Here is a 570,592-nt window from a genome sequence, read left to right as displayed (position 1 = left end):
ATTCAGCCCCTCTGTTTCAGCCCCTCTGTTTCAGCCCCTCTGGTTCAGCCCCTCTGTTTCAGCCCCTCTGTTTCTCGCCCTCTGTTTCTCACCGTCTGTTTCTCGCCCTCTGTTTCAGCCCCTCTGTTTTTCGCCCTCTGTTTCAGCCCCTCTGTTTCTCGCCCTCTGTATCAGCCCCTCTGTTTCAGCCCTCTGTTTCAGCCCCTCTGTTTCAGCCCCACTGTTTCTCGCCCTCTGTTTCTCGCCCTCTGTTTCAGCCCCTCTGTTTCTCGCCCACTGTTTCAGCCCCTCTGTTTCGCGCTCTCTGATTCAGCCCCTCTGTTTCAGCCCCTCTGTTTCTCCCCCTCTGTTTCTGCCCCTCTGTTTCTCGCCCTCTGTTTCAGCCCCTCTGTTTCTCGCCCTCTGTTTCAGCCCTGCTGATTCAGACACTCTGTTTCAGCCCCTCTGAATCAGCCCCTCTGATTCAGCCCCTCTGTTTCAGCCCCTCTGTTTCAGCCGCTCCGTTTCTCGCCCTCTGTTTCAGCCCCTCTGTTTCTCGCCCTCTGTTTCAGCCCCTCTGTTTCTCGTCCTCTGTTTCAGCCCCTCTAATTCAGCCCCTCTGTTTCTCGCCCTCTGTTTCAGCCCCTCTGTTTCTCGCCCTCTGTTTCAGCCCCTCTGTTTCTCGCCTTCTGCTTCAGCCCCTCTGTTTCTCGCCCTCTGTTTCAGCCCCTCTGTTTTAGCCCCTCTGTTTCAGCCCCTCTGTTTCAGCCCCTCTGTTTCTCGCCCTCTGTTTCAGCCCCTCTGATTCCGCCCCTCTCTTTCTCGCCCCCTTTGTCAGCCCCTCAGTTTCAGCCCCTCTGTTTCAGCCCCTCTGTTTCTCGCCCTCTGTTTCAGCCCCTCTGATTCAGCCCCTCTGTTTCAGCCCCTCCGATTCAGCCCCTCTGTTTCAGCCCCTCTGTTTCAGCCCCTCTGGTTCAGCCCCTCTGTTTCAGCCCCTCTGTTTCTCGCCCTCTGTTTCTCACCGTCTGTTTCTCGCCCTCTGTTTCAGCCCCTCTGTTTTTCGCCCTCTGTTTCAGCCCCTCTGTTTCTCGCCCTCTGTATCAGCCCCTCTGTTTCAGCCCTCTGTTTCAGCCCCTCTGTTTCAGCCCTCTGTTTCAGCCCCTCTGTTTCAGCCCCACTGTTTCTCGCCCTCTGTTTCTCGCCCTCTGTTTCAGCCCCTCTGTTTCTCACTCACTGTTTCAGCCCCTCTGTTTCGCGCTCTCTGATTCAGCCCCTCTGTTTCAGCCCCTCTGTTTCTCCCCCTCTGTTTCAGCCCCTCTGTTTCTCGCCCTCTGTTTCAGCCCTGCTGATTCAGACACTCTGTTTCAGCCCCTCTGAATCAGCCCCTCTGATTCAGCACCTCTGTTTCAGCCCCTCTGTTTCAGCCGCTCCGTTTCTCGCCCTCTGTTTCAGCCCCTCTGTTTCTCGCCCTCTGTTTCAGCCCCTCTGTTTCTCGCCCTCTGTTTCAGCCCCTCTGATTCAGCCCCTCTGTTTCTCGCCCTCTGTTTCAGCCCCTCTGTTTCTCGCCCTCTGTTTCAGCCCCTCTGTTTCTCGCCTTCTGCTTCAGCCCCTCTGTTTCTCGCCCTCTGTTTCAGCCCCTCTGTTTTAGCCCCTCTGTTTCAGCCCCTCTGTTTCAGCCCCACTGTTTCAGCCCCTCTCTTTCTCGCCCCCTTTGACAGCCCCTCAGTTTCAGCCCCTCTGTTTCTCGCCCTCTGTTTCAGCCCCTCTGATTCAGCCCCTCTGTTTCAGCCCCTCTGATTCAGCCCCTCTGTTTCAGCCCCTCTGTTTCAGCCCCTCTGGTTCAGCCCCTCTGTTTCATCCCCTCTTTTTCTCCCCCTCTGTTTCTCACCGTCTGTTTCTCGCCCTCTGTTTCAGCCCCTCTGTTTTTCGCCCTCTGTTTCAGCCCCTCTGTTTCTCGCCCACTGTTTCTCACCCTCTTTTTCTCGGCCTCTTTTTCAGCCCCTCTGTTTATCGCCCTCTGTTTCAGCCCCTCTGTTTTAGCCCCTCTGTTTCAGCCCCTCTGTTTCAGCCCCACTGTTTCAGCCCCTCTCTTTCTCGCCCCCTTTGTCAGCCCCTCAGTTTCAGCCCCTCTGTTTCAGCCCCTCTGTTTCTAGCCCTCTGTTTCAGCCCCTCTGATTCAGCCCCTCTGTTTCAGCCCCTCTGATTCAGCCCCTCTGTTTCAGCCCCTCTGTTTCAGCCCCTCTGGTTCAGCCCCTCTGTTTCAGCCCCTCTGTTTCTCGCCCTCTGTTTCTCACCGTCTGTTTCTCGCCCTCTGTTTCAGCCCCTCTGTTTTTCGCCCTCTGTTTCAGCCCCTCTGTTTCTCGCCCTCTGTATCAGCCCCTCTGTTTCAGCCCTCTGTTTCAGCCCCTCTGTTTCAGCCCCTCTGTTTCTCGCCCTCTGTTTCTCGCCCTCTGTTTCAGCCCCTCTGTTTCTCACTCACTGTTTCAGCCCCTCTGTTTCGCGCTCTCTGTTTCAGCCCCTCTGTTTCAGCCCCTCTGTTTCTCCCCCTCTGTTTCTGCCCCTCTGTTTCTCGCCCTCTGTTTCAGCCCCTCTGTTTCTCGCCCTCTGTTTCAGCCCTGCTGATTCAGACACTCTGTTTCAGCCCCTCTGAATCAGCCCCTCTGATTCAGCCCCTCTGTTTCAGCCCCTCTGTTTCAGCCGCTCCGTTTCTCGCCCTCTGTTTCAGCCCCTCTGTTTCTCGCCCTCTGTTTCAGCCCCTCTGTTTCTCGCCCTCTGTTTCAGCCCCTCTGATTCAGCCCCTCTGTTTCTCGCCCTCTGTTTCAGCCCCTCTGTTTCTCGCCCTCTGTTTCAGCCCCTCTGTTTCTCGCCCTCTGCTTCAGCCCCTCTGTTTCTCGCCCTCTGTTTCAGCCCCTCTGTTTTAGCCCCTCTGTTTCAGCCCCTCTGTTTCAGCCGCACTGCTTCAGCCCCTCTCTTTCTCGCCCCCTTTGTCAGCCCCTCAGTTTCAGCCCCTCTGTTTCTCGCCCTCTGTTTCAGCCCCTCTGTTTCTCGCCCTCTGTTTCAGCCCCTCTGATTCAGCCCCTCTGTTTCAGCCCCTCTGTTTCAGCCCCTCTGGTTCAGCCCCTCTGTTTCATCCCCTCTGTTTCTCCCCCTCTGTTTCTCACCGTCTGTTTCTCGCCCTCTGTTTCAGCCCCTCTGTTTTTCGCCCTCTGTTTCAGCCCCTCTGTTTCTCGCCCTCTGTATCAGCCCCTCTGTTTCAGCCCTCTGTTTCAGCCCCTCTGTTTCAGCCCCTCTGTTTCTTGCCCTCTGTTTCTCGCCCTCTGTTTCAGCCCCTCTGTTTCTCGCTCACTGTTTCAGCCCCTCTGTTCCGCGCTCTCTGTTTCAGCCCCTCTGTTTCAGCCCCTCTGTTTCTCCCCCTCTGTTTCTGCCCCTCTGTTTCTCGCCCTCTGTTTCAGCCCCTCTGTTTCTCGCCCTCTGTTTCAGCCCCGCTGTTTCAGACACTCTGTTTCAGCCCCTCTGAATCAGACCCTCTGATTCAGCCCCTCTGTTTCAGCCCCTCTGTTTCAGCCGCTCCGTTTCTCGCCCTCTGTTTCAGCCCCTCTGTTTCTCGCCCTCTGTTTCAGCCCCTCTGTTTCTCGCCCTCTGTTTCAGCCCCTCTGATTCAGCCCCTCTGTTTCTCGCCCTCTGTTTCAGCCCCTCTGTTTCTCGCCCTCTGCTTCAGCCCCTCTGTTTCTCGCACTCTGTTTCAGCCCCTCTGTTTTAGCCACTCTGTTTCAGCCCCTCTGTTTCAGCCCCACTGTTTCAGCCCCTCTGTTTCTCGCCCTCTTTGTCAGCCAATCAGTTTCAGCCCCTCTGTTTCAGCCCCTCTGTTTCTCGCCCTCTGTTTCAGCACCTCTGTTTCTCGCCCTCTGTTTCAGCCCCTCTGTTTCACCCCCTCTGTTTCAGCCGCTCTGTTTCAGCCCCACTGTTTCTCGCCCTCTGTTTCAGCCCCACTGTTTCTCGCCCTCTGTTTCAGCCCCTCTGTTTCTCGCCCTCTGTTTCAGCCCCTCTGATTCAGCCCCTCTGTTTCAGCCCCTCTGATTCAGCCCCTCTGTTTCAGCTCCTCCGGTTCTACCCCTCTGTTTCTCACCCTCTGTTTCAGCCCCTCTGATTCAGCCCCTCTGTTTCAGCCCCTATGTTTCAGCCGCTCTGTTTCTCGCCCTCTGTTTCGGTCCCCCTGTTTCGCGCCCACTGTTTCAGACCCTCTGTTTCTCGCCCTCTGTTTCTCGCCCTCTGTTTCAGCCCCTCTGTTTCATACCCTCTGTTCCTCGCCCTCTGTTTCGCACCCTCTGTTTCTCACCCTCTGTTTCGGCCCCTCTGTTTCAGACCATCTGTTTCAGACCCTCTGTTTCAGCCCCTCTGTTTCAGACCCTCTGTTTCAGACTCTCTGTTTCTCGCCCTCTGTTTCGGCCCCTCTGTTTCTCGCCCTCTGTTTCGGCCCCTCCATTTCGCGCCCTCTGTATCAGACCCTCTGTTTCAGACCCTCTGTTTCTCGCCCTCTGTTTCGCGCCCTCTGTTTCGCGCCCTCTGTTTCAGACACTCTGGTTCAGCCCCTCTGTTTCCCGCCCTCTGTTTCGGCTCCTCTGTTTCGCGCCCGCTGTTTCGCGCCCTCTGTTTCAGCCCCTCTGTTTCTCGCCCTCTGTTTCAGCCCCTCTGATTCAGCCCCTCTGTTTCAGCCCCTCTGATTCAGCCCCAGTGTTTCAGCTCCTCCGGTTCTGCCCCTCTGTTTCTCGCCCTCTGTTTCTCACCCTCTGTTTCTCGCCCTCTGTTTCAGCCCCTCTGATTCAGCCCCTCTGTTTCAGCCCCTATGTTTCAGCCGCTCTGTTTCTCGCCCTCTGTTTCGGCCCCCCTGTTTCGCGCCCACTGTTTCAGACCCTCTGTTTCTCGCCCTCTGTTTCTCGCCCTCTGTTTCAGCCCCTCTGTTTCATACCCTCTGTTCCTCACCCTCTGTTTCGGTCCCTCTGTTTCAGACCCTCTGTTTCAGACCCTCTGTTTCAGCCCCTCTGTTTCAGACCCTCTGTTTCAGACTCTCTGTTTCTCGCCCTCTGTTTCGGCCCCTCTGTTTCTCGCCCTCTGTTTCGGCCCCTCCATTTCGCGCCCTCTGTATCAGACCCTCTGTTTCAGACCCTCTGTTTCTCGCCCTCTGTTTCGCGCCCTCTGTTTCGCGCCCTCTGTTTCAGACACTCTGGTTCGGCCCCTCTGTTTCCCGCCCTCTGTTTCGGCTCCTCTGTTTCGCGCCCTCTGTTTGGCGCCCTCTGTTTCAGACCCTCTGTTTCAGCCCCTCTGTTTCAGACCCTCTGTTTCAGACCCTCTGTTTCAGCCCCTATTTTTCAGCCGCTCTGTTTCTCGCCCTCTGTTTCGGCCACCCTGTTTCGCGCCCTCTGTTTCAGACCCTCTGTTTCTCGCCCTATGTTTATCGCCCTCTGTTTCAGCCCCTCTGTTTCATACCCTCTGTTCCTCGGCCTCTGTTTCGCACCCTCTGTTTCTCGCCCTCTGTTTCGGCCCCTCTGTTTCAGACCCTCTGTTTCAGACCCTCTGTTTCAGCCCCTCTGTTTCTCGCCCTCTGTTTCTCGCCCTCTGTTTCGGCCCCTATGTTTCTCGTTCTCTGTTTCGGCCCCTCTGTTTCAGACCCTCTGTTTCAGACGCTCTGTTTCTCGCCCTCTGTTTCGCGCCCTCTGTTTCGCGCCCTCTGTTTCAGACCCTCTGTTTCGGCCCGTCTGTTTCCCGCCCTCTGTTCCGGCCCCTCTGTCTCGCGTCCTCTGTTTCGCGCCCTCTGATTCAGGCCCTCTGTTTCAGGCCCTCTGATTCAGACCCTCTGTTTCAGACCCTCTGTTTCAGACCCACTGTTTCTCGCCCTCTGTTTCAGACCCACTGTTTCTCGCCCTCTGTTTCGCGCCCTCTGTTTCGTGCCCTCTGTTTCAGACCCTCTGTTTCAGACCCCCTGGTTCTCGCCCTCTGTTTCTCGCCCTCTGTTTCAGCCCCTCTGTTTCAGCCCCTCTGTTTCAGACCCTATGTTTCGCGCCCTCTGTTTCAGACCCTCTGTTTCAGACCCTCTGTTTCGGACCCTCTGTTTCCCGCCCTCTGTTTCGGCTCCTCTGTTTCGCGCCCTCTGTTTCAGCCCCTCTGTTTCAGCCCCACTGTTTCAGCTCCTCTGTTTCTCGCCCTCTGTTTCTCGCCCTCTGTTTCAGCCCCTCTGTTTCTCGCCCTTTGTTTCAGTCCCTCTGTTTCGCGCTCTCTGTTTCAGCCCCTCTGTTTCTCGCCCGCTGTTTCTACCCCTCTGTTTCTCGCCCTGTTTCAGCCCCTCTGTTTCTCGCCCTCTGTTTCAGCCCCGCTGAATCAGACCCTCTGTTTCTGCCCCTCTGAAACAGCACCTCTGTTTCAGCCCCTCTGTTTCTCACCCTCTGTTTCAGCCCCTCTGTTTCAGCCCCTATGTTTCTCGCCCTCTGTTTCAGCCCCTCTGTTTCTCGCCCTCTGTTTCAGCCCCTCTGATGCAGCCCATCTGTTTCTCGCCCTCTGTTTCTCGCCCTCTGTTTCTCGCCCTTTGTTTCAGCCCCTCTGTTTCGCGCTCTCTGTTTCAGCCCCTCTGTTTCTCGCCCTCTGTTTCAGCCCCTCTGTTTCTCGCCCTCTGTATCAGCCTCTCTGTTTCAGCCCCTCTGTTTCAGCCCCTCTGTTTCAGCTCCTCTGTTTCTCGCCCTCTGTTTCTCGCCCTCTGTTTCAGCCCCTCTGTTTCTCGCTCTTTGTTTCAGCCCCTCTGTTTCGCGCACTCTGTTTCAGCCCCTCTGTTTCTCGCCCTCTGTTTCTGCCCCTCTGTTTCTCGCCCTCTGTTTCAGCCCCTCTGTTTCTCGCCCTCTGTTTCAGCCCTGCTAAATCAGACCCTCTGTTTCTGCCACTCTGAATCAGCCCCTCTGTTTCAGCCCCTCTGTTTCTCACCCTCTGTTTCAGCCCCTCAGTTTCAGCCCCTCTGTTTCTCGCCCTCTGTTTCAGCCCCTCTGTTTCTCGCCCTCTGTTTCAGCCCCTCTGATGCAGCCCCTCTGTTTCTCGTCCTCTGTTTCAGCCCCTCTGTTTCTCGCCCTCTGTTTCAGCCCCTCTGTTTCAGCCCCTCTGTTTCAGCCCCTCTGTTTCAGCCCCTCTGTTTCTCACCCTCTGTTTCAGCCCCTCTGATTCAGCCCCGCTGATTCAGCCCCTCTGATTCGTGCCCCTCTGATTCAGCCCCTCTGATTCAACCCCTCTCTTTCCCGCCCCTCTGTTTCAGCCCCTCTGTTTCTCGCCCTCTGTTTCAGCCCCTCTGTTTCACCCCCTCTGTTTCAGCCCCTCTGTTTCAGCCCCACTGTTTCTCGCCCTCTGTTTCAGCCCCTCTTTATCTCGCCCTCTGTTTCAGCCCCTCTGTTTCTCGCCCTCTGTTTCAGCCCCTCTGTTTCTCGCCCTCTGTTTCAGCCCCTCTGATTCAGCCCCTCTGTTTCAGCCCCGCTGATTCAGACACTCTGTTTCAGCCACTCTGAATCAGCCCCTCTGATTCAGCCCCTCTGTTTCAGCCCCTATGTTTCAGCCGCTCTGTTTCTCGCCCTCTGTTTCAGCCCCTCTGTTTCAGCCCCTCAGTTTCTCGCCCTCTGTTTCAGCCCCTCTGATTCAGCCCCTCTTTTTCTCGCCCTCTGTTTCAGCCCCTCTGTTTCTCGCCCTCTGCTTCAGCCCCTCTGTTTCTCGCACTCTGTTTCAGCCCCTCTGTTTCTCGCCCTCTTTGTCAGCCAATCAGTTTCAGCCCCTCTGTTTCAGTCCCTCTGTTTCTTGCACTCTGTTTCAGCCCCTCTGAATCAGCTCCTCTGTTTCCGCACCTCTGTTTCAGCCCCTCTGTTTCAGCCCCTCTGTTTCTCGCCCTCCGTTGCTCACCCTCTGTTTCTCGCCCTCTGTTTCAGCCCCTCTGTTTTTCACACTCGGTTTCAGCCCCTCTGTTTCTCGCCCTCTGTATCAGCCCCTCTGTTTCTCGCCCTCTGTTTCTCGCCCTCTGTTTCAGCCCCTCTGTTTCTCGCCCTTTGTTTCAGCCCCTCTGTTTCTCGCCCTCTGTTTCAGCCCCTCTGTTTCTCGCCCTCTGTTTCAGCCCTGCTAAATCAGACCCTCTGTTTCTGCCACTCTGAATCAGCCCCTCTGTTTCAGCCCCTCTGTTTCTCGCCCTCTGTTTCAGCCCCTCTGTTTCAGCCCCTCTGTTTCAGTCTCTCTGTTTCTCGCCCTCAGTTTCTCGCCCTCTGTTTCAGACCCTCTGTTTCAGACCCTCTGTTTCAGCCCCTCTGTTTCTCGCCCTCTGTTTCGGCCCCTCTGTTTCTCGGCCTCGGTTTCGGCCCCTCTGTTTCTCGCCCTCTGTTTCGGACCCTCTGTTTCAGCCCCTCTGTTTCAGCCCCTCTGTTTCAGACACTCTTTTTCAGACCCTCTGTTTCTCGCCCTCTGTTTCGGCCCCTCTGTTTCGCGCCCTCTGTTTCAGACCATCTGTTTCAGGCCCTCTGTTTCAGACCCTTTGTTTCTCGCCCTCTGTTTCGCGCCCTCTGTTTCGCGCCCTCTGTTTCAGACCCTCTGTTTTGGGCCCTCTGTTTCCCGCCCTCTGTTTCGTGCCCTCTGTTTCACGCACTCTGTTTCAGACCCTCTGTTTCGGCCCCTCTGTTTGCCTCCGTCTGTTTCGGCCCCTCTGTTTCACGCCCTCTGTTTCGCGCCCTCTGTTTCAGACCCTCTGTTTCGGCCCCTCTGTTTCTCGCCCTCAGTTTCGGCCCCTCTGTATCGTGCCCTCTGTTTCAGACCCTCTGTTTCAGCCCAACTGTTTCAGCCCCTCTGTTTCTCACCCTCTTTGTCAGACCCTCAGTTTCAGCCCCTCTGTTTCAGCCCCTCTGTTTCTCGCCCTCTGTTTCAGCTCCACTGATTCAGCCCCTCTGTTTCAGCCCCTCTGATTCAGCCCCTCTGTTTCAGCCCCTCTGATTCAGCTCCTCTGTTTCAGCCCCACTGTTTCAGCCCCTCTGTTTCTCGCCCTCTTTGTCAGCCCCTCAGTTTCAGCCCCTCTGTTTCAGCCCCTCAGTTTCTCGCCCTCTGTTTCAGCCCCTGTGATTCAGCCCCTCTGTTTCAGCCCCTCTGATTCAGCCCCTCTGTTTCAGCCCCTCTGTTTCAGCCCCTCTGTTTCTCGCACTCTGTTTCTCACCCTCTGTTTCTCGCCGTCTGTTTCAGCCCCTCTGTTTTTCGCCATCTGTTTCAGCCCCTCTGTTTCTCGCCCTCTGTATCAGCCCCTCTGTTTCAGCCCCTCTGTTTCAGCCCCTCTGTTTCAGCTCCTCTGTTTCTCGCACACTGTTTCTCGCCCTCTGTTTCATCCCCTTTGTTTCTCGCCCTTTGTTTCAGACCCTCTGTTTCGCGCTCTCTGTTTCAGCCCCTCTGTTTCTCGCCCTCTGTTTCTGCCCCTCTGTTTCTCGCCCTCTGTTTCAGCCCCTCTGTTTCTCGCCCTCTGTTTCAGCCCCGCTGAATCAGACCCTCTGTCTCTGCCCCTCTGAATCAGCACCTCTGTTTCAGCCCCTCTGTTTCTCACCCTCGGTTTCAGCCCCTCTGTTTCTGCCCCTATGTTTCTCGCCCTCTGTATCAGCCCCTCTGTTTCTCGCCCTCTGTTTCAGCCCCTCTGATGCAGCCCATCTGTTTCTCGCCCTCTGTTTCTCGCCCTCTGTTTCTCGCCCTTTGTTTCAGCCCCTCTGTTTCGCGCTCTCTGTTTCAGCCCCTCTGTTTCTCGCCCTCAGTTTCTGCCCCTTTGTTTCTCGCCCTCTGTTTCAGCCCCTCCGTTTCTCGCCCTCTATTTCAGCCCCGCTGAATCAGACCCTCTGTTTCTGCCCCTCTGAATCAGCCCCTCTGTTTCAGCCCCTCTGTTTCTCACCCTCTGTTTCAGCTCCTCTGTTTCAGCCCCTATGTTTCTCGCCCTCTGTTTCATCCCCTCTGTTTCTCGCCCTCTGTTTCAGCCCCTCTGATGCAGCCCATCTGTTTCTCGCCCTCTGTTACAGACCCTCTGTTTCTCGCCCTCTGTTTCAGCCCCTCTGTTTCTCGCCCTCTGTTTCAGCCCCTCTGTTTCAGCCCCTCTGTTTCAGCCACTCTGTTTCTCACCCTCTGTTTCAGCCCCTCTGTTTCTCGCCCTCTTTGTCAGCCCCTCAGTTTCAGCCCCTCTGTTTCAGCCCCTCTGTTTCTCGCCCTCTGTTTCAGCCCCTCTGATTCAGCCCCTCTGTTTCAGCCCCTCTGATTCAGCCCCTCTGTTTCAGCTCCTCTGTTTCAGCCCCTCTGTTTTTCGCACTCTGTTTCAGCCCCTCTGTTTCTCGCCCTCTGTATCAGCCCCTCTGTTTCAGCCCCTCTGTTTCAGCCCCTCTGTTTCAGCTCCTCTGTTTCTCAGCCTCTGTTTCAGCCCCTCTGTTTCTCGCCCTTTGTTTCAGCCCCTCTGTTTCGCGCTCTCTGTTTCAGCCCCTCTGTTTCTCGCCCTCTGTTTCTGCCCCTCTGTTTCTCGCCCTCTGTTTCAGCCCCTCTGTTTCTCACCCTCTGTTTCAGCCCCGCTAAATCAGACCCTCTGTTTCTGCCCCTCTGAATCAGCCCCTCTGTTTCAGCCCCTCTGTTTCTCACCCTCTGTTTCAGCCCCTCAGTTTCAGACCCTCTGTTTCTCGCCCTCTGATTCAGCCCCTCTGTTTCTCGCCCTCTGTTTCTGCCCCTCTGTTTCTCGCCCTCTGTTTCAGCCCCTCTGTTTCTCACCCTCTGTTTCAGCCCCGCTAAATCAGACCCTCTGTTTCTGCCCCTCTGAATCAGCCCCTCTGTTTCAGCCCCTCTGTTTCTCACCCTCTGTTTCAGCCCCTCTGTTTCAGCTCCTCTGTTTCTCGCCCTCTGTTTCAGCCCCTCTGTTTCTCGCCCTTTGTTTCAGCCCCTCTGTTTCGCGCTCTCTGTTTCAGCCCCTCTGTTTCTCGCCCTCTGTTTCTGCCCCTCTGTTTCTCGCCCTCTGTTTCAGCCCCTCTGTTTCTCACCCTCTGTTTCAGCCCCGCTAAATCAGACCCTCTGTTTCTGCCCCTCTGAATCAGCCCCTCTGTTTCAGCCCCTCTGTTTCTCACCCTCTGTTTCAGCCCCTCAGTTTCAGACCCTCTGTTTCTCGCCCTCTGATTCAGCCCCTCTGTTTCTCTCCCTCTGTTTCAGCCCCTCTGATGCAGCCCCTCTGTTTCTCGCCCTCTGTTTCAGCCCCTTTGTTTCAGCCCCTCTGTTTCAGCCCCTCTGTTTCATCCACTCTGTTTCTCGCCCTCTGTTTCAGCCCCTCTGTTTCTCGCCCTCTGTTTCAGCCCCTCTGTTTCTCGCCTTCTGTTTCAGCCCCTCTGTTTCTCGCCCTCTGTTTCAGCCCCTGTGTTTTAGCCCCTGTGTTTTAGCCCCTCTGTTTCTCGCCCTCTGTTTCAGCCCCTCTGTTTCTCGCCCTCTGTTTCAGCCCCTCTGTTTCTCGCCCTCTGTTTCAGCCCCTCTGCTTCAGCCCCTCTGTTTCAGTCTCTCTGTTTCTCACCCTCTGTTTCTCACCCTCTGTTCTCGCCCTCTTTTTCAGCCCCTCTGTTTCTCGCCCTCTGTTTCAGCCCCTCTGTTTCTCGCCCTCTTTTTCAGCCCCTCTGTTTCTCGCCCTCTGTTTCAGCCCCTCTGTTTCTCGCCCTCTGTTTCAGCCCCTCTGTTTCTCGCCCTCTGTTTCAGCCCCTCTGTTTCTCACCCTCTGTTTCAGCCCCTCTGTTTCAGCCCCTCTGTTTCAGCCCCTCTGATTCAGCCCCTCTGATTCAGCCCCTCTGTTTCTCGCCCTCTGTTTCAGCCCCTCTGTTTCAGCCCCTCTGTTTCAGCCCCTCTGTTTCTCACCCTCTGTTTCAGCCCCTCTGATTCAGCCCCGCTGATTCAGCCCCTCTGATTCGTGCCCCTTTGATTCAGCCCCTCTGATTCATCCCCTCTGTTTCCCGCCCCTCTGTTTCAGCCCCTCTGTTTCTCGCCCTCTGTTTCAGCCCCTCTGTTTCACCCCCTCTGTTTCAGCCCCTCTGTTTCAGCCCCACTGTTTCTCGCCCTCTGTTTCAGCCCCTCTTTATCTCGCCCTCTGTTTCAGCCCCTCTGTTTCTCGCCCTCTGTTTCAGCCCCTCTGATTCAGCCCCTCTTTTTCTCGCCCTCTGTTTCAGCCCCTCTGTTTCTCGCCCTCTGCTTCAGCCCCTCTGTTTCTCGCACTCTGTTTCAGCCCCTCTGTTTTAGCCCTTCTGTTTCAGCCCCTCTGTTTCAGCCCCACTGTTTCAGCCCCTCTGTTTCTCGCCCTCTTTGTCAGCCAATCAGTTTCAGCCACTCTGTTTCAGCCCCTCTGTTTCTCGCCCTCTGTTTCAGCCCCCCTGATTCAGCCCCTCTGTTTCTTGCCCTCTGTTTCAGCCCCTCTGTTTCAGCCCCTCTCTTTCAGTCTCTCTGTTTCTCGCCCTCTGTTTCTCGCCCTCTGTTTCAGCCCCTCTGTTTCTCGCCCTCTGCTTCAGCCCCTCTGTTTCTCGCCCTCTGTTTCAGCCCCTCTGTTTCTCGCCCTCTGTTTCAGCCCCTCTGTTTCAGCCCCTCTGTTTCAGTCTCTCTGTTTCTCGCCCTCAGTTTCTCGCCCTCTGTTTCAGACCCTCTGTTTCTCGCACTCTGTTTCAGCCCCTCTGTTTCTCGCCCTCTGTTTCAGCCCCTCTGTTTCAGACCCTCTGTTTCAGCCCCTCTGTTTCTCGCCCTCTGTTTCAGCCTATCTGTTTCTCGCACTCTGTTTCAGCACCTCTGTTTCTCACCCTCTGTTTCAGCCCCCCTGTTTCTCGCCCTCTGTTTCAGCACCTCTGTTTCTCACCCTCTGTTTCAGCACCTCTGTTTCTCACCCTCTGTTTCAGCCCCCCTGTTTCTCGCCCTCTGTTTCAGCCCCTCTGAATCAGCCCCTCTGTTTCAGACCCTCTGATTCAGCCCCTCTGATTCAGCCCCTCTGATTCAGGCCCTCTGTTTCTCGCCCTCTGTTTCAGCCTCTCTGTTTCAGCCCATCTGTTTCAGCCCCTCTGTTTCTCACCCTCTGTTTCAGCCCCTCTGATTCAGCCCCGCTGATTCAGTCCCTCTGATTCGTGCCCCTCTGATTCTCGCCCTTTGTTTCAGCCCCTCTGTTTCATCCCCTCTGCTTCAGCCCCTCTTTTTCAGGTCCCTCTGTTTCAGCCCCTCTGTTTCAGCCCCTCTGTTTCAGCCCCTGTGTTTCAGCCCCTCTGTTTCAGCCCCTCTGTTTCTCGCCCTCTGTTTCAGCCCCTCTGTTTCTCGCCCTCTGTTTCAGCCCCTCTGTTTCAGCCCCTCTGTTTCAGTCTCTCTGTTTCTCGCCCTCAGTTTCTCGCCCTCTGTTTCAGACCCTCTGTTTCTCGCCCTCTGTTTCAGCCCCTCTGTTTCTCGCCCTCTGTTTCAGACCCTCTGTTTCAGACCCTCTGTTTCAGCCCCTCTGTTTCTCGCCCTCTGTTTCAGCCTATCTGTTTCTCGCCCTCTGTTTCAGCACCTCTGTTTCTCACCCTCTGTTTCAGCCCCCCTGTTTCTCGCCCTCTGTTTCAGCTCCTCTGAATCAGCCCCTCTGTTTCAGCCCCTCTTTTTCAGGCCCCTCTGTTTCAGCACCTCTGTTTCAGCCCCTGTGTTTCAGCCCCTCTGTTTCAGCGCCTCTGTTTCTCGCCCTCTGTTTCAGCACCTCTGAATCAGCCCCACTGTTTCAGACCCTCTGATTCAGCCCCTCTGATTCAGCCCCTCTGATTCAGGCCCTCTGTTTCTCGCCCTCTGTTTCAGCCTCTCTGTTTCAGCCCATCTGTTTCAGCCCCTCTGTTTCTCACCCTCTGTTTCAGCCCCTCTGATTCAGCCCCGCTGATTCAGCCCCTCTGATTCGTGCCCCTCTGATTCAGCCCCTCTGATTCAGCCCCTCTGTTTCCCGCCCCTCTGTTTCAGCCCCTCTGTTTCTCGCCCTTTGTTTCAGCCCCTCTGTTTCAGCCCCGCTGTTTCAGCCCCTCTGATTCAGCCCCTCTGTTTCAGCCCCTCTGATTCAGCCCATCTGTTTCAGCCCCTCTGTTTCAGCCCCTCTGTTTCTCGCCCTGTGTTTCTCACCCACTGTTTCTCGCCCTCTGCTTCAGCCCCTCTGTTTCTCGCCCTCTTTGTCAGCCCCATAGTTTCAGCCCCTCTGTTTTACCGCCTCTGTTTCTCGCCCTCTGTTTCAGCCCCGCTGATTCAGACACTCTGTTTCAGCCGCTCTGAATCAGCCCCTCTGATTCAGCCCCTCTGTTTCAGCCCCTCTGTTTCAGCCGCCCTGTTTCTCGCCCTCTGTTTCATCCCCTCTGTTTCTCACCCTCTGTTTCAGCCCCTCTGTTTCAGCCCCTCTGTTTCTCGCCCTCTGTTTCAGCCCCTCTGTTTCTCGCCCTCTGTTTCAGCCCCTCTGATTCAGCCCCTCTGTTTGTCGCCCTCTGTTTCAGCCCCTCTGTTTCTCGCCCTCTGCTTCAGCCCCTCTGTTTCTCGCACTCTGTTTCAGCCCCTCTGTTTTAGCCCCTCTGTTTCAGCCCCTCTGTTTCAGCCCCACTGTTTCAGCCCCTCTGTTTCTCGCCCTCTTTGTCAGCCAATCAGTTTCAGCCCCTCTGTTTCAGCCCCTCTGTTTCTCGCCCTCTGTTTCAGCCCCCCTGATTCAGCCCCTCTGTTTCTTGCCCTCTGTTTCAGCCCCTCTGAATCAGCTCCTCTGTTTCAGCCCCTCTGTTTCTCGCCCTCTGTTTCAGCCCCCCTGATTCAGCCCCTCTGTTTCAGCCCCTCTGTTTCTCGCCCTCTGTTTCTCACCCTCTGTTTCTCGCCCTCTGTTTCAGCCCCCCTGTTTTTCGCCCTCTGTTTCAGCCCCTCTGTTTCTCGCCCTCTGTATCAGCCCCTCTGTTTCGCGCCCTCTGTTTCTTGCCCTCTGTTTCTCGCCCTTTGTTTCAGCCACTCTGTTTCGCGCTCTCTGTTTCAGCCCCTCAGTTTCAGCCCCTCTGTTTCTCGCACTCTGTTTCTGCCCCTTTGTTTCTTGCCCTCTGTTTCAGCCCCTCTGTTTCTCGCCCTCAGCTTCAGCCCCGCTGAATCAGACCCTCTGTTTCAGCGCCTCTGAATCAGCCCCTCTGTTTCAGCCCCTCTGTTTCAGCCCCTCTCTTTCTCGCCCACTGTTTCAGCCCCTCTGTTTCTCACCCTCTGTTTCAGCCCCAATGTTTCTCGCCCACTGTTTCAGCCCCTCTGTTTCTCGCCCTCTGTTTCAGCCCCTCTGATGCAGCCCCTCTGTTTCTCGCCCTCTGTTTCAGCCCCTCTGTTTCTCGCCCTCTGTTTCAGCCCCTCTGAATCAGCCCCTCTGTTTCAGCCCCTCTGATTCAGCCCCTCTGATTCAGCCCCTCTGATTCAGCCCCTCTGTTTCTCGCCCTCTGTTTCAGCCTCTCTGTTTCACCCCATCTGTTTCAGCCCCTCTGTTTCTCACCCTCTGTTTCAGCCCCTCTGATTCAGCTCCGCTGTTTCAGCCACTCTGATTCGTGCCCCTCTGATTCAGCCCCTCTGATTCAGCCCCTCTGTTTCCCGCCCCTCTGTTTCAGCCCCTCTGTTTCTCGCCCGCTGTTTGAGCCCCTCTGTTTCTCGCCCTCTGTTTCAGCCCCTCTGTTTCAGCCCCTCTGATTCAGCCCCTCTGTTTCAGTTCCTCTGCTTCTCGCCCTCTGTTTCAGCCCCTCTGTTTCTCGCCCTCTGTTTCAGCCCCTCTGTTTCTTGCCCTCTGTTTCAGCCCCTCTGATTCAGCCCCTCTGTTTCAGCCCCTCTGATTCAGCCCCTCTGTTTCAGCCCCTCTGTTTCTCGCCCTCTGTTTCTCACCCTCTGCTTCTCGCCCTCTGTTTCAGCCCCTCTGTTTCTCGCCCTCTGCTTCAGCCCCTCTGTTTCAGCCCCTCTGTTTCTCGCCCTCTTTGTCAGCCCCTCAGTTTCAGCCCCTCTGTTTCACCGCCTCTGTTTCTCGCCCTCTGTTTCAGCCCCTCTGATTCAGCCACTCTGTTTCAGCCCCTCTGATTCAGCCCCTCTGTTTCAGCCCCTCTGTTTCAGTCTCTCTGTTTCTCGCCCTCAGTTTCTCGCCCTCTGTTTCAGAGCCTCTGTTTCTCGCCCTCTGTTTCAGCCCCTCTGTTTCTCGCCCTCTGTTTCAGCCCCACTGTTTCAGCCCCTCTGTTTCAGCCCCTCTGTTTCAGCCCCTCTGTTTCTCGCCCTCTGTTTCAGCCCCTCTGTTTCTCGCCCTCTGTTTCAGCACCTCTGTTTCAGCACCTCTGTTTCTCACCCTCTGTTTCAGCCCCCCTGTTTCTCGCCCTCTGTTTCAGCCCCTCTGAATCAGCCCCTCTGTTTCAGCCCCTCTGATTCAGCCCCTCTGATTCAGCCCCTCTGATTCAGCCCCTCTGTTTCTCGCCCTCTGTTTCAGCCTCTCTGTTTCACCCCATCTGTTTCAGCCCCTCTGTTTCTCACCCTCTGTTTCAGCCCCTCTGATTCAGCTCCGCTGTTTCAGCCCCTCTGATTCGTGCCCCTCTGATTCAGCCCCTCTGATGCAGCCCCTCTGTTTCCCGCCCCTCTGTTTCAGTCCCTCTGTTTCTCGCCCGCTGTTTGAGCCCCTCTGTTTCTCGCCCTCTGTTTCAGCCCCTCTGTTTCAGCCCCTCTGATTCAGCCCCTCTGTTTCAGTTCCTCTCCTTCTCACCCTCTGTTTCAGCCCCTCTGTTTCTCGCCCTCTGTTTCAGCCCCTCTGTTTCTTGCCCTCTGTTTCAGCCCCTCTGATTCAGCCCCTCTGTTTCAGCCCCTCTGATTCAGCCCCTCTGATTCAGCCCCTCTGTTTCTCGCCCTCTGTTTCTCACCCTCTGCTTCTCGCCCTCTGTTTCAGCCCCTCTGTTTCTCGCCCTCTGCTTCAGGCCCTCTGTTTCTCGCCCTCTTTGTCAGCCCCTCAGTTTCAGCCCCTCTGTTTCACCGCCTCTGTTTCTCGCCCTCTGTTTCAGCCCCTCTGATTCAGCCACTCTGTTTCAGCCGCTCTGATTCAGCCCCTCTGTTTCAGCCCCTCTGTGTCAGCCCCTCTGTTTCTCGCCCTCTGTTTCTCACCCTTTGTTTCTCGCCCTCTGTTTCAGCCCCTCTGTTTTTCGCACTCTGTTTCAGCCCCACTGTTTCTCGCCCTCTGTATCAGCCCCTCTGTTTCAGCCCCTCTGTTTCAGCCCCTCTGTTTCAGCTCCTCTGTTTCTCGCCCACTGTTTCTCGCCTTCTGTTTCTTCCCCTTTGTTTCTCGCCCTCTGTTTCAGCCCCTCTGTTTCTTGCCCTCTGTTTCAGCCCCTCTGTTTCTCGCCCTCTGTTTCAGCCCCGCTGTTTCAGCCCCTCTGTTTCAGCCCCTCTGTTTCAGCCACTCTGTTTCTCACCCTCTGTTTCTCGCCCTCTGTTTCAGCCCCTCTGTTTCTCGCCTTCTGTTTCAGCCCCTCTGTTTCTCGCCCTCTGTATCAGCCCCTCTTTTTCAGCCCCTCTGTTTCAGCCCCTCTGTTTCAGCCCCTGTGTTTCAGCCCCTCTGTGTCAGCCTCTCTGTTTCTCGCCCTCTGTTTCAGCCCCTCTGTTTCTCGCCCTCTGTTTCAGCCCCTCTGTTTCTCGCCCTCTGTTTCAGCCCCTCTGTTTCACCCCCTCTGTTTCAGCCCCTCTGTTTCAGCCCCTCTGTTTCTCGCCCTCTGTGTCAGCCTCTCTGTTTCTCGCCCTCTGTTTCAGCCCCTCTGTTTCTCGCCCTCTGTTTCTGCCCCTTTGTTTCTCGCCCTCTGTTTCAGCCCCTCTGTTTCACCCCCTCTGTTTCAGCCCCTCTGTTTCAGCCCCACTGTTTCTCGCCCTCTGTTTCAGCCCCACTGTTTCTCGCCCTCTGTTTCAGCCCCTCTGTTTCTCGCCCTCTGTTTCAGCCCCTCTGTTTCTCGCCCTCTGATTCAGCCCCTCTGATTCAGCCCCTCTGTTTCAGCCCCTCTGATTCAGCCCCTCTGTTTCAGCTCCTCCGGTTCTGCCCCTCTGTTTCTCGCCCTCTGTTTCTCACCCTCTGTTTGTCGGCCTCTGTTTCAGCCCCTCTGTTTCTCGCCCTCTGTTTCAGCCCCTCTGTTTTAGCCCCTCTGTTTCAGCCCCTCTGTTTCAGCCCCACTCTTTCAACCCCTCTCTTTCTCGCCCCCTTTGTCAGCCCCTCAGTTTCAGCCCCTCTGTTTCAGCCCCTCTGTTTCTCGCTCTCTGTTTCAGCCCCTCTGATTCAGCCCCTCTGTTTCAGCCCCTCTGATTCAGCCCCTCTGTTTCAGCCCCTCTGTTTCTCGCCCTCTGTTTCTCACCCTCTGCTTCTCGCCCTCTGTTTCAGCCCCTCTGTTTCTCGCCCTCTGCTTCAGCCCCTCTGTTTCTCGCCCTCTTTGTCAGCCCCTCAGTTTAAGCCCCTCTGTTTCACCGCCTCTGTTTCTCGCCCTCTGTTTCAGCCCCTCTGATTCAGCCACTCAGTTTCAGCCCCTCTGATTCAGCCCCTCTGTTTCAGCCCCTCTGTTTCAGCCCCTCTGTTTTTCGCACTCTGTTTCAGCCCCTCTGTTTCTCGCCCTCTGTATCAGCCCCTCTGTTTCAGCCCCTCTGTTTCAGCCCCTCTGTTTCAGCTCCTCTGTTTCTCGCCCACTGTTTCTCGCCCTCTGTTTCTTCCCCTTTGTTTCTCGCCCTTTGTTTCAGCCCCTCTGTTTCGCGCTCTCTGTTTCAGCCCCTCTGTATCTCGCCCTCTGTTTCTGCCCCTCTGTTTCTCACCCTCTGTTTCAGCCCCTCTGTTTCTCGCCCTCTGTTTCAGCCCCGCTGAATCAGACCCTCTGTTTCTGCCCCTCAGAATCAGCGCCTCTGTTTCAGCCCCTCTGTTTCTTGCCCTCTGTTTCAGCCCCTCTGTTTCAGCCCCTCTGTTTCTCACCCTCTGTTTCTTGCCCTCTGTTTCAGCCCCTATGTTTTTCGCCCTCTGTTTCTCACTTTATGTTTCAGCCCCTCTGATGCAGCCCCTCTGTTTCTCGCCCTCTGTTTCAGCCCCTCTGTTTCTTGCCCTCTGTTTCAGCCCCTCTGTTTCTCGCCCTCTGTTTCAGCCCCGCTGTTTCAGCCCCTCTGTTTCAGCCACTCTGTTTCAGCCACTCTGTTTCTCACCCTCTGTTTCAGCCCCTCTGTTTCTCGCCCTCTGTTTCAGCCCCTCTGTTTCTCGCCTTCTGTTTCAGCCCCTCTGTTTCTCGCCCTCTGTTTCAGCCCCTCTTTTTCAGCCCCTCTGTTTCAGCCCCTCTGTTTCAGCCCCTGTGTTTCAGCCCCTCTGTGTCAGCCTCTCTGTTTCTCGCCCTCTGTTTCAGCCCCTCTGTTTCTCGCCCTCTGTTTCAGCCCCTCTGTTTCTCGCCCTCTGTTTCAGCCCCTCTGTTTTACCCCCTCTGTTTCAGCCCCTCTGTTTCAGCCCCTGTGTTTCAGCCCCTCTGTGTCAGCCTCTCTGTTTCTCGCCCTCTGTTTCAGCCCCTCTGTTTCTCGCCCTCTGTTTCAGCCCCTCTGTTTCTCGCCCTCTGTTTCAGCCCCTCTGTTTTACCCCCTCTGTTTCAGCCCCTCTGTTTCAGCCCCACTGTTTCTCGCCCTCTGTTTCAGCCCCTCTGTTTCTCGCCCTCTGTTTCAGCCCCTCTGTTTCTCGCCCTCTGATTCAGCCCCTCTGATTCAGCCCCTCTGTTTCAGCCCCTCTGATTCAGCCCCTCTGTTTCAGCTCCTCCGGTTCTGCCCCTCTGTTTACTCGCCCTCTGTTTCTCACCCTCTGTTTGTCGGCCTCTGTTTCAGCCCCTCTGTTTCTCGCCCTCTGTTTCAGCCCCTCTGTTTTAGCCCCTCTGTTTCAGCCCCTCTGTTTCAGCCCCACTCTTTCAACCCCTCTCTTTCTCGCCCCCTTTGTCAGCCCCTCAGTTTCAGCCCCTCTGTTTCAGCCCCTCTGTTTCTCGCTCTCTGTTTCAGCCCCTCTGATTCAGCCCCTCTGTTTCAGCCCCTCTGATTCAGCCCCTCTGTTTCAGCCCCTCTGTTTCAGCCCCTCTGGTTCAGCCCCTCTGTTTCAGCCCCCCTGTTTCTCGCCCTCTGTTTCTCACCCTCTGTTTCTCGCCCTCTGTTTCAGCCCCTCTGTTTTTCGCCCTATGTTTCAGCCCCTCTGTTTCTCGCCCTCTGTATCAGCCCCTCTGTTTCTCGCCCTCTGTTTCTCGCCCTCTGTTTCAGCCCCTCTGTTTCTCGCCCTTTGTTTCAGCCCCTCTGTTTCGCGCTCTTTGTTTCAGCCCCTCTGTTTCAGCCCCTCTGTTTCTCGCCCTCTGATTCAGTCCCTCTGGTTCAGCCCCTCTGTTTCAGCCCCTCTGATTCAGTCCCTCTGTTTCAGCTCCTCCGGTTCTGCCCCTCTGTTTCTCGCCCACTGTTTCTCACCCTCTGTTTCTCGCCCTCTGTTTCAGCCCCTCTGTTTCTCGCCCTCTGTTTCAGCCCCTCTGTTTTAGCCCCTCTGTTTCAGCCCCTCTGTTTCAGCCCCACTCTTTCAACCCCTCTCTTTCTCGCCCCCTTTGTCAGCCCCTCAGTTTCAGCCCCTCTGTTTCAACCCCTCTGTTTCTCGCTCTCTGTTTCAGCCCCTCTGATTCAGCCCCTCTGTTTCAGCCCCTCTGATTCAGACCCTCTGTTTCAGCCCCTCTGTTTCAGCCCCTCTGGTTCAGCCCCTCTGTTTCAGCCCCTCTGTTTCTCGCCCTCTGTTTCTCACCCTCTGTTTCTCGCCCTCTGTTTCAGCCCCTCTGTTTCAGCCCCTCTGTTTCTCGCCCACTGTTTCAGCCCCTCTGTTTCGCGCTCTCTGTTTCAGCCCCTCTGTTTCAGCCCCTCTGTTTCTCCCCCTCTGTTTCTGCCCCTCTGTTTCTCGCCCTCTGTTTCAGCCCCTCTGTTTATCGCCCTCTGTTTCAGCCCCGCTGATTCAGACACTCTGTTTCAGCCCCTCTGAATCAGCCCCTCTGATTCAGCCCCTCTGTTTCAGCCCCTCTGTTTCAGCCGCTCTGTTTCTCGCCCTCTGTTTCAGCCCCTCTGTTTCTCACCCTCTGTTTCAGCCCCTCTGTTCCAGCCCCTCTGTTTCTCTCCCTCTGTTTCAGCCCCTCTGTTTCTCGCCCTCAGTTTCAGCCCCTCTGATTCAGCCCCTCTGTTTCTCGCCCTCTGTTTCTGCCCCTCTGTTTCAGCCCCTCTGTTTCAGCCCCTCTGTTTCTCGCCCTCTGTTTCAGCCCCCCCTGATTAAGCCCCTCTGTTTCTTGCCCTCTGTTTCAGCCCTTCTGAATCAGCTCCTCTGTTTCAGCACCTCTGTTTCAGCCCCTCTGTTTCAGCCCCTCTGTTTCTCGCCCTCTGTTTCTCACCCTCTGTTTCTCCCCCTCTGTTTCAGCCCCTCTGTTTTTCGCCCTCTGTTTCAGCCCCTCTGTTTCTCGCCCTCTGTATCAGCCCCTCTGTTTCTCGCCCTCTGTTTCTCGCCCTCTGTTTCAGCCCCTCTGTTTCTCGCCCTGTGTTTAAGCCCCTCTGGTTCGCGCTCTCTGTTTCAGCCCCTCTGTTGCAGCCCCTCTGTTTCTCGCCCTCTGTTTCTGCCCCTCTGTTTCGCGCCCTCTGTTTCAGACCCTCTGTTTCAGACCCTCTGTTTCAGACCCTCTGTTTCAGACTCTCTGTTTCTCGCCCTCTGTTTCAGCCCCTCTGTTTCAGACCCTCTGTTTCAGCCCCTCTGTTTCAGACCCTCTGTTTCGCGCCCTCTGTTTCGCGCCCTCTGTTTCTCGCCCTCTGTTTCAGCCCCTCTGTTTCAGACCCTCTGTTTCAGACCCTCTGTTTCAGACCCTCTGTTTCTCGCCCTCTGTTTCTCGCCCTCTGTTTCAGCCCCTCTGTTTCTCGCCCTCTGTTTCAGCCCCTCTGTTTCAGCCCCTCTGTTTCAGACCCTCTGTTTCTCGCCGTCTCTTTCGGCCCCTCTGTTTCTCGCCCTCTGTTTCGGCCCCTCTGTTTCGCGCCCTCTGTTTCAGAACCTCTGTTTCAGACCCTCTGTTTCTCGCCCTCTGTTTCAGCCCCTCTGTTTCAGACCCTCTGTTTCTCGCCCTCTTTTTCAGCCCCTCTGTTTCAGACCCTCACTTTCGCGCCCTCTGTTTCAGCCCCTCTGTTTCAGCCCCTCTGTTTCAGCCCCTCCGTTTCTCGCCCTCTGTTTCAACCCCTCTGTTTCAGACCCTCAGTTACAGCCCCTCTGTTTCAGCCCCTCTGTTTCAGACCCTCTGTTTCTCGCCCTCTGTTTCAGCCCCTCTGTTTCAGACCCTCTGTTTCAGCCCCTCTGTTTCAGACCCTCTGTTTCTCGCCCTCTGTTTCGCGCCCTCTGTTTCGCGCCCTCTGTTTCAGCCCCTCTGTTTCAGACCCTCTGTTTCAGACCCTCTGTTTCAGACCCTCTGTTTCTCGCCCTCTGTTTCTCGCCCTCTGTTTCAGACCCTCTGTTTCTCGCCCTCTGTTTCAGCCCCTCTGTTTCAGCCCCTCTGTTTCAGCCCCTCTGTTTCAGACCCTCTGTTTCTCGCCGTCTGTTTCGGCCCCTCTGTTTCTCGCCCTCTGTTTCGGCCCCTCTGTTTCGCGCCCTCTGTTTCAGAACCTCTGTTTCAGACCCTCTGTTTCTCGCCCTCTTTTTCAGCCCCTCTGTTTCAGACCCTCAGTTTCGCGCCCTCTGTTTCAGCCCCTCTGTTTCAGCCCCTCTGTTTCAGCCCCTCCGTTTCTCGCCCTCTGTTTCAACCCCTCTGTTTCAGACCCTCTGTTACAGCCCCTCTGTTTCAGCCCCTCTGTTTCAGACCCTCTGTTTCTCGCCCTCTGTTTCGCGCCCTCTGTTTCGCGCCCTCTGTTTCAGCCCCTCTTTTTCAGACCCTCTGTTTCAGACCCTCTGTTTCAGACCCTCTGTTTCTCGCCCTCTGTTTCGGCCCCTCTGTTTCAGAACCTCTGTTTCGCGCGCTCTGTTTCGCGCCCTCTGTTTCAGACCCTGTGTTTCAGACCCTCTGTTTCTCGCCCTCTGTTTCAGCCCCTCTGTTTCTCGCCCTCTGTTTCAGCCCCTCTGTTTCAGACCCTCTGTTTCAGCCCCTCTGTTTCAGCACCTCTGTTTCAGACCCTCTGTTTCAGACCCTCTGTTTCTCGCCGTCTGTTTCGGCCCCTCTGTTTCTCACCCTCTGTTTCGGCCCCTCTGTTTTGCGCCCTCTGTTTCAGACCCTCTGTTTCAGACCCTCTGTTTCAGACCCTCTGTTTCTCGCCCTCTGTTTCAGCCCCTCTGTTTCAGACCCTCTGTTTCTCGCCTTCTGTTTCAGCCCCTCTGTTTCAGACCATCTGTTTCGCGCCCTCTGTTTCGCGCCCTTTGTTTCAGACCATCTGTTTCAGACCCAGTGTTTCTCGCCCTCTGTTTCAGCCCCTCTGTTACTCGCCCTCTGTTTCAGCCCCTCTGTTTCAGACCCTCTGTTTCAGACCCTCTGTTTCTCGCCCTCTATTTCGCGCCCGCTGTTTCAGCCACATTGTTTCAGCCCCTCTGGTTCAGCCCCTCTGTTTCAGCCACTCTGTTTCAGCCCCTCTGTTTCTCGCCCTCTGTTTCTCGCCCTCTGTTTCACGCCCTCTGTTTCAGACCCTCTGTTTCAGACCCTCTGTTTCCCGCCCTCTGTTTCAGCCCCTCTGTTTCAGACTCTCTGTTTCAGACCCTCTGTTTCGCGCCCTCTGTATCAGACCTTCTGTTTCGCGCCCTCTGTTTCGGCCCCTCGGTTTCAGCCCCTCTGTTTCAGCCCCTCTGTTTCTCGCCCTCTGTTTCTCGATTTCTGTTTCGCGCCCTCTTTTTCAGACCCTCTGTTTCAGCCCTTCTGTTTCAGCCCCTCTGTTTCAGCCCCTCTGTTTCTTGCCCTCTGTTTCAGCCCCTCTGCTTCAGACCCTCTGTTTCAGCCCCCCTGTTTCAGCCCCTCTGTTTCAGACCCTCTGTTACTCGCCCACAGTTTCGCGCCCTCTGTTTCGCGCCCTCTGTTTCAGCCCCTCTGTTTCAGACCCTCTCTTTCAGACCCTCTGATTCTCGCCCTCTGTTTCGGCACCTCTGTTTCTCGCCATCTGTTTCGGCCCCTCTGTTTTTCGCCCTCTGTTTCCGACCCTCTGTTTCTCGCCCTCTGTTTCAGCCCCTCAGTTTCAGCCCCTCTGATTCAGCCCCTCTGTTTCAGCCCCTCTGTTTCAGCCCCTCTGGTTCAGCCCCTCTGTTTCTCGCCCTCTGTTTCTCGCACTCTGTTTCGCGCCCTCTGTTTCAGCCCCTCAGTTTCAGCCCCTCTGTTTCGCGCCCTCTGTTTCAGACCTTCTGTTTCGCGCCCTCTGTTTCGGCCCCTCGGTTTCAGCCCCTCTGTTTCAGCCCCTCTGTTTCTCGCCCTCTGTTTCTCGACCTCTGTTTCGCGCCCTCTGTTTCAGACCCTCTGTTTCAGCCCTTCTGTTTCAGCCCCTCTGTTTCTTGCCCTCTGTTTCAGCCCCTCTGCTTCAGACCCTCTGTTTCAGCCCCCCTGTTTCAGCCCCTCTGTTTCAGACCCTCTGTTACTCGCCCACTGTTTCGCGCCCTCTGTTTCGCGCCCTCTGTTTCAGCCCCTCTGTTTCAGACCCTCTCTTTCAGACCCTCTGATTCTCGCCCTCTGTTTCGGCACCTCTGTTTCTCGCCATCTGTTTCGGCCCCTCTGTTTTTCGCCCTCTGTTTCAGACCCTCTGTTTCTCGCCCTCTGTTTCATGCCCTCGGTTTCAGCCCCTCTGATTCAGCCCCTCTTATTCAGCCCCTCTGTTTCAGCCCCTCTGGTTCAGCCCCTCTGTTTCTCGCCCTCTGTTTCTCGCACTCTGTTTCGCGCCCTCTGTTTCAGCCCCTCTGTTTCAGCCCCTCTGTTTCTCGCCCTCTGTTTCAGCCCCTCTGATTCAGCCCCTCTGTTCAGCCCCTCTGATTCAGCCCCTCTGTTTCAGCCCCTCTGTTTCAGCCCCTCTGGTTCAGCCCCTCTGTTTCAGCCCCTCTGTTTCTCGCCCTCTGTTTCTCACCGTCTGTTTCTCGCCCTCTGTTTCAGCCCCTCTGCTTTTCGCCCTCTGTTTCAGCCCCTCTGTTTCTCGCCCTCTGTATCAGCCCCTCTGTTTCAGCCCTCTGTTTCAGCCCCTCTGTTTCAGCCCCTCTGTTTCTCGCCCTCTGTTTCTCGCCCTCTGTTTCAGCCCCTCTGTTTCTCGCCCACTGTTTCAGCCCCTCTGTTTCGCGCTCTCTGTTTCAGCCCCTCTGTTTCTCGCCCTCTGTTTCGGCCCCTCTGTTTCTCGCCCTCTATTTCAGCCCCGCTGATTCAGACACTCTGTTTCAGCCCCTCTGAATCAGCCCCTCTTAAGTACTTTGTTTCACAACAGCGATGAAATGACAGTCTCCATTCGGTTCCAGTAAAAACTCAACTCGCCTGGAACGTAAAGCAACAGTAGAGCTGCGGGAGGCGAACACGATCATGACAGCACAGACACTTCGCCAAATTCGGCACTTTCCCACAGCACAGTTAATTGCCCGGGAAGCAAACCCATTTCGCTTCTGTTTTAAACACAAACGCAGCAGGCGTCGAAACAGCATTTCAACCAGCTGCGCGGTTTGAGAAGGATCAGCAGAAACGACAGCGGTGGGATTAGAACCCACGCCTCTGTCATAGACTGGAGCTCTCTGTCGATTCCTCCGTCTCACTTCCAACGTGGCTTCGATCTCGGGGCGCACCTTAATACTAGCGACGCTGTGAAAGCATAGGTCCAGAGGTTCCTCTGAGAGTGTAATTTCTTTCATTGCTGTTGCTGATTGAATGAGCCACTTCCGTGCGAACTGCTCCAAAACATGATTCAGGGCCTCTGGTGCCAACTCTCGTACGTTGAATAACGACAGACAGCTTCCAAATGAGGTCTTTCAGAGACGACTTTGGGGGTACATTTGACAGACAGACTAGTTCAGGAATCCGTGGTGCGCTGTGATACCAGAGCATCAGCTTCTTCCCGGGCAAACCTGCGCAAGGAATGCAAATGCGGTGCTGCTTTTCATGGAAGGATCAGAAGGCGGGAACTACACTCTCAAACAGAATGGCATATGATCAGAACCAGGTTGGAGAAAAACTTGACAATGCTTTGCACAGTAATTAAATGGAGTTGCAATACATTTCACTACGAGAGCAGATTTGTTCAAGCACTGAAAGTTGAAGACATTCTACTTTTCACCTTTCTGTTTCCAATCGCTCGTTGTTTAATGGGACTTGTTTAATTTTGGCTTTGTGCTGAGCATGGACGAGATACACCGAAGTATCTGTTTCCACGCGGTGTGCCCTAATAACGTTGTGTTGCTTACACCGGCATTAAAGGATCACTTTTTAGCGGAGCTTGCCGTCGCAGTCTGCGGCACAATCATATAGCCTGTTCGACTGCTCACGGTAACGGTAGCATTGTGAATCGCTGCAGAAACGAACGACTTCCTTGCTTTTGCTCCGACTGACCATACTCTGGGAAATTTTCCCAGATTCTCAGTTGAGGATTTTTGCAGCTGGAAGTTACCTCAGAAACCCTGTTAACTCGTAATTTATTGAGAGAATCGCAAAACGGAAAGCATTTCACACGGAACACAAACAAAACTGGCAAACCAAATGTATTTCCAGACACAGCGAGCATGAATGCTAAATGTGAGACATGCCGGGGACATGAGCCATAAAGTAATCTCACAACTAACAACAGGGCAATTCCAAACTACTCTTTCAAACATACTGGAGCCTGAGTGCACCACCACTTCCCGGACAATGCTGAAAAGAGAGAAAGAAAGAACATAATAAGAATGGGCCATAAAAAGTGAATTTCACCAATCACAGTCTCGGCTTGATTACCTTTCCCTTCCGATGTCTCCAGGACGGAGATGAAGGAAATGGGAGAAATTCAATCGAAATTCATTGGAACGATTTTTTCATTGGCCAGAAAACCAAATAACGACGAGTCGAGTCACCGTAGTACTTTGTTTCACAACAGCGATGAAATAACAGTCTCCATTCGGTTCCAGTAAAAACTCAACTCGCCTGGAACGTAAAGCAACAGTAGAGCTGCGGGAGGCGAACACGATCATGACAGCACAGACACTTCGCCAAATTCGGCACTTTCCCGCACCACAGTTAATTGCCCGGGAAGCAAACCCATTTCGCTTCTGTTTTAAACAGAAACGCAGCAGGGGTCGAAACAGCATTTCAACCAGCTGCACGGTAGGAGAAGGATCAGCAGAAATGGCAGCGGTGGGATTCGAACCCACGCCTCTGTCAGAGACTGGAGCTTAAATCCAGCGCCTTAGACCGCTAGGCCACACTACCAGCCAGCCATTAGCGTGGCCCATTTTCTTGCACTTCCAATTGTGCTCCTGCAAAACAACAGATGCAAAGTCACGTTAAAAGGGTTCCATGATCCCTCTCCGACTCGCACAGCTGCTGGGATGTGCCCGGCTACAATGACAATTTCGCAGCAGATAATGATACCCATCAATCCAGACAAAAATCAATGGAAAGCTGAGTCGATCTTCTCAGACTCTTTTCAGCTCCAAATGCATCTGTGAGTGCGTGAGAACACACGATCGGTTATGATTTGGTCAAATTACCATGAGCTGCTTGACATGACTGCAATTTCGATTCTTGCATTGATAAATGATTTCACCCATTGCTCGAAACAGGACAACTTTCACGTTTACACGGAACATGAAACACACCGGACTACAGGGAAAATGCACAAAGCTGAGCAGCCCGTGTTCCAAATCATAACGTGCAGCATAGGTTCAGTCACTGTGTCTGTCTTGCAGAATAAGAGTCCCAAAGAATGTTCTCCACCCTAAAACCGGAGGTAGCATTACAATCCGAGAACGACAGATCACATTGCGAGGATGCTCTGACCTCGGAGCCAATTCGAGATGCCACATTCCTTGCCTTTTTGCCTGAACCGTGCAATTCGCTGCAGAGATGTTCACACCTGGATATGAGCCACATGGATACCAACTGAGTTGGAAACCTGTGTGGGAATCGAAAGGAAGCGACACAATAAAGTTTGCTAAATTCCATGGTGCTTTTAAGAAATGCAGTCTCTGTTCACCTCAATCTAAAAGGCAGTTTCTGAACATAGTCAGAGAAGTCAAAAGGGAATTACCTCACCCCACCCCACTCTCCGGAAGAGGTGCTACCTGCCCTTGAGTGCTTTTTGTTCTCGATGTGAAGAGCTCTCACGCCTGAGTCACCTTCACGTCTCTGGTTGCTGAGCCAATCACAAAGAAGGAATTTCACCAGAGCAGCTACTGCCTCACTTCCCCACTCGCCCTCCCCGTTTACATTTTCCTGCTCGTCAGTGATTTAAAGAAATCCAAATGGATGCGATGTCATTCTGTAGCCTCTCTGTCGATTCCTCCGTCTCACTTCCAACGTGGCTTCGATCTCGGGGCGCACCTTAATACTAGCGACGCTGTGAAAGCATAGGTCCAGAGGTTCCTCTGAGAGTGTAATTTCTTTCATTGCTGTTGCTGATTGAATGAGCCACTTTCGTGCGAACTGCTCCAAAACATGATTCAGGACCTCTGGTGCCAACTGTCGTACGTTGAATAACGAAAGACAGCTTCCAAATGAGGTCTTTCAGAGACGATTTTGGGGGTACATTTGACAGACAGACTAGTTCAGGAATCCGTGGTGCGCTGTGATACCAGAGCATCAGCTTCTTCCCTGTCTTTGAACCGGGCAAACCTGCGCAAGGAATGCAAATGCGGTGCTGCTTTTCATGGAAGGATCAGAAGGCGGGAACTACACTCTCAAACAGAATGGCATATGATCAGAACCAGGTTGGAGAAAAACTTGACAATGCTTTGCACAGTAATTAAATGGAGTTGCATTACATTTCACTACGAGAGCAGATTTGTTCAAGCACTGAAAGTTGAAGCCATTCTACTTTTCACCTTTCTGTTTCCAATCGCTCGTTGTTTAATGGGACTTGTTTAATTTTGGCTTTGTGCTGAGCATGGACGTGATACACCGAAGTATCTGTTTCAACGCGGTGTGCCCTAATAACGTTGTGTTGCTTACACCGGCATTAAAGGATCACTTTTTAGCGGAGCTTGCCGTCGCAGTCTGCGGCACAATCATATAGCCTGTTCGACTGCTCACGGGAACGGTAGCATTGTGAATCGCTGCAGAAACGAACGACTTCCTTGCTTTTGCTCCGACTGACCATACTCTGGGAAACTTTCCCAGATTCTCAGTTGAGGATTTTTGCAGCTGGAAGTTACCTCAGAAACCCTGTTAACTCGTAATTTATTGAGAGAATCGCAAAACGGAAAGCATTTCACACGGAACACAAACAAAACTGGCAAACCAAATGTATTTCCAGACACAGCGAGCATGAATGCTAAATGTGAGACATGCCGGGGACATGAGCCATAAAGTAATATCACAACTAACAACAGGGCAATTCCAAACTACTCTTTCAAACATACTGGAGCCTGAGTGCACCACCACTTCCCGGACAATGCTGAAAAGAGAGAAAGAAAGAACATAATAAGAATGGGCCATAAAAAGTGAATTTCACCAATCACAGTCTCGGCTTGATTACCTTTCCCTTCCGATGTCTCCAGGACGGAGATGAAGGAAATGGGAGAAATTCAATCGAAATTCATTGGAACGATTTTTTCATTGGCCAGAAAACCAAATAACGACGAGTCGAGTCACCGTAGTACTTTGTTTCACAACAGCGATGAAATAACAGTCTCCATTCGGTTCCAGTAAAAACTCAACTCGCCTGGAACGTAAAGCAACAGTAGAGCTGCGGGAGGTGAACACGATCATGACAGCACAGACACTTCACCAAATTCGGCACTTTCCCACACCACAGTTAATTGCCCGGGAAGCAAACCCATTTCGCTTCTGTTTTAAACAGAAACGCAGCAGGGGTCGAAACAGCATTTCAACCAGCTGCGCGGTGGGAGAAGGATAAGAAGAAATGGCAGCGGTGGGACTCGAACCCACGTCACTGTCAGAGACTGGAGCTTAAATCCAGCGCCTTTGACCGCTCGGCCACACTACCAGCCAGCCAATAGCATAGCGCTGCCCATTTTCTTGCACTTCCAATTGTGCTCCTGCATAACAACAGATGCAAAGTCACGTGAAAAGGGTTCCATGATCCCTCTCCGACTCGCACAGCTGCTGGTGTGTGCCCGGCTACAATGACAATTTCGCAGCAGATAATGATACCCCTTCAATCCAGACAAAAATCAATGGTAAGCTGAGTCGATCTTCTCAGACTCTTTTCAGCTACAAATGCATCTGTGAGTGCGTGAGAACACACGATCGGTTATGATTTGGTCAAATTACCATGAGCTGCTTGACATGACTGCAATTTCGATTCTTGCATTGATCAATGATTTCACCCATTGCTCGAAACAGGACAACTTTCACGTTTACACGGAACATGAAACACACCGGACTACAGGGAAAATGCACAAAGCTGAGCAGCCCGTGTTCCAAATCATAACGTGCAGCATAGGTTCAGTCACTGTGTCTGTCTTGCAGAATAAGAGTCCCAAAGAATGTTCTCCACCCTAAAACCGGAGGTAGCATTACAATCCGAGAACGACAGATCACATTGCGAGGATGCTCTGACCTCGGAGCCAATTCGAGATGCCACTTTCCTTGCCTTTTTGCCTTAACCGTGCATTTCGCTGCAGAGATGTTCACACCTGGATATGAGCCACATGGATACCAACTGAGTTGGAAACCTGTGTGGGAATCGAAAGGAAGCGACACAATAAAGTTTGCTAAATTCCATGGTGCTTTTAAGAAATGCAGTCTCTGTTCACCTCAATCTAAAAGGCAGTTTCTGAACATAGTCAGAGAAGTCAAAAGGGAATTACCTCACCCCACCCCACTCTCCGGAAGAGGTGCTAACTGCCCTTGAGTGCTTTTTGTTCTCGACGTGAAGAGCTCTCACGCCTGAGTCACCTTCACGTCTCTGGTTGCTGAGCGAATTACAAAGAAGGAATTTCACCAGAGCTGCTACTGCCTCACTTCCCCACTCGCCCTCCCCGTTTACATTTTCCTGCTCGTCAGTGATTTAAAGAAATCCAAATGGATGCGATGTCATTCTGTAGCCTCTCTGTCGATTCCTCCGTCTCACTTCCAACGTGGCTTCGATCTCGGGGCGCACCTTAATACTAGCGACGCTGTGAAAGCATAGGTCCAGAGGTTCCTCTGAGAGTGTAATTTCTTTCATTGCTGTTGCTGATTGAATGAGCCACTTCCGTGCGCACTGCTCCAAAACATGATTCAGGACCTCTGGTGCCAACTCTCGTACGTTGAATAACGACAGACAGCTTCCAAATGAGGTCTTTCAGAGACGACTTTGGGGTTACATTTGACAGACAGACTAGTTCAGGAATCCGTGGTGCGCTGTGATACCAGAGCATCAGCTTCTTCCCTGTCTTTGAACCGGGCAAACCTGCGCAAGGAATGCAAATGCGGTGCTGCTTTTCATGGAAGGATCAGAAGGCGGGAACTACACTCTCAAACAGAATGGCATATGATCAGAACCAGGTTGGAGAAAAACTTGACAATGCTTTGCACAGTAATTAAATGGAGTTGCATTACATTTCACTACGAGAGCAGATTTGTTCAAGCACTGAAAGTTGAAGCCATTCTACTTTTCACCTTTCTGTTTCCAATCGCTCGTTGTTTAATGGGACTTGTTTAATTTTGGCTTTGTGCTGAGCATGGACGAGATACACCGAAGTATCTGTTTCCACGCGGTGTGCCCTAATAACGTTGTGTTGCTTACACCGGCATTAAAGGATCACCTTTTAGCGGAGCTTGCCGTCGCAGTCTGCGGCACAATCATATAGCCTGTTCGACTGCTCACGGGAACGGTAGCATTGTGAATCGCTGCAGAAACGAACGACTTCCTTACTTTTGCTCCGACTGACCATACTCTGGGAAATTTTCCCAGATTCTCAGTTGAGGATTTTTGCAGCTGGAAGTTACCTCAGAAACCCTGTTAACTCGTAATTTATTGAGAGAATCGCAAAACGGAAAGCATTTCACACGGAACACAAACAAAACTGGCAAACCAAATGTATTTCCAGACACAGCGAGCATGAATGCTAAATGTGAGACATGCCGGGGACATGAGCCATAAAGTAATCTCACAACTAACAACAGGGCAATTCCAAACTACTCTTTCAAACATACAGGAGCCTGAGTGCACCTCCACTTCCCGGACAATGCTGAAAAGAGAGATAGAAAGAACATAATAAGAATGGGCCATAAAAAGTGAATTTCACCAATCACAGTCTCGGCTAGATTACCTTTCCCTTCCGATGTCTCCAGGATGGAGATGAAGGAAATGTGAGAAATTCAATCGAAATTCATTGGAACGATTTTTTCATTGGCCAGAAAACCAAATAACGACGAGTCGAGTCACCGTAGTACTTTGTTTCACAACAGCGATGAAATAACAGTCTCCATTCGGTTCCAGTAAAAACTCAACTCGCCTGGAACGTAAAGCAACAGTAGAGCTGCGGGAGGCGAACACGATCATGACAGCACAGACACTTCGCCAAATTCGGCACTTACCCACACCACAGTTAATTGCCCGGGAAGCAAACCCATTTCGCTTCTGTTATAAACAGAAACGCAGCAGGGGTCGAAACAGCATTTCAACCAGCTGCGCGGTGGGAGAAGGATCAGCAGAAATGGCAGCGGTGGGATTCGAACCCACGCCTCTGTCAGAGACTGGAGCTTAAATCCAGCGCCTTAGACCGCTCGGCCACACTACCAGCCAGCTGTCAGCGGTGCCCATTTTCTTGCACTTCCAATTGTGCTCCTGCATAACAACCGATGCAAAGTCACGTGAAAAGGGTTCCATGATCCCTCTCCGACTCGCACAGCTGCTGGGGTGTGCCCGGCTACAATGACAATTTCGCAGCAGATAATGATACCCCTTCAATCCAGACAAAAATCAATGGTAAGCTGAGTCGATCTTCTCAGACTCTTTTCAGCTACAAATGCATCTGTGAGTGCGTGAGAACACACGATCGGTTATGATTTGGTCAAATTACCATGAGCTGCTTGACATGACTGCAATTTCGATTCTTGCATTGATAAATGATTTCACCCATTGCTCGAAACAGGACAACTTTCACGTTTACACGGAACATGAAACACACCGGACTACAGGGAAAATGCACAAAGCTGAGCAGCCCGTGTTCCAAATCATAACGTGCAGCATAGGTTCAGTCACTGTGTCTGTCTTGCAGAATAAGAGTCCCAAAGAATGTTCTCCACCCTAAAACCGGAGGTAGCATTACAATCCGAGAACGACAGATCACATTGCGAGGATGCTCTGACCTCGGAGCCAATTCGAGATGCCACTTTCCTTGCCTTTTTGCCTTAACCGTGCAATTCGCTGCAGAGATGTTCACACCTGGATATGAGCCACATGGATACCAACTGAGTTGGAAACCTGTGTGGGAATCGAAAGGAAGCGACACAATAAAGTTTGCTAAATTCCATGGTGCTTTTAAGAAATGCAGTCTCTGTTCACCTCAATCTAAAAGGCAGTTTCTGAACATAGTCAGAGAAGTCAAAAGGGAATTACCTCACCCCACCCCACTCTCCGGAAGAGGTGCTAACTGCCCTTGAGTGCTTTTTGTTCTCGACGTGAAGAGCTCTCACGCCTGAGTCACCTTCACGTCTCTGGTTGCTGAGCCAATCACAAAGAAGGAATTTCACCAGAGCTGCTACTGCCTCACTTCCCCACTCGCCCTCCCCGTTTACATTTTCCTGCTCGTCAGTGATTTAAAGAAATCCAAATGGATGCGATGTCATTCTGTAGCCTCTCTGTCGATTCCTCCGTCTCACTTCCAACGTGGCTTCGATCTCGGGGCGCACCTTAATACTAGCGACGCTGTGAAAGCATAGGTCCAGAGGTTCCTCTGAGAGTGTAATTTCTTTCATTGCTGTTGCTGATTGAATGAGCCACTTCCGTGCGCACTGCTCCAAAACATGATTCAGGACCTCTGGTGCCAACTCTCGTACGTTGAATAACGACAGACAGCTTCCAAATGAGGTCTTTCAGAGACGACTTTGGGGTTACATTTGACAGACAGACTAGTTCAGGAATCCGTGGTGCGCTGTGATACCAGAGCATCAGCTTCTTCCCTGTCTTTGAACCGGGCAAACCTGCGCAAGGAATGCAAATGCGGTGCTGCTTTTCATGGAAGGATCAGAAGGCGGGAACTACACTCTCAAACAGAATGGCATATGATCAGAACCAGGTTGGAGAAAAACTTGACAATGCTTTGCACAGTAATTAAATGGAGTTGCATTACATTTCACTACGAGAGCAGATTTGTTCAAGCACTGAAAGTTGAAGCCATTCTACTTTTCACCTTTCTGTTTCCAATCGCTCGTTGTTTAATGGGACTTGTTTAATTTTGGCTTTGTGCTGAGCATGGACGAGATACACCGAAGTATCTGTTTCCACGCGGTGTGCCCTAATAACGTTGTGTTGCTTACACCGGCATTAAAGGATCACCTTTTAGCGGAGCTTGCCGTCGCAGTCTGCGGCACAATCATATAGCCTGTTCGACTGCTCACGGGAACGGTAGCATTGTGAATCGCTGCAGAAACGAACGACTTCCTTACTTTTGCTCCGACTGACCATACTCTGGGAAATTTTCCCAGATTCTCAGTTGAGGATTTTTGCAGCTGGAAGTTACCTCAGAAACCCTGTTAACTCGTAATTTATTGAGAGAATCGCAAAACGGAAAGCATTTCACACGGAACACAAACAAAACTGGCAAACCAAATGTATTTCCAGACACAGCGAGCATGAATACTAAATGTGAGACATGCCGGGGACATGAGCCATAAAGTAATCTCACAACTAACAACAGGGCAATTCCAAACTACTCTTTCAAACATACAGGAGCCTGAGTGCACCACCACTTCCCGGACAATGCTGAAAAGAGAGATAGAAAGAACATAATAAGAATGGGCCATAAAAAGTGAATTTCACCAATCACAGTCTCGGCTAGATTACCTTTCCCTTCCGATGTCTCCAGGACGGAGATGAAGGAAATGGGAGAAATTCAATCGAAATTCATTGGAACGATTTTTTCATTGGCCAGAAAACCAAATAACGACGAGTCGAGTCACCGTAGTACTTTGTTTCACAACAGCGATGAAATAACAGTCTCCATTCGGTTCCAGTAAAAACTCAACTCGCCTGGAACGTAAAGCAACAGTAGAGCTGCGGGAGGCGAACACGATCATGACAGCACAGACACTTCGCCAAATTCGGCACTTACCCACACCACAGTTAATTGCCCGGGAAGCAATCCCATTTCGCTTCTGTTTTAAACAGAAACGCAGCAGGGGTCGAAACAGCATTTCAACCAGCTGCGCGGTGGGAGAAGGATCAGCAGAAATGGCAGCGGTGGGATTCGAACCCACGCCTCTGTCAGAGACTGGAGCTTAAATCCAGCGCCTTAGACCGCTCGGCCACACTACCAGCCAGCCGTCAGCGGTGCCCATTTTCTTGCACTTCCAATTGTGCTCCTGCATAACAACCGATGCAAAGTCACGTGAAAAGGGTTCCATGATCCCTCTCCGACTCGCACAGCTGCTGGGGTGTGCCCGGCTACAATGACAATTTCGCAGCAGATAATGATACCCCTTCAATCCAGACAAAAATCAATGGTAAGCTGAGTCGATCTTCTCAGACTCTTTTCAGCTACAAATGCATCTGTGAGTGCGTGAGAACACACGATCGGTTATGATTTGGTCAAATTACCATGAGCTGCTTGACATGACTGCAATTTCGATTCTTGCATTGATAAATGATTTCACCCATTGCTCGAAACAGGACAACTTTCACGTTTACACGGAACATGAAACACACCGGACTACAGGGAAAATGCACAAAGCTGAGCAGCCCGTGTTCCAAATCATAACGTGCAGCATAGGTTCAGTCACTGTGTCTGTCTTGCAGAATAAGAGTCCCAAAGAATGTTCTCCACCCTAAAACCGGAGGTAGCATTACAATCCGAGAACGACAGATCACATTGCGAGGATGCTCTGACCTCGGAGCCAATTCGAGATGCCACTTTCCTTGCCTTTTTGCCTTAACCGTGCAATTCGCTGCAGAGATGTTCACACCTGGATATGAGCCACATGGATACCAACTGAGTTGGAAACCTGTGTGGGAATCGAAAGGAAGCGACACAATAAAGTTTGATAAATTCCATGGTGCTTTTAAGAAATGCAGTCTCTGTTCACCTCAATCTAAAAGGCAGTTTCTGAACATAGTCAGAGAAGTCAAAAGGGAATTACCTCACCCCACCCCACTCTCCGGAAGAGGTGCTAACTGCCCTTGAGTGCTTTTTGTTCTCGACGTGAAGAGCTCTCACGCCTGAGTCACCTTCACGTCTCTGGTTGCTGAGCCAATCACAAAGAAGGAATTTCACCAGAGCTGCTACTGCCTCACTTCCCCACTCGCCCTCCCCGTTTACATTTTCCTGCTCGTCAGTGATTTAAAGAAATCCAAATGGATGCGATGTCATTCTGTAGCCTCTCTGTCGATTCCTCCGTCTCACTTCCAACGTGGCTTCGATCTCGGGGCGCACCTTAATACTAGCGACGCTGTGAAAGCATAGGTCCAGAGGTTCCTCTGAGAGTGTAATTTCTTTCATTGCTGTTGCTGATTGAATGAGCCACTTCCGTGCGCACTGCTCCAAAACATGATTCAGGACCTCTGGTGCCAACTCTCGTACGTTGAATAACGACAGACAGCTTCCAAATGAGGTCTTTCAGAGACGACTTTGGGGTTACATTTGACAGACAGACTAGTTCAGGAATCCGTGGTGCGCTGTGATACCAGAGCATCAGCTTCTTCCCTGTCTTTGAACCGGGCAAACCTGCGCAAGGAATGCAAATGCGGTGCTGCTTTTCATGGAAGGATCAGAAGGCGGGAACTACACTCTCAAACAGAATGGCATATGATCAGAACCAGGTTGGAGAAAAACTTGACAATGCTTTGCACAGTAATTAAATGGAGTTGCATTACATTTCACTACGAGAGCAGATTTGTTCAAGCACTGAAAGTTGAAGCCATTCTACTTTTCACCTTTCTGTTTCCAATCGCTCGTTGTTTAATGGGACTTGTTTAATTTTGGCTTTGTGCTGAGCATGGACGAGATACACCGAAGTATCTGTTTCCACGCGGTGTGCCCTAATAACGTTGTGTTGCTTACACCGGCATTAAAGGATCACCTTTTAGCGGAGCTTGCCGTCGCAGTCTGCGGCACAATCATATAGCCTGTTCGACTGCTCACGGGAACGGTAGCATTGTGAATCGCTGCAGAAACGAACGACTTCCTTACTTTTGCTCCGACTGACCATACTCTGGGAAATTTTCCCAGATTCTCAGTTGAGGATTTTTGCAGCTGGAAGTTACCTCAGAAACCCTGTTAACTCGTAATTTATTGAGAGAATCGCAAAACGGAAAGCATTTCACACGGAACACAAACAAAACTGGCAAACCAAATGTATTTCCAGACACAGCGAGCATGAATACTAAATGTGAGACATGCCGGGGACATGAGCCATAAAGTAATCTCACAACTAACAACAGGGCAATTCCAAACTACTCTTTCAAACATACAGGAGCCTGAGTGCACCACCACTTCCCGGACAATGCTGAAAAGAGAGATAGAAAGAACATAATAAGAATGGGCCATAAAAAGTGAATTTCACCAATCACAGTCTCGGCTAGATTACCTTTCCCTTCCGATGTCTCCAGGACGGAGATGAAGGAAATGGGAGAAATTCAATCGAAATTCATTGGAACGATTTTTTCATTGGCCAGAAAACCAAATAACGACGAGTCGAGTCACCGTAGTACTTTGTTTCACAACAGCGATGAAATAACAGTCTCCATTCGGTTCCAGTAAAAACTCAACTCGCCTGGAACGTAAAGCAACAGTAGAGCTGCGGGAGGCGAACACGATCATGACAGCACAGACACTTCGCCAAATTCGGCACTTACCCACACCACAGTTAATTGCCCGGGAAGCAAACCCATTTCGCTTCTGTTTTAAACAGAAACGCAGCAGGGGTCGAAACAGCATTTCAACCAGCTGCGCGGTGGGAGAAGGATCAGCAGAAATGGCAGCGGTGGGATTCGAACCCACGCCTCGGTTAGAGACTGGAGCTTAAATCCAGCGCCTTAGACCGCTCGGCCACACTACCAGCCAGCCGTCAGCGGTGCCCATTTTCTTGCACTTCCAATTGTGCTCCTGCATAACAACCGATGCAAAGTCACGTGAAAAGGGTTCCATGATCCCTCTCCGACTCGCACAGCTGCTGGGGTGTGCCCGGCTACAATGACAATTTCGCAGCAGATAATGATACCCCTTCAATCCAGACAAAAATCAATGGTAAGCTGAGTCGATCTTCTCAGACTCTTTTCAGCTACAAATGCATCTGTGAGTGCGTGAGAACACACGATCGGTTATGATTTGGTCAAATTACCATGAGCTGCTTGACATGACTGCAATTTCGATTCTTGCATTGATAAATGATTTCACCCATTGCTCGAAACAGGACAACTTTCACGTTTACACGGAACATGAAACACACCGGACTACAGGGAAAATGCACAAAGCTGAGCAGCCCGTGTTCCAAATCATAACGTGCAGCATAGGTTCAGTCACTGTGTCTGTCTTGCAGAATAAGAGTCCCAAAGAATGTTCTCCACCCTAAAACCGGAGGTAGCATTACAATCCGAGAACGACAGATCACATTGCGAGGATGCTCTGACCTCGGAGCCAATTCGAGATGCCACTTTCCTTGCCTTTTTGCCTTAACCGTGCAATTCGCTGCAGAGATGTTCACACCTGGATATGAGCCACATGGATACCAACTGAGTTGGAAACCTGTGTGGGAATCGAAAGGAAGCGACACAATAAAGTTTGCTAAATTCCATGGTGCTTTTAAGAAATGCAGTCTCTGTTCACCTCAATCTAAAAGGCAGTTTCTGAACATAGTCAGAGAAGTCAAAAGGGAATTACCTCACCCCACCCCACTCTCCGGAAGAGGTGCTAACTGCCCTTGAGTGCTTTTTGTTCTCGACGTGAAGAGCTCTCACGCCTGAGTCACCTTCACGTCTCTGGTTGCTGAGCCAATCACAAAGAAGGAATTTCACCAGAGCTGCTACTGCCTCACTTCCCCACTCGCCCTCCCCGTTTACATTTTCCTGCTCGTCAGTGATTTAAAGAAATCCAAATGGATGCGATGTCATTCTGTAGCCTCTCTGTCGATTCCTCCGTCTCACTTCCAACGTGGCTTCGATCTCGGGGCGCACCTTAATACTAGCGACGCTGTGAAAGCATAGGTCCAGAGGTTCCTCTGAGAGTGTAATTTCTTTCATTGCTGTTGCTGATTGAATGAGCCACTTCCGTGCGCACTGCTCCAAAACATGATTCAGGACCTCTGGTGCCAACTCTCGTACGTTGAATAACGACAGACAGCTTCCAAATGAGGTCTTTCAGAGACGACTTTGGGGTTACATTTGACAGACAGACTAGTTCAGGAATCCGTGGTGCGCTGTGATACCAGAGCATCAGCTTCTTCCCTGTCTTTGAACCGGGCAAACCTGCGCAAGGAATGCAAATGCGGTGCTGCTTTTCTTGGAAGGATCAGAAGGCGGGAACTACACTCTCAAACAGAATGGCATATGATCAGAACCAGGTTGGAGAAAAACTTGACAATGCTTTGCACAGTAATTAAATGGAGTTGCATTACATTTCACTACGAGAGCAGATTTGTTCAAGCACTGAAAGTTGAAGCCATTCTACTTTTCACCTTTCTGTTTCCAATCGCTCGTTGTTTAATGGGACTTGTTTAATTTTGGCTTTGTGCTGAGCATGGACGAGATACACCGAAGTATCTGTTTCCACGCGGTGTGCCCTAATAACGTTGTGTTGCTTACACCGGCATTAAAGGATCACCTTTTAGCGGAGCTTGCCGTCGCAGTCTGCGGCACAATCATATAGCCTGTTCGACTGCTCACGGGAACGGTAGCATTGTGAATCGCTGCAGAAACGAACGACTTCCTTACTTTTGCTCCGACTGACCATACTCTGGGAAATTTTCCCAGATTCTCAGTTGAGGATTTTTGCAGCTGGAAGTTACCTCAGAAACCCTGTTAACTCGTAATTTATTGAGAGAATCGCAAAACGGAAAGCATTTCACACGGAACACAAACAAAACTGGCAAACCAAATGTATTTCCAGACACAGCGAGCATGAATACTAAATGTGAGACATGCCGGGGACATGAGCCATAAAGTAATCTCACAACTAACAACAGGGCAATTCCAAACTACTCTTTCAAACATACAGGAGCCTGAGTGCACCACCACTTCCCGGACAATGCTGAAAAGAGAGATAGAAAGAACATAATAAGAATGGGCCATAAAAAGTGAATTTCACCAATCACAGTCTCGGCTAGATTACCTTTCCCTTCCGATGTCTCCAGGACGGAGATGAAGGAAATGGGAGAAATTCAATCGAAATTCATTGGAACGATTTTTTCATTGGCCAGAAAACCAAATAACGACGAGTCGAGTCACCGTAGTACTTTGTTTCACAACAGCGATGAAATAACAGTCTCCATTCGGTTCCAGTAAAAACTCAACTCGCCTGGAACGTAAAGCAACAGTAGAGCTGCGGGAGGCGAACACGATCATGACAGCACAGACACTTCGCCAAATTCGGCACTTACCCACACCACAGTTAATTGCCCGGGAAGCAATCCCATTTCGCTTCTGTTTTAAACAGAAACGCAGCAGGGGTCGAAACAGCATTTCAACCAGCTGCGCGGTGGGAGAAGGATCAGCAGAAATGGCAGCGGTGGGATTCGAACCCACGCCTCTGTCAGAGACTGGAGCTTAAATCCAGCGCCTTAGACCGCTCGGCCACACTACCAGCCAGCCGTCAGCGGTGCCCATTTTCTTGCACTTCCAATTGTGCTCCTGCATAACAACCGATGCAAAGTCACGTGAAAAGGGTTCCATGATCCCTCTCCGACTCGCACAGCTGCTGGGGTGTGCCCGGCTACAATGACAATTTCGCAGCAGATAATGATACCCCTTCAATCCAGACAAAAATCAATGGTAAGCTGAGTCGATCTTCTCAGACTCTTTTCAGCTACAAATGCATCTGTGAGTGCGTGAGAACACACGATCGGTTATGATTTGGTCAAATTACCATGAGCTGCTTGACATGACTGCAATTTCGATTCTTGCATTGATAAATGATTTCACCCATTGCTCGAAACAGGACAACTTTCACGTTTACACGGAACATGAAACACACCGGACTACCGGGAAAATGCACAAAGCTGAGCAGCCCGTGTTCCAAATCATAACGTGCAGCATAGGTTCAGTCACTGTGTCTGTCTTGCAGAATAAGAGTCCCAAAGAATGTTCTCCACCCTAAAACCGGAGGTAGCATTACAATCCGAGAACGACAGATCACATTGCGAGGATGCTCTGACCTCGGAGCCAATTCGAGATGCCACTTTCCTTGCCTTTTTGCCTTAACCGTGCAATTCGCTGCAGAGATGTTCACACCTGGATATGAGCCACATGGATACCAACTGAGTTGGAAACCTGTGTGGGAATCGAAAGGAAGCGACACAATAAAGTTTGCTAAATTCCATGGTGCTTTTAAGAAATGCAGTCTCTGTTCACCTCAATCTAAAAGGCAGTTTCTGAACATAGTCAGAGAAGTCAAAAGGGAATTACCTCACCCCACCCCACTCTCCGGAAGAGGTGCTAACTGCCCTTGAGTGCTTTTTGTTCTCGACGTGAAGAGCTCTCACGCCTGAGTCACCTTCACGTCTCTGGTTGCTGAGCCAATCACAAAGAAGGAATTTCACCAGAGCTGCTACTGCCTCACTTCCCCACTCGCCCTCTCCGTTTACATTTTCCTGCTCGTCAGTGATTTAAAGAAATCCAAATGGATGCGATGTCATTCTGTAGCCTCTCTGTCGATTCCTCCGTCTCACTTCCAACGTGGCTTCGATCTCGGGGCGCACCTTAATACTAGCGACGCTGTGAAAGCATAGGTCCAGAGGTTCCTCTGAGAGTGTAATTTCTTTCATTGCTGTTGCTGATTGAATGAGCCACTTCCGTGCGCACTGCTCCAAAACATGATTCAGGACCTCTGGTGCCAACTCTCGTACGTTGAATAACGACAGACAGCTTCCAAATGAGGTCTTTCAGAGACGACTTTGGGGTTACATTTGACAGACAGACTAGTTCAGGAATCCGTGGTGCGCTGTGATACCAGAGCATCAGCTTCTTCCCTGTCTTTGAACCGGGCAAACCTGCGCAAGGAATGCAAATGCGGTGCTGCTTTTCATGGAAGGATCAGAAGGCGGGAACTACACTCTCAAACAGAATGGCATATGATCAGAACCAGGTTGGAGAAAAACTTGACAATGCTTTGCACAGTAATTAAATGGAGTTGCATTACATTTCACTACGAGAGCAGATTTGTTCAAGCACTGAAAGTTGAAGCCATTCTACTTTTCACCTTTCTGTTTCCAATCGCTCGTTGTTTAATGGGACTTGTTTAATTTTGGCTTTGTGCTGAGCATGGACGAGATACACCGAAGTATCTGTTTCCACGCGGTGTGCCCTAATAACGTTGTGTTGCTTACACCGGCATTAAAGGATCACCTTTTAGCGGAGCTTGCCGTCGCAGTCTGCGGCACAATCATATAGCCTGTTCGACTGCTCACGGGAACGGTAGCATTGTGAATCGCTGCAGAAACGAACGACTTCCTTACTTTTGCTCCGACTGACCATACTCTGGGAAATTTTCCCAGATTCTCAGTTGAGGATTTTTGCAGCTGGAAGTTACCTCAGAAACCCTGTTAACTCGTAATTTATTGAGAGAATCGCAAAACGGAAAGCATTTCACACGGAACACAAACAAAACTGGCAAACCAAATGTATTTCCAGACACAGCGAGCATGAATACTAAATGTGAGACATGCCGGGGACATGAGCCATAAAGTAATCTCACAACTAACAACAGGGCAATTCCAAACTACTCTTTCAAACATACAGGAGCCTGAGTGCACCACCACTTCCCGGACAATGCTGAAAAGAGAGATAGAAAGAACATAATAAGAATGGGCCATAAAAAGTGAATTTCACCAATCACAGTCTCGGCTAGATTACCTTTCCCTTCCGATGTCTCCAGGACGGAGATGAAGGAAATGGGAGAAATTCAATCGAAATTCATTGGAACGATTTTTTCATTGGCCAGAAAACCAAATAACGACGAGTCGAGTCACCATAGTACTTTGTTTCACAACAGCGATGAAATAACAGTCTCCATTCGGTTCCAGTAAAAACTCAACTCGCCTGGAACGTAAAGCAACAGTAGAGCTGCGGGAGGCGAACACGATCATGACAGCACAGACACTTCGCCAAATTCGGCACTTACCCACACCACAGTTAATTGCCCGGGAAGCAAACCCATTTCGCTTCTGTTTTAAACAGAAACGCAGCAGGGGTCGAAACAGCATTTCAACCAGCTGCGCGGTGGGAGAAGGATCAGCAGAAATGGCAGCGGTGGGATTCGAACCCACGCCTCTGTCAGAGACTGGAGCTTAAATCCAGCGCCTTAGACCGCTCGGCCACACTACCAGCCAGCCGTCAGCGGTGCCCATTTTCTTGCACTTCCAATTGTGCTCCTGCATAACAACCGATGCAAAGTCACGTGAAAAGGGTTCCATGATCCCTCTCCGACTCGCACAGCTGCTGGGGTGTGCCCGGCTACAATGACAATTTCGCAGCAGATAATGATACCCCTTCAATCCAGACAAAAATCAATGGTAAGCTGAGTCGATCTTCTCAGACTCTTTTCAGCTACAAATGCATCTGTGAGTGCGTGAGAACACACGATCGGTTATGATTTGGTCAAATTACCATGAGCTGCTTGACATGACTGCAATTTCGATTCTTGCATTGATAAATGATTTCACCCATTGCTCGAAACAGGACAACTTTCACGTTTACACGGAACATGAAACACACCGGACTACAGGGAAAATGCACAAAGCTGAGCAGCCCGTGTTCCAAATCATAACGTGCAGCATAGGTTCAGTCACTGTGTCTGTCTTGCAGAATAAGAGTCCCAAAGAATGTTCTCCACCCTAAAACCGGAGGTAGCATTACAATCCGAGAACGACAGATCACATTGCGAGGATGCTCTGACCTCGGAGCCAATTCGAGATGCCACTTTCCTTGCCTTTTTGCCTTAACCGTGCAATTCGCTGCAGAGATGTTCACACCTGGATATGAGCCACATGGATACCAACTGAGTTGGAAACCTGTGTGGGAATCGAAAGGAAGCGACACAATAAAGTTTGCTAAATTCCATGGTGCTTTTAAGAAATGCAGTCTCTGTTCACCTCAATCTAAAAGGCAGTTTCTGAACATAGTCAGAGAAGTCAAAAGGGAATTACCTCACCCCACCCCACTCTCCGGAAGAGGTGCTAACTGCCCTTGAGTGCTTTTTGTTCTCGACGTGAAGAGCTCTCACGCCTGAGTCACCTTCACGTCTCTGGTTGCTGAGCCAATCACAAAGAAGGAATTTCACCAGAGCTGCTACTGCCTCACTTCCCCACTCGCCCTCCCCGTTTACATTTTCCTGCTCGTCAGTGATTTAAAGAAATCCAAATGGATGCGATGTCATTCTGTAGCCTCTCTGTCGATTCCTCCGTCTCACTTCCAACGTGGCTTCGATCTCGGGGCGCACCTTAATACTAGCGACGCTGTGAAAGCATAGGTCCAGAGGTTCCTCTGAGAGTGTAATTTCTTTCATTGCTGTTGCTGATTGAATGAGCCACTTCCGTGCGCACTGCTCCAAAACATGATTCAGGACCTCTGGTGCCAACTCTCGTACGTTGAATAACGACAGACAGCTTCCAAATGAGGTCTTTCAGAGACGACTTTGGGGTTACATTTGACAGACAGACTAGTTCAGGAATCCGTGGTGCGCTGTGATACCAGAGCATCAGCTTCTTCCCTGTCTTTGAACCGGGCAAACCTGCGCAAGGAATGCAAATGCGGTGCTGCTTTTCTTGGAAGGATCAGAAGGCGGGAACTACACTCTCAAACAGAATGGCATATGATCAGAACCAGGTTGGAGAAAAACTTGACAATGCTTTGCACAGTAATTAAATGGAGTTGCATTACATTTCACTACGAGAGCAGATTTGTTCAAGCACTGAAAGTTGAAGCCATTCTACTTTTCACCTTTCTGTTTCCAATCGCTCGTTGTTTAATGGGACTTGTTTAATTTTGGCTTTGTGCTGAGCATGGACGAGATACACCGAAGTATCTGTTTCCACGCGGTGTGCCCTAATAACGTTGTGTTGCTTACACCGGCATTAAAGGATCACCTTTTAGCGGAGCTTGCCGTCGCAGTCTGCGGCACAATCATATAGCCTGTTCGACTGCTCACGGGAACGGTAGCATTGTGAATCGCTGCAGAAACGAACGACTTCCTTACTTTTGCTCCGACTGACCATACTCTGGGAAATTTTCCCAGATTCTCAGTTGAGGATTTTTGCAGCTGGAAGTTACCTCAGAAACCCTGTTAACTCGTAATTTATTGAGAGAATCGCAAAACGGAAAGCATTTCACACGGAACACAAACAAAACTGGCAAACCAAATGTATTTCCAGACACAGCGAGCATGAATACTAAATGTGAGACATGCCGGGGACATGAGCCATAAAGTAATCTCACAACTAACAACAGGGCAATTCCAAACTACTCTTTCAAACATACAGGAGCCTGAGTGCACCACCACTTCCCGGACAATGCTGAAAAGAGAGATAGAAAGAACATAATAAGAATGGGCCATAAAAAGTGAATTTCACCAATCACAGTCTCGGCTAGATTACCTTTCCCTTCCGATGTCTCCAGGACGGAGATGAAGGAAATGGGAGAAATTCAATCGAAATTCATTGGAACGATTTTTTCATTGGCCAGAAAACCAAATAACGACGAGTCGAGTCACCGTAGTACTTTGTTTCACAACAGCGATGAAATAACAGTCTCCATTCGGTTCCAGTAAAAACTCAACTCGCCTGGAACGTAAAGCAACAGGAGAGCTGCGGGAGGCGAACACGATCATGACAGCACAGACACTTCGCCAAATTCGGCACTTACCCACACCACAGTTAATTGCCCGGGAAGCAATCCCATTTCGCTTCTGTTTTAAACAGAAACGCAGCAGGGGTCGAAACAGCATTTCAACCAGCTGCGCGGTGGGAGAAGGATCAGCAGAAATGGCAGCGGTGGGATTCGAACCCACGCCTCTGTCAGAGACTGGAGATTAAATCCAGCGCCTTAGACCGCTCGGCCACACTACCAGCCAGCCGTCAGCGGTGCCCATTTTCTTGCACTTCCAATTGTGCTCCTGCATAACAACCGATGCAAAGTCACGTGAAAAGGGTTCCATGATCCCTCTCCGACTCGCACAGCTGCTGGGGTGTGCCCGGCTACAATGACAATTTCGCAGCAGATAATGATACCCCTTCAATCCAGACAAAAATCAATGGTAAGCTGAGTCGATCTTCTCAGACTCTTTTCAGCTACAAATGCATCTGTGAGTGCGTGAGAACACACGATCGGTTATGATTTGGTCAAATTACCATGAGCTGCTTGACATGACTGCAATTTCGATTCTTGCATTGATAAATGATTTCACCCATTGCTCGAAACAGGACAACTTTCACGTTTACACGGAACATGAAACACACCGGACTACAGGGAAAATGCACAAAGCTGAGCAGCCCGTGTTCCAAATCATAACGTGCAGCATAGGTTCAGTCACTGTGTCTGTCTTGCAGAATAAGAGTCCCAAAGAATGTTCTCCACCCTAAAACCGGAGGTAGCATTACAATCCGAGAACGACAGATCACATTGCGAGGATGCTCTGACCTCGGAGCCAATTCGAGATGCCACTTTCCTTGCCTTTTTGCCTTAACCGTGCAATTCGCTGCAGAGATGTTCACACCTGGATATGAGCCACATGGATACCAACTGAGTTGGAAACCTGTGTGGGAATCGAAAGGAAGCGACACAATAAAGTTTGCTAAATTCCATGGTGCTTTTAAGAAATGCAGTCTCTGTTCACCTCAATCTAAAAGGCAGTTTCTGAACATAGTCAGAGAAGTCAAAAGGGAATTACCTCACCCCACCCCACTCTCCGGAAGAGGTGCTAACTGCCCTTGAGTGCTTTTTGTTCTCGACGTGAAGAGCTCTCACGCCTGAGTCACCTTCACGTCTCTGGTTGCTGAGCCAATCACAAAGAAGGAATTTCACCAGAGCTGCTACTGCCTCACTTCCCCACTCGCCCTCCCCGTTTACATTTTCCTGCTCGTCAGTGATTTAAAGAAATCCAAATGGATGCGATGTCATTCTGTAGCCTCTCTGTCGATTCCTCCGTCTCACTTCCAACGTGGCTTCGATCTCGGGGCGCACCTTAATACTAGCGACGCTGTGAAAGCATAGGTCCAGAGGTTCCTCTGAGAGTGTAATTTCTTTCATTGCTGTTGCTGATTGAATGAGCCACTTCCGTGCGCACTGCTCCAAAACATGATTCAGGACCTCTGGTGCCAACTCTCGTACGTTGAATAACGACAGACAGCTTCCAAATGAGGTCTTTCAGAGACGACTTTGGGGTTACATTTGACAGACAGACTAGTTCAGGAATCCGTGGTGCGCTGTGATACCAGAGCATCAGCTTCTTCCCTGTCTTTGAACCGGGCAAACCTGCGCAAGGAATGCAAATGCGGTGCTGCTTTTCATGGAAGGATCAGAAGGCGGGAACTACACTCTCAAACAGAATGGCATATGATCAGAACCAGGTTGGAGAAAAACTTGACAATGCTTTGCACAGTAATTAAATGGAGTTGCATTACATTTCACTACGAGAGCAGATTTGTTCAAGCACTGAAAGTTGAAGCCATTCTACTTTTCACCTTTCTGTTTCCAATCGCTCGTTGTTTAATGGGACTTGTTTAATTTTGGCTTTGTGCTGAGCATGGACGAGATACACCGAAGTATCTGTTTCCACGCGGTGTGCCCTAATAACGTTGTGTTGCTTACACCGGCATTAAAGGATCACCTTTTAGCGGAGCTTGCCGTCGCAGTCTGCGGCACAATCATATAGCCTGTTCGACTGCTCACGGGAACGGTAGCATTGTGAATCGCTGCAGAAACGAACGACTTCCTTACATTTGCTCCGACTGACCATACTCTGGGAAATTTTCCCAGATTCTCAGTTGAGGATTTTTGCAGCTGGAAGTTACCTCAGAAACCCTGTTAACTCGTAATTTATTGAGAGAATCGCAAAACGGAAAGCATTTCACACGGAACACAAACAAAACTGGCAAACCAAATGTATTTCCAGACACAGCGAGCATGAATACTAAATGTGAGACATGCCGGGGACATGAGCCATAAAGTAATCTCACAACTAACAACAGGGCAATTCCAAACTACTCTTTCAAACGTACAGGAGCCTGAGTGCACCACCACTTCCCGGACAATGCTGAAAAGAGAGATAGAAAGAACATAATAAGAATGGGCCATAAAAAGTGAATTTCACCAATCACAGTCTCGGCTAGATTACCTTTCCCTTCCGATGTCTCCAGGACGGAGATGAAGGAAATGGGAGAAATTCAATCGAAATTCATTGGAACGATTTTTTCATTGGCCAGAAAACCAAATAACGACGAGTCGAGTCACCGTAGTACTTTGTTTCACAACAGCGATGAAATAACAGTCTCCATTCGGTTCCAGTAAAAACTCAACTCGCCTGGAACGTAAAGCAACAGTAGAGCTGCGGGAGGCGAACACGATCATGACAGCACAGACACTTCGCCAAATTCGGCACTTACCCACACCACAGTTAATTGCCCGGGAAGCAATCCCATTTCGCTTCTGTTTTAAACAGAAACGCAGCAGGGGTCGAAACAGCATTTCAACCAGCTGCGCGGTGGGAGAAGGATCAGCAGCAATGGCAGCGGTGGGATTCGAACCCACGCCTCTGTCAGAGACTGGAGCTTAAATCCCACGCCTTAGACCGCTCGGCCACACTACCAGCCAGCCGTCAGCGGTGCCCATTTTCTTGCACTTCCAATTGTGCTCCTGCATAACAACAGATGCAAAGTCACGTGAAAAGGGTTCCATGATCCCTCTCCGACTCGCACAGCTGCTGGGGTGTGCCCGGCTACAATGACAATTTCGCAGCAGATAATGATACCCCTTCAATCCAGACAAAAATCAATGGTAAGCTGAGTCGATCTTCTCAGACTCTTTTCAGCTACAAATGCATCTGTGAGTGCGTGAGAACACACGATCGGTTATGATTTGGTCAAATTACCATGAGCTGCTTGACATGACTGCAATTTCGATTCTTGCATTGATCAATGATTTCACCCATTGCTCGAAACAGGACAACTTTCACGTTTACACGGAACATGAAACACACCGGACTACCGGGAAAATGCACAAAGCTGAGCAGCCCGTGTTCCAAATCATAACGTGCAGCATAGGTTCAGTCACTGTGTCTGTCTTGCAGAATAAGAGTCCCAAAGAATGTTCTCCACCCTAAAACCGGAGGTAGCATTACAATCCGAGAACGACAGATCACATTGCGAGGATGCTCTGACCTCGGAGCCAATTCGAGATGCCACTTTCCTTGCCTTTTTGCCTTAACCGTGCAATTCGCTGCAGAGATGTTCACACCTGGATATGAGCCACATGGATACCAACTGAGTTGGAAACCTGTGTGGGAATCGAAAGGAAGCGACACAATAAAGTTTGCTAAATTCCATGGTGCTTTTAAGAAATGCAGTCTCTGTTCACCTCAATCTAAAAGGCAGTTTCTGAACATAGTCAGAGAAGTCAAAAGGGAATTACCTCACCCCACCCCACTCTCCGGAAGAGGTGCTAACTGCCCTTGAGTGCTTTTTGTTCTCGACGTGAAGAGCTCTCACGCCTGAGTCACCTTCACGTCTCTGGTTGCTGAGCCAATCACAAAGAAGGAATTTCACCAGAGCTGCTACTGCCTCACTTCCCCACTCGCCCTCCCCGTTTACATTTTCCTGCTCGTCAGTGATTTAAAGAAATCCAAATGGATGCGATGTCATTCTGTAGCCTCTCTGTCGATTCCTCCGTCTCACTTCCAACGTGGCTTCGATCTCGGGGCGCACCTTAATACTAGCGACGCTGTGAAAGCATAGGTCCAGAGGTTCCTCTGAGAGTGTAATTTCTTTCATTGCTGTTGCTGATTGAATGAGCCACTTCCGTGCGCACTGCTCCAAAACATGATTCAGGACCTCTGGTGCCAACTCTCGTACGTTGAATAACGACAGACAGCTTCCAAATGAGGTCTTTCAGAGACGACTTTGGGGTTACATTTGACAGACAGACTAGTTCAGGAATCCGTGGTGCGCTGTGATACCAGAGCATCAGCTTCTTCCCTGTCTTTGAACCGGGCAAACCTGCGCAAGGAATGCAAATGCGGTGCTGCTTTTCATGGAAGGATCAGAAGGCGGGAACTACACTCTCAAACAGAATGGCATATGATCAGAACCAGGTTGGAGAAAAACTTGACAATGCTTTGCACAGTAATTAAATGGAGTTGCATTACATTTCACTACGAGAGCAGATTTGTTCAAGCACTGAAAGTTGAAGCCATTCTACTTTTCACCTTTCTGTTTCCAATCGCTCGTTGTTTAATGGGACTTGTTTAATTTTGGCTTTGTGCTGAGCATGGACGAGATACACCGAAGTATCTGTTTCCACGCGGTGTGCCCTAATAACGTTGTGTTGCTTACACCGGCATTAAAGGATCACCTTTTAGCGGAGCTTGCCGTCGCAGTCTGCGGCACAATCATATAGCCTGTTCGACTGCTCACGGGAACGGTAGCATTGTGAATCGCTGCAGAAACGAACGACTTCCTTACTTTTGCTCCGACTGACCATACTCTGGGAAATTTTCCCAGATTCTCAGTTGAGGATTATTGCAGCTGGAAGTTACCTCAGAAACCCTGTTAACTCGTAATTTATTGAGAGAATCGCAAAACGGAAAGCATTTCACACGGAACACAAACAAAACTGGCAAACCAAATGTATTTCCAGACACAGCGAGCATGAATACTAAATGTGAGACATGCCGGGGACATGAGCCATAAAGTAATCTCACAACTAACAACAGGGCAATTCCAAACTACTCTTTCAAACATACAGGAGCCTGAGTGCACCACCACTTCCCGGACAATGCTGAAAAGAGAGATAGAAAGAACATAATAAGAATGGGCCATAAAAAGTGAATTTCACCAATCACAGTCTCGGCTAGATTACCTTTCCCTTCCGATGTCTCCAGGACGGAGATGAAGGAAATGGGAGAAATTCAATCGAAATTCATTGGAACGATTTTTTCATTGGCCAGAAAACCAAATAACGACGAGTCGAGTCACCGTAGTACTTTGTTTCACAACAGCGATGAAATAACAGTCTCCATTCGGTTCCAGTAAAAACTCAACTCGCCTGGAACGTAAAGCAACAGTAGAGCTGCGGGAGGCGAACACGATCATGACAGCACAGACACTTCGCCAAATTCGGCACTTACCCACACCACAGTTAATTGCCCGGGAAGCAAACCCATTTCGCTTCTGTTTTAAACAGAAACGCAACAGGGGTCGAAACAGCATTTCAACCAGCTGCGCGGTGGGAGAAGGATCAGCAGAAATGGCAGCGGTGGGATTCGAACCCACGCCTCTGTCAGGGACTGGAGCTTAAATCCAGCGCCTTAGACCGCTCGGCCACACTACCAGCCAGCCGTCAGCGGTGCCCATTTTCTTGCACTTCCAATTGTGCTCCTGCATAACAACCGATGCAAAGTCACGTGAAAAGGGTTCCATGATCCCTCTCCGACTCGCACAGCTGCTGGGGTGTGCCCGGCTACAATGACAATTTCGCAGCAGATAATGATACCCCTTCAATCCAGACAAAAATCAATGGTAAGCTGAGTCGATCTTCTCAGACTCTTTTCAGCTACAAATGCATCTGTGAGTGCGTGAGAACACACGATCGGTTATGATTTGGTCAAATTACCATGAGCTGCTTGACATGACTGCAATTTCGATTCTTGCATTGATAAATGATTTCACCCATTGCTCGAAACAGGACAACTTTCACGTTTACACGGAACATGAAACACACCGGACTACAGGGAAAATGCACAAAGCTGAGCAGCCCGTGTTCCAAATCATAACGTGCAGCATAGGTTCAGTCACTGTGTCTGTCTTGCAGAATAAGAGTCCCAAAGAATGTTCTCCACCCTAAAACCGGAGGTAGCATTACAATCCGAGAACGACAGATCACATTGCGAGGATGCTCTGACCTCGGAGCCAATTCGAGATGCCACTTTCCTTGCCTTTTTGCCTTAACCGTGCAATTCGCTGCAGAGATGTTCACACCTGGATATGAGCCACATGGATACCAACTGAGTTGGAAACCTGTGTGGGAATCGAAAGGAAGCGACACAATAAAGTTTGATAAATTCCATGGTGCTTTTAAGAAATGCAGTCTCTGTTCACCTCAATCTAAAAGGCAGTTTCTGAACATAGTCAGAGAAGTCAAAAGGGAATTACCTCACCCCACCCCACTCTCCGGAAGAGGTGCTAACTGCCCTTGAGTGCTTTTTGTTCTCGACGTGAAGAGCTCTCACGCCTGAGTCACCTTCACGTCTCTGGTTGCTGAGCGAATCACAAAGAAGGAATTTCAACAGAGCTGCTACTGCCTCACTTCCCCACTCGCCCTCCCCGTTTACATTTTCCTGCTCGTCAGTGATTTAAAGAAATCCAAATGGATGCGATGTCATTCTGTAGCCTCTCTGTCGATTCCTCCGTCTCACTTCCAACGTGGCTTCGATCTCGGGGCGCACCTTAATACTAGCGACGCTGTGAAAGCATAGGTCCAGAGGTTCCTCTGAGAGTGTAATTTCTTTCATTGCTGTTGCTGATTGAATGAGCCACTTCCGTGCGCACTGCTCCAAAACATGATTCAGGACCTCTGGTGCCAACTCTCGTACGTTGAATAACGACAGACAGCTTCCAAATGAGGTCTTTCAGAGACGACTTTGGGGTTACATTTGACAGACAGACTAGTTCAGGAATCCGTGGTGCGCTGTGATACCAGAGCATCAGCTTCTTCCCTGTCTTTGAACCGGGCAAACCTGCGCAAGGAATGCAAATGCGGTGCTGCTTTTCATGGAAGGATCAGAAGGCGGGAACTACACTCTCAAACAGAATGGCATATGATCAGAACCAGGTTGGAGAAAAACTTGACAATGCTTTGCACAGTAATTAAATGGAGTTGCATTACATTTCACTACGAGAGCAGATTTGTTCAAGCACTGAAAGTTGAAGCCATTCTACTTTTCACCTTTCTGTTTCCAATCGCTCGTTGTTTAATGGGACTTGTTTAATTTTGGCTTTGTGCTGAGCATGGACGAGATACACCGAAGTATCTGTTTCCACGCGGTGTGCCCTAATAACGTTGTGTTGCTTACACCGGCATTAAAGGATCACCTTTTAGCGGAGCTTGCCGTCGCAGTCTGCGGCACAATCATATAGCCTGTTCGACTGCTCACGGGAACGGTAGCATTGTGAATCGCTGCAGAAACGAACGACTTCCTTACTTTTGCTCCGACTGACCATACTCTGGGAAATTTTCCCAGATTTTCAGTTCAGGATTTTTGCAGCTGGAAGTTACCTCAGAAACCCTGTTAACTCGTAATTTATTGAGAGAATCGCAAAACGGAAAGCATTTAACACGGAACACAAACAAAACTGGCAAACCAAATGTATTTCCAGACACAGCGAGCATGAATACTAAATGTGAGACATGCCGGGGACATGAGCCATAAAGTAATCTCACAACTAACAACAGGGCAATTCCAAACTACTCTTTCAAACATACAGGAGCCTGAGTGCACCACCACTTCCCGGACAATGCTGAAAAGAGAGATAGAAAGAACATAATAAGAATGGGCCATAAAAAGTGAATTTCACCAATCACAGTCTCGGCTAGATTACCTTTCCCTTCCGATGTCTCCAGGACGGAGATGAAGGAAATGGGAGAAATTCAATCGAAATTCATTGGAACGATTTTTTCATTGGCCAGAAAACCAAATAACGACGAGTCGAGTCACCGTAGTACTTTGTTTCACAACAGCGATGAAATAACAGTCTCCATTCGGTTCCAGTAACAACTCAACTCGCCTGGAACGTAAAGCAACAGTAGAGCTGCGGGAGGCGAACACGATCATGACAGCACAGACACTTCGCCAAATTCGGCACTTACCCACACCACAGTTAATTGCCCGGGAAGCAAACCCATTTCGCTTCTGTTTTAAACAGAAACGCAGTAGGGGTCGAAACAGCATTTCAACCAGCTGCGCGGTGGGAGAAGGATCAGCAGAAATGGCAGCGGTGGGATTCGAACCCACGCCTCTGTCAGAGACTGGAGCTTAAATCCAGCGCCTTAGACCGCTCGGCCACACTACCAGCCAGCCGTCAGCGGCGCCCATTTTCTTGCACTTCCAATTGTGCTCCTGCATAACAACCGATGCAAAGTCACGTGAAAAGGGTTCCATGATCCCTCTCCGACTCGCACAGCTGCTGGGGTGTGCCCGGCTACAATGACAATTTCGCAGCAGATAATGATACCCCTTCAATCCAGACAAAAATCAATGGTAAGCTGAGTCGATCTTCTCAGACTCTTTTCAGCTACAAATGCATCTGTGAGTGCGTGAGAACACACGATCGGTTATGATTTGGTCAAATTACCATGAGCTGCTTGACATGACTGCAATTTCGATTCTTGCATTGATAAATGATTTCACCCATTGCTCGAAACAGGACAACTTTCACGTTTACACGGAACATGAAACACACCGGACTACAGGGAAAATGCACAAAGCTGAGCAGCCCGTGTTCCAAATCATAACGTGCAGCATAGGTTCAGTCACTGTGTCTGTCTTGCAGAATAAGAGTCCCAAAGAATGTTCTCCACCCTAAAACCGGAGGTAGCATTACAATCCGAGAACGACAGATCACATTGCGAGGATGCTCTGACCTCGGAGCCAATTCGAGATGCCACTTTCCTTGCCTTTTTGCCTTAACCGTGCAATTCGCTGCAGAGATGTTCACACCTGGATATGAGCCACATGGATACCAACTGAGTTGGAAACCTGTGTGGGAATCGAAAGGAAGCGACACAATAAAGTTTGATAAATTCCATGGTGCTTTTAAGAAATGCAGTCTCTGTTCACCTCAATCTAAAAGGCAGTTTCTGAACATAGTCAGAGAAGTCAAAAGGGAATTACCTCACCCCACCCCACTCTCCGGAAGAGGTGCTAACTGCCCTTGAGTGCTTTTTGTTCTCGACGTGAAGTGCTCTCACGCCTGAGTCACCTTCACGTCTCTGGTTGCTGAGCGAATCACAAAGAAGGAATTTCACCAGAGCTGCTACTGCCTCACTTCCCCACTCGCCCTCCCCGTTTACATTTTCCTGCTCGTCAGTGATTTAAAGAAATCCAAATGGATGCGATGTCATTCTGTAGCCTCTCTGTCGATTCCTCCGTCTCACTTCCAACGTGGCTTCGATCTCGGGGCGCACCTTAATACTAGCGACGCTGTGAAAGCATAGGTCCAGAGGTTCCTCTGAGAGTGTAATTTCTTTCATTGCTGTTGCTGATTGAATGAGCCACTTCCGTGCGCACTGCTCCAAAACATGATTCAGGACCTCTGGTGCCAACTCTCGTACGTTGAATAACGACAGACAGCTTCCAAATGAGGTCTTTCAGAGACGACTTTGGGGTTACATTTGACAGACAGACTAGTTCAGGAATCCATGGTGCGCTGTGATACCAGAGCATCAGCTTCTTCCCTGTCTTTGAACCGGGCAAACCTGCGCAAGGAATGCAAATGCGGTGTTGCTTTTCATGGAAGGATCAGAAGGCGGGAACTACACTCTCAAACAGAATGGCATATGATCAGAACCAGGTTGGAGAAAAACTTGACAATGCTTTGCACAGTAATTAAATGGAGTTGCATTACATTTCACTACGAGAGCAGATTTGTTCAAGCACTGAAAGTTGAAGCCATTCTACTTTTCACCTTTCTGTTTCCAATCGCTCGTTGTTTAATGGGACTTGTTTAATTTTGGCTTTGTGCTGAGCATGGACGAGATACACCGAAGTATCTGTTTCCACGCGGTGTGCCCTAATAACGTTGTGTTGCTTACACCGGCATTAAAGGATCACCTTTTAGCGGAGCTTGCCGTCGCAGTCTGCGGCACAATCATATAGCCTGTTCGACTGCTCACGGGAACGGTAGCATTGTGAATCGCTGCAGAAACGAACGACTTCCTTACTTTTGCTCCGACTGACCATACTCTGGGAAATTTTCCCAGATTCTCAGTTGAGGATTTTTGCAGCTGGAAGTTACCTCAGAAACCCTGTTAACTCGTAATTTATTGAGAGAATCGCAAAACGGAAAGCATTTCACACGGAACACAAACAAAACTGGCAAACCAAATGTATTTCCAGACACAGCGAGCATGAATGCTAAATGTGAGACATGCCGGGGACATGAGCCATAAAGTAATCTCACAACTAACAACAGGGCAATTCCAAACTACTCTTTCAAACATACAGGAGCCTGAGTGCACCACCACTTCCCGGACAATGCTGAAAAGAGAGATAGAAAGAACATAATAAGAATGGGCCATAAAAAGTGAATTTCACCAATCACAGTCTCGGCTAGATTACCTTTCCCTTCCGATGTCTCCAGGACGGAGATGAAGGAAATGGGAGAAATTCAATCGAAATTCATTGGAACGATTTTTTCATTGGCCAGAAAACCAAATAACGACGAGTCGAGTCACCGTAGTACTTTGTTTCACAACAGCGATGAAATAACAGTCTCCATTCGGTTCCAGTAAAAACTCAACTCGCCTGGAACGTAAAGCAACAGTAGAGCTGCGGGAGGCGAACACGATCATGACAGCACAGACACTTGGCCAAATTCAGCACTTTCCCACACCACAGTTAATTGCCCGCGAAGCAAACCCATTTCGCTTCTGTTTTAAACAGAAATGCAGCAGGGGTCGAAACAGCATTTCAACCAGCTGCGCGGTGGGAGAAGGATCAGCAGAAATGGCAGCGGTGGGATTCGAACCCACGCCTCTGTCAGAGACTGGAGCATAAATCCAGCGCCTTAGACTGCTCGGCCACACTACCAGCCGGCCGTTTGCGCTGCCCATTTTCTTGCAATTCCAATTGTGCTCCTGCATAACAACAGATGCAAAGTCACGTGAAAAGGGTTCCATGATCCCTCTCCGACTCGCACAGCTGCTGGGGTGTGCCCGGCTACAATGACAATTTCGCAGCAGATAATGATACCCCTTCAATCCAGACAAAAATCAATGGTAAGCTGAGTCGTTCTTCTCAGACTCTTTTCAGCTACAAATGCATCTGTGAGTGCGTGAGAACACACGATCGGTTATGATTTGGTCAAATTACCATGAGCTGCTTGACATGACTGCAATTTCGATTCTTGCATTGATAAATGATTTCACCCATTGCTCGAAACAGGACAACTTTCACGTTTACACGGAACATGAAACACACCGGACTACAGGGAAAATGCACAAAGCTGAGCAGCCCGTGTTCCAAATCATAACGTGCAGCATAGGTTCAGTCACTGTGTCTGTCTTGCAGAATAAGAGTCCCAAAGAATGTTCTCCACCCTAAAACCGGAGGTAGCATTACAATCCGAGAACGACAGATCACATTGCGAGGATGCTCTGACCTCGGAGCCAATTCGAGATGCCACTTTCCTTGCCTTTTTGCCTGAACCGTGCAATTCGCTGCAGAGATGTTCACACCTGGATATGAGCCACATGGATACCAACTGAGTTGGAAACCTGTGTGGGAATCGAAAGGAAGCGACACAATAAAGTTTGCTAAATTCCATGGTGCTTTTAAGAAATGCAGTCTCTGTTCACCTCAATCTAAAAGGCAGTTTCTGAACATAGTCAGAGAAGTCAAAAGGGAATTACCTCACCCCACCCCACTCTCCGGAAGAGGTGCTAACTGCCCTTGAGTGCTTTTTGTTCTCGATGTGAAGAGCTCTCACGCCTGAGTCACCTTCACGTCTCTGGTTGCTGAGCGAATCACAAAGAAGGAATTTCACCAGAGCTGCTACTGCCTCACTTCCCCACTCGCCCTCCCCGTTTACATTTTCCTGCTCGTCAGTGATTTAAAGAAATCCAAATGGATGCGATGTCATTCTGTAGCCTCTCTGTCGATTCCTCCGTCTCACTTCCAACGTGGCTTAGATCTCGGGGCGCACCTTAATACTAGCGACGCTGTGAATGCATATGTCCAGAGGTTCCTCTGAGAGTGTAATTTCTTTCATTGCTGTTGCTGATTGAATGAGCCACTTCCGTGCGAACTGCTCCAAAACATGATTCAGGACCTCTGGTGCCAACTCTCGTACGTTGAATAACGACAGACAGCTTCCAAATGAGGTCTTTCAGAGACGACTTTGGGGTTACATTTGACAGACAGACTAGTTCAGGAATCCGTGGTGCGCTGTGATACCAGAGCATCAGCTTTTTCCCTGTCTTTGAACCGGGCAAACCTGCGCAAGGAATGCAAATGCGGTGCTGCTTTTCATGGAAGGATCAGAAGGCGGGAACTACACTCTCAAACAGAATGGCATATGATCAGAACCAGGTTGGAGAAAAACTTGACAATGCTTTGCACAGTAATTAAATGGAGTTGCATTACATTTCACTACGAGAGCAGATTTGTTCAAGCACTGAAAGTTGAAGCCATTCTACTTTTCACCTTTCTGTTTCCAATCGCTCGTTGTTTACTGGGACTTGTTTAATTTTGGCTTTGTGCTGAGCATGGACGAGATACACCGAAGTATCTGTTTCCACGCGGTGTGCCCTAATAACGTTGTGTTGCTTACACCGGCATTAAAGGATCACCTTTTAGCGGAGCTTGCCGTCGCAGTCTGCGGCACAATCATATAGCCTGTTCGACTGCTCACGGGAACGGTAGCATTGTGAATCGCTGCAGAAACGAACGACTTCCTTACTTTTGCTCCGACTGACCATACTCTGGGAAATTTTCCCAGATTCTCAGTTGAGGATTTTTGCAGCTGGAAGTTACCTCAGAAACCCTGTTAACTCGTAATTTATTGAGAGAATCGCAAAACGGAAAGCATTTAACACGGAACACAAACAAAACTGGCAAACCAAATGTATTTCCAGACACAGCGAGCATGAATACTAAATGTGAGACATGCCGGGGACATGAGCCATAAAGTAATCTCACAACTAACAACAGGGCAATTCCAAACTACTCTTTCAAACATACAGGAGCCTGAGTGCACCACCACTTCCCGGACAATGCTGAAAAGAGAGATAGAAAGAACATAATAAGAATGGGCCATAAAAAGTGAATTTCACCAATCACAGTCTCGGCTAGATTACCTTTCCCTTCCGATGTCTCCAGGACGGAGATGAAGGAAATGGGAGAAATTCAATCGAAATTCATTGGAACGATTTTTTCATTGGCCAGAAAACCAAATAACGACGAGTCGAGTCACCGTAGTACTTTGTTTCACAACAGCGATGAAATAACAGTCTCCATTCGGTTCCAGTAACAACTCAACTCGCCTGGAACGTAAAGCAACAGTAGAGCTGCGGGAGGCGAACACGATCATGACAGCACAGACACTTCGCCAAATTCGGCACTTACCCACACCACAGTTAATTGCCCGGGAAGCAAACCCATTTCGCTTCTGTTTTAAACAGAAACGCAGTAGGGGTCGAAACAGCATTTCAACCAGCTGCGCGGTGGGAGAAGGATCAGCAGAAATGGCAGCGGTGGGATTCGAACCCACGCCTCTGTCAGAGACTGGAGCTTAAATCCAGCGCCTTAGACCGCTCGGCCACACTACCAGCCAGCCGTCAGCGGTGCCCATTTTCTTGCACTTCCAATTGTGCTCCTGCATAACAACCGATGCAAAGTCACGTGAAAAGGGTTCCATGATCCCTCTCCGACTCGCACAGCTGCTGGGGTGTGCCCGGCTACAATGACAATTTCGCAGCAGATAATGATACCCCTTCAATCCAGACAAAAATCAATGGTAAGCTGAGTCGATCTTCTCAGACTCTTTTCAGCTTCAAATGCATCTGTGAGTGCGTGAGAACACACGATCGGTTATGATTTGGTCAAATTACCATGAGCTGCTTGACATGACTGCAATTTCGATTCTTGCATTGATAAATGATTTCACCCATTGCTCGAAACAGGACAACTTTCACGTTTACACGGAACATGAAACACACCGGACTACAGGGAAAATGCACAAAGCTGAGCAGCCCGTGTTCCAAATCATAACGTGCAGCATAGGTTCAGTCACTGTGTCTGTCTTGCAGAATAAGAGTCCCAAAGAATGTTCTCCACCCTAAAACCGGAGGTAGCATTACAATCCGAGAACGACAGATCACATTGCGAGGATGCTCTGACCTCGGAGCCAATTCGAGATGCCACTTTCCTTGCCTTTTTGCCTTAACCGTGCAATTCGCTGCAGAGATGTTCACACCTGGATATGAGCCACATGGATACCAACTGAGTTGGAAACCTGTGTGGGAATCGAAAGGAAGCGACACAATAAAGTTTGATAAATTCCATGGTGCTTTTAAGAAATGCAGTCTCTGTTCACCTCAATCTAAAAGGCAGTTTCTGAACATAGTCAGAGAAGTCAAAAGGGAATTACCTCACCCCACCCCACTCTCCGGAAGAGGTGCTAACTGCCCTTGAGTGCTTTTTGTTCTCGACGTGAAGAGCTCTCACGCCTGAGTCACCTTCACGTCTCTGGTTGCTGAGCGAATCACAAAGAAGGAATTTCACCAGAGCTGCTACTGCCTCACTTCCCCACTCGCCCTCCCCGTTTACATTTTCCTGCTCGTCAGTGATTTAAAGAAATCCAAATGGATGCGATGTCATTCTGTAGCCTCTCTGTCGATTCCTCCGTCTCACTTCCAACGTGGCTTCGATCTCGGGGCGCACCTTAATACTAGCGACGCTGTGAAAGCATAGGTCCAGAGGCTCCTCTGAGAGTGTAATTTCTTTCATTGCTGTTGCTGATTGAATGAGCCACTTCCGTGCGCACTGCTCCAAAACATGATTCAGGACCTCTGGTGCCAACTCTCGTACGTTGAATAACGACAGACAGCTTCCAAATGAGGTCTTTCAGAGACGACTTTGGGGTTACATTTGACAGACAGACTAGTTCAGGAATCCGTGGTGCGCTGTGATACCAGAGCATCAGCTTCTTCCCTGTCTTTGAACCGGGCAAACCTGCGCAAGGAATGCAAATGCGGTGTTGCTTTTCATGGAAGGATCAGAAGGCGGGAACTACACTCTCAAACAGAATGGCATATGATCAGAACCAGGTTGGAGAAAAACTTGACAATGCTTTGCACAGTAATTAAATGGAGTTGCATTACATTTCACTACGAGAGCAGATTTGTTCAAGCACTGAAAGTTGAAGCCATTCTACTTTTCACCTTTCTGTTTCCAATCGCTCGTTGTTTAATGGGACTTGTTTAATTTTGGCTTTGTGCTGAGCATGGACGAGATACACCGAAGTATCTGTTTCCACGCGGTGTGCCCTAATAACGTTGTGTTGCTTACACCGGCATTAAAGGATCACCTTTTAGCGGAGCTTGCCGTCGCAGTCTGCGGCACAATCATATAGCCTGTTCGACTGCTCACGGGAACGGTAGCATTGTGAATCGCTGCAGAAACGAACGACTTCCTTACTTTTGCTCCGACTGACCATACTCTGGGAAATTTTCCCAGATTCTCAGTTGAGGATTTTTGCAGCTGGAAGTTACCTCAGAAACCCTGTTAACTCGTAATTTATTGAGAGAATCGCAAAACGGAAAGCATTTCACACGGAACACAAACAAAACTGGCAAACCAAATGTATTTCCAGACACAGCGAGCATGAATGCTAAATGTGAGACATGCCGGGGACATGAGCCATAAAGTAATCTCACAACTAACAACAGGGCAATTCCAAACTACTCTTTCAAACATACAGGAGCCTGAGTGCACCACCACTTCCCGGACAATGCTGAAAAGAGAGATAGAAAGAACATAATAAGAATGGGCCATAAAAAGTGAATTTCACCAATCACAGTCTCGGCTAGATTACCTTTCCCTTCCGATGTCTCCAGGACGGAGATGAAGGAAATGGGAGAAATTCAATCGAAATTCATTGGAACGATTTTTTCATTGGCCAGAAAACCAAATAACGACGAGTCGAGTCACCGTAGTACTTTGTTTCACAACAGCGATGAAATAACAGTCTCCATTCGGTTCCAGTAAAAACTCAACTCGCCTGGAACGTAAAGCAACAGTAGAGCTGCGGGAGGCGAACACGATCATGACAGCACAGACACTTGGCCAAATTCAGCACTTTCCCACACCACAGTTAATTGCCCGCGAAGCAAACCCATTTCGCTTCTGTTTTAAACAGAAATGCAGCAGGGGTCGAAACAGCATTTCAACCAGCTGCGCGGTGGGAGAAGGATCAGCAGAAATGGCAGCGGTGGGATTCGAACCCACGCCTCTGTCAGAGACTGGAGCATAAATCCAGCGCCTTAGACTGCTCGGCCACACTACCAGCCGGCCGTTTGCGCTGCCCATTTTCTTGCAATTCCAATTGTGCTCCTGCATAACAACAGATGCAAAGTCACGTGAAAAGGGTTCCATGATCCCTCTCCGACTCGCACAGCTGCTGGGGTGTGCCCGGCTACAATGACAATTTCGCAGCAGATAATGATACCCCTTCAATCCAGACAAAAATCAATGGTAAGCTGAGTCGTTCTTCTCAGACTCTTTTCAGCTACAAATGCATCTGTGAGTGCGTGAGAACACACGATCGGTTATGATTTGGTCAAATTACCATGAGCTGCTTGACATGACTGCAATTTCGATTCTTGCATTGATAAATGATTTCACCCATTGCTCGAAACAGGACAACTTTCACGTTTACACGGAACATGAAACACACCGGACTACAGGGAAAATGCACAAAGCTGAGCAGCCCGTGTTCCAAATCATAACGTGCAGCATAGGTTCAGTCACTGTGTCTGTCTTGCAGAATAAGAGTCCCAAAGAATGTTCTCCACCCTAAAACCGGAGGTAGCATTACAATCCGAGAACGACAGATCACATTGCGAGGATGCTCTGACCTCGGAGCCAATTCGAGATGCCACTTTCCTTGCCTTTTTGCCTGAACCGTGCAATTCGCTGCAGAGATGTTCACACCTGGATATGAGCCACATGGATACCAACTGAGTTGGAAACCTGTGTGGGAATCGAAAGGAAGCGACACAATAAAGTTTGCTAAATTCCATGGTGCTTTTAAGAAATGCAGTCTCTGTTCACCTCAATCTAAAAGGCAGTTTCTGAACATAGTCAGAGAAGTCAAAAGGGAATTACCTCACCCCACCCCACTCTCCGGAAGAGGTGCTAACTGCCCTTGAGTGCTTTTTGTTCTCGATGTGAAGAGCTCTCACGCCTGAGTCACCTTCACGTCTCTGGTTGCTGAGCGAATCACAAAGAAGGAATTTCACCAGAGCTGCTACTGCCTCACTTCCCCACTCGCCCTCCCCGTTTACATTTTCCTGCTCGTCAGTGATTTAAAGAAATCCAAATGGATGCGATGTCATTCTGTAGCCTCTCTGTCGATTCCTCCGTCTCACTTCCAACGTGGCTTAGATCTCGGGGCGCACCTTAATACTAGCGACGCTGTGAATGCATATGTCCAGAGGTTCCTCTGAGAGTGTAATTTCTTTCATTGCTGTTGCTGATTGAATGAGCCACTTCCGTGCGAACTGCTCCAAAACATGATTCAGGACCTCTGGTGCCAACTCTCGTACGTTGAATAACGACAGACAGCTTCCAAATGAGGTCTTTCAGAGACGACTTTGGGGTTACATTTGACAGACAGACTAGTTCAGGAATCCGTGGTGCGCTGTGATACCAGAGCATCAGCTTTTTCCCTGTCTTTGAACCGGGCAAACCTGCGCAAGGAATGCAAATGCGGTGCTGCTTTTCATGGAAGGATCAGAAGGCGGGAACTACACTCTCAAACAGAATGGCATATGATCAGAACCAGGTTGGAGAAAAACTTGACAATGCTTTGCACAGTAATTAAATGGAGTTGCATTACATTTCACTACGAGAGCAGATTTGTTCAAGCACTGAAAGTTGAAGCCATTCTACTTTTCACCTTTCTGTTTCCAATCGCTCGTTGTTTACTGGGACTTGTTTAATTTTGGCTTTGTGCTGAGCATGGACGAGATACACCGAAGTATCTGTTTCCACGCGGTGTGCCCTAATAACGTTGTGTTGCTTACACCGGCATTAAAGGATCACCTTTTAGCGGAGCTTGCCGTCGCAGTCTGCGGCACAATCATATAGCCTGTTCGACTGCTCACGGGAACGGTAGCATTGTGAATCGCTGCAGAAACGAACGACTTCCTTACTTTTGCTCCGACTGACCATACTCTGGGAAATTTTCCCAGATTCTCAGTTGAGGATTTTTGCAGCTGGAAGTTACCTCAGAAACCCTGTTAACTCGTAATTTATTGAGAGAATCGCAAAACGGAAAGCATTTAACACGGAACACAAACAAAACTGGCAAACCAAATGTATTTCCAGACACAGCGAGCATGAATGCTAAATGTGAGACATGCCGGGGACATGAGCCATAAAGTAATCTCACAACTAACAACAGGGCAATTCCAAACTACTCTTTCAAACATACAGGAGCCTGAGTGCACCACCACTTCCCGGACAATGCTGAAAAGAGAGATAGAAAGAACATAATAAGAATGGGCCATAAAAAGTGAATTTCACCAATCACAGTCTCGGCTAGATTACCTTTCCCTTCCGATGTCTCCAGGACGGAGATGAAGGAAATGGGAGAAATTCAATCGAAATTCATTGGAACGATTTTTTCATTGGCCAGAAAACCAAATAACGACGAGTCGAGTCACCGTAGTACTTTGTTTCACAACAGCGATGAAATAACAGTCTCCATTCGGTTCCAGTAAAAACTCAACTCGCCTGGAACGTAAAGCAACAGTAGAGCTGCGGGAGGCGAACACGATCATGACAGCACAGACACTTCGCCAAATTCGGCACTTTCCCACACCACAGTTAATTGCCCGGGAAGCAAACCCATTTCGCTTCTGTTTTCAACAGAAACGCAGCAGGGGTCGAAACAGCATTTCAACCAGCTGCGCGGTGGGAGAAGGATCAGCAGAAATGGCAGCGCTGGGATTCGAACCCACGCCTCTGTCAGAGACTGGAGCTTAAATCCAGCGGCTTCGACCGCTCGGCCACACTACCAGCCGGCCATTAGCGCTGCCCATTTTCTTGCACTTCCAATTGTGCTCCTGCATAACAACAGATGCAAAGTCACGTGAAAAGGGTTCCATGATCCCTCTCCGACTCGCACAGCTGCTGGGGTGTGCCCGGCTACAATGACAATTTCGCAGCAGATAATGATACCCCTTCAATCCAGACAAAAATCAATGGTAAGCTGAGTCGTTCTTCTCAGACTCTTTTCAGCTACAAATGCATCTGTGAGTGCGTGAGAACACACGATCGGTTTTGATTTGGTCAAATTACCATGAGCTGCTTGACATGACTGCAATTTCGATTCTTGCATTGATAAATGATTTCACCCATTGCTCGAAACAGGACAACTTTCACGTTTACACGGAACATGAAACACACCGGACTACAGGGAAAATGCACAAAGCTGAGCAGCCCGTGTTCCAAATCATATCGTGCAGCATAGGTTCAGTCACTGTGTCTGTCTTGCAGAATAAGAGTCCCAAAGAATGTTCTCCACCCTAAAACCGGAGGTAGCATTACAATCCGAGAACGACAGATCACATTGCGAGGATGCTCTGACCTCGGAGCCAATTCGAGATGCCACTTTCCTTGCCTTTTTGCCTGAACCGTGCAATTCGCTGCAGAGATGTTCACACCTGGATATGAGCCACATGGATACCAACTGAGTTGGAAACCTGTGTGGGAATCGAAAGGAAGCGACACAATAAAGTTTGCTAAATTCCATGGTGCTTTTAAGAAATGCAGTCTCTGTTCACCTCAATCTAAAAGGCAGTTTCTGAACATAGTCAGAGAAGTCAAAAGGGAATTACCTCACCCCACCCCACTCTCCGGAAGAGGTGCTAACTGCCCTTGAGTGCTTTTTGTTCTCGATGTGAAGAGCTCTCACGCCTGAGTCACCTTCACGTCTCTGGTTGCTGAGCGAATCACAAAGAAGGAATTTCACCAGAGCTGCTACTGCCTCACTTCCCCACTCGCCCTCCCCGTTTACATTTTCCTGCTCGTCAGTGATTTAAAGAAATCCAAATGGATGCGATGTCATTCTGTAGCCTCTCTGTCGATTCCTCCGTCTCACTTCCAACGTGGCTTCGATCTCGGGGCGCACCTTAATACTAGCGACGCTGTGAAAGCATAGGTCCAGAGGTTCCTCTGAGAGTGTAATTTCTTTCATTGCTGTTGCTGATTGAATGAGCCACTTCCGTGCGAACTGCTCCAAAACATGATTCAGGACCTGTGGTGCCAACTCTCGTACGTTGAATAACGACAGACAGCTTCCAAATGAGGTCTTTCAGAGACGACTTTGGGGGTACATTTGACAGACAGACTAGTTCAGGAATCCGTGGTGCGCTGTGATACCAGAGCATCAGCTTCTTCCCTGTCTTTGAACCGGGCAAACCTGCGCAAGGAATGCAAATGCGGTGCTGCTTTTCATGGAAGGATCAGAAGGCGGGAACTACACTCTCAAACAGAATGGCATATGATCAGAACCAGGTTGGAGAAAAACTTGACAATGCTTTGCACAGTAATTAAATGGAGTTGCATTACATTTCACTACGAGAGCAGATTTGTTCAAGCACTGAAAGTTGAAGCCATTCTACTTTTCACCTTTCTGTTTCCAATCGCTCGTTGTTTAATGGGACTTGTTTAATTTTGGCTATGTGCTGAGCATGGACGAGATACACCGAAGTATCTGTTTCCACGCGGTGTGCCCTAATAACGTTGTGTTGCTTACACCGGCATTAAAGGATCACTCTTTAGCGGAGCTTGCCGTCGCAGTCTGCGGCACAATCATATAGCCTGTTCGACTGCTCACGGGAACGGTAGCATTGTGAATCGCTGCAGAAACGAACGACTTCCTTACTTTTGCTCCGACTGACCATACTCTGGGAAATTTTCCCAGATTCTCAGTTCAGGATTTTTGCAGCTGGAAGTTACCTCAGAAACCCTGTTAACTCGTAATTTATTGAGAGAATCGCAAAACGGAAAGCATTTAACACGGAACACAAACAAAACTGGCAAACCAAATGTATTTCCAGACACAGCGAGCATGAATGCTAAATGTGAGACAGTCCGGGGCATGAGCCATAAAGTAATCTCACAACTAACAACAGGGCAATTCCAAACTACTCTTTCAAACATACAGGAGCCTGAGTGCACCACCACTTCCCGGACAATGCTGAAAAGAGAGAAAGAAAGAACATAATAAGAATGGGCCATAAAAAGTGAATTTCACCAATCACAGTCTCGGCTAGATTACCTTTCCCTTCCGATGTCTCCAGGACGGAGATGAAGGAAATGGGAGAAATTCAATAACATATGACATCGAAATTCATTGGAACGATTTTTTCATTGGCCAGAAAACCAAATAACGACGAGTCGAGTCACCGTAGTACTTTGTTTCACAACAGCGATGAAATAACAGTCTCCATTCGGTTCCATTAAAATTCAACTCGCCTGGAACGTAAAGCAACAGAAGAGCTGCGGAAGGCGAACACGATCATGACAGCACAGACGCTTCGCCAAATTCGGCACTTTCACACACCACAATTAATTGCCCGGGAAGCAAACCCATTTCGCTTCTGTTTTAAACAGAAACGCAGCAGGGGTCGAAACAGCATTTCAACCAGCTGCGCGGTTGGAGAAGGTCAGCAGAAATGGCAGCGGCGGGATTCGAACCCACGCCTCTGTCAGAGACTGCAGCTTAAATCCAGCGACTTAGACCGCTCGGCCACACTACCAGCCAGCCACTAGCGCTGCCCATTTTCTTGCACTTCCAATTGTGCTCCTGCAAAACAACAGATGCAAAGTCACGTTAAAAGGGTTCCATGATCCCTCTCCGACTCGCACAGCTGCTGGGATGTGCCCGGCTACAATGACAATTTCGCAGCAGATAATGATACCCATCAATCCAGACAAAAATCAATGGTAAGCTGAGTCGATCTTCTCAGACTCTTTTCAGCTCCAAATGCATCTGTGAGTGCGTGAGAACACACGATCGGTTATGATTTGGTCAAATTACCATGAGCTGCTTGACATGACTGCAATTTCGATTCTTGCATTGATAAATGATTTCACCCATTGCTCGAAACAGGACAACTTTCACGTTTACACGGAACATGAAACACACCGGACTACAGGGAAAATGCACAAAGCTGAGCAGCCCGTGTTCCAAATCATAACGTGCAGCATAGTTTCAGTCACTGTGTCTGTCTTGCAGAATAAGAGTCCCAAAGAATGTTCTCCACCCTAAAACCGGAGGTAGCATTACAATCCGAGAACGACAGATCACATTGCGAGGATGCTCTGACCTCGGAGCCAATTCGAGATGCCACTTTCCTTGCCTTTTTGCCTTAACCGTGCAATTCGCTGCAGAGATGTTCACACCTGGATATGAGCCACATGGATACCAACTGAGTTGGAAACCTGTGTGGGAATCGAAAGGAAGCGACACAATAAAGTTTGATAAATTCCATGGTGCTTTTAAGAAATGCAGTCTCTGTTCACCTCAATCTAAAAGGCAGTTTCTGAACATAGTCAGAGAAGTCAAAAGGGAATTACCTCACCCCACCCCACTCTCCGGAAGAGGTGCTAACTGCCCTTGAGTGCTTTTTGTTCTCGATGTGAAGAGCTCTCACGCCTGAGTCACCTTCACGTCTCTGGTTGCTGAGCGAATCACAAAGAAGGAATTTCACCAGAGCTGCTACTGCCTCACTTCCCCACTCGCCCTCCCCGTTTACATTTTCCTGCTCGTCAGTGATTTAAAGAAATCCAAATGGATGCGATGTCATTCTGTAGCCTCTCTGTCGATTCCTCCGTCTCACTTCCAACGTGGCTTAGATCTCGGGGCGCACCTTAATACTAGCGACGCTGTGAATGCATATGTCCAGAGGTTCCTCTGAGAGTGTAATTTCTTTCATTGCTGTTGCTGATTGAATGAGCCACTTCCGTGCGAACTGCTCCAAAACATGATTCAGGACCTCTGGTGCCAACTCTCGTACGTTGAATAACGACAGACAGCTTCCAAATGAGGTCTTTCAGAGACGACTTTGGGGTTACATTTGACAGACAGACTAGTTCAGGAATCCGTGGTGCGCTGTGATACCAGAGCATCAGCTTTTTCCCTGTCTTTGAACCGGGCAAACCTGCGCAAGGAATGCAAATGCGGTGCTGCTTTTCATGGAAGGATCAGAAGGCGGGAACTACACTCTCAAACAGAATGGCATATGATCAGAACCAGGTTGGAGAAAAACTTGACAATGCTTTGCACAGTAATTAAATGGAGTTGCATTACATTTCACTACGAGAGCAGATTTGTTCAAGCACTGAAAGTTGAAGCCATTCTACTTTTCACCTTTCTGTTTCCAATCGCTCGTTGTTTACTGGGACTTGTTTAATTTTGGCTTTGTGCTGAGCATGGACGAGATACACCGAAGTATCTGTTTCCACGCGGTGTGCCCTAATAACGTTGTGTTGCTTACACCGGCATTAAAGGATCACCTTTTAGCGGAGCTTGCCGTCGCAGTCTGCGGCACAATCATATAGCCTGTTCGACTGCTCACGGGAACGGTAGCATTGTGAATCGCTGCAGAAACGAACGACTTCCTTACTTTTGCTCCGACTGACCATACTCTGGGAAATTTTCCCAGATTCTCAGTTGAGGATTTTTGCAGCTGGAAGTTACCTCAGAAACCCTGTTAACTCGTAATTTATTGAGAGAATCGCAAAACGGAAAGCATTTAACACGGAACACAAACAAAACTGGCAAACCAAATGTATTTCCAGACACAGCGAGCATGAATGCTAAATGTGAGACATGCCGGGGACATGAGCCATAAAGTAATCTCACAACTAACAACAGGGCAATTCCAAACTACTCTTTCAAACATACAGGAGCCTGAGTGCACCACCACTTCCCGGACAATGCTGAAAAGAGAGAAAGAAAGAACATAATAAGAATGGGCCATAAAAAGTGAATTTCACCAATCACAGTCTCGGCTAGATTACCTTTCCCTTCCGATGTCTCCAGGACGGAGATGAAGGAAATGGGAGAAATTCAATAACATATGACATCGAAATTCATTGGAACGATTTTTTCATTGGCCAGAAAACCAAATAACGACGAGTCGAGTCACCGTAGTACTTTGTTTCACAACAGCGATGAAATAACAGTCTCCATTCGATTCCATTAAAATTCAACTCGCCTGGAACGTAAAGCAACAGAAGAGCTGCGGGAGGCGAACACGATCATGACAGCACAGACGCTTCGCTAAATTCGGCACTTTCACACACCACAATTAATTGCCCGGGAAGCAAACCCATTTCGCTTCTGTTTTAAACAGAAACGCAGCAGGGGTCGAAACAGCATTTCAACCAGCTGCGCGGTGGGAGAAGGTCAGCAGAAATGGCAGCGGTGGGATTCGAACCCACGCCTCTGTCAGAGACTGGAGCTTAAATCCCGCGCCTTAGACCGCTCGGCCACACTACCAGCCAGCCACTAGCGCTGCCCATTTTCTTGCACTTCCAATTGTGCTCCTGCAAAACAACAGATGCAAAGTCACGTTAAAAGGGTTCCATGATCCCTCTCCGACTCGCACAGCTGCTGGGATGTGCCCCGCTACAATGACAATTTCGCAGCAGATAATGATACCCATCAATCCAGACAAAAATCAATGGAAAGCTGAGTCGATCTTCTCAGACTCTTTTCAGCTCCAAATGCATCTGTGAGTGCGTGAGAACACACGATCGGTTATGATTTGGTGAAATTACCATGAGCTGCTTGACATGACTGCAATTTCGATTCTTGCATTGATAAATGATTTCACCCATTGCTCGAAACAGGACAACTTTCACGTTTACACGGAACATGAAACACACCGGACTACAGGGAAAATGAACAAAGCAGAGCAGCCCGTGTTCCAAATCATAACGTGCAGCATAGTTTCAGTCACTGTGTCTGTCTTGCAGAATAAGAGTCCCAAAGAATGTTCTCCACCCTAAAACCGGAGGTAGCATTACAATCCGAGAACGACAGATCACATTGCGAGGATGCTCTGACCTCGGAGCCAATTCGAGATGCCACTTTCCTTGCATTTTTGCCTTAACCGTGCAATTCGCTGCAGAGATGTTCACACCTGGATATGAGCCACATGGATACCAACTGAGTTGGAAACCTGTGTGGGAATCGAAAGGAAGCGACACAATAAAGTTTGATAAATTCCATGGTGCTTTTAAGAAATGCAGTCTCTGTTCACCTCAATCTAAAAGGCAGTTTCTGAACATAGTCAGAGAAGTCAAAAGGGAATTAGCTCACCCCACCCCACTCTCCGTAAGAGGTGCTAACTGCCCTTGAGTGCTTTTTGTTCTCGATGTGAAGAGCTCTCACGCCTGAGTCACCTTCACGTCTCTGGTTGCTGAGCGAATCACAAAGCAGGAATTTCACCAGAGCTGCTACTGCCTCACTTCCCCACTCGCCCTCCCCGTTTACATTTTCCTGCTCGTCAGTGATTTAAAGAAATCCAAATGGATGCGATGTCATTCTGTAGCCTCTCTGTCGATTCCTCCGTCTCACTTCCAACGTGGCTTAGATCTCGGGGCGCACCTTAATACTAGCGACGCTGTGAAAGCATAGGTCCAGAGGTTCCTCTGAGAGTGTAATTTCTTTCATTGCTGTTGCTGATTGAATGAGCCACTTCCGTGCGAACTGCTCCAAAACATGATTCAGGACCTCTGGTGCCAACTCTCGTACGTTGAATAACGACAGACAGCTTCCAAATGAGGTCTTTCAGAGACGACTTTGGGGGTACATTTGACAGACAGACTAGTTCAGGAATCCGTGGTGCGCTGTGATACCAGAGCATCAGCTTCTTCCCTGTCTTTGAACCGGGCAAACCTGCGCAAGGAATGCAAATGCGGTGCTGCTTTTCATGGAAGGATCAGAAGGCGGGAACTACACTCTCAAACAGAATGGCATATGATCAGAACCAGGTTGGAGAAAAACTTGACAATGCTTTGCACAGTAATTAAATGGAGTTGCATTACATTTCACTACGAGAGCAGATTTGTTCAAGCACTGAAAGTTGAAGCCATTCTGTTTCCAATCGCTCGTTGTTTAATGGGACTTGTTTAATTTTGGCTATGTGCTGAGCATGGACGAGATACACCGAAGTATCTGTTTCCACGCGGTGTGCCCTAATAACGTTGTGTTGCTTACACCGGCATTAAAGGATCACTCTTTAGCGGAGCTTGCCGTCGCAGTCTGCGGCACAATCATATAGCCTGTTCGACTGCTCACGGGAACGGTAGCATTGTGAATCGCTGCAGAAACGAACGACTTCCTTACTTTTGCTCCGACTGACCATACTCTGGGAAATTTTCCCAGATTCTCAGTTCAGGATTTTTGCAGCTGGAAGTTACCTCAGAAACCCTGTTAACTCGTAATTTATTGAGAGAATCGCAAAACGGAAAGCATTTAACACGGAACACAAACAAAACTGGCAAACCAAATGTATTTCCAGACACAGCGAGCATGAATGCTAAATGTGAGACAGTCCGGGGCATGAGCCATAAAGTAATCTCACAACTAACAACAGGGCAATTCCAAACTACTCTTTCAAACATACAGGAGCCTGAGTGCACCACCACTTCCCGGACAATGCTGAAAAGAGAGAAAGAAAGAACATAATAAGAATGGGCCATAAAAAGTGAATTTCACCAATCACAGTCTCGGCTAGATTACCTTTCCCTTCCGATGTCTCCAGGACGGAGATGAAGGAAATGGGAGAAATTCAATAACATATGACATCGAAATTCATTGGAACGATTTTTTCATTGGCCAGAAAACCAAATAACGACGAGTCGAGTCACCGTAGTACTTTGTTTCACAACAGCGATGAAATAACAGTCTCCATTCGATTCCATTAAAATTCAACTCGCCTGGAACGTAAAGCAACAGAAGAGCTGCGGGAGGCGAACACGATCATGACAGCACAGACGCTTCGCTAAATTCGGCACTTTCACACACCACAATTAATTGCCCGGGAAGCAAACCCATTTCGCTTCTGTTTTAAACAGAAACGCAGCAGGGGTCGAAACAGCATTTCAACCAGCTGCGCGATTGGAGAAGGTCAGCAGAAATGGCAGCGGTGGGATTCGAACCCACGCCTCTGTCAGAGACTGGAGCTTAAATCCCGTGCCTTAGACCGCTCGGCCACACTACCAGCCAGCCACTAGCGCTGCCCATTTTCTTGCACTTCCAATTGTGCTCCTGCAAAACAACAGATGCAAAGTCACGTTAAAAGGATTCCATGATCCCTCTCCGACTCGCACAGCTGCTGGGATGTGCCCGGCTACAATGACAATTTCGCAGCAGATAATGATACCCATCAATCCAGACAAAAATCAATGGAAAGCTGAGTCGATCTTCTCAGACTCTTTTCAGCTCCAAATGCATCTGTGAGTGCGTGAGAACACACGATCGGTTATGATTTGGTGAAATTACCATGAGCTGCTTGACATGACTGCAATTTCGATTCTTGCATTGATAAATGATTTCACCCATTGCTCGAAACAGGACAACTTTCACGTTTACACGGAACATGAAACACACCGGACTACAGGGAAAATGCACAAAGCAGAGCAGCCCGTGTTCCAAATCATAACGTGCAGCATAGTTTCAGTCACTGTGTCTGTCTTGCAGAATAAGAGTCCCAAAGAATGTTCTCCACCCTAAAACCGGAGGTAGCATTACAATCCGAGAACGACAGATCACATTGCGAGGATGCTCTGACCTCGGAGCCAATTCGAGATGCCACTTTCCTTGCATTTTTGCCTTAACCGTGCAATTCGCTGCAGAGATGTTCACACCTGGATATGAGCCACATGGATACCAACTGAGTTGGAAACCTGTGTGGGAATCGAAAGGAAGCGACACAATAAAGTTTGATAAATTCCATGGTGCTTTTAAGAAATGCAGTCTCTGTTCACCTCAATCTAAAAGGCAGTTTCTGAACATAGTCAGAGAAGTCAAAAGGGAATTAGCTCACCCCACCCCACTCTCCGGAAGAGGTGCTAACTGCCCTTGAGTGCTTTTTGTTCTCGATGTGAAGAGCTCTCACGCCTGAGTCACCTTCACGTCTCTGGTTGCTGAGCGAATCACAAAGCAGGAACTTCACCAGAGCTGCTACTGCCTCACTTCCCCACTCGCCCTCCCCGTTTACATTTTCCTGCTCGTCAGTGATTTAAAGAAATCCAAATGGATGCGATGTCATTCTGTAGCCTCTCTGTCGATTCCTCCGTCTCACTTCCAACGTGGCTTAGATCTCGGGGCGCACCTTAATACTAGCGACGCTGTGAAAGCATAGGTCCAGAGGTTCCTCTGAGAGTGTAATTTCTTTCATTGCTGTTGCTGATTGAATGAGCCACTTCCGTGCGAACTGCTCCAAAACATGATTCAGGACCTCTGGTGCCAACTCTCGTACGTTGAATAACGACAGACAGCTTCCAAATGAGGTCTTTCAGAGACGACTTTGGGGGTACATTTGACAGACAGACTAGTTCAGGAATCCGTGGTGCGCTGTGATACCAGAGCATCAGCTTCTTCCCTGTCTTTGAACCGGGCAAACCTGCGCAAGGAATGCAAATGCGGTGCTGCTTTTCATGGAAGGATCAGAAGGCGGGAACTACACTCTCAAACAGAATGGCATATGATCAGAACCAGGTTGGAGAAAAACTTGACAATGCTTTGCACAGTAATTAAATGGAGTTGCATTACATTTCACTACGAGAGCAGATTTGTTCAAGCACTGAAAGTTGAAGCCATTCTACTTTTCACCTTTCTGTTTCCAATCGCTCGTTGTTTAATGGGACTTGTTTAATTTTGGCTATGTGCTGAGCATGGACGAGATACACCGAAGTATCTGTTTCCACGCGGTGTGCCCTAATAACGTTGTGTTGCTTACACCGGCATTAAAGGATCACTCTTTAGCGGAGCTTGCCGTCGCAGTCTGCGGCACAATCATATAGCCTGTTCGACTGCTCACGGGAACGGTAGCATTGTGAATCGCTGCAGAAACGAACGACTTCCTTACTTTTGCTCCGACTGACCATACTCTGGGAAATTTTCCCAGATTCTCAGTTCAGGATTTTTGCAGCTGGAAGTTACCTCAGAAACCCTGTTAACTCGTAATTTATTGAGAGAATCGCAAAACGGAAAGCATTTAACACGGAACACAAACAAAACTGGCAAACCAAATGTATTTCCAGACACAGCGAGCATGAATGCTAAATGTGAGACAGTCCGGGGCATGAGCCATAAAGTAATCTCACAACTAACAACAGGGCAATTCCAAACTACTCTTTCAAACATACAGGAGCCTGAGTGCACCACCACTTCCCGGACAATGCTGAAAAGAGAGAAAGAAAGAACATAATAAGAATGGGCCATAAAAAGTGAATTTCACCAATCACAGTCTCGGCTAGATTACCTTTCCCTTCCGATGTCTCCAGGACGGAGATGAAGGAAATGGGAGAAATTCAATAACATATGACATCGAAATTCATTGGAACGATTTTTTCATTGGCCAGAAAACCAAATAACGACGAGTCGAGTCACCGTAGTACTTTGTTTCACAACAGCGATGAAATAACAGTCTCCATTCGATTCCATTAAAATTCAACTCGCCTGGAACGTAAAGCAACAGAAGAGCTGCGGGAGGCGAACACGATCATGACAGCACAGACGCTTCGCTAAATTCGGCACTTTCACACACCACAATTAATTGCCCGGGAAGCAAACCCATTTCGCTTCTGTTTTAAACAGAAACGCAGCAGGGGTCGAAACAGCATTTCAACCAGCTGCGCGATTGGAGAAGGTCAGCAGAAATGGCAGCGGTGGGATTCGAACCCACGCCTCTGTCAGAGACTGGAGCTTAAATCCCGCGCCTTAGACCGCTCGGCCACACTAGCAGCCGGCCACTAGCGCTGCCCATTTTCTTGCACTTCCAATTGTGCTCCTGCAAAACAACAGATGCAAAGTCACGTTAAAAGGGTTCCATGATCCCTCTCCGACTCGCACAGCTGCTGGGATGTGCCCGGCTACAATGACAATTTCGCAGCAGATAATGATACCCATCAATCCAGACAAAAATCAATGGAAAGCTGAGTCGATCTTCTCAGACTCTTTTCAGCTCCAAATGCATCTGTGAGTGCGTGAGAACACACGATCGGTTATGATTTGGTGAAATTACCATGAGCTGCTTGACATGACTGCAATTTCGATTCTTGCATTGATAAATGATTTCACCCATTGCTCGAAACAGGACAACTTTCACGTTTACACGGAACATGAAACACACCGGACTACAGGGAAAATGCACAAAGCAGAGCAGCCCGTGTTCCAAATCATAACGTGCAGCATAGTTTCAGTCACTGTGTCTGTCTTGCAGAATAAGAGTCCCAAAGAATGTTCTCCACCCTAAAACCGGAGGTAGCATTACAATCCGAGAACGACAGATCACATTGCGAGGATGCTCTGACCTCGGAGCCAATTCGAGATGCCACTTTCCTTGCCTTTTTGCCTTAACCGTGCAATTCGCTGCAGAGATGTTCACACCTGGATATGAGCCACATGGATACCAACTGAGTTGGAAACCTGTGTGGGAATCGAAAGGAAGCGACACAATAAAGTTTGATAAATTCCATGGTGCTTTTAAGAAATGCAGTCTCTGTTCACCTCAATCTAAAAGGCAGTTTCTGAACATAGTCAGAGAAGTCAAAAGGGAATTAGCTCACCCCACCCCACTCTCCGGAAGAGGTGCTAACTGCCCTTGAGTGCTTTTTGTTCTCGATGTGAAGAGCTCTCACGCCTGAGTCACCTTCACGTCTCTGGTTGCTGAGCGAATCACAAAGCAGGAATTTCACCAGAGCTGCTACTGCCTCACTTCCCCACTCGCCCTCCCCATTTACATTTTCCTGCTCGTCAGTGATTTAAAGAAATCCAAATGGATGCGATGTCATTCTGTAGCCTCTCTGTCGATTCCTCCGTCTCACTTCCAACGTGGCTTAGATCTCGGGGCGCACCTTAATACTAGCGACGCTGTGAAAGCATAGGTCCAGAGGTTCCTCTGAGAGTGTAATTTCTTTCATTGCTGTTGCTGATTGAATGAGCCACTTCCGTGCGAACTGCTCCAAAACATGATTCAGGACCTCTGGTGCCAACTCTCGTACGTTGAATAACGACAGACAGCTTCCAAATGAGGTCTTTCAGAGACGACTTTGGGGGTACATTTGACAGACAGACTAGTTCAGGTATCCGTGGTGCGCTGTGATACCAGAGCATCAGCTTCTTCCCTGTCTTTGAACCGGGCAAACCTGCGCAAGGAATGCAAATGCGGTGCTGCTTTTCATGGAAGGATCAGAAGGCGGGAACTACACTCTCAAACAGAATGGCATATGATCAGAACCAGGTTGGAGAAAAACTTGACAATGCTTTGCACAGTAATTAAATGGAGTTGCATTACATTTCACTACGAGAGCAGATTTGTTCAAGCACTGAAAGTTGAAGCCATTCTACTTTTCACCTTTCTGTTTCCAATCGCTCGTTGTTTAATGGGACTTGTTTAATTTTGGCTATGTGCTGAGCATGGACGAGATACACCGAAGTATCTGTTTCCACGCGGTGTGCCCTAATAACGTTGTGTTGCTTACACCGGCATTAAAGGATCACTCTTTAGCGGAGCTTGCCGTCGCAGTCTGCGGCACAATCATATAGCCTGTTCGACTGCTCACGGGAACGGTAGCATTGTGAATCGCTGCAGAAACGAACGACTTCCTTACTTTTGCTCCGACTGACCATACTCTGGGAAATTTTCCCAGATTCTCAGTTGAGGATTTTTGCAGCTGGAAGTTACCTCAGAAACCCTGTTCAGTCGTAATTTATTGAGAGAATCGCAAAACGGAAAGCATTTAACACGGAACACAAACAAAACTGGCAAACCAAATGTATTTCCAGACACAGCGAGCATGAATGCTAAATGTGAGACAGTCCGGGGCATGAGCCATAAAGTAATCTCACAACTAACAACAGGGCAATTCCAAACTACTCTTTCAAACATACAGGAGCCTGAGTGCACCACCACTTCCCGGACAATGCTGAAAAGAGAGAAAGAAAGAACATAATAAGAATGGGCCATAAAAAGTGAATTTCACCAATCACAGTCTCGGCTAGATTACCTTTCCCTTCCGATGTCTCCAGGACGGAGATGAAGGAAATGGGAGAAATTCAATAACATATGACATCGAAATTCATTGGAACGATTTTTTCATTGGCCAGAAAACCAAATAACGACGAGTCGAGTCACCGTAGTACTTTGTTTCACAACAGCGATGAAATAACAGTCTCCATTCGATTCCATTAAAATTCAACTCGCCTGGAACGTAAAGCAACAGAAGAGCTGCGGGAGGCGAACACGATCATGACAGCACAGACGCTTCGCTAAATTCGGCACTTTCACACACCACAATTAATTGCCCGGGAAGCAAACCCATTTCGCTTCTGTTTTAAACAGAATTTCGCAGCAGATAATGATACCCATCAATCCAGACAAAAATCAATGGAAAGCTGAGTCGATCTTCTCAGACTCTTTTCAGCTCCAAATGCATCTGTGAGTGCGTGAGAACACACGATCGGTTATGATTTGGTCAAATTACCATGAGCTACTTGACATGACTGCAATTTCGATTCTTGCATTGATAAATGATTTCACCCATTGCTCGAAACAGGACAACTTTCACGTTTACACGGAACATGAAACACACCGGACTACAGGGAAAATGCACAAAGCTGAGCAGCCCGTGTTCCAAATCATAACGTGCAGCATAGTTTCAGTCACTGTGTCTGTCTTGCAGAATAAGAGTCCCAAAGAATGTTCTCCACCCTAAAACCGTAGGTAGCATTACAAACCGAGAACGACAGATCACATTGCGAGGATGCTCTGACCTCGGAGCCAATTCGAGATGCCACTTTCCTTGCCTTTTTGCCTTAACCGTGCAATTCGCTGCAGAGATGTTCACACCTGGATATGAGCCACATGGATACCAACTGAGTTGGAAACCTGTGTGGGAATCGAAAGGAAGCGACACAATAAAGTTTGATAAATTCCATGGTGCTTTTAAGAAATGCAGTCTCTGTTCACCTCAATCTAAAAGGCAGTTTCTGAATATAGTCAGAGAAGTCAAAAGGGAATTACCTCACCCCACCCCACTCTCCGGAAGAGGTGCTAACTGCCCGTGAGTGCTTTTTGTTCTCGATGTGAAGAGCTCTCACGCCTGAGTCACCTTCACGTCTCTGGTTGCTGAGCGAATCACAAAGAAGGAATTTCACCAGAGCTGCTACTGCCTCACTTCCCCACTCGCCCTCCCCGTTTACATTTTCCTGCTCGTCAGTGATTTAAAGAAATCCAAATGGATGCGATGTCATTCTGTAGCCTCTCTGTCGATTCCTCCGTCTCACTTCCAACGTGGCTTAGATCTCGGGGCGCACCTTAATACTAGCGACGCTGTGAAAGCATAGGTCCAGAGGTTCCTCTGAGAGTGTAATTTCTTTCATTGCTGTTGCTGATTGAATGAGCCACTTCCGTGCGAACTGCTCCAAAACATGATTCAGGAGCTCTGGTGCCAACTCTCGTACGTTGAATAACGACAGACAGCTTCCAAATGAGGTCTTTCAGAGACGACTTTGGGGGTACATTTGACAGACAGACTAGTTCAGGAATCCGTGGTGCGCTGTGATACCAGAGCATCAGCTTCTTCCCTGTCTTTGAACCGGGCAAACCTGCGCAAGGAATGCAAATGCGGTGCTGCTTTTCATGGAAGGATCAGAAGGCGGGAACTACACTCTCAAACAGAATGGCATATGATCAGAACCAGGTTGGAGAAAAACTTGACAATGCTTTGCACAGTAATTAAATGGAGTTGCATTACATTTCACTACGAGAGCAGATTTGTTCAAGCACTGAAAGTTGAAGCCATTCTACTTTTCACCTTTCTGTTTCCAATCGCTCGTTGTTTAATGGGACTTGTTTAATTTTGGCTATGTGCTGAGCATGGACGAGATACACCGAAGTATCTGTTTCCACGCGGTGTGCCCTAATAACGTTGTGTTGCTTACACCGGCATTAAAGGATCACTCTTTAGCGGAGCTTGCCGTCGCAGTCTGCGGCACAATCATATAGCCTGTTCGACTGCTCACGGGAACGGTAGCATTGTGAATCGCTGCAGAAACGAACGACTTCCTTACTTTTGCTCCGACTGACCATACTCTGGGAAATTTTCCCAGATTCTCAGTTGAGGATTTTTGCAGCTGGAAGTTACCTCAGAAACCCTGTTCAGTCGTAATTTATTGAGAGAATCGCAAAACGGAAAGTATTTAACACGGAACACAAACAAAACTGGCAAACCAAATGTATTTCCAGACACAGCGAGCATGAATGCTAAATGTGAGACAGTCCGGGGCATGAGCCATAATGTAATCTCACAACTAACAACAGGGCAATTCCAAACTACTCTTTCAAACATACAGGAGCCTGAGTGCACCACCACTTCCCGGACAATGCTGAAAAGAGAGAAAGAAAGAACATAATAAGAATGGGCCATAAAAAGTGAATTTCACCAATCACAGTCTCGGCTAGATTACCTTTCCCTTCCGATGTCTCCAGGACGGAGATGAAGGAAATGGGAGAAATTCAATAACATATGACATCGAAATTCATTGGAACGATTTTTTCATTGGCCAGAAAACCAAATAACGACGAGTCGAGTCACCGTAGTACTTTGTTTCACAACAGCGATGAAATAACAGTCTCCATTCGGTTCCATTAAAATTCAACTCGCCTGGAACGTAAAGCAACAGAAGAGCTGCGGCAGGCGAACACGATCATGACAGCACAGACGCTTCGCTAAATTCGGCACTTTCACACACCACAATTAATTGCCCGGGAAGCAAACCCATTTCGCTTCTGTTTTAAACAGAAACGCAGCAGGGGTCGAAACAGCATTTCAACCAGCTGCGCGATTGGAGAAGGTCAGCAGAAATGGCAGCGGTGGGATTCGAACCCACGCCTCTGTCAGAGACTGGAGCTTAAATCCAGCGCCTTAGACCGCTCGGCCACACTACCAGCCAGCCACTAGCGCTGCCAATTTTCATGCACTTCCAATTGTGCTCCTGCAAAACAACAGATGCAAAGTCACGTTAAAAGGGTTCCATGATCCCTCTCCGACTCGCACAGCTGCTGGGATGTGCCCGGCTACAATGACAATTTCGCAGCAGATAATGATACCCATCAATCCAGACAAAAATCAATGGTAAGCTGAGTCGATCTTCTCAGACTCTTTTCAGCTCCAAATGCATCTGTGAGTGCGTGAGAACACACGATCGGTTATGATTTGGTCAAATTACCATGAGCTGCTTGACATGACTGCAATTTCGATTCTTGCATTGATAAATGATTTCACCCATTGCTCGAAACAGGACAACTTTCACGTTTACACGGAACATGAAACACACCGGACTACAGGGAAAATGCACAAAGCTGAGCAGCCCGTGTTCCAAATCATAACGTGCAGCATAGTTTCAGTCACTGTGTCTGTCTTGCAGAATAAGAGTCCCAAAGAATGTTCTCCACCCTAAAACCGGAGGTAGCATTACAATCCGAGAACGACAGATCACATTGCGAGGATGCTCTGACCTCGGAGCCAATTCGAGATGCCACTTTCCTTGCCTTTTTGCCTTAACCGTGCAATTCGCTGCAGAGATGTTCACACCTGGATATGAGCCACATGGATACCAACTGAGTTGGAAACCTGTGTGGGAATCGAAAGGAAGCGACACAATAAAGTTTGATAAATTCCATGGTGCTTTTAAGAAATGCAGTCTCTGTTCACCTCAATCTAAAAGGCAGTTTCTGAACATAGTCAGAGAAGACAAAAGGGAATTAGCTCACCCCACCCCACTCTCCGGAAGAGGTGCTAACTGCCCTTGAGTGCTTTTTGTTCTCGATGTGAAGAGCTCTCACGCCTGAGTCACCTTCACGTCTCTGGTTGCTGAGCGAATCACAAAGAAGGAATTTCACCAGAGCTGCTACTGCCTCACTTCCCCACTCGCCCTCCCCGTTTATATTTTCCTGCTCGTCAGTGATTTAAAGAAATCCAAATGGATGCGATGTCATTCTGTAGCCTCTCTGTCGATTCCTCCGTCTCACTTCCAACGTGGCTTAGATCTCGGGGCGCACCTTAATACTAGCGACGCTGTGAAAGCATAGGTCCAGAGGTTCCTCTGAGAGTGTAATTTCTTTCATTGCTGTTGCTGATTGAATGAGCCACTTCCGTGCGAACTGCTCCAAAACATGATTCAGGACCTCTGGTGCCAACTCTCGTACGTTGAATAACGACAGACAGCTTCCAAATGAGGTCTTTCAGAGACGACTTTGGGGGTACATTTGACAGACAGACTAGTTCAGGAATCCGTGGTGCGCTGTGATACCAGAGCATCAGCTTCTTCCCTGTCTTTGAACCGGGCAAACCTGCGCAAGGAATGCAAATGCGGTGCTGCTTTTCATGGAAGGATCAGAAGGCGGGAACTACACTCTCAAACAGAATGGCATATGATCAGAACCAGGTTGGAGAAAAACTTGACAATGCTTTGCACAGTAATTAAATGGAGTTGCATTACATTTCACTACGAGAGCAGATTTGTTCAAGCACTGAAAGTTGAAGCCATTCTACTTTTCACCTTTCTGTTTCCAATCGCTCGTTGTTTAATGGGACTTGTTTAATTTTGGCTATGTGCTGAGCATGGACGAGATACACCGAAGTATCTGTTTCCACGCGGTGTGCCCTAATAACGTTGTGTTGCTTACACCGGCATTAAAGGATCACTCTTTAGCGGAGCTTGCCGTCGCAGTCTGCGGCACAATCATATAGCCTGTTCGACTGCTCACGGGAACGGTAGCATTGTGAATCGCTGCAGAAACGAACGACTTCCTTACTTTTGCTCCGACTGACCATACTCTGGGAAATTTTCCCAGATTCTCAGTTGAGGATTTTTGCAGCTGGAAGTTACCTCAGAAACCCTGTTAACTCGTAATTTATTGAGAGAATCGCAAAACGGAAAGCATTTAACACGGAACACAAACAAAACTGGCAAACCAAATGTATTTCCAGACACAGCGAGCATGAATGCTAAATGTGAGACAGTCCGGGGCATGAGCCATAAAGTAATCTCACAACTAACAACAGGGCAATTCCAAACTACTCTTTCAAACATACAGGAGCCTGAGTGCACCACCACTTCCCGGACAATGCTGAAAAGAGAGAAAGAAAGAACATAATAAGAATGGGCCATAAAAAGTGAATTTCACCAATCACAGTCTCGGCTAGATTACCTTTCCCTTCCGATGTCTCCAGGACGGAGATGAAGGAAATGGGAGAAATTCAATAACATATGACATCGAAATTCATTGGAACGATTTTTTCATTGGCCAGAAAACCAAATAACGACGAGTCGAGTCACCGTAGTACTTTGTTTCACAACAGCGATGAAATAACAGTCTCCATTCGATTCCATTAAAATTCAACTCGCCTGGAACGTAAAGCAACAGAAGAGCTGCGGGAGGCGAACACGATCATGACAGCACAGACGCTTCGCTAAATTCGGCACTTTCACACACCACAATTAATTGCCCGGGAAGCAAACCCATTTCGCTTCTGTTTTAAACAGAAACGCAGCAGGGGTCGAAACAGCATTTCAACCAGCTGCGCGATTGGAGAAGGTCAGCAGAAATGGCAGCGGTGGGATTCGAACCCACGCCTCTGTCAGAGACTGGAGCTTAAATCCAGCGCCTTAGACCGCTCGGCCACACTACCAGCCAGCCACTAGCGCTGCCAATTTTCTTGCACTTCCAATTGTGCTCCTGCAAAACAACAGATGCAAAGTCACGTTAAAAGGGTTCCATGATCCCTCTCCGACTCGCACAGCTGCTGGGATGTGCCCGGCTACAATGACAATTTCGCAGCAGATAATGATACCCATCAATCCAGACAAAAATCAATGGAAAGCTGAGTCGATCTTCTCAGACTCTTTTCAGCTCCAAATGCATATGTGAGTGCGTGAGAACACACGATCGGTTATGATTTGGTCAAATTACCATGAGCTACTTGACATGACTGCAATTTCGATTCTTGCATTGATAAATGATTTCACCCATTGCTCGAAACAGGACAACTTTCACGTTTACACGGAACATGAAACACACCGGACTACAGGGAAAATGCACAAAGCTGAGCAGCCCGTGTTCCAAATCATAACGTGCAGCATAGTTTCAGTCACTGTGTCTGTCTTGCAGAATAAGAGTCCCAAAGAATGTTCTCCACCCTAAAACCGGAGGTAGCATTACAATCCGAGAACGACAGATCACATTGCGAGGATGCTCTGACCTCGGAGCCAATTCGAGATGCCACTTTCCTTGCCTTTTTGCCTTAACCGTGCAATTCGCTGCAGAGATGTTCACACCTGGATATGAGCCACATGGATACCAACTGAGTTGGAAACCTGTGTGGGAATCGAAAGGAAGCGACACAATAAAGTTTGATAAATTCCATGGTGCTTTTAAGAAATGCAGTCTCTGTTCACCTCAATCTAAAAGGCAGTTTCTGAATATAGTCAGAGAAGTCAAAAGGGAATTACCTCACCCCACCCCACTCTCCGGAAGAGGTGCTAACTGCCCGTGAGTGCTTTTTGTTCTCGATGTGAAGAGCTCTCACGCCTGAGTCACCTTCACGTCTCTGGTTGCTGAGCGAATCACAAAGAAGGAATTTCACCAGAGCTGCTACTGCCTCACTTCCCCACTCGCCCTCCCCGTTTACATTTTCCTGCTCGTCAGTGATTTAAAGAAATCCAAATGGATGCGATGTCATTCTGTAGCCTCTCTGTCGATTCCTCCGTCTCACTTCCAACGTGGCTTAGATCTCGGGGCGCACCTTAATACTAGCGACGCTGTGAAAGCATAGGTCCAGAGGTTCCTCTGAGAGTGTAATTTCTTTCATTGCTGTTGCTGATTGAATGAGCCACTTCCGTGCGAACTGCTCCAAAACATGATTCAGGACCTCTGGTGCCAACTCTCGTACGTTGAATAACGACAGACAGCTTCCAAATGAGGTCTTTCAGAGACGACTTTGGGGGTACATTTGACAGACAGACTAGTTCAGGAATCCGTGGTGCGCTGTGATACCAGAGCATCAGCTTCTTCCCTGTCTTTGAACCGGGCAAACCTGCGCAAGGAATGCAAATGCGGTGCTGCTTTTCATGGAAGGATCAGAAGGCGGGAACTACACTCTCAAACAGAATGGCATATGATCAGAACCAGGTTGGAGAAAAACTTGACAATGCTTTGCACAGTAATTAAATGGAGTTGCATTACATTTCACTACGAGAGCAGATTTGTTCAAGCACTGAAAGTTGAAGCCATTCTACTTTTCACCTTTCTGTTTCCAATCGCTCGTTGTTTAATGGGACTTGTTTAATTTTGGCTATGTGCTGAGCATGGACGAGATACACCGAAGTATCTGTTTCCACGCGGTGTGCCCTAATAACGTTGTGTTGCTTACACCGGCATTAAAGGATCACTCTTTAGCGGAGCTTGCCGTCGCAGTCTGCGGCACAATCATATAGCCTGTTCGACTGCTCACGGGAACGGTAGCATTGTGAATCGCTGCAGAAACGAACGACTTCCTTACTTTTGCTCCGACTGACCATACTCTGGGAAATTTTCCCAGATTCTCAGTTGAGGATTTTTGCAGCTGGAAGTTACCTCAGAAACCCTGTTAACTCGTAATTTATTGAGAGAATCGCAAAACGGAAAGCATTTAACACGGAACACAAACAAAACTGGCAAACCAAATGTATTTCCAGACACAGCGAGCATGAATGCTAAATGTGAGACAGTCCGGGGCATGAGCCATAAAGTAATCTCACAACTAACAACAGGGCAATTCCAAACTACTCTTTCAAACATACAGGAGCCTGAGTGCACCACCACTTCCCGGACAATGCTGAAAAGAGAGAAAGAAAGAACATAATAAGAATGGGCCATAAAAAGTGAATTTCACCAATCACAGTCTCGGCTAGATTACCTTTCCCTTCCGATGTCTCCAGGACGGAGATGAAGGAAATGGGAGAAATTCAATAACATATGACATCGAAATTCATTGGAACGATTTTTTCATTGGCCAGAAAACCAAATAACGACGAGTCGAGTCACCGTAGTACTTTGTTTCACAACAGCGATGAAATAACAGTCTCCATTCGATTCCATTAAAATTCAACTCGCCTGGAACGTAAAGCAACAGAAGAGCTGCGGGAGGCGAACACGATCATGACAGCACAGACGCTTCGCTAAATTCGGCACTTTCACACACCACAATTAATTGCCCGGGAAGCAAACCCATTTCGCTTCTGTTTTAAACAGAAACGCAGCAGGGGTCGAAACAGCATTTCAACCAGCTGCGCGATTGGAGAAAGTCAGCAGAAATGGCAGCGGTGGGATTCGAACCCACGCCTCTGTCAGAGACTGGAGCTTAAATCCAGCGCCTTAGACCGCTCGGCCACACTACCAGCCAGCCACTAGCGCTGCCAATTTTCTTGCACTTCCAATTGTGCTCCTGCAAAACAACAGATGCAAAGTCACGTTAAAAGGGTTCCATGATCCCTCTCCGACTCGCACAGCTGCTGGGATGTGCCCGGCTACAATGACAATTTCGCAGCAGATAATGATACCCATCAATCCAGACAAAAATCAATGGAAAGCTGAGTCGATCTTCTCAGACTCTTTTCAGCTCCAAATGCATATGTGAGTGCGTGAGAACACACGATCGGTTATGATTTGGTCAAATTACCATGAGCTACTTGACATGACTGCAATTTCGATTCTTGCATTGATAAATGATTTCACCCATTGCTCGAAACAGGACAACTTTCACGTTTACACGGAACATGAAACACACCGGACTACAGGGAAAATGCACAAAGCTGAGCAGCCCGTGTTCCAAATCATAACGTGCAGCATAGTTTCAGTCACTGTGTCTGTCTTGCAGAATAAGAGTCCCAAAGAATGTTCTCCACCCTAAAACCGGAGGTAGCATTACAATCCGAGAACGACAGATCACATTGCGAGGATGCTCTGACCTCGGAGCCAATTCGAGATGCCACTTTCCTTGCCTTTTTGCCTTAACCGTGCAATTCGCTGCAGAGATGTTCACACCTGGATATGAGCCACATGGATACCAACTGAGTTGGAAACCTGTGTGGGAATCGAAAGGAAGCGACACAATAAAGTTTGATAAATTCCATGGTGCTTTTAAGAAATGCAGTCTCTGTTCACCTCAATCTAAAAGGCAGTTTCTGAATATAGTCAGAGAAGTCAAAAGGGAATTACCTCACCCCACCCCACTCTCCGGAAGAGGTGCTAACTGCCCGTGAGTGCTTTTTGTTCTCGATGTGAAGAGCTCTCACGCCTGAGTCACCTTCACGTCTCTGGTTGCTGAGCGAATCACAAAGAAGGAATTTCACCAGAGCTGCTACTGCCTCACTTCCCCACTCGCCCTCCCCGTTTACATTTTCCTGCTCGTCAGTGATTTAAAGAAATCCAAATGGATGCGATGTCATTCTGTAGCCTCTCTGTCGATTCCTCCGTCTCACTTCCAACGTGGCTTAGATCTCGGGGCGCACCTTAATACTAGCGACGCTGTGAAAGCATAGGTCCAGAGGTTCCTCTGAGAGTGTAATTTCTTTCATTGCTGTTGCTGATTGAATGAGCCACTTCCGTGCGAACTGCTCCAAAACATGATTCAGGACCTCTGGTGCCAACTCTCGTACGTTGAATAACGACAGACAGCTTCCAAATGAGGTCTTTCAGAGACGACTTTGGGGGTACATTTGACAGACAGACTAGTTCAGGAATCCGTGGTGCGCTGTGATACCAGAGCATCAGCTTCTTCCCTGTCTTTGAACCGGGCAAACCTGCGCAAGGAATGCAAATGCGGTGCTGCTTTTCATGGAAGGATCAGAAGGCGGGAACTACACTCTCAAACAGAATGGCATATGATCAGAACCAGGTTGGAGAAAAACTTGACAATGCTTTGCACAGTAATTAAATGGAGTTGCATTACATTTCACTACGAGAGCAGATTTGTTCAAGCACTGAAAGTTGAAGCCATTCTACTTTTCACCTTTCTGTTTCCAATCGCTCGTTGTTTAATGGGACTTGTTTAATTTTGGCTATGTGCTGAGCATGGACGAGATACACCGAAGTATCTGTTTCCACGCGGTGTGCCCTAATAACGTTGTGTTGCTTACACCGGCATTAAAGGATCACTCTTTAGCGGAGCTTGCCGTCGCAGTCTGCGGCACAATCATATAGCCTGTTCGACTGCTCACGGGAACGGTAGCATTGTGAATCGCTGCAGAAACGAACGACTTCCTTACTTTTGCTCCGACTGACCATACTCTGGGAAATTTTCCCAGATTCTCAGTTGAGGATTTTTGCAGCTGGAAGTTACCTCAGAAACCCTGTTAACTCGTAATTTATTGAGAGAATCGCAAAACGGAAAGCATTTAACACGGAACACAAACAAAACTGGCAAACCAAATGTATTTCCAGACACAGCGAGCATGAATGCTAAATGTGAGACAGTCCGGGGCATGAGCCATAAAGTAATCTCACAACTAACAACAGGGCAATTCCAAACTACTCTTTCAAACATACAGGAGCCTGAGTGCACCACCACTTCCCGGACAATGCTGAAAAGAGAGAAAGAAAGAACATAATAAGAATGGGCCATAAAAAGTGAATTTCACCAATCACAGTCTCGGCTAGATTACCTTTCCCTTCCGATGTCTCCAGGACGGAGATGAAGGAAATGGGAGAAATTCAATAACATATGACATCGAAATTCATTGGAACGATATTTTCATTGGCCAGAAAACCAAATAACGACGAGTCGAGTCACCGTAGTACTTTGTTTCACAACAGCGATGAAATAACAGTCTCCATTCGATTCCATTAAAATTCAACTCGCCTGGAACGTAAAGCAACAGAAGAGCTGCGGGAGGCGAACACGATCATGACAGCACAGACGCTTCGCTAAATTCGGCACTTTCACACACCACAATTAATTGCCCGGGAAGCAAACCCATTTCGCTTCTGTTTTAAACAGAAACGCAGCAGGGGTCGAAACAGCATTTCAACCAGCTGCGCGATTGGAGAAGGTCAGCAGAAATGGCAGCGGTGGGATTCGAACCCACGCCTCTGTCAGAGACTGGAGCTTAAATCCAGCGCCTTAGACCGCTCGGCCACACTACCAGCCAGCCACTAGCGCTGCCAATTTTCTTGCACTTCCAATTGTGCTCCTGCAAAACAACAGATGCAAAGTCACGTTAAAAGGGTTCCATGATCCCTCTCCGACTCGCACAGCTGCTGGGATGTGCCCGGCTACAATGACAATTTCGCAGCAGATAATGATACCCATCAATCCAGACAAAAATCAATGGAAAGCTGAGTCGATCTTCTCAGACTCTTTTCAGCTCCAAATGCATATGTGAGTGCGTGAGAACACACGATCGGTTATGATTTGGTCAAATTACCATGAGCTACTTGACATGACTGCAATTTCGATTCTTGCATTGATAAATGATTTCACCCATTGCTCGAAACAGGACAACTTTCACATTTACACGGAACATGAAACACACCGGACTACAGGGAAAATGCACAAAGCTGAGCAGCCCGTGTTCCAAATCATAACGTGCAGCATAGTTTCAGTCACTGTGTCTGTCTTGCAGAATAAGAGTCCCAAAGAATGTTCTCCACCCTAAAACCGGAGGTAGCATTACAATCCGAGAACGACAGATCACATTGCGAGGATGCTCTGACCTCGGAGCCAATTCGAGATGCCACTTTCCTTGCCTTTTTGCCTTAACCGTGCAATTCGCTGCAGAGATGTTCACACCTGGATATGAGCCACATGGATACCAACTGAGTTGGAAACCTGTGTGGGAATCGAAAGGAAGCGACACAATAAAGTTTGATAAATTCCATGGTGCTTTTAAGAAATGCAGTCTCTGTTCACCTCAATCTAAAAGGCAGTTTCTGAATATAGTCAGAGAAGTCAAAAGGGAATTACCTCACCCCACCCCACTCTCCGGAAGAGGTGCTAACTGCCCGTGAGTGCTTTTTGTTCTCGATGTGAAGAGCTCTCACGCCTGAGTCACCTTCACGTCTCTGGTTGCTGAGCGAATCACAAAGAAGGAATTTCACCAGAGCTGCTACTGCCTCACTTCCCCACTCGCCCTCCCCGTTTACATTTTCCTGCTCGTCAGTGATTTAAAGAAATCCAAATGGATGCGATGTCATTCTGTAGCCTCTCTGTCGATTCCTCCGTCTCACTTCCAACGTGGCTTAGATCTCGGGGCGCACCTTAATACTAGCGACGCTGTGAAAGCATAGGTCCAGAGGTTCCTCTGAGAGTGTAATTTCTTTCATTGCTGTTGCTGATTGAATGAGCCACTTCCGTGCGAACTGCTCCAAAACATGATTCAGGACCTCTGGTGCCAACTCTCGTACGTTGAATAACGACAGACAGCTTCCAAATGAGGTCTTTCAGAGACGACTTTGGGGGTACATTTGACAGACAGACTAGTTCAGGAATCCGTGGTGCGCTGTGATACCAGAGCATCAGCTTCTTCCCTGTCTTTGAACCGGGCAAACCTGCGCAAGGAATGCAAATGCGGTGCTGCTTTTCATGGAAGGATCAGAAGGCGGGAACTACACTCTCAAACAGAATGGCATATGATCAGAACCAGGTTGGAGAAAAACTTGACAATGCTTTGCACAGTAATTAAATGGAGTTGCATTACATTTCACTACGAGAGCAGATTTGTTCAAGCACTGAAAGTTGAAGCCATTCTACTTTTCACCTTTCTGTTTCCAATCGCTCGTTGTTTAATGGGACTTGTTTAATTTTGGCTATGTGCTGAGCATGGACGAGATACACCGAAGTATCTGTTTCCACGCGGTGTGCCCTAATAACGTTGTGTTGCTTACACCGGCATTAAAGGATCACTCTTTAGCGGAGCTTGCCGTCGCAGTCTGCGGCACAATCATATAGCCTGTTCGACTGCTCACGGGAACGGTAGCATTGTGAATCGCTGCAGAAACGAACGACTTCCTTACTTTTGCTCCGACTGACCATACTCTGGGAAATTTTCCCAGATTCTCAGTTGAGGATTTTTGCAGCTGGAAGTTACCTCAGAAACCCTGTTAACTCGTAATTTATTGAGAGAATCGCAAAACGGAAAGCATTTAACACGGAACACAAACAAAACTGGCAAACCAAATGTATTTCCAGACACAGCGAGCATGAATGCTAAATGTGAGACAGTCCGGGGCATGAGCCATAAAGTAATCTCACAACTAACAACAGGGCAATTCCAAACTACTCTTTCAAACATACAGGAGCCTGAGTGCACCACCACTTCCCGGACAATGCTGAAAAGAGAGAAAGAAAGAACATAATAAGAATGGGCCATAAAAAGTGAATTTCACCAATCACAGTCTCGGCTAGATTACCTTTCCCTTCCGATGTCTCCAGGACGGAGATGAAGGAAATGGGAGAAATTCAATAACATATGACATCGAAATTCATTGGAACGATTTTTTCATTGGCCAGAAAACCAAATAACGACGAGTCGAGTCACCGTAGTACTTTGTTTCACAACAGCGATGAAATAACAGTCTCCATTCGATTCCATTAAAATTCAACTCGCCTGGAACGTAAAGCAACAGAAGAGCTGCGGGAGGCGAACACGATCATGACAGCACAGACGCTTCGCTAAATTCGGCACTTTCACACACCACAATTAATTGCCCGGGAAGCAAACCCATTTCGCTTCTGTTTTAAACAGAAACGCAGCAGGGGTCGAAACAGCATTTCAACCAGCTGCGCGATTGGAGAAGGTCAGCAGAAATGGCAGCGGTGGGATTCGAACCCACGCCTCTGTCAGAGACTGGAGCTTAAATCCAGCGCCTTAGACCGCTCGGCCACACTACCAGCCAGCCACTAGCGCTGCCAATTTTCTTGCACTTCCAATTGTGCTCCTGCAAAACAACAGATGCAAAGTCACGTTAAAAGGGTTCCATGATCCCTCTCCGACTCGCACAGCTGCTGGGATGTGCCCGGCTACAATGACAATTTCGCAGCAGATAATGATACCCATCAATCCAGACAAAAATCAATGGAAAGCTGAGTCGATCTTCTCAGACTCTTTTCAGCTCCAAATGCATATGTGAGTGCGTGAGAACACACGATCGGTTATGATTTGGTCAAATTACCATGAGCTACTTGACATGACTGCAATTTCGATTCTTGCATTGATAAATGATTTCACCCATTGCTCGAAACAGGACAACTTTCACATTTACACGGAACATGAAACACACCGGACTACAGGGAAAATGCACAAAGCTGAGCAGCCCGTGTTCCAAATCATAACGTGCAGCATAGTTTCAGTCACTGTGTCTGTCTTGCAGAATAAGAGTCCCAAAGAATGTTCTCCACCCTAAAACCGGAGGTAGCATTACAATCCGAGAACGACAGATCACATTGCGAGGATGCTCTGACCTCGGAGCCAATTCGAGATGCCACTTTCCTTGCCTTTTTGCCTTAACCGTGCAATTCGCTGCAGAGATGTTCACACCTGGATATGAGCCACATGGATACCAACTGAGTTGGAAACCTGTGTGGGAATCGAAAGGAAGCGACACAATAAAGTTTGATAAATTCCATGGTGCTTTTAAGAAATGCAGTCTCTGTTCACCTCAATCTAAAAGGCAGTTTCTGAATATAGTCAGAGAAGTCAAAAGGGAATTACCTCACCCCACCCCACTCTCCGGAAGAGGTGCTAACTGCCCGTGAGTGCTTTTTGTTCTCGATGTGAAGAGCTCTCACGCCTGAGTCACCTTCACGTCTCTGGTTGCTGAGCGAATCACAAAGAAGGAATTTCACCAGAGCTGCTACTGCCTCACTTCCCCACTCGCCCTCCCCGTTTACATTTTCCTGCTCGTCAGTGATTTAAAGAAATCCAAATGGATGCGATGTCATTCTGTAGCCTCTCTGTCGATTCCTCCGTCTCACTTCCAACGTGGCTTAGATCTCGGGGCGCACCTTAATACTAGCGACGCTGTGAAAGCATAGGTCCAGAGGTTCCTCTGAGAGTGTAATTTCTTTCATTGCTGTTGCTGATTGAATGAGCCACTTCCGTGCGAACTGCTCCAAAACATGATTCAGGACCTCTGGTGCCAACTCTCGTACGTTGAATAACGACAGACAGCTTCCAAATGAGGTCTTTCAGAGACGACTTTGGGGGTACATTTGACAGACAGACTAGTTCAGGAATCCGTGGTGCGCTGTGATACCAGAGCATCAGCTTCTTCCCTGTCTTTGAACCGGGCAAACCTGCGCAAGGAATGCAAATGCGGTGCTGCTTTTCATGGAAGGATCAGAAGGCGGGAACTACACTCTCAAACAGAATGGCATATGATCAGAACCAGGTTGGAGAAAAACTTGACAATGCTTTGCACAGTAATTAAATGGAGTTGCATTACATTTCACTACGAGAGCAGATTTGTTCAAGCACTGAAAGTTGAAGCCATTCTACTTTTCACCTTTCTGTTTCCAATCGCTCGTTGTTTAATGGGACTTGTTTAATTTTGGCTATGTGCTGAGCATGGACGAGATACACCGAAGTATCTGTTTCCACGCGGTGTGCCCTAATAACGTTGTGTTGCTTACACCGGCATTAAAGGATCACTCTTTAGCGGAGCTTGCCGTCGCAGTCTGCGGCACAATCATATAGCCTGTTCGACTGCTCACGGGAACGGTAGCATTGTGAATCGCTGCAGAAACGAACGACTTCCTTACTTTTGCTCCGACTGACCATACTCTGGGAAATTTTCCCAGATTCTCAGTTGAGGATTTTTGCAGCTGGAAGTTACCTCAGAAACCCTGTTAACTCGTAATTTATTGAGAGAATCGCAAAACGGAAAGCATTTAACACGGAACACAAACAAAACTGGCAAACCAAATGTATTTCCAGACACAGCGAGCATGAATGCTAAATGTGAGACAGTCCGGGGCATGAGCCATAAAGTAATCTCACAACTAACAACAGGGCAATTCCAAACTACTCTTTCAAACATACAGGAGCCTGAGTGCACCACCACTTCCCGGACAATGCTGAAAAGAGAGAAAGAAAGAACATAATAAGAATGGGCCATAAAAAGTGAATTTCACCAATCACAGTCTCGGCTAGATTACCTTTCCCTTCCGATGTCTCCAGGACGGAGATGAAGGAAATGGGAGAAATTCAATAACATATGACATCGAAATTCATTGGAACGATATTTTCATTGGCCAGAAAACCAAATAACGACGAGTCGAGTCACCGTAGTACTTTGTTTCACAACAGCGATGAAATAACAGTCTCCATTCGATTCCATTAAAATTCAACTCGCCTGGAACGTAAAGCAACAGAAGAGCTGCGGGAGGCGAACACGATCATGACAGCACAGACGCTTCGCTAAATTCGGCACTTTCACACACCACAATTAATTGCCCGGGAAGCAAACCCATTTCGCTTCTGTTTTAAACAGAAACGCAGCAGGGGTCGAAACAGCATTTCAACCAGCTGCGCGATTGGAGAAGGTCAGCAGAAATGGCAGCGGTGGGATTCGAACCCACGCCTCTGTCAGAGACTGGAGCTTAAATCCAGCGCCTTAGACCGCTCGGCCACACTACCAGCCAGCCACTAGCGCTGCCAATTTTCTTGCACTTCCAATTGTGCTCCTGCAAAACAACAGATGCAAAGTCACGTTAAAAGGGTTCCATGATCCCTCTCCGACTCGCACAGCTGCTGGGATGTGCCCGGCTACAATGACAATTTCGCAGCAGATAATGATACCCATCAATCCAGACAAAAATCAATGGAAAGCTGAGTCGATCTTCTCAGACTCTTTTCAGCTCCAAATGCATCTGTGAGTGCGTGAGAACACACGATCGGTTATGATTTGGTCAAATTACCATGAGCTACTTGACATGACTGCAATTTCGATTCTTGCATTGATAAATGATTTCACCCATTGCTCGAAACAGGACAACTTTCACGTTTACACGGAACATGAAACACACCGGACTACAGGGAAAATGCACAAAGCTGAGCAGCCCGTGTTCCAAATCATAACGTGCAGCATAGTTTCAGTCACTGTGTCTGTCTTGCAGAATAAGAGTCCCAAAGAATGTTCTCCACCCTAAAACCGGAGGTAGCATTACAATCCGAGAACGACAGATCACATTGCGAGGATGCTCTGACCTCGGAGCCAATTCGAGATGCCACTTTCCTTGCCTTTTTGCCTTAACCGTGCAATTCGCTGCAGAGATGTTCACACCTGGATATGAGCCACATGGATACCAACTGAGTTGGAAACCTGTGTGGGAATCGAAAGGAAGCGACACAATAAAGTTTGATAAATTCCATGGTGCTTTTAAGAAATGCAGTCTCTGTTCACCTCAATCTAAAAGGCAGTTTCTGAATATAGTCAGAGAAGTCAAAAGGGAATTACCTCACCCCACCCCACTCTCCGGAAGAGGTGCTAACTGCCCGTGAGTGCTTTTTGTTCTCGATGTGAAGAGCTCTCACGCCTGAGTCACCTTCACGTCTCTGGTTGCTGAGCGAATCACAAAGAAGGAATTTCACCAGAGCTGCTACTGCCTCACTTCCCCACTCGCCCTCCCCGTTTACATTTTCCTGCTCGTCAGTGATTTAAAGAAATCCAAATGGATGCGATGTCATTCTGTAGCCTCTCTGTCGATTCCTCCGTCTCACTTCCAACGTGGCTTAGATCTCGGGGCGCACCTTAATACTAGCGACGCTGTGAAAGCATAGGTCCAGAGGTTCCTCTGAGAGTGTAATTTCTTTCATTGCTGTTGCTGATTGAATGAGCCACTTCCGTGCGAACTGCTCCAAAACATGATTCAGGAGCTCTGGTGCCAACTCTCGTACGTTGAATAACGACAGACAGCTTCCAAATGAGGTCTTTCAGAGACGACTTTGGGGGTACATTTGACAGACAGACTAGTTCAGGAATCCGTGGTGCGCTGTGATACCAGAGCATCAGCTTCTTCCCTGTCTTTGAACCGGGCAAACCTGCGCAAGGAATGCAAATGCGGTGCTGCTTTTCATGGAAGGATCAGAAGGCGGGAACTACACTCTCAAACAGAATGGCATATGATCAGAACCAGGTTGGAGAAAAACTTGACAATGCTTTGCACAGTAATTAAATGGAGTTGCATTACATTTCACTACGAGAGCAGATTTGTTCAAGCACTGAAAGTTGAAGCCATTCTACTTTTCACCTTTCTGTTTCCAATCGCTCGTTTATTGGGACTTGTTTAATTTTGGCTATGTGCTGAGCATGGACGAGATACACCGAAGTATCTGTTTCCACGCGGTGTGCCCTAATAACGTTGTGTTGCTTAAACCGGCATTAAAGGATCACTCTTTAGCGGAGCTTGCCGTCGCAGTCTGCGGCACAATCATATAGCCTGTTCGACTGCTCACGGGAACGGTAGCATTGTGAATCGCTGCAGAAACGAACGACTTCCTTACTTTTGCTCCGACTGACCATACTCTGGGAAATTTTCCCAGATTCTCAGTTAAGGATTTTTGCAGCTGGAAGTTACCTCAGAAACCCTGTTAACTCGTAATTTATTGAGAGAATCGCAAAACGGAAAGCATTTAACACGGAACACAAACAAAACTGGCAAACCAAATGTATTTCCAGACACAGCGAGCATGAATGCTAAATGTGAGACAGTCCGGGGCATGAGCCATAATGTAATCTCACAACTAACAACAGGGCAATTCCAAACTACTCTTTCAAACATACAGGAGCCTGAGTGCACCACCACTTCCCGGACAATGCTGAAAAGAGAGAAAGAAAGAACATAATAAGAATGGGCCATAAAAAGTGAATTTCACCAATCACAGTCTCGGCTAGATTACCTTTCCCTTCCGATGTCTCCAGGACGGAGATGAAGGAAATGGGAGAAATTCAATAACATATGACATCGAAATTCATTGGAACGATTTTTTCATTGGCCAGAAAACCAAATAACGACGAGTCGAGTCACCGTAGTACTTTGTTTCACAACAGCGATGAAATAACAGTCTCCATTCGATTCCATTAAAATTCAACTCGCCTGGAACGTAAAGCAACAGAAGAGCTGCGGGAGGCGAACACGATCATGACAGCACAGACGCTTCGCCAAATTCGGCACTTTCACACACCACAATTAATTGCCCGGGAAGCAAACCCATTTCGCTTCTGTTTTAAACAGAAACGCAGCAGGGGTCGAAACAGCATTTCAACCAGCTGCGCGATTGGAGAAGGTCAGCAGAAATGGCAGCGGTGGGATTCGAACCCACGCCTCTGTCAGAGACTGGAGCTTAAATCCAGCGCCTTAGACCGCTCGGCCACACTACCAGCCAGCCGTCAGCGGTGCCCATTTTCTTGCACTTCCAATTGTGCTCCTGCAAAACAACAGATGCAAAGTCACGTTAAAAGGGTTCCATGATCCCTCTCCGACTCGCACAGCTGCTGGGATGTGCCCGGCTACAATGACAATTTCGCAGCAGATAATGATACCCATCAATCCAGACAAAAATCAATGGTAAGCTGAGTCGATCTTCTCAGACTCTTTTCAGCTCCAAATGCATCTGTGAGTGCGTGAGAACACACGATCGGTTATGATTTGGTCAAATTACCATGAGCTACTTGACATGACTGCAATTTCGATTCTTGCATTGATAAATGATTTCACCCATTGCTCGAAACAGGACAACTTTCACGTTTACACGGAACATGAAACACACCGGACTACAGGGAAAATGCACAAAGCTGAGCAGCCCGTGTTCCAAATCATAACGTGCAGCATAGTTTCAGTCACTGTGCCTGTCTTGCAGAATAAGAGTCCCAAAGAATGTTCTCCACCCTAAAACCGGAGGTAGCATTACAATCCGAGAACGACAGATCACATTGCGAGGATGCTCTGACCTCGGAGCCAATTCGAGATGCCACTTTCCTTGCCTTTTTGCCTTAACCGTGCAATTCGCTGCAGAGATGTTCACACCTGGATATGAGCCACATGGATACCAACTGAGTTGGAAACCTGTGTGGGAATCGAAAGGAAGCGACACAATAAAGTTTGATAAATTCCATGGTGCTTTTAAGAAATGCAGTCTCTGTTCACCTCAATCTAAAAGGCAGTTTCTGAATATAGTCAGAGAAGTCAAAAGGGAATTACCTCACCCCACCCCACTCTCCGGAAGAGGTGCTAACTGCCCGTGAGTGCTTTTTGTTCTCGATGTGAAGAGCTCTCACGCCTGAGTCACCTTCACGTCTCTGGTTGCTGAGCGAATCACAAAGAAGGAATTTCACCAGAGCTGCTACTGCCTCACTTCCCCACTCGCCCTCCCCGTTTACATTTTCCTGCTCGTCAGTGATTTAAAGAAATCCAAATGGATGCGATGTCATTCTGTAGCCTCTCTGTCGATTCCTCCGTCTCACTTCCAACGTGGCTTAGATCTCGGGGCGCACCTTAATACTAGCGACGCTGTGAAAGCATAGGTCCAGAGGTTCCTCTGAGAGTGTAATTTCTTTCATTGCTGTTGCTGATTGAATGAGCCACTTCCGTGCGAACTGCTCCAAAACATGATTCAGGACCTCTGGTGCCAACTCTCGTACGTTGAATAACGACAGACAGCTTCCAAATGAGGTCTTTCAGAGACGACTTTGGGGGTACATTTGACAGACAGACTAGTTCAGGAATCCGTGGTGCGCTGTGATACCAGAGCATCAGCTTCTTCCCTGTCTTTGAACCGGGCAAACCTGCGCAAGGAATGCAAATGCGGTGCTGCTTTTCATGGAAGGATCAGAAGGCGGGAACTACACTCTCAAACAGAATGGCATATGATCAGAACCAGGTTGGAGAAAAACTTGACAATGCTTTGCACAGTAATTAAATGGAGTTGCATTACATTTCACTACGAGAGCAGATTTGTTCAAGCACTGAAAGTTGAAGCCATTCTACTTTTCACCTTTCTGTTTCCAATCGCTCGTTGTTTAATGGGACTTGTTTAATTTTGGCTATGTGCTGAGCATGGACGAGATACACCGAAGTATCTGTTTCCACGCGGTGTGCCCTAATAACGTTGTGTTGCTTACACCGGCATTAAAGGATCACTCTTTAGCGGAGCTTGCCGTCGCAGTCTGCGGCACAATCATATAGCCTGTTCGACTGCTCACGGGAACGGTAGCATTGTGAATCGCTGCAGAAACGAACGACTTCCTTACTTTTGCTCCGACTGACCATACTCTGGGAAATTTTCCCAGATTCTCAGTTCAGGATTTTTGCAGCTGGAAGTTACCTCAGAAACCCTGTTCAGTCGTAATTTATTGAGAGAATCGCAAAACGGAAAGCATTTAACACGGAACACAAACAAAACTGGCAAACCAAATGTATTTCCAGACACAGCGAGCATGAATGCTAAATGTGAGACAGTCCGGGGCATGAGCCATAATGTAATCTCACAACTAACAACAGGGCAATTCCAAACTACTCTTTCAAACATACAGGAGCCTGAGTGCACCACCACTTCCCGGACAATGCTGAAAAGAGAGAAAGAAAGAACATAATAAGAATGGGCCATAAAAAGTGAATTTCACCAATCACAGTCTCGGCTAGATTACCTTTCCCTTCCGATGTCTCCAGGACGGAGATGAAGGAAATGGGAGAAATTCAATAACATATGACATCGAAATTCATTGGAACGATTTTTTCATTGGCCAGAAAACCAAATAACGACGAGTCGAGTCACCGTAGTACTTTGTTTCACAACAGCGATGAAATAACAGTCTCCATTCGATTCCATTAAAATTCAACTCGCCTGGAACGTAAAGCAACAGAAGAGCTGCGGGAGGCGAACACGATCATGACAGCACAGACGCTTCGCCAAATTCGGCACTTTCACACACCACAATTAATTGCCCGGGAAGCAAACCCATTTCGCTTCTGTTTTAAACAGAAACGCAGCAGGGGTCGAAACAGCATTTCAACCAGCTGCGCGATTGGAGAAGGTCAGCAGAAATGGCAGCGGTGGGATTCGAACCCACGCCTCTGTCAGAGACTGGAGCTTAAATCCAGCGCCTTAGACCGCTCGGCCACACTACCAGCCAGCCACTAGCGCTGCCAATTTTCTTGCACTTCCAATTGTGCTCCTGCAAAACAACAGATGCAAAGTCACGTTAAAAGGGTTCCATGATCCCTCTCCGACTCGCACAGCTGCTGGGATGTGCCCGGCTACAATGACAATTTCGCAGCAGATAATGATACCCATCAATCCAGACAAAAATCAATGGTAAGCTGAGTCGATCTTCTCAGACTCTTTTCAGCTCCAAATGCATCTGTGAGTGCGTGAGAACACACGATCGGTTATGATTTGGTCAAATTACCATGAGTTGCTTGACATGACTGCAATTTCGATTCTTGCATTGATAAATGATTTCACCCATTGCTCGAAACAGGACAACTTTCACGTTTACACGGAACATGAAACACACCGGACTACAGGGAAAATGCACAAAGCTGAGCAGCCCGTGTTCCAAATCATAACGTGCAGCATAGTTTCAGTCACTGTGTCTGTCTTGCAGAATAAGAGTCCCAAAGAATGTTCTCCACCCTAAAACCGGAGGTAGCATTACAATCCGAGAACGACAGATCACATTGCGAGGATGCTCTGACCTCGGAGCCAATTCGAGATGCCACTTTCCTTGCCTTTTTGCCTTAACCGTGCAATTCGCTGCAGAGATGTTAACACATGGATATGAGCCACATGGATACCAACTGAGTTGGAAACCTGTGTGGGAATCGAAAGGAAGCGACACAATAAAGTTTGATAAATTCCATGGTGCTTTTAAGAAATGCAGTCTCTGTTCACCTCAATCTAAAAGGCAGTTTCTGAACATAGTCAGAGAAGTCAAAAGGGAATTAGCTCACCCCACCCCACTCTCCGGAAGAGGTGCTAACTGCCCTTGAGTGCTTTTTGTTCTCGATGTGAAGAGCTCTCACGCCTGAGTCACCTTCACGTCTCTGGTTGCTGAGCCAATCACAAAGAAGGAATTTCACCAGAGCTGCTACTGCCTCACTTCCCCACTCGCCCTCCCCGTTTACATTTTCCTGCTCGTCAGTGATTTAAAGAAATCCAAATGGATGCGATGTCATTCTGTAGCCTCTCTGTCGATTCCTCCGTCTCACTTCCAACGTGGCTTAGATCTCGGGGCGCACCTTAATACTAGCGACGCTGTGAAAGCATAGGTCCAGAGGTTCCTCTGAGAGTGTAATTTCTTTCATTGCTGTTGCTGATTGAATGAGCCACTTCCGTGCGAACTGCTCCAAAACATGATTCAGGACCTCTGGTGCCAACTCTCGTACGTTGAATAACGACAGACAGCTTCCAAATGAGGTCTTTCAGAGACGACTTTGGGGGTACATTTGACAGACAGACTAGTTCAGGAATCCGTGGTGCGCTGTGATACCAGAGCATCAGCTTCTTCCCTGTCTTTGAACCGGGCAAACCTGCGCAAGGAATGCAAATGCGGTGCTGCTTTTCATGGAAGGATCAGAAGGCGGGAACTACACTCTCAAACAGAATGGCATATGATCAGAACCAGGTTGGAGAAAAACTTGACAATGCTTTGCACAGTAATTAAATGGAGTTGCATTACATTTCACTACGAGAGCAGATTTGTTCAAGCACTGAAAGTTGAAGCCATTCTACTTTTCACCTTTCTGTTTCCAATCGCTCGTTGTTTAATGGGACTTGTTTAATTTTGGCTATGTGCTGAGCATGGACGAGATACACCGAAGTATCTGTTTCCACGCGGTGCGCCCTAATAACGTTGTGTTGCTTACACCGGCATTAAAGGATCACTCTTTAGTGGAGCTTGCCGTCGCAGTCTGCGGCACAATCATATAGCCTGTTCGACTGCTCACGGGAACGGTAGCATTGTGAATCGCTGCAGAAACGAACGACTTCCTTACTTTTGCTCCGACTGACCATACTCTGGGAAATTTTCCCAGATTCTCAGTTCAGGATTTTTGCAGCTGGAAGTTACCTCAGAAACCCTGTTCAGTCGTAATTTATTGAGAGAATCGCAAAACGGAAAGCATTTAACACGGAACACAAACAAAACTGGCAAACCAAATGTATTTCCAGACACAGCGAGCATGAATGCTAAATGTGAGACAGTCCGGGGCATGAGCCATAATGTAATCTCACAACTAACAACAGGGCAATTCCAAACTACTCTTTCAAACATACAGGAGCCTGAGTGCACCACCACTTCCCGGACAATGCTGAAAAGAGAGAAAGAAAGAACATAATAAGAATGGGCCATAAAAAGTGAATTTCACCAATCACAGTCTCGGCTAGATTACCTTTCCCTTCCGATGTCTCCAGGACGGAGATGAAGGAAATGGGAGAAATTCAATAACATATGACATCGAAATTCATTGGAACGATTTTTTCATTGGCCAGAAAACCAAATAACGACGAGTCGAGTCACCGTAGTACTTTGTTTCACAACAGCGATGAAATAACAGTCTCCATTCGATTCCATTAAAATTCAACTCGCCTGGAACGTAAAGCAACAGAAGAGCTGCGGGAGGCGAACACGATCATGACAGCACAGACGCTTCGCCAAATTCGGCACTTTCACACACCACAATTAATTGCCTGGGAAGCAAACCCATTTCGCTTCTGTTTTAAACAGAAACGCAGCAGGGGTCGAAACAGCATTTCAACCGGCTGCGCGATTGGAGAAGGTCAGCGGAAATGGCAGCGGTGGGATTCGAACCCACGCCTCTGTCAGAGACTGTAGCTTAAATCCAGTGCCTTAGACCGCTCGGCCACACTACCAGCCAGCCACTAGCGCTGCCCATTTTCTTGCACTTCCAATTGTGCTCCTGCAAAACAACAGATGCAAAGTCACGTTAAAAGGGTTCCATGATCCCTCTCCGACTCGCACAGCTGCTGGGATGTGCCCGGCTACAATGACAATTTCGCAGCAGATAATGATACCCATCAATCCAGACAAAAATCAATGGAAAGCTGAGTCGATCTTCTCAGACTCTTTTCAGCTCCAAATGCATCTGTGAGTGCGTGAGAACACACGATCGGTTATGATTTGGTCAAATTACCATGAGTTGCTTGACATGACTGCAATTTCGATTCTTGCATTGATAAATGATTTCACCCATTGCTCGAAACAGGACAACTTTCACGTTTACACGGAACATGAAACACACCGGACTACAGGGAAAATGCACAAAGCTGAGCAGCCCGTGTTCCAAATCATAACGTGCAGCATAGTTTCAGTCACTGTGTCTGTCTTGCAGAATAAGAGTCCCAAAGAATGTTCTCCACCCTAAAACCGGAGGTAGCATTACAATCCGAGAACGACAGATCACATTGCGAGGATGCTCTGACCTCGGAGCCAATTCGAGATGCCACTTTCCTTGCCTTTTTGCCTTAACCGTGCAATTCGCTGCAGAGATGTTCACACCTGGATATGAGCCACATGGATACCAACTGAGTTGGAAACCTGTGTGGGAATCGAAAGGAAGCGACACAATAAAGTTTGATAAATTCCATGGTGCTTTTAAGAAATGCAGTCTCTGTTCACCTCAATCTAAAAGGCAGTTTCTGAACATAGTCAGAGAAGTCAAAAGGGAATTAGCTCACCCCACCCCACTCTCCGGAAGAGGTGCTAACTGCCCTTGAGTGCTTTTTGTTCTCGATGTGAAGAGCTCTCACGCCTGAGTCACCTTCACGTCTCTGGTTGCTGAGCCAATCACAAAGAAGGAATTTCACCAGAGCTGCTACTGCCTCACTTCCCCACTCGCCCTCCCCGTTTACATTTTCCTGCTCGTCAGTGATTTAAAGAAATCCAAATGGATGCGATGTCATTCTGTAGCCTCTCTGTCGATTCCTCCGTCTCACTTCCAACGTGGCTTAGATCTCGGGGCGCACCTTAATACTAGCGACGCTGTGAAAGCATAGGTCCAGAGGTTCCTCTGAGAGTGTAATTTCTTTCATTGCTGTTGCTGATTGAATGAGCCACTTCCGTGCGAACTGCTCCAAAACATGATTCAGGACCTCTGGTGCCAACTCTCGTACGTTGAATAACGACAGACAGCTTCCAAATGAGGTCTTTCAGAGACGACTTTGGGGGTACATTTGACAGACAGACTAGTTCAGGAATCCGTGGTGCGCTGTGATACCAGAGCATCAGCTTCTTCCCTGTCTTTGAACCGGGCAAACCTGCGCAAGGAATGCAAATGCGGTGCTGCTTTTCATGGAAGGATCAGAAGGCGGGAACTACACTCTCAAACAGAATGGCATATGATCAGAACCAGGTTGGAGAAAAACTTGACAATGCTTTGCACAGTAATTAAATGGAGTTGCATTACATTTCACTACGAGAGCAGATTTGTTCAAGCACTGAAAGTTGAAGCCATTCTACTTTTCACCTTTCTGTTTCCAATCGCTCGTTGTTTAATGGGACTTGTTTAATTTTGGCTATGTGCTGAGCATGGACGAGATACACCGAAGTATCTGTTTCCACGCGGTGTGCCCTAATAACGTTGTGTTGCTTAAACCGGCATTAAAGGATCACTCTTTAGCGGAGCTTGCCGTCGCAGTCTGCGGCACAATCATATAGCCTGTTCGACTGCTCACGGGAACGGTAGCATTGTGAATCGCTGCAGAAACGAACGACTTCCTTACTTTTGCTCCGACTGACCATACTCTGGGAAATTTTCCCAGATTCTCAGTTCAGGATTTTTGCAGCTGGAAGTTACCTCAGAAACCCTGTTAACTCGTAATTTATTGAGAGAATCGCAAAACGGAAAGCATTTAACACGGAACACAAACAAAACTGGCAAACCAAATGTATTTCCAGACACAGCGAGCATGAATGCTAAATGTGAGACAGTCCGGGGCATGAGCCATAATGTAATCTCACAACTAACAACAGGGCAATTCCAAACTACTCTTTCAAACATACAGGAGCCTGAGTGCACCACCACTTCCCGGACAATGCTGAAAAGAGAGAAAGAAAGAACATAATAAGAATGGGCCATAAAAAGTGAATTTCACCAATCACAGTCTCGGCTAGATTACCTTTCCCTTCCGATGTCTCCAGGACGGAGATGAAGGAAATGGGAGAAATTCAATAACATATGACATCGAAATTCATTGGAACGATTTTTTCATTGGCCAGAAAACCAAATAACGACGAGTCGAGTCACCGTAGTACTTTGTTTCACAACAGCGATGAAATAACAGTCTCCATTCGATTCCATTAAAATTCAACTCGCCTGGAACGTAAAGCAACAGAAGAGCTGCGGGAGGCGAACACGATCATGACAGCACAGACGCTTCGCTAAATTCGGCACTTTCACACACCACAATTAATTGCCCGGGAAGCAAACCCATTTCGCTTCTGTTTTAAACAGAAACGCAGCAGGGGTCGAAACAGCATTTCAACCAGCTGCGCGATTGGAGAAGGTCAGCAGAAATGGCAGCGGTGGGATTCGAACCCACACCTCTGTCAGAGACTGGAGCTAAAAACCAGCGCCTTAGACCGCTCGGCCACACTACCAGCCAGCCACTAGCGCTGCCAATTTTCTTGCACTTCCAATTGTGCTCCTGCAAAACAACAGATGCAAAGTCACGTTAAAAGGGTTCCATGATCCCTCTCCGACTCGCACAGCTGCTGGGATGTGCCCGGCTACAATGACAATTTCGCAGCAGATAATGATACCCATCAATCCAGACAAAAATCAATGGAAAGCTGAGTCGATCTTCTCAGACTCTTTTCAGCTCCAAATGCATCTGTGAGTGCGTGAAAACACACGATCGGTTATGATTTGGTCAAATTACCATGAGCTGCTTGACATGACTGCAATTTCGATTCTTGCATTGATAAATGATTTCACCCATTGCTCGAAACAGGACAACTTTCACGTTTACACGGAACATGAAACACACCGGACTACAGGGAAAATGCACAAAGCAGAGCAGCCCGTGTTCCAAATCATAACGTGCAGCATAGTTTCAGTCACTGTGTCTGTCTTGCAGAATAAGAGTCCCAAAGAATGTTCTCCACCCTAAAACCGGAGGTAGCATTACAATCCGAGAACGACAGATCACATTGCGAGGATGCTCTGACCTCGGAGCCAATTCGAGATGCCACTTTCCTTGCCTTTTTGCCTTAACCGTGCAATTCGCTGCAGAGATGTTCACACCTGGATATGAGCCACATGGATACCAACTGAGTTGGAAACCTGTGTGGGAATCGAAAGGAAGCGACACAATAAAGTTTGATAAATTCCATGGTGCTTTTAAGAAATGCAGTCTCTGTTCACCTCAATCTAAAAGGCAGTTTCTGAACATAGTCAGAGAAGTCAAAAGGGAATTAGCTCACCCCACCCCACTCTCCGGAAGAGGTGCTAACTGCCCTTGAGTGCTTTTTGTTCTCGATGTGAAGAGCTCTCACGCCTGAGTCACCTTCACGTCTCTGGTTGCTGAGCGAATCACAAAGAAGGAATTTCACCAGAGCTGCTACTGCCTCACTTCCCCACTCGCCCTCCCCGTTTACATTTTCCTGCTCGTCAGTGATTTAAAGAAATCCAAATGGATGCGATGTCATTCTGTAGCCTCTCTGTCGATTCCTCCGTCTCACTTCCAACGTGGCTTAGATCTCGGGGCGCACCTTAATACTAGCGACGCTGTGAAAGCATAGGTCCAGAGGTTCCTCTGAGAGTGTAATTTCTTTCATTGCTGTTGCTGATTGAATGAGCCACTTCCGTGCGAACTGCTCCAAAACATGATTCAGGACCTCTGGTGCCAACTCTCGTACGTTGAATAACGACAGACAGCTTCCAAATGAGGTCTTTCAGAGACGACTTTGGGGGTACATTTGACAGACAGACTAGTTCAGGAATCCGTGGTGCGCTGTGATACCAGAGCATCAGCTTCTTCCCTGTCTTTGAACCGGGCAAACCTGCGCAAGGAATGCAAATGCGGTGCTGCTTTTCATGGAAGGATCAGAAGGCGGGAACTACACTCTCAAACAGAATGGCATATGATCAGAACCAGGTTGGAGAAAAACTTGACAATGCTTTGCACAGTAATTAAATGGAGTTGCATTACATTTCACTACGAGAGCAGATTTGTTCAAGCACTGAAAGTTGAAGCCATTCTACTTTTCACCTTTCTGTTTCCAATCGCTCGTTGTTTAATGGGACTTGTTTAATTTTGGCTATGTGCTGAGCATGGACGAGATACACCGAAGTATCTGTTTCCACGCGGTGTGCCCTAATAACGTTGTGTTGCTTACACCGGCATTAAAGGATCACTCTTTAGCGGAGCGTGCCGTCGCAGTCTGCGGCACAATCATATAGCCTGTTCGACTGCTCACGGGAACGGTAGCATTGTGAATCGCTGCAGAAACGAACGACTTCCTTACTTTTGCTCCGACTGACCATACTCTGGGAAATTTTCCCAGATTCTCAGTTCAGGATTTTTGCAGCTGGAAGTTACCTCAGAAACCCTGTTAACTCGTAATTTGTTGAGAGAATCGCAAAACGGAAAGCATTTAACACGGAACACAAACAAAACTGGCAAACCAAATGTATTTCCAGACACAGCGAGCATGAATGCTAAATGTGAGACAGTCCGGGGCATGAGCCATAAAGTAATCTCACAACTAACAACAGGGCAATTCCAAACTACTCTTTCAAACATACAGGAGCCTGAGTGCACCACCACTTCCCGGACAATGCTGAAAAGAGAGAAAGAAAGAACATAATAAGAATGGGCCATAAAAAGTGAATTTCACCAATCACAGTCTCGGCTAGATTACCTTTCCCTTCCGATGTCTCCAGGACGGAGATGAAGGAAATGGGAGAAATTCAATAACATATGACATCGAAATTCATTGGAACGATTTTTTCATTGGCCAGAAAACCAAATAACGACGAGTCGAGTCACCGTAGTACTTTGTTTCACAACAGCGATGAAATAACAGTCTCCATTCGATTCCATTAAAATTCAACTCGCCTGGAACGTAAAGCAACAGAAGAGCTGCGGGAGGCGAACACGATCATGACAGCACAGACGCTTCGCCAAATTCGGCACTTTCACACACCACAATTAATTGCCTGGGAAGCAAACCCATTTCGCTTCTGTTTTAAACAGAAACGCAGCAGGGGTCGAAACAGCATTTCAACCGGCTGCGCGATTGGAGAAGGTCAGCGGAAATGGCAGCGGTGGGATTCGAACCCACGCCTCTGTCAGAGACTGTAGCTTAAATCCAGTGCCTTAGACCGCTCGGCCACACTACCAGCCAGCCACTAGCGCTGCCCATTTTCTTGCACTTCCAATTGTGCTCCTGCAAAACAACAGATGCAAAGTCACGTTAAAAGGGTTCCATGATCCCTCTCCGACTCGCACAGCTGCTGGGATGTGCCCGGCTACAATGACAATTTCGCAGCAGATAATGATACCCATCAATCCAGACAAAAATCAATGGAAAGCTGAGTCGATCTTCTCAGACTCTTTTCAGCTCCAAATGCATCTGTGAGTGCGTGAGAACACACGATCGGTTATGATTTGGTCAAATTACCATGAGTTGCTTGACATGACTGCAATTTCGATTCTTGCATTGATAAATGATTTCACCCATTGCTCGAAACAGGACAACTTTCACGTTTACACGGAACATGAAACACACCGGACTACAGGGAAAATGCACAAAGCTGAGCAGCCCGTGTTCCAAATCATAACGTGCAGCATAGTTTCAGTCACTGTGTCTGTCTTGCAGAATAAGAGTCCCAAAGAATGTTCTCCACCCTAAAACCGGAGGTAGCATTACAATCCGAGAACGACAGATCACATTGCGAGGATGCTCTGACCTCGGAGCCAATTCGAGATGCCACTTTCCTTGCCTTTTTGCCTTAACCGTGCAATTCGCTGCAGAGATGTTCACACCTGGATATGAGCCACATGGATACCAACTGAGTTGGAAACCTGTGTGGGAATCGAAAGGAAGCGACACAATAAAGTTTGATAAATTCCATGGTGCTTTTAAGAAATGCAGTCTCTGTTCACCTCAATCTAAAAGGCAGTTTCTGAACATAGTCAGAGAAGTCAAAAGGGAATTAGCTCACCCCACCCCACTCTCCGGAAGAGGTGCTAACTGCCCTTGAGTGCTTTTTGTTCTCGATGTGAAGAGCTCTCACGCCTGAGTCACCTTCACGTCTCTGGTTGCTGAGCCAATCACAAAGAAGGAATTTCACCAGAGCTGCTACTGCCTCACTTCCCCACTCGCCCTCCCCGTTTACATTTTCCTGCTCGTCAGTGATTTAAAGAAATCCAAATGGATGCGATGTCATTCTGTAGCCTCTCTGTCGATTCCTCCGTCTCACTTCCAACGTGGCTTAGATCTCGGGGCGCACCTTAATACTAGCGACGCTGTGAAAGCATAGGTCCAGAGGTTCCTCTGAGAGTGTAATTTCTTTCATTGCTGTTGCTGATTGAATGAGCCACTTCCGTGCGAACTGCTCCAAAACATGATTCAGGACCTCTGGTGCCAACTCTCGTACGTTGAATAACGACAGACAGCTTCCAAATGAGGTCTTTCAGAGACGACTTTGGGGGTACATTTGACAGACAGACTAGTTCAGGAATCCGTGGTGCGCTGTGATACCAGAGCATCAGCTTCTTCCCTGTCTTTGAACCGGGCAAACCTGCGCAAGGAATGCAAATGCGGTGCTGCTTTTCATGGAAGGATCAGAAGGCGGGAACTACACTCTCAAACAGAATGGCATATGATCAGAACCAGGTTGGAGAAAAACTTGACAATGCTTTGCACAGTAATTAAATGGAGTTGCATTACATTTCACTACGAGAGCAGATTTGTTCAAGCACTGAAAGTTGAAGCCATTCTACTTTTCACCTTTCTGTTTCCAATCGCTCGTTGTTTAATGGGACTTGTTTAATTTTGGCTATGTGCTGAGCATGGACGAGATACACCGAAGTATCTGTTTCCACGCGGTGTGCCCTAATAACGTTGTGTTGCTTAAACCGGCATTAAAGGATCACTCTTTAGCGGAGCTTGCCGTCGCAGTCTGCGGCACAATCATATAGCCTGTTCGACTGCTCACGGGAACGGTAGCATTGTGAATCGCTGCAGAAACGAACGACTTCCTTACTTTTGCTCCGACTGACCATACTCTGGGAAATTTTCCCAGATTCTCAGTTCAGGATTTTTGCAGCTGGAAGTTACCTCAGAAACCCTGTTAACTCGTAATTTATTGAGAGAATCGCAAAACGGAAAGCATTTAACACGGAACACAAACAAAACTGGCAAACCAAATGTATTTCCAGACACAGCGAGCATGAATGCTAAATGTGAGACAGTCCGGGGCATGAGCCATAATGTAATCTCACAACTAACAACAGGGCAATTCCAAACTACTCTTTCAAACATACAGGAGCCTGAGTGCACCACCACTTCCCGGACAATGCTGAAAAGAGAGAAAGAAAGAACATAATAAGAATGGGCCATAAAAAGTGAATTTCACCAATCACAGTCTCGGCTAGATTACCTTTCCCTTCCGATGTCTCCAGGACGGAGATGAAGGAAATGGGAGAAATTCAATAACATATGACATCGAAATTCATTGGAACGATTTTTTCATTGGCCAGAAAACCAAATAACGACGAGTCGAGTCACCGTAGTACTTTGTTTCACAACAGCGATGAAATAACAGTCTCCATTCGATTCCATTAAAATTCAACTCGCCTGGAACGTAAAGCAACAGAAGAGCTGCGGGAGGCGAACACGATCATGACAGCACAGACGCTTCGCTAAATTCGGCACTTTCACACACCACAATTAATTGCCCGGGAAGCAAACCCATTTCGCTTCTGTTTTAAACAGAAACGCAGCAGGGGTCGAAACAGCATTTCAACCAGCTGCGCGATTGGAGAAGGTCAGCAGAAATGGCAGCGGTGGGATTCGAACCCACACCTCTGTCAGAGACTGGAGGTAAAAACCAGCGCCTTAGACCGCTCGGCCACACTACCAGCCAGCCACTAGCGCTGCCAATTTTCTTGCACTTCCAATTGTGCTCCTGCAAAACAACAGATGCAAAGTCACGTTAAAAGGGTTCCATGATCCCTCTCCGACTCGCACAGCTGCTGGGATGTGCCCGGCTACAATGACAATTTCGCAGCAGATAATGATACCCATCAATCCAGACAAAAATCAATGGAAAGCTGAGTCGATCTTCTCAGACTCTTTTCAGCTCCAAATGCATCTGTGAGTGCGTGAAAACACACGATCGGTTATGATTTGGTCAAATTACCATGAGCTGCTTGACATGACTGCAATTTCGATTCTTGCATTGATAAATGATTTCACCCATTGCTCGAAACAGGACAACTTTCACGTTTACACGGAACATGAAACACACCGGACTACAGGGAAAATGCACAAAGCAGAGCAGCCCGTGTTCCAAATCATAACGTGCAGCATAGTTTCAGTCACTGTGTCTGTCTTGCAGAATAAGAGTCCCAAAGAATGTTCTCCACCCTAAAACCGGAGGTAGCATTACAATCCGAGAACGACAGATCACATTGCGAGGATGCTCTGACCTCGGAGCCAATTCGAGATGCCACTTTCCTTGCCTTTTTGCCTTAACCGTGCAATTCGCTGCAGAGATGTTCACACCTGGATATGAGCCACATGGATACCAACTGAGTTGGAAACCTGTGTGGGAATCGAAAGGAAGCGACACAATAAAGTTTGATAAATTCCATGGTGCTTTTAAGAAATGCAGTCTCTGTTCACCTCAATCTAAAAGGCAGTTTCTGAACATAGTCAGAGAAGTCAAAAGGGAATTAGCTCACCCCACCCCACTCTCCGGAAGAGGTGCTAACTGCCCTTGAGTGCTTTTTGTTCTCGATGTGAAGAGCTCTCACGCCTGAGTCACCTTCACGTCTCTGGTTGCTGAGCGAATCACAAAGAAGGAATTTCACCAGAGCTGCTACTGCCTCACTTCCCCACTCGCCCTCCCCGTTTACATTTTCCTGCTCGTCAGTGATTTAAAGAAATCCAAATGGATGCGATGTCATTCTGTAGCCTCTCTGTCGATTCCTCCGTCTCACTTCCAACGTGGCTTAGATCTCGGGGCGCACCTTAATACTAGCGACGCTGTGAAAGCATAGGTCCAGAGGTTCCTCTGAGAGTGTAATTTCTTTCATTGCTGTTGCTGATTGAATGAGCCACTTCCGTGCGAACTGCTCCAAAACATGATTCAGGACCTCTGGTGCCAACTCTCGTACGTTGAATAACGACAGACAGCTTCCAAATGAGGTCTTTCAGAGACGACTTTGGGGGTACATTTGACAGACAGACTAGTTCAGGAATCCGTGGTGCGCTGTGATACCAGAGCATCAGCTTCTTCCCTGTCTTTGAACCGGGCAAACCTGCGCAAGGAATGCAAATGCGGTGCTGCTTTTCATGGAAGGATCAGAAGGCGGGAACTACACTCTCAAACAGAATGGCATATGATCAGAACCAGGTTGGAGAAAAACTTGACAATGCTTTGCACAGTAATTAAATGGAGTTGCATTACATTTCACTACGAGAGCAGATTTGTTCAAGCACTGAAAGTTGAAGCCATTCTACTTTTCACCTTTCTGTTTCCAATCGCTCGTTGTTTAATGGGACTTGTTTAATTTTGGCTATGTGCTGAGCATGGACGAGATACACCGAAGTATCTGTTTCCACGCGGTGTGCCCTAATAACGTTGTGTTGCTTACACCGGCATTAAAGGATCACTCTTTAGCGGAGCGTGCCGTCGCAGTCTGCGGCACAATCATATAGCCTGTTCGACTGCTCACGGGAACGGTAGCATTGTGAATCGCTGCAGAAACGAACGACTTCCTTACTTTTGCTCCGACTGACCATACTCTGGGAAATTTTCCCAGATTCTCAGTTCAGGATTTTTGCAGCTGGAAGTTACCTCAGAAACCCTGTTAACTCGTAATTTGTTGAGAGAATCGCAAAACGGAAAGCATTTAACACGGAACACAAACAAAACTGGCAAACCAAATGTATTTCCAGACACAGCGAGCATGAATGCTAAATGTGAGACAGTCCGGGGCATGAGCCATAAAGTAATCTCACAACTAACAACAGGGCAATTCCAAACTACTCTTTCAAACATACAGGAGCCTGAGTGCACCACCACTTCCCGGACAATGCTGAAAAGAGAGAAAGAAAGAACATAATAAGAATGGGCCATAAAAAGTGAATTTCACCAATCACAGTCTCGGCTAGATTACCTTTCCCTTCCGATGTCTCCAGGACGGAGATGAAGGAAATGGGAGAAATTCAATAACATATGACATCGAAATTCATTGGAACGATTTTTTCATTGGCCAGAAAACCAAATAACGACGAGTCGAGTCACCGTAGTACTTTGTTTCACAACAGCGATGAAATAACAGTCTCCATTCGATTCCATTAAAATTCAACTCGCCTGGAACGTAAAGCAACAGAAGAGCTGCGGGAGGCGAACACGATCATGACAGCACAGACGCTTCGCTAAATTCGGCACTTTCACACACCACAATTAATTGCCCGGGAAGCAAACCCATTTCGCTTCTGTTTTAAACAGAAACGCAGCAGGGGTCGAAACAGCATTTCAACCAGCTGCGCGATTGGAGAAGGTCAGCAGAAATGGCAGCGGTGGGATTCGAACCCACGCCTCTGTCAGAGACTGGAGCTAAAATCCCGCGCCTTAGACCGCTCGGCCACACTACCAGCCAGCCACTAGCGCTGCCAATTTTCTTGCACTTCCAATTGTGCTCCTGCAAAACAACAGATGCAAAGTCACGTTAAAAGGGTTCCATGATCCCTCTCCGACTCGCACAGCTGCTGGGATGTGCCCGGCTACAATGACAATTTCGCAGCAGATAATGATACCCATCAATCCAGACAAAAATCAATGGAAAGCTGAGTCGATCTTCTCAGACTCTTTTCAGCTCCAAATGCATCTGTGAGTGCGTGAGAACACACGATCGGTTATGATTTGGTCAAATTACCATGAGCTGCTTGACATGACTGCAATTTCGATTCTTGCATTGATAAATGATTTCACCCATTGCTCGAAACAGGACAACTTTCACGTTTACACGGAACATGAAACACACCGGACTACAGGGAAAATGCACAAAGCAGAGCAGCCCGTGTTCCAAATCATAACGTGCAGCATAGTTTCAGTCACTGTGTCTGTCTTGCAGAATAAGAGTCCCAAAGAATGTTCTCCACCCTAAAACCGGAGGTAGCATTACAATCCGAGAACGACAGATCACATTGCGAGGATGCTCTGACCTCGGAGCCAATTCGAGATGCCACTTTCCTTGCCTTTTTGCCTTAACCGTGCAATTCGCTGCAGAGATGTTCACACCTGGATATGAGCCACATGGATACCAACTGAGTTGGAAACCTGTGTGGGAATCGAAAGGAAGCGACACAATAAAGTTTGATAAATTCCATGGTGCTTTTAAGAAATGCAGTCTCTGTTCACCTCAATCTAAAAGGCAGTTTCTGAACATAGTCAGAGAAGTCAAAAGGGAATTAGCTCACCCCACCCCACTCTCCGGAAGAGGTGCTAACTGCCCTTGAGTGCTTTTTGTTCTCGATGTGAAGAGCTCTCACGCCTGAGTCACCTTCACGTCTCTGGTTGCTGAGCGAATCACAAAGAAGGAATTTCACCAGAGCTGCTACTGCCTCACTTCCCCACTCGCCCTCCCCGTTTACATTTTCCTGCTCGTCAGTGATTTAAAGAAATCCAAATGGATGCGATGTCATTCTGTAGCCTCTCTGTCGATTCCTCCGTCTCACTTCCAACGTGGCTTAGATCTCGGGGCGCACCTTAATACTAGCGACGCTGTGAAAGCATAGGTCCAGAGGTTCCTCTGAGAGTGTAATTTCTTTCATTGCTGTTGCTGATTGAATGAGCCACTTCCGTGCGAACTGCTCCAAAACATGATTCAGGACCTCTGGTGCCAACTCTCGTACGTTGAATAACGACAGACAGCTTCCAAATGAGGTCTTTCAGAGACGACTTTGGGGGTACATTTGACAGACAGACTAGTTCAGGAATCCGTGGTGCGCTGTGATACCAGAGCATCAGCTTCTTCCCTGTCTTTGAACCGGGCAAACCTGCGCAAGGAATGCAAATGCGGTGCTGCTTTTCATGGAAGGATCAGAAGGCGGGAACTACACTCTCAAACAGAATGGCATATGATCAGAACCAGGTTGGAGAAAAACTTGACAATGCTTTGCACAGTAATTAAATGGAGTTGCATTACATTTCACTACGAGAGCAGATTTGTTCAAGCACTGAAAGTTGAAGCCATTCTACTTTTCACCTTTCTGTTTCCAATCGCTCGTTGTTTAATGGGACTTGTTTAATTTTGGCTATGTGCTGAGCATGGACGAGATACACCGAAGTATCTGTTTCCACGCGGTGTGCCCTAATAACGTTGTGTTGCTTACACCGGCATTAAAGGATCACTCTTTAGCGGAGCTTGCCGTCGCAGTCTGCGGCACAATCATATAGCCTGTTCGACTGCTCACGGGAACGGTAGCATTGTGAATCGCTGCAGAAACGAACGACTTCCTTACTTTTGCTCCGACTGACCATACTCTGGGAAATTTTCCCAGATTCTCAGTTGAGGATTTTTGCAGCTGGAAGTTACCTCAGAAACCCTGTTAACTCGTAATTTATTGAGAGAATCGCAAAACGGAAAGCATTTAACACGGAACACAAACAAAACTGGCAAACCAAATGTATTTCCAGACACAGCGAGCATGAATGCTAAATGTGAGACTGTCCGGGGCATGAGCCATAAAGTAATCTCACAACTAACAACAGGGCAATTCCAAACTACTCTTTCAAACATACAGGAGCCTGAGTGCACCACCACTTCCCGGACAATGCTGAAAAGAGAGAAAGAAAGAACATAATAAGAATGGGCCATAAAAAGTGAATTTCACCAATCACAGTCTCGGCTAGATTACCTTTCCCTTCCGATGTCTCCAGGACGGAGATGAAGGAAATGGGAGAAATTCAATAACATATGACATCGAAATTCATTGGAACGATTTTTTCATTGGCCAGAAAACCAAATAACGACGAGTCGAGTCACCGTAGTACTTTGTTTCACAACAGCGATGAAATAACAGTCTCCATTCGATTCCATTAAAATTCAACTCGCCTGGAACGTAAAGCAACAGAAGAGCTGCGGGAGGCGAACACGATCATGACAGCACAGACGCTTCGCTAAATTCGGCACTTTCACACACCACAATTAATTGCCCGGGAAGCAAACCCATTTCGCTTCTGTTTTAAACAGAAACGCAGCAGGGGTCGAAACAGCATTTCAACCAGCTGCGCGATTGGAGAAGGTCAGCAGAAATGGCAGCGGTGGGATTCGAACCCACGCCTCTGTCAGAGACTGGAGCTTAAATCCCGCGCCTTAGACCGCTCGGCCACACTACCAGCCAGCCACTAGCGCTGTCAATTTTCTTGCACTTCCAATTGTGCTCCTGCAAAACAACAGATGCAAAGTCACGTTAAAAGGGTTCCATGATCCCTCTCCGACTCGCACAGCTGCTGGGATGTGCCCGGCTACAATGACAATTTCGCAGCAGATAATGATACCCATCAATCCAGACAAAAATCAATGGAAAGCTGAGTCGATCTTCTCAGACTCTTTTCAGCTCCAAATGCATCTGTGAGTGCGTGAGAACACACGATCGGTTATGATTTGGTCAAATTACCATGAGCTGCTTGACATGACTGCAATTTCGATTCTTGCATTGATAAATGATTTCACCCATTGCTCGAAACAGGACAACTTTCACGTTTACACGGAACATGAAACACACCGGACTACAGGGAAAATGCACAAAGCAGAGCAGCCCGTGTTCCAAATCATAACGTGCAGCATAGTTTCAGTCACTGTGTCTGTCTTGCAGAATAAGAGTCCCAAAGAATGTTCTCCACCCTAAAACCGGAGGTAGCATTACAATCCGAGAACGACAGATCACATTGCGAGGATGCTCTGACCTCGGAGCCAATTCGAGATGCCACTTTCCTTGCCTTTTTGCCTTAACCGTGCAATTCGCTGCAGAGATGTTCACACCTGGATATGAGCCACATGGATACCAACTGAGTTGGAAACCTGTGTGGGAATCGAAAGGAAGCGACACAATAAAGTTTGATAAATTCCATGGTGCTTTTAAGAAATGCAGTCTCTGTTCACCTCAATCTAAAAGGCAGTTTCTGAACATAGTCAGAGAAGTCAAAAGGGAATTAGCTCACCCCACCCCACTCTCCGGAAGAGGTGCTAACTGCCCTTGAGTGCTTTTTGTTCTCGATGTGAAGAGCTCTCACGCCTGAGTCACCTTCACGTCTCTGGTTGCTGAGCGAATCACAAAGAAGGAATTTCACCAGAGCTGCTACTGCCTCACTTCCCCACTCGCCCTCCCCGTTTACATTTTCCTGCTCGTCAGTGATTTAAAGAAATCCAAATGGATGCGATGTCATTCTGTAGCCTCTCTGTCGATTCCTCCGTCTCACTTCCAACGTGGCTTAGATCTCGGGGCGCACCTTAATACTAGCGACGCTGTGAAAGCATAGGTCCAGAGGTTCCTCTGAGAGTGTAATTTCTTTCATTGCTGTTGCTGATTGAATGAGCCACTTCCGTGCGAACTGCTCCAAAACATGATTCAGGACCTCTGGTGCCAACTCTCGTACGTTGAATAACGACAGACAGCTTCCAAATGAGGTCTTTCAGAGACGACTTTGGGGGTACATTTGACAGACAGACTAGTTCAGGAATCCGTGGTGCGCTGTGATACCAGAGCATCAGCTTCTTCCCTGTCTTTGAACCGGGCAAACCTGCGCAAGGAATGCAAATGCGGTGCTGCTTTTCATGGAAGGATCAGAAGGCGGGAACTACACTCTCAAACAGAATGGCATATGATCAGAACCAGGTTGGAGAAAAACTTGACAATGCTTTGCACAGTAATTAAATGGAGTTGCATTACATTTCACTACGAGAGCAGATTTGTTCAAGCACTGAAAGTTGAAGCCATTCTACTTTTCACCTTTCTGTTTCCAATCGCTCGTTGTTTAATGGGACTTGTTTAATTTTGGCTATGTGCTGAGCATGGACGAGATACACCGAAGTATCTGTTTCCACGCGGTGTGCCCTAATAACGTTGTGTTGCTTACACCGGCATTAAAGGATCACTCTTTAGCGGAGCTTGCCGTCGCAGTCTGCGGCACAATCATATAGCCTGTTCGACTGCTCACGGGAACGGTAGCATTGTGAATCGCTGCAGAAACGAACGACTTCCTTACTTTTGCTCCGACTGACCATACTCTGGGAAATTTTCCCAGATTCTCAGTTGAGGATTTTTGCAGCTGGAAGTTACCTCAGAAACCCTGTTAACTCGTAATTTATTGAGAGAATCGCAAAACGGAAAGCATTTAACACGGAACACAAACAAAACTGGCAAACCAAATGTATTTCCAGACACAGCGAGCATGAATGCTAAATGTGAGACAGTCCGGGGCATGAGCCATAAAGTAATCTCACAACTAACAACAGGGCAATTCCAAACTACTCTTTCAAACATACAGGAGCCTGAGTGCACCACCACTTCCCGGACAATGCTGAAAAGAGAGAAAGAAAGAACATAATAAGAATGGGCCATAAAAAGTGAATTTCACCAATCACAGTCTCGGCTAGATTACCTTTCCCTTCCGATGTCTCCAGGACGGAGATGAAGGAAATGGGAGAAATTCAATAACATATGACATCGAAATTCATTGGAACGATTTTTTCATTGGCCAGAAAACCAAATAACGACGAGTCGAGTCACCGTAGTACTTTGTTTCACAACAGCGATGAAATAACAGTCTCCATTCGATTCCATTAAAATTCAACTCGCCTGGAACGTAAAGCAACAGAAGAGCTGCGGGAGGCGAACACGATCATGACAGCACAGACGCTTCGCTAAATTCGGCACTTTCACACACCACAATTAATTGCCCGGGAAGCAAACCCATTTCGCTTCTGTTTTAAACAGAAACGCAGCAGGGGTCGAAACAGCATTTCAACCAGCTGCGCGATTGGAGAAGGTCAGCAGAAATGGCAGCGGTGGGATTCGAACCCACGCCTCTGTCAGAGACTGGAGCTTAAATCCAGCGCCTTAGACCGCTCGGCCACACTACCAGCCAGCCACTAGCGCTGCCCATTTTCTTGCACTTCCAATTGTGCTCCTGCAAAACAACAGATGCAAAGTCACGTTAAAAGGGTTCCATGATCCCTCTCCGACTCGCACAGCTGCTGGGATGTGCCCGGCTACAATGACAATTTCGCAGCAGATAATGATACCCATCAATCCAGACAAAAATCAATGGAAAGCTGAGTCGATCTTCTCAGACTCTTTTCAGCTCCAAATGCATCTGTGAGTGCGTGAGAACACACGATCGGTTATGATTTGGTCAAATTACCATGAGCTGCTTGACATGACTGCAATTTCGATTCTTGCATTGATAAATGATTTCACCCATTGCTCGAAACAGGACAACTTTCACGTTTACACGGAACATGAAACACACCGGACTACAGGGAAAATGCACAAAGCAGAGCAGCCCGTGTTCCAAATCATAACGTGCAGCATAGTTTCAGTCACTGTGTCTGTCTTGCAGAATAAGAGTCCCAAAGAATGTTCTCCACCCTAAAACCGGAGGTAGCATTACAATCCGAGAACGACAGATCACATTGCGAGGATGCTCTGACCTCGGAGCCAATTCGAGATGCCACTTTCCTTGCCTTTTTGCCTTAACCGTGCAATTCGCTGCAGAGATGTTCACACCTGGATATGAGCCACATGGATACCAACTGAGTTGGAAACCTGTGTGGGAATCGAAAGGAAGCGACACAATAAAGTTTGATAAATTCCATGGTGCTTTTAAGAAATGCAGTCTCTGTTCACCTCAATCTAAAAGGCAGTTTCTGAACATAGTCAGAGAAGTCAAAAGGGAATTAGCTCACCCCACCCCACTCTCCGGAAGAGGTGCTAACTGCCCTTGAGTGCTTTTTGTTCTCGATGTGAAGAGCTCTCACGCCTGAGTCACCTTCACGTCTCTGGTTGCTGAGCGAATCACAAAGAAGGAATTTCACCAGAGCTGCTACTGCCTCACTTCCCCACTCGCCCTCCCCGTTTACATTTTCCTGCTCGTCAGTGATTTAAAGAAATCCAAATGGATGCGATGTCATTCTGTAGCCTCTCTGTCGATTCCTCCGTCTCACTTCCAACGTGGCTTAGATCTCGGGGCGCACCTTAATACTAGCGACGCTGTGAAAGCATAGGTCCAGAGGTTCCTCTGAGAGTGTAATTTCTTTCATTGCTGTTGCTGATTGAATGAGCCACTTCCGTGCGAACTGCTCCAAAACATGATTCAGGACCTCTGGTGCCAACTCTCGTACGTTGAATAACGACAGACAGCTTCCAAATGAGGTCTTTCAGAGACGACTTTGGGGGTACATTTGACAGACAGACTAGTTCAGGAATCCGTGGTGCGCTGTGATACCAGAGCATCAGCTTCTTCCCTGTCTTTGAACCGGGCAAACCTGCGCAAGGAATGCAAATGCGGTGCTGCTTTTCATGGAAGGATCAGAAGGCGGGAACTACACTCTCAAACAGAATGGCATATGATCAGAACCAGGTTGGAGAAAAACTTGACAATGCTTTGCACAGTAATTAAATGGAGTTGCATTACATTTCACTACGAGAGCAGATTTGTTCAAGCACTGAAAGTTGAAGCCATTCTACTTTTCACCTTTCTGTTTCCAATCGCTCGTTGTTTAATGGGACTTGTTTAATTTTGGCTATGTGCTGAGCATGGACGAGATACACCGAAGTATCTGTTTCCACGCGGTGTGCCCTAATAACGTTGTGTTGCTTACACCGGCATTAAAGGATCACTCTTTAGCGGAGCTTGCCGTCGCAGTCTGCGGCACAATCATATAGCCTGTTCGACTGCTCACGGGAACGGTAGCATTGTGAATCGCTGCAGAAACGAACGACTTCCTTACTTTTGCTCCGACTGACCATACTCTGGGAAATTTTCCCAGATTCTCAGTTCAGGATTTTTGCAGCTGGAAGTTACCTCAGAAACCCTGTTAACTCGTAATTTATTGAGAGAATCGCAAAATGGAAAGCATTTAACACGGAACACAAACAAAACTGGCAAACCAAATGTATTTCCAGACACAGCGAGCATGAATGCTAAATGTGAGACAGTCCGGGGCATGAGCCATAAAGTAATCTCACAACTAACAACAGGGCAATTCCAAACTACTCTTTCAAACATACAGGAGCCTGAGTGCACCACCACTTCCCGGACAATGCTGAAAAGAGAGAAAGAAAGAACATAATAAGAATGGGCCATAAAAAGTGAATTTCACCAATCACAGTCTCGGCTAGATTACCTTTCCCTTCCGATGTCTCCAGGACGGAGATGAAGGAAATGGGAGAAATTCAATAACATATGACATCGAAATTCATTGGAACGATTTTTTCATTGGCCAGAAAACCAAATAACGACGAGTCGAGTCACCGTAGTACTTTGTTTCACAACAGCGATGAAATAACAGTCTCCATTCGATTCCATTAAAATTCAACTCGCCTGGAACGTAAAGCAACAGAAGAGCTGCGGGAGGCGAACACGATCATGACAGCACAGACGCTTCGCTAAATTCGGCACTTTCACACACCACAATTAATTGCCCGGGAAGCAAACCCATTTCGCTTCTGTTTTAAACAGAAACGCAGCAGGGGTCGAAACAGCATTTCAACCAGCTGCGCGATTGGAGAAGGTCAGCAGAAATGGCAGCGGTGGGATTCGAACCCACGCCTCTGTCAGAGACTGGAGCTTAAATCCCGCGCCTTAGACCGCTCGGCCACACTACCAGCCAGCCACTAGCGCTGTCAATTTTCTTGCACTTCCAATTGTGCTCCTGCAAAACAACAGATGCAAAGTCACGTTAAAAGGGTTCCATGATCCCTCTCCGACTCGCACAGCTGCTGGGATGTGCCCGGCTACAATGACAATTTCGCAGCAGATAATGATACCCATCAATCCAGACAAAAATCAATGGAAAGCTGAGTCGATCTTCTCAGACTCTTTTCAGCTCCAAATGCATCTGTGAGTGCGTGAGAACACACGATCGGTTATGATTTGGTCAAATTACCATGAGCTGCTTGACATGACTGCAATTTCGATTCTTGCATTGATAAATGATTTCACCCATTGCTCGAAACAGGACAACTTTCACGTTTACACGGAACATGAAACACACCGGACTACAGGGAAAATGCACAAAGCAGAGCAGCCCGTGTTCCAAATCATAACGTGCAGCATAGTTTCAGTCACTGTGTCTGTCTTGCAGAATAAGAGTCCCAAAGAATGTTCTCCACCCTAAAACCGGAGGTAGCATTACAATCCGAGAACGACAGATCACATTGCGAGGATGCTCTGACCTCGGAGCCAATTCGAGATGCCACTTTCCTTGCCTTTTTGCCTTAACCGTGCAATTCGCTGCAGAGATGTTCACACCTGGATATGAGCCACATGGATACCAACTGAGTTGGAAACCTGTGTGGGAATCGAAAGGAAGCGACACAATAAAGTTTGATAAATTCCATGGTGCTTTTAAGAAATGCAGTCTCTGTTCACCTCAATCTAAAAGGCAGTTTCTGAACATAGTCAGAGAAGTCAAAAGGGAATTAGCTCACCCCACCCCACTCTCCGGAAGAGGTGCTAACTGCCCTTGAGTGCTTTTTGTTCTCGATGTGAAGAGCTCTCACGCCTGAGTCACCTTCACGTCTCTGGTTGCTGAGCGAATCACAAAGAAGGAATTTCACCAGAGCTGCTACTGCCTCACTTCCCCACTCGCCCTCCCCGTTTACATTTTCCTGCTCGTCAGTGATTTAAAGAAATCCAAATGGATGCGATGTCATTCTGTAGCCTCTCTGTCGATTCCTCCGTCTCACTTCCAACGTGGCTTAGATCTCGGGGCGCACCTTAATACTAGCGACGCTGTGAAAGCATAGGTCCAGAGGTTCCTCTGAGAGTGTAATTTCTTTCATTGCTGTTGCTGATTGAATGAGCCACTTCCGTGCGAACTGCTCCAAAACATGATTCAGGACCTCTGGTGCCAACTCTCGTACGTTGAATAACGACAGACAGCTTCCAAATGAGGTCTTTCAGAGACGACTTTGGGGGTACATTTGACAGACAGACTAGTTCAGGAATCCGTGGTGCGCTGTGATACCAGAGCATCAGCTTCTTCCCTGTCTTTGAACCGGGCAAACCTGCGCAAGGAATGCAAATGCGGTGCTGCTTTTCATGGAAGGATCAGAAGGCGGGAACTACACTCTCAAACAGAATGGCATATGATCAGAACCAGGTTGGAGAAAAACTTGACAATGCTTTGCACAGTAATTAAATGGAGTTGCATTACATTTCACTACGAGAGCAGATTTGTTCAAGCACTGAAAGTTGAAGCCATTCTACTTTTCACCTTTCTGTTTCCAATCGCTCGTTGTTTAATGGGACTTATTTAATTTTGGCTATGTGCTGAGCATGGACGAGATACACCGAAGTATCTGTTTCCACGCGGTGTGCCCTAATAACGTTGTGTTGCTTACACCGGCATTAAAGGATCACTCTTTAGCGGAGCTTGCCGTCGCAGTCTGCGGCACAATCATATAGCCTGTTCGACTGCTCACGGGAACGGTAGCATTGTGAATCGCTGCAGAAACGAACGACTTCCTTACTTTTGCTCCGACTGACCATACTCTGGGAAATTTTCCCAGATTCTCAGTTGAGGATTTTTGCAGCTGGAAGTTACCTCAGAAACCCTGTTAACTCGTAATTTATTGAGAGAATCGCAAAACGGAAAGCATTTAACACGGAACACAAACAAAACTGGCAAACCAAATGTATTTCCAGACACAGCGAGCATGAATGCTAAATGTGAGACAGTCCGGGGCATGAGCCATAAAGTAATCTCACAACTAACAACAGGGCAATTCCAAACTACTCTTTCAAACATACAGGAGCCTGAGTGCACCACCACTTCCCGGACAATGCTGAAAAGAGAGAAAGAAAGAACATAATAAGAATGGGCCATAAAAAGTGAATTTCACCAATCACAGTCTCGGCTAGATTACCTTTCCCTTCCGATGTCTCCAGGACGGAGATGAAGGAAATGGGAGAAATTCAATAACATATGACATCGAAATTCATTGGAACGATTTTTTCATTGGCCAGAAAACCAAATAACGACGAGTCGAGTCACCGTAGTACTTTGTTTCACAACAGCGATGAAATAACAGTCTCCATTCGATTCCATTAAAATTCAACTCGCCTGGAACGTAAAGCAACAGAAGAGCTGCGGGAGGCGAACACGATCATGACAGCACAGACGCTTCGCTAAATTCGGCACTTTCACACACCACAATTAATTGCCCGGGAAGCAAACCCATTTCGCTTCTGTTTTAAACAGAAACGCAGCAGGGGTCGAAACAGCATTTCAACCAGCTGCGCGATTGGAGAAGGTCAGCAGAAATGGCAGCGGTGGGATTCGAACCCACGCCTCTGTCAGAGACTGGAGCTTAAATCCAGCGCCTTAGACCGCTCGGCCACACTACCAGCCAGCCACTAGCGCTGCCCATTTTCTTGCACTTCCAATTGTGCTCCTGCAAAACAACAGATGCAAAGTCACGTTAAAAGGGTTCCATGATCCCTCTCCGACTCGCACAGCTGCTGGGATGTGCCCGGCTACAATGACAATTTCGCAGCAGATAATGATACCCATCAATCCAGACAAAAATCAATGGAAAGCTGAGTCGATCTTCTCAGACTCTTTTCAGCTCCAAATGCATCTGTGAGTGCGTGAGAACACACGATCGGTTATGATTTGGTCAAATTACCATGAGCTGCTTGACATGACTGCAATTTCGATTCTTGCATTGATAAATGATTTCACCCATTGCTCGAAACAGGACAACTTTCACGTTTACACGGAACATGAAACACACCGGACTACAGGGAAAATGCACAAAGCAGAGCAGCCCGTGTTCCAAATCATAACGTGCAGCATAGTTTCAGTCACTGTGTCTATCTTGCAGAATAAGAGTCCCAAAGAATGTTCTCCACCCTAAAACCGGAGGTAGCATTGCAATCCGAGAACGACAGATCACATTGCGAGGATGCTCTGACCTCGGAGCCAATTCGAGATGCCACTTTCCTTGCCTTTTTGCCTTAACCGTGCAATTCGCTGCAGAGATGTTCACACCTGGATATGAGCCACATGGATACCAACTGAGTTGGAAACCTGTGTGGGAATCGAAAGGAAGCGACACAATAAAGTTTGATAAATTCCATGGTGCTTTTAAGAAATGCAGTCTCTGTTCACCTCAATCTAAAAGGCAGTTTCTGAACATAGTCAGAGAAGTCAAAAGGGAATTACCTCACCCCACCCCACTCTCCGGAAGAGGTGCTAACTGCCCTTGAGTGCTTTTTGTTCTCGATGTGAAGAGCTCTCACGCCTGAGTCACCTTCACGTCTCTGGTTGCTGAGCCAATCACAAAGAAGGAATTTCACCAGAGCTGCTACTGCCTCACTTCCCCACTCGCCCTCCCCGTTTACATTTTCCTGCTCGTCAGTGATTTAAAGAAATCCAAATGGATGCGATGTCATTCTGTAGCCTCTCTGTCGATTCCTCCGTCTCACTTCCAACGTGGCTTAGATCTCGGGGCGCACCTTAATACTAGCGACGCTGTGAAAGCATAGGTCCAGAGGTTCCTCTGAGAGTGTAATTTCTTTCATTGCTGTTGCTGATTGAATGAGCCACTTCCGTGCGAACTGCTCCAAAACATGATTCAGGACCTCTGGTGCCAACTCTCGTACGTTGAATAACGACAGACAGCTTCCAAATGAGGTCTTTCAGAGACGACTTTGGGGGTACATTTGACAGACAGACTAGTTCAGGAATCCGTGGTGCGCTGTGATACCAGAGCATCAGCTTCTTCCCTGTCTTTGAACCGGGCAAACCTGCGCAAGGAATGCAAATGCGGTGCTGCTTTTCATGGAAGGATCAGAAGGCGGGAACTACACTCTCAAACAGAATGGCATATGATCAGAACCAGGTTGGAGAAAAACTTGACAATGCTTTGCACAGTAATTAAATGGAGTTGCATTACATTTCACTACGAGAGCAGATTTGTTCAAGCACTGAAAGTTGAAGCCATTCTACTTTTCACCTTTCTGTTTCCAATCGCTCGTTGTTTAATGGGACTTGTTTAATTTTGGCTATGTGCTGAGCATGGACGAGATACACCGAAGTATCTGTTTCCACGCGGTGTGCCCTAATAACGTTGTGTTGCTTACACCGGCATTAAAGGATCACTCTTTAGCGGAGCTTGCCGTCGCAGTCTGCGGCACAATCATATAGCCTGTTCGACTGCTCACGGGAACGGTAGCATTGTGAATCGCTGCAGAAACGAACGACTTCCTTACTTTTGCTCCGACTGACCATACTCTGGGAAATTTTCCCAGATTCTCAGTTGAGGATTTTTGCAGCTGGAAGTTACCTCAGAAACCCTGTTAACTCGTAATTTATTGAGAGAATCGCAAAACGGAAAGCATTTAACACGGAACACAAACAAAACTGGCAAACCAAATGTATTTCCAGACACAGCGAGCATGAATGCTAAATGTGAGACAGTCCGGGGCATGAGCCATAAAGTAATCTCACAACTAACAACAGGGCAATTCCAAACTACTCTTTCAAACATACAGGAGCCTGAGTGCACCACCACTTCCCGGACAATGCTGAAAAGAGAGAAAGAAAGAACATAATAAGAATGGGCCATAAAAAGTGAATTTCACCAATCACAGTCTCGGCTAGATTACCTTTCCCTTCCGATGTCTCCAGGACGGAGATGAAGGAAATGGGAGAAATTCAATAACATATGACATCGAAATTCATTGGAACGATTTTTTCATTGGCCAGAAAACCAAATAACGACGAGTCGAGTCACCGTAGTACTTTGTTTCACAACAGCGATGAAATAACAGTCTCCATTCGATTCCATTAAAATTCAACTCGCCTGGAACGTAAAGCAACAGAAGAGCTGCGGGAGGCGAACACGATCATGACAGCACAGACGCTTCGCTAAATTCGGCACTTTCACACACCACAATTAATTGCCCGGGAAGCAAACCCATTTCGCTTCTGTTTTAAACAGAAACGCAGCAGGGGTCGAAACAGCATTTCAACCAGCTGCGCGATTGGAGAAGGTCAGCAGAAATGGCAGCGGTGGGATTCGAACCCACGCCTCTGTCAGAGACTGGAGCTTAAATCCAGCGCCTTAGACCGCTCGGCCACACTACCAGCCAGCCACTAGCGCTGCCCATTTTCTTGCACTTCCAATTGTGCTCCTGCAAAACAACAGATGCAAAGTCACGTTAAAAGGGTTCCATGATCCCTCTCCGACTCGCACAGCTGCTGGGATGTGCCCGGCTACAATGACAATTTCGCAGCAGATAATGATACCCATCAATCCAGACAAAAATCAATGGAAAGCTGAGTCGATCTTCTCAGACTCTTTTCAGCTCCAAATGCATCTGTGAGTGCGTGAGAACACACGATCGGTTATGATTTGGTCAAATTACCATGAGCTGCTTGACATGACTGCAATTTCGATTCTTGCATTGATAAATGATTTCACCCATTGCTCGAAACAGGACAACTTTCACGTTTACACGGAACATGAAACACACCGGACTACAGGGAAAATGCACAAAGCAGAGCAGCCCGTGTTCCAAATCATAACGTGCAGCATAGTTTCAGTCACTGTGTCTATCTTGCAGAATAAGAGTCCCAAAGAATGTTCTCCACCCTAAAACCGGAGGTAGCATTGCAATCCGAGAACGACAGATCACATTGCGAGGATGCTCTGACCTCGGAGCCAATTCGAGATGCCACTTTCCTTGCCTTTTTGCCTTAACCGTGCAATTCGCTGCAGAGATGTTCACACCTGGATATGAGCCACATGGATACCAACTGAGTTGGAAACCTGTGTGGGAATCGAAAGGAAGCGACACAATAAAGTTTGATAAATTCCATGGTGCTTTTAAGAAATGCAGTCTCTGTTCACCTCAATCTAAAAGGCAGTTTCTGAACATAGTCAGAGAAGTCAAAAGGGAATTACCTCACCCCACCCCACTCTCCGGAAGAGGTGCTAACTGCCCTTGAGTGCTTTTTGTTCTCGATGTGAAGAGCTCTCACGCCTGAGTCACCTTCACGTCTCTGGTTGCTGAGCCAATCACAAAGAAGGAATTTCACCAGAGCTGCTACTGCCTCACTTCCCCACTCGCCCTCCCCGTTTACATTTTCCTGCTCGTCAGTGATTTAAAGAAATCCAAATGGATGCGATGTCATTCTGTAGCCTCTCTGTCGATTCCTCCGTCTCACTTCCAACGTGGCTTAGATCTCGGGGCGCACCTTAATACTAGCGACGCTGTGAAAGCATAGGTCCAGAGGTTCCTCTGAGAGTGTAATTTCTTTCATTGCTGTTGCTGATTGAATGAGCCACTTCCGTGCGAACTGCTCCAAAACATGATTCAGGACCTCTGGTGCCAACTCTCGTACGTTGAATAACGACAGACAGCTTCCAAATGAGGTCTTTCAGAGACGACTTTGGGGGTACATTTGACAGACAGACTAGTTCAGGAATCCGTGGTGCGCTGTGATACCAGAGCATCAGCTTCTTCCCTGTCTTTGAACCGGGCAAACCTGCGCAAGGAATGCAAATGCGGTGCTGCTTTTCATGGAAGGATCAGAAGGCGGGAACTACACTCTCAAACAGAATGGCATATGATCAGAACCAGGTTGGAGAAAAACTTGACAATGCTTTGCACAGTAATTAAATGGAGTTGCATTACATTTCACTACGAGAGCAGATTTGTTCAAGCACTGAAAGTTGAAGCCATTCTACTTTTCACCTTTCTGTTTCCAATCGCTCGTTGTTTAATGGGACTTGTTTAATTTTGGCTATGTGCTGAGCATGGACGAGATACACCGAAGTATCTGTTTCCACGCGGTGTGCCCTAATAACGTTGTATTGCTTACACCGGCATTAAAGGATCACTCTTTAGCGGAGCTTGCCGTCGCAGTCTGCGGCACAATCATATAGCCTGTTCGACTGCTCACGGGAACGGTAGCATTGTGAATCGCTGCAGAAACGAACGACTTCCTTACTTTTGCTCCGACTGACCATACTCTGGGAAATTTTCCCAGATTCTCAGTTCAGGATTTTTGCAGCTGGAAGTTACCTCAGAAACCCTGTTAACTCGTAATTTATTGAGAGAATCGCAAAACGGAAAGCATTTAACACGGAACACAAACAAAACTGGCAAACCAAATGTATTTCCAGACACAGCGAGCATGAATGCTAAATGTGAGACAGTCCGGGGCATGAGCCATAAAGTAATCTCACAACTAACAACAGGGCAATTCCAAACTACTCTTTCAAACATACAGGAGCCTGAGTGCACCACCACTTCCCGGACAATGCTGAAAAGAGAGAAAGAAAGAACATAATAAGAATGGGCCATAAAAAGTGAATTTCACCAATCACAGTCTCGGCTAGATTACCTTTCCCTTCCGATGTCTCCAGGACGGAGATGAAGGAAATGGGAGAAATTCAATAACATATGACATCGAAATTCATTGGAACGATTTTTTCATTGGCCAGAAAACCAAATAACGACGAGTCGAGTCACCGTAGTACTTTGTTTCACAACAGCGATGAAATAACAGTCTCCATTCGATTCCATTAAAATTCAACTCGCCTGGAACGTAAAGCAACAGAAGAGCTGCGGGAAGCGAACACGATCATGACAGCACAGACGCTTCGCCAAATTCGGCACTTTCACACACCACAATTAATTGCCCGGGAAGCAAACCCATTTCGCTTCTGTTTTAAACAGAAACGCAGCAGGGGTCGAAACAGCATTTCAACCAGCTGCGCGATTGGAGAAGGTCAGCAGAAATGGCAGCGGTGGGATTCGAACCCACGCCTCTGTCAGAGACGGGAGCTTAAATCCAGCGCCTTAGACCGCTCGGCCACACTACCAGCCAGCCACTAGCGCTGCCCATTTTCTTGCACTTCCAATTGTGCTCCTGCAAAACAACAGATGCAAAGTCACGTTAAAAGGGTTCCATGATCCCTCTCCGACTCGCACAGCTGCTGGGATGTGCCCGGCTACAATGACAATTTCGCAGCAGATAATGATACCCATCAATCCAGACAAAAATCAATGGTAAGCTGAGTCGATCTTCTCAGACTCTTTTCAGCTCCAAATGCATCTGTGAGTGCGTGAGAACACACGATCGGTTATGATTTGGTCAAATTACCATGAGCTACTTGACATGACTGCAATTTCGATTCTTGCATTGATAAATGATTTCACCCATTGCTCGAAACAGGACAACTTTCACGTTTACACGGAACATGAAACACACCGGACTACAGGGAAAATGCACAAAGCTGAGCAGCCCGTGTTCCAAATCATAACGTGCAGCATAGTTTCAGTCACTGTGTCTGTCTTGCAGAATAAGAGTCCCAAAGAATGTTCTCCACCCTAAAACCGGAGGTAGCATTACAATCCGAGAACGACAGATCACATTGCGAGGATGCTCTGACCTCGGAGCCAATTCGAGATGCCACTTTCCTTGCCTTTTTGCCTTAACCGTGCAATTCGCTGCAGAGATGTTCACACCTGGATATGAGCCACATGGATACCAACTGAGTTGGAAACCTGTGTGGGAATCGAAAGGAAGCGACACAATAAAGTTTGATAAATTCCATGGTGCTTTTAAGAAATGCAGTCTCTGTTCACCTCAATCTAAAAGGCAGTTTCTGAACATAGTCAGAGAAGTCAAAAGGGAATTACCTCACCCCACCCCACTCTCCGGAAGAGGTGCTAACTGCCCGTGAGTGCTTTTTGTTCTCGATGTGAAGAGCTCTCACGCCTGAGTCACCTTCACGTCTCTGGTTGCTGAGCGAATCACAAAGAAGGAATTTCACCAGAGCTGCTACTGCCTCACTTCCCCACTCGCCCTCCCCGTTTACATTTTCCTGCTCGTCAGTGATTTAAAGAAATCCAAATGGATGCGATGTCATTCTGTAGCCTCTCTGTCGATTCCTCCGTCTCACTTCCAACGTGGCTTAGATCTCGGGGCGCACCTTAATACTAGCGACGCTGTGAAAGCATAGGTCCAGAGGTTCCTCTGAGAGTGTAATTTCTTTCATTGCTGTTGCTGATTGAATGAGCCACTTCCGTGCGAACTGCTCCAAAACATGATTCAGGACCTCTGGTGCCAACTCTCGTACGTTGAATAACGACAGACAGCTTCCAAATGAGGTCTTTCAGAGACGACTTTGGGGGTACATTTGACAGACAGACTAGTTCAGGAATCCGTGGTGCGCTGTGATACCAGAGCATCAGCTTCTTCCCTGTCTTTGAACCGGGCAAACCTGCGCAAGGAATGCAAATGCGGTGCTGCTTTTCATGGAAGGATCAGAAGGCGGGAACTACACTCTCAAACAGAATGGCATATGATCAGAACCAGGTTGGAGAAAAACTTGACAATGCTTTGCACAGTAATTAAATGGAGTTGCATTACATTTCACTACGAGAGCAGATTTGTTCAAGCACTGAAAGTTGAAGCCATTCTACTTTTCACCTTTCTGTTTCCAATCGCTCGTTGTTTAATGGGACTTGTTTAATTTTGGCTATGTGCTGAGCATGGACGAGATACACCGAAGTATCTGTTTCCACGCGGTGTGCCCTAATAACGTTGTATTGCTTACACCGGCATTAAAGGATCACTCTTTAGCGGAGCTTGCCGTCGCAGTCTGCGGCACAATCATATAGCCTGTTCGACTGCTCACGGGAACGGTAGCATTGTGAATCGCTGCAGAAACGAACGACTTCCTTACTTTTGCTCCGACTGACCATACTCTGGGAAATTTTCCCAGATTCTCAGTTCAGGATTTTTGCAGCTGGAAGTTACCTCAGAAACCCTGTTAACTCGTAATTTATTGAGAGAATCGCAAAACGGAAAGCATTTAACACGGAACACAAACAAAACTGGCAAACCAAATGTATTTCCAGACACAGCGAGCATGAATGCTAAATGTGAGACAGTCCGGGGCATGAGCCATAAAGTAATCTCACAACTAACAACAGGGCAATTCCAAACTACTCTTTCAAACATACAGGAGCCTGAGTGCACCACCACTTCCCGGACAATGCTGAAAAGAGAGAAAGAAAGAACATAATAAGAATGGGCCATAAAAAGTGAATTTCACCAATCACAGTCTCGGCTAGATTACCTTTCCCTTCCGATGTCTCCAGGACGGAGATGAAGGAAATGGGAGAAATTCAATAACATATGACATCGAAATTCATTGGAACGATTTTTTCATTGGCCAGAAAACCAAATAACGACGAGTCGAGTCACCGTAGTACTTTGTTTCACAACAGCGATGAAATAACAGTCTCCATTCGATTCCATTAAAATTCAACTCGCCTGGAACGTAAAGCAACAGAAGAGCTGCGGGAAGCGAACACGATCATGACAGCACAGACGCTTCGCCAAATTCGGCACTTTCACACACCACAATTAATTGCCCGGGAAGCAAACCCATTTCGCTTCTGTTTTAAACAGAAACGCAGCAGGGGTCGAAACAGCATTTCAACCAGCTGCGCGATTGGAGAAGGTCAGCAGAAATGGCAGCGGTGGGATTCGAACCCACGCCTCTGTCAGAGACTGGAGCTTAAATCCCGCGCCTTAGACCGCTCGGCCACACTACCAGCCAGCCACTAGCGCTGCCAATTTTCTTGCACTTCCAATTGTGCTCCTGCAAAACAACAGATGCAAAGTCACGTTAAAAGGGTTCCATGATCCCTCTCCGACTCGCACAGCTGCTGGGATGTGCCCGGCTACAATGACAATTTCGCAGCAGATAATGATACCCATCAATCCAGACAAAAATCAATGGTAAGCTGAGTCGATCTTCTCAGACTCTTTTCAGCTCCAAATGCATCTGTGAGTGCGTGAGAACACACGATCGGTTATGATTTGGTCAAATTACCATGAGCTACTTGACATGACTGCAATTTCGATTCTTGCATTGATAAATGATTTCACCCATTGCTCGAAACAGGACAACTTTCACGTTTACACGGAACATGAAACACACCGGACTACAGGGAAAATGCACAAAGCTGAGCAGCCCGTGTTCCAAATCATAACGTGCAGCATAGTTTCAGTCACTGTGTCTGTCTTGCAGAATAAGAGTCCCAAAGAATGTTCTCCACCCTAAAACCGGAGGTAGCATTACAATCCGAGAACGACAGATCACATTGCGAGGATGCTCTGACCTCGGAGCCAATTCGAGATGCCACTTTCCTTGCCTTTTTGCCTTAACCGTGCAATTCGCTGCAGAGATGTTCACACCTGGATATGAGCCACATGGATACCAACTGAGTTGGAAACCTGTGTGGGAATCGAAAGGAAGCGACACAATAAAGTTTGATAAATTCCATGGTGCTTTTAAGAAATGCAGTCTCTGTTCACCTCAATCTAAAAGGCAGTTTCTGAACATAGTCAGAGAAGTCAAAAGGGAATTACCTCACCCCACCCCACTCTCCGGAAGAGGTGCTAACTGCCCGTGAGTGCTTTTTGTTCTCGATGTGAAGAGCTCTCACGCCTGAGTCACCTTCACGTCTCTGGTTGCTGAGCGAATCACAAAGAAGGAATTTCACCAGAGCTGCTACTGCCTCACTTCCCCACTCGCCCTCCCCGTTTACATTTTCCTGCTCGTCAGTGATTTAAAGAAATCCAAATGGATGCGATGTCATTCTGTAGCCTCTCTGTCGATTCCTCCGTCTCACTTCCAACGTGGCTTAGATCTCGGGGCGCACCTTAATACTAGCGACGCTGTGAAAGCATAGGTCCAGAGGTTCCTCTGAGAGTGTAATTTCTTTCATTGCTGTTGCTGATTGAATGAGCCACTTCCGTGCGAACTGCTCCAAAACATGATTCAGGACCTCTGGTGCCAACTCTCGTACGTTGAATAACGACAGACAGCTTCCAAATGAGGTCTTTCAGAGACGACTTTGGGGGTACATTTGACAGACAGACTAGTTCAGGAATCCGTGGTGCGCTGTGATACCAGAGCATCAGCTTCTTCCCTGTCTTTGAACCGGGCAAACCTGCGCAAGGAATGCAAATGCGGTGCTGCTTTTCATGGAAGGATCAGAAGGCGGGAACTACACTCTCAAACAGAATGGCATATGATCAGAACCAGGTTGGAGAAAAACTTGACAATGCTTTGCACAGTAATTAAATGGAGTTGCATTACATTTCACTACGAGAGCAGATTTGTTCAAGCACTGAAAGTTGAAGCCATTCTACTTTTCACCTTTCTGTTTCCAATCGCTCGTTGTTTAATGGGACTTGTTTAATTTTGGCTATGTGCTGAGCATGGACGAGATACACCGAAGTATCTGTTTCCACGCGGTGTGCCCTAATAACGTTGTGTTGCTTACACCGGCATTAAAGGATCACTCTTTAGCGGAGCTTGCCGTCGCAGTCTGCGGCACAATCATATAGCCTGTTCGACTGCTCACGGGAACGGTAGCATTGTGAATCGCTGCAGAAACGAACGACTTCCTTACTTTTGCTCCGACTGACCATACTCTGGGAAATTTTCCCAGATTCTCAGTTCAGGATTTTTGCAGCTGGAAGTTACCTCAGAAACCCTGTTAACTCGTAATTTATTGAGAGAATCGCAAAACGGAAAGCATTTAACACGGAACACAAACAAAACTGGCAAACCAAATGTATTTCCAGACACAGCGAGCATGAATGCTAAATGTGAGACAGTCCGGGGCATGAGCCATAAAGTAATCTCACAACTAACAACAGGGCAATTCCAAACTACTCTTTCAAACATACAGGAGCCTGAGTGCACCACCACTTCCCGGACAATGCTGAAAAGAGAGAAAGAAAGAACATAATAAGAATGGGCCATAAAAAGTGAATTTCACCAATCACAGTCTCGGCTAGATTACCTTTCCCTTCCGATGTCTCCAGGACGGAGATGAAGGAAATGGGAGAAATTCAATAACATATGACATCGAAATTCATTGGAACGATTTTTTCATTGGCCAGAAAACCAAATAACGACGAGTCGAGTCACCGTAGTACTTTGTTTCACAACAGCGATGAAATAACAGTCTCCATTCGATTCCATTAAAATTCAACTCGCCTGGAACGTAAAGCAACAGAAGAGCTGCGGGAGGCGAACACGATCATGACAGCACAGACGCTTCGCTAAATTCGGCACTTTCACACACCACAATTAATTGCCCGGGAAGCAAACCCATTTCGCTTCTGTTTTAAACAGAATTTCGCAGCAGATAATGATACCCATCAATCCAGACAAAAATCAATGGAAAGCTGAGTCGATCTTCTCAGACTCTTTTCAGCTCCAAATGCATCTGTGAGTGCGTGAGAACACACGATCGGTTATGATTTGGTCAAATTACCATGAGCTACTTGACATGACTGCAATTTCGATTCTTGCATTGATAAATGATTTCACCCATTGCTCGAAACAGGACAACTTTCACGTTTACACGGAACATGAAACACACCGGACTACAGGGAAAATGCACAAAGCTGAGCAGCCCGTGTTCCAAATCATAACGTGCAGCATAGTTTCAGTCACTGTGTCTGTCTTGCAGAATAAGAGTCCCAAAGAATGTTCTCCACCCTAAAACCGTAGGTAGCATTACAAACCGAGAACGACAGATCACATTGCGAGGATGCTCTGACCTCGGAGCCAATTCGAGATGCCACTTTCCTTGCCTTTTTGCCTTAACCGTGCAATTCGCTGCAGAGATGTTCACACCTGGATATGAGCCACATGGATACCAACTGAGTTGGAAACCTGTGTGGGAATCGAAAGGAAGCGACACAATAAAGTTTGATAAATTCCATGGTGCTTTTAAGAAATGCAGTCTCTGTTCACCTCAATCTAAAAGGCAGTTTCTGAATATAGTCAGAGAAGTCAAAAGGGAATTACCTCACCCCACCCCACTCTCCGGAAGAGGTGCTAACTGCCCGTGAGTGCTTTTTGTTCTCGATGTGAAGAGCTCTCACGCCTGAGTCACCTTCACGTCTCTGGTTGCTGAGCGAATCACAAAGAAGGAATTTCACCAGAGCTGCTACTGCCTCACTTCCCCACTCGCCCTCCCCGTTTACATTTTCCTGCTCGTCAGTGATTTAAAGAAATCCAAATGGATGCGATGTCATTCTGTAGCCTCTCTGTCGATTCCTCCGTCTCACTTCCAACGTGGCTTAGATCTCGGGGCGCACCTTAATACTAGCGACGCTGTGAAAGCATAGGTCCAGAGGTTCCTCTGAGAGTGTAATTTCTTTCATTGCTGTTGCTGATTGAATGAGCCACTTCCGTGCGAACTGCTCCAAAACATGATTCAGGAGCTCTGGTGCCAACTCTCGTACGTTGAATAACGACAGACAGCTTCCAAATGAGGTCTTTCAGAGACGACTTTGGGGGTACATTTGACAGACAGACTAGTTCAGGAATCCGTGGTGCGCTGTGATACCAGAGCATCAGCTTCTTCCCTGTCTTTGAACCGGGCAAACCTGCGCAAGGAATGCAAATGCGGTGCTGCTTTTCATGGAAGGATCAGAAGGCGGGAACTACACTCTCAAACAGAATGGCATATGATCAGAACCAGGTTGGAGAAAAACTTGACAATGCTTTGCACAGTAATTAAATGGAGTTGCATTACATTTCACTACGAGAGCAGATTTGTTCAAGCACTGAAAGTTGAAGCCATTCTACTTTTCACCTTTCTGTTTCCAATCGCTCGTTGTTTAATGGGACTTGTTTAATTTTGGCTATGTGCTGAGCATGGACGAGATACACCGAAGTATCTGTTTCCACGCGGTGTGCCCTAATAACGTTGTGTTGCTTACACCGGCATTAAAGGATCACTCTTTAGCGGAGCTTGCCGTCGCAGTCTGCGGCACAATCATATAGCCTGTTCGACTGCTCACGGGAACGGTAGCATTGTGAATCGCTGCAGAAACGAACGACTTCCTTACTTTTGCTCCGACTGACCATACTCTGGGAAATTTTCCCAGATTCTCAGTTGAGGATTTTTGCAGCTGGAAGTTACCTCAGAAACCCTGTTAACTCGTAATTTATTGAGAGAATCGCAAAACGGAAAGCATTTAACACGGAACACAAACAAAACTGGCAAACCAAATGTATTTCCAGACACAGCGAGCATGAATGCTAAATGTGAGACAGTCCGGGGCATGAGCCATAAAGTAATCTCACAACTAACAACAGGGCAATTCCAAACTACTCTTTCAAACATACAGGAGCCTGAGTGCACCACCACTTCCCGGACAATGCTGAAAAGAGAGAAAGAAAGAACATAATAAGAATGGGCCATAAAAAGTGAATTTCACCAATCACAGTCTCGGCTAGATTACCTTTCCCTTCCGATGTCTCCAGGACGGAGATGAAGGAAATGGGAGAAATTCAATAACATATGACATCGAAATTCATTGGAACGATTTTTTCATTGGCCAGAAAACCAAATAACGACGAGTCGAGTCACCGTAGTACTTTGTTTCACAACAGCGATGAAATAACAGTCTCCATTCGATTCCATTAAAATTCAACTCGCCTGGAACGTAAAGCAACAGAAGAGCTGCGGGAGGCGAACACGATCATGACAGCACAGACGCTTCGCTAAATTCGGCACTTTCACACACCACAATTAATTGCCCGGGAAGCAAACCCATTTCGCTTCTGTTTTAAACAGAAACGCAGCAGGGGTCGAAACAGCATTTCAACCAGCTGCGCGATTGGAGAAGGTCAGCAGAAATGGCAGCGGTGGGATTCGAACCCACGCCTCTGTCAGAGACTGGAGCTTAAATCCAGCGCCTTAGACCGCTCGGCCACACTACCAGCCAGCCACTAGCGCTGCCCATTTTCTTGCACTTCCAATTGTGCTCCTGCAAAACAACAGATGCAAAGTCACGTTAAAAGGGTTCCATGATCCCTCTCCGACTCGCACAGCTGCTGGGATGTGCCCGGCTACAATGACAATTTCGCAGCAGATAATGATACCCATCAATCCAGACAAAAATCAATGGAAAGCTGAGTCGATCTTCTCAGACTCTTTTCAGCTCCAAATGCATCTGTGAGTGCGTGAGAACACACGATCGGTTATGATTTGGTCAAATTACCATGAGCTGCTTGACATGACTGCAATTTCGATTCTTGCATTGATAAATGATTTCACCCATTGCTCGAAACAGGACAACTTTCACGTTTACACGGAACATGAAACACACCGGACTACAGGGAAAATGCACAAAGCAGAGCAGCCCGTGTTCCAAATCATAACGTGCAGCATAGTTTCAGTCACTGTGTCTATCTTGCAGAATAAGAGTCCCAAAGAATGTTCTCCACCCTAAAACCGGAGGTAGCATTGCAATCCGAGAACGACAGATCACATTGCGAGGATGCTCTGACCTCGGAGCCAATTCGAGATGCCACTTTCCTTGCCTTTTTGCCTTAACCGTGCAATTCGCTGCAGAGATGTTCACACCTGGATATGAGCCACATGGATACCAACTGAGTTGGAAACCTGTGTGGGAATCGAAAGGAAGCGACACAATAAAGTTTGATAAATTCCATGGTGCTTTTAAGAAATGCAGTCTCTGTTCACCTCAATCTAAAAGGCAGTTTCTGAACATAGTCAGAGAAGTCAAAAGGGAATTACCTCACCCCACCCCACTCTCCGGAAGAGGTGCTAACTGCCCTTGAGTGCTTTTTGTTCTCGATGTGAAGAGCTCTCACGCCTGAGTCACCTTCACGTCTCTGGTTGCTGAGCCAATCACAAAGAAGGAATTTCACCAGAGCTGCTACTGCCTCACTTCCCCACTCGCCCTCCCCGTTTACATTTTCCTGCTCGTCAGTGATTTAAAGAAATCCAAATGGATGCGATGTCATTCTGTAGCCTCTCTGTCGATTCCTCCGTCTCACTTCCAACGTGGCTTAGATCTCGGGGCGCACCTTAATACTAGCGACGCTGTGAAAGCATAGGTCCAGAGGTTCCTCTGAGAGTGTAATTTCTTTCATTGCTGTTGCTGATTGAATGAGCCACTTCCGTGCGAACTGCTCCAAAACATGATTCAGGACCTCTGGTGCCAACTCTCGTACGTTGAATAACGACAGACAGCTTCCAAATGAGGTCTTTCAGAGACGACTTTGGGGGTACATTTGACAGACAGACTAGTTCAGGAATCCGTGGTGCGCTGTGATACCAGAGCATCAGCTTCTTCCCTGTCTTTGAACCGGGCAAACCTGCGCAAGGAATGCAAATGCGGTGCTGCTTTTCATGGAAGGATCAGAAGGCGGGAACTACACTCTCAAACAGAATGGCATATGATCAGAACCAGGTTGGAGAAAAACTTGACAATGCTTTGCACAGTAATTAAATGGAGTTGCATTACATTTCACTACGAGAGCAGATTTGTTCAAGCACTGAAAGTTGAAGCCATTCTACTTTTCACCTTTCTGTTTCCAATCGCTCGTTGTTTAATGGGACTTGTTTAATTTTGGCTATGTGCTGAGCATGGACGAGATACACCGAAGTATCTGTTTCCACGCGGTGTGCCCTAATAACGTTGTGTTGCTTACACCGGCATTAAAGGATCACTCTTTAGCGGAGCTTGCCGTCGCAGTCTGCGGCACAATCATATAGCCTGTTCGACTGCTCACGGGAACGGTAGCATTGTGAATCGCTGCAGAAACGAACGACTTCCTTACTTTTGCTCCGACTGACCATACTCTGGGAAATTTTCCCAGATTCTCAGTTGAGGATTTTTGCAGCTGGAAGTTACCTCAGAAACCCTGTTAACTCGTAATTTATTGAGAGAATCGCAAAACGGAAAGCATTTAACACGGAACACAAACAAAACTGGCAAACCAAATGTATTTCCAGACACAGCGAGCATGAATGCTAAATGTGAGACAGTCCGGGGCATGAGCCATAAAGTAATCTCACAACTAACAACAGGGCAATTCCAAACTACTCTTTCAAACATACAGGAGCCTGAGTGCACCACCACTTCCCGGACAATGCTGAAAAGAGAGAAAGAAAGAACATAATAAGAATGGGCCATAAAAAGTGAATTTCACCAATCACAGTCTCGGCTAGATTACCTTTCCCTTCCGATGTCTCCAGGACGGAGATGAAGGAAATGGGAGAAATTCAATAACATATGACATCGAAATTCATTGGAACGATTTTTTCATTGGCCAGAAAACCAAATAACGACGAGTCGAGTCACCGTAGTACTTTGTTTCACAACAGCGATGAAATAACAGTCTCCATTCGATTCCATTAAAATTCAACTCGCCTGGAACGTAAAGCAACAGAAGAGCTGCGGGAGGCGAACACGATCATGACAGCACAGACGCTTCGCTAAATTCGGCACTTTCACACACCACAATTAATTGCCCGGGAAGCAAACCCATTTCGCTTCTGTTTTAAACAGAAACGCAGCAGGGGTCGAAACAGCATTTCAACCAGCTGCGCGATTGGAGAAGGTCAGCAGAAATGGCAGCGGTGGGATTCGAACCCACGCCTCTGTCAGAGACTGGAGCTTAAATCCAGCGCCTTAGACCGCTCGGCCACACTACCAGCCAGCCACTAGCGCTGCCCATTTTCTTGCACTTCCAATTGTGCTCCTGCAAAACAACAGATGCAAAGTCACGTTAAAAGGGTTCCATGATCCCTCTCCGACTCGCACAGCTGCTGGGATGTGCCCGGCTACAATGACAATTTCGCAGCAGATAATGATACCCATCAATCCAGACAAAAATCAATGGAAAGCTGAGTCGATCTTCTCAGACTCTTTTCAGCTCCAAATGCATCTGTGAGTGCGTGAGAACACACGATCGGTTATGATTTGGTCAAATTACCATGAGCTGCTTGACATGACTGCAATTTCGATTCTTGCATTGATAAATGATTTCACCCATTGCTCGAAACAGGACAACTTTCACGTTTACACGGAACATGAAACACACCGGACTACAGGGAAAATGCACAAAGCAGAGCAGCCCGTGTTCCAAATCATAACGTGCAGCATAGTTTCAGTCACTGTGTCTATCTTGCAGAATAAGAGTCCCAAAGAATGTTCTCCACCCTAAAACCGGAGGTAGCATTGCAATCCGAGAACGACAGATCACATTGCGAGGATGCTCTGACCTCGGAGCCAATTCGAGATGCCACTTTCCTTGCCTTTTTGCCTTAACCGTGCAATTCGCTGCAGAGATGTTCACACCTGGATATGAGCCACATGGATACCAACTGAGTTGGAAACCTGTGTGGGAATCGAAAGGAAGCGACACAATAAAGTTTGATAAATTCCATGGTGCTTTTAAGAAATGCAGTCTCTGTTCACCTCAATCTAAAAGGCAGTTTCTGAACATAGTCAGAGAAGTCAAAAGGGAATTACCTCACCCCACCCCACTCTCCGGAAGAGGTGCTAACTGCCCTTGAGTGCTTTTTGTTCTCGATGTGAAGAGCTCTCACGCCTGAGTCACCTTCACGTCTCTGGTTGCTGAGCCAATCACAAAGAAGGAATTTCACCAGAGCTGCTACTGCCTCACTTCCCCACTCGCCCTCCCCGTTTACATTTTCCTGCTCGTCAGTGATTTAAAGAAATCCAAATGGATGCGATGTCATTCTGTAGCCTCTCTGTCGATTCCTCCGTCTCACTTCCAACGTGGCTTAGATCTCGGGGCGCACCTTAATACTAGCGACGCTGTGAAAGCATAGGTCCAGAGGTTCCTCTGAGAGTGTAATTTCTTTCATTGCTGTTGCTGATTGAATGAGCCACTTCCGTGCGAACTGCTCCAAAACATGATTCAGGACCTCTGGTGCCAACTCTCGTACGTTGAATAACGACAGACAGCTTCCAAATGAGGTCTTTCAGAGACGACTTTGGGGGTACATTTGACAGACAGACTAGTTCAGGAATCCGTGGTGCGCTGTGATACCAGAGCATCAGCTTCTTCCCTGTCTTTGAACCGGGCAAACCTGCGCAAGGAATGCAAATGCGGTGCTGCTTTTCATGGAAGGATCAGAAGGCGGGAACTACACTCTCAAACAGAATGGCATATGATCAGAACCAGGTTGGAGAAAAACTTGACAATGCTTTGCACAGTAATTAAATGGAGTTGCATTACATTTCACTACGAGAGCAGATTTGTTCAAGCACTGAAAGTTGAAGCCATTCTACTTTTCACCTTTCTGTTTCCAATCGCTCGTTGTTTAATGGGACTTGTTTAATTTTGGCTATGTGCTGAGCATGGACGAGATACACCGAAGTATCTGTTTCCACGCGGTGTGCCCTAATAACGTTGTATTGCTTACACCGGCATTAAAGGATCACTCTTTAGCGGAGCTTGCCGTCGCAGTCTGCGGCACAATCATATAGCCTGTTCGACTGCTCACGGGAACGGTAGCATTGTGAATCGCTGCAGAAACGAACGACTTCCTTACTTTTGCTCCGACTGACCATACTCTGGGAAATTTTCCCAGATTCTCAGTTCAGGATTTTTGCAGCTGGAAGTTACCTCAGAAACCCTGTTAACTCGTAATTTATTGAGAGAATCGCAAAACGGAAAGCATTTAACACGGAACACAAACAAAACTGGCAAACCAAATGTATTTCCAGACACAGCGAGCATGAATGCTAAATGTGAGACAGTCCGGGGCATGAGCCATAAAGTAATCTCACAACTAACAACAGGGCAATTCCAAACTACTCTTTCAAACATACAGGAGCCTGAGTGCACCACCACTTCCCGGACAATGCTGAAAAGAGAGAAAGAAAGAACATAATAAGAATGGGCCATAAAAAGTGAATTTCACCAATCACAGTCTCGGCTAGATTACCTTTCCCTTCCGATGTCTCCAGGACGGAGATGAAGGAAATGGGAGAAATTCAATAACATATGACATCGAAATTCATTGGAACGATTTTTTCATTGGCCAGAAAACCAAATAACGACGAGTCGAGTCACCGTAGTACTTTGTTTCACAACAGCGATGAAATAACAGTCTCCATTCGATTCCATTAAAATTCAACTCGCCTGGAACGTAAAGCAACAGAAGAGCTGCGGGAAGCGAACACGATCATGACAGCACAGACGCTTCGCCAAATTCGGCACTTTCACACACCACAATTAATTGCCCGGGAAGCAAACCCATTTCGCTTCTGTTTTAAACAGAAACGCAGCAGGGGTCGAAACAGCATTTCAACCAGCTGCGCGATTGGAGAAGGTCAGCAGAAATGGCAGCGGTGGGATTCGAACCCACGCCTCTGTCAGAGACGGGAGCTTAAATCCAGCGCCTTAGACCGCTCGGCCACACTACCAGCCAGCCACTAGCGCTGCCCATTTTCTTGCACTTCCAATTGTGCTCCTGCAAAACAACAGATGCAAAGTCACGTTAAAAGGGTTCCATGATCCCTCTCCGACTCGCACAGCTGCTGGGATGTGCCCGGCTACAATGACAATTTCGCAGCAGATAATGATACCCATCAATCCAGACAAAAATCAATGGTAAGCTGAGTCGATCTTCTCAGACTCTTTTCAGCTCCAAATGCATCTGTGAGTGCGTGAGAACACACGATCGGTTATGATTTGGTCAAATTACCATGAGCTACTTGACATGACTGCAATTTCGATTCTTGCATTGATAAATGATTTCACCCATTGCTCGAAACAGGACAACTTTCACGTTTACACGGAACATGAAACACACCGGACTACAGGGAAAATGCACAAAGCTGAGCAGCCCGTGTTCCAAATCATAACGTGCAGCATAGTTTCAGTCACTGTGTCTGTCTTGCAGAATAAGAGTCCCAAAGAATGTTCTCCACCCTAAAACCGGAGGTAGCATTACAATCCGAGAACGACAGATCACATTGCGAGGATGCTCTGACCTCGGAGCCAATTCGAGATGCCACTTTCCTTGCCTTTTTGCCTTAACCGTGCAATTCGCTGCAGAGATGTTCACACCTGGATATGAGCCACATGGATACCAACTGAGTTGGAAACCTGTGTGGGAATCGAAAGGAAGCGACACAATAAAGTTTGATAAATTCCATGGTGCTTTTAAGAAATGCAGTCTCTGTTCACCTCAATCTAAAAGGCAGTTTCTGAACATAGTCAGAGAAGTCAAAAGGGAATTACCTCACCCCACCCCACTCTCCGGAAGAGGTGCTAACTGCCCGTGAGTGCTTTTTGTTCTCGATGTGAAGAGCTCTCACGCCTGAGTCACCTTCACGTCTCTGGTTGCTGAGCGAATCACAAAGAAGGAATTTCACCAGAGCTGCTACTGCCTCACTTCCCCACTCGCCCTCCCCGTTTACATTTTCCTGCTCGTCAGTGATTTAAAGAAATCCAAATGGATGCGATGTCATTCTGTAGCCTCTCTGTCGATTCCTCCGTCTCACTTCCAACGTGGCTTAGATCTCGGGGCGCACCTTAATACTAGCGACGCTGTGAAAGCATAGGTCCAGAGGTTCCTCTGAGAGTGTAATTTCTTTCATTGCTGTTGCTGATTGAATGAGCCACTTCCGTGCGAACTGCTCCAAAACATGATTCAGGACCTCTGGTGCCAACTCTCGTACGTTGAATAACGACAGACAGCTTCCAAATGAGGTCTTTCAGAGACGACTTTGGGGGTACATTTGACAGACAGACTAGTTCAGGAATCCGTGGTGCGCTGTGATACCAGAGCATCAGCTTCTTCCCTGTCTTTGAACCGGGCAAACCTGCGCAAGGAATGCAAATGCGGTGCTGCTTTTCATGGAAGGATCAGAAGGCGGGAACTACACTCTCAAACAGAATGGCATATGATCAGAACCAGGTTGGAGAAAAACTTGACAATGCTTTGCACAGTAATTAAATGGAGTTGCATTACATTTCACTACGAGAGCAGATTTGTTCAAGCACTGAAAGTTGAAGCCATTCTACTTTTCACCTTTCTGTTTCCAATCGCTCGTTGTTTAATGGGACTTGTTTAATTTTGGCTATGTGCTGAGCATGGACGAGATACACCGAAGTATCTGTTTCCACGCGGTGTGCCCTAATAACGTTGTATTGCTTACACCGGCATTAAAGGATCACTCTTTAGCGGAGCTTGCCGTCGCAGTCTGCGGCACAATCATATAGCCTGTTCGACTGCTCACGGGAACGGTAGCATTGTGAATCGCTGCAGAAACGAACGACTTCCTTACTTTTGCTCCGACTGACCATACTCTGGGAAATTTTCCCAGATTCTCAGTTCAGGATTTTTGCAGCTGGAAGTTACCTCAGAAACCCTGTTAACTCGTAATTTATTGAGAGAATCGCAAAACGGAAAGCATTTAACACGGAACACAAACAAAACTGGCAAACCAAATGTATTTCCAGACACAGCGAGCATGAATGCTAAATGTGAGACAGTCCGGGGCATGAGCCATAAAGTAATCTCACAACTAACAACAGGGCAATTCCAAACTACTCTTTCAAACATACAGGAGCCTGAGTGCACCACCACTTCCCGGACAATGCTGAAAAGAGAGAAAGAAAGAACATAATAAGAATGGGCCATAAAAAGTGAATTTCACCAATCACAGTCTCGGCTAGATTACCTTTCCCTTCCGATGTCTCCAGGACGGAGATGAAGGAAATGGGAGAAATTCAATAACATATGACATCGAAATTCATTGGAACGATTTTTTCATTGGCCAGAAAACCAAATAACGACGAGTCGAGTCACCGTAGTACTTTGTTTCACAACAGCGATGAAATAACAGTCTCCATTCGATTCCATTAAAATTCAACTCGCCTGGAACGTAAAGCAACAGAAGAGCTGCGGGAAGCGAACACGATCATGACAGCACAGACGCTTCGCCAAATTCGGCACTTTCACACACCACAATTAATTGCCCGGGAAGCAAACCCATTTCGCTTCTGTTTTAAACAGAAACGCAGCAGGGGTCGAAACAGCATTTCAACCAGCTGCGCGATTGGAGAAGGTCAGCAGAAATGGCAGCGGTGGGATTCGAACCCACGCCTCTGTCAGAGACTGGAGCTTAAATCCCGCGCCTTAGACCGCTCGGCCACACTACCAGCCAGCCACTAGCGCTGCCAATTTTCTTGCACTTCCAATTGTGCTCCTGCAAAACAACAGATGCAAAGTCACGTTAAAAGGGTTCCATGATCCCTCTCCGACTCGCACAGCTGCTGGGATGTGCCCGGCTACAATGACAATTTCGCAGCAGATAATGATACCCATCAATCCAGACAAAAATCAATGGTAAGCTGAGTCGATCTTCTCAGACTCTTTTCAGCTCCAAATGCATCTGTGAGTGCGTGAGAACACACGATCGGTTATGATTTGGTCAAATTACCATGAGCTACTTGACATGACTGCAATTTCGATTCTTGCATTGATAAATGATTTCACCCATTGCTCGAAACAGGACAACTTTCACGTTTACACGGAACATGAAACACACCGGACTACAGGGAAAATGCACAAAGCTGAGCAGCCCGTGTTCCAAATCATAACGTGCAGCATAGTTTCAGTCACTGTGTCTGTCTTGCAGAATAAGAGTCCCAAAGAATGTTCTCCACCCTAAAACCGGAGGTAGCATTACAATCCGAGAACGACAGATCACATTGCGAGGATGCTCTGACCTCGGAGCCAATTCGAGATGCCACTTTCCTTGCCTTTTTGCCTTAACCGTGCAATTCGCTGCAGAGATGTTCACACCTGGATATGAGCCACATGGATACCAACTGAGTTGGAAACCTGTGTGGGAATCGAAAGGAAGCGACACAATAAAGTTTGATAAATTCCATGGTGCTTTTAAGAAATGCAGTCTCTGTTCACCTCAATCTAAAAGGCAGTTTCTGAACATAGTCAGAGAAGTCAAAAGGGAATTACCTCACCCCACCCCACTCTCCGGAAGAGGTGCTAACTGCCCGTGAGTGCTTTTTGTTCTCGATGTGAAGAGCTCTCACGCCTGAGTCACCTTCACGTCTCTGGTTGCTGAGCGAATCACAAAGAAGGAATTTCACCAGAGCTGCTACTGCCTCACTTCCCCACTCGCCCTCCCCGTTTACATTTTCCTGCTCGTCAGTGATTTAAAGAAATCCAAATGGATGCGATGTCATTCTGTAGCCTCTCTGTCGATTCCTCCGTCTCACTTCCAACGTGGCTTAGATCTCGGGGCGCACCTTAATACTAGCGACGCTGTGAAAGCATAGGTCCAGAGGTTCCTCTGAGAGTGTAATTTCTTTCATTGCTGTTGCTGATTGAATGAGCCACTTCCGTGCGAACTGCTCCAAAACATGATTCAGGACCTCTGGTGCCAACTCTCGTACGTTGAATAACGACAGACAGCTTCCAAATGAGGTCTTTCAGAGACGACTTTGGGGGTACATTTGACAGACAGACTAGTTCAGGAATCCGTGGTGCGCTGTGATACCAGAGCATCAGCTTCTTCCCTGTCTTTGAACCGGGCAAACCTGCGCAAGGAATGCAAATGCGGTGCTGCTTTTCATGGAAGGATCAGAAGGCGGGAACTACACTCTCAAACAGAATGGCATATGATCAGAACCAGGTTGGAGAAAAACTTGACAATGCTTTGCACAGTAATTAAATGGAGTTGCATTACATTTCACTACGAGAGCAGATTTGTTCAAGCACTGAAAGTTGAAGCCATTCTACTTTTCACCTTTCTGTTTCCAATCGCTCGTTGTTTAATGGGACTTGTTTAATTTTGGCTATGTGCTGAGCATGGACGAGATACACCGAAGTATCTGTTTCCACGCGGTGTGCCCTAATAACGTTGTGTTGCTTACACCGGCATTAAAGGATCACTCTTTAGCGGAGCTTGCCGTCGCAGTCTGCGGCACAATCATATAGCCTGTTCGACTGCTCACGGGAACGGTAGCATTGTGAATCGCTGCAGAAACGAACGACTTCCTTACTTTTGCTCCGACTGACCATACTCTGGGAAATTTTCCCAGATTCTCAGTTCAGGATTTTTGCAGCTGGAAGTTACCTCAGAAACCCTGTTAACTCGTAATTTATTGAGAGAATCGCAAAACGGAAAGCATTTAACACGGAACACAAACAAAACTGGCAAACCAAATGTATTTCCAGACACAGCGAGCATGAATGCTAAATGTGAGACAGTCCGGGGCATGAGCCATAAAGTAATCTCACAACTAACAACAGGGCAATTCCAAACTACTCTTTCAAACATACAGGAGCCTGAGTGCACCACCACTTCCCGGACAATGCTGAAAAGAGAGAAAGAAAGAACATAATAAGAATGGGCCATAAAAAGTGAATTTCACCAATCACAGTCTCGGCTAGATTACCTTTCCCTTCCGATGTCTCCAGGACGGAGATGAAGGAAATGGGAGAAATTCAATAACATATGACATCGAAATTCATTGGAACGATTTTTTCATTGGCCAGAAAACCAAATAACGACGAGTCGAGTCACCGTAGTACTTTGTTTCACAACAGCGATGAAATAACAGTCTCCATTCGATTCCATTAAAATTCAACTCGCCTGGAACGTAAAGCAACAGAAGAGCTGCGGGAGGCGAACACGATCATGACAGCACAGACGCTTCGCTAAATTCGGCACTTTCACACACCACAATTAATTGCCCGGGAAGCAAACCCATTTCGCTTCTGTTTTAAACAGAAACGCAGCAGGGGTCGAAACAGCATTTCAACCAGCTGCGCGATTGGAGAAGGTCAGCAGAAATGGCAGCGGTGGGATTCGAACCCACGCCTCTGTCAGAGACTGGAGCTTAAATCCAGCGCCTTAGACCGCTCGGCCACACTACCAGCCAGCCACTAGCGCTGCCAATTTTCTTGCACTTCCAATTGTGCTCCTGCAAAACAACAGATGCAAAGTCACGTTAAAAGGGTTCCATGATCCCTCTCCGACTCGCACAGCTGCTGGGATGTGCCCGGCTACAATGACAATTTCGCAGCAGATAATGATACCCATCAATCCAGACAAAAATCAATGGAAAGCTGAGTCGATCTTCTCAGACTCTTTTCAGCTCCAAATGCATCTGTGAGTGCGTGAGAACACACGATCGGTTATGATTTGGTCAAATTACCATGAGCTGCTTGACATGACTGCAATTTCGATTCTTGCATTGATAAATGATTTCACCCATTGCTCGAAACAGGACAACTTTCACGTTTACACGGAACATGAAACACACCGGACTACAGGGAAAATGCACAAAGCAGAGCAGCCCGTGTTCCAAATCATAACGTGCAGCATAGTTTCAGTCACTGTGTCTATCTTGCAGAATAAGAGTCCCAAAGAATGTTCTCCACCCTAAAACCGGAGGTAGCATTGCAATCCGAGAACGACAGATCACATTGCGAGGATGCTCTGACCTCGGAGCCAATTCGAGATGCCACTTTCCTTGCCTTTTTGCCTTAACCGTGCAATTCGCTGCAGAGATGTTCACACCTGGATATGAGCCACATGGATACCAACTGAGTTGGAAACCTGTGTGGGAATCGAAAGGAAGCGACACAATAAAGTTTGATAAATTCCATGGTGCTTTTAAGAAATGCAGTCTCTGTTCACCTCAATCTAAAAGGCAGTTTCTGAACATAGTCAGAGAAGTCAAAAGGGAATTACCTCACCCCACCCCACTCTCCGGAAGAGGTGCTAACTGCCCTTGAGTGCTTTTTGTTCTCGATGTGAAGAGCTCTCACGCCTGAGTCACCTTCACGTCTCTGGTTGCTGAGCCAATCACAAAGAAGGAATTTCACCAGAGCTGCTACTGCCTCACTTCCCCACTCGCCCTCCCCGTTTACATTTTCCTGCTCGTCAGTGATTTAAAGAAATCCAAATGGATGCGATGTCATTCTGTAGCCTCTCTGTCGATTCCTCCGTCTCACTTCCAACGTGGCTTAGATCTCGGGGCGCACCTTAATACTAGCGACGCTGTGAAAGCATAGGTCCAGAGGTTCCTCTGAGAGTGTAATTTCTTTCATTGCTGTTGCTGATTGAATGAGCCACTTCCGTGCGAACTGCTCCAAAACATGATTCAGGACCTCTGGTGCCAACTCTCGTACGTTGAATAACGACAGACAGCTTCCAAATGAGGTCTTTCAGAGACGACTTTGGGGGTACATTTGACAGACAGACTAGTTCAGGAATCCGTGGTGCGCTGTGATACCAGAGCATCAGCTTCTTCCCTGTCTTTGAACCGGGCAAACCTGCGCAAGGAATGCAAATGCGGTGCTGCTTTTCATGGAAGGATCAGAAGGCGGGAACTACACTCTCAAACAGAATGGCATATGATCAGAACCAGGTTGGAGAAAAACTTGACAATGCTTTGCACAGTAATTAAATGGAGTTGCATTACATTTCACTACGAGAGCAGATTTGTTCAAGCACTGAAAGTTGAAGCCATTCTACTTTTCACCTTTCTGTTTCCAATCGCTCGTTGTTTAATGGGACTTGTTTAATTTTGGCTATGTGCTGAGCATGGACGAGATACACCGAAGTATCTGTTTCCACGCGGTGTGCCCTAATAACGTTGTGTTGCTTACACCGGCATTAAAGGATCACTCTTTAGCGGAGCTTGCCGTCGCAGTCTGCGGCACAATCATATAGCCTGTTCGACTGCTCACGGGAACGGTAGCATTGTGAATCGCTGCAGAAACGAACGACTTCCTTACTTTTGCTCCGACTGACCATACTCTGGGAAATTTTCCCAGATTCTCAGTTCAGGATTTTTGCAGCTGGAAGTTACCTCAGAAACCCTGTTAACTCGTAATTTATTGAGAGAATCGCAAAACGGAAAGCATTTAACACGGAACACAAACAAAACTGGCAAACCAAATGTATTTCCAGACACAGCGAGCATGAATGCTAAATGTGAGACAGTCCGGGGCATGAGCCATAAAGTAATCTCACAACTAACAACAGGGCAATTCCAAACTACTCTTTCAAACATACAGGAGCCTGAGTGCACCACCACTTCCCGGACAATGCTGAAAAGAGAGAAAGAAAGAACATAATAAGAATGGGCCATAAAAAGTGAATTTCACCAATCACAGTCTCGGCTAGATTACCTTTCCCTTCCGATGTCTCCAGGACGGAGATGAAGGAAATGGGAGAAATTCAATAACATATGACATCGAAATTCATTGGAACGATTTTTTCATTGGCCAGAAAACCAAATAACGACGAGTCGAGTCACCGTAGTACTTTGTTTCACAACAGCGATGAAATAACAGTCTCCATTCGATTCCATTAAAATTCAACTCGCCTGGAACGTAAAGCAACAGAAGAGCTGCGGGAGGCGAACACGATCATGACAGCACAGACGCTTCGCTAAATTCGGCACTTTCACACACCACAATTAATTGCCCGGGAAGCAAACCCATTTCGCTTCTGTTTTAAACAGAAACGCAGCAGGGGTCGAAACAGCATTTCAACCAGCTGCGCGATTGGAGAAGGTCAGCAGAAATGGCAGCGGTGGGATTCGAACCCACGCCTCTGTCAGAGACTGGAGCTTAAATCCAGCGCCTTAGACCGCTCGGCCACACTACCAGCCAGCCACTAGCGCTGCCCATTTCCTTGCACTTCCAATTGTGCTCCTGCAAAACAACAGATGCAAAGTCACGTTAAAAGGGTTCCATGATCCCTCTCCGACTCGCACAGCTGCTGGGATGTGCCCGGCTACAATGACAATTTCGCAGCAGATAATGATACCCATCAATCCAGACAAAAATCAATGGAAAGCTGAGTCGATCTTCTCAGACTCTTTTCAGCTCCAAATGCATCTGTGAGTGCGTGAGAACACACGATCGGTTATGATTTGGTCAAATTACCATGAGCTGCTTGACATGACTGCAATTTCGATTCTTGCATTGATAAATGATTTCACCCATTGCTCGAAACAGGACAACTTTCACGTTTACACGGAACATGAAACACACCGGACTACAGGGAAAATGCACAAAGCAGAGCAGCCCGTGTTCCAAATCATAACGTGCAGCATAGTTTCAGTCACTGTGTCTATCTTGCAGAATAAGAGTCCCAAAGAATGTTCTCCACCCTAAAACCGGAGGTAGCATTGCAATCCGAGAACGACAGATCACATTGCGAGGATGCTCTGACCTCGGAGCCAATTCGAGATGCCACTTTCCTTGCCTTTTTGCCTTAACCGTGCAATTCGCTGCAGAGATGTTCACACCTGGATATGAGCCACATGGATACCAACTGAGTTGGAAACCTGTGTGGGAATCGAAAGGAAGCGACACAATAAAGTTTGATAAATTCCATGGTGCTTTTAAGAAATGCAGTCTCTGTTCACCTCAATCTAAAAGGCAGTTTCTGAACATAGTCAGAGAAGTCAAAAGGGAATTACCTCACCCCACCCCACTCTCCGGAAGAGGTGCTAACTGCCCTTGAGTGCTTTTTGTTCTCGATGTGAAGAGCTCTCACGCCTGAGTCACCTTCACGTCTCTGGTTGCTGAGCCAATCACAAAGAAGGAATTTCACCAGAGCTGCTACTGCCTCACTTCCCCACTCGCCCTCCCCGTTTACATTTTCCTGCTCGTCAGTGATTTAAAGAAATCCAAATGGATGCGATGTCATTCTGTAGCCTCTCTGTCGATTCCTCCGTCTCACTTCCAACGTGGCTTAGATCTCGGGGCGCACCTTAATACTAGCGACGCTGTGAAAGCATAGGTCCAGAGGTTCCTCTGAGAGTGTAATTTCTTTCATTGCTGTTGCTGATTGAATGAGCCACTTCCGTGCGAACTGCTCCAAAACATGATTCAGGACCTCTGGTGCCAACTCTCGTACGTTGAATAACGACAGACAGCTTCCAAATGAGGTCTTTCAGAGACGACTTTGGGGGTACATTTGACAGACAGACTAGTTCAGGAATCCGTGGTGCGCTGTGATACCAGAGCATCAGCTTCTTCCCTGTCTTTGAACCGGGCAAACCTGCGCAAGGAATGCAAATGCGGTGCTGCTTTTCATGGAAGGATCAGAAGGCGGGAACTACACTCTCAAACAGAATGGCATATGATCAGAACCAGGTTGGAGAAAAACTTGACAATGCTTTGCACAGTAATTAAATGGAGTTGCATTACATTTCACTACGAGAGCAGATTTGTTCAAGCACTGAAAGTTGAAGCCATTCTACTTTTCACCTTTCTGTTTCCAATCGCTCGTTGTTTAATGGGACTTGTTTAATTTTGGCTATGTGCTGAGCATGGACGAGATACACCGAAGTATCTGTTTCCACGCGGTGTGCCCTAATAACGTTGTGTTGCTTACACCGGCATTAAAGGATCACTCTTTAGCGGAGCTTGCCGTCGCAGTCTGCGGCACAATCATATAGCCTGTTCGACTGCTCACGGGAACGGTAGCATTGTGAATCGCTGCAGAAACGAACGACTTCCTTACTTTTGCTCCGACTGACCATACTCTGGGAAATTTTCCCAGATTCTCAGTTCAGGATTTTTGCAGCTGGAAGTTACCTCAGAAACCCTGTTAACTCGTAATTTATTGAGAGAATCGCAAAACGGAAAGCATTTAACACGGAACACAAACAAAACTGGCAAACCAAATGTATTTCCAGACACAGCGAGCATGAATGCTAAATGTGAGACAGTCCGGGGCATGAGCCATAAAGTAATCTCACAACTAACAACAGGGCAATTCCAAACTACTCTTTCAAACATACAGGAGCCTGAGTGCACCACCACTTCCCGGACAATGCTGAAAAGAGAGAAAGAAAGAACATAATAAGAATGGGCCATAAAAAGTGAATTTCACCAATCACAGTCTCGGCTAGATTACCTTTCCCTTCCGATGTCTCCAGGACGGAGATGAAGGAAATGGGAGAAATTCAATAACATATGACATCGAAATTCATTGGAACGATTTTTTCATTGGCCAGAAAACCAAATAACGACGAGTCGAGTCACCGTAGTACTTTGTTTCACAACAGCGATGAAATAACAGTCTCCATTCGATTCCATTAAAATTCAACTCGCCTGGAACGTAAAGCAACAGAAGAGCTGCGGGAAGCGAACACGATCATGACAGCACAGACGCTTCGCCAAATTCGGCACTTTCACACACCACAATTAATTGCCCGGGAAGCAAACCCATTTCGCTTCTGTTTTAAACAGAAACGCAGCAGGGGTCGAAACAGCATTTCAACCAGCTGCGCGATTGGAGAAGGTCAGCAGAAATGGCAGCGGTGGGATTCGAACCCACGCCTCTGTCAGAGACTGGAGCTTAAATCCAGCGCCTTAGACCGCTCGGCCACACTACCAGCCAGCCACTAGCGCTGCCCATTTTCTTGCACTTCCAATTGTGCTCCTGCAAAACAACAGATGCAAAGTCACGTTAAAAGGGTTCCATGATCCCTCTCCGACTCGCACAGCTGCTGGGATGTGCCCGGCTACAATGACAATTTCGCAGCAGATAATGATACCCATCAATCCAGACAAAAATCAATGGTAAGCTGAGTCGATCTTCTCAGACTCTTTTCAGCTCCAAATGCATCTGTGAGTGCGTGAGAACACACGATCGGTTATGATTTGGTCAAATTACCATGAGCTGCTTGACATGACTGCAATTTCGATTCTTGCATTGATAAATGATTTCACCCATTGCTCGAAACAGGACAACTTTCACGTTTACACGGAACATGAAACACACCGGACTACAGGGAAAATGCACAAAGCTGAGCAGCCCGTGTTCCAAATCATAACGTGCAGCATAGTTTCAGTCACTGTGTCTGTCTTGCAGAATAAGAGTCCCAAAGAATGTTCTCCACCCTAAAACCGGAGGTAGCATTACAATCCGAGAACGACAGATCACATTGCGAGGATGCTCTGACCTCGGAGCCAATTCGAGATGCCACTTTCCTTGCCTTTTTGCCTTAACCGTGCAATTCGCTGCAGAGATGTTCACACCTGGATATGAGCCACATGGATACCAACTGAGTTGGAAACCTGTGTGGGAATCGAAAGGAAGCGACACAATAAAGTTTGATAAATTCCATGGTGCTTTTAAGAAATGCAGTCTCTGTTCACCTCAATCTAAAAGGCAGTTTCTGAACATAGTCAGAGAAGTCAAAAGGGAATTACCTCACCCCACCCCACTCTCCGGAAGAGGTGCTAACTGCCCGTGAGTGCTTTTTGTTCTCGATGTGAAGAGCTCTCACGCCTGAGTCACCTTCACGTCTCTGGTTGCTGAGCGAATCACAAAGAAGGAATTTCACCAGAGCTGCTACTGCCTCACTTCCCCACTCGCCCTCCCCGTTTACATTTTCCTGCTCGTCAGTGATTTAAAGAAATCCAAATGGATGCGATGTCATTCTGTAGCCTCTCTGTCGATTCCTCCGTCTCACTTCCAACGTGGCTTAGATCTCGGGGCGCACCTTAATACTAGCGACGCTGTGAAAGCATAGGTCCAGAGGTTCCTCTGAGAGTGTAATTTCTTTCATTGCTGTTGCTGATTGAATGAGCCACTTCCGTGCGAACTGCTCCAAAACATGATTCAGGACCTCTGGTGCCAACTCTCGTACGTTGAATAACGACAGACAGCTTCCAAATGAGGTCTTTCAGAGACGACTTTGGGGGTACATTTGACAGACAGACTAGTTCAGGAATCCGTGGTGCGCTGTGATACCAGAGCATCAGCTTCTTCCCTGTCTTTGAACCGGGCAAACCTGCGCAAGGAATGCAAATGCGGTGCTGCTTTTCATGGAAGGATCAGAAGGCGGGAACTACACTCTCAAACAGAATGGCATATGATCAGAACCAGGTTGGAGAAAAACTTGACAATGCTTTGCACAGTAATTAAATGGAGTTGCATTACATTTCACTACGAGAGCAGATTTGTTCAAGCACTGAAAGTTGAAGCCATTCTACTTTTCACCTTTCTGTTTCCAATCGCTCGTTGTTTAATGGGACTTGTTTAATTTTGGCTATGTGCTGAGCATGGACGAGATACACCGAAGTATCTGTTTCCACGCGGTGTGCCCTAATAACGTTGTATTGCTTACACCGGCATTAAAGGATCACTCTTTAGCGGAGCTTGCCGTCGCAGTCTGCGGCACAATCATATAGCCTGTTCGACTGCTCACGGGAACGGTAGCATTGTGAATCGCTGCAGAAACGAACGACTTCCTTACTTTTGCTCCGACTGACCATACTCTGGGAAATTTTCCCAGATTCTCAGTTCAGGATTTTTGCAGCTGGAAGTTACCTCAGAAACCCTGTTAACTCGTAATTTATTGAGAGAATCGCAAAACGGAAAGCATTTAACACGGAACACAAACAAAACTGGCAAACCAAATGTATTTCCAGACACAGCGAGCATGAATGCTAAATGTGAGACAGTCCGGGGCATGAGCCATAAAGTAATCTCACAACTAACAACAGGGCAATTCCAAACTACTCTTTCAAACATACAGGAGCCTGAGTGCACCACCACTTCCCGGACAATGCTGAAAAGAGAGAAAGAAAGAACATAATAAGAATGGGCCATAAAAAGTGAATTTCACCAATCACAGTCTCGGCTAGATTACCTTTCCCTTCCGATGTCTCCAGGACGGAGATGAAGGAAATGGGAGAAATTCAATAACATATGACATCGAAATTCATTGGAACGATTTTTTCATTGGCCAGAAAACCAAATAACGACGAGTCGAGTCACCGTAGTACTTTGTTTCACAACAGCGATGAAATAACAGTCTCCATTCGATTCCATTAAAATTCAACTCGCCTGGAACGTAAAGCAACAGAAGAGCTGCGGGAGGCGAACACGATCATGACAGCACAGACGCTTCGCTAAATTCGGCACTTTCACACACCACAATTAATTGCCCGGGAAGCAAACCCATTTCGCTTCTGTTTTAAACAGAAACGCAGCAGGGGTCGAAACAGCATTTCAACCAGCTGCGCGATTGGAGAAGGTCAGCAGAAATGGCAGCGGTGGGATTCGAACCCACGCCTCTGTCAGAGACTGGAGCTTAAATCCAGCGCCTTAGACCGCTCGGCCACACTACCAGCCAGCCACTAGCGCTGCCCATTTTCTTGCACTTCCAATTGTGCTCCTGCAAAACAACAGATGCAAAGTCACGTTAAAAGGGTTCCATGATCCCTCTCCGACTCGCACAGCTGCTGGGATGTGCCCGGCTACAATGACAATTTCGCAGCAGATAATGATACCCATCAATCCAGACAAAAATCAATGGAAAGCTGAGTCGATCTTCTCAGACTCTTTTCAGCTCCAAATGCATCTGTGAGTGCGTGAGAACACACGATCGGTTATGATTTGGTCAAATTACCATGAGCTGCTTGACATGACTGCAATTTCGATTCTTGCATTGATAAATGATTTCACCCATTGCTCGAAACAGGACAACTTTCACGTTTACACGGAACATGAAACACACCGGACTACAGGGAAAATGCACAAAGCAGAGCAGCCCGTGTTCCAAATCATAACGTGCAGCATAGTTTCAGTCACTGTGTCTATCTTGCAGAATAAGAGTCCCAAAGAATGTTCTCCACCCTAAAACCGGAGGTAGCATTGCAATCCGAGAACGACAGATCACATTGCGAGGATGCTCTGACCTCGGAGCCAATTCGAGATGCCACTTTCCTTGCCTTTTTGCCTTAACCGTGCAATTCGCTGCAGAGATGTTCACACCTGGATATGAGCCACATGGATACCAACTGAGTTGGAAACCTGTGTGGGAATCGAAAGGAAGCGACACAATAAAGTTTGATAAATTCCATGGTGCTTTTAAGAAATGCAGTCTCTGTTCACCTCAATCTAAAAGGCAGTTTCTGAACATAGTCAGAGAAGTCAAAAGGGAATTACCTCACCCCACCCCACTCTCCGGAAGAGGTGCTAACTGCCCTTGAGTGCTTTTTGTTCTCGATGTGAAGAGCTCTCACGCCTGAGTCACCTTCACGTCTCTGGTTGCTGAGCGAATCACAAAGAAGGAATTTCACCAGAGCTGCTACTGCCTCACTTCCCCACTCGCCCTCCCCGTTTACATTTTCCTGCTCGTCAGTGATTTAAAGAAATCCAAATGGATGCGATGTCATTCTGTAGCCTCTCTGTCGATTCCTCCGTCTCACTTCCAACGTGGCTTAGATCTCGGGGCGCACCTTAATACTAGCGACGCTGTGAAAGCATAGGTCCAGAGGTTCCTCTGAGAGTGTAATTTCTTTCATTGCTGTTGCTGATTGAATGAGCCACTTCCGTGCGAACTGCTCCAAAACATGATTCAGGACCTCTGGTGCCAACTCTCGTACGTTGAATAACGACAGACAGCTTCCAAATGAGGTCTTTCAGAGACGACTTTGGGGGTACATTTGACAGACAGACTAGTTCAGGAATCCGTGGTGCGCTGTGATACCAGAGCATCAGCTTCTTCCCTGTCTTTGAACCGGGCAAACCTGCGCAAGGAATGCAAATGCGGTGCTGCTTTTCATGGAAGGATCAGAAGGCGGGAACTACACTCTCAAACAGAATGGCATATGATCAGAACCAGGTTGGAGAAAAACTTGACAATGCTTTGCACAGTAATTAAATGGAGTTGCATTACATTTCACTACGAGAGCAGATTTGTTCAAGCACTGAAAGTTGAAGCCATTCTACTTTTCACCTTTCTGTTTCCAATCGCTCGTTGTTTAATGGGACTTGTTTAATTTTGGCTATGTGCTGAGCATGGACGAGATACACCGAAGTATCTGTTTCCACGCGGTGTGCCCTAATAACGTTGTATTGCTTACACCGGCATTAAAGGATCACTCTTTAGCGGAGCTTGCCGTCGCAGTCTGCGGCACAATCATATAGCCTGTTCGACTGCTCACGGGAACGGTAGCATTGTGAATCGCTGCAGAAACGAAAGACTTCCTTACTTTTGCTCCGACTGACCATACTCTGGGAAATTTTCCCAGATTCTCAGTTCAGGATTTTTGCAGCTGGAAGTTACCTCAGAAACCCTGTTAACTCGTAATTTATTGAGAGAATCGCAAAACGGAAAGCATTTAACATGGAACACAAACAAAACTGGCAAACCAAATGTATTTCCAGACACAGCGAGCATGAATGCTAAATGTGAGACAGTCCGGGGCATGAGCCATAAAGTAATCTCACAACTAACAACAGGGCAATTCCAAACTACTCTTTCAAACATACAGGAGCCTGAGTGCACCACCACTTCCCGGACAATGCTGAAAAGAGAGAAAGAAAGAACATAATAAGAATGGGCCATAAAAAGTGAATTTCACCAATCACAGTCTCGGCTAGATTACCTTTCCCTTCCGATGTCTCCAGGACGGAGATGAAGGAAATGGGAGAAATTCAATAACATATGACATCGAAATTCATTGGAACGATTTTTTCATTGGCCAGAAAACCAAATAACGACGAGTCGAGTCACCGTAGTACTTTGTTTCACAACAGCGATGAAATAACAGTCTCCATTCGATTCCATTAAAATTCAACTCGCCTGGAACGTAAAGCAACAGAAGAGCTGCGGGAAGCGAACACGATCATGACAGCACAGACGCTTCGCCAAATTCGGCACTTTCACACACCACAATTAATTGCCCGGGAAGCAAACCCATTTCGCTTCTGTTTTAAACAGAAACGCAGCAGGGGTCGAAACAGCATTTCAACCAGCTGCGCGATTGGAGAAGGTCAGCAGAAATGGCAGCGGTGGGATTCGAACCCACGCCTCTGTCAGAGACTGGAGCTTAAATCCAGCGCCTTAGACCGCTCGGCCACACTACCAGCCAGCCACTAGCGCTGCCCATTTTCTTGCACTTCCAATTGTGCTCCTGCAAAACAACAGATGCAAAGTCACGTTAAAAGGGTTCCATGATCCCTCTCCGACTCGCACAGCTGCTGGGATGTGCCCGGCTACAATGACAATTTCGCAGCAGATAATGATACCCATCAATCCAGACAAAAATCAATGGTAAGCTGAGTCGATCTTCTCAGACTCTTTTCAGCTCCAAATGCATCTGTGAGTGCGTGAGAACACACGATCGGTTATGATTTGGTCAAATTACCATGAGCTACTTGACATGACTGCAATTTCGATTCTTGCATTGATAAATGATTTCACCCATTGCTCGAAACAGGACAACTTTCACGTTTACACGGAACATGAAACACACCGGACTACAGGGAAAATGCACAAAGCTGAGCAGCCCGTGTTCCAAATCATAACGTGCAGCATAGTTTCAGTCACTGTGTCTGTCTTGCAGAATAAGAGTCCCAAAGAATGTTCTCCACCCTAAAACCGGAGGTAGCATTACAATCCGAGAACGACAGATCACATTGCGAGGATGCTCTGACCTCGGAGCCAATTCGAGATGCCACTTTCCTTGCCTTTTTGCCTTAACCGTGCAATTCGCTGCAGAGATGTTCACACCTGGATATGAGCCACATGGATACCAACTGAGTTGGAAACCTGTGTGGGAATCGAAAGGAAGCGACACAATAAAGTTTGATAAATTCCATGGTGCTTTTAAGAAATGCAGTCTCTGTTCACCTCAATCTAAAAGGCAGTTTCTGAACATAGTCAGAGAAGTCAAAAGGGAATTACCTCACCCCACCCCACTCTCCGGAAGAGGTGCTAACTGCCCGTGAGTGCTTTTTGTTCTCGATGTGAAGAGCTCTCACGCCTGAGTCACCTTCACGTCTCTGGTTGCTGAGCGAATCACAAAGAAGGAATTTCACCAGAGCTGCTACTGCCTCACTTCCCCACTCGCCCTCCCCGTTTACATTTTCCTGCTCGTCAGTGATTTAAAGAAATCCAAATGGATGCGATGTCATTCTGTAGCCTCTCTGTCGATTCCTCCGTCTCACTTCCAACGTGGCTTAGATCTCGGGGCGCACCTTAATACTAGCGACGCTGTGAAAGCATAGGTCCAGAGGTTCCTCTGAGAGTGTAATTTCTTTCATTGCTGTTGCTGATTGAATGAGCCACTTCCGTGCGAACTGCTCCAAAACATGATTCAGGACCTCTGGTGCCAACTCTCGTACGTTGAATAACGACAGACAGCTTCCAAATGAGGTCTTTCAGAGACGACTTTGGGGGTACATTTGACAGACAGACTAGTTCAGGAATCCGTGGTGCGCTGTGATACCAGAGCATCAGCTTCTTCCCTGTCTTTGAACCGGGCAAACCTGCGCAAGGAATGGAAATGCGGTGCTGCTTTTCATGGAAGGATCAGAAGGCGGGAACTACACTCTCAAACAGAATGGCATATGATCAGAACCAGGTTGGAGAAAAACTTGACAATGCTTTGCACAGTAATTAAATGGAGTTGCATTACATTTCACTACGAGAGCAGATTTGTTCAAGCACTGAAAGTTGAAGCCATTCTACTTTTCACCTTTCTGTTTCCAATCGCTCGTTGTTTAATGGGACTTGTTTAATTTTGGCTATGTGCTGAGCATGGACGAGATACACCGAAGTATCTGTTTCCACGCGGTGTGCCCTAATAACGTTGTGTTGCTTACACCGGCATTAAAGGATCACTCTTTAGCGGAGCTTGCCGTCGCAGTCTGCGGCACAATCATATAGCCTGTTCGACTGCTCACGGGAACGGTAGCATTGTGAATCGCTGCAGAAACGAACGACTTCCTTACTTTTGCTCCGACTGACCATACTCTGGGAAATTTTCCCAGATTCTCAGTTCAGGATTTTTGCAGCTGGAAGTTACCTCAGAAACCCTGTTAACTCGTAATTTATTGAGAGAATCGCAAAACGGAAAGCATTTAACACGGAACACAAACAAAACTGGCAAACCAAATGTATTTCCAGACACAGCGAGCATGAATGCTAAATGTGAGACAGTCCGGGGCATGAGCCATAAAGTAATCTCACAACTAACAACAGGGCAATTCCAAACTACTCTTTCAAACATACAGGAGCCTGAGTGCACCACCACTTCCCGGACAATGCTGAAAAGAGAGAAAGAAAGAACATAATAAGAATGGGCCATAAAAAGTGAATTTCACCAATCACAGTCTCGGCTAGATTACCTTTCCCTTCCGATGTCTCCAGGACGGAGATGAAGGAAATGGGAGAAATTCAATAACATATGACATCGAAATGCATTGGAACGATTTTTTCATTGGCCAGAAAACCAAATAACGACGAGTCGAGTCACCGTAGTACTTTGTTTCACAACAGCGATGAAATAACAGTCTCCATTCGATTCCATTAAAATTCAACTCGCCTGGAACGTAAAGCAACAGAAGAGCTGCGGGAGGCGAACACGATCATGACAGCACAGACGCTTCGCCAAATTCGGCACTTTCACACACCACAATTAATTGCCCGGGAAGCAAACCCATTTCGCTTCTGTTTTAAACAGAAACGCAGCAGGGGTCGAAACAGCATTTCAACCAGCTGCGCGATTGGAGAAGGTCAGCAGAAATGGCAGCGGTGGGATTCGAACCCACGCCTCTGTCAGAGACTGGAGCTTAAATCCAGCGCCTTAGACCGCACGGCCACACTACCAGCCAGCCACTAGCGCTGCCCATTTTCTTGCACTTCCAATTGTGCTCCTGCAAAACAACAGATGCAAAGTCACGTTAAAAGGGTTCCATGATCCCTCTCCGACTCGCACAGCTGCTGGGATGTGCCCGGCTACAATGACAATTTCGCAGCAGATAATGATACCCATCAATCCAGACAAAAATCAATGGAAAGCTGAGTCGATCTTCTCAGACTCTTTTCAGCTCCAAATGCATCTGTGAGTGCGTGAGAACACACGATCGGTTATGATTTGGTCAAATTACCATGAGCTGCTTGACATGACTGCAATTTCGATTCTTGCATTGATAAATGATTTCACCCATTGCTCGAAACAGGACAACTTTCACGTTTACACGGAACATGAAACACACCGGACTACAGGGAAAATGCACAAAGCAGAGCAGCCCGTGTTCCAAATCATAACGTGCAGCATAGTTTCAGTCACTGTGTCTATCTTGCAGAATAAGAGTCCCAAAGAATGTTCTCCACCCTAAAACCGGAGGTAGCATTGCAATCCGAGAACGACAGATCACATTGCGAGGATGCTCTGACCTCGGAGCCAATTCGAGATGCCACTTTCCTTGCCTTTTTGCCTTAACCGTGCAATTCGCTGCAGAGATGTTCACACCTGGATATGAGCCACATGGATACCAACTGAGTTGGAAACCTGTGTGGGAATCGAAAGGAAGCGACACAATAAAGTTTGATAAATTCCATGGTGCTTTTAAGAAATGCAGTCTCTGTTCACCTCAATCTAAAAGGCAGTTTCTGAACATAGTCAGAGAAGTCAAAAGGGAATTACCTCACCCCACCCCACTCTCCGGAAGAGGTGCTAACTGCCCTTGAGTGCTTTTTGTTCTCGATGTGAAGAGCTCTCACGCCTGAGTCACCTTCACGTCTCTGGTTGCTGAGCGAATCACAAAGAAGGAATTTCACCAGAGCTGCTACTGCCTCACTTCCCCACTCGCCCTCCCCGTTTACATTTTCCTGCTCGTCAGTGATTTAAAGAAATCCAAATGGATGCGATGTCATTCTGTAGCCTCTCTGTCGATTCCTCCGTCTCACTTCCAACGTGGCTTAGATCTCGGGGCGCACCTTAATACTAGCGACGCTGTGAAAGCATAGGTCCAGAGGTTCCTCTGAGAGTGTAATTTCTTTCATTGCTGTTGCTGATTGAATGAGCCACTTCCGTGCGAACTGCTCCAAAACATGATTCAGGAGCTCTGGTGCCAACTCTCGTACGTTGAATAACGACAGACAGCTTCCAAATGAGGTCTTTCAGAGACGACTTTGGGGGTACATTTGACAGACAGACTAGTTCAGGAATCCGTGGTGCGCTGTGATACCAGAGCATCAGCTTCTTCCCTGTCTTTGAACCGGGCAAACCTGCGCAAGGAATGCAAATGCGGTGCTGCTTTTCATGGAAGGATCAGAAGGCGGGAACTACACTCTCAAACAGAATGGCATATGATCAGAACCAGGTTGGAGAAAAACTTGACAATGCTTTGCACAGTAATTAAATGGAGTTGCATTACATTTCACTACGAGAGCAGATTTGTTCAAGCACTGAAAGTTGAAGCCATTCTACTTTTCACCTTTCTGTTTCCAATCGCTCGTTGTTTAATGGGACTTGTTTAATTTTGGCTATGTGCTGAGCATGGACGAGATACACCGAAGTATCTGTTTCCACGCGGTGTGCCCTAATAACGTTGTGTTGCTTACACCGGCATTAAAGGATCACTCTTTAGCGGAGCTTGCCGTCGCAGCCTGCGGCACAATCATATAGCCTGTTCGACTGCTCACGGGAACGGTAGCATTGTGAATCGCTGCAGAAACGAACGACTTCCTTACTTTTGCTCCGACTGACCATACTCTGGGAAATTTTCCCAGATTCTCAGTTGAGGATTTTTGCAGCTGGAAGTTACCTCAGAAACCCTGTTAACTCGTAATTTATTGAGAGAATCGCAAAACGGAAAGCATTTAACACGGAACACAAACAAAACTGGCAAACCAAATGTATTTCCAGACACAGCGAGCATGAATGCTAAATGTGAGACAGTCCGGGGCATGAGCCATAAAGTAATCTCACAACTAACAACAGGGCAATTCCAAACTACTCTTTCAAACATACAGGAGCCTGAGTGCACCACCACTTCCCGGACAATGCTGAAAAGAGAGAAAGAAAGAACATAATAAGAATGGGCCATAAAAAGTGAATTTCACCAATCACAGTCTCGGCTAGATTACCTTTCCCTTCCGATGTCTCCAGGACGGAGATGAAGGAAATGGGAGAAATTCAATAACATATGACATCGAAATGCATTGGAACGATTTTTTCATTGGCCAGAAAACCAAATAACGACGAGTCGAGTCACCGTAGTACTTTGTTTCACAACAGCGATGAAATAACAGTCTCCATTCGATTCCATTAAAATTCAACTCGCCTGGAACGTAAAGCAACAGAAGAGCTGCGGGAGGCGAACACGATCATGACAGCACAGACGCTTCGCCAAATTCGGCACTTTCACACACCACAATTAATTGCCCGGGAAGCAAACCCATTTCGCTTCTGTTTTAAACAGAAACGCAGCAGGGGTCGAAACAGCATTTCAACCAGCTGCGCGATTGGAGAAGGTCAGCAGAAATGGCAGCGGTGGGATTCGAACCCACGCCTCTGTCAGAGACTGGAGCTTAAATCCCGCGCCTTAGACCGCTCGGCCACACTACCAGCCAGCCACTAGCGCTGCCAATTTTCTTGCACTTCCAATTGTGCTCCTGCAAAACAACAGATGCAAAGTCACGTTAAAAGGGTTCCATGATCCCTCTCCGACTCGCACAGCTGCTGGGATGTGCCCGGCTACAATGACAATTTCGCAGCAGATAATGATACCCATCAATCCAGACAAAAATCAATGGAAAGCTGAGTCGATCTTCTCAGACTCTTTTCAGCTCCAAATGCATCTGTGAGTGCGTGAGAACACACGATCGGTTATGATTTGGTCAAATTACCATGAGCTGCTTGACATGACTGCAATTTCGATTCTTGCATTGATAAATGATTTCACCCATTGCTCGAAACAGGACAACTTTCACGTTTACACGGAACATGAAACACACCGGACTACAGGGAAAATGCACAAAGCAGAGCAGCCCGTGTTCCAAATCATAACGTGCAGCATAGTTTCAGTCACTGTGTCTATCTTGCAGAATAAGAGTCCCAAAGAATGTTCTCCACCCTAAAACCGGAGGTAGCATTGCAATCCGAGAACGACAGATCACATTGCGAGGATGCTCTGACCTCGGAGCCAATTCGAGATGCCACTTTCCTTGCCTTTTTGCCTTAACCGTGCAATTCGCTGCAGAGATGTTCACACCTGGATATGAGCCACATGGATACCAACTGAGTTGGAAACCTGTGTGGGAATCGAAAGGAAGCGACACAATAAAGTTTGATAAATTCCATGGTGCTTTTAAGAAATGCAGTCTCTGTTCACCTCAATCTAAAAGGCAGTTTCTGAACATAGTCAGAGAAGTCAAAAGGGAATTACCTCACCCCACCCCACTCTCCGGAAGAGGTGCTAACTGCCCTTGAGTGCTTTTTGTTCTCGATGTGAAGAGCTCTCACGCCTGAGTCACCTTCACGTCTCTGGTTGCTGAGCGAATCACAAAGAAGGAATTTCACCAGAGCTGCTACTGCCTCACTTCCCCACTCGCCCTCCCCGTTTACATTTTCCTGCTCGTCAGTGATTTAAAGAAATCCAAATGGATGCGATGTCATTCTGTAGCCTCTCTGTCGATTCCTCCGTCTCACTTCCAACGTGGCTTAGATCTCGGGGCGCACCTTAATACTAGCGACGCTGTGAAAGCATAGGTCCAGAGGTTCCTCTGAGAGTGTAATTTCTTTCATTGCTGTTGCTGATTGAATGAGCCACTTCCGTGCGAACTGCTCCAAAACATGATTCAGGAGCTCTGGTGCCAACTCTCGTACGTTGAATAACGACAGACAGCTTCCAAATGAGGTCTTTCAGAGACGACTTTGGGGGTACATTTGACAGACAGACTAGTTCAGGAATCCGTGGTGCGCTGTGATACCAGAGCATCAGCTTCTTCCCTGTCTTTGAACCGGGCAAACCTGCGCAAGGAATGCAAATGCGGTGCTGCTTTTCATGGAAGGATCAGAAGGCGGGAACTACACTCTCAAACAGAATGGCATATGATCAGAACCAGGTTGGAGAAAAACTTGACAATGCTTTGCACAGTAATTAAATGGAGTTGCATTACATTTCACTACGAGAGCAGATTTGTTCAAGCACTGAAAGTTGAAGCCATTCTACTTTTCACCTTTCTGTTTCCAATCGCTCGTTGTTTAATGGGACTTGTTTAATTTTGGCTATGTGCTGAGCATGGACGAGATACACCGAAGTATCTGTTTCCACGCGGTGTGCCCTAATAACGTTGTGTTGCTTACACCGGCATTAAAGGATCACTCTTTAGCGGAGCTTGCCGTCGCAGCCTGCGGCACAATCATATAGCCTGTTCGACTGCTCACGGGAACGGTAGCATTGTGAATCGCTGCAGAAACGAACGACTTCCTTACTTTTGCTCCGACTGACCATACTCTGGGAAATTTTCCCAGATTCTCAGTTGAGGATTTTTGCAGCTGGAAGTTACCTCAGAAACCCTGTTAACTCGTAATTTATTGAGAGAATCGCAAAACGGAAAGCATTTAACACGGAACACAAACAAAACTGGCAAACCAAATGTATTTCCAGACACAGCGAGCATGAATGCTAAATGTGAGACAGTCCGGGGCATGAGCCATAAAGTAATCTCACAACTAACAACAGGGCAATTCCAAACTACTCTTTCAAACATACAGGAGCCTGAGTGCACCACCACTTCCCGGACAATGCTGAAAAGAGAGAAAGAAAGAACATAATAAGAATGGGCCATAAAAAGTGAATTTCACCAATCACAGTCTCGGCTAGATTACCTTTCCCTTCCGATGTCTCCAGGACGGAGATGAAGGAAATGGGAGAAATTCAATAACATATGACATCGAAATGCATTGGAACGATTTTTTCATTGGCCAGAAAACCAAATAACGACGAGTCGAGTCACCGTAGTACTTTGTTTCACAACAGCGATGAAATAACAGTCTCCATTCGATTCCATTAAAATTCAACTCGCCTGGAACGTAAAGCAACAGAAGAGCTGCGGGAGGCGAACACGATCATGACAGCACAGACGCTTCGCCAAATTCGGCACTTTCACACACCACAATTAATTGCCCGGGAAGCAAACCCATTTCGCTTCTGTTTTAAACAGAAACGCAGCAGGGGTCGAAACAGCATTTCAACCAGCTGCGCGATTGGAGAAGGTCAGCAGAAATGGCAGCGGTGGGATTCGAACCCACGCCTCTGTCAGAGACTGGAGCTTAAATCCCGCGCCTTAGACCGCTCGGCCACACTACCAGCCAGCCACTAGCGCTGCCAATTTTCTTGCACTTCCAATTGTGCTCCTGCAAAACAACAGATGCAAAGTCACGTTAAAAGGGTTCCATGATCCCTCTCCGACTCGCACAGCTGCTGGGATGTGCCCGGCTACAATGACAATTTCGCAGCAGATAATGATACCCATCAATCCAGACAAAAATCAATGGAAAGCTGAGTCGATCTTCTCAGACTCTTTTCAGCTCCAAATGCATCTGTGAGTGCGTGAGAACACACGATCGGTTATGATTTGGTCAAATTACCATGAGCTGCTTGACATGACTGCAATTTCGATTCTTGCATTGATAAATGATTTCACCCATTGCTCGAAACAGGACAACTTTCACGTTTACACGGAACATGAAACACACCGGACTACAGGGAAAATGCACAAAGCAGAGCAGCCCGTGTTCCAAATCATAACGTGCAGCATAGTTTCAGTCACTGTGTCTGTCTTGCAGAATAAGAGTCCCAAAGAATGTTCTCCACCCTAAAACCGGAGGTAGCATTACAATCCGAGAACGACAGATCACATTGCGAGGATGCTCTGACCTCGGAGCCAATTCGAGATGCCACTTTCCTTGCCTTTTTGCCTTAACCGTGCAATTCGCTGCAGAGATGTTCACACCTGGATATGAGCCACATGGATACCAACTGAGTTGGAAACCTGTGTGGGAATCGAAAGGAAGCGACACAATAAAGTTTGATAAATTCCATGGTGCTTTTAAGAAATGCAGTCTCTGTTCACCTCAATCTAAAAGGCAGTTTCTGAACATAGTCAGAGAAGTCAAAAGGGAATTAGCTCACCCCACCCCACTCTCCGGAAGAGGTGCTAACTGCCCTTGAGTGCTTTTTGTTCTCAATGTGAAGAGCTCTCACGCCTGAGTCACCTTCACGTCTCTGGTTGCTGAGCGAATCACAAAGAAGGAATTTCACCAGAGCTGCTACTGCCTCACTTCCCCACTCGCCCTCCCCGTTTACATTTTCCTGCTCGTCAGTGATTTAAAGAAATCCAAATGGATGCGATGTCATTCTGTAGCCTCTCTGTCGATTCCTCCGTCTCACTTCCAACGTGGCTTAGATCTCGGGGCGCACCTTAATACTAGCGACGCTGTGAAAGCATAGGTCCAGAGGTTCCTCTGAGAGTGTAATTTCTTTCATTGCTGTTGCTGATTGAATGAGCCACTTCCGTGCGAACTGCTCCAAAACATGATTCAGGACCTCTGGTGCCAACTCTCGTACGTTGAATAACGACAGACAGCTTCCAAATGAGGTCTTTCAGAGACGACTTTGGGGGTACATTTGACAGACAGACTAGTTCAGGAATCCGTGGTGCGCTGTGATACCAGAGCATCAGCTTCTTCCCTGTCTTTGAACCGGGCAAACCTGCGCAAGGAATGCAAATGCGGTGCTGCTTTTCATGGAAGGATCAGAAGGCGGGAACTACACTCTCAAACAGAATGGCATATGATCAGAACCAGGTTGGAGAAAAACTTGACAATGCTTTGCACAGTAATTAAATGGAGTTGCATTACATTTCACTACGAGAGCAGATTTGTTCAAGCACTGAAAGTTGAAGCCATTCTACTTTTCACCTTTCTGTTTCCAATCGCTCGTTGTTTAATGGGACTTGTTTAATTTTGGCTATGTGCTGAGCATGGACGAGATACACCGAAGTATCTGTTTCCACGCGGTGTGCCCTAATAACGTTGTGTTGCTTACACCGGCATTAAAGGATCACTCTTTAGCGGAGCTTGCCGTCGCAGCCTGCGGCACAATCATATAGCCTGTTCGACTGCTCACGGGAACGGTAGCATTGTGAATCGCTGCAGAAACGAACGACTTCCTTACTTTTGCTCCGACTGACCATACTCTGGGAAATTTTCCCAGATTCTCAGTTGAGGATTTTTGCAGCTGGAAGTTACCTCAGAAACCCTGTTAACTCGTAATTTATTGAGAGAATCGCAAAACGGAAAGCATTTAACACGGAACACAAACAAAACTGGCAAACCAAATGTATTTCCAGACACAGCGAGCATGAATGCTAAATGTGAGACAGTCCGGGGCATGAGCCATAAAGTAATCTCACAACTAACAACAGGGCAATTCCAAACTACTCTTTCAAACATACAGGAGCCTGAGTGCACCACCACTTCCCGGACAATGCTGAAAAGAGAGAAAGAAAGAACATAATAAGAATGGGCCATAAAAAGTGAATTTCACCAATCACAGTCTCGGCTAGATTACCTTTCCCTTCCGATGTCTCCAGGACGGAGATGAAGGAAATGGGAGAAATTCAATAACATATGACATCGAAATGCATTGGAACGATTTTTTCATTGGCCAGAAAACCAAATAACGACGAGTCGAGTCACCGTAGTACTTTGTTTCACAACAGCGATGAAATAGCAGTCTCCATTCGATTCCATTAAAATTCAACTCGCCTGGAACGTAAAGCAACAGAAGAGCTGCGGGAGGCGAACACGATCATGACAGCACAGACGCTTCGCCAAATTCGGCACTTTCACACACCACAATTAATTGCCCGGGAAGCAAACCCATTTCGCTTCTGTTTTAAACAGAAACGCAGCAGGGGTCGAAACAGCATTTCAACCAGCTGCGCGATTGGAGAAGGTCAGCAGAAATGGCAGCGGTGGGATTCGAATCCACGCCTCTGTCAGAGACTGGAGCTTAAATCCCGCGCCTTAGACCGCTCGGCCACACTACCAGCCAGCCACTAGCGCTGCCAATTTTCTTGCACTTCCAATTGTGCTCCTGCAAAACAACAGATGCAAAGTCACGTTAAAAGGGTTCCATGATCCCTCTCCGACTCGCACAGCTGCTGGGATGTGCCCGGCTACAATGACAATTTCGCAGCAGATAATGATACCCATCAATCCAGACAAAAATCAATGGAAAGCTGAGTCGATCTTCTCAGACTCTTTTCAGCTCCAAATGCATCTGTGAGTGCGTGAGAACACACGATCGGTTATGATTTGGTCAAATTACCATGAGCTGCTTGACATGACTGCAATTTCGATTCTTGCATTGATAAATGATTTCACCCATTGCTCGAAACAGGACAACTTTCACGTTTACACGGAACATGAAACACACCGGACTACAGGGAAAATGCACAAAGCAGAGCAGCCCGTGTTCCAAATCATAACGTGCAGCATAGTTTCAGTCACTGTGTCTGTCTTGCAGAATAAGAGTCCCAAAGAATGTTCTCCACCCTAAAACCGGAGGTAGCATTACAATCCGAGAACGACAGATCACATTGCGAGGATGCTCTGACCTCGGAGCCAATTCGAGATGCCACTTTCCTTGCCTTTTTGCCTTAACCGTGCAATTCGCTGCAGAGATGTTCACACCTGGATATGAGCCACATGGATACCAACTGAGTTGGAAACCTGTGTGGGAATCGAAAGGAAGCGACACAATAAAGTTTGATAAATTCCATGGTGCTTTTAAGAAATGCAGTCTCTGTTCACCTCAATCTAAAAGGCAGTTTCTGAACATAGTCAGAGAAGTCAAAAGGGAATTAGCTCACCCCACCCCACTCTCCGGAAGAGGTGCTAACTGCCCTTGAGTGCTTTTTGTTCTCAATGTGAAGAGCTCTCACGCCTGAGTCACCTTCACGTCTCTGGTTGCTGAGCGAATCACAAAGAAGGAATTTCACCAGAGCTGCTACTGCCTCACTTCCCCACTCGCCCTCCCCGTTTACATTTTCCTGCTCGTCAGTGATTTAAAGAAATCCAAATGGATGCGATGTCATTCTGTAGCCTCTCTGTCGATTCCTCCGTCTCACTTCCAACGTGGCTTAGATCTCGGGGCGCACCTTAATACTAGCGACGCTGTGAAAGCATAGGTCCAGAGGTTCCTCTGAGAGTGTAATTTCTTTCATTGCTGTTGCTGATTGAATGAGCCACTTCCGTGCGAACTGCTCCAAAACATGATTCAGGACCTCTGGTGCCAACTCTCGTACGTTGAATAACGACAGACAGCTTCCAAATGAGGTCTTTCAGAGACGACTTTGGGGGTACATTTGACAGACAGACTAGTTCAGGAATCCGTGGTGCGCTGTGATACCAGAGCATCAGCTTCTTCCCTGTCTTTGAACCGGGCAAACCTGCGCAAGGAATGCAAATGCGGTGCTGCTTTTCATGGAAGGATCAGAAGGCGGGAACTACACTCTCAAACAGAATGGCATATGATCAGAACCAGGTTGGAGAAAAACTTGACAATGCTTTGCACAGTAATTAAATGGAGTTGCATTACATTTCACTACGAGAGCAGATTTGTTCAAGCACTGAAAGTTGAAGCCATTCTACTTTTCACCTTTCTGTTTCCAATCGCTCGTTGTTTAATGGGACTTGTTTAATTTTGGCTATGTGCTGAGCATGGACGAGATACACCGAAGTATCTGTTTCCACGCGGTGTGCCCTAATAACGTTGTGTTGCTTACACCGGCATTAAAGGATCACTCTTTAGCGGAGCTTGCCGTCGCAGTCTGCGGCACAATCATATAGCCTGTTCGACTGCTCACGGGAACGGTAGCATTGTGAATCGCTGCAGAAACGAACGACTTCCTTACTTTTGCTCCGACTGACCATACTCTGGGAAATTTTCCCAGATTCTCAGTTCAGGATTTTTGCAGCTGGAAGTTACCTCAGAAACCCTGTTAACTCGTAATTTATTGAGAGAATCGCAAAACGGAAAGCATTTAACACGGAACACAAACAAAACTGGCAAACCAAATGTATTTCCAGACACAGCGAGCATGAATGCTAAATGTGAGACAGTCCGGGGCATGAGCCATAAAGTAATCTCACAACTAACAACAGGGCAATTCCAAACTACTCTTTCAAACATACAGGAGCCTGAGTGCACCACCACTTCCCGGACAATGCTGAAAAGAGAGAAAGAAAGAACATAATAAGAATGGGCCATAAAAAGTGAATTTCACCAATCACAGTCTCGGCTAGATTACCTTTCCCTTCCGATGTCTCCAGGACGGAGATGAAGGAAATGGGAGAAATTCAATAACATATGACATCGAAATTCATTGGAACGATTTTTTCATTGGCCAGAAAACCAAATAACGACGAGTCGAGTCACCGTAGTACTTTGTTTCACAACAGCGATGAAATAACAGTCTCCATTCGATTCCATTAAAATTCAACTCGCCTGGAACGTAAAGCAACAGAAGAGCTGCGGGAGGCGAACACGATCATGACAGCACAGACGCTTCCCTAAATTCGGCACTTTCACACACCACAATTAATTGCCCGGGAAGCAAACCCATTTCGCTTCTGTTTTAAACAGAAACGCAGCAGGGGTCGAAACAGCATTTCAACCAGCTGCGCGATTGGAGAAGGTCAGCAGAAATGGCAGCGGTGGGATTCGAACCCACGCCTCTGTCAGAGACTGGAGCTTAAATCCAGCGCCTTAGACCGCTCGGCCACACTACCAGCCAGCCACTAGCGCTGCCCATTTTCTTGCACTTCCAATTGTGCTCCTGCAAAACAACAGATGCAAAGTCACGTTAAAAGGGTTCCATGATCCCTCTCCGACTCGCACAGCTGCTGGGATGTGCCCGGCTACAATGACAATTTCGCAGCAGATAATGATACCCATCAATCCAGACAAAAATCAATGGAAAGCTGAGTCGATCTTCTCAGACTCTTTTCAGCTCCAAATGCATCTGTGAGTGCGTGAGAACACACGATCGGTTATGATTTGGTCAAATTACCATGAGCTGCTTGACATGACTGCAATTTCGATTCTTGCATTGATAAATGATTTCACCCATTGCTCGAAACAGGACAACTTTCACGTTTACACGGAACATGAAACACACCGGACTACAGGGAAAATGCACAAAGCAGAGCAGCCCGTGTTCCAAATCATAACGTGCAGCATAGTTTCAGTCACTGTGTCTATCTTGCAGAATAAGAGTCCCAAAGAATGTTCTCCACCCTAAAACCGGAGGTAGCATTGCAATCCGAGAACGACAGATCACATTGCGAGGATGCTCTGACCTCGGAGCCAATTCGAGATGCCACTTTCCTTGCCTTTTTGCCTTAACCGTGCAATTCGCTGCAGAGATGTTCACACCTGGATATGAGCCACATGGATACCAACTGAGTTGGAAACCTGTGTGGGAATCGAAAGGAAGCGACACAATAAAGTTTGATAAATTCCATGGTGCTTTTAAGAAATGCAGTCTCTGTTCACCTCAATCTAAAAGGCAGTTTCTGAACATAGTCAGAGAAGTCAAAAGGGAATTACCTCACCCCACCCCACTCTCCGGAAGAGGTGCTAACTGCCCTTGAGTGCTTTTTGTTCTCGATGTGAAGAGCTCTCACGCCTGAGTCACCTTCACGTCTCTGGTTGCTGAGCCAATCACAAAGAAGGAATTTCACCAGAGCTGCTACTGCCTCACTTCCCCACTCGCCCTCCCCGTTTACATTTTCCTGCTCGTCAGTGATTTAAAGAAATCCAAATGGATGCGATGTCATTCTGTAGCCTCTCTGTCGATTCCTCCGTCTCACTTCCAACGTGGCTTAGATCTCGGGGCGCACCTTAATACTAGCGACGCTGTGAAAGCATAGGTCCAGAGGTTCCTCTGAGAGTGTAATTTCTTTCATTGCTGTTGCTGATTGAATGAGCCACTTCCGTGCGAACTGCTCCAAAACATGATTCAGGACCTCTGGTGCCAACTCTCGTACGTTGAATAACGACAGACAGCTTCCAAATGAGGTCTTTCAGAGACGACTTTGGGGGTACATTTGACAGACAGACTAGTTCAGGAATCCGTGGTGCGCTGTGATACCAGAGCATCAGCTTCTTCCCTGTCTTTGAACCGGGCAAACCTGCGCAAGGAATGCAAATGCGGTGCTGCTTTTCATGGAAGGATCAGAAGGCGGGAACTACACTCTCAAACAGAATGGCATATGATCAGAACCAGGTTGGAGAAAAACTTGACAATGCTTTGCACAGTAATTAAATGGAGTTGCATTACATTTCACTACGAGAGCAGATTTGTTCAAGCACTGAAAGTTGAAGCCATTCTACTTTTCACCTTTCTGTTTCCAATCGCTCGTTGTTTAATGGGACTTGTTTAATTTTGGCTATGTGCTGAGCATGGACGAGATACACCGAAGTATCTGTTTCCACGCGGTGTGCCCTAATAACGTTGTGTTGCTTACACCGGCATTAAAGGATCACTCTTTAGCGGAGCTTGCCGTCGCAGTCTGCGGCACAATCATATAGCCTGTTCGACTGCTCACGGGAACGGTAGCATTGTGAATCGCTGCAGAAACGAACGACTTCCTTACTTTTGCTCCGACTGACCATACTCTGGGAAATTTTCCCAGATTCTCAGTTCAGGATTTTTGCAGCTGGAAGTTACCTCAGAAACCCTGTTAACTCGTAATTTATTGAGAGAATCGCAAAACGGAAAGCATTTAACACGGAACACAAACAAAACTGGCAAACCAAATGTATTTCCAGACACAGCGAGCATGAATGCTAAATGTGAGACAGTCCGGGGCATGAGCCATAAAGTAATCTCACAACTAACAACAGGGCAATTCCAAACTACTCTTTCAAACATACAGGAGCCTGAGTGCACCACCACTTCCCGGACAATGCTGAAAAGAGAGAAAGAAAGAACATAATAAGAATGGGCCATAAAAAGTGAATTTCACCAATCACAGTCTCGGCTAGATTACCTTTCCCTTCCGATGTCTCCAGGACGGAGATGAAGGAAATGGGAGAAATTCAATAACATATGACATCGAAATTCATTGGAACGATTTTTTCATTGGCCAGAAAACCAAATAACGACGAGTCGAGTCACCGTAGTACTTTGTTTCACAACAGCGATGAAATAACAGTCTCCATTCGATTCCATTAAAATTCAACTCGCCTGGAACGTAAAGCAACAGAAGAGCTGCGGGAAGCGAACACGATCATGACAGCACAGACGCTTCGCCAAATTCGGCACTTTCACACACCACAATTAATTGCCCGGGAAGCAAACCCATTTCGCTTCTGTTTTAAACAGAAACGCAGCAGGGGTCGAAACAGCATTTCAACCAGCTGCGCGATTGGAGAAGGTCAGCAGAAATGGCAGCGGTGGGATTCGAACCCACGCCTCTGTCAGAGACTGGAGCTTAAATCCAGCGCCTTAGACCGCTCGGCCACACTACCAGCCAGCCACTAGCGCTGCCCATTTTCTTGCACTTCCAATTGTGCTCCTGCAAAACAACAGATGCAAAGTCACGTTAAAAGGGTTCCATGATCCCTCTCCGACTCGCACAGCTGCTGGGATGTGCCCGGCTACAATGACAATTTCGCAGCAGATAATGATACCCATCAATCCAGACAAAAATCAATGGTAAGCTGAGTCGATCTTCTCAGACTCTTTTCAGCTCCAAATGCATCTGTGAGTGCGTGAGAACACACGATCGGTTATGATTTGGTCAAATTACCATGAGCTACTTGACATGACTGCAATTTCGATTCTTGCATTGATAAATGATTTCACCCATTGCTCGAAACAGGACAACTTTCACGTTTCCACGGAACATGAAACACACCGGACTACAGGGAAAATGCACAAAGCTGAGCAGCCCGTGTTCCAAATCATAACGTGCAGCATAGTTTCAGTCACTGTGTCTGTCTTGCAGAATAAGAGTCCCAAAGAATGTTCTCCACCCTAAAACCGGAGGTAGCATTACAATCCGAGAACGACAGATCACATTGCGAGGATGCTCTGACCTCGGAGCCAATTCGAGATGCCACTTTCCTTGCCTTTTTGCCTTAACCGTGCAATTCGCTGCAGAGATGTTCACACCTGGATATGAGCCACATGGATACCAACTGAGTTGGAAACCTGTGTGGGAATCGAAAGGAAGCGACACAATAAAGTTTGATAAATTCCATGGTGCTTTTAAGAAATGCAGTCTCTGTTCACCTCAATCTAAAAGGCAGTTTCTGAACATAGTCAGAGAAGTCAAAAGGGAATTACCTCACCCCACCCCACTCTCCGGAAGAGGTGCTAACTGCCCGTGAGTGCTTTTTGTTCTCGATGTGAAGAGCTCTCACGCCTGAGTCACCTTCACGTCTCTGGTTGCTGAGCGAATCACAAAGAAGGAATTTCACCAGAGCTGCTACTGCCTCACTTCCCCACTCGCCCTCCCCGTTTACATTTTCCTGCTCGTCAGTGATTTAAAGAAATCCAAATGGATGCGATGTCATTCTGTAGCCTCTCTGTCGATTCCTCCGTCTCACTTCCAACGTGGCTTAGATCTCGGGGCGCACCTTAATACTAGTGACGCTGTGAAAGCATAGGTCCAGAGGTTCCTCTGAGAGTGTAATTTCTTTCATTGCTGTTGCTGATTGAATGAGCCACTTCCGTGCGAACTGCTCCAAAACATGATTCAGGACCTCTGGTGCCAACTCTCGTACGTTGAATAACGACAGACAGCTTCCAAATGAGGTCTTTCAGAGACGACTTTGGGGGTACATTTGACAGACAGACTAGTTCAGGAATCCGTGGTGCGCTGTGATACCAGAGCATCAGCTTCTTCCCTGTCTTTGAACCGGGCAAACCTGCGCAAGGAATGCAAATGCGGTGCTGCTTTTCATGGAAGGATCAGAAGGCGGGAACTACACTCTCAAACAGAATGGCATATGATCAGAACCAGGTTGGAGAAAAACTTGACAATGCTTTGCACAGTAATTAAATGGAGTTGCATTACATTTCACTACGAGAGCAGATTTGTTCAAGCACTGAAAGTTGAAGCCATTCTACTTTTCACCTTTCTGTTTCCAATCGCTCGTTGTTTAATGGGACTTGTTTAATTTTGGCTATGTGCTGAGCATGGACGAGATACACCGAAGTATCTGTTTCCACGCGGTGTGCCCTAATAACGTTGTGTTGCTTACACCGGCATTAAAGGATCACTCTTTAGCGGAGCTTGCCGTCGCAGTCTGCGGCACAATCATATAGCCTGTTCGACTGCTCACGGGAACGGTAGCATTGTGAATCGCTGCAGAAACGAACGACTTCCTTACTTTTGCTCCGACTGACCATACTCTGGGAAATTTTCCCAGATTCTCAGTTCAGGATTTTTGCAGCTGGAAGTTACCTCAGAAACCCTGTTAACTCGTAATTTATTGAGAGAATCGCAAAACGGAAAGCATTTAACACGGAACACAAACAAAACTGGCAAACCAAATGTATTTCCAGACACAGCGAGCATGAATGCTAAATGTGAGACAGTCCGGGGCATGAGCCATAAAGTAATCTCACAACTAACAACAGGGCAATTCCAAACTACTCTTTCAAACATACAGGAGCCTGAGTGCACCACCACTTCCCGGACAATGCTGAAAAGAGAGAAAGAAAGAACATAATAAGAATGGGCCATAAAAAGTGAATTTCACCAATCACAGTCTCGGCTAGATTACCTTTCCCTTCCGATGTCTCCAGGACGGAGATGAAGGAAATGGGAGAAATTCAATAACATATGACATCGAAATTCATTGGAACGATTTTTTCATTGGCCAGAAAACCAAATAACGACGAGTCGAGTCACCGTAGTACTTTGTTTCACAACAGCGATGAAATAACAGTCTCCATTCGATTCCATTAAAATTCAACTCGCCTGGAACGTAAAGCAACAGAAGAGCTGCGGGAGGCGAACACGATCATGACAGCACAGACGCTTCGCCAAATTCGGCACTTTCACACACCACAATTAATTGCCCGGGAAGCAAACCCATTTCGCTTCTGTTTTAAACAGAAACGCAGCAGGGGTCGAAACAGCATTTCAACCAGCTGCGCGATTGGAGAAGGTCAGCAGAAATGGCAGCGGTGGGATTCGAACCCACGCCTCTGTCAGAGACTGGAGCTTAAATCCAGCGCCTTAGACCGCTCGGCCACACTACCAGCCAGCCACTAGCGCTGCCCATTTTCTTGCACTTCCAATTGTGCTCCTGCAAAACAACAGATGCAAAGTCACGTTAAAAGGGTTCCATGATCCCTCTCCGACTCGCACAGCTGCTGGGATGTGCCCGGCTACAATGACAATTTCGCAGCAGATAATGATACCCATCAATCCAGACAAAAATCAATGGTAAGCTGAGTCGATCTTCTCAGACTCTTTTCAGCTCCAAATGCATCTGTGAGTGCGTGAGAACACACGATCGGTTATGATTTGGTCAAATTACCATGAGCTACTTGACATGACTGCAATTTCGATTCTTGCATTGATAAATGATTTCACCCATTGCTCGAAACAGGACAACTTTCACGTTTACACGGAACATGAAACACACCGGACTACAGGGAAAATGCACAAAGCTGAGCAGCCCGTGTTCCAAATCATAACGTGCAGCATAGTTTCAGTCACTGTGTCTGTCTTGCAGAATAAGAGTCCCAAAGAATGTTCTCCACCCTAAAACCGGAGGTAGCATTACAATCCGAGAACGACAGATCACATTGCGAGGATGCTCTGACCTCGGAGCCAATTCGAGATGCCACTTTCCTTGCCTTTTTGCCTTAACCGTGCAATTCGCTGCAGAGATGTTCACACCTGGATATGAGCCACATGGATACCAACTGAGTTGGAAACCTGTGTGGGAATCGAAAGGAAGCGACACAATAAAGTTTGATAAATTCCATGGTGCTTTTAAGAAATGCAGTCTCTGTTCACCTCAATCTAAAAGGCAGTTTCTGAACATAGTCAGAGAAGTCAAAAGGGAATTACCTCACCCCACCCCACTCTCCGGAAGAGGTGCTAACTGCCCGTGAGTGCTTTTTGTTCTCGATGTGAAGAGCTCTCACGCCTGAGTCACCTTCACGTCTCTGGTTGCTGAGCGAATCACAAAGAAGGAATTTCACCAGAGCTGCTACTGCCTCACTTCCCCACTCGCCCTCCCCGTTTACATTTTCCTGCTCGTCAGTGATTTAAAGAAATCCAAATGGATGCGATGTCATTCTGTAGCCTCTCTGTCGATTCCTCCGTCTCACTTCCAACGTGGCTTAGATCTCGGGGCGCACCTTAATACTAGCGACGCTGTGAAAGCATAGGTCCAGAGGTTCCTCTGAGAGTGTAATTTCTTTCATTGCTGTTGCTGATTGAATGAGCCACTTCCGTGCGAACTGCTCCAAAACATGATTCAGGACCTCTGGTGCCAACTCTCGTACGTTGAATAACGACAGACAGCTTCCAAATGAGGTCTTTCAGAGACGACTTTGGGGGTACATTTGACAGACAGACTAGTTCAGGAATCCGTGGTGCGCTGTGATACCAGAGCATCAGCTTCTTCCCTGTCTTTGAACCGGGCAAACCTGCGCAAGGAATGCAAATGCGGTGCTGCTTTTCATGGAAGGATCAGAAGGCGGGAACTACACTCTCAAACAGAATGGCATATGATCAGAACCAGGTTGGAGAAAAACTTGACAATGCTTTGCACAGTAATTAAATGGAGTTGCATTACATTTCACTACGAGAGCAGATTTGTTCAAGCACTGAAAGTTGAAGCCATTCTACTTTTCACCTTTCTGTTTCCAATCGCTCGTTGTTTAATGGGACTTGTTTAATTTTGGCTATGTGCTGAGCATGGACGAGATACACCGAAGTATCTGTTTCCACGCGGTGTGCCCTAATAATGTTGTGTTGCTTACACCGGCATTAAAGGATCACTCTTTAGCGGAGCTTGCCGTCGCAGTCTGCGGCACAATCATATAGCCTGTTCGACTGCTCACGGGAACGGTAGCATTGTGAATCGCTGCAGAAACGAACGACTTCCTTACTTTTGCTCCGACTGACCATACTCTGGGAAATTTTCCCAGATTCTCAGTTGAGGATTTTTGCAGCTGGAAGTTACCTCAGAAACCCTGTTAACTCGTAATTTATTGAGAGAATCGCAAAACGGAAAGCATTTAACACGGAACACAAACAAAACTGGCAAACCAAATGTATTTCCAGACACAGCGAGCATGAATGCTAAATGTGAGACAGTCCGGGGCATGAGCCATAAAGTAATCTCACAACTAACAACAGGGCAATTCCAAACTACTCTTTCAAACATACAGGAGCCTGAGTGCATCACCACTTCCCGGACAATGCTGAAAAGAGAGAAAGAAAGAACTAAATAAGAATGGGCCATAAAAAGTGAATTTCACCAATCACAGTCTCGGCTAGATTACCTTTCCCTTCCGATGTCTCCAGGACGGAGATGAAGGAAATGGGAGAAATTCAATAACATATGACATCGAAATTCATTGGAACGATTTTTTCATTGGCCAGAAAACCAAATAACGACGAGTCGAGTCACCGTAGTACTTTGTTTCACAACAGCGATGAAATAACAGTCTCCATTCGATTCCATTAAAATTCAACTCGCCTGGAACGTAAAGCAATAGAAGAGCTGCGGGAGGCGAACACGATCATGACAGCACAGACGCTTCGCCAAATTCGGCACTTTCACACACCACAATTAATTGCCCGGGAAGCAAACCCATTTCGCTTCTGTTTTAAACAGAAACACAGCAGGGGTCGAAACAGCATTTCAACCAGCTGCGCGATTGGAGAAGGTCAGCAGAAATGGCAGCGGTGGGATTCGAACCCACGCCTCTGTCAGAGACTGGAGCTTAAATCCAGCGCCTTAGACCGCTCGGCCACACTACCAGCCAGCCACTAGCGCTGCCCATTTTCTTGCACTTCCAATTGTGCTCCTGCAAAACAACAGATGCAAAGTCACGTTAAAAGGGTTCCATGATCCCTCTCCGACTCGCACAGCTGCTGGGATGTGCCCGGCTACAATGACAATTTCGCAGCAGATAATGATACCCATCAATCCAGACAAAAATCAATGGTAAGCTGAGTCGATCTTCTCAGACTCTTTTCAGCTCCAAATGCATCTGTGAGTGCGTGAGAACACACGATCGGTTATGATTTGGTCAAATTACCATGAGCTACTTGACATGACTGCAATTTCGATTCTTGCATTGATAAATGATTTCACCCATTGCTCGAAACAGGACAACTTTCACGTTTACACGGAACATGAAACACACCGGACTACAGGGAAAATGCACAAAGCTGAGCAGCCCGTGTTCCAAATCATAACGTGCAGCATAGTTTCAGTCACTGTGTCTGTCTTGCAGAATAAGAGTCCCAAAGAATGTTCTCCACCCTAAAACCGGAGGTAGCATTACAATCCGAGAACGACAGATCACATTGCGAGGATGCTCTGACCTCGGAGCCAATTCGAGATGCCACTTTCCTTGCCTTTTTGCCTTAACCGTGCAATTCGCTGCAGAGATGTTCACACCTGGATATGAGCCACATGGATACCAACTGAGTTGGAAACCTGTGTGGGAATCGAAAGGAAGCGACACAATAAAGTTTGATAAATTCCATGGTGCTTTTAAGAAATGCAGTCTCTGTTCACCTCAATCTAAAAGGCAGTTTCTGAACATAGTCAGAGAAGTCAAAAGGGAATTACCTCACCCCACCCCACTCTCCGGAAGAGGTGCTAACTGCCCTTGAGTGCTTTTTGTTCTCGATGTGAAGAGCTCTCACGCCTGAGTCACCTTCACGTCTCTGGTTGCTGAGCGAATCACAAAGAAGGAATTTCACCAGAGCTGCTACTGCCTCACTTCCCCACTCGCCCTCCCCGTTTACATTTTCCTGCTCGTCAGTGATTTAAAGAAATCCAAATGGATGCGATGTCATTCTGTAGCCTCTCTGTCGATTCCTCCGTCTCACTTCCAACGTGGCTTAGATCTCGGGGCGCACCTTAATACTAGCGACGCTGTGAAAGCATAGGTCCAGAGGTTCCTCTGAGAGTGTAATTTCTTTCATTGCTGTTGCTGATTGAATGAGCCACTTCCGTGCGAACTGCTCCAAAACATGATTCAGGACCTCTGGTGCCAACTCTCGTACGTTGAATAACGACAGACAGCTTCCAAATGAGGTCTTTCAGAGACGACTTTGGGGGTACATTTGACAGACAGACTAGTTCAGGAATCCGTGGTGCGCTGTGATACCAGAGCATCAGCTTCTTCCCTGTCTTTGAACCGGGCAAACCTGCGCAAGGAATGCAAATGCGGTGCTGCTTTTCATGGAAGGATCAGAAGGCGGGAACTACACTCTCAAACAGAATGGCATATGATCAGAACCAGGTTGGAGAAAAACTTGACAATGCTTTGCACAGTAATTAAATGGAGTTGCATTACATTTCACTACGAGAGCAGATTTGTTCAAGCACTGAAAGTTGAAGCCATTCTACTTTTCACCTTTCTGTTTCCAATCGCTCGTTGTTTAATGGGACTTGTTTAATTTTGGCTATGTGCTGAGCATGGACGAGATACACCGAAGTATCTGTTTCCACGCGGTGTGCCCTAATAACGTTGTGTTGCTTACACCGGCATTAAAGGATCACTCTTTAGCGGAGCTTGCCGTCGCAGTCTGCGGCACAATCATATAGCCTGTTCGACTGCTCACGGGAACGGTAGCATTGTGAATCGCTGCAGAAACGAACGACTTCCTTACTTTTGCTCCGACTGACCATACTCTGGGAAATTTTCCCAGATTCTCAGTTCAGGATTTTTGCAGCTGGAAGTTACCTCAGAAACCCTGTTAACTCGTAATTTATTGAGAGAATCGCAAAACGGAAAGCATTTAACACGGAACACAAACAAAACTGGCAAACCAAATGTATTTCCAGACACAGCGAGCATGAATGCTAAATGTGAGACAGTCCGGGGCATGAGCCATAAAGTAATCTCACAACTAACAACAGGGCAATTCCAAACTACTCTTTCAAACATACAGGAGCCTGAGTGCACCACCACTTCCCGGACAATGCTGAAAAGAGAGAAAGAAAGAACATAATAAGAATGGGCCATAAAAAGTGAATTTCACCAATCACAGTCTCGGCTCGATTACCTTTCCCTTCCGATGTCTCCAGGACGGAGATGAAGGAAATGGGAGAAATTCAATAACATATGACATCGAAATGCATTGGAACGATTTTTTCATTGGCCAGAAAACCAAATAACGACGAGTCGAGTCACCGTAGTACTTTGTTTCACAACAGCGATGAAATAACAGTCTCCATTCGATTCCATTAAAATTCAACTCGCCTGGAACGTAAAGCAACAGAAGAGCTGCGGAAGGCGCACACGATCATGACAGCACAGACGCTTCGCTAAATTCGGCACTTTCACACACCACAATTAATTGCCCGGGAAGCAAACCCATTTCGCTTCTGTTTTAAACAGAAACGCAGCAGGGGTCGAAACAGCATTTCAACCAGCTGCGCGATTGGAGAAGGTCAGCAGAAATGGCAGCGGTGGGATTCGAACCCACGCCTCTGTCAGAGACTGGAGCTTAAATCCAGCGCCTCAGACCGCTCGGCCACACTACCAGCCAGCGGTCAGCGGTGCCCATTTTCTTGCACTTCCAATTGTGCTCCTGCAAAACAACAGATGCAAAGTCACGTTAAAAGGGTTCCATGATCCCTCTCCGACTCGCACAGCTGCTGGGATGTGCCCGGCTACAATGACAATTTCGCAGCAGATAATGATACCCATCAATCCAGACAAAAATCAATGGTAAGCTGAGTCGATCTTCTCAGACTCTTTTCAGCTCCAAATGCATCTGTGAGTGCGTGAGAACACACGATCGGTTATGATTTGGTCAAATTACCATGAGCTACTTGACATGACTGCAATTTCGATTCTTGCATTGATAAATGATTTCACCCATTGCTCGAAACAGGACAACTTTCACGTTTACACGGAACATGAAACACACCGGACTACAGGGAAAATGCACAAAGCTGAGCAGCCCGTGTTCCAAATCATAACGTGCAGCATAGTTTCAGTCACTGTGTCTGTCTTGCAGAATAAGAGTCCCAAAGAATGTTCTCCACCCTAAAACCGGAGGTAGCATTACAATCCGAGAACGACAGATCACATTGCGAGGATGCTCTGACCTCGGAGCCAATTCGAGATGCCACTTTCCTTGCCTTTTTGCCTTAACCGTGCAATTCGCTGCAGAGATGTTCACACCTGGATATGAGCCACATGGATACCAACTGAGTTGGAAACCTGTGTGGGAATCGAAAGGAAGCGACACAATAAAGTTTGATAAATTCCATGGTGCTTTTAAGAAATGCAGTCTCTGTTCACCTCAATCTAAAAGGCAGTTTCTGAACATAGTCAGAGAAGTCAAAAGGGAATTACCTCACCCCACCCCACTCTCCGGAAGAGGTGCTAACTGCCCTTGAGTGCTTTTTGTTCTCGATGTGAAGAGCTCTCACGCCTGAGTCACCTTCACGTCTCTGGTTGCTGAGCCAATCACAAAGAAGGAATTTCACCAGAGCTGCTACTGCCTCACTTCCCCACTCGCCCTCCCCGTTTACATTTTCCTGCTCGTCAGTGATTTAAAGAAATCCAAATGGATGCGATGTCATTCTGTAGCCTCTCTGTCGATTCCTCCGTCTCACTTCCAACGTGGCTTAGATCTCGGGGCGCACCTTAATACTAGCGACGCTGTGAAAGCATAGGTCCAGAGGTTCCTCTGAGAGTGTAATTTCTTTCATTGCTGTTGCTGATTGAATGAGCCACTTCCGTGCGAACTGCTCCAAAACATGATTCAGGACCTCTGGTGCCAACTCTCGTACGTTGAATAACGACAGACAGCTTCCAAATGAGGTCTTTCAGAGACGACTTTGGGGGTACATTTGACAGACAGACTAGTTCAGGAATCCGTGGTGCGCTGTGATACCAGAGCATCAGCTTCTTCCCTGTCTTTGAACCGGGCAAACCTGCGCAAGGAATGCAAATGCGGTGCTGCTTTTCATGGAAGGATCAGAAGGCGGGAACTACACTCTCAAACAGAATGGCATATGATCAGAACCAGGTTGGAGAAAAACTTGACAATGCTTTGCACAGTAATTAAATGGAGTTGCATTACATTTCACTACGAGAGCAGATTTGTTCAAGCACTGAAAGTTGAAGCCATTCTACTTTTCACCTTTCTGTTTCCAATCGCTCGTTGTTTAATGGGACTTGTTTAATTTTGGCTATGTGCTGAGCATGGACGAGATACACCGAAGTATCTGTTTCCACGCGGTGTGCCCTAATAACGTTGTGTTGCTTACACCGGCATTAAAGGATCACTCTTTAGCGGAGCTTGCCGTCGCAGTCTGCGGCACAATCATATAGCCTGTTCGACTGCTCACGGGAACGGTAGCATTGTGAATCGCTGCAGAAACGAACGACTTCCTTACTTTTGCTCCGACTGACCATACTCTGGGAAATTTTCCCAGATTCTCAGTTCAGGATTTTTGCAGCTGGAAGTTACCTCAGAAACCCTGTTAACTCGTAATTTATTGAGAGAATCGCAAAACGGAAAGCATTTAACACGGAACACAAACAAAACTGGCAAACCAAATGTATTTCCAGACACAGCGAGCATGAATGCTAAATGTGAGACAGTCCGGGGCATGAGCCATAAAGTAATCTCACAACTAACAACAGGGCAATTCCAAACTACTCTTTCAAACATACAGGAGCCTGAGTGCACCACCACTTCCCGGACAATGCTGAAAAGAGAGAAAGAAAGAACATAATAAGAATGGGCCATAAAAAGTGAATTTCACCAATCACAGTCTCGGCTAGATTACCTTTCCCTTCCGATGTCTCCAGGACGGAGATGAAGGAAATGGGAGAAATTCAATAACATATGACATCGAAATTCATTGGAACGATTTTTTCATTGGCCAGAAAACCAAATAACGACGAGTCGAGTCACCGTAGTACTTTGTTTCACAACAGCGATGAAATAACAGTCTCCATTCGATTCCATTAAAATTCAACTCGCCTGGAACGTAAAGCAACAGAAGAGCTGCGGGAGGCGAACACGATCATGACAGCACAGACGCTTCGCTAAATTCGGCACTTTCACACACCACAATTAATTGCCCGGGAAGCAAACCCATTTCGCTTCTGTTTTAAACAGAAACGCAGCAGGGGTCGAAACAGCATTTCAACCAGCTGCGCGATTGGAGAAGGTCAGCAGAAATGGCAGCGGTGGGATTCGAACCCACGCCTCTGTCAGAGACTGGAGCTTAAATCCAGCGCCTTAGACCGCTCGGCCACACTACCAGCCAGCCACTAGCGCTGCCCATTTTCTTGCACTTCCAATTGTGCTCCTGCAAAACAACAGATGCAAAGTCACGTTAAAAGGGTTCCATGATCCCTCTCCGACTCGCACAGCTGCTGGGATGTGCCCGGCTACAATGACAATTTCGCAGCAGATAATGATACCCATCAATCCAGACAAAAATCAATGGAAAGCTGAGTCGATCTTCTCAGACTCTTTTCAGCTCCAAATGCATCTGTGAGTGCGTGAGAACACACGATCGGTTATGATTTGGTCAAATTACCATGAGCTACTTGACATGACTGCAATTTCGATTCTTGCATTGATAAATGATTTCACCCATTGCTCGAAACAGGACAACTTTCACGTTTACACGGAACATGAAACACACCGGACTACAGGGAAAATGCACAAAGCTGAGCAGCCCGTGTTCCAAATCATAACGTGCAGCATAGTTTCAGTCACTGTGTCTGTCTTGCAGAATAAGAGTCCCAAAGAATGTTCTCCACCCTAAAACCGGAGGTAGCATTACAATCCGAGAACGACAGATCACATTGCGAGGATGCTCTGACCTCGGAGCCAATTCGAGATGCCACTTTCCTTGCCTTTTTGCCTTAACCGTGCAATTCGCTGCAGAGATGTTCACACCTGGATATGAGCCACATGGATACCAACTGAGTTGGAAACCTGTGTGGGAATCGAAAGGAAGCGACACAATAAAGTTTGATAAATTCCATGGTGCTTTTAAGAAATGCAGTCTCTGTTCACCTCAATCTAAAAGGCAGTTTCTGAATATAGTCAGAGAAGTCAAAAGGGAATTACCTCACCCCACCCCACTCTCCGGAAGAGGTGCTAACTGCCCGTGAGTGCTTTTTGTTCTCGATGTGAAGAGCTCTCACGCCTGAGTCACCTTCACGTCTCTGGTTGCTGAGCGAATCACAAAGAAGGAATTTCACCAGAGCTGCTACTGCCTCACTTCCCCACTCGCCCTCCCCGTTTACATTTTCCTGCTCGTCAGTGATTTAAAGAAATCCAAATGGATGCGATGTCATTCTGTAGCCTCTCTGTCGATTCCTCCGTCTCACTTCCAACGTGGCTTAGATCTCGGGGCGCACCTTAATACTAGCGACGCTGTGAAAGCATAGGTCCAGAGGTTCCTCTGAGAGTGTAATTTCTTTCATTGCTGTTGCTGATTGAATGAGCCACTTCCGTGCGAACTGCTCCAAAACATGATTCAGGACCTCTGGTGCCAACTCTCGTACGTTGAATAACGACAGACAGCTTCCAAATGAGGTCTTTCAGAGACGACTTTGGGGGTACATTTGACAGACAGACTAGTTCAGGAATCCGTGGTGCGCTGTGATACCAGAGCATCAGCTTCTTCCCTGTCTTTGAACCGGGCAAACCTGCGCAAGGAATGCAAATGCGGTGCTGCTTTTCATGGAAGGATCAGAAGGCGGGAACTACACTCTCAAACAGAATGGCATATGATCAGAACCAGGTTGGAGAAAAACTTGACAATGCTTTGCACAGTAATTAAATGGAGTTGCATTACATTTCACTACGAGAGCAGATTTGTTCAAGCACTGAAAGTTGAAGCCATTCTACTTTTCACCTTTCTGTTTCCAATCGCTCGTTGTTTAATGGGACTTGTTTAATTTTGGCTATGTGCTGAGCATGGACGAGATACACCGAAGTATCTGTTTCCACGCGGTGTGCCCTAATAACGTTGTGTTGCTTACACCGGCATTAAAGGATCACTCTTTAGCGGAGCTTGCCGTCGCAGTCTGCGGCACAATCATATAGCCTGTTCGACTGCTCACGGGAACGGTAGCATTGTGAATCGCTGCAGAAACGAACGACTTCCTTACTTTTGCTCCGACTGACCATACTCTGGGAAATTTTCCCAGATTCTCAGTTCAGGATTTTTGCAGCTGGAAGTTACCTCAGAAACCCTGTTAACTCGTAATTTATTGAGAGAATCGCAAAACGGAAAGCATTTAACACGGAACACAAACAAAACTGGCAAACCAAATGTATTTCCAGACACAGCGAGCATGAATGCTAAATGTGAGACAGTCCGGGGCATGAGCCATAAAGTAATCTCACAACTAACAACAGGGCAATTCCAAACTACTCTTTCAAACATACAGGAGCCTGAGTGCACCACCACTTCCCGGACAATGCTGAAAAGAGAGAAAGAAAGAACATAATAAGAATGGGCCATAAAAAGTGAATTTCACCAATCACAGTCTCGGCTAGATTACCTTTCCCTTCCGATGTCTCCAGGACGGAGATGAAGGAAATGGGAGAAATTCAATAACATATGACATCGAAATTCATTGGAACGATTTTTTCATTGGCCAGAAAACCAAATAACGACGAGTCGAGTCACCGTAGTACTTTGTTTCACAACAGCGATGAAATAACAGTCTCCATTCGATTCCATTAAAATTCAACTCGCCTGGAACGTAAAGCAACAGAAGAGCTGCGGGAGGCGAACACGATCATGACAGCACAGACGCTTCGCTAAATTCGGCACTTTCACACACCACAATTAATTGCCCGGGAAGCAAACCCATTTCGCTTCTGTTTTAAACAGAAACGCAGCAGGGGGCGAAACAGCATTTCAACCAGCTGCGCGATTGGAGAAGGTCAGCAGAAATGGCAGCGGTGGGATTCGAACCCACGCCTCTGTCAGAGACTGGAGCTTAAATCCCGCGCCTTAGACCGCTCGGCCACACTACCAGCCAGCCACTAGCGCTGCCAATTTTCTTGCACTTCCAATTGTGCTCCTGCAAAACAACAGATGCAAAGTCACGTTAAAAGGGTTCCATGATCCCTCTCCGACTCGCACAGCTGCTGGGATGTGCCCGGCTACAATGACAATTTCGCAGCAGATAATGATACCCATCAATCCAGACAAAAATCAATGGAAAGCTGAGTCGATCTTCTCAGACTCTTTTCAGCTCCAAATGCATCTGTGAGTGCGTGAGAACACACGATCGGTTATGATTTGGTCAAATTACCATGAGCTACTTGACATGACTGCAATTTCGATTCTTGCATTGATAAATGATTTCACCCATTGCTCGAAACAGGACAACTTTCACGTTTACACGGAACATGAAACACACCGGACTACAGGGAAAATGCACAAAGCTGAGCAGCCCGTGTTCCAAATCATAACGTGCAGCATAGTTTCAGTCACTGTGTCTGTCTTGCAGAATAAGAGTCCCAAAGAATGTTCTCCACCCTAAAACCGGAGGTAGCATTACAATCCGAGAACGACAGATCACATTGCGAGGATGCTCTGACCTCGGAGCCAATTCGAGATGCCACTTTCCTTGCCTTTTTGCCTTAACCGTGCAATTCGCTGCAGAGATGTTCACACCTGGATATGAGCCACATGGATACCAACTGAGTTGGAAACCTGTGTGGGAATCGAAAGGAAGCGACACAATAAAGTTTGATAAATTCCATGGTGCTTTTAAGAAATGCAGTCTCTGTTCACCTCAATCTAAAAGGCAGTTTCTGAACATAGTCAGAGAAGTCAAAAGGGAATTACCTCACCCCACCCCACTCTCCGGAAGAGGTGCTAACTGCCCGTGAGTGCTTTTTGTTCTCGATGTGAAGAGCTCTCACGCCTGAGTCACCTTCACGTCTCTGGTTGCTGAGCGAATCACAAAGAAGGAATTTCACCAGAGCTGCTACTGCCTCACTTCCCCACTCGCCCTCCCCGTTTACATTTTCCTGCTCGTCAGTGATTTAAAGAAATCCAAATGGATGCGATGTCATTCTGTAGCCTCTCTGTCGATTCCTCCGTCTCACTTCCAACGTGGCTTAGATCTCGGGGCGCACCTTAATACTAGCGACGCTGTGAAAGCATAGGTCCAGAGGTTCCTCTGAGAGTGTAATTTCTTTCATTGCTGTTGCTGATTGAATGAGCCACTTCCGTGCGAACTGCTCCAAAACATGATTCAGGAGCTCTGGTGCCAACTCTCGTACGTTGAATAACGACAGACAGCTTCCAAATGAGGTCTTTCAGAGACGACTTTGGGGGTACATTTGACAGACAGACTAGTTCAGGAATCCGTGGTGCGCTGTGATACCAGAGCATCAGCTTCTTCCCTGTCTTTGAACCGGGCAAACCTGCGCAAGGAATGCAAATGCGGTGCTGCTTTTCATGGAAGGATCAGAAGGCGGGAACTACACTCTCAAACAGAATGGCATATGATCAGAACCAGGTTGGAGAAAAACTTGACAATGCTTTGCACAGTAATTAAATGGAGTTGCATTACATTTCACTACGAGAGCAGATTTGTTCAAGCACTGAAAGTTGAAGCCATTCTACTTTTCACCTTTCTGTTTCCAATCGCTCGTTGTTTAATGGGACTTGTTTAATTTTGGCTATGTGCTGAGCATGGACGAGATACACCGAAGTATCTGTTTCCACGCGGTGTGCCCTAATAACGTTGTGTTGCTTACACCGGCATTAAAGGATCACTCTTTAGCGGAGCTTGCCGTCGCAGTCTGCGGCACAATCATATAGCCTGTTCGACTGCTCACGGGAACGGTAGCATTGTGAATCGCTGCAGAAACGAACGACTTCCTTACTTTTGCTCCGACTGACCATACTCTGGGAAATTTTCCCAGATTCTCAGTTGAGGATTTTTGCAGCTGGAAGTTACCTCAGAAACCCTGTTCAGTCGTAATTTATTGAGAGAATCGCAAAACGGAAAGCATTTAACACGGAACACAAACAAAACTGGCAAACCAAATGTATTTCCAGACACAGCGAGCATGAATGCAAAATGTGAGACAGTCCGGGGCATGAGCCATAAAGTAATCTCACAACTAACAACAGGGCAATTCCAAACTACTCTTTCAAACATACAGGAGCCTGAGTGCACCACCACTTCCCGGACAATGCTGAAAAGAGAGAAAGAAAGAACATAATAAGAATGGGCCATAAAAAGTGAATTTCACCAATCACAGTCTCGGCTAGATTACCTTTCCCTTCCGATGTCTCCAGGACGGAGATGAAGGAAATGGGAGAAATTCAATAACATATGACATCGAAATTCATTGGAACGATTTTTTCATTGGCCAGAAAACCAAATAACGACGAGTCGAGTCACCGTAGTACTTTGTTTCACAACAGCGATGAAATAACAGTCTCCATTCGATTCCATTAAAATTCAACTCGCCTGGAACGTAAAGCAACAGAAGAGCTGCGGGAGGCGAACACGATCATGACAGCACAGACGCTTCGCCAAATTCGGCACTTTCACACACCACAATTAATTGCCCGGGAAGCAAACCCATTTCGCTTCTGTTTTAAACAGAAACGCAGCAGGGGTCGAAACAGCATTTCAACCAGCTGCGCGATTGGAGAAGGACAGCAGAAATGGCAGCCGTGGGATTCGAATCCACGCCTCTGTCAGAGACTGGAGCTTAAATCCAGCGCCTTAGACCGCTCGGCCACACTACCAGCCAGCCACTAGCGCTGCCCATTTTCTTGCACTTCCAATTGTGCTCCTGCAAAACAACAGATGCAAAGTCACGTTAAAAGGGTTCCATGATCCCTCTCCGACTCGCACAGCTGCTGGGATGTGCCCGGCTACAATGACAATTTCGCAGCAGATAATGATACCCATCAATCCAGACAAAAATCAATGGTAAGCTGAGTCGATCTTCTCAGACTCTTTTCAGCTCCAAATGCATCTGTGAGTGCGTGAGAACACACGATCGGTTATGATTTGGTCAAATTACCATGAGCTACTTGACATGACTGCAATTTCGATTCTTGCATTGATAAATGATTTCACCCATTGCTCGAAACAGGACAACTTTCACGTTTACACGGAACATGAAACACACCGGACTACAGGGAAAATGCACAAAGCTGAGCAGCCCGTGTTCCAAATCATAACGTGCAGCATAGTTTCAGTCACTGTGTCTGTCTTGCAGAATAAGAGTCCCAAAGAATGTTCTCCACCCTAAAACCGGAGGTAGCATTACAATCCGAGAACGACAGATCACATTGCGAGGATGCTCTGACCTCGGAGCCAATTCGAGATGCCACTTTCCTTGCCTTTTTGCCTTAACCGTGCAATTCGCTGCAGAGATGTTCACACCTGGATATGAGCCACATGGATACCAACTGAGTTGGAAACCTGTGTGGGAATCGAAAGGAAGCGACACAATAAAGTTTGATAAATTCCATGGTGCTTTTAAGAAATGCAGTCTCTGTTCACCTCAATCTAAAAGGCAGTTTCTGAACATAGTCAGAGAAGTCAAAAGGGAATTACCTCACCCCACCCCACTCTCCGGAAGAGGTGCTAACTGCCCTTGAGTGCTTTTTGTTCTCGATGTGAAGAGCTCTCACGCCTGAGTCACCTTCACGTCTCTGGTTGCTGAGCGAATCACAAAGAAGGAATTTCACCAGAGCTGCTACTGCCTCACTTCCCCACTCGCCCTCCCCGTTTACATTTTCCTGCTCGTCAGTGATTTAAAGAAATCCAAATGGATGCGATGTCATTCTGTAGCCTCTCTGTCGATTCCTCCGTCTCACTTCCAACGTGGCTTAGATCTCGGGGCGCACCTTAATACTAGCGACGCTGTGAAAGCATAGGTCCAGAGGTTCCTCTGAGAGTGTAATTTCTTTCATTGCTGTTGCTGATTGAATGAGCCACTTCCGTGCGAACTGCTCCAAAACATGATTCAGGACCTCTGGTGCCAACTCTCGTACGTTGAATAACGACAGACAGCTTCCAAATGAGGTCTTTCAGAGACGACTTTGGGGGTACATTTGACAGACAGACTAGTTCAGGAATCCGTGGTGCGCTGTGATACCAGAGCATCAGCTTCTTCCCTGTCTTTGAACCGGGCAAACCTGCGCAAGGAATGCAAATGCGGTGCTGCTTTTCATGGAAGGATCAGAAGGCGGGAACTACACTCTCAAACAGAATGGCATATGATCAGAACCAGGTTGGAGAAAAACTTGACAATGCTTTGCACAGTAATTAAATGGAGTTGCATTACATTTCACTACGAGAGCAGATTTGTTCAAGCACTGAAAGTTGAAGCCATTCTACTTTTCACCTTTCTGTTTCCAATCGCTCGTTGTTTAATGAGACTTGTTTAATTTTGGCTATGTGCTGAGCATGGACGAGATACACCGAAGTATCTGTTTCCACGCGGTGTGCCCTAATAACGTTGTGTTGCTTACACCGGCATTAAAGGATCACTCTTTAGCGGAGCTTGCCGTCGCAGTCTGCGGCACAATCATATAGCCTGTTCGACTGCTCACGGGAACGGTAGCATTGTGAATCGCTGCAGAAACGAACGACTTCCTTACTTTTGCTCCGACTGACCATACTCTGGGAAATTTTCCCAGATTCTCAGTTCAGGATTTTTGCAGCTGGAAGTTACCTCAGAAACCCTGTTAACTCGTAATTTATTGAGAGAATCGCAAAACGGAAAGCATTTAACACGGAACACAAACAAAACTGGCAAACCAAATGTATTTCCAGACACAGCGAGCATGAATGCTAAATGTGAGACAGTCCGGGGCATGAGCCATAAAGTAATCTCACAACTAACAACAGGGCAATTCCAAACTACTCTTTCAAACATACAGGAGCCTGAGTGCACCACCACTTCCCGGACAATGCTGAAAAGAGAGAAAGAAAGAACATAATAAGAATGGGCCATAAAAAGTGAATTTCACCAATCACAGTCTCGGCTAGATTACCTTTCCCTTCCGATGTCTCCAGGACGGAGATGAAGGAAATGGGAGAAATTCAATAACATATGACATCGAAATTCATTGGAACGATTTTTTCATTGGCCAGAAAACCAAATAACGACGAGTCGAGTCACCGTAGTACTTTGTTTCACAACAGCGATGAAATAACAGTCTCCATTCGATTCCATTAAAATTCAACTCGCCTGGAACGTAAAGCAACAGAAGAGCTGCGGGAGGCGAACACGATCATGACAGCACAGACGCTTCGCCAAATTCGGCACTTTCACACACCACAATTAATTGCCCGGGAAGCAAACCCATTTCGCTTCTGTTTTAAACAGAAACGCAGCAGGGGGCGAAACAGCATTTCAACCAGCTGCGCGATTGGAGAAGGTCAGCAGAAATGGCAGCGGTGGGATTCGAACCCACGCCTCAGTCAGAGACTGGAGCTTAAATCCAGCGCCATAGACCGCTCGGCCACACTACCAGCCAGCCACTAGCGCTGCCCATTTTCTTGCACTTCCAATTGTGCTCCTGCAAAACAACAGATGCAAAGTCACGTTAAAAGGGTTCCATGATCCCTCTCCGACTCGCACAGCTGCTGGGATGTGCCCGGCTACAATGACAATTTCGCAGCAGATAATGATACCCATCAATCCAGACAAAAATCAATGGTAAGCTGAGTCGATCTTCTCAGACTCTTTTCAGCTCCAAATGCATCTGTGAGTGCGTGAGAACACACGATCGGTTATGATTTGGTCAAATTACCATGAGCTACTTGACATGACTGCAATTTCGATTCTTGCATTGATAAATGATTTCACCCATTGCTCGAAACAGGACAACTTTCACGTTTACACGGAACATGAAACACACCGGACTACAGGGAAAATGCACAAAGCTGAGCAGCCCGTGTTCCAAATCATAACGTGCAGCATAGTTTCAGTCACTGTGTCTGTCTTGCAGAATAAGAGTCCCAAAGAATGTTCTCCACCCTAAAACCGGAGGTAGCATTACAATCCGAGAACGACAGATCACATTGCGAGGATGCTCTGACCTCGGAGCCAATTCGAGATGCCACTTTCCTTGCCTTTTTGCCTTAACCGTGCAATTCGCTGCAGAGATGTTCACACCTGGATATGAGCCACATGGATACCAACTGAGTTGGAAACCTGTGTGGGAATCGAAAGGAAGCGACACAATAAAGTTTGATAAATTCCATGGTGCTTTTAATAAATGCAGTCTCTGTTCACCTCAATCTAAAAGGCAGTTTCTGAACATAGTCAGAGAAGTCAAAAGGGAATTACCTCACCCCACCCCACTCTCCGGAAGAGGTGCTAACTGCCCTTGAGTGCTTTTTGTTCTCGATGTGAAGAGCTCTCACGCCTGAGTCACCTTCACGTCTCTGGTTGCTGAGCCAATCACAAAGAAGGAATTTCACCAGAGCTGCTACTGCCTCACTTCCCCACTCGCCCTCCCCGTTTACATTTTCCTGCTCGTCAGTGATTTAAAGAAATCCAAATGGATGCGATGTCATTCTGTAGCCTCTCTGTCGATTCCTCCGTCTCACTTCCAACGTGGCTTAGATCTCGGGGCGCACCTTAATACTAGCGACGCTGTGAAAGCATAGGTCCAGAGGTTCCTCTGAGAGTGTAATTTCTTTCATTGCTGTTGCTGATTGAATGAGCCACTTCCGTGCGAACTGCTCCAAAACATGATTCAGGACCTCTGGTGCCAACTCTCGTACGTTGAATAACGACAGACAGCTTCCAAATGAGGTCTTTCAGAGACGACTTTGGGGGTACATTTGACAGACAGACTAGTTCAGGAATCCGTGGTGCGCTGTGATACCAGAGCATCAGCTTCTTCCCTGTCTTTGAACCGGGCAAACCTGCGCAAGGAATGCAAATGCGGTGCTGCTTTTCATGGAAGGATCAGAAGGCGGGAACTACACTCTCAAACAGAATGGCATATGATCAGAACCAGGTTGGAGAAAAACTTGACAATGCTTTGCACAGTAATTAAATGGAGTTGCATTACATTTCACTACGAGAGCAGATTTGTTCAAGCACTGAAAGTTGAAGCCATTCTACTTTTCACCTTTCTGTTTCCAATCGCTCGTTGTTTAATGGGACTTGTTTAATTTTGGCTATGTGCTGAGCATGGACGAGATACACCGAAGTATCTGTTTCCACGCGGTGTGCCCTAATAACGTTGTGTTGCTTACACCGGCATTAAAGGATCACTCTTTAGCGGAGCTTGCCGTCGCAGTCTGCGGCACAATCATATAGCCTGTTCGACTGCTCACGGGAACGGTAGCATTGTGAATCGCTGCAGAAACGAACGACTTCCTTACTTTTGCTCCGACTGACCATACTCTGGGAAATTTTCCCAGATTCTCAGTTCAGGATTTTTGCAGCTGGAAGTTACCTCAGAAACCCTGTTAACTCGTAATTTATTGAGAGAATCGCAAAACGGAAAGCATTTAACACGGAACACAAACAAAACTGGCAAACCAAATGTATTTCCAGACACAGCGAGCATGAATGCTAAATGTGAGACAGTCCGGGGCATGAGCCATAAAGTAATCTCACAACTAACAACAGGGCAATTCCAAACTACTCTTTCAAACATACAGGAGCCTGAGTGCACCACCACTTCCCGGACAATGCTGAAAAGAGAGAAAGAAAGAACATAATAAGAATGGGCCATAAAAAGTGAATTTCACCAATCACAGTCTCGGCTAGATTACCTTTCCCTTCCGATGTCTCCAGGACGGAGATGAAGGAAATGGGAGAAATTCAATAACATATGACATCGAAATTCATTGGAACGATTTTTTCATTGGCCAGAAAACCAAATAACGACGAGTCGAGTCACCGTAGTACTTTGTTTCACAACAGCGATGAAATAACAGTCTCCATTCGATTCCATTAAAATTCAACTCGCCTGGAACGTAAAGCAACAGAAGAGCTGCGGGAGGCGAACACGATCATGACAGCACAGACGCTTCGCCAAATTCGGCACTTTCACACACCACAATTAATTGCCCGGGAAGCAAACCCATTTCGCTTCTGTTTTAAACAGAAACGCAGCAGGGGTCGAAACAGCATTTCAACCAGCTGCGCGATTGGAGAAGGTCAGCAGAAATGGCAGCGGTGGGATTCGAACCCACGCCTCTGTCAGAGACTGGAGCTTAAATCCAGCGCCTTAGACCGCTCGGCCACACTACCAGCCAGCCACTAGCACTGCCCATTTTCTTGCACTTCCAATTGTGCTCCTGCAAAACAACAGATGCAAAGTCACGTTAAAAGGGTTCCATGATCCCTCTCCGACTCGCACAGCTGCTGGGATGTGCCCGGCTACAATGACAATTTCGCAGCAGATAATGATACCCATCAATCCAGACAAAAATCAATGGTAAGCTGAGTCGATCTTCTCAGACTCTTTTCAGCTCCAAATGCATCTGTGAGTGCGTGAGAACACACGATCGGTTATGATTTGGTCAAATTACCATGAGCTACTTGACATGACTGCAATTTCGATTCTTGCATTGATAAATGATTTCACCCATTGCTCGAAACAGGACAACTTTCACGTTTACACGGAACATGAAACACACCGGACTACAGGGAAAATGCACAAAGCTGAGCAGCCCGTGTTCCAAATCATAACGTGCAGCATAGTTTCAGTCACTGTGTCTGTCTTGCAGAATAAGAGTCCCAAAGAATGTTCTCCACCCTAAAACCGGAGGTAGCATTACAATCCGAGAACGACAGATCACATTGCGAGGATGCTCTGACCTCGGAGCCAATTCGAGATGCCACTTTCCTTGCCTTTTTGCCTTAACCGTGCAATTCGCTGCAGAGATGTTCACACCTGGATATGAGCCACATGGATACCAACTGAGTTGGAAACCTGTGTGGGAATCGAAAGGAAGCGACACAATAAAGTTTGATAAATTCCATGGTGCTTTTAAGAAATGCAGTCTCTGTTCACCTCAATCTAAAAGGCAGTTTCTGAACATAGTCAGAGAAGTCAAAAGGGAATTACCTCACCCCACCCCACTCTCCGGAAGAGGTGCTAACTGCCCGTGAGTGCTTTTTGTTCTCGATGTGAAGAGCTCTCACGCCTGAGTCACCTTCACGTCTCTGGTTGCTGAGCGAATCACAAAGAAGGAATTTCACCAGAGCTGCTACTGCCTCACTTCCCCACTCGCCCTCCCCGTTTACATTTTCCTGCTCGTCAGTGATTTAAAGAAATCCAAATGGATGCGATGTCATTCTGTAGCCTCTCTGTCGATTCCTCCGTCTCACTTCCAACGTGGCTTAGATCTCGGGGCGCACCTTAATACTAGCGACGCTGTGAAAGCATAGGTCCAGAGGTTCCTCTGAGAGTGTAATTTCTTTCATTGCTGTTGCTGATTGAATGAGCCACTTCCGTGCGAACTGCTCCAAAACATGATTCAGGACCTCTGGTGCCAACTCTCGTACGTTGAATAACGACAGACAGCTTCCAAATGAGGTCTTTCAGAGACGACTTTGGGGGTACATTTGACAGACAGACTAGTTCAGGAATCCGTGGTGCGCTGTGATACCAGAGCATCAGCTTCTTCCCTGTCTTTGAACCGGGCAAACCTGCGCAAGGAATGCAAATGCGGTGCTGCTTTTCATGGAAGGATCAGAAGGCGGGAACTACACTCTCAAACAGAATGGCATATGATCAGAACCAGGTTGGAGAAAAACTTGACAATGCTTTGCACAGTAATTAAATGGAGTTGCATTACATTTCACTACGAGAGCAGATTTGTTCAAGCACTGAAAGTTGAAGCCATTCTACTTTTCACCTTTCTGTTTCCAATCGCTCGTTGTTTAATGGGACTTGTTTAATTTTGGCTATGTGCTGAGCATGGACGAGATACACCGAAGTATCTGTTTCCACGCGGTGTGCCCTAATAACGTTGTGTTGCTTACACCGGCATTAAAGGATCACTCTTTAGCGGAGCTTGCCGTCGCAGTCTGCGGCACAATCATATAGCCTGTTCGACTGCTCACGGGAACGGTAGCATTGTGAATCGCTGCAGAAACGAACGACTTCCTTACTTTTGCTCCGACTGACCATACTCTGGGAAATTTTCCCAGATTCTCAGTTGAGGATTTTTGCAGCTGGAAGTTACCTCAGAAACCCTGTTCAGTCGTAATTTATTGAGAGAATCGCAAAACGGAAAGCATTTAACACGGAACACAAACAAAACTGGCAAACCAAATGTATTTCCAGACACAGCGAGCATGAATGCTAAATGTGAGACAGTCCGGGGCATGAGCCATAAAGTAATCTCACAACTAACAACAGGGCAATTCCAAACTACTCTTTCAAACATACAGGAGCCTGAGTGCACCACCACTTCCCGGACAATGCTGAAAAGAGAGAAAGAAAGAACATAATAAGAATGGGCCATAAAAAGTGAATTTCACCAATCACAGTCTCGGCTAGATTACCTTTCCCTTCCGATGTCTCCAGGACGGAGATGAAGGAAATGGGAGAAATTCAATAACATATGACATCGAAATTCATTGGAACGATTTTTTCATTGGCCAGAAAACCAAATAACGACGAGTCGAGTCACCGTAGTACTTTGTTTCACAACAGCGATGAAATAACAGTCTCCATTCGATTCCATTAAAATTCAACTCGCCTGGAACGTAAAGCAACAGAAGAGCTGCGGGAGGCGAACACGATCATGACAGCACAGACGCTTCGCCAAATTCGGCACTTTCACACACCACAATTAATTGCCCGGGAAGCAAACCCATTTCGCTTCTGTTTTAAACAGAAACGCAGCAGGGGTCGAAACAGCATTTCAACCAGCTGCGCGATTGGAGAAGGTCAGCAGAAATGGCAGCGGTGGGATTCGAACCCACGCCTCTGTCAGAGACTGGAGCTTAAATCCAGCGCCTTAGACCGCTCGGCCACACTACCAGCCAGCCACTAGCACTGCCCATTTTCTTGCACTTCCAATTGTGCTCCTGCAAAACAACAGATGCAAAGTCACGTTAAAAGGGTTCCATGATCCCTCTCCGACTCGCACAGCTGCTGGGATGTGCCCGGATACAATGACAATTTCGCAGCAGATAATGATACCCATCAATCCAGACAAAAATCAATGGTAAGCTGAGTCGATCTTCTCAGACTCTTTTCAGCTCCAAATGCATCTGTGAGTGCGTGAGAACACACGATCGGTTATGATTTGGTCAAATTACCATGAGCTGCTTGACATGACTGCAATTTCGATTCTTGCATTGATAAATGATTTCACCCATTGCTCGAAACAGGACAACTTTCACGTTTACACGGAACATGAAACACACCGGACTACAGGGAAAATGCACAAAGCAGAGCAGCCCGTGTTCCAAATCATAACGTGCAGCATAGGTTCAGTCACTGTGTCTGTCTTGCAGAATAAGAGTCCCAAAGAATGTTCTCCACCCTAAAACCGGAGGTAGCATTACAATCCGAGAACGACAGATCACATTGCGAGGATGCTCTGACCTCGGAGCCAATTCGAGATGCCACTTTCCTTGCCTTTTTGCCTTAACCGTGCAACTCGCTGCAGAGATGTTCACACCTGGATATGAGCCACATGGATACCAACTGAGTTGGAAACCTGTGTGGGAATCGAAAGGAAGCGACACAATAAAGTTTGATAAATTCCATGGTGCTTTTAAGAAATGCAGTCTCTGTTCACCTCAATCTAAAAGGCAGTTTCTGAACATAGTCAGAGAAGTCAAAAGGGAATTACCTCACCCCACCCCACTCTCCGGAAGAGGTGCTAACTGCCCTTGAGTGCTTTTTGTTCTCGATGTGAAGAGCTCTCACGCCTGAGTCACCTTCACGTCTCTGGTTGCTGAGCCAATCACAAAGAAGGAATTTCACCAGAGCTGCTACTGCCTCACTTCCCCACTCGCCCTCCCCGTTTACATTTTCCTGCTCGTCAGTGATTTAAAGAAATCCAAATGGATGCGATGTCATTCTGTAGCCTCTCTGTCGATTCCTCCGTCTCACTTCCAACGTGGCTTAGATCTCGGGGCGCACCTTAATACTAGCGACGCTGTGAAAGCATAGGTCCAGAGGTTCCTCTGAGAGTGTAATTTCTTTCATTGCTGTTGCTGATTGAATGAGCCACTTCCGTGCGAACTGCTCCAAAACATGATTCAGGACCTCTGGTGCCAACTCTCGTACGTTGAATAACGACAGACAGCTTCCAAATGAGGTCTTTCAGAGACGACTTTGGGGGTACATTTGACAGATAGACTAGTTCAGGAATCCGTGGTGCGCTGTGATACCAGAGCATCAGCTTCTTCCCTGTCTTTGAGCCGGGCAAACCTGCGCAAGGAATGCAAATGCGGTGCTGCTTTTCATGGAAGGATCAGAAGGCGGGAACTACACTCTCAAACAGAATGGCATATGATCAGAACCAGGTTGGAGAAAAACTTGACAATGCTTTGCACAGTAATTAAATGGAGTTGCATTACATTTCACTACGAGAGCAGATTTGTTCAAGCACTGAAAGTTGAAGCCATTCTACTTTTCACCTTTCTGTTTCCAATCGCTCGTTGTTTAATGGGACTTGTTTAATTTTGGCTATGTGCTGAGCATGGACGAGATACACCGAAGTATCTGTTTCCACGCGGTGTGCCCTAATAACGTTGTGTTGCTTACACCGGCATTAAAGGATCACTCTTTAGCGGAGCTTGCCGTCGCAGTCTGCGGCACAATCATATAGCCTGTTCGACTGCTCACGGGAACGGTAGCATTGTGAATCGCTGCAGAAACGAACGACTTCCTTACTTTTGCTCCGACTGACCATACTCTGGGAAATTTTCCCAGATTCTCAGTTGAGGATTTTTGCAGCTGGAAGTTACCTCAGAAACCCTGTTAACTCGTAATTTATTGAGAGAATCGCAAAACGGAAAGCATTTAACACGGAACACAAACAAAACTGGCAAACCAAATGTATTTCCAGACACAGCGAGCATGAATGCTAAATGTGAGACAGTCCGGGGCATGAGCCATAAAGTAATCTCACAACTAACAACAGGGCAATTCCAAACTACTCTTTCAAACATACAGGAGCCTGAGTGCACCACCACTTCCCGGACAATGCTGAAAAGAGAGAAAGAAAGAACATAATAAGAATGGGCCATAAAAAGTGAATTTCACCAATCACAGTCTCGGCTAGATTACCTTTCCCTTCCGATGTCTCCAGGATGGAGATGAAGGAAATGGGAGAAATTCAATAACATATGACATCGAAATGCATTGGAACGATTTTTTCATTGGCCAGAAAACCAAATAACGACGAGTCGAGTCACCGTAGTACTTTGTTTCACAACAGCGATGAAATAACAGTCTCCATTCGATTCCATTAAAATTCAACTCGCCTGGAACGTAAAGCAACAGAAGAGCTGCGGGAGGCGAACACGATCATGACAGCACAGACGCTTCGCCAAATTCGGCACTTTCACACACCACAATTAATTGCCCGGGAAGCAAACCCATTTCGCTTCTGTTTTAAACAGAAACGCAGCAGGGGTCGAAACAGCATTTCAACCAGCTGCGCGATTGGAGAAGGTCAGCAGAAATGGCAGCGGTGGGATTCGAACCCACGCCTCTGTCAGAGACTGGAGCTTAAATCCAGCGCCTTAGACCGCTCGGCCACACTACCAGCCAGCCACTAGCGCTGCCCATTTTCTTGCACTTCCAATTGTGCTCCTGCAAAACAACAGATGCAAAGTCACGTTAAAAGGGTTCCATGATCCCTCTCCGACTCGCACAGCTACTGGGATGTGCCCGGCTACAATGACAATTTCGCAGCAGATAATGATACCCATCAATCCAGACAAAAATCAATGGAAAGCTGAGTCGATCTTCTCAGACTCTTTTCAGCTCCAAATGCATCTGTGAGTGCGTGAGAACACACGATCGGTTATGATTTGGTCAAATTACCATGAGCTGCTTGACATGACTGCAATTTCGATTCTTGCATTGATAAATGATTTCACCCATTGCTCGAAACAGGACAACTTTCACGTTTACACGGAACATGAAACACACCGGACTACAGGGAAAATGCACAAAGCAGAGCAGCCCGTGTTCCAAATCATAACGTGCAGCATAGGTTCAGTCACTGTGTCTGTCTTGCAGAATAAGAGTCCCAAAGAATGTTCTCCACCCTAAAACCGGAGGTAGCATTACAATCCGAGAACGACAGATCACATTGCGAGGATGCTCTGACCTCGGAGCCAATTCGAGATGCCACTTTCCTTGCCTTTTTGCCTTAACCGTGCAACTCGCTGCAGAGATGTTCACACCTGGATATGAGCCACATGGATACCAACTGAGTTGGAAACCTGTGTGGGAATCGAAAGGAAGCGACACAATAAAGTTTGATAAATTCCATGGTGCTTTTAAGAAATGCAGTCTCTGTTCACCTCAATCTAAAAGGCAGTTTCTGAACATAGTCAGAGAAGTCAAAAGGGAATTACCTCACCCCACCCCACTCTCCGGAAGAGGTGCTAACTGCCCTTGAGTGCTTTTTGTTCTCGATGTGAAGAGCTCTCACGCCTGAGTCACCTTCACGTCTCTGGTTGCTGAGCCAATCACAAAGAAGGAATTTCACCAGAGCTGCTACTGCCTCACTTCCCCACTCGCCCTCCCCGTTTACATTTTCCTGCTCGTCAGTGATTTAAAGAAATCCAAATGGATGCGATGTCATTCTGTAGCCTCTCTGTCGATTCCTCCGTCTCACTTCCAACGTGGCTTAGATCTCGGGGCGCACCTTAATACTAGCGACGCTGTGAAAGCATAGGTCCAGAGGTTCCTCTGAGAGTGTAATTTCTTTCATTGCTGTTGCTGATTGAATGAGCCACTTCCGTGCGAACTGCTCCAAAACATGATTCAGGACCTCTGGTGCCAACTCTCGTACGTTGAATTACGACAGACAGCTTCCAAATGAGGTCTTTCAGAGACGACTTTGGGGGTACATTTGACAGACAGACTAGTTCAGGAATCCGTGGTGCGCTGTGATACCAGAGCATCAGCTTCTTCCCTGTCTTTGAACCGGGCAAACCTGCGCAAGGAATGCAAATGCGGTGCTGCTTTTCATGGAAGGATCAGAAGGCGGGAACTACACTCTCAAACAGAATGGCATATGATCAGAACCAGGTTGGAGAAAAACTTGACAATGCATTGCACAGTAATTAAATGGAGTTGCATTACATTTCACTACGAGAGCAGATTTGTTCAAGCACTGAAAGTTGAAGCCATTCTACTTTTCACCTTTCTGTTTCCAATCGCTCGTTGTTTAATGGGACTTGTTTAATTTTGGCTATGTGCTGAGCATGGACGAGATACACCGAAGTATCTGTTTCCACGCGGTGTGCCCTAATAACGTTGTGTTGCTTACACCGGCATTAAAGGATCACTCTTTAGCGGAGCTTGCCGTCGCAGTCTGCGGCACAATCATATAGCCTGTTCGACTGCTCACGGGAACGGTAGCATTGTGAATCGCTGCAGAAACGAACGACTTCCTTACTTTTGCTCCGACTGACCATACTCTGGGAAATTTTCCCAGATTCTCAGTTCAGGATTTTTGCAGCTGGAAGTTACCTCAGAAACCCTGTTAACTCGTAATTTATTGAGAGAATCGCAAAACGGAAAGCATTTAACACGGAACACAAACAAAACTGGCAAACCAAATGTATTTCCAGACACAGCGAGCATGAATGCTAAATGTGAGACAGTCCGGGGCATGAGCCATAAAGTAATCTCACAACTAACAACAGGGCAATTCCAAACTACTCTTTCAAACATACAGGAGCCTGAGTGCACCACCACTTCCCGGACAATGCTGAAAAGAGAGAAAGAAAGAACATAATAAGAATGGGCCATAAAAAGTGAATTTCACCAATCACAGTCTCGGCTAGATTACCTTTCCCTTCCGATGTCTCCAGGACGGAGATGAAGGAAATGGGAGAAATTCAATAACATATGACATCGAAATTCATTGGAACGATTTTTTCATTGGCCAGAAAACCAAATAACGACGAGTCGAGTCACCGTAGTACTTTGTTTCACAACAGCGATGAAATAACAGTCTCCATTCGATTCCATTAAAATTCAACTCGCCTGGAACGTAAAGCAACAGAAGAGCTGCGGGAGGCGAACACGATCATGACAGCACAGACGCTTCGCCAAATTCGGCACTTTCACACACCACAATTAATTGCCCGGGAAGCAAACCCATTTCGCTTCTGTTTTAAACAGAAACGCAGCAGGGGTCGAAACAGCATTTCAACCAGCTGCGCGATTGGAGAAGGTCAGCAGAAATGGCAGCGGTGGGATTCGAACCCACGCCTCTGTCAGAGACTGGAGCTTAAATCCAGCGCCTTAGACCGCTCGGCCACACTACCAGCCAGCCACTAGCGCTGCCCATTTTCTTGCACTTCCAATTGTGCTCCTGCAAAACAACAGATGCAAAGTCACGTTAAAAGGGTTCCATGATCCCTCTCCGACTCGCACAGCTGCTGGGATGTGCCCGGATACAATGACAATTTCGCAGCAGATAATGATACCCATCAATCCAGACAAAAATCAATGGTAAGCTGAGTCGATCTTCTCAGACTCTTTTCAGCTCCAAATGCATCTGTGAGTGCGTGAGAACACACGATCGGTTATGATTTGGTCAAATTACCATGAGCTGCTTGACATGACTGCAATTTCGATTCTTGCATTGATAAATGATTTCACCCATTGCTCGAAACAGGACAACTTTCACGTTTACACGGAACATGAAACACACCGGACTACAGGGAAAATGCACAAAGCTGAGCAGCCCGTGTTCCAAATCATAACGTGCAGCATAGTTTCAGTCACTGTGTCTGTCTTGCAGAATAAGAGTCCCAAAGAATGTTCTCCACCCTAAAACCGGAGGTAGCATTACAATCCGAGAACGACAGATCACATTGCGAGGATGCTCTGACCTCGGAGCCAATTCGAGATGCCACTTTCCTTGCCTTTTTGCCTTAACCGTGCAATTCGCTGCAGAGATGTTCACACCTGGATATGAGCCACATGGATACCAACTGAGTTGGAAACCTGTGTGGGAATCGAAAGGAAGCGACACAATAAAGTTTGATAAATTCCATGGTGCTTTTAAGAAATGCAGTCTCTGTTCACCTCAATCTAAAAGGCAGTTTCTGAACATAGTCAGAGAAGTCAAAAGGGAATTACCTCACCCCACCCCACTCTCCGGAAGAGGTGCTAACTGCCCTTGAGTGCTTTTTGTTCTCGATGTGAAGAGCTCTCACGCCTGAGTCACCTTCACGTCTCTGGTTGCTGAGCCAATCACAAAGAAGGAATTTCACCAGAGCTGCTACTGCCTCACTTCCCCACTCGCCCTCCCCGTTTACATTTTCCTGCTCGTCAGTGATTTAAAGAAATCCAAATGGATGCGATGTCATTCTGTAGCCTCTCTGTCGATTCCTCCGTCTCACTTCCAACGTGGCTTAGATCTCGGGGCGCACCTTAATACTAGCGACGCTGTGAAAGCATAGGTCCAGAGGTTCCTCTGAGAGTGTAATTTCTTTCATTGCTGTTGCTGATTGAATGAGCCACTTCCCGTGCGAACTGCTCCAAAACATGATTCAGGACCTCTGGTGCCAACTCTCGTACGTTGAATAACGACAGACAGCTTCCAAATGAGGTCTTTCAGAGACGACTTTGGGGGTACATTTGACAGACAGACTAGTTCAGGAATCCGTGGTGCGCTGTGATACCAGAGCATCAGCTTCTTCCCTGTCTTTGAACCGGGCAAACCTGCGCAAGGAATGCAAATGCGGTGCTGCTTTTCATGGAAGGATCAGAAGGCGGGAACTACACTCTCAAACAGAATGGCATATGATCAGAACCAGGTTGGAGAAAAACTTGACAATGCTTTGCACAGTAATTAAATGGAGTTGCATTACATTTCACTACGAGAGCAGATTTGTTCAAGCACTGAAAGTTGAAGCCATTCTACTTTTCACCTTTCTGTTTCCAATCGCTCGTTGTTTAATGGGACTTGTTTAATTTTGGCTATGTGCTGAGCATGGACGAGATACACCGAAGTATCTGTTTCCACGCGGTGTGCCCTAATAACGTTGTGTTGCTTACACCGGCATTAAAGGATCACTCTTTAGCGGAGCTTGCCGTCGCAGTCTGCGGCACAATCATATAGCCTGTTCGACTGCTCACGGGAACGGTAGCATTGTGAATCGCTGCAGAAACGAACGACTTCCTTACTTTTGCTCCGACTGACCATACTCTGGGAAATTTTCCCAGATTCTCAGTTGAGGATTTTTGCAGCTGGAAGTTACCTCAGAAACCCTGTTCAGTCGTAATTTATTGAGAGAATCGCAAAACGGAAAGCATTTAACACGGAACACAAACAAAACTGGCAAACCAAATGTATTTCCAGACACAGCGAGCATGAATGCTAAATGTGAGACAGTCCGGGGCATGAGCCATAAAGTAATCTCACAACTAACAACAGGGCAATTCCAAACTACTCTTTCAAACATACAGGAGCCTGAGTGCACCACCACTTCCCGGACAATGCTGAAAAGAGAGAAAGAAAGAACATAATAAGAATGGGCCATAAAAAGTGAATTTCACCAATCACAGTCTCGGCTAGATTACCTTTCCCTTCCGATGTCTCCAGGACGGAGATGAAGGAAATGGGAGAAATTCAATAACATATGACATCGAAATTCATTGGAATGATTTTTTCATTGGCCAGAAAACCAAATAACGACGAGTCGAGTCACCGTAGTACTTTGTTTCACAACAGCGATGAAATAACAGTCTCCATTCGATTCCATTAAAATTCAACTCGCCTGGAACGTAAAGCAACAGAAGAGCTGCGGGAGGCGAACACGATCATGACAGCACAGACGCTTCGCCAAATTCGGCACTTTCACACACCACAATTAATTGCCCGGGAAGCAAACCCATTTCGCTTCTGTTTTAAACAGAAACGCAGCAGGGGTCGAAACAGCATTTCAACCAGCTGCGCGATTGGAGAAGGTCAGCAGAAATGGCAGCGGTGGGATTCGAACCCACGCCTCTGTCAGAGACTGGAGCTTAAATCCAGCGCCTTAGACCGCTCGGCCACACTACCAGCCAGCCACTAGCGCTGCCCATTTTCTTGCACTTCCAATTGTGCTCCTGCAAAACAACAGATGCAAAGTCACGTTAAAAGGGTTCCATGATCCCTCTCCGACTCGCACAGCTGCTGGGATGTGCCCGGATACAATGACAATTTCGCAGCAGATAATGATACCCATCAATCCAGACAAAAATCAATGGTAAGCTGAGTCGATCTTCTCAGACTCTTTTCAGCTCCAAATGCATCTGTGAGTGCGTGAGAACACACGATCGGTTATGATTTGGTCAAATTACCATGAGCTGCTTGACATGACTGCAATTTCGATTCTTGCATTGATAAATGATTTCACCCATTGCTCGAAACAGGACAACTTTCACGTTTACACGGAACATGAAACACACCGGACTACAGGGAAAATGCACAAAGCTGAGCAGCCCGTGTTCCAAATCATAACGTGCAGCATAGTTTCAGTCACTGTGTCTGTCTTGCAGAATAAGAGTCCCAAAGAATGTTCTCCACCCTAAAACCGGAGGTAGCATTACAATCCGAGAACGACAGATCACATTGCGAGGATGCTCTGACCTCGGAGCCAATTCGAGATGCCACTTTCCTTGCCTTTTTGCCTTAACCGTGCAATTCGCTGCAGAGATGTTCACACCTGGATATGAGCCACATGGATACCAACTGAGTTGGAAACCTGTGTGGGAATCGAAAGGAAGCGACACAATAAAGTTTGATAAATTCCATGGTGCTTTTAAGAAATGCAGTCTCTGTTCACCTCAATCTAAAAGGCAGTTTCTGAACATAGTCAGAGAAGTCAAAAGGGAATTACCTCACCCCACCCCACTCTCCGGAAGAGGTGCTAACTGCCCTTGAGTGCTTTTTGTTCTCGATGTGAAGAGCTCTCACGCCTGAGTCACCTTCACGTCTCTGGTTGCTGAGCGAATCACAAAGAAGGAATTTCACCAGAGCTGCTACTGCCTCACTTCCCCACTCGCCCTCCCCGTTTACATTTTCCTGCTCGTCAGTGATTTAAAGAAATCCAAATGGATGCGATGTCATTCTGTAGCCTCTCTGTCGATTCCTCCGTCTCACTTCCAACGTGGCTTAGATCTCGGGGCGCACCTTAATACTAGCGACGCTGTGAAAGCATAGGTCCAGAGGTTCCTCTGAGAGTGTAATTTCTTTCATTGCTGTTGCTGATTGAATGAGCCACTTCCGTGCGAACTGCTCCAAAACATGATTCAGGACCTCTGGTGCCAACTCTCGTACGTTGAATAACGACAGACAGCTTCCAAATGAGGTCTTTCAGAGACGACTTTGGGGGTACATTTGACAGACAGACTAGTTCAGGAATCCGTGGTGCGCTGTGATACCAGAGCATCAGCTTCTTCCCTGTCTTTGAGCCGGGCAAACCTGCGCAAGGAATGCAAATGCGGTGCTGCTTTTCATGGAAGGATCAGAAGGCGGGAACTACACTCTCAAACAGAATGGCATATGATCAGAACCAGGTTGGAGAAAAACTTGACAATGCTTTGCACAGTAATTAAATGGAGTTGCATTACATTTCACTACGAGAGCAGATTTGTTCAAGCACTGAAAGTTGAAGCCATTCTACTTTTCACCTTTCTGTTTCCAATCGCTCGTTGTTTAATGGGACTTGTTTAATTTTGGCTATGTGCTGAGCATGGACGAGATACACCGAAGTATCTGTTTCCACGCGGTGTGCCCTAATAACGTTGTGTTGCTTACACCGGCATTAAAGGATCACTCTTTAGCGGAGCTTGCCGTCGCAGTCTGCGGCACAATCATATAGCCTGTTCGACTGCTCACGGGAACGGTAGCATTGTGAATCGCTGCAGAAACGAACGACTTCCTTACTTTTGCTCCGACTGACCATACTCTGGGAAATTTTCCCAGATTCTCAGTTCAGGATTTTTGCAGCTGGAAGTTACCTCAGAAACCCTGTTAACTCGTAATTTATTGAGAGAATCGCAAAACGGAAAGCATTTAACACGGAACACAAACAAAACTGGCAAACCAAATGTATTTCCAGACACAGCGAGCATGAATGCTAAATGTGAGACAGTCCGGGGCATGAGCCATAAAGTAATCTCACAACTAACAACAGGGCAATTCCAAACTACTCTTTCAAACATACAGGAGCCTGAGTGCACCACCACTTCCCGGACAATGCTGAAAAGAGAGAAAGAAAGAACATAATAAGAATGGGCCATAAAAAGTGAATTTCACCAATCACAGTCTTGGCTAGATTACCTTTCCCTTCCGATGTCTCCAGGACGGAGATGAAGGAAATGGGAGAAATTCAATAACATATGACATCGAAATGCATTGGAACGATTTTTTCATTGGCCAGAAAACCAAATAACGACGAGTCGAGTCACCGTAGTACTTTGTTTCACAACAGCGATGAAATAACAGTCTCCATTCGATTCCATTAAAATTCAACTCGCCTGGAACGTAAAGCAACAGAAGAGCTGCGGGAGGCGAACACGATCATGACAGCACAGACGCTTCGCCAAATTCGGCACTTTCACACACCACAATTAATTGCCCGGGAAGCAAACCCATTTCGCTTCTGTTTTAAACAGAAACGCAGCAGGGGTCGAAACAGCATTTCAACCAGCTGCGCGATTGGAGAAGGTCAGCAGAAATGGCAGCGGTGGGATTCGAACCCACGCCTCTGTCAGAGACTGGAGCTTAAATCCAGCGCCTTAGACCGCTCGGCCACACTACCAGCCAGCCACTAGCGCTGCCCATTTTCTTGCACTTCCAATTGTGCTCCTGCAAAACAACAGATGCAAAGTCACGTTAAAAGGGTTCCATGATCCCTCTCCGACTCGCACAGCTACTGGGATGTGCCCGGCTACAATGACAATTTCGCAGCAGATAATGATACCCATCAATCCAGACAAAAATCAATGGAAAGCTGAGTCGATCTTCTCAGACTCTTTTCAGCTCCAAATGCATCTGTGAGTGCGTGAGAACACACGATCGGTTATGATTTGGTCAAATTACCATGAGCTGCTTGACATGACTGCAATTTCGATTCTTGCATTGATAAATGATTTCACCCATTGCTCGAAACAGGACAACTTTCACGTTTACACGGAACATGAAACACACCGGACTACAGGGAAAATGCACAAAGCAGAGCAGCCCGTGTTCCAAATCATAACGTGCAGCATAGTTTCAGTCACTGTGTCTGTCTTGCAGAATAAGAGTCCCAAAGAATGTTCTCCACCCTAAAACCGGAGGTAGCATTACAATCCGAGAACGACAGATCACATTGCGAGGATGCTCTGACCTCGGAGCCAATTCGAGATGCCACTTTCCTTGCCTTTTTGCCTTAACCGTGCAATTCGCTGCAGAGATGTTCACACCTGGATATGAGCCACATGGATACCAACTGAGTTGGAAACCTGTGTGGGAATCGAAAGGAAGCGACACAATAAAGTTTGATAAATTCCATGGTGCTTTTAAGAAATGCAGTCTCTGTTCACCTCAATCTAAAAGGCAGTTTCTGAACATAGTCAGAGAAGTCAAAAGGGAATTACCTCACCCCACCCCACTCTCCGGAAGAGGTGCTAACTGCCCTTGAGTGCTTTTTGTTCTCGATGTGAAGAGCTCTCACGCCTGAGTCACCTTCACGTCTCTGGTTGCTGAGCCAATCACAAAGAAGGAATTTCACCAGAGCTGCTACTGCCTCACTTCCCCACTCGCCCTCCCCGTTTACATTTTCCTGCTCGTCAGTGATTTAAAGAAATCCAAATGGATGCGATGTCATTCTGTAGCCTCTCTGTCGATTCCTCCGTCTCACTTCCAACGTGGCTTAGATCTCGGGGCGCACCTTAATACTAGCGACGCTGTGAAAGCATAGGTCCAGAGGTTCCTCTGAGAGTGTAATTTCTTTCATTGCTGTTGCTGATTGAATGAGCCACTTCCGTGCGAACTGCTCCAAAACATGATTCAGGACCTCTGGTGCCAACTCTCGTACGTTGAATAACGACAGACAGCTTCCAAATGAGGTCTTTCAGAGACGACTTTGGGGGTACATTTGACAGACAGACTAGTTCAGGAATCCGTGGTGCGCTGTGATACCAGAGCATCAGCTTCTTCCCTGTCTTTGAACCGGGCAAACCTGCGCAAGGAATGCAAATGCGGTGCTGCTTTTCATGGAAGGATCAGAAGGCGGGAACTACACTCTCAAACAGAATGGCATATGATCAGAACCAGGTTGGAGAAAAACTTGACAATGCTTTGCACAGTAATTAAATGGAGTTGCATTACATTTCACTACGAGAGCAGATTTGTTCAAGCACTGAAAGTTGAAGCCATTCTACTTTTCACCTTTCTGTTTCCAATCGCTCGTTGTTTAATGGGACTTGTTTAATTTTGGCTATGTGCTGAGCATGGACGAGATACACCGAAGTATCTGTTTCCACGCGGTGTGCCCTAATAACGTTGTGTTGCTTACACCGGCATTAAAGGATCACTCTTTAGCGGAGCTTGCCGTCGCAGTCTGCGGCACAATCATATAGCCTGTTCGACTGCTCACGGGAACGGTAGCATTGTGAATCGCTGCAGAAACGAACGACTTCCTTACTTTTGCTCCGACTGACCATACTCTGGGAAATTTTCCCAGATTCTCAGTTGAGGATTTTTGCAGCTGGAAGTTACCTCAGAAACCCTGTTAACTCGTAATTTATTGAGAGAATCGCAAAACGGAAAGCATTTAACACGGAACACAAACAAAACTGGCAAACCAAATGTATTTCCAGACACAGCGAGCATGAATGCTAAATGTGAGACAGTCCGGGGCATGAGCCATAAAGTAATCTCACAACTAACAACAGGGCAATTCCAAACTACTCTTTCAAACATACAGGAGCCTGAGTGCACCACCACTTCCCGGACAATGCTGAAAAGAGAGAAAGAAAGAACATAATAAGAATGGGCCATAAAAAGTGAATTTCACCAATCACAGTCTCGGCTAGATTACCTTTCCCTTCCGATGTCTCCAGGACGGAGATGAAGGAAATGGGAGAAATTCAATAACATATGACATCGAAATTCATTGGAACGATTTTTTCATTGGCCAGAAAACCAAATAACGACGAGTCGAGTCACCGTAGTACTTTGTTTCACAACAGCGATGAAATAACAGTCTCCATTCGATTCCATTAAAATTCAACTCGCCTGGAACGTAAAGCAACAGAAGAGCTGCGGGAGGCGAACACGATCATGACAGCACAGACGCTTCGCCAAATTCGGCACTTTCACACACCACAATTAATTGCCCGGGAAGCAAACCCATTTCGCTTCTGTTTTAAACAGAAACGCAGCAGGGGTCGAAACAGCATTTCAACCAGCTGCGCGATTGGAGAAGGTCAGCAGAAATGGCAGCGGTGGGATTCGAACCCACGCCTCTGTCAGAGACTGGAGCTTAAATCCAGCGCCTTAGACCGCTCGGCCACACTACCAGCCAGCCACTAGCGCTGCCCATTTTCTTGCACTTCCAATTGTGCTCCTGCAAAACAACAGATGCAAAGTCACGTTAAAAGGGTTCCATGATCCCTCTCCGACTCGCACAGCTGCTGGGATGTGCCCGGCTACAATGACAATTTCGCAGCAGATAATGATACCCATCAATCCAGACAAAAATCAATGGTAAGCTGAGTCGATCTTCTCAGACTCTTTTCAGCTCCAAATGCATCTGTGAGTGCGTGAGAACACACGATCGGTTATGATTTGGTCAAATTACCATGAGCTACTTGACATGACTGCAATTTCGATTCTTGCATTGATAAATGATTTCACCCATTGCTCGAAACAGGACAACTTTCACGTTTACACGGAACATGAAACACACCGGACTACAGGGAAAATGCACAAAGCTGAGCAGCCCGTGTTCCAAATCATAACGTGCAGCATAGGTTCAGTCACTGTGTCTGTCTTGCAGAATAAGAGTCCCAAAGAATGTTCTCCACCCTAAAACCGGAGGTAGCATTACAATCCGAGAACGACAGATCACATTGCGAGGATGCTCTGACCTCGGAGCCAATTCGAGATGCCACTTTCCTTGCCTTTTTGCCTTAACCGTGCAACTCGCTGCAGAGATGTTCACACCTGGATATGAGCCACATGGATACCAACTGAGTTGGAAACCTGTGTGGGAATCGAAAGGAAGCGACACAATAAAGTTTGATAAATTCCATGGTGCTTTTAAGAAATGCAGTCTCTGTTCACCTCAATCTAAAAGGCAGTTTCTGAACATAGTCAGAGAAGTCAAAAGGGAATTACCTCACCCCACCCCACTCTCCGGAAGAGGTGCTAACTGCCCTTGAGTGCTTTTTGTTCTCGATGTGAAGAGCTCTCACGCCTGAGTCACCTTCACGTCTCTGGTTGCTGAGCCAATCACAAAGAAGGAATTTCACCAGAGCTGCTACTGCCTCACTTCCCCACTCGCCCTCCCCGTTTACATTTTCCTGCTCGTCAGTGATTTAAAGAAATCCAAATGGATGCGATGTCATTCTGTAGCCTCTCTGTCGATTCCTCCGTCTCACTTCCAACGTGGCTTAGATCTCGGGGCGCACCTTAATACTAGCGACGCTGTGAAAGCATAGGTCCAGAGGTTCCTCTGAGAGTGTAATTTCTTTCATTGCTGTTGCTGATTGAATGAGCCACTTCCCGTGCGAACTGATCCAAAACATGATTCAGGACCTCTGGTGCCAACTCTCGTACGTTGAATAACGACAGACAGCTTCCAAATGAGGTCTTTCAGAGACGACTTTGGGGGTACATTTGACAGACAGACTAGTTCAGGAATCCGTGGTGCGCTGTGATACCAGAGCATCAGCTTCTTCCCTGTCTTTGAACCGGGCAAACCTGCGCAAGGAATGCAAATGCGGTGCTGCTTTTCATGGAAGGATCAGAAGGCGGGAACTACACTCTCAAACAGAATGGCATATGATCAGAACCAGGTTGGAGAAAAACTTGACAATGCTTTGCACAGTAATTAAATGGAGTTGCATTACATTTCACTACGAGAGCAGATTTGTTCAAGCACTGAAAGTTGAAGCCATTCTACTTTTCACCTTTCTGTTTCCAATCGCTTGTTGTTTAATGGGACTTGTTTAATTTTGGCTATGTGCTGAGCATGGACGAGATACACCGAAGTATCTGTTTCCACGCGGTGTGCCCTAATAACGTTGTGTTGCTTACACCGGCATTAAAGGATCACTCTTTAGCGGAGCTTGCCGTCGCAGTCTGCGGCACAATCATATAGCCTGTTCGACTGCTCACGGGAACGGTAGCATTGTGAATCGCTGCAGAAACGAACGACTTCCTTACTTTTGCTCCGACTGACCATACTCTGGGAAATTTTCCCAGATTCTCAGTTGAGGATTTTTGCAGCTGGAAGTTACCTCAGAAACCCTGTTAACTCGTAATTTATTGAGAGAATCGCAAAACGGAAAGCATTTAACACGGAACACAAACAAAACTGGCAAACCAAATGTATTTCCAGACACAGCGAGCATGAATGCTAAATGTGAGACAGTCCGGGGCATGAGCCATAAAGTAATCTCACAACTAACAACAGGGCAATTCCAAACTACTCTTTCAAACATACAGGAGCCTGAGTGCACCACCACTTCCCGGACAATGCTGAAAAGAGAGAAAGAAAGAACATAATAAGAATGGGCCATAAAAAGTGAATTTCACCAATCACAGTCTCGGCTAGATTACCTTTCCCTTCCGATGTCTCCAGGACGGAGATGAAGGAAATGGGAGAAATTCAATAACATATGACATCGAAATTCATTGGAACGATTTTTTCATTGGCCAGAAAACCAAATAACGACGAGTCGAGTCACCGTAGTACTTTGTTTCACAACAGCGATGAAATAACAGTCTCCATTCGATTCCATTAAAATTCAACTCGCCTGGAACGTAAAGCAACAGAAGAGCTGCGGGAGGCGAACACGATCATGACAGCACAGACGCTTCGCCAAATTCGGCACTTTCACACACCACAATTAATTGCCCGGGAAGCAAACCCATTTCGCTTCTGTTTTAAACAGAAACGCAGCAGGGGTCGAAACAGCATTTCAACCAGCTGCGCGATTGGAGAAGGTCAGCAGAAATGGCAGCGGTGGGATTCGAACCCACGCCTCTGTCAGAGACTGGAGCTTAAATCCAGCGCCTTAGACCGCTCGGCCACACTACCAGCCAGCCACTAGCGCTGCCCATTTTCTTGCACTTCCAATTGTGCTCCTGCAAAACAACAGATGCAAAGTCACGTTAAAAGGGTTCCATGATCCCTCTCCGACTCGCACAGCTGCTGGGATGTGCCCGGCTACAATGACAATTTCGCAGCAGATAATGATACCCATCAATCCAGACAAAAATCAATGGTAAGCTGAGTCGATCTTCTCAGACTCTTTTCAGCTCCAAATGCATCTGTGAGTGCGTGAGAACACACGATCGGTTATGATTTGGTCAAATTACCATGAGCTACTTGACATGACTGCAATTTCGATTCTTGCATTGATAAATGATTTCACCCATTGCTCGAAACAGGACAACTTTCACGTTTACACGGAACATGAAACACACCGGACTACAGGGAAAATGCACAAAGCTGAGCAGCCCGTGTTCCAAATCATAACGTGCAGCATAGGTTCAGTCACTGTGTCTGTCTTGCAGAATAAGAGTCCCAAAGAATGTTCTCCACCCTAAAACCGGAGGTAGCATTACAATCCGAGAACGACAGATCACATTGCGAGGATGCTCTGACCTCGGAGCCAATTCGAGATGCCACTTTCCTTGCCTTTTTGCCTTAACCGTGCAACTCGCTGCAGAGATGTTCACACCTGGATATGAGCCACATGGATACCAACTGAGTTGGAAACCTGTGTGGGAATCGAAAGGAAGCGACACAATAAAGTTTGATAAATTCCATGGTGCTTTTAAGAAATGCAGTCTCTGTTCACCTCAATCTAAAAGGCAGTTTCTGAACATAGTCAGAGAAGTCAAAAGGGAATTACCTCACCCCACCCCACTCTCCGGAAGAGGTGCTAACTGCCCTTGAGTGCTTTTTGTTCTCGATGTGAAGAGCTCTCACGCCTGAGTCACCTTCACGTCTCTGGTTGCTGAGCGAATCACAAAGAAGGAATTTCACCAGAGCTGCTACTGCCTCACTTCCCCACTCGCCCTCCCCGTTTACATTTTCCTGCTCGTCAGTGATTTAAAGAAATCCAAATGGATGCGATGTCATTCTGTAGCCTCTCTGTCGATTCCTCCGTCTCACTTCCAACGTGGCTTAGATCTCGGGGCGCACCTTAATACTAGCGACGCTGTGAAAGCATAGGTCCAGAGGTTCCTCTGAGAGTGTAATTTCTTTCATTGCTGTTGCTGATTGAATGAGCCACTTCCCGTGCGAACTGATCCAAAACATGATTCAGGACCTCTGGTGCCAACTCTCGTACGTTGAATAACGACAGACAGCTTCCAAATGAGGTCTTTCAGAGACGACTTTGGGGGTACATTTGACAGACAGACTAGTTCAGGAATCCGTGGTGCGCTGTGATACCAGAGCATCAGCTTCTTCCCTGTCTTTGAACCGGGCAAACCTGCGCAAGGAATGCAAATGCGGTGCTGCTTTTCATGGAAGGATCAGAAGGCGGGAACTACACTCTCAAACAGAATGGCATATGATCAGAACCAGGTTGGAGAAAAACTTGACAATGCTTTGCACAGTAATTAAATGGAGTTGCATTACATTTCACTACGAGAGCAGATTTGTTCAAGCACTGAAAGTTGAAGCCATTCTACTTTTCACCTTTCTGTTTCCAATCGCTCGTTGTTTAATGGGACTTGTTTAATTTTGGCTATGTGCTGAGCATGGACGAGATACACCGAAGTATCTGTTTCCACGCGGTGTGCCCTAATAACGTTGTGTTGCTTACACCGGCATTAAAGGATCACTCTTTAGCGGAGCTTGCCGTCGCAGTCTGCGGCACAATCATATAGCCTGTTCGACTGCTCACGGGAACGGTAGCATTGTGAATCGCTGCAGAAACGAACGACTTCCTTACTTTTGCTCCGACTGACCATACTCTGGGAAATTTTCCCAGATTCTCAGTTGAGGATTTTTGCAGCTGGAAGTTACCTCAGAAACCCTGTTAACTCGTAATTTATTGAGAGAATCGCAAAACGGAAAGCATTTAACACGGAACACAAACAAAACTGGCAAACCAAATGTATTTCCAGACACAGCGAGCATGAATGCTAAATGTGAGACAGTCCGGGGCATGAGCCATAAAGTAATCTCACAACTAACAACAGGGCAATTCCAAACTACTCTTTCAAACATACAGGAGCCTGAGTGCACCACCACTTCCCGGACAATGCTGAAAAGAGAGAAAGAAAGAACATAATAAGAATGGGCCATAAAAAGTGAATTTCACCAATCACAGTCTCGGCTAGATTACCTTTCCCTTCCGATGTCTCCAGGACGGAGATGAAGGAAATGGGAGAAATTCAATAACATATGACATCGAAATTCATTGGAATGATTTTTTCATTGGCCAGAAAACCAAATAACGACGAGTCGAGTCACCGTAGTACTTTGTTTCACAACAGCGATGAAATAACAGTCTCCATTCGATTCCATTAAAATTCAACTCGCCTGGAACGTAAAGCAACAGAAGAGCTGTGGGAGGCGAACACGATCATGACAGCACAGACGCTTCGCCAAATTCGGCACTTTCACACACCACAATTAATTGCCCGGGAAGCAAACCCATTTCGCTTCTGTTTTAAACAGAAACGCAGCAGGGGTCGAAACAGCATTTCAACCAGCTGCGCGATTGGAGAAGGTCAGCAGAAATGGCAGCGGTGGGATTCGAACCCACGCCTCTGTCAGAGACTGGAGCTTAAATCCAGCGCCTTAGACCGCTCGGCCACACTACCAGCCAGCCACAAGCGCTGCCCATTTTCTTGCACTTCCAATTGTGCTCCTGCAAAACAACAGATGCAAAGTCACGTTAAAAGGGTTCCATGATCCCTCTCCGACTCGCACAGCTGCTGGGATGTGCCCGGCTACAATGACAATTTCGCAGCAGATAATGATACCCATCAATCCAGACAAAAATCAATGGTAAGCTGAGTCGATCTTCTCAGACTCTTTTCAGCTCCAAATGCATCTGTGAGTGCGTGAGAACACACGATCGGTTATGATTTGGTCAAATTACCATGAGCTGCTTGACATGACTGCAATTTCGATTCTTGCATTGATAAATGATTTCACCCATTGCTCGAAACAGGACAACTTTCACGTTTACACGGAACATGAAACACACCGGACTACAGGGAAAATGCACAAAGCAGAGCAGCCCGTGTTCCAAATCATAACGTGCAGCATAGTTTCAGTCACTGTGTCTGTCTTGCAGAATAAGAGTCCCAAAGAATGTTCTCCACCCTAAAACCGGAGGTAGCATTACAATCCGAGAACGACAGATCACATTGCGAGGATGCTCTGACCTCGGAGCCAATTCGAGATGCCACTTTCCTTGCCTTTTTGCCTTAACCGTGCAATTCGCTGCAGAGATGTTCACACCTGGATATGAGCCACATGGATACCAACTGAGTTGGAAACCTGTGTGGGAATCGAAAGGAAGCGACACAATAAAGTTTGATAAATTCCATGGTGCTTTTAAGAAATGCAGTCTCTGTTCACCTCAATCTAAAAGGCAGTTTCTGAACATAGTCAGAGAAGTCAAAAGGGAATTACCTCACCCCACCCCACTCTCCGGAAGAGGTGCTAACTGCCCTTGAGTGCTTTTTGTTCTCGATGTGAAGAGCTCTCACGCCTGAGTCACCTTCACGTCTCTGGTTGCTGAGCGAATCACAAAGAAGGAATTTCACCAGAGCTGCTACTGCCTCACTTCCCCACTCGCCCTCCCCGTTTACATTTTCCTGCTCGTCAGTGATTTAAAGAAATCCAAATGGATGCGATGTCATTCTGTAGCCTCTCTGTCGATTCCTCCGTCTCACTTCCAACGTGGCTTAGATCTCGGGGCGCACCTTAATACTAGCGACGCTGTGAAAGCATAGGTCCAGAGGTTCCTCTGAGAGTGTAATTTCTTTCATTGCTGTTGCTGATTGAATGAGCCACTTCCCGTGCGAACTGCTCCAAAACATGATTCAGGACCTCTGGTGCCAACTCTCGTACGTTGAATAACGACAGACAGCTTCCAAATGAGGTCTTTCAGAGACGGCTTTGGGGGTACATTTGACAGACAGACTAGTTCAGGAATCCGTGGTGCGCTGTGATACCAGAGCATCAGCTTCTTCCCTGTCTTTGAACCGGGCAAACCTGCGCAAGGAATGCAAATGCGGTGCTGCTTTTCATGGAAGGATCAGAAGGCGGGAACTACACTCTCAAACAGAATGGCATATGATCAGAACCAGGTTGGAGAAAAACTTGACAATGCTTTGCACAGTAATTAAATGGAGTTGCATTACATTTCACTACGAGAGCAGATTTGTTCAAGCACTGAAAGTTGAAGCCATTCTACTTTTCACCTTTCTGTTTCCAATCGCTCGTTGTTTAATGGGACTTGTTTAATTTTGGCTATGTGCTGAGCATGGACGAGATACACCGAAGTATCTGTTTCCACGCGGTGTGCCCTAATAACGTTGTGTTGCTTACACCGGCATTAAAGGATCACTCTTTAGCGGAGCTTGCCGTCGCAGTCTGCGGCACAATCATATAGCCTGTTCGACTGCTCACGGGAACGGTAGCATTGTGAATCGCTGCAGAAACGAACGACTTCCTTACTTTTGCTCCGACTGACCATACTCTGGGAAATTTTCCCAGATTCTCAGTTGAGGATTTTTGCAGCTGGAAGTTACCTCAGAAACCCTGTTAACTCGTAATTTATTGAGAGAATCGCAAAACGGAAAGCATTTAACACGGAACACAAACAAAACTGGCAAACCAAATGTATTTCCAGACACAGCGAGCATGAATGCTAAATGTGAGACAGTCCGGGGCATGAGCCATAAGGTAATCTCACAACTAACAACAGGGCAATTCCAAACTACTCTTTCAAACATACAGGAGCCTGAGTGCACCACCACTTCCCGGACAATGCTGAAAAGAGAGAAAGAAAGAACATAATAAGAATGGGCCATAAAAAGTGAATTTCACCAATCACAGTCTCGGCTAGATTACCTTTCCCTTCCGATGTCTCCAGGACGGAGATGAAGGAAATGGGAGAAATTCAATAACATATGACATCGAAATTCATTGGAACGATTTTTTCATTGGCCAGAAAACCAAATAACGACGAGTCGAGTCACCGTAGTACTTTGTTTCACAACAGCGATGAAATAACAGTCTCCATTCGATTCCATTAAAATTCAACTCGCCTGGAACGTAAAGCAACAGAAGAGCTGCGGGAGGCGAACACGATCATGACAGCACAGACGCTTCGCCAAATTCGGCACTTTCACACACCACAATTAATTGCCCGGGAAGCAAACCCATTTCGCTTCTGTTTTAAACAGAAATGCAGCAGGGGTCGAAACAGCATTTCAACCAGCTGCGCGATTGGAGAAGGTCAGCAGAAATGGCAGCGGTGGGATTCGAACCCACGCCTCTGTCGGAGACTGGGGCTTAAATCCAGCGCCTTAGACCGCTCGGCCACACTACCAGCCAGCCACAAGCGCTGCCCATTTTCTTGCACTTCCAATTGTGCTCCTGCAAAACAACAGATGCAAAGTCACGTTAAAAGGGTTCCATGATCCCTCTCCGACTCGCACAGCTGCTGGGATGTGCCCGGCTACAATGACAATTTCGCAGCAGATAATGATACCCATCAATCCAGACAAAAATCAATGGTAAGCTGAGTCGATCTTCTCAGACTCTTTTCAGCTCCAAATGCATCTGTGAGTGCGTGAGAACACACGATCGGTTATGATTTGGTCAAATTACCATGAGCTGCTTGACATGACTGCAATTTCGATTCTTGCATTGATAAATGATTTCACCCATTGCTCGAAACAGGACAACTTTCACGTTTACACGGAACATGAAACACACCGGACTACAGGGAAAATGCACAAAGCTGAGCAGCCCGTGTTCCAAATCATAACGTGCAGCATAGTTTCAGTCACTGTGTCTGTCTTGCAGAATAAGAGTCCCAAAGAATGTTCTCCACCCTAAAACCGGAGGTAGCATTACAATCCGAGAACGACAGATCACATTGCGAGGATGCTCTGACCTCGGAGCCAATTCGAGATGCCACTTTCCTTGCCTTTTTGCCTTAACCGTGCAATTCGCTGCAGAGATGTTCACACCTGGATATGAGCCACATGGATACCAACTGAGTTGGAAACCTGTGTGGGAATCGAAAGGAAGCGACACAATAAAGTTTGATAAATTCCATGGTGCTTTTAAGAAATGCAGTCTCTGTTCACCTCAATCTAAAAGGCAGTTTCTGAACATAGTCAGAGAAGTCAAAAGGGAATTACCTCACCCCACCCCACTCTCCGGAAGAGGTGCTAACTGCCCTTGAGTGCTTTTTGTTCTCGATGTGAAGAGCTCTCACGCCTGAGTCACCTTCACGTCTCTGGTTGCTGAGCGAATCACAAAGAAGGAATTTCACCAGAGCTGCTACTGCCTCACTTCCCCACTCGCCCTCCCCGTTTACATTTTCCTGCTCGTCAGTGATTTAAAGAAATCCAAATGGATGCGATGTCATTCTGTAGCCTCTCTGTCGATTCCTCCGTCTCACTTCCAACGTGGCTTAGATCTCGGGGCGCACCTTAATACTAGCGACGCTGTGAAAGCATAGGTCCAGAGGTTCCTCTGAGAGTGTAATTTCTTTCATTGCTGTTGCTGATTGAATGAGCCACTTCCGTGCGAACTGCTCCAAAACATGATTCAGGACCTGTGGTGCCAACTCTCGTACGTTGAATAACGACAGACAGCTTCCAAATGAGGTCTTTCAGAGACGACTTTGGGGGTACATTTGACAGACAGACTAGTTCAGGAATCCGTGGTGCGCTGTGATACCAGAGCATCAGCTTCTTCCCTGTCTTTGAACCGGGCAAACCTGCGCAAGGAATGCAAATGCGGTGCTGCTTTTCATGGAAGGATCAGAAGGCGGGAACTACACTCTCAAACAGAATGGCATATGATCAGAACCAGGTTGGAGAAAAACTTGACAATGCTTTGCACAGTAATTAAATGGAGTTGCATTACATTTCACTACGAGAGCAGATTTGTTCAAGCACTGAAAGTTGAAGCCATTCTACTTTTCACCTTTCTGTTTCCAATCGCTCGTTGTTTAATGGGACTTGTTTAATTTTGGCTATGTGCTGAGCATGGACGAGATACACCGAAGTATCTGTTTCCACGCGGTGTGCCCTAATAATGTTGTGTTGCTTACACCGGCATTAAAGGATCACTCTTTAGCGGAGCTTGCCGTCGCAGTCTGCGGCACAATCATATAGCCTGTTCGACTGCTCACGGGAACGGTAGCATTGTGAATCGCTGCAGAAACGAACGACTTCCTTACTTTTGCTCCGACTGACCATACTCTGGGAAATTTTCCCAGATTCTCAGTTCAGGATTTTTGCAGCTGGAAGTTACCTCAGAAACCCTGTTCAGTCGTAATTTATTGAGAGAATCGCAAAACGGAAAGCATTTAACACGGAACACAAACAAAACTGGCAAACCAAATGTATTTCCAGACACAGCGAGCATGAATGCTAAATGTGAGACAGTCCGGGGCATGAGCCATAAAGTAATCTCACAACTAACAACAGGGCAATTCCAAACTACTCTTTCAAACATACAGGAGCCTGAGTGCACCACCACTTCCCGGACAATGCTGAAAAGAGAGAAAGAAAGAACATAATAAGAATGGGCCATAAAAAGTGAATTTCACCAATCACAGTCTCGGCTAGATTACCTTTCCCTTCCGATGTCTCCAGGACGGAGATGAAGGAAATGGGAGAAATTCAATAACATATGACATCGAAATTCATTGGAACGATTTTTTCATTGGCCAGAAAACCAAATAACGACGAGTCGAGTCACCGTAGTACTTTGTTTCACAACAGCGATGAAATAACAGTCTCCATTCGATTCCATTAAAATTCAACTCGCCTGGAACGTAAAGCAACAGAAGAGCTGCGGGAGGCGAACACGATCATGACAGCACAGACGCTTCGCCAAATTCGGCACTTTCACACACCACAATTAATTGCCCGGGAAGCAAACCCATTTCGCTTCTGTTTTAAACAGAAACGCAGCAGGGGTCGAAACAGCATTTCAACCAGCTGCGCGATTGGAGAAGGTCAGCAGAAATGGCAGCGGTGGGATTCGAACCCACGCCTCTGTCAGAGACTGGAGCTTAAATCCAGCGCCTTAGACCGCTCGGCCACACTACCAGCCAGCCACAAGCACTGCCCATTTTCTTGCACTTCCAATTGTGCTCCTGCAAAACAACAGATGCAAAGTCACGTTAAAAGGGTTCCATGATCCCTCTCCGACTCGCACAGCTGCTGGGATGTGCCCGGCTACAATGACAATTTCGCAGCAGATAATGATACCCATCAATCCAGACAAAAATCAATGGTAAGCTGAGTCGATCTTCTCAGACTCTTTTCAGCTCCAAATGCATCTGTGAGTGCGTGAGAACACACGATCGGTTATGATTTGGTCAAATTACCATGAGCTGCTTGACATGACTGCAATTTCGATTCTTGCATTGATAAATGATTTCACCCATTGCTCGAAACAGGACAACTTTCACGTTTACACGGAACATGAAACACACCGGACTACAGGGAAAATGCACAAAGCTGAGCAGCCCGTGTTCCAAATCATAACGTGCAGCATAGTTTCAGTCACTGTGTCTGTCTTGCAGAATAAGAGTCCCAAAGAATGTTCTCCACCCTAAAACCGGAGGTAGCATTACAATCCGAGAACGACAGATCACATTGCGAGGATGCTCTGACCTCGGAGCCAATTCGAGATGCCACTTTCCTTGCCTTTTTGCCTTAACCGTGCAATTCGCTGCAGAGATGTTCACACCTGGATATGAGCCACATGGATACCAACTGAGTTGGAAACCTGTGTGGGAATCGAAAGGAAGCGACACAATAAAGTTTGATAAATTCCATGGTGCTTTTAAGAAATGCAGTCTCTGTTCACCTCAATCTAAAAGGCAGTTTCTGAACATAGTCAGAGAAGTCAAAAGGGAATTAGCTCACCCCACCCCACTCTCCGGAAGAGGTGCTAACTGCCCTTGAGTGCTTTTTGTTCTCGATGTGAAGAGCTCTCACGCCTGAGTCACCTTCACGTCTCTGGTTGCTGAGCCAATCACAAAGAAGGAATTTCACCAGAGCTGCTACTGCCTCACTTCCCCACTCGCCCTCCCCGTTTACATTTTCCTGCTCGTCAGTGATTTAAAGAAATCCAAATGGATGCGATGTCATTCTGTAGCCTCTCTGTCGATTCCTCCGTCTCACTTCCAACGTGGCTTAGATCTCGGGGCGCACCTTAATACTAGCGACGCTGTGAAAGCATAGGTCCAGAGGTTCCTCTGAGAGTGTAATTTCTTTCATTGCTGTTGCTGATTGAATGAGCCACTTCCGTGCGAACTGCTCCAAAACATGATTCAGGACCTCTGGTGCCAACTCTCGTACGTTGAATAACGACAGACAGCTTCCAAATGAGGTCTTTCAGAGACGACTTTGGGGGTACATTTGACAGACAGACTAGTTCAGGAATCCGTGGTGCGCTGTGATACCAGAGCATCAGCTTCTTCCCTGTCTTTGAACCGGGCAAACCTGCGCAAGGAATGCAAATGCGGTGCTGCTTTTCATGGAAGGATCAGAAGGCGGGAACTACACTCTCAAACAGAATGGCATATGATCAGAACCAGGTTGGAGAAAAACTTGACAATGCTTTGCACAGTAATTAAATGGAGTTGCATTACATTTCACTACGAGAGCAGATTTGTTCAAGCACTGAAAGTTGAAGCCATTCTACTTTTCACCTTTCTGTTTCCAATCGCTCGTTGTTTAATGGGACTTGTTTAATTTTGGCTATGTGCTGAGCATGGACGAGATACACCGAAGTATCTGTTTCCACGCGGTGTGCCCTAATAACGTTGTGTTGCTTACACCGGCATTAAAGGATCACTCTTTAGCGGAGCTTGCCGTCGCAGTCTGCGGCACAATCATATAGCCTGTTCGACTGCTCACGGGAACGGTAGCATTGTGAATCGCTGCAGAAACGAACGACTTCCTTACTTTTGCTCCGACTGACCATACTCTGGGAAATTTTCCCAGATTCTCAGTTCAGGATTTTTGCAGCTGGAAGTTACCTCAGAAACCCTGTTAACTCGTAATTTATTGAGAGAATCGCAAAACGGAAAGCATTTAACACGGAACACAAACAAAACTGGCAAACCAAATGTATTTCCAGACACAGCGAGCATGAATGCTAAATGTGAGACAGTCCGGGGCATGAGCCATAAAGTAATCTCACAACTAACAACAGGGCAATTCCAAACTACTCTTTCAAACATACAGGAGCCTGAGTGCACCACCACTTCCCGGACAATGCTGAAAAGAGAGAAAGAAAGAACATAAAAAGAATGGGCCATAAAAAGTGAATTTCACCAATCACAGTCTCGGCTAGATTACCTTTCCCTTCCGATGTCTCCAGGACGGAGATGAAGGAAATGGGAGAAATTCAATAACATATGACATCGAAATTCATTGGAACGATTTTTTCATTGGCCAGAAAACCAAATAACGACGAGTCGAGTCACCGTAGTACTTTGTTTCACAACAGCGATGAAATAACAGTCTCCATTCGATTCCATTAAAATTCAACTCGCCTGGAACGTAAAGCAACAGAAGAGCTGCGGGAGGCGAACACGATCATGACAGCACAGACGCTTCGCCAAATTCGGCACTTTCACACACCACAATTAATTGCCCGGGAAGCAAACCCATTTCGCTTCTGTTTTAAACAGAAACGCAGCAGGGGGTCGAAACAGCATTTCAACCAGCTGCGCGATTGGAGAAGGTCAGCAGAAATGGCAGCGGTGGGATTCGAACCCACGCCTCTGTCAGAGACTGGAGCTTAAATCCAGCGCCTTAGACCGCTCGGCCACACCACCAGCCAGCCACTAGCGCTGCCCATTTTCTTGCACTTCCAATTGTGCTCCTGCAAAACAACAGATGCAAAGTCACGTTAAAAGGGTTCCATGATCCCTCTCCGACTCGCACAGCTGCTGGGATGTGCCCGGCTACAATGACAATTTCGCAGCAGATAATGATACCCATCAATCCAGACAAAAATCAATGGTAAGCTGAGTCGATCTTCTCAGACTCTTTTCAGCTCCAAATGCATCTGTGAGTGCGTGAGAACACACGATCGGTTATGATTTGGTCAAATTACCATGAGCTACTTGACATGACTGCAATTTCGATTCTTGCATTGATAAATGATTTCACCCATTGCTCGAAACAGGACAACTTTCACGTTTACACGGAACATGAAACACACCGGACTACAGGGAAAATGCACAAAGCTGAGCAGCCCGTGTTCCAAATCATAACGTGCAGCATAGTTTCAGTCACTGTGTCTGTCTTGCAGAATAAGAGTCCCAAAGAATGTTCTCCACCCTAAAACCGGAGGTAGCATTACAATCCGAGAACGACAGATCACATTGCGAGGATGCTCTGACCTCGGAGCCAATTCGAGATGCCACTTTCCTTGCCTTTTTGCCTTAACCGTGCAACTCGCTGCAGAGATGTTCACACCTGGATATGAGCCACATGGATACCAACTGAGTTGGAAACCTGTGTGGGAATCGAAAGGAAGCGACACAATAAAGTTTGATAAATTCCATGGTGCTTTTAAGAAATGCAGTCTCTGTTCACCTCAATCTAAAAGGCAGTTTCTGAACATAGTCAGAGAAGTCAAAAGGGAATTACCTCACCCCACCCCACTCTCCGGAAGAGGTGCTAACTGCCCTTGAGTGCTTTTTGTTCTCGATGTGAAGAGCTCTCACGCCTGAGTCACCTTCACGTCTCTGGTTGCTGAGCCAATCACAAAGAAGGAATTTCACCAGAGCTGCTACTGCCTCACTTCCCCACTCGCCCTCCCCGTTTACATTTTCCTGCTCGTCAGTGATTTAAAGAAATCCAAATGGATGCGATGTCATTCTGTAGCCTCTCTGTCGATTCCTCCGTCTCACTTCCAACGTGGCTTAGATCTCGGGGCGCACCTTAATACTAGCGACGCTGTGAAAGCATAGGTCCAGAGGTTCCTCTGAGAGTGTAATTTCTTTCATTGCTGTTGCTGATTGAATGAGCCACTTCCCGTGCGAACTGCTCCAAAACATGATTCAGGACCTCTGGTGCCAACTCTCGTACGTTGAATAACGACAGACAGCTTCCAAATGAGGTCTTTCAGAGACGACTTTGGGGGTACATTTGACAAACAGACTAGTTCAGGAATCCGTGGTGCGCTGTGATACCAGAGCATCAGCTTCTTCCCTGTCTTTGAACCGGGCAAACCTGCGCAAGGAATGCAAATGCGGTGCTGCTTTTCATGGAAGGATCAGAAGGCGGGAACTACACTCTCAAACAGAATGGCATATGATCAGAACCAGGTTGGAGAAAAACTTGACAATGCTTTGCACAGTAATTAAATGGAGTTGCATTACATTTCACTACGAGAGCAGATTTGTTCAAGCACTGAAAGTTGAAGCCATTCTACTTTTCACCTTTCTGTTTCCAATCGCTCGTTGTTTAATGGGACTTGTTTAATTTTGGCTATGTGCTGAGCATGGACGAGATACACCGAAGTATCTATTTCCACGCGGTGTGCCCTAATAACGTTGTGTTGCTTACACCGGCATTAAAGGATCACTCTTTAGCGGAGCTTGCCGTCGCAGTCTGCGGCACAATCATATAGCCTGTTCGACTGCTCACGGGAACGGTAGCATTGTGAATCGCTGCAGAAACGAACGACTTCCTTACTTTTGCTCCGACTGACCATACTCTGGGAAATTTTCCCAGATTCTCAGTTGAGGATTTTTGCAGCTGGAAGTTACCTCAGAAACCCTGTTAACTCGTAATTTATTGAGAGAATCGCAAAACGGAAAGCATTTAACACGGAACACAAACAAAACTGGCAAACCAAATGTATTTCCAGACACAGCGAGCATGAATGCAAAATGTGAGACAGTCCGGGGCATGAGCCATAAAGTAATCTCACAACTAACAACAGGGCAATTCCAAACTACTCTTTCAAACATACAGGAGCCTGAGTGCACCACCACTTCCCGGACAATGCTGAAAAGAGAGAAAGAAAGAACATAATAAGAATGGGCCATAAAAAGTGAATTTCACCAATCACAGTCTCGGCTAGATTACCTTTCCCTTCCGATGTCTCCAGGACGGAGATGAAGGAAATGGGAGAAATTCAATAACATATGACATCGAAATTCATTGGAATGATTTTTTCATTGGCCAGAAAACCAAATAACGACGAGTCGAGTCACCGTAGTACTTTGTTTCACAACAGCGATGAAATAACAGTCTCCATTCGATTCCATTAAAATTCAACTCGCCTGGAACGTAAAGCAACAGAAGAGCTGCGGGAGGCGAACACGATCATGACAGCACAGACGCTTCGCCAAATTCGGCACTTTCACACACCACAATTAATTGCCCGGGAAGCAAACCCATTTCGCTTCTGTTTTAAACAGAAACGCAGCAGGGGTCGAAACAGCATTTCAACCAGCTGCGCGATTGGAGAAGGTCAGCAGAAATGGCAGCGGTGGGATTCGAACCCACGCCTCTGTCAGAGACTGGAGCTTAAATCCAGCGCCTTACACCGCTCGGCCACACTACCAGCCAGCCTCTAGCCCTGCCCATTTTCTTGCACTTCCAATTGTGCTCCTGCAAAACAACAGATGCAAAGTCACGTTAAAAGGGTTCCATGATCCCTCTCCGACTCGCACAGCTGCTGGGATGTGCCCGGCTACAATGACAATTTCGCAGCAGATAATGATACCCATCAATCCAGACAAAAATCAATGGTAAGCTGAGTCGATCTTCTCAGACTCTTTTCAGCTCCAAATGCATCTGTGAGTGCGTGAGAACACACGATCGGTTATGATTTGGTCAAATTACCATGAGCTGCTTGACATGACTGCAATTTCGATTCTTGCATTGATAAATGATTTCACCCATTGCTCGAAACAGGACAACTTTCACGTTTACACGGAACATGAAACACACCGGACTACAGGGAAAATGCACAAAGCTGAGCAGCCCGTGTTCCAAATCATAACGTGCAGCATAGTTTCAGTCACTGTGTCTGTCTTGCAGAATAAGAGTCCCAAAGAATGTTCTCCACCCTAAAACCGGAGGTAGCATTACAATCCGAGAACGACAGATCACATTGCGAGGATGCTCTGACCTCGGAGCCAATTCGAGATGCCACTTTCCTTGCCTTTTTGCCTTAACCGTGCAATTCGCTGCAGAGATGTTCACACCTGGATATGAGCCACATGGATACCAACTGAGTTGGAAACCTGTGTGGGAATCGAAAGGAAGCGACACAATAAAGTTTGATAAATTCCATGGTGCTTTTAAGAAATGCAGTCTCTGTTCACCTCAATCTAAAAGGCAGTTTCTGAACATAGTCAGAGAAGTCAAAAGGGAATTAGCTCACCCCACCCCACTCTCCGGAAGAGGTGCTAACTGCCCTTGAGTGCTTTTTGTTCTCGATGTGAAGAGCTCTCACGCCTGAGTCACCTTCACGTCTCTGGTTGCTGAGCCAATCACAAAGAAGGAATTTCACCAGAGCTGCTACTGCCTCACTTCCCCACTCGCCCTCCCCGTTTACATTTTCCTGCTCGTCAGTGATTTAAAGAAATCCAAATGGATGCGATGTCATTCTGTAGCCTCTCTGTCGATTCCTCCGTCTCACTTCCAACGTGGCTTAGATCTCGGGGCGCACCTTAATACTAGCGACGCTGTGAAAGCATAGGTCCAGAGGTTCCTCTGAGAGTGTAATTTCTTTCATTGCTGTTGCTGATTGAATGAGCCACTTCCGTGCGAACTGCTCCAAAACATGATTCAGGACCTCTGGTGCCAACTCTCGTACGTTGAATAACGACAGACAGCTTCCAAATGAGGTCTTTCAGAGACGACTTTGGGGGTACATTTGACAGACAGACTAGTTCAGGAATCCGTGGTGCGCTGTGATACCAGAGCATCAGCTTCTTCCCTGTCTTTGAACCGGGCAAACCTGCGCAAGGAATGCAAATGCGGTGCTGCTTTTCATGGAAGGATCAGAAGGCGGGAACTACACTCTCAAACAGAATGGCATATGATCAGAACCAGGTTGGAGAAAAACTTGACAATGCTTTGCACAGTAATTAAATGGAGTTGCATTACATTTCACTACGAGAGCAGATTTGTTCAAGCACTGAAAGTTGAAGCCATTCTACTTTTCACCTTTCTGTTTCCAATCGCTCGTTGTTTAATGGGACTTGTTTAATTTTGGCTATGTGCTGAGCATGGACGAGATACACCGAAGTATCTGTTTCCACGCGGTGTGCCCTAATAACGTTGTGTTGCTTACACCGGCATTAAAGGATCACTCTTTAGCGGAGCTTGCCGTCGCAGTCTGCGGCACAATCATATAGCCTGTTCGACTGCTCACGGGAACGGTAGCATTGTGAATCGCTGCAGAAACGAACGACTTCCTTACTTTTGCTCCGACTGACCATACTCTGGGAAATTTTCCCAGATTCTCAGTTGAGGATTTTTGCAGCTGGAAGTTACCTCAGAAACCCTGTTAACTCGTAATTTATTGAGAGAATCGCAAAACGGAAAGCATTTAACACGGAACACAAACAAAACTGGCAAACCAAATGTATTTCCAGACACAGCGAGCATGAATGCTAAATGTGAGACAGTCCGGGGCATGAGCCATAAAGTAATCTCACAACTAACAACAGGGCAATTCCAAACTACAATTTCAAACATACAGGAGCCTGAGTGCACTACCACTTCCCGGACAATGCTGAAAAGAGAGAAAGAAAGAACATAATAAGAATGGGCCATAAAAAGTGAATTTCACCAATCACAGTCTCGGCTAGATTACCTTTCCCTTCCGATGTCTCCAGGACGGAGATGAAGGAAATGGGAGAAATTCAATAACATATGACATCGAAATGCATTGGAACGATTTTTTCATTGGCCAGAAAACCAAATAACGACGAGTCGAGTCACCGTAGTACTTTGTTTCACAACAGCGATGAAATAACAGTCTCCATTCGATTCCATTAAAATTCAACTCGCCTGGAACGTAAAGCAACAGAAGAGCTGCGGGAGGCGAACACGATCATGACAGCACAGACGCTTCGCCAAATTCGGCACTTTCACACACCACAATTAATTGCCCGGGAAGCAAACCCATTTCGCTTCTGTTTTAAACAGAAGCGCAGCAGGGGTCGAAACAGCATTTCAACCAGCTGCGCGATTGGAGAAGGTCAGCAGAAATGGCAGCGGTGGGATTTGAACCCACGCCTCTGTCAGAGACTGGAGCTTAAATCCAGCGCCTTAGACCGCTCGGCCACACTACCAGCCAGCCACTAGCGCTGCCCATTTTCTTGCACTTCCAATTGTGCTCCTGCAAAACAACAGATGCAAAGTCACGTTAAAAGGGTTCCATGATCCCTCTCCGACTCGCACAGCTACTGGGATGTGCCCGGCTACAATGACAATTTCGCAGCAGATAATGATACCCATCAATCCAGACAAAAATCAATGGAAAGCTGAGTCGATCTTCTCAGACTCTTTTCAGCTCCAAATGCATCTGTGAGTGCGTGAGAACACACGATCGGTTATGATTTGGTCAAATTACCATGAGCTGCTTGACATGACTGCAATTTCGATTCTTGCATTGATAAATGATTTCACCCATTGCTCGAAACAGGACAACTTTCACGTTTACACGGAACATGAAACACACCGGACTACAGGGAAAATGCACAAAGCTGAGCAGCCCGTGTTCCAAATCATAACGTGCAGCATAGTTTCAGTCACTGTGTCTGTCTTGCAGAATAAGAGTCCCAAAGAATGTTCTCCACCCTAAAACCGGAGGTAGCATTACAATCCGAGAACGACAGATCACATTGCGAGGATGCTCTGACCTCGGAGCCAATTCGAGATGCCACTTTCCTTGCCTTTTTGCCTTAACCGTGCAATTCGCTGCAGAGATGTTCACACCTGGATATGAGCCACATGGATACCAACTGAGTTGGAAACCTGTGTGGGAATCGAAAGGAAGCGACACAATAAAGTTTGATAAATTCCATGGTGCTTTTAAGAAATGCAGTCTCTGTTCACCTCAATCTAAAAGGCAGTTTCTGAACATAGTCAGAGAAGTCAAAAGGGAATTACCTCACCCCACCCCACTCTCCGGAAGAGGTGCTAACTGCCCTTGAGTGCTTTTTGTTCTCGATGTGAAGAGCTCTCACGCCTGAGTCACCTTCACGTCTCTGGTTGCTGAGCGAATCACAAAGAAGGAATTTCACCAGAGCTGCTACTGCCTCACTTCCCCACTCGCCCTCCCCGTTTACATTTTCCTGCTCGTCAGTGATTTAAAGAAATCCAAATGGATGCGATGTCATTCTGTAGCCTCTCTGTCGATTCCTCCGTCTCACTTCCAACGTGGCTTAGATCTCGGGGCGCACCTTAATACTAGCGACGCTGTGAAAGCATAGGTCCAGAGGTTCCTCTGAGAGTGTAATTTCTTTCATTGCTGTTGCTGATTGAATGAGCCACTTCCGTGCGAACTGCTCCAAAACATGATTCAGGACCTGTGGTGCCAACTCTCGTACGTTGAATAACGACAGACAGCTTCCAAATGAGGTCTTTCAGAGACGACTTTGGGGGTACATTTGACAGACAGACTAGTTCAGGAATCCGTGGTGCGCTGTGATACCAGAGCATCAGCTTCTTCCCTGTCTTTGAACCGGGCAAACCTGCGCAAGGAATGCAAATGCGGTGCTGCTTTTCATGGAAGGATCAGAAGGCGGGAACTACACTCTCAAACAGAATGGCATATGATCAGAACCAGGTTGGAGAAAAACTTGACAATGCTTTGCACAGTAATTAAATGGAGTTGCATTACATTTCACTACGAGAGCAGATTTGTTCAAGCACTGAAAGTTGAAGCCATTCTACTTTTCACCTTTCTGTTTCCAATCGCTCGTTGTTTAATGGGACTTGTTTAATTTTGGCTATGTGCTGAGCATGGACGAGATACACCGAAGTATCTGTTTCCACGCGGTGTGCCCTAATAACGTTGTGTTGCTTACACCGGCATTAAAGGATCACTCTTTAGCGGAGCTTGCCGTCGCAGTCTGCGGCACAATCATATAGCCTGTTCGACTGCTCACGGGAACGGTAGCATTGTGAATCGCTGCAGAAACGAACGACTTCCTTACTTTTGCTCCGACTGACCATACTCTGGGAAATTTTCCCAGATTCTCAGTTCAGGATTTTTGCAGCTGGAAGTTACCTCAGAAACCCTGTTCAGTCGTAATTTATTGAGAGAATCGCAAAACGGAAAGCATTTAACACGGAACACAAACAAAACTGGCAAACCAAATGTATTTCCAGACACAGCGAGCATGAATGCTAAATGTGAGACAGTCCGGGGCATGAGCCATAAAGTAATCTCACAACTAACAACAGGGCAATTCCAAACTACTCTTTCAAACATACAGGAGCCTGAGTGCACCACCACTTCCCGGACAATGCTGAAAAGAGAGAAAGAAAGAACATAATAAGAATGGGCCATAAAAAGTGAATTTCACCAATCACAGTCTCGGCTAGATTACCTTTCCCTTCCGATGTCTCCAGGACGGAGATGAAGGAAATGGGAGAAATTCAATAACATATGACATCGAAATTCATTGGAACGATTTTTTCATTGGCCAGAAAACCAAATAACGACGAGTCGAGTCACCGTAGTACTTTGTTTCACAACAGCGATGAAATAACAGTCTCCATTCGATTCCATTAAAATTCAACTCGCCTGGAACGTAAAGCAACAGAAGAGCTGCGGGAGGCGAACACGATCATGACAGCACAGACGCTTCGCCAAATTCGGCACTTTCACACACCACAATTAATTGCCCGGGAAGCAAACCCATTTCGCTTCTGTTTTAAACAGAAACGCAGCAGGGGTCGAAACAGCATTTCAACCAGCTGCGCGATTGGAGAAGGTCAGCAGAAATGGCAGCGGTGGGATTCGAACCCACGCCTCTGTCAGAGACTGGAGCTTAAATCCAGCGCCTTAGACCGCTCGGCCACACTACCAGCCAGCCACAAGCGCTGCCCATTTTCTTGCACTTCCAATTGTGCTCCTGCAAAACAACAGATGCAAAGTCACGTTAAAAGGGTTCCATGATCCCTCTCCGACTCGCACAGCTGCTGGGATGTGCCCGGCTACAATGACAATTTCGCAGCAGATAATGATACCCATCAATCCAGACAAAAATCAATGGTAAGCTGAGTCGATCTTCTCAGACTCTTTTCAGCTCCAAATGCATCTGTGAGTGCGTGAGAACACACGATCGGTTATGATTTGGTCAAATTACCATGAGCTGCTTGACATGACTGCAATTTCGATTCTTGCATTGATAAATGATTTCACCCATTGCTCGAAACAGGACAACTTTCACGTTTACACGGAACATGAAACACACCGGACTACAGGGAAAATGCACAAAGCTGAGCAGCCCGTGTTCCAAATCATAACGTGCAGCATAGTTTCAGTCACTGTGTCTGTCTTGCAGAATAAGAGTCCCAAAGAATGTTCTCCACCCTAAAACCGGAGGTAGCATTACAATCCGAGAACGACAGATCACATTGCGAGGATGCTCTGACCTCGGAGCCAATTCGAGATGCCACTTTCCTTGCCTTTTTGCCTTAACCGTGCAATTCGCTGCAGAGATGTTCACACCTGGATATGAGCCACATGGATACCAACTGAGTTGGAAACCTGTGTGGGAATCGAAAGGAAGCGACACAATAAAGTTTGATAAATTCCATGGTGCTTTTAAGAAATGCAGTCTCTGTTCACCTCAATCTAAAAGGCAGTTTCTGAACATAGTCAGAGAAGTCAAAAGGGAATTAGCTCACCCCACCCCACTCTCCGGAAGAGGTGCTAACTGCCCTTGAGTGCTTTTTGTTCTCGATGTGAAGAGCTCTCACGCCTGAGTCACCTTCACGTCTCTGGTTGCTGAGCCAATCACAAAGAAGGAATTTCACCAGAGCTGCTACTGCCTCACTTCCCCACTCGCCCTCCCCGTTTACATTTTCCTGCTCGTCAGTGATTTAAAGAAATCCAAATGGATGCGATGTCATTCTGTAGCCTCTCTGTCGATTCCTCCGTCTCACTTCCAACGTGGCTTAGATCTCGGGGCGCACCTTAATACTAGCGACGCTGTGAAAGCATAGGTCCAGAGGTTCCTCTGAGAGTGTAATTTCTTTCATTGCTGTTGCTGATTGAATGAGCCACTTCCGTGCGAACTGCTCCAAAACATGATTCAGGACCTCTGGTGCCAACTCTCGTACGTTGAATAACGACAGACAGCTTCCAAATGAGGTCTTTCAGAGACGACTTTGGGGGTACATTTGACAGACAGACTAGTTCAGGAATCCGTGGTGCGCTGTGATACCAGAGCATCAGCTTCTTCCCTGTCTTTGAACCGGGCAAACCTGCGCAAGGAATGCAAATGCGGTGCTGCTTTTCATGGAAGGATCAGAAGGCGGGAACTACACTCTCAAACAGAATGGCATATGATCAGAACCAGGTTGGAGAAAAACTTGACAATGCTTTGCACAGTAATTAAATGGAGTTGCATTACATTTCACTACGAGAGCAGATTTGTTCAAGCACTGAAAGTTGAAGCCATTCTACTTTTCACCTTTCTGTTTCCAATCGCTCGTTGTTTAATGGGACTTGTTTAATTTTGGCTATGTGCTGAGCATGGACGAGATACACCGAAGTATCTGTTTCCACGCGGTGTGCCCTAATAACGTTGTGTTGCTTACACCGGCATTAAAGGATCACTCTTTAGCGGAGCTTGCCGTCGCAGTCTGCGGCACAATCATATAGCCTGTTCGACTGCTCACGGGAACGGTAGCATTGTGAATCGCTGCAGAAACGAACGACTTCCTTACTTTTGCTCCGACTGACCATACTCTGGGAAATTTTCCCAGATTCTCAGTTCAGGATTTTTGCAGCTGGAAGTTACCTCAGAAACCCTGTTAACTCGTAATTTATTGAGAGAATCGCAAAACGGAAAGCATTTAACACGGAACACAAACAAAACTGGCAAACCAAATGTATTTCCAGACACAGCGAGCATGAATGCTAAATGTGAGACAGTCCGGGGCATGAGCCATAAAGTAATCTCACAACTAACAACAGGGCAATTCCAAACTACTCTTTCAAACATACAGGAGCCTGAGTGCACCACCACTTCCCGGACAATGCTGAAAAGAGAGAAAGAAAGAACATAAAAAGAATGGGCCATAAAAAGTGAATTTCACCAATCACAGTCTCGGCTAGATTACCTTTCCCTTCCGATGTCTCCAGGACGGAGATGAAGGAAATGGGAGAAATTCAATAACATATGACATCGAAATTCATTGGAACGATTTTTTCATTGGCCAGAAAACCAAATAACGACGAGTCGAGTCACCGTAGTACTTTGTTTCACAACAGCGATGAAATAACAGTCTCCATTCGATTCCATTAAAATTCAACTCGCCTGGAACGTAAAGCAACAGAAGAGCTGCGGGAGGCGAACACGATCATGACAGCACAGACGCTTCGCCAAATTCGGCACTTTCACACACCACAATTAATTGCCCGGGAAGCAAACCCATTTCGCTTCTGTTTTAAACAGAAACGCAGCAGGGGGTCGAAACAGCATTTCAACCAGCTGCGCGATTGGAGAAGGTCAGCAGAAATGGCAGCGGTGGGATTCGAACCCACGCCTCTGTCAGAGACTGGAGCTTAAATCCAGCGCCTTAGACCGCTCGGCCACACTACCAGCCAGCCACTAGCGCTGCCCATTTTCTTGCACTTCCAATTGTGCTCCTGCAAAACAACAGATGCAAAGTCACGTTAAAAGGGTTCCATGATCCCTCTCCGACTCGCACAGCTGCTGGGATGTGCCCGGCTACAATGACAATTTCGCAGCAGATAATGATACCCATCAATCCAGACAAAAATCAATGGTAAGCTGAGTCGATCTTCTCAGACTCTTTTCAGCTCCAAATGCATCTGTGAGTGCGTGAGAACACACGATCGGTTATGATTTGGTCAAATTACCATGAGCTACTTGACATGACTGCAATTTCGATTCTTGCATTGATAAATGATTTCACCCATTGCTCGAAACAGGACAACTTTCACGTTTACACGGAACATGAAACACACCGGACTACAGGGAAAATGCACAAAGCTGAGCAGCCCGTGTTCCAAATCATAACGTGCAGCATAGTTTCAGTCACTGTGTCTGTCTTGCAGAATAAGAGTCCCAAAGAATGTTCTCCACCCTAAAACCGGAGGTAGCATTACAATCCGAGAACGACAGATCACATTGCGAGGATGCTCTGACCTCGGAGCCAATTCGAGATGCCACTTTCCTTGCCTTTTTGCCTTAACCGTGCAACTCGCTGCAGAGATGTTCACACCTGGATATGAGCCACATGGATACCAACTGAGTTGGAAACCTGTGTGGGAATCGAAAGGAAGCGACACAATAAAGTTTGATAAATTCCATGGTGCTTTTAAGAAATGCAGTCTCTGTTCACCTCAATCTAAAAGGCAGTTTCTGAACATAGTCAGAGAAGTCAAAAGGGAATTACCTCACCCCACCCCACTCTCCGGAAGAGGTGCTAACTGCCCTTGAGTGCTTTTTGTTCTCGATGTGAAGAGCTCTCACGCCTGAGTCACCTTCACGTCTCTGGTTGCTGAGCCAATCACAAAGAAGGAATTTCACCAGAGCTGCTACTGCCTCACTTCCCCACTCGCCCTCCCCGTTTACATTTTCCTGCTCGTCAGTGATTTAAAGAAATCCAAATGGATGCGATGTCATTCTGTAGCCTCTCTGTCGATTCCTCCGTCTCACTTCCAACGTGGCTTAGATCTCGGGGCGCACCTTAATACTAGCGACGCTGTGAAAGCATAGGTCCAGAGGTTCCTCTGAGAGTGTAATTTCTTTCATTGCTGTTGCTGATTGAATGAGCCACTTCCCGTGCGAACTGCTCCAAAACATGATTCAGGACCTCTGGTGCCAACTCTCGTACGTTGAATAACGACAGACAGCTTCCAAATGAGGTCTTTCAGAGACGACTTTGGGGGTACATTTGACAGACAGACTAGTTCAGGAATCCGTGGTGCGCTGTGATACCAGAGCATCAGCTTCTTCCCTGTCTTTGAACCGGGCAAACCTGCGCAAGGAATGCAAATGCGGTGCTGCTTTTCATGGAAGGATCAGAAGGCGGGAACTACACTCTCAAACAGAATGGCATATGATCAGAACCAGGTTGGAGAAAAACTTGACAATGCTTTGCACAGTAATTAAATGGAGTTGCATTACATTTCACTACGAGAGCAGATTTGTTCAAGCACTGAAAGTTGAAGCCATTCTACTTTTCACCTTTCTGTTTCCAATCGCTCGTTGTTTAATGGGACTTGTTTAATTTTGGCTATGTGCTGAGCATGGACGAGATACACCGAAGTATCTGTTTCCACGCGGTGTGCCCTAATAACGTTGTGTTGCTTACACCGGCATTAAAGGATCACTCTTTAGCGGAGCTTGCCGTCGCAGTCTGCGGCACAATCATATAGCCTGTTCGACTGCTCACGGGAACGGTAGCATTGTGAATCGCTGCAGAAACGAACGACTTCCTTACTTTTGCTCCGACTGACCATACTCTGGGAAATTTTCCCAGATTCTCAGTTGAGGATTTTTGCAGCTGGAAGTTACCTCAGAAACCCTGTTCAGTCGTAATTTATTGAGAGAATCGCAAAACGGAAAGCATTTAACACGGAACACAAACAAAACTGGCAAACCAAATGTATTTCCAGACACAGCGAGCATGAATGCAAAATGTGAGACAGTCCGGGGCATGAGCCATAAAGTAATCTCACAACTAACAACAGGGCAATTCCAAACTACTCTTTCAAACATACAGGAGCCTGAGTGCACCACCACTTCCCGGACAATGCTGAAAAGAGAGAAAGAAAGAACATAATAAGAATGGGCCATAAAAAGTGAATTTCACCAATCACAGTCTCGGCTAGATTACCTTTCCCTTCCGATGTCTCCAGGACGGAGATGAAGGAAATGGGAGAAATTCAATAACATATGACATCGAAATTCATTGGAATGATTTTTTCATTGGCCAGAAAACCAAATAACGACGAGTCGAGTCACCGTAGTACTTTGTTTCACAACAGCGATGAAATAACAGTCTCCATTCGATTCCATTAAAATTCAACTCGCCTGGAACGTAAAGCAACAGAAGAGCTGCGGGAGGCGAACACGATCATGACAGCACAGACGCTTCGCCAAATTCGGCACTTTCACACACCACAATTAATTGCCCGGGAAGCAAACCCATTTCGCTTCTGTTTTAAACAGAAACGCAGCAGGGGTCGAAACAGCATTTCAACCAGCTGCGCGATTGGAGAAGGTCAGCAGAAATGGCAGCGGTGGGATTCGAACCCACGCCTCTGTCAGAGACTGGAGCTTAAATCCAGCGCCTTACACCGCTCGGCCACACTACCAGCCAGCCTCTAGCCCTGCCCATTTTCTTGCACTTCCAATTGTGCTCCTGCAAAACAACAGATGCAAAGTCACGTTAAAAGGGTTCCATGATCCCTCTCCGACTCGCACAGCTGCTGGGATGTGCCCGGCTACAATGACAATTTCGCAGCAGATAATGATACCCATCAATCCAGACAAAAATCAATGGTAAGCTGAGTCGATCTTCTCAGACTCTTTTCAGCTCCAAATGCATCTGTGAGTGCGTGAGAACACACGATCGGTTATGATTTGGTCAAATTACCATGAGCTGCTTGACATGACTGCAATTTCGATTCTTGCATTGATAAATGATTTCACCCATTGCTCGAAACAGGACAACTTTCACGTTTACACGGAACATGAAACACACCGGACTACAGGGAAAATGCACAAAGCTGAGCAGCCCGTGTTCCAAATCATAACGTGCAGCATAGTTTCAGTCACTGTGTCTGTCTTGCAGAATAAGAGTCCCAAAGAATGTTCTCCACCCTAAAACCGGAGGTAGCATTACAATCCGAGAACGACAGATCACATTGCGAGGATGCTCTGACCTCGGAGCCAATTCGAGATGCCACTTTCCTTGCCTTTTTGCCTTAACCGTGCAATTCGCTGCAGAGATGTTCACACCTGGATATGAGCCACATGGATACCAACTGAGTTGGAAACCTGTGTGGGAATCGAAAGGAAGCGACACAATAAAGTTTGATAAATTCCATGGTGCTTTTAAGAAATGCAGTCTCTGTTCACCTCAATCTAAAAGGCAGTTTCTGAACATAGTCAGAGAAGTCAAAAGGGAATTACCTCACCCCACCCCACTCTCCGGAAGAGGTGCTAACTGCCCTTGAGTGCTTTTTGTTCTCGATGTGAAGAGCTCTCACGCCTGAGTCACCTTCACGTCTCTGGTTGCTGAGCCAATCACAAAGAAGGAATTTCACCAGAGCTGCTACTGCCTCACTTCCCCACTCGCCCTCCCCGTTTACATTTTCCTGCTCGTCAGTGATTTAAAGAAATCCAAATGGATGCGATGTCATTCTGTAGCCTCTCTGTCGATTCCTCCGTCTCACTTCCAACGTGGCTTAGATCTCGGGGCGCACCTTAATACTAGCGACGCTGTGAAAGCATAGGTCCAGAGGTTCCTCTGAGAGTGTAATTTCTTTCATTGCTGTTGCTGATTGAATGAGCCACTTCCGTGCGAACTGCTCCAAAACATGATTCAGGACCTCTGGTGCCAACTCTCGTACGTTGAATAACGACAGACAGCTTCCAAATGAGGTCTTTCAGAGACGACTTTGGGGGTACATTTGACAGACAGACTAGTTCAGGAATCCGTGGTGCGCTGTGATACCAGAGCATCAGCTTCTTCCCTGTCTTTGAACCGGGCAAACCTGCGCAAGGAATGCAAATGCGGTGCTGCTTTTCATGGAAGGATCAGAAGGCGGGAACTACACTCTCAAACAGAATGGCATATGATCAGAACCAGGTTGGAGAAAAACTTGACAATGCTTTGCACAGTAATTAAATGGAGTTGCATTACATTTCACTACGAGAGCAGATTTGTTCAAGCACTGAAAGTTGAAGCCATTCTACTTTTCACCTTTCTGTTTCCAATCGCTCGTTGTTTAATGGGACTTGTTTAATTTTGGCTATGTGCTGAGCATGGACAAGATACACCGAAGTATCTGTTTCCACGCGGTGTGCCCTAATAACGTTGTGTTGCTTACACCGGCATTAAAGGATCACTCTTTAGCGGAGCTTGCCGTCGCAGTCTGCGGCACAATCATATAGCCTGTTCGACTGCTCACGGGAACGGTAGCATTGTGAATCGCTGCAGAAACGAACGACTTCCTTACTTTTGCTCCGACTGACCATACTCTGGGAAATTTTCCCAGATTCTCAGTTGAGGATTTTTGCAGCTGGAAGTTACCTCAGAAACCCTGTTAACTCGTAATTTATTGAGAGAATCGCAAAACGGAAAGCATTTAACACGGAACACAAACAAAACTGGCAAACCAAATGTATTTCCAGACACAGCGAGCATGAATGCTAAATGTGAGACAGTCCGGGGCATGAGCCATAAAGTAATCTCACAACTAACAACAGGGCAATTCCAAACTACAATTTCAAACATACAGGAGCCTGAGTGCACTACCACTTCCCGGACAATGCTGAAAAGAGAGAAAGAAAGAACATAATAAGAATGGGCCATAAAAAGTGAATTTCACCAATCACAGTCTCGGCTAGATTACCTTTCCCTTCCGATGTCTCCAGGACGGAGATGAAGGAAATGGGAGAAATTCAATAACATATGACATCGAAATGCATTGGAACGATTTTTTCATTGGCCAGAAAACCAAATAACGACGAGTCGAGTCACCGTAGTACTTTGTTTCACAACAGCGATGAAATAACAGTCTCCATTCGATTCCATTAAAATTCAACTCGCCTGGAACGTAAAGCAACAGAAGAGCTGCGGGAGGCGAACACGATCATGACAGCACAGACGCTTCGCCAAATTCGGCACTTTCACACACCACAATTAATTGCCCGGGAAGCAAACCCATTTCGCTTCTGTTTTAAACAGAAGCGCAGCAGGGGTCGAAACAGCATTTCAACCAGCTGCGCGATTGGAGAAGGTCAGCAGAAATGGCAGCGGTGGGATTCGAACCCACGCCTCTGTCAGAGACTGGAGCTTAAATCCAGCGCCTTAGACCGCTCGGCCACACTACCAGCCAGCCACTAGCGCTGCCCATTTTCTTGCACTTCCAATTGTGCTCCTGCAAAACAACAGATGCAAAGTCACGTTAAAAGGGTTCCATGATCCCTCTCCGACTCGCACAGCTACTGGGATGTGCCCGGCTACAATGACAATTTCGCAGCAGATAATGATACCCATCAATCCAGACAAAAATCAATGGAAAGCTGAGTCGATCTTCTCAGACTCTTTTCAGCTCCAAATGCATCTGTGAGTGCGTGAGAACACACGATCGGTTATGATTTGGTCAAATTACCATGAGCTGCTTGACATGACTGCAATTTCGATTCTTGCATTGATAAATGATTTCACCCATTGCTCGAAACAGGACAACTTTCACGTTTACACGGAACATGAAACACACCGGACTACAGGGAAAATGCACAAAGCTGAGCAGCCCGTGTTCCAAATCATAACGTGCAGCATAGTTTCAGTCACTGTGTCTGTCTTGCAGAATAAGAGTCCCAAAGAATGTTCTCCACCCTAAAACCGGAGGTAGCATTACAATCCGAGAACGACAGATCACATTGCGAGGATGCTCTGACCTCGGAGCCAATTCGAGATGCCACTTTCCTTGCCTTTTTGCCTTAACCGTGCAATTCGCTGCAGAGATGTTCACACCTGGATATGAGCCACATGGATACCAACTGAGTTGGAAACCTGTGTGGGAATCGAAAGGAAGCGACACAATAAAGTTTGATAAATTCCATGGTGCTTTTAAGAAATGCAGTCTCTGTTCACCTCAATCTAAAAGGCAGTTTCTGAACATAGTCAGAGAAGTCAAAAGGGAATTACCTCACCCCACCCCACTCTCCGGAAGAGGTGCTAACTGCCCTTGAGTGCTTTTTGTTCTCGATGTGAAGAGCTCTCACGCCTGAGTCACCTTCACGTCTCTGGTTGCTGAGCGAATCACAAAGAAGGAATTTCACCAGAGCTGCTACTGCCTCACTTCCCCACTCGCCCTCCCCGTTTACATTTTCCTGCTCGTCAGTGATTTAAAGAAATCCAAATGGATGCGATGTCATTCTGTAGCCTCTCTGTCGATTCCTCCGTCTCACTTCCAACGTGGCTTAGATCTCGGGGCGCACCTTAATACTAGCGACGCTGTGAAAGCATAGGTCCAGAGGTTCCTCTGAGAGTGTAATTTCTTTCATTGCTGTTGCTGATTGAATGAGCCACTTCCGTGCGAACTGCTCCAAAACATGATTCAGGACCTCTGGTGCCAACTCTCGTACGTTGAATAACGACAGACAGCTTCCAAATGAGGTCTTTCAGAGACGACTTTGGGGGTACATTTGACAGACAGACTAGTTCAGGAATCCGTGGTGCGCTGTGATACCAGAGCATCAGCTTCTTCCCTGTCTTTGAACCGGGCAAACCTGCGCAAGGAATGCAAATGCGGTGCTGCTTTTCATGGAAGGATCAGAAGGCGGGAACTACACTCTCAAACAGAATGGCATATGATCAGAACCAGGTTGGAGAAAAACTTGACAATGCTTTGCACAGTAATTAAATGGAGTTGCATTACATTTCACTACGAGAGCAGATTTGTTCAAGCACTGAAAGTTGAAGCCATTCTACTTTTCACCTTTCTGTTTCCAATCGCTCGTTGTTTAATGGGACTTGTTTAATTTTGGCTATGTGCTGAGCATGGACGAGATACACCGAAGTATCTGTTTCCACGCGGTGTGCCCTAATAACGTTGTGTTGCTTACACCGGCATTAAAGGATCACTCTTTAGCGGAGCTTGCCGTCGCAGTCTGCGGCACAATCATATAGCCTGTTCGACTGCTCACGGGAACGGTAGCATTGTGAATCGCTGCAGAAACGAACGACTTCCTTACTTTTGCTCCGACTGACCATACTCTGGGAAATTTTCCCAGATTCTCAGTTGAGGATTTTTGCAGCTGGAAGTTACCTCAGAAACCCTGTTAACTCGTAATTTATTGAGAGAATCGCAAAACGGAAAGCATTTAACACGGAACACAAACAAAACTGGCAAACCAAATGTATTTCCAGACACAGCGAGCATGAATGCAAAATGTGAGACAGTCCGGGGCATGAGCCATAAAGTAATCTCACAACTAACAACAGGGCAATTCCAAACTACTCTTTCAAACATACAGGAGCCTGAGTGCACCACCACTTCCCGGACAATGCTGAAAAGAGAGAAAGAAAGAACATAATAAGAATGGGCCATAAAAAGTGAATTTCACCAATCACAGTCTCGGCTAGATTACCTTTCCCTTCCGATGTCTCCAGGACGGAGATGAAGGAAATGGGAGAAATTCAATAACATATGACATCGAAATGCATTGGAACGATTTTTTCATTGGCCAGAAAACCAAATAACGACGAGTCGAGTCACCGTAGTACTTTGTTTCACAACAGCGATGAAATAACAGTCTCCATTCGATTCCATTAAAATTCAACTCGCCTGGAACGTAAAGCAACAGAAGAGCTGCGGGAGGCGAACACGATCATGACAGCACAGACGCTTCGCCAAATTCGGCACTTTCACACACCACAATTAATTGCCCGGGAAGCAAACCCATTTCGCTTCTGTTTTAAACAGAAACGCAGCAGGGGTCGAAACAGCATTTCAACCAGCTGCGCGATTGGAGAAGGTCAGCAGAAATGGCAGCGGTGGGATTCGAACCCACGCCTCTGTCAGAGACTGGAGCTTAAATCCAGCGCCTTAGACCGCTCGGCCACACTACCAGCCAGCCACTAGTGCTGCCCATTTTCTTGCACTTCCAATTGTGCTCCTGCAAAACAACAGATGCAAAGTCACGTTAAAAGGGTTCCATGATCCCTCTCCGACTCGCACAGCTACTGGGATGTGCCCGGCTACAATGACAATTTCGCAGCAGATAATGATACCCATCAATCCAGACAAAAATCAATGGAAAGCTGAGTCGATCTTCTCAGACTCTTTTCAGCTCCAAATGCATCTGTGAGTGCGTGAGAACACACGATCGGTTATGATTTGGTCAAATTACCATGAGCTGCTTGACATGACTGCAATTTCGATTCTTGCATTGATAAATGATTTCACCCATTGCTCGAAACAGGACAACTTTCACGTTTACACGGAACATGAAACACACCGGACTACAGGGAAAATGCACAAAGCTGAGCAGCCCGTGTTCCAAATCATAACGTGCAGCATAGTTTCAGTCACTGTGTCTGTCTTGCAGAATAAGAGTCCCAAAGAATGTTCTCCACCCTAAAACCGGAGGTAGCATTACAATCCGAGAACGACAGATCACATTGCGAGGATGCTCTGACCTCGGAGCCAATTCGAGATGCCACTTTCCTTGCCTTTTTGCCTTAACCGTGCAATTCGCTGCAGAGATGTTCACACCTGGATATGAGCCACATGGATACCAACTGAGTTGGAAACCTGTGTGGGAATCGAAAGGAAGCGACACAATAAAGTTTGATAAATTCCATGGTGCTTTTAAGAAATGCAGTCTCTGTTCACCTCAATCTAAAAGGCAGTTTCTGAACATAGTCAGAGAAGTCAAAAGGGAATTACCTCACCCCACCCCACTCTCCGGAAGAGGTGCTAACTGCCCTTGAGTGCTTTTTGTTCTCGATGTGAAGAGCTCTCACGCCTGAGTCACCTTCACGTCTCTGGTTGCTGAGCGAATCACAAAGAAGGAATTTCACCAGAGCTGCTACTGCCTCACTTCCCCACTCGCCCTCCCCGTTTACATTTTCCTGCTCGTCAGTGATTTAAAGAAATCCAAATGGATGCGATGTCATTCTGTAGCCTCTCTGTCGATTCCTCCGTCTCACTTCCAACGTGGCTTAGATCTCGGGGCGCACCTTAATACTAGCGACGCTGTGAAAGCATAGGTCCAGAGGTTCCTCTGAGAGTGTAATTTCTTTCATTGCTGTTGCTGATTGAATGAGCCACTTCCGTGCGAACTGCTCCAAAACATGATTCAGGACCTCTGGTGCCAACTCTCGTACGTTGAATAACGACAGACAGCTTCCAAATGAGGTCTTTCAGAGACGACTTTGGGGGTACATTTGACAGACAGACTAGTTCAGGAATCCGTGGTGCGCTGTGATACCAGAGCATCAGCTTCTTCCCTGTCTTTGAACCGGGCAAACCTGCGCAAGGAATGCAAATGCGGTGCTGCTTTTCATGGAAGGATCAGAAGGCGGGAACTACACTCTCAAACAGAATGGCATATGATCAGAACCAGGTTGGAGAAAAACTTGACAATGCTTTGCACAGTAATTAAATGGAGTTGCATTACATTTCACTACGAGAGCAGATTTGTTCAAGCACTGAAAGTTGAAGCCATTCTACTTTTCACCTTTCTGTTTCCAATCGCTCGTTGTTTAATGGGACTTGTTTAATTTTGGCTATGTGCTGAGCATGGACGAGATACACCGAAGTATCTGTTTCCACGCGGTGTGCCCTAATAACGTTGTGTTGCTTACACCGGCATTAAAGGATCACTCTTTAGCGGAGCTTGCCGTCGCAGTCTGCGGCACAATCATATAGCCTGTTCGACTGCTCACGGGAACGGTAGCATTGTGAATCGCTGCAGAAACGAACGACTTCCTTACTTTTGCTCCGACTGACCATACTCTGGGAAATTTTCCCAGATTCTCAGTTGAGGATTTTTGCAGCTGGAAGTTACCTCAGAAACCCTGTTAACTCGTAATTTATTGAGAGAATCGCAAAACGGAAAGCATTTAACACGGAACACAAACAAAACTGGCAAACCAAATGTATTTCCAGACACAGCGAGCATGAATGCTAAATGTGAGACAGTCCGGGGCATGAGCCATAAAGTAATCTCACAACTAACAACAGGGCAATTCCAAACTACTCTTTCAAACATACAGGAGCCTGAGTGCACCACCACTTCCCGGACAATGCTGAAAAGAGAGAAAGAAAGAACATAATAAGAATGGGCCATAAAAAGTGAATTTCACCAATCACAGTCTCGGCTAGATTACCTTTCCCTTCCGATGTCTCCAGGACGGAGATGAAGGAAATGGGAGAAATTCAATAACATATGACATCGAAATTCATTGGAACGATTTTTTCATTGGCCAGAAAACCAAATAACGACGAGTCGAGTCACCGTAGTACTTTGTTTCACAACAGCGATGAAATAACAGTCTCCATTCGATTCCATTAAAATTCAACTCGCCTGGAACGTAAAGCAACAGAAGAGCTGCGGGAGGCGAACACGATCATGACAGCACAGACGCTTCGCCAAATTCGGCACTTTCACACACCACAATTAATTGCCCGGGAAGCAAACCCATTTCGCTTCTGTTTTAAACAGAAACGCAGCAGGGGTCGAAACAGCATTTCAACCAGCTGCGCGATTGGAGAAGGTCAGCAGAAATGGCAGCGGTGGGATTCGAACCCACGCCTCTGTCAGAGACTGGAGCTTAAATCCAGCGCCTTAGACCGCTCGGCCACACTACCAGCCAGCCACTAGCGCTGCCCATTTTCTTGCACTTCCAATTGTGCTCCTGCAAAACAACAGATGCAAAGTCACGTTAAAAGGGTTCCATGATCCCTCTCCGACTCGCACAGCTGCTGGGATGTGCCCGGCTACAATGACAATTTCGCAGCAGATAATGATACCCATCAATCCAGACAAAAATCAATGGTAAGCTGAGTCGATCTTCTCAGACTCTTTTCAGCTCCAAATGCATCTGTGAGTGCGTGAGAACACACGATCGGTTATGATTTGGTCAAATTACCATGAGCTGCTTGACATGACTGCAATTTCGATTCTTGCATTGATAAATGATTTCACCCATTGCTCGAAACAGGACAACTTTCAAGTTTACACGGAACATGAAACACACCGGACTACAGGGAAAATGCACAAAGCTGAGCAGCCCGTGTTCCAAATCATAACGTGCAGCATAGTTTCAGTCACTGTGTCTGTCTTGCAGAATAAGAGTCCCAAAGAATGTTCTCCACCCTAAAACCGGAGGTAGCATTACAATCCGAGAACGACAGATCACATTGCGAGGATGCTCTGACCTCGGAGCCAATTCGAGATGCCACTTTCCTTGCCTTTTTGCCTTAACCGTGCAATTCGCTGCAGAGATGTTCACACCTGGATATGAGCCACATGGATACCAACTGAGTTGGAAACCTGTGTGGGAATCGAAAGGAAGCGACACAATAAAGTTTGATAAATTCCATGGTGCTTTTAAGAAATGCAGTCTCTGTTCACCTCAATCTAAAAGGCAGTTTCTGAACATAGTCAGAGAAGTCAAAAGGGAATTACCTCACCCCACCCCACTCTCCGGAAGAGGTGCTAACTGCCCTTGAGTGCTTTTTGTTCTCGATGTGAAGAGCTCTCACGCCTGAGTCACCTTCACGTCTCTGGTTGCTGAGCGAATCACAAAGAAGGAATTTCACCAGAGCTGCTACTGCCTCACTTCCCCACTCGCCCTCCCCGTTTACATTTTCCTGCTCGTCAGTGATTTAAAGAAATCCAAATGGATGCGATGTCATTCTGTAGCCTCTCTGTCGATTCCTCCGTCTCACTTCCAACGTGGCTTAGATCTCGGGGCGCACCTTAATACTAGCGACGCTGTGAAAGCATAGGTCCAGAGGTTCCTCTGAGAGTGTAATTTCTTTCATTGCTGTTGCTGATTGAATGAGCCACTTCCGTGCGAACTGCTCCAAAACATGATTCAGGACCTCTGGTGCCAACTCTCGTACGTTGAATAACGACAGACAGCTTCCAAATGAGGTCTTTCAGAGACGACTTTGGGGGTACATTTGACAGACAGACTAGTTCAGGAATCCGTGGTGCGCTGTGATACCAGAGCATCAGCTTCTTCCCTGTCTTTGAACCGGGCAAACCTGCGCAAGGAATGCAAATGCGGTGCTGCTTTTCATGGAAGGATCAGAAGGCGGGAACTACACTCTCAAACAGAATGGCATATGATCAGAACCAGGTTGGAGAAAAACTTGACAATGCTTTGCACAGTAATTAAATGGAGTTGCATTACATTTCACTACGAGAGCAGATTTGTTCAAGCACTGAAAGTTGAAGCCATTCTACTTTTCACCTTTCTGTTTCCAATCGCTCGTTGTTTAATGGGACTTGTTTAATTTTGGCTATGTGCTGAGCATGGACGAGATACACCGAAGTATCTGTTTCCACGCGGTGTGCCCTAATAACGTTGTGTTGCTTACACCGGCATTAAAGGATCACTCTTTAGCGGAGCTTGCCGTCGCAGTCTGCGGCACAATCATATAGCCTGTTCGACTGCTCACGGGAACGGTAGCATTGTGAATCGCTGCAGAAACGAACGACTTCCTTACTTTTGCTCCGACTGACCATACTCTGGGAAATTTTCCCAGATTCTCAGTTGAGGATTTTTGCAGCTGGAAGTTACCTCAGAAACCCTGTTAACTCGTAATTTATTGAGAGAATCGCAAAACGGAAAGCATTTAACACGGAACACAAACAAAACTGGCAAACCAAATGTATTTCCAGACACAGCGAGCATGAATGCTAAATGTGAGACAGTCCGGGGCATGAGCCATAAAGTAATCTCACAACTAACAACAGGGCAATTCCAAACTACTCTTTCAAACATACAGGAGCCTGAGTGCACCACCACTTCCCGGACAATGCTGAAAAGAGAGAAAGAAAGAACATAATAAGAATGGGCCATAAAAAGTGAATTTCACCAATCACAGTCTCGGCTAGATTACCTTTCCCTTCCGATGTCTCCAGGACGGAGATGAAGGAAATGGGAGAAATTCAATAACATATGACATCGAAATTCATTGGAACGATTTTTTCATTGGCCAGAAAACCAAATAACGACGAGTCGAGTCACCGTAGTACTTTGTTTCACAACAGCGATGAAATAACAGTCTCCATTCGATTCCATTAAAATTCAACTCGCCTGGAACGTAAAGCAACAGAAGAGCTGCGGGAGGCGAACACGATCATGACAGCACAGACGCTTCGCCAAATTCGGCACTTTCACACACCACAATTAATTGCCCGGGAAGCAAACCCATTTCGCTTCTGTTTTAAACAGAAACGCAGCAGGGGTCGAAACAGCATTTCAACCAGCTGCGCGATTGGAGAAGGTCAGCAGAAATGGCAGCGGTGGGATTCGAACCCACGCCTCTGTCAGAGACTGGAGCTTAAATCTAGCGCCTTAGACCGCTCGGCCACACTACCAGCCAGCCACTAGCGCTGCCCATTTTCTTGCACTTCCAATTGTGCTCCTGCAAAACAACAGATGCAAAGTCACGTTAAAAGGGTTCCATGATCCCTCTCCGACTCGCACAGCTGCTGGGATGTGCCCGGCTACAATGACAATTTCGCAGCAGATAATGATACACATCAATCCAGACAAAAATCAATGGTAAGCTGAGTCGATCTTCTCAGACTCTTTTCAGCTCCAAATGCATCTGTGAGTGCGTGAGAACACACGATCGGTTATGATTTGGTCAAATTACCATGAGCTACTTGACATGACTGCAATTTCGATTCTTGCATTGATAAATGATTTCACCCATTGCTCGAAACAGGACAACTTTCACGTTTACACGGAACATGAAACACACCGGACTACAGGGAAAATGCACAAAGCTGAGCAGCCCGTGTTCCAAATCATAACGTGCAGCATAGTTTCAGTCACTGTGTCTGTCTTGCAGAATAAGAGTCCCAAAGAATGTTCTCCACCCTAAAACCGGAGGTAGCATTACAATCCGAGAACGACAGATCACATTGCGAGGATGCTCTGACCTCGGAGCCAATTCGAGATGCCACTTTCCTTGCCTTTTTGCCTTAACCGTGCAATTCGCTGCAGAGATGTTCACACCTGGATATGAGCCACATGGATACCAACTGAGTTGGAAACCTGTGTGGGAATCGAAAGGAAGCGACACAATAAAGTTTGATAAATTCCATGGTGCTTTTAAGAAATGCAGTCTCTGTTCACCTCAATCTAAAAGGCAGTTTCTGAACATAGTCAGAGAAGTCAAAAGGGAATTACCTCACCCCACCCCACTCTCCGGAAGAGGTGCTAACTGCCCTTGAGTGCTTTTTGTTCTCGATGTGAAGAGCTCTCACGCCTGAGTCACCTTCACGTCTCTGGTTGCTGAGCGAATCACAAAGAAGGAATTTCACCAGAGCTGCTACTGCCTCACTTCCCCACTCGCCCTCCCCGTTTACATTTTCCTGCTCGTCAGTGATTTAAAGAAATCCAAATGGATGCGATGTCATTCTGTAGCCTCTCTGTCGATTCCTCCGTCTCACTTCCAACGTGGCTTAGATCTCGGGGCGCACCTTAATACTAGCGACGCTGTGAAAGCATAGGTCCAGAGGTTCCTCTGAGAGTGTAATTTCTTTCATTGCTGTTGCTGATTGAATGAGCCACTTCCGTGCGAACTGCTCCAAAACATGATTCAGGACCTCTGGTGCCAACTCTCGTACGTTGAATAACGACAGACAGCTTCCAAATGAGGTCTTTCAGAGACGACTTTGGGGGTACATTTGACAGACAGACTAGTTCAGGAATCCGTGGTGCGCTGTGATACCAGAGCATCAGCTTCTTCCCTGTCTTTGAACCGGGCAAACCTGCGCAAGGAATGCAAATGCGGTGCTGCTTTTCATGGAAGGATCAGAAGGCGGGAACTACACTCTCAAACAGAATGGCATATGATCAGAACCAGGTTGGAGAAAAACTTGACAATGCTTTGCACAGTAATTAAATGGAGTTGCATTACATTTCACTACGAGAGCAGATTTGTTCAAGCACTGAAAGTTGAAGCCATTCTACTTTTCACCTTTCTGTTTCCAATCGCTCGTTGTTTAATGGGACTTGTTTAATTTTGGCTATGTGCTGAGCATGGACGAGATACACCGAAGTATCTGTTTCCACGCGGTGTGCCCTAATAACGTTGTGTTGCTTACACCGGCATTAAAGGATCACTCTTTAGCGGAGTTTGCCGTCGCAGTCTGCGGCACAATCATATAGCCTGTTCGACTGCTCACGGGAACGGTAGCATTGTGAATCGCTGCAGAAACGAACGACTTCCTTACTTTTGCTCCGACTGACCATACTCTGGGAAATTTTCCCAGATTCTCAGTTCAGGATTTTTGCAGCTGGAAGTTACCTCAGAAACCCTGTTAACTCGTAATTTATTGAGAGAATCGCAAAACGGAAAGCATTTAACACGGAACACAAACAAAACTGGCAAACCAAATGTATTTCCAGACACAGCGAGCATGAATGCTAAATGTGAGACAGTCCGGGGCATGAGCCATAAAGTAATCTCACAACTAACAACAGGGCAATTCCAAACTACTCTTTCAAACATACAGGAGCCTGAGTGCACCACCACTTCCCGGACAATGCTGAAAAGAGAGAAAGAAAGAACATAATAAGAATGGGCCATAAAAAGTGAATTTCACCAATCACAGTCTCGGCTAGATTACCTTTCCCTTCCGATGTCTCCAGGACGGAGATGAAGGAAATGGGAGAAATTCAATAACATATGACATCGAAATTCATTGGAACGATTTTTTCATTGGCCAGAAAACCAAATAACGACGAGTCGAGTCACCGTAGTACTTTGTTTCACAACAGCGATGAAATAACAGTCTCCATTCGATTCCATTAAAATTCAACTCGCCTGGAACGTAAAGCAACAGAAGAGCTGCGGGAGGCGAACACGATCATGACAGCACAGACGCTTCGCCAAATTCGGCACTTTCACACACCACAATTAATTGCCCGGGAAGCAAACCCATTTCGCTTCTGTTTTAAACAGAAACGCAGCAGGGGTCGAAACAGCATTTCAACCAGCTGCGCGATTGGAGAAGGTCAGCAGAAATGGCAGCGGTGGGATTCGAACCCACGCCTCTGTCAGAGACTGGAGCTTAAATCCAGCGCCTTAGACCGCTCGGCCACACTACCAGCCAGCCGCTAGCGCTGCCCATTTTCTTGCACTTCCAATTGTGCTCCTGCAAAACAACAGATGCAAAGTCACGTTAAAAGGGTTCCATGATCCCTCTCCGACTCGCACAGCTGCTGGGATGTGCCCGGCTACAATGACAATTTCGCAGCAGATAATGATACCCATCAATCCAGACAAAAATCAATGGTAAGCTGAGTCGATCTTCTCAGACTCTTTTCAGCTCCAAATGCATCTGTGAGTGCGTGAGAACACACGATCGGTTATGATTTGGTCAAATTACCATGAGCTGCTTGACATGACTGCAATTTCGATTCTTGCATTGATAAATGATTTCACCCATTGCTCGAAACAGGACAACTTTCACGTTTACACGGAACATGAAACACACCGGACTACAGGGAAAATGCACAAAGCTGAGCAGCCCGTGTTCCAAATCATAACGTGCAGCATAGTTTCAGTCACTGTGTCTGTCTTGCAGAATAAGAGTCCCAAAGAATGTTCTCCACCCTAAAACCGGAGGTAGCATTACAATCCGAGAACGACAGATCACATTGCGAGGATGCTCTGACCTCGGAGCCAATTCGAGATGCCACTTTCCTTGCCTTTTTGCCTTAACCGTGCAATTCGCTGCAGAGATGTTCACACCTGGATATGAGCCACATGGATACCAACTGAGTTGGAAACCTGTGTGGGAATCGAAAGGAAGCGACACAATAAAGTTTGATAAATTCCATGGTGCTTTTAAGAAATGCAGTCTCTGTTCACCTCAATCTAAAAGGCAGTTTCTGAACATAGTCAGAGAAGTCAAAAGGGAATTACCTCACCCCACCCCACTCTCCGGAAGAGGTGCTAACTGCCCTTGAGTGCTTTTTGTTCTCGATGTGAAGAGCTCTCACGCCTGAGTCACCTTCACGTCTCTGGTTGCTGAGCCAATCACAAAGAAGGAATTTCACCAGAGCTGCTACTGCCTCACTTCCCCACTCGCCCTCCCCGTTTACATTTTCCTGCTCGTCAGTGATTTAAAGAAATCCAAATGGATGCGATGTCATTCTGTAGCCTCTCTGTCGATTCCTCCGTCTCACTTCCAACGTGGCTTAGATCTCGGGGCGCACCTTAATACTAGCGACGCTGTGAAAGCATAGGTCCAGAGGTTCTTTTGAGATTGTAATTTCTTTCATTGCTGTTGCTGATTGAATGAGCCACTTCCGTGCGAACTGCTCCAAAACATGATTCAGGACCTCTGGTGCCAACTCTCGTACGTTGAATAACGACAGACAGCTTCCAAATGAGGTCTTTCAGAGACGACTTTGGGGGTACATTTGACAGACAGACTAGTTCAGGAATCCGTGGTGCGCTGTGATACCAGAGCATCAGCTTCTTCCCTGTCTTTGAACCGGGCAAACCTGCGCAAGGAATGCAAATGCGGTGCTGCTTTTCATGGAAGGATCAGAAGGCGGGAACTACACTCTCAAACAGAATGGCATATGATCAGAACCAGGTTGGAGAAAAACTTGACAATGCTTTGCACAGTAATTAAATGGAGTTGCATTACATTTCACTACGAGAGCAGATTTGTTCAAGCACTGAAAGTTGAAGCCATTCTACTTTTCACCTTTCTGTTTCCAATCGCTCGTTGTTTAATGGGACTTGTTTAATTTTGGCTATGTGCTGAGCATGGACGAGATACACCGAAGTATCTGTTTCCACGCGGTGTGCCCTAATAACGTTGTGTTGCTTACACCGGCATTAAAGGATCACTCTTTAGCGGAGTTTGCCGTCGCAGTCTGCGGCACAATCATATAGCCTGTTCGACTGCTCACGGGAACGGTAGCATTGTGAATCGCTGCAGAAACGAACGACTTCCTTACTTTTGCTCCGACTGACCATACTCTGGGAAATTTTCCCAGATTCTCAGTTCAGGATTTTTGCAGCTGGAAGTTACCTCAGAAACCCTGTTCAGTCGTAATTTATTGAGAGAATCGCAAAACGGAAAGCATTTAACACGGAACACAAACAAAACTGGCAAACCAAATGTATTTCCAGACACAGCGAGCATGAATGCTAAATGTGAGACAGTCCGGGGCATGAGCCATAAAGTAATCTCACAACTAACAACAGGGCAATTCCAAACTACTCTTTCAAACATACAGGAGCCTGAGTGCACCACCACTTCCCGGACAATGCTGAAAAGAGAGAAAGAAAGAACATAATAAGAATGGGCCATAAAAAGTGAATTTCACCAATCACAGTCTCGGCTAGATTACCTTTCCCTTCCGATGTCTCCAGGACGGAGATGAAGGAAATGGGAGAAATTCAATAACATATGACATCGAAATTCATTGGAACGATTTTTTCATTGGCCAGAAAACCAAATAACGACGAGTCGAGTCACCGTAGTACTTTGTTTCACAACAGCGATGAAATAACAGTCTCCATTCGATTCCATTAACTCGCCTGGAACGTAAAGCAACAGAAGAGCTGCGGGAGGCGAACACGATCATGACAGCACAGACGCTTCGCCAAATTCGGCACTTTCACACACCACAATTAATTGCCCGGGAAGCAAACCCATTTCGCTTCTGTTTTAAACAGAAACGCAGCAGGGGTCGAAACAGCATTTCAACCAGCTGCGCGATTGGAGAAGGTCAGCAGAAATGGCAGCGGTGGGATTCGAACCCACGCCTCTGTCAGAGACTGGAGCTTAAATCCAGCGCCTTAGACCGCTCGGCCACACTACCAGCCAACCACTAGCGCTGCTCATTTTCTGGCACTTCCAATTGTGCTCCTGCAAAACAACAGATGCAAAGTCACGTTAAAAGGGTTCCATGATCCCTCTCCGACTCGCACAGCTGCTGGGATGTGCCCGGCTACAATGACAATTTCGCAGCAGATAATGATACCCATCAATCCAGACAAAAATCAATGGTAAGCTGAGTCGATCTTCTCAGACTCTTTTCAGCTCCAAATGCATCTGTGAGTGCGTGAGAACACACGATCGGTTATGATTTGGTCAAATTACCATGAGCTGCTTGACATGACTGCAATTTCGATTCTTGCATTGATAAATGATTTCACCCATTGCTCGAAACAGGACAACTTTCACGTTTACACGGAACATGAAACACACCGGACTACAGGGAAAATGCACAAAGCAGAGCAGCCCGTGTTCCAAATCATAACGTGCAGCATAGTTTCAGTCACTGTGTCTGTCTTGCAGAATAAGAGTCCCAAAGAATGTTCTCCACCCTAAAACCGGAGGTAGCATTACAATCCGAGAACGACAGATCACATTGCGAGGATGCTCTGACCTCGGAGCCAATTCGAGATGCCACTTTCCTTGCCTTTTTGCCTTAACCGTGCAATTCGCTGCAGAGATGTTCACACCTGGATATGAGCCACATGGATACCAACTGAGTTGGAAACCTGTGTGGGAATCGAAAGGAAGCGACACAATAAAGTTTGATAAATTCCATGGTGCTTTTAAGAAATGCAGTCTCTGTTCACCTCAATCTAAAAGGCAGTTTCTGAACATAGTCAGAGAAGTCAAAAGGGAATTACCTCACCCCACCCCACTCTCCGGAAGAGGTGCTAACTGCCCTTGAGTGCTTTTTGTTCTCGATGTGAAGAGCTCTCACGCCTGAGTCACCTTCACGTCTCTGGTTGCTGAGCGAATCACAAAGAAGGAATTTCACCAGAGCTGCTACTGCCTCACTTCCCCACTCGCCCTCCCCGTTTACATTTTCCTGCTCGTCAGTGATTTAAAGAAATCCAAATGGATGCGATGTCATTCTGTAGCCTCTCTGTCGATTCCTCCGTCTCACTTCCAACGTGGCTTAGATCTCGGGGCGCACCTTAATACTAGCGACGCTGTGAAAGCATAGGTCCAGAGGTTCCTCTGAGAGTGTAATTTCTTTCATTGCTGTTGCTGATTGAATGAGCCACTTCCGTGCGAACTGCTCCAAAACATGATTCAGGACCTCTGGTGCCAACTCTCGTACGTTGAATAACGACAGACAGCTTCCAAATGAGGTCTTTCAGAGACGACTTTGGGGGTACATTTGACAGACAGACTAGTTCAGGAATCCGTGGTGCGCTGTGATACCAGAGCATCAGCTTCTTCCCTGTCTTTGAACCGGGCAAACCTGCGCAAGGAATGCAAATGCGGTGCTGCTTTTCATGGAAGGATCAGAAGGCGGGAACTACACTCTCAAACAGAATGGCATATGATCAGAACCAGGTTGGAGAAAAACTTGACAATGCTTTGCACAGTAATTAAATGGAGTTGCATTACATTTCACTACGAGAGCAGATTTGTTCAAGCACTGAAAGTTGAAGCCATTCTACTTTTCACCTTTCTGTTTCCAATCGCTCGTTGTTTAATGGGACTTGTTTAATTTTGGCTATGTGCTGAGCATGGACGAGATACACCGAAGTATCTGTTTCCACGCGGTGTGCCCTAATAACGTTGTGTTGCTTACACCGGCATTAAAGGATCACTCTTTAGCGGAGCTTGCCGTCGCAGTCTGCGGCACAATCATATAGCCTGTTCGACTGCTCACGGGAACGGTAGCATTGTGAATCGCTGCAGAAACGAACGACTTCCTTACTTTTGCTCCGACTGACCATACTCTGGGAAATTTTCCCAGATTCTCAGTTGAGGATTTTTGCAGCTGGAAGTTACCTCAGAAACCCTGTTCAGTCGTAATTTATTGAGAGAATCGCAAAACGGAAAGCATTTAACACGGAACACAAACAAAACTGGCAAACCAAATGTATTTCCAGACACAGCGAGCATGAATGCTAAATGTGAGACAGTCCGGGGCATGAGCCATAAAGTAATCTCACAACTAACAACAGGGCAATTCCAAACTACTCTTTCAAACATACAGGAGCCTGAGTGCACCACCACTTCCCGGACAATGCTGAAAAGAGAGAAAGAAAGAACATAATAAGAATGGGCCATAAAAAGTGAATTTCACCAATCACAGTCTCGGCTAGATTACCTTTCCCTTCCGATGTCTCCAGGACGGAGATGAAGGAAATGGGAGAAATTCAATAACATATGACATCGAAATTCATTGGAACGATTTTTTCATTGGCCAGAAAACCAAATAACGACGAGTCGAGTCACCGTAGTACTTTGTTTCACAACAGCGATGAAATAACAGTCTCCATTCGATTCCATTAAAATTCAACTCGCCTGGAACGTAAAGCAACAGAAGAGCTGCGGGAGGCGAACACGATCATGACAGCACAGACGCTTCGCCAAATTCGGCACTTTCACACACCACAATTAATTGCCCGGGAAGCAAACCCATTTCGCTTCTGTTTTAAACAGCATTTCAACCAGCTACGCGATTGGAGAAGGTCAGCAGAAATGGCAGCAGTGGGATTCGAACCCACGCCTCTGTCAGAGACTGGAGCTTAAATCCAGCGCCTTAGACCGCTCGGCCACACTACCAGCCAGCCACTAGCACTGCCCATTTTCTTGCACTTCCAATTGTGCTCCTGCAAAACAACAGATGCAAAGTCACGTTAAAAGGGTTCCATGATCCCTCTCCGACTCGCACAGCTGCTGGGATGTGCCCGGCTACAATGACAATTTCGCAGCAGATAATGATACCCATCAATCCAGACAAAAATCAATGGTAAGCTGAGTCGATCTTCTCAGACTCTTTTCAGCTCCAAATGCATCTGTGAGTGCGTGAGAACACACGATCGGTTATGATTTGGTCAAATTACCATGAGCTACTTGACATGACTGCAATTTCGATTCTTGCATTGATAAATGATTTCACCCATTGCTCGAAACAGGACAACTTTCACGTTTACACGGAACATGAAACACACCGGACTACAGGGAAAATGCACAAAGCTGAGCAGCCCGTGTTCCAAATCATAACGTGCAGCATAGTTTCAGTCACTGTGTCTGTCTTGCAGAATAAGAGTCCCAAAGAATGTTCTCCACCCTAAAACCGGAGGTAGCATTACAATCCGAGAACGACAGATCACATTGCGAGGATGCTCTGACCTCGGAGCCAATTCGAGATGCCACTTTCCTTGCCTTTTTGCCTTAACCGTGCAATTCGCTGCAGAGATGTTCACACCTGGATATGAGCCACATGGATACCAACTGAGTTGGAAACCTGTGTGGGAATCGAAAGGAAGCGACACAATAAAGTTTGATAAATTCCATGGTGCTTTTAAGAAATGCAGTCTCTGTTCACCTCAATCTAAAAGGCAGTTTCTGAACATAGTCAGAGAAGTCAAAAGGGAATTACCTCACCCCACCCCACTCTCCGGAAGAGGTGCTAACTGCCCTTGAGTGCTTTTTGTTCTCGATGTGAAGAGCTCTCACGCCTGAGTCACCTTCACGTCTCTGGTTGCTGAGCGAATCACAAAGAAGGAATTTCACCAGAGCTGCTACTGCCTCACTTCCCCACTCGCCCTCCCCGTTTACATTTTCCTGCTCGTCAGTGATTTAAAGAAATCCAAATGGATGCGATGTCATTCTGTAGCCTCTCTGTCGATTCCTCCGTCTCACTTCCAACGTGGCTTAGATCTCGGGGCGCACCTTAATACTAGCGACGCTGTGAAAGCATAGGTCCAGAGGTTCCTCTGAGAGTGTAATTTCTTTCATTGCTGTTGCTGATTGAATGAGCCACTTCCGTGCGAACTGCTCCAAAACATGATTCAGGACCTCTGGTGCCAACTCTCGTACGTTGAATAACGACAGACAGCTTCCAAATGAGGTCTTTCAGAGACGACTTTGGGGGTACATTTGACAGACAGACTAGTTCAGGAATCCGTGGTGCGCTGTGATACCAGAGCATCAGCTTCTTCCCTGTCTTTGAACCGGGCAAACCTGCGCAAGGAATGCAAATGCGGTGCTGCTTTTCATGGAAGGATCAGAAGGCGGGAACTACACTCTCAAACAGAATGGCATATGATCAGAACCAGGTTGGTGAAAAACTTGACAATGCTTTGCACAGTAATTAAATGGAGTTGCATTACATTTCACTACGAGAGCAGATTTGTTCAAGCACTGAAAGTTGAAGCCATTCTACTTTTCACCTTTCTGTTTCCAATCGCTCGTTGTTTAATGGGACTTGTTTAATTTTGGCTATGTGCTGAGCATGGACGAGATACACCGAAGTATCTGTTTCCACGCGGTGTGCCCTAATAACGTTGTGTTGCTTACACCGGCATTAAAGGATCACTCTTTAGCGGAGCTTGCCGTCGCAGTCTGCGGCACAATCATATAGCCTGTTCGACTGCTCACGGGAACGGTAGCATTGTGAATCGCTGCAGAAACGAACGACTTCCTTACTTTTGCTCCGACTGACCATACTCTGGGAAATTTTCCCAGATTCTCAGTTGAGGATTTTTGCAGCTGGAAGTTACCTCAGAAACCCTGTTAACTCGTAATTTATTGAGAGAATCGCAAAACGGAAAGCATTTAACACGGAACACAAACAAAACTGGCAAACCAAATGTATTTCCAGACACAGCGAGCATGAATGCTAAATGTGAGACAGTCCGGGGCATGAGCCATAAAGTAATCTCACAACTAACAACAGGGCAATTCCAAACTACTCTTTCAAACATACAGGAGCCTGAGTGCACCACCACTTCCCGGACAATGCTGAAAAGAGAGAAAGAAAGAACATAATAAGAATGGGCCATAAAAAGTGAATTTCACCAATCACAGTCTCGGCTAGATTACCTTTCCCTTCCGATGTCTCCAGGACGGAGATGAAGGAAATGGGAGAAATTCAATAACATATGACATCGAAATGCATTGGAACGATTTTTTCATTGGCCAGAAAACCAAATAACGACGAGTCGAGTCACCGTAGTACTTTGTTTCACAACAGCGATGAAATAACAGTCTCCATTCGATTCCATTAAAATTCAACTCGCCTGGAACGTAAAGCAACAGAAGAGCTGCGGGAGGCGAACACGATCATGACAGCACAGACGCTTCGCCAAATTCGGCACTTTCACACACCACAATTAATTGCCCGGGAAGCAAACCCATTTCGCTTCTGTTTTAAACAGAAACGCAGCAGGGGTCGAAACAGCATTTCAACCAGCTGCGCGATTGGAGAAGGTCAGCAGAAATGGCAGCGGTGGGATTCGAACCCACGCCTCTGTCAGAGACTGGAGCTTAAATCCAGCGCCTTAGACCGCTCGGCCACACTACCAGCCAGCCACTAGCGCTGCCCATTTTCTTGCACTTCCAATTGTGCTCCTGCAAAACAACAGATGCAAAGTCACGTTAAAAGGGTTCCATGATCCCTCTCCGACTCGCACAGCTACTGGGATGTGCCCGGCTACAATGACAATTTCGCAGCAGATAATGATACCCATCAATCCAGACAAAAATCAATGGAAAGCTGGGTCGATCTTCTCAGACTCTTTTCAGCTCCAAATGCATCTGTGAGTGCGTGAGAACACACGATCGGTTATGATTTGGTCAAATTACCATGAGCTGCTTGACATGACTGCAATTTCGATTCTTGCATTGATAAATGATTTCACCCATTGCTCGAAACAGGACAACTTTCACGTTTACACGGAACATGAAACACACCGGACTACAGGGAAAATGCACAAAGCTGAGCAGCCCGTGTTCCAAATCATAACGTGCAGCATAGTTTCAGTCACTGTGTCTGTCTTGCAGAATAAGAGTCCCAAAGAATGTTCTCCACCCTAAAACCGGAGGTAGCATTACAATCCGAGAACGACAGATCACATTGCGAGGATGCTCTGACCTCGGAGCCAATTCGAGATGCCACTTTCCTTGCCTTTTTGCCTTAACCGTGCAATTCGCTGCAGAGATGTTCACACCTGGATATGAGCCACATGGATACCAACTGAGTTGGAAACCTGTGTGGGAATCGAAAGGAAGCGACACAATAAAGTTTGATAAATTCCATGGTGCTTTTAAGAAATGCAGTCTCTGTTCACCTCAATCTAAAAGGCAGTTTCTGAACATAGTCAGAGAAGTCAAAAGGGAATTACCTCACCCCACCCCACTCTCCGGAAGAGGTGCTAACTGCCCTTGAGTGCTTTTTGTTCTCGATGTGAAGAGCTCTCACGCCTGAGTCACCTTCACGTCTCTGGTTGCTGAGCGAATCACAAAGAAGGAATTTCACCAGAGCTGCTACTGCCTCACTTCCCCACTCGCCCTCCCCGTTTACATTTTCCTGCTCGTCAGTGATTTAAAGAAATCCAAATGGATGCGATGTCATTCTGTAGCCTCTCTGTCGATTCCTCCGTCTCACTTCCAACGTGGCTTAGATCTCGGGGCGCACCTTAATACTAGCGACGCTGTGAAAGCATAGGTCCAGAGGTTCCTCTGAGAGTGTAATTTCTTTCATTGCTGTTGCTGATTGAATGAGCCACTTCCGTGCGAACTGCTCCAAAACATGATTCAGGACCTCTGGTGCCAACTCTCGTACGTTGAATAACGACAGACAGCTTCCAAATGAGGTCTTTCAGAGACGACTTTGGGGTACATTTGACAGACAGACTAGTTCAGGAATCCGTGGTGCGCTGTGATACCAGAGCATCAGCTTCTTCCCTGTCTTTGAACCGGGCAAACCTGCGCAAGGAATGCAAATGCGGTGCTGCTTTTCATGGAAGGATCAGAAGGCGGGAACTACACTCTCAAACAGAATGGCATATGATCAGAACCAGGTTGGTGAAAAACTTGACAATGCTTTGCACAGTAATTAAATGGAGTTGCATTACATTTCACTACGAGAGCAGATTTGTTCAAGCACTGAAAGTTGAAGCCATTCTACTTTTCACCTTTCTGTTTCCAATCGCTCGTTGTTTAATGGGACTTGTTTAATTTTGGCTATGTGCTGAGCATGGACGAGATACACCGAAGTATCTGTTTCCACGCGGTGTGCCCTAATAACGTTGTGTTGCTTACACCGGCATTAAAGGATCACTCTTTAGCGGAGCTTGCCGTCGCAGTCTGCGGCACAATCATATAGCCTGTTCGACTGCTCACGGGAACGGTAGCATTGTGAATCGCTGCAGAAACGAACGACTTCCTTACTTTTGCTCCGACTGACCATACTCTGGGAAATTTTCCCAGATTCTCAGTTCAGGATTTTTGCAGCTGGAAGTTACCTCAGAAACCCTGTTCAGTCGTAATTTATTGAGAGAATCGCAAAACGGAAAGCATTTAACACGGAACACAAACAAAACTGGCAAACCAAATGTATTTCCAGACACAGCGAGCATGAATGCTAAATGTGAGACAGTCCGGGGCATGAGCCATAAGGTAATCTCACAACTAACAACAGGGCAATTCCAAACTACTCTTTCAAACATACAGGAGCCTGAGTGCACCACCACTTCCCGGACAATGCTGAAAAGAGAGAAAGAAAGAACATAATAAGAATGGGCCATAAAAAGTGAATTTCACCAATCACAGTCTCGGCTAGATTACCTTTCCCTTCCGATGTCTCCAGGACGGAGATGAATGAAATGGGAGAAATTCAATAACATATGACATCGAAATTCATTGGAACGATTTTTTCATTGGCCAGAAAACCAAATAACGACGAGTCGAGTCACCGTAGTACTTTGTTTCACAACAGCGATGAAATAACAGTCTCCATTCGGTTCCATTAAAATTCAACTCGCCTGGAACGTAAAGCAACAGAAGAGCTGCGGGAGGCGAACACGATCATGACAGCACAGACGCTTCGCCAAATTCGGCACTTTCACACACCACAATTAATTGCCCGGGAAGCAAACCCATTTCGCTTCTGTTTTAAACAGAAACGCAGCAGGGGTCGAAACAGCATTTCAACCAGCTGCGCGATTGGAGAAGGTCAGCAGAAATGGCAGCGGTGGGATTCGAACCCACGCCTCTGTCAGAGACTGGAGCTTAAATCCAGCGCCTTAGACCGCTCGGCCACACTACCAGCCAGCCACTAGCGCTGCCCATTTTCTTGCACTTCCAATTGTGCTCCTGCAAAACAACAGATGCAAAGTCACGTTAAAAGGGTTCCATGATCCCTCTCCGACTCGCACAGCTGCTGGGATGTGCCCGGCTACAATGACAATTTCGCAGCAGATAATGATACCCATCAATCCAGACAAAAATCAATGGTAAGCTGAGTCGATCTTCTCAGACTCTTTTCAGCTCCAAATGCATCTGTGAGTGCGTGAGAACACACGATCGGTTATGATTTGGTCAAATTACCATGAGCTACTTGACATGACTGCAATTTCGATTCTTGCATTGATAAATGATTTCACCCATTGCTCGAAACAGGACAACTTTCACGTTTACACGGAACATGAAACACACCGGACTACAGGGAAAATGCACAAAGCTGAGCAGCCCGTGTTCCAAATCATAACGTGCAGCATAGTTTCAGTCACTGTGTCTGTCTTGCAGAATAAGAGTCCCAAAGAATGTTCTCCACCCTAAAACCGGAGGTAGCATTACAATCCGAGAACGACAGATCACATTGCGAGGATGCTCTGATCTCGGAGCCAATTCGAGATGCCACTTTCCTTGCCTTTTTGCCTTAACCGTGCAATTCGCTGCAGAGATGTTCACACCTGGATATGAGCCACATGGATACCAACTGAGTTGGAAACCTGTGTGGGAATCGAAAGGAAGCGACACAATAAAGTTTGATAAATTCCATGGTGCTTTTAAGAAATGCAGTCTCTGTTCACCTCAATCTAAAAGGCAGTTTCTGAACATAGTCAGAGAAGTCAAAAGGGAATTACCTCACCCCACCCCACTCTCCGGAAGAGGTGCTAACTGCCCTTGAGTGCTTTTTGTTCTCGATGTGAAGAGCTCTCACGCCTGAGTCACCTTCACGTCTCTGGTTGCTGAGCCAATCACAAAGAAGGAATTTCACCAGAGCTGCTACTGCCTCACTTCCCCACTCGCCCTCCCCGTTTACATTTTCCTGCTCGTCAGTGATTTAAAGAAATCCAAATGGATGCGATGTCATTCTGTAGCCTCTCTGTCGATTCCTCCGTCTCACTTCCAACGTGGCTTAGATCTCGGGGCGCACCTTAATACTAGCGACGCTGTGAAAGCATAGGTCCAGAGGTTCCTCTGAGAGTGTAATTTCTTTCATTGCTGTTGCTGATTGAATGAGCCACTTCCCGTGCGAACTGCTCCAAAACATGATTCAGGACCTCTGGTGCCAACTCTCGTACGTTGAATAACGACAGACAGCTTCCAAATGAGGTCTTTCAGAGACGACTTTGGGGGTACATTTGACAGACAGACTAGTTCAGGAATCCGTGGTGCGCTGTGATACCAGAGCATCAGCTTCTTCCCTGTCTTTGAACCGGGCAAACCTGCGCAAGGAATGCAAATGCGGTGCTGCTTTTCATGGAAGGATCAGAAGGCGGGAACTACACTCTCAAACAGAATGGCATATGATCAGAACCAGGTTGCAGAAAAACTTGACAATGCTTTGCACAGTAATTAAATGGAGTTGCATTACATTTCACTACGAGAGCAGATTTGTTCAAGCACTGAAAGTTGAAGCCATTCTACTTTTCACCTTTCTGTTTCCAATCGCTCGTTGTTTAATGGGACTTGTTTAATTTTGGCTATGTGCTGAGCATGGACGAGATACACCGAAGTATCTGTTTCCACGCGGTGTGCCCTAATAACGTTGTGTTGCTTACACCGGCATTAAAGGATCACTCTTTAGCGGAGCTTGCCGTCGCAGTCTGCGGCACAATCATATAGCCTGTTCGACTGCTCACGGGAACGGTAGCATTGTGAATCGCTGCAGAAACGAACGACTTCCTTACTTTTGCTCCGACTGACCATACTCTGGGAAATTTTCCCAGATTCTCAGTTCAGGATTTTTGCAGCTGGAAGTTACCTCAGAAACCCTGTTAACTCGTAATTTATTGAGAGAATCGCAAAACGGAAAGCATTTAACACGGAACACAAACAAAACTGGCAAACCAAATGTATTTCCAGACACAGCGAGCATGAATGCTAAATGTGAGACAGTCCGGGGCATGAGCCATAAGGTAATCTCACAACTAACAACAGGGCAATTCCAAACTACTCTTTCAAACATACAGGAGCCTGAGTGCACCACCACTTCCCGGACAATGCTGAAAAGAGAGAAAGAAAGAACATAATAAGAATGGGCCATAAAAAGTGAATTTCACCAATCACAGTCTCGGCTAGATTACCTTTCCCTTCCGATGTCTCCAGGACGGAGATGAATAAAATGGGAGAAATTCAATAACATATGACATCGAAATTCATTGGAACGATTTTTTCATTGGCCAGAAAACCAAATAACGACGAGTCGAGTCACCGTAGTACTTTGTTTCACAACAGCGATGAAATAACAGTCTCCATTCGGTTCCATTAAAATTCAACTCGCCTGGAACGTAAAGCAACAGAAGAGCTGCGGGAGGCGAACACGATCATGACAGCACAGACGCTTCGCCAAATTCGGCACTTTCACACACCACAATTAATTGCCCGGGAAGCAAACCCATTTCGCTTCTGTTTTAAACAGAAACGCAGCAGGGGTCGAAACAGCATTTCAACCAGCTGCGCGATTGGAGAAGGTCAGCAGAAATGGCAGCGGTGGGATTCGAACCCACGCCTCTGTCAGAGACTGGAGCTTAAATCCAGCGCCTTAGACCGCTCGGCCACACTACCAGCCAGCCACTAGCGCTGCCCATTTTCTTGCACTTCCAATTGTGCTCCTGCAAAACAACAGATGCAAAGTCACGTTAAAAGGGTTCCATGATCCCTCTCCGACTCGCACAGCTGCTGGGATGTGCCCGGCTACAATGACAATTTCGCAGCAGATAATGATACCCATCAATCCAGACAAAAATCAATGGTAAGCTGAGTCGATCTTCTCAGACTCTTTTCAGCTCCAAATGCATCTGTGAGTGCGTGAGAACACACGATCGGTTATGATTTGGTCAAATTACCATGAGCTGCTTGACATGACTGCAATTTCGATTCTTGCATTGATAAATGATTTCACCCATTGCTCGAAACAGGACAACTTTCACGTTTACACGGAACATGAAACACACCGGACTACAGGGAAAATGCACAAAGCTGAGCAGCCCGTGTTCCAAATCATAACGTGCAGCATAGTTTCAGTCACTGTGTCTGTCTTGCAGAATAAGAGTCCCAAAGAATGTTCTCCACCCTAAAACCGGAGGTAGCATTACAATCCGAGAACGACAGATCACATTGCGAGGATGCTCTGACCTCGGAGCCAATTCGAGATGCCACTTTCCTTGCCTTTTTGCCTTAACCGTGCAATTCGCTGCAGAGATGTGCACACCTGGATATGAGCCACATGGATACCAACTGAGTTGGAAACCTGTGTGGGAATCGAAAGGAAGCGACACAATAAAGTTTGATAAATTCCATGGTGCTTTTAAGAAATGCAGTCTCTGTTCACCTCAATCTAAAAGGCAGTTTCTGAACATAGTCAGAGAAGTCAAAAGGGAATTACCTCACCCCACCCCACTCTCCGGAAGAGGTGCTAACTGCCCTTGAGTGCTTTTTGTTCTCGATGTGAAGAGCTCTCACGCCTGAGTCACCTTCACGTCTCTGGTTGCTGAGCCAATCACAAAGAAGGAATTTCACCAGAGCTGCTACTGCCTCACTTCCCCACTCGCCCTCCCCGTTTACATTTTCCTGCTCGTCAGTGATTTAAAGAAATCCAAATGGATGCGATGTCATTCTGTAGCCTCTCTGTCGATTCCTCCGTCTCACTTCCAACGTGGCTTAGATCTCGGGGCGCACCTTAATACTAGCGACGCTGTGAAAGCATAGGTCCAGAGGTTCCTCTGAGAGTGTAATTTCTTTCATTGCTGTTGCTGATTGAATGAGCCACTTCCGTGCGAACTGCTCCAAAACATGATTCAGGACCTCTGGTGCCAACTCTCGTACGTTGAATAACGACAGACAGCTTCCAAATGAGGTCTTTCAGAGACGACTTTGGGGGTACATTTGACAGACAGACTAGTTCAGGAATCCGTGGTGCGCTGTGATACCAGAGCATCAGCTTCTTCCCTGTCTTTGAACCGGGCAAACCTGCGCAAGGAATGCAAATGCGGTGCTGCTTTTCATGGAAGGATCAGAAGGCGGGAACTACACTCTCAAACAGAATGGCATATGATCAGAACCAGGTTGGAGAAAAACTTGACAATGCTTTGCACAGTAATTAAATGGAGTTGCATTACATTTCACTACGAGAGCAGATTTGTTCAAGCACTGAAAGTTGAAGCCATTCTACTTTTCACCTTTCTGTTTCCAATCGCTCGTTGTTTAATGGGACTTGTTTAATTTTGGCTATGTGCTGAGCATGGACGAGATACACCGAAGTATCTGTTTCCACGCGGTGTGCCCTAATAACGTTGTGTTGCTTACACCGGCATTAAAGGATCACTCTTTAGCGGAGCTTGCCGTCGCAGTCTGCGGCACAATCATATAGCCTGTTCGACTGCTCACGGGAACGGTAGCATTGTGAATCGCTGCAGAAACGAACGACTTCCTTACTTTTGCTCCGACTGACCATACTCTGGGAAATTTTCCCAGATTCTCAGTTGAGGATTTTTGCAGCTGGAAGTTACCTCAGAAACCCTGTTCAGTCGTAATTTATTGAGAGAATCGCAAAACGGAAAGCATTTAACACGGAACACAAACAAAACTGGCAAACCAAATGTATTTCCAGACACAGCGAGCATGAATGCTAAATGTGAGACAGTCCGGGGCATGAGCCATAAAGTAATCTCACAACTAACAACAGGGCAATTCCAAACTACTCTTTCAAACATACAGGAGCCTGAGTGCCCAACCACTTCCCGGACAATGCTGAAAAGAGAGAAAGAAAGAACATAATAAGAATGGGCCATAAAAAGTGAATTTTACCAATCACAGTCTCGGCTAGATTACCTTTCCCTTCCGATGTCTCCAGGACGGAGATGAATGAAATGGGAGAAATTCAATAACATATGACATCGAAATTCATTGGAACGATTTTTTCATTGGCCAGAAAACCAAATAACGACGAGTCGAGTCACCGTAGTACTTTGTTTCACAACAGCGATGAAATAACAGTCTCCATTCGGTTCCATTAAAATTCAACTCGCCTGGAACGTAAAGCAACAGAAGAGCTGCGGGAGGCGAACACGATCATGACAGCACAGACGCTTCGCCAAATTCGGCACTTTCACACACCACAATTAATTGCCCGGGAAGCAAACCCATTTCGCTTCTGTTTTAAACAGAAACGCAGCAGGAGTCGAAACAGCATTTCAACCAGCTGCGCGATTGGAGAAGGTCAGCAGAAATGGCAGCGGTGGGATTCGAACCCACGCCTCTGTCAGAGACTGGAGCTTAAATCCAGCGCCTTAGACCGCTCGGCCACACTACCAGCCAGCCACTAGCGCTGCCCATTTTCTTGCACTTCCAATTGTGCTCCTGCAAAACAACAGATGCAAAGTCACGTTAAAAGGGTTCCATGATCCCTCTCCGACTCGCACAGCTGCTGGGATGTGCCCGGCTACAATGACAATTTCGCAGCAGATAATGATACCCATCAATCCAGACAAAAATCAATGGTAAGCTGAGTCGATCTTCTCAGACTCTTTTCAGCTCCAAATGCATCTGTGAGTGCGTGAGAACACACGATCGGTTATGATTTGGTCAAATTACCATGAGCTGCTTGACATGACTGCAATTTCGATTCTTGCATTGATAAATGATTTCACCCATTGCTCGAAACAGGACAACTTTCACGTTTACACGGAACATGAAACACACCGGACTACAGGGAAAATGCACAAAGCTGAGCAGCCCGTGTTCCAAATCATAACGTGCAGCATAGTTTCAGTCACTGTGTCTGTCTTGCAGAATAAGAGTCCCAAAGAATGTTCTCCACCCTAAAACCGGAGGTAGCATTACAATCCGAGAACGACAGATCACATTGCGAGGATGCTCTGACCTCGGAGCCAATTCGAGATGCCACTTTCCTTGCCTTTTTGCCTTAACCGTGCAATTCGCTGCAGAGATGTGCACACCTGGATATGAGCCACATGGATACCAACTGAGTTGGAAACCTGTGTGGGAATCGAAAGGAAGCGACACAATAAAGTTTGATAAATTCCATGGTGCTTTTAAGAAATGCAGTCTCTGTTCACCTCAATCTAAAAGGCAGTTTCTGAACATAGTCAGAGAAGTCAAAAGGGAATTACCTCACCCCACCCCACTCTCCGGAAGAGGTGCTAACTGCCCTTGAGTGCTTTTTGTTCTCGATGTGAAGAGCTCTCACGCCTGAGTCACCTTCACGTCTCTGGTTGCTGAGCCAATCACAAAGAAGGAATTTCACCAGAGCTGCTACTGCCTCACTTCCCCACTCGCCCTCCCCGTTTACATTTTCCTGCTCGTCAGTGATTTAAAGAAATCCAAATGGATGCGATGTCATTCTGTAGCCTCTCTGTCGATTCCTCCATCTCACTTCCAACGTGGCTTAGATGTCGGGGCGCACCTTAATACTAGCGACGCTGTGAAAGCATAGGTCCAGAGGTTCTTTTGAGAGTGTAATTTCTTTCATTGCTGTTGCTGATTGAATGAGCCACTTCCGTGCGAACTGCTCCAAAACATGATTCAGGACCTCTGGTGCCAACTCTCGTACGTTGAATAACGACAGACAGCTTCCAAATGAGGTCTTTCAGAGACGACTTTGGGGGTACATTTGACAGACAGACTAGTTCAGGAATCCGTGGTGCGCTGTGATACCAGAGCATCAGCTTCTTCCCTGTCTTTGAACCGGGCAAACCTGCACAAGGAATGCAAATGCGGTGCTGCTTTTCATGGAAGGATCAGAAGGCGGGAACTACACTCTCAAACAGAATGGCATATGATCAGAACCAGGTTGGAGAAAAACTTGACAATGCTTTGCACAGTAATTAAATGGAGTTGCATTACATTTCACTACGAGAGCAGATTTGTTCAAGCACTGAAAGTTGAAGCCATTCTACTTTTCACCTTTCTGTTTCCAATCGCTCGTTGTTTAATGGGACTTGTTTAATTTTGGCTATGTGCTGAGCATGGACGAGATACACCGAAGTATCTGTTTCCACGCGGTGTGCCCTAATAACGTTGTGTTGCTTACACCGGCATTAAAGGATCACTCTTTAGCGGAGCTTGCCGTCGCAGTCTGCGGCACAATCATATAGCCTGTTCGACTGCTCACGGGAACGGTAGCATTGTGAATCGCTGCAGAAACGAACGACTTCCTTACTTTTGCTCCGACTGACCATACTCTGGGAAATTTTCCCAGATTCTCAGTTCAGGATTTTTGCAGCTGGAAGTTACCTCAGAAACCCTGTTCAGTCGTAATTTATTGAGAGAATCGCAAAACGGAAAGCATTTAACACGGAACACAAACAAAACTGGCAAACCAAATGTATTTCCAGACACAGCGAGCATGAATGCTAAATGTGAGACAGTCCGGGGCATGAGCCATAAAGTAATCTCACAACTAACAACAGGGCAATTCCAAACTACTCTTTCAAACATACAGGAGCCTGAGTGCCCAACCACTTCCCGGACAATGCTGAAAAGAGAGAAAGAAAGAACATAATAAGAATGGGCCATAAAAAGTGAATTTCACCAATCACAGTCTCGGCTAGATTACCTTTCCCTTCCGATGTCTCCAGGACGGAGATGAAGGAAATGGGAGAAATTCAATAACATATGACATCGAAATTCATTGGAACGATTTTTTCATTGGCCAGAAAACCAAATAACGACGAGTCGAGTCACCGTAGTACTTTGTTTCACAACAGCGATGAAATAACAGTCTCCATTCGGTTCCATTAAAATTCAACTCGCCTGGAACGTAAAGCAACAGAAGAGCTGCGGGAGGCGAAAAGGATCATGACAGCACAGACGCTTCGCCAAATTCGGCACTTTCACACACCACAATTAATTGCCCGGGAAGCAAACCCATTTCGCTTCTGTTTTAAACAGAAACGCAGCAGGGGTCGAAACAGCATTTCAACCAGCTGCGCGATTGGAGAAGGTCAGCAGAAATGGCAGCGGTGGGATTCGAACCCACGCCTCTGTCAGAGACTGGAGCTTAAATCCAGCGCCTTAGACCGCTCGGCCACACTACCAGCCAGCCACTAGCGCTGCCCATTTTCTTGCACTTCCAATTGTGCTCCTGCAAAACAACAGATGCAAAGTCACGTTAAAAGGGTTCCATGATCCCTCTCCGACTCGCACAGCTGCTGGGATGTGCCCGGCTACAATGACAATTTCGCAGCAGATAATGATACCCATCAATCCAGACAAAAATCAATGGTAAGCTGAGTCGATCTTCTCAGACTCTTTTCAGCTCCAAATGCATCTGTGAGTGCGTGAGAACACACGATCGGTTATGATTTGGTCAAATTACCATGAGCTACTTGACATGACTGCAATTTCGATTCTTGCATTGATAAATGATTTCACCCATTGCTCGAAACAGGACAACTTTCACGTTTACACGGAACATGAAACACACCGGACTACAGGGAAAATGCACAAAGCTGAGCAGCCCGTGTTCCAAATCATAACGTGCAGCATAGTTTCAGTCACTGTGTCTGTCTTGCAGAATAAGAGTCCCAAAGAATGTTCTCCACCCTAAAACCGGAGGTAGCATTACAATCCGAGAACGACAGATCACATTGCGAGGATGCTCTGACCTCGGAGCCAATTCGAGATGCCACTTTCCTTGCCTTTTTGCCTTAACCGTGCAATTCGCTGCAGAGATGTTCACACCTGGATATGAGCCACATGGATACCAACTGAGTTGGAAACCTGTGTGGGAATCGAAAGGAAGCGACACAATAAAGTTTGATAAATTCCATGGTGCTTTTAAGAAATGCAGTCTCTGTTCACCTCAATCTAAAAGGCAGTTTCTGAACATAGTCAGAGAAGTCAAAAGGGAATTACCTCACCCCACCCCACTCTCCGGAAGAGGTGCTAACTGCCCTTGAGTGCTTTTTGTTCTCGATGTGAAGAGCTCTCACGCCTGAGTCACCTTCACGTCTCTGGTTGCTGAGCCAATCACAAAGAAGGAATTTCACCAGAGCTGCTACTGCCTCACTTCCCCACTCGCCCTCCCCGTTTACATTTTCCTGCTCGTCAGTGATTTAAAGAAATCCAAATGGATGCGATGTCATTCTGTAGCCTCTCTGTCGATTCCTCCGTCTCACTTCCAACGTGGCTTAGATCTCGGGGCGCACCTTAATACTAGCGACGCTGTGAAAGCATAGGTCCAGAGGTTCTTTTGAGAGTGTAATTTCTTTCATTGCTGTTGCTGATTGAATGAGCCACTTCCGTGCGAACTGCTCCAAAACATGATTCAGGACCTCTGGTGCCAACTCTCGTACGTTGAATAACGACAGACAGCTTCCAAATGAGGTCTTTCAGAGACGACTTTGGGGGTACATTTGACAGACAGACTAGTTCAGGAATCCGTGGTGCGCTGTGATACCAGAGCATCAGCTTCTTCCCTGTCTTTGAACCGGGCAAACCTGCGCAAGGAATGCAAATGCGGTGCTGCTTTTCATGGAAGGATCAGAAGGTGGGAACTACACTCTCAAACAGAATGGCATATGATCAGAACCAGGTTGGAGAAAAACTTGACAATGCTTTGCACAGTAATTAAATGGAGTTGCATTACATTTCACTACGAGAGCAGATTTGTTCAAGCACTGAAAGTTGAAGCCATTCTACTTTTCACCTTTCTGTTTCCAATCGCTCGTTGTTTAATGGGACTTGTTTAATTTTGGCTATGTGCTGAGCATGGACGAGATACACCGAAGTATCTGTTTGCACGCGGTGTGCCCTAATAACGTTGTGTTGCTTACACCGGCATTAAAGGATCACTCTTTAGCGGAGCTTGCCGTCGCAGTCTGCGGCACAATCATATAGCCTGTTCGACTGCTCACGGGAACGGTAGCATTGTGAATCGCTGCAGAAACGAACGACTTCCTTACTTTTGCTCCGACTGACCATACTCTGGGAAATTTTCCCAGATTCTCAGTTGAGGATTTTTGCAGCTGGAAGTTACCTCAGAAACCCTGTTCAGTCGTAATTTATTGAGAGAATCGCAAAACGGAAAGCATTTAACACGGAACACAAACAAAACTGGCAAACCAAATGTATTTCCAGACACAGCGAGCATGAATGCTAAATGTGAGACAGTCCGGGGCATGAGCCATAAAGTAATCTCACAACTAACAACAGGGCAATTCCAAACTACTCTTTCAAACATACAGGAGCCTGAGTGCACCACCACTTCCCGGACAATGCTGAAAAGAGAGAAAGAAAGAACATAATAAGAATGGGCCATAAAAAGTGAATTTCACCAATCACAGTCTCGGCTAGATTACCTTTCCCTTCCGATGTCTCCAGGACGGAGATGAAGGAAATGGGAGAAATTCAATAACATATGACATCGAAATTCATTGGAACGATTTTTTCATTGGCCAGAAAACCAAATAACGACGAGTCGAGTCACCGTAGTACTTTGTTTCACAACAGCGATGAAATAACAGTCTTCATTCGGTTCCATTAAAATTCAACTCGCCTGGAACGTAAAGCAACAGAAGAGCTGCGGGAGGCGAACACGATCATGACAGCACAGACGCTTCGCCAAATTCGGCACTTTCACACACCACAATTAATTGCCCGGGAAGCAAACCCATTTCGCTTCTGTTTTAAACAGAAACGCAGCAGGGGTCGAAACAGCATTTCAACCAGCTTCGCGATTGGAGAAGGTCAGCAGAAATGGCAGCGGTGGGATTCGAACCCACGCCTCTGTCAGAGACTGGAGCTTAAATCCAGCGCCTTAGACCGCTCGGCCACACTACCAGCCAGCCACTAGCGCTGCCCATTTTCTTGCACTTCCAATTGTGCTCCTGCAAAACAACAGATGCAAAGTCACGTTAAAAGGGTTCCATGATCCCTCTCCGACTCGCACAGCTGCTGGGATGTGCCCGGCTACAATGACAATTTCGCAGCAGATAATGATACCCATCAATCCAAACAAAAATCAATGGTAAGCTGAGTCGATCTTCTCAGACTCTTTTCAGCTCCAAATGCATCTGTGAGTGCGTGAGAACACACGATCGGTTATGATTTGGTCAAATTACCATGAGCTACTTGACATGACTGCAATTTCGATTCTTGCATTGATAAATGATTTCACCCATTGCTCGAAACAGGACAACTTTCACGTTTACACGGAACATGAAACACACCGGACTACAGGGAAAATGCACAAAGCTGAGCAGCCCGTGTTCCAAATCATAACGTGCAGCATAGTTTCAGTCACTGTGTCTGTCTTGCAGAATAAGAGTCCCAAAGAATGTTCTCCACCCTAAAACCGGAGGTAGCATTACAATCCGAGAACGACAGATCACATTGCGAGGATGCTCTGATCTCGGAGCCAATTCGAGATGCCACTTTCCTTGCCTTTTTGCCTTAACCGTGCAATTCGCTGCAGAGATGTTCACACCTGGATATGAGCCACATGGATACCAACTGAGTTGGAAACCTGTGTGGGAATCGAAAGGAAGCGACACAATAAAGTTTGATAAATTCCATGGTGCTTTTAAGAAATGCAGTCTCTGTTCACCTCAATCTAAAAGGCAGTTTCTGAACATAGTCAGAGAAGTCAAAAGGGAATTACCTCACCCCACCCCACTCTCCGGAAGAGGTGCTAACTGCCCTTGAGTGCTTTTTGTTCTCGATGTGAAGAGCTCTCACGCCTGAGTCACCTTCACGTCTCTGGTTGCTGAGCCAATCACAAAGAAGGAATTTCACCAGAGCTGCTACTGCCTCACTTCCCCACTCGCCCTCCCCGTTTACATTTTCCTGCTCGTCAGTGATTTAAAGAAATCCAAATGGATGCGATGTCATTCTGTAGCCTCTCTGTCGATTCCTCCGTCTCACTTCCAACGTGGCTTAGATCTCGGGGCGCACCTTAATACTAGCGACGCTGTGAAAGCATAGGTCCAGAGGTTCCTCTGAGAGTGTAATTTCTTTCATTGCTGTTGCTGATTGAATGAGCCACTTCCGTGCGAACTGCTCCAAAACATGATTCAGGACCTCTGGTGCCAACTCTCGTACGTTGAATAACGACAGACAGCTTCCAAATGAGGTCTTTCAGAGACGACTTTGGGGGTACATTTGACAGACAGACTAGTTCAGGAATCCGTGGTGCGCTGTGATACCAGAGCATCAGCTTCTTCCCTGTCTTTGAACCGGGCAAACCTGCGCAAGGAATGCAAATGCGGTGCTGCTTTTCATGGAAGGATCAGAAGGCGGGAACTACACTCTCAAACAGAATGGCATATGATCAGAACCAGGTTGGAGAAAAACTTGACAATGCTTTGCACAGTAATTAAATGGAGTTGCATTACATTTCACTACGAGAGCAGATTTGTTCAAGCACTGAAAGTTGAAGCCATTCTACTTTTCACCTTTCTGTTTCCAATCGCTCGTTGTTTAATGGGACTTGTTTAATTTTGGCTATGTGCTGAGCATGGACGAGATACACCGAAGTATCTGTTTCCACGCGGTGTGCCCTAATAACGTTGTGTTGCTTACACCGGCATTAAAGGATCACTCTTTAGCGGAGCTTGCCGTCGCAGTCTGCGGCACAATCATATAGCCTGTTCGACTGCTCACGGGAACGGTAGCATTGTGAATCGCTGCAGAAACGAACGACTTCCTTACTTTTGCTCCGACTGACCATACTCTGGGAAATTTTCCCAGATTCTCAGTTCAGGATTTTTGCAGCTGGAAGTTACCTCAGAAACCCTGTTAACTCGTAATTTATTGAGAGAATCGCAAAACGGAAAGCATTTAACACGGAACACAAACAAAACTGGCAAACCAAATGTATTTCCAGACACAGCGAGCATGAATGCTAAATGTGAGACAGTCCGGGGCATGAGCCATAAGGTAATCTCACAACTAACAACAGGGCAATTCCAAACTACTCTTTCAAACATACAGGAGCCTGAGTGCACCACCACTTCCCGGACAATGCTGAAAAGAGAGAAAGAAAGAACATAATAAGAATGGGCCATAAAAAGTGAATTTCACCAATCACAGTCTCGGCTAGATTACCTTTCCCTTCCGATGTCTCCAGGACGGAGATGAAGGAAATGGGAGAAATTCAATAACATATGACATCGAAATTCATTGGAACGATTTTTTCATTGGCCAGAAAACCAAATAACGACGAGTCGAGTCACCGTAGTACTTTGTTTCACAACAGCGATGAAATAACAGTCTCCATTCGATTCCATTAAAATTCAACTCGCCTGGAACGTAAAGCAACAGAAGAGCTGTGGGAAGCGAACACGATCATGACAGCACAGACGCTTCGCCAAATTCGGCACTTTCACACACCACAATTAATTGCCCGGGAAGCAAACCCATTTCGCTTCTGTTTTAAACAGAAACGCAGCAGGGGTCGAAACAGCATTTCAACCAGCTGCGCGATTGGAGAAGGTCAGCAGAAATGGCAGCGGTGGGATTCGAACCCACGCCTCTGTCAGAGACTGGAGCTTAAATCCAGTGCCTTAGACCGCTCGGCCACACTACCAGCCAGCCACTAGCGCTGCCCATTTTCTTGCACTTCCAATTGTGCTCCTGCAAAACAACAGATGCAAAGTCACGTTAAAAGGGTTCCATGATCCCTCTCCGACTCGCACAGCTGCTGGGATGTGCCCGGCTACAATGACAATTTCGCAGCAGATAATGATACCCATCAATCCAGACAAAAATCAATGGTAAGCTGAGTCGATCTTCTCAGACTCTTTTCAGCTCCAAATGCATCTGTGAGTGCGTGAGAACACACGATCGGTTATGATTTGGTCAAATTACCATGAGCTACTTGACATGACTGCAATTTCGATTCTTGCATTGATAAATGATTTCACCCATTGCTCGAAACAGGACAACTTTCACGTTTACACGGAACATGAAACACACCGGACTACAGGGAAAATGCACAAAGCTGAGCAGCCCGTGTTCCAAATCATAACGTGCAGCATAGTTTCAGTCACTGTGTCTGTCTTGCAGAATAAGAGTCCCAAAGAATGTTCTCCACCCTAAAACCGGAGGTAGCATTACAATCCGAGAACGACAGATCACATTGCGAGGATGCTCTGACCTCGGAGCCAATTCGAGATGCCACTTTCCTTGCCTTTTTGCCTTAACCGTGCAATTCGCTGCAGAGATGTTCACACCTGGATATGAGCCACATGGATACCAACTGAGTTGGAAACCTGTGTGGGAATCGAAAGGAAGCGACACAATAAAGTTTGATAAATTCCATGGTGCTTTTAAGAAATGCAGTCTCTGTTCACCTCAATCTAAAAGGCAGTTTCTGAACATAGTCAGAGAAGTCAAAAGGGAATTACCTCACCCCACCCCACTCTCCGGAAGAGGTGCTAACTGCCCTTGAGTGCTTTTTGTTCTCGATGTGAAGAGCTCTCACGCCTGAGTCACCTTCACGTCTCTGGTTGCTGAGCCAATCACAAAGAAGGAATTTCACCAGAGCTGCTACTGCCTCACTTCCCCACTCGCCCTCCCCGTTTACATTTTCCTGCTCGTCAGTGATTTAAAGAAATCCAAATGGATGCGATGTCATTCTGTAGCCTCTCTGTCGATTCCTCCGTCTCACTTCCAACGTGGCTTAGATCTCGGGGCGCACCTTAATACTAGCGACGCTGTGAAAGCATAGGTCCAGAGGTTCCTCTGAGAGTGTAATTTCTTTCATTGCTGTTGCTGATTGAATGAGCCACTTCCGTGCGAACTGCTCCAAAACATGATTCAGGACCTCTGGTGCCAACTCTCGTACGTTGAATAACGACAGACAGCTTCCAAATGAGGTCTTTCAGAGACGACTTTGGGGGTACATTTGACAGACAGACTAGTTCAGGAATCCGTGGTGCGCTGTGATACCAGAGCATCAGCTTCTTCCCTGTCTTTGAACCGGGCAAACCTGCGCAAGGAATGCAAATGCGGTGCTGCTTTTCATGGAAGGATCAGAAGGCGGGAACTACACTCTCAAACAGAATGGCATATGATCAGAACCAGGTTGGAGAAAAACTTGACAATGCTTTGCACAGTAATTAAATGGAGTTGCATTACATTTCACTACGAGAGCAGATTTGTTCAAGCACTGAAAGTTGAAGCCATTCTACTTTTCACCTTTCTGTTTCCAATCGCTCGTTGTTTAATGGGACTTGTTTAATTTTGGCTATGTGCTGAGCATGGACGAGATACACCGAAGTATCTGTTTCCACGCGGTGTGCCCTAATAACGTTGTGTTGCTTACACCGGCATTAAAGGATCACTCTTTAGCGGAGCTTGCCGTCGCAGTCTGCGGCACAATCATATAGCCTGTTCGACTGCTCACGGGAACGGTAGCATTGTGAATCGCTGCAGAAACGAACGACTTCCTTACTTTTGCTCCGACTGACCATACTCTGGGAAATTTTCCCAGATTCTCAGTTCAGGATTTTTGCAGCTGGAAGTTACCTCAGAAACCCTGTTCAGTCGTAATTTATTGAGAGAATCGCAAAACGGAAAGCATTTAACACGGAACACAAACAAAACTGGCAAACCAAATGTATTTCCATACACAGCGAGCATGAATGCTAAATGTGAGACAGTCCGGGGCATGAGCCATAAAGTAATCTCACAACTAACAACAGGGCAATTCCAAACTACTCTTTCAAACATACAGGAGCCTGAGTGCCCAACCACTTCCCGGACAATGCTGAAAAGAGAGAAAGAAAGAACATAATAAGAATGGGCCATAAAAAGTGAATTTCACCAATCACAGTCTCGGCTAGATTACCTTTCCCTTCCGATGTCTCCAGGACGGAGATGAAGGAAATGGGAGAAATTCAATAACATATGACATCGAAATTCATTGGAACGATTTTTTCATTGGCCAGAAAACCAAATAACGACGAGTCGAGTCACCGTAGTACTTTGTTTCACAACAGCGATGAAATAACAGTCTCCATTCGATTCCATTAAAATTCAACTCGCCTGGAACGTAAAGCAACAGAAGAGCTGCGGGAAGCGAACACGATCATGACAGCACAGACGCTTCGCCAAATTCGGCACTTTCACACACCACAATTAATTGCCCGGGAAGCAAACCCATTTCGCTTCTGTTTTAAACAGAAACGCAGCAGGGGTCGAAACAGCATTTCAACCAGCTGCGCGATTGGAGAAGGTCAGCAGAAATGGCAGCGGTGGGATTCGAACCCACGCCTCTGTCAGAGACTGGAGCTTAAATCCAGCGCCTTAGACCGCTCGGCCACACTACCAGCCAGCCACTAGCGCTGCCCATTTTCTTGCACTTCCAATTGTGCTCCTGCAAAACAACAGATGCAAAGTCACGTTAAAAGGGTTCCATGATCCCTCTCCGACTCGCACAGCTGCTGGGATGTGCCCGGCTACAATGACAATTTCGCAGCAGATAATGATACCCATCAATCCAGACAAAAATCAATGGTAAGCTGAGTCGATCTTCTCAGACTCTTTTCAGCTCCAAATGCATCTGTGAGTGCGTGAGAACACACGATCGGTTATGATTTGGTCAAATTACCATGAGCTGCTTGACATGACTGCAATTTCGATTCTTGCATTGATAAATGATTTCACCCATTGCTCGAAACAGGACAACTTTCACGTTTACACGGAACATGAAACACACCGGACTACAGGGAAAATGCACAAAGCTGAGCAGCCCGTGTTCCAAATCATAACGTGCAGCATAGTTTCAGTCACTGTGTCTGTCTTGCAGAATAAGAGTCCCAAAGAATGTTCTCCACCCTAAAACCGGAGGTAGCATTACAATCCGAGAACGACAGATCACATTGCGAGGATGCTCTGACCTCGGAGCCAATTCGAGATGCCACTTTCCTTGCCTTTTTGCCTTAACCGTGCAATTCGCTGCAGAGATGTTCACACCTGGATATGAGCCACATGGATACCAACTGAGTTGGAAACCTGTGTGGGAATCGAAAGGAAGCGACACAATAAAGTTTGATAAATTCCATGGTGCTTTTAAGAAATGCAGTCTCTGTTCACCTCAATCTAAAAGGCAGTTTCTGAACATAGTCAGAGAAGTCAAAAGGGAATTACCTCACCCCACCCCACTCTCCGGAAGAGGTGCTAACTGCCCTTGAGTGCTTTTTGTTCTCGATGTGAAGAGCTCTCACGCCTGAGTCACCTTCACGTCTCTGGTTGCTGAGCCAATCACAAAGAAGGAATTTCACCAGAGCTGCTACTGCCTCACTTCCCCACTCGCCCTCCCCGTTTACATTTTCCTGCTCGTCAGTGATTTAAAGAAATCCAAATGGATGCGATGTCATTCTGTAGCCTCTCTGTCGATTCCTCCGTCTCACTTCCAACGTGGCTTAGATCTCGGGGCGCACCTTAATACTAGCGACGCTGTGAAAGCATAGGTCCAGAGGTTCCTCTGAGAGTGTAATTTCTTTCATTGCTGTTGCTGATTGAATGAGCCACTTCCGTGCGAACTGCTCCAAAACATGATTCAGGACCTCTGGTGCCAACTCTCGTACGTTGAATAACGACAGACAGCTTCCAAATGAGGTCTTTCAGAGACGACTTTGGGGGTACATTTGACAGACAGACTAGTTCAGGAATCCGTGGTGCGCTGTGATACCAGAGCATCAGCTTCTTCCCTGTCTTTGAACCGGGCAAACCTGCGCAAGGAATGCAAATGCGGTGCTGCTTTTCATGGAAGGATCAGAAGGCGGGAACTACACTCTCAAACAGAATGGCATATGATCAGAACCAGGTTGGAGAAAAACTTGACAATGCTTTGCACAGTAATTAAATGGAGTTGCATTACATTTCACTACGAGAGCAGATTTGTTCAAGCACTGAAAGTTGAAGCCATTCTACTTTTCACCTTTCTGTTTCCAATCGCTCGTTGTTTAATGGGACTTGTTTAATTTTGGCTATGTGCTGAGCATGGACGAGATACACCGAAGTATCTGTTTCCACGCGGTGTGCCCTAATAACGTTGTGTTGCTTACACCGGCATTAAAGGATCACTCTTTAGCGGAGCTTGCCGTCGCAGTCTGCGGCACAATCATATAGCCTGTTCGACTGCTCACGGGAACGGTAGCATTGTGAATCGCTGCAGAAACGAACGACTTCCTTACTTTTGCTCCGACTGACCATACTCTGGGAAATTTTCCCAGATTCTCAGTTCAGGATTTTTGCAGCTGGAAGTTACCTCAGAAACCCTGTTCAGTCGTAATTTATTGAGAGAATCGCAAAACGGAAAGCATTTAACACGGAACACAAACAAAACTGGCAAACCAAATGTATTTCCATACACAGCGAGCATGAATGCTAAATGTGAGACAGTCCGGGGCATGAGCCATAAAGTAATCTCACAACTAACAACAGGGCAATTCCAAACTACTCTTTCAAACATACAGGAGCCTGAGTGCCCAACCACTTCCCGGACAATGCTGAAAAGAGAGAAAGAAAGAACATAATAAGAATGGGCCATAAAAAGTGAATTTCACCAATCACAGTCTCGGCTAGATTACCTTTCCCTTCCGATGTCTCCAGGACGGAGATGAAGGAAATGGGAGAAATTCAATAACATATGACATCGAAATTCATTGGAACGATTTTTTCATTGGCCAGAAAACCAAATAACGACGAGTCGAGTCACCGTAGTACTTTGTTTCACAACAGCGATGAAATAACAGTCTCCATTCGATTCCATTAAAATTCAACTCGCCTGGAACGTAAAGCAACAGAAGAGCTGCGGGAAGCGAACACGATCATGACAGCACAGACGCTTCGCCAAATTCGGCACTTTCACACACCACAATTAATTGCCCGGGAAGCAAACCCATTTCGCTTCTGTTTTAAACAGAAACGCAGCAGGGGTCGAAACAGCATTTCAACCAGCTGCGCGATTGGAGAAGGTCAGCAGAAATGGCAGCGGTGGGATTCGAACCCACGCCTCTGTCAGAGACTGGAGCTTAAATCCAGCGCCTTAGACCGCTCGGCCATACTACCAGCCAGCCACTAGCGCTGCCCATTTTCTTGCACTTCCAATTGTGCTCCTGCAAAACAACAGATGCAAAGTCACGTTAAAAGGGTTCCATGATCCCTCTCCGACTCGCACAGCTGCTGGGATGTGCCCGGCTACAATGACAATTTCGCAGCAGATAATGATACCCATCAATCCAGACAAAAATCAATGGTAAGCTGAGTCGATCTTCTCAGACTCTTTTCAGCTCCAAATGCATCTGTGAGTGCGTGAGAACACACGATCGGTTATGATTTGGTCAAATTACCATGAGCTGCTTGACATGACTGCAATTTCGATTCTTGCATTGATAAATGATTTCACCCATTGCTCGAAACAGGACAACTTTCACGTTTACACGGAACATGAAACACACCGGACTACAGGGAAAATGCACAAAGCTGAGCAGCCCGTGTTCCAAATCATAACGTGCAGCATAGTTTCAGTCACTGTGTCTGTCTTGCAGAATAAGAGTCCCAAAGAATGTTCTCCACCCTAAAACCGGAGGTAGCATTACAATCCGAGAACGACAGATCACATTGCGAGGATGCTCTGACCTCGGAGCCAATTCGAGATGCCACTTTCCTTGCCTTTTTGCCTTAACCGTGCAATTCGCTGCAGAGATGTGCACACCTGGATATGAGCCACATGGATACCAACTGAGTTGGAAACCTGTGTGGGAATCGAAAGGAAGCGACACAATAAAGTTTGATAAATTCCATGGTGCTTTTAAGAAATGCAGTCTCTGTTCACCTCAATCTAAAAGGCAGTTTCTGAACATAGTCAGAGAAGTCAAAAGGGAATTACCTCACCCCACCCCACTCTCCGGAAGAGGTGCTAACTGCCCTTGAGTGCTTTTTGTTCTCGATGTGAAGAGCTCTCACGCCTGAGTCACCTTCACGTCTCTGGTTGCTGAGCCAATCACAAAGAAGGAATTTCACCAGAGCTGCTACTGCCTCACTTCCCCACTCGCCCTCCCCGTTTACATTTTCCTGCTCGTCAGTGATTTAAAGAAATCCAAATGGATGCGATGTCATTCTGTAGCCTCTCTGTCGATTCCTCCGTCTCACTTCCAACGTGGCTTAGATCTCGGGGCGCACCTTAATACTAGCGACGCTGTGAAAGCATAGGTCCAGAGGTTCCTCTGAGAGTGTAATTTCTTTCATTGCTGTTGCTGATTGAATGAGCCACTTCCGTGCGAACTGCTCCAAAACATGATTCAGGACCTCTGGTGCCAACTCTCGTACGTTGAATAACGACAGACAGCTTCCAAATGAGGTCTTTCAGAGACGACTTTGGGGGTACATTTGACAGACAGACTAGTTCAGGAATCCGTGGTGCGCTGTGATACCAGAGCATCAGCTTCTTCCCTGTCTTTGAACCGGGCAAACCTGCGCAAGGAATGCAAATGCGGTGCTGCTTTTCATGGAAGGATCAGAAGGCGGGAACTACACTCTCAAACAGAATGGCATATGATCAGAACCAGGTTGGAGAAAAACTTGACAATGCTTTGCACAGTAATTAAATGGAGTTGCATTACATTTCACTACGAGAGCAGATTTGTTCAAGCACTGAAAGTTGAAGCCATTCTACTTTTCACCTTTCTGTTTCCAATCGCTCGTTGTTTAATGGGACTTGTTTAATTTTGGCTATGTGCTGAGCATGGACGAGATACACCGAAGTATCTGTTTCCACGCGGTGTGCCCTAATAACGTTGTGTTGCTTACACCGGCATTAAAGGATCACTCTTTAGCGGAGCTTGCCGTCGCAGTCTGCGGCACAATCATATAGCCTGTTCGACTGCTCACGGGAACGGTAGCATTGTGAATCGCTGCAGAAACGAACGACTTCCTTACTTTTGCTCCGACTGACCATACTCTGGGAAATTTTCCCAGATTCTCAGTTCAGGATTTTTGCAGCTGGAAGTTACCTCAGAAACCCTGTTCAGTCGTAATTTATTGAGAGAATCGCAAAACGGAAAGCATTTAACACGGAACACAAACAAAACTGGCAAACCAAATGTATTTCCAGACACAGCGAGCATGAATGCTAAATGTGAGACAGTCCGGGGCATGAGCCATAATGTAATCTCACAACTAACAACAGGGCAATTCCAAACTACTCTTTCAAACATACAGGAGCCTGAGTGCACCACCACTTCCCGGACAATGCTGAAAAGAGAGAAAGAAAGAACATAATAAGAATGGGCCATAAAAAGTGAATTTCACCAATCACAGTCTCGGCTAGATTACCTTTCCCTTCCGATGTCTCCAGGACGGAGATGAATAAAATGGGAGAAATTCAATAACATATGACATCGAAATTCATTGGAACGATTTTTTCATTGGCCAGAAAACCAAATAACGACGAGTCGAGTCACCGTAGTACTTTGTTTCACAACAGCGATGAAATAACAGTCTCCATTCGGTTCCATTAAAATTCAACTCGCCTGGAACGTAAAGCAACAGAAGAGCTGCGGGAGGCGAACACGATCATGACAGCACAGACGCTTCGCCAAATTCGGCACTTTCACACACCACAATTAATTGCCCGGGAAGCAAACCCATTTCGCTTCTGTTTTAAACAGAAACGCAGGAGGAGTCGAAACAGCATTTCAACCAGCTGCGCGATTGGAGAAGGTCAGCAGAAATGGCAGCGGTGGGATTCGAACCCACGCCTCTGTCAGAGACTGGAGCTTAAATCCAGCGCCTTAGACCGCTCGGCCATACTACCAGCCAGCCACTAGCGCTGCCCATTTTCTTGCACTTCCAATTGTGCTCCTGCAAAACAACAGATGCAAAGTCACGTTAAAAGGGTTCCATGATCCCTCTCCGACTCGCACAGCTGCTGGGATGTGCCCGGCTACAATGACAATTTCGCAGCAGATAATGATACCCATCAATCCAGACAAAAATCAATGGTAAGCTGAGTCGATCTTCTCAGACTCTTTTCAGCTCCAAATGCATCTGTGAGTGCGTGAGAACACACGATCGGTTATGATTTGGTCAAATTACCATGAGCTGCTTGACATGACTGCAATTTCGATTCTTGCATTGATAAATGATTTCACCCATTGCTCGAAACAGGACAACTTTCACGTTTACACGGAACATGAAACACACCGGACTACAGGGAAAATGCACAAAGCTGAGCAGCCCGTGTTCCAAATCATAACGTGCAGCATAGTTTCAGTCACTGTGTCTGTCTTGCAGAATAAGAGTCCCAAAGAATGTTCTCCACCCTAAAACCGGAGGTAGCATTACAATCCGAGAACGACAGATCACATTGCGAGGATGCTCTGACCTCGGAGCCAATTCGAGATGCCACTTTCCTTGCCTTTTTGCCTTAACCGTGCAATTCGCTGCAGAGATGTTCACACCTGGATATGAGCCACATGGATACCAACTGAGTTGGAAACCTGTGTGGGAATCGAAAGGAAGCGACACAATAAAGTTTGATAAATTCCATGGTGCTTTTAAGAAATGCAGTCTCTGTTCACCTCAATCTAAAAGGCAGTTTCTGAACATAGTCAGAGAAGTCAAAAGGGAATTACCTCACCCCACCCCACTCTCCGGAAGAGGTGCTAACTGCCCTTGAGTGCTTTTTGTTCTCGATGTGAAGAGCTCTCACGCCTGAGTCACCTTCACGTCTCTGGTTGCTGAGCCAATCACAAAGAAGGAATTTCACCAGAGCTGCTACTGCCTCACTTCCCCACTCGCCCTCCCCGTTTACATTTTCCTGCTCGTCAGTGATTTAAAGAAATCCAAATGGATGCGATGTCATTCTGTAGCCTCTCTGTCGATTCCTCCGTCTCACTTCCAACGTGGCTTAGATCTCGGGGCGCACCTTAATACTAGCGACGCTGTGAAAGCATAGGTCCAGAGGTTCCTCTGAGAGTGTAATTTCTTTCATTGCTGTTGCTGATTGAATGAGCCACTTCCGTGCGAACTGCTCCAAAACATGATTCAGGACCTCTGGTGCCAACTCTCGTACGTTGAATAACGACAGACAGCTTCCAAATGAGGTCTTTCAGAGACGACTTTGGGGGTACATTTGACAGACAGACTAGTTCAGGAATCCGTGGTGCGCTGTGATACCAGAGCATCAGCTTCTTCCCTGTCTTTGAACCGGGCAAACCTGCGCAAGGAATGCAAATGCGGTGCTGCTTTTCATGGAAGGATCAGAAGGCGGGAACTACACTCTCAAACAGAATGGCATATGATCAGAACCAGGTTGGAGAAAAACTTGACAATGCTTTGCACAGTAATTAAATGGAGTTGCATTACATTTCACTACGAGAGCAGATTTGTTCAAGCACTGAAAGTTGAAGCCATTCTACTTTTCACCTTTCTGTTTCCAATCGCTCGTTGTTTAATGGGACTTGTTTAATTTTGGCTATGTGCTGAGCATGGACGAGATACACCGAAGTATCTGTTTCCACGCGGTGTGCCCTAATAACGTTGTGTTGCTTACACCGGCATTAAAGGATCACTCTTTAGCGGAGCTTGCCGTCGCAGTCTGCGGCACAATCATATAGCCTGTTCGACTGCTCACGGGAACGGTAGCATTGTGAATCGCTGCAGAAACGAACGACTTCCTTACTTTTGCTCCGACTGACCATACTCTGGGAAATTTTCCCAGATTCTCAGTTCAGGATTTTTGCAGCTGGAAGTTACCTCAGAAACCCTGTTCAGTCGTAATTTATTGAGAGAATCGCAAAACGGAAAGCATTTAACACGGAACACAAACAAAACTGGCAAACCAAATGTATTTCCATACACAGCGAGCATGAATGCTAAATGTGAGACAGTCCGGGGCATGAGCCATAAAGTAATCTCACAACTAACAACAGGGCAATTCCAAACTACTCTTTCAAACATACAGGAGCCTGAGTGCCCAACCACTTCCCGGACAATGCTGAAAAGAGAGAAAGAAAGAACATAATAAGAATGGGCCATAAAAAGTGAATTTCACCAATCACAGTCTCGGCTAGATTACCTTTCCCTTCCGATGTCTCCAGGACGGAGATGAAGGAAATGGGAGAAATTCAATAACATATGACATCGAAATTCATTGGAACGATTTTTTCATTGGCCAGAAAACCAAATAACGACGAGTCGAGTCACCGTAGTACTTTGTTTCACAACAGCGATGAAATAACAGTCTCCATTCGATTCCATTAAAATTCAACTCGCCTGGAACGTAAAGCAACAGAAGAGCTGCGGGAAGCGAACACGATCATGACAGCACAGACGCTTCGCCAAATTCGGCACTTTCACACACCACAATTAATTGCCCGGGAAGCAAACCCATTTCGCTTCTGTTTTAAACAGAAACGCAGCAGGGGTCGAAACAGCATTTCAACCAGCTGCGCGATTGGAGAAGGTCAGCAGAAATGGCAGCGGTGGGATTCGAACCCACGCCTCTGTCAGAGACTGGAGCTTAAATCCAGCGCCTTAGACCGCTCGGCCACACTACCAGCCAGCCACTAGCGCTGCCCATTTTCTTGCACTTCCAATTGTGCTCCTGCAAAACAACAGATGCAAAGTCACGTTAAAAGGGTTCCATGATCCCTCTCCGACTCGCACAGCTGCTGGGATGTGCCCGGCTACAATGACAATTTCGCAGCAGATAATGATACCCATCAATCCAGACAAAAATCAATGGTAAGCTGAGTCGATCTTCTCAGACTCTTTTCAGCTCCAAATGCATCTGTGAGTGCGTGAGAACACACGATCGGTTATGATTTGGTCAAATTACCATGAGCTACTTGACATGACTGCAATTTCGATTCTTGCATTGATAAATGATTTCACCCATTGCTCGAAACAGGACAACTTTCACGTTTACACGGAACATGAAACACACCGGACTACAGGGAAAATGCACAAAGCTGAGCAGCCCGTGTTCCAAATCATAACGTGCAGCATAGTTTCAGTCACTGTGTCTGTCTTGCAGAATAAGAGTCCCAAAGAATGTTCTCCACCCTAAAACCGGAGGTAGCATTACAATCCGAGAACGACAGATCACATTGCGAGGATGCTCTGACCTCGGAGCCAATTCGAGATGCCACTTTCCTTGCCTTTTTGCCTTAACCGTGCAATTCGCTGCAGAGATGTTCACACCTGGATATGAGCCACATGGATACCAACTGAGTTGGAAACCTGTGTGGGAATCGAAAGGAAGCGACACAATAAAGTTTGATAAATTCCATGGTGCTTTTAAGAAATGCAGTCTCTGTTCACCTCAATCTAAAAGGCAGTTTCTGAACATAGTCAGAGAAGTCAAAAGGGAATTACCTCACCCCACCCCACTCTCCGGAAGAGGTGCTAACTGCCCTTGAGTGCTTTTTGTTCTCGATGTGAAGAGCTCTCACGCCTGAGTCACCTTCACGTCTCTGGTTGCTGAGCCAATCACAAAGAAGGAATTTCACCAGAGCTGCTACTGCCTCACTTCCCCACTCGCCCTCCCCGTTTACATTTTCCTGCTCGTCAGTGATTTAAAGAAATCCAAATGGATGCGATGTCATTCTGTAGCCTCTCTGTCGATTCCTCCGTCTCACTTCCAACGTGGCTTAGATCTCGGGGCGCACCTTAATACTAGCGACGCTGTGAAAGCATAGGTCCAGAGGTTCCTCTGAGAGTGTAATTTCTTTCATTGCTGTTGCTGATTGAATGAGCCACTTCCGTGCGAACTGCTCCAAAACATGATTCAGGACCTCTGGTGCCAACTCTCGTACGTTGAATAACGACAGACAGCTTCCAAATGAGGTCTTTCAGAGACGACTTTGGGGGTACATTTGACAGACAGACTAGTTCAGGAATCCGTGGTGCGCTGTGATACCAGAGCATCAGCTTCTTCCCTGTCTTTGAACCGGGCAAACCTGCGCAAGGAATGCAAATGCGGTGCTGCTTTTCATGGAAGGATCAGAAGGCGGGAACTACACTCTCAAACAGAATGGCATATGGTCAGAACCAGGTTGGAGAAAAACTTGACAATGCTTTGCACAGTAATTAAATGGAGTTGCATTACATTTCACTACGAGAGCAGATTTGTTCAAGCACTGAAAGTTGAAGCCATTCTACTTTTCACCTTTCTGTTTCCAATCGCTCGTTGTTTAATGGGACTTGTTTAATTTTGGCTATGTGCTGAGCATGGACGAGATACACCGAAGTATCTGTTTCCACGCGGTGTGCCCTAATAACGTTGTGTTGCTTACACCGGCATTAAAGGATCACTCTTTAGCGGAGCTTGCCGTCGCAGTCTGCGGCACAATCATATAGCCTGTTCGACTGCTCACGGGAACGGTAGCATTGTGAATCGCTGCAGAAACGAACGACTTCCTTACTTTTGCTCCGACTGACCATACTCTGGGAAATTTTCCCAGATTCTCAGTTCAGGATTTTTGCAGCTGGAAGTTACCTCAGAAACCCTGTTCAGTCGTAATTTATTGAGAGAATCGCAAAACGGAAAGCATTTAACACGGAACACAAACAAAACTGGCAAACCAAATGTATTTCCAGACACAGCGAGCATGAATGCTAAATGTGAGACAGTCCGGGGCATGAGCCATAAAGTAATCTCACAACTAACAACAGGGCAATTCCAAACTACTCTTTCAAACATACAGGAGCCTGAGTGCCCAACCACTTCCCGGACAATGCTGAAAAGAGAGAAAGAAAGAACATAATAAGAATGGGCCATAAAAAGTGAATTTCACCAATCACAGTCTCGGCTAGATTACCTTTCCCTTCCGATGTCTCCAGGACGGAGATGAAGGAAATGGGAGAAATTCAATAACATATGACATCGAAATTCATTGGAACGATTTTTTCATTGGCCAGAAAACCAAATAACGACGAGTCGAGTCACCGTAGTACTTTGTTTCACAACAGCGATGAAATAACAGTCTCCATTCGATTCCATTAAAATTCAACTCGCCTGGAACGTAAAGCAACAGAAGAGCTGCGGGAAGCGAACACGATCATGACAGCACAGACGCTTCGCCAAATTCGGCACTTTCACACACCACAATTAATTGCCCGGGAAGCAAACCCATTTCGCTTCTGTTTTAAACAGAAACGCAGCAGGGGTCGAAACAGCATTTCAACCAGCTGCGCGATTGGAGAAGGTCAGCAGAAATGGCAGCGGTGGGATTCGAACCCACGCCTCTGTCAGAGACTGGAGCTTAAATCCAGCGCCTTAGACCGCTCGGCCACACTACCAGCCAGCCACTAGCGCTGCCCATTTTCTTGCACTTCCAATTGTGCTCCTGCAAATCAACAGATGCAAAGTCACGTTAAAAGGGTTCCATGATCCCTCTCCGACTCGCACAGCTGCTGGGATGTGCCCGGCTACAATGACAATTTCGCAGCAGATAATGATACCCATCAATCCAGACAAAAATCAATGGTAAGCTGAGTCGATCTTCTCAGACTCTTTTCAGCTCCAAATGCATCTGTGAGTGCGTGAGAACACACGATCGGTTATGATTTGGTCAAATTACCATGAGCTACTTGACATGACTGCAATTTCGATTCATGCATTGATAAATGATTTCACCCATTGCTCGAAACAGGACAACTTTCACGTTTACACGGAACATGAAACACACCGGACTACAGGGAAAATGCACAAAGCTGAGCAGCCCGTGTTCCAAATCATAACGTGCAGCATAGTTTCAGTCACTGTGTCTGTCTTGCAGAATAAGAGTCCCAAAGAATGTTCTCCACCCTAAAACCGGAGGTAGCATTACAATCCGAGAACGACAGATCACATTGCGAGGATGCTCTGACCTCGGAGCCAATTCGAGATGCCACTTTCCTTGCCTTTTTGCCTTAACCGTGCAATTCGCTGCAGAGATGTTCACACCTGGATATGAGCCACATGGATACCAACTGAGTTGGAAACCTGTGTGGGAATCGAAAGGAAGCGACACAATAAAGTTTGATAAATTCCATGGTGCTTTTAAGAAATGCAGTCTCTGTTCACCTCAATCTAAAAGGCAGTTTCTGAACATAGTCAGAGAAGTCAAAAGGGAATTACCTCACCCCACCCCACTCTCCGGAAGAGGTGCTAACTGCCCTTGAGTGCTTTTTGTTCTCGATGTGAAGAGCTCTCACGCCTGAGTCACCTTCACGTCTCTGGTTGCTGAGCCAATCACAAAGAAGGAATTTCACCAGAGCTGCTACTGCCTCACTTCCCCACTCGCCCTCCCCGTTTACATTTTCCTGCTCGTCAGTGATTTAAAGAAATCCAAATGGATGCGATGTCATTCTGTAGCCTCTCTGTCGATTCCTCCGTCTCACTTCCAACGTGGCTTAGATCTCGGGGCGCACCTTAATACTAGCGACGCTGTGAAAGCATAGGTCCAGAGGTTCCTCTGAGAGTGTAATTTCTTTCATTGCTGTTGCTGATTGAATGAGCCACTTCCGTGCGAACTGCTCCAAAACATGATTCAGGACCTCTGGTGCCAACTCTCGTACGTTGAATAACGACAGACAGCTTCCAAATGAGGTCTTTCAGAGACGACTTTGGGGGTACATTTGACAGACAGACTAGTTCAGGAATCCGTGGTGCGCTGTGATACCAGAGCATCAGCTTCTTCCCTGTCTTTGAACCGGGCAAACCTGCGCAAGGAATGCAAATGCGGTGCTGCTTTTCATGGAAGGATCAGAAGGCGGGAACTACACTCTCAAACAGAATGGCATATGATCAGAACCAGGTTGGAGAAAAACTTGACAATGCTTTGCACAGTAATTAAATGGAGTTGCATTACATTTCACTACGAGAGCAGATTTGTTCAAGCACTGAAAGTTGAAGCCATTCTACTTTTCACCTTTCTGTTTCCAATCGCTCGTTGTTTAATGGGACTTGTTTAATTTTGGCTATGTGCTGAGCATGGACGAGATACACCGAAGTATCTGTTTCCACGCGGTGTGCCCTAATAACGTTGTGTTGCTTACACCGGCATTAAAGGATCACTCTTTAGCGGAGCTTGCCGTCGCAGTCTGCGGCACAATCATATAGCCTGTTCGACTGCTCACGGGAACGGTAGCATTGTGAATCGCTGCAGAAACGAACGACTTCCTTACTTTTGCTCCGACTGACCATACTCTGGGAAATTTTCCCAGATTCTCAGTTCAGGATTTTTGCAGCTGGAAGTTACCTCAGAAACCCTGTTCAGTCGTAATTTATTGAGAGAATCGCAAAACGGAAAGCATTTAACACGGAACACAAACAAAACTGGCAAACCAAATGTATTTCCAGACACAGCGAGCATGAATGCTAAATGTGAGACAGTCCGGGGCATGAGCCATAATGTAATCTCACAACTAACAACAGGGCAATTCCAAACTACTCTTTCAAACATACAGGAGCCTGAGTGCACCACCACTTCCCGGACAATGCTGAAAAGAGAGAAAGAAAGAACATAATAAGAATGGGCCATAAAAAGTGAATTTCACCAATCACAGTCTCGGCTAGATTACCTTTCCCTTCCGATGTCTCCAGGACGGAGATGAATAAAATGGGAGAAATTCAATAACATATGACATCGAAATTCATTGGAACGATTTTTTCATTGGCCAGAAAACCAAATAACGACGAGTCGAGTCACCGTAGTACTTTGTTTCACAACAGCGATGAAATAACAGTCTCCATTCGGTTCCATTAAAATTCAACTCGCCTGGAACGTAAAGCAACAGAAGAGCTGCGGGAGGCGAACACGATCATGACAGCACAGACGCTTCGCCAAATTCGGCACTTTCACACACCACAATTAATTGCCCGGGAAGCAAACCCATTTCGCTTCTGTTTTAAACAGAAACGCAGCAGGAGTCGAAACAGCATTTCAACCAGCTGCGCGATTGGAGAAGGTCAGCAGAAATGGCAGCGGTGGGATTCGAACCCACGCCTCTGTCAGAGACTGGAGCTTAAATCCAGCGCCTTAGACCGCTCGGCCATACTACCAGCCAGCCACTAGCGCTGCCCATTTTCTTGCACTTCCAATTGTGCTCCTGCAAAACAACAGATGCAAAGTCACGTTAAAAGGGTTCCATGATCCCTCTCCGACTCGCACAGCTGCTGGGATGTGCCCGGCTACAATGACAATTTCGCAGCAGATAATGATACCCATCAATCCAGACAAAAATCAATGGTAAGCTGAGTCGATCTTCTCAGACTCTTTTCAGCTCCAAATGCATCTGTGAGTGCGTGAGAACACACGATCGGTTATGATTTGGTCAAATTACCATGAGCTGCTTGACATGACTGCAATTTCGATTCTTGCATTGATAAATGATTTCACCCATTGCTCGAAACAGGACAACTTTCACGTTTACACGGAACATGAAACACACCGGACTACAGGGAAAATGCACAAAGCTGAGCAGCCCGTGTTCCAAATCATAACGTGCAGCATAGTTTCAGTCACTGTGTCTGTCTTGCAGAATAAGAGTCCCAAAGAATGTTCTCCACCCTAAAACCGGAGGTAGCATTACAATCCGAGAACGACAGATCACATTGCGAGGATGCTCTGACCTCGGAGCCAATTCGAGATGCCACTTTCCTTGCCTTTTTGCCTTAACCGTGCAATTCGCTGCAGAGATGTGCACACCTGGATATGAGCCACATGGATACCAACTGAGTTGGAAACCTGTGTGGGAATCGAAAGGAAGCGACACAATAAAGTTTGATAAATTCCATGGTGCTTTTAAGAAATGCAGTCTCTGTTCACCTCAATCTAAAAGGCAGTTTCTGAACATAGTCAGAGAAGTCAAAATGGAATTACTTCACCCCACCCCACTCTCCGGAAGAGGTGCTAACTGCCCTTGAGTGCTTTTTGTTCTCGATGTGAAGAGCTCTCACGCCTGAGTCACCTTCACGTCTCTGGTTGCTGAGCCAATCACAAAGAAGGAATTTCACCAGAGCTGCTACTGCCTCACTTCCCCACTCGCCCTCCCCGTTTACATTTTCCTGCTCGTCAGTGATTTAAAGAAATCCAAATGGATGCGATGTCATTCTGTAGCCTCTCTGTCGATTCCTCCGTCTCACTTCCAACGTGGCTTAGATCTCGGGGCGCACCTTAATACTAGCGACGCTGTGAAAGCATAGGTCCAGAGGTTCTTTTGAGAGTGTAATTTCTTTCATTGCTGTTGCTGATTGAATGAGCCACTTCCGTGCGAACTGCTCCAAAACATGATTCAGGACCTCTGGTGCCAACTCTCGTACGTTGAATAACGACAGACAGCTTCCAAATGAGGTCTTTCAGAGACGACTTTGGGGGTACATTTGACAGACAGACTAGTTCAGGAATCCGTGGTGCGCTGTGATACCAGAGCATCAGCTTCTTCCCTGTCTTTGAACCGGGCAAACCTGCGCAAGGAATGCAAATGCGGTGCTGCTTTTCATGGAAGGATCAGAAGGTGGGAACTACACTCTCAAACAGAATGGCATATGATCAGAACCAGGTTGGAGAAAAACTTGACAATGCTTTGCACAGTAATTAAATGGAGTTGCATTACATTTCACTACGAGAGCAGATTTGTTCAAGCACTGAAAGTTGAAGCCATTCTACTTTTCACCTTTCTGTTTCCAATCGCTCGTTGTTTAATGGGACTTGTTTAATTTTGGCTATGTGCTGAGCATGGACGAGATACACCGAAGTATCTGTTTCCACGCGGTGTGCCCTAATAACGTTGTGTTGCTTACACCGGCATTAAAGGATCACTCTTTAGCGGAGCTTGCCGTCGCAGTCTGCGGCACAATCATATAGCCTGTTCGACTGCTCACGGGAACGGTAGCATTGTGAATCGCTGCAGAAACGAACGACTTCCTTACTTTTGCTCCGACTGACCATACTCTGGGAAATTTTCCCAGATTCTCAGTTGAGGATTTTTGCAGCTGGAAGTTACCTCAGAAACCCTGTTCAGTCGTAATTTATTGAGAGAATCGCAAAACGGAAAGCATTTAACACGGAACACAAACAAAACTGGCAAACCAAATGTATTTCCAGACACAGCGAGCATGAATGCTAAATGTGAGACAGTCCGGGGCATGAGCCATAAAGTAATCTCACAACTAACAACAGGGCAATTCCAAACTACTCTTTCAAACATACAGGAGCCTGAGTGCACCACCACTTCCCGGACAATGCTGAAAAGAGAGAAAGAAAGAACATAATAAGAATGGGCCATAAAAAGTGAATTTCACCAATCACAGTCTCGGCTAGATTACCTTTCCCTTCCGATGTCTCCAGGACGGAGATGAAGGAAATGGGAGAAATTCAATAACATATGACATCGAAATTCATTGGAACGATTTTTTCATTGGCCAGAAAACCAAATAACGACGAGTCGAGTCACCGTAGTACTTTGTTTCACAACAGCGATGAAATAACAGTCTCCATTCGATTCCATTAAAATTCAACTCGCCTGGAACGTAAAGCAACAGAAGAGCTGCGGGAGGCGAACACGATCATGACAGCACAGACGCTTCGCCAAATTCGGCACTTTCACACACCACAATTAATTGCCCGGGAAGCAAACCCATTTCGCTTCTGTTTTAAACAGAAACGCAGCAGGGGTCGAAACAGCATTTCAACCAGCTGCGCGATTGGAGAAGGTCAGCAGAAATGGCAGCGGTGGGATTCGAACCCACGCCTCTGTCAGAGACTGGAGCTTAAATCCAGCGCCTTAGACCGCTCGGCCACACTACCAGCCAGCCACTAGCGCCGCCCATTTTCTTGCACTTCCAATTGTGCTCCTGCAAAACAACAGATGCAAAGTCACGTTAAAAGGGTTCCATGATCCCTCTCCGACTCGCACAGCTGCTGGGATGTGCCCGGCTACAATGACAATTTCGCAGCAGATAATGATACCCATCAATCCAGACAAAAATCAATGGTAAGCTGAGTCGATCTTCTCAGACTCTTTTCAGCTCCAAATGCATCTGTGAGTGCGTGAGAACACACGATCGGTTATGATTTGGTCAAATTACCATGAGCTACTTGACATGACTGCAATTTCGATTCTTGCATTGATAAATGATTTCACCCATTGCTCGAAACAGGACAACTTTCACGTTTACACGGAACATGAAACACACCGGACTACAGGGAAAATGCACAAAGCTGAGCAGCCCGTGTTCCAAATCATAACGTGCAGCATAGTTTCAGTCACTGTGTCTGTCTTGCAGAATAAGAGTCCCAAAGAATGTTCTCCACCCTAAAACCGGAGGTAGCATTACAATCCGAGAACGACAGATCAGATTGCGAGGATGCTCTGACCTCGGAGCCAATTCGAGATGCCACTTTCCTTGCCTTTTTGCCTTAACCGTGCAATTCGCTGCAGAGATGTTCACACCTGGATATGAGCCACATGGATACCAACTGAGTTGGAAACCTGTGTGGGAATCGAAAGGAAGCGACACAATAAAGTTTGATAAATTCCATGGTGCTTTTAAGAAATGCAGTCTCTGTTCACCTCAATCTAAAAGGCAGTTTCTGAACATAGTCAGAGAAGTCAAAAGGGAATTACCTCACCCCACCCCACTCTCCGGAAGAGGTGCTAACTGCCCTTGAGTGCTTTTTGTTCTCGATGTGAAGAGCTCTCACGCCTGAGTCACCTTCACGTCTCTGGTTGCTGAGCCAATCACAAAGAAGGAATTTCACCAGAGCTGCTACTGCCTCACTTCCCCACTCGCCCTCCCCGTTTACATTTTCCTGCTCGTCAGTGATTTAAAGAAATCCAAATGGATGCGATGTCATTCTGTAGCCTCTCTGTCGATTCCTCCGTCTCACTTCCAACGTGGCTTAGATCTCGGGGCGCACCTTAATACTAGCGACGCTGTGAAAGCATAGGTCCAGAGGTTCTTTTGAGAGTGTAATTTCTTTCATTGCTGTTGCTGATTGAATGAGCCACTTCCGTGCGAACTGCTCCAAAACATGATTCAGGACCTCTGGTGCCAACTCTCGTACGTTGAATAACGACAGACAGCTTCCAAATGAGGTCTTTCAGAGACGACTTTGGGGGTACATTTGACAGACAGACTAGTTCAGGAATCCGTGGTGCGCTGTGATACCAGAGCATCAGCTTCTTCCCTGTCTTTGAACCGGGCAAACCTGCGCAAGGAATGCAAATGCGGTGCTGCTTTTCATGGAAGGATCAGAAGGCGGGAACTACACTCTCAAACAGAATGGCATATGATCAGAACCAGGTTGGAGAAAAACTTGACAATGCTTTGCACAGCAATTAAATGGAGTTGCATTACATTTCACTACGAGAGCAGATTTGTTCAAGCACTGAAAGTTGAAGCCATTCTACTTTTCACCTTTCTGTTTCCAATCGCTCGTTGTTTAATGGGACTTGTTTAATTTTGGCTATGTGCTGAGCATGGACGAGATACACCGAAGTATCTGTTTCCACGCGGTGTGCCCTAATAACGTTGTGTTGCTTACACCGGCATTAAAGGATCACTCTTTAGCGGAGCTTGCCGTCGCAGTCTGCGGCACAATCATATAGCCTGTTCGACTGCTCACGGGAACGGTAGCATTGTGAATCGCTGCAGAAACGAACGACTTCCTTACTTTTGCTCCGACTGACCATACTCTGGGAAATTTTCCCAGATTCTCAGTTCAGGATTTTTGCAGCTGGAAGTTACCTCAGAAACCCTGTTCAGTCGTAATTTATTGAGAGAATCGCAAAACGGAAAGCATTTAACACGGAACACAAACAAAACTGGCAAACCAAATGTATTTCCAGACACAGCGAGCATGAATGCTAAATGTGAGACAGTCCGGGGCATGAGCCATAAAGTAATCTCACAACTAACAACAGGGCAATTCCAAACTACTCTTTCAAACATACAGGAGCCTGAGTGCACCACCACTTCCCGGACAATGCTGAAAAGAGAGAAAGAAAGAACATAATAAGAATGGGCCATAAAAAGTGAATTTCACCAATCACAGTCTCGGCTAGATTACCTTTCCCTTCCGATGTCTCCAGGACGGAGATGAAGGAAATGGGAGAAATTCAATAACATATGACATCGAAATTCATTGGAACGATTTTTTCATTGGCCAGAAAACCAAATAACGACGAGTCGAGTCACGGTAGTACTTTGTTTCACAACAGCGATGAAATAACAGTCTCCATTCGATTCCATTAAAATTCAACTCGCCTGGAACGTAAAGCAACAGAAGAGCTGCGGGAGGCGAACACGATCATGACAGCACAGACGCTTCGCCAAATTCGGCACTTTCACACACCACAATGAATTGCCCGGGAAGCAAACCCATTTCGCTTCTGTTTTAAACAGAAACGCAGCAGGGGTCGAAACAGCATTTCAACCAGCTGCGCGATTGGAGAAGGTCAGCAGAAATGGCAGCGGTGGGATTCGAACCCACGCCTCTGTCAGAGACTGGAGCTTAAATCCAGCGCCTTAGACCGCTCGGCCACACTACCAGCCAGCCACTAGCGCTGCCCATTTTCTTGCACTTCCAATTGTGCTCCTGCAAAACAACAGATGCAAAGTCACGTTAAAAGGGTTCCATGATCCCTCTCCGACTCGCACAGCTGCTGGGATGTGCCCGGCTACAATGACAATTTCGCAGCAGATAATGATACCCATCAATCCAGACAAAAATCAATGGTAAGCTGAGTCGATCTTCTCAGACTCTTTTCAGCTCCAAATGCATCTGTGAGTGCGTGAGAACACACGATCGGTTATGATTTGGTCAAATTACCATGAGCTACTTGACATGACTGCAATTTCGATTCTTGCATTGATAAATGATTTCACCCATTGCTCGAAACAGGACAACTTTCACGTTTACACGGAACATGAAACACACCGGACTACAGGGAAAATGCACAAAGCTGAGCAGCCCGTGTTCCAAATCATAACGTGCAGCATAGTTTCAGTCACTGTGTCTGTCTTGCAGAATAAGAGTCCCAAAGAATGTTCTCCACCCTAAAACCGGAGGTAGCATTACAATCCGAGAACGACAGATCAGATTGCGAGGATGCTCTGACCTCGGAGCCAATTCGAGATGCCACTTTCCTTGCCTTTTTGCCTTAACCGTGCAATTCGCTGCAGAGATGTTCACACCTGGATATGAGCCACATGGATACCAACTGAGTTGGAAACCTGTGTGGGAATCGAAAGGAAGCGACACAATAAAGTTTGATAAATTCCATGGTGCTTTTAAGAAATGCAGTCTCTGTTCACCTCAATCTAAAAGGCAGTTTCTGAACATAGTCAGAGAAGTCAAAAGGGAATTACCTCACCCCACCCCACTCTCCGGAAGAGGTGCTAACTGCCCTTGAGTGCTTTTTGTTCTCGATGTGAAGAGCTCTCACGCCTGAGTCACCTTCACGTCTCTGGTTGCTGAGCCAATCACAAAGAAGGAATTTCACCAGAGCTGCTACTGCCTCACTTCCCCACTCGCCCTCCCCGTTTACATTTTCCTGCTCGTCAGTGATTTAAAGAAATCCAAATGGATGCGATGTCATTCTGTAGCCTCTCTGTCGATTCCTCCGTCTCACTTCCAACGTGGCTTAGATCTCGGGGCGCACCTTAATACTAGCGACGCTGTGAAAGCATAGGTCCAGAGGTTCTTTTGAGAGTGTAATTTCTTTCATTGCTGTTGCTGATTGAATGAGCCACTTCCGTGCGAACTGCTCCAAAACATGATTCAGGACCTCTGGTGCCAACTCTCGTACGTTGAATAACGACAGACAGCTTCCAAATGAGGTCTTTCAGAGACGACTTTGGGGGTACATTTGACAGACAGACTAGTTCAGGAATCCGTGGTGCGCTGTGATACCAGAGCATCAGCTTCTTCCCTGTCTTTGAACCGGGCAAACCTGCGCAAGGAATGCAAATGCGGTGCTGCTTTTCATGGAAGGATCAGAAGGCGGGAACTACACTCTCAAACAGAATGGCATATGATCAGAACCAGGTTGGAGAAAAACTTGACAATGCTTTGCACAGCAATTAAATGGAGTTGCATTACATTTCACTACGAGAGCAGATTTGTTCAAGCACTGAAAGTTGAAGCCATTCTACTTTTCACCTTTCTGTTTCCAATCGCTCGTTGTTTAATGGGACTTGTTTAATTTTGGCTATGTGCTGAGCATGGACGAGATACACCGAAGTATCTGTTTCCACGCGGTGTGCCCTAATAACGTTGTGTTGCTTACACCGGCATTAAAGGATCACTCTTTAGCGGAGCTTGCCGTCGCAGTCTGCGGCACAATCATATAGCCTGTTCGACTGCTCACGGGAACGGTAGCATTGTGAATCGCTGCAGAAACGAACGACTTCCTTACTTTTGCTCCGACTGACCATACTCTGGGAAATTTTCCCAGATTCTCAGTTCAGGATTTTTGCAGCTGGAAGTTACCTCAGAAACCCTGTTCAGTCGTAATTTATTGAGAGAATCGCAAAACGGAAAGCATTTAACACGGAACACAAACAAAACTGGCAAACCAAATGTATTTCCAGACACAGCGAGCATGAATGCTAAATGTGAGACAGTCCGGGGCATGAGCCATAAAGTAATCTCACAACTAACAACAGGGCAATTCCAAACTACTCTTTCAAACATACAGGAGCCTGAGTGCACCACCACTTCCCGGACAATGCTGAAAAGAGAGAAAGAAAGAACATAATAAGAATGGGCCATAAAAAGTGAATTTCACCAATCACAGTCTCGGCTAGATTACCTTTCCCTTCCGATGTCTCCAGGACGGAGATGAAGGAAATGGGAGAAATTCAATAACATATGACATCGAAATTCATTGGAACGATTTTTTCATTGGCCAGAAAACCAAATAACGACGAGTCGAGTCACGGTAGTACTTTGTTTCACAACAGCGATGAAATAACAGTCTCCATTCGATTCCATTAAAATTCAACTCGCCTGGAACGTAAAGCAACAGAAGAGCTGCGGGAGGCGAACACGATCATGACAGCACAGACGCTTCGCCAAATTCGGCACTTTCACACACCACAATGAATTGCCCGGGAAGCAAACCCATTTCGCTTCTGTTTTAAACAGAAACGCAGCAGGGGTCGAAACAGCATTTCAACCAGCTGCGCGATTGGAGAAGGTCAGCAGAAATGGCAGCGGTGGGATTCGAACCCACGCCTCTGTCAGAGACTGGAGCTTAAATCCAGCGCCTTAGACCGCTCGGCCACACTACCAGCCAGCCACTAGCGCTGCCCATTTTCTTGCACTTCCAATTGTGCTCCTGCAAAACAACAGATGCAAAGTCACGTTAAAAGGGTTCCATGATCCCTCTCCGACTCGCACAGCTGCTGGGATGTGCCCGGCTACAATGACAATTTCGCAGCAGATAATGATACCCATCAATCCAGACAAAAATCAATGGTAAGCTGAGTCGATCTTCTCAGACTCTTTTCAGCTCCAAATGCATCTGTGAGTGCGTGAGAACACACGATCGGTTATGATTTGGTCAAATTACCATGAGCTACTTGACATGACTGCAATTTCGATTCTTGCATTGATAAATGATTTCACCCATTGCTCGAAACAGGACAACTTTCACGTTTACACGGAACATGAAACACACCGGACTACAGGGAAAATGCACAAAGCTGAGCAGCCCGTGTTCCAAATCATAACGTGCAGCATAGTTTCAGTCACTGTGTCTGTCTTGCAGAATAAGAGTCCCAAAGAATGTTCTCCACCCTAAAACCGGAGGTAGCATTACAATCCGAGAACGACAGATCACATTGCGAGGATGCTCTGACCTCGGAGCCAATTCGAGATGCCACTTTCCTTGCCTTTTTGCCTTAACCGTGCAATTCGCTGCAGAGATGTTCACACCTGGATATGAGCCACATGGATACCAACTGAGTTGGAAACCTGTGTGGGAATCGAAAGGAAGCGACACAATAAAGTTTGATAAATTCCATGGTGCTTTTAAGAAATGCAGTCTCTGTTCACCTCAATCTAAAAGGCAGTTTCTGAACATAGTCAGAGAAGTCAAAAGGGAATTACCTCACCCCACCCCACTCTCCGGAAGAGGTGCTAACTGCCCTTGAGTGCTTTTTGTTCTCGATGTGAAGAGCTCTCACGCCTGAGTCACCTTCACGTCTCTGGTTGCTGAGCCAATCACAAAGAAGGAATTTCACCAGAGCTGCTACTGCCTCACTTCCCCACTCGCCCTCCCCGTTTACATTTTCCTGCTCGTCAGTGATTTAAAGAAATCCAAATGGATGCGATGTCATTCTGTAGCCTCTCTGTCGATTCCTCCGTCTCACTTCCAACGTGGCTTAGATCTCGGGGCGCACCTTAATACTAGCGACGCTGTGAAAGCATAGGTCCAGAGGTTCTTTTGAGAGTGTAATTTCTTTCATTGCTGTTGCTGATTGAATGAGCCACTTCCGTGCGAACTGCTCCAAAACATGATTCAGGACCTCTGGTGCCAACTCTCGTACGTTGAATAACGACAGACAGCTTCCAAATGAGGTCTTTCAGAGACGACTTTGGGGGTACATTTGACAGACAGACTAGTTCAGGAATCCGTGGTGCGCTGTGATACCAGAGCATCAGCTTCTTCCCTGTCTTTGAACCGGGCAAACCTGCGCAAGGAATGCAAATGCGGTGCTGCTTTTCATGGAAGGATCAGAAGGCGGGAACTACACTCTCAAACAGAATGGCATATGATCAGAACCAGGTTGGAGAAAAACTTGACAATGCTTTGCACAGTAATTAAATGGAGTTGCATTACATTTCACTACGAGAGCAGATTTGTTCAAGCACTGAAAGTTGAAGCCATTCTACTTTTCACCTTTCTGTTTCCAATCGCTCGTTGTTTAATGGGACTTGTTTAATTTTGGCTATGTGCTGAGCATGGACGAGATACACCGAAGTATCTGTTTCCACGCGGTGTGCCCTAATAACGTTGTGTTGCTTACACCGGCATTAAAGGATCACTCTTTAGCGGAGCTTGCCGTCGCAGTCTGCGGCACAATCATATAGCCTGTTCGACTGCTCACGGGAACGGTAGCATTGTGAATCGCTGCAGAAACGAACGACTTCCTTACTTTTGCTCCGACTGACCATACTCTGGGAAATTTTCCCAGATTCTCAGTTGAGGATTTTTGCAGCTGGAAGTTACCTCAGAAACCCTGTTCAGTCGTAATTTATTGAGAGAATCGCAAAACGGAAAGCATTTAACACGGAACACAAACAAAACTGGCAAACCAAATGTATTTCCAGACACAGCGAGCATGAATGCTAAATGTGAGACAGTCCGGGGCATGAGCCATAAAGTAATCTCACAACTAACAACAGGGCAATTCCAAACTACTCTTTCAAACATACAGGAGCCTGAGTGCCCAACCACTTCCCGGACAATGCTGAAAAGAGAGAAAGAAAGAACATAATAAGAATGGGCCATAAAAAGTGAATTTCACCAATCACAGTCTCGGCTAGATTACCTTTCCCTTCCGATGTCTCCAGGACGGAGATGAAGGAAATGGGAGAAATTCAATAACATATGACATCGAAATTCATTGGAACGATTTTTTCATTGGCCAGAAAACCAAATAACGACGAGTCGAGTCACGGTAGTACTTTGTTTCACAACAGCGATGAAATAACAGTCTCCATTCGATTCCATTAAAATTCAACTCGCCTGGAACGTAAAGCAACAGAAGAGCTGCGGGAGGCGAACACGATCATGACAGCACAGACGCTTCGCCAAATTCGGCACTTTCACACACCACAATGAATTGCCCGGGAAGCAAACCCATTTCGCTTCTGTTTTAAACAGAAACGCAGCAGGGGTCGAAACAGCATTTCAACCAGCTGCGCGATTGGAGAAGGTCAGCAGAAATGGCAGCGGTGGGATTCGAACCCACGCCTCTGTCAGAGACTGGAGCTTAAATCCAGCGCCTTAGACCGCTCGGCCACACTACCAGCCAGCCACTAGCGCTGCCCATTTTCTTGCACTTCCAATTGTGCTCCTGCAAAACAACAGATGCAAAGTCACGTTAAAAGGGTTCCATGATCCCTCTCCGACTCGCACAGCTGCTGGGATGTGCCCGGCTACAATGACAATTTCGCAGCAGATAATGATACCCATCAATCCAGACAAAAATCAATGGTAAGCTGAGTCGATCTTCTCAGACTCTTTTCAGCTCCAAATGCATCTGTGAGTGCGTGAGAACACACGATCGGTTATGATTTGGTCAAATTACCATGAGCTACTTGACATGACTGCAATTTCGATTCTTGCATTGATAAATGATTTCACCCATTGCTCGAAACAGGACAACTTTCACGTTTACACGGAACATGAAACACACTACAGGGAAAATGCACAAAGCTGAGCAGCCCGTGTTCCAAATCATAACGTGCAGCATAGTTTCAGTCACTGTGTCTGTCTTGCAGAATAAGAGTCCCAAAGAATGTTCTCCACCCTAAAACCGGAGGTAGCATTACAATCCGAGAACGACAGATCACATTGCGAGGATGCTCTGACCTCGGAGCCAATTCGAGATGCCACTTTCCTTGCCTTTTTGCCTTAACCGTGCAATTCGCTGCAGAGATGTTCACACCTGGATATGAGCCACATGGATACCAACTGAGTTGGAAACCTGTGTGGGAATCGAAAGGAAGCGACACAATAAAGTTTGATAAATTCCATGGTGCTTTTAAGAAATGCAGTCTCTGTTCACCTCAATCTAAAAGGCAGTTTCTGAACATAGTCAGAGAAGTCAAAAGGGAATTACCTCACCCCACCCCACTCTCCGGAAGAGGTGCTAACTGCCCTTGAGTGCTTTTTGTTCTCGATGTGAAGAGCTCTCACGCCTGAGTCACCTTCACGTCTCTGGTTGCTGAGCCAATCACAAAGAAGGAATTTCACCAGAGCTGCTACTGCCTCACTTCCCCACTCGCCCTCCCCGTTTACATTTTCCTGCTCGTCAGTGATTTAAAGAAATCCAAATGGATGCGATGTCATTCTGTAGCCTCTCTGTCGATTCCTCCGTCTCACTTCCAACGTGGCTTAGATCTCGGGGCGCACCTTAATACTAGCGACGCTGTGAAAGCATAGGTCCAGAGGTTCTTTTGAGATTGTAATTTCTTTCATTGCTGTTGCTGATTGAATGAGCCACTTCCGTGCGAACTGCTCCAAAACATGATTCAGGACCTCTGGTGCCAACTCTCGTACGTTGAATAACGACAGACAGCTTCCAAATGAGGTCTTTCAGAGACGACTTTGGGGGTACATTTGACAGACAGACTAGTTCAGGAATCCGTGGTGCGCTGTGATACCAGAGCATCAGCTTCTTCCCTGTCTTTGAACCGGGCAAACCTGCGCAAGGAATGCAAATGCGGTGCTGCTTTTCATGGAAGGATCAGAAGGCGGGAACTACACTCTCAAACAGAATGGCATATGATCAGAACCAGGTTGGAGAAAAACTTGACAATGCTTTGCACAGTAATTAAATGGAGTTGCATTACATTTCACTACGAGAGCAGATTTGTTCAAGCACTGAAAGTTGAAGCCATTCTACTTTTCACCTTTCTGTTTCCAATCGCTCGTTGTTTAATGGGACTTGTTTAATTTTGGCTATGTGCTGAGCATGGACGAGATACACCGAAGTATCTGTTTCCACGCGGTGTGCCCTAATAACGTTGTGTTGCTTACACCGGCATTAAAGGATCACTCTTTAGCGGAGCTTGCCGTCGCAGTCTGCGGCACAATCATATAGCCTGTTCGACTGCTCACGGGAACGGTAGCATTGTGAATCGCTGCAGAAACGAACGACTTCCTTACTTTTGCTCCGACTGACCATACTCTGGGAAATTTTCCCAGATTCTCAGTTGAGGATTTTTGCAGCTGGAAGTTACCTCAGAAACCCTGTTCAGTCGTAATTTATTGAGAGAATCGCAAAACGGAAAGCATTTAACACGGAACACAAACAAAACTGGCAAACCAAATGTATTTCCAGACACAGCGAGCATGAATGCTAAATGTGAGACAGTCCGGGGCATGAGCCATAAAGTAATCTCACAACTAACAACAGGGCAATTCCAAACTACTCTTTCAAACATACAGGAGCCTGAGTGCCCAACCACTTCCCGGACAATGCTGAAAAGAGAGAAAGAAAGAACATAATAAGAATGGGCCATAAAAAGTGAATTTCACCAATCACAGTCTCGGCTAGATTACCTTTCCCTTCCGATGTCTCCAGGACGGAGATGAAGGAAATGGGAGAAATTCAATAACATATGACATCGAAATTCATTGGAACGATTTTTTCATTGGCCAGAAAACCAAATAACGACGAGTCGAGTCACCGTAGTACTTTGTTTCACAACAGCGATGAAATAACAGTCTCCATTCGATTCCATTAAAATTCAACTCGCCTGGAACGTAAAGCAACAGAAGAGCTGCGGGAAGCGAACACGATCATGACAGCACAGACGCTTCGCCAAATTCGGCACTTTCACACACCACAATTAATTGCCCGGGAAGCAAACCCATTTCGCTTCTGTTTTAAACAGAAACGCAGCAGGGGTCGAAACAGCATTTCAACCAGCTGCGCGATTGGAGAAGGTCAGCAGAAATGGCAGCGGTGGGATTCGAACCCACGCCTCTGTCAGAGACTGGAGCTTAAATCCAGCGCCTTAGACCGCTCGGCCACACTACCAGCCAGCCACTAGCGCTGCCCATTTTCTTGCACTTCCAATTGTGCTCCTGCAAAACAACAGATGCAAAGTCACGTTAAAAGGGTTCCATGATCCCTCTCCGACTCGCACAGCTGCTGGGATGTGCCCGGCTACAATGACAATTTCGCAGCAGATAATGATACCCATCAATCCAGACAAAAATCAATGGTAAGCTGAGTCGATCTTCTCAGACTCTTTTCAGCTCCAAATGCATCTGTGAGTGCGTGAGAACACACGATCGGTTATGATTTGGTCAAATTACCATGAGCTACTTGACATGACTGCAATTTCGATTCTTGCATTGATAAATGATTTCACCCATTGCTCGAAACAGGACAACTTTCACGTTTACACGGAACATGAAACACACCGGACTACAGGGAAAATGCACAAAGCTGAGCAGCCCGTGTTCCAAATCATAACGTGCAGCATAGTTTCAGTCACTGTGTCTGTCTTGCAGAATAAGAGTCCCAAAGAATGTTCTCCACCCTAAAACCGGAGGTAGCATTACAATCCGAGAACGACAGATCACATTGCGAGGATGCTCTGACCTCGGAGCCAATTCGAGATGCCACTTTCCTTGCCTTTTTGCCTTAACCGTGCAATTCGCTGCAGAGATGTTCACACCTGGATATGAGCCACATGGATACCAACTGAGTTGGAAACCTGTGTGGGAATCGAAAGGAAGCGACACAATAAAGTTTGATAAATTCCATGGTGCTTTTAAGAAATGCAGTCTCTGTTCACCTCAATCTAAAAGGCAGTTTCTGAACATAGTCAGAGAAGTCAAAAGCGAATTACCTCACCCCACCCCACTCTCCGGAAGAGGTGCTAACTGCCCTTGAGTGCTTTTTGTTCTCGATGTGAAGAGCTCTCACGCCTGAGTCACCTTCACGTCTCTGGTTGCTGAGCCAATCACAAAGAAGGAATTTCACCAGAGCTGCTACTGCCTCACTTCCCCACTCGCCCTCCCCGTTTACATTTTCCTGCTCGTCAGTGATTTAAAGAAATCCAAATGGATGCGATGTCATTCTGTAGCCTCTCTGTCGATTCCTCCGTCTCACTTCCAACGTGGCTTAGATCTCGGGGCGCACCTTAATACTAGCGACGCTGTGAAAGCATAGGTCCAGAGGTTCCTCTGAGAGTGTAATTTCTTTCATTGCTGTTGCTGATTGAATGAGCCACTTCCGTGCGAACTGCTCCAAAACATGATTCAGGACCTCTGGTGCCAACTCTCGTACGTTGAATAACGACAGACAGCTTCCAAATGAGGTCTTTCAGAGACGACTTTGGGGGTACATTTGACAGACAGACTAGTTCAGGAATCCGTGGTGCGCTGTGATACCAGAGCATCAGCTTCTTCCCTGTCTTTGAACCGGGCAAACCTGCGCAAGGAATGCAAATGCGGTGCTGCTTTTCATGGAAGGATCAGAAGGCGGGAACTACACTCTCAAACAGAATGGCATATGATCAGAACCAGGTTGGAGAAAAACTTGACAATGCTTTGCACAGTAATTAAATGGAGTTGCATTACATTTCACTACGAGAGCAGATTTGTTCAAGCACTGAAAGTTGAAGCCATTCTACTTTTCACCTTTCTGTTTCCAATCGCTCGTTGTTTAATGGGACTTGTTTAATTTTGGCTATGTGCTGAGCATGGACGAGATACACCGAAGTATCTGTTTCCACGCGGTGTGCCCTAATAACGTTGTGTTGCTTACACCGGCATTAAAGGATCACTCTTTAGCGGAGCTTGCCGTCGCAGTCTGCGGCACAATCATATAGCCTGTTCGACTGCTCACGGGAACGGTAGCATTGTGAATCGCTGCAGAAACGAACGACTTCCTTACTTTTGCTCCGACTGACCATACTCTGGGAAATTTTCCCAGATTCTCAGTTCAGGATTTTTGCAGCTGGAAGTTACCTCAGAAACCCTGTTCAGTCGTAATTTATTGAGAGAATCGCAAAACAGAAAGCATTTAACACGGAACACAAACAAAACTGGCAAACCAAATGTATTTCCAGACACAGCGAGCATGAATGCTAAATGTGAGACAGTCCGGGGCATGAGCCATAAAGTAATCTCACAACTAACAACAGGGCAATTCCAAACTACTCTTTCAAACATACAGGAGCCTGAGTGCACCACCACTTCCCGGACAATGCTGAAAAGAGAGAAAGAAAGAACATAATAAGAATGGGCCATAAAAAGTGAATTTCACCAATCACAGTCTCGGCTAGATTACCTTTCCCTTCCGATGTCTCCAGGACGGAGATGAAGGAAATGGGAGAAATTCAATAACATATGACATCGAAATTCATTGGAACGATTTTTTCATTGGCCAGAAAACCAAATAACGACGAGTCGAGTCACGGTAGTACTTTGTTTCACAACAGCGATGAAATAACAGTCTCCATTCGATTCCATTAAAATTCAACTCGCCTGGAACGTAAAGCAACAGAAGAGCTGCGGGAGGCGAACACGATCATGACAGCACAGACGCTTCGCCAAATTCGGCACTTTCACACACCACAATGAATTGCCCGGGAAGCAAACCCATTTCGCTTCTGTTTTAAACAGAAACGCAGCAGGGGTCGAAACAGCATTTCAACCAGCTGCGCGATTGGAGAAGGTCAGCAGAAATGGCAGCGGTGGGATTCGAACCCACGCCTCTGTCAGAGACTGGAGCTTAAATCCAGCGCCTTAGACCGCTCGGCCACACTACCAGCCAGCCACTAGCGCTGCCCATTTTCTTGCACTTCCAATTGTGCTCCTGCAAAACAACAGATGCAAAGTCACGTTAAAAGGGTTCCATGATCCCTCTCCGACTCGCACAGCTGCTGGGATGTGCCCGGCTACAATGACAATTTCGCAGCAGATAATGATACCCATCAATCCAGACAAAAATCAATGGTAAGCTGAGTCGATCTTCTCAGACTCTTTTCAGCTCCAAATGCATCTGTGAGTGCGTAAGAACACACGATCGGTTATGATTTGGTCAAATTACCATGAGCTACTTGACATGACTGCAATTTCGATTCTTGCATTGATAAATGATTTCACCCATTGCTCGAAACAGGACAACTTTCACGTTTACACGGAACATGAAACACACCGGACTACAGGGAAAATGCACAAAGCTGAGCAGCCCGTGTTCCAAATCATAACGTGCAGCATAGTTTCAGTCACTGTGTCTGTCTTGCAGAATAAGAGTCCCAAAGAATGTTCTCCACCCTAAAACCGGAGGTAGCATTACAATCCGAGAACGACAGATCACATTGCGAGGATGCTCTGACCTCGGAGCCAATTCGAGATGCCACTTTCCTTGCCTTTTTGCCTTAACCGTGCAATTCGCTGCAGAGATGTTCACACCTGGATATGAGCCACATGGATACCAACTGAGTTGGAAACCTGTGTGGGAATCGAAAGGAAGCGACACAATAAAGTTTGATAAATTCCATGGTGCTTTTAAGAAATGCAGTCTCTGTTCACCTCAATCTAAAAGGCAGTTTCTGAACATAGTCAGAGAAGTCAAAAGGGAATTACCTCACCCCACCCCACTCTCCGGAAGAGGTGCTAACTGCCCTTGAGTGCTTTTTGTTCTCGATGTGAAGAGCTCTCACGCCTGAGTCACCTTCACGTCTCTGGTTGCTGAGCCAATCACAAAGAAGGAATTTCACCAGAGCTGCTACTGCCTCACTTCCCCACTCGCCCTCCCCGTTTACATTTTCCTGCTCGTCAGTGATTTAAAGAAATCCAAATGGATGCGATGTCATTCTGTAGCCTCTCTGTCGATTCCTCCGTCTCACTTCCAACGTGGCTTAGATCTCGGGGCGCACCTTAATACTAGCGACGCTGTGAAAGCATAGGTCCAGAGGTTCTTTTGAGAGTGTAATTTCTTTCATTGCTGTTGCTGATTGAATGAGCCACTTCCGTGCGAACTGCTCCAAAACATGATTCAGGACCTCTGGTGCCAACTCTCGTACGTTGAATAACGACAGACAGCTTCCAAATGAGGTCTTTCAGAGACGACTTTGGGGGTACATTTGACAGACAGACTAGTTCAGGAATCCGTGGTGCGCTGTGATACCAGAGCATCAGCTTCTTCCCTGTCTTTGAACCGGGCAAACCTGCGCAAGGAATGCAAATGCGGTGCTGCTTTTCATGGAAGGATCAGAAGGCGGGAACTACACTCTCAAACAGAATGGCATATGATCAGAACCAGGTTGGAGAAAAACTTGACAATGCTTTGCACAGTAATTAAATGGAGTTGCATTACATTTCACTACGAGAGCAGATTTGTTCAAGCACTGAAAGTTGAAGCCATTCTACTTTTCACCTTTCTGTTTCCAATCGCTCGTTGTTTAATGGGACTTGTTTAATTTTGGCTATGTGCTGAGCATGGACGAGATACACCGAAGTATCTGTTTCCACGCGGTGTGCCCTAATAACGTTGTGTTGCTTACACCGGCATTAAAGGATCACTCTTTAGCGGAGCTTGCCGTCGCAGTCTGCGGCACAATCATATAGCCTGTTCGACTGCTCACGGGAACGGTAGCATTGTGAATCGCTGCAGAAACGAACGACTTCCTTACTTTTGCTCCGACTGACCATACTCTGGGAAATTTTCCCAGATTCTCAGTTGAGGATTTTTGCAGCTGGAAGTTACCTCAGAAACCCTGTTCAGTCGTAATTTATTGAGAGAATCGCAAAACGGAAAGCATTTAACACGGAACACAAACAAAACTGGCAAACCAAATGTATTTCCAGACACAGCGAGCATGAATGCTAAATGTGAGACAGTCCGGGGCATGAGCCATAAAGTAATCTCACAACTAACAACAGGGCAATTCCAAACTACTCTTTCAAACATACAGGAGCCTGAGTGCCCAACCACTTCCCGGACAATGCTGAAAAGAGAGAAAGAAAGAACATAATAAGAATGGGCCATAAAAAGTGAATTTCACCAATCACAGTCTCGGCTAGATTACCTTTCCCTTCCGATGTCTCCAGGACGGAGATGAAGGAAATGGGAGAAATTCAATAACATATGACATCGAAATTCATTGGAACGATTTTTTCATTGGCCAGAAAACCAAATAACGACGAGTCGAGTCACGGTAGTACTTTGTTTCACAACAGCGATGAAATAACAGTCTCCATTCGATTCCATTAAAATTCAACTCGCCTGGAACGTAAAGCAACAGAAGAGCTGCGGGAGGCGAACACGATCATGACAGCACAGACGCTTCGCCAAATTCGGCACTTTCACACACCACAATGAATTGCCCGGGAAGCAAACCCATTTCGCTTCTGTTTTAAACAGAAACGCAGCAGGGGTCGAAACAGCATTTCAACCAGCTGCGCGATTGGAGAAGGTCAGCAGAAATGGCAGCGGTGGGATTCGAACCCACGCCTCTGTCAGAGACTGGAGCTTAAATCCAGCGCCTTAGACCGCTCGGCCACACTACCAGCCAGCCACTAGCGCTGCCCATTTTCTTGCACTTCCAATTGTGCTCCTGCAAAACAACAGATGCAAAGTCACGTTAAAAGGGTTCCATGATCCCTCTCCGACTCGCACAGCTGCTGGGATGTGCCCGGCTACAATGACAATTTCGCAGCAGATAATGATACCCATCAATCCAGACAAAAATCAATGGTAAGCTGAGTCGATCTTCTCAGACTCTTTTCAGCTCCAAATGCATCTGTGAGTGCGTGAGAACACACGATCGGTTATGATTTGGTCAAATTACCATGAGCTACTTGACATGACTGCAATTTCGATTCTTGCATTGATAAATGATTTCACCCATTGCTCGAAACAGGACAACTTTCACGTTTACACGGAACATGAAACACACTACAGGGAAAATGCACAAAGCTGAGCAGCCCGTGTTCCAAATCATAACGTGCAGCATAGTTTCAGTCACTGTGTCTGTCTTGCAGAATAAGAGTCCCAAAGAATGTTCTCCACCCTAAAACCGGAGGTAGCATTACAATCCGAGAACGACAGATCACATTGCGAGGATGCTCTGACCTCGGAGCCAATTCGAGATGCCACTTTCCTTGCCTTTTTGCCTTAACCGTGCAATTCGCTGCAGAGATGTTCACACCTGGATATGAGCCACATGGATACCAACTGAGTTGGAAACCTGTGTGGGAATCGAAAGGAAGCGACACAATAAAGTTTGATAAATTCCATGGTGCTTTTAAGAAATGCAGTCTCTGTTCACCTCAATCTAAAAGGCAGTTTCTGAACATAGTCAGAGAAGTCAAAAGGGAATTACCTCACCCCACCCCACTCTCCGGAAGAGGTGCTAACTGCCCTTGAGTGCTTTTTGTTCTCGATGTGAAGAGCTCTCACGCCTGAGTCACCTTCACGTCTCTGGTTGCTGAGCCAATCACAAAGAAGGAATTTCACCAGAGCTGCTACTGCCTCACTTCCCCACTCGCCCTCCCCGTTTACATTTTCCTGCTCGTCAGTGATTTAAAGAAATCCAAATGGATGCGATGTCATTCTGTAGCCTCTCTGTCGATTCCTCCGTCTCACTTCCAACGTGGCTTAGATCTCGGGGCGCACCTTAATACTAGCGACGCTGTGAAAGCATAGGTCCAGAGGTTCTTTTGAGATTGTAATTTCTTTCATTGCTGTTGCTGATTGAATGAGCCACTTCCGTGCGAACTGCTCCAAAACATGATTCAGGACCTCTGGTGCCAACTCTCGTACGTTGAATAACGACAGACAGCTTCCAAATGAGGTCTTTCAGAGACGACTTTGGGGGTACATTTGACAGACAGACTAGTTCAGGAATCCGTGGTGCGCTGTGATACCAGAGCATCAGCTTCTTCCCTGTCTTTGAACCGGGCAAACCTGCGCAAGGAATGCAAATGCGGTGCTGCTTTTCATGGAAGGATCAGAAGGCGGGAACTACACTCTCAAACAGAATGGCATATGATCAGAACCAGGTTGGAGAAAAACTTGACAATGCTTTGCACAGTAATTAAATGGAGTTGCATTACATTTCACTACGAGAGCAGATTTGTTCAAGCACTGAAAGTTGAAGCCATTCTACTTTTCACCTTTCTGTTTCCAATCGCTCGTTGTTTAATGGGACTTGTTTAATTTTGGCTATGTGCTGAGCATGGACGAGATACACCGAAGTATCTGTTTCCACGCGGTGTGCCCTAATAACGTTGTGTTGCTTACACCGGCATTAAAGGATCACTCTTTAGCGGAGCTTGCCGTCGCAGTCTGCGGCACAATCATATAGCCTGTTCGACTGCTCACGGGAACGGTAGCATTGTGAATCGCTGCAGAAACGAACGACTTCCTTACTTTTGCTCCGACTGACCATACTCTGGGAAATTTTCCCAGATTCTCAGTTGAGGATTTTTGCAGCTGGAAGTTACCTCAGAAACCCTGTTCAGTCGTAATTTATTGAGAGAATCGCAAAACGGAAAGCATTTAACACGGAACACAAACAAAACTGGCAAACCAAATGTATTTCCAGACACAGCGAGCATGAATGCTAAATGTGAGACAGTCCGGGGCATGAGCCATAAAGTAATCTCACAACTAACAACAGGGCAATTCCAAACTACTCTTTCAAACATACAGGAGCCTGAGTGCCCAACCACTTCCCGGACAATGCTGAAAAGAGAGAAAGAAAGAACATAATAAGAATGGGCCATAAAAAGTGAATTTCACCAATCACAGTCTCGGCTAGATTACCTTTCCCTTCCGATGTCTCCAGGACGGAGATGAAGGAAATGGGAGAAATTCAATAACATATGACATCGAAATTCATTGGAACGATTTTTTCATTGGCCAGAAAACCAAATAACGACGAGTCGAGTCACCGTAGTACTTTGTTTCACAACAGCGATGAAATAACAGTCTCCATTCGATTCCATTAAAATTCAACTCGCCTGGAACGTAAAGCAACAGAAGAGCTGCGGGAAGCGAACACGATCATGACAGCACAGACGCTTCGCCAAATTCGGCACTTTCACACACCACAATTAATTGCCCGGGAAGCAAACCCATTTCGCTTCTGTTTTAAACAGAAACGCAGCAGGGGTCGAAACAGCATTTCAACCAGCTGCGCGATTGGAGAAGGTCAGCAGAAATGGCAGCGGTGGGATTCGAACCCACGCCTCTGTCAGAGACTGGAGCTTAAATCCAGCGCCTTAGACCGCTCGGCCATACTACCAGCCAGCCACTAGCGCTGCCCATTTTCTTGCACTTCCAATTGTGCTCCTGCAAAACAACAGATGCAAAGTCACGTTAAAAGGGTTCCATGATCCCTCTCCGACTCGCACAGCTGCTGGGATGTGCCCGGCTACAATGACAATTTCGCAGCAGATAATGATACCCATCAATCCAGACAAAAATCAATGGTAAGCTGAGTCGATCTTCTCAGACTCTTTTCAGCTCCAAATGCATCTGTGAGTGCGTGAGAACACACGATCGGTTATGATTTGGTCAAATTACCATGAGCTACTTGACATGACTGCAATTTCGATTCTTGCATTGATAAATGATTTCACCCATTGCTCGAAACAGGACAACTTTCACGTTTACACGGAACATGAAACACACCGGACTACAGGGAAAATGCACAAAGCTGAGCAGCCCGTGTTCCAAATCATAACGTGCAGCATAGTTTCAGTCACTGTGTCTGTCTTGCAGAATAAGAGTCCCAAAGAATGTTCTCCACCCTAAAACCGGAGGTAGCATTACAATCCGAGAACGACAGATCACATTGCGAGGATGCTCTGACCTCGGAGCCAATTCGAGATGCCACTTTCCTTGCCTTTTTGCCTTAACCGTGCAATTCGCTGCAGAGATGTTCACACCTGGATATGAGCCACATGGATACCAACTGAGTTGGAAACCTGTGTGGGAATCGAAAGGAAGCGACACAATAAAGTTTGATAAATTCCATGGTGCTTTTAAGAAATGCAGTCTCTGTTCACCTCAATCTAAAAGGCAGTTTCTGAACATAGTCAGAGAAGTCAAAAGCGAATTACCTCACCCCACCCCACTCTCCGGAAGAGGTGCTAACTGCCCTTGAGTGCTTTTTGTTCTCGATGTGAAGAGCTCTCACGCCTGAGTCACCTTCACGTCTCTGGTTGCTGAGCCAATCACAAAGAAGGAATTTCACCAGAGCTGCTACTGCCTCACTTCCCCACTCGCCCTCCCCGTTTACATTTTCCTGCTCGTCAGTGATTTAAAGAAATCCAAATGGATGCGATGTCATTCTGTAGCCTCTCTGTCGATTCCTCCGTCTCACTTCCAACGTGGCTTAGATCTCGGGGCGCACCTTAATACTAGCGACGCTGTGAAAGCATAGGTCCAGAGGTTCCTCTGAGAGTGTAATTTCTTTCATTGCTGTTGCTGATTGAATGAGCCACTTCCGTGCGAACTGCTCCAAAACATGATTCAGGACCTCTGGTGCCAACTCTCGTACGTTGAATAACGACAGACAGCTTCCAAATGAGGTCTTTCAGAGACGACTTTGGGGGTACATTTGACAGACAGACTAGTTCAGGAATCCGTGGTGCGCTGTGATACCAGAGCATCAGCTTCTTCCCTGTCTTTGAACCGGGCAAACCTGCGCAAGGAATGCAAATGCGGTGCTGCTTTTCATGGAAGGATCAGAAGGCGGGAACTACACTCTCAAACAGAATGGCATATGATCAGAACCAGGTTGGAGAAAAACTTGACAATGCTTTGCACAGTAATTAAATGGAGTTGCATTACATTTCACTACGAGAGCAGATTTGTTCAAGCACTGAAAGTTGAAGCCATTCTACTTTTCACCTTTCTGTTTCCAATCGCTCGTTGTTTAATGGGACTTGTTTAATTTTGGCTATGTGCTGAGCATGGACGAGATACACCGAAGTATCTGTTTCCACGCGGTGTGCCCTAATAACGTTGTGTTGCTTACACCGGCATTAAAGGATCACTCTTTAGCGGAGCTTGCCGTCGCAGTCTGCGGCACAATCATATAGCCTGTTCGACTGCTCACGGGAACGGTAGCATTGTGAATCGCTGCAGAAACGAACGACTTCCTTACTTTTGCTCCGACTGACCATACTCTGGGAAATTTTCCCAGATTCTCAGTTCAGGATTTTTGCAGCTGGAAGTTACCTCAGAAACCCTGTTCAGTCGTAATTTATTGAGAGAATCGCAAAACGGAAAGCATTTAACACGGAACACAAACAAAACTGGCAAACCAAATGTATTTCCAGACACAGCGAGCATGAATGCTAAATGTGAGACAGTCCGGGGCATGAGCCATAATGTAATCTCACAACTAACAACAGGGCAATTCCAAACTACTCTTTCAAACATACAGGAGCCTGAGTGCACCACCACTTCCCGGACAATGCTGAAAAGAGAGAAAGAAAGAACATAATAAGAATGGGCCATAAAAAGTGAATTTCACCAATCACAGTCTCGGCTAGATTACCTTTCCCTTCCGATGTCTCCAGGACGGAGATGAATGAAATGGGAGAAATTCAATAACATATGACATCGAAATTCATTGGAACGATTTTTTCATTGGCCAGAAAACCAAATAACGACGAGTCGAGTCACCGTAGTACTTTGTTTCACAACAGCGATGAAATAACAGTCTCCATTCGGTTCCATTAAAATTCAACTCGCCTGGAACGTAAAGCAACAGAAGAGCTGCGGGAGGCGAACACGATCATGACAGCACAGACGCTTCGCCAAATTCGGCACTTTCACACACCACAATTAATTGCCCGGGAAGCAAACCCATTTCGCTTCTGTTTTAAACAGAAACGCAGCAGGAGTCGAAACAGCATTTCAACCAGCTGCGCGATTGGAGAAGGTCAGCAGAAATGGCAGCGGTGGGATTCGAACCCACGCCTCTGTCAGAGACTGGAGCTTAAATCCAGCGCCTTAGACCGCTCGGCCATACTACCAGCCAGCCACTAGCGCTGCCCATTTTCTTGCACTTCCAATTGTGCTCCTGCAAAACAACAGATGCAAAGTCACGTTAAAAGGGTTCCATGATCCCTCTCCGACTCGCACAGCTGCTGGGATGTGCCCGGCTACAATGACAATTTCGCAGCAGATAATGATACCCATCAATCCAGACAAAAATCAATGGTAAGCTGAGTCGATCTTCTCAGACTCTTTTCAGCTCCAAATGCATCTGTGAGTGCGTGAGAACACACGATCGGTTATGATTTGGTCAAATTACCATGAGCTGCTTGACATGACTGCAATTTCGATTCTTGCATTGATAAATGATTTCACCCATTGCTCGAAACAGGACAACTTTCACGTTTACACGGAACATGAAACACACCGGACTACAGGGAAAATGCACAAAGCTGAGCAGCCCGTGTTCCAAATCATAACGTGCAGCATAGTTTCAGTCACTGTGTCTGTCTTGCAGAATAAGAGTCCCAAAGAATGTTCTCCACCCTAAAACCGGAGGTAGCATTACAATCCGAGAACGACAGATCACATTGCGAGGATGCTCTGACCTCGGAGCCAATTCGAGATGCCACTTTCCTTGCCTTTTTGCCTTAACCGTGCAATTCGCTGCAGAGATGTTCACACCTGGATATGAGCCACATGGATACCAACTGAGTTGGAAACCTGTGTGGGAATCGAAAGGAAGCGACACAATAAAGTTTGATAAATTCCATGGTGCTTTTAAGAAATGCAGTCTCTGTTCACCTCAATCTAAAAGGCAGTTTCTGAACATAGTCAGAGAAGTCAAAAGGGAATTACCTCACCCCACCCCACTCTCCGGAAGAGGTGCTAACTGCCCTTGAGTGCTTTTTGTTCTCGATGTGAAGAGCTCTCACGCCTGAGTCACCTTCACGTCTCTGGTTGCTGAGCCAATCACAAAGAAGGAATTTCACCAGAGCTGCTACTGCCTCACTTCCCCACTCGCCCTCCCCGTTTACATTTTCCTGCTCGTCAGTGATTTAAAGAAATCCAAATGGATGCGATGTCATTCTGTAGCCTCTCTGTCGATTCCTCCGTCTCACTTCCAACGTGGCTTAGATCTCGGGGCGCACCTTAATACTAGCGACGCTGTGAAAGCATAGGTCCAGAGGTTCCTCTGAGAGTGTAATTTCTTTCATTGCTGTTGCTGATTGAATGAGCCACTTCCGTGCGAACTGCTCCAAAACATGATTCAGGACCTCTGGTGCCAACTCTCGTACGTTGAATAACGACAGACAGCTTCCAAATGAGGTCTTTCAGAGACGACTTTGGGGGTACATTTGACAGACAGACTAGTTCAGGAATCCGTGGTGCGCTGTGATACCAGAGCATCAGCTTCTTCCCTGTCTTTGAACCGGGCAAACCTGCGCAAGGAATGCAAATGCGGTGCTGCTTTTCATGGAAGGATCAGAAGGCGGGAACTACACTCTCAAACAGAATGGCATATGATCAGAACCAGGTTGGAGAAAAACTTGACAATGCTTTGCACAGTAATTAAATGGAGTTGCATTACATTTCACTACGAGAGCAGATTTGTTCAAGCACTGAAAGTTGAAGCCATTCTACTTTTCACCTTTCTGTTTCCAATCGCTCGTTGTTTAATGGGACTTGTTTAATTTTGGCTCTGTGCTGAGCATGGACGAGATACACCGAAGTATCTGTTTCCACGCGGTGTGCCCTAATAACGTTGTGTTGCTTACACCGGCATTAAAGGATCACTCTTTAGCGGAGCTTGCCGTCGCAGTCTGCGGCACAATCATATAGCCTGTTCGACTGCTCACGGGAACGGTAGCATTGTGAATCGCTGCAGAAACGAACGACTTCCTTACTTTTGCTCCGACTGACCATACTCTGGGAAATTTTCCCAGATTCTCAGTTCAGGATTTTTGCAGCTGGAAGTTACCTCAGAAACCCTGTTAACTCGTAATTTATTGAGAGAATCGCAAAACGGAAAGCATTTAACACGGAACACAAACAAAACTGGCAAACCAAATGTATTTCCAGACACAGCGAGCATGAATGCTAAATGTGAGACAGTCCGGGGCATGAGCCATAAAGTAATCTCACAACTAACAACAGGGCAATTCCAAACTACTCTTTCAAACATACAGGAGCCTGAGTGCACCACCACTTCCCGGACAATGCTGAAAAGAGAGAAAGAAAGAACATAATAAGAATGGGCCATAAAAAGTGAATTTCACCAATCACAGTCTCGGCTAGATTACCTTTCCCTTCCGATGTCTCCAGGACGGAGATGAAGGAAATGGGAGAAATTCAATAACATATGACATCGAAATTCATTGGAACGATTTTTTCATTGGCCAGAAAACCAAATAACGACGAGTCGAGTCACCGTAGTACTTTGTTTCACAACAGCGATGAAATAACAGTCTCCATTCGATTCCATTAAAATTCAACTCGCCTGGAACGTAAAGCAACAGAAGAGCTGCGGGAGGCGAACACGATCATGACAGCACAGACGCTTCGCCAAATTCGGCACTTTCACACACCACAATTAATTGCCCGGGAAGCAAACCCATTTCGCTTCTGTTTTAAACAGAAACGCAGCAGGGGTCGAAACAGCATTTCAACCAGCTGCGCGATTGGAGAAGGTCAGCAGAAATGGCAGCGGTGGGATTCGAACCCACGCCTCTGTCAGAGACTGGAGCTTAAATCCAGCGCCTTAGACCGCTCGGCCACACTACCAGCCAGCCACGAGCGCTGCCCATTTTCTTGCACTTCCAATTGTGCTCCTGCAAAACAACAGATGCAAAGTCACGTTAAAAGGGTTCCATGATCCCTCTCCGACTCGCACAGCTGCTGGGATGTGCCCGGCTACAATGACAATTTCGCAGCAGATAATGATACCCATCAATCCAGACAAAAATCAATGGTAAGCTGAGTCGATCTTCTCAGACTCTTTTCAGCTCCAAATGCATCTGTGAGTGCGTGAGAACACACGATCGGTTATGATTTGGTCAAATTACCATGAGCTGCTTGACATGACTGCAATTTCGATTCTTGCATTGATAAATGATTTCACCCATTGCTCGAAACAGGACAACTTTCACGTTTACACGGAACATGAAACACACCGGACTACAGGGAAAATGCACAAAGCTGAGCAGCCCGTGTTCCAAATCATAACGTGCAGCATAGTTTCAGTCACTGTGTCTGTCTTGCAGAATAAGAGTCCCAAAGAATGTTCTCCACCCTAAAACCGGAGGTAGCATTACAATCCGAGAACGACAGATCACATTGCGAGGATGCTCTGACCTCGGAGCCAATTCGAGATACCACTTTCCTTGCCTTTTTGCCTTAACCGTGCAATTCGCTGCAGAGATATTCACACCTGGATATGAGCCACATGGATACCAACTGAGTTGGAAACCTGTGTGGGAATCGAAAGGAAGCGACACAATAAAGTTTGATAAATTCCATGGTGCTTTTAAGAAATGCAGTCTCTGTTCACCTCAATCTAAAAGGCAGTTTCTGAACATAGTCAGAGAAGTCAAAAGGGAATTAGCTCACCCCACCCCACTCTCCGGAAGAGGTGCTAACTGCCCTTGAGTGCTTTTTGTTCTCGATGTGAAGAGCTCTCACGCCTGAGTCACCTTCACGTCTCTGGTTGCTGAGCCAATCACAAAGAAGGAATTTCACCAGAGCTGCTACTGCCTCACTTCCCCACTCGCCCTCCCCGTTTACATTTTCCTGCTCGTCAGTGATTTAAAGAAATCCAAATGGATGCGATGTCATTCTGTAGCCTCTCTGTCGATTCCTCCGTCTCACTTCCAACGTGGCTTAGATCTCGGGGCGCACCTTAATACTAGCGACGCTGTGAAAGCATAGGTCCAGAGGTTCCTCTGAGAGTGTAATTTCTTTCATTGCTGTTGCTGATTGAATGAGCCACTTCCGTGCGAACTGCTCCAAAACATGATTCAGGACCTCTGGTGCCAACTCTCGTACGTTGAATAACGACAGACAGCTTCCAAATGAGGTCTTTCAGAGACGACTTTGGGGGTACATTTGACAGACAGACTAGTTCAGGAATCCGTGGTGCGCTGTGATACCAGAGCATCAGCTTCTTCCCTGTCTTTGAACCGGGCAAACCTGCGCAAGGAATGCAAATGCGGTGCTGCTTTTCATGGAAGGATCAGAAGGCGGGAACTACACTCTCAAACAGAATGGCATATGATCAGAACCAGGTTGGAGAAAAACTTGACAATGCTTTGCACAGTAATTAAATGGAGTTGCATTACATTTCACTACGAGAGCAGATTTGTTCAAGCTCTGAAAGTTGAAGCCATTCTACTTTTCACCTTTCTGTTTCCAATCGCTCGTTGTTTAATGGGACTTGTTTAATTTTGGCTATGTGCTGAGCATGGACGAGATACACCGAAGTATCTGTTTCCACGCGGTGTGCCCTAATAACGTTGTGTTGCTTACACCGGCATTAAAGGATCACTCTTTAGCGGAGCTTGCCGTCGCAGTCTGCGGCACAATCATATAGCCTGTTCGACTGCTCACGGGAACGGTAGCATTGTGAATCGCTGCAGAAACGAACGACTTCCTTACTTTTGCTCCGACTGACCATACTCTGGGAAATTTTCCCAGATTCTCAGTTCAGGATTTTTGCAGCTGGAAGTTACCTCAGAAACCCTGTTAACTCGTAATTTATTGAGAGAATCGCAAAACGGAAAGCATTTAACACGGAACACAAACAAAACTGGCAAACCAAATGTATTTCCAGACACAGCGAGCATGAATGCTAAATGTGAGACAGTCCGGGGCATGAGCCATAAAGTAATCTCACAACTAACAACAGGGCAATTCCAAACTACTCTTTCAAACATACAGGAGCCTGAGTGCACCACCACTTCCCGGACAATGCTGAAAAGAGAGAAAGAAAGAACATAATAAGAATGGGCCATAAAAAGTGAATTTCACCAATCACAGTCTCGGCTAGATTACCTTTCCCTTCCGATGTCTCCAGGACGGAGATGAAGGAAATGGGAGAAATTCAATAACATATGACATCGAAATTCATTGGAACGATTTTTTCATTGGCCAGAAAACCAAATAACGACGAGTCGAGTCACCGTAGTACTTTGTTTCACAACAGCGATGAAATAACAGTCTCCATTCGATTCCATTAAAATTCAACTCGCCTGGAACGTAAAGCAACAGAAGAGCTGCGGGAGGCGAACACGATCATGACAGCACAGACGCTTCGCCAAATTCGGCACTTTCACACACCACAATTAATTGCCCGGGAAGCAAACCCATTTCGCTTCTGTTTTAAACAGCATTTCAACCAGCTGCGCGATTGGAGAAGGTCAGCAGAAATGGCAGCGGTGGGATTCGAACCCACGCCTCTGTCAGAGACTGGAGCTTAAATCCAGCGCCTTAGACCGCTCGGCCACACTACCAGCCAGCCACGACTGCTGCCCATTTTCTTGCACTTCCAATTGTGCTCCTGCAAAACAACAGATGCAAAGTCACGTTAAAAGGGTTCCATGATCCCTCTCCGACTCGCACAGCTGCTGGGATGTGCCCGGCTACAATGACAATTTCGCAGCAGATAATGATACCCATCAATCCAGACAAAAATCAATGGAAAGCTGAGTCGATCTTCTCAGACTCTTTTCAGCTCCAAATGCATCTGTGAGTGCGTGAGAACACACGATCGGTTATGATTTGGTCAAATTACCATGAGCTGCTTGTCATGACTGCAATTTCGATTCTTGCATTGATAAATGATTTCACCCATTGCTCGAAACAGGACAACTTTCACGTTTACACGGAACATGAAACACACCGGACTACAGGGAAAATGCACAAAGCAGAGCAGCCCGTGTTCCAAATCATAACGTGCAGCATAGTTTCAGTCACTGTGTCTGTCTTGCAGAATAAGAGTCCCAAAGAATGTTCTCCACCCTAAAACCGGAGGTAGCATTACAATCCGAGAACGACAGATCACATTGCGAGGATGCTCTGACCTCGGAGCCAATTCGAGATGCCACTTTCCTTGCCTTTTTGCCTTAACCGTGCAATTCGCTGCAGAGATGTTCACACCTGGATATGAGCCACATGGATACCAACTGAGTTGGAAACCTGTGTGGGAATCGAAAGGAAGCGACACAATAAAGTTTGATAAATTCCATGGTGCTTTTAAGAAATGCAGTCTCTGTTCACCTCAATCTAAAAGGCAGTTTCTGAACATAGTCAGAGAAGTCAAAAGGGAATTACCTCACCCCACCCCACTCTCCGGAAGAGGTGCTAACTGCCCTTGAGTGCTTTTTGTTCTCGATGTGAAGAGCTCTCACGCCTGAGTCACCTTCACGTCTCTGGTTGCTGAGCCAATCACAAAGAAGGAATTTCACCAGAGCTGCTACTGCCTCACTTCCCCACTCGCCCTCCCCGTTTACATTTTCCTGCTCGTCAGTGATTTAAAGAAATCCAAATGGATGCGATGTCATTCTGTAGCCTCTCTGTCGATTCCTCCGTCTCACTTCCAACGTGGCTTAGATCTCGGGGCGCACCTTAATACTAGCGACGCTGTGAAAGCATAGGTCCAGAGGTTCCTCTGAGAGTGTAATTTCTTTCATTGCTGTTGCTGATTGAATGAGCCACTTCCGTGCGAACTGCTCCAAAACATGATTCAGGACCTCTGGTGCCAACTCTCGTACGTTGAATAACGACAGACAGCTTCCAAATGAGGTCTTTCAGAGACGACTTTGGGGGTACATTTGACAGACAGACTAGTTCAGGAATCCGTGGTGCGCTGTGATACCAGAGCATCAGCTTCTTCCCTGTCTTTGAACCGGGCAAACCTGCGCAAGGAATGCAAATGCGGTGCTGCTTTTCATGGAAGGATCAGAAGGCGGGAACTACACTCTCAAACAGAATGGCATATGATCAGAACCAGGTTGGAGAAAAACTTGACAATGCTTTGCACAGTAATTAAATGGAGTTGCATTACATTTCACTACGAGAGCAGATTTGTTCAAGCACTGAAAGTTGAAGCCATTCTACTTTTCACCTTTCTGTTTCCAATCGCTCGTTGTTTAATGGGACTTGTTTAATTTTGGCTATGTGCTGAGCATGGACGAGATACACCGAAGTATCTGTTTCCACGCGGTGTGCCCTAATAACGTTGTGTTGCTTACACCGGCATTAAAGGATCACTCTTTAGCGGAGCTTGCCGTCGCAGTCTGCGGCACAATCATATAGCCTGTTCGACTGCTCACGGGAACGGTAGCATTGTGAATCGCTGCAGAAACGAACGACTTCCTTACTTTTGCTCCGACTGACCATACTCTGGGAAATTTTCCCAGATTCTCAGTTCAGGATTTTTGCAGCTGGAAGTTACCTCAGAAACCCTGTTAACTCGTAATTTATTGAGAGAATCGCAAAACGGAAAGCATTTAACACGGAACACAAACAAAACTGGCAAACCAAATGTATTTCCAGACACAGCGAGCATGAATGCTAAATGTGAGACAGTCCGGGGCATGAGCCATAAAGTAATCTCACAACTAACAACAGGGCAATTCCAAACTACTCTTTCAAACATACAGGAGCCTGAGTGCACCACCACTTCCCGGACAATGCTGAAAAGAGAGAAAGAAAGAACATAATAAGAATGGGCCATAAAAAGTGAATTTCACCAATCACAGTCTCGGCTAGATTACCTTTCCCTTCCGATGTCTCCAGGACGGAGATGAAGGAAATGGGAGAAATTCAATAACATATGACATCGAAATTCATTGGAACGATTTTTTCATTGGCCAGAAAACCAAATAACGACGAGTCGAGTCACCGTAGTACTTTGTTTCACAACAGCGATGAAATAACAGTCTCCATTCGATTCCATTAAAATTCAACTCGCCTGGAACGTAAAGCAACAGAAGAGCTGCGGGAGGCGAACACGATCATGACAGCACAGACGCTTCGCCAAATTCGGCACTTTCACACACCACAATTAATTGCCCGGGAAGCAAACCCATTTCGCTTCTGTTTTAAACAGCATTTCAACCAGCTGCGCGATTGGAGAAGGTCAGCAGAAATGGCAGCGGTGGGATTCGAACCCACGCCTCTGTCAGAGACTGGAGCTTAAATCCAGCGCCTTAGACCGCTCGGCCACACTACCAGCCAGCCACTAGCGCTGCCCATTTTCTTGCACTTCCAATTGTGCTCCTGCAAAACAACAGATGCAAAGTCACGTTAAAAGGGTTCCATGATCCCTCTCCGACTCGCACAGCTGCTGGGATGTGCCCGGCTACAATGACAATTTCGCAGCAGATAATGATACCCATCAATCCAGACAAAAATCAATGGTAAGCTGAGTCGATCTTCTCAGACTCTTTTCAGCTCCAAATGCATCTGTGAGTGCGTGAGAACACACGATCGGTTATGATTTGGTCAAATTACCATGAGCTACTTGACATGACTGCAATTTCGATTCTTGCATTGATAAATGATTTCACCCATTGCTCGAAACAGGACAACTTTCACGTTTACACGGAACATGAAACACACCGGACTACAGGGAAAATGCACAAAGCTGAGCAGCCCGTGTTCCAAATCATAACGTGCAGCATAGTTTCAGTCACTGTGTCTGTCTTGCAGAATAAGAGTCCCAAAGAATGTTCTCCACCCTAAAACCGGAGGTAGCATTACAATCCGAGAACGACAGATCACATTGCGAGGATGCTCTGACCTCGGAGCCAATTCGAGATGCCACTTTCCTTGCCTTTTTGCCTTAACCGTGCAATTCGCTGCAGAGATGTTCACACCTGGATATGAGCCACATGGATACCAACTGAGTTGGAAACCTGTGTGGGAATCGAAAGGAAGCGACACAATAAAGTTTGATAAATTCCATGGTGCTTTTAAGAAATGCAGTCTCTGTTCACCTCAATCTAAAAGGCAGTTTCTGAACATAGTCAGAGAAGTCAAAAGGGAATTACCTCACCCCACCCCACTCTCCGGAAGAGGTGCTAACTGCCCTTGAGTGCTTTTTGTTCTCGATGTGAAGAGCTCTCACGCCTGAGTCACCTTCACGTCTCTGGTTGCTGAGCCAATCACAAAGAAGGAATTTCACCAGAGCTGCTACTGCCTCACTTCCCCACTCGCCCTCCCCGTTTACATTTTCCTGCTCGTCAGTGATTTAAAGAAATCCAAATGGATGCGATGTCATTCTGTAGCCTCTCTGTCGATTCCTCCGTCTCACTTCCAACGTGGCTTAGATCTCGGGGCGCACCTTAATACTAGCGACGCTGTGAAAGCATAGGTCCAGAGGTTCCTCTGAGAGTGTAATTTCTTTCATTGCTGTTGCTGATTGAATGAGCCACTTCCGTGCGAACTGCTCCAAAACATGATTCAGGACCTCTGGTGCCAACTCTCGTACGTTGAATAACGACAGACAGCTTCCAAATGAGGTCTTTCAGAGACGACTTTGGGGGTACATTTGACAGACAGACTAGTTCAGGAATCCGTGGTGCGCTGTGATACCAGAGCATCAGCTTCTTCCCTGTCTTTGAACCGGGCAAACCTGCGCAAGGAATGCAAATGCGGTGCTGCTTTTCATGGAAGGATCAGAAGGCGGGAACTACACTCTCAAACAGAATGGCATATGATCAGAACCAGGTTGGAGAAAAACTTGACAATGCTTTGCACAGTAATTAAATGGAGTTGCATTACATTTCACTACGAGAGCAGATTTGTTCAAGCACTGAAAGTTGAAGCCATTCTACTTTTCACCTTTCTGTTTCCAATCGCTCGTTGTTTAATGGGACTTGTTTAATTTTGGCTATGTGCTGAGCATGGACGAGATACACCGAAGTATCTGTTTCCACGCGGTGTGCCCTAATAACGTTGTGTTGCTTACACCGGCATTAAAGGATCACTCTTTAGCGGAGCTTGCCGTCGCAGTCTGCGGCACAATCATATAGCCTGTTCGACTGCTCACGGGAACGGTAGCATTGTGAATCGCTGCAGAAACGAACGACTTCCTTACTTTTGCTCCGACTGACCATACTCTGGGAAATTTTCCCAGATTCTCAGTTCAGGATTTTTGCAGCTGGAAGTTACCTCAGAAACCCTGTTAACTCGTAATTTATTGAGAGAATCGCAAAACGGAAAGCATTTAACACGGAACACAAACAAAACTGGCAAACCAAATGTATTTCCAGACACAGCGAGCATGAATGCTAAATGTGAGACAGTCCGGGGCATGAGCCATAAAGTAATCTCACAACTAACAACAGGGCAATTCCAAACTACTCTTTCAAACATACAGGAGCCTGAGTGCACCACCACTTCCCGGACAATGCTGAAAAGAGAGAAAGAAAGAACATAATAAGAATGGGCCATAAAAAGTGAATTTCACCAATCACAGTCTCGGCTAGATTACCTTTCCCTTCCGATGTCTCCAGGACGGAGATGAAGGAAATGGGAGAAATTCAATAACATATGACATCGAAATTCATTGGAACGATTTTTTCATTGGCCAGAAAACCAAATAACGACGAGTCGAGTCACGGTAGTACTTTGTTTCACAACAGCGATGAAATAACAGTCTCCATTCGATTCCATTAAAATTCAACTCGCCTGGAACGTAAAGCAACAGAAGACGAACACGATCATGACAGCACAGACGCTTCGCCAAATTCGGCACTTTCACACACCACAATTAATTGCCCGGGAAGCAAACCCATTTCGCTTCTGTTTTAAACAGCATTTCAACCAGCTGCGCGATTGGAGAAGGTCAGCAGAAATGGCAGCGGGGGGATTCGAACCCACGCCTCTGTCAGAGACTGGAGCTTAAATCCAGCGCCTTAGACCGCTCGGCCACACTACCAGCCAGCCACTAGCGCTGCCCATTTTCTTGCACTTCCAATTGTGCTCCTGCAAAACAACAGATGCAAAGTCACGTTAAAAGGGTTCCATGATCCCTCTCCGACTCGCACAGCTGCTGGGATGTGCCCGGCTACAATGACAATTTCGCAGCAGATAATGATACCCATCAATCCAGACAAAAATCAATGGTAAGCTGAGTCGATCTTCTCAGACTCTTTTCAGCTCCAAATGCATCTGTGAGTGCGTGAGAACACACGATCGGTTATGATTTGGTCAAATTACCATGAGCTACTTGACATGACTGCAATTTCGATTCTTGCATTGATAAATGATTTCACCCATTGCTCGAAACAGGACAACTTTCACGTTTACACGGAACATGAAACACACCGGACTACAGGGAAAATGCACAAAGCTGAGCAGCCCGTGTTCCAAATCATAACGTGCAGCATAGTTTCAGTCACTGTGTCTGTCTTGCAGAATAAGAGTCCCAAAGAATGTTCTCCACCCTAAAACCGGAGGTAGCATTACAATCCGAGAACGACAGATCACATTGCGAGGATGCTCTGACCTCGGAGCCAATTCGAGATGCCACTTTCCTTGCCTTTTTGCCTTAACCGTGCAATTCGCTGCAGAGATGTTCACACCTGGATATGAGCCACATGGATACCAACTGAGTTGGAAACCTGTGTGGGAATCGAAAGGAAGCGACACAATAAAGTTTGATAAATTCCATGGTGCTTTTAAGAAATGCAGTCTCTGTTCACCTCAATCTAAAAGGCAGTTTCTGAACATAGTCAGAGAAGTCAAAAGGGAATTACCTCACCCCACCCCACTCTCCGGAAGAGGTGCTAACTGCCCTTGAGTGCTTTTTGTTCTCGATGTGAAGAGCTCTCACGCCTGAGTCACCTTCACGTCTCTGGTTGCTGAGCGAATCACAAAGAAGGAATTTCACCAGAGCTGCTACTGCCTCACTTCCCCACTCGCCCTCCCCGTTTACATTTTCCTGCTCGTCAGTGATTTAAAGAAATCCAAATGGATGCGATGTCATTCTGTAGCCTCTCTGTCGATTCCTCCGTCTCACTTCCAACGTGGCTTAGATCTCGGGGCGCACCTTAATACTAGCGACGCTGTGAAAGCATAGGTCCAGAGGTTCCTCTGAGAGTGTAATTTCTTTCATTGCTGTTGCTGATTGAATGAGCCACTTCCGTGCGAACTGCTCCAAAACATGATTCAGGACCTCTGGTGCCAACTCTCGTACGTTGAATAACGACAGACAGCTTCCAAATGAGGTCTTTCAGAGACGACTTTGGGGGTACATTTGACAGACAGACTAGTTCAGGAATCCGTGGTGCGCTGTGATACCAGAGCATCAGCTTCTTCCCTGTCTTTGAACCGGGCAAACCTGCGCAAGGAATGCAAATGCGGTGCTGCTTTTCATGGAAGGATCAGAAGGCGGGAACTACACTCTCAAACAGAATGGCATATGATCAGAACCAGGTTGGAGAAAAACTTGACAATGCTTTGCACAGTAATTAAATGGAGTTGCATTACATTTCACTACGAGAGCAGATTTGTTCAAGCACTGAAAGTTGAAGCCATTCTACTTTTCACCTTTCTGTTTCCAATCGCTCGTTGTTTAATGGGACTTGTTTAATTTTGGCTATGTGCTGAGCATGGACGAGATACACCGAAGTATCTGTTTCCACGCGGTGTGCCCTAATAACGTTGTGTTGCTTACACCGGCATTAAAGGATCACTCTTTAGCGGAGCTTGCCGTGGCAGTCTGCGGCACAATCATATAGCCTGTTCGACTGCTCACGGGAACGGTAGCATTGTGAATCGCTGCAGAAACGAACGACTTCCTTACTTTTGCTCCGACTGACCATACTCTGGGAAATTTTCCCAGATTCTCAGTTGAGGATTTTTGCAGCTGGAAGTTACCTCAGAAACCCTGTTAACTCGTAATTTATTGAGAGAATCGCAAAACGGAAAGCATTTAACACGGAACACAAACAAAACTGGCAAACCAAATGTATTTCCAGACACAGCGAGCATGAATGCTAAATGTGAGACAGTCCGGGGCATGAGCCATAAAGTAATCTCACAACTAACAACAGGGCAATTCCAAACTACTCTTTCAAACATACAGGAGCCTGAGTGCACCACCACTTCCCGGACAATGCTGAAAAGAGAGAAAGAAAGAACATAATAAGAATGGGCCATAAAAAGTGAATTTCACCAATCACAGTCTCGGCTAGATTACCTTTCCCTTCCGATGTCTCCAGGACGGAGATGAAGGAAATGGGAGAAATTCAATAACATATGACATCGAAATTCATTGGAACGATTTTTTCATTGGCCAGAAAACCAAATAACGACGAGTCGAGTCACCGTAGTACTTTGTTTCACAACACCGATGAAATAACAGTCTCCATTCGATTCCATTAAAATTCAACTCGCCTGGAACGTAAAGCAACAGAAGAGCTGCGGGAGGCGAACACGATCATGACAGCACAGACGCTTCGCCAAATTCGGCACTTTCACACACCACAATTAATTGCCCGGGAAGCAAACCCATTTCGCTTCTGTTTTAAACAGCATTTCAACCAGCTGCGCGATTGGAGAAGGTCAGCAGAAATGGCAGCGGGGGGATTCGAACCCACGCCTCTGTCAGAGACTGGAGCTTAAATCCAGCGCCTTAGACCGCTCGGCCACACTACCAGCCAACCACTAGCGCTGCCCATTTTCTTGCACTTCCAATTGTGCTCCTGCAAAACAACAGATGCAAAGTCACGTTAAAAGGGTTCCATGATCCCTCTCCGACTCGCACAGCTGCTGGGATGTGCCCGGCTACAATGACAATTTCGCAGCAGATAATGATACCCATCAATCCAGACAAAAATCAATGGTAAGCTGAGTCGATCTTCTCAGACTCTTTTCAGCTCCAAATGCATCTGTGAGTGCGTGAGAACACACGATCGGTTATGATTTGGTCAAATTACCATGAGCTACTTGACATGACTGCAATTTCGATTCTTGCATTGATAAATGATTTCACCCATTGCTCGAAACAGGACAACTTTCACGTTTACACGGAACATGAAACACACCGGACTACAGGGAAAATGCACAAAGCTGAGCAGCCCGTGTTCCAAATCATAACGTGCAGCATAGTTTCAGTCACTGTGTCTGTCTTGCAGAATAAGAGTCCCAAAGAATGTTCTCCACCCTAAAACCGGAGGTAGCATTACAATCCGAGAACGACAGATCACATTGCGAGGATGCTCTGACCTCGGAGCCAATTCGAGATGCCACTTTCCTTGCCTTTTTGCCTTAACCGTGCAATTCGCTGCAGAGATATTCACACCTGGATATGAGCCACATGGATACCAACTGAGTTGGAAACCTGTGTGGGAATCGAAAGGAAGCGACACAATAAAGTTTGATAAATTCCATGGTGCTTTTAAGAAATGCAGTCTCTGTTCACCTCAATCTAAAAGGCAGTTTCTGAACATAGTCAGAGAAGTCAAAAGGGAATTACCTCACCCCACCCCACTCTCCGGAAGAGGTGCTAACTGCCCTTGAGTGCTTTTTGTTCTCGATGTGAAGAGCTCTCACGCCTGAGTCACCTTCACGTCTCTGGTTGCTGAGCGAATCACAAAGAAGGCATTTCACCAGAGCTGCTACTGCCTCACTTCCCCACTCGCCCTCCCCGTTTACATTTTCCTGCTCGTCAGTGATTTAAAGAAATCCAAATGGATGCGATGTCATTCTGTAGCCTCTCTGTCGATTCCTCCGTCTCACTTCCAACGTGGCTTAGATCTCGGGGCGCACCTTAATACTAGCGACGCTGTGAAAGCATAGGTCCAGAGGTTCCTCTGAGAGTGTAATTTCTTTCATTGCTGTTGCTGATTGAATGAGCCACTTCCGTGCGAACTGCTCCAAAACATGATTCAGGACCTCTGGTGCCAACTCTCGTACGTTGAATAACGACAGACAGCTTCCAAATGAGGTCTTTCAGAGACGACTTTGGGGGTACATTTGACAGACAGACTAGTTCAGGAATCCGTGGTGCGCTGTGATACCAGAGCATCAGCTTCTTCCCTGTCTTTGAACCGGGCAAACCTGCGCAAGGAATGCAAATGCGGTGCTGCTTTTCATGGAAGGATCAGAAGGCGGGAACTACACTCTCAAACAGAATGGCATATGATCAGAACCAGGTTGGAGAAAAACTTGACAATGCTTTGCACAGTAATTAAATGGAGTTGCATTACATTTCACTACGAGAGCAGATTTGTTCAAGCACTGAAAGTTGAAGCCATTCTACTTTTCACCTTTCTGTTTCCAATCGCTCGTTGTTTAATGGGACTTGTTTAATTTTGGCTATGTGCTGAGCATGGACGAGATACACCGAAGTATCTGTTTCCACGCGGTGTGCCCTAATAACGTTGTGTTGCTTACACCGGCATTAAAGGATCACTCTTTAGCGGAGCTTGCCGTCGCAGTCTGCGGCACAATCATATAGCCTGTTCGACTGCTCACGGGAACGGTAGCATTGTGAATCGCTGCAGAAACGAACGACTTCCTTACTTTTGCTCCGACTGACCATACTCTGGGAAATTTTCCCAGATTCTCAGTTCAGGATTTTTGCAGCTGGAAGTTACCTCAGAAACCCTGTTCAGTCGTAATTTATTGAGAGAATCGCAAAACGGAAAGCATTTAACACGGAACACAAACAAAACTGGCAAACCAAATGTATTTCCAGACACAGCGAGCATGAATGCTAAATGTGAGACAGTCCGGGGCATGAGCCATAAAGTAATCTCACAACTAACAACAGGGCAATTCCAAACTACTCTTTCAAACATACAGGAGCCTGAGTGCACCACCACTTCCCGGACAATGCTGAAAAGAGAGAAAGAAAGAACATAATAAGAATGGGCCATAAAAAGTGAATTTCACCAATCACAGTCTCGGCTCGATTACCTTTCCCTTCCGATGTCTCCAGGACGGAGATGAAGGAAATGGGAGAAATTCAATAACATATGACATCGAAATTCATTGGAACGATTTTTTCATTGGCCAGAAAACCAAATAACGACGAGTCGAGTCACGGTAGTACTTTGTTTCACAACAGCGATGAAATAACAGTCTCCATTCGGTTCCATTAAAATTCAACTCGCCTGGAACGTAAAGCAACAGAAGAGCTGCGGGAGGCGAACACGATCATGACAGCACAGACGCTTCGCCAAATTCGGCACTTTCACACACCACAATTAATTGCCCGGGAAGCAAACCCATTTCGCTTCTGTTTTAAACAGCATTTCAACCAGCTGCGCGATTGGAGAAGGTCAGCAGAAATGGCAGCGGGGGGATTCGAACCCACGCCTCTGTCAGAGACTGGAGCTTAAATCCAGCGCCTTAGACCGCTCGGCCACACTACCAGCCAACCACTAGCGCTGCCCATTTTCTTGCACTTCCAATTGTGCTCCTGCAAAACAACAGATGCAAAGTCACGTTAAAAGGGTTCCATGATCCCTCTCCGACTCGCACAGCTGCTGGGATGTGCCCGGCTACAATGACAATTTCGCAGCAGATAATGATACCCATCAATCCAGACAAAAATCAATGGTAAGCTGAGTCGATCTTCTCAGACTCTTTTCAGCTCCAAATGCATCTGTGAGTGCGTGAGAACACACGATCGGTTATGATTTGGTCAAATTACCATGAGCTACTTGACATGACTGCAATTTCGATTCTTGCATTGATAAATGATTTCACCCATTGCTCGAAACAGGACAACTTTCACGTTTACACGGAACATGAAACACACCGGACTACAGGGAAAATGCACAAAGCTGAGCAGCCCGTGTTCCAAATCATAACGTGCAGCATAGTTTCAGTCACTGTGTCTGTCTTGCAGAATAAGAGTCCCAAAGAATGTTCTCCACCCTAAAACCGGAGGTAGCATTACAATCCGAGAACGACAGATCACATTGCGAGGATGCTCTGACCTCGGAGCCAATTCGAGATGCCACTTTCCTTGCCTTTTTGCCTTAACCGTGCAATTCGCTGCAGAGATATTCACACCTGGATATGAGCCACATGGATACCAACTGAGTTGGAAACCTGTGTGGGAATCGAAAGGAAGCGACACAATAAAGTTTGATAAATTCCATGGTGCTTTTAAGAAATGCAGTCTCTGTTCACCTCAATCTAAAAGGCAGTTTCTGAACATAGTCAGAGAAGTCAAAAGGGAATTACCTCACCCCACCCCACTCTCCGGAAGAGGTGCTAACTGCCCTTGAGTGCTTTTTGTTCTCGATGTGAAGAGCTCTCACGCCTGAGTCACCTTCACGTCTCTGGTTGCTGAGCGAATCACAAAGAAGGCATTTCACCAGAGCTGCTACTGCCTCACTTCCCCACTCGCCCTCCCCGTTTACATTTTCCTGCTCGTCAGTGATTTAAAGAAATCCAAATGGATGCGATGTCATTCTGTAGCCTCTCTGTCGATTCCTCCGTCTCACTTCCAACGTGGCTTAGATCTCGGGGCGCACCTTAATACTAGCGACGCTGTGAAAGCATAGGTCCAGAGGTTCCTCTGAGAGTGTAATTTCTTTCATTGCTGTTGCTGATTGAATGAGCCACTTCCGTGCGAACTGCTCCAAAACATGATTCAGGACCTCTGGTGCCAACTCTCGTACGTTGAATAACGACAGACAGCTTCCAAATGAGGTCTTTCAGAGACGACTTTGGGGGTACATTTGACAGACAGACTAGTTCAGGAATCCGTGGTGCGCTGTGATACCAGAGCATCAGCTTCTTCCCTGTCTTTGAACCGGGCAAACCTGCGCAAGGAATGCAAATGCGGTGCTGCTTTTCATGGAAGGATCAGAAGGCGGGAACTACACTCTCAAACAGAATGGCATATGATCAGAACCAGGTTGGAGAAAAACTTGACAATGCTTTGCACAGTAATTAAATGGAGTTGCATTACATTTCACTACGAGAGCAGATTTGTTCAAGCACTGAAAGTTGAAGCCATTCTACTTTTCACCTTTCTGTTTCCAATCGCTCGTTGTTTAATGGGACTTGTTTAATTTTGGCTATGTGCTGAGCATGGACGAGATACACCGAAGTATCTGTTTCCACGCGGTGTGCCCTAATAACGTTGTGTTGCTTACACCGGCATTAAAGGATCACTCTTTAGCGGAGCTTGCCGTCGCAGTCTGCGGCACAATCATATAGCCTGTTCGACTGCTCACGGGAACGGTAGCATTGTGAATCGCTGCAGAAACGAACGACTTCCTTACTTTTGCTCCGACTGACCATACTCTGGGAAATTTTCCCAGATTCTCAGTTCAGGATTTTTGCAGCTGGAAGTTACCTCAGAAACCCTGTTCAGTCGTAATTTATTGAGAGAATCGCAAAACGGAAAGCATTTAACACGGAACACAAACAAAACTGGCAAACCAAATGTATTTCCAGACACAGCGAGCATGAATGCTAAATGTGAGACAGTCCGGGGCATGAGCCATAAAGTAATCTCACAACTAACAACAGGGCAATTCCAAACTACTCTTTCAAACATACAGGAGCCTGAGTGCACCACCACTTCCCGGACAATGCTGAAAAGAGAGAAAGAAAGAACATAATAAGAATGGGCCATAAAAAGTGAATTTCACCAATCACAGTCTCGGCTCGATTACCTTTCCCTTCCGATGTCTCCAGGACGGAGATGAAGGAAATGGGAGAAATTCAATAACATATGACATCGAAATGCATTGGAACGATTTTTTCATTGGCCAGAAAACCAAATAACGACGAGTCGAGTCACGGTAGTACTTTGTTTCACAACAGCGATGAAATAACAGTCTCCATTCGGTTCCATTAAAATTCAACTCGCCTGGAACGTAAAGCAACAGAAGAGCTGCGGGAGGCGAACACGATCATGACAGCACAGACGCTTCGCCAAATTCGGCACTTTCACACACCACAATTAATTGCCCGGGAAGCAAACCCATTTCGCTTCTGTTTTAAACAGAAACGCAGCAGGGGTCGAAACAGCATTTCAACCAGCTGCGCGATTGGAGAAGGTCAGCAGAAATGGCAGCGGTGGGGTTCGAACCCACGCCTCTGTCAGAGACTGGAGCTTAAATCCAGCGCCTTAGACCGCACGGCCACACTACCAGCCAGCCACGAGCGCTGCCCATTTTCTTGCACTTCCAATTGTGCTCCTGCAAAACAACAGATGCAAAGTCACGTTAAAAGGGTTCCATGATCCCTCTCCGACTCGCACAGCTGCTGGGATGTGCCCGGCTACAATGACAATTTCGCAGCAGATAATGATACCCATCAATCCAGACAAAAATCAATGGTAAGCTGAGTCGATCTTCTCAGACTCTTTTCAGCTCCAAATGCATCTGTGAGTGCGTGAGAACACACGATCGGTTATGATTTGGTCAAATTACCATGAGCTGCTTGACATGACTGCAATTTCGATTCTTGCATTGATAAATGATTTCACCCATTGCTCGAAACAGGACAACTTTCACGTTTACACGGAACATGAAACACACCGGACTACAGGGAAAATGCACAAAGCTGAGCAGCCCGTGTTCCAAATCATAACGTGCAGCATAGTTTCAGTCACTGTGTCTGTCTTGCAGAATAAGAGTCCCAAAGAATGTTCTCCACCCTAAAACCGGAGGTAGCATTACAATCCGAGAACGACAGATCACATTGCGAGGATGCTCTGACCTCGGAGCCAATTCGAGATGCCACTTTCCTTGCCTTTTTGCCTTAACCGTGCAATTCGCTGCAGAGATGTTCACACCTGGATATGAGCCACATGGATACCAACTGAGTTGGAAACCTGTGTGGGAATCGAAAGGAAGCGACACAATAAAGTTTGATAAATTCCATGGTGCTTTTAAGAAATGCAGTCTCTGTTCACCTCAATCTAAAAGGCAGTTTCTGAACATAGTCAGAGAAGTCAAAAGGGAATTACCTCACCCCACCCCACTCTCCGGAAGAGGTGCTAACTGCCCTTGAGTGCTTTTTGTTCTCGATGTGAAGAGCTCTCACGCCTGAGTCACCTTCACGTCTCTGGTTGCTGAGCGAATCACAAAGAAGGAATTTCACCAGAGCTGCTACTGCCTCACTTCCCCACTCGCCCTCCCCGTTTACATTTTCCTGCTCGTCAGTGATTTAAAGAAATCCAAATGGATGCGATGTCATTCTGTAGCCTCTCTGTCGATTCCTCCGTCTCACTTCCAACGTGGCTTAGATCTCGGGGCGCACCTTAATACTAGCGACGCTGTGAAAGCATAGGTCCAGAGGTTCCTCTGAGAGTGTAATTTCTTTCATTGCTGTTGCTGATTGAATGAGCCACTTCCGTGCGAACTGCTCCAAAACATGATTCAGGACCTCTGGTGCCAACTCTCGTACGTTGAATAACGACAGACAGCTTCCAAATGAGGTCTTTCAGAGACGACTTTGGGGGTACATTTGACAGACAGACTAGTTCAGGAATCCGTGGTGCGCTGTGATACCAGAGCATCAGCTTCTTCCCTGTCTTTGAACCGGGCAAACCTGCGCAAGGAATGCAAATGCGGTGCTGCTTTTCATGGAAGGATCAGAAGGCGGGAACTACACTCTCAAACAGAATGGCATATGATCAGAACCAGGTTGGAGAAAAACTTGACAATGCTTTGCACAGTAATTAAATGGAGTTGCATTACATTTCACTACGAGAGCAGATTTGTTCAAGCACTGAAAGTTGAAGCCATTCTACTTTTCACCTTTCTGTTTCCAATCGCTCGTTGTTTAATGGGACTTGTTTAATTTTGGCTATGTGCTGAGCATGGACGAGATACACCGAAGTATCTGTTTCCACGCGGTGTGCCCTAATAACGTTGTGTTGCTTACACCGGCATTAAAGGATCACTCTTTAGCGGAGCTTGCCGTCGCAGTCTGCGGCACAATCATATAGCCTGTTCGACTGCTCACGGGAACGGTAGCATTGTGAATCGCTGCAGAAACGAACGACTTCCTTACTTTTGCTCCGACTGACCATACTCTGGGAAATTTTCCCAGATTCTCAGTTGAGGATTTTTGCAGCTGGAAGTTACCTCAGAAACCCTGTTCAGTCGTAATTTATTGAGAGAATCGCAAAACGGAAAGCATTTAACACGGAACACAAACAAAACTGGCAAACCAAATGTATTTCCAGACACAGCGAGCATGAATGCTAAATGTGAGACAGTCCGGGGCATGAGCCATAAGGTAATCTCACAACTAACAACAGGGCAATTCCAAACTACTCTTTCAAACATACAGGAGCCTGAGTGCACCACCACTTCCCGGACAATGCTGAAAAGAGAGAAAGAAAGAACATAATAAGAATGGGCCATAAAAAGTGAATTTCACCAATCACAGTCTCGGCTAGATTACCTTTCCCTTCCGATGTCTCCAGGACGGAGATGAATGAAATGGGAGAAATTCAATAACATATGACATCGAAATTCATTGGAACGATTTTTTCATTGGCCAGAAAACCAAATAACGACGAGTCGAGTCACCGTAGTACTTTGTTTCACAACAGCGATGAAATAACAGTCTCCATTCGGTTCCATTAAAATTCAACTCGCCTGGAACGTAAAGCAACAGAAGAGCTGCGGGAGGCGAACACGATCATGACAGCACAGACGCTTCGCCAAATTCGGCACTTTCACACACCACAATTAATTGCCCGGGAAGCAAACCCATTTCGCTTCTGTTTTAAACAGAAACGCAGCAGGGGTCGAAACAGCATTTCAACCAGCTGCGCGATTGGAGAAGGTCAGCAGAAATGGCAGCGGGGGGATTCGAACCCACGCCTCTGTCAGAGACTGGAGCTTAAATCCAGCGCCTTAGACCGCTCGGCCACACTACCAGCCAGCCGCCAGCGCTGCCCATTTTCTTGCACTTCCAATTGTGCTCCTGCAAAACAACAGATGCAAAGTCACGTTAAAAGGGTTCCATGATCCCTCTCCGACTCGCACAGCTGCTGGGATGTGCCCGGCTACAATGACAATTTCGCAGCAGATAATGATACCCATCAATCCAGACAAAAATCAATGGTAAGCTGAGTCGATCTTCTCAGACTCTTTTCAGCTCCAAATGCATCTGTGAGTGCGTGAGAACACACGATCGGTTATGATTTGGTCAAATTACCATGAGCTACTTGACATGACTGCAATTTCGATTCTTGCATTGATAAATGATTTCACCCATTGCTCGAAACAGGACAACTTTCACGTTTACACGGAACATGAAACACACCGGACTACAGGGAAAATGCACAAAGCTGAGCAGCCCGTGTTCCAAATCATAACGTGCAGCATAGTTTCAGTCACTGTGTCTGTCTTGCAGAATAAGAGTCCCAAAGAATGTTCTCCACCCTAAAACCGGAGGTAGCATTACAATCCGAGAACGACAGATCACATTGCGAGGATGCTCTGACCTCGGAGCCAATTCGAGATGCCACTTTCCTTGCCTTTTTGCCTTAACCGTGCAATTCGCTGCAGAGATGTTCACACCTGGATATGAGCCACATGGATACCAACTGAGTTGGAAACCTGTGTGGGAATCGAAAGGAAGCGACACAATAAAGTTTGATAAATTCCATGGTGCTTTTAAGAAATGCAGTCTCTGTTCACCTCAATCTAAAAGGCAGTTTCTGAACATAGTCAGAGAAGTCAAAAGGGAATTACCTCACCCCACCCCACTCTCCGGAAGAGGTGCTAACTGCCCTTGAGTGCTTTTTGTTCTCGATGTGAAGAGCTCTCACGCCTGAGTCACCTTCACGTCTCTGGTTGCTGAGCGAATCACAAAGAAGGAATTTCACCAGAGCTGCTACTGCCTCACTTCCCCACTCGCCCTCCCCGTTTACATTTTCCTGCTCGTCAGTGATTTAAAGAAATCCAAATGGATGCGATGTCATTCTGTAGCCTCTCTGTCGATTCCTCCGTCTCACTTCCAACGTGGCTTAGATCTCGGGGCGCACCTTAATACTAGCGACGCTGTGAAAGCATAGGTCCAGAGGTTCCTCTGAGAGTGTAATTTCTTTCATTGCTGTTGCTGATTGAATGAGCCACTTCCGTGCGAACTGCTCCAAAACATGATTCAGGACCTGTGGTGCCAACTCTCGTACGTTGAATAACGACAGACAGCTTCCAAATGAGGTCTTTCAGAGACGACTTTGGGGGTACATTTGACAGACAGACTAGTTCAGGAATCCGTGGTGCGCTGTGATACCAGAGCATCAGCTTCTTCCCTGTCTTTGAACCGGGCAAACCTGCGCAAGGAATGCAAATGCGGTGCTGCTTTTCATGGAAGGATCAGAAGGCGGGAACTACACTCTCAAACAGAATGGCATATGATCAGAACCAGGTTGGAGAAAAACTTGACAATGCTTTGCACAGTAATTAAATGGAGTTGCATTACATTTCACTACGAGAGCAGATTTGTTCAAGCACTGAAAGTTGAAGCCATTCTACTTTTCACCTTTCTGTTTCCAATCGCTCGTTGTTTAATGGGACTTGTTTAATTTTGGCTATGTGCTGAGCATGGACGAGATACACCGAAGTATCTGTTTCCACGCGGTGTGCCCTAATAACGTTGTGTTGCTTACACCGGCATTAAAGGATCACTCTTTAGCGGAGCTTGCCGTCGCAGTCTGCGGCACAATCATATAGCCTGTTCGACTGCTCACGGGAACGGTAGCATTGTGAATCGCTGCAGAAACGAACGACTTCCTTACTTTTGCTCCGACTGACCATACTCTGGGAAATTTTCCCAGATTCTCAGTTCAGGATTTTTGCAGCTGGAAGTTACCTCAGAAACCCTGTTCAGTCGTAATTTATTGAGAGAATCGCAAAACGGAAAGCATTTAACACGGAACACAAACAAAACTGGCAAACCAAATGTATTTCCAGACACAGCGAGCATGAATGCTAAATGTGAGACAGTCCGGGGCATGAGCCATAAGGTAATCTCACAACTAACAACAGGGCAATTCCAAACTACTCTTTCAAACATACAGGAGCCTGAGTGCACCACCACTTCCCGGACAATGCTGAAAAGAGAGAAAGAAAGAACATAATAAGAATGGGCCATAAAAAGTGAATTTCACCAATCACAGTCTCGGCTAGATTACCTTTCCCTTCCGATGTCTCCAGGACGGAGATGAAGGAAATGGGAGAAATTCAATAACATATGACATCGAAATTCATTGGAACGATTTTTTCATTGGCCAGAAAACCAAATAACGACGAGTCGAGTCACCGTAGTACTTTGTTTCACAACAGCGATGAAATAACAGTCTCCATTCGGTTCCATTAAAATTCAACTCGCCTGGAACGTAAAGCAACAGAAGAGCTGCGGGAGGCGAACACGATCATGACAGCACAGACGCTTCGCCAAATTCGGCACTTTCACACACCACAATTAATTGCCCGGGAAGCAAACCCATTTCGCTTCTGTTTTAAACAGAAACGCAGCAGGGGTCGAAATAGCATTTCAACCAGCTGCGCGATTGGAGAAGGTCAGCAGAAATGGCAGCGGTGGGATTCGAACCCTCGTCTCTGTCAGAGACTGGAGCTTAAATCCAGCGCCTTAGACCGCTCGGCCACACTACTAGCCAGCCGCCAGCGCTGCCCATTTTCTTGCACTTCCAATTGTGCTCCTGCAAAACAACAGATGCAAAGTCACGTTAAAAGGGTTCCATGATCCCTCTCCGACTCGCACAGCTGCTGGGATGTGCCCGGCTACAATGACAATTTCGCAGCAGATAATGATACCCATCAATCCAGACAAAAATCAATGGTAAGCTGAGTCGATCTTCTCAGACTCTTTTCAGCTCCAAATGCATCTGTGAGTGCGTGAGAACACACGATCGGTTATGATTTGGTCAAATTACCATGAGCTACTTGACATGACTGCAATTTCGATTCTTGCATTGATAAATGATTTCACCCATTGCTCGAAACAGGACAACTTTCACGTTTACACGGAACATGAAACACACCGGACTACAGGGAAAATGCACAAAGCTGAGCAGCCCGTGTTCCAAATCATAACGTGCAGCATAGTTTCAGTCACTGTGTCTGTCTTGCAGAATAAGAGTCCCAAAGAATGTTCTCCACCCTAAAACCGGAGGTAGCATTACAATCCGAGAACGACAGATCACATTGCGAGGATGCTCTGACCTCGGAGCCAATTCGAGATGCCACTTTCCTTGCCTTTTTGCCTTAACCGTGCAATTCGCTGCAGAGATGTTCACACCTGGATATGAGCCACATGGATACCAACTGAGTTGGAAACCTGTGTGGGAATCGAAAGGAAGCGACACAATAAAGTTTGATAAATTCCATGGTGCTTTTAAGAAATGCAGTCTCTGTTCACCTCAATCTAAAAGGCAGTTTCTGAACATAGTCAGAGAAGTCAAAAGGGAATTACCTCACCCCACCCCACTCTCCGGAAGAGGTGCTAACTGCCCTTGAGTGCTTTTTGTTCTCGATGTGAAGAGCTCTCACGCCTGAGTCACCTTCACGTCTCTGGTTGCTGAGCGAATCACAAAGAAGGAATTTCACCAGAGCTGCTACTGCCTCACTTCCCCACTCGCCCTCCCCGTTTACATTTTCCTGCTCGTCAGTGATTTAAAGAAATCCAAATGGATGCGATGTCATTCTGTAGCCTCTCTGTCGATTCCTCCGTCTCACTTCCAACGTGGCTTAGATCTCGGGGCGCACCTTAATACTAGCGACGCTGTGAAAGCATAGGTCCAGAGGTTCCTCTGAGAGTGTAATTTCTTTCATTGCTGTTGCTGATTGAATGAGCCACTTCCGTGCGAACAGCTCCAAAACATGATTCAGGACCTGTGGTGCCAACTCTCGTACGTTGAATAACGACAGACAGCTTCCAAATGAGGTCTTTCAGAGACGACTTTGGGGGTACATTTGACAGACAGACTAGTTCAGGAATCCGTGGTGCGCTGTGATACCAGAGCATCAGCTTCTTCCCTGTCTTTGAACCGGGCAAACCTGCGCAAGGAATGCAAATGCGGTGCTGCTTTTCATGGAAGGATCAGAAGGCGGGAACTACACTCTCAAACAGAATGGCATATGATCAGAACCAGGTTGGAGAAAAACTTGACAATGCTTTGCACAGTAATTAAATGGAGTTGCATTACATTTCACTACGAGAGCAGATTTGTTCAAGCACTGAAAGTTGAAGCCATTCTACTTTTCACCTTTCTGTTTCCAATCGCTCGTTGTTTAATGGGACTTGTTTAATTTTGGCTATGTGCTGAGCATGGACGAGATACACCGAAGTATCTGTTTCCACGCGGTGTGCCCTAATAACGTTGTGTTGCTTACACCGGCATTAAAGGATCACTCTTTAGCGGAGCTTGCCGTCGCAGTCTGCGGCACAATCATATAGCCTGTTCGACTGCTCACGGGAACGGTAGCATTGTGAATCGCTGCAGAAACGAACGACTTCCTTACTTTTGCTCCGACTGACCATACTCTGGGAAATTTTCCCAGATTCTCAGTTGAGGATTTTTGCAGCTGGAAGTTACCTCAGAAACCCTGTTCAGTCGTAATTTATTGAGAGAATCGCAAAACGGAAAGCATTTAACACGGAACACAAACAAAACTGGCAAACCAAATGTATTTCCAGACACAGCGAGCATGAATGCAAAATGTGAGACAGTCCGGGGCATGAGCCATAAGGTAATCTCACAACTAACAACAGGGCAATTCCAAACTACTCTTTCAAACATACAGGAGCCTGAGTGCACCACCACTTCCCGGACAATGCTGAAAAGAGAGAAAGAAAGAACATAATAAGAATGGGCCATAAAAAGTGAATTTCACCAATCACAGTCTCGGCTAGATTACCTTTCCCTTCCGATGTCTCCAGGACGGAGATGAATGAAATGGGAGAAATTCAATAACATATGACATCGAAATTCATTGGAACGATTTTTTCATTGGCCAGAAAACCAAATAACGACGAGTCGAGTCACCGTAGTACTTTGTTTCACAACAGCGATGAAATAACAGTCTCCATTCGGTTCCATTAAAATTCAACTCGCCTGGAACGTAAAGCAACAGAAGAGCTGCGGGAGGCGAACACGATCATGACAGCACAGACGCTTCGCCAAATTCGGCACTTTCACACACCACAATTAATTGCCCGGGAAGCAAACCCATTTCGCTTCTGTTTTAAACAGAAACGCAGCAGGAGTCGAAACAGCATTTCAACCAGCTGCGCGATTGGAGAAGGTCAGCAGAAATGGCAGCGGTGGGATTCGAACCCACGCCTCTGTCAGAGACTGGAGCTTAAATCCAGCGCCTTAGACCGCTCGGCCACACTACCAGCCAGCCACTAGCGCTGCCCATTTTCTTGCACTTCCAATTGTGCTCCTGCAAAACAACAGATGCAAAGTCACGTTAAAAGGGTTCCATGATCCCTCTCCGACTCGCACAGCTGCTGGGATGTGCCCGGCTACAATGACAATTTCGCAGCAGATAATGATACCCATCAATCCAGACAAAAATCAATGGTAAGCTGAGTCGATCTTCTCAGACTCTTTTCAGCTCCAAATGCATCTGTGAGTGCGTGAGAACACACGATCGGTTATGATTTGGTCAAGTTACCATGAGCTGCTTGACATGACTGCAATTTCGATTCTTGCATTGATAAATGATTTCACCCATTGCTCGAAACAGGACAACTTTCACGTTTACACGGAACATGAAACACACCGGACTACAGGGAAAATGCACAAAGCTGAGCAGCCCGTGTTCCAAATCATAACGTGCAGCATAGTTTCAGTCACTGTGTCTGTCTTGCAGAATAAGAGTCCCAAAGAATGTTCTCCACCCTAAAACCGGAGGTAGCATTACAATCCGAGAACGACAGATCACATTGCGAGGATGCTCTGACCTCGGAGCCAATTCGAGATGCCACTTTCCTTGCCTTTTTGCCTTAACCGTGCAATTCGCTGCAGAGATGTTCACACCTGGATATGAGCCACATGGATACCAACTGAGTTGGAAACCTGTGTGGGAATCGAAAGGAAGCGACACAATAAAGTTTGATAAATTCCATGGTGCTTTTAAGAAATGCAGTCTCTGTTCACCTCAATCTAAAAGGCAGTTTCTGAACATAGTCAGAGAAGTCAAAAGGGAATTACCTCACCCCACCCCACTCTCCGGAAGAGGTGCTAACTGCCCTTGAGTGCTTTTTGTTCTCGATGTGAAGAGCTCTCACGCCTGAGTCACCTTCACGTCTCTGGTTGCTGAGCCAATCACAAAGAAGGAATTTCACCAGAGCTGCTACTGCCTCACTTCCCCACTCGCCCTCCCCGTTTACATTTTCCTGCTCGTCAGTGATTTAAAGAAATCCAAATGGATGCGATGTCATTCTGTAGCCTCTCTGTCGATTCCTCCGTCTCACTTCCAACGTGGCTTAGATCTCGGGGCGCACCTTAATACTAGCGACGCTGTGAAAGCATAGGTCCAGAGGTTCTTTTGAGAGTGTAATTTCTTTCATTGCTGTTGCTGATTGAATGAGCCACTTCCGTGCGAACTGCTCCAAAACATGATTCAGGACCTCTGGTGCCAACTCTCGTACGTTGAATAACGACAGACAGCTTCCAAATGAGGTCTTTCAGAGACGACTTTGGGGGTACATTTGACAGACAGACTAGTTCAGGAATCCGTGGTGCGCTGTGATACCAGAGCATCAGCTTCTTCCCTGTCTTTGAACCGGGCAAACCTGCGCAAGGAATGCAAATGCGGTGCTGCTTTTCATGGAAGGATCAGAAGGTGGGAACTACACTCTCAAACAGAATGGCATATGATCAGAACCAGGTTGGAGAAAAACTTGACAATGCTTTGCACAGTAATTAAATGGAGTTGCATTACATTTCACTACGAGAGCAGATTTGTTCAAGCACTGAAAGTTGAAGCCATTCGACTTTTCACCTTTCTGTTTCCAATCGCTCGTTGTTTAATGGGACTTGTTTAATTTTGGCTATGTGCTGAGCATGGACGAGATACACCGAAGTATCTGTTTCCACGCGGTGTGCCCTAATAACGTTGTGTTGCTTACACCGGCATTAAAGGATCACTCTTTAGCGGAGCTTGCCGTCGCAGTCTGCGGCACAATCATATAGCCTGTTCGACTGCTCACGGGAACGGTAGCATTGTGAATCGCTGCAGAAACGAACGACTTCCTTACTTTTGCTCCGACTGACCATACTCTGGGAAATTTTCCCAGATTCTCAGTTGAGGATTTTTGCAGCCGGAAGTTACCTCAGAAACCCTGTTCAGTCGTAATTTATTGAGAGAATCGCAAAACGGAAAGCATTTAACACGGAACACAAACAAAACTGGCAAACCAAATGTATTTCCAGACACAGCGAGCATGAATGCAAAATGTGAGACAGTCCGGGGCATGAGCCATAAAGTAATCTCACAACTAACAACAGGGCAATTCCAAACTACTCTTTCAAACATACAGGAGCCTGAGTGCACCACCACTTCCCGGACAATGCTGAAAAGAGAGAAAGAAAGAACATAATAAGAATGGGCCATAAAAAGTGAATTTCACCAATCACAGTCTCGGCTAGATTACCTTTCCCTTCCGATGTCTCCAGGACGGAGATGAAGGAAATGGGAGAAATTCAATAACATATGACATCGAAATTCATTGGAACGATTTTTTCATTGGCCAGAAAACCAAATAACGACGAGTCGAGTCACCGTAGTACTTTGTTTCACAACAGCGATGAAATAACAGTCTCCATTCGATTCCATTAAAATTCAACTCGCCTGGAACGTAAAGCAACAGAAGAGCTGCGGGAGGCGAACACGATCATGACAGCACAGACGCTTCGCCAAATTCGGCACTTTCACACACCACAATTAATTGCCCGGGAAGCAAACCCATTTCGCTTCTGTTTTAAACAGAAACGCAGCAGGGGTCGAAACAGCATTTCAACCAGCTGCGCGATTGGAGAAGGTCAGCAGAAATGGCAGCGGTGGGATTCGAACCCACGCCTCTGTCAGAGACTGGAGCTTAAATCCAGCGCCTTAGACCGCTCGGCCACACTACCAGCCAGCCTCTAGCGCTGCCCATTTTCTTGCACTTCCAATTGTGCTCCTGCAAAACAACAGATGCAAAGTCACGTTAAAAGGGTTCCATGATCCCTCTCCGACTCGCACAGCTGCTGGGATGTGCCCGGCTACAATGACAATTTCGCAGCAGATAATGATACCCATCAATCCAGACAAAAATCAATGGTAAGCTGAGTCGATCTTCTCAGACTCTTTTCAGCTCCAAATGCATCTGTGAGTGCGTGAGAACACACGATCGGTTATGATTTGGTCAAATTACCATGAGCTACTTGACATGACTGCAATTTCGATTCTTGCATTGATAAATGATTTCACCCATTGCTCGAAACAGGACAACTTTCACGTTTACACGGAACATGAAACACACCGGACTACAGGGAAAATGCACAAAGCTGAGCAGCCCGTGTTCCAAATCATAACGTGCAGCATAGTTTCAGTCACTGTGTCTGTCTTGCAGAATAAGAGTCCCAAAGAATGTCCTCCACCCTAAAACCGAAGGTAGCATTACAATCCGAGAACGACAGATCACATTGCGAGGATGCTCTGACCTCGGAGCCAATTCGAGATGCCACTTTCCTTGCCTTTTTGCCTTAACCGTGCAATTCGCTGCAGAGATGTTCACACCTGGATATGAGCCACATGGATACCAACTGAGTTGGAAACCTGTGTGGGAATCGAAAGGAAGCGACACAATAAAGTTTGATAAATTCCATGGTGCTTTTAAGAAATGCAGTCTCTGTTCACCTCAATCTAAAAGGCAGTTTCTGAACATAGTCAGAGAAGTCAAAAGGGAATTACCTCACCCCACCCCACTCTCCGGAAGAGGTGCTAACTGCCCTTGAGTGCTTTTTGTTCTCGATGTGAAGAGCTCTCACGCCTGAGTCACCTTCACGTCTCTGGTTGCTGAGCGAATCACAAAGAAGGAATTTCACCAGAGCTGCTACTGCCTCACTTCCCCACTCGCCCTCCCCGTTTACATTTTCCTGCTCGTCAGTGATTTAAAGAAATCCAAATGGATGCGATGTCATTCTGTAGCCTCTCTGTCGATTCCTCCGTCTCACTTCCAACGTGGCTTAGATCTCGGGGCGCACCTTAATACTAGCGACGCTGTGAAAGCATAGGTCCAGAGGTTCCTCTGAGAGTGTAATTTCTTTCATTGCTGTTGCTGATTGAATGAGCCACTTCCGTGCGAACTGCTCCAAAACATGATTCAGGACCTCTGGTGCCAACTCTCGTACGTTGAATAACGACAGACAGCTTCCAAATGAGGTCTTTCAGAGACGACTTTGGGGGTACATTTGACAGACAGACTAGTTCAGGAATCCGTGGTGCGCTGTGATACCAGAGCATCAGCTTCTTCCCTGTCTTTGAACCGGGCAAACCTGCGCAAGGAATGCAAATGCGGTGCTGCTTTTCATGGAAGGATCAGAAGGCGGGAACTACACTCTCAAACAGAATGGCATATGATCAGAACCAGGTTGGAGAAAAACTTGACAATGCTTTGCACAGTAATTAAATGGAGTTGCATTACATTTCACTACGAGAGCAGATTTGTTCAAGCACTGAAAGTTGAAGCCATTCTACTTTTCACCTTTCTGTTTCCAATCGCTCGTTGTTTAATGGGACTTGTTTAATTTTGGCGATGTGCTGAGCATGGACGAGATACACCGAAGTATCTGTTTCCACGCGGTGTGCCCTAATAACGTTGTGTTGCTTACACCGGCATTAAAGGATCACTCTTTAGCGGAGCTTGCCGTCGCAGTCTGCGGCACAATCATATAGCCTGTTCGACTGCTCACGGGAACGGTAGCATTGTGAATCGCTGCAGAAACGAACGACTTCCTTACTTTTGCTCCGACTGACCATACTCTGGGAAATTTTCCCAGATTCTCAGTTGAGGATTTTTGCAGCTGGAAGTTAGCTCAGAAACCCTGTTCAGTCGTAATATATTGAGAGAATCGCAAAACGGAAAGCATTTAACACGGAACACAAACAAAACTGGCAAACCAAATGTATTTCCAGACACAGCGAGCATGAATGCTAAATGTGAGACAGTCCGGGGCATGAGCCATAAGGTAATCTCACAACTAACAACAGGGCAATTCCAAACTACTCTTTCAAACATACAGGAGCCTGAGTGCACCACCACTTCCCGGACAATGCTGAAAAGAGAGAAAGAAAGAACATAATAAGAATGGGCCATAAAAAGTGAATTTCACCAATCACAGTCTCGGCTAGATTACCTTTCCCTTCCGATGTCTCCAGGACGGAGATGAATAAAATGGGAGAAATTCAATAACATATGACATCGAAATTCATTGGAACGATTTTTTCATTGGCCAGAAAACCAAATAACGACGAGTCGAGTCACCGTAGTACTTTGTTTCACAACAGCGATGAAATAACAGTCTCCATTCGATTCCATTAAAATTCAACTCGCCTGGAACGTAAAGCAACAGCAGAGCTGCGGGAGGCGAACACGATCATGACAGCACAGACGCTTCGCCAAATTCGGCACTTTCACACACCACAATTAATTGCCCGGGAAGCAAACCCATTTCGCTTCTGTTTTAAACAGAAACGCAGCAGGGGTCGAAACAGCATTTCAACCAGCTGCGCGATTGGAGAAGGTCAGCAGAAATGGCAGCGGTGGGATTCGAACCCACGCCTCTGTCAGAGACTGGAGCTTAAATCCAGCGTCTTAGACCGCTCGGCCACACTACCAGCAAGCCACTAGCGCTGCCCATTTTCTTGCACTTCCAATTGTGCTCCTGCAAAACAACAGATGCAAAGTCACGTTAAAAGGGTTCCATGATCCCTCTCCGACTCGCACAGCTGCTGGGATGTGCCCGGCTACAATGACAATTTCGCAGCAGATAATGATACCCATCAATCCAGACAAAAATCAATGGTAAGCTGAGTCGATCTTCTCAGACTCTTTTCAGCTCCAAATGCATCTGTGAGTGCGTGAGAACACACGATCGGTTATGATTTGGTCAAATTACCATGAGCTACTTGACATGACTGCAATTTCGATTCTTGCATTGATAAATGATTTCACCCATTGCTCGAAACAGGACAACTTTCACGTTTACACGGAACATGAAACACACCGGACTACAGGGAAAATGCACAAAGCTGAGCAGCCCGTGTTCCAAATCATAACGTGCAGCATAGTTTCAGTCACTGTGTCTGTCTTGCAGAATAAGAGTCCCAAAGAATGTTCTCCACCCTAAAACCGGAGGTAGCATTACAATCCGAGAACGACAGATCACATTGCGAGGATGCTCTGACCTCGGAGCCAATTCGAGATGCCACTTTCCTTGCCTTTTTGCCTTAACCGTGCAATTCGCTGCAGAGATGTTCACACCTGGATATGAGCCACATGGATACCAACTGAGTTGGAAACCTGTGTGGGAATCGAAAGGAAGCGACACAATAAAGTTTGATAAATTCCATGGTGCTTTTAAGAAATGCAGTCTCTGTTCACCTCAATCTAAAAGGCAGTTTCTGAACATAGTCAGAGAAGTCAAAAGGGAATTACCTCACCCCACCCCACTCTCCGGAAGAGGTGCTAACTGCCTTGAGTGCTTTTTGTTCTCGATGTGAAGAGCTCTCACGCCTGAGTCACCTTCACGTCTCTGGTTGCTGAGCGAATCACAAAGAAGGAATTTCACCAGAGCTGCTACTGCCTCACTTCCCCACTCGCCCTCCCCGTTTACATTTTCCTGCTCGTCAGTGATTTAAAGAAATCCAAATGGATGCGATGTCATTCTGTAGCCTCTCTGTCGATTCCTCCGTCTCACTTCCAACGTGGCTTAGATCTCGGGGCGCACCTTAATACTAGCGACGCTGTGAAAGCATAGGTCCAGAGGTTCCTCTGAGAGTGTAATTTCTTTCATTGCTGTTGCTGATTGAATGAGCCACTTCCGTGCGAACTGCTCCAAAACATGATTCAGGACCTCTGGTGCCAACTCTCGTACGTTGAATAACGACAGACAGCTTCCAAATGAGGTCTTTCAGAGACGACTTTGGGGGTACATTTGACAGACAGACTAGTTCAGGAATCCGTGGTGCGCTGTGATACCAGAGCATCAGCTTCTTCCCTGTCTTTGAACCGGGCAAACCTGCGCAAGGAATGCAAATGCGGTGCTGCTTTTCATGGAAGGATCAGAAGGCGGGAACTACACTCTCAAACAGAATGGCATATGATCAGAACCAGGTTGGAGAAAAACTTGACAATGCTTTGCACAGTAATTAAATGGAGTTGCATTACATTTCACTACGAGAGCAGATTTGTTCAAGCACTGAAAGTTGAAGCCATTCTACTTTTCACCTTTCTGTTTCCAATCGCTCGTTGTTTAATGGGACTTGTTTAATTTTGGCTATGTGCTGAGCATGGACGAGATACACCGAAGTATCTGTTTCCACGCGGTGTGCCCTAATAACGTTGTGTTGCTTACATCGGCATTAAAGCATCACTCTTTAGCGGAGCTTGCCGTCGCAGTCTGCGGCACAATCATATAGCCTGTTCGACTGCTCACGGGAACGGTAGCATTGTGAATCGCTGCAGAAACGAACGACTTCCTTACTTTTGCTCCGACTGACCATACTCTGGGAAATTTTCCCAGATTCTCAGTTGAGGATTTTTGCAGCTGGAAGTTACCTCAGAAACCCTGTTCAGTCGTAATTTATTGAGAGAATCGCAAAACGGAAAGCATTTACCACGGAACACAAACAAAACTGGCAAACCAAATGTATTTCCAGACACAGCGAGCATGAATGCAAAATGTGAGACAGTCCGGGGCATGAGCCATAAGGTAATCTCACAACTAACAACAGGGCAATTCCAAACTACTCTTTCAAACATACAGGAGCCTGAGTGCACCACCACTTCCCGGACAATGCTGAAAAGAGAGAAAGAAAGAACATAATAAGAATGGGCCATAAAAAGTGAATTTCACCAATCACAGTCTCGGCTAGATTACCTTTCCCTTCCGATGTCTCCAGGACGGAGATGAATGAAATGGGAGAAATTCAATAACATATGACATCGAAATTCATTGGAACGATTTTTTCATTGGCCAGAAAACCAAATAACGACGAGTCGAGTCACGGTAGTACTTTGTTTCACAACAGCGATGAAATAACAGTCTCCATTCGGTTCCATTAAAATTCAACTCGCCTGGAACGTAAAGCAACAGAAGAGCTGCGGGAGGCGAACACGATCATGACAGCACAGACGCTTCGCCAAATTCGGCACTTTCACACACCACAATTAATTGCCCGGGAAGCAAACCCATTTCGCTTCTGTTTTAAACAGAAACGCAGCAGGAGTCGAAACAGCATTTCAACCAGCTGCGCGATTGGAGAAGGTCAGCAGAAATGACAACCGTGGGATTCGAACCCACGCCTCTGTCAGAGACTGGAGCTTAAATCCAGCGCCGTAGACCGCTCGGCCACACTACCAGCCAGCCACTAGCGCTGCCCATTTTCTTGCACTTCCAATTGTGCTCCTGCAAAACAACAGATGCAAAGTCACGTTAAAAGGGTTCCATGATCCCTCTCCGACTCGCACAGCTGCTGGGATGTGCCCGGCTACAATGACAATTTCGCAGCAGATAATGATACCCATCAATCCAGACAAAAATCAATGGTAAGCTGAGTCGATCTTCTCAGACTCTTTTCAGCTCCAAATGCATCTGTGAGTGCGTGAGAACACACGATCGGTTATGATTTGGTCAAATTACCATGAGCTGCTTGACATGACTGCAATTTCGATTCTTGCATTGATAAATGATTTCACCCATTGCTCGAAACAGGACAACTTTCACGTTTACACGGAACATGAAACACACCGGACTACAGGGAAAATGCACAAAGCTGAGCAGCCCGTGTTCCAAATCATAACGTGCAGCATAGTTTCAGTCACTGTGTCTGTCTTGCAGAATAAGAGTCCCAAAGAATGTTCTCCACCCTAAAACCGGAGGTAGCATTACAATCCGAGAACGACAGATCACATTGCGAGGATGCTCTGACCTCGGAGCCAATTCGAGATGCCACTTTCCTTGCCTTTTTGCCTTAACCGTGCAATTCGCTGCAGAGATGTTCACACCTGGATATGAGCCACATGGATACCAACTGAGTTGGAAACCTGTGTGGGAATCGAAAGGAAGCGACACAATAAAGTTTGATAAATTCCATGGTGCTTTTAAGAAATGCAGTCTCTGTTCACCTCAATCTAAAAGGCAGTTTTTGAACATAGTCAGAGAAGTCAAAAGGGAATTACCTCACCCCACCCCACTCTCCGGAAGAGGTGCTAACTGCCCTTGAGTGCTTTTTGTTCTCGATGTGAAGAGCTCTCACGCCTGAGTCACCTTCACGTCTCTGGTTGCTGAGCGAATCACAAAGAAGGAATTTCACCAGAGCTGCTACTGCCTCACTTCCCCACTCGCCCTCCCCGTTTACATTTTCCTGCTCGTCAGTGATTTAAAGAAATCCAAATGGATGCGATGTCATTCTGTAGCCTCTCTGTCGATTCCTCCGTCTCACTTCCAACGTGGCTTAGATCTCGGGGCGCACCTTAATACTAGCGACGCTGTGAAAGCATAGGTCCAGAGGTTCCTCTGAGAGTGTAATTTCTTTCATTGCTGTTGCTGATTGAATGAGCCACTTCCGTGCGAACTGCTCCAAAACATGATTCAGGACCTCTGGTGCCAACTCTCGTACGTTGAATAACGACAGACAGCTTCCAAATGAGGTCTTTCAGAGACGACTTTGGGGGTACATTTGACAGACAGACTAGTTCAGGAATCCGTGGTGCGCTGTGATACCAGAGCATCAGCTTCTTCCCTGTCTTTGAACCGGGCAAACCTGCGCAAGGAATGCAAATGCGGTGCTGCTTTTCATGGAAGGATCAGAAGGCGGGAACTACACTCTCAAACAGAATGGCATATGATCAGAACCAGGTTGGAGAAAAACTTGACAATGCTTTGCACAGTAATTAAATGGAGTTGCATTACATTTCACTACGAGAGCAGATTTGTTCAAGCACTGAAAGTTGAAGCCATTCTACTTTTCACCTTTCTGTTTCCAATCGCTCGTTGTTTAATGGGACTTGTTTAATTTTGGCTATGTGCTGAGCATGGACGAGATACACCGAAGTATCTGTTTCCACGCGGTGTGCCCTAATAACGTTGTGTTGCTTACACCGGCATTAAAGGATCACTCTTTAGCGGAGCTTGCCGTCGCAGTCTGCGGCACAATCATATAGCCTGTTCGACTGCTCACGGGAACGGTAGCATTGTGAATCGCTGCAGAAACGAACGACTTCCTTACTTTTGCTCCGACTGACCATACTCTGGGAAATTTTCCCAGATTCTCAGTTGAGGATTTTTGCAGCTGGAAGTTACCTCAGAAACCCTGTTCAGTCGTAATTTATTGAGAGAATCGCAAAACGGAAAGCATTTAACACGGAACACAAACAAAACTGGCAAACCAAATGTATTTCCAGACACAGCGAGCATGAATGCTAAATGTGAGACAGTCCGGGGCATGAGCCATAAGGTAATCTCACAACTAACAACAGGGCAATTCCAAACTACTCTTTCAAACATACAGGAGCCTGAGTGCACCACCACTTCCCGGACAATGCTGAAAAGAGAGAAAGAAACAACATAATAAGAATGGGCCATAAAAAGTGAATTTCACCAATCACAGTCTCGGCTAGATTACCTTTCCCTTCCGATGTCTCCAGGACGGAGATGAATAAAATGGGAGAAATTCAATAACATATGACATCGAAATTCATTGGAACGATTTTTTCATTGGCCAGAAAACCAAATAACGACGAGTCGAGTCACCGTAGTACTTTGTTTCACAACAGCGATGAAATAACAGTCTCCATTCGGTTCCATTAAAATTCAACTCGCCTGGAACGTAAAGCAACAGAAGGGCTGCGGGAGGCGAACACGATCATGACAGCACAGACGCTTCGCCAAATTCGGCACTTTCACACACCACAATTAATTGCCCGGGAAGCAAACCCATTTCGCTTCTGTTTTAAACAGAAACGTAGCAGGAGTCGAAACAGCATTTCAACCAGCTGCGCGATTGGAGAAGGTCAGCAGAAATGGCAGCGGTGGGATTCGAACCCACGCCTCTGTCAGAGACTGGAGCTTAAATCCAGCGCCTTAGACCGCTCGGCCACACTACCAGCCAGCCACTAGCGCTGCCCATTTTCTTGCACTTCCAATTGTGCTCCTGCAAAACAACAGATGCAAAGTCACGTTAAAAGGGTTCCATGATCCCTCTCCGACTCGCACAGCTGCTGGGATGTGCCCGGCTACAATGACAATTTCGCAGCAGATAATGATACCCATCAATCCAGACAAAAATCAATGGTAAGCTGAGTCGATCTTCTCAGACTCTTTTCAGCTCCAAATGCATCTGTGAGTGCGTGAGAACACACGATCGGTTATGATTTGGTCAAATTACCATGAGCTGCTTGACATGACTGCAATTTCGATTCTTGCATTGATAAATGATTTCACCCATTGCTCGAAACAGGACAACTTTCACGTTTACACGGAACATGAAACACACCGGACTACAGGGAAAATGCACAAAGCTGAGCAGCCCGTGTTCCAAATCATAACGTGCAGCATAGTTTCAGTCACTGTGTCTGTCTTGCAGAATAAGAGTCCCAAAGAATGTTCTCCACCCTAAAACCGGAGGTAGCATTACAATCCGAGAACGACAGATCACATTGCGAGGATGCTCTGACCTCGGAGCCAATTCGAGATGCCACTTTCCTTGCCTTTTTGCCTTAACCGTGCAATTCGCTGCAGAGATGTGCACACCTGGATATGAGCCACATGGATACCAACTGAGTTGGAAACCTGTGTGGGAATCGAAAGGAAGCGACACAATAAAGTTTGATAAATTCCATGGTGCTTTTAAGAAATGCAGTCTCTGTTCACCTCAATCTAAAAGGCAGTTTCTGAACATAGTCAGAGAAGTCAAAAGGGAATTACCTCACCCCACCCCACTCTCCGGAAGAGGTGCTAACTGCCCTTGAGTGCTTTTTGTTCTCGATGTGAAGAGCTCTCACGCCTGAGTCACCTTCACGTCTCTGGTTGCTGAGCCAATCACAAAGAAGGAATTTCACCAGAGCTGCTACTGCCTCACTTCCCCACTCGCCCCCCCCGTTTACATTTTCCTGCTCGTCAGTGATTTAAAGAAATCCAAATGGATGCGATGTCATTCTGTAGCCTCTCTGTCGATTCCTCCGTCTCACTTCCAACGTGGCTTAGATCTCGGGGCGCACCTTAATACTAGCGACGCTGTGAAAGCATAGGTCCAGAGGTTCCTCTGAGAGTGTAATTCCTTTCATTGCTGTTGCTGATTGAATGAGCCACTTCCGTGCGAACTGCTCCAAAACATGATTCAGGACCTCTGGTGCCAACTCTCGTACGTTGAATAACGACAGACAGCTTCCAAATGAGGTCTTTCAGAGACGACTTTGGGGGTACATTTGACAGACAGACTAGTTCAGGAATCCGTGGTGCGCTGTGATACCAGAGCATCAGCTTCTTCCCTGTCTTTGAACCGGGCAAACCTGCGCAAGGAATGCAAATGCGGTGCTGCTTTTCATGGAAGGATCAGAAGGCGGGAACTACACTCTCAAACAGAATGGCATATGATCAGAACCAGGTTGGAGAAAAACTTGACAATGCTTTGCACAGTAATTAAATGGAGTTGCATTACATTTCACTACGAGAGCAGATTTGTTCAAGCACTGAAAGTTGAAGCCATTCTACTTTTCACCTTTCTGTTTCCAATCGCTCGTTGTTTAATGGGACTTGTTTAATTTTGGCTATGTGCTGAGCATGGACGAGATACACCGAAGTATCTGTTTCCACGCGGTGTGCCCTAATAACGTTGTGTTGCTTACATCGGCATTAAAGCATCACTCTTTAGCGGAGCTTGCCGTCGCAGTCTGCGGCACAATCATATAGCCTGTTCGACTGCTCACGGGAACGGTAGCATTGTGAATCGCTGCAGAAACGAACGACTTCCTTACTTTTGCTCCGACTGACCATACTCTGGGAAATTTTCCCAGATTCTCAGTTGAGGATTTTTGCAGCTGGAAGTTACCTCAGAAACCCTGTTCAGTCGTAATTTATTGAGAGAATCGCAAAACGGAAAGCATTTACCACGGAACACAAACAAAACTGGCAAACCAAATGTATTTCCAGACACAGCGAGCATGAATGCAAAATGTGAGACAGTCCGGGGCATGAGCCATAAGGTAATCTCACAACTAACAACAGGGCAATTCCAAACTACTCTTTCAAACATACAGGAGCCTGAGTGCACCACCACTTCCCGGACAATGCTGAAAAGAGAGAAAGAAAGAACATAATAAGAATGGGCCATAAAAAGTGAATTTCACCAATCACAGTCTCGGCTAGATTACCTTTCCCTTCCGATGTCTCCAGGACGGAGATGAATGAAATGGGAGAAATTCAATAACATATGACATCGAAATTCATTGGAACGATTTTTTCATTGGCCAGAAAACCAAATAACGACGAGTCGAGTCACGGTAGTACTTTGTTTCACAACAGCGATGAAATAACAGTCTCCATTCGGTTCCATTAAAATTCAACTCGCCTGGAACGTAAAGCAACAGAAGAGCTGCGGGAGGCGAACACGATCATGACAGCACAGACGCTTCGCCAAATTCGGCACTTTCACACACCACAATTAATTGCCCGGGAAGCAAACCCATTTCGCTTCTGTTTTAAACAGAAACGCAGCAGGAGTCGAAACAGCATTTCAACCAGCTGCGCGATTGGAGAAGGTCAGCAGAAATGACAACCGTGGGATTCGAACCCACGCCTCTGTCAGAGACTGGAGCTTAAATCCAGCGCCGTAGACCGCTCGGCCACACTACCAGCCAGCCACTAGCGCCGCCCATTTTCTTGCACTTCCAATTGTGCTCCTGCAAAACAACAGATGCAAAGTCACGTTAAAAGGGTTCCATGATCCCTCTCCGACTCGCACAGCTGCTGGGATGTGCCCGGCTACAATGACAATTTCGCAGCAGATAATGATACCCATCAATCCAGACAAAAATCAATGGTAAGCTGAGTCGATCTTCTCAGACTCTTTTCAGCTCCAAATGCATCTGTGAGTGCGTGAGAACACACGATCGGTTATGATTTGGTCAAATTACCATGAGCTGCTTGACATGACTGCAATTTCGATTCTTGCATTGATAAATGATTTCACCCATTGCTCGAAACAGGACAACTTTCACGTTTACACGGAACATGAAACACACCGGACTACAGGGAAAATGCACAAAGCTGAGCAGCCCGTGTTCCAAATCATAACGTGCAGCATAGTTTCAGTCACTGTGTCTGTCTTGCAGAATAAGAGTCCCAAAGAATGTTCTCCACCCTAAAACCGGAGGTAGCATTACAATCCGAGAACGACAGATCACATTGCGAGGATGCTCTGACCTCGGAGCCAATTCGAGATGCCACTTTCCTTGCCTTTTTGCCTTAACCGTGCAATTCGCTGCAGAGATGTTCACACCTGGATATGAGCCACATGGATACCAACTGAGTTGGAAACCTGTGTGGGAATCGAAAGGAAGCGACACAATAAAGTTTGATAAATTCCATGGTGCTTTTAAGAAATGCAGTCTCTGTTCACCTCAATCTAAAAGGCAGTTTTTGAACATAGTCAGAGAAGTCAAAAGGGAATTACCTCACCCCACCCCACTCTCCGGAAGAGGTGCTAACTGCCCTTGAGTGCTTTTTGTTCTCGATGTGAAGAGCTCTCACGCCTGAGTCACCTTCACGTCTCTGGTTGCTGAGCGAATCACAAAGAAGGAATTTCACCAGAGCTGCTACTGCCTCACTTCCCCACTCGCCCTCCCCGTTTACATTTTCCTGCTCGTCAGTGATTTAAAGAAATCCAAATGGATGCGATGTCATTCTGTAGCCTCTCTGTCGATTCCTCCGTCTCACTTCCAACGTGGCTTAGATCTCGGGGCGCACCTTAATACTAGCGACGCTGTGAAAGCATAGGTCCAGAGGTTCCTCTGAGAGTGTAATTTCTTTCATTGCTGTTGCTGATTGAATGAGCCACTTCCGTGCGAACTGCTCCAAAACATGATTCAGGACCTCTGGTGCCAACTCTCGTACGTTGAATAACGACAGACAGCTTCCAAATGAGGTCTTTCAGAGACGACTTTGGGGGTACATTTGACAGACAGACTAGTTCAGGAATCCGTGGTGCGCTGTGATACCAGAGCATCAGCTTCTTCCCTGTCTTTGAACCGGGCAAACCTGCGCAAGGAATGCAAATGCGGTGCTGCTTTTCATGGAAGGATCAGAAGGCGGGAACTACACTCTCAAACAGAATGGCATATGATCAGAACCAGGTTGGAGAAAAACTTGACAATGCTTTGCACAGTAATTAAATGGAGTTGCATTACATTTCACTACGAGAGCAGATTTGTTCAAGCACTGAAAGTTGAAGCCATTCTACTTTTCACCTTTCTGTTTCCAATCGCTCGTTGTTTAATGGGACTTGTTTAATTTTGGCTATGTGCTGAGCATGGACGAGATACACCGAAGTATCTGTTTCCACGCGGTGTGCCCTAATAACGTTGTGTTGCTTACACCGGCATTAAAGGATCACTCTTTAGCGGAGCTTGCCGTCGCAGTCTGCGGCACAATCATATAGCCTGTTCGACTGCTCACGGGAACGGTAGCATTGTGAATCGCTGCAGAAACGAACGACTTCCTTACTTTTGCTCCGACTGACCATACTCTGGGAAATTTTCCCAGATTCTCAGTTGAGGATTTTTGCAGCTGGAAGTTACCTCAGAAACCCTGTTCAGTCGTAATTTATTGAGAGAATCGCAAAACGGAAAGCATTTAACACGGAACACAAACAAAACTGGCAAACCAAATGTATTTCCAGACACAGCGAGCATGAATGCTAAATGTGAGACAGTCCGGGGCATGAGCCATAAGGTAATCTCACAACTAACAACAGGGCAATTCCAAACTACTCTTTCAAACATACAGGAGCCTGAGTGCACCACCACTTCCCGGACAATGCTGAAAAGAGAGAAAGAAACAACATAATAAGAATGGGCCATAAAAAGTGAATTTCACCAATCACAGTCTCGGCTAGATTACCTTTCCCTTCCGATGTCTCCAGGACGGAGATGAATAAAATGGGAGAAATTCAATAACATATGACATCGAAATTCATTGGAACGATTTTTTCATTGGCCAGAAAACCAAATAACGACGAGTCGAGTCACCGTAGTACTTTGTTTCACAACAGCGATGAAATAACAGTCTCCATTCGGTTCCATTAAAATTCAACTCGCCTGGAACGTAAAGCAACAGAAGGGCTGCGGGAGGCGAACACGATCATGACAGCACAGACGCTTCGCCAAATTCGGCACTTTCACACACCACAATTAATTGCCCGGGAAGCAAACCCATTTCGCTTCTGTTTTAAACAGAAATGTAGCAGGAGTCGAAACAGCATTTCAACCAGCTGCGCGATTGGAGAAGGTCAGCAGAAATGGCAGCGGTGGGATTCGAACCCACGCCTCTGTCAGAGACTGGAGCTTAAATCCAGCGCCTTAGACCGCTCGGCCACACTACCAGCCAGCCACTAGCGCTGCCCATTTTCTTGCACTTCCAATTGTGCTCCTGCAAAACAACAGATGCAAAGTCACGTTAAAAGGGTTCCATGATCCCTCTCCGACTCGCACAGCTGCTGGGATGTGCCCGGCTACAATGACAATTTCGCAGCAGATAATGATACCCATCAATCCAGACAAAAATCAATGGTAAGCTGAGTCGATCTTCTCAGACTCTTTTCAGCTCCAAATGCATCTGTGAGTGCGTGAGAACACACGATCGGTTATGATTTGGTCAAATTACCATGAGCTGCTTGACATGACTGCAATTTCGATTCTTGCATTGATAAATGATTTCACCCATTGCTCGAAACAGGACAACTTTCACGTTTACACGGAACATGAAACACACCGGACTACAGGGAAAATGCACAAAGCTGAGCAGCCCGTGTTCCAAATCATAACGTGCAGCATAGTTTCAGTCACTGTGTCTGTCTTGCAGAATAAGAGTCCCAAAGAATGTTCTCCACCCTAAAACCGGAGGTAGCATTACAATCCGAGAACGACAGATCACATTGCGAGGATGCTCTGACCTCGGAGCCAATTCGAGATGCCACTTTCCTTGCCTTTTTGCCTTAACCGTGCAATTCGCTGCAGAGATGTGCACACCTGGATATGAGCCACATGGATACCAACTGAGTTGGAAACCTGTGTGGGAATCGAAAGGAAGCGACACAATAAAGTTTGATAAATTCCATGGTGCTTTTAAGAAATGCAGTCTCTGTTCACCTCAATCTAAAAGGCAGTTTCTGAACATAGTCAGAGAAGTCAAAAGGGAATTACCTCACCCCACCCCACTCTCCGGAAGAGGTGCTAACTGCCCTTGAGTGCTTTTTGTTCTCGATGTGAAGAGCTCTCACGCCTGAGTCACCTTCACGTCTCTGGTTGCTGAGCCAATCACAAAGAAGGAATTTCACCAGAGCTGCTACTGCCTCACTTCCCCACTCGCCCCCCCCGTTTACATTTTCCTGCTCGTCAGTGATTTAAAGAAATCCAAATGGATGCGATGTCATTCTGTAGCCTCTCTGTCGATTCCTCCGTCTCACTTCCAACGTGGCTTAGATCTCGGGGCGCACCTTAATACTAGCGACGCTGTGAAAGCATAGGTCCAGAGGTTCCTCTGAGAGTGTAATTTCTTTCATTGCTGTTGCTGATTGAATGAGCCACTTCCGTGCGAACTGCTCCAAAACATGATTCAGGACCTCTGGTGCCAACTCTCGTACGTTGAATAACGACAGACAGCTTCCAAATGAGGTCTTTCAGAGACGACTTTGGGGGTACATTTGACAGACAGACTAGTTCAGGAATCCGTGGTGCGCTGTGATACCAGAGCATCAGCTTCTTCCCTGTCTTTGAACCGGGCAAACCTGCGCAAGGAATGCAAATGCGGTGCTGCTTTTCATGGAAGGATCAGAAGGCGGGAACTACACTCTCAAACAGAATGGCATATGATCAGAACCAGGTTGGAGAAAAACTTGACAATGCTTTGCACAGTAATTAAATGGAGTTGCATTACATTTCACTACGAGAGCAGATTTGTTCAAGCACTGAAAGTTGAAGCCATTCTACTTTTCACCTTTCTGTTTCCAATCGCTCGTTGTTTAATGGGACTTGTTTAATTTTGGCTATGTGCTGAGCATGGACGAGATACACCGAAGTATCTGTTTCCACGCGGTGTGCCCTAATAACGTTGTGTTGCTTACATCGGCATTAAAGCATCACTCTTTAGCGGAGCTTGCCGTCGCAGTCTGCGGCACAATCATATAGCCTGTTCGACTGCTCACGGGAACGGTAGCATTGTGAATCGCTGCAGAAACGAACGACTTCCTTACTTTTGCTCCGACTGACCATACTCTGGGAAATTTTCCCAGATTCTCAGTTGAGGATTTTTGCAGCTGGAAGTTACCTCAGAAACCCTGTTCAGTCGTAATTTATTGAGAGAATCGCAAAACGGAAAGCATTTACCACGGAACACAAACAAAACTGGCAAACCAAATGTATTTCCAGACACAGCGAGCATGAATGCAAAATGTGAGACAGTCCGGGGCATGAGCCATAAGGTAATCTCACAACTAACAACAGGGCAATTCCAAACTACTCTTTCAAACATACAGGAGCCTGAGTGCACCACCACTTCCCGGACAATGCTGAAAAGAGAGAAAGAAAGAACATAATAAGAATGGGCCATAAAAAGTGAATTTCACCAATCACAGTCTCGGCTAGATTACCTTTCCCTTCCGATGTCTCCAGGACGGAGATGAATGAAATGGGAGAAATTCAATAACATATGACATCGAAATTCATTGGAACGATTTTTTCATTGGCCAGAAAACCAAATAACGACGAGTCGAGTCACCGTAGTACTTTGTTTCACAACAGCGATGAAATAACAGTCTCCATTCGGTTCCATTAAAATTCAACTCGCCTGGAACGTAAAGCAACAGAAGAGCTGCGGGAGGCGAACACGATCATGACAGCACAGACGCTTCGCCAAATTCGGCACTTTCACACACCACAATTAATTGCCCGGGAAGCAAACCCATTTCGCTTCTGTTTTAAACAGAAACAGCATTTCAACCAGCTGCGCGATTGGAGAAGGTCAGCAGAAATGGCAGCGGTGGGATTCGAACCCACGCCTCTGTCAGAGACGGGAGCTTAAATCCAGCGCCGTAGACCGCTCGGCCACACTACCAGCCAGCCACTAGCGCTGCCCATTTTCTTGCACTTCCAATTGTGCTCCTGCAAAACAACAGATGCAAAGTCACGTTAAAAGGGTTCCATGATCCCTCTCCGACTCGCACAGCTGCTGGGATGTGCCCGGCTACAATGACAATTTCGCAGCAGATAATGATACCCATCAATCCAGACAAAAATCAATGGTAAGCTGAGTCGATCTTCTCAGACTCTTTTCAGCTCCAAATGCATCTGTGAGTGCGTGAGAACACACGATCGGTTATGATTTGGTCAAATTACCATGAGCTGCTTGACATGACTGCAATTTCGATTCTTGCATTGATAAATGATTTCACCCATTGCTCGAAACAGGACAACTTTCACGTTTACACGGAACATGAAACACACCGGACTACAGGGAAAATGCACAAAGCTGAGCAGCCCGTGTTCCAAATCATAACGTGCAGCATAGTTTCAGTCACTGTGTCTGTCTTGCAGAATAAGAGTCCCAAAGAATGTTCTCCACCCTAAAACCGGAGGTAGCATTACAATCCGAGAACGACAGATCACATTGCGAGGATGCTCTGACCTCGGAGCCAATTCGAGATGCCACTTTCCTTGCCTTTTTGCCTTAACCGTGCAATTCGCTGCAGAGATGTTCACACCTGGATATGAGCCACATGGATACCAACTGAGTTGGAAACCTGTGTGGGAATCGAAAGGAAGCGACACAATAAAGTTTGATAAATTCCATGGTGCTTTTAAGAAATGCAGTCTCTGTTCACCTCAATCTAAAAGGCAGTTTTTGAACATAGTCAGAGAAGTCAAAAGGGAATTACCTCACCCCACCCCACTCTCCGGAAGAGGTGCTAACTGCCCTTGAGTGCTTTTTGTTCTCGATGTGAAGAGCTCTCACGCCTGAGTCACCTTCACGTCTCTGGTTGCTGAGCGAATCACAAAGAAGGAATTTCACCAGAGCTGCTACTGCCTCACTTCCCCACTCGCCCTCCCCGTTTACATTTTCCTGCTCGTCAGTGATTTAAAGAAATCCAAATGGATGCGATGTCATTCTGTAGCCTCTCTGTCGATTCCTCCGTCTCACTTCCAACGTGGCTTAGATCTCGGGGCGCACCTTAATACTAGCGACGCTGTGAAAGCATAGGTCCAGAGGTTCCTCTGAGAGTGTAATTTCTTTCATTGCTGTTGCTGATTGAATGAGCCACTTCCGTGCGAACTGCTCCAAAACATGATTCAGGACCTCTGGTGCCAACTCTCGTACGTTGAATAACGACAGACAGCTTCCAAATGAGGTCTTTCAGAGACGACTTTGGGGGTACATTTGACAGACAGACTAGTTCAGGAATCCGTGGTGCGCTGTGATACCAGAGCATCAGCTTCTTCCCTGTCTTTGAACCGGGCAAACCTGCGCAAGGAATGCAAATGCGGTGCTGCTTTTCATGGAAGGATCAGAAGGCGGGAACTACACTCTCAAACAGAATGGCATATGATCAGAACCAGGTTGGAGAAAAACTTGACAATGCTTTGCACAGTAATTAAATGGAGTTGCATTACATTTCACTACGAGAGCAGATTTGTTCAAGCACTGAAAGTTGAAGCCATTCTACTTTTCACCTTTCTGTTTCCAATCGCTCGTTGTTTAATGGGACTTGTTTAATTTTGGCTATGTGCTGAGCATGGACGAGATACACCGAAGTATCTGTTTCCACGCGGTGTGCCCTAATAACGTTGTGTTGCTTACACCGGCATTAAAGGATCACTCTTTAGCGGAGCTTGCCGTCGCAGTCTGCGGCACAATCATATAGCCTGTTCGACTGCTCACGGGAACGGTAGCATTGTGAATCGCTGCAGAAACGAACGACTTCCTTACTTTTGCTCCGACTGACCATACTCTGGGAAATTTTCCCAGATTCTCAGTTGAGGATTTTTGCAGCTGGAAGTTACCTCAGAAACCCTGTTCAGTCGTAATTTATTGAGAGAATCGCAAAACGGAAAGCATTTAACACGGAACACAAACAAAACTGGCAAACCAAATGTATTTCCAGACACAGCGAGCATGAATGCTAAATGTGAGACAGTCCGGGGCATGAGCCATAAGGTAATCTCACAACTAACAACAGGGCAATTCCAAACTACTCTTTCAAACATACAGGAGCCTGAGTGCACCACCACTTCCCGGACAATGCTGAAAAGAGAGAAAGAAACAACATAATAAGAATGGGCCATAAAAAGTGAATTTCACCAATCACAGTCTCGGCTAGATTACCTTTCCCTTCCGATGTCTCCAGGACGGAGATGAATAAAATGGGAGAAATTCAATAACATATGACATCGAAATTCATTGGAACGATTTTTTCATTGGCCAGAAAACCAAATAACGACGAGTCGAGTCACCGTAGTACTTTGTTTCACAACAGCGATGAAATAACAGTCTCCATTCGGTTCCATTAAAATTCAACTCGCCTGGAACGTAAAGCAACAGAAGGGCTGCGGGAGGCGAACACGATCATGACAGCACAGACGCTTCGCCAAATTCGGCACTTTCACACACCACAATTAATTGCCCGGGAAGCAAACCCATTTCGCTTCTGTTTTAAACAGAAACGCAGCAGGAGTCGAAACAGCATTTCAACCAGCTGCGCGATTGGAGAAGGTCAGCAGAAATGGCAGCGGTGGGATTCGAACCCACGCCTCTGTCAGAGACTGGAGCTTAAATCCAGCGCCTTAGACCGCTCGGCCACACTACCAGCCAGCCACTAGCGCTGCCCATTTTCTTGCACTTCCAATTGTGCTCCTGCAAAACAACAGATGCAAAGTCACGTTAAAAGGGTTCCATGATCCCTCTCCGACTCGCACAGCTGCTGGGATGTGCCCGGCTACAATGACAATTTCGCAGCAGATAATGATACCCATCAATCCAGACAAAAATCAATGGTAAGCTGAGTCGATCTTCTCAGACTCTTTTCAGCTCCAAATGCATCTGTGAGTGCGTGAGAACACACGATCGGTTATGATTTGGTCAAATTACCATGAGCTGCTTGACATGACTGCAATTTCGATTCTTGCATTGATAAATGATTTCACCCATTGCTCGAAACAGGACAACTTTCACGTTTACACGGAACATGAAACACACCGGACTACAGGGAAAATGCACAAAGCTGAGCAGCCCGTGTTCCAAATCATAACGTGCAGCATAGTTTCAGTCACTGTGTCTGTCTTGCAGAATAAGAGTCCCAAAGAATGTTCTCCACCCTAAAACCGGAGGTAGCATTACAATCCGAGAACGACAGATCACATTGCGAGGATGCTCTGACCTCGGAGCCAATTCGAGATGCCACTTTCCTTGCCTTTTTGCCTTAACCGTGCAATTCGCTGCAGAGATGTGCACACCTGGATATGAGCCACATGGATACCAACTGAGTTGGAAACCTGTGTGGGAATCGAAAGGAAGCGACACAATAAAGTTTGATAAATTCCATGGTGCTTTTAAGAAATGCAGTCTCTGTTCACCTCAATCTAAAAGGCAGTTTCTGAACATAGTCAGAGAAGTCAAAAGGGAATTACCTCACCCCACCCCACTCTCCGGAAGAGGTGCTAACTGCCCTTGAGTGCTTTTTGTTCTCGATGTGAAGAGCTCTCACGCCTGAGTCACCTTCACGTCTCTGGTTGCTGAGCCAATCACAAAGAAGGAATTTCACCAGAGCTGCTACTGCCTCACTTCCCCACTCGCCCCCCCCGTTTACATTTTCCTGCTCGTCAGTGATTTAAAGAAATCCAAATGGATGCGATGTCATTCTGTAGCCTCTCTGTCGATTCCTCCGTCTCACTTCCAACGTGGCTTAGATCTCGGGGCGCACCTTAATACTAGCGACGCTGTGAAAGCATAGGTCCAGAGGTTCCTCTGAGAGTGTAATTCCTTTCATTGCTGTTGCTGATTGAATGAGCCACTTCCGTGCGAACTGCTCCAAAACATGATTCAGGACCTCTGGTGCCAACTCTCGTACGTTGAATAACGACAGACAGCTTCCAAATGAGGTCTTTCAGAGACGACTTTGGGGGTACATTTGACAGACAGACTAGTTCAGGAATCCGTGGTGCGCTGTGATACCAGAGCATCAGCTTCTTCCCTGTCTTTGAACCGGGCAAACCTGCGCAAGGAATGCAAATGCGGTGCTGCTTTTCATGGAAGGATCAGAAGGCGGGAACTACACTCTCAAACAGAATGGCATATGATCAGAACCAGGTTGGAGAAAAACTTGACAATGCTTTGCACAGTAATTAAATGGAGTTGCATTACATTTCACTACGAGAGCAGATTTGTTCAAGCACTGAAAGTTGAAGCCATTCTACTTTTCACCTTTCTGTTTCCAATCGCTCGTTGTTTAATGGGACTTGTTTAATTTTGGCTATGTGCTGAGCATGGACGAGATACACCGAAGTATCTGTTTCCACGCGGTGTGCCCTAATAACGTTGTGTTGCTTACATCGGCATTAAAGCATCACTCTTTAGCGGAGCTTGCCGTCGCAGTCTGCGGCACAATCATATAGCCTGTTCGACTGCTCACGGGAACGGTAGCATTGTGAATCGCTGCAGAAACGAACGACTTCCTTACTTTTGCTCCGACTGACCATACTCTGGGAAATTTTCCCAGATTCTCAGTTGAGGATTTTTGCAGCTGGAAGTTACCTCAGAAACCCTGTTCAGTCGTAATTTATTGAGAGAATCGCAAAACGGAAAGCATTTACCACGGAACACAAACAAAACTGGCAAACCAAATGTATTTCCAGACACAGCGAGCATGAATGCAAAATGTGAGACAGTCCGGGGCATGAGCCATAAGGTAATCTCACAACTAACAACAGGGCAATTCCAAACTACTCTTTCAAACATACAGGAGCCTGAGTGCACCACCACTTCCCGGACAATGCTGAAAAGAGAGAAAGAAAGAACATAATAAGAATGGGCCATAAAAAGTGAATTTCACCAATCACAGTCTCGGCTAGATTACCTTTCCCTTCCGATGTCTCCAGGACGGAGATGAATGAAATGGGAGAAATTCAATAACATATGACATCGAAATTCATTGGAACGATTTTTTCATTGGCCAGAAAACCAAATAACGACGAGTCGAGTCACCGTAGTACTTTGTTTCACAACAGCGATGAAATAACAGTCTCCATTCGGTTCCATTAAAATTCAACTCGCCTGGAACGTAAAGCAACAGAAGAGCTGCGGGAGGCGAACACGATCATGACAGCACAGACGCTTCGCCAAATTCGGCACTTTCACACACCACAATTAATTGCCCGGGAAGCAAACCCATTTCGCTTCTGTTTTAAACAGAAACGCAGCAGGAGTCGAAACAGCATTTCAACCAGCTGCGCGATTGGAGAAGGTCAGCAGAAATGACAACCGTGGGATTCGAACCCACGCGTCTCTCAGAGACTGGAGCTTAAATCCAGCGCCGTAGACCGCTCGGCCACACTACCAGCCAGCCACTAGCGCTGCCCATTTTCTTGCACTTCCAATTGTGCTCCTGCAAAACAACAGATGCAAAGTCACGTTAAAAGGGTTCCATGATCCCTCTCCGACTCGCACAGCTGCTGGGATGTGCCCGGCTACAATGACAATTTCGCAGCAGATAATGATACCCATCAATCCAGACAAAAATCAATGGTAAGCTGAGTCGATCTTCTCAGACTCTTTTCAGCTCCAAATGCATCTGTGAGTGCGTGAGAACACACGATCGGTTATGATTTGGTCAAATTACCATGAGCTGCTTGACATGACTGCAATTTCGATTCTTGCATTGATAAATGATTTCACCCATTGCTCGAAACAGGACAACTTTCACGTTTACACGGAACATGAAACACACCGGACTACAGGGAAAATGCACAAAGCTGAGCAGCCCGTGTTCCAAATCATAACGTGCAGCATAGTTTCAGTCACTGTGTCTGTCTTGCAGAATAAGAGTCCCAAAGAATGTTCTCCACCCTAAAACCGGAGGTAGCATTACAATCCGAGAACGACAGATCACATTGCGAGGATGCTCTGACCTCGGAGCCAATTCGAGATGCCACTTTCCTTGCCTTTTTGCCTTAACCGTGCAATTCGCTGCAGAGATGTTCACACCTGGATATGAGCCACATGGATACCAACTGAGTTGGAAACCTGTGTGGGAATCGAAAGGAAGCGACACAATAAAGTTTGATAAATTCCATGGTGCTTTTAAGAAATGCAGTCTCTGTTCACCTCAATCTAAAAGGCAGTTTTTGAACATAGTCAGAGAAGTCAAAAGGGAATTACCTCACCCCACCCCACTCTCCGGAAGAGGTGCTAACTGCCCTTGAGTGCTTTTTGTTCTCGATGTGAAGAGCTCTCACGCCTGAGTCACCTTCACGTCTCTGGTTGCTGAGCGAATCACAAAGAAGGAATTTCACCAGAGCTGCTACTGCCTCACTTCCCCACTCGCCCTCCCCGTTTACATTTTCCTGCTCGTCAGTGATTTAAAGAAATCCAAATGGATGCGATGTCATTCTGTAGCCTCTCTGTCGATTCCTCCGTCTCACTTCCAACGTGGCTTAGATCTCGGGGCGCACCTTAATACTAGCGACGCTGTGAAAGCATAGGTCCAGAGGTTCCTCTGAGAGTGTAATTTCTTTCATTGCTGTTGCTGATTGAATGAGCCACTTCCGTGCGAACTGCTCCAAAACATGATTCAGGACCTCTGGTGCCAACTCTCGTACGTTGAATAACGACAGACAGCTTCCAAATGAGGTCTTTCAGAGACGACTTTGGGGGTACATTTGACAGACAGACTAGTTCAGGAATCCGTGGTGCGCTGTGATACCAGAGCATCAGCTTCTTCCCTGTCTTTGAACCGGGCAAACCTGCGCAAGGAATGCAAATGCGGTGCTGCTTTTCATGGAAGGATCAGAAGGCGGGAACTACACTCTCAAACAGAATGGCATATGATCAGAACCAGGTTGGAGAAAAACTTGACAATGCTTTGCACAGTAATTAAATGGAGTTGCATTACATTTCACTACGAGAGCAGATTTGTTCAAGCACTGAAAGTTGAAGCCATTCTACTTTTCACCTTTCTGTTTCCAATCGCTCGTTGTTTAATGGGACTTGTTTAATTTTGGCTATGTGCTGAGCATGGACGAGATACACCGAAGTATCTGTTTCCACGCGGTGTGCCCTAATAACGTTGTGTTGCTTACACCGGCATTAAAGGATCACTCTTTAGCGGAGCTTGCCGTCGCAGTCTGCGGCACAATCATATAGCCTGTTCGACTGCTCACGGGAACGGTAGCATTGTGAATCGCTGCAGAAACGAACGACTTCCTTACTTTTGCTCCGACTGACCATACTCTGGGAAATTTTCCCAGATTCTCAGTTGAGGATTTTTGCAGCTGGAAGTTACCTCAGAAACCCTGTTCAGTCGTAATTTATTGAGAGAATCGCAAAACGGAAAGCATTTAACACGGAACACAAACAAAACTGGCAAACCAAATGTATTTCCAGACACAGCGAGCATGAATGCTAAATGTGAGACAGTCCGGGGCATGAGCCATAAGGTAATCTCACAACTAACAACAGGGCAATTCCAAACTACTCTTTCAAACATACAGGAGCCTGAGTGCACCACCACTTCCCGGACAATGCTGAAAAGAGAGAAAGAAACAACATAATAAGAATGGGCCATAAAAAGTGAATTTCACCAATCACAGTCTCGGCTAGATTACCTTTCCCTTCCGATGTCTCCAGGACGGAGATGAATAAAATGGGAGAAATTCAATAACATATGACATCGAAATTCATTGGAACGATTTTTTCATTGGCCAGAAAACCAAATAACGACGAGTCGAGTCACCGTAGTACTTTGTTTCACAACAGCGATGAAATAACAGTCTCCATTCGGTTCCATTAAAATTCAACTCGCCTGGAACGTAAAGCAACAGAAGGGCTGCGGGAGGCGAACACGATCATGACAGCACAGACGCTTCGCCAAATTCGGCACTTTCACACACCACAATTAATTGCCCGGGAAGCAAACCCATTTCGCTTCTGTTTTAAACAGAAACGCAGCAGGAGTCGAAACAGCATTTCAACCAGCTGCGCGATTGGAGAAGGTCAGCAGAAATGGCAGCGGTGGGATTCGAACCCACGCCTCTGTCAGAGACTGGAGCTTAAATCCAGCGCCTTAGACCGCTCGGCCACACTACCAGCCAGCCACTAGCGCTGCCCATTTTCTTGCACTTCCAATTGTGCTCCTGCAAAACAACAGATGCAAAGTCACGTTAAAAGGGTTCCATGATCCCTCTCCGACTCGCACAGCTGCTGGGATGTGCCCGGCTACAATGACAATTTCGCAGCAGATAATGATACCCATCAATCCAGACAAAAATCAATGGTAAGCTGAGTCGATCTTCTCAGACTCTTTTCAGCTCCAAATGCATCTGTGAGTGCGTGAGAACACACGATCGGTTATGATTTGGTCAAATTACCATGAGCTGCTTGACATGACTGCAATTTCGATTCTTGCATTGATAAATGATTTCACCCATTGCTCGAAACAGGACAACTTTCACGTTTACACGGAACATGAAACACACCGGACTACAGGGAAAATGCACAAAGCTGAGCAGCCCGTGTTCCAAATCATAACGTGCAGCATAGTTTCAGTCACTGTGTCTGTCTTGCAGAATAAGAGTCCCAAAGAATGTTCTCCACCCTAAAACCGGAGGTAGCATTACAATCCGAGAACGACAGATCACATTGCGAGGATGCTCTGACCTCGGAGCCAATTCGAGATGCCACTTTCCTTGCCTTTTTGCCTTAACCGTGCAATTCGCTGCAGAGATGTTCACACCTGGATATGAGCCACATGGATACCAACTGAGTTGGAAACCTGTGTGGGAATCGAAAGGAAGCGACACAATAAAGTTTGATAAATTCCATGGTGCTTTTAAGAAATGCAGTCTCTGTTCACCTCAATCTAAAAGGCAGTTTCTGAACATAGTCAGAGAAGTCAAAAGGGAATTACCTCACCCCACCCCACTCTCCGGAAGAGGTGCTAACTGCCCTTGAGTGCTTTTTGTTCTCGATGTGAAGAGCTCTCACGCCTGAGTCACCTTCACGTCTCTGGTTGCTGAGCCAATCACAAAGAAGGAATTTCACCAGAGCTGCTACTGCCTCACTTCCCCACTCGCCCCCCCCCGTTTACATTTTCCTGCTCGTCAGTGATTTAAAGAAATCCAAATGGATGCGATGTCATTCTGTAGCCTCTCTGTCGATTCCTCCGTCTCACTTCCAACGTGGCTTAGATCTCGGGGCGCACCTTAATACTAGCGACGCTGTGAAAGCATAGGTCCAGAGGTTCCTCTGAGAGTGTAATTTCTTTCATTGCTGTTGCTGATTGAATGAGCCACTTCCGTGCGAACTGCTCCAAAACATGATTCAGGACCTCTGGTGCCAACTCTCGTACGTTGAATAACGACAGACAGCTTCCAAATGAGGTCTTTCAGAGACGACTTTGGGGGTACATTTGACAGACAGACTAGTTCAGGAATCCGTGGTGCGCTGTGATACCAGAGCATCAGCTTCTTCCCTGTCTTTGAACCGGGCAAACCTGCGCAAGGAATGCAAATGCGGTGCTGCTTTTCATGGAAGGATCAGAAGGCGGGAACTACACTCTCAAACAGAATGGCATATGATCAGAACCAGGTTGGAGAAAAACTTGACAATGCTTTGCACAGTAATTAAATGGAGTTGCATTACATTTCACTACGAGAGCAGATTTGTTCAAGCACTGAAAGTTGAAGCCATTCTACTTTTCACCTTTCTGTTTCCAATCGCTCGTTGTTTAATGGGACTTGTTTAATTTTGGCTATGTGCTGAGCATGGACGAGATACACCGAAGTATCTGTTTCCACGCGGTGTGCCCTAATAACGTTGTGTTGCTTACACCGGCATTAAAGGATCACTCTTTAGCGGAGCTTGCCGTCGCAGTCTGCGGCACAATCATATAGCCTGTTCGACTGCTCACGGGAACGGTAGCATTGTGAATCGCTGCAGAAACGAACGACTTCCTTACTTTTGCTCCGACTGACCATACTCTGGGAAATTTTCCCAGATTCTCAGTTCAGGATTTTTGCAGCTGGAAGTTACCTCAGAAACCCTGTTCAGTCGTAATTTATTGAGAGAATCGCAAAACGGAAAGCATTTAACACGGAACACAAACAAAACTGGCAAACCAAATGTATTTCCAGACACAGCGAGCATGAATGCTAAATGTGAGACAGTCCGGGGCATGAGCCATAAAGTAATCTCACAACTAACAACAGGGCAATTCCAAACTACTCTTTCAAACATACAGGAGCCTGAGTGCACCACCACTTCCCGGACAATGCTGAAAAGAGAGAAAGAAAGAACATAATAAGAATGGGCCATAAAAAGTGAATTTCACCAATCACAGTCTCGGCTAGATTACCTTTCCCTTCCGATGTCTCCAGGACGGAGATGAAGGAAATGGGAGAAATTCAATAACATATGACATCGAAATTCATTGGAACGATTTTTTCATTGGCCAGAAAACCAAATAACGACGAGTCGAGTCACCGTAGTACTTTGTTTCACAACAGCGATGAAATAACAGTCTCCATTCGATTCCATTAAAATTCAACTCGCCTGGAACGTAAAGCAACAGAAGAGCTGCGGGAGGCGAACACGATCATGACAGCACAGACGCTTCGCCAAATTCGGCACTTTCACACACCACAATTAATTGCCCGGGAAGCAAACCCATTTCGCTTCTGTTTTAAACAGAAACGCAGCAGGAGTCGAAACAGCATTTCAACCAGCTGCGCGATTGGAGAAGGTCAGCAGAAATGGCAGCGGTGGGATTCGAACCCACGCCTCTGTCAGAGACTGGAGCTTAAATCCAGCGCCTTAGACCGCTCGGCCACACTACCAGCCAGCCACTAGCGCTGCCCATTTTCTTGCACTTCCAATTGTGCTCCTGCAAAACAACAGATGCAAAGTCACGTTAAAAGGGTTCCATGATCCCTCTCCGACTCGCACAGCTGCTGGGATGTGCCCGGCTACAATGACAATTTCGCAGCAGATAATGATACCCATCAATCCAGACAAAAATCAATGGTAAGCTGAGTCGATCTTCTCAGACTCTTTTCAGCTCCAAATGCATCTGTGAGTGCGTGAGAACACACGATCGGTTATGATTTGGTCAAATTACCATGAGCTGCTTGACATGACTGCAATTTCGATTCTTGCATTGATAAATGATTTCACCCATTGCTCGAAACAGGACAACTTTCACGTTTACACGGAACATGAAACACACCGGACTACAGGGAAAATGCACAAAGCTGAGCAGCCCGTGTTCCAAATCATAACGTGCAGCATAGTTTCAGTCACTGTGTCTGTCTTGCAGAATAAGAGTCCCAAAGAATGTTCTCCACCCTAAAACCGGAGGTAGCATTACAATCCGAGAACGACAGATCACATTGCGAGGATGCTCTGACCTCGGAGCCAATTCGAGATGCCACTTTCCTTGCCTTTTTGCCTTAACCGTGCAATTCGCTGCAGAGATGTTCACACCTGGATATGAGCCACATGGATACCAACTGAGTTGGAAACCTGTGTGGGAATCGAAAGGAAGCGACACAATAAAGTTTGATAAATTCCACGGTGCTTTTAAGAAATGCAGTCTCTGTTCACCTCAATCTAAAAGGCAGTTTCTGAACATAGTCAGAGAAGTCAAAAGGGAATTACCTCACCCCACCCCACTCTCCGGAAGAGGTGCTAACTGCCCTTGAGTGCTTTTTGTTCTCGATGTGAAGAGCTCTCACGCCTGAGTCACCTTCACGTCTCTGGTTGCTGAGCGAATCACAAAGAAGGAATTTCACCAGAGCTGCTACTGCCTCACTTCCCCACTCGCCCTCCCCGTTTACATTTTCCTGCTCGTCAGTGATTTAAAGAAATCCAAATGGATGCGATGTCATTCTGTAGCCTCTCTGTCGATTCCTCCGTCTCACTTCCAACGTGGCTTAGATCTCGGGGCGCACCTTAATACTAGCGACGCTGTGAAAGCATAGGTCCAGAGGTTCCTCTGAGAGTGTAATTTCTTTCATTGCTGTTGCTGATTGAATGAGCCACTTCCGTGCGAACTGCTCCAAAACATGATTCAGGACCTCTGGTGCCAACTCTCGTACGTTGAATAACGACAGACAGCTTCCAAATGAGGTCTTTCAGAGACGACTTTGGGGGTACATTTGACAGACAGACTAGTTCAGGAATCCGTGGTGCGCTGTGATACCAGAGCATCAGCTTCTTCCCTGTCTTTGAACCGGGCAAACCTGCGCAAGGAATGCAAATGCGGTGCTGCTTTTCATGGAAGGATCAGAAGGCGGGAACTACACTCTCAAACAGAATGGCATATGATCAGAACCAGGTTGGAGAAAAACTTGACAATGCTTTGCACAGTAATTAAATGGAGTTGCATTACATTTCACTACGAGAGCAGATTTGTTCAAGCACTGAAAGTTGAAGCCATTCTACTTTTCACCTTTCTGTTTCCAATCGCTCGTTGTTTAATGGGACTTGTTTAATTTTGGCTATGTGCTGAGCATGGACGAGATACACCGAAGTATCTGTTTCCACGCGGTGTGCCCTAATAACGTTGTGTTGCTTACACCGGCATTAAAGGATCACTCTTTAGCGGTGCTTGCCGTCGCAGTCTGCGGCACAATCATATAGCCTGTTCGACTGCTCACGGGAACGGTAGCATTGTGAATCGCTGCAGAACCGAACGACTTCCTTACTTTTGCTCCGACTGACCATACTCTGGGAAATTTTCCCAGATTCTCAGTTCAGGATTTTTGCAGCTGGAAGTTACCTCAGAAACCCTGTTCAGTCGTAATTTATTGAGAGAATCGCAAAACGGAAAGCATTTAACACGGAACACAAACAAAACTGGCAAACCAAATGTATTTCCAGACACAGCGAGCATGAATGCTAAATGTGAGACAGTCCGGGGCATGAGCCATAAGGTAATCTCACAACTAACAACAGGGCAATTCCAAACTACTCTTTCAAACATACAGGAGCCTGAGTGCACCACCACTTCCCGGACAATGCTGAAAAGAGAGAAAGAAAGAACATAATAAGAATGGGCCATAAAAAGTGAATTTCACCAATCACAGTCTCGGCTAGATTACCTTTCCCTTCCGATGTCTCCAGGACGGAGATGAATGAAATGGGAGAAATTCAATAACATATGACATCGAAATTCATTGGAACGATTTTTTCATTGGCCAGAAAACCAAATAACGACGAGTCGAGTCACCGTAGTACTTTGTTTCACAACAGCGATGAAATAACAGTCTCCATTCGGTTCCATTAAAATTCAACTCGCCTGGAACGTAAAGCAACAGAAGAGCTGCGGGAGGCGAACACGATCATGACAGCACAGACGCTTCGCCAAATTCGGCACTTTCACACACCACAATTAATTGCCCGGGAAGCAAACCCATTTCGCTTCTGTTTTAAACAGAAACGCAGCAGGAGTCGAAACAGCATTTCAACCAGCTGCGCGATTGGAGAAGGTCAGCAGAAATGGCAGCGGTGGGATTCGAACCCACGCCTCTGTCAGAGACTGGAGCTTAAATCCAGCGGCTTAGACCGCTCGGCCACACTACCAGCCAGCCACGACTGCTGCCCATTTTCTTGCACTTCCAATTGTGCTCCTGCAAAACAACAGATGCAAAGTCACGTTAAAAGGGTTCCATGATCCCTCTCCGACTCGCACAGCTGCTGGGATGTGCCCGGCTACAATGACAATTTCGCAGCAGATAATGATACCCATCAATCCAGACAAAAATCAATGGTAAGCTGAGTCGATCTTCTCAGACTCTTTTCAGCTCCAAATGCATCTGTGAGTGCGTGAGAACACACGATCGGTTATGATTTGGTCAAATTACCATGAGCTGCTTGACATGACTGCAATTTCGATTCTTGCATTGATAAATGATTTCACCCATTGCTCGAAACAGGACAACTTTCACGTTTACACGGAACATGAAACACACCGGACTACAGGGAAAATGCACAAAGCTGAGCAGCCCGTGTTCCAAATCATAACGTGCAGCATAGTTTCAGTCACTGTGTCTGTCTTGCAGAATAAGAGTCCCAAAGAATGTTCTCCACCCTAAAACCGGAGGTAGCATTACAATCCGAGAACGACAGATCACATTGCGAGGATGCTCTGACCTCGGAGCCAATTCGAGATGCCACTTTCCTTGCCTTTTTGCCTTAACCGTGCAATTCGCTGCAGAGATGTTCACACCTGGATATGAGCCACATGGATACCAACTGAGTTGGAAACCTGTGTGGGAATCGAAAGGAAGCGACACAATAAAGTTTGATAAATTCCATGGTGCTTTTAAGAAATGCAGTCTCTGTTCACCTCAATCTAAAAGGCAGTTTCTGAACATAGTCAGAGAAGTCAAAAGGGAATTACCTCACCCCACCCCACTCTCCGGAAGAGGTGCTAACTGCCCTTGAGTGCTTTTTGTTCTCGATGTGAAGAGCTCTCACGCCTGAGTCACCTTCACGTCTCTGGTTGCTGAGCGAATCACAAAGAAGGAATTTCACCAGAGCTGCTACTGCCTCACTTCCCCACTCGCCCTCCCCGTTTACATTTTCCTGCTCGTCAGTGATTTAAAGAAATCCAAATGGATGCGATGTCATTCTGTAGCCTCTCTGTCGATTCCTCCGTCTCACTTCCAACGTGGCTTAGATCTCGGGGCGCACCTTAATACTAGCGACGCTGTGAAAGCATAGGTCCAGAGGTTCCTCTGAGAGTGTAATTTCTTTCATTGCTGTTGCTGATTGAATGAGCCACTTCCGTGCGAACTGCTCCAAAACATGATTCAGGACCTCTGGTGCCAACTCTCGTACGTTGAATAACGACAGACAGCTTCCAAATGAGGTCTTTCAGAGACGACTTTGGGGGTACATTTGACAGACAGACTAGTTCAGGAATCCGTGGTGCGCTGTGATACCAGAGCATCAGCTTCTTCCCTGTCTTTGAACCGGGCAAACCTGCGCAAGGAATGCAAATGCGGTGCTGCTTTTCATGGAAGGATCAGAAGGCGGGAACTACACTCTCAAACAGAATGGCATATGATCAGAACCAGGTTGGAGAAAAACTTGACAATGCTTTGCACAGTAATTAAATGGAGTTGCATTACATTTCACTACGAGAGCAGATTTGTTCAAGCACTGAAAGTTGAAGCCATTCTACTTTTCACCTTTCTGTTTCCAATCGCTCGTTGTTTAATGGGACTTGTTTAATTTTGGCTATGTGCTGAGCATGGACGAGATACACCGAAGTATCTGTTTCCACGCGGTGTGCCCTAATAACGTTGTGTTGCTTACACCGGCATTAAAGGATCACTCTTTAGCGGAGCTTGCCGTCGCAGTCTGCGGCACAATCATATAGCCTGTTCGACTGCTCACGGGAACGGTAGCATTGTGAATCGCTGCAGAAACGAACGACTTCCTTACTTTTGCTCCGACTGACCATACTCTGGGAAATTTTCCCAGATTCTCAGTTCAGGATTTTTGCAGCTGGAAGTTACCTCAGAAACCCTGTTCAGTCGTAATTTATTGAGAGAATCGCAAAACGGAAAGCATTTAACACGGAACACAAACAAAACTGGCAAACCAAATGTATTTCCAGACACAGCGAGCATGAATGCTAAATGTGAGACAGTCCGGGGCATGAGCCATAAGGTAATCTCACAACTAACAACAGGGCAATTCCAAACTACTCTTTCAAACATACAGGAGCCTGAGTGCACCACCACTTCCCGGACAATGCTGAAAAGAGAGAAAGAAACAACATAATAAGAATGGGCCATAAAAAGTGAATTTCACCAATCACAGTCTCGGCTAGATTACCTTTCCCTTCCGATGTCTCCAGGACGGAGATGAATGAAATGGGAGAAATTCAATAACATATGACATCGAAATTCATTGGAACGATTTTTTCATTGGCCAGAAAACCAAATAACGACGAGTCGAGTCACCGTAGTACTTTGTTTCACAACAGCGATGAAATAACAGTCTCCAATCGGTTCCATTAAAATTCAACTCGCCTGGAACGTAAAGCAACAGAAGAGCTGCGGGAGGCGAACACGATCATGACAGCACAGACGCTTCGCCAAATTCGGCACTTTCACACACCACAATTAATTGCCCGGGAAGCAAACCCATTTCGCTTCTGTTTTAAACAGAAACGCAGCAGGAGTCGAAACAGCATTTCAACCAGCTGCGCGATTGGAGAAGGTCAGCAGAAATGGCAGCGGTGGGATTCGAACCCACGCCTCTGTCAGAGACTGGAGCTTAAATCCAGCGCCTTAGACCGCTCGGCCACACTACCAGCCAGCCACTAGCGCTGCCCATTTTCTTGCACTTCCAATTGTGCTCCTGCAAAACAACAGATGCAAAGTCACGTTAAAAGGGTTCCATGATCCCTCTCCGACTCGCACAGCTGCTGGGATGTGCCCGGCTACAATGACAATTTCGCAGCAGATAATGATACCCATCAATCCAGACAAAAATCAATGGTAAGCTGAGTCGATCTTCTCAGACTCTTTTCAGCTCCAAATGCATCTGTGAGTGCGTGAGAACACACGATCGGTTATGATTTGGTCAAATTACCATGAGCTGCTTGACATGACTGCAATTTCGATTCTTGCATTGATAAATGATTTCACCCATTGCTCGAAACAGGACAACTTTCACGTTTACACGGAACATGAAACACACCGGACTACAGGGAAAATGCACAAAGCTGAGCAGCCCGTGTTCCAAATCATAACGTGCAGCATAGTTTCAGTCACTGTGTCTGTCTTGCAGAATAAGAGTCCCAAAGAATGTTCTCCACCCTAAAACCGGAGGTAGCATTACAATCCGAGAACGACAGATCACATTGCGAGGATGCTCTGACCTCGGAGCCAATTCGAGATGCCACTTTCCTTGCCTTTTTGCCTTAACCGTGCAATTCGCTGCAGAGATGTTCACACCTGGATATGAGCCACATGGATACCAACTGAGTTGGAAACCTGTGTGGGAATCGAAAGGAAGCGACACAATAAAGTTTGATAAATTCCACGGTGCTTTTAAGAAATGCAGTCTCTGTTCACCTCAATCTAAAAGGCAGTTTCTGAACATAGTCAGAGAAGTCAAAAGGGAATTACCTCACCCCACCCCACTCTCCGGAAGAGGTGCTAACTGCCCTTGAGTGCTTTTTGTTCTCGATGTGAAGAGCTCTCACGCCTGAGTCACCTTCACGTCTCTGGTTGCTGAGCGAATCACAAAGAAGGAATTTCACCAGAGCTGCTACTGCCTCACTTCCCCACTCGCCCTCCCCGTTTACATTTTCCTGCTCGTCAGTGATTTAAAGAAATCCAAATGGATGCGATGTCATTCTGTAGCCTCTCTGTCGATTCCTCCGTCTCACTTCCAACGTGGCTTAGATCTCGGGGCGCACCTTAATACTAGCGACGCTGTGAAAGCATAGGTCCAGAGGTTCCTCTGAGAGTGTAATTTCTTTCATTGCTGTTGCTGATTGAATGAGCCACTTCCGTGCGAACTGCTCCAAAACATGATTCAGGACCTCTGGTGCCAACTCTCGTACGTTGAATAACGACAGACAGCTTCCAAATGAGGTCTTTCAGAGACGACTTTGGGGGTACATTTGACAGACAGACTAGTTCAGGAATCCGTGGTGCGCTGTGATACCAGAGCATCAGCTTCTTCCCTGTCTTTGAACCGGGCAAACCTGCGCATGGAATGCAAATGCGGTGCTGCTTTTCATGGAAGGATCAGAAGGCGGGAACTACACTCTCAAACAGAATGGCATATGATCAGAACCAGGTTGGAGAAAAACTTGACAATGCTTTGCACAGTAATTAAATGGAGTTGCATTACATTTCACTACGAGAGCAGATTTGTTCAAGCACTGAAAGTTGAAGCCATTCTACTTTTCACCTTTCTGTTTCCAATCGCTCGTTGTTTAATGGGACTTGTTTAATTTTGGCTATGTGCTGAGCATGGACGAGATACACCGAAGTATCTGTTTCCACGCGGTGTGCCCTAATAACGTTGTGTTGCTTACACCGGCATTAAAGGATCACTCTTTAGCGGAGCTTGCCGTCGCAGTCTGCGGCACAATCATATAGCCTGTTCGACTGCTCACGGGAACGGTAGCATTGTGAATCGCTGCAGAAACGAACGACTTCCTTACTTTTGCTCCGACTGACCATACTCTGGGAAATTTTCCCAGATTCTCAGTTCAGGATTTTTGCAGCTGGAAGTTACCTCAGAAACCCTGTTCAGTCGTAATTTATTGAGAGAATCGCAAAACGGAAAGCATTTAACACGGAACACAAACAAAACTGGCAAACCAAATGTATTTCCAGACACAGCGAGCATGAATGCTAAATGTGAGACAGTCCGGGGCATGAGCCATAAGGTAATCTCACAACTAACAACAGGGCAATTCCAAACTACTCTTTCAAACATACAGGAGCCTGAGTGCACCACCACTTCCCGGACAATGCTGAAAAGAGAGAAAGAAACAACATAATAAGAATGGGCCATAAAAAGTGAATTTCACCAATCACAGTCTCGGCTAGATTACCTTTCCCTTCCGATGTCTCCAGGACGGAGATGAATAAAATGGGAGAAATTCAATAACATATGACATCGAAATTCATTGGAACGATTTTTTCATTGGCCAGAAAACCAAATAACGACGAGTCGAGTCACCGTAGTACTTTGTTTCACAACAGCGATGAAATAACAGTCTCCATTCGGTTCCATTAAAATTCAACTCGCCTGGAACGTAAAGCAACAGAAGAGCTGCGGGAGGCGAACACGATCATGACAGCACAGACGCTTCGCCAAATTCGGCACTTTCACACACCACAATTAATTGCCCGGGAAGCAAACCCATTTCGCTTCTGTTTTAAACAGAAACGCAGCAGGAGTCGAAACAGCATTTCAACCAGCTGCGCGATTGAAGAAGGTCAGCAGAAATGGCAGCGGTGGGATTCGAACCCACGCCTCTGTCAGAGACTGGAGCTTAAATCCAGCGCCTTAGACCGCTCGGCCACACTACCAGCCAGCCACTAGCGCTGCCCATTTTCTTGCACTTCCAATTGTGCTCCTGCAAAACAACAGATGCAAAGTCACGTTAAAAGTGTTCCATGATCCCTCTCCGACTCGCACAGCTGCTGGGATGTGCCCGGCTACAATGACAATTTCGCAGCAGATAATGATACCCATCAATCCAGACAAAAATCAATGGTAAGCTGAGTCGATCTTCTCAGACGCTTTTCAGCTCCAAATGCATCTGTGAGTGCGTGAGAACACACGATCGGTTATGATTTGGTCAAATTACCATGAGCTGCTTGACATGACTGCAATTTCGATTCTTGCATTGATAAATGATTTCACCCATTGCTCGAAACAGGACAACTTTCACGTTTACACGGAACATGAAACACACCGGACTACAGGGAAAATGCACAAAGCTGAGCAGCCCGTGTTCCAAATCATAACGTGCAGCATAGTTTCAGTCACTGTGTCTGTCTTGCAGAATAAGAGTCCCAAAGAATGTTCTCCACCCTAAAACCGGAGGTAGCATTACAATCCGAGAACGACAGATCACATTGCGAGGATGCTCTGACCTCGGAGCCAATTCGAGATGCCACTTTCCTTGCCTTTTTGCCTTAACCGTGCAATTCGCTGCAGAGATGTTCACACCTGGATATGAGCCACATGGATACCAACTGAGTTGGAAACCTGTGTGGGAATCGAAAGGAAGCGACACAATAAAGTTTGATAAATTCCACGGTGCTTTTAAGAAATGCAGTCTCTGTTCACCTCAATCTAAAAGGCAGTTTCTGAACATAGTCAGAGAAGTCAAAAGGGAATTACCTCACCCCACCCCACTCTCCGGAAGAGGTGCTAACTGCCCTTGAGTGCTTTTTGTTCTCGATGTGAAGAGCTCTCACGCCTGAGTCACCTTCACGTCTCTGGTTGCTGAGCGAATCACAAAGAAGGAATTTCACCAGAGCTGCTACTGCCTCACTTCCCCACTCGCCCTCCCCGTTTACATTTTCCTGCTCGTCAGTGATTTAAAGAAATCCAAATGGATGCGATGTCATTCTGTAGCCTCTCTGTCGATTCCTCCGTCTCACTTCCAACGTGGCTTAGATCTCGGGGCGCACCTTAATACTAGCGACGCTGTGAAAGCATAGGTCCAGAGGTTCCTCTGAGAGTGTAATTTCTTTCATTGCTGTTGCTGATTGAATGAGCCACTTCCGTGCGAACTGCTCCAAAACATGATTCAGGACCTCTGGTGCCAACTCTCGTACGTTGAATAACGACAGACAGCTTCCAAATGAGGTCTTTCAGAGACGACTTTGGGGGTACATTTGACAGACAGACTAGTTCAGGAATCCGTGGTGCGCTGTGATACCAGAGCATCAGCTTCTTCCCTGTCTTTGAACCGGGCAAACCTGCGCAAGGAATGCAAATGCGGTGCTGCTTTTCATGGAAGGATCAGAAGGCGGGAACTACACTCTCAAACAGAATGGCATATGATCAGAACCAGGTTGGAGAAAAACTTGACAATGCTTTGCACAGTAATTAAATGGAGTTGCATTACATTTCACTACGAGAGCAGATTTGTTCAAGCACTGAAAGTTGAAGCCATTCTACTTTTCACCTTTCTGTTTCCAATCGCTCGTTGTTTAATGGGACTTGTTTAATTTTGGCTATGTGCTGAGCATGGACGAGATACACCGAAGTATCTGTTTCCACGCGGTGTGCCCTAATAACGTTGTGTTGCTTACACCGGCATTAAAGGATCACTCTTTAGCGGAGCTTGCCGTCGCAGTCTGCGGCACAATCATATAGCCTGTTCGACTGCTCACGGGAACGGTAGCATTGTGAATCGCTGCAGAACCGAACGACTTCCTTACTTTTGCTCCGACTGACCATACTCTGGGAAATTTTCCCAGATTCTCAGTTCAGGATTTTTGCAGCTGGAAGTTACCTCAGAAACCCTGTTCAGTCGTAATTTATTGAGAGAATCGCAAAACGGAAAGCATTTAACACGGAACACAAACAAAACTGGCAAACCAAATGTATTTCCAGACACAGCGAGCATGAATGCTAAATGTGAGACAGTCCGGGGCATGAGCCATAAGGTAATCTCACAACTAACAACAGGGCAATTCCAAACTACTCTTTCAAACATACAGGAGCCTGAGTGCACCACCACTTCCCGGACAATGCTGAAAAGAGAGAAAGAAAGAACATAATAAGAATGGGCCATAAAAAGTGAATTTCACCAATCACAGTCTCGGCTAGATTACCTTTCCCTTCCGATGTCTCCAGGACGGAGATGAATGAAATGGGAGAAATTCAATAACATATGACATCGAAATTTATTGGAACGATTTTTTCATTGGCCAGAAAACCAAATAACGACGAGTCGAGTCACCGTAGTACTTTGTTTCACAACAGCGATGAAATAACAGTCTCCATTCGGTTCCATTAAAATTCAACTCGCCTGGAACGTAAAGCAACAGAAGAGCTGCGGGAGGCGAACACGATCATGACAGCACAGACGCTTCGCCAAATTCGGCACTTTCACACACCACAATTAATTGCCCGGGAAGCAAACCCATTTCGCTTCTGTTTTAAACAGAAACGCAGCAGGAGTCGAAACAGCATTTCAACCAGCTGCGCGATTGGAGAAGGTCAGCAGAAATGGCAGCGGTGGGATTCGAACCCACGCCTCTGTCAGAGACTGGAGCTTAAATCCAGCGGCTTAGACCGCTCGGCCACACTACCAGCCAGCCACGACTGCTGCCCATTTTCTTGCACTTCCAATTGTGCTCCTGCAAAACAACAGATGCAAAGTCACGTTAAAAGGGTTCCATGATCCCTCTCCGACTCGCACAGCTGCTGGGATGTGCCCGGCTACAATGACAATTTCGCAGCAGATAATGATACCCATCAATCCAGACAAAAATCAATGGTAAGCTGAGTCGATCTTCTCAGACTCTTTTCAGCTCCAAATGCATCTGTGAGTGCGTGAGAACACACGATCGGTTATGATTTGGTCAAATTACCATGAGCTGCTTGACATGACTGCAATTTCGATTCTTGCATTGATAAATGATTTCACCCATTGCTCGAAACAGGACAACTTTCACGTTTACACGGAACATGAAACACACCGGACTACAGGGAAAATGCACAAAGCTGAGCAGCCCGTGTTCCAAATCATAACGTGCAGCATAGTTTCAGTCACTGTGTCTGTCTTGCAGAATAAGAGTCCCAAAGAATGTTCTCCACCCTAAAACCGGAGGTAGCATTACAATCCGAGAACGACAGATCACATTGCGAGGATGCTCTGACCTCGGAGCCAATTCGAGATGCCACTTTCCTTGCCTTTTTGCCTTAACCGTGCAATTCGCTGCAGAGATGTTCACACCTGGATATGAGCCACATGGATACCAACTGAGTTGGAAACCTGTGTGGGAATCGAAAGGAAGCGACACAATAAAGTTTGATAAATTCCATGGTGCTTTTAAGAAATGCAGTCTCTGTTCACCTCAATCTAAAAGGCAGTTTCTGAACATAGTCAGAGAAGTCAAAAGGGAATTACCTCACCCCACCCCACTCTCCGGAAGAGGTGCTAACTGCCCTTGAGTGCTTTTTGTTCTCGATGTGAAGAGCTCTCACGCCTGAGTCACCTTCACGTCTCTGGTTGCTGAGCGAATCACAAAGAAGGAATTTCACCAGAGCTGCTACTGCCTCACTTCCCCACTCGCCCTCCCCGTTTACATTTTCCTGCTCGTCAGTGATTTAAAGAAATCCAAATGGATGCGATGTCATTCTGTAGCCTCTCTGTCGATTCCTCCGTCTCACTTCCAACGTGGCTTAGATCTCGGGGCGCACCTTAATACTAGCGACGCTGTGAAAGCATAGGTCCAGAGGTTCCTCTGAGAGTGTAATTTCTTTCATTGCTGTTGCTGATTGAATGAGCCACTTCCGTGCGAACTGCTCCAAAACATGATTCAGGACCTCTGGTGCCAACTCTCGTACGTTGAATAACGACAGACAGCTTCCAAATGAGGTCTTTCAGAGACGACTTTGGGGGTACATTTGACAGACAGACTAGTTCAGGAATCCGTGGTGCGCTGTGATACCAGAGCATCAGCTTCTTCCCTGTCTTTGAACCGGGCAAACCTGCGCAAGGAATGCAAATGCGGTGCTGCTTTTCATGGAAGGATCAGAAGGCGGGAACTACACTCTCAAACAGAATGGCATATGATCAGAACCAGGTTGGAGAAAAACTTGACAATGCTTTGCACAGTAATTAAATGGAGTTGCATTACATTTCACTACGAGAGCAGATTTGTTCAAGCACTGAAAGTTGAAGCCATTCTACTTTTCACCTTTCTGTTTCCAATCGCTCGTTGTTTAATGGGACTTGTTTAATTTTGGCTATGTGCTGAGCATGGACGAGATACACCGAAGTATCTGTTTCCACGCGGTGTGCCCTAATAACGTTGTGTTGCTTACACCGGCATTAAAGGATCACTCTTTAGCGGAGCTTGCCGTCGCAGTCTGCGGCACAATCATATAGCCTGTTCGACTGCTCACGGGAACGGTAGCATTGTGAATCGCTGCAGAAACGAACGACTTCCTTACTTTTGCTCCGACTGACCATACTCTGGGAAATTTTCCCAGATTCTCAGTTCAGGATTTTTGCAGCTGGAAGTTACCTCAGAAACCCTGTTCAGTCGTAATTTATTGAGAGAATCGCAAAACGGAAAGCATTTAACACGGAACACAAACAAAACTGGCAAACCAAATGTATTTCCAGACACAGCGAGCATGAATGCTAAATGTGAGACAGTCCGGGGCATGAGCCATAAGGTAATCTCACAACTAACAACAGGGCAATTCCAAACTACTCTTTCGAACATACAGGAGCCTGAGTGCACCACCACTTCCCGGACAATGCTGAAAAGAGAGAAAGAAAGAACATAATAAGAATGGGCCATAAAAAGTGAATTTCACCAATCACAGTCTCGGCTAGATTACCTTTCCCTTCCGATGTCTCCAGGACGGAGATGAATGAAATGGGAGAAATTCAATAACATATGACATCGAAATTCATTGGAACGATTTTTTCATTGGCCAGAAAACCAAATAACGACGAGTCGAGTCACCGTAGTACTTTGTTTCACAACAGCGATGAAATAACAGTCTCCAATCGGTTCCATTAAAATTCAACTCGCCTGGAACGTAAAGCAACAGAAGAGCTGCGGGAGGCGAACACGATCATGACAGCACAGACGCTTCGCCAAATTCGGCACTTTCACACACCACAATTAATTGCCCGGGAAGCAAACCCATTTCGCTTCTGTTTTAAACAGAAACGCAGCAGGAGTCGAAACAGCATTTCAACCAGCTGCGCGATTGGAGAAGGTCAGCAGAAATGGCAGCGGTGGGATTCGAACCCACGCCTCTGTCAGAGACTGGAGCTTAAATCCAGCGCCTTAGACCGCTCGGCCACACTACCAGCCAGCCACTAGCGCTGCCCATTTTCTTGCACTTCCAATTGTGCTCCTGCAAAACAACAGATGCAAAGTCACGTTAAAAGGGTTCCATGATCCCTCTCCGACTCGCACAGCTGCTGGGATGTGCCCGGCTACAATGACAATTTCGCAGCAGATAATGATACCCATCAATCCAGACAAAAATCAATGGTAAGCTGAGTCGATCTTCTCAGACTCTTTTCAGCTCCAAATGCATCTGTGAGTGCGTGAGAACACACGATCGGTTATGATTTGGTCAAATTACCATGAGCTGCTTGACATGACTGCAATTTCGATTCTTGCATTGATAAATGATTTCACCCATTGCTCGAAACAGGACAACTTTCACGTTTACACGGAACATGAAACACACCGGACTACAGGGAAAATGCACAAAGCTGAGCAGCCCGTGTTCCAAATCATAACGTGCAGCATAGTTTCAGTCACTGTGTCTGTCTTGCAGAATAAGAGTCCCAAAGAATGTTCTCCACCCTAAAACCGGAGGTAGCATTACAATCCGAGAACGACAGATCACATTGCGAGGATGCTCTGACCTCGGAGCCAATTCGAGATGCCACTTTCCTTGCCTTTTTGCCTTAACCGTGCAATTCGCTGCAGAGATGTTCACACCTGGATATGAGCCACATGGATACCAACTGAGTTGGAAACCTGTGTGGGAATCGAAAGGAAGCGACACAATAAAGTTTGATAAATTCCACGGTGCTTTTAAGAAATGCAGTCTCTGTTCACCTCAATCTAAAAGGCAGTTTCTGAACATAGTCAGAGAAGTCAAAAGGGAATTACCTCACCCCACCCCACTCTCCGGAAGAGGTGCTAACTGCCCTTGAGTGCTTTTTGTTCTCGATGTGAAGAGCTCTCACGCCTGAGTCACCTTCACGTCTCTGGTTGCTGAGCGAATCACAAAGAAGGAATTTCACCAGAGCTGCTACTGCCTCACTTCCCCACTCGCCCTCCCCGTTTACATTTTCCTGCTCGTCAGTGATTTAAAGAAATCCAAATGGATGCGATGTCATTCTGTAGCCTCTCTGTCGATTCCTCCGTCTCACTTCCAACGTGGCTTAGATCTCGGGGCGCACCTTAATACTAGCGACGCTGTGAAAGCATAGGTCCAGAGGTTCCTCTGAGAGTGTAATTTCTTTCATTGCTGTTGCTGATTGAATGAGCCACTTCCGTGCGAACTGCTCCAAAACATGATTCAGGACCTCTGGTGCCAACTCTCGTACGTTGAATAACGACAGACAGCTTCCAAATGAGGTCTTTCAGAGACGACTTTGGGGGTACATTTGACAGACAGACTAGTTCAGGAATCCGTGGTGCGCTGTGATACCAGAGCATCAGCTTCTTCCCTGTCTTTGAACCGGGCAAACCTGCGCATGGAATGCAAATGCGGTGCTGCTTTTCATGGAAGGATCAGAAGGCGGGAACTACACTCTCAAACAGAATGGCATATGATCAGAACCAGGTTGGAGAAAAACTTGACAATGCTTTGCACAGTAATTAAATGGAGTTGCATTACATTTCACTACGAGAGCAGATTTGTTCAAGCACTGAAAGTTGAAGCCATTCTACTTTTCACCTTTCTGTTTCCAATCGCTCGTTGTTTAATGGGACTTGTTTAATTTTGGCTATGTGCTGAGCATGGACGAGATACACCGAAGTATCTGTTTCCACGCGGTGTGCCCTAATAACGTTGTGTTGCTTACACCGGCATTAAAGGATCACTCTTTAGCGGAGCTTGCCGTCGCAGTCTGCGGCACAATCATATAGCCTGTTCGACTGCTCACGGGAACGGTAGCATTGTGAATCGCTGCAGAAACGAACGACTTCCTTACTTTTGCTCCGACTGACCATACTCTGGGAAATTTTCCCAGATTCTCAGTTCAGGATTTTTGCAGCTGGAAGTTACCTCAGAAACCCTGTTCAGTCGTAATTTATTGAGAGAATCGCAAAACGGAAAGCATTTAACACGGAACACAAACAAAACTGGCAAACCAAATGTATTTCCAGACACAGCGAGCATGAATGCTAAATGTGAGACAGTCCGGGGCATGAGCCATAAGGTAATCTCACAACTAACAACAGGGCAATTCCAAACTACTCTTTCAAACATACAGGAGCCTGAGTGCACCACCACTTCCCGGACAATGCTGAAAAGAGAGAAAGAAACAACATAATAAGAATGGGCCATAAAAAGTGAATTTCACCAATCACAGTCTCGGCTAGATTACCTTTCCCTTCCGATGTCTCCAGGACGGAGATGAATGAAATGGGAGAAATTCAATAACATATGACATCGAAATTCATTGGAACGATTTTTTCATTGGCCAGAAAACCAAATAACGACGAGTCGAGTCACCGTAGTACTTTGTTTCACAACAGCGATGAAATAACAGTCTCCATTCGGTTCCATTAAAATTCAACTCGCCTGGAACGTAAAGCAACAGAAGAGCTGCGGGAGGCGAACACGATCATGACAGCACAGACGCTTCGCCAAATTCGGCACTTTCACACACCACAATTAATTGCCCGGGAAGCAAACCCATTTCGCTTCTGTTTTAAACAGAAACGCAGCAGGAGTCGAAACAGCATTTCAACCAGCTGCGCGATTGGAGAAGGTCAGCAGAAATGGCAGCGGTGGGATTCGAACCCACGCCTCTGTCAGAGACTGGAGCTTAAATCCAGCGGCTTAGACCGCTCGGCCACACTACCAGCCAGCCACGACTGCTGCCCATTTTCTTGCACTTCCAATTGTGCTCCTGCAAAACAACAGATGCAAAGTCACGTTAAAAGGGTTCCATGATCCCTCTCCGACTCGCACAGCTGCTGGGATGTGCCCGGCTACAATGACAATTTCGCAGCAGATAATGATACCCATCAATCCAGACAAAAATCAATGGTAAGCTGAGTCGATCTTCTCAGACTCTTTTCAGCTCCAAATGCATCTGTGAGTGCGTGAGAACACACGATCGGTTATGATTTGGTCAAATTACCATGAGCTGCTTGACATGACTGCAATTTCGATTCTTGCATTGATAAATGATTTCACCCATTGCTCGAAACAGGACAACTTTCACGTTTACACGGAACATGAAACACACCGGACTACAGGGAAAATGCACAAAGCTGAGCAGCCCGTGTTCCAAATCATAACGTGCAGCATAGTTTCAGTCACTGTGTCTGTCTTGCAGAATAAGAGTCCCAAAGAATGTTCTCCACCCTAAAACCGGAGGTAGCATTACAATCCGAGAACGACAGATCACATTGCGAGGATGCTCTGACCTCGGAGCCAATTCGAGATGCCACTTTCCTTGCCTTTTTGCCTTAACCGTGCAATTCGCTGCAGAGATGTTCACACCTGGATATGAGCCACATGGATACCAACTGAGTTGGAAACCTGTGTGGGAATCGAAAGGAAGCGACACAATAAAGTTTGATAAATTCCATGGTGCTTTTAAGAAATGCAGTCTCTGTTCACCTCAATCTAAAAGGCAGTTTCTGAACATAGTCAGAGAAGTCAAAAGGGAATTACCTCACCCCACCCCACTCTCCGGAAGAGGTGCTAACTGCCCTTGAGTGCTTTTTGTTCTCGATGTGAAGAGCTCTCACGCCTGAGTCACCTTCACGTCTCTGGTTGCTGAGCGAATCACAAAGAAGGAATTTCACCAGAGCTGCTACTGCCTCACTTCCCCACTCGCCCTCCCCGTTTACATTTTCCTGCTCGTCAGTGATTTAAAGAAATCCAAATGGATGCGATGTCATTCTGTAGCCTCTCTGTCGATTCCTCCGTCTCACTTCCAACGTGGCTTAGATCTCGGGGCGCACCTTAATACTAGCGACGCTGTGAAAGCATAGGTCCAGAGGTTCCTCTGAGAGTGTAATTTCTTTCATTGCTGTTGCTGATTGAATGAGCCACTTCCGTGCGAACTGCTCCAAAACATGATTCAGGACCTCTGGTGCCAACTCTCGTACGTTGAATAACGACAGACAGCTTCCAAATGAGGTCTTTCAGAGACGACTTTGGGGGTACATTTGACAGACAGACTAGTTCAGGAATCCGTGGTGCGCTGTGATACCAGAGCATCAGCTTCTTCCCTGTCTTTGAACCGGGCAAACCTGCGCAAGGAATGCAAATGCGGTGCTGCTTTTCATGGAAGGATCAGAAGGCGGGAACTACACTCTCAAACAGAATGGCATATGATCAGAACCAGGTTGGAGAAAAACTTGACAATGCTTTGCACAGTAATTAAATGGAGTTGCATTACATTTCACTACGAGAGCAGATTTGTTCAAGCACTGAAAGTTGAAGCCATTCTACTTTTCACCTTTCTGTTTCCAATCGCTCGTTGTTTAATGGGACTTGTTTAATTTTGGCTATGTGCTGAGCATGGACGAGATACACCGAAGTATCTGTTTCCACGCGGTGTGCCCTAATAACGTTGTGTTGCTTACACCGGCATTAAAGGATCACTCTTTAGCGGAGCTTGCCGTCGCAGTCTGCGGCACAATCATATAGCCTGTTCGACTGCTCACGGGAACGGTAGCATTGTGAATCGCTGCAGAAACGAACGACTTCCTTACTTTTGCTCCGACTGACCATACTCTGGGAAATTTTCCCAGATTCTCAGTTCAGGATTTTTGCAGCTGGAAGTTACCTCAGAAACCCTGTTCAGTCGTAATTTATTGAGAGAATCGCAAAACGGAAAGCATTTAACACGGAACACAAACAAAACTGGCAAACCAAATGTATTTCCAGACACAGCGAGCATGAATGCTAAATGTGAGACAGTCCGGGGCATGAGCCATAAGGTAATCTCACAACTAACAACAGGGCAATTCCAAACTACTCTTTCAAACATACAGGAGCCTGAGTGCACCACCACTTCCCGGACAATGCTGAAAAGAGAGAAAGAAAGAACATAATAAGAATGGGCCATAAAAAGTGAATTTCACCAATCACAGTCTCGGCTAGATTACCTTTCCCTTCCGATGTCTCCAGGACGGAGATGAATAAAATGGGAGAAATTCAATAACATATGACATCGAAATTCATTGGAACGATTTTTTCATTGGCCAGAAAACCAAATAACGACGAGTCGAGTCACCGTAGTACTTTGTTTCACAACAGCGATGAAATAACAGTCTCCATTCGGTTCCATTAAAATTCAACTCGCCTGGAACGTAAAGCAACAGAAGAGCTGCGGGAGGCGAACACGATCATGACAGCACAGACGCTTCGCCAAATTCGGCACTTTCACACACCACAATTAATTGCCCGGGAAGCAAACCCATTTCGCTTCTGTTTTAAACAGAAACGCAGCAGGAGTCGAAACAGCATTTCAACCAGCTGCGCGATTGAAGAAGGTCAGCAGAAATGGCAGCGGTGGGATTCGAACCCACGCCTCTGTCAGAGACTGGAGCTTAAATCCAGCGCCTTAGACCGCTCGGCCACACTACCAGCCAGCCACTAGCGCTGCCCATTTTCTTGCACTTCCAATTGTGCTCCTGCAAAACAACAGATGCAAAGTCACGTTAAAAGTGTTCCATGATCCCTCTCCGACTCGCACAGCTGCTGGGATGTGCCCGGCTACAATGACAATTTCGCAGCAGATAATGATACCCATCAATCCAGACAAAAATCAATGGTAAGCTGAGTCGATCTTCTCAGACGCTTTTCAGCTCCAAATGCATCTGTGAGTGCGTGAGAACACACGATCGGTTATGATTTGGTCAAATTACCATGAGCTGCTTGACATGACTGCAATTTCGATTCTTGCATTGATAAATGATTTCACCCATTGCTCGAAACAGGACAACTTTCACGTTTACACGGAACATGAAACACACCGGACTACAGGGAAAATGCACAAAGCTGAGCAGCCCGTGTTCCAAATCATAACGTGCAGCATAGTTTCAGTCACTGTGTCTGTCTTGCAGAATAAGAGTCCCAAAGAATGTTCTCCACCCTAAAACCGGAGGTAGCATTACAATCCGAGAACGACAGATCACATTGCGAGGATGCTCTGACCTCGGAGCCAATTCGAGATGCCACTTTCCTTGCCTTTTTGCCTTAACCGTGCAATTCGCTGCAGAGATGTTCACACCTGGATATGAGCCACATGGATACCAACTGAGTTGGAAACCTGTGTGGGAATCGAAAGGAAGCGACACAATAAAGTTTGATAAATTCCATGGTGCTTTTAAGAAATGCAGTCTCTGTTCACCTCAATCTAAAAGGCAGTTTCTGAACATAGTCAGAGAAGTCAAAAGGGAATTACCTCACCCCACCCCACTCTCCGGAAGAGGTGCTAACTGCCCTTGAGTGCTTTTTGTTCTCGATGTGAAGAGCTCTCACGCCTGAGTCACCTTCACGTCTCTGGTTGCTGAGCGAATCACAAAGAAGGAATTTCACCAGAGCTGCTACTGCCTCACTTCCCCACTCGCCCTCCCCGTTTACATTTTCCTGCTCGTCAGTGATTTAAAGAAATCCAAATGGATGCGATGTCATTCTGTAGCCTCTCTGTCGATTCCTCCGTCTCACTTCCAACGTGGCTTAGATCTCGGGGCGCACCTTAATACTAGCGACGCTGTGAAAGCATAGGTCCAGAGGTTCCTCTGAGAGTGTAATTTCTTTCATTGCTGTTGCTGATTGAATGAGCCACTTCCGTGCGAACTGCTCCAAAACATGATTCAGGACCTCTGGTGCCAACTCTCGTACGTTGAATAACGACAGACAGCTTCCAAATGAGGTCTTTCAGAGACGACTTTGGGGGTACATTTGACAGACAGACTAGTTCAGGAATCCGTGGTGCGCTGTGATACCAGAGCATCAGCTTCTTCCCTGTCTTTGAACCGGGCAAACCTGCGCAAGGAATGCAAATGCGGTGCTGCTTTTCATGGAAGGATCAGAAGGCGGGAACTACACTCTCAAACAGAATGGCATATGATCAGAACCAGGTTGGAGAAAAACTTGACAATGCTTTGCACAGTAATTAAATGGAGTTGCATTACATTTCACTACGAGAGCAGATTTGTTCAAGCACTGAAAGTTGAAGCCATTCTACTTTTCACCTTTCTGTTTCCAATCGCTCGTTGTTTAATGGGACTTGTTTAATTTTGGCTATGTGCTGAGCATGGACGAGATACACCGAAGTATCTGTTTCCACGCGGTGTGCCCTAATAACGTTGTGTTGCTTACACCGGCATTAAAGGATCACTCTTTAGCGGAGCTTGCCGTCGCAGTCTGCGGCACAATCATATAGCCTGTTCGACTGCTCACGGGAACGGTAGCATTGTGAATCGCTGCAGAAACGAACGACTTCCTTACTTTTGCTCCGACTGACCATACTCTGGGAAATTTTCCCAGATTCTCAGTTGAGGATTTTTGCAGCTGGAAGTTACCTCAGAAACCCTGTTCAGTCGTAATTTATTGAGAGAATCGCAAAACGGAAAGCATTTAACACGGAACACAAACAAAACTGGCAAACCAAATGTATTTCCAGACACAGCGAGCATGAATGCTAAATGTGAGACAGTCCGGGGCATGAGCCATAAGGTAATCTCACAACTAACAACAGGGCAATTCCAAACTACTCTTTCAAACATACAGGAGCCTGAGTGCACCACCACTTCCCGGACAATGCTGAAAAGAGAGAAAGAAAGAACATAATAAGAATGGGCCATAAAAAGTGAATTTCACCAATCACAGTCTCGGCTAGATTACCTTTCCCTTCCGATGTCTCCAGGACGGAGATGAAGGAAATGGGAGAAATTCAATAACATATGACATCGAAATTCATTGGAACGATTTTTTCATTGGCCAGAAAACCAAATAACGACGAGTCGAGTCACCGTAGTACTTTGTTTCACAACAGCGATGAAATAACAGTCTCCATTCGATTCCATTAAAATTCAACTCGCCTGGAACGTAAAGCAACAGAAGAGCTGCGGGAGGCGAACACGATCATGACAGCACAGACGCTTCGCCAAATTCGGCACTTTCACACACCACAATTAATTGCCCGGGAAGCAAACCCATTTCGCTTCTGTTTTAAACAGAAACGCAGCAGGGGTCGAAACAGCATTTCAACCAGCTGCGCGATTGGAGAAGGTCAGCAGAAATGGCAGCGGTGGGATTCGAACCCACGCCTCTGTCAGAGACTGGAGCTTAAATCCAGCGCCTTAGACCGCTCGGCCACACTACCAGCCAGCCACTAGCGCTGCCCATTTTCTTGCACTTCCAATTGTGCTCCTGCAAAACAACAGATGCAAAGTCACGTTAAAAGGGTTCCATGATCCCTCTCCGACTCGCACAGCTGCTGGGATGTGCCCGGCTACAATGACAATTTCGCAGCAGATAATGATACCCATCAATCCAGACAAAAATCAATGGTAAGCTGAGTCGATCTTCTCAGACTCTTTTCAGCTCCAAATGCATCTGTGAGTGCGTGAGAACACACGATCGGTTATGATTTGGTCAAATTACCATGAGCTGCTTGACATGACTGCAATTTCGATTCTTGCATTGATAAATGATTTCACCCATTGCTCGAAACAGGACAACTTTCACGTTTACACGGAACATGAAACACACCGGACTACAGGGAAAATGCACAAAGCTGAGCAGCCCGTGTTCCAAATCATAACGTGCAGCATAGTTTCAGTCACTGTGTCTGTCTTGCAGAATAAGAGTCCCAAAGAATGTTCTCCACCCTAAAACCGGAGGTAGCATTACAATCCGAGAACGACAGATCACATTGCGAGGATGCTCTGACCTCGGAGCCAATTCGAGATGCCACTTTCCTTGCCTTTTTGCCTTAACCGTGCAATTCGCTGCAGAGATGTTCACACCTGGATATGAGCCACATGGATACCAACTGAGTTGGAAACCTGTGTGGGAATCGAAAGGAAGCGACACAATAAAGTTTGATAAATTCCATGGTGCTTTTAAGAAATGCAGTCTCTGTTCACCTCAATCTAAAAGGCAGTTTCTGAACATAGTCAGAGAAGTCAAAAGGGAATTACCTCACCCCACCCCACTCTCCGGAAGAGGTGCTAACTGCCCTTGAGTGCTTTTTGTTCTCGATGTGAAGAGCTCTCACGCCTGAGTCACCTTCACGTCTCTGGTTGCTGAGCGAATCACAAAGAAGGAATTTCACCAGAGCTGCTACTGCCTCACTTCCCCACTCGCCCTCCCCGTTTACATTTTCCTGCTCGTCAGTGATTTAAAGAAATCCAAATGGATGCGATGTCATTCTGTAGCCTCTCTGTCGATTCCTCCGTCTCACTTCCAACGTGGCTTAGATCTCGGGGCGCACCTTAATACTAGCGACGCTGTGAAAGCATAGGTCCAGAGGTTCCTCTGAGAGTGTAATTTCTTTCATTGCTGTTGCTGATTGAATGAGCCACTTCCGTGCGAACTGCTCCAAAACATGATTCAGGACCTCTGGTGCCAACTCTCGTACGTTGAATAACGACAGACAGCTTCCAAATGAGGTCTTTCAGAGACGACTTTGGGGGTACATTTGACAGACAGACTAGTTCAGGAATCCGTGGTGCGCTGTGATACCAGAGCATCAGCTTCTTCCCTGTCTTTGAACCGGGCAAACCTGCGCAAGGAATGCAAATGCGGTGCTGCTTTTCATGGAAGGATCAGAAGGCGGGAACTACACTCTCAAACAGAATGGCATATGATCAGAACCAGGTTGGAGAAAAACTTGACAATGCTTTGCACTGTAATTAAATGGAGTTGCATTACATTTCACTACGAGAGCAGATTTGTTCAAGCACTGAAAGTTGAAGCCATTCTACTTTTCACCTTTCTGTTTCCAATCGCTCGTTGTTTAATGGGACTTGTTTAATTTTGGCTATGTGCTGAGCATGGACGAGATACACCGAAGTATCTGTTTCCACGCGGTGTGCCCTAATAACGTTGTGTTGCTTACACCGGCATTAAAGGATCACTCTTTAGCGGAGCTTGCCGTCGCAGTCTGCGGCACAATCATATAGCCTGTTCGACTGCTCACGGGAACGGTAGCATTGTGAATCGCTGCAGAAACGAACGACTTCCTTACTTTTGCTCCGACTGACCATACTCTGGGAAATTTTCCCAGATTCTCAGTTCAGGATTTTTGCAGCTGGAAGTTACCTCAGAAACCCTGTTCAGTCGTAATTTATTGAGAGAATCGCAAAACGGAAAGCATTTAACACGGAACACAAACAAAACTGGCAAACCAAATGTATTTCCAGACACAGCGAGCATGAATGCTAAATGTGAGACAGTCCGGGGCATGAGCCATAAGGTAATCTCACAACTAACAACAGGGCAATTCCAAACTACTCTTTCAAACATACAGGAGCCTGAGTGCACCACCACTTCCCGGACAATGCTGAAAAGAGAGAAAGAAAGAACATAATAAGAATGGGCCATAAAAAGTGAATTTCACCAATCACAGTCTCGGCTAGATTACCTTTCCCTTCCGATGTCTCCAGGACGGAGATGAATGAAATGGGAGAAATTCAATAACATATGACATCGAAATTCATTGGAACGATTTTTTCATTGGCCAGAAAACCAAATAACGACGAGTCGAGTCACCGTAGTACTTTGTTTCACAACAGCGATGAAATAACAGTCTCCATTCGGTTCCATTAAAATTCAACTCGCCTGGAACGTAAAGCAACAGAAGAGCTGCGGGAGGCGAACACGATCATGACAGCACAGACGCTTCGCCAAATTCGGCACTTTCACACACCACAATTAATTGCCCGGGAAGCAAACCCATTTCGCTTCTGTTTTAAACAGAAACGCAGCAGGAGTCGAAACAGCATTTCAACCAGCTGCGCGATTGGAGAAGGTCAGCAGAAATGGCAGCGGTGGGATTCGAACCCACGCCTCTGTCAGAGACTGGAGCTTAAATCCAGCGCCTTAGACCGCTCGGCCACACTACCAGCCAGCCACTAGCGCTGCCCATTTTCTTGCACTTCCAATTGTGCTCCTGCAAAACAACAGATGCAAAGTCACGTTAAAAGGGTTCCATGATCCCTCTCCGACTCGCACAGCTGCTGGGATGTGCCCGGCTACAATGACAATTTCGCAGCAGATAATGATACCCATCAATCCAGACAAAAATCAATGGTAAGCTGAGTCGATCTTCTCAGACTCTTTTCAGCTCCAAATGCATCTGTGAGTGCGTGAGAACACACGATCGGTTATGATTTGGTCAAATTACCATGAGCTGCTTGACATGACTGCAATTTCGATTCTTGCATTGATAAATGATTTCACCCATTGCTCGAAACAGGACAACTTTCACGTTTACACGGAACATGAAACACACCGGACTACAGGGAAAATGCACAAAGCTGAGCAGCCCGTGTTCCAAATCATAACGTGCAGCATAGTTTCAGTCACTGTGTCTGTCTTGCAGAATAAGAGTCCCAAAGAATGTTCTCCACCCTAAAACCGGAGGTAGCATTACAATCCGAGAACGACAGATCACATTGCGAGGATGCTCTGACCTCGGAGCCAATTCGAGATGCCACTTTCCTTGCCTTTTTGCCTTAACCGTGCAATTCGCTGCAGAGATGTTCACACCTGGATATGAGCCACATGGATACCAACTGAGTTGGAAACCTGTGTGGGAATCGAAAGGAAGCGACACAATAAAGTTTGATAAATTCCATGGTGCTTTTAAGAAATGCAGTCTCTGTTCACCTCAATCTAAAAGGCAGTTTCTGAACATAGTCAGAGAAGTCAAAAGGGAATTACCTCACCCCACCCCACTCTCCGGAAGAGGTGCTAACTGCCCTTGAGTGCTTTTTGTTCTCGATGTGAAGAGCTCTCACGCCTGAGTCACCTTCACGTCTCTGGTTGCTGAGCGAATCACAAAGAAGGAATTTCACCAGAGCTGCTACTGCCTCACTTCCCCACTCGCCCTCCCCGTTTACATTTTCCTGCTCGTCAGTGATTTAAAGAAATCCAAATGGATGCGATGTCATTCTGTAGCCTCTCTGTCGATTCCTCCGTCTCACTTCCAACGTGGCTTAGATCTCGGGGCGCACCTTAATACTAGCGACGCTGTGAAAGCATAGGTCCAGAGGTTCCTCTGAGAGTGTAATTTCTTTCATTGCTGTTGCTGATTGAATGAGCCACTTCCGTGCGAACTGCTCCAAAACATGATTCAGGACCTCTGGTGCCAACTCTCGTACGTTGAATAACGACAGACAGCTTCCAAATGAGGTCTTTCAGAGACGACTTTGGGGGTACATTTGACAGACAGACTAGTTCAGGAATCCGTGGTGCGCTGTGATACCAGAGCATCAGCTTCTTCCCTGTCTTTGAACCGGGCAAACCTGCGCAAGGAATGCAAATGCGGTGCTGCTTTTCATGGAAGGATCAGAAGGCGGGAACTACACTCTCAAACAGAATGGCATATGATCAGAACCAGGTTGGAGAAAAACTTGACAATGCTTTGCACAGTAATTAAATGGAGTTGCATTACATTTCACTACGAGAGCAGATTTGTTCAAGCACTGAAAGTTGAAGCCATTCTACTTTTCACCTTTCTGTTTCCAATCGCTCGTTGTTTAATGGGACTTGTTTAATTTTGGCTATGTGCTGAGCATGGACGAGATACACCGAAGTATCTGTTTCCACGCGGTGTGCCCTAATAACGTTGTGTTGCTTACACCGGCATTAAAGGATCACTCTTTAGCGGAGCTTGCCGTCGCAGTCTGCGGCACAATCATATAGCCTGTTCGACTGCTCACGGGAACGGTAGCATTGTGAATCGCTGCAGAAACGAACGACTTCCTTACTTTTGCTCCGACTGACCATACTCTGGGAAATTTTCCCAGATTCTCAGTTCAGGATTTTTGCAGCTGGAAGTTACCTCAGAAACCCTGTTCAGTCGTAATTTATTGAGAGAATCGCAAAACGGAAAGCATTTAACACGGAACACAAACAAAACTGGCAAACCAAATGTATTTCCAGACACAGCGAGCATGAATGCTAAATGTGAGACAGTCCGGGGCATGAGCCATAAGGTAATCTCACAACTAACAACAGGGCAATTCCAAACTACTCTTTCAAACATACAGGAGCCTGAGTGCACCACCACTTCCCGGACAATGCTGAAAAGAGAGAAAGAAACAACATAATAAGAATGGGCCATAAAAAGTGAATTTCACCAATCACAGTCTCGGCTAGATTACCTTTCCCTTCCGATGTCTCCAGGACGGAGATGAATAAAATGGGAGAAATTCAATAACATATGACATCGAAATTCATTGGAACGATTTTTTCATTGGCCAGAAAACCAAATAACGACGAGTCGAGTCACCGTAGTACTTTGTTTCACAACAGCGATGAAATAACAGTCTCCATTCGGTTCCATTAAAATTCAACTCGCCTGTAACGTAAAGCAACAGAAGGGCTGCGGGAGGCGAACACGATCATGACAGCACAGACGCTTCGCCAAATTCGGCACTTTCACACACCACAATTAATTGCCCGGGAAGCAAACCCATTTCGCTTCTGTTTTAAACAGAAACGCAGCAGGAGTCGAAACAGCATTTCAACCAGCTGCGCGATTGGAGAAGGTCAGCAGAAATGGCAGCGGTGGGATTCGAACCCACGCCTCTGTCAGAGACTGGAGCTTAAATCCAGCGCCTTAGACCGCTCGGCCACACTACCAGCCAGCCACTAGCGCTGCCCATTTTCTTGCACTTCCAATTGTGCTCCTGCAAAACAACAGATGCAAAGTCACGTTAAAAGGGTTCCATGATCCCTCTCCGACTCGCACAGCTGCTGGGATGTGCCCGGCTACAATGACAATTTCGCAGCAGATAATGATACCCATCAATCCAGACAAAAATCAATGGTAAGCTGAGTCGATCTTCTCAGACTCTTTTCAGCTCCAAATGCATCTGTGAGTGCGTGAGAACACACGATCGGTTATGATTTGGTCAAATTACCATGAGCTGCTTGACATGACTGCAATTTCGATTCTTGCATTGATAAATGATTTCACCCATTGCTCGAAACAGGACAACTTTCACGTTTACACGGAACATGAAACACACCGGACTACAGGGAAAATGCACAAAGCTGAGCAGCCCGTGTTCCAAATCATAACGTGCAGCATAGTTTCAGTCACTGTGTCTGTCTTGCAGAATAAGAGTCCCAAAGAATGTTCTCCACCCTAAAACCGGAGGTAGCATTACAATCCGAGAACGACAGATCACATTGCGAGGATGCTCTGACCTCGGAGCCAATTCGAGATGCCACTTTCCTTGCCTTTTTGCCTTAACCGTGCAATTCGCTGCAGAGATGTTCACACCTGGATATGAGCCACATGGATACCAACTGAGTTGGAAACCTGTGTGGGAATCGAAAGGAAGCGACACAATAAAGTTTGATAAATTCCATGGTGCTTTTAAGAAATGCAGTCTCTGTTCACCTCAATCTAAAAGGCAGTTTCTGAACATAGTCAGAGAAGTCAAAAGGGAATTACCTCACCCCACCCCACTCTCCGGAAGAGGTGCTAACTGCCCTTGAGTGCTTTTTGTTCTCGATGTGAAGAGCTCTCACGCCTGAGTCACCTTCACGTCTCTGGTTGCTGAGCGAATCACAAAGAAGGAATTTCACCAGAGCTGCTACTGCCTCACTTCCCCACTCGCCCTCCCCGTTTACATTTTCCTGCTCGTCAGTGATTTAAAGAAATCCAAATGGATGCGATGTCATTCTGTAGCCTCTCTGTCGATTCCTCCGTCTCACTTCCAACGTGGCTTAGATCTCGGGGCGCACCTTAATACTAGCGACGCTGTGAAAGCATAGGTCCAGAGGTTCCTCTGAGAGTGTAATTTCTTTCATTGCTGTTGCTGATTGAATGAGCCACTTCCGTGCGAACTGCTCCAAAACATGATTCAGGACCTCTGGTGCCAACTCTCGTACGTTGAATAACGACAGACAGCTTCCAAATGAGGTCTTTCAGAGACGACTTTGGGGGTACATTTGACAGACAGACTAGTTCAGGAATCCGTGGTGCGCTGTGATACCAGAGCATCAGCTTCTTCCCTGTCTTTGAACCGGGCAAACCTGCGCAAGGAATGCAAATGCGGTGCTGCTTTTCATGGAAGGATCAGAAGGCGGGAACTACACTCTCAAACAGAATGGCATATGATCAGAACCAGGTTGGAGAAAAACTTGACAATGCTTTGCACAGTAATTAAATGGAGTTGCATTACATTTCACTACGAGAGCAGATTTGTTCAAGCACTGAAAGTTGAAGCCATTCTACTTTTCACCTTTCTGTTTCCAATCGCTCGTTGTTTAATGGGACTTGTTTAATTTTGGCTATGTGCTGAGCATGGACGAGATACACCGAAGTATCTGTTTCCACGCGGTGTGCCCTAATAACGTTGTGTTGCTTACACCGGCATTAAAGGATCACTCTTTAGCGGAGCTTGCCGTCGCAGTCTGCGGCACAATCATATAGCCTGTTCGACTGCTCACGGGAACGGTAGCATTGTGAATCGCTGCAGAAACGAACGACTTCCTTACTTTTGCTCCGACTGACCATACTCTGGGAAATTTTCCCAGATTCTCAGTTCAGGATTTTTGCAGCTGGAAGTTACCTCAGAAACCCTGTTCAGTCGTAATTTATTGAGAGAATCGCAAAACGGAAAGCATTTAACACGGAACACAAACAAAACTGGCAAACCAAATGTATTTCCAGACACAGCGAGCATGAATGCTAAATGTGAGACAGTCCGGGGCATGAGCCATAAGGTAATCTCACAACTAACAACAGGGCAATTCCAAACTACTCTTTCAAACATACAGGAGCCTGAGTGCACCACCACTTCCCGGACAATGCTGAAAAGAGAGAAAGAAAGAACATAATAAGAATGGGCCATAAAAAGTGAATTTCACCAATCACAGTCTCGGCTAGATTACCTTTCCCTTCCGATGTCTCCAGGACGGAGATGAATGAAATGGGAGAAATTCAATAACATATGACATCGAAATTCATTGGAACGATTTTTTCATTGGCCAGAAAACCAAATAACGACGAGTCGAGTCACCGTAGTACTTTGTTTCACAACAGCGATGAAATAACAGTCTCCATTCGGTTCCATTAAAATTCAACTCGCCTGGAACGTAAAGCAACAGAAGAGCTGCGGGAGGCGAACACGATCATGACAGCACAGACGCTTCGCCAAATTCGGCACTTTCACACACCACAATTAATTGCCCGGGAAGCAAACCCATTTCGCTTCTGTTTTAAACAGAAACGCAGCAGGAGTCGAAACAGCATTTCAACCAGCTGCGCGATTGGAGAAGGTCAGCAGAAATGGCAGCGGTGGGATTCGAACCCACGCCTCTGTCAGAGACTGGAGCTTAAATCCAGCGCCTTAGACCGCTCGGCCACACTACCAGCCAGCCACTAGCGCTGCCCATTTTCTTGCACTTCCAATTGTGCTCCTGCAAAACAACAGATGCAAAGTCACGTTAAAAGGGTTCCATGATCCCTCTCCGACTCGCACAGCTGCTGGGATGTGCCCGGCTACAATGACAATTTCGCAGCAGATAATGATACCCATCAATCCAGACAAAAATCAATGGTAAGCTGAGTCGATCTTCTCAGACTCTTTTCAGCTCCAAATGCATCTGTGAGTGCGTGAGAACACACGATCGGTTATGATTTGGTCAAATTACCATGAGCTGCTTGACATGACTGCAATTTCGATTCTTGCATTGATAAATGATTTCACCCATTGCTCGAAACAGGACAACTTTCACGTTTACACGGAACATGAAACACACCGGACTACAGGGAAAATGCACAAAGCTGAGCAGCCCGTGTTCCAAATCATAACGTGCAGCATAGTTTCAGTCACTGTGTCTGTCTTGCAGAATAAGAGTCCCAAAGAATGTTCTCCACCCTAAAACCGGAGGTAGCATTACAATCCGAGAACGACAGATCACATTGCGAGGATGCTCTGACCTCGGAGCCAATTCGAGATGCCACTTTCCTTGCCTTTTTGCCTTAACCGTGCAATTCGCTGCAGAGATGTTCACACCTGGATATGAGCCACATGGATACCAACTGAGTTGGAAACCTGTGTGGGAATCGAAAGGAAGCGACACAATAAAGTTTGATAAATTCCATGGTGCTTTTAAGAAATGCAGTCTCTGTTCACCTCAATCTAAAAGGCAGTTTCTGAACATAGTCAGAGAAGTCAAAAGGGAATTACCTCACCCCACCCCACTCTCCGGAAGAGGTGCTAACTGCCCTTGAGTGCTTTTTGTTCTCGATGTGAAGAGCTCTCACGCCTGAGTCACCTTCACGTCTCTGGTTGCTGAGCGAATCACAAAGAAGGAATTTCACCAGAGCTGCTACTGCCTCACTTCCCCACTCGCCCTCCCCGTTTACATTTTCCTGCTCGTCAGTGATTTAAAGAAATCCAAATGGATGCGATGTCATTCTGTAGCCTCTCTGTCGATTCCTCCGTCTCACTTCCAACGTGGCTTAGATCTCGGGGCGCACCTTAATACTAGCGACGCTGTGAAAGCATAGGTCCAGAGGTTCCTCTGAGAGTGTAATTTCTTTCATTGCTGTTGCTGATTGAATGAGCCACTTCCGTGCGAACTGCTCCAAAACATGATTCAGGACCTCTGGTGCCAACTCTCGTACGTTGAATAACGACAGACAGCTTCCAAATGAGGTCTTTCAGAGACGACTTTGGGGGTACATTTGACAGACAGACTAGTTCAGGAATCCGTGGTGCGCTGTGATACCAGAGCATCAGCTTCTTCCCTGTCTTTGAACCGGGCAAACCTGCGCAAGGAATGCAAATGCGGTGCTGCTTTTCATGGAAGGATCAGAAGGCGGGAACTACACTCTCAAACAGAATGGCATATGATCAGAACCAGGTTGGAGAAAAACTTGACAATGCTTTGCACTGTAATTAAATGGAGTTGCATTACATTTCACTACGAGAGCAGATTTGTTCAAGCACTGAAAGTTGAAGCCATTCTACTTTTCACCTTTCTGTTTCCAATCGCTCGTTGTTTAATGGGACTTGTTTAATTATGGCTATGTGCTGAGCATGGACGAGATACACCGAAGTATCTGTTTCCACGCGGTGTGCCCTAATAACGTTGTGTTGCTTACACCGGCATTAAAGGATCACTCTTTAGCGGAGCTTGCCGTCGCAGTCTGCGGCACAATCATATAGCCTGTTCGACTGCTCACGGGAACGGTAGCATTGTGAATCGCTGCAGAAACGAACGACTTCCTTACTTTTGCTCCGACTGACCATACTCTGGGAAATTTTCCCAGATTCTCAGTTCAGGATTTTTGCAGCTGGAAGTTACCTCAGAAACCCTGTTCAGTCGTAATTTATTGAGAGAATCGCAAAACGGAAAGCATTTAACACGGAACACAAACAAAACTGGCAAACCAAATGTATTTCCAGACACAGCGAGCATGAATGCTAAATGTGAGACAGTCCGGGGCATGAGCCATAAGGTAATCTCACAACTAACAACAGGGCAATTCCAAACTACTCTTTCAAACATACAGGAGCCTGAGTGCACCACCACTTCCCGGACAATGCTGAAAAGAGAGAAAGAAAGAACATAATAAGAATGGGCCATAAAAAGTGAATTTCACCAATCACAGTCTCGGCTAGATTACCTTTCCCTTCCGATGTCTCCAGGACGGAGATGAATGAAATGGGAGAAATTCAATAACATATGACATCGAAATTCATTGGAACGATTTTTTCATTGGCCAGAAAACCAAATAACGACGAGTCGAGTCACCGTAGTACTTTGTTTCACAACAGCGATGAAATAACAGTCTCCATTCGGTTCCATTAAAATTCAACTCGCCTGGAACGTAAAGCAACAGAAGAGCTGCGGGAGGCGAACACGATCATGACAGCACAGACGCTTCGCCAAATTCGGCACTTTCACACACCACAATTAATTGCCCGGGAAGCAAACCCATTTCGCTTCTGTTTTAAACAGAAACGCAGCAGGAGTCGAAACAGCATTTCAACCAGCTGCGCGATTGGAGAAGGTCAGCAGAAATGGCAGCGGTGGGATTCGAACCCACGCCTCTGTCAGAGACTGGAGCTTAAATCCAGCGCCTTAGACCGCTCGGCCACACTACCAGCCAGCCACTAGCGCTGCCCATTTTCTTGCACTTCCAATTGTGCTCCTGCAAAACAACAGATGCAAAGTCACGTTAAAAGGGTTCCATGATCCCTCTCCGACTCGCACAGCTGCTGGGATGTGCCCGGCTACAATGACAATTTCGCAGCAGATAATGATACCCATCAATCCAGACAAAAATCAATGGTAAGCTGAGTCGATCTTCTCAGACTCTTTTCAGCTCCAAATGCATCTGTGAGTGCGTGAGAACACACGATCGGTTATGATTTGGTCAAATTACCATGAGCTGCTTGACATGACTGCAATTTCGATTCTTGCATTGATAAATGATTTCACCCATTGCTCGAAACAGGACAACTTTCACGTTTACACGGAACATGAAACACACCGGACTACAGGGAAAATGCACAAAGCTGAGCAGCCCGTGTTCCAAATCATAACGTGCAGCATAGTTTCAGTCACTGTGTCTGTCTTGCAGAATAAGAGTCCCAAAGAATGTTCTCCACCCTAAAACCGGAGGTAGCATTACAATCCGAGAACGACAGATCACATTGCGAGGATGCTCTGACCTCGGAGCCAATTCGAGATGCCACTTTCCTTGCCTTTTTGCCTTAACCGTGCAATTCGCTGCAGAGATGTTCACACCTGGATATGAGCCACATGGATACCAACTGAGTTGGAAACCTGTGTGGGAATCGAAAGGAAGCGACACAATAAAGTTTGATAAATTCCATGGTGCTTTTAAGAAATGCAGTCTCTGTTCACCTCAATCTAAAAGGCAGTTTCTGAACATAGTCAGAGAAGTCAAAAGGGAATTACCTCACCCCACCCCACTCTCCGGAAGAGGTGCTAACTGCCCTTGAGTGCTTTTTGTTCTCGATGTGAAGAGCTCTCACGCCTGAGTCACCTTCACGTCTCTGGTTGCTGAGCGAATCACAAAGAAGGAATTTCACCAGAGCTGCTACTGCCTCACTTCCCCACTCGCCCTCCCCGTTTACATTTTCCTGCTCGTCAGTGATTTAAAGAAATCCAAATGGATGCGATGTCATTCTGTAGCCTCTCTGTCGATTCCTCCGTCTCACTTCCAACGTGGCTTAGATCTCGGGGCGCACCTTAATACTAGCGACGCTGTGAAAGCATAGGTCCAGAGGTTCCTCTGAGAGTGTAATTTCTTTCATTGCTGTTGCTGATTGAATGAGCCACTTCCGTGCGAACTGCTCCAAAACATGATTCAGGACCTCTGGTGCCAACTCTCGTACGTTGAATAACGACAGACAGCTTCCAAATGAGGTCTTTCAGAGACGACTTTGGGGGTACATTTGACAGACAGACTAGTTCAGGAATCCGTGGTGCGCTGTGATACCAGAGCATCAGCTTCTTCCCTGTCTTTGAACCGGGCAAACCTGCGCAAGGAATGCAAATGCGGTGCTGCTTTTCATGGAAGGATCAGAAGGCGGGAACTACACTCTCAAACAGAATGGCATATGATCAGAACCAGGTTGGAGAAAAACTTGACAATGCTTTGCACAGTAATTAAATGGAGTTGCATTACATTTCACTACGAGAGCAGATTTGTTCAAGCACTGAAAGTTGAAGCCATTCTACTTTTCACCTTTCTGTTTCCAATCGCTCGTTGTTTAATGGGACTTGTTTAATTTTGGCTATGTGCTGAGCATGGACGAGATACACCGAAGTATCTGTTTCCACGCGGTGTGCCCTAATAACGTTGTGTTGCTTACACCGGCATTAAAGGATCACTCTTTAGCGGAGCTTGCCGTCGCAGTCTGCGGCACAATCATATAGCCTGTTCGACTGCTCACGGGAACGGTAGCATTGTGAATCGCTGCAGAAACGAACGACTTCCTTACTTTTGCTCCGACTGACCATACTCTGGGAAATTTTCCCAGATTCTCAGTTCAGGATTTTTGCAGCTGGAAGTTACCTCAGAAACCCTGTTCAGTCGTAATTTATTGAGAGAATCGCAAAACGGAAAGCATTTAACACGGAACACAAACAAAACTGGCAAACCAAATGTATTTCCAGACACAGCGAGCATGAATGCTAAATGTGAGACAGTCCGGGGCATGAGCCATAAGGTAATCTCACAACTAACAACAGGGCAATTCCAAACTACTCTTTCAAACATACAGGAGCCTGAGTGCACCACCACTTCCCGGACAATGCTGAAAAGAGAGAAAGAAAGAACATAATAAGAATGGGCCATAAAAAGTGAATTTCACCAATCACAGTCTCGGCTAGATTACCTTTCCCTTCCGATGTCTCCAGGACGGAGATGAATGAAATGGGAGAAATTCAATAACATATGACATCGAAATTCATTGGAACGATTTTTTCATTGGCCAGAAAACCAAATAACGACGAGTCGAGTCACCGTAGTACTTTGTTTCACAACAGCGATGAAATAACAGTCTCCATTCGGTTCCATTAAAATTCAACTCGCCTGGAACGTAAAGCAACAGAAGAGCTGCGGGAGGCGAACACGATCATGACAGCACAGACGCTTCGCCAAATTCGGCACTTTCACACACCACAATTAATTGCCCGGGAAGCAAACCCATTTCGCTTCTGTTTTAAACAGAAACGCAGCAGGAGTCGAAACAGCATTTCAACCAGCTGCGCGATTGGAGAAGGTCAGCAGAAATGGCAGCGGTGGGATTCGAACCCACGCCTCTGTCAGAGACTGGAGCTTAAATCCAGCGCCTTAGACCGCTCGGCCACACTACCAGCCAGCCACTAGCGCTGCCCATTTTCTTGCACTTCCAATTGTGCTCCTGCAAAACAACAGATGCAAAGTCACGTTAAAAGGGTTCCATGATCCCTCTCCGACTCGCACAGCTGCTGGGATGTGCCCGGCTACAATGACAATTTCGCAGCAGATAATGATACCCATCAATCCAGACAAAAATCAATGGTAAGCTGAGTCGATCTTCTCAGACTCTTTTCAGCTCCAAATGCATCTGTGAGTGCGTGAGAACACACGATCGGTTATGATTTGGTCAAATTACCATGAGCTGCTTGACATGACTGCAATTTCGATTCTTGCATTGATAAATGATTTCACCCATTGCTCGAAACAGGACAACTTTCACGTTTACACGGAACATGAAACACACCGGACTACAGGGAAAATGCACAAAGCTGAGCAGCCCGTGTTCCAAATCATAACGTGCAGCATAGTTTCAGTCACTGTGTCTGTCTTGCAGAATAAGAGTCCCAAAGAATGTTCTCCACCCTAAAACCGGAGGTAGCATTACAATCCGAGAACGACAGATCACATTGCGAGGATGCTCTGACCTCGGAGCCAATTCGAGATGCCACTTTCCTTGCCTTTTTGCCTTAACCGTGCAATTCGCTGCAGAGATGTTCACACCTGGATATGAGCCACATGGATACCAACTGAGTTGGAAACCTGTGTGGGAATCGAAAGGAAGCGACACAATAAAGTTTGATAAATTCCATGGTGCTTTTAAGAAATGCAGTCTCTGTTCACCTCAATCTAAAAGGCAGTTTCTGAACATAGTCAGAGAAGTCAAAAGGGAATTACCTCACCCCACCCCACTCTCCGGAAGAGGTGCTAACTGCCCTTGAGTGCTTTTTGTTCTCGATGTGAAGAGCTCTCACGCCTGAGTCACCTTCACGTCTCTGGTTGCTGAGCGAATCACAAAGAAGGAATTTCACCAGAGCTGCTACTGCCTCACTTCCCCACTCGCCCTCCCCGTTTACATTTTCCTGCTCGTCAGTGATTTAAAGAAATCCAAATGGATGCGATGTCATTCTGTAGCCTCTCTGTCGATTCCTCCGTCTCACTTCCAACGTGGCTTAGATCTCGGGGCGCACCTTAATACTAGCGACGCTGTGAAAGCATAGGTCCAGAGGTTCCTCTGAGAGTGTAATTTCTTTCATTGCTGTTGCTGATTGAATGAGCCACTTCCGTGCGAACTGCTCCAAAACATGATTCAGGACCTCTGGTGCCAACTCTCGTACGTTGAATAACGACAGACAGCTTCCAAATGAGGTCTTTCAGAGACGACTTTGGGGGTACATTTGACAGACAGACTAGTTCAGGAATCCGTGGTGCGCTGTGATACCAGAGCATCAGCTTCTTCCCTGTCTTTGAACCGGGCAAACCTGCGCAAGGAATGCAAATGCGGTGCTGCTTTTCATGGAAGGATCAGAAGGCGGGAACTACACTCTCAAACAGAATGGCATATGATCAGAACCAGGTTGGAGAAAAACTTGACAATGCTTTGCACAGTAATTAAATGGAGTTGCATTACATTTCACTACGAGAGCAGATTTGTTCAAGCACTGAAAGTTGAAGCCATTCTACTTTTCACCTTTCTGTTTCCAATCGCTCGTTGTTTAATGGGACTTGTTTAATTTTGGCTATGTGCTGAGCATGGACGAGATACACCGAAGTATCTGTTTCCACGCGGTGTGCCCTAATAACGTTGTGTTGCTTACACCGGCATTAAAGGATCACTCTTTAGCGGAGCTTGCCGTCGCAGTCTGCGGCACAATCATATAGCCTGTTCGACTGCTCACGGGAACGGTAGCATTGTGAATCGCTGCAGAAACGAACGACTTCCTTACTTTTGCTCCGACTGACCATACTCTGGGAAATTTTCCCAGATTCTCAGTTCAGGATTTTTGCAGCTGGAAGTTACCTCAGAAACCCTGTTCAGTCGTAATTTATTGAGAGAATCGCAAAACGGAAAGCATTTAACACGGAACACAAACAAAACTGGCAAACCAAATGTATTTCCAGACACAGCGAGCATGAATGCTAAATGTGAGACAGTCCGGGGCATGAGCCATAAGGTAATCTCACAACTAACAACAGGGCAATTCCAAACTACTCTTTCAAACATACAGGAGCCTGAGTGCACCACCACTTCCCGGACAATGCTGAAAAGAGAGAAAGAAAGAACATAATAAGAATGGGCCATAAAAAGTGAATTTCACCAATCACAGTCTCGGCTAGATTACCTTTCCCTTCCGATGTCTCCAGGACGGAGATGAATGAAATGGGAGAAATTCAATAACATATGACATCGAAATTCATTGGAACGATTTTTTCATTGGCCAGAAAACCAAATAACGACGAGTCGAGTCACCGTAGTACTTTGTTTCACAACAGCGATGAAATAACAGTCTCCATTCGGTTCCATTAAAATTCAACTCGCCTGGAACGTAAAGCAACAGAAGAGCTGCGGGAGGCGAACACGATCATGACAGCACAGACGCTTCGCCAAATTCGGCACTTTCACACACCACAATTAATTGCCCGGGAAGCAAACCCATTTCGCTTCTGTTTTAAACAGAAACGCAGCAGGAGTCGAAACAGCATTTCAACCAGCTGCGCGATTGGAGAAGGTCAGCAGAAATGGCAGCGGTGGGATTCGAACCCACGCCTCTGTCAGAGACTGGAGCTTAAATCCAGCGCCTTAGACCGCTCGGCCACACTACCAGCCAGCCACTAGCGCTGCCCATTTTCTTGCACTTCCAATTGTGCTCCTGCAAAACAACAGATGCAAAGTCACGTTAAAAGGGTTCCATGATCCCTCTCCGACTCGCACAGCTGCTGGGATGTGCCCGGCTACAATGACAATTTCGCAGCAGATAATGATACCCATCAATCCAGACAAAAATCAATGGTAAGCTGAGTCGATCTTCTCAGACTCTTTTCAGCTCCAAATGCATCTGTGAGTGCGTGAGAACACACGATCGGTTATGATTTGGTCAAATTACCATGAGCTGCTTGACATGACTGCAATTTCGATTCTTGCATTGATAAATGATTTCACCCATTGCTCGAAACAGGACAACTTTCACGTTTACACGGAACATGAAACACACCGGACTACAGGGAAAATGCACAAAGCTGAGCAGCCCGTGTTCCAAATCATAACGTGCAGCATAGTTTCAGTCACTGTGTCTGTCTTGCAGAATAAGAGTCCCAAAGAATGTTCTCCACCCTAAAACCGGAGGTAGCATTACAATCCGAGAACGACAGATCACATTGCGAGGATGCTCTGACCTCGGAGCCAATTCGAGATGCCACTTTCCTTGCCTTTTTGCCTTAACCGTGCAATTCGCTGCAGAGATGTTCACACCTGGATATGAGCCACATGGATACCAACTGAGTTGGAAACCTGTGTGGGAATCGAAAGGAAGCGACACAATAAAGTTTGATAAATTCCATGGTGCTTTTAAGAAATGCAGTCTCTGTTCACCTCAATCTAAAAGGCAGTTTCTGAACATAGTCAGAGAAGTCAAAAGGGAATTACCTCACCCCACCCCACTCTCCGGAAGAGGTGCTAACTGCCCTTGAGTGCTTTTTGTTCTCGATGTGAAGAGCTCTCACGCCTGAGTCACCTTCACGTCTCTGGTTGCTGAGCGAATCACAAAGAAGGAATTTCACCAGAGCTGCTACTGCCTCACTTCCCCACTCGCCCTCCCCGTTTACATTTTCCTGCTCGTCAGTGATTTAAAGAAATCCAAATGGATGCGATGTCATTCTGTAGCCTCTCTGTCGATTCCTCCGTCTCACTTCCAACGTGGCTTAGATCTCGGGGCGCACCTTAATACTAGCGACGCTGTGAAAGCATAGGTCCAGAGGTTCCTCTGAGAGTGTAATTTCTTTCATTGCTGTTGCTGATTGAATGAGCCACTTCCGTGCGAACTGCTCCAAAACATGATTCAGGACCTCTGGTGCCAACTCTCGTACGTTGAATAACGACAGACAGCTTCCAAATGAGGTCTTTCAGAGACGACTTTGGGGGTACATTTGACAGACAGACTAGTTCAGGAATCCGTGGTGCGCTGTGATACCAGAGCATCAGCTTCTTCCCTGTCTTTGAACCGGGCAAACCTGCGCAAGGAATGCAAATGCGGTGCTGCTTTTCATGGAAGGATCAGAAGGCGGGAACTACACTCTCAAACAGAATGGCATATGATCAGAACCAGGTTGGAGAAAAACTTGACAATGCTTTGCACAGTAATTAAATGGAGTTGCATTACATTTCACTACGAGAGCAGATTTGTTCAAGCACTGAAAGTTGAAGCCATTCTACTTTTCACCTTTCTGTTTCCAATCGCTCGTTGTTTAATGGGACTTGTTTAATTTTGGCTATGTGCTGAGCATGGACGAGATACACCGAAGTATCTGTTTCCACGCGGTGTGCCCTAATAACGTTGTGTTGCTTACACCGGCATTAAAGGATCACTCTTTAGCGGAGCTTGCCGTCGCAGTCTGCGGCACAATCATATAGCCTGTTCGACTGCTCACGGGAACGGTAGCATTGTGAATCGCTGCAGAAACGAACGACTTCCTTACTTTTGCTCCGACTGACCATACTCTGGGAAATTTTCCCAGATTCTCAGTTCAGGATTTTTGCAGCTGGAAGTTACCTCAGAAACCCTGTTCAGTCGTAATTTATTGAGAGAATCGCAAAACGGAAAGCATTTAACACGGAACACAAACAAAACTGGCAAACCAAATGTATTTCCAGACACAGCGAGCATGAATGCTAAATGTGAGACAGTCCGGGGCATGAGCCATAAGGTAATCTCACAACTAACAACAGGGCAATTCCAAACTACTCTTTCAAACATACAGGAGCCTGAGTGCACCACCACTTCCCGGACAATGCTGAAAAGAGAGAAAGAAAGAACATAATAAGAATGGGCCATAAAAAGTGAATTTCACCAATCACAGTCTCGGCTAGATTACCTTTCCCTTCCGATGTCTCCAGGACGGAGATGAATGAAATGGGAGAAATTCAATAACATATGACATCGAAATTCATTGGAACGATTTTTTCATTGGCCAGAAAACCAAATAACGACGAGTCGAGTCACCGTAGTACTTTGTTTCACAACAGCGATGAAATAACAGTCTCCATTCGGTTCCATTAAAATTCAACTCGCCTGGAACGTAAAGCAACAGAAGAGCTGCGGGAGGCGAACACGATCATGACAGCACAGACGCTTCGCCAAATTCGGCACTTTCACACACCACAATTAATTGCCCGGGAAGCAAACCCATTTCGCTTCTGTTTTAAACAGAAACGCAGCAGGAGTCGAAACAGCATTTCAACCAGCTGCGCGATTGGAGAAGGTCAGCAGAAATGGCAGCGGTGGGATTCGAACCCACGCCTCTGTCAGAGACTGGAGCTTAAATCCAGCGCCTTAGACCGCTCGGCCACACTACCAGCCAGCCACTAGCGCTGCCCATTTTCTTGCACTTCCAATTGTGCTCCTGCAAAACAACAGATGCAAAGTCACGTTAAAAGGGTTCCATGATCCCTCTCCGACTCGCACAGCTGCTGGGATGTGCCCGGCTACAATGACAATTTCGCAGCAGATAATGATACCCATCAATCCAGACAAAAATCAATGGTAAGCTGAGTCGATCTTCTCAGACTCTTTTCAGCTCCAAATGCATCTGTGAGTGCGTGAGAACACACGATCGGTTATGATTTGGTCAAATTACCATGAGCTGCTTGACATGACTGCAATTTCGATTCTTGCATTGATAAATGATTTCACCCATTGCTCGAAACAGGACAACTTTCACGTTTACACGGAACATGAAACACACCGGACTACAGGGAAAATGCACAAAGCTGAGCAGCCCGTGTTCCAAATCATAACGTGCAGCATAGTTTCAGTCACTGTGTCTGTCTTGCAGAATAAGAGTCCCAAAGAATGTTCTCCACCCTAAAACCGGAGGTAGCATTACAATCCGAGAACGACAGATCACATTGCGAGGATGCTCTGACCTCGGAGCCAATTCGAGATGCCACTTTCCTTGCCTTTTTGCCTTAACCGTGCAATTCGCTGCAGAGATGTTCACACCTGGATATGAGCCACATGGATACCAACTGAGTTGGAAACCTGTGTGGGAATCGAAAGGAAGCGACACAATAAAGTTTGATAAATTCCATGGTGCTTTTAAGAAATGCAGTCTCTGTTCACCTCAATCTAAAAGGCAGTTTCTGAACATAGTCAGAGAAGTCAAAAGGGAATTACCTCACCCCACCCCACTCTCCGGAAGAGGTGCTAACTGCCCTTGAGTGCTTTTTGTTCTCGATGTGAAGAGCTCTCACGCCTGAGTCACCTTCACGTCTCTGGTTGCTGAGCGAATCACAAAGAAGGAATTTCACCAGAGCTGCTACTGCCTCACTTCCCCACTCGCCCTCCCCGTTTACATTTTCCTGCTCGTCAGTGATTTAAAGAAATCCAAATGGATGCGATGTCATTCTGTAGCCTCTCTGTCGATTCCTCCGTCTCACTTCCAACGTGGCTTAGATCTCGGGGCGCACCTTAATACTAGCGACGCTGTGAAAGCATAGGTCCAGAGGTTCCTCTGAGAGTGTAATTTCTTTCATTGCTGTTGCTGATTGAATGAGCCACTTCCGTGCGAACTGCTCCAAAACATGATTCAGGACCTCTGGTGCCAACTCTCGTACGTTGAATAACGACAGACAGCTTCCAAATGAGGTCTTTCAGAGACGACTTTGGGGGTACATTTGACAGACAGACTAGTTCAGGAATCCGTGGTGCGCTGTGATACCAGAGCATCAGCTTCTTCCCTGTCTTTGAACCGGGCAAACCTGCGCAAGGAATGCAAATGCGGTGCTGCTTTTCATGGAAGGATCAGAAGGCGGGAACTACACTCTCAAACAGAATGGCATATGATCAGAACCAGGTTGGAGAAAAACTTGACAATGCTTTGCACTGTAATTAAATGGAGTTGCATTACATTTCACTACGAGAGCAGATTTGTTCAAGCACTGAAAGTTGAAGCCATTCTACTTTTCACCTTTCTGTTTCCAATCGCTCGTTGTTTAATGGGACTTGTTTAATTATGGCTATGTGCTGAGCATGGACGAGATACACCGAAGTATCTGTTTCCACGCGGTGTGCCCTAATAACGTTGTGTTGCTTACACCGGCATTAAAGGATCACTCTTTAGCGGAGCTTGCCGTCGCAGTCTGCGGCACAATCATATAGCCTGTTCGACTGCTCACGGGAACGGTAGCATTGTGAATCGCTGCAGAAACGAACGACTTCCTTACTTTTGCTCCGACTGACCATACTCTGGGAAATTTTCCCAGATTCTCAGTTCAGGATTTTTGCAGCTGGAAGTTACCTCAGAAACCCTGTTCAGTCGTAATTTATTGAGAGAATCGCAAAACGGAAAGCATTTAACACGGAACACAAACAAAACTGGCAAACCAAATGTATTTCCAGACACAGCGAGCATGAATGCTAAATGTGAGACAGTCCGGGGCATGAGCCATAAGGTAATCTCACAACTAACAACAGGGCAATTCCAAACTACTCTTTCAAACATACAGGAGCCTGAGTGCACCACCACTTCCCGGACAATGCTGAAAAGAGAGAAAGAAAGAACATAATAAGAATGGGCCATAAAAAGTGAATTTCACCAATCACAGTCTCGGCTAGATTACCTTTCCCTTCCGATGTCTCCAGGACGGAGATGAATGAAATGGGAGAAATTCAATAACATATGACATCGAAATTCATTGGAACGATTTTTTCATTGGCCAGAAAACCAAATAACGACGAGTCGAGTCACCGTAGTACTTTGTTTCACAACAGCGATGAAATAACAGTCTCCATTCGGTTCCATTAAAATTCAACTCGCCTGGAACGTAAAGCAACAGAAGAGCTGCGGGAGGCGAACACGATCATGACAGCACAGACGCTTCGCCAAATTCGGCACTTTCACACACCACAATTAATTGCCCGGGAAGCAAACCCATTTCGCTTCTGTTTTAAACAGAAACGCAGCAGGAGTCGAAACAGCATTTCAACCAGCTGCGCGATTGGAGAAGGTCAGCAGAAATGGCAGCGGTGGGATTCGAACCCACGCCTCTGTCAGAGACTGGAGCTTAAATCCAGCGCCTTAGACCGCTCGGCCACACTACCAGCCAGCCACTAGCGCTGCCCATTTTCTTGCACTTCCAATTGTGCTCCTGCAAAACAACAGATGCAAAGTCACGTTAAAAGGGTTCCATGATCCCTCTCCGACTCGCACAGCTGCTGGGATGTGCCCGGCTACAATGACAATTTCGCAGCAGATAATGATACCCATCAATCCAGACAAAAATCAATGGTAAGCTGAGTCGATCTTCTCAGACTCTTTTCAGCTCCAAATGCATCTGTGAGTGCGTGAGAACACACGATCGGTTATGATTTGGTCAAATTACCATGAGCTGCTTGACATGACTGCAATTTCGATTCTTGCATTGATAAATGATTTCACCCATTGCTCGAAACAGGACAACTTTCACGTTTACACGGAACATGAAACACACCGGACTACAGGGAAAATGCACAAAGCTGAGCAGCCCGTGTTCCAAATCATAACGTGCAGCATAGTTTCAGTCACTGTGTCTGTCTTGCAGAATAAGAGTCCCAAAGAATGTTCTCCACCCTAAAACCGGAGGTAGCATTACAATCCGAGAACGACAGATCACATTGCGAGGATGCTCTGACCTCGGAGCCAATTCGAGATGCCACTTTCCTTGCCTTTTTGCCTTAACCGTGCAATTCGCTGCAGAGATGTTCACACCTGGATATGAGCCACATGGATACCAACTGAGTTGGAAACCTGTGTGGGAATCGAAAGGAAGCGACACAATAAAGTTTGATAAATTCCATGGTGCTTTTAAGAAATGCAGTCTCTGTTCACCTCAATCTAAAAGGCAGTTTCTGAACATAGTCAGAGAAGTCAAAAGGGAATTACCTCACCCCACCCCACTCTCCGGAAGAGGTGCTAACTGCCCTTGAGTGCTTTTTGTTCTCGATGTGAAGAGCTCTCACGCCTGAGTCACCTTCACGTCTCTGGTTGCTGAGCGAATCACAAAGAAGGAATTTCACCAGAGCTGCTACTGCCTCACTTCCCCACTCGCCCTCCCCGTTTACATTTTCCTGCTCGTCAGTGATTTAAAGAAATCCAAATGGATGCGATGTCATTCTGTAGCCTCTCTGTCGATTCCTCCGTCTCACTTCCAACGTGGCTTAGATCTCGGGGCGCACCTTAATACTAGCGACGCTGTGAAAGCATAGGTCCAGAGGTTCCTCTGAGAGTGTAATTTCTTTCATTGCTGTTGCTGATTGAATGAGCCACTTCCGTGCGAACTGCTCCAAAACATGATTCAGGACCTCTGGTGCCAACTCTCGTACGTTGAATAACGACAGACAGCTTCCAAATGAGGTCTTTCAGAGACGACTTTGGGGGTACATTTGACAGACAGACTAGTTCAGGAATCCGTGGTGCGCTGTGATACCAGAGCATCAGCTTCTTCCCTGTCTTTGAACCGGGCAAACCTGCGCAAGGAATGCAAATGCGGTGCTGCTTTTCATGGAAGGATCAGAAGGCGGGAACTACACTCTCAAACAGAATGGCATATGATCAGAACCAGGTTGGAGAAAAACTTGACAATGCTTTGCACAGTAATTAAATGGAGTTGCATTACATTTCACTACGAGAGCAGATTTGTTCAAGCACTGAAAGTTGAAGCCATTCTACTTTTCACCTTTCTGTTTCCAATCGCTCGTTGTTTAATGGGACTTGTTTAATTTTGGCTATGTGCTGAGCATGGACGAGATACACCGAAGTATCTGTTTCCACGCGGTGTGCCCTAATAACGTTGTGTTGCTTACACCGGCATTAAAGGATCACTCTTTAGCGGAGCTTGCCGTCGCAGTCTGCGGCACAATCATATAGCCTGTTCGACTGCTCACGGGAACGGTAGCATTGTGAATCGCTGCAGAAACGAACGACTTCCTTACTTTTGCTCCGACTGACCATACTCTGGGAAATTTTCCCAGATTCTCAGTTCAGGATTTTTGCAGCTGGAAGTTACCTCAGAAACCCTGTTCAGTCGTAATTTATTGAGAGAATCGCAAAACGGAAAGCATTTAACACGGAACACAAACAAAACTGGCAAACCAAATGTATTTCCAGACACAGCGAGCATGAATGCTAAATGTGAGACAGTCCGGGGCATGAGCCATAAGGTAATCTCACAACTAACAACAGGGCAATTCCAAACTACTCTTTCAAACATACAGGAGCCTGAGTGCACCACCACTTCCCGGACAATGCTGAAAAGAGAGAAAGAAACAACATAATAAGAATGGGCCATAAAAAGTGAATTTCACCAATCACAGTCTCGGCTAGATTACCTTTCCCTTCCGATGTCTCCAGGACGGAGATGAATGAAATGGGAGAAATTCAATAACATATGACATCGAAATTCATTGGAACGATTTTTTCATTGGCCAGAAAACCAAATAACGACGAGTCGAGTGACCGTAGTACTTTGTTTCACAACAGCGATGAAATAACAGTCTCCATTCGGTTCCATTAAAATTCAACTCGCCTGGAACGTAAAGCAACAGAAGAGCTGCGGGAGGCGAACACGATCATGACAGCACAGACGCTTCGCCAAATTCGGCACTTTCACACACCACAATTAATTGCCCGGGAAGCAAACCCATTTCGCTTCTGTTTTAAACAGAAACGCAGCAGGAGTCGAAACAGCATTTCAACCAGCTGCGCGATTGGAGAAGGTCAGCAGAAATGGCAGCGGTGGGATTCGAACCCACGCCTCTGTCAGAGACTGGAGCTTAAATCCAGCGCCTTAGACCGCTCGGCCACACTACCAGCCAGCCACTAGCGCTGCCCATTTTCTTGCACTTCCAATTGTGCTCCTGCAAAACAACAGATGCAAAGTCACGTTAAAAGGGTTCCATGATCCCTCTCCGACTCGCACAGCTGCTGGGATGTGCCCGGCTACAATGACAATTTCGCAGCAGATAATGATACCCATCAATCCAGACAAAAATCAATGGTAAGCTGAGTCGATCTTCTCAGACTCTTTTCAGCTCCAAATGCATCTGTGAGTGCGTGAGAACACACGATCGGTTATGATTTGGTCAAATTACCATGAGCTGCTTGACATGACTGCAATTTCGATTCTTGCATTGATAAATGATTTCACCCATTGCTCGAAACAGGACAACTTTCACGTTTACACGGAACATGAAACACACCGGACTACAGGGAAAATGCACAAAGCTGAGCAGCCCGTGTTCCAAATCATAACGTGCAGCATAGTTTCAGTCACTGTGTCTGTCTTGCAGAATAAGAGTCCCAAAGAATGTTCTCCACCCTAAAACCGGAGGTAGCATTACAATCCGAGAACGACAGATCACATTGCGAGGATGCTCTGACCTCGGAGCCAATTCGAGATGCCACTTTCCTTGCCTTTTTGCCTTAACCGTGCAATTCGCTGCAGAGATGTTCACACCTGGATATGAGCCACATGGATACCAACTGAGTTGGAAACCTGTGTGGGAATCGAAAGGAAGCGACACAATAAAGTTTGATAAATTCCATGGTGCTTTTAAGAAATGCAGTCTCTGTTCACCTCAATCTAAAAGGCAGTTTCTGAACATAGTCAGAGAAGTCAAAAGGGAATTACCTCACCCCACCCCACTCTCCGGAAGAGGTGCTAACTGCCCTTGAGTGCTTTTTGTTCTCGATGTGAAGAGCTCTCACGCCTGAGTCACCTTCACGTCTCTGGTTGCTGAGCGAATCACAAAGAAGGAATTTCACCAGAGCTGCTACTGCCTCACTTCCCCACTCGCCCTCCCCGTTTACATTTTCCTGCTCGTCAGTGATTTAAAGAAATCCAAATGGATGCGATGTCATTCTGTAGCCTCTCTGTCGATTCCTCCGTCTCACTTCCAACGTGGCTTAGATCTCGGGGCGCACCTTAATACTAGCGACGCTGTGAAAGCATAGGTCCAGAGGTTCCTCTGAGAGTGTAATTTCTTTCATTGCTGTTGCTGATTGAATGAGCCACTTCCGTGCGAACTGCTCCAAAACATGATTCAGGACCTCTGGTGCCAACTCTCGTACGTTGAATAACGACAGACAGCTTCCAAATGAGGTCTTTCAGAGACGACTTTGGGGGTACATTTGACAGACAGACTAGTTCAGGAATCCGTGGTGCGCTGTGATACCAGAGCATCAGCTTCTTCCCTGTCTTTGAACCGGGCAAACCTGCGCAAGGAATGCAAATGCGGTGCTGCTTTTCATGGAAGGATCAGAAGGCGGGAACTACACTCTCAAACAGAATGGCATATGATCAGAACCAGGTTGGAGAAAAACTTGACAATGCTTTGCACAGTAATTAAATGGAGTTGCATTACATTTCACTACGAGAGCAGATTTGTTCAAGCACTGAAAGTTGAAGCCATTCTACTTTTCACCTTTCTGTTTCCAATCGCTCGTTGTTTAATGGGACTTGTTTAATTTTGGCTATGTGCTGAGCATGGACGAGATACACCGAAGTATCTGTTTCCACGCGGTGTGCCCTAATAACGTTGTGTTGCTTACACCGGCATTAAAGGATCACTCTTTAGCGGAGCTTGCCGTCGCAGTCTGCGGCACAATCATATAGCCTGTTCGACTGCTCACGGGAACGGTAGCATTGTGAATCGCTGCAGAAACGAACGACTTCCTTACTTTTGCTCCGACTGACCATACTCTGGGAAATTTTCCCAGATTCTCAGTTGAGGATTTTTGCAGCTGGAAGTTACCTCAGAAACCCTGTTCAGTCGTAATTTATTGAGAGAATCGCAAAACGGAAAGCATTTAACACGGAACACAAACAAAACTGGCAAACCAAATGTATTTCCAGACACAGCGAGCATGAATGCTAAATGTGAGACAGTCCGGGGCATGAGCCATAAGGTAATCTCACAACTAACAACAGGGCAATTCCAAACTACTCTTTCAAACATACAGGAGCCTGAGTGCACCACCACTTCCCGGACAATGCTGAAAAGAGAGAAAGAAAGAACATAATAAGAATGGGCCATAAAAAGTGAATTTCACCAATCACAGTCTCGGCTAGATTACCTTTCCCTTCCGATGTCTCCAGGACGGAGATGAATGAAATGGGAGAAATTCAATAACATATGACATCGAAATTCATTGGAACGATTTTTTCATTGGCCAGAAAACCAAATAACGACGAGTCGAGTCACCGTAGTACTTTGTTTCACAACAGCGATGAAATAACAGTCTCCATTCGGTTCCATTAAAATTCAACTCGCCTGGAACGTAAAGCAACAGAAGAGCTGCGGGAGGCGAACACGATCATGACAGCACAGACGCTTCGCCAAATTCGGCACTTTCACACACCACAATTAATTGCCCGGGAAGCAAACCCATTTCGCTTCTGTTTTAAACAGAAACGCAGCAGGAGTCGAAACAGCATTTCAACCAGCTGCGCGATTGGAGAAGGTCAGCAGAAATGGCAGCGGTGGGATTCGAACCCACGCCTCTGTCAGAGACTGGAGCTTAAATCCAGCGCCTTAGACCGCTCGGCCACACTACCAGCCAGCCACTAGCGCTGCCCATTTTCTTGCACTTCCAATTGTGCTCCTGCAAAACAACAGATGCAAAGTCACGTTAAAAGGGTTCCATGATCCCTCTCCGACTCGCACAGCTGCTGGGATGTGCCCGGCTACAATGACAATTTCGCAGCAGATAATGATACCCATCAATCCAGACAAAAATCAATGGTAAGCTGAGTCGATCTTCTCAGACTCTTTTCAGCTCCAAATGCATCTGTGAGTGCGTGAGAACACACGATCGGTTATGATTTGGTCAAATTACCATGAGCTACTTGACATGACTGCAATTTCGATTCTTGCATTGATAAATGATTTCACCCATTGCTCGAAACAGGACAACTTTCACGTTTACACGGAACATGAAACACACCGGACTACAGGGAAAATGCACAAAGCTGAGCAGCCCGTGTTCCAAATCATAACGTGCAGCATAGTTTCAGTCACTGTGTCTGTCTTGCAGAATAAGAGTCCCAAAGAATGTTCTCCACCCTAAAACCGGAGGTAGCATTACAATCCGAGAACGACAGATCACATTGCGAGGATGCTCTGACCTCGGAGCCAATTCGAGATGCCACTTTCCTTGCCTTTTTGCCTTAACCGTGCAATTCGCTGCAGAGATGTTCACACCTGGATATGAGCCACATGGATACCAACTGAGTTGGAAACCTGTGTGGGAATCGAAAGGAAGCGACACAATAAAGTTTGATAAATTCCATGGTGCTTTTAAGAAATGCAGTCTCTGTTCACCTCAATCTAAAAGGCAGTTTCTGAACATAGTCAGAGAAGTCAAAAGGGAATTACCTCACCCCACCCCACTCTCCGGAAGAGGTGCTAACTGCCCTTGAGTGCTTTTTGTTCTCGATGTGAAGAGCTCTCACGCCTGAGTCACCTTCACGTCTCTGGTTGCTGAGCGAATCACAAAGAAGGAATTTCACCAGAGCTGCTACTGCCTCACTTCCCCACTCGCCCTCCCCGTTTACATTTTCCTGCTCGTCAGTGATTTAAAGAAATCCAAATGGATGCGATGTCATTCTGTAGCCTCTCTGTCGATTCCTCCGTCTCACTTCCAACGTGGCTTAGATCTCGGGGCGCACCTTAATACTAGCGACGCTGTGAAAGCATAGGTCCAGAGGTTCCTCTGAGAGTGTAATTTCTTTCATTGCTGTTGCTGATTGAATGAGCCACTTCCGTGCGAACTGCTCCAAAACATGATTCAGGACCTCTGGTGCCAACTCTCGTACGTTGAATAACGACAGACAGCTTCCAAATGAGGTCTTTCAGAGACGACTTTGGGGGTACATTTGACAGACAGACTAGTTCAGGAATCCGTGGTGCGCTGTGATACCAGAGCATCAGCTTCTTCCCTGTCTTTGAACCGGGCAAACCTGCGCAAGGAATGCAAATGCGGTGCTGCTTTTCATGGAAGGATCAGAAGGCGGGAACTACACTCTCAAACAGAATGGCATATGATCAGAACCAGGTTGGAGAAAAACTTGACAATGCTTTGCACAGTAATTAAATGGAGTTGCATTACATTTCACTACGAGAGCAGATTTGTTCAAGCACTGAAAGTTGAAGCCATTCTACTTTTCACCTTTCTGTTTCCAATCGCTCGTTGTTTAATGGGACTTGTTTAATTTTGGCTATGTGCTGAGCATGGACGAGATACACCGAAGTATCTGTTTCCACGCGGTGTGCCCTAATAACGTTGTGTTGCTTACACCGGCATTAAAGGATCACTCTTTAGCGGAGCTTGCCGTCGCAGTCTGCGGCACAATCATATAGCCTGTTCGACTGCTCACGGGAACGGTAGCATTGTGAATCGCTGCAGAAACGAACGACTTCCTTACTTTTGCTCCGACTGACCATACTCTGGGAAATTTTCCCAGATTCTCAGTTCAGGATTTTTGCAGCTGGAAGTTACCTCAGAAACCCTGTTCAGTCGTAATTTATTGAGAGAATCGCAAAACGGAAAGCATTTAACACGGAACACAAACAAAACTGGCAAACCAAATGTATTTCCAGACACAGCGAGCATGAATGCTAAATGTGAGACAGTCCGGGGCATGAGCCATAAGGTAATCTCACAACTAACAACAGGGCAATTCCAAACTACTCTTTCAAACATACAGGAGCCTGAGTGCACCACCACTTCCCGGACAATGCTGAAAAGAGAGAAAGAAAGAACATAATAAGAATGGGCCATAAAAAGTGAATTTCACCAATCACAGTCTCGGCTAGATTACCTTTCCCTTCCGATGTCTCCAGGACGGAGATGAATGAAATGGGAGAAATTCAATAACATATGACATCGAAATTCATTGGAACGATTTTTTCATTGGCCAGAAAACCAAATAACGACGAGTCGAGTCACCGTAGTACTTTGTTTCACAACAGCGATGAAATAACAGTCTCCATTCGGTTCCATTAAAATTCAACTCGCCTGGAACGTAAAGCAACAGAAGAGCTGCGGGAGGCGAACACGATCATGACAGCACAGACGCTTCGCCAAATTCGGCACTTTCACACACCACAATTAATTGCCCGGGAAGCAAACCCATTTCGCTTCTGTTTTAAACAGAAACGCAGCAGGAGTCGAAACAGCATTTCAACCAGCTGCGCGATTGGAGAAGGTCAGCAGAAATGGCAGCGGTGGGATTCGAACCCACGCCTCTGTCAGAGACTGGAGCTTAAATCCAGCGCCTTAGACCGCTCGGCCACACTACCAGCCAGCCACTAGCGCTGCCCATTTTCTTGCACTTCCAATTGTGCTCCTGCAAAACAACAGATGCAAAGTCACGTTAAAAGGGTTCCATGATCCCTCTCCGACTCGCACAGCTGCTGGGATGTGCCCGGCTACAATGACAATTTCGCAGCAGATAATGATACCCATCAATCCAGACAAAAATCAATGGTAAGCTGAGTCGATCTTCTCAGACTCTTTTCAGCTCCAAATGCATCTGTGAGTGCGTGAGAACACACGATCGGTTATGATTTGGTCAAATTACCATGAGCTACTTGACATGACTGCAATTTCGATTCTTGCATTGATAAATGATTTCACCCATTGCTCGAAACAGGACAACTTTCACGTTTACACGGAACATGAAACACACCGGACTACAGGGAAAATGCACAAAGCTGAGCAGCCCGTGTTCCAAATCATAACGTGCAGCATAGTTTCAGTCACTGTGTCTGTCTTGCAGAATAAGAGTCCCAAAGAATGTTCTCCACCCTAAAACCGGAGGTAGCATTACAATCCGAGAACGACAGATCACATTGCGAGGATGCTCTGACCTCGGAGCCAATTCGAGATGCCACTTTCCTTGCCTTTTTGCCTTAACCGTGCAATTCGCTGCAGAGATGTTCACACCTGGATATGAGCCACATGGATACCAACTGAGTTGGAAACCTGTGTGGGAATCGAAAGGAAGCGACACAATAAAGTTTGATAAATTCCATGGTGCTTTTAAGAAATGCAGTCTCTGTTCACCTCAATCTAAAAGGCAGTTTCTGAACATAGTCAGAGAAGTCAAAAGGGAATTACCTCACCCCACCCCACTCTCCGGAAGAGGTGCTAACTGCCCTTGAGTGCTTTTTGTTCTCGATGTGAAGAGCTCTCACGCCTGAGTCACCTTCACGTCTCTGGTTGCTGAGCGAATCACAAAGAAGGAATTTCACCAGAGCTGCTACTGCCTCACTTCCCCACTCGCCCTCCCCGTTTACATTTTCCTGCTCGTCAGTGATTTAAAGAAATCCAAATGGATGCGATGTCATTCTGTAGCCTCTCTGTCGATTCCTCCGTCTCACTTCCAACGTGGCTTAGATCTCGGGGCGCACCTTAATACTAGCGACGCTGTGAAAGCATAGGTCCAGAGGTTCCTCTGAGAGTGTAATTTCTTTCATTGCTGTTGCTGATTGAATGAGCCACTTCCGTGCGAACTGCTCCAAAACATGATTCAGGACCTCTGGTGCCAACTCTCGTACGTTGAATAACGACAGACAGCTTCCAAATGAGGTCTTTCAGAGACGACTTTGGGGGTACATTTGACAGACAGACTAGTTCAGGAATCCGTGGTGCGCTGTGATACCAGAGCATCAGCTTCTTCCCTGTCTTTGAACCGGGCAAACCTGCGCAAGGAATGCAAATGCGGTGCTGCTTTTCATGGAAGGATCAGAAGGCGGGAACTACACTCTCAAACAGAATGGCATATGATCAGAACCAGGTTGGAGAAAAACTTGACAATGCTTTGCACAGTAATTAAATGGAGTTGCATTACATTTCACTACGAGAGCAGATTTGTTCAAGCACTGAAAGTTGAAGCCATTCTACTTTTCACCTTTCTGTTTCCAATCGCTCGTTGTTTAATGGGACTTGTTTAATTTTGGCTATGTGCTGAGCATGGACGAGATACACCGAAGTATCTGTTTCCACGCGGTGTGCCCTAATAACGTTGTGTTGCTTACACCGGCATTAAAGGATCACTCTTTAGCGGAGCTTGCCGTCGCAGTCTGCGGCACAATCATATAGCCTGTTCGACTGCTCACGGGAACGGTAGCATTGTGAATCGCTGCAGAAACGAACGACTTCCTTACTTTTGCTCCGACTGACCATACTCTGGGAAATTTTCCCAGATTCTCAGTTCAGGATTTTTGCAGCTGGAAGTTACCTCAGAAACCCTGTTCAGTCGTAATTTATTGAGAGAATCGCAAAACGGAAAGCATTTAACACGGAACACAAACAAAACTGGCAAACCAAATGTATTTCCAGACACAGCGAGCATGAATGCTAAATGTGAGACAGTCCGGGGCATGAGCCATAAGGTAATCTCACAACTAACAACAGGGCAATTCCAAACTACTCTTTCAAACATACAGGAGCCTGAGTGCACCACCACTTCCCGGACAATGCTGAAAAGAGAGAAAGAAACAACATAATAAGAATGGGCCATAAAAAGTGAATTTCACCAATCACAGTCTCGGCTAGATTACCTTTCCCTTCCGATGTCTCCAGGACGGAGATGAATGAAATGGGAGAAATTCAATAACATATGACATCGAAATTCATTGGAACGATTTTTTCATTGGCCAGAAAACCAAATAACGACGAGTCGAGTGACCGTAGTACTTTGTTTCACAACAGCGATGAAATAACAGTCTCCATTCGGTTCCATTAAAATTCAACTCGCCTGGAACGTAAAGCAACAGAAGAGCTGCGGGAGGCGAACACGATCATGACAGCACAGACGCTTCGCCAAATTCGGCACTTTCACACACCACAATTAATTGCCCGGGAAGCAAACCCATTTCGCTTCTGTTTTAAACAGAAACGCAGCAGGAGTCGAAACAGCATTTCAACCAGCTGCGCGATTGGAGAAGGTCAGCAGAAATGGCAGCGGTGGGATTCGAACCCACGCCTCTGTCAGAGACTGGAGCTTAAATCCAGCGCCTTAGACCGCTCGGCCACACTACCAGCCAGCCACTAGCGCTGCCCATTTTCTTGCACTTCCAATTGTGCTCCTGCAAAACAACAGATGCAAAGTCACGTTAAAAGGGTTCCATGATCCCTCTCCGACTCGCACAGCTGCTGGGATGTGCCCGGCTACAATGACAATTTCGCAGCAGATAATGATACCCATCAATCCAGACAAAAATCAATGGTAAGCTGAGTCGATCTTCTCAGACTCTTTTCAGCTCCAAATGCATCTGTGAGTGCGTGAGAACACACGATCGGTTATGATTTGGTCAAATTACCATGAGCTGCTTGACATGACTGCAATTTCGATTCTTGCATTGATAAATGATTTCACCCATTGCTCGAAACAGGACAACTTTCACGTTTACACGGAACATGAAACACACCGGACTACAGGGAAAATGCACAAAGCTGAGCAGCCCGTGTTCCAAATCATAACGTGCAGCATAGTTTCAGTCACTGTGTCTGTCTTGCAGAATAAGAGTCCCAAAGAATGTTCTCCACCCTAAAACCGGAGGTAGCATTACAATCCGAGAACGACAGATCACATTGCGAGGATGCTCTGACCTCGGAGCCAATTCGAGATGCCACTTTCCTTGCCTTTTTGCCTTAACCGTGCAATTCGCTGCAGAGATGTTCACACCTGGATATGAGCCACATGGATACCAACTGAGTTGGAAACCTGTGTGGGAATCGAAAGGAAGCGACACAATAAAGTTTGATAAATTCCATGGTGCTTTTAAGAAATGCAGTCTCTGTTCACCTCAATCTAAAAGGCAGTTTCTGAACATAGTCAGAGAAGTCAAAAGGGAATTACCTCACCCCACCCCACTCTCCGGAAGAGGTGCTAACTGCCCTTGAGTGCTTTTTGTTCTCGATGTGAAGAGCTCTCACGCCTGAGTCACCTTCACGTCTCTGGTTGCTGAGCGAATCACAAAGAAGGAATTTCACCAGAGCTGCTACTGCCTCACTTCCCCACTCGCCCTCCCCGTTTACATTTTCCTGCTCGTCAGTGATTTAAAGAAATCCAAATGGATGCGATGTCATTCTGTAGCCTCTCTGTCGATTCCTCCGTCTCACTTCCAACGTGGCTTAGATCTCGGGGCGCACCTTAATACTAGCGACGCTGTGAAAGCATAGGTCCAGAGGTTCCTCTGAGAGTGTAATTTCTTTCATTGCTGTTGCTGATTGAATGAGCCACTTCCGTGCGAACTGCTCCAAAACATGATTCAGGACCTCTGGTGCCAACTCTCGTACGTTGAATAACGACAGACAGCTTCCAAATGAGGTCTTTCAGAGACGACTTTGGGGGTACATTTGACAGACAGACTAGTTCAGGAATCCGTGGTGCGCTGTGATACCAGAGCATCAGCTTCTTCCCTGTCTTTGAACCGGGCAAACCTGCGCAAGGAATGCAAATGCGGTGCTGCTTTTCATGGAAGGATCAGAAGGCGGGAACTACACTCTCAAACAGAATGGCATATGATCAGAACCAGGTTGGAGAAAAACTTGACAATGCTTTGCACAGTAATTAAATGGAGTTGCATTACATTTCACTACGAGAGCAGATTTGTTCAAGCACTGAAAGTTGAAGCCATTCTACTTTTCACCTTTCTGTTTCCAATCGCTCGTTGTTTAATGGGACTTGTTTAATTTTGGCTATGTGCTGAGCATGGACGAGATACACCGAAGTATCTGTTTCCACGCGGTGTGCCCTAATAACGTTGTGTTGCTTACACCGGCATTAAAGGATCACTCTTTAGCGGAGCTTGCCGTCGCAGTCTGCGGCACAATCATATAGCCTGTTCGACTGCTCACGGGAACGGTAGCATTGTGAATCGCTGCAGAAACGAACGACTTCCTTACTTTTGCTCCGACTGACCATACTCTGGGAAATTTTCCCAGATTCTCAGTTGAGGATTTTTGCAGCTGGAAGTTACCTCAGAAACCCTGTTCAGTCGTAATTTATTGAGAGAATCGCAAAACGGAAAGCATTTAACACGGAACACAAACAAAACTGGCAAACCAAATGTATTTCCAGACACAGCGAGCATGAATGCTAAATGTGAGACAGTCCGGGGCATGAGCCATAAGGTAATCTCACAACTAACAACAGGGCAATTCCAAACTACTCTTTCAAACATACAGGAGCCTGAGTGCACCACCACTTCCCGGACAATGCTGAAAAGAGAGAAAGAAAGAACATAATAAGAATGGGCCATAAAAAGTGAATTTCACCAATCACAGTCTCGGCTAGATTACCTTTCCCTTCCGATGTCTCCAGGACGGAGATGAATGAAATGGGAGAAATTCAATAACATATGACATCGAAATTCATTGGAACGATTTTTTCATTGGCCAGAAAACCAAATAACGACGAGTCGAGTCACCGTAGTACTTTGTTTCACAACAGCGATGAAATAACAGTCTCCATTCGGTTCCATTAAAATTCAACTCGCCTGGAACGTAAAGCAACAGAAGAGCTGCGGGAGGCGAACACGATCATGACAGCACAGACGCTTCGCCAAATTCGGCACTTTCACACACCACAATTAATTGCCCGGGAAGCAAACCCATTTCGCTTCTGTTTTAAACAGAAACGCAGCAGGAGTCGAAACAGCATTTCAACCAGCTGCGCGATTGGAGAAGGTCAGCAGAAATGGCAGCGGTGGGATTCGAACCCACGCCTCTGTCAGAGACTGGAGCTTAAATCCAGCGCCTTAGACCGCTCGGCCACACTACCAGCCAGCCACTAGCGCTGCCCATTTTCTTGCACTTCCAATTGTGCTCCTGCAAAACAACAGATGCAAAGTCACGTTAAAAGGGTTCCATGATCCCTCTCCGACTCGCACAGCTGCTGGGATGTGCCCGGCTACAATGACAATTTCGCAGCAGATAATGATACCCATCAATCCAGACAAAAATCAATGGTAAGCTGAGTCGATCTTCTCAGACTCTTTTCAGCTCCAAATGCATCTGTGAGTGCGTGAGAACACACGATCGGTTATGATTTGGTCAAATTACCATGAGCTACTTGACATGACTGCAATTTCGATTCTTGCATTGATAAATGATTTCACCCATTGCTCGAAACAGGACAACTTTCACGTTTACACGGAACATGAAACACACCGGACTACAGGGAAAATGCACAAAGCTGAGCAGCCCGTGTTCCAAATCATAACGTGCAGCATAGTTTCAGTCACTGTGTCTGTCTTGCAGAATAAGAGTCCCAAAGAATGTTCTCCACCCTAAAACCGGAGGTAGCATTACAATCCGAGAACGACAGATCACATTGCGAGGATGCTCTGACCTCGGAGCCAATTCGAGATGCCACTTTCCTTGCCTTTTTGCCTTAACCGTGCAATTCGCTGCAGAGATGTTCACACCTGGATATGAGCCACATGGATACCAACTGAGTTGGAAACCTGTGTGGGAATCGAAAGGAAGCGACACAATAAAGTTTGATAAATTCCATGGTGCTTTTAAGAAATGCAGTCTCTGTTCACCTCAATCTAAAAGGCAGTTTCTGAACATAGTCAGAGAAGTCAAAAGGGAATTACCTCACCCCACCCCACTCTCCGGAAGAGGTGCTAACTGCCCTTGAGTGCTTTTTGTTCTCGATGTGAAGAGCTCTCACGCCTGAGTCACCTTCACGTCTCTGGTTGCTGAGCGAATCACAAAGAAGGAATTTCACCAGAGCTGCTACTGCCTCACTTCCCCACTCGCCCTCCCCGTTTACATTTTCCTGCTCGTCAGTGATTTAAAGAAATCCAAATGGATGCGATGTCATTCTGTAGCCTCTCTGTCGATTCCTCCGTCTCACTTCCAACGTGGCTTAGATCTCGGGGCGCACCTTAATACTAGCGACGCTGTGAAAGCATAGGTCCAGAGGTTCCTCTGAGAGTGTAATTTCTTTCATTGCTGTTGCTGATTGAATGAGCCACTTCCGTGCGAACTGCTCCAAAACATGATTCAGGACCTCTGGTGCCAACTCTCGTACGTTGAATAACGACAGACAGCTTCCAAATGAGGTCTTTCAGAGACGACTTTGGGGGTACATTTGACAGACAGACTAGTTCAGGAATCCGTGGTGCGCTGTGATACCAGAGCATCAGCTTCTTCCCTGTCTTTGAACCGGGCAAACCTGCGCAAGGAATGCAAATGCGGTGCTGCTTTTCATGGAAGGATCAGAAGGCGGGAACTACACTCTCAAACAGAATGGCATATGATCAGAACCAGGTTGGAGAAAAACTTGACAATGCTTTGCACAGTAATTAAATGGAGTTGCATTACATTTCACTACGAGAGCAGATTTGTTCAAGCACTGAAAGTTGAAGCCATTCTACTTTTCACCTTTCTGTTTCCAATCGCTCGTTGTTTAATGGGACTTGTTTAATTTTGGCTATGTGCTGAGCATGGACGAGATACACCGAAGTATCTGTTTCCACGCGGTGTGCCCTAATAACGTTGTGTTGCTTACACCGGCATTAAAGGATCACTCTTTAGCGGAGCTTGCCGTCGCAGTCTGCGGCACAATCATATAGCCTGTTCGACTGCTCACGGGAACGGTAGCATTGTGAATCGCTGCAGAAACGAACGACTTCCTTACTTTTGCTCCGACTGACCATACTCTGGGAAATTTTCCCAGATTCTCAGTTCAGGATTTTTGCAGCTGGAAGTTACCTCAGAAACCCTGTTCAGTCGTATTTTATTGAGAGAATCGCAAAACGGAAAGCATTTAACACGGAACACAAACAAAACTGGCAAACCAAATGTATTTCCAGACACAGCGAGCATGAATGCTAAATGTGAGACAGTCCGGGGCATGAGCCATAAGGTAATCTCACAACTAACAACAGGGCAATTCCAAACTACTCTTTCAAACATACAGGAGCCTGAGTGCACCACCACTTCCCGGACAATGCTGAAAAGAGAGAAAGAAAGAACATAATAAGAATGGGCCATAAAAAGTGAATTTCACCAATCACAGTCTCGGCTAGATTACCTTTCCCTTCCGATGTCTCCAGGACGGAGATGAATGAAATGGGAGAAATTCAATAACATATGACATCGAAATTCATTGGAACGATTTTTTCATTGGCCAGAAAACCAAATAACGACGAGTCGAGTCACCGTAGTACTTTGTTTCACAACAGCGATGAAATAACAGTCTCCATTCGGTTCCATTAAAATTCAACTCGCCTGGAACGTAAAGCAACAGAAGAGCTGCGGGAGGCGAACACGATCATGACAGCACAGACGCTTCGCCAAATTCGGCACTTTCACACACCACAATTAATTGCCCGGGAAGCAAACCCATTTCGCTTCTGTTTTAAACAGAAACGCAGCAGGAGTCGAAACAGCATTTCAACCAGCTGCGCGATTGGAGAAGGTCAGCAGAAATGGCAGCGGTGGGATTCGAACCCACGCCTCTGTCAGAGACTGGAGCTTAAATCCAGCGCCTTAGACCGCTCGGTCACACTACCAGCCAGCCACTAGCGCTGCCCATTTTCTTGCACTTCCAATTGTGCTCCTGCAAAACAACAGATGCAAAGTCACGTTAAAAGGGTTCCATGATCCCTCTCCGACTCGCACAGCTGCTGGGATGTGCCCGGCTACAATGACAATTTCGCAGCAGATAATGATACCCATCAATCCAGACAAAAATCAATGGTAAGCTGAGTCGATCTTCTCAGACTCTTTTCAGCTCCAAATGCATCTGTGAGTGCGTGAGAACACACGATCGGTTATGATTTGGTCAAATTACCATGAGCTACTTGACATGACTGCAATTTCGATTCTTGCATTGATAAATGATTTCACCCATTGCTCGAAACAGGACAACTTTCACGTTTACACGGAACATGAAACACACCGGACTACAGGGAAAATGCACAAAGCTGAGCAGCCCGTGTTCCAAATCATAACGTGCAGCATAGTTTCAGTCACTGTGTCTGTCTTGCAGAATAAGAGTCCCAAAGAATGTTCTCCACCCTAAAACCGGAGGTAGCATTACAATCCGAGAACGACAGATCACATTGCGAGGATGCTCTGACCTCGGAGCCAATTCGAGATGCCACTTTCCTTGCCTTTTTGCCTTAACCGTGCAATTCGCTGCAGAGATGTTCACACCTGGATATGAGCCACATGGATACCAACTGAGTTGGAAACCTGTGTGGGAATCGAAAGGAAGCGACACAATAAAGTTTGATAAATTCCATGGTGCTTTTAAGAAATGCAGTCTCTGTTCACCTCAATCTAAAAGGCAGTTTCTGAACATAGTCAGAGAAGTCAAAAGGGAATTACCTCACCCCACCCCACTCTCCGGAAGAGGTGCTAACTGCCCTTGAGTGCTTTTTGTTCTCGATGTGAAGAGCTCTCACGCCTGAGTCACCTTCACGTCTCTGGTTGCTGAGCCAATCACAAAGAAGGAATTTCACCAGAGCTGCTACTGCCTCACTTCCCCACTCGCCCTCCCCGTTTACATTTTCCTGCTCGTCAGTGATTTAAAGAAATCCAAATGGATGCGATGTCATTCTGTAGCCTCTCTGTCGATTCCTCCGTCTCACTTCCAACGTGGCTTAGATCTCGGGGCGCACCTTAATACTAGCGACGCTGTGAAAGCATAGGTCCAGAGGTTCCTCTGAGAGTGTAATTTCTTTCATTGCTGTTGCTGATTGAATGAGCCACTTCCGTGCGAACTGCTCCAAAACATGATTCAGGACCTCTGGTGCCAACTCTCGTACGTTGAATAACGACAGACAGCTTCCAAATGAGGTCTTTCAGAGACGACTTTGGGGGTACATTTGACAGACAGACTAGTTCAGGAATCCGTGGTGCGCTGTGATACCAGAGCATCAGCTTCTTCCCTGTCTTTGAACCGGGCAAACCTGCGCAAGGAATGCAAATGCGGTGCTGCTTTTCATGGAAGGATCAGAAGGCGGGAACTACACTCTCAAACAGAATGGCATATGATCAGAACCAGGTTGGAGAAAAACTTGACAATGCTTTGCACAGTAATTAAATGGAGTTGCATTACATTTCACTACGAGAGCAGATTTGTTCAAGCACTGAAAGTTGAAGCCATTCTACTTTTCACCTTTCTGTTTCCAATCGCTCGTTGTTTAATGGGACTTGTTTAATTTTGGCTATGTGCTGAGCATGGACGAGATACACCGAAGTATCTGTTTCCACGCGGTGTGCCCTAATAACGTTGTGTTGCTTACACCGGCATTAAAGGATCACTCTTTAGCGGAGCTTGCCGTCGCAGTCTGCGGCACAATCATATAGCCTGTTCGACTGCTCACGGGAACGGTAGCATTGTGAATCGCTGCAGAAACGAACGACTTCCTTACTTTTGCTCCGACTGACCATACTCTGGGAAATTTTCCCAGATTCTCAGTTCAGGATTTTTGCAGCTGGAAGTTACCTCAGAAACCCTGTTCAGTCGTAATTTATTGAGAGAATCGCAAAACGGAAAGCATTTAACACGGAACACAAACAAAACTGGCAAACCAAATGTATTTCCAGACACAGCGAGCATGAATGCTAAATGTGAGACAGTCCGGGGCATGAGCCATAAGGTAATCTCACAACTAACAACAGGGCAATTCCAAACTACTCTTTCAAACATACAGGAGCCTGAGTGCACCACCACTTCCCGGACAATGCTGAAAAGAGAGAAAGAAAGAACATAATAAGAATGGGCCATAAAAAGTGAATTTCACCAATCACAGTCTCGGCTAGATTACCTTTCCCTTCCGATGTCTCCAGGACGGAGATGAATGAAATGGGAGAAATTCAATAACATATGACATCGAAATTCATTGGAACGATTTTTTCATTGGCCAGAAAACCAAATAACGACGAGTCGAGTCACCGTAGTACTTTGTTTCACAACAGCGATGAAATAACAGTCTCCATTCGGTTCCATTAAAATTCAACTCGCCTGGAACGTAAAGCAACAGAAGAGCTGCGGGAGGCGAACACGATCATGACAGCACAGACGCTTCGCCAAATTCGGCACTTTCACACACCACAATTAATTGCCCGGGAAGCAAACCCATTTCGCTTCTGTTTTAAACAGAAACGCAGCAGGAGTCGAAACAGCATTTCAACCAGCTGCGCGATTGGAGAAGGTCAGCAGAAATGGCAGCGGTGGGATTCGAACCCACGCCTCTGTCAGAGACTGGAGCTTAAATCCAGCGCCTTAGACCGCTCGGCCACACTACCAGCCAGCCACTAGCGCTGCCCATTTTCTTGCACTTCCAATTGTGCTCCTGCAAAACAACAGATGCAAAGTCACGTTAAAAGGGTTCCATGATCCCTCTCCGACTCGCACAGCTGCTGGGATGTGCCCGGCTACAATGACAATTTCGCAGCAGATAATGATACCCATCAATCCAGACAAAATTCAATGGTAAGCTGAGTCGATCTTCTCAGACTCTTTTCAGCTCCAAATGCATCTGTGAGTGCGTGAGAACACACGATCGGTTATGATTTGGTCAAATTACCATGAGCTACTTGACATGACTGCAATTTCGATTCTTGCATTGATAAATGATTTCACCCATTGCTCGAAACAGGACAACTTTCACGTTTACACGGAACATGAAACACACCGGACTACAGGGAAAATGCACAAAGCTGAGCAGCCCGTGTTCCAAATCATAACGTGCAGCATAGTTTCAGTCACTGTGTCTGTCTTGCAGAATAAGAGTCCCAAAGAATGTTCTCCACCCTAAAACCGGAGGTAGCATTACAATCCGAGAACGACAGATCACATTGCGAGGATGCTCTGACCTCGGAGCCAATTCGAGATGCCACTTTCCTTGCCTTTTTGCCTTAACCGTGCAATTCGCTGCAGAGATGTTCACACCTGGATATGAGCCACATGGATACCAACTGAGTTGGAAACCTGTGTGGGAATCGAAAGGAAGCGACACAATAAAGTTTGATAAATTCCATGGTGCTTTTAAGAAATGCAGTCTCTGTTCACCTCAATCTAAAAGGCAGTTTCTGAACATAGTCAGAGAAGTCAAAAGGGAATTACCTCACCCCACCCCACTCTCCGGAAGAGGTGCTAACTGCCCTTGAGTGCTTTTTGTTCTCGATGTGAAGAGCTCTCACGCCTGAGTCACCTTCACGTCTCTGGTTGCTGAGCGAATCACAAAGAAGGAATTTCACCAGAGCTGCTACTGCCTCACTTCCCCACTCGCCCTCCCCGTTTACATTTTCCTGCTCGTCAGTGATTTAAAGAAATCCAAATGGATGCGATGTCATTCTGTAGCCTCTCTGTCGATTCCTCCGTCTCACTTCCAACGTGGCTTAGATCTCGGGGCGCACCTTAATACTAGCGACGCTGTGAAAGCATAGGTCCAGAGGTTCCTCTGAGAGTGTAATTTCTTTCATTGCTGTTGCTGATTGAATGAGCCACTTCCGTGCGAACTGCTCCAAAACATGATTCAGGACCTCTGGTGCCAACTCTCGTACGTTGAATAACGACAGACAGCTTCCAAATGAGGTCTTTCAGAGACGACTTTGGGGGTACATTTGACAGACAGACTAGTTCAGGAATCCGTGGTGCGCTGTGATACCAGAGCATCAGCTTCTTCCCTGTCTTTGAACCGGGCAAACCTGCGCAAGGAATGCAAATGCGGTGCTGCTTTTCATGGAAGGATCAGAAGGCGGGAACTACACTCTCAAACAGAATGGCATATGATCAGAACCAGGTTGGAGAAAAACTTGACAATGCTTTGCACAGTAATTAAATGGAGTTGCATTACATTTCACTACGAGAGCAGATTTGTTCAAGCACTGAAAGTTGAAGCCATTCTACTTTTCACCTTTCTGTTTCCAATCGCTCGTTGTTTAATGGGACTTGTTTAATTTTGGCTATGTGCTGAGCATGGACGAGATACACCGAAGTATCTGTTTCCACGCGGTGTGCCCTAATAACGTTGTGTTGCTTACACCGGCATTAAAGGATCACTCTTTAGCGGAGCTTGCCGTCGCAGTCTGCGGCACAATCATATAGCCTGTTCGACTGCTCACGGGAACGGTAGCATTGTGAATCGCTGCAGAAACGAACGACTTCCTTACTTTTGCTCCGACTGACCATACTCTGGGAAATTTTCCCAGATTCTCAGTTCAGGATTTTTGCAGCTGGAAGTTACCTCAGAAACCCTGTTCAGTCGTAATTTATTGAGAGAATCGCAAAACGGAAAGCATTTAACACGGAACACAAACAAAACTGGCAAACCAAATGTATTTCCAGACACAGCGAGCATGAATGCTAAATGTGAGACAGTCCGGGGCATGAGCCATAAGGTAATCTCACAACTAACAACAGGGCAATTCCAAACTACTCTTTCAAACATACAGGAGCCTGAGTGCACCACCACTTCCCGGACAATGCTGAAAAGAGAGAAAGAAAGAACATAATAAGAATGGGCCATAAAAAGTGAATTTCACCAATCACAGTCTCGGCTAGATTACCTTTCCCTTCCGATGTCTCCAGGACGGAGATGAATGAAATGGGAGAAATTCAATAACATATGACATCGAAATTCATTGGAACGATTTTTTCATTGGCCAGAAAACCAAATAACGACGAGTCGAGTCACCGTAGTACTTTGTTTCACAACAGCGATGAAATAACAGTCTCCATTCGGTTCCATTAAAATTCAACTCGCCTGGAACGTAAAGCAACAGAAGAGCTGCGGGAGGCGAACACGATCATGACAGCACAGACGCTTCGCCAAATTCGGCACTTTCACACACCACAATTAATTGCCCGGGAAGCAAACCCATTTCGCTTCTGTTTTAAACAGAAACGCAGCAGGAGTCGAAACAGCATTTCAACCAGCTGCGCGATTGGAGAAGGTCAGCAGAAATGGCAGCGGTGGGATTCGAACCCACGCCTCTGTCAGAGACTGGAGCTTAAATCCAGCGCCTTAGACCGCTCGGCCACACTACCAGCCAGCCACTAGCGCTGCCCATTTTCTTGCACTTCCAATTGTGCTCCTGCAAAACAACAGATGCAAAGTCACGTTAAAAGGGTTCCATGATCCCTCTCCGACTCGCACAGCTGCTGGGATGTGCCCGGCTACAATGACAATTTCGCAGCAGATAATGATACCCATCAATCCAGACAAAATTCAATGGTAAGCTGAGTCGATCTTCTCAGACTCTTTTCAGCTCCAAATGCATCTGTGAGTGCGTGAGAACACACGATCGGTTATGATTTGGTCAAATTACCATGAGCTACTTGACATGACTGCAATTTCGATTCTTGCATTGATAAATGATTTCACCCATTGCTCGAAACAGGACAACTTTCACGTTTACACGGAACATGAAACACACCGGACTACAGGGAAAATGCACAAAGCTGAGCAGCCCGTGTTCCAAATCATAACGTGCAGCATAGTTTCAGTCACTGTGTCTGTCTTGCAGAATAAGAGTCCCAAAGAATGTTCTCCACCCTAAAACCGGAGGTAGCATTACAATCCGAGAACGACAGATCACATTGCGAGGATGCTCTGACCTCGGAGCCAATTCGAGATGCCACTTTCCTTGCCTTTTTGCCTTAACCGTGCAATTCGCTGCAGAGATGTTCACACCTGGATATGAGCCACATGGATACCAACTGAGTTGGAAACCTGTGTGGGAATCGAAAGGAAGCGACACAATAAAGTTTGATAAATTCCATGGTGCTTTTAAGAAATGCAGTCTCTGTTCACCTCAATCTAAAAGGCAGTTTCTGAACATAGTCAGAGAAGTCAAAAGGGAATTACCTCACCCCACCCCACTCTCCGGAAGAGGTGCTAACTGCCCTTGAGTGCTTTTTGTTCTCGATGTGAAGAGCTCTCACGCCTGAGTCACCTTCACGTCTCTGGTTGCTGAGCGAATCACAAAGAAGGAATTTCACCAGAGCTGCTACTGCCTCACTTCCCCACTCGCCCTCCCCGTTTACATTTTCCTGCTCGTCAGTGATTTAAAGAAATCCAAATGGATGCGATGTCATTCTGTAGCCTCTCTGTCGATTCCTCCGTCTCACTTCCAACGTGGCTTAGATCTCGGGGCGCACCTTAATACTAGCGACGCTGTGAAAGCATAGGTCCAGAGGTTCCTCTGAGAGTGTAATTTCTTTCATTGCTGTTGCTGATTGAATGAGCCACTTCCGTGCGAACTGCTCCAAAACATGATTCAGGACCTCTGGTGCCAACTCTCGTACGTTGAATAACGACAGACAGCTTCCAAATGAGGTCTTTCAGAGACGACTTTGGGGGTACATTTGACAGACAGACTAGTTCAGGAATCCGTGGTGCGCTGTGATACCAGAGCATCAGCTTCTTCCCTGTCTTTGAACCGGGCAAACCTGCGCAAGGAATGCAAATGCGGTGCTGCTTTTCATGGAAGGATCAGAAGGCGGGAACTACACTCTCAAACAGAATGGCATATGATCAGAACCAGGTTGGAGAAAAACTTGACAATGCTTTGCACAGTAATTAAATGGAGTTGCATTACATTTCACTACGAGAGCAGATTTGTTCAAGCACTGAAAGTTGAAGCCATTCTACTTTTCACCTTTCTGTTTCCAATCGCTCGTTGTTTAATGGGACTTGTTTAATTTTGGCTATGTGCTGAGCATGGACGAGATACACCGAAGTATCTGTTTCCACGCGGTGTGCCCTAATAACGTTGTGTTGCTTACACCGGCATTAAAGGATCACTCTTTAGCGGAGCTTGCCGTCGCAGTCTGCGGCACAATCATATAGCCTGTTCGACTGCTCACGGGAACGGTAGCATTGTGAATCGCTGCAGAAACGAACGACTTCCTTACTTTTGCTCCGACTGACCATACTCTGGGAAATTTTCCCAGATTCTCAGTTCAGGATTTTTGCAGCTGGAAGTTACCTCAGAAACCCTGTTCAGTCGTAATTTATTGAGAGAATCGCAAAACGGAAAGCATTTAACACGGAACACAAACAAAACTGGCAAACCAAATGTATTTCCAGACACAGCGAGCATGAATGCTAAATGTGAGACAGTCCGGGGCATGAGCCATAAGGTAATCTCACAACTAACAACAGGGCAATTCCAAACTACTCTTTCAAACATACAGGAGCCTGAGTGCACCACCACTTCCCGGACAATGCTGAAAAGAGAGAAAGAAAGAACATAATAAGAATGGGCCATAAAAAGTGAATTTCACCAATCACAGTCTCGGCTAGATTACCTTTCCCTTCCGATGTCTCCAGGACGGAGATGAATGAAATGGGAGAAATTCAATAACATATGACATCGAAATTCATTGGAACGATTTTTTCATTGGCCAGAAAACCAAATAACGACGAGTCGAGTCACCGTAGTACTTTGTTTCACAACAGCGATGAAATAACAGTCTCCATTCGGTTCCATTAAAATTCAACTCGCCTGGAACGTAAAGCAACAGAAGAGCTGCGGGAGGCGAACACGATCATGACAGCACAGACGCTTCGCCAAATTCGGCACTTTCACACACCACAATTAATTGCCCGGGAAGCAAACCCATTTCGCTTCTGTTTTAAACAGAAACGCAGCAGGAGTCGAAACAGCATTTCAACCAGCTGCGCGATTGGAGAAGGTCAGCAGAAATGGCAGCGGTGGGATTCGAACCCACGCCTCTGTCAGAGACTGGAGCTTAAATCCAGCGCCTTAGACCGCTCGGCCACACTACCAGCCAGCCACTAGCGCTGCCCATTTTCTTGCACTTCCAATTGTGCTCCTGCAAAACAACAGATGCAAAGTCACGTTAAAAGGGTTCCATGATCCCTCTCCGACTCGCACAGCTGCTGGGATGTGCCCGGCTACAATGACAATTTCGCAGCAGATAATGATACCCATCAATCCAGACAAAATTCAATGGTAAGCTGAGTCGATCTTCTCAGACTCTTTTCAGCTCCAAATGCATCTGTGAGTGCGTGAGAACACACGATCGGTTATGATTTGGTCAAATTACCATGAGCTACTTGACATGACTGCAATTTCGATTCTTGCATTGATAAATGATTTCACCCATTGCTCGAAACAGGACAACTTTCACGTTTACACGGAACATGAAACACACCGGACTACAGGGAAAATGCACAAAGCTGAGCAGCCCGTGTTCCAAATCATAACGTGCAGCATAGTTTCAGTCACTGTGTCTGTCTTGCAGAATAAGAGTCCCAAAGAATGTTCTCCACCCTAAAACCGGAGGTAGCATTACAATCCGAGAACGACAGATCACATTGCGAGGATGCTCTGACCTCGGAGCCAATTCGAGATGCCACTTTCCTTGCCTTTTTGCCTTAACCGTGCAATTCGCTGCAGAGATGTTCACACCTGGATATGAGCCACATGGATACCAACTGAGTTGGAAACCTGTGTGGGAATCGAAAGGAAGCGACACAATAAAGTTTGATAAATTCCATGGTGCTTTTAAGAAATGCAGTCTCTGTTCACCTCAATCTAAAAGGCAGTTTCTGAACATAGTCAGAGAAGTCAAAAGGGAATTACCTCACCCCACCCCACTCTCCGGAAGAGGTGCTAACTGCCCTTGAGTGCTTTTTGTTCTCGATGTGAAGAGCTCTCACGCCTGAGTCACCTTCACGTCTCTGGTTGCTGAGCGAATCACAAAGAAGGAATTTCACCAGAGCTGCTACTGCCTCACTTCCCCACTCGCCCTCCCCGTTTACATTTTCCTGCTCGTCAGTGATTTAAAGAAATCCAAATGGATGCGATGTCATTCTGTAGCCTCTCTGTCGATTCCTCCGTCTCACTTCCAACGTGGCTTAGATCTCGGGGCGCACCTTAATACTAGCGACGCTGTGAAAGCATAGGTCCAGAGGTTCCTCTGAGAGTGTAATTTCTTTCATTGCTGTTGCTGATTGAATGAGCCACTTCCGTGCGAACTGCTCCAAAACATGATTCAGGACCTCTGGTGCCAACTCTCGTACGTTGAATAACGACAGACAGCTTCCAAATGAGGTCTTTCAGAGACGACTTTGGGGGTACATTTGACAGACAGACTAGTTCAGGAATCCGTGGTGCGCTGTGATACCAGAGCATCAGCTTATTCCCTGTCCTTGAACCGGGGAAACCTGCGCAAGGAATGCAAATGCGGTGCTGCTTTTCATGGAAGGATCAGAAGGCGGGAACTACACTCTCAAACAGAATGGCATATGATCAGAACCAGGTTGGAGAAAAACTTGACAATGCTTTGCACAGTAATTAAATGGAGTTGCATTACATTTCACTACGAGAGCAGATTTGTTCAAGCACTGAAAGTTGAAGCCATTCTACTTTTCACCTTTCTGTTTCCAACCGCTCGTTGTTTAATGGGACTTGTTTAATTTTGGCTATGTGCTGAGCATGGACGAGATACACCGAAGTATCTGTTTCCACGCGGTGTGCCCTAATAACGTTGTGTTGCTTACACCGGCATTAAAGGATCACTCTTTAGCGGAGCTTGCCGTCGCAGTCTGCGGCACAATCATATAGCCTGTTCGACTGCTCACGGGAACGGTAGCATTGTGAATCGCTGCAGAAACGAACGACTTCCTTACTTTTGCTCCGACTGACCATACTCTGGGAAATTTTCCCAGATTCTCAGTTCAGGATTTTTGCAGCTGGAAGTTACCTCAGAAACCCTGTTCAGTCGTAATTTATTGAGAGAATCGCAAAACGGAAAGCATTTAACACGGAACACAAACAAAACTGGCAAACCAAATGTATTTCCAGACACAGCGAGCATGAATGCTAAATGTGAGACAGTCCGGGGCATGAGCCATAAGGTAATCTCACAACTAACAACAGGGCAATTCCAAACTACTCTTTCAAACATACAGGAGCCTGAGTGCACCACCACTTCCCGGACAATGCTGAAAAGAGAGAAAGAAACAACATAATAAGAATGGGCCATAAAAAGTGAATTTCACCAATCACAGTCTCGGCTAGATTACCTTTCCCTTCCGATGTCTCCAGGACGGAGATGAATGAAATGGGAGAAATTCAATAACATATGACATCGAAATTCATTGGAACGATTTTTTCATTGGCCAGAAAACCAAATAACGACGAGTCGAGTGACCGTAGTACTTTGTTTCACAACAGCGATGAAATAACAGTCTCCATTCGGTTCCATTAAAATTCAACTCGCCTGGAACGTAAAGCAACAGAAGAGCTGCGGGAGGCGAACACGATCATGACAGCACAGACGCTTCGCCAAATTCGGCACTTTCACACACCACAATTAATTGCCCGGGAAGCAAACCCATTTCGCTTCTGTTTTAAACAGAAACGCAGCAGGAGTCGAAACAGCATTTCAACCAGCTGCGCGATTGGAGAAGGTCAGCAGAAATGGCAGCGGTGGGATTCGAACCCACGCCTCTGTCAGAGACTGGAGCTTAAATCCAGCGCCTTAGACCGCTCGGCCACACTACCAGCCAGCCACTAGCGCTGCCCATTTTCTTGCACTTCCAATTGTGCTCCTGCAAAACAACAGATGCAAAGTCACGTTAAAAGGGTTCCATGATCCCTCTCCGACTCGCACAGCTGCTGGGATGTGCCCGGCTACAATGACAATTTCGCAGCAGATAATGATACCCATCAATCCAGACAAAAATCAATGGTAAGCTGAGTCGATCTTCTCAGACTCTTTTCAGCTCCAAATGCATCTGTGAGTGCGTGAGAACACACGATCGGTTATGATTTGGTCAAATTACCATGAGCTGCTTGACATGACTGCAATTTCGATTCTTGCATTGATAAATGATTTCACCCATTGCTCGAAACAGGACAACTTTCACGTTTACACGGAACATGAAACACACCGGACTACAGGGAAAATGCACAAAGCTGAGCAGCCCGTGTTCCAAATCATAACGTGCAGCATAGTTTCAGTCACTGTGTCTGTCTTGCAGAATAAGAGTCCCAAAGAATGTTCTCCACCCTAAAACCGGAGGTAGCATTACAATCCGAGAACGACAGATCACATTGCGAGGATGCTCTGACCTCGGAGCCAATTCGAGATGCCACTTTCCTTGCCTTTTTGCCTTAACCGTGCAATTCGCTGCAGAGATGTTCACACCTGGATATGAGCCACATGGATACCAACTGAGTTGGAAACCTGTGTGGGAATCGAAAGGAAGCGACACAATAAAGTTTGATAAATTCCATGGTGCTTTTAAGAAATGCAGTCTCTGTTCACCTCAATCTAAAAGGCAGTTTCTGAACATAGTCAGAGAAGTCAAAAGGGAATTACCTCACCCCACCCCACTCTCCGGAAGAGGTGCTAACTGCCCTTGAGTGCTTTTTGTTCTCGATGTGAAGAGCTCTCACGCCTGAGTCACCTTCACGTCTCTGGTTGCTGAGCGAATCACAAAGAAGGAATTTCACCAGAGCTGCTACTGCCTCACTTCCCCACTCGCCCTCCCCGTTTACATTTTCCTGCTCGTCAGTGATTTAAAGAAATCCAAATGGATGCGATGTCATTCTGTAGCCTCTCTGTCGATTCCTCCGTCTCACTTCCAACGTGGCTTAGATCTCGGGGCGCACCTTAATACTAGCGACGCTGTGAAAGCATAGGTCCAGAGGTTCCTCTGAGAGTGTAATTTCTTTCATTGCTGTTGCTGATTGAATGAGCCACTTCCGTGCGAACTGCTCCAAAACATGATTCAGGACCTCTGGTGCCAACTCTCGTACGTTGAATAACGACAGACAGCTTCCAAATGAGGTCTTTCAGAGACGACTTTGGGGGTACATTTGACAGACAGACTAGTTCAGGAATCCGTGGTGCGCTGTGATACCAGAGCATCAGCTTCTTCCCTGTCTTTGAACCGGGCAAACCTGCGCAAGGAATGCAAATGCGGTGCTGCTTTTCATGGAAGGATCAGAAGGCGGGAACTACACTCTCAAACAGAATGGCATATGATCAGAACCAGGTTGGAGAAAAACTTGACAATGCTTTGCACAGTAATTAAATGGAGTTGCATTACATTTCACTACGAGAGCAGATTTGTTCAAGCACTGAAAGTTGAAGCCATTCTACTTTTCACCTTTCTGTTTCCAATCGCTCGTTGTTTAATGGGACTTGTTTAATTTTGGCTATGTGCTGAGCATGGACGAGATACACCGAAGTATCTGTTTCCACGCGGTGTGCCCTAATAACGTTGTGTTGCTTACACCGGCATTAAAGGATCACTCTTTAGCGGAGCTTGCCGTCGCAGTCTGCGGCACAATCATATAGCCTGTTCGACTGCTCACGGGAACGGTAGCATTGTGAATCGCTGCAGAAACGAACGACTTCCTTACTTTTGCTCCGACTGACCATACTCTGGGAAATTTTCCCAGATTCTCAGTTGAGGATTTTTGCAGCTGGAAGTTACCTCAGAAACCCTGTTCAGTCGTAATTTATTGAGAGAATCGCAAAACGGAAAGCATTTAACACGGAACACAAACAAAACTGGCAAACCAAATGTATTTCCAGACACAGCGAGCATGAATGCTAAATGTGAGACAGTCCGGGGCATGAGCCATAAGGTAATCTCACAACTAACAACAGGGCAATTCCAAACTACTCTTTCAAACATACAGGAGCCTGAGTGCACCACCACTTCCCGGACAATGCTGAAAAGAGAGAAAGAAAGAACATAATAAGAATGGGCCATAAAAAGTGAATTTCACCAATCACAGTCTCGGCTAGATTACCTTTCCCTTCCGATGTCTCCAGGACGGAGATGAATGAAATGGGAGAAATTCAATAACATATGACATCGAAATTCATTGGAACGATTTTTTCATTGGCCAGAAAACCAAATAACGACGAGTCGAGTCACCGTAGTACTTTGTTTCACAACAGCGATGAAATAACAGTCTCCATTCGGTTCCATTAAAATTCAACTCGCCTGGAACGTAAAGCAACAGAAGAGCTGCGGGAGGCGAACACGATCATGACAGCACAGACGCTTCGCCAAATTCGGCACTTTCACACACCACAATTAATTGCCCGGGAAGCAAACCCATTTCGCTTCTGTTTTAAACAGAAACGCAGCAGGAGTCGAAACAGCATTTCAACCAGCTGCGCGATTGGAGAAGGTCAGCAGAAATGGCAGCGGTGGGATTCGAACCCACGCCTCTGTCAGAGACTGGAGCTTAAATCCAGCGCCTTAGACCGCTCGGCCACACTACCAGCCAGCCACTAGCGCTGCCCATTTTCTTGCACTTCCAATTGTGCTCCTGCAAAACAACAGATGCAAAGTCACGTTAAAAGGGTTCCATGATCCCTCTCCGACTCGCACAGCTGCTGGGATGTGCCCGGCTACAATGACAATTTCGCAGCAGATAATGATACCCATCAATCCAGACAAAACTCAATGGAAAGCTGAGTCGATCTTCTCAGACTCTTTTCAGCTCCAAATGCATCTGTGAGTGCGTGAGAACACACGATCGGTTATGATTTGGTCAAATTACCATGAGCTACTTGACATGACTGCAATTTCGATTCTTGCATTGATAAATGATTTCACCCATTGCTCGAAACAGGACAACTTTCACGTTTACACGGAACATGAAACACACCGGACTACAGGGAAAATGCACAAAGCTGAGCAGCCCGTGTTCCAAATCATAACGTGCAGCATAGTTTCAGTCACTGTGTCTGTCTTGCAGAATAAGAGTCCCAAAGAATGTTCTCCACCCTAAAACCGGAGGTAGCATTACAATCCGAGAACGACAGATCACATTGCGAGGATGCTCTGACCTCGGAGCCAATTCGAGATGCCACTTTCCTTGCCTTTTTGCCTTAACCGTGCAATTCGCTGCAGAGATGTTCACACCTGGATATGAGCCACATGGATACCAACTGAGTTGGAAACCTGTGTGGGAATCGAAAGGAAGCGACACAATAAAGTTTGATAAATTCCATGGTGCTTTTAAGAAATGCAGTCTCTGTTCACCTCAATCTAAAAGGCAGTTTCTGAACATAGTCAGAGAAGTCAAAAGGGAATTACCTCACCCCACCCCACTCTCCGGAAGAGGTGCTAACTGCCCTTGAGTGCTTTTTGTTCTCGATGTGAAGAGCTCTCACGCCTGAGTCACCTTCACGTCTCTGGTTGCTGAGCGAATCACAAAGAAGGAATTTCACCAGAGCTGCTACTGCCTCACTTCCCCACTCGCCCTCCCCGTTTACATTTTCCTGCTCGTCAGTGATTTAAAGAAATCCAAATGGATGCGATGTCATTCTGTAGCCTCTCTGTCGATTCCTCCGTCTCACTTCCAACGTGGCTTAGATCTCGGGGCGCACCTTAATACTAGCGACGCTGTGAAAGCATAGGTCCAGAGGTTCCTCTGAGAGTGTAATTTCTTTCATTGCTGTTGCTGATTGAATGAGCCACTTCCGTGCGAACTGCTCCAAAACATGATTCAGGACCTCTGGTGCCAACTCTCGTACGTTGAATAACGACAGACAGCTTCCAAATGAGGTCTTTCAGAGACGACTTTGGGGGTACATTTGACAGACAGACTAGTTCAGGAATCCGTGGTGCGCTGTGATACCAGAGCATCAGCTTCTTCCCTGTCTTTGAACCGGGCAAACCTGCGCAAGGAATGCAAATGCGGTGCTGCTTTTCATGGAAGGATCAGAAGGCGGGAACTACACTCTCAAACAGAATGGCATATGATCAGAACCAGGTTGGAGAAAAACTTGACAATGCTTTGCACAGTAATTAAATGGAGTTGCATTACATTTCACTACGAGAGCAGATTTGTTCAAGCACTGAAAGTTGAAGCCATTCTACTTTTCACCTTTCTGTTTCCAACCGCTCGTTGTTTAATGGGACTTGTTTAATTTTGGCTATGTGCTGAGCATGGACGAGATACACCGAAGTATCTGTTTCCACGCGGTGTGCCCTAATAACGTTGTGTTGCTTACACCGGCATTAAAGGATCACTCTTTAGCGGAGCTTGCCGTCGCAGTCTGCGGCACAATCATATAGCCTGTTCGACTGCTCACGGGAACGGTAGCATTGTGAATCGCTGCAGAAACGAACGACTTCCTTACTTTTGCTCCGACTGACCATACTCTGGGAAATTTTCCCAGATTCTCAGTTCAGGATTTTTGCAGCTGGAAGTTACCTCAGAAACCCTGTTCAGTCGTAATTTATTGAGAGAATCGCAAAACGGAAAGCATTTAACACGGAACACAAACAAAACTGGCAAACCAAATGTATTTCCAGACACAGCGAGCATGAATGCTAAATGTGAGACAGTCCGGGGCATGAGCCATAAGGTAATCTCACAACTAACAACAGGGCAATTCCAAACTACTCTTTCAAACATACAGGAGCCTGAGTGCACCACCACTTCCCGGACAATGCTGAAAAGAGAGAAAGAAAGAACATAATAAGAATGGGCCATAAAAAGTGAATTTCACCAATCACAGTCTCGGCTAGATTACCTTTCCCTTCCGATGTCTCCAGGACGGAGATGAATGAAATGGGAGAAATTCAATAACATATGACATCGAAATTCATTGGAACGATTTTTTCATTGGCCAGAAAACCAAATAACGACGAGTCGAGTCACCGTAGTACTTTGTTTCACAACAGCGATGAAATAACAGTCTCCATTCGGTTCCATTAAAATTCAACTCGCCTGGAACGTAAAGCAACAGAAGAGCTGCGGGAGGCGAACACGATCATGACAGCACAGACGCTTCGCCAAATTCGGCACTTTCACACACCACAATTAATTGCCCGGGAAGCAAACCCATTTCGCTTCTGTTTTAAACAGAAACGCAGCAGGAGTCGAAACAGCATTTCAACCAGCTGCGCGATTGGAGAAGGTCAGCAGAAATGGCAGCGGTGGGATTCGAACCCACGCCTCTGTCAGAGACTGGAGCTTAAATCCAGCGCCTTAGACCGCTCGGCCACACTACCAGCCAGCCACTAGCGCTGCCCATTTTCTTGCACTTCCAATTGTGCTCCTGCAAAACAACAGATGCAAAGTCACGTTAAAAGGGTTCCATGATCCCTCTCCGACTCGCACAGCTGCTGGGATGTGCCCGGCTACAATGACAATTTCGCAGCAGATAATGATACCCATCAATCCAGACAAAAATCAATGGTAAGCTGAGTCGATCTTCTCAGACTCTTTTCAGCTCCAAATGCATCTGTGAGTGCGTGAGAACACACGATCGGTTATGATTTGGTCAAATTACCATGAGCTACTTGACATGACTGCAATTTCGATTCTTGCATTGATAAATGATTTCACCCATTGCTCGAAACAGGACAACTTTCACGTTTACACGGAACATGAAACACACCGGACTACAGGGAAAATGCACAAAGCTGAGCAGCCCGTGTTCCAAATCATAACGTGCAGCATAGTTTCAGTCACTGTGTCTGTCTTGCAGAATAAGAGTCCCAAAGAATGTTCTCCACCCTAAAACCGGAGGTAGCATTACAATCCGAGAACGACAGATCACATTGCGAGGATGCTCTGACCTCGGAGCCAATTCGAGATGCCACTTTCCTTGCCTTTTTGCCTTAACCGTGCAATTCGCTGCAGAGATGTTCACACCTGGATATGAGCCACATGGATACCAACTGAGTTGGAAACCTGTGTGGGAATCGAAAGGAAGCGACACAATAAAGTTTGATAAATTCCATGGTGCTTTTAAGAAATGCAGTCTCTGTTCACCTCAATCTAAAAGGCAGTTTCTGAACATAGTCAGAGAAGTCAAAAGGGAATTACCTCACCCCACCCCACTCTCCGGAAGAGGTGCTAACTGCCCTTGAGTGCTTTTTGTTCTCGATGTGAAGAGCTCTCACGCCTGAGTCACCTTCACGTCTCTGGTTGCTGAGCCAATCACAAAGAAGGAATTTCACCAGAGCTGCTACTGCCTCACTTCCCCACTCGCCCTCCCCGTTTACATTTTCCTGCTCGTCAGTGATTTAAAGAAATCCAAATGGATGCGATGTCATTCTGTAGCCTCTCTGTCGATTCCTCCGTCTCACTTCCAACGTGGCTTAGATCTCGGGGCGCACCTTAATACTAGCGACGCTGTGAAAGCATAGGTCCAGAGGTTCCTCTGAGAGTGTAATTTCTTTCATTGCTGTTGCTGATTGAATGAGCCACTTCCGTGCGAACTGCTCCAAAACATGATTCAGGACCTCTGGTGCCAACTCTCGTACGTTGAATAACGACAGACAGCTTCCAAATGAGGTCTTTCAGAGACGACTTTGGGGGTACATTTGACAGACAGACTAGTTCAGGAATCCGTGGTGCGCTGTGATACCAGAGCATCAGCTTCTTCCCTGTCTTTGAACCGGGCAAACCTGCGCAAGGAATGCAAATGCGGTGCTGCTTTTCATGGAAGGATCAGAAGGCGGGAACTACACTCTCAAACAGAATGGCATATGATCAGAACCAGGTTGGAGAAAAACTTGACAATGCTTTGCACAGTAATTAAATGGAGTTGCATTACATTTCACTACGAGAGCAGATTTGTTCAAGCACTGAAAGTTGAAGCCATTCTACTTTTCACCTTTCTGTTTCCAATCGCTCGTTGTTTAATGGGACTTGTTTAATTTTGGCTATGTGCTGAGCATGGACGAGATACACCGAAGTATCTGTTTCCACGCGGTGTGCCCTAATAACGTTGTGTTGCTTACACCGGCATTAAAGGATCACTCTTTAGCGGAGCTTGCCGTCGCAGTCTGCGGCACAATCATATAGCCTGTTCGACTGCTCACGGGAACGGTAGCATTGTGAATCGCTGCAGAAACGAACGACTTCCTTACTTTTGCTCCGACTGACCATACTCTGGGAAATTTTCCCAGATTCTCAGTTCAGGATTTTTGCAGCTGGAAGTTACCTCAGAAACCCTGTTCAGTCGTAATTTATTGAGAGAATCGCAAAACGGAAAGCATTTAACACGGAACACAAACAAAACTGGCAAACCAAATGTATTTCCAGACACAGCGAGCATGAATGCTAAATGTGAGACAGTCCGGGGCATGAGCCATAAGGTAATCTCACAACTAACAACAGGGCAATTCCAAACTACTCTTTCAAACATACAGGAGCCTGAGTGCACCACCACTTCCCGGACAATGCTGAAAAGAGAGAAAGAAAGAACATAATAAGAATGGGCCATAAAAAGTGAATTTCACCAATCACAGTCTCGGCTAGATTACCTTTCCCTTCCGATGTCTCCAGGACGGAGATGAATGAAATGGGAGAAATTCAATAACATATGACATCGAAATTCATTGGAACGATTTTTTCATTGGCCAGAAAACCAAATAACGACGAGTCGAGTCACCGTAGTACTTTGTTTCACAACAGCGATGAAATAACAGTCTCCATTCGGTTCCATTAAAATTCAACTCGCCTGGAACGTAAAGCAACAGAAGAGCTGCGGGAGGCGAACACGATCATGACAGCACAGACGCTTCGCCAAATTCGGCACTTTCACACACCACAATTAATTGCCCGGGAAGCAAACCCATTTCGCTTCTGTTTTAAACAGAAACGCAGCAGGAGTCGAAACAGCATTTCAACCAGCTGCGCGATTGGAGAAGGTCAGCAGAAATGGCAGCGGTGGGATTCGAACCCACGCCTCTGTCAGAGACTGGAGCTTAAATCCAGCGCCTTAGACCGCTCGGCCACACTACCAGCCAGCCACTAGCGCTGCCCATTTTCTTGCACTTCCAATTGTGCTCCTGCAAAACAACAGATGCAAAGTCACGTTAAAAGGGTTCCATGATCCCTCTCCGACTCGCACAGCTGCTGGGATGTGCCCGGCTACAATGACAATTTCGCAGCAGATAATGATACCCATCAATCCAGACAAAATTCAATGGTAAGCTGAGTCGATCTTCTCAGACTCTTTTCAGCTCCAAATGCATCTGTGAGTGCGTGAGAACACACGATCGGTTATGATTTGGTCAAATTACCATGAGCTACTTGACATGACTGCAATTTCGATTCTTGCATTGATAAATGATTTCACCCATTGCTCGAAACAGGACAACTTTCACGTTTACACGGAACATGAAACACACCGGACTACAGGGAAAATGCACAAAGCTGAGCAGCCCGTGTTCCAAATCATAACGTGCAGCATAGTTTCAGTCACTGTGTCTGTCTTGCAGAATAAGAGTCCCAAAGAATGTTCTCCACCCTAAAACCGGAGGTAGCATTACAATCCGAGAACGACAGATCACATTGCGAGGATGCTCTGACCTCGGAGCCAATTCGAGATGCCACTTTCCTTGCCTTTTTGCCTTAACCGTGCAATTCGCTGCAGAGATGTTCACACCTGGATATGAGCCACATGGATACCAACTGAGTTGGAAACCTGTGTGGGAATCGAAAGGAAGCGACACAATAAAGTTTGATAAATTCCATGGTGCTTTTAAGAAATGCAGTCTCTGTTCACCTCAATCTAAAAGGCAGTTTCTGAACATAGTCAGAGAAGTCAAAAGGGAATTACCTCACCCCACCCCACTCTCCGGAAGAGGTGCTAACTGCCCTTGAGTGCTTTTTGTTCTCGATGTGAAGAGCTCTCACGCCTGAGTCACCTTCACGTCTCTGGTTGCTGAGCGAATCACAAAGAAGGAATTTCACCAGAGCTGCTACTGCCTCACTTCCCCACTCGCCCTCCCCGTTTACATTTTCCTGCTCGTCAGTGATTTAAAGAAATCCAAATGGATGCGATGTCATTCTGTAGCCTCTCTGTCGATTCCTCCGTCTCACTTCCAACGTGGCTTAGATCTCGGGGCGCACCTTAATACTAGCGACGCTGTGAAAGCATAGGTCCAGAGGTTCCTCTGAGAGTGTAATTTCTTTCATTGCTGTTGCTGATTGAATGAGCCACTTCCGTGCGAACTGCTCCAAAACATGATTCAGGACCTCTGGTGCCAACTCTCGTACGTTGAATAACGACAGACAGCTTCCAAATGAGGTCTTTCAGAGACGACTTTGGGGGTACATTTGACAGACAGACTAGTTCAGGAATCCGTGGTGCGCTGTGATACCAGAGCATCAGCTTCTTCCCTGTCTTTGAACCGGGCAAACCTGCGCAAGGAATGCAAATGCGGTGCTGCTTTTCATGGAAGGATCAGAAGGCGGGAACTACACTCTCAAACAGAATGGCATATGATCAGAACCAGGTTGGAGAAAAACTTGACAATGCTTTGCACAGTAATTAAATGGAGTTGCATTACATTTCACTACGAGAGCAGATTTGTTCAAGCACTGAAAGTTGAAGCCATTCTACTTTTCACCTTTCTGTTTCCAATCGCTCGTTGTTTAATGGGACTTGTTTAATTTTGGCTATGTGCTGAGCATGGACGAGATACACCGAAGTATCTGTTTCCACGCGGTGTGCCCTAATAACGTTGTGTTGCTTACACCGGCATTAAAGGATCACTCTTTAGCGGAGCTTGCCGTCGCAGTCTGCGGCACAATCATATAGCCTGTTCGACTGCTCACGGGAACGGTAGCATTGTGAATCGCTGCAGAAACGAACGACTTCCTTACTTTTGCTCCGACTGACCATACTCTGGGAAATTTTCCCAGATTCTCAGTTCAGGATTTTTGCAGCTGGAAGTTACCTCAGAAACCCTGTTCAGTCGTAATTTATTGAGAGAATCGCAAAACGGAAAGCATTTAACACGGAACACAAACAAAACTGGCAAACCAAATGTATTTCCAGACACAGCGAGCATGAATGCTAAATGTGAGACAGTCCGGGGCATGAGCCATAAGGTAATCTCACAACTAACAACAGGGCAATTCCAAACTACTCTTTCAAACATACAGGAGCCTGAGTGCACCACCACTTCCCGGACAATGCTGAAAAGAGAGAAAGAAAGAACATAATAAGAATGGGCCATAAAAAGTGAATTTCACCAATCACAGTCTCGGCTAGATTACCTTTCCCTTCCGATGTCTCCAGGACGGAGATGAATGAAATGGGAGAAATTCAATAACATATGACATCGAAATTCATTGGAACGATTTTTTCATTGGCCAGAAAACCAAATAACGACGAGTCGAGTCACCGTAGTACTTTGTTTCACAACAGCGATGAAATAACAGTCTCCATTCGGTTCCATTAAAATTCAACTCGCCTGGAACGTAAAGCAACAGAAGAGCTGCGGGAGGCGAACACGATCATGACAGCACAGACGCTTCGCCAAATTCGGCACTTTCACACACCACAATTAATTGCCCGGGAAGCAAACCCATTTCGCTTCTGTTTTAAACAGAAACGCAGCAGGAGTCGAAACAGCATTTCAACCAGCTGCGCGATTGGAGAAGGTCAGCAGAAATGGCAGCGGTGGGATTCGAACCCACGCCTCTGTCAGAGACTGGAGCTTAAATCCAGCGCCTTAGACCGCTCGGCCACACTACCAGCCAGCCACTAGCGCTGCCCATTTTCTTGCACTTCCAATTGTGCTCCTGCAAAACAACAGATGCAAAGTCACGTTAAAAGGGTTCCATGATCCCTCTCCGACTCGCACAGCTGCTGGGATGTGCCCGGCTACAATGACAATTTCGCAGCAGATAATGATACCCATCAATCCAGACAAAATTCAATGGTAAGCTGAGTCGATCTTCTCAGACTCTTTTCAGCTCCAAATGCATCTGTGAGTGCGTGAGAACACACGATCGGTTATGATTTGGTCAAATTACCATGAGCTACTTGACATGACTGCAATTTCGATTCTTGCATTGATAAATGATTTCACCCATTGCTCGAAACAGGACAACTTTCACGTTTACACGGAACATGAAACACACCGGACTACAGGGAAAATGCACAAAGCTGAGCAGCCCGTGTTCCAAATCATAACGTGCAGCATAGTTTCAGTCACTGTGTCTGTCTTGCAGAATAAGAGTCCCAAAGAATGTTCTCCACCCTAAAACCGGAGGTAGCATTACAATCCGAGAACGACAGATCACATTGCGAGGATGCTCTGACCTCGGAGCCAATTCGAGATGCCACTTTCCTTGCCTTTTTGCCTTAACCGTGCAATTCGCTGCAGAGATGTTCACACCTGGATATGAGCCACATGGATACCAACTGAGTTGGAAACCTGTGTGGGAATCGAAAGGAAGCGACACAATAAAGTTTGATAAATTCCATGGTGCTTTTAAGAAATGCAGTCTCTGTTCACCTCAATCTAAAAGGCAGTTTCTGAACATAGTCAGAGAAGTCAAAAGGGAATTACCTCACCCCACCCCACTCTCCGGAAGAGGTGCTAACTGCCCTTGAGTGCTTTTTGTTCTCGATGTGAAGAGCTCTCACGCCTGAGTCACCTTCACGTCTCTGGTTGCTGAGCCAATCACAAAGAAGGAATTTCACCAGAGCTGCTACTGCCTCACTTCCCCACTCGCCCTCCCCGTTTACATTTTCCTGCTCGTCAGTGATTTAAAGAAATCCAAATGGATGCGATGTCATTCTGTAGCCTCTCTGTCGATTCCTCCGTCTCACTTCCAACGTGGCTTAGATCTCGGGGCGCACCTTAATACTAGCGACGCTGTGAAAGCATAGGTCCAGAGGTTCCTCTGAGAGTGTAATTTCTTTCATTGCTGTTGCTGATTGAATGAGCCACTTCCGTGCGAACTGCTCCAAAACATGATTCAGGACCTCTGGTGCCAACTCTCGTACGTTGAATAACGACAGACAGCTTCCAAATGAGGTCTTTCAGAGACGACTTTGGGGGTACATTTGACAGACAGACTAGTTCAGGAATCCGTGGTGCGCTGTGATACCAGAGCATCAGCTTCTTCCCTGTCTTTGAACCGGGCAAACCTGCGCAAGGAATGCAAATGCGGTGCTGCTTTTCATGGAAGGATCAGAAGGCGGGAACTACACTCTCAAACAGAATGGCATATGATCAGAACCAGGTTGGAGAAAAACTTGACAATGCTTTGCACAGTAATTAAATGGAGTTGCATTACATTTCACTACGAGAGCAGATTTGTTCAAGCACTGAAAGTTGAAGCCATTCTACTTTTCACCTTTCTGTTTCCAATCGCTCGTTGTTTAATGGGACTTGTTTAATTTTGGCTATGTGCTGAGCATGGACGAGATACACCGAAGTATCTGTTTCCACGCGGTGTGCCCTAATAACGTTGTGTTGCTTACACCGGCATTAAAGGATCACTCTTTAGCGGAGCTTGCCGTCGCAGTCTGCGGCACAATCATATAGCCTGTTCGACTGCTCACGGGAACGGTAGCATTGTGAATCGCTGCAGAAACGAACGACTTCCTTACTTTTGCTCCGACTGACCATACTCTGGGAAATTTTCCCAGATTCTCAGTTCAGGATTTTTGCAGCTGGAAGTTACCTCAGAAACCCTGTTCAGTCGTAATTTATTGAGAGAATCGCAAAACGGAAAGCATTTAACACGGAACACAAACAAAACTGGCAAACCAAATGTATTTCCAGACACAGCGAGCATGAATGCTAAATGTGAGACAGTCCGGGGCATGAGCCATAAGGTAATCTCACAACTAACAACAGGGCAATTCCAAACTACTCTTTCAAACATACAGGAGCCTGAGTGCACCACCACTTCCCGGACAATGCTGAAAAGAGAGAAAGAAAGAACATAATAAGAATGGGCCATAAAAAGTGAATTTCACCAATCACAGTCTCGGCTAGATTACCTTTCCCTTCCGATGTCTCCAGGACGGAGATGAATGAAATGGGAGAAATTCAATAACATATGACATCGAAATTCATTGGAACGATTTTTTCATTGGCCAGAAAACCAAATAACGACGAGTCGAGTCACCGTAGTACTTTGTTTCACAACAGCGATGAAATAACAGTCTCCATTCGGTTCCATTAAAATTCAACTCGCCTGGAACGTAAAGCAACAGAAGAGCTGCGGGAGGCGAACACGATCATGACAGCACAGACGCTTCGCCAAATTCGGCACTTTCACACACCACAATTAATTGCCCGGGAAGCAAACCCATTTCGCTTCTGTTTTAAACAGAAACGCAGCAGGAGTCGAAACAGCATTTCAACCAGCTGCGCGATTGGAGAAGGTCAGCAGAAATGGCAGCGGTGGGATTCGAACCCACGCCTCTGTCAGAGACTGGAGCTTAAATCCAGCGCCTTAGACCGCTCGGCCACACTACCAGCCAGCCACTAGCGCTGCCCATTTTCTTGCACTTCCAATTGTGCTCCTGCAAAACAACAGATGCAAAGTCACGTTAAAAGGGTTCCATGATCCCTCTCCGACTCGCACAGCTGCTGGGATGTGCCCGGCTACAATGACAATTTCGCAGCAGATAATGATACCCATCAATCCAGACAAAATTCAATGGTAAGCTGAGTCGATCTTCTCAGACTCTTTTCAGCTCCAAATGCATCTGTGAGTGCGTGAGAACACACGATCGGTTATGATTTGGTCAAATTACCATGAGCTACTTGACATGACTGCAATTTCGATTCTTGCATTGATAAATGATTTCACCCATTGCTCGAAACAGGACAACTTTCACGTTTACACGGAACATGAAACACACCGGACTACAGGGAAAATGCACAAAGCTGAGCAGCCCGTGTTCCAAATCATAACGTGCAGCATAGTTTCAGTCACTGTGTCTGTCTTGCAGAATAAGAGTCCCAAAGAATGTTCTCCACCCTAAAACCGGAGGTAGCATTACAATCCGAGAACGACAGATCACATTGCGAGGATGCTCTGACCTCGGAGCCAATTCGAGATGCCACTTTCCTTGCCTTTTTGCCTTAACCGTGCAATTCGCTGCAGAGATGTTCACACCTGGATATGAGCCACATGGATACCAACTGAGTTGGAAACCTGTGTGGGAATCGAAAGGAAGCGACACAATAAAGTTTGATAAATTCCATGGTGCTTTTAAGAAATGCAGTCTCTGTTCACCTCAATCTAAAAGGCAGTTTCTGAACATAGTCAGAGAAGTCAAAAGGGAATTACCTCACCCCACCCCACTCTCCGGAAGAGGTGCTAACTGCCCTTGAGTGCTTTTTGTTCTCGATGTGAAGAGCTCTCACGCCTGAGTCACCTTCACGTCTCTGGTTGCTGAGCGAATCACAAAGAAGGAATTTCACCAGAGCTGCTACTGCCTCACTTCCCCACTCGCCCTCCCCGTTTACATTTTCCTGCTCGTCAGTGATTTAAAGAAATCCAAATGGATGCGATGTCATTCTGTAGCCTCTCTGTCGATTCCTCCGTCTCACTTCCAACGTGGCTTAGATCTCGGGGCGCACCTTAATACTAGCGACGCTGTGAAAGCATAGGTCCAGAGGTTCCTCTGAGAGTGTAATTTCTTTCATTGCTGTTGCTGATTGAATGAGCCACTTCCGTGCGAACTGCTCCAAAACATGATTCAGGACCTCTGGTGCCAACTCTCGTACGTTGAATAACGACAGACAGCTTCCAAATGAGGTCTTTCAGAGACGACTTTGGGGGTACATTTGACAGACAGACTAGTTCAGGAATCCGTGGTGCGCTGTGATACCAGAGCATCAGCTTCTTCCCTGTCCTTGAACCGGGGAAACCTGCGCAAGGAATGCAAATGCGGTGCTGCTTTTCATGGAAGGATCAGAAGGCGGGAACTACACTCTCAAACAGAATGGCATATGATCAGAACCAGGTTGGAGAAAAACTTGACAATGCTTTGCACAGTAATTAAATGGAGTTGCATTACATTTCACTACGAGAGCAGATTTGTTCAAGCACTGAAAGTTGAAGCCATTCTACTTTTCACCTTTCTGTTTCCAACCGCTCGTTGTTTAATGGGACTTGTTTAATTTTGGCTATGTGCTGAGCATGGACGAGATACACCGAAGTATCTGTTTCCACGCGGTGTGCCCTAATAACGTTGTGTTGCTTACACCGGCATTAAAGGATCACTCTTTAGCGGAGCTTGCCGTCGCAGTCTGCGGCACAATCATATAGCCTGTTCGACTGCTCACGGGAACGGTAGCATTGTGAATCGCTGCAGAAACGAACGACTTCCTTACTTTTGCTCCGACTGACCATACTCTGGGAAATTTTCCCAGATTCTCAGTTCAGGATTTTTGCAGCTGGAAGTTACCTCAGAAACCCTGTTCAGTCGTAATTTATTGAGAGAATCGCAAAACGGAAAGCATTTAACACGGAACACAAACAAAACTGGCAAACCAAATGTATTTCCAGACACAGCGAGCATGAATGCTAAATGTGAGACAGTCCGGGGCATGAGCCATAAGGTAATCTCACAACTAACAACAGGGCAATTCCAAACTACTCTTTCAAACATACAGGAGCCTGAGTGCACCACCACTTCCCGGACAATGCTGAAAAGAGAGAAAGAAAGAACATAATAAGAATGGGCCATAAAAAGTGAATTTCACCAATCACAGTCTCGGCTAGATTACCTTTCCCTTCCGATGTCTCCAGGACGGAGATGAATGAAATGGGAGAAATTCAATAACATATGACATCGAAATTCATTGGAACGATTTTTTCATTGGCCAGAAAACCAAATAACGACGAGTCGAGTCACCGTAGTACTTTGTTTCACAACAGCGATGAAATAACAGTCTCCATTCGGTTCCATTAAAATTCAACTCGCCTGGAACGTAAAGCAACAGAAGAGCTGCGGGAGGCGAACACGATCATGACAGCACAGACGCTTCGCCAAATTCGGCACTTTCACACACCACAATTAATTGCCCGGGAAGCAAACCCATTTCGCTTCTGTTTTAAACAGAAACGCAGCAGGAGTCGAAACAGCATTTCAACCAGCTGCGCGATTGGAGAAGGTCAGCAGAAATGGCAGCGGTGGGATTCGAACCCACGCCTCTGTCAGAGACTGGAGCTTAAATCCAGCGCCTTAGACCGCTCGGCCACACTACCAGCCAGCCACTAGCGCTGCCCATTTTCTTGCACTTCCAATTGTGCTCCTGCAAAACAACAGATGCAAAGTCACGTTAAAAGGGTTCCATGATCCCTCTCCGACTCGCACAGCTGCTGGGATGTGCCCGGCTACAATGACAATTTCGCAGCAGATAATGATACCCATCAATCCAGACAAAACTCAATGGAAAGCTGAGTCGATCTTCTCAGACTCTTTTCAGCTCCAAATGCATCTGTGAGTGCGTGAGAACACACGATCGGTTATGATTTGGTCAAATTACCATGAGCTACTTGACATGACTGCAATTTCGATTCTTGCATTGATAAATGATTTCACCCATTGCTCGAAACAGGACAACTTTCACGTTTACACGGAACATGAAACACACCGGACTACAGGGAAAATGCACAAAGCTGAGCAGCCCGTGTTCCAAATCATAACGTGCAGCATAGTTTCAGTCACTGTGTCTGTCTTGCAGAATAAGAGTCCCAAAGAATGTTCTCCACCCTAAAACCGGAGGTAGCATTACAATCCGAGAACGACAGATCACATTGCGAGGATGCTCTGACCTCGGAGCCAATTCGAGATGCCACTTTCCTTGCCTTTTTGCCTTAACCGTGCAATTCGCTGCAGAGATGTTCACACCTGGATATGAGCCACATGGATACCAACTGAGTTGGAAACCTGTGTGGGAATCGAAAGGAAGCGACACAATAAAGTTTGATAAATTCCATGGTGCTTTTAAGAAATGCAGTCTCTGTTCACCTCAATCTAAAAGGCAGTTTCTGAACATAGTCAGAGAAGTCAAAAGGGAATTACCTCACCCCACCCCACTCTCCGGAAGAGGTGCTAACTGCCCTTGAGTGCTTTTTGTTCTCGATGTGAAGAGCTCTCACGCCTGAGTCACCTTCACGTCTCTGGTTGCTGAGCGAATCACAAAGAAGGAATTTCACCAGAGCTGCTACTGCCTCACTTCCCCACTCGCCCTCCCCGTTTACATTTTCCTGCTCGTCAGTGATTTAAAGAAATCCAAATGGATGCGATGTCATTCTGTAGCCTCTCTGTCGATTCCTCCGTCTCACTTCCAACGTGGCTTAGATCTCGGGGCGCACCTTAATACTAGCGACGCTGTGAAAGCATAGGTCCAGAGGTTCCTCTGAGAGTGTAATTTCTTTCATTGCTGTTGCTGATTGAATGAGCCACTTCCGTGCGAACTGCTCCAAAACATGATTCAGGACCTCTGGTGCCAACTCTCGTACGTTGAATAACGACAGACAGCTTCCAAATGAGGTCTTTCAGAGACGACTTTGGGGGTACATTTGACAGACAGACTAGTTCAGGAATCCGTGGTGCGCTGTGATACCAGAGCATCAGCTTCTTCCCTGTCTTTGAACCGGGCAAACCTGCGCAAGGAATGCAAATGCGGTGCTGCTTTTCATGGAAGGATCAGAAGGCGGGAACTACACTCTCAAACAGAATGGCATATGATCAGAACCAGGTTGGAGAAAAACTTGACAATGCTTTGCACAGTAATTAAATGGAGTTGCATTACATTTCACTACGAGAGCAGATTTGTTCAAGCACTGAAAGTTGAAGCCATTCTACTTTTCACCTTTCTGTTTCCAACCGCTCGTTGTTTAATGGGACTTGTTTAATTTTGGCTATGTGCTGAGCATGGACGAGATACACCGAAGTATCTGTTTCCACGCGGTGTGCCCTAATAACGTTGTGTTGCTTACACCGGCATTAAAGGATCACTCTTTAGCGGAGCTTGCCGTCGCAGTCTGCGGCACAATCATATAGCCTGTTCGACTGCTCACGGGAACGGTAGCATTGTGAATCGCTGCAGAAACGAACGACTTCCTTACTTTTGCTCCGACTGACCATACTCTGGGAAATTTTCCCAGATTCTCAGTTCAGGATTTTTGCAGCTGGAAGTTACCTCAGAAACCCTGTTCAGTCGTAATTTATTGAGAGAATCGCAAAACGGAAAGCATTTAACACGGAACACAAACAAAACTGGCAAACCAAATGTATTTCCAGACACAGCGAGCATGAATGCTAAATGTGAGACAGTCCGGGGCATGAGCCATAAGGTAATCTCACAACTAACAACAGGGCAATTCCAAACTACTCTTTCAAACATACAGGAGCCTGAGTGCACCACCACTTCCCGGACAATGCTGAAAAGAGAGAAAGAAAGAACATAATAAGAATGGGCCATAAAAAGTGAATTTCACCAATCACAGTCTCGGCTAGATTACCTTTCCCTTCCGATGTCTCCAGGACGGAGATGAATGAAATGGGAGAAATTCAATAACATATGACATCGAAATTCATTGGAACGATTTTTTCATTGGCCAGAAAACCAAATAACGACGAGTCGAGTCACCGTAGTACTTTGTTTCACAACAGCGATGAAATAACAGTCTCCATTCGGTTCCATTAAAATTCAACTCGCCTGGAACGTAAAGCAACAGAAGAGCTGCGGGAGGCGAACACGATCATGACAGCACAGACGCTTCGCCAAATTCGGCACTTTCACACACCACAATTAATTGCCCGGGAAGCAAACCCATTTCGCTTCTGTTTTAAACAGAAACGCAGCAGGAGTCGAAACAGCATTTCAACCAGCTGCGCGATTGGAGAAGGTCAGCAGAAATGGCAGCGGTGGGATTCGAACCCACGCCTCTGTCAGAGACTGGAGCTTAAATCCAGCGCCTTAGACCGCTCGGCCACACTACCAGCCAGCCACTAGCGCTGCCCATTTTCTTGCACTTCCAATTGTGCTCCTGCAAAACAACAGATGCAAAGTCACGTTAAAAGGGTTCCATGATCCCTCTCCGACTCGCACAGCTGCTGGGATGTGCCCGGCTACAATGACAATTTCGCAGCAGATAATGATACCCATCAATCCAGACAAAACTCAATGGAAAGCTGAGTCGATCTTCTCAGACTCTTTTCAGCTCCAAATGCATCTGTGAGTGCGTGAGAACACACGATCGGTTATGATTTGGTCAAATTACCATGAGCTACTTGACATGACTGCAATTTCGATTCTTGCATTGATAAATGATTTCACCCATTGCTCGAAACAGGACAACTTTCACGTTTACACGGAACATGAAACACACCGGACTACAGGGAAAATGCACAAAGCTGAGCAGCCCGTGTTCCAAATCATAACGTGCAGCATAGTTTCAGTCACTGTGTCTGTCTTGCAGAATAAGAGTCCCAAAGAATGTTCTCCACCCTAAAACCGGAGGTAGCATTACAATCCGAGAACGACAGATCACATTGCGAGGATGCTCTGACCTCGGAGCCAATTCGAGATGCCACTTTCCTTGCCTTTTTGCCTTAACCGTGCAATTCGCTGCAGAGATGTTCACACCTGGATATGAGCCACATGGATACCAACTGAGTTGGAAACCTGTGTGGGAATCGAAAGGAAGCGACACAATAAAGTTTGATAAATTCCATGGTGCTTTTAAGAAATGCAGTCTCTGTTCACCTCAATCTAAAAGGCAGTTTCTGAACATAGTCAGAGAAGTCAAAAGGGAATTACCTCACCCCACCCCACTCTCCGGAAGAGGTGCTAACTGCCCTTGAGTGCTTTTTGTTCTCGATGTGAAGAGCTCTCACGCCTGAGTCACCTTCACGTCTCTGGTTGCTGAGCGAATCACAAAGAAGGAATTTCACCAGAGCTGCTACTGCCTCACTTCCCCACTCGCCCTCCCCGTTTACATTTTCCTGCTCGTCAGTGATTTAAAGAAATCCAAATGGATGCGATGTCATTCTGTAGCCTCTCTGTCGATTCCTCCGTCTCACTTCCAACGTGGCTTAGATCTCGGGGCGCACCTTAATACTAGCGACGCTGTGAAAGCATAGGTCCAGAGGTTCCTCTGAGAGTGTAATTTCTTTCATTGCTGTTGCTGATTGAATGAGCCACTTCCGTGCGAACTGCTCCAAAACATGATTCAGGACCTCTGGTGCCAACTCTCGTACGTTGAATAACGACAGACAGCTTCCAAATGAGGTCTTTCAGAGACGACTTTGGGGGTACATTTGACAGACAGACTAGTTCAGGAATCCGTGGTGCGCTGTGATACCAGAGCATCAGCTTCTTCCCTGTCTTTGAACCGGGCAAACCTGCGCAAGGAATGCAAATGCGGTGCTGCTTTTCATGGAAGGATCAGAAGGCGGGAACTACACTCTCAAACAGAATGGCATATGATCAGAACCAGGTTGGAGAAAAACTTGACAATGCTTTGCACAGTAATTAAATGGAGTTGCATTACATTTCACTACGAGAGCAGATTTGTTCAAGCACTGAAAGTTGAAGCCATTCTACTTTTCACCTTTCTGTTTCCAACCGCTCGTTGTTTAATGGGACTTGTTTAATTTTGGCTATGTGCTGAGCATGGACGAGATACACCGAAGTATCTGTTTCCACGCGGTGTGCCCTAATAACGTTGTGTTGCTTACACCGGCATTAAAGGATCACTCTTTAGCGGAGCTTGCCGTCGCAGTCTGCGGCACAATCATATAGCCTGTTCGACTGCTCACGGGAACGGTAGCATTGTGAATCGCTGCAGAAACGAACGACTTCCTTACTTTTGCTCCGACTGACCATACTCTGGGAAATTTTCCCAGATTCTCAGTTCAGGATTTTTGCAGCTGGAAGTTACCTCAGAAACCCTGTTCAGTCGTAATTTATTGAGAGAATCGCAAAACGGAAAGCATTTAACACGGAACACAAACAAAACTGGCAAACCAAATGTATTTCCAGACACAGCGAGCATGAATGCTAAATGTGAGACAGTCCGGGGCATGAGCCATAAGGTAATCTCACAACTAACAACAGGGCAATTCCAAACTACTCTTTCAAACATACAGGAGCCTGAGTGCACCACCACTTCCCGGACAATGCTGAAAAGAGAGAAAGAAAGAACATAATAAGAATGGGCCATAAAAAGTGAATTTCACCAATCACAGTCTCGGCTAGATTACCTTTCCCTTCCGATGTCTCCAGGACGGAGATGAATGAAATGGGAGAAATTCAATAACATATGACATCGAAATTCATTGGAACGATTTTTTCATTGGCCAGAAAACCAAATAACGACGAGTCGAGTCACCGTAGTACTTTGTTTCACAACAGCGATGAAATAACAGTCTCCATTCGATTCCATTAAAATTCAACTCGCCTGGAACGTAAAGCAACAGAAGAGCTGCGGGAGGCGAACACGATCATGACAGCACAGACGCTTCGCCAAATTCGGCACTTTCACACACCACAATTAATTGCCCGGGAAGCAAACCCATTTCGCTTCTGTTTTAAACAGAAACGCAGCAGGAGTCGAAACAGCATTTCAACCAGCTGCGCGATTGGAGAAGGTCAGCAGAAATGGCAGCGGTGGGATTCGAACCCACGCCTCTGTCAGAGACTGGAGCTTAAATCCAGCGCCTTAGACCGCTCGGCCACACTACCAGCCAGCCACTAGCGCTGCCCATTTTCTTGCACTTCCAATTGTGCTCCTGCAAAACAACAGATGCAAAGTCACGTTAAAAGGGTTCCATGATCCCTCTCCGACTCGCACAGCTGCTGGGATGTGCCCGGCTACAATGACAATTTCGCAGCAGATAATGATACCCATCAATCCAGACAAAAATCAATGGTAAGCTGAGTCGATCTTCTCAGACTCTTTTCAGCTCCAAATGCATCTGTGAGTGCGTGAGAACACACGATCGGTTATGATTTGGTCAAATTACCATGAGCTGCTTGACATGACTGCAATTTCGATTCTTGCATTGATAAATGATTTCACCCATTGCTCGAAACAGGACAACTTTCACGTTTACACGGAACATGAAACACACCGGACTACAGGGAAAATGCACAAAGCTGAGCAGCCCGTGTTCCAAATCATAACGTGCAGCATAGTTTCAGTCACTGTGTCTGTCTTGCAGAATAAGAGTCCCAAAGAATGTTCTCCACCCTAAAACCGGAGGTAGCATTACAATCCGAGAACGACAGATCACATTGCGAGGATGCTCTGACCTCGGAGCCAATTCGAGATGCCACTTTCCTTGCCTTTTTGCCTTAACCGTGCAATTCGCTGCAGAGATGTGCACACCTGGATATGAGCCACATGGATACCAACTGAGTTGGAAACCTGTGTGGGAATCGAAAGGAAGCGACACAATAAAGTTTGATAAATTCCACGGTGCTTTTAAGAAATGCAGTCTCTGTTCACCTCAATCTAAAAGGCAGTTTCTGAACATAGTCAGAGAAGTCAAAAGGGAATTACCTCACCCCACCCCACTCTCCGGAAGAGGTGCTAACTGCCCTTGAGTGCTTTTTGTTCTCGATGTGAAGAGCTCTCACGCCTGAGTCACCTTCACGTCTCTGGTTGCTGAGCGAATCACAAAGAAGGAATTTCACCAGAGCTGCTACTGCCTCACTTCCCCACTCGCCCTCCCCGTTTACATTTTCCTGCTCGTCAGTGATTTAAAGAAATCCAAATGGATGCGATGTCATTCTGTAGCCTCTCTGTCGATTCCTCCGTCTCACTTCCAACGTGGCTTAGATCTCGGGGCGCACCTTAATACTAGCGACGCTGTGAAAGCATAGGTCCAGAGGTTCCTCTGAGAGTGTAATTTCTTTCATTGCTGTTGCTGATTGAATGAGCCACTTCCGTGCGAACTGCTCCAAAACATGATTCAGGACCTCTGGTGCCAACTCTCGTACGTTGAATAACGACAGACAGCTTCCAAATGAGGTCTTTCAGAGACGACTTTGGGGGTACATTTGACAGACAGACTAGTTCAGGAATCCGTGGTGCGCTGTGATACCAGAGCATCAGCTTCTTCCCTGTCTTTGAACCGGGCAAACCTGCGCAAGGAATGCAAATGCGGTGCTGCTTTTCATGGAAGGATCAGAAGGCGGGAACTACACTCTCAAACAGAATGGCATATGATCAGAACCAGGTTGGAGAAAAACTTGACAATGCTTTGCACAGTAATTAAATGGAGTTGCATTACATTTCACTACGAGAGCAGATTTGTTCAAGCACTGAAAGTTGAAGCCATTCTACTTTTCACCTTTCTGTTTCCAATCGCTCGTTGTTTAATGGGACTTGTTTAATTTTGGCTATGTGCTGAGCATGGACGAGATACACCGAAGTATCTGTTTCCACGCGGTGTGCCCTAATAACGTTGTGTTGCTTACACCGGCATTAAAGGATCACTCTTTAGCGGAGCTTGCCGTCGCAGTCTGCGGCACAATCATATAGCCTGTTCGACTGCTCACGGGAACGGTAGCATTGTGAATCGCTGCAGAAACGAACGACTTCCTTACTTTTGCTCCGACTGACCATACTCTGGGAAATTTTCCCAGATTCTCAGTTCAGGATTTTTGCAGCTGGAAGTTACCTCAGAAACCCTGTTCAGTCGTAATTTATTGAGAGAATCGCAAAACGGAAAGCATTTAACACGGAACACAAACAAAACTGGCAAACCAAATGTATTTCCAGACACAGCGAGCATGAATGCTAAATGTGAGACAGTCCGGGGCATGAGCCATAAGGTAATCTCACAACTAACAACAGGGCAATTCCAAACTACTCTTTCAAACATACAGGAGCCTGAGTGCACCACCACTTCCCGGACAATGCTGAAAAGAGAGAAAGAAAGAACATAATAAGAATGGGCCATAAAAAGTGAATTTCACCAATCACAGTCTCGGCTAGATTACCTTTCCCTTCCGATGTCTCCAGGACGGAGATGAATGAAATGGGAGAAATTCAATAACATATGACATCGAAATTCATTGGAACGATTTTTTCATTGGCCAGAAAACCAAATAACGACGAGTCGAGTCACCGTAGTACTTTGTTTCACAACAGCGATGAAATAACAGTCTCCATTCGGTTCCATTAAAATTCAACTCGCCTGGAACGTAAAGCAACAGAAGAGCTGCGGGAGGCGAACACGATCATGACAGCACAGACGCTTCGCCAAATTCGGCACTTTCACACACCACAATTAATTGCCCGGGAAGCAAACCCATTTCGCTTCTGTTTTAAACAGAAACGCAGCAGGAGTCGAAACAGCATTTCAACCAGCTGCGCGATTGGAGAAGGTCAGCAGAAATGGCAGCGGTGGGATTCGAACCCACGCCTCTGTCAGAGACTGGAGCTTAAATCCAGCGCCTTAGACCGCTCGGCCACACTACCAGCCAGCCACTAGCGCTGCCCATTTTCTTGCACTTCCAATTGTGCTCCTGCAAAACAACAGATGCAAAGTCACGTTAAAAGGGTTCCATGATCCCTCTCCGACTCGCACAGCTGCTGGGATGTGCCCGGCTACAATGACAATTTCGCAGCAGATAATGATACCCATCAATCCAGACAAAAATCAATGGTAAGCTGAGTCGATCTTCTCAGACTCTTTTCAGCTCCAAATGCATCTGTGAGTGCGTGAGAACACACGATCGGTTATGATTTGGTCAAATTACCATGAGCTGCTTGACATGACTGCAATTTCGATTCTTGCATTGATAAATGATTTCACCCATTGCTCGAAACAGGACAACTTTCACGTTTACACGGAACATGAAACACACCGGACTACAGGGAAAATGCACAAAGCTGAGCAGCCCGTGTTCCAAATCATAACGTGCAGCATAGTTTCAGTCACTGTGTCTGTCTTGCAGAATAAGAGTCCCAAAGAATGTTCTCCACCCTAAAACCGGAGGTAGCATTACAATCCGAGAACGACAGATCACATTGCGAGGATGCTCTGACCTCGGAGCCAATTCGAGATGCCACTTTCCTTGCCTTTTTGCCTTAACCGTGCAATTCGCTGCAGAGATGTGCACACCTGGATATGAGCCACATGGATACCAACTGAGTTGGAAACCTGTGTGGGAATCGAAAGGAAGCGACACAATAAAGTTTGATAAATTCCACGGTGCTTTTAAGAAATGCAGTCTCTGTTCACCTCAATCTAAAAGGCAGTTTCTGAACATAGTCAGAGAAGTCAAAAGGGAATTACCTCACCCCACCCCACTCTCCGGAAGAGGTGCTAACTGCCCTTGAGTGCTTTTTGTTCTCGATGTGAAGAGCTCTCACGCCTGAGTCACCTTCACGTCTCTGGTTGCTGAGCGAATCACAAAGAAGGAATTTCACCAGAGCTGCTACTGCCTCACTTCCCCACTCGCCCTCCCCGTTTACATTTTCCTGCTCGTCAGTGATTTAAAGAAATCCAAATGGATGCGATGTCATTCTGTAGCCTCTCTGTCGATTCCTCCGTCTCACTTCCAACGTGGCTTCGATCTCGGGGCGCACCTTAATACTTTGTACACCTGTCTCCTGCTTTTAAGCAGGTTTATACACAAACACACACACACACACACATACACGTCCCTTGACCACCACCTCGTTTCCTGCCGTTTATCAGATATAAACAGAAAAACACACGGACAACCCTCCACCACCACCACACTCTCTCCAGCTCTTACAACAGATATACACAGAAACTCGCACGCATCCCTCTCCCATCACCCTGTCTCCTGCCCTTAAACAGAAACACGCATACTTTCAGAATGCTCCAACAGCACTCTGATTCCTGCAATTAATCAGAAATACACAGAAACAAACACACACAACCCTCCACCACCATCAGTCTGTCTCCTGTCATTCAGCATATTCTTACAGAAAAACATACACATCCCTGCACCACCACCCTAACACCAGTATTAAACAGACAGGCACAGAAAAAAAACACACACAGACAACCCTCCACCAACTCTCCATCTCCTGGCATTAAACAGATATACACAGAAACACACATACAGACCCTTCCACCACCCTGTCTCTTGCCATTTAACAGATATGCACAGAAACACACACATACACAAACCTACATCACCAACGTGTCTCCGACCAATAAGCACTTAGACACAGAAACACAGACATCTACAGTCCAACACCGCCCTGTCTCCTGCCATTAAAAGGATATACGCAGAACCACCCACATGCACAACACTCCATGAACACCCTGCCTCCTGCCGTTGGACAGATATACACAATGACACACACACACACCAAACTGTCTCGTGCCATTAAGCACATATGCACAGAAACACACACACACACTCACTCAAACCTCCTTGACCACCCTGTCTCCTATCATCAAACAGTTATACACGGAAATATACACACACAATCTTCCACGAACACCCTGCCTACTGCCCTTAAACAGATATACACAAAAACGCACATACATACACAATCCTCCCCCACCACCCTATCTCCTGCAATTAAATAGAAATACGCAGAAACACACACACGCAAGCACAACATTCCAGGAACAACATGCCTCCTGCCATTGAGCAGGTCTATGCAGAAACACACACACAACCCTCCATAACCACCTTGTCTCCTGCCACGGAACAGATATACACAGAAATACACACACCGCCACCCTGTCTCCAGCCCTTAAATAGATATACACAGAATCACACGCACACCCCTCCAAGACAGCCCTGTCTCCTGCCATTAAACAGATATACACAGAAACACACACACACAACCCTCCACCACCGCCCTGTTATCCTTCCATTGAGCAGATATACACAGAAATACACACACAAACATCCTTCGACCACCACCAGTCTGTCTCCTGTCATTGAGCAGATATATACAGAAAAACACAAACAACTCTGCACCACCCCCTATCACCGACCATTAATCAGACATAAACAGACAACCCTCCATCAAACTCTGTTTCCAGGCATTAAACAGATATACACAGAATTGGCTGGCTGACAGAAGGCAGAGATTGGCTGTAGATGGAAAGTATTCTGCCTAGACGACAGTGTTGAGTGGGGTCTCCCAGGGCTCTGTACTTGGGCCTCTGCTCGTTGTAGTTTTTATAAATGACTTGGATGAGGAGGTTGTGGGGAGGGTTAGTAAATTTGCAGATGACACAAAGTTTGGAGGTGTCAGCAATAGTATAAAGGGCTACTGCTGGCTACAGCGCGACATAGACAGACTGCAGAGCCTGGCTGAGAAATGGCAGATTGAGTTCAACCTGGATAAATGCGAAGTGATGCATGTTGGAAGGTGAAACTCGAATGCTGAATATAGGATTAAAGACAGGATTCTTGGCAGTATGGAGGAACAGTGGGATTTGGATGTGCAAGTACATAGATTCCTCAAAGTTTCCAAACAAGTCGATAAGGTTGTTAAGAATGCATATGGTGTTTTGGCTTTCATCAACAGGGGGATAGAGTTCAAGAGCTGTGAGGTTTTGCTGCAGTTCTACAAGTCTCTGGTGAGGCAATACTTGAAATATTGTGTCCAGTTCTGGTCGTCCTACTATAGGAAATATACAGAGGCTTGGGAGAGGGTGCAAAGAAGGATGCTGCTTGGACTGGAGGGCGTGTCTTATGGAAAAAAAGGTTGAATAGGCTTGGACATCTCTATGGAGAGAAGGAGGAAGAAAGGAGACCTGATAGATGTCTACAAAATAATGAGAGGAATAGATAGAGTCAATAGCTAGAGTATTTTCCCCAGGGCAAGATTGACTGGTCTGAGAGCACATAGTTTGAAGATATTAGGAGGAAGGTATAAAGGAGATGTCAGAAGTAGTGTTTTTTTACACTGAGAGCTGTGAATGCATGGAATGCGTTACCAGTGGTAGTGGTGGAAGCAGAGTTATTGGGGACATTGAAGCGACTTGTAGACTTGCATATGGAGAGCAGTGAATTGAGGGGTGTGGGGGTTGTTGCTATATTTTACATTAGGATTAAACATCATGGGTTGAAAGGGCCTGTTCTGTGCTGTCCTTTCTCTGTTCTATGTTCTCTGACAAGGGTGAGTCGACCTCTGACCACCTAATGCCAACTGCAAAAGATGTTTAAAGACTTCATTGAGTTGCAAAGGTGTCAGTACTATAAGTATGTTTTGGTCATTGTTGATTTTCTTTTCCTTGATGGGTTGAAGCTTACCGCACTTTTAACGCTACTGCCAAAACTGTTGTAAATATTTTACTCAAGGAGATTATAACCTGCTTTGGTATTTGATTTTGTCATTTTGTCTACCTTCTGACAATGCACCACCCGCCCCCCCCCACCCCCACTCCCATTTTGTTGGAGATATTAAAGAGGAATTATGCTTCATTTTGGGATCCACCACCAACTTCATTGTGCTTATTGCCCACAAGCTGCAGGGCTCTTGGAGCATGGTGACCAGAGTCTGAAAAGTAAACTTGCCAAATGGACTTCTGAGACGGTTCTTTCCTCGGTTAGGGTGGTGCCACTGGTATTGTTCCACCTACAATTAACTCCTATGGGGAAAACTCACTTGACCTTTTCGAGCGCTCTCTGTATGATCTGAATGATAAAGTGGACTATATCTGATCCGCAGGACACATTTCAGAAATTATCCCATCCCAGCGGACTGAGCTGCCTCCATTGATCGAGCTGTCTCCATTGGTAGAGTATCATACAGTAACAGTGAATATCTTTTGATGTCATCCTCGAAGGTACTTGCTACAAAAACGCTGAACACTGCGTGAAACTGCTGTGATCAGCGCGAACACAGAGGCCCAGCGGGAGCCTGGTGGGCCCATACACCAGAAATCAATGGATAAAAAGATTCTTCTTTTTAGAAGAATCCGATACAGACCATCATTTAACACCTCCTGGGGAGAAAATGAACGTCGGAGAGCGGACAGCATTTACAATCTTGGTCCGTGTGACAACAAAAGCAGAAACCTGGAACTGTTTATCTTGCTTCTGAAAAACAGGTTAGTACATTTTACAGATCATCGATAGTTCTTCCTGGTGTTCATGAAATGATCTAGAGCAGAGTACGGTTCCCTGAGTATGGTCTGAGTTCTGCGTTATGGACTGTGATATTCTGCTCACATGATCTGAACACATACAAAGAAATGACTCAGTGACAAGATCTGCTGAATCGGATTCCGTGAAGAACAGAAGCCGATGTAATGAAAAGAGCCATAAGAGTAGGAATGCAGCAAATAATTTTTTAGACTCGAGGAGAGTGAATAGTGTTGTTTTCAGGAGTCAATATCTGTACAAGTAGACTGAAACAGCGTTGGGTGCTATTGTACTGCATCTTTTGTAAAATGGTACAAAAGCACGGAACTTTTGTATAGAGGGGATAACCTCAACATCCTCAATGAGGCAAAACACACAAATGAGGTCAACAACAAAGTAACCACACAATTTGGTGTTACATCATGGGCACTGCTGCCTCACAGCGCCAGAGATCTGGGTTCAATTCCCGCCTCAGGTGACTGACTGTGTGGAGTTTGCACGTTCTCCCCGTGTCTGCGTGGGTTTCCTCCCACACTCCAAAGATGTGCAGGTCAGGTAAATTGGCCATGCTAAATTGCCCGTAGGGTTAGGTAAGGGATGATGTAGGGGTATGGGTGGGTTGCGCTTCGGCGGGTGCGGTGTGGACCTGCTGGGCCGAACGGCCTGTTTCCACACTGTAAGTAATCTAATCTAAAAAAAAGTAAACTTCCCTGCTCAAATTTTGCTCGAAATAGTTCTCTGTCTAATTCCTAAGACTGAGAATGGTCTATGTCAATAAAAACTGCTCTGATCTCCCAATTTCAGCATTCCGTATTACCCCCTTATGTATGTCTGGCAATATTAATTGATTTCTCACTGTGTTACTTCAGCACACGTAGAGAACAAATAACTATCAGAACAACAGTCATGTATGTGACTGGGATTTGACCCGATTCTGTTGCAGTAAATCGATTCAGCTGTAATTGAAATTGCTTCCACCTTTCCTGTGTCGGTAATAAGATTGCATAGCTTAGTGCTGAGTTTTCATGCTGTGAATTAGACCCAGCATCCTTTCTCAGGTTGAAATTTACAGGGATATAAAGACATGAATAATGACACGGGCACCGTTTACTGTTATACAAAGACGTTAGGAATGACACGGCCATGATACCATGTCGTTAGAAACGGAGGAAATGAGGTTTAGTGGGAGATAAAGCCACTAGAAACGAAAAGAAGCGGTTTAATGAGATGATGGCATAGATAAAGAATAATGCGGGAGAAATCAGGAAAGATTTATTTCTGTCCGAATAGAGGTTATTCAGCTGATGTGAAGATCTTAAGAGTAAATATGAGGGAAGTTTCCTCGTTTAGGTGAGTGGAAACTTGACGTTAGAACTTCAAACCCAGCGGGGCACGATAAATAAGTTTGGATTAGGCATTTTATATTCTGAGAGTTATTGATTTCGGAGGTGAATTTTCAGAAATAAAAAACATTTTAGGTGCTGATTCCAGAATATTCGAAAAGCACGTACAGGCATACAAGGAGTGAATTAAACAGCGACAGTGATTCTGGGCTGCCTGGATGGCGAGGCAAAAGGGAAACACTCTGGAAGTGGTTAACATTCACAGGAAAGAAATTGCATAACACCTGCAATTGAAAATGTTAAGTGTAAGAAGAGCTAATGGAGTTGGAAGGTGCAGCAGCTCATTCTACATGAAATATTATATAATGCAAATGCACTGATCTGTTTGGTTTAGCTCTGCATTGAATGGAAGTCGGTTAGCTCAGTTCGCTGACGAACTGGTTTGTGAGAAAAGTGAGAACAACAGCGTGGGATTAATTTTCTCACTGTCTACCCACCGTTTGATATGATCATGGCTGACAAACACGTCAATGTCTTTGCCCAGCTCATCCACAACAACCTGTCGTACAACGGGATAAAGACACTTAAGCAATCGAAAATTTCTGTTCATACAGATAACATGAAACACATTGCATTCATCAATAATCTTCACCATTCCGACATCCAAGAACACGTTGCACAGTGGGTTTCTGCACGAAACTTGCAAGTTTTGCGGATGAGCATCCGATTCTGGTCTGATCATGTTTCAAATGATATGATTCCGTAAAAACTCACAAACAAGAAGGTAATGAATTTCCTCTGGTCAGTAGCAGGGACGAGAACTCCAGACGACAGGAATTGGCGATGAATCAGCAAAACACTCAATTATTCAGCTGAAAACTGAACTAAACTCCAATTCTAGTGCGGTTCAAAACCACAAACATTGAATAGCAAAGTTACCAAATTTGTAGAAATCTAACACGCTTTTCATTGCGCCACAGAGCTGCACTTGCCACAATTTTACTGTACCCAAAGTTGTGGTTGTTGTAGAGAAAACGTCGACTATCACCAGGAGATGCGGAGTTTTTCAAGGAGTAGATCTTTTATTTCCAAACAAAAACAGTGACATTCAGAAAACAAATTTTTTACTCGCCCGAACCTCAGGGTCCATGGCATAGAGTCATAGAGTCATTGAGATGGGCAGCATCGAAACAGAACCTGCTGTCCAACTTGTCCATGCCGACCAGATATCCCAACCCAATCTAGTCCCACCTGCAATCGACTGGCCCATATCCCTCCAAACCCTTCCTATACACATGCCTCTCAAATGTTGCAATTGTATGAGCCTCCACCACATCCTCCGGCAGCTCATTCCATTCATGTATCACCCCTTGTGTGAAAAGTTGCCCCTTAGGTCTCTTTCATATCTTACCCCTTTCACACTAAACCTATGCCCTCTAGTTCTGGACTCCCTGACCCCTGGGAAAACATTTTGTCGATTTATCCTATCCATCCCCCTCATAATTTTGTAAACCTCTTTTAGGTCACCCCTCAGCTTCTGAAGCTCCAGGGAAAACAGCACCAGCCAGTTCAGCTTCTCCTTATGGCTCAAATCCTCCAAGCCTGGAAACATCCTTGTAAATCTTTCTGAAAGTGGGGGAGAGATGAATAGGTACGGAGTGTGGTGCTGACTGTGATAATGTGGGTGGAGGGGAAATGAGGAAGCCGCTGAAACCCACATTTATCCCGAGTGGTTGCAGTGTGCCATGGCAGAACATGAGGCGTTCATCTTCTAGGTGTCAGGTGGTAACGGTTTGATGGTGGCTTATGCCCGAAACGTCGATTGTCCTGCTCTGCAATTCACATGACAGGAGAGATGTGAAAACCAAAGACTAAAAGAAGGACAAAAACTTATAGATTCAGAGTTAATGGAATTCGACACTGTGTGGACAGAAACCATTTGGCCAGTTGAATCTGCACTGTGCCGTCGAAGAGATTCACACTCCCCCACTCTATCTTTCTAAACCCGCATTTGTGATCCACCTGCAAAAATAGAAATTACTCCAAAAGCTCAGCGAAATCAGGCAGCATCAGTGGAGAGAAATCAGGGTTAACATTGCGAATTAAAGTCAGTTCCGAGGAAGGGTCTGTTGACCCGAAATGGTCATTCTGTTTTCCCTGAGCTGCAATTCTGACTTTTGTCTCTGATTTACACTTCAGATTTTGTTTGCCATTTACCTGAATTGCACACCTTTGTACTGTGGGAAGGAATTGGAGCAGCCAGAGGAAACTCACACGAGAGAGAGAGAAAGGAGTGTGCAATTTCCATACAGTCAGTCAAAGAAGATATGAATCGAAGGCGGGTTTCTGGCGCTGATTTGCACAGTGTTACCCACTGAGCTCTCCCAATATGCAAGCGCCTGTCCTGGAAGCGAATAGAACCCGACCTCATGCAGTGATAGGCGGTGGTACTGCCCAGGAATTCTATGCAAAAAGAAGCCTATTTGTTAACACTGGAAATTAACATTCGCTCAACTATCCGAACACATTTTTCAATTACTTGGTCAATAGCCTTGTATGTCTTGGCATCACAAATTCACATCTGAAAACTTCTGAAAGTTATGAGGATTTCTGCCTCTGCAACCTTTGCATGCAGAGTTCCAGATTTCAACCAACCGTTGTTTCAAAACATTTGTCTGCACACTCACTCAAATCTTTCCTTTTCTATCCTTAAATATATGCTACCCTGCCCCTCCCCCGGTGATCGATCTCACCATCAAAGAGAAACATCGATTTCAGTGTGTGCCATCCATATTCCTGAATATTTTATACATTTCAATCATGTGTCCTCTCAATCTCTTTGACTCTCAGCAAAACGCCTCCAGTCTGTCCAATTTCTCTTCATAACTGAAACTCTTCTACCCAGACAATATCCTGGTAAATCTCTCCTACATCATTTCCAGTGCTATCATATCCGTGCTATAATGCGAATTGCAGAACTGCACACAATAGACAAGACAGAGCTAAATGAGCAAGTGAAATAAATGATGTAGAAGTCCACAGACAGAGGTATTTTCGAATAAATTCTCTTTTCCTCAGTGCTGCCCTGCGTCCTTTTCCAGTGCCTGATGTTCTAATAATCTCTGGTCCTTGTGGTAAAAGCTGCTACAAGAGAATTGATCTCACAGCCATGGTATCGAAATGGATTGATTGGCTTGAAGGTGAGCACATGGTTCTTCTATGACGGTACAGAGGTGCAAGAAATGCCAAAGCTTGGAGTGCTCCTGGTCAAAAGCGGGGACGAAGAGCAGAATTGTTGTATTAGGATACAACACCAGCATTAACCCACACTATAGATTGGCTCAGATGAAGCGTGCTGGAGCCTTCAGCGAGAGGTCGATTAATTGAAAGCATTCTCTGAAATTTTCCTGAACAATGCACTGTTTTGTTACGTTGACAGTAAGAGCTGTTTTTGATCACATCGTCTCCACATCAGCCTCTTGCTCCCAGTAAACATTCCAGACCAGCGGACATCACTTTCATTCCGACACAGCCACATGTCATATCCTCATTCCCTCTGTGATAATTAGAATTGACAATATCATTCTCTGAGATGCAGCAATGTTGCATGAAGTTGACAGAGTAGTGAACAAAGAAGAACAAAGAACAGAGAAAACTTACAGCCCAGGAACAGGCCCTTTAGACGTCGAAGCCTGAGCTGATCCAAATCCATTGTCAAAACCTATTACCCAATTCCAAAACATCTGTATACCTCTGCACACTTCCTACACATGCATCTGTCCAGGCGCACCTGAAATGAATCTACTGTGCCTGCGTCTAATACCCCTGCTGGCAACACGTTCCAGGCACCTATCACCCTCGGTGTAAAATACTTCCAATGACTATCTCTCTTAAACTTTTCAACTTTCACCTTGAACGCGTGACCTCTCATTATTGAATCCCTCACCTTGGGAAAAAGCTTATCTCTATCCACCCTGGCTATACCCTTCATGATTTTGTAGACGTCAATCAGGTCCCCCTCAATCTCGTTTTTTCTAATGAAAACAAACGCAACCTACTCAACCTCTCTTCAGAGCTAGCATCTTCCATAACAGGCAACATCCTCATAAACATTCTCTACACCCTCTCCTAAATGTCCACGTCGTTTTGGTAATTTTGCAACCAGAACTGTACACAGTAATCTAAATGCAGTTGAACCAAAATGTTGTACAATTTTAGCATGACCTCCCAGTTCTTACACTCAATGCCTGGTCCGATGAAAGCAAGCATGCCATATGCCTTCTTGTCCACTCGATCCACCTGTGCAGCCACCTTCAGGGTAGAAAGAACCTGAATTCCCATATCTCTCTGTTCAGCAATTTTACCCAAGGTTCTTCCATTTACCGTATACTTGGCTCTAGAATTAGACTTCCCAAAATACATCAACTCACATTTGCCTGGATTCAACTCCATCGGCCACTTCTCCGCTCAACTGCCCTATCCATATTCTCCTTCATTCTTTGACAGTCCCCTATGCTTTCTGCTACTCCACCAATCTTCGTGTCATCTGCAAATGTAATGGCGATATTTGGGCTAGCAACCCTTGGAGACTGGAGCATGGCAGCGACTGGTAATTAGATTCGATGAATAAAATCTGGAATATAAACCCGCTCAGAGGAAGAGTGACAAAAAGTTATAATTTGCTGAAATCCCATTCATTCATGTCCCTTCAAAAGGGAAATCTGCCGTCCTTAAAGAGACCTGCCAACATATAACTCCAGACCCACAATAGTACGGTTCAACTATAAATTCCCTCTGACTCAGTTCAAGGAGATTTTAGGATGAACAACAAATGTTGTTCAGACTATGATGGCCACACTCCGTGGGAGAATAAGGAAGGATAAAAAAGATGCATGGATGACGGGGAAAATTGGGAATTGTCTCAGCGTTGTCTCAAATTCAGTTGATTATCCAAACTAAATAGACACAAGGATACCCACGCCTCCATGAAGTCAGGTCCATGGGGGCGGGGTCTGTACGAAGGGATTCAATTATCCACTGAAATGTAAACTCACTTCCTCAGTCACAATGTGGGCAGGTCATTCACCACTCCCCTATGTGAGAAGGAATCAGTCAGGAGACTAACCTGCAGAGTTGCCATCAGGTTTACAAATGATAGCAAGGGTCCGATTCTGTTGTTATTGCAGGTGTTCATCCCATCCAGCAATGAACCATGCCTGTTTCCAGTGGAGTACCACTGTTTCCTGATGTGGATCAAAAACTCAAACTTAGTTGTAGGAGTCACGTTTAGATGTTTACACATGATGCAACAATTGGTCGTGTCGGTGACTGTGATGAATAATATCAGGGATCGCAGGGATCAGGTGGAAAGGAACAACGGCGAATGGAATTGAATCCAAACGAATAAGTGGTAATGAATTTGGAGAGTTGAAACAATAGCAGTGAGGATTCTGAGTGGTGTAAAGGAACAAATAGATTTTGGAGTAGATATTCACAGATCTCTGAAGATTGTTGGACAGGGAGATCAGTTGTACGAGAGGCTCTTTGTTGTCCACAGTCTGAGAATAATATTCGATCTTTAGCAAACGCCAGTTTCGGAAACAACTAAAGGAATGAGCACAAGCCTGGTCAATGCGATAATCAACATTTTTCAAAATTGTAAAATAAAACGTGGAGGGCTCGAGTATAACTCTTTGCCCATCAAGACCGCTTCACTACTCAATGAATTTATTACTGCTTCTTCTCCAAGTCATGCTGGTATGTGCCTTGGAGGGTAATTCATAAGTGGTGACATTTCAGTGCATCTTCAACCTTGTCGTTATAGCCGGTACATTCTTTGAGCTTTGAAGGTTCTGTCAACAAAGCCTGGATGACTTAATTCAGTGAATATTCAAGGTGGCACACTCTGCTATAATTGTGTTTCAGCAGTTAAGGGAAAAAATATGCAGGCGTTGAACAATATACAGTTAAGTGACTGCATTGTCGTGGAGGGTGTTCAGTTCCTTCAGTGGTATTTCAGCGGCACCCACCTAGGCAAATGGAGAGAGTTCGGTTCAACATCTAATTTGTGCGTTGTGGACGATATAGGCTTCACGGAGACAAGGGTTGAGTTAATAATCAAACAAAGTCGACCGACGGACAGGTTTTAGTCGTCAACTTCTTTTATGCGCGATCAGGTTCCATTTCTCCTAAATACTAGCTGTCAGGACGATTACACGGAGGAACTCAGTTACAATGAAGCCATAGAATGTCAATCGAATATGATTAGATTCTGATTTGTCAGAGTTATCATAGCTACATTTGGTCTTTCTGTGGATAAATTCGATTCCAATTGCTTTCTGATTTCAAGTTCCAATTCCCGTCTGCCCTGAAATTTCAACCCTTTTCATCACCGAAATTTCTCCACCTGTCTTTATAATATGCCAGGACGCTGCAGGGGACAGCAGAGATTTACGAGGATGTTGCCATCTCTGTATAAAAAGGACCTTCGTGGAATTATTGGTTAGGCTGGGAATATTCTCTTCGAAACAAAGGAGACGGAGGGGTGCTCTATAATCATATAACACCAATAAGAAACGTTCAACATTCGTGGAATCTTGACAGGGTAGATACGGGCAGGTGGTTTGCCCCATGCTGTGAGGAGAGCACCAGAGGACATAATCTCAGAATTAGATATTGCCCATTTAATTCAGAAATGAGGAGTCATCTCTTTGCTCAGGGGCCAAACAATGTGTGCTATCAGTGTTGTTGGGTGTTTTCAAACTGTGCCTGATAGTTAATCAGAAAGATGATGAAAATTTGTCGAGGTGAGTGAGCAGAAAGGAGTTAAAGATTATCAGATCAACCATGAGTTCGTTGAATGGTGGGGCAGACTCCATTGGTAAACTCCCACTTGTTTAACATTTTGTCTAACGTCTTATTTTATTCATAAGTTCAGAATTGTGGGGGGATGGGATGAAGTGATAGAAAAGGTTTATTAAACAGATCAGACAGATCAGGAAAAAGGTTCATAAACTCAGGAAGACGAAATGTACTGTGACCTGGGGATAACCAACGACACTGGGCACAGCACAGGTGGCTGTGAACAGAAGCTGTGAATGCTGAAGAAAGTTGGTAGACCTTATACAATTGGCAAGTCAGTGATCACGCTGGATGATGGATCGTTGTATGATTCACACACAACAGAAATTTCTGAAAGAATGAAAGGTTCGTTTCATTGGAGAAGTTTTCTGCGGTTCCAATTCCGAGTCACTGTTGGAATTACTGATCAGATCATTGCCTGAAGTGTTCGGTTAAGATATTCACGCGCCCCCCCCCACCCCCCCGCCACCCCCACCCCACCCCCACCCCACCCCACTGGATAAACATGTGCTCCCGATCTATTGTTATTCGTTTCTCATTCTTTCGATGTAAATTCATAGAAAGACAAGATGGAATGTGGGGTGGAAAGAAAAATGTGTTCTTTCTCATTACACCAAGTTAATCTACAATTGAATAGAATGACTGCTGTCACTCTTCATTTCGACTTTAATGTGATGTCGATTATTTTTGAATCTCCCGTGCAGTGAAGGGCAAGAGCAAGATTCTCTATCCAGTGTATACCAGACTTGTGAGGTGCCAATAAAAGCTGCTGGAGTGGTTTGCGGATTTAGTAACCAGAGTGTGACTCGAGCTCGTGAACGTGGAGCACAGCGATATAGTAACCCAACACTATAATCGTTCAGTCTTCGCAGCACATTTCGTAGAGGAGTGACATGTCACCTCATCAGGTTACTTGTGGTGAAAGTAAAGGATGAGAAATTTGCAGAGCGGAATCGAATCCACACCATTGTGTTTCTGCTTGCATCAGAATTATAATAACAGCAAATTCCAATAAATAGCCATGCTCGACAGAATTTTTAGTGATGGGTTTAAAAGATGATTTTGCTATTTGGATCTGTGTTTCCGACACTGGCGTGGCAGCTGTATTTGCTTACATCAGCTCAGTATCAGTTTCTTCCACACAGTCAAGACTTCAACCTGGAGAAGGTGGTGTTGGGGTGATATTTTAAACTTGTCATCCTTGGGACTGGGACGTGGAAAGGGTGATGCTTAAGTTCGACGAATGAAACCTGGAATGCAAGCCTGACCTCAGGAACAGAGATCATGACTTTAATTTCCTGCAATATCATTCATTCATTTCCCTTATGCAGGGGATTATACCATCTTCACCCAGTCCTGCCTACGAGAGACTCCAGGACCAGAAAAAAACATGAACTGACCCTTAATCCAGGAATCCCCATCACGTGGGGAAGCAATCTAGTCGACCCTTCCAGTCCACATGGTCCATCTGAAGCGCATCCCACCAGACCCCATGGTATTCCCTATCCCATAAGCCTGCATTTCCCTGATCCCTGTAACTGGCACATCTTTGGTCAGAGGGAGAAATAAAAACGCAACCACACAGAGAATGTGAAGACTGCCCACAGACAGACACCCGAGGCTGGGATTGTACCCGGGTTTGTGATGTAGCCAGACAGCAACCAACAAGGGGCGAATAATAAATGTTGTCCTAACCAGTGATACTCACACCCTGTGGGAGAATGAGGAAGAATGAAAACACATTAACAACATGGAAAACGGGATTTGTATCTGTGTGGACACAATTTGAAAAGATCGTTCACCTTGTGTAGAAAAAAGGACACTGATACCACAGAGAAAGCAGGGAAATGTGGGAACTTCTGGAAGGGATTCAATTAACCACAGGAATGGAAACTCATTTAATCAGTAACACTGGGGAGAGACCATTCTCCAGTCCAGTGTGTGGGTAGGGAGAACTGAGCAAAACAACCTCCGGAGACTCCAGCAGGATTACATATCCCATCAGGTATTCGATTATGCTGTCAATGCTGCTGTTAATCCCAACCAGCTTTTTGTTCCATAGCGTCAATCATAGAGTCATACAGCATGAAGGCATACAGGCCTGTCAGTCCAACCGATCCATGCTGAACATACTGCCAAACTAATCTCATCCCATCTGCCTCCTCCTGTACCCGTTGAGTGGTTATAATGCACTTGTAGTTTTATTACTGTTTTGTTAAAAGGTAATATTTTGAGGATTAAGAGTTCAGGTCCTGGCATGACAGATAATGGAGTTTGAATTCAATAAGCAACTGGAATTGAAGAGTCTCGTGATGACCTGAATCAGTTGTGTGGAAAATCCCATCTGATTCACTCATGCCAGTTCGGGAAGCACACTGTCATATTCATTTGCTCTGTCCCACAGGAGACTCCAGATGGATAATAATGTGGTTGACTCTTAAATGTCCTCTGGGAAATAACTAATGTACGAGGCATGAATAAATTTATTTTAAAAATCCCACTTTCCCATTCATATTTGGAATCAATTGTCCATTAAATGTTGCATACGTACCCCATCCATCACTTCCTCAGCAAGTTCATTGCACACGTAAAACACCTTCCCTAAAAAAAGCCTCATGATTTTAAAAAAAAATCTCTCTCTTTTCATCTTAAACATATGCCCTCTCGCCGTGAAACCCCCCTCCTGGGAAAAGGCAGCTACCGTTAACTCTAACTTGCCTCTCAATAATTCATAAACTTCTGTCAGGTCGCTGCTCAAACCCCTAACCTAGAGTGAAAACAATCTCAACTAGGAGAAAGTGAGAACTGCAGATGAGAGATCAGAATCGAGAGTGTTGTGCTGGGAAAGCACAGCAGGTCAGGCAGCATTTGAGGAGCAGGAGAATCGACGTTTCGGGAAAGAGCCTGATGAAGGACACTTGCGCAAAAAAAAATATTCTCCTGCTCTGGGATGCTGCCTTACCTGTTGTGGTTTTCGAGCACCCCAATCTCGAATCTGAAAATAGTCTCAGCCTATCAAGCCTTTAATTATAACTCAAACCTTCCACACACGGCAACATGCGTGCATACTTTTCTGAACCTGCTCCAGCTGAATAATATCATTCCTACAACTGGCGACCAGAACTGGACATAATATTCCAGAAGAGGCCTCATCAATGTCCTGCAAGGCTTCAACATAACGTCCCAACTCCTATATACAACGGACTAAACAATGAAGGGAAGCATGTTAAATGCCTTTGAACCATCTTGTCTGTAGGTGATGCAAACTACAAGGAATTATGCACCTGCACCCCTAGCTTCCGTCTTCTCCAACACTACGCAACTTGTTGTTGTACCAAAATGCAATACCTTCCATTTATCCAGATTGAACTCCATGTTACATTTTTCAATCCAACGACTCATTGGATTAAGATCCTTTTGAAACTTAGATAATCTTCCTCACTGTCTACAGTTCCGGGGTCGCCTGCAAACCGACAAAGCATGCCTGCTGTGAGTTCCACTGTTTTCACATATAGGTCAATGATTCATATTTACTTGTAGTGGCCGTGATTTAGCAGTGTGCAGATCATACAACAGTTAATCATGCAATTAACCATGAGGAAGAAAGCCGCAGACTACAGGGAGATATTAAACAATTGGAAATGAAAACGGTGAAAGCAATTCATTCCAGGCAAGTTGGTGATAGTGAAGCAAGTTCAAGCATCAAACCAGGCGCACACGCTCCAGTTGTGGCACTCAGCTGTCTCAGCAAGATGCACTGTAGATTGCTATAAACGTGAAAATAATTTCCCTTCTGCCCCGCCTTTGACCAGGAGCACTCCCAACCTCAGAATTGCTTGCGCCTCGAAACCGTCATAGATATGCCGTGCATTCACCGGTTGGGTCACTGGAGCTCTCGAGTATCTGTACGACCTCATTCCCATCCCGACTTCCAGTTGGATCTTCGCGAATGCGCCACTCAATTCATCTGATTCTGGGACTGGGAATTGGTATTATGTGGCAGCAGTGGTTACTGCCTTGTTGGGGGAAACTGGTGAAGGAGCCGATGTTAAACTGCATTGTTATTGAAGCATACATTTCAACAACACCTGCACTGCCCCCGGAATTTTTGATGTTTTGGAGAAATCTATTTATCTCAGCGTTCAGCATATTAATGATGGAATCACCACAGCCACTGGGGGAACCGATATTAAATGGTCAGCCCATTCTGAGTTCCCACTGTTTGCTTAGCACTGATGTTGTGCAGTTGGTGCGCTGCCTAACATTTCCTATGCTACTGTACTTATTATCCACGGGCAGTGTGCACGTCTGTGGGATGCCGTCATCGTATAGTAGTTAGTACTCTGCATTGTGGCCACAGCAACCACGGTTCGAATTAGAGTCATGGCAGTGAATTCTCTATCTGCCCCAGTTTTTGTGAAACACAAAGGAATCGGTTGTTTTAACATGGTAATTTTCTCCAAGGTGATGATCTTTTCCCTTCAGATTCTCTTCGCTCACATCTCTGCGTTTCAAATGTCAGAATTCAAATCCACCCGTTCTCAAAGACTTCTCTCCCTCCTTCGATCACTTACTGAACTTTCCATCCCACACCCCCATTTCATTAATTTACAGATGCCGGTGTTGAACTATGGTGTACAAAGTTAAAAATCACACAACGCAAGGTTAGAGTCTACCAGGTTTAACTGAGCACTAGTTTTCGGAGCACTGCCCTTTCATCATGTGGTTGTGGAGTCATTTCCTATTTCATTAAGGCACTGCAGAATCTAACACTGACTCTCACATTGATACCGTTCAGTCTGTGCTGCTGCGGTCACTGTTGCTGGGTGAACGTGCCCCAACCCCACCATCGGGACCTGCAGACCAGTTGATCCATTTGGTTACCGCTGTTGTGAGGCCAATCCTCAGGTAGCAGATTTTACTGATATGAATTTGCGATTATTGACGGTCAAGCTCAGGAAAACGATACAGGACAATATCGAGGAAAAGCGACTTCATTGGGAAAGATTAGTTTCACGGGTTTTCTGCAATGACTGAGCGCTATTACCACTGGACTGTTAACTCAGACACCATGCAAATTAACCAGGGACCTGGGTTTGACTCCAACTATGCCAGGTGATAGAATTGAGATTCAATAGATATCTGGAATTACGAATCTAATAAAACCTATAAATCCATGGTCAATCGTTGAAAAAACAAAACCATCGTGTTCAATGACGTCCTTTGAGGAAGGAACCTGCCATTTTTACCTGGTCGGGCCTCGATATGACTCCAGACTCACTGCAATACGGTTGAGTCTCAACTGCCCGCTGTGCAATTCGGGATCGCAATCAATTCTGCCGAGCCAACGACACCCTCATACTGTAACAGAATATTAAAAATAAGTTAATTTGGCTCTAGCTGGATTACTGTGTGCAGTTCTGCAATTCACAGTATAGCAATGATGTGATCGCAATGGAAACGGTGCAGGAGAGATTCAATGGGATATTGCTTGGGCTGAAGAGTTTCAGTTACGAGGAGAGATTGGACAGACTGGGGTTGTTTGTCGCCGAGCAGAGGAGATTGGAGAAGACATGACTGAGATGTACAAAATAACGAGGGTTATGGATAGGATAGACTGAAAGAAGCTTTTGTTATTGATGGAGGGATCGAACACTGGGGCCAAGAGATTTCGGGAAAAGGCAGAAAGTTTTGAGTAGATGTGCGGAAAGGGTCAGAGATGTGGAAACGCTTCCAACCTGAAAAAAATTGAGATGTTAATTTGTGATGCCAAAACAGTTCCCGGGCCTCTTCCACCGCCATTCCCTCACCACCCGACGCCTCATCTTCCACCTCGGGACCCTACAACACCAGGGCATCAATGTGATGTTCACCAGATTTCTTATCTCTCCACGCCCACATAACACTAGTTCCAACTCTCTAGCTTGGCACCAACCGACTGACCTGTCCCACCTGTCTATTTTCCTTCCCAACTATCCACGCTACGCTCTTCTCTGACCTATCACCTTTAACCCCACCTCTATTCAACTATTTCACCATCAGTTAAATTCTTCCCAGACCCAGTCCTCCCGTTTATCTGTCCACCCTCAAGGCTTCCAACTTTATTCCAGTTGAAAGGCTATTGCCCGAAACGTCATTTTTTTTCTTCAACTCGGATGCTGCCTGACCTGCTGTGCTTCTTCCGAACCCAGTCTAATCTTGATTCTGATCTCCAGCAACTACAGTACGTACTTCCGTCCAACTGATTCCCTGTCCATTGATCTTCAGCGATCGTGAGTGCCCACTTCAAGATCTCTTTGTCCGTCTACACCACACAGAATACTAACTGTTATTGTTTCTTCTCCACAAATTCATTGACACTCATTGATTTGGATTCAATTCCATTCGCCATTTTACCTTTCCACCTGATTGATGCATCTCTGCAGTCCCTGGTCTTTACCACAGTCAACCACACGACCAATTGTTGTATCATCAGTAAAGTTCTAAATCATGGCTCCTACAACTAAGTCTAAATCACTGATCTACATCAGAAAACAGTGGAACTCCACTGGAAATACGCATCCAAACAGGGTTCATTGCTGGTTGGGATTTAGAGCTGCAATAACAGCAGAATCGAACTACTGCTGTCATTTGTAAACTTGCTGGTGACTCTGCCAGTTGGCCTCCTGAGGGATCACTTCTCACATATGGGAGTGGTGAATGACCTGTGTGCACTGTGACTGAGTAAGTGAGTTTACACTTCAGCGGATAATTGAATCCCTTCCTGCAGTCACCCCATGGCCCTAACGTCTTGGCCCTACGGGTATCCTTGTGTCTATATAGTTTGGATAATCAGTTAAATTCGAGTCCACTTAGACACGATTCCCATTTCGCCTGTTATCCATGTATTTCTATTCTTCCTTATTCTCCCACGGAATGTGGCTACCATTGGACTGAAGAGCATTTGTTGTTCATTCTAATTCACCTTGAACTGAGTCATGGGTCATTCATGGGTGAACCAAATTGTTGTGGGTCTGGAGTCACATGTTGACAGGACTCATTACATTCAGCAGATTTTCCTTTCGAAGGGACATGAATGAATAAGTTTTCAGAAATATAAATTTATTGTCTCTGTTCTAGAGATTGGGTTTATTTTCCAGATTTTATTCATCAAACTTAACGATCAGCAGCTGCCGTGTTCCAGACTCCCAAGATTACTAGCCCAATAGATCGCTGCTGCACTAACAACTCCCTGCTGCATTTCTTCATTCAAAGAATTACATTGTCAATTCAAATTATCCCAGATGGAGAGAGAATAGGACGCATTTCAGTGTTGGAATGGAAACAATGTCCGCTGGATTGGAATGTTTACTGGAGTAAGAGACTGATGTGGAGACGATGTGAGCAAAAGCAGTTCTTACTGTCAAAGTAAGAAAATACCACTTTGTTCAGGAAATCTCTTAGAATGCTTTTAACACATCGACATCTCTCTTAAAGCTCCAGCACGCTTCCTCTGAGCCAATTCTCAGTGCGGGTTAATGCTGTTGCTGAATCTTAATAACATAATAAATTGAGACCAATATGCCCTTCCACCTCGCCTTTTGATCAGAAGAACTCCTAGCCGCAGCATTTCACACGCTTGGATAAATAGACAAAGTCTTTCCCCTGGGGTCTGGGAGTATAGAACTAGAGTGTATAGATTTAGATTGAGAAGGGAAAGATATAAAAGAGACCGAAGGGGTAACGTTTTCATACAGAGGGTGGTGCGTTTAGGGAATAAGCTGCTAGAGGAAGTGGTGGAGGCTGGTACAATTGCAACAATTCAAAGGCATTTGGATGGGTATATGAACTGGAAGGGTTTAGAGGGATATGGACCGAGATTGGGTTGGGATATCTGGTTGGCATGGACCAAAGAGTGTGCTTCCATGCTGTGTATCTCTATGACTCTATGACCGTGCCTTTACCAATCATATCACTGGTGCCACAGAATAGCTTCACGTGCTCATTTCCACCCCCACTCCCGCTTTGGTATTCATGGCTGCGCCACGAATTTTGTCTGATTCCGGTTCTCGGAATTAGGGTTATGTGACTGACTGCAGCAATGGATACTTCCTTGTGTGGGGACGTTGGTGAGAAAACTGTTATTAACACATTGCTAATAACACATTGTTATTGAAACATACATTACACCAATATCCCGCACTATTCCCTGAACCTTTTTGTTTCTAGAAATCTATCAAACTCAGTCTTCAACTTGCAGTCCTCGATGGAACCACCACAGAGTCTGGGGATATCGAATTTAAAGATTCAGCTAATTCTGAATTCCCACATGTCTGCTATCGCTCGCCTAATATTCCTGTTGTGCATCTGCTACTCATCCTAACATCTCCTCTCTCACTGTAATTGTTGCTGTTTTTAAACGCGTGTCTCTGCATGACTCAGTGATAGTTTGAATGTTAAAATATTCTGCATTGTGGCCGCAGTAAGCTCGTTCGAATCCGAGTCACAGCATTTTACTCCTTGTGACTCATGCTGAAGAGACACAGAAAGGAATTAGTTGATTTTACATGAAAGCATTCTCAGAGATTATGATTTTTTTCCCATCAAACCCCTCTCTCTCTCACATCTCTGCGAGTCATATGTCAGTATTCAGATTCACCCATTCTCGGAGAATTCCCTCCATCCCGCAATCATTTACCTCCTTTAAGTTCCCCCTGCCATTTCACTTACAATCACTTTCACATTGAGCCCGTTCAGTTGGTGTTGCTGCGCTCACTGTTTCTGGGTGACCAATCCCAAGACTCACCATCGGGACCTTCAAACCAGTTGATCCATTTCGATACCGCGGTTGTGAGATCAATCCTCATGTCGCAGCTTTTACTGACGTGGTCCAGCAATTATTGAAACATCAGGCTCCGGAAAAGGTCACAGGGCAGCATTGAGGAAAATAAACTTTATTCAAAAAACGCCAGTTTCTGTGAACTCCTGCGTCATTCATTTCACTTGTTCATTCGGCTCTAGCGAGACAATTGCGTGTAGTTATGCGATTCACATTAAAGCAGGGATGCGATAGAACTGGAAACGATGCAGGGGAGATTTGCCAGGATATTGTCTGGGCTGAAGAAGAGAGATTGGACAAACTCGAGTTGTTTTTCTTAGCGCAGAGGAGATTGAGGGGGCATGATAAAGACGTAAAAAGTACTGATGGATATGGATAGCATAGACTGAAATACATGTTTCACTTTGGTGGAGATGTCGATCACGGGAGGCCATGGATTTAAGGTCAGAGGCGGAAAGGTTAGAGTGAATCGGCGGAAAAACGTTTTCAAACAGTGGGTGGTTGAAATCTGGAACACAGTGTATGCAAGACTCGGAGAGGGAGAAATCAACATAACTTTCTGAAGTATTCAGATGTGAATTTGTGATGCCGAGACATACAAGGCTATGGGTCAAGTGATATAAAAAGGAATTAGGGTAGTTAAGCGATTGTTATTGAGCAAATCAGATACTCCGTTCCAAGTATGGGTTATTAATACCTATCCTTCTATTCTCGAAGGGACATGTCGCAGGAAGAAGTGTGCTGTCTGAATCAGCGTGGGGGAGTACTACTGCTCCCGGGGAGACAGAGTGACTTTGACAGTGCAAACACGTGACTTCTGCAAGCTGTACCTAGTGTCGTTTTTGGAATGAAAATCATTAGATACATTTTCTCCATAGTGAGGTGTTTACTTCTAGCAGGTAGCTCAGGAAGAAATACATTCTACAGCCCTTTCCCCACTTGCCCATACCGCTGAGTACCGGCACTATGCCGGACAATTTCTCTCTGAATACCATCGTCCAATCCTCCTTGACCCCCAGCACATCCCCATATGGTGCAATTCCACGAATTCCCAGAAGGTGTAATGCTGCTTGTTTATGATGTCTCTCCTCACTGTGTAAGGTTCCAGTGATTTATCTGCCCATCACTCAATTTAGCAAACTGCATTTCCTGCTCACAACGTGATCTCATCTCGACTGGGTACAGCAAAACAGATCGGGTGTCAAACATGAGTACACCTACGTTCTGTTTGCAAGCATGAAAAAACCCTGAGCTTTCAGGTTTCTGTCACTGCAACGTCCCACTGTGTTCCCATGCCTCCATTTCAGTTTGGTCTGCTGCAGTGCTCCCACATAACACAGCGCGAGTTGGAAGATTGGCACGTCATTTCCTACTGAGAGACCATGCAATCTTCAGTACCCAATATCCCAACATCAAGTTCAATCATTTTAGACCCTGTGCACCTTCTGTCACGCTCCTGCTCCACCTACACATATCATTAGTTCCAAAGGAGGATTATTTGGCTCGAAAATCTCTCCCCAGATGCACTGGACCTGCTGGTTTGGTTCAGGTATTTCTGATTTTCTTTGGATAATTTTGTTCCGTTCTGATTGCCAGTCTTCAGGAAACGTGTGTTTGCACGGGAGCGTGGTCAGAGGAGATTTACCAAGGTAGTACCTGAGCTCGACCATTCCCCCTGCGAAGATAAGCGAAAGTGAAGGCTGCAGATGCTGGGCTCAGAGTCGAGAGAGTAGTGCTGGAAAAGCACAGCACGTCAGACAGCATCTGAGGAGGAGGAGAATCGATGTTTCGGGCACAAGCCACCGCCATTGCATTACCAGCCGATGCCTGAAGGAAGAACGTCTCATATTCCACCTTAGGATCCTGCAACCACACGGGATAAATGTGTATTTCAACAGTTTCCTCGTTTCAACACCCCCCCCCCCCCCTCCGACCCCAACATTATCCCAGTCCCAAGCCTCCAACTGCTCTCTGGACCCGTCCATTAATGACCCCTCTGAACTATCACATTCTCCGTCACCTTCATCCACCTATCACTTTCCCAGCTACCTGACCACCTACTCCTTTTCCGTCCCTCAACCCCGACTCAAAAGTCTCATTCCAGATGAAGGGATTATGACCTACACATCGATTCTCCTGGTCCTCGGATGCTGCCTGACATTCTGTGCTTTTAAAGCACTACACTCTCGCCACTGCAAAGATAGATGAGTTCAACTGTGGCTCTTTATCTGAGAGCGGAGAAAGCTGAGAAACGAATTGATTAACGTGCACAGGAAGGGGATAGATACGTGTGACAGGAATAAACTTCTTATGGGAAGGGTAAAAAACTAGGGATATAGACGAAACGCTAGAGAGAGGATGTTCATGGAAGGTTTAGGAAGAATAATTGCATTCTGAGAGTTTGTCTTGAACTCACTGTTTGAACGTGTGGTAAAGCTAAGAGTCATACAAACACTTCAGGAGTATTTAGCCGAACACTTGAGGAGCAAGAGCATGCACGGATAAGGAGCAGGTACTGGAAAGTGGGGCGCGGATAAACAGAAATTTTTGAAATACTTGAAAATCGTAACTTTGAATGTAGTAAAATGGAGGGTAGCGCAGCTCTGTGGCGCAATGAAAGGCGTGTTGGACCTCTACTGCATTGTTAAGATTGCGATTCAAAGTTTGTGGGGTGAGTCCCACCAGAATCGAAGTTTACTTCAGACCTCAGCTGAATCAATGATTGTCCTGTTGATACATCATCTGTTCCCATCGTCTGGAGTTCTCGTTCCTGCTACTGACCAGAGAAGTTTCCTCACTTTTTTAGTGGTGAGTTTTGAGAAAATCATATCATTTTAAAAATGATTTGCAAGGAATCGTCTGCACATTCACAAAACCCACAGCAGATGCCCACAGCCTCTAAACGCATTTACCTCCTACAATTCCACAGAATGTTTCGATTTATTCAGTGTCTTCTTCCCTTTAGACGACAGGTTGACGTGGGAGGGATGGGAAAAAACATTGACATGTTCTGTCAGCCATAATGATGTCAAATGGCGGGGTAGCTCTGGCGGGTGAAATTGCCCCCTCCTATTCCTCTGTCTGTGCTATTTCTGACAAAGTGTTTTAGACAATAGATAATAGGTGCAGGAGTAGGCCATTCTGCCCTCTGAGCCTGCACCACCATTCAATATGATCATGGTTGATCATCCTTAATCAGTATCCTGTTCCTGCCTTATCTCCATAACCCTTGATTCCACAATCCTTGAGAACTCTCTCCAACTCTTTCTTCAATGAATCCAGAGACTGGGCCTCCACTGCCCTCTGGGCATTCCACACAGCTACCAATCTCTGGGTGAAGACGTTTCTCCTCATCTCTGTCCTAAATGGTCTACCCCGTATTTTTAAGCTGTGCCCTCTAAGTCGGCACTCACCCATCAGCGGAAACATTTTTCCTGCCTCCAGAGTGTCCAATCCTTTAATAATCTTATATGTCTCAATCAGATGCCCTCTCAGTCTTCTAAACTCAAGGGTATACAAGCCCAGTCGCTCCAGTCTTTCAGTGTAAGGTAATCCTGCCATTCCAGGAATTGACCTCTTGAACCTACGCTGCACTCCCTCAATAGTCAGAATGTCTTTCCTCAAATTTGGAGACCAGAACTGCACACAGTACTCCAGGAGTGGTCTCACCAGGGCCCTGTACAGCTGCAGAAGCATCTCTTTGCTTCTATACTCAATCCTTCTTGTTATCAAGGCCAGCATGCTATTAGCCTTCTTCACTACCTGCTGTACCTGCATGCTTACATTTATTGACTGGTGTACAAGAACACCCAGATCTCTGTCCTGCCCATTTACCTAATTTGATTCCATTTAGGTAGTAATCTGCCTTCCTGTTCTTGCCACCAAAGTGGATAACCATACATTTATCCACATTAAACTGCATCTGCCATGTATCTGACAACTCACCTAACTTGTCCAGGTCACCCTGTAATCGCTTAACATCCTCCTCACATTTCACCCTGCCACCCAGCTTAGTATCATCAGTAAATTTGCTAATGTTGTTACTAATACCATCTTCTATATCATTAATATATATTGTAAAAAGCTGCGGTCCCATTACTAATCCCTGTGGTAGCCCACTGGTCACTGCCTGCCATTCCGAAAGTAGTTTTTCACTGCTCTTTGTTTCCTATCAGCCAACCAACCTTCAATCCAAGTTAGTACTTTGCCCCCAATACCATGCGCCCTAATTTTGCTCACTAACCTCCTATGTGGGACTTTATCAAAAGATTTCTGGAAGTCCATATGATTTAAGCAATCACATGATGAGGACAATGTGAATCCACACTAAGGAATGCCAAGGTCTTCCACCTTATTCCACTGCTCTCACACCAGGAATACACAGCTCCTGTTGCAGCTTTAGATCAGTCCGTGGAGGATTCTCCCAGGCGATCTATCAGACTGCATGCTCCTTCACACAGGTTTCCAACTAGTCACATGGAGCAAACGGCCGTGTGGATATTGGAGATTCAATGACAGATTTCCCCTTTGCCTGGCTAGAGTTCTGACCACGGTAATAAACATGAACTTTGGGCATTCTGTATCTTTTTCTGGATTCTTATCACTTTACAATTTAAACAGAAATTCAATTTACTGTTGCATGACATTCTTATATCTTCAATATTCATGAAAACTGTGCAACATGGCCTTGGATGTAGAATGTGTTTCATGTTGTCTGTAGGAACTTGCAGAAGGAAGTTAGTGAAGTGCCGTTGAATCGAATTCTGTGCCAAATTGAAGCCGACCGAATGAGAAGCCCTGTGACACCGATAATGTAACATTTTCTGTAAACAACGCAGCGACCCACAGAAACCCTTTTTCAAACAAGTCTATTTTGCACAACATTTTTCTGTGTCCCATTTCCTGAACCTGATGCTCGAATAGTCAAAGGTCCATTTCAGTTCCTCCTCCTCTGCCTTAGCTTAATTTCAGAACCACAGCAAATGTAGAGCAGGCGGTTCGAAGGTCCCAGACGTACCAGTAGGGCACGTTATAGGCTTGCTGCCGGCGGCTCCAGTGGAGCAACTGATCAGCGCCTGGTACTTAACAGCGTGTAAAAATGCCGCACTTGTATTTCCAATTCTTTTCTAAAGCTGCTTTTACTGACGTCAAACAGTAATTATTGCAGCATCAGACTGAACCGTAGTTGAAGAATAACGTCGAATAAAGCAGCATCGATTCTAAAACTCCAGTTTCTGATTTGTGGGATTGTTCTGTCTTTGAGAAAGTTGTCAATTATTAAGTGTAAAACTGCACATATTCTCCGCGTGATTATCCATCTCTGGATCAAGAAACAGAGGTGATATTTTAGCTTGATGAACTTTTTCAAATCTCTGACACTACACTGGATTACATTATTGGAAAGGCTGTTAAACTCGTTTCATATAATCCTGTTTGCTGCAAACTCACACAGCTCATTAAACCGTTCAAAAGGAATTAGATTAGTCTCTTTGAGTAGATTGCATGTTGTCAGTGAATCTGTTAAAGTCACGACAAGTAGTTTTGCTGCTGTGCGGAACAGAGTGTTCAAACAGGAATAAGGATGATTCTTGTCTCTGGATTTTCCGGACGGAGATCAGTGAGTATTAAAAGGACTCAGTCCCCGGTCCTGGTCATTGTGACCAAATGTTCAAGGCAATAGATGGCAATGATAATGATGCTTGACATCGACAGGTCCATTCCTACTCACTAGAGTTAACATTGCATTACAGATCACGTGAGCGGTGGAGATGATGATCCTTACGGCAACCTGAGACAGTGTGACAATTAGTCCCGCGTTGTTAGTCTCACTCTATACCATAAACCAGTTAGCCAGCGGACTGAGCTAACCGGCTTCCATTTAATGCAAAGCGAAAACATACAGCTCAGCTCATTAACAATCTGCAGTAGTTCACGGAGAACCAGCTGCTACACTTTCAACATCACCAGCTCTTCTTACACTCAACACGTTACGATGGTGTTATGCAATTTCTTTCTGATGAACGCTAAATAATTCGTGGGTGTGTCACTTTTGCCTCCTCATCCAGGCAGCCCAGAATCCTTGTCCATTTTAAATTCGTTCCTTTTGTGTCTGCACGTAGCCTGTCAAATATGCTGGAATCATCGTCCAAAATGTTTTTTACCTTCCTGAAAAATTATCTCCGATTTCAATAATTCTCAGAATAAAAAGTACCTGCTGTCAACTTCTTTGTCATTACTCGTTGGTTTTCAAGCTCTAACCTCTATTTATATAGTCACCTGAATGAGGGAATTTCATTCCTATTTACCCTTACCAACCTCACACAGCTGGAAAACCTCCATTAGGACACAACTCAGTCATTCCTGATTTGTGTCGCGTGATTCTTCATCTATTCCACCATCTCATTAAATCCCTTCTTTTCTTTTCTCGTGGCTTTATCTCCCAGTAAATCTCATTTCCGTCATCTCTACCGATTTTGTATCAAGGGAAATCTGAACATATCCTTCCTAACCATATTCCACCCCCAACCCCCGTGTATTTCATCATGTCTTTATATACCAGTAAAGTTCGTCCTCAGAAATGATGCTGGGTCCATATCAACTCAGGAAAACTTACTACTATGTTATGCAATCTCGTTACCGGTACAGGAAAGATGCGGGTTATTTCATTTACAGCTGAATCAGTTGGCTGCAGCAACATTGGGTCAAATCGCAGTCACATAGGTGACTGTTCTCATTTTTATTTCTTCTGAACGCGTGCTGAAGTAACACAGTGAGGAATCAATTAATATTGTAAGACACACATAAGGGGCGTATTAAATTAGAGGTTATGAGGATAGGGCAGTTTTGATAACATATACCAGAGATTGATCAAATCTCAGGCACATGAGATTGACAGAGAGCGATGTTGAGAGAAATAGACTGTCTTGGCAAATGCCAGTGTTATGAAGTTGTGGGTGTAACGTACTTTTAATGGTGCTGAAATGTCTGGCTAGCACAAGGAGTCCAGAACAAGGTAACAACATAAAATTTGGTCGAAACAACTAAGAGCTGTGTTACATGGATACAAAAAAAAATCGAATTCGTCCAATCAGTTTAAATTATGCCCCACTCAAGTTAGAATTTGGCATTTTTGTAATGTTAAAACCAATGAAACGATCCAACGTTTTGTGGGACAAATATCGGACATTTTGAACAGTTACCCAGAGTGGCAAAGAACAGCAAAGAGAGCAGCTAAAAAACCAACCAATGTAGGATGTTAGTAAAGTCTCCAAGGGGTGCCTATCTGGAGAAATAGATTGCATAGAAGAAATGCATCAACACCGACCTGGAGAAAAAAATCTACAGAGGAAGATACAAAGACAAGATTGACCACTGGCTGGTTTTAAGTTTGAATTTGTTTGTAAATGTTAATGGAATCGGGTTTGGGGAAGGTATTGTAGAGCAAAAGATTAAATACCGGTTTAGAGAAAGGAGTTGCAAGTAATTGTAAGTTGATTGTCAAAAAAATGTTATTTTTATCTTTAAATAGTGATTTTCGGGATAACTCTTTTCCTCTTGAATTTTAACAGGAGACAGCTCGGGTGAATGCTTTCTGTTTTGCTGGTTTACATTAGCAGAGGGGGTGTACCACGTCACGTCACACCAGTTTCTGTGGTGGCTTTATTGTTTCGTTCATTTGTGCATTTTGCCTCATTACTGATTTTGAAGTTGTCCCCTCTACACAAAAGGTCCGTGCGTTTGCACCATTTTTCAAAAAGTACGGTGTGTCTAAGCGACAAGGCTCCCGACAATAACATTCGGCGCTGTTTCAATCTACCTATCCTGATATTGACCCATGGAAACAGCACTGCGCACTCTCCTCCAGTCTGGAAAACAATCCCTTCACAGGTAATGCTACATCCCGCTCTCAAGGGGCTTTTCATTCCATAGCTTTCAAGTCCTCACAGAATCCGTATCACCAGATTTTGTCACTGAGTCATTCCTTTGTTTGTGTTCAAATCCTGTGAGCAGAGGGTCACAGTTGGAGCGTGCTGAGCCCATAACACAGAGGTCAGACCATACTCTGTGGACTGTACATCATTTGACTAACAGCAGGTAGATGTATCTATGCTCTGCAAAATTTTCACGCCTGTTTTAAGAAGCGACATAAACAGTTCCTGGTTTCCGCTTTTGTTCTCAGACAGACCAACATTGTAAATGCTGGAAACATTTAATTGTCGAGACTGTCTGCTCTCCCACATCCCTTCTCTTCCCAGGGGTATTAAGATGATGGTCTGAAATGCTGTCTTCTGCTCCCTGTCACTCTGGAATGATGTGAGTTGTGAAATCTACTCTCTAAGCTGGGGGTAATGTGGTAAATCTTATACACATCAGGTGCAGTGTGCCTGAGCGACAGGACTCGCTGCAGAAACATCCCACGCTGATTCAGGGACCAGAGTCCTCGCTGTGATTTCGAGAAGGACACAGTCACAGTTCCCGATGACTTGGAGAGATTCTCCCTTTCCCTGCAGTTCTGACTTTTTCTATATGTCTAAGGTGGCGTTATTTGGACAATGTTTCCAAAAGAATATGAGTTCCTGTGCATTAGCGATCTCCCTTTTGTTCAGCTTTCCAGAATTTCAATAACCCCACTCACTCTTACCCCCTCCCACGCTCCACAAACACGTATTTGATAGGGAGCTGAAGACAGGACTCACATTGCTCTCCCACGACACTGATTGCCAATAGAAGATGAGTTCATCCAGCTCCAATGGTGGGAGCCAGCTCGCGGGGGACGTGGCGAGCACAGCTTCCGGGGATCCGGAAGTCCGAATGGCAAGGAACTGTTATTAAAACTCAGTGCTGCCTTCACTCCGAAACAACAGAAAAAATCCTTTTTTTTAAAAAAACAAAGGGAATCACCTGATTTATAGATCACGCTTAAGCTGCGCTTCTAGCTTGTTGGGCTTGGGTGTAATATCGCCTCGGGAGGGTGATGTACGTGTGAGAAGTCACACTTGAGCCCTGGAGTTTTGTATTTGGTTCTATTTATTACTCAAAAGTTAAGATTTCGATGAGATCCAGGTCAGATCAAGATACCGAAGCTTCAAGACACACAACAGCTGCTCATTGTAGGCGGTTACTAGACTGAGAAATGGATTTACTAACTTCAAATGATGCTGATCCCGTTAATGTGGAACTTGCCGAGCGCACGGCCTGTGGGGAGTAACCGGAAAGCCTTGATCTGTCCAAAATCTTGCTTGTCTCATGCTGTGATCTGCATGTCCTTGATCAGTATGATCTGCCTTTACCAATCGCAAACAAAGGTTTTCACTGTACTCAGGTACATGTGACAATCAATAATTCAAATGAAGTAAATAAATCGAGCCACACAGACATTCCCTTATTGTTTGGTGCCAGCACAGCGAAGGTGGGCTGCATGGCCTCACTTTGCACTGTGACGTATTTTGTGATTTTAAGTGAAATCACAGTTAAACCAACAGAATGTGGGAAGTTGCTCAAAGTTTATATTGACACAGCCGGGACACATCTGCGCCACAGAGTATCACACAATAATAGTGAAGAATTTTTCAATATCATCCTCTGAGGTACATGCCACACGCAAGACGAAAAGCTGAAAATGCGGGAAATTAATGTGGTCAGCGCTAACAGAGCGGCCCAGCGGGAGCGTATTGGGCTCATAACCCGGAAATCAATCGATTGAAAACATCCTCTGCTCGTTGACAATTCCACGTTTCAGTGTGTGTACTGCCCCCGCCAGTGTTTCTCTATAAAACAGGTCCATTCTACATCTTTCATCTTGTTTCACTTTCCACTTCCTTTCACTCAATGTATCTGAAATAAATGTCTCTACTGATACACCCGCCAAATTTACACCGGTGAGGAAACACACTTGTGAAGTTCTGGAAGCTTCACTGGCGGTCTGCTGTGATCTGATTCGCAAAATCATTTGCCAGAGCTGGGAATAAACTGGTGATGGTGAGATATATCAGTTGTAGAGTGCTCTATGCGCATGACGCCCTGCAGTTACTCCCCACGCTGTTTCACACAGCAGTATCCTCCCCGTGAAATGAAAAGCTGTGAATTACAATTCGATCAACTTGTTGGAGACAGCATTATGACACGGACACAGTTCCGCATTATTAGGACATAGATCGCCAATTATGAATAACCACAGAGATATACAGCGACAAAGAGCCACCGTGGACTCAACAGCTTCTGTCGGCGCGTGAGTGTTGCCACTCGTTGATGCTGTCCTTCGTCCTGTCTCTGGGACAGAGTGGCTGATGGTGAAACAATGTCTCATTTTAACCCTCCCTTCCGCGTTAGACTGTCTGCAGCCTCGCAGCTCAGGGCTGTGGCAGTGACTCTCAGTGACTGAGGGTTTCATTCGCATTCTCTTCATTTGGGGCATTTGGGGCTCAGCTGTTAACTGCTGCCCGATTGCAGCAAAGAAGCCGATGTTACTGCTACAAAAGCCTTTCTGCAGGATTGCTGTGTGAAGATGGATTCTGAAAAGCAAACTGACTGCACAAAAAATGCCCTCACATGAATTTACCTGATGGTAGAGAATCCGGAGTATATTTCTGTCTTTCCCAACAGCTCAATATCTTTATCGCTCTCTCAGATAAATGATTTTTGCAGGAAGTTCCCAATCGAACTTGCTAATTTCCAGCACTTGATGGAACAGTGCGTCGATGAGAGCGAGCTTTAGAGCATATCCGCGCTTGCCTCCCCTCATACTGCTGGAAGGTGGAAAGAAATAGCTGAATACTCTGCTGGTGGAGTCCAAGCGGAAGGGATAATCAGCACTTTCCCGTGAACAAGGAGAAAGAATGTGAAGGCGATATTCTTGAAACTCTTTAGTGCTTAGAAACCCGAGAGCAAAGTGTAATGTTGGATCTGAGCGACGTTCAGCTGGCTTGGTGTTAGAAACGTAAGAATGTCACTAGTCTACAGGCATGATCTTCGCTTAGTAGCTTGAGTTCATACGGGCAAGTGATAATGTCTTACTTCAAGTCGCCATCGAGCCTTGGTTGTTTGATTTCACTTTGCCCGATCTCCCGATCAACTGTTTGATTAAAAAAGGTATAAATCATGAAGTTGCATCCCTTGAAAGAACGTTGAGTTCGAGGGTAATAAGTGTCATGGTAGTGGGCATGGCACAGTATCACATGTGGTGAAACTGAAAGAAGTGTTTCAGGATGCTCACCCACACAATCCCATTATGAATAAATCCACCATCTCGATGTTTGCACAGTTCTGGGTTTGAAACTTTAGGAAGTAGCGACGTGACATGATTGGAAACAGCACTGAACAGGTTGGTGGGAATGGTGTGCTATCTGAGGAATGTCAACAATAAATGTAATTTGGAAAGTTGGGACAGTTTTCCTTGAAGAGCAGAAGGCCGAAAGCTGGCCTTGGAAAACCTTTCCAAGACATGAGTGGGTTAGACAGAGGAAATAAGGAAGGGAGAATGCTCCCCACGCCTGAAAGGATCCAGAACAATTCGGCAGAGTTTTAAAGTCATTCGTAAAAGAAGAAAAATGTACATGAGGAGGAATGTTTTCACTTAGAGAGTGGTTAGGTGTGCAGAGTTACAGGGAGAAGGCAAGAGAATGATACCAAAAGAGAAACGCATTTATTTCTGCGGACAGCCAGTACAGCTACGGTGGTTTGTGGCACATTTGTAATTCTGAGTGGACTCACAGTTAGACCAACAGAATGTAGAGAGATAGACCACGGTGATATTGGCACAGTGGGACACATCTACACAACAGAATATTATCCAACATGTACATGTCACAGGGAGGATGGCGCTGCCTGAAAATCCTGCAGGGTGTCCTGTGGATTTGACACATCACCCTTCAATATTCAGACAAGGCCAGGGGCTCTATAGCGTGGCCCATCAGCCTAAGCCGCAGGATTGTGGTTCCGGTTTGGCAGGTAGCGTAGGTTTGAATCCCACTGCTGCAATTTCATCGCATCAGCTGCAGCGTCGTAAAGTGCTATGGTCAAAGCAGGACTGCAGGTCTGCTTCTTGGAGAGTTAACTGCAGTGTGGGAGATTGCAGACTTACTCAAAGGGGTCAGTGTCCGTGCTGTCATGACGTGTTCGCCTCCCACACGATAAATCACGGGCTGAAGCATCTCTACTGCTGCCGTTTCATTCCAGGCAAGTTGAATTTTCACTGGAACCAAAGAGCGATTGTTGTTTCATCACTGTTGTGAAACAAGGTCCTGCGGTGACTCTACTCGTTGTTATTTGGTATTCTGGCGAACGAAAAATAATTCCAATGAATTGCGATGTCATATGTTCTTAAATTTCTCCCATTTCCGTCTGTCATTTCTGTCCTGGAGACGGCGGAAGGGAAAGGTAATCTTATCGCCAATGTGATTGGTGAAATTCACTTTTTATGGTTCATTCTTATTGTGTTCTTTCTTTCCCACTTTTCAGCACTTTATGGGAAGTGGCGGTGCACTAAGGCTCCAGGGTGTTTGAAAAAGTAGTCCGGAATTGCCCTGTTGTGAGATTCGTACATGACTCATGCTTTTGGTTGTGCACGCCTGAATCTACCCTCGCCCTTCCCAACCCTCTCCGCTCCCGGATATCAACTTCCCCGTCATCCTCCACCCATTCTCTGGTGGGTGCTGTTGACAAGCCGCTTTGTCTGTCAATTTCACTGTCCAGCTTCCGCCCCCCGAGAACCAGCATCAACATATCCTCCACTCATGGTCTCACATCGAGAGCTCACCACCCCACTAACGATCACTGGCAGGTACTTTGCCAGAGCACAAGGTGTTGCAGCAGAAGTGCAACTCAGCGCAGAGCAGGCTGCACTGGCCTGTAATGTCCCAACGGCAGTCCCGCACAATTCATTTATAATTAAGAACACGTGGCTCCCCAAAGATCTCACAACCATGGTAGGATGTGTTGTACAACCAACAATACATTTTACACCCTTTGGACAAGACACAGACCCCTTAAGATCTTTCACTGATTGGACAGGGCGAGTTCTGTGTGCGCTATGCTCCCGCATTACTACAAGCTACTTTTACAAAGCAAGGCACAGGCGCTGCCTCCTCCTACGAGAGCCAACTCTTATTAGCTGATCGCCCATAATCACTGAGGGCACAGCAATAGACCCATGCAGGCCAGCTATTCTCCGCCCACTCATATACAGTTGCACTCAGACAGGGAGCAATCCTGCCATCAATATTAGTATCACCTGCAGCAGTATTGGGTATCAAACCAGTTATTGAATCACTTTTCCAACAGGGAATCCTCGTGCCCACAACCAACCCATGCAACACTCCCTTCTTACTTTTCCGAAGCTTGGAAGATCATGAAAATTGCAAGATCTTAGGGCTGTCAATGCCATTGTTGTTCCCTGCTTCCCAGTAGTCCCGGACACAAATGCTATCCTGATCAGTATCCCGCCTCCTCCACCTGATATTCTTGTAATTGACATTTGTTCAGCCTCATTCTCCATTGTTAGCCCCTGAAACCTTATGCTTTTACACATGGCGGCTGCCAAAATACATGGTCTGGCTTTCCCTAAGGGTATTCGGAGAGTCCCACAGGTTATGCTGCTGCAGTATACCTCACCCTGTCCACCCTTCATCTACCATGCCAGAGAACCTTCCTCCAGTATGCGGATGGCCTGCTGTTGGCTTCCACCTCCGCTACTGCATGCAAGCAGTTTACAGTGGCCTTGCTCTGCAGTCTCGAACAGGATGGGCATGAGGTGTCCATCAAGAAATTGCAGCTTTGTCAGCAAAATGTCTAATATCTGGGGTGCGACCTTTCCTATGACCTCAGAGCACTGTTCAAGGAGCAATTAGCCGTCATCACCCCGCTTCCCCTGACTGTCACAAACAGACAGCTGCAAGTGTTTCTGGGGCTGGCAAACTACTGCAGACCGTGGATTCCTGTCCATTGTGCTATTGATGCACCTCTGTGGGAGGCAGCTTCCCCTAAACAGCCAGCCAGAGTGAAGTGGACACCCAAAATGCAACGGGCATTCATTGAACTGAAGAAACAACTAACCTCCACTCCTGCTCTGGGAGTCCCAGATTACTCACATCCCTTCTACCACTATGTAACCAAGTAAGAAGGCTTCGTAGCTGGCATTTTCACACAGCTTCATGGGGATCTCCATCCCCCTGTTGTGTTTTATAATGTTTAGTTATCAAATGTTGCGAGCGGAATGCCGGCATGTTTGTGCGCTGTGGCAGCAGCCACTGTAACATTGGATATGGCCACCCCCATTGTGCTAGATTACCCGTGTACTGTTTTGGTCCCACTGTCGCTCTCCCTGCTGCTTATTTCAGCAGAATTCCAACATTTTGCTGCAACTCAGAGAACTGGTCATGAGATCGCTTTATGATCTCGGCAAGCATTTCCCTACACCGTGCCCTAGCTTTGAACTATGCCACACTAATTCTGCACACCTAACATGATTCTGTCGACAACCACAACTGCTTGGACTTGGTTCAGCATTCATAAAAAAGGGCTCCTGTCAGAAACGTTGAATTTCCTTCTGCTCAGATGCTGTCTAACCTGCTGTGCTTTTCCAGCACCACTCTCATCTTGACACGAATCTCCAGCATCTGCAATCCTCACTTTTGCCTGATTGAGTAGGTGTCCTGACCGGTCTGAGAAACCCTGACCAGATTCTTTTCACCAGCGGCTCTCTCTTCTGGCCATCAGACCTATACACATTAGCAGAATATTCCATCTGCGCCCCCTTCACCCCTCTAGAATCAGCTGCATTACCAGACCGGGTTTCCACACATGCAGCAGAGGTCTTTGCCCTCAGCGGAGCCTGCAACTTGGCACAGGGTTGCACAGCCAATATCTACACAGACTCCAGATATGCCTTTGGAGTCTTTTAGGGCTTCGGAAAATATGGAAACGGGGGTGGGGAAGGGGGAGGGTGTTTATCGGCTCAGCACGGAAACGAATCACACATGCTGCACACATTGCTAACATCCGAGAAGCAGTCCTGCTACCCGCCGCTGTCACTATTATAATATGTGACGCCCACAACTCTGCCACCGACCCCGTCACCTTAGTAAATGCATCAGTTTATGCAGCCACCCGGGAATCCGCACTACCCGGGTCACATATGCCTTGTGGACCCCCAGGGTGGTGAAACCTCCAGAGTCCCCTGACCCCCTCGATGCAGTCCGAGCAGATCAGCAAGCCACCACACCAGAAGAGAGGGCCACATGGGCCCACATTGGTGCCGTGCAATCACCATCCTTACAGGTTCTTACCCATCTCGATGGCTGCATCATCTACCTGAAAGCCCACCTGCACTTACTGGCCTTGGTGGCACACGGAATCGGACACACAGGCACGATGCTGCCAGCCACTCCTGGTATGCAGTGGGATTCACTGCAGCTGCCCAAGCCCTGCTGTCACAGTGCCTCATCTGTCTACCGAAACATGCATGGAAGCTGATGGCCAAACATGATTACATACCAGTTTCTGAGGGTCCATTCACCCACGTTCTAACTGACCTTGCCCATATGCCTCAGAAAGAGGAATGCAAACGTGTCCTAATATTTGTCGACATGTTTTCAAAATGGGTAGAGTCATTCCCCATCAACAAAAAAAACCCCACCAAAGCAGTGCTAAAGTCTATCTTGCAGGACGTTATTGCAAGAGTTTTGTATCCCAGGGCGCTTAGAAACATATGAGGGATGGGGCCCAGTTCACCGCAAAGTTCATTACTGCTGACTGTTACACCCTTGGAAATACGCTGGATATACCACATTCCGTACCACTCCCCAGTCATCAGGAATGGTGGAGAGAATGAACGGCACCCTCAAAACCACCCTCCCCAAAATCACTCAGGACACAGGAATGGCTTGGCCAGACAGCCGGCCACTGGTGTTTTACACAGTAAGAAGGCAGGGAACCCGAACGATGGAAATTACACCCATTGAAGTGCTAACGGAACGACCCATTCTCACAGCCGCCGGACCCACAAAAGTAACCAATGACACAGCGCTACTCTTAACACAGGAAACTCTCTTGGATTACGTTCAAGCCCTGAGTAGAAGGATCCCTTTAAACCATGATTTGTTAAAAGCTGCGGTACACTGGCCACTTGGGTGTTTCTTTTCTTCCTGCTGGTGGAAACTGCATAAAGATTCGCGCATCTCATGTCCTTCACTGTATCTCAAACTTGTACACACACAACATGGGTGCTTGGGAAAGAATAAGCACTACCGTAGTTAGGCGATAGTGTGGGGGTAAAAGAAAAAAAACAAACAAATGAAAAGCTGTGGTCTCCACACCACTGCACCCGTTTAAACTAGGCACTATGTAACGTGACAGTCCCTGCCGAAAGATTCTCTTTACACTAGATGGAAAGGACCACTCTTGGTCTGTCTCACGACGGTGACAGCTGTCATGCTCCAAGGGAGACCAGAATGCGACCCGGTGAAAGAGGGTTCCGCCTCCACAGAAGGACAACCAAGCAGAACAGGGTACAGCTCCAGACACCACAGAGGGATGCAGCTGCTCGCTGCAGCCATCGGGGTCATCACTCTTGGTCTGACCTGCACTTCTCCACTGATCAGTAACAGAGCACACACAGGGCACTTCATCCACCTTGAGCCGTGGGTGAACATTTTCCTTGACATGACCGACAGGTATGCCCAGAGGGTAAACCAGACCCGCTGCTGGGACTGTGCCCGTGTACCTAAACATTCCCATCAGGGCATTCCCCACGGCGCAGTCCCTGTTAACACCGCAGGGATGGCAGAATTGTGGCTGAAACTGGACAGGTCCTCGGGGACACAATGCTCAGTCAGCTAACCAGACTGACCAGTCATGTGCCGAATAGCTCAGATTGCTGGAAATCCGCAGGATACCAGCTCGACAAATTCACAGGATGGTAATACGTAGCCCAGAACCTCTCACATGAACACCAATACTTGACCATCACTGACACCACCGCACAGGGGACACGCAGAGGAACCATCTGCCTAACGAGAAGCCAGCCAGCCATCCGCATGTGTGGCTGGGTGAAGGTGGTGCACTAACTCAGTGCTCTTGACCCCTGCAGCATTCTGGTCTGTAGCAGAGTGTCGCATCCTAGATTTACTTGGCCACAACATGTCTGCCCGCAATTCCAATTTCAATAATATTTGGCCAAGGAACACAAACCCACCACATAAGAACATACAATGACACTTATTTTTTTCTGCGGACACAAGGCATACCCCAACTGGCATTGTCATGGGCAGGCACGTAGTGTGTGGTACCACTCCTTTACCACTCCCAGTTGTCTTCCTTCCAGAAGTTTATTCCCCACAGAAAACGCGCCACACCCCCTTTTTGTGTCCACTTACGAAACCCTACACCTCGACATAGAGGCACATCAGCTTGCCACCTCGCCAGAGGAGATAACATGCCACAGCTGAAATGCTTGCCCAGCTGAATGCAGAGGCTTTCCCCATTCACACTGTCGACCTACAAAACAGAATGGCAAGAATCCGAACAAAAAAGCACTTCACCTGAATGCTCGACGCATTCATAACATGGTTGAAGAGTTAATGGCACAAATCAAGATAAATGAAAATAATTCAATAGCCATTAGAGAGACACGATTACAGGAAGGCCACGACTGTGAGTTAAATATCCAGGAGTACGAGATTATTTGGAAGGTCAGACAGCAGTGTAAAGAAGGTGGTGTCTTTCTGTTAATCAAGGCCAACATCAGGGCAGTGTGGAGAGACAATATATGCTCTATGGAGAATGAGTTTGAATTAATTTGCGTGGAAAGTAGAAATTCTAAGAAGAACAAGTCACTGATAGGTGCAGTCTATAATCAGCAAATAATAACATCACACTGGTAAATGCAATAAACAAACAAATAAGCAACGCCTGTAAAAGTGGGTCAGCTTTTATCATTAGGGATTTTAATCTACATGTAGTTTGGTCAAACCAGCTCAGTCACAGTACCTTTGAGGAGGAGTACGTTGAGAGTACCCGTGATAGTCTTCTTGAACAATATGCAATGGAACAGATGAGGGAGTAAGCAATCCTCGATCTGGTACTGTGTAAAAGAACAGGAATAATTAATGATCTCATGGCTACGGATCCTCTTGGAAGGAGTGATCACAGTATGGCCGAACTTAGAATTCAGATGGGGAGTGTGAAGAGAAGATCCAATACCAGGGTCCTGTGCATGTCCAGGGGGCACAACAATAGAACGAGAGTGCACCTGGCTAAAGTAGACTGGAAGCAAAGGTTATATGGTGGTACAGATATCGAGCAGTGGAGGACTTCCAAAAACGATGTTTTTGTAGAAGTGCTCATCAAAAGTATATTCAAGTGAAAAGGAAGGACTGTAAGAAAAGGGGTAATCTGCCCTGCGTGTCTTAGGAAATAAGGGAGGCTATCAAAGTGAAAGAGAAGGCGTACCAAGTGGCCAAGAACAGCATGAAACTGGAATAGGGGGGAAACATTCAAGATTAACGTGAGGGGAAAAGCAAACTAATACAGAATACAAAGACGGATAGCAAAAGTTTGTATAAAAATATAAAACGAAAAAACAGTGGCTAAAGTAAAGGTTGGTCCTTTCGAGGATGAGAAGGGACATTTAGTTATGCGATGTAATGAAATGACAGAGGGATTGAACAGGTATTTTGTGTCAGTCATCACAGTGGAGGATGCTAATAACATGCCAGTAAGTGGCAAAGAGAGAAATGCAGGCGAGGACCTGGAAACAAACATTATTTCGGAAGAGGTAGTGTTCGGTAAGCTAATGGAGCTGAGGATGGACAAGTCTCCTGGCCGTGAGGGCATGCATCTCAGGGTATGAAAGGAGATGGCGGGAGAAACGGCAAGTGCTCTAGTGGCAATTTTCAAATTCACTAGACTGCGTGGCAGTCCCAGCAGACTGGAAATCAGCTGGTGTGACACGAGTGTTTAAAAAGGGAGGTGGATAAAAGATTGGGAATTATTGATTAGTTAGCTTAATTTCTGCAGTTGGGAAAATGTTTGAGTCTATTATCAAGGAAGAAGTAACGGGGCTTCTCGATAGAAATTGGATAGATGCAACGTAGGTTCATGAAGGTTCAAGCAGAGATGTTATGTTGCAGCTGTAAAAGGTGCTGGTGAGGCTATCCTTGGTGAACTGTGTGCACTTTTGTTCCCTTTACTTGAGAACGGATATACTGGCACTGGGCGGAGTTGGCGGGGGGCGGTGGAGAGGAGGTTCACTAGGTTGATTCCGGAGGTGAGGGTGCAGGCCTATAAAGAGAGACTACATAGATTAGGATTATTTTCTTTGGAATTAAGAAGAATGAGGGGGGGATCTTACTTTGAACGGAATAGATTCGGTAGAATTGAAAAGGATGCTTCCACTTGCGGGTGAAATTCTGACAGGAGGGCATAGCCTCAGGATTAGAGGGAGCAGATTTAGGACTGTGTTCAGAAGGACCTTCTTCACCCAGACGGATATTACTATTTGGAAAATCTTGCCCAGTGAAGAACTTGATGCTGGTACAACAAAGGCTTTTATAGCTAAGAGCGATACTTCTTTTGAACAACGAATGAAATAAGGGACTGAGTGGGAGGGCGAGTAAGCGGATGTGAGTCTTTAGGAAGATCAGCAATGATGTCATTGAACAGCGTAGCAGGCTTGAAGGGCCGGACAACCTACTCCTGCTCGTGTTCTTAGGTTCTATGCATTTATGTGTCACAAAAGCAGCGATGCAGTGGGAAGACTCCATTGGGCGAGTTGTGGGAGGTGTTGGGAGTGGAGGCAAAGTACAACAAGGTTTCTGCTAGGGAATGGTCCCTGGGGATGGTGGACAGGGACGGGAGAGGGATATATGTGTGATGATGACATTTCGCGAGAGGTGGTGGAAATGTTTCTTTTTAAATTAATGATCACTTAGTACCACTGCGAATACATTTGCCAACTTTTATTGGTGCAGCATTGAGAGCATTCTGTCTGATGTATCACTACCAGATATGGCATCTGTACTATTTAAGATTGGAGACACAGCGAGTGGTGAACTCGGCCCGGACAATCACAAAGGCCAACCTATTATATGTTTACATTTTCTTTATACATCTCTGCTACTTAACACTGCGATCTGCTTGTATTGATCGCAAGACAAAGCTTTTCACTGTGAACACATGACAATAAATTCAATTCTATTCAATTGTAAAATGTCAACGAGATGGTTTTTTGGAGCAACTTGTGGTGGAGCCAAGTAGGGAATAGGCAATACTGGATTTAGAGTTTACAATGAGGCAGACGTGACAAGGGAGCTGAAGATGAAGGAATCCTTAGGAGGCGGTGATGATAACATGATTAAATTTACCCTGCAATTTGAGAGGGAGAATATACAATCAGAGGTAACGGTTTTGAAATTGAATAAAGACAATTGCAGAGGCATGAGGGAGGAGCTGGATGAAATTGGTGAGGAGAGGAGCCTAGCAAGAAAGCAGGAAAGTGGAAATGCAATGGCAGGAGTATCTGAGCATAATTCAGCAGACACATCAGAGACACATCGTGTGGAAAATGAGGCATGGTGCAGGGAGAATGAGGCAACCATGGCTGACTGAGGAAGTCATCGATAGCATAAAAGCAAAGGAGAAAATATATAATGTGGCGAAGGGCAGTGAGCAATCAGAGGATTGGAAAGTTCACAAAGACCTACAAAGGGCAACAACAAAACAAATGAGGGGGCAGAAGATTAAATATAAGATGACTAAGAATATAAAAGAAGACTGCAGTTCTTTCTTTATTCATATAAACGCAAAAGAGAGGAGGAAGTCGACAATGGGTTGAGGAACTGAAAAAATATTTTGTACCTGTCTTACCAGTAGAAGGCATAAGTTATACCCAAACATACAAGAGAATGGGGGAACAGAAGTGAGTCTCGTGCCATCACTGAGAAGGTGCAAGAAACACTGAATGGCCTGAAGGTGGATAAACCATCTGGATCAGGTGGAGTACCCGCCAGATAAACAACTGAAGAAATAGTGGATACGTTAGTGGAGAACTTTCAGGAATCGCTGGAATCAGGAAGGGTGCTACAGGACTGAAAAATCACAAACGTGACACCCCATTTTAAAAAGAAACAACACAAAAGCTGCAAATTAAGGACCAATCAGCCGAATCTTGGTTGTGGATAAGGTCCTGGAATCCATTGCGTTGGAAGAAATTTCTGAATACTTGGAAGTGTATGTAAAAATAAGGCAAAGTCAGCATGGTTTCAACAAGGGGAGGCTATGCTTGACAAATCTGTAAGAATTCCGCTTTGAGGAAGTAACGTGGAAGGTAAACCAAGGAGAGTCATTGGATGTTATGTGTCTGAACTTCATGAAGGTTTATGATATTTGCTGCACTGGAGGCTACAGAATAAGATAAGAGTCCATGGTGTCAGAGACAAGGTGCGCCCGCAGGACAGAAAGCAGTGATTGGGAAAAAAATGATCCTTCTCAGGATGGCAGCTGGTGACAAGTAGCGTTCATCAAGGCTGTGTTGGGACCACAACTTTTCATTTTCTCCATTAGCAATCGAGATAAAGTACCTGAGGGCAATGTGTGTCAATTTGCAGACAATGCAAAGGTTAAAGGATAGGTCGCATTGAGGAGGCGGGGATGCTACAGAAGGATATGGACATGTAGGGAGCTTCGGACAAAAATGGCAGGTGGAGCATAATGTGGAGAAGTGTGGGGTGATGCACTTTTGTAGGAAGAATAAAGATATGGACTATTGTCTAAACGGGGCGAAAGGTCACATGTCTGGTGTGCAAAGATACTTGAGAGTTTTAGCCCAGGATTTTCTCAAGATGAACTTACGGGTTGAGTCTGTAGTTAGGAAGATAATTGCAATAATTATATTTATTTTTGGAATACTTGAATATAAAAGCGGGGTTGCACTTCCGAGACTCTGTAAGGGTCTGGTCAGACAGACCACATCTGGATTGCTGTGTGTACGTTTGGTCCTCAAATTTCAGGAAGGATGCACTGGCCCTGGGGTGTGTTCAGAGGTGATTCACCATTATGGTTTGAGGAATGAAAAGCTTGACACATGAGGAACGTTTGACGACTCTGGGTCTATACTCGACCAAGTTTAGAAGGATGAGAGGAAATCTAATTCGTACTTACAGAATCGTGAATAGCCTGGACACAATGGATGCTGAGAAGGTGTTTCTATTTTTAGTAGAGACTAGAACTCAAAGGCACAGCCTTGGAGAAAAGGGAAGACATTTGAGAGCAGTAATAAGAGACACTTATTCAGCCACAGAGTGGTGAATGTATTGAATTCATTGCCAGATAAGGCTGTGGAAGCTAGGTCTTTGATTATATGTAAGACGGAGATATATAGCAGCGTGGTTTTCAAGGGGATCAAGGTTTATGGGGCGAAAGCATGAGAATTGGGTTTAGAAAGACATCTGCCATGAATTAATGGCAGAGCAGACTCACTGCGCTGAATGGTTTAATTTCTACTCTATTGTCTTATGGACTTGTGCATCGAATGACTTCAATCTGCAACTTCCCCTCCCAGGAACGTGCCAGCCTGACTTGATGCATTGTCCACGAAGATCTGATTTAGTGCTGATCCAGACTTGATGGGCCAAATGGTCTCTTTCCGCCCTCCATCTTCTATTTTATCATTCTTCCGAAAAAAATGATTACTGCAATGACCAGACTTGTGGCCGGTCCTCTGACTCTTCTCTGAACAGGCAATTGCTAAAGTTCCAGCACCATTTCCCTGCTCTTATATTCCCACCTGCGATCAAGAACAGAAAGTATCTCCAACCCCTCGAGACCACTTGATCCCTTGCCCAATCACCTTCAAAGATTCGTGAATGCCTACTCCAAATTCTCTTTTTTTACTGTTAACAGTCACACTTTTATCATTGTTCCTCCCCAAATTCATTATCACCCACGTCACTGGATTGAATTCCTTTCAGCATATTTTCTTGCAAATTGTTTCCAATCTCCCTGCAGTCTATGGCTTTCTTCCTCATGGTTAACTACATGATTAATTCTCACATGATTTGCAAACTGCTAAATGATGGCCACGACAAATAATTAAAAATCGTTGACCTATATGAGAAAACAATAGAAGTCATAGAAGCCATGGTTCATAAGCTTGCAGAGGACAGCAGAATTGCAGACTGTAAAGAAGGTGATAAGATTCTAGAAGGATATTAATCCAATGCGTCTTTGGGCTGAAAAATGTCACATGAAGTTCAATCTGGATAAATGGAAGGTATTGCATTTTGCTACATCAAATAAGAGCAGGGCTTATACAATTAATGATCAGACGTTCCATCGTGTTGTAGAAAACGGAGGCCAGGAATGCAAGTACATAATTCTTTTTAGTTTGCTTCATATATAGACAGAATGGTTAAAAAAATGTCATCTTGCCTTCGTTGCTCAGTCCTTTCAGCGTTGGAGTTGGTACGTTGTGTTGAAGTTCAATAGGACATTGGGTGATGCATCTTATGGAATATTGTGTCTAGTTCTTGTCGCCCAGTAATATCAAGGAAATTATTCAGCTTGAGTAGGTTTAGAACAGGGATACCAGCGTATGGCTAGTGGGGAAGCTTTGTGTTGTAACGAAAGGCTGGATAGGTTGAGAATATTTTCACTCGAGCATTGGAGTTTGAAAGGCGACCTGATAGAAACTTATAAATTATTGAGACTCCGGCTCGAGTTAACTGTAACTGTCTTTTCTCCAAGGAGGGGGACTTCAAGACGAGAAGGCAAATGTTTAAAGTGAAAAGAGGGATTTAAAATAAGACATGAGAGGCTTTTTTTTAACAGAGGATGGTTTATGTGTGCAATTCACTTCCTGAGGCAGTGATGAATGAAAGTACATTTACAATATTTACAGGATATTTGGATCGATAAATGAATTGGAAAGTTTGAGTGGGATTAACAAAAGCTATTCATTCATGCCTAGTACATAATTTATTGCACAGAGGGAAGTTCAGTATCAACCATGATATTCTGGATCTGGAGTCACAAACCAGCCAGACCAGATAGGTAGGGCAGTTTCCTTCCCTATCAGGCATTAGTGAATCAGATCGCCGACAACTGATTCAACATCATCATTAGACTCTAGGTATTTATTTAAATAAAATTCCAGCATCTGCCATGCCAGGGTTTGAACAAGTGTCTACAGAATTATATCTGGACATTCATATTAACAATGCAGTAATAATATCACAAGGGCATTATTCACCCTCAGCAGTTACAAGAACCATCAGATGCGACTCGTTTAGTTTGGCATTATGTTCAGTATGAGCTGGTAGGAGTGAAAGGCCTCTTTTCATACTGTGTGAGTTTATGACTTTGACGCCATGAAACTGGCAGCTGGTTTGGATTAACAGCAGCGTTGACAGTTTAATTGATCTCCTTCTGGGTAATGCAATCTTGCTGGTTACTCTGCAGGTTCTTCTGCTCATTGAGCCCGTCCCACACACGGGATTGTTGAATAGTCTGTCCCCAGTTTGACTGAGTAGATGAGTTTCCACTTCAGCAGGTAATTGAATCTCACATTGCGCTGGTTTCTCTGTGATATCTTTGTCCTGTATCTACCCAGGGTGAACAATTGGTTCAAATCATGTCCACGCAGACGCAAGTCCCGTTGTCCATTTTGTGAATGTGTTTTTATTCTTCCTGGTGTACCCACAGGGTGTGGATGTCGCTGGTCAGGACAGCATTTGTTGTTCTCCCTGAATCGCTGCTGTCTCGCTGCTCGAGAGACATGGATTCGATCCCAGTCTCGTGTGACTGTGTGCAGTTTGCACATTCTGTCTTTGCTTGTGTGAGTTTCCTCCCACAGTCTGAAGGTGTGCAGGTTACTGGGATCAGCCATGGGAAATGAAGGGGAATGGAGTAGGTACGGAGTGTGGGTCTGATAGGAAGGGCCGAATGGCCTGCTTTCCCACACGGTCGTCATTTCCTCCGCTACCATCCTGGTTGCAGTTTGCAAGCGTGGTCTGTGGAATGCTGTAACCGTTTAGTAGTTTGTATTCTGTGTTACGATTGCAGCGACCTCGGCTAGAATCCACATCATGGCGGTCAGTTCTCTCAAAGTTTTACTTTTGGTGAAACACGGTCAGAAATTAATCGTTTTTACAAGATAATATTCTCCGAGGTGATGATCTGTTTTCCATCGAATTTTATTCTCTGATATTTCTGCGTTTCATGTATCAGGATTTAAACCCAAAAGTTCTCGAAGATGTCTCTCTCTCGCACACACCCTAGCTCTCTTTTCCGTCCCTCGTCCCATTTGACTGAGGCATTGCACAATCTAACATCCACTTGCACGTTGATAACAACCAGTCTGTGCCGTTGCACTCACTGTTTCCCCAATCTCTTCATTGGCACCTTCAAACTATCCGATCCGTTTGGAGATCGTGGCTGTGAGATCAATTCTCTTTTCGCAGCTTTTACTGACACGGACCAGAGATTATTGGAGCGTGAGGCTCAAGAAAAGGGCATAGGGAATAACTGGGGAAAAGAGACTCTATTGGAAAAGATCCCCCATGAGGGCTTTCTGCGATAGCCTAGTGGTATTATCGCTGGATTGTTAACACAGCAAAGCCAGGTAATGTTCTGTGGAGACGGGTTGGATTCCCACCACACCACGACGATGATCGTATGTGAATGCAATAAATGCCTAGAATTAAGAATACGTTGTCTGAAAAACCCATCTGTTTCACTGACGTCCTTGAGTGAAGGAAACTACCGTCCTTATCTGGTCTGGCGTCCACGTGACTCCAAACCGGAAGGCAATAAATGCTGCAGGGCCACCCCCGATGCTGTTACAGAATGGAAATATGTTCATTCGGCTCATTGCTAGAATTGTCCAGGGATGAGGTCGCACTGGGAAAGTTACAGGAAAGATTCACTCGGATAGTGTCTGGGCAGAAGAGTTTCAGTCATGAAGGGAGACAGGACAAACTGGGATTGTTTGTCACCGTGCAGAGGAGTTGGTGAGGTGTACAGATAATGTAGACTGAAGAAGCGTTTCCCATCGATGGAAAGAACGATCACAGGGGGCCAGAAATTTAAGGAGAGAGACAGAAAGGTTAAAGTAGATGTGTAGAAAAGCGGTATAGGCCGGCGGGTGTTCGAATTTGGAACACACTGTCTGTAAGGGTCAGAGAGGCAGCAACCCTTATAACCTGAAGGAATATTCAGATGTGAATATGTTCCGCCAATACCTGTAAGGCTATGGGCTAAACGATACGGGTCCTTAAGCAAATGCAACTACAACGGGCTGAAGTGTCTCCTTTGAAACTGTTGTCCTCGGTAGTATAGTGGCTAGTGTCGCCGTATGTTATACGGGAGATAGGAGCTCCATTCCTCGCTGGGGCAATGTAAATGTTTTAAAACTACCGCTCCATTCCCAAGTGCGGGTTATTAATGCACGTCCTTCCATTCTCCATGGGACATGTCGCAGGAAGGACAGTGCTGTCTGAATCAGCGTGGGGAAGGACTGCAGCTCCCGGTGAGACAGAGTGTCAGTGAAAGTACAAACACGTGACTTCCGCAACCTGCACCTTGTGCCTGTTCTGGAATCTAAACCATTTAATAGAAAGAAGAAGGAAGCTGAGGAAGAAACAGGGTAAACTAATTCAGATGTGAGCGCAGAAACATTTTCCACAGCATCATGAGGAAAACTGACGAACGGCTCTGAGAAAGAGTTTCACTCTCAGAACTGTTAGTTCACAGAGGTGTTTTTGCTCCACTTAAGCCCTTAAGAAATTTAATAACAATTTAACTAAAGACTTGAAATGTTAGAACACACCAGGCGATGAGTCACGTGCTGGAAACTGCGTTTATAAGCCAGATGTTTGATGACTAATGATGATGCAACGGGCTGAAGAACCTCTCGCCATGCTCTAAAAATTCAAAAACTGTCATTTTTCAACTGAACAAAATAGGCAAAAACAAAGTCATCAAGAAAAGTTCCAAGCATTGCATATGGCTTTCTTGGTGCGAAAGTGCTGAAATTCAGTTGTCTCATTGCTATTTCCCAATGTTGATTTCCAGTCAGGGAAAAATATTTGTTGTTCCTTATGAAAATTGAACATGAGTTCCAGACATTACAAAACAGCAAAGGTAGCAGTTCTGTCAGAGTCAGTGTGAATTTCATATCGGAGATGAAATCAAATGGGAAGAAACGCTGGAACCAGTTGCCTTTGCCTGCTCAGACTCAGTACTTCAAAAATGATCCTTATTGAAACATACGGTTTTTTTTCAAGGATTTAATAAGTTGGATGCAGAAAGTTTGGTTCTGTGACCAGAGCGCCTCATATCGAATGACTTGGAGATGCCGGTTTTGGACTGGGGTATGCAAATTTGAAAACCACACAACACCAGGCTATAGTTCAACAGGTTTAATTGAAAGTACTAGCTTTCGGTCCGCTGCTCATTCATCAGGTGATTGTGGAATACACAGGTGTAAGTCACAGAATTTATAGCATAAGTTTACAGTGTGATGTAACTGAAATTATACATTGAAAAATATCTTGATTGTTTGCTAAGTCTCCGATCTTTTAGAATGACCATATTAGCTTCACTTCTTTCATATGTAAAGTGCAAAACTTGTTATTTTAAAGATTCATTCTCAGGTGAAATTCAACAACTGGTGTCTGCCCCCCTGTGCTGCTGTCTGTTCCATAATGTTTAAACTGATTCTAATTTATAAAAATGAGTTACCAGAGACTTACATGGATTCATGCAGTTTTTGAGCAAAGTTCAATATAACTCTGTAAGTACAAATTCACCCAACAAACGTATATGTGTGTGTGTGCGTGTGCGTGTGTAGGAGGGTCTATGTTTGTAGATAGGGCAATGGGATCACCTGTACGGTGACATGAACCCAAGGACCCGGCTGAGGCCATTCCCATGGGTACCGACTTTAGCTATCAGCCTCTGCTTGGGCACTGTTCCGAAGCCCGCCCTGGAGGATTGTCATCCGAAGGTTCGAGGTCGAATGTCCTGGACCACTGAAGTGCTCTCCAACTGGGAAGGGCACACCTGTCTGTTGATTAATGTGCAGTGCCCATTCCGTTGCTGTAGCCTCTGCTCGGTTTCACCAATGTACCATGCCTTAAAGCATCCTTGTCTGCAGCATGTTGGTTTTTTTTAGATTAGGGTCAGTCTAAACATTATGGCACGGACGCAGAACACAGAGACTAACACTGTCAACATACTTTCTGTGATGACACTAATTGGTAAAGTTCACCCGAGAATGTAACTGTTAAAAGAACGTTTTTCGATTTACATAAGAAAGAAGTGAACCTAACATAGTCATTCTAACAGATGGAAGATTTAACAAACAATCAAGGTATTTTTCAATGTATAATTTCAGTGACATGACACTGTAACATTTTGCTATAAATTCTGTATCTTACCACTGTGTACTCCACAGCCACCTGATGAAGGAGCAGTTCTCTAAAAGCTATAGCTTCCATTAAACCTGTTGGACTGTGACCTGGTGTTGTGTGATTTTTAACTTCGTATTAGAATGCGGATCCCACAATTAAAATAGAGACGAAGAACCATTTATTCTCTCAGACAGTTCTGTATCAGTGGACTTTCTTGTAGCAGAAGGCTGTTGAGGAAGTGTCATTAGGTGTAATGAGGCTGAGATCGGCAGATCTTCAAACCGCAAAGACATCAAGCGTTATGGGTAAAGGAAAGAAAGTGCAATTCAAGGTTATCAGATCAGATATGAAACCATTCAATAGCGGAGCCGACTTGATGGTCTGAATGGTGTCTATCTGTTCCTAATTTTGTTGGCCTTAATATGAAGCTGCAAAACCGACCTGAGTAAAACCTGCCAAACTTAAAAAAGCGTGGTCCCCCCAGATCACTGAGCCGAGGTGAAATGTACAAAGAACAACACACAAAGGGAAGACAATATCGGGTAATTGATCATAGTGATCAGTATACCAAGATAAACAGGAAAACCGATAGTCAGTATCTATATTGAACCTGGCTCCACGAGGCATGTAGTTAACTCTCACAAACCACTATTTCCCTTCCGTTTTCCTGACGTCCCCTCCGTTCTTGATTTAAACTGATTGAATATCAGGCAATTGCAGATGACATTGCTGATGTGGAACTGTAGCATATAGAACATAGAACATTACAGCGCAGTATAGGCCCTTCGGCCCTCGATGTTGCACCGCCCTGTCATAATAATCTGAAGTCCATCCCATCTACACACTTCCATGTACGTCCATAAGCCTCTCCAATGACGACTTAAATGCACTTAATCTTGGCGAATCTACTACCGTTGCAGGCAAAGCATTCCAGACCCTTACTACTCTCTGAGTAAAGAAACTACCTCTGACATCCGTCTTATATCTACCTCCCCTCACTTTAAAGTTGTGTCCCCTCGTGTTTGCCGTCCCCATACTTGGAAAAAGGCTCTATCTGTCCACCCTATCTAACCCTCTGATTATCTTGTATGTCTCCATGAAGTCACCTCTCAATCTTCTTCTCTCGAACGAGAACAGCCTCAAGGCCCTCAGTCTTTCCTCGTAAGACATTCCTTCCATACCAGGCAACATCCTAGAAAGTTTCCTCTGCACCCTTTCCAAAGCTTCAACATCCTTCTTATAATGCGGTGACCAGAACTGTTCACAATACTCCAAATGTGGCCGTACCAGCTGCAGCATAACCTCCTGATTCCGGAACTCAATCCCTCTATTAATAAAAGCCAAAACATTGTATGCTTTCTTCACAACCTTGTCAATCTGGTTGGCAACTTTCAGGGATCTGTGTACATGGACATCGAGATCTCTCTGCTCATCTGCACTCCCAAGAATCTTACCGTTAGCCCAGTACTTTGCATTCCGATTACTCGGTTCGCCGAGCTGGGAATTTGTCTTGCAAACGTTTCATCCCCTGTCTAGGTGACATCCTCAGTGCTTGGGAGCCTCCAGTGAAGCGCTTATGCGCTGTTTCTTCCGGCATTTATAGTGGCCCGTCTCTGCCGCTTCCGGTTGTCAGTTCGAGCTGTCCGCTGTAGTGGCCGGTATATTGGGTCCAGGTCGATGTGTTTGTTGATAGAGTCTGTGGATGAGTGCCATGCCTCTACGAATTCCCTGGCTGTTCTCTGTTTGGCTTGCCCTCTAATGGTAGTGTTGTCCCAGTCGAATTCATGTTGCTTGTCGTCTGTGTGTGTGGCTACTAAGGATAGCTGGTCGTGTCGTTTCGTGGCTAGTTGGTGTTCGTGTATACGGATCGTTAACTGTCTTCCTGTTTGTCCGATGTAGTGTTTTGTGCAGTCCTTGCATGGGATTTTGTACACTACATTAGTTTTGCTCATGTTGGGTATCGGGTCCTTTGTTCTGGTGAGTTGTTGTCTGAGAGTGGCTGTTGGTTTGTGTGCTGTTATGAGTCCTAGTGGTCGCAGTAGTCTGGCTGTCAGTTCAGAAATGCTCCTGATGTATGGTAGTGTGGCTAGTCCTTTGGGTTGCGGCATGCCCTCGTTCCGTTGTCAAGGAAGACAGTTAACGATTCGTATACACGAACACCAACGAGCCACGAAACGACACGACCAGCTATCCTTAGTAGCCACTCACACAGACGACAAGCAACATGAATTCGACTGGGACAACACTACCATTAGAGGGCAAGCCAAATAGAGAACAGCCAGGGAATTCCTAGAGGCATGGCACTCATCCACAGACTCTATCAACAAACACATCGACCTGGACCCAATATACCGGCCACTACAGCGGACAGCTCGAACCGACAACCGGAAGCGGCAGAGACAGGCCACTATAAATGCCGGAGGAAACAGCACAGAAGCGCTTCCCAGGAGGCTCCCAAGCACTGAGGATGTCACCTACACAGGGGACGAAACGTTTGCAAGAAAAACTCCCAGCTCGGCGAACAGAACCACAACAACGAGCACCCGAGTTACAAATCTTCTCCCAAACTTTGAATCCGATTACTCCGTCCAAAGTGTATCGCCTCACACTTGTCCACATTAAACTCCATTTGCCACCTCTCAGACCAGCTCTGCATCCTATCTATGTCTCTCTGCAACCTACTACATTCTTCGTCACTATCCACAACTCCAACCACCGTAGTGTCATCCGCAAATTTACTAACCCACCCTTCTAAGCCCTCATTCAGGTCATTTATAAAAATGACGAATAGCAGTGGACCCAACACCGACCCTTGCGGAACACCGCTAGTAACTGGACACCAAGATGAACATATTACATCACCTACAACCCTCTGTTTTCTTTCAGCGAGTCAATTACTGATTCAAACTGCTATGTCTCCCACAATCCCATTCCTCCGCATTTTGTATAATAGCCTACTGTGGGGAACCTTATCAAATACCTTGCTGAAATCAATATACACCACATCAACCTGTTTACTCTCATCTACCTGTTTGGTCACTTTGTCAAAAAACTCAATAAGATTCTTTAGACACAATCTGCCCTTCACAAAACCGTGCTGACTGCCCCTGATCAGATTATTATTTTCTAGATGATTATAAATCCTATCTCTTATAACCTTTTCCAACGCTTTATCAACAACTGAAGTGACACTCACTGGTCTGTAATTACTAGGGTTGTCTCGACTGCCCTCCTTGAACAAGAGAACTACATTTGCTTTCCTCCAGTCCTCAGGCAGTATTCCTGTAGACAATGATTTTTTCTAGATCAATGCCACAGTCTCGGAAATCTCTTCCATTGCTTCCCAGAGGATTCGAGGATAGGTCCCATCCGGCCCAGAGGACTTGTCCTTTTTCACACTCTGCAGTATTTCTAATACTTCTTCCTTGTGAACCTCAATCTCTTCTGGTCTAGATGCAAGTATCTCTGCATCTTCCTCGCCAACATTTTCATTTTCTATAGTGAACACTGTCGAAAAATATTTATTTAGTGTTTCCCCATGTCTCCTCTGACTCCACACACAACTTCCCAGTATTATTCTTGATTGGCCCTAAATTAACTCTCGTAATTCTTTTATTGCTGACATTCCTATGGAAAGCCTTAGGATTAACCCTGATCCTACCGCCAACAACTTCTCATGTCTCCTTCTGGCTCTCATATCTCCTCCTGGCTCTTTTGAGCTCTCTTATTAGATCATGCAGGGAAACGATTCTGTCTGCTGCACAACATCATTCTGCTTCGAAATATCAAGCAGTATTTCATATTGATTACTGTAAACGTTAACCTTTAACAAGTCATGACAGTGAAAGCATTGAATCCTCATCACTATAGACCAGGGAAGATTCCTGTTCACACCACCCTGGACACCATGAGATTCGTCATTCTACATTCTCATCCTTCTGGGCATGACCTCTCGGCTCTATTCCGGTCCTGTTGGTTGGTTTAAAATACTGAGGCTATCCAATCATCTTTGCATTTCAGTTTCTAATGTAAGAGACCTTCTCTCTGAGCTTGCTCAGTGGTGATAACATTGTCCTTGTAAACTAGAAAAGTGCTTGAAATAGGCCATTCCAGTTTTTCATTCCAAGAACTTGAGGAAAACCGATCGGAAAGACAGGAAATAGCGGGCGTGAGCAATGATCAAGTATGACAGCAAGAACGAGGTGAGGCAGTACAAACTACAGATTGAAGGGGAAACAATGGGCAAGGAACACTGGGACGGGAGGGGATGAACGCTTCCTTTCTTTGCTGTAACCAGACACTGGTACTGAAGTCTAAAATTGGACAATATCAGCCAAGTCCGTGAAATCTTACTTTCTGCTTGTTTTCTCCCGAGGATTGTGTCACTCTTGGGGAAACGTGTCTGCGTGCTTCAGTTCTGTGGGTAAAAATTGGTTTCAGTTCCCCGACTGAATGTGAACACATTTTCCCATCTCAAACTTAAATCCCATTTGTTGTGTTTTACGAGATTAAAACGTTCCAGAGAAATTAGCATTCAGATAAACACGTGAAACGTCAGAGCTTACAAGGTTACAGACCAAGTGCTGGGAAGTGAGATGAAGGGACCCATTTCTGTGCTGTAAACACTCGATGATTCAATCATTTTTGAGGGGAAACATATCTGCAGTGACATAATTCCAAAAACTGTGTTTGAAGAAACGGTGCAACGGCTTCTGCCCTCATCCCTGGTGGTCTAGTGGTTAGTATTCAGGGCTTTAACTGAGTGGCCTGGGTTTCATTACCGTTCAGGAAATCAGGACTTCTTGTTCTTGATGCAGAGAGCGCAGCTCTACCAGGAATCTATTTCATGCCTTAGATCAGTCAATACCCCAGCTCATCAAAGAAGGGAAAAGTGCCTTCCCTCTCTGCACAGTCGGACAATTAATCCTTCATTCTCCTCTGATTCCACTTTCCAAAGAATTTCAAAATACTGTCAAAACTGAGTCTCAGCTATTTCTTTTCTGTGGTTTTCACACACAGGAGCTGCAGCGATTGAGTGCGTTGGTTTCTGAAAACGAAATGTACCTATGAGCAATGTATTGGGCTATTCCAGGATTGCCTTCTCTGACAACGCTGGGACATGACTGGTGTTCTCTATGATATGGAAGTGCCAGTGTTTGAGTTGAGTAGACAAAGTTAAAAATTACACAATATCAGGGCAGAGTCCAGCAGGTTTATTTGGAAGCACTAGCTTTCGGAGAGCCGCTCCTTCATCTGGTGGGTGTTTTTCTGCAGAAACTTGGTGTGTGTGTTAATATGCGCGATCTTTTGGAAGATCATCTGGACTTTAACCGTCCGTTCGTGGTGTCGACGGTACCCATGACTTGGAGGTGTTGGTGTTGGATGGGGTAGATAAATTTAATAATCACACAAAGCCATTTTAGATTCCAACAGTTGACAAATACCTGATGAAAAAGCAGTGCACGGAACATTGGTGCTTGCAAATGCATCTGTTCGATACAATCTGGTGCTGTGTGGTCTTTACTCTGATAGCTCTTGGTAATGTTTAACTGATCGAAGACAGTGAAAGAATTTTCGTTCGTGGAGATGAAAATTTCAAATATTATCCACCTCAGCATAACAAAAATGATGAGGTTGGATGTGTGATGAATCTCCACAATGCGCTTGCGCAAAGTAAAAGTCGAACTTACAATCGCCTGATCCGTGGCCAGCTATACAAATGGTTGTACCACCGGCCAGATGCACAGCTGAGGTTTAACACGCTGCAGAGCTGTGGTGTTAACAAGGACATGAGCAATAACAGTAACAGGCACAAGGTGAACAAAGAACAAAGATAATCATCATCATTGACTCACTTCAGTTTGTCCTCAAAACAACGACCATTCACAATCTGATCAGCCAATCAATGAGGTCACTGCTGATCTTGGAAATTGAAACTGACTTTGCTGCGTTTTCACCATAATTTGAGGTAAACTCCACCCGAATTATAAAATCGCATATTCCCATTAATTTTCAGCTTTAGATAACGTTAATGACCTGGCCGTATTTGCAGGAAATGAATGAAAACGTCCTTCCGATGATGTAATCCAGTGCAGAGCCGGCCAGAAAAGAAAAGACAAAGACATGAAACATCACTCCCATTTCTCTCTGTACCAATGCATTTTCCTGAGTTGAATATTTGCAGGACTTGTCTTTACTATCTAAAGAATTAATTATTTTCCCGGGAAAGATTCTTCATAAATCAATTAACATCTGAGGTGTTGAAACATATTTTACTCTAGACTAAAATAGTTGAATATCCTTTCCCCCAGCCTAATGTCCCAATCCTCCCTCCTCTTCCATGTAAATACAAGCTGCTCCAGGTGTTGTTGGAGCTCCCAACCTGACGTTCCAATGCTCTTTGCTGCTCCATGTCAATAGAAGCTGCTCTACTTGAAGGTGGAGCTCCCAGTCTGATGTCCCAATGTTCCCTCTTCCATGTCAGTAGAAGTGGTGCAGTTGAGGTTAGACCTACCACTCTGATGTCCCAATGCTCCCTGCTGCTACATGTCATTAAAAGCTGCTCCAGGTGAGAGTGGAGCTCCCAGACGGATCTCGCAAAGCTCCCTGCTGCATGCCAACTGAAGCTGCTCCAAATAAGGTTAGATCTTGCATTCGGATGTGCCAATGCTCCCTGCTGCTCCATGTCAACAGAAGCTGCTCCAGTTGTGGGTAGAACTCCCAGCCTGATGCCTCAATGCTCCCTGCTCCTCCATTTCAATAGAAGCTGCTCCAGGTGTGGTTGGAACTCCCAGACTGATGTCACAATGCTCCCTGGTCCACGTCAAAAGACGCTACTCCAGATGAATTAGAGCTCCCATCCCTGGCAGCTCACATACTTCTATACCATCTTAGAAATACTGCCCACTGAACATTCCCACCACTGGAGCCATTGGTGGAATATCCGCATCATGAGAACCTAATATTATTTTAGACACCACCGAATCATTAGTTCCAAAAGTCATTCTTTCTTAAACCTTATTTAGCATGTGCATACTGCAGTCAATCCGAAGTAAGATAATGGTGCTAATTGATGTATGCTTAATAAAAATTACATCCTATTTTTCATGTTGAGTAACTGTGAGTTAGCAAGGACAATGTTTGTATTGAAATCACACTTTAATTCCAGGTGAGAGAATGTGGTTTGCATTATTTAAAATGCACTTGTTCACTGTGTAAAATGATCAAATAGATCTCGATTTCAAATCAACATTGGTAACGTTGTCATCCATCTTGAAATGTGGTGTCTTCTTCTTTCAACCAGACGGGTATTATAATGAAAAGCCTATTAATGATATGCGTATAGACACTTTAAATCGCAAGGTTTGTGAAGGTTTGGAATTCTCTGGCATGTCTTTGCTTAGACTGTCCCAGGATCAATGTGTTGCCCAAGTCGAACTGGACTACCAAAAATCCATAAACCAGGAGCCCCCTTCAGACCCATAGTCTCATTACCCGGAACACCAACTTACAGACTGGCCAAAGAACTACACGCAAGACTGAAATACCTCATAGAAGAGTCACAGCACTCCATCCACTCCACCCAGGAATTCCTAAAAATCATCAAAAACACCAAAATAGAGGAAGAAGTAGCAATGATCTCATTCGACATAACAGCACTGTTCACCTTCATCAACATCGACCTGACAAAGGAACCACTTATCAAACTTTTAGAAGAGACCATCACAGACGCACCAACCACCATCAATCACATTACCAACGAAAACATCATGAAGATAGTGGACCTGTCCTCACCACCCACTTCACTTTGAACAACATAGTCTACAAACAAACCAACGGCACACCCATGGGATCTCTGCTCTCAGGATTCATAGCAGAAGCGGTAAATCTGGGTCCACTACGTAGATGACACCTTTGTCATCACAAAACGAAACAACATAGTAAAGACATTTAACATCATCAACAACACCCTCACAGCCATAAAGTTCACGAAGGAGGAAGAAACCGACAACAAACTCGCATTCCTGAACGTCACAGTAGAAAGAAAGGACAACGGAGAACTACAAACCTGCATATACAGAAAACCGACAAACACTGACCAAATACTTAACTACACCAGCAACCATCCCAACACACACAAACGAAGCTGTATCAGAACACTATTCCAATGAGCCACCACACACTGCAGCACAGAAGAACTTTGGAAAACAGAGGAGAAACACCTATTCAATGTATTCAAGAAGAATAGATACTCAAAAATTACAGTCCGCAGATTCCTCAAGAACAAACCACGACAAGCAGATCAAACACAGCCAGAAACTCTAACCACCTTACAATACATCAAAGAAGTTTCAGAAATGACAGCCAGACTCCTAAGACCCCTCGGAATCCGAGTAGCACACAAACCCACCAACACTCTCAAACAAAAACTAACAAACTTAAAAGACCCAGTACAACCCATGGACAAAACCAACGTCATCTACAAAATTCCATGCAAGGTCTGCCACCAACACGACGTAAAACAAACAGGAAGAAAGTTAGCCACCAGGATGTATGAACACCAGCTAGCCACAAAAAGACACGACCTTCTCTCCTTCGTAGCCCTACACACGGATTACAAATACCATCATTTGTGGACGGCACAATGGCTAGCACTGCTGCCTCACAGCGCCAGAAATCTGGGTTCAATTCCCGACTCAGGCGACTGACTGTGTGGAGTTTATATGTTCTCCCCGTGTCTGTGCTGGTTTCCTCCCACAGTCCAAAGATGTGCAGGTCAGGTGAATTGGCACATGCACATGTGTTAGGTAAAGGGATAAATGTAGGGGAATGGGTGGGTTGCGCTTCGGCGGGTCGGTGTGGACTTGTTGGGCCGAAGGGCCTGTTTCCACACTGTAAGTAATCTAATCTAATCTAAAAAAACTATTTCGACTGGGACAACACATCTATCCTGGGACATACCAGAGAATTCCCAAAGGCCTGAGCACTCCAACCACAACGCCATAAACAAACACATAGAACTAAATACATCTATCATCCCCTCAGAAAACGAGCAGGAAATGACATTACCAGGAACCCCATCGAGGAGAAAGATATAAATAGAAAGCAGGAGACAACAGCTTCGCTTCACTTGGAGGTAGCCACTGATGATGATGTTACCTAGCCAGGTAATGAAACGTCTGGATATCAAAGCTACAGCTCAGCGAGCAAACCTACACCCTACGTTTTAAATCATTTTTCATGTTTATGTTGCATAAATCTGCGGTTATTGATCCACAGTTTGGTTTCACTCCCTATAGGTAACATGCTGATTTCTCCAGTTGTTCACAGTTCAATGTGATGCATCCTGTGTGTGCATAACGAGAGGGAGCTTGCTTCCCACTTCTTGGGTTTATCTGTGCCTTATGTCCAGCATTCATCAATGGCGAGAGCAAGGGGCGAGGGCGAGACCAATGTGTAAGTCTCTCCGTGCCCATGCACGGCACCCACAGCAGCAATTCGCCACTGTGCATTTGCAGCCAGTTCTCAGTGTCCCTAACCCACGCCCTGCCCCTTTTGAAATATCTCCATTATTTTGTGCTGTCTCGCTGTGCTCTTCTCGCCAGGATGAATTACTTCTACTCAACCTCCTCCAGATTTCATCTGACAAAACATTCATTAAGAATCCCTTTGCAGAAACATGCACTTCGCAGCTCTCGGTATTTGATTTTCCTGGATGTCTTTCATACGAAAAAACGTTCACAGCAACGTGACTTGAAAGAGAAAATCACGCTCCTTTTCATTATCCTAATGCAACCTACATTTCAAAACAGCATCGATGCATATAAACTGACCATTGGAATCCCAATACCACAGCTGAGATCATCTGAAAACAGCGCTATTGCAAAGCTGTTAATGACAGCGACGAGAGTGGGTTTCGAACCCTCGCGGGTAGAACGCAATGGATTAGCAGTCCATCGCCTTAACCTCTCGGCCACCTCGTTACAGACACTGGGAAGCCTATGACCTTCTGAATAATTGAATTGCGTAAATTATGCAGAGCAGCAGATATTTCTCCCTGGTGTTGGTGAAATGATAAATAACACAGTACAGTTCCAAGACTATGGTCTGACCTATGGGTTGTGGGGCAAGCGCATTCCCACTGTCAGACTATGCACACAGTGACCTGAACAAAAATGAGGACTATGTAACAAGGTCTGTTGAATTCTGGGAAGACTTGAAGTGAACGGAATGAAGAACCCGAGACAGCAGGAGGTTTTCTTTCAATAAAGAGTTGGATAGAGCTCTTAAGGATAATGGAATCAAGGGTTATGGGACTAAGGGAGGAACAGGATACAGATTGAGGATGTTCAGCCATGATCATAATGAATGGTGATGCTGGCTCGAATGGCAGAATGGCCTACTCCTGCACCTGCTTTCTATTGTCTATTAAATTGCCTGTGAGGAATTGTTTTCCAGACTGGAGGAGAGTGCATAGTGCTTAATGTCATTATTCGGAACACCTAACTTCCGCTCAGATGTTTTTGACACGCACTTGTGTACAGAACAGACAATTTCAAAATCCAAAATAAGGTTAAACTGACAATTGAACTCAACAATGCAAAAACCTTGATCTGTATCATTTTCCTGGTCCGTGCGACACCAAGTCACTGTATGATCACAGCAACACAGTGAGCAAGTGTCAGAAGGAAAATGAGTGCAGTGCCAGAGCGCATGCTGGGAGCAGCTGGTGACAGACGGGGAAGTGCATTTCCCACAACAGGAACACTTCCCAAACAGCGGACTGCGGTGGAAGAATTCAGAGGGGGTTTACACTTTGAAATTTGATGTCAGAGACACAATGGAGATCTGTCATTGAGTCTGTTCAAGATAAAGATTGTAAGATTGCTACAGATGCAAAACAAAATAAAAAGCTCATGGTTTAGTGAAGGAAAAAGATGAAATTGTACATTTCATCAATCTACCCATCTTTACAATGAGTACCACACCACTTTCCTCACTCGGGGACAGAACCACTGGTGAAGATGATCATATAATCCCCGTTACTAGCCAAAGAATCAGAGAAAGTCGGTTTCTCAAACGTTAAGGTACAGCCAGGAATGTGGAGGTAAGCATTAATGTGTTGCTCCTGTGCTGCAGGTGACCAGTGCACGGTATCTCTGTTCCAGTATAGTGGGCTGTACTGTGCCGAAGTTTTAATTTTGAGTCTCACATGAAGCAGCTTCAATTTGTCGTTGTGTTGAGGGGTACGGACAGAAGGTGATATTGAGCAAAGCCAAGTTTATGGGAAAATACCCGTGTTTGTGGATTGAGAAACGACCTTTTCTGGATAATGACTCTTTGATCAACAAACACACTGCAAGTATCTAAAACGTGAAGAGACATATGTGGAGAACGAGCCGAAGGTGATTTTTCAGCAGATGGATAACGTTTCCCATGTGCACTGCTTTAAATTCCGGGAAAATAGATGTTGAATTGGTTTCATGTTACACAGTTTGTTGCAAGGTTATTGCAATAATAATAAAAAACGAAATCACATAGGACCGTTTGAATATTGTATTGAATTGAATTTTGGTCTGAGCATATTTTATCTTCAATGGCGTGCTGCAGAGAAGTACAAAGGGTTAACAACACAAAAGGACAGAGTCTTCTTGGTGGATTTCTTGGGTGGAGTTAAGAATGTACGAAATGTACATAACATCATGTGAATGTGGTCAAATCTTTAAAGTAGGTGTTGCCTCTCCAAGTGACGATTCAATTCCTACTCATTAGGATATAACTTCCGTCTGCAGATATTTTACGACATCAGCTCCATTTACAGAGCTTCACCTTGATTAATACGCCACACCTTACCAATCCATGAACTTGTTATACTCAGTCTTATTCAGTTGTACGTGTTCATGAAATGTCTTTGTGTCTGAAGTCAACAAATTCGAAATTGTTACGCAACCACACTGACTTTCACTCAATGGTAAATTCTCTCCTTGTACGTTTGTTCGTGTATCTTTTAAAACACTCTGAAGTCAGCTTCTACGTTTTATTTCTGTAAAGTCGTTCACGATTTAAATAACTCTATTGAGTGGAAGAAACTCTCATCCAAACTTTTCTTAATCATTCACTAATGGTTTTCAAGCTCTAACGAAAGTTATTGATTCACTCGAAAGAGGGACTTTCCCCGATTTAGTCATTCAAACCTTGCGTTATGTGAAAATCTCATTTGTTTTCATCAAACTTGCGTGTTTTTGCTCCAGCATTTCCAAATCTCGTGAATAAACTCCTTCATTCTTTCTATCACCCCGATGAAACCGATTGTACGTTTTCTGATATTTTGGCTTTCTAATACCTTGCTATCCAGGAAACAGCGTCTGTGCCCTTTCTAACTTCTTTACATGTTTTTGGTGGAGAATGAGGGCAAGGATTACACTCAATGCTCCCATTGAGTGTGACCTAAAGATTTTACAGTTACACTATGAACTCTTTGCTTTTTAAATATGACGTCTCTATTTATAAACTCCAATAAGGTTAATTACTATCTATCCAGTTCATGAGCATCGTCTCCATGGAGACAAAAATTATCTATCACTTCCTTTTTTCTTCCACGGGATTTCTGAAATGTTTCTAAGGCCAACATCTCTATATCCCCGTGTCCTGAGTCAGTCTCAGCTATTTTTAAAGGTGACTGAAGTTCAAATACTTCATAGTGTGTCTCCCGTCATTCCAGTGGTTCTGGAAAGTAAATGCCATCACCAAAGGCCACCGTGGATCTGAAATCAACGGTTTTCACATAGTAATGGTCGTAGCTATTGTGTCCGTGTTCTTGTTCAATTTGTTCATCATTTCATGGGTCCCTGTATTGAATTCTATTGAATGATTAAATTGTGAATGGAGACATTCCCTTCACCACTCATTCGAAACTCCATGGAACATTGAAAGATTTTACTCATACGCTTCCAGAGGACAGTCCTGCCATTACTGGGATGTATCAGTGAACATTCCGGGCGGATCCTCGAAGGCAAGGATTTCCTTTTCCATTTTAGGATATCATTACAGCACTGAATCCCATGTGCGCGTTCATTATGACCAAAACAGTTGCAGCAAGACTTTAAAACTAAGATTTTGCAATCTTCTTGCATTGGTTGTCCCAAAAATTACATTCCATATTATGGTATGTTTGTGGATGAAAGCACTTTCTGAATCTTGAGCAATTATATTTCAGTTTTGTCAAAAAATTATCATTCGCTGTTCTCTCTTTCACTTTCAGTTTCCCGTTTATATCCCGTATTTTATCAGTTTATCGTAAATTTTCAATAATTTCAATCAATCTCGCTCCTGATTACCAATCCGAGAGAATGCCACAATTTTGTCAATTTATATGCAGTGCAGCTGTACGGCGCGGTCACCAAGTGGAAAGGCATTGGTCACGTGAACCAAATATAAGGAGCGGGCTGGTGGAATTTGGCCATTCTATCGAAGTCATATTTAAAACATTTAACGTAATCTTTAGCCAAACCATATTGGCAGAAAATAAGAAAACAAAAACGAAAAAATTGCTTTTGCTGAAAATCAAACAAAACCAGACGTTGCTGGAATATTTGAGGACGTCTTGCAGCATCTGTGGAGAGACGGACCCAATGGATGTGAAACGTTAACTATGATTCATCTGCACAGATACTGCCAGCACACCTGTGATTTTACAGCAATTTCTGTTTTTGTTTCAGATTGGCAGATTTTGTCGCAGTTCATGAGAACAGTGCCCATTAGAATCAAACAGACAACATGGACCTGGTAGTGTGAAATGAGACAGTAATAATGAATGAGTGGAGAGTGTTGTACTGAAAAAAGCACAGCAGGTCAGGCAACATCCGAGGAGCAGGAGAATGGACGATTTTGGCATAAGCCATTCATCACGAATTAGGCTTGTGAGTCGGGCAGAGGAACAAAGCTGAAGCCAGGTGCCAACTCGCAGGCACCTCCTCCTACAGACCATGATCACAAACTCTCCTCCCCTCACCAAACCATCATCACCCAGACCATCCACAATCTCATCACCTCTGGGCATCTCCCATCCACAACCTTCAACCTCATTGTCCGTGAACTGCACACTCCACGATTCTACCTCCTTCCTAAGATTCAAAAACCTGCCTGCCCCAGTCGACCTATTGTCTCATCCTGGGCCTGTCCCATCCGAATAATCTCTTCCTACCTCGACACAATCCTATCTCCCCAGTCCAGGAAATGCCCACATACATTCGTGACGCCACTATGCACTTCACCTCCTCCAAGAATTTCATTTCCCTGGCCCTCAATGCGCCATCTTCACCATGGATATCCAGTCCCTGTACAAATCCATCTGCAATGACAGAAGTCTGCAAGCCTGCCATTTCTTAATCTCACACCATCCCAACCAGTACCCCTCCACCGACATCCTCACCCACCTGACTGAACTGGTCCTCACAATCAACAACTTCTCTTTCCAATTGTCCCACTTCCTCCATTGACACTGGTAACCATGGGCACCTGCATAGGACCTAGCTATGCCTGCCTGTTTGTCAGATACGCGGAACTGTCCATCTTTCGCAGTTACACAGGCACCATCCTCCACCTGTTCCTCCGTTACATTGATGAATGTATTGGCGCCACTTGGTGCTCCAACAAAGAGGTTCAATAGCTCACCAACTTTACCAAACCCTTCCACACCGACCTCAAATTTATCCGGATCATCTTGGCAACTTCCTTAGCCTTCCTCGACCTCTCCATCACCGTCTCTGGCGACTGGCTAATTACAGACATATACTGCAAGCCCACCGACTCCCAAAGGTATCTAAACTACATCTCCTCCAACCCTATCTCATGTAAAAACGACATTCTCTATTCCCAATTCCTCCGCTTCCACCACATCTGTTCCTAGGATGACCAATTGCACCTCAGAAAGACTCAGTTGGTCTCCTTCCTCCAAGGTCACAAATTGCCTTTCCACGTTGGTTGACAATGCCCTCCAGTGCATCTCCTCCACTTCACACGCCACCATCCTTGAACCCCACGCCTCTCAACGCCACAAGAACAGAACTTCCTGGTGCTCACCTTCCACCCCACCAACCTCCGCATAAAACGCATCATATTCTGCCACTGATGCCACCTCCAAACAGACACCACCATCAGAGATATATTTCGCTACCCAGCTCTGCCAGCACTCCAGAAATACCATTCCCTCCACGACTCCCTCTTCAGGTCGACACTTCCCCCCACCAGCCCATAACCTTCTCCTGGCACCTTTGACTGCCACCAAAGGAAGGGTGAAACTAGCACCCACAAAAGTCTCCTCACCTCCAACTAAGGCCCGAAGGGATCATTCCACATCCGTTGGAAATTCACCTGTACAGCTACCAATGTGATCTACTGCATCCGTTGCGCCAAGTGTGGTCTCGTCTACATCAGGCAGACAGGATACCTTCTTGCAGATCATTTCAGAGAACATCTCTGGGACACCCGCACACACCAACTTCACTGTCCCGAGGCTGAACACTTCAACTCCCCCTCCTACCCCATCAAAGGCTTGCAGGTACTGGACCTCCTCCACTGTCAAACTGTTACCACCCAACGCCTGGAGGAGGAGCGCCACACATTCCGGCTTGGGACCCTAACACCACATGGGATAAATGCGAATTCGAACAGTTTCCTCAGTTCCCCTCCCCCAAGCATAAGCCTTCAACTCGCCACCGCCCTCTCGACCCCTTCCATCACTGCCACTTCTGACCTATTATCTTCTCCCCCCTAGTCATCCATCGATTGCTTTCCAGCTTTGTCCCCTCAACCCCACACACTTCCATTTATCTCTCAGCCCCGACTCATAAGCCTTATTCCTGATGAAGGGCTTAATCCTGAAGCCTGAATTCTCCTGCTCCTTGGATGCGACCTGATCTGCTGTGCTTTTCCAGCATCACACTACCAACTCTGATCTCCATCATCTGCAGTCCTAACTTTATCCTTGGAATTATCAATGACCTTGGAAAGAAGATATCCCTCGATTGCAGTGATCACAGTGTGACTGAGTTTTCCATTTATTTTGGGTGAGGGCAGGCTGGATCTGAGATGAGCACTTAACACCTAAACAACTGGAATAGTATCAGATAGCGAAGTTAGGGCGGGCTGAAGTGTAGTGGAAAATTCTGCCAGAAGATGAGTCAGTACAACTGCATCACATCACCCAGATTGTAAAAGACTCGCAAAAGGAGAAAATCAACTTCAGTGCAGGCACAATGACAGGTAAAATGGAAAGGAGACAATACAACACCCTGAGGTGCAGTGGAATTAGTTATGTGAAAGGATTCGATATACAAGCTACTTTACATATGGTCTGCCCTCACATTGGAAAAAGGAGTCTCCTGCAGTGTAACGGCGTCATTTGTCTCACAATGCTGAGAGACACTGACATAGTTTCTTCTGTAGCAGCGTGGCCTAGTAAAAGCATGATCGTCCCATAAACCAGAATTCAATACTTCAAAACTCTCCTCTGCGCTGTACAACTTATTTGCTGCTCCTATATTTAGATCTCAATCGCTTCACTGTGTATCTTCTTCAGCTTCCTGCTTCACAGAAACACTTGAAACGTGAACAAATCACTAGTGTTTCTACTTTCACCAATCCTTTGCAACTCCCGAGTGGCACAGTTACAAGTGACTGATTGGCTTTCTCGAGCGCTCTCACTCTGGTATGATCTGAATGATAAAGTGCACTGTGTTTGATCTGCAGAATGTCCCCACGCGTGACGGTGCTGTTTGTCCCATCCCCGTGGACTGAGCTGTCTCTATTGGCAGAGTATTCAGCTATTTCCGTCCACTTGCAGGCATTATGTGGGGATGTAAGTGCGGATAAGCTCTGAAGCTTCCTCTCACGGGCACAGCCAGGTGCAAGAGCGCCGCTGGAACTTAGCAATTTTGATTGCGAACTTCCTCCAAATATCATTTATTTGAGAGAGAGAGAAAGGTGCTGAGCTGGTGGGAAAGAGAGAAATGGGCTTCCCTCAGTAAAATTCAAAAAAGTGCATTTTTGTGCTGCCCATTTGATGTTCAGAATCAATCTTCGCAGAACAATCCTGCAGAAAGGAGGATTGTAAAAGCTTTTTTACGTATGTCCAAGGCAAAAAAATGGTTAGGACAAAAATTGGGCCCTTGAACACAGAAACAGGGGAATATATTACTGGGAACAAAGAAATGGCAGAGGAATTAAATGGGTACTTCAGATCAGTGTTCACTGGGGAAGACACAAGCAATCTCCCTGAGGTAACAGTGGCTGAAGGACCTGAACTTAAGGGAATTTATATTTGCCAGGATTTGGTGTTGGAGAGACTGTTAGGTCTGAAGGTTGATAAGTCTCCGGGACCTGATGGCCTGCATCCCAGGGTACTGAAGGAGGTGGCTCGGGAAATCGTGGATGCGCTGGTGATTATTTTCCAGAGTTCAATAGAATCAGGGTCGGTTCCTGAGGATTGGAGGGCGGCTAATGTTGTGCCACTTTTTAAGAAGGGTGGGCGGGAGAAAGCAGGAAATTATAGACCAGTTAGTCTGACCTCAGTGGTGGGAAAGATGCTGGAGTCTATTATAAAGGATGAAATTACGGTACATCTGGATAATAGTAACAGGATAGGACAGAGTCAGCATGGATTTATGAAGGGGAAATCATGCTTGACTAATCTTCTTGAATTTTTTGAGGATGTAACTCGGAAGATGGACAAGGGAGATCCAGTGGATGTAGTGTACCTGGACTTTCAGAAAGCTTTTGATAAAGTCCCACACAAGAGGTTAGTGAGTAAAATTAGGGTGCACGGTATTGGGGGCAAAGTACTAGATTGGATAGAGAATTGGTTGGCTAATAGGAAACAAAGGGTAGTGATTAACGGCTCCATTTCGGAATGGCAGGCAGTGACCAGTGGGGTACCGCAGGGATCCGTGCTGGGACCGCAGCTTTTTACAATATATGTAAATGATATAGAAGATGGTATCAGCAATAACATTAGCAAATTTGCTGATGATACAAAGCTGGGTGGTAGGGTGAAATGTGATGAGGATGTTTGGAGATTACAGGGTGACCTGGACAAGTTAGGTGAGTGGGCAGATGCATGGCAGATGCAGTTTAATGTGGATAAATGTCTGGTTATCCACTTTGGTGGCAAGAACAGGAAGGCAGATTACTACCTCAATGGTATCAAATTAGGTAAAGGGGCTGTTCAGAGAGATCTGGGTGTTCTTGTCCACCAGTCAATGAAGGCAAGTATGCAGGTACAGCAGGTCGTGAAGAAGGCTAATAGCATGCTGGCCTTCATAACAAGAGGAATTGAGTATAGAAGCAAAGAGGTGCTTCTGCAGCTGTACAGGGCCCTGGTGAGACCACACCTGGAGTACTGTGTACAGTTCTGGTCTCCAAATTTGAGGAAAGACATTCTGGCTATTGAGGGAGTGCAGCGTAGGTTCACGAGGTCAATTCCTGGAATGGCAGGATTGCCTTACACGGAAAGACTGAAGCGACTGGGCTTGTATACCCTTGAGTTTAGAAGACTGAGAGGGGATCTGATTGAAACGTATAGGATTATGAAAGGATTGGACACTCTGGCAGGAGGAAACATATTTCCGCTGATGGGTGAGTGCCGAACCAGAGGGCACAACTTCAAAATACGGGGTAGACCATTTAGGACAGAGATGAGGAGAAACTACTTCACCCAGAGAGTGGTGGCTGTGTGGAATGCTCTGCCCCAGAGGGCAGTGGAGGCCCAGTCTCTGGATTCATTTAAGAAAGAATTGGATAGAGCTCTTAAAGATAGTGGAGTCCAGGTTATGGAGATAAGGCTGGAACAGGATACTGATTGGGAATGATCAGCCATGATCATATTGAATGGCGGTGCAGGCTCGAAAGGCTGAATGGCCTACTCCTGCATCTATTGTCTATTGAAAGGCTTTTGTTTCGGAGGCGTCGGTTTCTTTGCTGCAATCGGGCTTCAGTTAACATCTCAGTCCCAACTGTCCCAGATGAAGCGACTCCAAATGAAACCCTCACTCACTGAGAACCAACCCCACAGCCAGGAGCTGCGGGGCAGCAGGCAGTCCAAAGCAGAAGGGAGGATTAAAAACGAGCCATTATTTCTCCCTCAGCCGCTCTATCACAGAGACAGGCAGAGGCGGGTGACGTCATTCCCGTGACCACAGAAGCCGTTCAGCCCATCGAGTCCACGGTAAATCTCTATCGCTTGCTTCTCTCTGAGGTTATTCATCATCAGTGCTGCTTGTCCTAGTAATAGGGAACTGTGTCTGTTTCGAAATGCTGTCTCCAACATACTGATCCACATGTCATTCACGGCTGTTCATTTCACCGGAGGACCCTGCTGTGTGACACAGCCTGGGGAATAACTGCAAGCGGTGATGTGCGAGCAGTCCCAGCTTTGGCATTTCTTGCGCTTCTGTGCCGTCATAGAAGAATCACGTGCTCACCTTCAAACTGGTCAATCCATTTTGGCTGTGAGATCAATTCTCATTTATCAGCATTTACCACATGGACCACAGATTATTGGAACATCAGGCTCTGGAAAAGGACACAGGGCAGCACTGAGGAAAAGAAAATTTGTTAGAAAATACCTTTTTCTGTGGAATTCTACATCATTTATTAAACTTGCTCATACAGCTCTATCTTGTCTACTGTGTGCAGTCCTGCAATTCGCATGATACAACGGATCTGATATCACTGGAAATGATGCAGGAGAGATTTACCAGGATATTGTCTGGGTAGAAAAGATTCAATTAGGAAGAGAAATTGGATAGTCTGGAGGCATTTTTCTGAGAGCAGAAGAGATTGAGAGGAAACATGATTGAGATGTACAAAATAATCAGGAATACGGATTGCGTAGACTGAAATAAACGTTTCTCTTTAATGTTAAGATCGAACGTTGGGGGAGGGGAGGGTGGCATAGATTTAAGGACAGAAGAGGAAAAATTTGAGTGAATGCACAGACAAATGTTTTTAAACAGCGATTGGTTGAAATCTGGAACTCGGTGCATCCAAAGTTTGGAGAGACAGAAATCCTCATAACTTTCAGAAGTATTCAGATGTGAATTTTGTGATGCCAAGACAGACGGGGCTATAGGCCAAGTGATTTAAAAAAGAGTTCGGATAGTTAAGCGAACGTTAATTTCCAGTATTAACAAATAGGCTTCTTTTTGCATAAACTTCCTGGGTAGTACCACCGCTTGTCGCTGCGTGAGATCTGGTTCAATTCGCTTCCAGAACTGGCCCTTGCATTTTGGGCTGGCTCAGTGGGTGGAACTGCGCCTTTCAGCCCCAGAAACCCGCATTAGATTTGTGTTCCTGACTGTGGAAATTGCACACTCTTGTTCTCACTCACCCTTGTGAGTTTCCGTTGGCTGTTCCGATTCCTTCCCACAATGCAAAGGTGTGCAATTCAGGTCAATGGCAAACAAAATCTGAATGTACTCTAAGTGTAAATCAGAGTCAAAAGTCAGAATTGCAGCTCGGGGAAAACAGAATGACCATTTCGGGTCAACAGACCCTTCCTCGGAACTGTTTTTAATTCGCAATGTTAACTCTTATTTCTCTCCACTGATGCTGCCTGACTCGCTGAGCTTTTGGAGCAATTTCTATTTTTGTAGGTGGCTCATAAATGCGGGTTTAGAAAGATAGAGTGGGGGAGTGTGAATCTCTTCCACGGCACAGTGCAGTTTCAACTGACCACACGGTTTCTGTCTGCACTGTGTCTAATTCCATTAACTCTGAATCTGTACATTTTTGTCCTTTTTTTAGTCTTTGGTTTTCACATCTCTCCTGTCATGTGAATTGCAGAACAGGTCAATAGATTTTTCAGGCAGAAACCACCACCAAACCGTTACCACCTGACGCCTGGAAGATGGACGCCTCATATTCTGCCTTGGGACCCTGCGGGATAAATGTGGATTTCAACGTCTTCCTCATTTCCCCTACCCCCACGTTATCAGTCTGAAGCATCCAACTCAGCACCACCCTCCGGACCCATTCATCTCTCCCACTCTAACTTATCACCTTATCCCCCGCCTCCATCCACCATTCGCTTTCCCAGTTCCTTTGCACCCAACTCTGACCCCCCCCCCCAATTTATCTCTCAGCCCCCGCCCACAAGACTCATTCCTGAGGAAAGACTATGCCAGAAATGTCGATTCTCCCGCTCCTCGGATGCTGCCTGACCTGCTGTACTTTTCCAGCACGACACTATCGCCATGGCGAAGATAGACGAGCTCAGCTCAGGCTCTTCATCTGAGAGCGGAGAAGGCTGAGTGAGGAAGTGATTAAGGTGCACATTAAGGGGATTGGTGTGTGTGATAGGAATAAACTTCTTTTGGGAAGAGTTAACAACCAGGGATCTCCTTTAAACGCAAGGGAAAGGATGTTCAGAGGAGAAATAGCAAGAACGTTTTCACTCTGAGAGTGTTGTTTATTTGGAATTCACTGTTTGAACGTGTGGTAAAGCTATGAGTCATCAGGAGTGTTTAGCCGAATATTTGAGAAGCTAGCGCACACATGGATAAGGACCAGGTACTGGAAAGTGGGGTGAAATTTAACGGATATCTGATGAAAGAACCGAACACTGTACAGAAAATACAGAGCATGAACGCATGGGAAGAATAAAGGCACGGAAACTACTGGCGATTTGTTACAAGGGGTCTGCGGAATGCTACACTCGTCAAGAGGTCACTGGGGCAGGATGGGGCCCATGTGGCAGCATGGGATATGAATCGTGGAATGCTGCTAGACCAATTAGCAGAGTCAGAGTCAGAGTGTGCTGAAAGTTTACAATGGCTGGCTGAGATAATAACAATTAGTAAAGTCCGCTTCGCCTACTAAATATCATCATGGCAGTTTGGGAAACGTCGTGACAGTACATACTTAGGACACGACTTTAAATAATTATTTGATTGTAGAGTCAGCCTGCTTGAGACACTTGGAGCAGGATATGACATTAAACATCTAATTAGTAGTTCGTAGAGTCAGCTTGGGACAGGAAAACATTGTGATAGATGGGGTAGTTAAATATCTAATCATGACAGGTTAGTCTGGGATGGAAGTTCATTGAGCACAGGTAGCAGTAGAATACTTATTAGTTACAGTAGAATAATATAAAGTAGAATTAGGAAAAAAACATAGTGGCAGAAGCAGAAAAATAATGGGAATTAGCACCATTGGTTTATTGTATAGCTGGAATGAGGTAATTCTGACTAACACAGTTGGCATTCTGATAAGGTAACAAGACATGATTAAAGAAAAAGTATAAAGTGATGGAGTTTAATTCAGATACATGTGAGTCGCTGAATTTTGGGAAAGCAAATCTTAGCAGGACTTATACACTTAATGGTAAGACCCTGGGGAGTGTTGCTGAAAAAAGAGACGTTGGAGTGGAGGTTCATAGTTCCTTGAAAGTGGAGTCGCAGGTAGATAGGATAGTGAAGAAGGTGTTTGGTATGATTTCCTTTTTTGGTCAGAATGTTGAGTACAGGAGTTGGGAGGTCATGTTGCGGCTGTGCAGGCCATTGGTTAGGCCACTGTTGCAATATTGCGTGCAATTCTAGTGTCCTTCCGATCGGAAAGATGTTGTGAAATGGTTCAGAAAGATTTACAAGGATGTGTCCAGGCTTGGAGGATTTGAGCCAGAAGGAGAAGCTGAACAGGCTGGGGCTGTTTTCCCTGGATCTTCGGAAGTTGAGGGGTGACGTTATAGAGGTTTACAAAATTATGAGGGGCATGGAAAGGATAAATCGACAAAATATTTTCCCTGGGGTCGGGGAGTCCAGAACTAGAGAGCATAGGTTTAGTGTAAGAGGGGGAAGATATGAAAGAGATCTTAGGGGCAGCTTTTTCACATGGCGGGGGGGGGGGGGGGGGGGGGTTCGTGAATGGATTGAGCTGACAGAGGATGTGGTGGAGGCTCGTACAATTACAACATTTGAGAGGCATGTGTATAGGAAGGGTTTGGAGGGATATGGGCCGGGTGATTGCAGGTGGGACTAGATTGGGTTGGGATATCTGGTCGGCATGGACAAGTTGGACAGCAGTGTCTGTTTCGATGCTGCACATCTCAATGACTCTATGACACTATGACTCTATGCCATGGACCCTGAGATTCTGGCGAGTCAAAAATTTGTTTTCTGAATGTCACTGTTTTTGTTTGGAAATAAAAGATCTACTCCTTGAAAAACTCTGCATCTCCTGGTGATAGTCGACGTTTTCTCTACGACAACCACAACTTTGGGTGCAGTAAAATTGTGGCGAGTGCAGCTCTGTGGCGCAATGAAAAGCGTGTTAGATTTCTACAAATTTGGTAACTTTGCTATTCAATGTTTGTGGGTTTGAACCGTACTGGAATTGGAGTTTAGTTCAGTTTTCAGCTGAATCATTGAGTGTTGTGCTGATTCATCACCAATTCCTGTCGTCTGGAGTTCTCGTCCCTGCTACTGACCAGAGGAAATTCATTACCTTCTTGGTTGTGAGTTTTTACGGAATCATATCATTTGAAACATGATCAGATCAGAATCAGATGCTCATCCGCAAAACCTGCAAATTTCGTGCAGAAACCCACTATGCAACGTGTTCTTGGATGTTGATCAATGCAATATGTTTCATGTTATCTGTATGAACAGAAATTTTCGATTGCTTAAATGTCTTTATCCCGTTGTAATATAGGTTGTTGTGGGTGATCTGGGCAAAGACATTGACGTGTTTGGTCAGCCATGATCATATTAAACGACGGATAGACAGTGAGAAAATTAATCCCACGTTCTTGGTCTCACTTTTCTCACAAACCAGTTAGTCAGCGAACTGAGCTAACCGACTTCCATTCAATGCAGAGCTAAACCAAACAGATCAGTGCATTTGCATTATATAATATTTCATGTAGAATGAGCGGCTGCACCTTCCAACTCCATTAGCTCTTCTTACACTGAACATTTTCAATTGCAGGTGTTATGCAATTTCTTTCCTGTGAATGTTAACCACTTCCAGAGTGTTTCCCTTTTGCCTCGCCATCCAGGCAGCCCAGAATCACAGTCGTTGTTTAATTCACTGTTTGGTTATTGATATTGTGGATGGGCACACCCCAGCAGCTGTGCGAGTCGGAGAGGGATCATGGAACCCTTTTCACGTGAGTTTGCATCTGTTGTTATGCAGGAGCACAATTGGAAGTGCAAGAAAATGGGCAGCGCTAATGGCTGGGTGGCTGGTAGTGTGGCCGAGCGGTCTAAGGCGCTGGATTTAGGCTCTAGTCTCTGACAGAGGCGTGGGGTCGAATCCCACCGCTGCCATTTCTGCTGATCCACTCCAACGGCGCAGCTGGTTGAAATGCTGTTTCGACCCCTGCTGCGTTTCTGTTTAAAACAGAAGCGAAATGGGTTAGCTTTCTGGGAAAGTGCCGAATTTGGCGAAGTGTCTGTGCTGTCATGATCGTGTTCGCCTCCCGCAGCTCTACTGTTGCTTTACGTTCCAGGCAAGTTGAGTTTTAACTGGAACCGAATGGAGACTGTTATTTCATCGCTGTTGTGAAACAAAGTACTACGGTGACTCGACTCGTCGTTATTTGGTTTTCTGGCCAATGAAAAAATCGTTCCAATGAATTTCGATGTCATATGTTATTGAATTTCTCCCATTTCCTTCATCTCCGTCCTGGAGACATCGGAAGGGAAAGGTAATCTAGCCGAGACTGTGATTGGTGAAATTCACTTTTTATGGCCCATACTTATTATGTTCTTTCTTTCTCTCTTTTCAGCATTGTCCGGGAAGTGGTGGTGCACTCAGGCTCCAGTATGTTTGAAAGAGTAGTTTGGAATTGCCCTGTTGTTAGTTGTGAGATTACTTTATGGCTCATGCCCCCGGACTGTCTCACATTTAGCATTCATGCTCGCTGTGTCTGGAAATACATTTGGTTTGCCAGTTTTGTTTGTGTTCCGTGTTAAATGCTTTCCGTTTTGCGATTCTCTCAATAAATTACGAGTTAACAGGGTTTCTGAGGTAACTTCCAGCTGCAAAAATCCTCAACTGAGAATCTGGGAAAATTTCCCAGAGTATGGTCAGTCGGAGCAAAAGTAAGGAAGTCGTTCGTTTCTGCAGCGTTTCACAATGCTACCGTTCCCGTGAGCAGTCGAACAGGCTATATGATTGTTCCACAGACTGCGACGGTAATCTCCGCTAAAAAGTGATCCTTTAATGCCGGTGTAAGCAACACAACGTTATTAGGGCACACCGCGTGGAAACAGATACTTCGGTGTATCTCGTCCATGCTCAGCACATCGCCAAAATTAAACAAGTCCCATTAAACAACGAGCGATTGGAAACAGAAAGGTGAAAAGTCGAATGGCTTCAACTTTCAGTGCTGGATGCCACTGAGCCGGGACGGCTGAGGCTGGTTTCTGTAGTGTAGTGGTCGTCACGTTCGCCTTACGCGCGAAAGGTCCCCAGCCCGAAACTGGGCAGAAGCTGCTTTGTTCTTCAACCTCATCCTTTTACATGGACAAGAACGGAGCTTTCTTGCTTGCTTTCCCATCTGCAAACCTGCCTTCGAGTTTGCTTGAACAAATCTGCTCTCGTAGTGAAATGTAATGCAACTCCATTTAATTACTGTGCAAAGCATTGTCAAGTTTTTCTCCAACCTGCTTCTGATCATATGCCATTCTGTTTAAGAGTGTAGTTCCCGCCTTCTGATCCTTCCATGAAAAGCAGCACCGCATTTGCATTCCTTGCGCAGGTTTGCCCGGTTCAAAGACAGGGAAGAAGCTGATGCGCTGGTATCACAGCGCACCACGGATTCCTGAACTAGTCTGTCTGTCAAATGTACCCCCAAAGTCGTCTCTGAAAGACCTCATTTGGAAGCTGCCTGTCGTTATTCAACGTGCGAGAATTGGCACGAGAGGTCCTGAATCATGTTTTGGAGCAGTTCGCACGGAAGTAGCTCATTCAATCAGCAACAGCAATGAAAGAAATTACACTCTCAGAGGAACCTCTGGACCTGTGCTTTCACAGCTTCGCTAGTATTAAGGTGCGCCCCGAGATCTAAGCCACGTTGGAAGTGAGATGGAGGAATCGACAGAGAGGCTACAGAATGACATCGCATCCATTTGGATTTCTTTAAATCACTGACGAGCAGGAAAATGTAAACGGGGAGGGCGAGTGGGAAGTGAGGCAGTTGCAGCTCTGGTGAAATTCCTTCTTTGTGATTCACTCAGCAACCAGAGACGTGAAGGTGACTCAGGTGTGAGAGCTCTTATCCGATAAAGTGGCCAAGAGCACTGGGAAATCAGAAGCTTGGGAAGGTTACAAAAAACAGAGGATAACAAAGAGAGAAATAAGGGAGGAGAGGATCAAAGATGAAGGGAGGCTCGCTGGTAACATTAGAAATGATAGTAAAATTTTCTTTCAATACATAAGAAACAAATGACAAGCAAAAGTAGACCTTGGTCCACTTCAAACTGATGCTGAAAGTCTATTAATGGGAGTTAAGGAAATAGATGGAGAACTTAATAAATACGTTGCGTTAGTCTTCACAGTGGAAGACATGAGTAATATCCCAACAATTAAAGGGAGTCAGGGGGCTGAGTTGAGTAAAGTTGTCATTACAAAAGAGAAAGTGCTAGAAAAGCTAAAAGTTCTTAAAATTGTTAAATCTGGCCCTGATGGGCTACATCCTAGAGTTCTGAGGGAGATGATTGAGGAAATAGCAGAAGCGTTGGTTGAGATCTTTCAAAAGTCACTCTAGTCAGGGAAAGTCCCGGATGATTGGAAGATCGCTGCTGTAACCCCCTTGTTCAAGAAAGTATCAAGACAAAAGATGGAAAATTATAGGCCAATTAGCCTAACCTCGGTTGTTGGTAAAATTTTAGAATCCATCATTAAGAATCAGATTTCTAAATTCTTGGAAGAGCAGGGTCGGATTAGAACAAGTCAACATGGATTTAGTAAGGGGAGGTCATGCCTGACAAACCGTTGGAATTCTTTGAAGAGGTGACAAATAGGTTAGACCAGGGAAACCCAGTGGATGTGGTCTATCTAGACTTCCAAAAGGCCTTTGATAAGGTGCCACCTGGGAGGCTGCTGAGTAAGGTGAGGGCCCATGGTGTTCGAGGTGAGCTATTGGTATGGATTGAGGATTGGCTGTCTGACAGTAGGCAGAGAGTTGGGATAAAAAGTTTTTTTTTTGGAATGGCAGCCGGTGACAAGCAGTGTCCCACAGGGTTCATTGTTGGGGCTGCAGCTGTTTACATTATATATTATTGATCTGGATGAAGTGACTGGGGGCATTCTAGCGAAGTTTGCCGATGAGATGAAGTTAGGTGGACAGGCAGGTAGTACTGAGGAAGTGGAGAGGCTGCAGAAGGATCTAGACAGTTTGGGAGAGTGGTCCAGGAAATGGCTGATGGAATTCAATGTGAGCAAATGTGAGGTCTTGCACTTTGGAAAAAAGAACACAGGCATAGACTACTTTCTAAACGGTGAGAAAATTCATAAAGCCAAAGTACAAAGGAATCTGGGAGTGCTAGTCGAGGATTCTCTAAAGGCAAACTTGCAGGTTCAGTCCGTGATTAAAAAAGCGAATGCAATGTTGTCATTTACCTCAAGAGGGTTGGAATATAAAAGCACTGTTGTGCTACTGACACTTTATAGAGCTCTGGTTAGGCCCCATTTGGCGTACTGTGTCCAGGTTTGGTCCCCACACCTCAGGAAGGACATACTGGCACTGGAGCGTGTCCAGTGGAGATTCACACGGGTGATCCCTGGAATGGTAGGTCTAACATATGAGGAACAGCTGAGGATACTGGGATTGTATTCATTGGAGTTTAGAAGATTAAGGGGAGATCTAATGGAAACTTACAAGATAATACATGGCTTGGAAAGGGTGGACGTTGGGATATTGTTTCTGTTAGGTGAGGAGACTAGGACCCATGGACACAGCCTTAAAATTAGAGGGGGTAAATTCAGAACAGAAATGTGGAGACATTTCTTCAGAAAGAGAGTGGTGGTTCTGTGGAATTCATTGCCGTGTTGTGCAGTGGAGGCTGGGACGCTAAATGTCTTCAAGGCAGAGATTGATAAATTCTTGATGTCACAAGGAATTAAGGGCTTCAGGGACAATGTGGGCAAGTGGAGTTGAAATGCCCATCAGCCATGATTGAATGGCGGAGTGGACTCGATGGGCCGAATGGCCTTACTCCCACTTCTATGTCTTATGGTATTATGGTCTTAAAAAGCACTCAAGTGCAGTTAGCACCTCTTTCAGAGTGGGGGTGGGGTGAGGCAATGACCTTTTGACTTCTGTTACTATGTTCAGAAACTGCCTTTTAGTTTGAGGTGAACAGAAATTGCATTTCTAATAAGCACCATGGAATTTAGCAAACTTTATTGAGTCGCTTCTCGTCGATTCCCACACAGGTTTCCAACTCAGTTGGTATCCATGTGGTTCATGTCCAGGTGTGAACATCTCAGCAGAAAATTGCACGGTTAAGGCAAAAAGGCAAGGAAAGTGGCATCTCGAATTGGCTCCGAGGTCAGAGCATCCTCGCAATGTGATCTGTCGTTCTCGGATTGTAATGCTACCTCCGGTTTTAGGGTGGAGAACATTCTTTGGGACTCTTATTCTGCAAGACAGACACAGTGACTGAAACTATGCTGCACGGTATGATTTGGAACATGGCCTGCTCAGCTTTGTGCATTTTCCCTGTAATCCGGTGTGTTTCATGTTCCGTGTAAACGTGAAAGTTGTTCTGTTTCGAGCAATGGGTGAAATCATTTAGCAATGCAAGAATCGAAATTGCAATAATGTCACGCAGCTCTTGGTTTCTTTCTTGAATCAGAATCCAATTTCCATTCTCTCATACAGACATTAAATTTGTGGCTCAAACGAGTCTCAGAAGGTAGGATCAGCGTCCCATTGGTTTTTGTGTGGATTGAAGGGTTATCATTATCTGCTGCAAAATGGATATTGTAGCTGGGCAGATCCCAGTAGCAGTGCGAGCAGGGCAGGGATCGTGGAACACTTTCCCAGTGACTTTGCTTTTGTTGTTTTGCAGGAGCATCATTGAAAGTGTAAGAAAATGTGCGACTGCAGTGGCTGGTCTTCTGGCCGAGTGGTCGGAGGCGCTGCATTGTGGCTCGAATCTCTAATGAGGCGTGTGTTTGAATCCCACCATTTGTGGGCGTTGCTGGTTTTACTGCAGCATGTTAATGTTCAGTGTTTTAATTCCAACACGACCAGCTTACTTTGCTTATTGGACATGTATCTCTGATTTGGGAGAATGCACCCTCTCCAATGTGCCAGTGTCCATGCTGTAGTGATCACATTCGCCACCCACACGAAAAGCCCGGACCTCAAGCGGCTCCACTGCTGCATCATGTTCCGGCCAAGTTGTGTTGTTCACTGTTTCCACTGAAACCGAACGGAGATTGGGATTTCATCGCTGGTGTGAAACAAAATCCCGCAGTGACTTTTCTTCTCATTATTTGGTGTTCCGGCGGATGGGAAAATAATTCCGGTCAGTTGTGATGTCATATGGTCTTACATTTCTCTCATTTCCTTCACTTCTGTCCTTAGACGTGGGCTGCAGGCACTGCCGCATTTTTGGATCGGATGAGCAAACTAATCTAATCGAGACTGTGTTTGGGAATATTCACTTTTCATGGCCCAATCATATTCGGTTCTTTGTTTTCCCTCATTTCGGAGTTTTTCGGGAGGTGACGGTACACTAAGTTTCCAATATATGTTGGGAGCATAATTTGGAATTGCTCTGCTGAAGGATCTGGGAGCTGTTTCTGGCTGATTGCCCTCGGACTGTCCCCAGAACAGCATTCATGCTTCGAAATCTCTGAAAATGCATTTTAAACAAAATCCCATTCCCCAGCATTCGGCCCCTATCCCACTAAACCCTTCCTATCCAGAAACTCATCCGGTTGCCTTTGAAATATTCTGAGTGTACTAGCCTCCTCCACTTCCTCTGGTGGCTGATTCCATACACGCACAGCCTTCTGTGTAGGAAAGATGCCTCTAGTCCCTTTTATATTTTACCCGTCTCACCTTAAACCTATGCTCTCCAGTTTTCAACTCGCCCCACATTGAGGAAAACAAAAACTTAAGTATTCCGTTGACAAACCTTCCTTCAGGTCATGCCGACAATGAAACGAAAGCTGTCCCAGCATTTTCTGACTCGCCCTACATTCCAAACTGTGCACCCGACAATTATACTTTGTGAGCAATTTCATGTGATTTTCTTAATTTTTCAATGATGCCAGTTAGGCTGGAGAGCAACCAGATCCTGGAAACAGAAAGGTGAAGCGTTGAACGGCTGGAAATTTTAGCGCTGGACGACTCTGACGCAAAATCACCCCGTGTCAAAATCCGGCAAGAATAGCCTTATTCCCGATGGCAGCCTTTCAGACTGACGTGAGCAGAGCTTTCTAACTTGCTGTTAACATCAGCAAACCTAGCTTTGAATGTGCTCGCTCATACATGCTCAAGTGGTGAAAAGGAATGTAATCCCGTTTCATTACTGTGTGAAACATTGTTACGGTTTTCTCCAACCTGGTTCTGAATATGCACAGATATGTACAGCATTGATGGCCATTCTGTTTCAGAATGGAGTTACCGTACTCTGATCGCTCCACTAAAGGCAGTACTACATTTGCTTTTCTTGGGCAGGTGACCCAGTTCAAAGCCAATGAGCAAAGGTTCCCAACAAAAATCCTCAACTGACGACCTGGACATGTTTCATGGGGAATGGTCAGTGGAGGCAACATTATGGAAGCCCTCGGTTTTGCAGTGTTTCAAAACACTAAATTGAAGCGCGATTGAATTTTAATATTCTGAGGCATAATTTAAATTGATTGGCAAAATAGGAATTGTTTTCTAATTTGCAACCAACTCAGGTTTGTTTCACAGCCAAATGTTACATCTTTCCAATTTTCCAGTACACACTGAGACTGCTAGCTGGTCATCACAGGTATTTGTCACGTCTCAGTTCTGAACAGCATTCACTCTCTTTTAAAGGTGGAGGGCAGGCCTTCAACTTCATAACACTGTCCTTATTACAAAATTCTGCAGCTTTGAATTTTGGGGGCAGGGGTTTGGTTGCAGCCATTACCTCATTAAATGTCAAGATTTTCACACGGGAAGCGCCATCATGAGGGGAGTTTCTGTGAGCTGTGTCCCAGGGCTGTGCAGGGAGCTGCAGTGGCCACTTTCTGTTGACAGCAGGGGTCTGGATAGAGCAGGGTTTGTACCTGTCTTACTCCATGTGGAGCCAGGGAACACAGAATCATCAATGGTTTGGGCTGCAATTCAATCTTGCCATGGATTTTCCGGTTTTAATGGAGGTAGGGTAGTATTCCCATAGTCTGATCTGGAACAACCAAAGCTCCATATCTGGATGGTCTCAAACTACCAACCGTTACCTTTCAGCCCACTGCTGACCATTTGAGCCACACAGCCTGTCAACAACCAGGAATGCCGATTTCCCTACACCAGGAAGGTTAGCGGGGATCTGAAGGGTGGTGGAACAACTGGAGCTCTCACTGTTTTCAGAGTCTGTCGTCAATTTTCCTGCTTTCATTACCAAGAGTGTCAGAGAGCTTGAGGGGTCTGCAAACAGGAAAAGGAACCATCACAAATTGGAAGATACCCAGACCCTTCTATGTGACTGCCTGAGTGACATCACTATGGCTCTGGTACTGGGATAATTCAAGCCCACGGCTTGACAGAATCTAAAAATTAAATACAGAACTTCAGGCTGTTCAGTCCAAATGTATACAATTAAGATACAGTGGGTATTGAATCCCTTCTATATAACCACTTCATCAAATCCTCCCTGTCAATCTATCCAAAATCTTAATTTTTGTATCTCATCGTCCATTTCGCCAGCTAATGTGAACATCTTGTTTTCATCTTCCTTATCTACATCAATTATAAGCCAATACGCTCTGTCGCATCTCGCTTCAACTGCAATTGCTACATCGCATCATAAATCATTCCTGAAACTTTCTGGGAAATGAATGAGTCTATCCCCTCTCAGGACCCTCCCATCCTGCACAATACGTGATTATCTCTGTTGTGAGTGTACTGATAACCCTCGGCCAGGAGGAGGGATAATGTGAGTTTCTGAAATAAAAGAGAGGTTGCAGGAGGAATCCAATAGGACTGGCAAGCTTTGGGAGAGAAAAATAATGTTCATGTTTAGAGATAATTTCTTATTTTATTTTGATTATTCTTTTCTCTCTGCCCTAATAGTGATGGATTTTGGAAGCTTCTTTCTCTGAGGATTGCAAGGAAGGATATACACACAAAAGTATCAAACAAAGGGAATTATTTGTCTGTCTGATTTCTCACCTGGACTGACACTTCCTTTATTAAACTTCTTTGACTATTTGAAGAAGATTCACAGACAGGAAACTCCAAACAAACATCTAATCAAAATCTGACATGATCAATCAGTTCATCAGAAACTGAAAACAATTGGCATTTGAGTGTTGCATCCTCAGTCATTACCAATCACTGCATATAATTTCTCCATTGTATCCTCGCTGACGATCTGTAAAAAAGTCTTAGGTGATTGTTGGTGTGTCCCATACCTGGGGAGAGGTGTGTTCCAGATAGAGGAAGCTGGGAGCTGACAGGATGAACAGGGTTGGGGAGGAGATGGGGTTGAGTGACAGACCCTGGGAGTATTTGAACCTAGCTCAGTCAGCCATTATACTCACACCATGTGGGCTGACTGGGGGAGTATTGACCTGTTACTGTCTCTGTCTGTCTGTGACAGAGTATGGGCTGGGGGTCATTTGTTCCTTTTCTGACTTTTCTATCTATCTCTCTGTCTCCCTCTCGCTCTCGCTCTCTCTTCTCTCTCCTCTCTCTCTCCCTCTGTCGTTTTCTCTCTCACACTCTCATTCTCCTGCTCTCTCTTCACCTCTTCTTCACCTCTCTTCTCCCCCTCCCCTTTTCTCCCTCTCTCTCCTCCCCCTCACTCTTCTCTGTCCCATTTCTCTTCTCTCTCCGATCTCTCTCTCCCCTCACTCTTCTCTCGCCCCTCTCTCGTCTCTCTCCCCCCACTCTCTCTTCATCTCTCTCTCTCATTAGGGTCGCACTGTGGCTCAGTGGTTGCCACTGTTGCCTCACAGTGCCAGGGACCCTGTTCAAATCCTGCCCCAGGCGACTGTCTGTGTGGAGTGTGCACATTCTCCCCAGTGTTTGCGTGGGTTTCCTCACCCGGTCCAATGATGTGCAGGTCAGGGTGGACTGGTCATCGGGGAGTTGCCCATAGGGTTAGGTGAACTGTTCAGATGGAGAAAGGTCTGGGTGGGTTACTCTCCTACCCATCTTCCCACCCCTCTCTTTCCCCCAGTCTCTTACTCCCCTCTCCTCTGCCAGCCTGCCCTCACCCTTCTTCCCGATTCTCTCCTCACTTTCACCGTTCTACCCATCTGCCATTCTGCCTTTCACCTAATCTCCCCTTCTCTCACCTCCAACCGCTCTGTCCTCCCGAACTCTCCTCGCCACCTCCTTCTGCTCCCACCCCCTCCTGCTGTCTACTCCCTCTCTCCACGCCACCACCTCCTCCCCCAAACCTCTTCTCTCCCCACTAACATCCACCTCTGCTCTCCTCCTCCTCGCCCCCACACCTCACCCACTCTCCTCCTCCCCCTCTCTGACACTCTCCTTTCCCCCTGCTGCTCTCTACCTCATCCTCCCACTCTCACTCTTCCACCTCTCTCTTCCACCCCCTCTCTCCTCCCCCTCTCTTCTTCCCCACTCCATCCTCCCCCTCTCTCCTCCCACTCCCTCCCTGCCCCTCTCTCTCTTCCCCTCTCTCTCTTCCCCTCTCTCTCCTCCCTTCTCTCTCCTCCCCTCTCCGTCCTCCCCCTAACCTCCCCTCTCTCTCCTCCCTCTCTCTGTCCCCACTCTCTCTCCTCCCCTCTCTCTCCTCCCCTTCTCTCCTCACACACCCTCCCCTCAAATCTCTCTCCTCCCCGCTCCATCCTCCCCTAACCTCCCCTCTCTTTCCTCACTCTGTCCTTCCTCTCCCTCACTCCACCCACTCTCTCTCCTCCCCCTCTCTCTCCTCCCCCTCTCTCTCCTTCCCTCTCTCCCACTCTCTCTCCACCCCATCTCTCTCATCCCCCTCTCTCCTCCCCCACACTCTCCTCCCCTCAGTCTCTTCCCCCTCTCTCTGTCTCTTCCCAGCTCTCTCTCCTATCCCTCTCTCTCCTCCCCTCACCTATTTCCTCTTCCCCTCTGCTCTCTCCTCTCCTCTCTTCTCCCCCTTCCCTCTCTCATCATCCCCTCTCCCCTTCCTTCTCCCTCTTCCCTCTCTTCTCTCTCCTCTCCTCTCCTATCACGCCTCACCACTCTCTCCTCTCCCTTCTCCCCCAGCCCCTCTCATCTCTCTCCTCTCCTCTCTCTCTTCTCCCCTCTCTCCTCATCCCCTATCCCCTCTCCTCCTCCCTCTCTACTCTTTCTTCTCTCCTCTTGCCTCTTCCCTCTCTCCTCTCCCCTCTCCTCTCACTCCTCACACACTCCTCACCACTGTCTGTTCTCCCCTCTCTGCTCTCTGCTCCCTCCTCTCTCCTCTCTTCTCTCCCCTCTCACATTTCCACTCAGCTCTCTTTCTCTCCTCTCCCGCTCACCTCTCCACTCTCTCCTCTCCCCTCTACCTCTCCTCTCACTCGTCACTACTCACTCCTCTCACTCCTCACCACTGTCTCCTCTCCCCTCTCCCCTCTCCCCTCTGCCCTCTCTCCTCTCCTCTCTCCCTGCTCTCCTCTCCACTCTCTCCTCTCTACTCTCTCCTCTCCACTCTCCCCCTCCCCTCTTCCCTCTCTCGTCTGTCCTCCCCCATATCTCTCTCATCTCCCCTCTCACCTCTCCCCTCTCCTCTCCTTTCTCCTCTCTCCCCTCTCCCTCTCTCCTCATCCCCTCTCCTCACCCCTTCTCATCTTCCACCCTCTCCTTTCTTCACCTCCCCTCCTCTCCTCTTCCCTTCCCCGCCCTCTCCTCCCCTCTTCTCCACACTCACTTCTTCCCCTCTCCCGTCCCCTTCTTCTTCATCCCTTCTCCTGAAATCCTTCCCTACCCCCTATGTTCTCCCCTCATATCCTCTAACCCCACCTGTCCTCCCCTCTACTCTCCCATCTCTTCTGCCCCCTCCTCCCTGGCTCTCCTCCCTGTCTCTGCTCCCCTTCCCTCCTCACCTTCCCCCCTCCTTCCCCCACTTCCTCCTCTCCTCCCCACTCTCTCCTCCCCTTCACCTCACACCATCCTCCCCCGTCCTCCCCCTCCTCCTCATATTCACTGCTCTTCTCCCCAACCCTCCACACATCCTCCACCCCATGTCCCTCTCTCCTCCACCTCTCACCCCCTTCTCCAACCCCCTCTCCTACTCCACCCCAAACTCTCCCTCGTCTCACACCCCAAACTTCCCCTACATCTTCACCTCCTCCCCTCCCTCCTCCCCCTCCTTCCCCCTCTCTCCTACACCCCCTCCTCCCTTCTGCTCCCCATCACTCTTCCCCCCACTTCATTCACTGTCTCCTCCCCCTCCTCCACCTTCCACTTGCTCCTCACCTCTACTCCTCTCCTTCATTCCTCTCCCTCTCTCCTATAACCCCCCTCTCCTACACCCTCCACCCCTCTACTCCCCCTCATGCCATTCACCCCTCGCTCCTCACCCCATGTCCTCATTTTCCCTCTCCTACCCAACTCCTCCTATTCTCTTCTCCCATCTCTCCTCCTACACTCACCCACCGTTCCCAGCTCTCTCCTACCCCCTCTCTCCTAAAGCCCTCACTCCACCCTTTCTTTCTTCTGTGCTGCCTCTTTCCCCAATCCCCTTATCCCCGCACCTCCCCCTCCTCCAACCTCTCTTCTCCCCCTCTCTCCTCCCCTCTCCCTCCCCCTCCCCTCCCCACTCTCCCTCCCCATCTCTCACACTGAAAGATGAGGCATACAAAGTGATCAAAAACAGCATGAAACTCGAAGATTGGGAAAACATTAAAGGTCAAAAGAAAGCCACAAAAAGAGCGATAAAGAACCGTAAGAAAGAACAGGAGAGAAAAGATGCATCACAGAATTTAAAGACAGATAGCAGAAGTTTCTATGAAAACTTTAAATGAAAATGAGTGGCGAAGGTAAATGTTGGTCCTTCAGAGGATGAGAAGGGGCATTGAGTTATGGGATGTGATGAAACGGCTAAGGCACTGAACAGGTATCTTGTATCGGTCTTCACAGTGGAGGGCACTAATAACACGCCAGTGATTGACAAAGAGATGGAGTTGGTGAGGACCTGGAAACAAACATTATTACGGAACGCTAGTGTTGGGCAAGCTCATGGAGCTAAGGATAGACAAGTCTCCTGGTCCTGGTGTAATGCATCCCAAATGCTAAAAGAGACAGCTGGGGATAGAACAGCTGCACTGACAGTAATTTTCCAAATCTGCTGGACTCTGGGGCAGTTTGAGCAGATTGGTATACAGTGGCGCTGCTGTTTAAAAAGGCAGGTAGACAAAAGATGGGGAAGTATAGATCAGTTAGCGTAACATCTGTAGTGGGGGAAATGCTTGAGTCTCTTATCAAGGAAGAAAGAGCAAGGCGTTGCTGGATCCTCAAGTGAATACCTTCCCACACATGGAACAGCTGAAAGTCTTCTCCCCGGTGTGAATAGGGTGATGTTAAATAAAGACCATTGATTTGAAGACCTTTCCAGATGTTAAAGGTTTTTTTTCCCCACAGTCAGGGGAAAGGTCTCTTGTCAGTGTAAAGTCACTGGTGTGACATGAAGCTGGATGACAAAATAAATCTCTTCATACAGAATGTCTGTGTCAATGAGTCTCCAGTAGGTCTGGGAATTTGCAATCCTTCTCACAATCCAGACATTTCCATGGTGCTGATCTCCTCACATATCTCCAAGTTTGATGATCTGGTGAATCCTTTCCCATAAACACAACATATTTATAGCTTCTCTGTGTGTGAATGTTTTTAGATTGTTAACTGGATAATGTTAAATAATTTCTGCAGTCAGTTCACTGGAACACTCACACTCTTATATGTGTGTGTGTTGGTGCTTGACCACACACAATGTTGCTTGAAACCTTTGCTCACTGATATACCAGATAATCATGTTCCCTTTATGTCCAAATGAATTTAGTGACTCTGTTGGACCTTTATATCAGGTTTGATTTGTCTCACTTCTTGCGAGAGGTGCAAGTGGAGTTCAATGCAGCTAAATGTGAGGTGATGCACTTTGGGAAGAATAACAGGAAGGCAGAGTACTGGGTCAATGGAAAGATTCTTGGTAGTGTGGATGTGCAGAGAGATTTTGGAGTCCATGTACATAGATCCCTGAAATTTGCCACCCAGGTGGATAGTGCTGTTAAGGCGGCATCCGGTGTGTTAGGTTTCATTCGTGGAGGGATTGAGTTCTGGAACCACAATATCATATTGCAACTATACAAAACACTTGTGTGGCCACAGTTGGAATGTTGTGTACAGTTCTGGTCGCCCCATTACAAAAAGGATATGGAAGCTTTGGAAAAGGTGCAGAGGAGATTTATCCGGATGTTGCCTGGTTTGGAGGGACGGCCTTATGAGGAAAGGTTGAGAGACTTGGATCTGTTCTCATTGGAAAGAAGGCGGCTAAGGGGGGATTTGATGGAGACATATAAGATAATCTGAGGATTAGATAGGGTAGACAGTGAAAGTCTTTTTCCTAGGATGATGACGTCAGCTTGTACGAGAGGGCACAACTACAAATTGAGGGGTGAAAGATTTAAGACAGATGTCAGAGGCAAATTCTTTACACAGAGAGAATGGTAAGTGTGTGGAATGCCCAATCAGCTAAGGTAGTCAACTCAGCCACATTAGGGAGTTTTAAACAATCCTTAGATAAGCTCATGGATGATTTTGGGATAGTGTAGGGGGACGAGTTGAGAAAATTCCACAGGTCGGCGCAACATTGAGGGCCGAAGGGCCAGTTTTGCGCTTTATTGTTCTATGTTGTATGTTCTATAATCTGAATCTTTTTCCAAGGTAGAAATGACAAATTCTAGAGGCCATGGATTTCAGGGGACAGGGGGAAATTTAAAGAAAATAAAAACCGAAAGAACAGAAGATGCAGTAAATCAGAAACGAAAACAGAAGTTTCTGGAAATGCTCAACAAGTCTGGAAGAATCTGTGAAGAGAAATCAGAGTTCACATTTCTGAGGAAGGACCCGAAACATTAACAGATTTTTATTTTCACAGATGCTGCAAGACCTGCTGAGCATTTCCAACAACATGTGAAAGTTTAAAGGGAGTTATGTCAGGCAAGTTTCTTATGCAAAAGGTGGTGGATGACTAGAATGTACTCTCCTGGGAGGTGGTAAAAGCAGAAACAATCACAATGCTTAAGAGGCATTTGGGCCGACACATAAGCCGGCAGGAGTTGGCAGGGATATGGATCATGTCCAGGCCGGTGGAATTAGTTTGGAATGGCATCATGGTCTGCACAGACATAATGGGCCGATTATTCCGGTGCTGTACTGTTCTGTTTTCCAGGGGGTACAATGTGTGGAGCGAGAGTTAATATTTTTTAGAACACACAGTGAGTTGATACATTTTGAGAGAAGCAATGTAGAAAGGAAATATATATTTGGATAGCACAGACACAAAGAGTAGAGACTGAGGGAAGGGGGGACAATGTGTACAATTCTTTAAAGGAGAGAGGACATAATCAAAGAGTTTTGATCAAAACATATGGGATCCTGGGTTTCATTAAATAATTTCAGTGACTGATTAGGTCACAGTCAATCATTGTATCCAATTCAGGTCAACAGATTCCTGCTCAGGAAGGATCTGAGTGATCTTCAGGGTGTGGAGTACAGACTTACTGGTGTGGTGCACTGATGAAGAAAATGCAGTCACTGGATTGATTTGGAAAAAAAATGCTATTTCCTTTGAAGAAATCAAGTTGAATATATCTTGATAGATCAAAATGGATAAGATTATAACAAATCCAAATAGAGCAGAAAATAAAATAAATTGCACTTGATAGGTGATGGCTCAAAATTTAAGATTAGATATAACGTTTTGAGAAAGTGGGAGATGGGCAAGTGTTCCCGCTGACTGTATTGGCTGGAAATATGCAGAACATGCTGCCTATTATGGTGGTGCAAGTAGGGATGATCAATGATTAACAAATACGATTATATCAGATCTGAGGGAAATAAACTTGCAGGGTTTTGGGGACAGTTGGAGAATGAGAATAAGGGATTCTGCTACAGAGAGCCAGCTTGGATTTGATGGGCCCCTTTCTGTGCCATAACACATTTTTTTTGTACTTGCTTAACTTGTTCTGGTTATTTGTGTTCAGGGTTAAATTATCATTCAGGTAAATCTGCTCTGTGTTCATGCTCAGACCAACACAGGCTGTCCTTCCACAGCAGGAGATACTGTTTACTGCTTTACACTTGGTTCTCGGGGAGTCCCCAGGTAGGGGACCCAGAACTGAAAATCTGCTCCAGGGTGTTTTAACCAGGATTGTGAATATCTTGGAGCATCTAGTGCCACACCAATACCTGAAATGCTTTCCAACTGACTGACTAAATGAAATATGTTCCTTCCACAGCATGTTGATGGCTGGAGTTCTGTGGTCAGTGTTGTTCCACAAGGATCAGAAATGGAACATCTATTGTCTGTAACATATATCAATGATTAGCATGGAAATGTAAATGATTTAATTAGCAAGTTTCTAGATGGTAGAAATTGATGAAGTTGTGAATCGTGAAGATTGATGTCAAAGGATACAGCAAGAAAGAGATCAGTTGGAAAACTTATACGGAGATAGATCTTAATTCCAAAAGTGTGAGGTGATGTATTTTGGCAGGGTCATTGCAAGAGGAATGTACTCACTAAACCTAAGGGCTCTCAGCAGTATTGATGTACACAGGGATCTTCAGGTGCAAAGTCACAGCTCCCTGAAAGTGGTGAAGGATCTGTATGGCAGGCTTGCCTTCTTCTGTCAGGGGAGTGAATATAAAACTGTAATTAGGCCAACTTTGGAGTATTATGTGCTGTTTTGATCACCACATAAAAACGAGGATGTGGAGGCTTTGGAGAGGTTGAAAACAGGTTTACCAGGATGTTGCCTGGATTGGGAGAGGTTGGAAAGACTTGGATTTTTGTCTTGGGAAAGTCAGTGGCTGCGGGTGATCCGAAAAGCTCAGAGTGAATAATCTGAATCTTTTTCCAAGCTGAAAATGGCAAATTCTAGAGGCCATAGATTTAAGGTGAGAGGGGGCAAGTTTAAAGGAAATGAAAACTGAAACAACTGCAGATGCTGTAAACCAGAAACAAAAACATTTTCGGGAAAAGTTCAGCAGGTCTAGCAGCTTCTATGAAGACAAATTAAAGTTAACGTCTCTGAGGAAGGGTGACCAAACCCGAAACATTATGTGATTTTTTCTTCACAGATGCTGCATGATCTGCTAAGCATTTCCAACAACATCTGTGCAAGTTTAAAGGGAGATGTGTCAGATAAGTTTCTTATACAGAAGGTGGTAAGTGACAAGAATGTACTTTCCTGAGAGATGGAAAAAGCAGAAACAATCGCATCTTTTAAGAGGCATTTGGGCAGACACATAAGCAGACATGGGTTGGCAGGGATATGGATCATGTACAGGCAGATGGAATTAGTTTGGAATAGCATCATGATCCGCACAGACATGGTGGGCCAATTATTCCGGTGCTGTACTGTTCTGTTTTCCAGGGGTAGAATGTGTGGAGCGAGAAATAATATTTTGAGTATAATATGTCTCTTCTTTAGAACACACAGTAAGTTGATGCATTTTGAGAGAAGCAATGTAGAAAGGGAATATATATTTGAATGGCACAGACATAGAGAGCAGGACAGCAGGAATGCGGGACAATGTGTACAAATCCTTAAAGGAGAGAGAACATAAAGTGTTTTGAGTAAAACAAATGGGATGCTGGGCTTCATTAATGGAGGAATGATAACAAACTCATGGAAAAGATGCTGATCTTTGACAAAGCTCTAGTTAGGTCACAGTCAATCATTGCATTCAATTCTGATCAACAGATTCCTGGTCACAACGAGGAAGTTAAAATACCATAGAGGGGCCAGTTCCATAATTTTTGCTTTCAGGACACCGTGGGGTCTCAAGGGTTAAATATTCCTCTGCCAAAGGCCTTATTTCATCAACTGAAGGCCTGTACTCTTACAATACAGACAGAACACCTCAGAAGGGGGGAGGCTGAGAGTATCTCAAAACAGAACCTCTTTCAGCCACACATGTGGATTGCCCCGTAACCCCAGACAGAGGAATTTGCCCTTTCCAGACAAGATTGAGAGCCCTGGGCACAACCCTGTTAAACTGCCTCCCGCTCCCATTGTCTTAGTCCCCTCCATATTAGGTTAGGTAAGTGAATCCCCCATTTACTGAAGGAAGAACCCTTCTGCCTGAATCTCTTCCCATCAACACATAATCATGAACAATACGATAATCAGTTCCTGTAATCCATTCCCACTTTATCACAGGACATCGCCATTCATCAAGCTTTGTAAGGTCATAATTACATGCTTTAATCTATGTAATAGGTAAAAGCAATGACTGCAGATGCTGGAAACCAGATTCTGGATTAGTGGTGCTGGAAGAGCACATCAGTTCAGGCAACATCTGAGGAACAGTAAAATCAATGTTTCGGGCAAAAGCCCTTCATAAACTATGTAATGACAATTGCCCATGTGACTGATATGCCTTTGTCTAATTCCTATTAAATATACTGTCTCTATGGGTAAGGCAGACATTCATGATGAATCGACACTCGGCTACTTTAGAGATGCTTTGAAACTCTCGCCGATTGTCCAAGAATAAAGCTACTACTGTTGTGCAGAAAACTTGCATCGTCTGGATTTGTGGAACAAAATAGGCATCAACAATGAAAGATATGAGTGATCTTCAGGGTGTGGAGTACAGACTTACTGGAGTGGTTCATTGATGAAGAAAATGCAGTCACTGAATTTATTTGAAGAAATTACTATTTTCTTTGAAGTGAGGAAGTAGAATATATTTTTGATAGAGCTGTATAAGATTATAACAGACCTAGATATAGCAGACGAAAATATCTCTATTCTATAGGTGATGGCACAAGAATTAAGATCAGAAATAATGTTTTGAGACAGCGGGAGATGAGCCAGAGTTTCTGCTGACTGTATAGGCAGAACATGCTGCTTATTATGGTGGTGCAAGTAGAGAAGATCAATTATTGATAAAAACAATTAGATCAGATCTGAGGGAAATAAACTTGCAGAGTTTGGGGTATGTATGGGGAATGAGAATATTGGATTCTGCTACAGAGAGCCAGCTTGAATTTGATGGGCCTCTTTCTGTGCTATAATGCATTTTATTTGGACTCGCTTAACTTGCTCTGGTCACCGATTAAGTTGTCATTTCGGTAAATCTGCTCAGTATTCCTACAGGCTGTCCCTCCATAGCAGGAGATACCTTTTACTGCTTTATACTGGGTTCTTGGTGGGGTGGGGGGGGGGTTGGGGGCAGGGGGCAGGGGTGTAGGGGGCAGGCTAACGGTGTGTGTAACAGTCTGCTAGCATTCATCTGAAATGGCAAAATACCAGTGCAGCCACACTGGTGACAGATGTTGGAAATGTGGGGAATGCCAGAAGGGAATACTTTACCCATCCCACCTGGAAACTGGCCAAACCAGTCAGACTGGGGAGAAGCTGTACACCTGCTCTGTGTGTGTGTGTGTGTGTGTGTGTGTGTGTGTGTTGGGGGGGTGGGGGGGGGGCGAAGGGATTCACTCAGGTATCTATCCTGCTGAGACACCAGTGAATTTACTCATAACCACAATTGAAGGATTTTTTTTCTCTTTTTCACACCAAGGAATGAACAATGGTTTTGGCAGTTATAATATTAATAAAGTTTTGTACATAGAGAACGTAGTTTTGGAAATGTTCACAACACCATTGAATATGTACAGATTCACACTGGGTAGAGACTTTTATTTTCCTTTATTCATTCACAGGATGAGGGTATCGCTGGCCCGGTAGCATTTACTGCCCATCCCTAATTGCCCAGAGGGCTGGTAAGAGTTAATCACTTTGTTGTGGGTCTGAAGTCATAATGTAGGCCAGACCAGGTAAGGATGGCAGCTTCCTTCGTGAAAGGGCATTAGTGAACCAAATGGGTTTTTCTGACAATCGATTAATGGTCATCATTAGACTCTTAAATTCCCGAGTTTTTTAAAATTGAATTCAAATCCCTCCATCTGCTGCAGCAGGCTTTGATCCCAGGTCTCCAGAACACTATCTGGGGTTTTAGATTAACTGTCTCGTGACAATACCACTGGGCCAATACTTCCCCATATCGCTGTCCATCTGCACAGAGTGAACAGGGATTTTCTGGTTCACCAGGACTGGTTAATCACACATAAGTTTGCTGAATAATTGCAGGAGTTGGATGTTGATGGGCTATTGACATCCATCTCTGAACCATGTATTCTGGGGTTTGTTTCTGATGATGATTGGAAGCACCATCAGTCTTGTTATCTTTTGGGGATAAAAACAGTTTCAGTTAGTTTTCTGTTAAATGCATGGCAATCAAGTCAATCCCATAACTTTCAGGCAGATTAGT

The 570,592-nt window shown here is 46.3% G+C and overlaps 155 non-coding genes across 155 annotated transcripts; 1 reads left to right on the top strand and 154 right to left on the bottom strand.

Moving 5' to 3' along the window:
• Positions 1 to 27,300: 27,300 nt before the first annotated feature.
• On the bottom strand, positions 27,301 to 27,383 carry trnal-uaa (transfer RNA leucine (anticodon UAA)). Its single transcript has one exon. It is a non-coding gene; the product is annotated as a tRNA-Leu (tRNA).
• Positions 27,384 to 30,037: 2,654 nt separating this feature from the next.
• trnal-uaa (transfer RNA leucine (anticodon UAA)) lies at positions 30,038 to 30,120 on the bottom strand. The gene has a single exon. It is a non-coding gene; the product is annotated as a tRNA-Leu (tRNA).
• Positions 30,121 to 32,780: 2,660 nt separating this feature from the next.
• Positions 32,781 to 32,863, bottom strand: trnal-uaa (transfer RNA leucine (anticodon UAA)). Its single transcript has one exon. It is a non-coding gene; the product is annotated as a tRNA-Leu (tRNA).
• A 2,655-nt stretch (positions 32,864 to 35,518) lies between these two features.
• trnal-uaa (transfer RNA leucine (anticodon UAA)) lies at positions 35,519 to 35,601 on the bottom strand. The gene has a single exon. It is a non-coding gene; the product is annotated as a tRNA-Leu (tRNA).
• Positions 35,602 to 38,256: 2,655 nt separating this feature from the next.
• trnal-uaa (transfer RNA leucine (anticodon UAA)) lies at positions 38,257 to 38,339 on the bottom strand. Its single transcript has one exon. It is a non-coding gene; the product is annotated as a tRNA-Leu (tRNA).
• Positions 38,340 to 40,994: 2,655 nt separating this feature from the next.
• On the bottom strand, positions 40,995 to 41,077 carry trnal-uaa (transfer RNA leucine (anticodon UAA)). Its single transcript has one exon. It is a non-coding gene; the product is annotated as a tRNA-Leu (tRNA).
• Positions 41,078 to 43,732: 2,655 nt separating this feature from the next.
• Positions 43,733 to 43,815, bottom strand: trnal-uaa (transfer RNA leucine (anticodon UAA)). The gene has a single exon. It is a non-coding gene; the product is annotated as a tRNA-Leu (tRNA).
• Positions 43,816 to 46,470: 2,655 nt separating this feature from the next.
• On the bottom strand, positions 46,471 to 46,553 carry trnal-uaa (transfer RNA leucine (anticodon UAA)). The gene has a single exon. It is a non-coding gene; the product is annotated as a tRNA-Leu (tRNA).
• Positions 46,554 to 49,208: 2,655 nt separating this feature from the next.
• On the bottom strand, positions 49,209 to 49,291 carry trnal-uaa (transfer RNA leucine (anticodon UAA)). Its single transcript has one exon. It is a non-coding gene; the product is annotated as a tRNA-Leu (tRNA).
• A 2,655-nt stretch (positions 49,292 to 51,946) lies between these two features.
• Positions 51,947 to 52,029, bottom strand: trnal-uaa (transfer RNA leucine (anticodon UAA)). Its single transcript has one exon. It is a non-coding gene; the product is annotated as a tRNA-Leu (tRNA).
• Positions 52,030 to 54,684: 2,655 nt separating this feature from the next.
• trnal-uaa (transfer RNA leucine (anticodon UAA)) lies at positions 54,685 to 54,767 on the bottom strand. The gene has a single exon. It is a non-coding gene; the product is annotated as a tRNA-Leu (tRNA).
• Positions 54,768 to 57,422: 2,655 nt separating this feature from the next.
• trnai-uau (transfer RNA isoleucine (anticodon UAU)) lies at positions 57,423 to 57,505 on the bottom strand. Its single transcript has one exon. It is a non-coding gene; the product is annotated as a tRNA-Ile (tRNA).
• A 2,655-nt stretch (positions 57,506 to 60,160) lies between these two features.
• trnal-uaa (transfer RNA leucine (anticodon UAA)) lies at positions 60,161 to 60,243 on the bottom strand. Its single transcript has one exon. It is a non-coding gene; the product is annotated as a tRNA-Leu (tRNA).
• A 2,655-nt stretch (positions 60,244 to 62,898) lies between these two features.
• On the bottom strand, positions 62,899 to 62,981 carry trnai-uau (transfer RNA isoleucine (anticodon UAU)). The gene has a single exon. It is a non-coding gene; the product is annotated as a tRNA-Ile (tRNA).
• An 8,149-nt stretch (positions 62,982 to 71,130) lies between these two features.
• On the bottom strand, positions 71,131 to 71,213 carry trnal-uaa (transfer RNA leucine (anticodon UAA)). The gene has a single exon. It is a non-coding gene; the product is annotated as a tRNA-Leu (tRNA).
• A 2,648-nt stretch (positions 71,214 to 73,861) lies between these two features.
• Positions 73,862 to 73,944, bottom strand: trnal-uaa (transfer RNA leucine (anticodon UAA)). The gene has a single exon. It is a non-coding gene; the product is annotated as a tRNA-Leu (tRNA).
• A 7,870-nt stretch (positions 73,945 to 81,814) lies between these two features.
• trnal-uaa (transfer RNA leucine (anticodon UAA)) lies at positions 81,815 to 81,897 on the bottom strand. Its single transcript has one exon. It is a non-coding gene; the product is annotated as a tRNA-Leu (tRNA).
• Positions 81,898 to 84,560: 2,663 nt separating this feature from the next.
• On the bottom strand, positions 84,561 to 84,643 carry trnal-uaa (transfer RNA leucine (anticodon UAA)). Its single transcript has one exon. It is a non-coding gene; the product is annotated as a tRNA-Leu (tRNA).
• A 2,663-nt stretch (positions 84,644 to 87,306) lies between these two features.
• On the bottom strand, positions 87,307 to 87,389 carry trnal-uaa (transfer RNA leucine (anticodon UAA)). Its single transcript has one exon. It is a non-coding gene; the product is annotated as a tRNA-Leu (tRNA).
• A 2,663-nt stretch (positions 87,390 to 90,052) lies between these two features.
• Positions 90,053 to 90,135, bottom strand: trnal-uaa (transfer RNA leucine (anticodon UAA)). The gene has a single exon. It is a non-coding gene; the product is annotated as a tRNA-Leu (tRNA).
• A 2,663-nt stretch (positions 90,136 to 92,798) lies between these two features.
• On the bottom strand, positions 92,799 to 92,881 carry trnal-uaa (transfer RNA leucine (anticodon UAA)). The gene has a single exon. It is a non-coding gene; the product is annotated as a tRNA-Leu (tRNA).
• A 2,663-nt stretch (positions 92,882 to 95,544) lies between these two features.
• Positions 95,545 to 95,627, bottom strand: trnal-uaa (transfer RNA leucine (anticodon UAA)). The gene has a single exon. It is a non-coding gene; the product is annotated as a tRNA-Leu (tRNA).
• Positions 95,628 to 98,287: 2,660 nt separating this feature from the next.
• On the bottom strand, positions 98,288 to 98,370 carry trnal-uaa (transfer RNA leucine (anticodon UAA)). Its single transcript has one exon. It is a non-coding gene; the product is annotated as a tRNA-Leu (tRNA).
• Positions 98,371 to 101,033: 2,663 nt separating this feature from the next.
• trnal-uaa (transfer RNA leucine (anticodon UAA)) lies at positions 101,034 to 101,116 on the bottom strand. Its single transcript has one exon. It is a non-coding gene; the product is annotated as a tRNA-Leu (tRNA).
• Positions 101,117 to 103,779: 2,663 nt separating this feature from the next.
• On the bottom strand, positions 103,780 to 103,862 carry trnal-uaa (transfer RNA leucine (anticodon UAA)). Its single transcript has one exon. It is a non-coding gene; the product is annotated as a tRNA-Leu (tRNA).
• A 5,409-nt stretch (positions 103,863 to 109,271) lies between these two features.
• On the bottom strand, positions 109,272 to 109,354 carry trnal-uaa (transfer RNA leucine (anticodon UAA)). The gene has a single exon. It is a non-coding gene; the product is annotated as a tRNA-Leu (tRNA).
• Positions 109,355 to 117,509: 8,155 nt separating this feature from the next.
• On the bottom strand, positions 117,510 to 117,592 carry trnal-uaa (transfer RNA leucine (anticodon UAA)). The gene has a single exon. It is a non-coding gene; the product is annotated as a tRNA-Leu (tRNA).
• Positions 117,593 to 120,255: 2,663 nt separating this feature from the next.
• On the bottom strand, positions 120,256 to 120,338 carry trnal-uaa (transfer RNA leucine (anticodon UAA)). Its single transcript has one exon. It is a non-coding gene; the product is annotated as a tRNA-Leu (tRNA).
• Positions 120,339 to 123,001: 2,663 nt separating this feature from the next.
• trnal-uaa (transfer RNA leucine (anticodon UAA)) lies at positions 123,002 to 123,084 on the bottom strand. The gene has a single exon. It is a non-coding gene; the product is annotated as a tRNA-Leu (tRNA).
• A 2,663-nt stretch (positions 123,085 to 125,747) lies between these two features.
• On the bottom strand, positions 125,748 to 125,830 carry trnal-uaa (transfer RNA leucine (anticodon UAA)). Its single transcript has one exon. It is a non-coding gene; the product is annotated as a tRNA-Leu (tRNA).
• Positions 125,831 to 128,493: 2,663 nt separating this feature from the next.
• On the bottom strand, positions 128,494 to 128,576 carry trnal-uaa (transfer RNA leucine (anticodon UAA)). Its single transcript has one exon. It is a non-coding gene; the product is annotated as a tRNA-Leu (tRNA).
• Positions 128,577 to 131,239: 2,663 nt separating this feature from the next.
• trnal-uaa (transfer RNA leucine (anticodon UAA)) lies at positions 131,240 to 131,322 on the bottom strand. Its single transcript has one exon. It is a non-coding gene; the product is annotated as a tRNA-Leu (tRNA).
• Positions 131,323 to 133,985: 2,663 nt separating this feature from the next.
• trnal-uaa (transfer RNA leucine (anticodon UAA)) lies at positions 133,986 to 134,068 on the bottom strand. The gene has a single exon. It is a non-coding gene; the product is annotated as a tRNA-Leu (tRNA).
• Positions 134,069 to 139,192: 5,124 nt separating this feature from the next.
• trnal-uaa (transfer RNA leucine (anticodon UAA)) lies at positions 139,193 to 139,275 on the bottom strand. Its single transcript has one exon. It is a non-coding gene; the product is annotated as a tRNA-Leu (tRNA).
• A 2,663-nt stretch (positions 139,276 to 141,938) lies between these two features.
• Positions 141,939 to 142,021, bottom strand: trnal-uaa (transfer RNA leucine (anticodon UAA)). The gene has a single exon. It is a non-coding gene; the product is annotated as a tRNA-Leu (tRNA).
• A 2,663-nt stretch (positions 142,022 to 144,684) lies between these two features.
• trnal-uaa (transfer RNA leucine (anticodon UAA)) lies at positions 144,685 to 144,767 on the bottom strand. Its single transcript has one exon. It is a non-coding gene; the product is annotated as a tRNA-Leu (tRNA).
• A 2,663-nt stretch (positions 144,768 to 147,430) lies between these two features.
• Positions 147,431 to 147,513, bottom strand: trnal-uaa (transfer RNA leucine (anticodon UAA)). Its single transcript has one exon. It is a non-coding gene; the product is annotated as a tRNA-Leu (tRNA).
• A 2,663-nt stretch (positions 147,514 to 150,176) lies between these two features.
• trnal-uaa (transfer RNA leucine (anticodon UAA)) lies at positions 150,177 to 150,259 on the bottom strand. The gene has a single exon. It is a non-coding gene; the product is annotated as a tRNA-Leu (tRNA).
• A 2,663-nt stretch (positions 150,260 to 152,922) lies between these two features.
• On the bottom strand, positions 152,923 to 153,005 carry trnal-uaa (transfer RNA leucine (anticodon UAA)). Its single transcript has one exon. It is a non-coding gene; the product is annotated as a tRNA-Leu (tRNA).
• A 2,663-nt stretch (positions 153,006 to 155,668) lies between these two features.
• Positions 155,669 to 155,751, bottom strand: trnal-uaa (transfer RNA leucine (anticodon UAA)). Its single transcript has one exon. It is a non-coding gene; the product is annotated as a tRNA-Leu (tRNA).
• Positions 155,752 to 158,414: 2,663 nt separating this feature from the next.
• On the bottom strand, positions 158,415 to 158,497 carry trnal-uaa (transfer RNA leucine (anticodon UAA)). Its single transcript has one exon. It is a non-coding gene; the product is annotated as a tRNA-Leu (tRNA).
• Positions 158,498 to 161,160: 2,663 nt separating this feature from the next.
• Positions 161,161 to 161,243, bottom strand: trnal-uaa (transfer RNA leucine (anticodon UAA)). The gene has a single exon. It is a non-coding gene; the product is annotated as a tRNA-Leu (tRNA).
• Positions 161,244 to 163,906: 2,663 nt separating this feature from the next.
• Positions 163,907 to 163,989, bottom strand: trnal-uaa (transfer RNA leucine (anticodon UAA)). The gene has a single exon. It is a non-coding gene; the product is annotated as a tRNA-Leu (tRNA).
• A 2,663-nt stretch (positions 163,990 to 166,652) lies between these two features.
• trnal-uaa (transfer RNA leucine (anticodon UAA)) lies at positions 166,653 to 166,735 on the bottom strand. Its single transcript has one exon. It is a non-coding gene; the product is annotated as a tRNA-Leu (tRNA).
• Positions 166,736 to 169,398: 2,663 nt separating this feature from the next.
• Positions 169,399 to 169,481, bottom strand: trnal-uaa (transfer RNA leucine (anticodon UAA)). The gene has a single exon. It is a non-coding gene; the product is annotated as a tRNA-Leu (tRNA).
• Positions 169,482 to 174,890: 5,409 nt separating this feature from the next.
• trnal-uaa (transfer RNA leucine (anticodon UAA)) lies at positions 174,891 to 174,973 on the bottom strand. Its single transcript has one exon. It is a non-coding gene; the product is annotated as a tRNA-Leu (tRNA).
• Positions 174,974 to 177,636: 2,663 nt separating this feature from the next.
• trnal-uaa (transfer RNA leucine (anticodon UAA)) lies at positions 177,637 to 177,719 on the bottom strand. The gene has a single exon. It is a non-coding gene; the product is annotated as a tRNA-Leu (tRNA).
• A 2,663-nt stretch (positions 177,720 to 180,382) lies between these two features.
• On the bottom strand, positions 180,383 to 180,465 carry trnal-uaa (transfer RNA leucine (anticodon UAA)). The gene has a single exon. It is a non-coding gene; the product is annotated as a tRNA-Leu (tRNA).
• Positions 180,466 to 183,128: 2,663 nt separating this feature from the next.
• Positions 183,129 to 183,211, bottom strand: trnal-uaa (transfer RNA leucine (anticodon UAA)). The gene has a single exon. It is a non-coding gene; the product is annotated as a tRNA-Leu (tRNA).
• A 2,663-nt stretch (positions 183,212 to 185,874) lies between these two features.
• Positions 185,875 to 185,957, bottom strand: trnal-uaa (transfer RNA leucine (anticodon UAA)). Its single transcript has one exon. It is a non-coding gene; the product is annotated as a tRNA-Leu (tRNA).
• A 2,663-nt stretch (positions 185,958 to 188,620) lies between these two features.
• On the bottom strand, positions 188,621 to 188,703 carry trnal-uaa (transfer RNA leucine (anticodon UAA)). Its single transcript has one exon. It is a non-coding gene; the product is annotated as a tRNA-Leu (tRNA).
• A 2,663-nt stretch (positions 188,704 to 191,366) lies between these two features.
• trnal-uaa (transfer RNA leucine (anticodon UAA)) lies at positions 191,367 to 191,449 on the bottom strand. The gene has a single exon. It is a non-coding gene; the product is annotated as a tRNA-Leu (tRNA).
• A 2,663-nt stretch (positions 191,450 to 194,112) lies between these two features.
• On the bottom strand, positions 194,113 to 194,195 carry trnal-uaa (transfer RNA leucine (anticodon UAA)). Its single transcript has one exon. It is a non-coding gene; the product is annotated as a tRNA-Leu (tRNA).
• Positions 194,196 to 196,858: 2,663 nt separating this feature from the next.
• On the bottom strand, positions 196,859 to 196,941 carry trnal-uaa (transfer RNA leucine (anticodon UAA)). The gene has a single exon. It is a non-coding gene; the product is annotated as a tRNA-Leu (tRNA).
• Positions 196,942 to 199,604: 2,663 nt separating this feature from the next.
• On the bottom strand, positions 199,605 to 199,687 carry trnal-uaa (transfer RNA leucine (anticodon UAA)). Its single transcript has one exon. It is a non-coding gene; the product is annotated as a tRNA-Leu (tRNA).
• Positions 199,688 to 202,350: 2,663 nt separating this feature from the next.
• On the bottom strand, positions 202,351 to 202,433 carry trnal-uaa (transfer RNA leucine (anticodon UAA)). Its single transcript has one exon. It is a non-coding gene; the product is annotated as a tRNA-Leu (tRNA).
• Positions 202,434 to 205,096: 2,663 nt separating this feature from the next.
• trnal-uaa (transfer RNA leucine (anticodon UAA)) lies at positions 205,097 to 205,179 on the bottom strand. The gene has a single exon. It is a non-coding gene; the product is annotated as a tRNA-Leu (tRNA).
• Positions 205,180 to 207,842: 2,663 nt separating this feature from the next.
• On the bottom strand, positions 207,843 to 207,925 carry trnal-uaa (transfer RNA leucine (anticodon UAA)). Its single transcript has one exon. It is a non-coding gene; the product is annotated as a tRNA-Leu (tRNA).
• A 2,664-nt stretch (positions 207,926 to 210,589) lies between these two features.
• trnal-uaa (transfer RNA leucine (anticodon UAA)) lies at positions 210,590 to 210,672 on the bottom strand. Its single transcript has one exon. It is a non-coding gene; the product is annotated as a tRNA-Leu (tRNA).
• A 2,663-nt stretch (positions 210,673 to 213,335) lies between these two features.
• trnal-uaa (transfer RNA leucine (anticodon UAA)) lies at positions 213,336 to 213,418 on the bottom strand. The gene has a single exon. It is a non-coding gene; the product is annotated as a tRNA-Leu (tRNA).
• Positions 213,419 to 216,081: 2,663 nt separating this feature from the next.
• On the bottom strand, positions 216,082 to 216,164 carry trnal-uaa (transfer RNA leucine (anticodon UAA)). Its single transcript has one exon. It is a non-coding gene; the product is annotated as a tRNA-Leu (tRNA).
• A 2,664-nt stretch (positions 216,165 to 218,828) lies between these two features.
• trnal-uaa (transfer RNA leucine (anticodon UAA)) lies at positions 218,829 to 218,911 on the bottom strand. Its single transcript has one exon. It is a non-coding gene; the product is annotated as a tRNA-Leu (tRNA).
• Positions 218,912 to 221,575: 2,664 nt separating this feature from the next.
• trnal-uaa (transfer RNA leucine (anticodon UAA)) lies at positions 221,576 to 221,658 on the bottom strand. The gene has a single exon. It is a non-coding gene; the product is annotated as a tRNA-Leu (tRNA).
• Positions 221,659 to 224,322: 2,664 nt separating this feature from the next.
• Positions 224,323 to 224,405, bottom strand: trnal-uaa (transfer RNA leucine (anticodon UAA)). Its single transcript has one exon. It is a non-coding gene; the product is annotated as a tRNA-Leu (tRNA).
• Positions 224,406 to 227,068: 2,663 nt separating this feature from the next.
• On the bottom strand, positions 227,069 to 227,151 carry trnal-uaa (transfer RNA leucine (anticodon UAA)). The gene has a single exon. It is a non-coding gene; the product is annotated as a tRNA-Leu (tRNA).
• A 2,664-nt stretch (positions 227,152 to 229,815) lies between these two features.
• Positions 229,816 to 229,898, bottom strand: trnal-uaa (transfer RNA leucine (anticodon UAA)). The gene has a single exon. It is a non-coding gene; the product is annotated as a tRNA-Leu (tRNA).
• Positions 229,899 to 232,562: 2,664 nt separating this feature from the next.
• On the bottom strand, positions 232,563 to 232,645 carry trnal-uaa (transfer RNA leucine (anticodon UAA)). The gene has a single exon. It is a non-coding gene; the product is annotated as a tRNA-Leu (tRNA).
• Positions 232,646 to 235,308: 2,663 nt separating this feature from the next.
• trnal-uaa (transfer RNA leucine (anticodon UAA)) lies at positions 235,309 to 235,391 on the bottom strand. Its single transcript has one exon. It is a non-coding gene; the product is annotated as a tRNA-Leu (tRNA).
• Positions 235,392 to 238,054: 2,663 nt separating this feature from the next.
• Positions 238,055 to 238,137, bottom strand: trnal-uaa (transfer RNA leucine (anticodon UAA)). Its single transcript has one exon. It is a non-coding gene; the product is annotated as a tRNA-Leu (tRNA).
• Positions 238,138 to 240,801: 2,664 nt separating this feature from the next.
• trnal-uaa (transfer RNA leucine (anticodon UAA)) lies at positions 240,802 to 240,884 on the bottom strand. Its single transcript has one exon. It is a non-coding gene; the product is annotated as a tRNA-Leu (tRNA).
• A 2,664-nt stretch (positions 240,885 to 243,548) lies between these two features.
• Positions 243,549 to 243,631, bottom strand: trnal-uaa (transfer RNA leucine (anticodon UAA)). The gene has a single exon. It is a non-coding gene; the product is annotated as a tRNA-Leu (tRNA).
• Positions 243,632 to 246,294: 2,663 nt separating this feature from the next.
• trnal-uaa (transfer RNA leucine (anticodon UAA)) lies at positions 246,295 to 246,377 on the bottom strand. Its single transcript has one exon. It is a non-coding gene; the product is annotated as a tRNA-Leu (tRNA).
• Positions 246,378 to 249,040: 2,663 nt separating this feature from the next.
• Positions 249,041 to 249,123, bottom strand: trnal-uaa (transfer RNA leucine (anticodon UAA)). Its single transcript has one exon. It is a non-coding gene; the product is annotated as a tRNA-Leu (tRNA).
• Positions 249,124 to 251,786: 2,663 nt separating this feature from the next.
• On the bottom strand, positions 251,787 to 251,869 carry trnal-uaa (transfer RNA leucine (anticodon UAA)). The gene has a single exon. It is a non-coding gene; the product is annotated as a tRNA-Leu (tRNA).
• A 2,663-nt stretch (positions 251,870 to 254,532) lies between these two features.
• On the bottom strand, positions 254,533 to 254,615 carry trnal-uaa (transfer RNA leucine (anticodon UAA)). Its single transcript has one exon. It is a non-coding gene; the product is annotated as a tRNA-Leu (tRNA).
• A 2,663-nt stretch (positions 254,616 to 257,278) lies between these two features.
• On the bottom strand, positions 257,279 to 257,361 carry trnal-uaa (transfer RNA leucine (anticodon UAA)). Its single transcript has one exon. It is a non-coding gene; the product is annotated as a tRNA-Leu (tRNA).
• A 2,656-nt stretch (positions 257,362 to 260,017) lies between these two features.
• Positions 260,018 to 260,100, bottom strand: trnal-uaa (transfer RNA leucine (anticodon UAA)). The gene has a single exon. It is a non-coding gene; the product is annotated as a tRNA-Leu (tRNA).
• Positions 260,101 to 262,740: 2,640 nt separating this feature from the next.
• trnal-uaa (transfer RNA leucine (anticodon UAA)) lies at positions 262,741 to 262,823 on the bottom strand. The gene has a single exon. It is a non-coding gene; the product is annotated as a tRNA-Leu (tRNA).
• A 2,663-nt stretch (positions 262,824 to 265,486) lies between these two features.
• trnal-uaa (transfer RNA leucine (anticodon UAA)) lies at positions 265,487 to 265,569 on the bottom strand. Its single transcript has one exon. It is a non-coding gene; the product is annotated as a tRNA-Leu (tRNA).
• Positions 265,570 to 268,231: 2,662 nt separating this feature from the next.
• trnal-uaa (transfer RNA leucine (anticodon UAA)) lies at positions 268,232 to 268,314 on the bottom strand. The gene has a single exon. It is a non-coding gene; the product is annotated as a tRNA-Leu (tRNA).
• Positions 268,315 to 270,978: 2,664 nt separating this feature from the next.
• On the bottom strand, positions 270,979 to 271,061 carry trnal-uaa (transfer RNA leucine (anticodon UAA)). The gene has a single exon. It is a non-coding gene; the product is annotated as a tRNA-Leu (tRNA).
• Positions 271,062 to 273,724: 2,663 nt separating this feature from the next.
• On the bottom strand, positions 273,725 to 273,807 carry trnal-uaa (transfer RNA leucine (anticodon UAA)). The gene has a single exon. It is a non-coding gene; the product is annotated as a tRNA-Leu (tRNA).
• Positions 273,808 to 276,470: 2,663 nt separating this feature from the next.
• Positions 276,471 to 276,553, bottom strand: trnal-uaa (transfer RNA leucine (anticodon UAA)). The gene has a single exon. It is a non-coding gene; the product is annotated as a tRNA-Leu (tRNA).
• Positions 276,554 to 279,216: 2,663 nt separating this feature from the next.
• On the bottom strand, positions 279,217 to 279,299 carry trnal-uaa (transfer RNA leucine (anticodon UAA)). Its single transcript has one exon. It is a non-coding gene; the product is annotated as a tRNA-Leu (tRNA).
• A 2,663-nt stretch (positions 279,300 to 281,962) lies between these two features.
• trnal-uaa (transfer RNA leucine (anticodon UAA)) lies at positions 281,963 to 282,045 on the bottom strand. Its single transcript has one exon. It is a non-coding gene; the product is annotated as a tRNA-Leu (tRNA).
• Positions 282,046 to 284,708: 2,663 nt separating this feature from the next.
• Positions 284,709 to 284,791, bottom strand: trnal-uaa (transfer RNA leucine (anticodon UAA)). The gene has a single exon. It is a non-coding gene; the product is annotated as a tRNA-Leu (tRNA).
• A 2,663-nt stretch (positions 284,792 to 287,454) lies between these two features.
• Positions 287,455 to 287,537, bottom strand: trnal-uaa (transfer RNA leucine (anticodon UAA)). Its single transcript has one exon. It is a non-coding gene; the product is annotated as a tRNA-Leu (tRNA).
• Positions 287,538 to 290,200: 2,663 nt separating this feature from the next.
• On the bottom strand, positions 290,201 to 290,283 carry trnal-uaa (transfer RNA leucine (anticodon UAA)). The gene has a single exon. It is a non-coding gene; the product is annotated as a tRNA-Leu (tRNA).
• Positions 290,284 to 292,946: 2,663 nt separating this feature from the next.
• trnal-uaa (transfer RNA leucine (anticodon UAA)) lies at positions 292,947 to 293,029 on the bottom strand. Its single transcript has one exon. It is a non-coding gene; the product is annotated as a tRNA-Leu (tRNA).
• A 2,663-nt stretch (positions 293,030 to 295,692) lies between these two features.
• trnal-uaa (transfer RNA leucine (anticodon UAA)) lies at positions 295,693 to 295,775 on the bottom strand. Its single transcript has one exon. It is a non-coding gene; the product is annotated as a tRNA-Leu (tRNA).
• A 2,663-nt stretch (positions 295,776 to 298,438) lies between these two features.
• trnal-uaa (transfer RNA leucine (anticodon UAA)) lies at positions 298,439 to 298,521 on the bottom strand. Its single transcript has one exon. It is a non-coding gene; the product is annotated as a tRNA-Leu (tRNA).
• A 2,663-nt stretch (positions 298,522 to 301,184) lies between these two features.
• trnal-uaa (transfer RNA leucine (anticodon UAA)) lies at positions 301,185 to 301,267 on the bottom strand. Its single transcript has one exon. It is a non-coding gene; the product is annotated as a tRNA-Leu (tRNA).
• Positions 301,268 to 303,930: 2,663 nt separating this feature from the next.
• trnal-uaa (transfer RNA leucine (anticodon UAA)) lies at positions 303,931 to 304,013 on the bottom strand. The gene has a single exon. It is a non-coding gene; the product is annotated as a tRNA-Leu (tRNA).
• Positions 304,014 to 306,676: 2,663 nt separating this feature from the next.
• trnal-uaa (transfer RNA leucine (anticodon UAA)) lies at positions 306,677 to 306,759 on the bottom strand. The gene has a single exon. It is a non-coding gene; the product is annotated as a tRNA-Leu (tRNA).
• A 2,663-nt stretch (positions 306,760 to 309,422) lies between these two features.
• On the bottom strand, positions 309,423 to 309,505 carry trnal-uaa (transfer RNA leucine (anticodon UAA)). Its single transcript has one exon. It is a non-coding gene; the product is annotated as a tRNA-Leu (tRNA).
• A 2,658-nt stretch (positions 309,506 to 312,163) lies between these two features.
• trnal-uaa (transfer RNA leucine (anticodon UAA)) lies at positions 312,164 to 312,246 on the bottom strand. Its single transcript has one exon. It is a non-coding gene; the product is annotated as a tRNA-Leu (tRNA).
• A 2,663-nt stretch (positions 312,247 to 314,909) lies between these two features.
• trnal-uaa (transfer RNA leucine (anticodon UAA)) lies at positions 314,910 to 314,992 on the bottom strand. The gene has a single exon. It is a non-coding gene; the product is annotated as a tRNA-Leu (tRNA).
• Positions 314,993 to 317,655: 2,663 nt separating this feature from the next.
• Positions 317,656 to 317,738, bottom strand: trnal-uaa (transfer RNA leucine (anticodon UAA)). Its single transcript has one exon. It is a non-coding gene; the product is annotated as a tRNA-Leu (tRNA).
• A 2,658-nt stretch (positions 317,739 to 320,396) lies between these two features.
• trnal-uaa (transfer RNA leucine (anticodon UAA)) lies at positions 320,397 to 320,479 on the bottom strand. The gene has a single exon. It is a non-coding gene; the product is annotated as a tRNA-Leu (tRNA).
• Positions 320,480 to 323,142: 2,663 nt separating this feature from the next.
• trnal-uaa (transfer RNA leucine (anticodon UAA)) lies at positions 323,143 to 323,225 on the bottom strand. The gene has a single exon. It is a non-coding gene; the product is annotated as a tRNA-Leu (tRNA).
• Positions 323,226 to 325,888: 2,663 nt separating this feature from the next.
• Positions 325,889 to 325,971, bottom strand: trnal-uaa (transfer RNA leucine (anticodon UAA)). Its single transcript has one exon. It is a non-coding gene; the product is annotated as a tRNA-Leu (tRNA).
• Positions 325,972 to 328,611: 2,640 nt separating this feature from the next.
• trnal-uaa (transfer RNA leucine (anticodon UAA)) lies at positions 328,612 to 328,694 on the bottom strand. Its single transcript has one exon. It is a non-coding gene; the product is annotated as a tRNA-Leu (tRNA).
• Positions 328,695 to 331,334: 2,640 nt separating this feature from the next.
• Positions 331,335 to 331,417, bottom strand: trnal-uaa (transfer RNA leucine (anticodon UAA)). The gene has a single exon. It is a non-coding gene; the product is annotated as a tRNA-Leu (tRNA).
• A 2,629-nt stretch (positions 331,418 to 334,046) lies between these two features.
• trnal-uaa (transfer RNA leucine (anticodon UAA)) lies at positions 334,047 to 334,129 on the bottom strand. The gene has a single exon. It is a non-coding gene; the product is annotated as a tRNA-Leu (tRNA).
• A 2,640-nt stretch (positions 334,130 to 336,769) lies between these two features.
• On the bottom strand, positions 336,770 to 336,852 carry trnal-uaa (transfer RNA leucine (anticodon UAA)). The gene has a single exon. It is a non-coding gene; the product is annotated as a tRNA-Leu (tRNA).
• A 2,640-nt stretch (positions 336,853 to 339,492) lies between these two features.
• Positions 339,493 to 339,575, bottom strand: trnal-uaa (transfer RNA leucine (anticodon UAA)). The gene has a single exon. It is a non-coding gene; the product is annotated as a tRNA-Leu (tRNA).
• A 2,663-nt stretch (positions 339,576 to 342,238) lies between these two features.
• trnal-uaa (transfer RNA leucine (anticodon UAA)) lies at positions 342,239 to 342,321 on the bottom strand. The gene has a single exon. It is a non-coding gene; the product is annotated as a tRNA-Leu (tRNA).
• Positions 342,322 to 344,984: 2,663 nt separating this feature from the next.
• On the bottom strand, positions 344,985 to 345,067 carry trnal-uaa (transfer RNA leucine (anticodon UAA)). Its single transcript has one exon. It is a non-coding gene; the product is annotated as a tRNA-Leu (tRNA).
• A 5,409-nt stretch (positions 345,068 to 350,476) lies between these two features.
• trnal-uaa (transfer RNA leucine (anticodon UAA)) lies at positions 350,477 to 350,559 on the bottom strand. Its single transcript has one exon. It is a non-coding gene; the product is annotated as a tRNA-Leu (tRNA).
• Positions 350,560 to 353,222: 2,663 nt separating this feature from the next.
• On the bottom strand, positions 353,223 to 353,305 carry trnal-uaa (transfer RNA leucine (anticodon UAA)). The gene has a single exon. It is a non-coding gene; the product is annotated as a tRNA-Leu (tRNA).
• A 2,663-nt stretch (positions 353,306 to 355,968) lies between these two features.
• trnal-uaa (transfer RNA leucine (anticodon UAA)) lies at positions 355,969 to 356,051 on the bottom strand. Its single transcript has one exon. It is a non-coding gene; the product is annotated as a tRNA-Leu (tRNA).
• Positions 356,052 to 358,713: 2,662 nt separating this feature from the next.
• On the bottom strand, positions 358,714 to 358,796 carry trnal-uaa (transfer RNA leucine (anticodon UAA)). Its single transcript has one exon. It is a non-coding gene; the product is annotated as a tRNA-Leu (tRNA).
• A 2,663-nt stretch (positions 358,797 to 361,459) lies between these two features.
• trnal-uaa (transfer RNA leucine (anticodon UAA)) lies at positions 361,460 to 361,542 on the bottom strand. Its single transcript has one exon. It is a non-coding gene; the product is annotated as a tRNA-Leu (tRNA).
• A 2,663-nt stretch (positions 361,543 to 364,205) lies between these two features.
• trnal-uaa (transfer RNA leucine (anticodon UAA)) lies at positions 364,206 to 364,288 on the bottom strand. The gene has a single exon. It is a non-coding gene; the product is annotated as a tRNA-Leu (tRNA).
• A 2,663-nt stretch (positions 364,289 to 366,951) lies between these two features.
• trnal-uaa (transfer RNA leucine (anticodon UAA)) lies at positions 366,952 to 367,034 on the bottom strand. Its single transcript has one exon. It is a non-coding gene; the product is annotated as a tRNA-Leu (tRNA).
• A 2,646-nt stretch (positions 367,035 to 369,680) lies between these two features.
• Positions 369,681 to 369,763, bottom strand: trnal-uaa (transfer RNA leucine (anticodon UAA)). The gene has a single exon. It is a non-coding gene; the product is annotated as a tRNA-Leu (tRNA).
• A 2,663-nt stretch (positions 369,764 to 372,426) lies between these two features.
• On the bottom strand, positions 372,427 to 372,509 carry trnal-uaa (transfer RNA leucine (anticodon UAA)). Its single transcript has one exon. It is a non-coding gene; the product is annotated as a tRNA-Leu (tRNA).
• Positions 372,510 to 377,918: 5,409 nt separating this feature from the next.
• Positions 377,919 to 378,001, bottom strand: trnal-uaa (transfer RNA leucine (anticodon UAA)). Its single transcript has one exon. It is a non-coding gene; the product is annotated as a tRNA-Leu (tRNA).
• A 2,664-nt stretch (positions 378,002 to 380,665) lies between these two features.
• Positions 380,666 to 380,748, bottom strand: trnal-uaa (transfer RNA leucine (anticodon UAA)). Its single transcript has one exon. It is a non-coding gene; the product is annotated as a tRNA-Leu (tRNA).
• Positions 380,749 to 383,411: 2,663 nt separating this feature from the next.
• trnal-uaa (transfer RNA leucine (anticodon UAA)) lies at positions 383,412 to 383,494 on the bottom strand. Its single transcript has one exon. It is a non-coding gene; the product is annotated as a tRNA-Leu (tRNA).
• Positions 383,495 to 386,157: 2,663 nt separating this feature from the next.
• Positions 386,158 to 386,240, bottom strand: trnal-uaa (transfer RNA leucine (anticodon UAA)). The gene has a single exon. It is a non-coding gene; the product is annotated as a tRNA-Leu (tRNA).
• A 2,663-nt stretch (positions 386,241 to 388,903) lies between these two features.
• On the bottom strand, positions 388,904 to 388,986 carry trnal-uaa (transfer RNA leucine (anticodon UAA)). Its single transcript has one exon. It is a non-coding gene; the product is annotated as a tRNA-Leu (tRNA).
• A 2,663-nt stretch (positions 388,987 to 391,649) lies between these two features.
• trnal-uaa (transfer RNA leucine (anticodon UAA)) lies at positions 391,650 to 391,732 on the bottom strand. The gene has a single exon. It is a non-coding gene; the product is annotated as a tRNA-Leu (tRNA).
• A 2,663-nt stretch (positions 391,733 to 394,395) lies between these two features.
• Positions 394,396 to 394,478, bottom strand: trnal-uaa (transfer RNA leucine (anticodon UAA)). Its single transcript has one exon. It is a non-coding gene; the product is annotated as a tRNA-Leu (tRNA).
• Positions 394,479 to 397,141: 2,663 nt separating this feature from the next.
• On the bottom strand, positions 397,142 to 397,224 carry trnal-uaa (transfer RNA leucine (anticodon UAA)). The gene has a single exon. It is a non-coding gene; the product is annotated as a tRNA-Leu (tRNA).
• A 2,663-nt stretch (positions 397,225 to 399,887) lies between these two features.
• Positions 399,888 to 399,970, bottom strand: trnal-uaa (transfer RNA leucine (anticodon UAA)). The gene has a single exon. It is a non-coding gene; the product is annotated as a tRNA-Leu (tRNA).
• A 2,663-nt stretch (positions 399,971 to 402,633) lies between these two features.
• On the bottom strand, positions 402,634 to 402,716 carry trnal-uaa (transfer RNA leucine (anticodon UAA)). Its single transcript has one exon. It is a non-coding gene; the product is annotated as a tRNA-Leu (tRNA).
• Positions 402,717 to 405,379: 2,663 nt separating this feature from the next.
• Positions 405,380 to 405,462, bottom strand: trnal-uaa (transfer RNA leucine (anticodon UAA)). Its single transcript has one exon. It is a non-coding gene; the product is annotated as a tRNA-Leu (tRNA).
• A 2,663-nt stretch (positions 405,463 to 408,125) lies between these two features.
• On the bottom strand, positions 408,126 to 408,208 carry trnal-uaa (transfer RNA leucine (anticodon UAA)). Its single transcript has one exon. It is a non-coding gene; the product is annotated as a tRNA-Leu (tRNA).
• A 2,663-nt stretch (positions 408,209 to 410,871) lies between these two features.
• trnal-uaa (transfer RNA leucine (anticodon UAA)) lies at positions 410,872 to 410,954 on the bottom strand. The gene has a single exon. It is a non-coding gene; the product is annotated as a tRNA-Leu (tRNA).
• Positions 410,955 to 413,617: 2,663 nt separating this feature from the next.
• trnal-uaa (transfer RNA leucine (anticodon UAA)) lies at positions 413,618 to 413,700 on the bottom strand. The gene has a single exon. It is a non-coding gene; the product is annotated as a tRNA-Leu (tRNA).
• Positions 413,701 to 416,363: 2,663 nt separating this feature from the next.
• Positions 416,364 to 416,446, bottom strand: trnal-uaa (transfer RNA leucine (anticodon UAA)). The gene has a single exon. It is a non-coding gene; the product is annotated as a tRNA-Leu (tRNA).
• A 2,663-nt stretch (positions 416,447 to 419,109) lies between these two features.
• trnal-uaa (transfer RNA leucine (anticodon UAA)) lies at positions 419,110 to 419,192 on the bottom strand. Its single transcript has one exon. It is a non-coding gene; the product is annotated as a tRNA-Leu (tRNA).
• A 2,663-nt stretch (positions 419,193 to 421,855) lies between these two features.
• On the bottom strand, positions 421,856 to 421,938 carry trnal-uaa (transfer RNA leucine (anticodon UAA)). Its single transcript has one exon. It is a non-coding gene; the product is annotated as a tRNA-Leu (tRNA).
• Positions 421,939 to 424,601: 2,663 nt separating this feature from the next.
• Positions 424,602 to 424,684, bottom strand: trnal-uaa (transfer RNA leucine (anticodon UAA)). Its single transcript has one exon. It is a non-coding gene; the product is annotated as a tRNA-Leu (tRNA).
• Positions 424,685 to 427,347: 2,663 nt separating this feature from the next.
• On the bottom strand, positions 427,348 to 427,430 carry trnal-uaa (transfer RNA leucine (anticodon UAA)). The gene has a single exon. It is a non-coding gene; the product is annotated as a tRNA-Leu (tRNA).
• A 2,663-nt stretch (positions 427,431 to 430,093) lies between these two features.
• trnal-uaa (transfer RNA leucine (anticodon UAA)) lies at positions 430,094 to 430,176 on the bottom strand. The gene has a single exon. It is a non-coding gene; the product is annotated as a tRNA-Leu (tRNA).
• Positions 430,177 to 432,839: 2,663 nt separating this feature from the next.
• On the bottom strand, positions 432,840 to 432,922 carry trnal-uaa (transfer RNA leucine (anticodon UAA)). Its single transcript has one exon. It is a non-coding gene; the product is annotated as a tRNA-Leu (tRNA).
• A 2,663-nt stretch (positions 432,923 to 435,585) lies between these two features.
• trnal-uaa (transfer RNA leucine (anticodon UAA)) lies at positions 435,586 to 435,668 on the bottom strand. The gene has a single exon. It is a non-coding gene; the product is annotated as a tRNA-Leu (tRNA).
• A 2,663-nt stretch (positions 435,669 to 438,331) lies between these two features.
• Positions 438,332 to 438,414, bottom strand: trnal-uaa (transfer RNA leucine (anticodon UAA)). The gene has a single exon. It is a non-coding gene; the product is annotated as a tRNA-Leu (tRNA).
• A 2,663-nt stretch (positions 438,415 to 441,077) lies between these two features.
• Positions 441,078 to 441,160, bottom strand: trnal-uaa (transfer RNA leucine (anticodon UAA)). Its single transcript has one exon. It is a non-coding gene; the product is annotated as a tRNA-Leu (tRNA).
• Positions 441,161 to 443,823: 2,663 nt separating this feature from the next.
• On the bottom strand, positions 443,824 to 443,906 carry trnal-uaa (transfer RNA leucine (anticodon UAA)). The gene has a single exon. It is a non-coding gene; the product is annotated as a tRNA-Leu (tRNA).
• A 2,663-nt stretch (positions 443,907 to 446,569) lies between these two features.
• On the bottom strand, positions 446,570 to 446,652 carry trnal-uaa (transfer RNA leucine (anticodon UAA)). Its single transcript has one exon. It is a non-coding gene; the product is annotated as a tRNA-Leu (tRNA).
• Positions 446,653 to 449,315: 2,663 nt separating this feature from the next.
• On the bottom strand, positions 449,316 to 449,398 carry trnal-uaa (transfer RNA leucine (anticodon UAA)). The gene has a single exon. It is a non-coding gene; the product is annotated as a tRNA-Leu (tRNA).
• Positions 449,399 to 452,061: 2,663 nt separating this feature from the next.
• On the bottom strand, positions 452,062 to 452,144 carry trnal-uaa (transfer RNA leucine (anticodon UAA)). The gene has a single exon. It is a non-coding gene; the product is annotated as a tRNA-Leu (tRNA).
• A 2,663-nt stretch (positions 452,145 to 454,807) lies between these two features.
• trnal-uaa (transfer RNA leucine (anticodon UAA)) lies at positions 454,808 to 454,890 on the bottom strand. The gene has a single exon. It is a non-coding gene; the product is annotated as a tRNA-Leu (tRNA).
• A 2,663-nt stretch (positions 454,891 to 457,553) lies between these two features.
• On the bottom strand, positions 457,554 to 457,636 carry trnal-uaa (transfer RNA leucine (anticodon UAA)). Its single transcript has one exon. It is a non-coding gene; the product is annotated as a tRNA-Leu (tRNA).
• A 2,663-nt stretch (positions 457,637 to 460,299) lies between these two features.
• On the bottom strand, positions 460,300 to 460,382 carry trnal-uaa (transfer RNA leucine (anticodon UAA)). Its single transcript has one exon. It is a non-coding gene; the product is annotated as a tRNA-Leu (tRNA).
• A 2,663-nt stretch (positions 460,383 to 463,045) lies between these two features.
• trnal-uaa (transfer RNA leucine (anticodon UAA)) lies at positions 463,046 to 463,128 on the bottom strand. Its single transcript has one exon. It is a non-coding gene; the product is annotated as a tRNA-Leu (tRNA).
• Positions 463,129 to 465,791: 2,663 nt separating this feature from the next.
• On the bottom strand, positions 465,792 to 465,874 carry trnal-uaa (transfer RNA leucine (anticodon UAA)). The gene has a single exon. It is a non-coding gene; the product is annotated as a tRNA-Leu (tRNA).
• A 2,663-nt stretch (positions 465,875 to 468,537) lies between these two features.
• On the bottom strand, positions 468,538 to 468,620 carry trnal-uaa (transfer RNA leucine (anticodon UAA)). The gene has a single exon. It is a non-coding gene; the product is annotated as a tRNA-Leu (tRNA).
• Positions 468,621 to 471,283: 2,663 nt separating this feature from the next.
• On the bottom strand, positions 471,284 to 471,366 carry trnal-uaa (transfer RNA leucine (anticodon UAA)). Its single transcript has one exon. It is a non-coding gene; the product is annotated as a tRNA-Leu (tRNA).
• A 2,663-nt stretch (positions 471,367 to 474,029) lies between these two features.
• trnal-uaa (transfer RNA leucine (anticodon UAA)) lies at positions 474,030 to 474,112 on the bottom strand. Its single transcript has one exon. It is a non-coding gene; the product is annotated as a tRNA-Leu (tRNA).
• A 2,663-nt stretch (positions 474,113 to 476,775) lies between these two features.
• On the bottom strand, positions 476,776 to 476,858 carry trnal-uaa (transfer RNA leucine (anticodon UAA)). The gene has a single exon. It is a non-coding gene; the product is annotated as a tRNA-Leu (tRNA).
• Positions 476,859 to 551,139: 74,281 nt separating this feature from the next.
• On the top strand, positions 551,140 to 551,222 carry trnal-uag (transfer RNA leucine (anticodon UAG)). The gene has a single exon. It is a non-coding gene; the product is annotated as a tRNA-Leu (tRNA).
• The last annotated feature ends 19,370 nt before the right edge of the window (positions 551,223 to 570,592 follow it).

The sequence above is a fragment of the Chiloscyllium punctatum genome, chromosome 41 (assembly GCF_047496795.1).
Source record: "Chiloscyllium punctatum isolate Juve2018m chromosome 41, sChiPun1.3, whole genome shotgun sequence".
Lineage (NCBI taxonomy): Eukaryota > Metazoa > Chordata > Chondrichthyes > Orectolobiformes > Hemiscylliidae > Chiloscyllium > Chiloscyllium punctatum.
This window is presented reverse-complemented; position numbering and strand designations above follow the sequence as displayed.